This window comes from Heterodontus francisci, chromosome 13 (genome assembly GCF_036365525.1).
Source record: "Heterodontus francisci isolate sHetFra1 chromosome 13, sHetFra1.hap1, whole genome shotgun sequence".
NCBI classification, from domain to species: Eukaryota; Metazoa; Chordata; class Chondrichthyes; order Heterodontiformes; family Heterodontidae; genus Heterodontus; species Heterodontus francisci.
In genome coordinates this window covers 80,397,268-80,973,983 of record NC_090383.1, presented here as the reverse complement: position 1 = coordinate 80,973,983, position 576,716 = coordinate 80,397,268, and the positions used below count along the sequence as shown (strand labels likewise).

At 43.1% G+C, this 576,716-nt stretch overlaps 1 protein-coding gene and 1 long non-coding RNA gene across 7 annotated transcripts; one reads left to right on the top strand and one right to left on the bottom strand.

Annotated features, from left to right (window-relative positions):
* Positions 1 to 289,096: 289,096 nt before the first annotated feature.
* Positions 289,097 to 298,262, bottom strand: LOC137376452 (uncharacterized). Its single transcript, XR_010976221.1, has 3 exons — positions 298,099 to 298,262; positions 290,426 to 290,568; positions 289,097 to 289,248 (listed from the first exon to the last, which is right to left on the bottom strand). It is a non-coding gene; the product is annotated as an uncharacterized lncRNA (long non-coding RNA).
* A 162-nt stretch (positions 298,263 to 298,424) lies between these two features.
* Positions 298,425 to 563,238, top strand: esrrga (estrogen-related receptor gamma a). 6 transcript variants are annotated; one of them, XM_068045045.1, is made up of 9 exons: positions 298,425 to 298,625; positions 319,837 to 319,918; positions 369,545 to 369,637; positions 481,194 to 481,606; positions 484,133 to 484,249; positions 515,661 to 515,771; positions 518,117 to 518,278; positions 557,423 to 557,692; positions 560,226 to 563,238. In XM_068045045.1, exons 2-9 carry the CDS (start codon positions 319,902 to 319,904, stop codon positions 560,468 to 560,470), a joined length of 1,428 nt encoding a protein of 475 aa, XP_067901146.1. In that variant the 5' UTR covers positions 298,425 to 298,625; positions 319,837 to 319,901; the 3' UTR covers positions 560,471 to 563,238. The 6 variants fall into 6 exon arrangements, with proteins under 6 accessions (XP_067901146.1, XP_067901152.1, XP_067901151.1 ...); XM_068045046.1 differs by lacking the exon at positions 298,425 to 298,625 and adding an exon at positions 300,535 to 300,688; XM_068045049.1 differs by lacking the exon at positions 298,425 to 298,625 and adding an exon at positions 301,676 to 301,693.
* Positions 563,239 to 576,716: the final 13,478 nt, after the last annotated feature.

The following is a 576,716-nucleotide window of genomic DNA, read 5'->3' as shown; positions in this document are numbered from 1 at the left end:
TGACTGCTGCCTCATACCAAGCATGCAGACCTTGAGGCACTTTGCAGAAGTCACCTTGGAAATCATTGGGCATGGCAGTATAGAGAAACTGGGGTATGGTGAAGTAAATCGCCTCACCCAAGGGCACATTAGTACCATCTTTCTCATGTTATTCCTTCTCCCACAACTCAATTACTCATTCACTGAATTAATTACTCATTCACTCAATCCTCTTCGGCTTAGGCAGTCCCTCGGGACTGAGGATGACTTGCTTCCATTCCGGTTCAATGTGTTCTAACATGGCTAATGAGTCTGATGCGTGAACCACAGACTCTACCACGTGTAGGACAGTTGGTGTTTGAAGAGTTGAATAGGTGAGTTTCTTGGGGGGCTAAGAGCTCCTTCCACTGCCTGGACTTGGCCTCCACGTGCTCCTGTCGAAATCTCACGAGCTGCTCGGTACCTTCCCGAATGCATCTTCTCCACTTTGAGTGGTCGAGGGACAGGGAGTTGGTGAGTATGTTGGATTTTTTTCAGGGCTGCTATGAGAACATTTCTAAAGCATTTCCTCTGACCTCCTGGGACTCTTTTTTTTTGCGGCTGTTGCATGTGGTGTATAAAATGGCAACTGCCAAAAGCCTTTATCTACATATCATGACATTTGCAAACACGTGTACAGCAAGCCAAAGTGTACAAAAGTATTTATTCAAACAGCAGTGAAGCTCAGAGTAGAGCAATTGCTTAGGGAGCCTGGCGTCATCGCCCATGCAGTGAAGCTGGTTTTGGGTGATTAGTACCTCGATGCTGGGAATGTTAGCTTGGGAGAGGATGCTGATATTTGACCACCTATCCTTCCAACGAATGTGAAGGATTTTGCAGAGACAGCGTTGGTGGTATTTTTCAAGTGCCTTGAGGTGCCTGCTATAGACTGTCCAAGTCTCCAAAGCATATAGGAGCTCAGGGATCACTGCTACCCAGTACACCATGATCTTAGACCTAGGTTTGAGGTCCTGGTCCTTGAATACTCTTTTCCTCAATCAGCCGAAGGCAGAGCTGGCACACTGAAGGAAGTGGTGGACTTCGTCATCTATGTCTGCCTTTGTTGAGTGGAGACTCACGAGATATGGAAAATGCTTTACGTTTTCCAGGGTCACGCTGTGGATCCTGATCAATGGAGGATGACGTTGTGTTGTAGGTGTGGGTTGGAAGAGGAGCTAATTTTCCAGATATTTAAAGTAAGGCCCATTCTCTCGTATGCTTCAGTGAAGGAGTCAATGATGACTTGGAACTCAATCTCTGAGTGAACACATACACAAAATGAAATAAAAACAAGAAATGCTGGAAATACTCAGCAGGCCAGGCAGCATATGTGGAGAGAGAAGTGGAGTTAACTTTTCAGGTCATTGACCCTTCATCAGAATGAAGTTCGGGACCTAAAACATCAGGACCCTCATGGACAATCCCAACAGTGACAGATTTGAATGTCGTACTGTTATTGTAGCTTGGGAGCTCAGGCACTATGACATAAGTATCACTGCCCTGAGTGAGACATGGTGGGCAGGAGAAGACCAACACAGGGAAGGAGGTAGCGAGAACACCTTTTTCTGGAATGACGCCTTCATGAGGTAAGCTTCGCCATCAAGATCAAGCCTTGCTGGTGTCTCAATGACTCCCCCTGTGGGATGAGCAAGCACCTCATGACCCTCCAGCTCACCCTAATGAGGAATCAGTATGCCACTATCATCACCGTTTATTCGCTCACCTTAGATGCAACAGGCAAGGTCAAAGAGGATGCTGATATTAGACCACCTATCCTGCCAACGAATGTGAAGGATTTTGTGGAGACAGCGTTGGTGCTATTTCTCAAGTGCCTTGAGGTGCCTGCTCCTACTCCGATCTCGAGCAATCTTTTACCCAAGTCCCGCCAGGGGACTAGCTGATTCTCCTTGGTGACTTCAATGCCAGAGTCGGGAAGGACTCGAATTTCTAGAAGGGTGTGATTGGCAAGGAAAGAATAGGAAAAGGAATCCTTCTCTTGACAAAATGCTTAGGACATGAGCTTGTCATAACCAACACTCTGTTTCATCAGAGAGACAAATTCAAAACCTCGTGGCAATACTCACAATCCAAGCACTGGAACCTACTTGAGTACATCATCACCTGAGCGAGAGATTGCAGGGATGCTTGTATCACTCGCACTATGACAGATGTCAGCGACTGCTGACCCAGTCATTGCCTCATCTGGGCTATTACCTCCATCAATCTGGCCCTTAAACAGCGGTGGTAATGGAAATGCTGCCACAAGAAAATTAACATCGAAGGTCTCAAGGATCCCGCAAAGGCAGCTCTCCTCAGCCAGCGCCTCATAAGCAACCTCTCAACTTCCAGCCAACATGAACCGCAGTGTGTCTACAATGTCTGGTCTATTCTAAAGTCCACCATAATCAGCACTTGCGAAGAGGTTCTTGGCTTCTCTACCAGGAAACATAGGGGCTGGTTCAATGACAATTCAGTCAGTCAATTCACACATTCACTCAATCAATCATGCATTCACTCAAACGATTGCTAATTCACTCAATCACTCACTCATTCACTCAATGTCTGATTCACTCAATCACTCATTCACTCATTCACTCAATGTCTGGTTCACTCATTCACGCATCCACTCAATGTCTGGTTCACTCATTCACACAATCACGCATTCAAGCATTCACTCATTCACACAATCACGCATTCACTCATTCAGACATTCACTCATTCACGCATTCACTCGTTCACTCATTCACGCATTCACTCGTTCACTCATTCACGCATTCATGCATTCACGCGTTTACTCGTTCACTCGTTCACACATTCATGCAGTCACTCGTTCACTCAATCACGCATTCAGTCATTCACACATTCACTCAATGTCTGGTTCACGCATTCACTCATTCACGCATTCACTCATTCACTCAATGTCAGGTTCACTCATTCACTCATTCACACATTCACTCATTCCCGCATTCACTCATTCACGCATTCACTCAATGTCAGGTTCACTCATTCCCGCATTCACTCATTCCCGCATTCACTCAATGTCAGGTTCACTCATTCACTCATTCCCACATTCACTCATTCACGCATTCACTCGTTCACTCAATGTCTGATTCACTCATTCACACATTCACTCGTTGACTCAGTCACGCATTCACTCGTTCACGCATTCACTCATTCACTCATTCACGCATTCACTCATTCACGCATCCACTCAATGTCTGGTTCACTCATTCACACAATCACGCATTCACTCATTCACACAATCACGCATTCACTCATTCAGGCATTCACGCATTCACTCATTCACGCATTCACTCGTTCAATCATTCACTCGTTCACTCATTCACTCATTCATGCATTCACGCGTTCACTCGTTCACACATTCATGCAGTCACTCGTTCACTCAATCACGCATTCAGTCATTCACACATTCACTCAATGTCTGGTTCACTCATTCACTCATTCACTCATTCACTCATTCACGCATTCACTCAATGTCAGGTTCACTCATTCACTCATTCACGCATTCACTCATTCCCGCATTCACTCATTCACGCATTCACTCATTCACGCATTCACTCAATGTCAGGTTCACTCATTCACGCATTCACTCATTCCCGCATTCACTCAATGTCAGGTTCACTCATTCACTCATTCACTTATTCCCACATTCACTCATTCACTCGTTCACTCAATGTCTGATTCACTCATTCACACATTCACTCGTTGACTCAGTCACGCATTCACTCGTTCACGCATTCACTCATTCACGCATTCACTCAATGTCTGGTTCACGCATGCACTCATTCACGCATTCATTCAATGTCTGGTTCACTCATTCACACATTCACTCAATGTCTGGTTCATTCATTCACGTAGTCACTCATTCACACAATCACGCATTCACTCATTCACAATCACGCATTCGCTTATTCACGCATTCACTCATTCACGCTTTCACCAATTCACTCAATGTTTGGTTCACTCATTCACTCATTCACTCATTCATGCATTCACTCAATGTCTGGTTCACTCATTCACACAATCACGCATTCACTCATTCCCGCATTCACTCAATGTCTGGCTCATTCATTCACTCATTCACTCAATCATGCATTCACTCATTCACGCTTTCACCAATTCACTCAATGTTTGGTTCACTCATTCACGCATTCACTCATTCATGCATTCACTCAATGTCTGGTTCACTCATTCACACAATCACGCATTCACTCATTCACGCATTCACTCATTCCCGCATTCACTCGTTCACTCAATGTCTGATTCACTCTTTCACTCATTCACGCGTTCACTCGTTCACTTCATCACGCATTCACTCATTCACTTCATCGCGCATTCACTCATTCATGCATTCACTCAATGTCTGGTTCACTCATTTACGCATTCACTCATTCACTCATTCACACAATCACTCATTGTCTTTTTCACTCATTCACCCATTCACACATTCACCCATTCACTCCTTCACTCAATCACACAATCACGCATTCACTCATTCACTTAATTAATTACTCATTCACTCCATAAAGCAATCATATACTCAATGACCCATTCACTCATTCATTCAATGACTCGTGCACTCAATCACTCATTTATTCATTTACCCACTCAATTGCTCATTCACTCAATCGCTCATTCGCTCAATCACTCATTCACTCAATCAATCACTCATTCACTCAATTAATCACTCAATCGCTCATTCACTCAATGACTCATTCACTCAATTATACACTCAATTAATCACTCATTCACTCAAACAAATAGTATAGCACACAATATATACCATGTGAGCAATATTTGAAATGGTTTGATTAGACAGAGCTGGAGAGGATAATTTTGGTCTGACCTGTACATCAATAAGGAAGGTACAGAGGATTATCTTAAAATAAAAGTGCAGTGATTGCTGCTTGGAAGCAAACATTCACCTGCATGATCCTGTGCTCTTGGTCACCTACCATTGAATTAAAATATTGTGGTCATGGACAGCATGCTTGAATCCCTTAAAGCATATTTCTTTTTTGTCCTCCTTGAATATGTATGGGATCAGGTTTACCAAGAAATGGGATCACATTTAACTAAAATTAAATGAATAAATTCTCCTTCTTTGCCACCACCTATGATATTTAAAATCAAAATAAACAATGTGAAGAAATGGTTGGATTGCTAGTCTTTACACAGTTGCTGACCTCAGCTGTAACAACAATTGAGAAACTAACTAGCTCAGTGTCTTTCAGTTCACTAGAACCAAAACTGCAGATGTTTCGAACTCCTGATTGCCTTTCAGTGGCCTTACTTGTGTATTTGTCAGGTAAGGAAAGGACCAGGCTCAGCTGTGAGGGCCTTGTTATGACCAGGTGCGAAGGGGGTCTCGGGTTCCCTCTCAGCCTTCACCTGGTCTTACCGTAACAGGGTTTTATTTTAAACACACCTTTTTTGCTCCCCCTTAGTGAACCCTTGTTCACTGCTTTCCAATTGTAAGGCAAAGAAGCCAGCCAAACAGGTTTTCTTAGGTTTAAAGAAGAAATGTTGAAGTTTATTAAACTTAAACTCTAATTCGGTTAACGCCTACGGATACGCGACATGCCCACGCTAGTGTGCATATGCGATACACACATGCAAATAGAGACAGAAAAGAGCAGAAGAAAATACAGTGGAAAAGTTTGAGACAATATCTGAAGGTGGTTTTGGTTACTGTTCTTCAAGCTCGCTGTATAGTCCTTGATTGTAAGGTCTTGCTTTTCATTGGGGCCCAGTATTCTTCTTAAACCTTGTTCAATGTAGGAGACTTTTCTCTCTTGTGGTTCTTGTCTTCAGTGGGTTTGGAGTTCCGTGAAAAAGAGATGGGAGCTGACAGGAGAAGCTGTGGCAAGCCAGCCAGGAGAGGTCTTTACAGTCCAGGAGTAAACAGCCTCTCTCTCTCCAACTGTTTGTACAATTCAGAAAAACTCAGGTTGCCCAGCAGATTTGTCATGTGACGAGCTGGTTCAACCATGTCTGTTTGTGGATTTGGTCATCTTAGCAGTCATCCTGGAATGTGAGCTTCCTCACCTTCAATGTCTGGTGGTCAAAGTCCATTGTGGGTTGAATGTGTCAGGGAATGGTCCTTTGTCTCCACAAGCACTGTCTGTTAGTATGTAAATGTTTTTTTCCAGCCACGGCTGATCTGTTTAACAAGTCATTTCCTCACTCTAGCAACAGTTTAAAATCAATGTTCAAATGACAAAATTAATATTCCTCATTCTTGGCAGGTGGGGGTCTGCATGACACCTCCACACCCAGCAGAATGAAGTGCGATTTTTAAAAAGAGCATTTCATTAAAAGGGTTGAGGGAGAAAATATAAGATATAGGGGAAAAACATGCATCTCTCTCTCTCATTTATTCACATTTGTTCATAAGTCCTAAAACTTATTACAGCCTGTCTTTTCTTGGTGTCAGTGGTGCTTTAACTACCCCTTTTTTGGCACATGTGGCAACTCCTGCAGTACTCCACCACATCTTTGTGGAGTTTTGGCCAGTCAAACAGCTGTCTTGTCCTGGACTGAAAACATGGCTGCACCTGCATTCTGACAGGGCAGTGGCTGGAAACATTTGCATTCTAAGAGACAGTTGCCTGGAGAAGACACCTGATTCAATTAACCAATGTATTTTGATCACAAGACATTGACTGTGTGAAAGCCAGCATTCCAGCCCCTACTGAGGATGTCTACTAAGATTGAAAGAATCCACTAAACTTCGCCGGGCAGGTTGTTTAAAAAAAAGGTAATCACACAGCTGGTCTGCTGGCCCAGGTTTGGTTTGAATTGAGTTCACCGAACAGTTTGAAGGCAGACTGCAACTGATCTTCAAGAGAAAGCATCTCTCCCTGTCTCTCTCTCTTTCTCGCTCTCTCACGAAGAGGAGACTGCAACTGGATTTCAAGAAGACAGCATCTCCCAGTCTCTCCCTCTCTCTCTCACTCAAAGACAGGGACCCACAGAAGAAATGAAACCTCAAGACAGAAAACCATCGAAACAGGTTTGCAAGCGTGCACTCGGCCCCGACGAGACAGCAAGATTTAACTGCAATCAAAGACTGTACATTGAACTCAAAAGACAGTAAATGAACTCCAGCTATTGCTTCAAACCTTTTCCCTTGATTCGTTCTCCTTTTCTGTCTCTATCTGCAGGTGTGTTCATCGTGTATGCATGTGAGCGTGGTCACGTTGCCTGTTTTTAGTAGTTTTAACTGAATTAGAGTTTTAAGATTACACCTTTCTTGTTTAAATCTAAGAAAACCTGTCTGGTTGATTTCTTTTCCATTACACTTGGAGAGCAGTGAACAAGATTCACTGAGGGGAAGCTAAAAACACGATGTTTTAAAAATTAAACCCTGTTACGGCTAAACCAAGCAAAGGCTGGGCGGCACAGTGGCGCAGTGGTTAGCACCGCAGCCTCACAGCTCCAACGACCCGGGTTTGATTCTGGATACTGCCTGTGCGGAGTTTGCAAGTTCTCCCTGTGACTGCGTGGGCTTTCGCCGGGTGCTCCTGTTTCCTCCCACAGCCAAAGACTTGCAGGTTGATAGGTAAATTGGCCATTATAAATTGCCCCTAGTATAGGTAGGTGGTAGGGGAATTGTGGGGATGTGGTAGGAATATGGGATTAATGTAGGATTAGTATAAATGGGTGGTTGATGGTCGGCACAGACTCGGTGGGCCGAAGGGCCTGTTTCAGTGCTGTATCTCCAAATACAATTTAAAAAATAAACCCCTAGACCCCTTTCTCACCTGGTCGTAACAATATCATTGCTACAACGGAAACTTGGCTTAAAGAGGGGCAAAAATGGCAGCTTAATATCCCTGGATATAGAATTTTAGGTGGGATAGAGTGAGGGGTAAAAAATGTGTAGCATTATTGGTTAAGAAATCAATAACAGCTGTGAGGAGGGATGATATGCTGAATGAAACATCAAATGAGGCCACATGGGCTGAGCTCAGAAATAAAAAAGGGGCAGCCACACTACTAGGAGTGTACTATAGACCCCCAAATAGTGAGAGGGAGATAGAAGAACTAATATGTAGGCAAATTTCTAAATGCAAAAGCAGTAGGGCAATAATAGTTGGAGATTTCAACTACCCTAATATCTACTGGGATACAAACAGTACGAAGGGCACAGAGGGCACAAAATTCTTGAACTGCATTCAAGAGAACTTTTTCAGCTAGCACATAACAAGCCCAATGAGGCAAGGCGCAATTCTAGATTTGGTCTTTGAAAATGAAGCTGGGCAAGTGGATGAAGTAGCAGTGGGTGACCATTTTGGAAATAGTGACCATAACACAGTTAGCTTTAGCATAATCATGGAAAAGGACAAAGATAAAACAGGAGTAAACGTTGTAAATTGGGGGAAGGCAAATTTTATGAACTGAGAGGTGATCTGGCGAAAGTGGACTGGATACAGATACTTGAAGGAAAATCAGTGGCAAACCAGTGGGAGGCTTTCAAAAGCAAGATCCTACAGCCACAGTGTAGACATGTCCCCACAAAGATAAAGGGTGGTACTGCCAAATCTAGAGTCCCCTGGTTATCTAGAAGCATACAGGATAAGATAAAGTAAAAAAAGAACGTTTATGACGGATCACAAAAAACTTAATACTTTAGAAAGCCTGGAAGAGTATAGAAAGTGCAGGGGTGAAGTAAAAAAGGAAATTAGGAAAGCAAAGAGAGGACATGAAAAATTATTGGTGGATAACATCAAGGAAAACCCAATGTTTTACCAGTACATTAAGAGCAAGAGGATAACTAAGGAAAGGGTAGGGCCTATCAGAGATGTAAAAGGGAACTTATGTGTGGATGCAGAAGATGTGGGCAGGGTTCTGAATGAGTTTTTTGTCTCTGTCTTCACAAAGGAGAGGGATGATGCAAACATTGTAGTAAAAGAGGAGGAGTGTGAAATATTAGATACAATAAGCAAAATGAGAGAGGAAATACTAGAGGGTATGACATCCTTGAAAGTGGATAAATCGCCGGGGCCAGATGGATTGTATCCCAGGTTGTTAAAGGAAGCCAGGGAGGAAATAGTGGATGCTCTGGGGATCATCTTCAAATCCTCACTAGATATAGGTGGATTGGAGGACTGCGAAAATTGCACCATTGTTTAAAAAGGGTGCAAGGGATAGGCCAAATAATTATAGGCCGGTCAGTCTGACCTTGGTGGTGGGCAAATTATTAGCATCAATTCTGAGAGATACGATAAACTGCCTCTTAGAAAGGCATGGATTAATCAGGGGTAGTCAGCATGGATTTGTTAAGGAAAGGTCATGTCTTATTAACTTAATTGAATTTTTTGAGGAAGTAACAAGGAGGATTGATGAAGATATTGCAGTGGATGTGATCTACATGGATTTTAGTAAGGTATTTGACAAGATCCCACATGGCAGACTGGTCAGAAAAATAAAAGCCCATGGGATAAAGGGGAATGTGGTGAGTTGGATCCAAAATTAGCTCAGTGACAGGAAACAAAAGGTAATGGTCGACGGATGTTTTTGCGAAATGAAAGTGGTTTCCAGTGGCGTTCCACAAGGCTCAGTGTTGGGTCCCTTGCTGTTTGTGTTATATATTAATGATTTGGACTTAAATGTGGGAGGCATGATTGGGAAAATTGCAGATGACACAAAAGTTGGTCGTGTAGTTGATAGTGAAGAGGATAGCTGTAGACTCCAGAATGATATCAATGGTTTGGTTGAGTGGGCGGAAAAGTGGCAAATGGAATTCAGTCGGAGAAGTGTGAGGTGATGCATTTGGGGAGGGCAAACAAAGCAAGGGAATACACAATAAATGGGAGGCTATTGAGAATGGTAGAAGAAGTGAGAGGCTTTGGAGTTCATGTCTACAGGTCTCTAAAGGTGGCAGGATAGGTAGATGGAGTGGTGAAGAAGGTATATGGAATGCTTTCCTTTATTGGCCAAGATATAGAATACAAAAGCAGGGATATAATGCTGGAACTGTATTAAACACTGGTTAGGCCATAGTTGGAGTATTGCATACAGTTCTGGTCACCACATTAGAATTAGAATTAGAACATTACAGCGCAGTACAGGCCCTTCGGCCCTCGATGTTGCGCCGACCTGTGAAACCATCTGACCTACACTATTCCATTTTCATCCATGTGTCTATCCAATGTCCACTTAAATGCCCTTAAAGTTGGCGAATCTACTACTGCTGCAGGCAGGGCGTTCCACGCCCTTACTACTCTCTGAGTAAAGAAACTACCTCTCACATCTGTCCTATATCTATCACCCCTCAACTTGAAGCTATGTCCCCTCGTGTTTGCCATCACCATCCGAGGAAAAAGACGCTCACTATCCACCCTATCTAACCCTCTGATTATCTTATATGTCTCTATTAAGTCACCTCTCCTCCTCCTTCTCTCCAACGAAAACAACCTCAAGTCCCTCAGCCTTTCCTCGCAAGACCTTCCCTCCATACCAGGCAACATCCTAGTAAATCTCCTCTGCACCCTTTCCATAGCTTCCACATCCTTCCTATAATGCGGTGACCAGAACTGCACGCAATACTCCAGGTGCGGTCTCACCAGAGTTTTGTACAGCTGCAGCATGACCTCGTGGCTCCGAAACTCGACCCCCCTACTAATAAAAGCTAACACACCATATGCCTTCTTAACAGCCCTATTAACCTGGTTAGCAACCTTCAGGGATTTATGCACCTGGACACCAAGATCTCTCTGTTCATCTACACTACCAAGAATCTTCCCATTAGCCCAGTACTCTGCATTCCTGTTACTCCTTCCAAAGTGAATCACCTCACACTTTTCCGCATTAAACTCCATTTGCCATCTCTCAGCCCAGCTCTGCAGCCTATCTATGTCTCTCTGTACCCTACAACATCCTTCGGCACTATCCACAACTCCACCGACCTTAGTGTCATCTGCAAATTTACTAACCCACCCTTCTACACCCTCTTCCAGGTCATTTATAAAAATGACAAACAGCAGTGGCCCCAAAACAGATCCTCGCGGTACACCACTAGTAACTAAACTCCAGGATGAACATTTGCCATCAACCACCACCCTCTGTCTTCTTTCAGCTAGCCAATTTCTGATCCAAAGCTCTAAATCACCTTCAACCCCATACTTCCGTATTTTCTGCAATAGCCTACCGTGGGGAACTTTATCAAACGCCTTACTGAAATCCATATACACCACATCCACTGCTTTACCCTCATCCACCTGTTTGGTCACCTTCTCGAAAAACTCAATAAGGTTTGTGAGGCATGACCTACCCGTCACAAAACTGTGCTGACTATCTCTAATGTACTTATTCTTTTCAAGATGATTATAAATCCTGTCTCTTATAACCTTTTCCAACATTTTACCCACAACCGAAGTAAGGCTCACAGGTCTATAATTACCAGGGCTGTCTCTACTCCCCTTCTTGAACAAGGGGACAACATTTGCAATCCTCCAGTCTTCCGGCACTATTCCTGTCGACAATGACGACATAAAGATCAAGGACAAAGGCTCTGCAATCTCCTCCCTGGCTTCCCAGAGAATCCTAGGATAAATCCCATCTGGCCCAGGGGACTTATCTATTTTCACACTTTCCAAAATTGCTAACACCTCCTCCTTGTGAACCTCAATCCCATCTAGCCTCGTAGCCTGAATCTCAGTATTCTCAACAACATTTTCTTTCTCTACTGTAAATACTGATGCAAAATATTCATTTAACACTTCCCCTATCTCCTCTGATTCCACACACAACTTCCCACTACTATCCTTGATTGGCCCTAATCTAACTCTAGTCATTCTTTTATTCCTGATATACCTATAGAAAGCCTTAGGGTTTTCCCTGATCCGATCCACCAATGACTTCTCGTGTCCTCTCCTTGCTCTTCTTAGCTCTCCCTTTAGATCCTTCCTGGCTAGCTTGTAGCTCTCAAGCGCCCTAACTGAGCCTTCACGTCTCATCCTAACATAAGCCTTCTTCTTCCTCTTGACAAGCGCTTCAACTTCTTTAGTAAACCACGGCTCCCTCGCTCGACAACTTCCTCCCTGCCTGACAGGTACATACTTATCAAGGACACGCAGTAGCTGCTCCTTGAATAAGCTCCACATTTCGATTGTTCCCATCCCCTGCAGTTTCCTTCCCCATCCTACGCATCCTAAATCTTGCCTAATCGCATCATAATTTCCTTTCCCCCAGTTATAATTCTTGCCCTGCGGTATATACCTGTCCCTGCCCATCGCTAAGGTAAACCTAACCGAATTGTGATCACTATCACCAAAGTGCTCACCTACATCTAAATCTAACACCTGGCCGGGTTCATTTCCCAGTACCAAATCCAATGTGGCATCGCCCCTGGTTGGCCTGTCTACATACTGTGTCAGAAAACCCTCCTGCACACACTGTACAAAAACTGACCCATCTAAAGTACTCAAACTATAGTATTTCCAGTCGATATTTGGAAAGTTAAAGTCCCCCATAACAACTACCCTGTTACTCTCACCCCTGTCGAGAATCATCTTCGCTATCCTTTCCTCTACATCTCTGGAACTATTCGGAGGTCTATAAAAGACTCCCAACAGGGTAACCTCACCTCTCCTGTTTCTAACCTCAGCCCATACTACCTCAGTAGACGAGCCCTCAAACGTCCTTTCTGTCGCTGTAATACTCTCCTTGATTAACAATGCCACACCCCCCCCCCCCTCTTTTACCATCTTCTCTGTTCTTACTGAAACATCTAAATCCCGGAATCTGCAACATCCATTCCTGCCCCTGCTCTACCCATGTCTCCGAAATGGCCACTACATCGAGATCCCAGGTACCAACCCATGCTGCAAGCTCACCCACCTTATTCCGGATGCTCCTGGCGTTGAAATAGACACACTTTAAACCAGGTTCTTGCTTGCCAGTGCCCTCTTGCGTCCTTGTAACCATATCCCTGACCTCACTACTCTGAACATCCTGTACACTGGCACTACAATTTAGGTTCCCATTCCCCTGCTGAATTAGTTTAAACCCCCCCGAAGAGCACTAGCAAACCTCCCCCCCAGGCTATTGGTACCCCTCTGGTTCAGGTGAAGACCATCCTGTTTGTAGAGGTCCCACCTACCCCAGAAAGAGCCCCATTACAGGAAGGACATAATTACTCTGCAGAGATTACAGAGGAGATTTACAAGAATGTTGCCAGGGCTTGAAAGTTGCAGCTATGAGGAAAGATTGGATAGGCTAGGATTGTTTTCCTTAGAACACAGGAGGCTGAGGGGTGACTTAATTGAGGTGTACAAAATTATGAGGGGCCTAGATAGAGTAGACAGGAAGGACCTGTTTTCCCTAGCAGAGAGGTCAATTAGCAGGGGGCACAGATTTAAGATGACTGATAAAAGGATTAGAGGGGACATGAGGAAAAACTTTTTCATCCAAAGGGTGATGGGTGTCTGGAATTCGCTGCCCTGATCGGTGGTGGAGGCAAAAACCCTCAATTCTTTTAAAAGGTACCTGGACATGCACCTGAAGTGCTGCAACCTGCAAGCCTACGGAGCTGGTGCTGGAAGGTGGGATTAGATTGGGTGGCTAGTTTTTTCAGCTGCACAGACATGATGAGCTGAATGGCCTCCTTCTGTGCCATAACTTTTCTATGGTTCTATGGTTTCTATGGTTACCTTCAGGTGAGGAGGTAAGCAAATGGGAAAAAATTGTAAATGCTTTTAAAAGTAGTGAGAAACAGTACAAATACTCAGTCAGGGACAGTAATGCTTCTGCCAAGTTTGGTGTCTGTTTCAAAGTGAATATCAGAAATATGGTATATTTCCAGAACCTCGAAGGTGGTCTTGCCCTCATAAATGTGATAGGACCCAATTATCAGGGATGTGGGTGGTTCCCACTGTTCACCTCCCAACTGACCACAGCAAATGTTTTTGTTACTTGTGTTTTAACTCCTTGTTATTTATTTGTCAAATAAACAGACAGTGACAGCTTTTCTTGTAGATTTAAAACAGAAGCTTAACTATTTATCGAACAATATTCATTCCCAAAATGGTCGCAACTGCACCCAGGCACGTATTCACTAACATACACGCACACACAAAATAGATAGACCGAAAAGAAAAGGGTAAGTGGTTTGAAGTGAGGTAGATGTTCGAGGTTCATGGTAAACCTTTTGAATCTTCTCAGGGGACAGTTTCTTTAGAGTTGCAGGCCTGTGTGTTTGTAGTTTTCTGATGGTTAAGACTACAGACTGGTGGCAGTTTTCAGTTCTCTGCTGCACCAACTTGTATAGAATTCGCAGCAGGGCTCGTATCTTGTTTTTTGCTGGACTTCCCACAGCCACTGGCTGGACTGCCTTTCTGTGATGTTCTTGTGGTTTCCCCCTCTCTCTCTCTCCCTCCAGGGAGCTATCTTTTAAGGTAAAAATCTCTCACTTAGCCTCTGTTAGGAGAGGCATGGCCCCCTGCCTGTTGGGACCACACAATGGTCCAGGATGTGGCTACTTCAAACCTTTTTTGATTCAGAAGAACCCATTCAATTCAGGAATGTCTCTTCATGGTTTCAGGATGAATGTAATTGACACCTCCTAGCCTGGAATGTATTTTTTTGTCCTTAACAAACAGTAGACAGTTTGTATATACAGGTCAAGTCAGCCGACCTTCGGCAGCCGCTTTGCAGCACATTGTTCACTTTTTAAAAGAAAAAGTCAATTTTTTCTAACTCTTCAGTTTGGTTCTGTATTTTCATCACTGTACTTCTCATGAGCATGACACACAGTAAAGAACAGTCTAAAAACCATTGTCACTGTTAGCCAGGCACTAGTGTGATTTGGCAAGAATTTACATTTTGCCCTATATTTAATATCTCTTTTGTGACTTTCCACTGCATGTATCATATCCTCAGTATATTAGCCTGTCCTAGCTTACATTAAATGATCTAGAGATTAAAGGAATCATGGCATCTTCATTTGCAGTAGGATAGATAATCAAACTACAAAAACACATCTGGGGTCAAGTTGTTTAATTCATTACCCTGTTTTGACCTCAGAAAGGGGAAGGAAGGGGAGAGTAGGGTGTGAATGTAAGGTATATTATACCATGTTTTTTTCATTGTTTCATTTAACTGTTAATCACTTGTATGTATAATAAATGTTGAGGTCTATAGTCAATAATGCTGTATTTTAACCTGAGAACTTGGGATAGACAACTTGGCCTCGAGAGCTCGTGGCACAGCATGTTTTTCTATTGACATGCTACACTGCAAAGTATTGGGCTGTAGTTTCCCCTCTGCAAGTCTGACAGACAATCTCAGCCGGTTCAGTGGGGAAATGTCTATCTGGAGAGTGAATGCAGCCAAAGTAGTTGGGGAGAGAGAGAGAGGGAGAGAAAGAAAATCAACAGTTAAGCCCATGCACACATATTGACTACTGACAGTTTACAGAGAGATAGGATCCAATTGCCTTTCCGCCATCTCGGTCAAGGAATAATGTCTGGTGAGTGTGATGGATCCTAAACTAAACAAGAATATGAATCCATCGGAAGACTAACATGCCTGGTAGACCTTACTCTTCGTGGCAACGTTAAGAGTGGAACTGTACTGGTAACTCTACACTTCACTAATACAGCCACATTTTCCATTAGATAATGCTGTGCTAAAAATCAAATATTACAGGCATTACTCATACCTGTTGCCATCAGTTACCCAAGCACATGAGGAGGAAAATTGAATGTCAGGCCAGTATGATCATTTTTTTGCTTTCTTGTGCATTTGTCCAAATTTTCTTCATTTCTGATGATGACACTGCCACTGGAGAAGGAGAAAGTCAGCTAGCTGACTGTAGAATGTTTTACTGTTACCGGCACGTAGGTAATTACATAACTGCTGTGGTAACAACGCCTTCCGTTATCATCAATGGTAAAATCACCCACAAGATATTAATTGGACTGCATTTTTAAAAATATTTTTTAAATGAAACCTGTACAGTTCAATATAAAGAAATATTACTGTGTCCTCACTCAATAATGTGGGATGGACTTCCACCACTGATCATTATATTAGTTTGTATTGCACTGCAAAAATAGCATGCAGTTGTCTTACGAGGTAATTTGAGGATACTGGTCAGTCCTTCCAAAAGTGAAAGGTTGTCGACAGAAATTGAACCTGTAAACATCTACAAGTAGCCTTTGGAAGTCTGCTGTTTAAGTTATAAAGGTAACTGGAACATTGCTGCTTATGAAATAAATTTGGGGGAGGTGTCATCCAGTTGCTTCTCACTCCCCTGCTGAGACCGCCCACCAGCTGAAAGAAGTATATTACAGTGTACTTACCAATATAGTTGGTCAATTGGCCTGTTCTAATAAGTCTTAAGATAATTTCATTTGAATGTTTTTACAATTCACAACATACTCTGAGGAAATGGATAGGCAATAGTGAATCTTGTAGAATTTCCATTATGTTTTACAGTATCTAAGAGTCCTGCAGAGTTATTATTAAGGGGCAGTATGCCTTTTTTCACTTAGCAAATGTTTGTGAAAAGATAAAAAAATAAACAGTTCCCTCTTCAACACACTCCACCAATAGAATTTACTGTCCCTGTCAACAGATGCCACAACTCCATTGTGATGTTAAGATACAGTGCAGTTGACTTTATACAGGTTTAGAGATTATGCTTTGTCTCTGATAATGGGTACTGTATTTTTTAGGAATATGACAACAGATGTACCTAGTTCTAACTTTTGTACATTGATAATAGAATTTAATACAGCAGTTGGTTGTTTCCCCATATTGTTTACCTTCATGTTTGTACAGATATTTCGAGCTACATTACTAAGCAGCTGTGAATGGAATTACCCTTCATTTGTAAAGAATGAGCAAAAATTGCATATATCTCTAGTATTTCGCTGGACCCTTTTTTTGACAATAAACACTAGCTAAGGTGCCTTAGGCCAGAATCAGCTTCTAATAATTTCTACAAACTATGTAGTATATTTGAGATGTGTATAGGTGCCAGTCTGTAAAGTATATATTTGTCATGATCTATTAATATGGCAACCTTTTTGTTGCCTTAGAATTCTCATTCAAAAAAAAAGTATCACTTATAAAAATAAATTCTTGCTCAACTGAAGTATTTTTCTGTGAATTAGTTGAAATTTATGGTCAAATATTTAAATATGTAGCCCGAAGTATAAAGCAAGTTGTGAGCACTGGCTGCTTCATATGGAGTATTGGGGCTGCAGCCTCAAGACATTGATCTGGTTATGACTGGCAACCTGCCTCCGCAAATGGAGGAAGCAGATTGCCTCTTGCCTGCATGCTCCGAAGAGGTACTGATTTAATAACAGTGGACAAGCGGCTGGGAGCTGGGCTGTCAGCCTGTCACAGGCTGACAAATCTGTTGTTCATATGCAGGCAGGGTGCACTGATAGACTGCCATCATTGGCATCCAACCACTGCAGGCACGCAAACGTAAGCAAGCTCTCCAGCACTCAGCAATACTCCTCTCGTCTTCTCTTCCTTTAAGAGCATCAGAGAATAAAAAATAACAGGGCAACCTACATCTCAAGAGGGTTACTTATCAATGATGGAGATATTGAGTTGGAATTGTCAGTCACTGCTGAGTCTACCATTAGGTGCTGAAGTGATCAGAAGAGACTGAGACCAGTCTGCTATTAAAGAAATAGTGTCCCTTTTGTTACAAACATAGGCTGTGTTTTGAAAGTGCCAGAAATCAAACTCACATACCTTTGACATAGCTTTGATATTTATGACAAACTTTAAACATGTACTCAAATAACATGATGATAAAATCATGACGTATATGTGCAATGTAATGTTTATTAGTCTGTAAATGGGCTACAAAATTGCTGTGTTAATCAGAAAACATGAATGTGAATAACAGTAGGAATGAAATATAAAATTAAATATGTGTTTATTCTCCTTCCTCCATTTCCTCTTACATTTATCACTTTGCATCCCGTTCCAGCTGGAAATGAAGCAAAACAGTGTGTGTCATAGACTTTTCTCTGATTGCTAGCAGTGGAACAAAGCAGCATTTAAATGAGTGGGACAGACACTTTGCCTCCATATGGTACTCTATCCAGTGGCTTGGCCAAGAAGTGGAAAAGTCACCTACTTGGGGCAAGTGAGTTCAAACAACATATAGTCCTGAGGCTTAAACTCACAACCTTCTGTTTCAGAATCAAGCACTGACCCATTTCAGCTAGTAGGTCACATTACCAACAGGTACATTTGATTAACATATGTGCAGTGTTGAACAACAACAATCCACAGGGACCTCATATTTAGGTACAGGTAGGTATTTATCAATTTTGATATTTCGATTGAAGTTTCACCAACAATATCAGTTGACTTTTAATCATTTCATTTTGAAGCTGCATCAGACATTACATATTCATTGTTTTCTTCATTGAATCTGAGTGTAATTTTTGCAATGGAAAACTGACCAATGTGAATTCTGATTATTTCAGAATCTCATAAACATAAGTTTCACAAATCCATCAAAATGCTTTTACCCTGGGATGAGATGTGGCATGTTGGAAAACATATTGTGCTAATGCAACTTTTTAAATTTCAGATTCAATTCATAAGAGATTCAGATTTGAAACTGTCTAGCTGTACAATAAGCCCAGACTGCCTACAACATGTGTAATGTTACATTTACAAAATGTTAGATTAACATAAATATAACAAGCACAAAAGGCAACATATGAATCCTTACAAAATAATAACAGCCTCTTTTCACCAGCTGAAGTATTTTTGTTGTATCATTGTAATTTGTTTTAATAAGCATCTATTTCCCCTTTTGGATAGTTTTCAATTATATATTTTGAATTTTGAAATGAATTTACATGACCCTGTGTCTTTAAATTAAATGTTACTGGGTCCCCAGCCAACTGTTAAACCTAGGATTTGCTGTCTTGGAGGAGGTAAGAGTTCAGAGTTTGAAGCTACACTTTCCTTTACTTTCCAGCAGTCAGATGCAGCAGAAATCCACCAGCCTGAATACAAATGGTCTCCATTTGCCCAACAGGCAGTGATAATGAATTGGCTGATGCTGCTTCAACCACTTATTTGCCCCACTTCATACAACTCGTATAGCGGAAAGGAATATTTATTACAGTCCTGTTGAAATGAAAGGCTTTTACATTTTAATGAGCACTAAATAGGCACAAAGAAATATTGTTCATTAGCTGTAATCTGTGGAATTGCTTGAGTGAATTTCCTTTGGAGGCCGGTTTAAACTGTTCACTCAAGTAAAGCAGTTTGTATGATAATTAAGGGAGCATTTCTCTGTCAACATCTGTGCTGCTATTTATAAGACTGAAGACAGCTGATTACTCCACCAGTGCAGCTCGAGGAAGACAGACTTTTTTTCACCCTCGGAAACAATTCTGTCCACCATTGCGTGATACAAAGAATTATCTTTCTGACATCTCTTCATTAATCATATCATAGCTTCACAATGCTGGGAGATGCAAGCTGCTCAGCAGATGAGAGTGGCATGCTGCGCTGATAGGCTCACCCCAGACATGGGGTAGGAATACCGCAGCTGTTGCTGCCATCATCCACAAACTTATCACTGTGTCTTCACATGATGCCAAACTAGTGAGGCCGAGGGCCACATTTTCTGGATCAATAATAAGCCTGCGGCCTGAGAAAGCAGAGCCGATAACTATTTATTTAGCTCCCTCACATGAATTCACACTGTGATTACAGCATTATATCTGTGCCAGACATTCAAATGGCTGCTATATGGGAATGTTCTGGTTTCGTCATATCTATTCTGTAACCTGGAGGAACCATGCTGTGTTCTGGATTGCACATATCAGTCCTGCAGCTGAAGCATCTGCTCCATTACCCATATTTTTGGCCAAATTCTGCTTTCGGAGTTTCCAAATTCTTGGTAATAGTGAGCACATTTTGGCAACCAGGGTCAAATCAATGTTTGGCATCAGCTTTTGAGAGTTGTCTCAGCAATTGCCTTTGAACTGTTGAGACGCCTGCTGCTCTATGAAATAATTTCTTCCAACCGAGTGATTAATAAAGATCCAAGCAAGGGGTTCCCCTAAAGACTTAGTAAATGCACTGGCCAGAATAGAAGTGAGGCACAAAGAGAGGAAGGACTCAGGTTTCTCAGCATCAGCTTGACTGATCTTATTCAGGTGGCAAGAGGGAGGGAAAATTGGTCACTGTATGCCTTGGCTGGGAGGGGAAAAATCAGCCAGGGGTCCCATTCCGAATTGTAATCCAGTAACTATTGCTGGAAAGTATGTGTGCGTGAACATCAGTTAAAAACAGGATCAAGTTTAGCTAATGACCCCCAGGATCAAACAGCCTGCCAATGCTTCACTGTCTAGGCACACAGATGAAAAATGCTCCATTAAGCAAGGCACTGGAGAGCATTTTGCGTTTACTGAAACATAGGCCAGCATAAGTAGATGTTTTCAGGAGAATAGGAAAAAATATAGAATCAAACAACATGTATTAAATATAAACATATGCATGTGCAACATTTCAGGAGTGATTTGGAGGCTGTCATCTAATTAATGGGCTATCTCAAATCCAATTAATACTATCGTAGTTTATGACATCATCAGAACGCCTTGATTAAATTTATGCGTTGTAATCATTCCTAGCATCCGTTATTATCTTTTCACTTTAGGCTGTCTCTATTGAGCTGCCAAGTCCAGAGTCTACACTGAACCTAGACTGCAGAAAGCCTGTGCAGTACTGTGATGCTCTAACCTGCTGCATTGACATGGTAAGGTGTGGGTTTATGCTCTGTGGCTAATTTCTGACCTCACAGGTCATACCCAAATATTCAGCACATACACATGTCATGGGGTCCGATAGGTTGGCCTGAGCACTAGCACCAGGTTGTTTCCATAATCGTTTCAAGATTTTTAAGAGCGACATTGAGAGTGCACCTTGGCTTCATTACACGCAATATTTCATGCAAATTAAGTTTAATTGGAGCGACTAGTAAATCTTTGTGGGGGGTTTTTGGCTCCTTTTTGTGCACTGCCTGTCTGTATAAAACATGTGCTTCTTGGTCTCTAAGCTACCAATTCTCTATTCTCAAATTTGGGGTTTACTTTTTAATGGTCACATGAATTTTGATTCCTTATTTTGAATTTCATACTGGCGTTTCTACATTATGGCCCTAAATCCCCTCCAGGTCTTTAATGGAATCCACCAGACAATGAAAGGACCCAGTTGTGTCAGGTTCCCACTGTTTCCTGGATTTTTTGGTCAGCCTTGTAAAGAGCAGAGCCTCTATTCACCTCCTACAGTGCCAGTGATGTCAAGGGTTGACCCCCAAAAGGCAGGGTCTCTCTACATCAGGGGATACTGCTTCCCCAGCTCATTTGGAACCGAGTGTAGGACTGGGAACTGAGTGAGATGAGATGTATGAGCCTCTAGATGGTGGGGAGGGGGGTGCTGGTGGTGGGGGTGGCAAAGTAAACCCATTAGTGTGCAGATGAGGAGTCGATAACTGCAAATTGGGTTGTGGGGACATAAGCAAGCCCACTCTCAAAGGAAGTTAGGTATCAGCTTTGCTGGTTGCATGGGGGAGGCAAATGCCAGAAATGCACCAGAAATGCATTATCCTAGTTCCATAGACTCCAGCAGGTGAGTGTTGGACAGCTCCAGCTGGTGCGGACATTCAGGGAATACCTTTTGCATTTCTTTTCTAAGCTGTTTCCTGATTAATTTTTGCAGTACAGAATTTATTTTGCACAGATGTCTGGCTACAGCATAGTTGCTTCCAGCAGCTGCTAACCACAGCTCTAACCAGATTGCTCAGCTTGAGTATTTGATTGGGCATCCCAATTGCTGTTATGGTTTGGGGGAAGAACAGTTCAGGCAGATGGAAGAAAGCCAACTGCAGTTGTTCCGCAGGCATCTGGCACCCACTCAGCATTGGCCAAGGAATCACTATTTCAGACTCAGAAAATCTACTTGGTCATGTCTTTGGAGACCAGTTTACATCGGTCTAGAGTTTCTTCGGCTTTTGTGCTGAGAGAGATACATAACCTGGATGCACAATATTTATGAGGCTTAAAAGATTGTTGGAATTTGGCTGTAACTGCATTACAGCCTAACTACATTGCATTCAAGCCTCCTCAATCTTTTATGTCAGTCCATCAAACTCTCTGCCCAAATAAACCTGCCACGCTCCAACTGTCAAATGCAAGTATCCTCCAATTCTGCTTGTTCACCAGATTTCTTAGCATTGTGACCAGAATGCATGCACACAGGCGCTCATGGTTAGCCGACCAGGAGGGGATTGAAGACTTCATCATGTCTTACTGCTACAGAAAGATTTGTTAGCCTATTTTGGAAATAAAATAAAAGATGAATCTACTCCTGTTTTATGTTATAATGGAGGAGGAACCAGAGCCAGGAAGCCCAAAGAATGAAGCACCACAGGAGGAGACTGTACCCCATTTACAGGTACCCGGCTCAGAGAGGAGACAGGCCTGGAGAGGTATTCCAGGAGATGGCTGAGGAACTGACTGTGCATTGTTTGCACAATTTGCTCTGCAATCACTTGAAGCCTTGGTCCACATGCTGCTAAGCCATAACTGGAAATGGAACTAACCACGGCCTTGAACCTTTATGAGTCTGAATCCTTCCAGGCATCCACAGGGGTCCTATATCAGATCAATGAAGGGAAATGAGGAACAGCATTTGACAGGTGACTGAGGCCCTGTTCTGTAGGTCTAGGGAGTTCATGGAATATCTGCAGTGGAGCAAAGGCAGAGGGCACCGAGCTTATGCAGAATTGTTGGTTTCCCCAGAGTGCTCTGAGTGATTGATGAATGCACATGACACTGAATGTTCCCCTTCAGAATGTGCAAAGCTGCGTGAACAATGCGCAGATTGTCTGTGACGTAAAGCTACACATCATAGAATCATAGAATAGTACAGCACAGAAGGAGGCCATTCGGTACATCAAGTTTGTGTCAGCTCTTTCGAGGAATAATGCAGTTAGTCCCACTCCGTCACTCTTGCCCCTTAGCCCTGCCATTTTTCTCTCCTTCAAGTATTTATCCAAATACTTTTTGAAGGCTACTATTGAATCTATATCCAGCACCCTTCAGTGTCCAGGCAGTGCAATCCAAATCCTAACCATTCGTTGCGTATTATAGTTTTTCGTCATGTCATTTCTTTTTTTGCCAATCACCTTAAATTTGTACCCTTTCATTATCAACCCTTCAGCCATTAGAATTAGAATTAGAATTAGAATATTACAGCGCAGTACGGGCCCTTCGGCCCTCGATGTTGCGCCAATCATCTGACCTACACTATTCCATTTACATCCATATGTCTATCCAATGACCACTTAAATGCCCTTAAAGTTGGCGAGTCTACTACTGTTGCAGGCAGGGCGTTCCACGCCCCTACTACTCTCTGCGTAAAGAAACTACCTCTGACATCTGTCCTATATCTTTCACCCCTCAACTTAAAGCTATGTCCCCTCGTGTTTGCCATCCTCATCCGAGGAAAAAGACTCTCACTATCCACCCTATCTAACCCTCTGATTATCTTGTATGTCTCTATTAAGTCACCTCTCCTCCTCCTTCTCTCTAACGAAAGTCCCTCAGCCTTTCCTCGTAAGACCTTCCTTCCATACCAGGCAACATCCTAGTAAATCTCCTCTGCACCCTTTCCAAAGCTTCCACATCCTTCCTATAATGCGGTGACCAGAACTGCACGCAATACTCAAGGTGCGGCCTCACCAGAGTTTTGTACAGCTGCATCATGACCTCGTGGCTCCGAAACTCGATCCCCCTACTAATAAAAGCTAACACACCATATGCCTTCTTAACAGCCCTATTAACCTGGGTAGCAACTTTCAGGGATTTATGTACCTGGATACCAAGATCTCTCTGCTCATCTACACTACCAAGAATCTTCCCATTAGCCCAGTACTCTGCATTGCTGTTACTCCTTCCAAAGTGAATCACCTCACACTTCTCCGCATTAAACTCCATTTGCCATCTCTCAGCCCAGCTCTGCAGCCTATCTATGTCCCTCTGTACCCTACAACACCCTTCGACACTATCCACAACTCCACCGACCTTCGTGTCATCCGCAAATTTACTAACCCACCCTTCTACACCCTCATCCAGGTCGTTTATAAAAATGACAAACAGCAGTGGCCCCAAAACAGAACCTTGCAGTACACCACTAGTAACTAAACTCCAGGATGAACATTTGCCATCAACCACCACCCTCTGTCTTCTTTCAGCTAGCCAATTTCTGATCCAAAGCTCTAAATCACCTTCAACCCCATACTTCCGTATTTTCTGCAATAGCCTACCGTGGGGAACTTTATCAAACGCCTTACTGAAATCCATATACACCACATCCACGGCTTTACCCTCATCCACCTGTTTGGTCACCTTCTCGAAAAACTCAATAAGGTTTGTGAGGCACGACCTACCTTTCACAAAACCGTGCTAATATCGCAAATGAACTTATTCTTTTCAAGATGATTATAAATCCTGTCTCTTATAACCTTTTCCAACATTTTACCCACAACCGAAGTAAGGCTCACAGGTCTATAATTACCAGGGCTGTCTCTACTCCCCTTCTTGAACAAGGGGACAACATTTGCTATCCTCCAGTCCTCCGGCACTACTCCTGTCGACAATGACGACATAAAGATCAACAACAACGGCTCTGCAATCTCCTCCCTGGCTTCCCAGAGAATCCTAGGATAAATCCCATCTGGCCCAGGGGACTTATCTATTTTCACTCTTTCCAAAATTGCTAACACCTCCTCCTTGTGAATCTCAATCCCATCTAGCCTAGTAGGCTGTATCTCAGTAATCTCCTCGGCAACATTTTCTTTTTCTACTGTAAATACTGACGAAAAATATTCATTTAACGCTTCCCCTATCCCCTCTGATTCCGCACACAACTTCCCACTACTATCCTTGATTGGCCCTGTTCTAACTCTTATCATTCGTTTATTCCTGATATACCTATAGAAAGCCTTAGGGTTTTCTTTGATCCTATCCGCCAATGACTTCTCGTGTCCTCTCCTTGCTCTTCTTAGCCCTCCCTTTAGATCCTTCCTGGCTAGCTTGTAACTCTCAAGCGCCCTAACTGAGCCTTCACGTCTCATCCTAACATAAACCGCCCTCTTCCTCTTGACAAGCGCTTCAACTTCTTGAGTAAACCACGGCTCCCTCGCTCGACAACTTCCTCCCTGCCTGACAGGTACATACTTATCAAGGACACGCATTAGCTGCTCCTTGAATAAGCTCCACATTTCGTTTGTGCCCATCCCCTGCAGTTTCCTTCCCCATCCTACACATCCTAAATCTTGCCTAATCGCGTCATAATTTCCTTTCCCCCAGCTATAATTCTTGCCCTGCGGTATATACCTGTCCCTGCCCATCGCTAAGGTAAACCTAACCGAATTGTGATCACTATCGCCAAAGTGCTCACCTACATCTAAATCGAACACCTGGCCGGGTTCATTACCCAGTACCAAATCCAATGTGGCATCGCCCCTGGTTGGCCTGTCCACATACTGTGTCAGAAAACCCTCCTGCACACACTGGACAAAAACAGACCCATCTAAAGTACTCGAACTATAGTATTTCCAGTCAATATTTGGAAAGTTAAAGTCCCCCATAACCACTACCCTGTTACTCTCGCTCCTGTCGAGAATCATCTTCGCTATCCTTTCCTCTACATCTCTGGAACTATTCGGAGGTCTATAGAAAACTCCCAACAGGGTGACCTCTCCTCTCCTGTTTCTAACCTCGGCCCATACTACCTCAGTAGACGAGTCCTCAAACGTCCTTTCTGCCGCTGTAATACTTTCCTTGATTAACAATGCCACACCCCCCCCTCTTTTACCCTCTTCTCTGTTCTTACTGAAACATCTAAATCCCGGAACCTGCAACATCCATTCCTGCCCCTGCTCTACCCATGTCTCTGAAATGGCCACAACATCAGGATCCCAGGTACCAACCCATGCTGCAAGCTCACCCACCTTATTCCGGATGCTCCTGGCGTTGAAGTAGACACACTTTAAACCAAGTTCTTGCTTGCCAGTGCCCTCTTGCGTCCCTGTAACCTTATCCCCTACCTCACTACTCTCAACAGCCTGTACACTGGAACTACAATTTAGGTTCCCATTCCCCTGCTGATTTAGTTTAAACCCCCCCGAAGAGCACTAACAAATCTCCCCCCCAGGATATTGGTACCCCTCTGGTTCAGGTGAAGACCATCCTGTTTATAGAGGTCCCACCTACCCCAGAAAGAGCCCCAATTATCCAGGAAACCAAAACCCTCCCTCCTACACCATCCCTGCAGCCACGTGTTCAACTCCTCTCTCTCCCTATTCCTCTCTTCGCTAGCACGTGGCACAGGCAACAACCCAGAGATAACAACTCTGGTTGTTCTCGCTCTAAGCTTCCACCCTAGCTCCCTGAATTTCTGCCTTAAATCCCCATCTCTCTTCCTACCTATGTCGTTGGTGCCTATGTGGACCACGGCTTGGGGGTGCTCCCCCTCCCCCTTAAGGATCCCAAAAACACGATCGGAGACATCACGTACCCTGGCACCTGGGAGGCAACACACCAACCGTGAGTCTCTCTCGTTCCCACAGAACCTCCTATCTGTTCCCCTAACTATGGAGTCCCCAATGACTAATGCTCTGCTCCTCTTCCCCTTTCCCTTCTGAGCAACAGGGACAGACTCTGTGCCAGAGACCTGCACCCCATTGCTTACCCCTGGTAAGTCGTCCCCCCCAACAGTATCCAAAACGGTATACCTGTTGTTGAGGGAAACGGCCACAGGGGATCCCTGCACTGCCTGCTGGTTCCTTTTCCTTCCCCATTGGAAACAGCTTCTCTCTGTTTACTCCATCTCTGTGATGTACAGCCTGTCACAATGTTTTATTGTGTGCAATTAAATGAATTAAATGAATGCTAGTGGATGGGGGCCTAGTGGAAGGACAGATGATTGGTCACAAGGCTTACCATCTGCTGTTATGGCTGATGACGTCTTTTCGCATCCCGCAGACTGAAGCAGAGGAGAGGTACAATCAGGAGCAAGTGTCCATCATGCAGGTCATCAAGAAGACCTTTGGGGTTGTTGAAGAGCTGCTTCAGGTGCTTGGACAGATGTGGGTATACTTCAATACTCCTCCAGAGAGAGTGGCAAAGATTGTCGTTGTGTGCTGCGCCCTGCACAACTTTGTCAATTCCAAATTTGGTATACTGAGGGGAGGAGCCAATATAGGCAGAAGATCCTGTGTTGTGGAAGCTCAAGTAAAGTCATATGGTGTGTCCACAGGAGGCATCTTTTTGAGAGGGCAGGGCTGGCAGAGTGCGTAGGCTTTTAGCCAAAGAGCAAACTGAGGTTGCAACAAGAAGACTTGGGCATTGGATGTTGTAAGCATTCTTGCTCTGTAAAGTCAAAAACAAAAATGGAAAGGTTCAGTTTTAAATATGTGGAGCTGCAGTTTTCCATTTTTTGGGGGGTTTTGGCCAACTAGTCACCTTCTTCTGCTTAAATGAGCAAGAGAGAAGTTATGGCATTGTGAGTTTCTTACTTTCCCTGCTCTAGTCAGATGGTTGAATTTTTTGTGGCACTGCTCCGCCATCCTGCAGACTGATGACGTACTACTCACTGTCTCTGCCAGCTCTGCCCATACCTGCCTTCTGAGCTCACATGAGAGCTGAGATATGAGGGAAAGGATGAGTCGGTCATGTCTTCCCTCTATCTTATCCAAGAGGACATGCAGGTTCTCATCAGCACAGTTAAATGCTCTCTTCCTGACCTTCTCTTGTGAATCAGTCATCTGTGAGAAGGGAGATGTTTGAGGCAGTTTAGACTCTCAAGAGAGCAATTTCAGTGAATTAATTTGAAAATGTACAGGATAGAGAGCTGTGCTGCTTACCTTGCATTCCCCAGCCTCACTCTGAAGGAAAACTGTTTTTTCTTTGACTTTTATATTTCTCTGCCATAACACCTTGAGCTCTAATTGGCCCTGTTCCAATTACATTTGAACTCCACTGGACAATTATGTGGGAAAACACATTTTTATGTTGAGGCATATTCAATTTAGACTGTGAGCATAACTTGGCGTAACTTGACATTGGCAAAATAGGCCCAATATTTAATGCAATTTCAGGTCTAACTTCTGCATTCTACCTGCAGAATAAACTCTAGGCCATGATGCCCACTTCACACAAGAGGCTGTAACAGAGTTATATTGTCTACTGTAATCTGACCTGCAAACAAACTGGAAGACTGGTATGTTAACTACTGATTTACAGGTGTCAAGAAAACACTATATGCCAAATGAGAAATATTAATTCATTGGCTGGAAACTTACATTAAACTTTTAATGGAAAGAAATCCTACAGTTAACTTTCGAAAAAACTGATAACCAAGATGGCCACTGCAATTTGCATCTGAAATGCCAGTAGATTGAATTGGAGACATAAGTCTAACAAGAAGCCCAGCCAGGACAATTCTTTGGCTAACTGAGTAGATTATCCAGATCACCCTCATTAATGGGACACTCAAAGTCATCTCGAGGCATTTATGAGTGGCGACAATACTCCAGGGGGTAAACAATGACAATACCACCTGAGAGAGGTTTTTGGTTTTAGACGTTGGACCTCATTAAAAACAAAGCCAATTGAGAGAACCATGTGACCATCTCCCCAGGTTGTGTAAAACTGGGAGTTTTGTTACACACAAGAGACAAGCAGTAACTGACACTGCAGCAGCAGAGAAGGCTGTGTGCCTCCCTTTCTCTCTCTCTCCAGAAAACATCAAGTTTGAAAATTGTCTGCGACTGTGGACCCTCCAAGTCTACAGATTGCTACAGTGACCAGGGAAAGAGAGCCACCTACAAGATTGCAGCCAGGAAAACCCTGAGCCCAGCGGACTTGCCACAAAGTGCACTTTGACAAGGCAAAGACATCAAGAATACAACTCCAGCCAGAACACCACCGACTCATCCAACCTCAGACTGTGTATTTAACTTTTATTTATTTTGTACTTTAATCCAACCGACAAACCTACTTTCAACTCTGTAATCTATTTGTGTGTGTGTGATTCTCGTGTGAATGTGTGCGTGAATGTATAACATTCTTTTTATTATTTTTAAACCGGCTTTAGATTGTTTAGTATAATTTTTACAACCAAGGCGGGAGAAATACATTGTTAATTCAGTCCCAATACACCACAGGTCACAACATATCAATAAAGTTTCCCACCTACCGAAGAATAGCCAAATTAGACACTCTATTTGTCCCCCAGAATAAAGCACACCAAACAAGGTTTCTTTAAACAACAATAACATTAACTAATTATTAGAAAGGAAATTTTAAGTCTTAACTACTAATGAGACAAATCTATACATATGAAAAGCTCCTTAGTTACTTAGCCCTCATGCACACACACATACATTCAAAAAAAAAGGTTAACCGGGAAAAAGGATTTTGGTTTAAAGCTATCAAGTGGCACTTACACTTACAATAATGTGCTCATCAATGCTCAGTTTGGGTTCCGTCAGGACCAACAAGCACAAAAGAGCTAAATTTCAGAGGTGAGGTAAGAGTGACTGCCCTTGAAATCAAGGCAGCACTTGACAGAGTGTGGCATCAAGGAGCCCTAGCAAACCTGAAATAAATCGGAATCAAGGGGAAAATCTTCCACTGGTTGGAGTCATACCTAACATAAAGGAAGATGGTTGTGGTTGTTGGAAGTGGTAGAAATCGTGGATTTCAAAGGTGCTGTTGAAGGAGCTTTGGCAAGTTGTTGCAGTGCAACTTGTAGGGTACACACTGTAGCCATATGGTGTGCCTGTGGTGGAGGAAGTGAAGGTTTAAGGTGATGGGGCACCTCTCTCAGCCCTAGGACATCACTGCAGGAGTTCCTCAGGACAATGTCCTAGACCCAACCATTTTCAGCTTCTTCATCAATGATCTTTCCTCCATCATGTGGTCAGAAGTGGGGATGTTCACTAATGATTGCACAGTTTTCAGTTCCATTCGCAACTCCTCAAATACTGAAGTAATCCATGGCCATATGCAACAAGAATTGGACAACATCCAAGCTTGGGCTGATAAGTGGCAAGTAACATCCACAAGCACCAGGTAATGACCATCTCCAACAAGAGAGAGTATAACCACCTCCCCTTGACATTCAACAGGATTACCATCGTTGAATCCCCCACCATCAACATCAAAATACTGGGGGTCACCATTGATCAGAAACTTAATTGGATGAGCCACATAAATATTGTGGCTTCAGAGCCTGGGTATTCTGTAGCTCCTGACTCCCCGAAGCCTTTGCAAGGTACAAGTCAGGAGTGTGATGAAAAACTCTCCACTTCCCTGGATGAGTACAGCTCCAACAACACTCAAGAAGCTGGACACCTTTCAGGACAAAGCAGCCCGCTTGATTGGTGCCCCATCACCTTAAACATTCACTCCCTCCACCACTGGCACACCATATGGCTACAGTGTGTATCATCTACAAGTTGCACCACAACAACTTGCCAAGGCTCCTTCAACAGCAACTTTGAAATCCACGACTTCTACCACCTAGATGAACAAGGGCAGCATGGGGACTCCACTACCTGCAAGCTCCCCTTAAAGTCATACACCATCCTGACCTGGAAATATATCGCTGTTTCTTCATTGTCAAAATCCTGGAACTCCCCTACCTAATAGTACTTAGTGTACGTGCACCACAGGCACTGAGCGGTTCAAGAATGCGGCTCGACAATTAGCCAATTAGGGATGCGCAATAAATGCTGACCTTTCCAGCAATGCCCACATCTTCATGAACAAATACAAAAATGCTGACCGCACTGAATCCAGACCCCATCTTTCAGTTTACAGTACAGGTGCACAGTGAGATCTGGGGCCATTTTCCTCCCAGTTGGGTAAATCAGCACTATTACTTAAAACTAAAAAAAAGTTTCAATAATGCAGAACTATCTTCTAACTTCTATTAATATGGCTGTGATTGAACAGTTACCGAATCACTTTAGTATACTGAAGGTTGTGTCACGTTGTGCAGGAAATATTAAAGAAAGGATTTTTACTCACTCCACCTGGCAGAAACCAGGTGTAAGAACATAAGAAATAGGAGCAGGAGGAGGCCATTCAGCCCTTCGAGTCTGCTCCGCCATTCAATGAGATCATGGCTGATCTTCTACTTCAACACCATTTTCCTGCACTATCCCCGTATCTCCTGATGTTTTTAATATGTAGAAATCTATCGATTTCAGTCTTGAACATACTCAATGACTGAGCCTCCACAGCCCTTTGGGGCAGAGAATTCCAAAAATTCACCATCCTCTGAGTGAAGAAATTCCTCCTCATCTCAGCAATAAATGGCCTGCCCCTTATTCTGAGACTGAGTCCCCTGGTTTTAGACTTCCCAGCAAGGGGAAACATCCTTCCTGCATCTACCCTGTCGAGTCCTGTAAGAATTTTGTATGTTTAAATGAGATCACCTCTCATTCTTCTAAACTCCAGAGAATAAAGGCCCAGTCTATTTAGTCTTTCCTCATAGGGCAATCCTGTCATCCCAGGAATTAGCTTGGTGAACCTTTGTTGGACTGCCTCTATGGCAAATCTATCTTTCCTTAGGTAATGAGAGTTCAAATTGAGCAGCTCTTTTTGCCACTCCATTACTGCCCCATGAGAGTTCACTGCCAGGTGTTTGAACCGCCACCTGAGTCAGATGAAAGCCTCATTAATATATGCTAAATGAGATGCTGTCACTGGGATAGGACCCCAAGAAAATTTTAATGGTCTACTGGCTAGAGCAGTTACCATGGTCACTCTGACTAATGAATCTGTTGGATACTGAGCAGAGTCCTAGGAATATACAAACATAGGAGTATAGGAGCAGGGGTAAACCATTCAGCAACTTGAGCCTATTCCGAAGCAAAGTAAAAACCTTCATTTGTTGGCCCCTCTGACTTTCTGCCTGGCGGTTAAATTCCACATTTAAATATAAGAGATTTAGCACAGAGAACAAAAGAGACTTTTTCACCATCACTCCACTGAACAAAGCCACAGCATAAACATAAGCATTCCATAGCAACTACCAAAACATCTATGCAGTTTGAATTATAAACTGACTGTAATGATCAATTGACTGTCAAATGCATTATCAGAATTAGTGATGGAATCACAGACCATACCCTGATTTTAACCTGTGATGGGAGTGCAGAGAATGGGGGCAGGGATGAGATGGATGCACCAATGATGGTGCTGGAATAAGGTATGGGGCATTTAAATTCCTGAGCCTCATTTTAATTTCTAACATCAGACTCGGTGGGAATAATCCAGTGGGTGGGAGCAGAAAATTTTGTGCCTGTAGGTCACTGCTGGGAACGTAAGGATAGAGCAAGTTAAGGGGGCATCTGAAATGATCACAGTCATAAGGAAGGGAAGGAAAGCTTGTGGCTGGGAATCCCAAGGATTCCTTGTGAGATGCTGGAGGAACATTCTTGCTTCTCCTGGCTTACAAGGAAACATTTAAAACAAATTTAAATATCTTACCCTACCTTTTCTGCCCTGGATCCTGTCTGCCACCTGCTTTCTCTGGCGACTTTGGGACTGGGCATGGTAACTGCAATCCGAATTACATCATTGGCCCCCAACATTTTAATATTAATTTGACTATGAATTACACCCCCCCCCCCACCAACCCCTCCTGGCCTTCCAGTGGCTGGTGGCCTCAATTCTCCTGAAAATCCATTTCCAACAAGTGGGCACAGTTAAAATCAGATGGTCATGTCAACATTTAGGAATAGATTATACAGGTGGTTGAAGGAAAAGGGAATAATGGGATATACGAACAGGATGCACACATGGGATGAGGACTATTGCTCATGGAAAATAATCGTAACATGGGCTAAAATGTTGTAATTTGTAAGCAATTTTGTGTAAAAAAATAGTTGTTTCCTGCAGGAGAACTAGACATTAAAGGAATCTGTCGCTACACAGGACCTAAATCATGGAATGAAATGGAAGATTCACATTGTAAGTGCTATAAACTGATGTATGTGTTTGTTGAAAATCACATTTGCAAGAGAACTGTTTTATGGGGTTGGAGGGGGACTTAAAGTCATTGCTTTGAAGTACAAAAACTGTAAGAACAGCTAGAAGCAAGTCAGTGCTCAGATGGGTGCAAGCCAAAGGAATTGGAGGGATGTTGGTTTTTCATAAGATTTAGACCGATGTGAGTAGCTAAAGGGTGTCTGTAATTTTGAGGGAACTAGGGCACAGAGGAGATGGAGATGGTATGAAATGTCAGACATGAAGGATGTAGTTTGAGAGCAATGTAACGAATGATATCATGAATAATGTAACTCACACTGGCCCCTTAAGAAACACTGAGATTTTACCCAATTGATGTTGTACCATCACTCCACTGAACAGAGCCACAGCATAAACAAGTAACATGCATTACATAGCAACAATTAAAATGTTTATATATCTGAACCATAAATTTGCTGCAATAGTCAAATGACATAAGAAAATTACACTGAAGAAAACTAGCACAGCTTAAAGCTAGGTACAAACCTAATATCTTTTTAATATTTGAAATAAAAAGTACTATTGCAGTTCACAAAGGTTTGTCAAAATAACCCCTTTTATACTTGTAAAAGTTTTTCTTTTTTTGAGATCTCATCTTACTCTTACTATTGTTAACATGTCCCAGGAGTTTAATGTAATTTCTTAATCACTGTCTCATCTCCTGGATCTTAGTCTTTATCACAGTGGGAACAATAAAGTTTCAACAGACAGCAGCATGAGGAAGTTTAAAGAACATCGTATCTCATAAGTGCAGTAAAGCTGCACTGGGAACAGAAATATTGCTGTTGCATTAATGTTCTGACTGCACTCCACTGACTGACACACTCTGTATGAGTGATACTGGGGATCTTGGGAATGAAAGCTTTATACTTTTTCTCCATGAAGTACATTTTTTTATTATGTGCTTTGCAAATGAGCACTGTACAGTTTAATAAGAAAGTACACTTCAGTAATATTAGCTCTTCACTTATTAAATGAGTCCAAGCTCTTATAGTGGAACTATTCTTCAATAAAAGGTAATTCCGTGACTTTTAATGATAGGAGCAGTATGTCACACAGTGCCTTTTATGACACACAAAAAGTCTAATGTATTTTTATATGTCCTGTAAATACAGTCAACTCCAAATACATGCACACCTGACCAAACATCATTCTATTCCAAGCATAGAATTCTAATGCACCAAATTATCACCCATTCTTTTCAATTGTACAGCACTTCTGATCTAAATATAACTGAAGATTGAAACATTGTGCAGTTATCATTTTGAAAACGCTGAGCACATTAGGCACACTAAATGAATGTGCTGCTGTCTCAAAGTGCCATTTAGCAGCAGTTAGTTAAGTCTGAGGTTGCTCCATAATCACACAAAATAATCTTGTACCTCTGAGTACAAAGCCTACTTGTGAAGGTGCACTGAGGCCAAATGGTTGCTAGTTATGTTGTTGACTTTTAGAAGCTATTACACTAAATAAGGACTACAGCATCGCAAGACCAATGAGTGGTTTGTAGGCAATTTTTACAGAGGACTTGAGATTGAGTGCCACCTTTTTTATCACAAACTGGACCACTGTAGTGTTACTTGTCCATATGTACTGGTTTTGAACAATGCCAATGAAGATTAACAAAGCAATGTAGATTAGGTGATTGGTAGGCTATTTGTCACTGCTGTGGGGATAAGGGCCTTGTAAATCCGAGTAAGGGTTTTAATGCCTGTTTCAGGAGCCCTTCCTGAAATTGGGCTGCTCAGAATGTAATTGCCATTGACTACTGTGTTCAGGATAACCAAAGTTACATGTGATCCTTAAAGGGACTGGTGGAGGCTGCCACCAGAAAGAAAAGATTACATTTTTTTTAACCTTAATGTGGAGCCTGAAGGAGCAGGAGTGCTCTTCCCAGCTCAACCGTAGTCCTGAAGATGGTTAGCAGTCTCCACTTGGCCCCCTCCTGTTTGCCACCCACCTTTCAATCATCTGCACCATACTCCTGATTGCCTCTATCATTTCTAGATGGTCTCCCTCCCTCCCTGCCATTCTCACTCCCCTTTCCCGATTGTCTCCCTGCTCCTGATCAAGTCCACGTCTCTCCTGGTCACCTGCTCCTCTCCTGATTGCCTTCCAAGACCTACCTAAGGCCCTTTTCCAGAGATGCAGTGGCCCACAATTTAAATCTGCTTCACCATCGAGCTACCTGGGGATGCACAACCGGCATCTGCAGCTCACTGGTCCAATTTAAATGAGACCTGAGACCCAACATCAAGTGGGTCTCAGGCCTACCTGTTCTGTCACAGGGATTGTTCTTTGCACCCAGTTCAGGCCAGCAGGCTGGCACTATCCAATTTCACCCCCATTGCCTTCAAATTCTCCTGTTGAGGAGAACATATCACAAAATTTCACATTTCAGTGTGTAATTTTTCCTGTCCATTAACAGATAGAAAATTACAGGCTGGGAGTGTATTTTGAACGAGAGCCAAAGAGCTGTACCCCAGAATATTTCTCCACAAAAGCACAAGAAACTTGAAAATTGGTCAGTATGGTATGGGAAAAATACATCGGGCAAAATAACCTCCAAATTGAAGGGGAATAAAGTGGCAGATGGATGGAGATAACTAAGGTCTAAAGTTGATATTCAGGTGTTTATATAGTGCCTTTCACCACAGAATGTCCCAAAGCGCTTAGCAGCCAAAGAAGTACTTTCATGTTAGTTACTATTGTAATACAGGGAAACAAGGGCAGGGATTTTATGGGGGGCCTCAGGGCGTAGGCGGGGGGTGGGACTTTAAATTGGGTGGGAGGATGGGGGGTTATGTGCCCACTGCATTCCCGCTGCCACTGGCATTTTACCAGCAGCAGGGAAGGTGGTGGATGGCCCTCTCGCCCAGAGGCCAATCGAGGCCCTTAAGTGGCCAATTAAGGGCCATTTAAGGGCCTCTTCCGACCAGCACTGGTATTTTACCGGTGGCGGGTAGGCCCTGTGCCATGTGGTGAGACTGTTAAGTATACTCTGGTGGCCTCTTTGCGGGCTCGGTGACAGGGCCTTTCTGATCGGACACCCTGTGGCCCTTGGAGAGCCTCCCGGCAACAAGGGACTCCCCCGCGGAAACAACCCCCCTCCAGCTCTCACCAACTGCTCCCCCTACCCAAAGATTCACGACCCTCTGAGAGGATATCCCTCCTCATCTCCATCCTAAATGGGCGATCCCTTATTCTGAAACTATGCCCCCTAGTTCCAGATTCTCCCACGAAGGGAAAAATCCTCTCAGCATCTACCCTGTCAAGTCCCCTCAGAAACCTATATGTTTCATTAAGATCACCTCTCATTCTTTTTAACTCCAATGAGTATAGGCCCAATCTACTCAACCTTTCCCCATAAGATAATCCCTTTATCCCAGGAATCAACAGAGTGAACATTCTCTGAACTGCCTCAATGCAAGTATATCCCTCCTTGAATAAGAAGACCAAAATTGAACACAGTACTCTAAGTGTGGTCGGTCTCACCAATGCCCTGTACATTTGTAGCAAGACTTCACTACTTTTATTCTCCATCCCCCTTGCAATAAAGGCCAACATTCCATTTACCTTCCTAATTACTTGTTGTACCTGCATGCTAACTTTTTGTGTTACATGTAGAATGATATCAATGGTTTGGTTGAGTCGGCAGAAAAGTGGCAAATGGAATTAAATCTGGAGAAGTGTGAGGTAATGCATTTGGGGAGGGCAAACAAAGCAAGAGAATACACAATAAACGGGAGGATATTGAGAGAGGTAGAGGAAGTGGGAAACCTTGGAGTGCATGTCCACAGGTCCCTGAAGGTGTCCGGACAGGTAGATAAAGTGTTAAGAAGGCTTTCCTTTATTGGCTGAGGTATAGAATACAAAAGCAGGTATGTAATACTGGAACTGTATAAAATGCTGGTTAGGCCACAGTTGGAGTATTGCATACAGTTCTGGTCACCACATTACAGGAAGGACATAATTGCTCTGGAGAGAATACAGAGGAGATTTACAAGAATGTTGCCAAGGCTTGAAAGTTGCAGCTATGAGGAAAGATTGGATAGGCTAGAGTTGTTTTCCTTAGAACAGAGGAGGCTGAGGGGTGACTTAATTGAGGTGTACAAAATTATGAGGGGCTTAGATAGAGTAGACAGCAAAGACATGTTTCCCCTAGCGGAGAGGTCAATTTGCAGGGGGCACAGATTTAAGGTGATTGGTAGAAGGATTAGAGGGGACATGAAGAAAAACCTTTTCACCCAGAGAGTGGTGGGTGTCTGGAATTCACTGCCCGGATTGGTGGTGGAGGCAGAAACCCTCAACTCATTTAAAGGGTACCTGGACATGCACCTGAAGTGCTGTAACCTGCAAGGCTACAGAGCAGGTGCTGGAAGGTGGGATTAGATTGGGCGGCTAGTTTTTTTCAGCCGCACAGACAAGGTGGGCTGAATGGCCTCTCTGTGCCGTATCTTTTCTGTGGTTCTGTGGTCCTATGGTATGAGGACACACAGATCCTCTGCACGACAGCATTCTGTAGAAATATAATATAAATAACAACACTTAGTATCAATATCAGGAACTGTAATGCTTACATAAAAGGCATAACATGGATTATTACATAAATCTTTAGAATCTTTTAAGCTTCTTATTTCAAATAATATGAGATAAGCCAAATCTTGCATTCAGAATCTGTAATTGCAGATATGGAAAGTGAAAGTATTTTGATTATCTGAATAATGCTACTTAATTCAATTGTACTTCAAATTTTTCTTTGTAGCCTCAACATAGTTTTCTCTCTAATTTAACAAATATATGGAGTGTTCCATATTCTTCAGAAAATCTTTGGCTGCAAGATTCAGCTCCATAGCACCAGTGATGTTGGCACTATGGGAGTCCGAGATCCCGACGATAACAGCTGGCCTGCTGGTCGCTTCCAGTGCAGCCCACCATGCTTGTGAGGGTGCTAGCATGGATGTGCCATGTGTGCACTGGAAGCATGCAGAGTGGGCAGATCATGATGCCACTCAGCATCTAACTCTGATTTTGCACCCGACCTGCCATTTTCAAACTCACAGGTCCTGTTATTTCCCACTCTTAAACACTTTCAGCTGCATGAGGGATCCCCACTAGCACTATTTAAAGACACTAGCATGGGACTTTCATAGAATCATGGAATGGTTACATCACATTTACAAGAGCAACCCAGCTAGTCCCACTCCCCTGCCATTTCTCCATAGTCCGGCAATTTTTTTCTCTTCAGATAATTATCCTATTTCCTTTTGAAAGTCATGATAGAATCTGCCATCACCATACTCTCAGGTAGTGCATTCCAGATCCTAATGACTCACTGCATAAAAAAAGTCTTTCCTCATATCGCTTTTGGTTCTTTTGCCATTCACCTTAAATCAGTGTAGTGGTTTTATATGACTGAATGGCTTGGTCGGCCATTTCAGAGGGCAGTTAAGAGTCAACCACATTGCTATGGGTCTGGAGTCACATAGATGCCAGACTAGGTAAGGATGGCAGCTTTCCTTCCCTAAAGGACATTAGTGAATTATATGTTTTTTTTATAACAATTGATGGTAGTTTCATGGTCATTATTACTGAAACTAGATTTCAATTTCAGATTTTTTATTAATTAATTGAATTTAAATTCCACCAGCTGCTATGGTGGGATTTGAACTCATGTCCCCAGAGTATTAGCCGGGGTCTCTGGATTACTATTCCAGTGACATTACCATTATGCCACTGTCTGCAGGTTCCCCTCCAAGCCACTCACCACCTTGACTTGGAAATATATCGCCGTTCCTTCACTGTCGCTGGATCAAAATCCTGAAACTCCCTCCTTATCATCACTGTGGGTGTACCCGCACCAGATGGACTGCAGTGGTTCTAAAAGGCAGCTCACAACCACATTCTCAAGGGCAATTAGGGATGGGCAACAAATGCAGGCCTTGCCTGTGACACCTGCATCCCATGAAACGAATGAAAAAGAAAATTGGGGTCCTTTGGTTCTCAACCCTCTCTGCCAATAGGAATAGTTTCTCCCTATCTACTCTGTCCAGATCCCTCATGATTTTGAACACCTCTATCAAATTTCCTCTCAACCTTGTCTTCTCTCAGAAGAACAGCCCCAGCTTCTCCAATCTATCCACATAACTGAAGTCCCTCATCCCTGGAACCATTCTTGTAAATCTTTTCTGCACCCTCTCCAATGCCTTCACATTCTTCCCAAAGTGCGGTGCCCGGAAATGGACACAATACTCCAGTTGAGACCAAACCAGTGTTTTATAAAGGTTCATCATAACTTTCTTGCTTTTGTACCCTATGGCAGGAATTTTACAGTGGGCGGACAGGAGCCGGACTCTGACGTAAATGTCGGTGCCGAACCTGCTTCCGCTCAGCCTGGGGATCTGTCCCGTATTTTACGGATCCCCAGGCTTTAAATTGGCCTGAGGCGGGATTTCAACCCACTTGAGGGAGGAGGTCCCACCTCAGTGAGCTGCCAGCCAATCAGCGGGCCAGCAGCTCTTTGTCTCAGCAGCGCCACCGGGAGCGGTGCCACTGCTGGGACTGCAGCCCAGCCGATCGAGGAGGATACCAAGGAACCGGGACTGAAGGTAAGATTGGGTTGCTTCACCAGGGGAATTGGTCATGTCCTGGTGAGGCTAGGGTGGTCATTTGGGGGGAGGGGGGGCGTATTGGATCCCGGAGTTGGGTTTGGAGGCGGGGGCGGCCCTCAATCGGGCACCCTGTGCCGGATTGCCAGGCCCCACCCCCCCTGGGGTGCTATAGCTGGGTGGCCTTTCACGTCCCCGGCACACCCGCTTGCCACAGGTAAAATATTCGTGGAGATGGGCGAGGGCCCTTAAGTGGCCGTTAAGTGGCCACTTAAGAGTCTTGATTGGCCTCGGGAGGGCGGGCCGCTTCTCACACCCCCGCCCCCCCGCTGGACCTCCGTAAACTTGGTTGGAGGCGGAATCGGGGCGGTTAGGCCTCCCGGAGCCTGCCGCTCAATTTTACGCCGTCCCCACGCCACCATACGACCCGCTGGGGCGGCGTAAAATTCCGGCCTATGCCTCTATTTATCAAGCCCAGGATTCTGTATGCCTTGTTAACCACTTTTTCAACCTGCCCTGCCACTTTCAATGATTATGCACATATACCCCTCCTCCCAAGATCCTTCTGCTCCTGCACCCCCTTTAGGATTGTACCTTTATTTCACATTGTCTCTCCTCAGTCTTCCAACCAAAATGTATCACTTCTCAATTCTTTGCATTACATTTCATCTACCACATCACCGCCCATTCCACTAGCCTGTCTATGTCCTCTTGAAGTCTATTACTATCCTCCTCACAGTTCACAACACTTCCAAGTTTTGTGTCATCACAAATTTTGAAATTGTGCATTGCACAGCCAAGTCTAGGTTGTTAATAAAAATCAAGAAAAGCATTGGTCCTAATACCGACCTTTGGGGAACACCACTGTATATCTTCTCTAGTCCAAAAAACCATTCACCACTACTTTCTGTTTACTTTCACTCAGCCAACTTCGTATCCATGTTGCCACTGTCCCTTTTACTCCTATGTTCCATGGGCTCTAACTTTGCTGACAAACCTGTTATGTGGAACTTTATCAAACGCCGTTTGGAAGTCCATGTACATCGCATCAACTGCATTAGCTTCATCAACCCTCTCTGTTACCTCATTAAAAAACTTAATCAAGTTAGTTAAACAATTTATCTTTAACAAATCCATGCTGGCTTTCCTTAGTTAATCCACATTTGTCCAAGTGACTGATAATATACTCCTGGATTATTGTTTCTAAAAGTTTTCCCACCACCGACATTAAACTGACTGGCCTGTAGTCACTGAGCTTATGCTTACACCCTTTTATGAACAGGGGTGCAATATTTGCAATTCTTCAGCCCACTGGCACCATCCTTATGTTTAAAAGGATTGAAAGATTATGACCAGTGCCTCTGCAATTTCCACTCTTACTTCCCGCAGTTTCCTTGGATGCACCTGATCTGGTCCTGATGACTTATCAACTTTAAGTACAGCCAGCCTTTCTAATACCTTCTTTTTATCAATTTTTTGCCCATCCAGTGTCACAACTACCTCCTCTTTCATGATGACTTTGGCAGCATCTTCTTCCTTGGGAAAGACAGATGCAAAGTATTCATTTAATACCTCATCCACACTCTCTGCCTCTAGGCGTAAATCCTCTTTTTGGTCCCTAATTGGCCCCACTCCTCCTTTTCCCACCCTTTTACTATTTATATACCTATAAAAGACTTTTGAATTCCCTTTTATGTTAGCTGCCAGTCTCTTCCCATACTCTCTCTTTACTTCTCTTTCTTTCACTTCCCCTCTGAACTTTCTATATTCAGCCTGATTCTCACTTGTAAGTCACATGCACCCTTTTTCAGCTTCATCTTACTCCCTGTAATATTACTTGCCCGTTGCTGTGTGATGTATTGTTAAGAGTCAGGCCACATTTGCCACAAGGCTTAGTAGACTTCTGCGTCTTGGTAACCATAGCAATTGCTGTAGCTGCCCCCAACGCTTGTAACTGTTGGTGTCCAGCCATGATGTCTTCAAATTTCCTCCTTCATTGAGAAGCAGATCTATGGTGTGCCCTTTCTTCTTTTCTAGCAGGTCTTTTTGAAAGGCCTCTAGTGGGGTAGACGCAATTACTAGTTTCAATACCTGCTCTGACAATTTGGTATCAGTGAAGTCACAGCATCTTGCAACAAATTGGTCTTGCCTTTGTCAGTAGGTCGTAAACTCAAGCCTATGTATGTGGAAATTTAGCTGTACCTTCAGTTGCTGTTCCAGGAATATCTAGATCTTATTAGGATCCTTCAGGTCTTCATCTGACAATCCTGAGGTATTAAGCCATTTCAAACCTTCACTGCCAAGTGTATTCTTAACCTTAGTAGCTTGTTTCCCTGGTTCAGTGACTTACATGTCTAGGAGACATAGCTCCAATTACTGCTGGAATAGTTTAAATGCAATGCTATGTCTGACACTTTCCAGTCCATTACTGGATATCTGAAAGCCATTGCCATAATAATCCTTTATTTGTGAATTTATGGCTTTTACAGGCTGTTTTTCCCAGGAACAATTGTTTTGTGTTGCCCTTTAAAAGAAGTTCAGTAACAGTCTCTTTTAAGAGAGATAGAGGACTGCCTCAGAGACAAGCTGTTCTGTTTACTCAGCTGTGGCTTCTGTTTATACAGTGATGAAAGCCATTCTTTTCAAAGCTTTTTTAAGCTGAATTTTCAAAGGGTTGCTTGCACTTACTAACAATTGCCAGTCAGTTTTTAACAGAGTTTGACCTCCCAGAGGCGCTGTCTATATCTTCCCGCTTTTTTGGTCTTGGGCCCCGCCCACGAAGCAAAATACCTGGGAAAGCTAAAGTAGTAATGGCTAAAACAACCGTTTTCAAAACTGTTCAACCAACTGCCCGATAGACTCTGAACCTCCCAGGGTCCTGGATGTATCCACGCTCACTGCAGTGCTGTGGGGTCTTTTGTTAGCTGCTCTTCTGCTGCATTTTCACCATTCAGGTAGGTAGGCATTCTCTCTTTTGAGGTAATCTTGAGGAAGAATCAAAAGTTGCCACAATGTGATGTTCAGTGATCTTCAAAAAAAAAGTCCCACCATTGCCACCATGTAATATTACTTTCCCCTTAATATGTGATCTATTGTTAAGAGCCACGGGAATACAAGTAATTCAAAATAAGCATGGGGTTTTATTATAATAGAACTGGAACATATATACATACATAATAGTCACTGCAGGGGAGATACTTGGACAGTCTTACTCTTGTCAGGCTCCACCCACAACTAACTGGTCATGTGTGACTCGACATCACTTCCTCTGATAATGTTTACTTGCAGTCCTTAAGATGGTCTGCCCTTAAGATCATCACACAACACTTCCTATCTCTATCATCATCCAGGGAGCTCTGGATTTGTTTGTCCTACTTTTCCCCCTCGTGGGAATGTACCTCAACTGTATCCAAACCATCTCGTCTTTAAAGGCAGTCCATTGTTCCATTACACCTTTGCCTACCAATCTTTGATTCTGGTTTTATCTGGGCCCAATCCATTCTCACCCCCATTGAAGTTGGGCCTCCTCCAGTTAATTATTTTTACTCTGGATTACCCCTTGTCCTTTTTCATAGCTAATCTAAACCTTATGATACTATGATCGCTGCCCCCTAAATGTTTCCCTATTGATATTTGATCCACTTGACCCACCTCATTCCCCAGAACCAGATCCAGCAATGCGTCCTTCCTCATTGGACTGGAAACATACTGATCGAGATCATTCTCCTGAACACACTTCAGAAACCCTTGCCCCTCTTTGCCCTTTGTACTATTACTATCCCAGGTTTATTTTAGGTGAGGTGCTTTGATTTTCTTCCTGCTGCAGAGTTAGTCTAAATATTGTGTTGTTGGAGGAGTTCTGAAAAGTTGGAGGAGCCAGAAGGGAGTGGTACTGGAATTTACCTAGGCGTTCAATGGGGTTTGAAGGCCTGTCAGCAGAAAACTTGCTTCCAGTCAAGGGGTCTTTAGTTGCAGTCACTCTTGGGGTGCAGCACGACAGGGAGATAGAGCACAGGCAGCAGAGAGGACAAGCTGTGTGCAGAGGGAGGAAGAGGAGGGCTCTTAATAGAGTAAGTGTAGTGGTAATGTCACTGTAATCTGGAGAACCAGGCTAATATTGTGGGGACATGGGTTCAAATCCCACCACAGCAGTTGGTGGAATTTAAATTTAATTAATTAATAAAAATCTGGAGTTAAAAGCTCGTCTTAGTAATGTTGACCATGAAACTACCATCGAAAGTTGTAAAAGCCCAACTGCCATCCTCACCTGGTTTGGCCTCCATGTGGCTCCAGACCCACAGCAATGTGGCTGCCCTCTGAAATGGCCTGCCAAACCAGCCAATCAGTTGTACAAAACCGCTACGCAAAAGTTGAAAAGGAATAAAACCGGATGGAACACCTGGCATCGATCTAGGCACTAGAAATGACAATGGCAAACCCAGCCATGTCGACCTTGCACATTCCTCCTTATAACATCTGGGGGCTTGGTGCCAAAATTGGGAGAGCTGTCCCACAGACTAATCAAGCAACAGCCTGACATAGTCATAATCGTGGAAACATATCTTACATCCAATGATGCAGACAACAATAATAAAAGCAAAATACTACAGATGCTGGAAAACTGAAATAAACACAAGAAATGCTGGAAATGCTCAGCAGGTCTGGCAGCATCTGTGGACAGAGAAGCAGAATTAACGTTTCAGGTTAGAGACCCTTCATCAGAACTGACAAATATTAGAAATGTAAAAGGTTTTAAGCAAGTTAAGTGGGGGTGGGGCAAGAGAGAACAAAGAAGAAGGTGTTGATAGGACAGGGTCACAGAGAATAACTGACCAGAAGGACATGGAACAAAGGCAAATGGCATGTTAATGGTGTACTGAAAGACAAAGCATTAGTACAGAGATGGTGTGAATTGACTGTAAAGCACAAAGCACTCCAAGCACAAACATTAAAAAAACCAAAAGGTAGGCACAGTAGAAACAAACTAAACAAACTAAAATAAAATAAAAAAGGAAAAAGAAAAAAAGAAAAAATAACTAAACATCAAAAAGGGGGGGGGGGCCCATCATGCTATGAAATTATTGAACTCAATGTTCAGTCCGGCAGGCCGTAGTGTGCCTGATTGGTAAATGAGGTGCTATTCTTCAAGCTTGCATTGATGTTCGCTGGAACACTGCAGCAATCCCAGGACAGAGATGTGAGCATGAAAGCGGGGGGTGGGGGGGGGGTGTTGAAATGGCAAGCAACCGGCAACATGCTTGTGGACTGAGTGGAGTTGTTCCGCAAAGCGGTCAAACAATCTGCGTTTGGTCTCCCCAATGTAGAGGAGACCACATTGTGAGCAGCGAATACAGTATATAAATTGAAAGAAGTACAAGTAAATTGCTGCTTTGCCTGAAAGGAGTGTTTGGGACCTTGGATAGTGAGGAAAAAGGAGGTAAATGGGCAGGTATTACACCTCTTGCGATTGCAGGGGAAGGTGCCATGGGAAGGGGCGAGGTGGTGGGGGTAATAGAGGAGTGGACGAGGGTGTCAGGGAGGAAATGATCCCTTCGGAATGCTGACAGGGGAAGGGAGGGGAAGATGCATTTGGTAGTGGCATCACGCTGGATGTGGTGGAAGAGGCGGAGGATGATCCTTTGGATCTGGAGGCTGGTGAGGTGGAAAGTGAGGACAAAGGGAACCCTGTCGCGGTTCTGGGAGGGAGGGGTAGGGGTGAGGGTAGAGGTGCGGGAAATGGAATTGTTCCATGACCTTCTGGTCAGTTATTCTCTGTAACCCTGTCCTGTCAACACCTTCTCCTTTGTTACCTCTTGCCTCACCCCCGCTTTACTTGCTTAAAACCTTTCACATTTCTAATATTTGTCAGTTCTGATGAAGAGTCACTGACCTGAAACATTACTCTGCTTCTCTCTCCACAGATGCTGTCAGACCTGCTGAGTATTTCCAGCATTTCTTGTTTTTGGCCCAGACAACAACATCACCATTCATGGGTATGTCCTGTCCCACCGGCAGGGCAGACCCACCAGAGGTGGTGGTGCAGTGGCGTACAGTAGGGAGGGAGTTGTCCTAGGAGTCCTCAACCTTAACTCCGGATCCCATGAAGTCTCATGGCATCAGGTGAAATGTGGGTAAGGAAACCTCCTGCTGATTACCACCTACGCCCTCCCTCAGCTGATGAATCAGTACTCCTCCATGTTGAACACCACTTGGAAGAAGCACTGAGGGTGTTAAAGGAACAGAATGTACTCAGAGAGGAGGACTTCTATGCCCATGACCGAGTGGCTCAGCAGCATGACTACTCAGAGAGCTGGCCGTGTCCTGAAGGCCATATTCTACCAGACTGGGTCTGCGGCAGGTGGTGAGGGAACCAACAAGAGGTAAAACCCTACTAGACCTTGTCCTCACCAATCTGCCTGTTGCAGATGCATCTGTCCATGACAGTATGGGTAGGAGTGACCACTGCACAATCCTTATGAAAATGAAGTCCTGTCTTTACATTGAGGATACCCTGCATCGTGCTTTGTGTGGCATTATCACCGTGCTAAATGGGATAGATTCAGAACAGATTTGGCATCCATGAGATGCTGTGGACCATCAGCAGCAGCAGAATTGTATTCAACCACAATCTGTAACGCCATAACCCATCATAAGCCTCACTCTACCATTACCATCAAGCCAAGGGATCAAGCCTGGTTCAATAAAGAATGCAAGAGAACATGCCAGGAGCAGATGCAGGCATACCTAAAATGAGGTGTCAACCTGGTGAAGCTACTGCACAGGACTACTTGCATGCCAAACATGGAAGCAGCATGCAATATAAAGAGCTAAGCAGTCCCGCAACCAACATATCAGTCCTGCCACATCCAGTCATGAATGGTGGTGGACAATTAAACAATTAACCAGAGGAGAAGACTCCACAGTGGCGCAGTGGTTAGCACCGCAGCCTCACAGCTCCAGCGATCCGGGTTCAATTCTGGGTGCTGCCTGTGTGGAGTTTGCAAGTTCTGCCTGTGTCTGCGTGGGTTTCCTCCGAGTGCTCCGGTTTCCTCCCACATGCCAAAGACTTGCAGGTTGATAGGTAAATTGGCCATTAGCAATTGCTCCTAGTATAGGTAGGTGGTAGGGAAATATAGGGACAGGTGGGGATGTGGTAGGAATATGGAATTAGTGTAGGATTAGTATAAATGGGTGATTGATGGTCGGCACAGACTCGATGGGCCGAAGGGCCTGTTTCAGTGCTGTATCTCTAAACTAAAACTAAACTAAACATATATCCCCATCCTCAATGATAGAGGAGCCCAGCACATCAGTGCAAAGGAAAAGGCTGAAGATTTATGACCATCTTCAGCCAGAAGTGCTGAGTGGATGATCCATCTTGGCCTCTTCCTGAGGGCCCCAGCATCACAGATGCCAGTCTTCAGCCAATTCGATTCACTCCACGTGATATCAAGAAACGGCTGAAGGCACTGGATACTGCAAAGGCTATGGGTCCTCACAACATCCCAGCTGTAGTACTGAAGGCTTGTGCGGCAGAACTAGCCATGCCCCTAGCTGTAGCATAATGTAATATAGGGTTGTTACTGGGCAGAATATGTAACTAATCTGTGAGCATCATCACAGGAAGTGATTTAATAGAACCTGTACAGAACCTCGTGTAGAGTGTAAGTATAAGATATAGATGTAAGACGTGTGTAAATAAACTCCTGTTCCTGTAACAGTTAGTTTCTTAGATGTTCTGTACCAAGCCTTAACAGTTATCAGACTATTACACTTGTCAAGCTGTTCCAGTACAGCTACAACACTGGCATCTACCTGACAATGTGGAAAATTGCCCAGTTATGCTCTGTCCCCAAAAAGCAGAACAAATCCAATCTGGCCAATTACCGCCCCATCAGTCTACTCTCAATCATCAACAAAGTGATGGAAGGTGTCGTCAAGCGCCACTTAAACAGTTACAACCTGCTCACTGATGCTCAGTTTGGGTTCTGCCAGGGCCACTCGGCTCCTGACCTCATTACAGCCTTGTTCCAAACATGATCAAAAGAGCTGAACTCAAGAGGTGAGATGAGAGTAATTGCCCTTCATATCAAGACAGCATTTGACTGAGAGTGGCATCAAGGAACCCTAGCAAAACGGGAGTCAATGAGAATCGGGGAAGACTCTCCACTGTTTCGAGTCATACCTAATGAAAAGGAAGATGGTTGTGTTTGTTGGAGGCCAATCCTCTCAACCCTAGGACATTGCTGCAGGAGTTCCTCAGGGTAGTGTCCTAGGCCCAACCATCTTCAGCTGCTTCATCAATGACCTTCCCTCCATCATAATGTCAGAATTGGGGATGTTCACTGATAATTGTACGATGTTCAGTACCATTCACAACACCTCATATACTGAAGCAGTCCATGTCCGTATGCAGCAAGACCTGGACAACATTCAGGCTTTGGCTGAAAATTGGCAAGTAACATTCACGCCACACATTCACGTCATGTCAGGCCACGAAGATCTCCAACAAGAAATAATCTAACATACTGTGTACTGTGACGGAAACCACACCTGCCAAATGGAAACATATTAATTTTATCATATGGGACACTACTTGAAACTTTTTTTACTGGGTATTGCAAAGAACTTGTTTAAAAAAACAGAACTGAACAGCTGAAAACATGGTTGCACATTTGCATTCTGAAAAGACCAGGACTAGCCGAGAGACAATTGAATAGAGTGACAATAGGAGCATTCACTGATTCAATTAGCGAGTTGGGTTTTGTCAATAGTGATGATCAAAAGATACAAAAGCTTTTGACTTTGTAAGAGACAAAACTACACCCCCCCACCGTGTATGTCTGGGAGGCTCTGAAATCCAATCACCCTCCAAGAAGTTGCTGTTTCAAAAACAGATGGTCACATGACCTACCTGCTGGTAAGACTGGGGCTTTTTGAATTGTGCCTCACAGAAAGGAACAGACTGCAATTTGAACACCAAGGAGAAGATCTCTATCTCCCTATCTCTCTCCAGCAAAGTCCCAAGGAACCCATGGTGGCAGTGTAAACTTCAAGACTACAGAATAAGCCCCTCTTCGGTCTTCTGGTACCAGAGAAGCCAGCCTGAAATTGTGCACCGGGCCCCAGCGAGGACTCCAAGACCTTCACTTCAATCAAGGACACTACCGCAAGGACACTATTAACCAAATCTGTATTCCATTTGTTATGAACTCTACTTCAGCACCCCCCCAATTCTTTCTCCCCCTCTGTATCTATTTGTGTGTGTGTGCCTCTCGTATGCATGCGAGTGTGGTTGCGTCATGTATTTTAGTAATTTTAACCAGGTTAGATTGATAAGACTAATAAACTTAAATCTTTCTTGTTTAAACCTAAGATAACCTATTTGATTGGTTAATTTGCAATTGTAATGAGAGTGCAGTTAGCAAGGGCACACTGAGGTGGTGAGCTAAAATCACTGTGTTTTAAAAGATAAACTCTGTTATAGCCAAACCAAAGAAGGGGTAAGAGGGGAGCCTGGGACCTCTTGCCACCTGGTCGTAACAATATGAACATACGAATTAGGAGCAGGAATAGGCCACTCGGCCCCTTGACCCTGCTCTGCCATTCAATAAGATCATGGCTGATCTGGTTGGAACCTTGACTCCACATTCCTGCCGACTCCCGATAACCTTTCACCCCTTTGCTTATCAAGAATCTATCCACCTCTGGCTTAAAAATATTTAAAGACTCTGCTTCCACCGCCTTTTGAGGAAGAGAGTTCCAAAGATTCATGACCCTCTGAGAGAAAATATTTCTCCTCATCTCTGTCTTAAATGGGCGAACCCTAATTTATAAATAATGGCCCCTAGTTCTAGATTCTCGCACAAGGGGAAACATCCTTTCCACATCCACCCTGTCAAGACCCCTCAGGATCTTATATGTTTCAATTAAGTCGCTTCTTACTCTTCTAAACTCCAGTGGATACAAAACAGGCCTTTCCAACGTTTCCTTGTAAGACAACCTGTCCATTCTAGGTACTATTCTAGTAAACCTTCTCTGAACTACTTCCAATGCATTTACATCTTTCCTTAAATAAGGAGACCAATACTGTTCACAGTAACTCCAGATGTGGTCTCACCAATGCCCTGTATAACTGAAGCATAACTTCTCTACTTTTGTATTCAATCCCCTTGCAATAAACAATAACATTCTATTAGCTTTCCTAATTACTTGCTGAACATGCATACTAGCCTTATGCGATTTATGCACTAGGACACCCAGATCCCTCTGCATCTCAGAGCTCTGCAATCTCTCACCATTTAGATAATATGCTTATTTTTTATAAATGGATAATATATGGTAGGACTGTAGCAGCCTATCTTATGGAGTAGAGGCATCCAAGATAACACTGCTGTGGAATAAAAACAGAAAATGCTGGAGACACTCAGTAGGTCAGGCAGTATTTGTGAAAAGCAAAACAGCCGACACTTTGGGCTGAATTTTCAGGTCCCACCGGGGTCGGGAACGGAAGCGGGTGGGGAATGAAAATACCAGCGTCAGCCAGCGTGCCGGTTTCCCGACACCATTCCTGGCGTATGCTGTCACATCTGAGGCTGAAAGAATCACACTTGAAGTCACAGATTTAACATTAACATTAACAAAGATTTAACAAGCTTTATTAAAGACTTCTGCTTACTGTGGCTACAAAGCCAATCTGATCGTACAACACCTTTCAGTTTCTCTTCCAAGCACAATATCATCTCTAATACTCATGCCCACGCATACAATCATGACATAGGTGAATTTCACCAGAGTGGTGGGGGGGTGGAGGGGGGGGGAGAGGGTGGCACCGTGATCCCCCTTGATCCATTAAGAAGGCCAATTAACATTGTTAAAGAGCTAATTAAGGGGCATGTTGTGATTTCAACGGTTCTGGGGCAGACCAGCTGAATGGAGGCGGACACACAGTGGGGAGCTATTCATGGCTGCCCCAGGGAATTAGCTGGGCTCCATGAAAGGGTGAGCAGTGTGAGGGGCACTCAGCCATTGTGAAACAGGTGCCAGTGGCTGGGCGCAGGTTGTGGGAAGAGTATTGACTGCGTGCTTGGGCAGTGCAGGGGGTCGTCACCCTCCTGGCATTGCAGGCCCATAAGAGGAGGGGGCAAGGCTGCCAAACACAATCAGGGGATTACCTGAGCACAAGGAAAGCAGCAGCTGGCAATGGGGGCACGACCCTCAGATTTTGAGATCCAGTGGCGATGAGGAGCAACATGCTCTGCAGGAAGAGCAGAGCCCCAGGCATCAGGGGGGTAGTGGAGAGGGACAAGGGGCAGGAAGGATACGGAGGCCATACCCTGTGCATAGGATCTACCACTGAAGACAGAGCTGCCTGGAGATGACTGAGAACTAGTGCATCAGGAGACTGTGACTTTCCAGGCAGTTGGTCACAGACATCTGTCCTCTTGTCACCGAAGACCTCACAACTCGCAGCACTGCTCAGCATGCCCTGCCAGCAGCCATCAAAGTTACTGTGGACTTGAACTTCTTTGCTTCTGGTTCCTTCAAAGAATCAGCTGATAGCTTGGTGGTATCTCACAAATTGCTGCACACCACTGCATCTCACAGGTCAGTGATGCCCCATTTGTGAGAGCTGCACAATACATTCAATTCCAGACAGGCGCAGCCTCGCAGGCATAAAGGGCAGTGGGTTTCGCTGCCATCGCTGGATTCCCCAAAGTGCAGGGCATCATTGATTGCAGGCATGTGGCCATCAAGGCATACAGCGGGCAGCCAGTCAGATTCATCAACAGGAAGGGCTTCCACTCCCTCAACGTTCAGCTGGTCTGCGACCACAATAAGAGCTTCCTCCATATGTCCACTCATTTTCCTGGCAGCTGCCATGACTCCTTCATCCTTCACCAGTCCAGGCTGCCACAACTCTTCACTCCATCCCCAAACTACTTAGAAGGATTCTAGGGGACAAAGGATATCACTTGAGGAGATGGATACTTACCCTACTATGAAAGCCTGAGACAGAGGCACAGAGGTGATACAACCAAAGCCAACTGCTCACTAGGACAAACACCAAGCAGGCCTTGGGCTTCTGACGATGCGGTTTCGGTGCCTGGATCGGTTGGGTGCGCCCTGCAATACCTCTTGCAATGGTCTCAAACATTGTTGTGGTCTGCTGCGCTCTCCACAACATGGCCCTCCAGAGAGGTGTGAACCTCAAAAACAGTGAGGCTCTGGAAGGCCACAGATCATTGGAGGAAGAGGAGGAGTAGGACATGGAAGAGGAGGCTGAAGAGGAGGTGGAGGGGGAAGATACAGAACACCGAGGTGCCCCGGCTGCACAGGGAGGTGGCCAGGCCCAACGCGGGACTTGATGATGCCGTCAGGATGTCATCAACATCAGGGATCATCTGATTCAGGCTCATTTTAACTGAGCCCCTCTGATTCAGGAGCAACAGCATGGTGTGGAACTCACTCTGAGCTGCCTGTGCTAACACTTCCATTGAAGATGCAGCCTGGAACATGTAAACTGTTACCACCAATGAAGGATGTACGTCTGCCCAGAGGTTTACCATCACCGTTGATGGACCTTTGTTTGCCTTCACCACTCCGTACCTCTTTTGATGTACTGCCATTAACAACTACAACTTATATTCATATAGCGCCTTTAATGTAATGAACCATCCCAAGGTGCTTTACAGGAGCATTATAAAACAAAATATGACACTGAGCCACAAAAGGTCATATTAGGTCAGTTGACCAAAAGCTTGTTCAAAGAGGTTGGTCTCAAGGAGTGCCTTAAAGAAGGAAAGCAAAGTGTAGAGGTGTAGGAAGTGTATTCCAGAACTTAGAACCTAGGTAATTGCAGGCGCGGCCACCAATATTGGAGCGATTAAAATCAGGGATGTACAAGAGACCAGAATTAGAGGAGCCCGGGTATCTTGCAGGATTATGGGGCTGGATTATAGAGATCAGGAGGGGTGAGGTTTGAATGACCTCGAGTTTACGGAGAGTAGAATGTGGGAGAACAGCCAGAAGTGCATTAGAATAGTCAAGTCTGGAGGTAACAAAGGCGTGAATGAAGGTATTAGCAGCAGATGGGCTGAGACAGGAGCGAAGTCGGGCGATGTTACGGAGGTGGAAATAGGCAGTTTTAGTGATGGCATAAATATGAGGTCGGAAGCTCATCTTGGGATCAAATGTGACACCAAGGTTGCGAATAGACTGGCTTAATGTCGCCAGGGAGAGGCATGGACTTGGTGGCTAGGGAACAAAGTTTGGAGCAGGGACCAAAAACAATGGTTTCCCATTGCTTAAATAAATCAATATTTAATAAAAGGAGATTCACACATTTAGCGTCAGGTGCCAACATTTACATGATGGTCATAAAAGAAAACAATGCACAGTTACAGGTAGAAGACACCTCTGTGACTCACTCAGTGCTCTGCCCAACGTGGTGGTCTCTGTGCTCAGCCACTTCTATGCAGTGCTTCCCTTGTCCCTCGGAGGAGGTGGAGGCAGCCTGCTTACTTGTCTCTGCCTGTGGCTGAGATGCATATAGCAGTCATCCATACTGTGGAGGTGCCCATGGGAGCACCTCCAGAGGCTGCTGCACCTGCAACATTGCAGGGGCAGTCTCCATCACTGGTCCCTGGTGCAGAGATGCTCCCTCTGTCAGAGGGGCCAAGGAGGCAAGGATGATGATGCACCCCTGAGGAGTGGCACCTCGATCCTCCTCAGTGACATCCTCAGCCCTTGCCTGACGCTTCAGATGGCATCTACTCCAAACATACCTGCACCATCAGCACCACTGACTGGTCAAGGCTACAGAGTATGGCATGTATCCTGTGTACGTCAGTGTGCACTTCCTGCACGTACACCAAGTGCTGCTGCATATGGCTCTCCATGAAGGTGCCCACTCTTTCCATAGAGGAGCTCTGTCCTCAAAGCCCTGAGCCATCATGAACCGAATGGACTCCTTCATTCTCTGCCTGTGACATGTGGGAGCACATCTGTTGCTGCTGGTCTAGGTACATCCTCCTTTCCATGACTCCTGAGGCCTTGTATCTGTGCCCAGTTGAGCAGGGCTGAGTCTGTCCTCCCTCCTCTGTGGGAAACTGCCCACAGCTGCCTCTGGCTCTGGCACCTCCTCCTCCACATCAGTGCCGTGCTCTTCAGCTACTGACATAGGAACATAAGAGCAGGAGTAGGCTATTTAGCCCATCGAGCTTGCTCCGCCATTCAATACGATCATAGCTGATCATCCACTTCAATGCCCTTTTCCCACAGTATCCTCATATCCCTTATGTCATTTGTATCTAAATCCTATCTAGATGCATGCAAGGAGCCACCGATGTGGCTGTATCTGCACTGGTGGAAGGTGAGCTTGTAAGATGTGACGGTGCTTCTTCTGAGCTTTGCTGTTGCTGCTCTTGGCCCGGTGAGGTTGAATGTTGAGGGAGTTGGTCTCATCACCTCCATGTCTGCACCTGTGAGAGTTACAAGAAGGGATCATAAGAACTAGCCTTGCAGAACAGAAGCCTCTGCAGTGCTGAGGCTTTCCAATGCAACTCAGTACTCAGTATGCTATTGGTCAGGGTGGAGTGCAATGCACCCCCTTAATGAATGCATTTCACTCTCCAATTGCCATCTCCACCACAGATGCCATTTCACCATTCCTGATGTCATCATAGTCCACCAACTTGGCAATGTCCATGGCTCCCTCCTCCATGGCTGTGATCACATGTAGGTTGGGAACCCCTCCTCCATTCTGGGCCCTCTCCCAGGCATTATGAGCCCGTTTCTCCTGCAAAGACAAAAGAGAGTACGTTAAGGCACGGCTGTCCTCAATGGCCAATGCCAGCTGTTCCAATTCATTAGAAGCTGCATGTTTTAGTACTGGCAAGTCCTCATCAGCACCATGACTCTGAGCCATTCTGAAGGACCAGTAAGTACCCTGGGCACACATTCCTCTCATGTTCAAGAGCTGCACACACCCTGAGACTCCTTTGACTGCTGGAGTGGACTACCCAGAGGCCTGTCCTGAGGGTTGGTAGTTTCATTCACCTTGCCAGACCATACATACCAAGTCATTAAATCTCTTCCGACACTGGATCCAACCTCTGCAAATCACACTCCTTCTGCTGACTGTGTCAGCTATCTCCATTCAGGCTTGCTTACTCTGGATGGGTGGCCTCCTCTTGCCACCCTCCAGGAAGAGCACCTCCCTGCTCTCCCTTATGGCCTCCAGGAAGACCTCAGGTCTACATCAGCGAATGGAAGGGCTGCCCTGTGCCAGGTTCCAGGCCTCTGGCTCTCCTGAAATATTTTACGATTCAGAAAACACAAGTTGCATAGCAGAAATAGACAGTCACCTAGGGGCTAAAAAGAGTGAGGAAATTAAGGAAATTCATAACAGCAGAGAAAAAGTATTGGAGAATCTTAAGGGACTAAAATATGTCAACTCTCCAGGACCTGATGGTCTATACCTTCGGGTTCTAAAAGAAAAAGCTGCAGAGATAGTGGATGCACTAGCTATGATTTTCCAAAATTCCTTAGATTCAGGAATGATCCCATCAGATTGGAAGTTGGCAAATGTTACACCACTTTTCAAGAAAGGAGGGAGAGAGAAAACAGGGAACTACAGGTCAGTTAGCCTAACATCAATCTTTGGGAAAATGCTGGAATCTAATATTACAGAAGTCTTAACAATGCACTTAGAAAAGCACAGTATGATTAGAACAATTCAACATGGTTTTACGAAAGGGAAATCCTGTTTGACAAATTTATTAGAGTTTTTTGAGAATGTAACTAGTAGGGCAGATAAAGGGAAACCAGTAGATGTAGTATACCTGGATTTCCAAAAGGCATTTGATAAGGTGCCACACAAAAGGTTAATAGGCAAGATAAGGGCTCATGGAATTTGGGGTAATACATCAGCATGGATGGATGATTGGTTAACAGAGAGGAAGCAATGAATGGGCATAAATGGGACATTTTCAAGTTGACAGGCAGTAAATAGTGGAGTGCTGCAAGGATCAGTGCTGGGATTTCAGCTATTTACAATCTATGTTAATGACTTAGATGAAGAGACGGAGAGTAATGTATCTAAGTTTGCTGATGATACAATGGTAGGTGGAAAGGTAAGCTGTGGGGAGGACACAGAGAGGCTGCAAAGAGACATAGACAGATTAAATGAATGGGCAACAAAATGGCAGATGGAGTATAATGTAGGGAAGTGTGAGGTTATGCATTTTGGTCATAAGAATAGAAAAGAAGAATATTTTTAAAAAGTGTGAAACCTGTAAGTGTCGATGTTCAATGAGACTTGGATTTGCTTGTACAAGGAATGCAGAAAGTTAACATACAGTTACAGTAAGCAATTAGGAAAGCAAATGGCATGTTGGTCTTTATTGCAAGGGGATTGGACTACAGGAATAAGGAAGTATTGCTACAGTTGTACATGGTTTTGGTGAGACCACATCTGGATTACTGTGTGCAGTTTTGATCTCCAAATTTAAGAAAGGATATACTTGCATTGGAGGAGGTAATGCAAAGGTTCACTAGATTGGTCCCTGGGATGAGGGGGTTTTCCCATGATGAGAGGCTTAGTAAATTGGGCCTATATTCTCTGGAGTTTAGAAGAATGAGAGGCGATCTCATTGAAATACATAAGATTCTAAAGGGGCTGGATAGGGTAGACTGTGAAATTATTTCCGCTTGTCAGGGAATCTAAAACACAGGGGCACAGTCTCAGGGCTGATCAATTAGGACTGAGATGAGGAGAAATTACTTCACTCAAAGGGTTGTGAATCTTTGGAAATCTCTATCCCAGAGGGTTATGGATGTCATCGTTGAATACATTTAAGGCTGGGATAGACAGATGTTTGGTCTCTCAGGAAATCAAGGGATATGTCAAGCGGGCGGGCAAGTGGAATTGAAGCCTAAGATCAGCCATGGTCATTTTGAATGGCGGAGCAGGCTCAATGGGCCATGTGGTCTACTCCAGCTTCTATTTCTTGTGTGTTCTTGTGGGTGTGGGTTTGGGCCCCGGAAACGGTCCTGACTTCCGTTTCCCACCCCGGAAGGAAAATCCTGCCCTTTGGGTCAATAACCTTGCATATGTTCCTATATGTTCTGATGTAGATCCCAGGGCTGTGACAAGAGTGGTCAGGATACCTAAGTGTCATTCCTCTGTTTTGTGTCCTCCTCACAAACTCTTATTTCAGTTATGCAGTCCATTTGGAAACACAAAAGGGATCCCACCCATCTATATTGTAAGGTACCACATTAAAGCCAGCAGAAACCAAGAATAATGAAGACAGCAATGACAGGGCAAAATAATACAAAAAATTGAGGTCTGTTCAACATAAAAATGAATGGAACAAAATGCAGTCGCAGGTACATAAACACTCAAAATAATACAAATGAAGCATAAACTTGCATTCCTTTTAAGAGGCCTCTAAAACAACAAAAAACAAGAAAGTTACAAATCAGACCTGATGCACCCACATTTTAAAATGCTCTCCAGGTCCCCCAGATCCACGTTGCCATGTGCAACTGAAACAAGCAATACAGCCTAGCCTGCAAAATTGCGTAAGGAGAATCTCAGATATTCAAGGTCTTGCAGTAGTGCAAATGGCCCTATTGCTTATTCTATAATGATTACTATCTGGTACTATTCTTAAATATGTGTAAAAGTAAATATATTTTATATATTGATATATTTTAGGGTAAGTAGAACAGTAAGAAGGCCACTCAGTTTTGTTATCGTACTGCAATACCCTTCAGGGTGCTACAGTTTATCGTGTAGCTGGGGTTCTCACTTTTAATTACTGCTGGAAATTGTAAGTATATGGATATTAGGTGAGGTTAGGGCTGGATTCAGCTGTGTTTCTTTCATGCTAATATATTGTCTACACTAACACATGAAGAATAGTCACTTGGCTGAGGTACCAGGAGGTGGCTGAGTTTGATCCTTGGATTGTGCTACTTAACTGATTTCACTTGAGATTAGGGAATTATACCACAGCATGAGACAGCAGTTCAAGGAAATAAGGAGAAAAATTGGGAGAAATAAAACATAAATTTGTTTTGGAAACGTTTCAGTGAAGTCAGATTCGAGAGCTCAGCTTTGATTTTCCTTCAAACTCACTTACCTTCTGTGAATGAGTTTCACCAGGGAACTATCAAAGATGAAAATAATTTTTATTTCCTTTGTCAGAACAGATAATTCAGTGCGGATTGACAGTGCTGCGGAAAGAAATATCTTCCACTTGTCCTACAGATCACATATGAACATATTTAGTTTTTAAAATCTGCTTTTGTTTTCCATTGGCAGATTTTCTTATGACTGTAGCTTTTATCCAAAAAATATTAATTTGTAAAATATTGCAAGTATAGTCACTAGAGTTTTCTGAAAAATTGGATATCACGGGTACAGAATTTTACTTATATATACTGTAATGTTATATATATAAAATAGTTTGAAGTTAATAAGAAATTACGCTGAAGGATTGAAAAATCAACTCATGTAGCAACATGCAGACAGGGTACAAGAAAATCTTTATTTTCCTTTTTCTAGCCAATCTATTTGATAGCAATGCTTCAATGGCTGTCATAAACTTGGCAGTAGAAAGTATCTCCATCCTGCTATCACTTTTATTGGGCGTAAATCACTCTTGGTTAGAAGTTTTATGCCCAAATCCGTTTACTGTCCTTGTTCGTAGTCTTTAAATTAATATTTATAAGCTGTTCACAGCGCAGAGAGCTGCAGCAGTATATTCTTTGCTTGAGTTTAGTTTGTGCTGAATTCCCTCCTTGACCACTGACTCTACTTAATTACTAATAACCCCTTTTTATTCATTGTCATTCACTGTGGCCCCCAACACACAAATCAAAGCTTTTTGTGTTGCTTTAGCAGGAGGGACCTGAACTTTAGTAAAGTGTGTGGTGTAATTCATATGAGAAGTAGCTAAGCATTGATGCATGAAATAGAAGCTATCTTAACCACTTTATCACCTAAAGAACAGAAGTCTGAGGTTTGGAAATCTCATGTTTACTATAAAATGAGTTACTTTAATAGAAGACATCACCTTGATACTATCAGTAGAAACCAGTGAATCTACTGCATATTATAAAACCATATAACCAATACATAATACCCATATAGCATATGTTTCCACAGAGTGTGTTTCTATAAATGTATTTTTTTTTGGCTGGATGTGAATTAAATACTTCCATTATCACTCTGACTTTAAGATATGCAGATCTTCAAGTCAGTATAGTTTGATCGCTTTCTGGTAGTGAGAATGGATTTTTACAGCCAACACTCATGATAACTGGTGAGTTCAGAGACCCTAGCTGCCATAGTGACTACGAGCAAAGAGGCTGGTTCATGAAATATTGTTGATTCATGACAGGAAGGATAGGAGAATGTCTGTGTTTGAAAGCTTTTTATACTGCTTAGCAAGAATGGATGCCCTGATGCTTCCTTTAGAAAGACAGAGTATAAAAGTACTTACCTTGAAGTTATTGCATGCCTGAAAGGAATTTTAATGTAAATTAGACAAATTACAGGGGAATGGATATCAGCAGATATTCCTGTTGTCCCCATGAAACAAAATCTCAAAGCCGTCTGTTTTAGGTTTATACTTTTGCATTGTTTGCACCTAAACTAATAGCCTGTGTTTGTCTGAAACACCTATTTCTATACTGAATACACCACATAGAATGCAAACCTGGAATTCTGTCTTAACACTTAATTTAAAAAAATTCTCACAGTCAAGTATTTTTTTATTGAGGAACTAAGGTGAAGAACCAGAGTCCGTGGTGTAGGACATCAAAAATGTTGAAAAGAATAGGAGAGAAGATGCAGTAAATGAATACATTTAAGACTCACAGATTTACTAACTAAACAGGTCTTGAGTTAACATTTGCATTTAAAGTAGTAAGGGGACTAAATTGGACTGTGTAGCACCCATTAGACGCTATGCAGCCACCTAATGCTCAAAAATGGGGTCCAAACACATGCGCACACTTCTGCTGGGAAGTGCACATGGTGCCATCTTGGTAAAAGGGTTTGTGTGCGCACCTAAAGACCACTGGCAACATGCAGAGCAGGCAGCCCATGGGGCAAATCAGTGTGCAATGCTGTTTTGGCAGCACAACTGCCAATTTCCAACTCTAGCCAATGCTATTCCCTGTAGACTATTCAAACTTTAGCCAAGTGTATGAAAGCTCCAAAAACATGTACCATTGCACCAGCAGCAGAAGAAATAATCCAGAAACTAACCTGTAGGTAGTTCATGATCCCTTTAACTAGTGCTAGTGTTGTGGGGGGTGGGTGGGGGGTGGGTGGGGAGGCAGGGTTACAGTCCTTCATTCTGTTCAACATCATGTTCAGATGCATGAGATTAAGACAGGGTGTTGGGTGATGTGGCTGTCATGGTTGAATAGTGGCCACTGTGTGCGACCTGTGGCTTTTACATGTGAGACTTGCACCAGGGCTAAGTGTGTGAGGGTGAGGTAAAGGATATGAATGTTAGGGTTGAGTCCTGATTGATAGAGATTGTTGGTAGATGGGTGATGGGTGTTCAGTGAAATAAGCTGTGTGTGAGGTAAATGGTGCAGTAGGTGGGATATGCCAATTGAAGATAAACTCACTGACCTTGACAACTTCTGCAAGATTGTTGAACTTCTTCCTGCATTGCATCCATGTTCTTGGAGCAACACTCCTGGCATTGACCTTTGCCACTACTCGTTCCCAATGCTTCCTGAACATGTGTCTGGAGGGCCTCCTCTGCCCCTGCGGATACAAGATGTCTCTCCTTCTTTCCACCTCTTGTACCAAGACCTTCTGTGCATTGTAAGAAAACCTTGGCACTCACTATCTCACAGGTTCTGCCATTCCTCAAAGTACCGCAGCCCAAATTCAAAAAATTCCCACCACTTCTTGCCGCCACAATGCACTTCTAGTGATGCATACAGCCAATGAACAGTGTAGGCAGTGCTGTCAGCAGCAGTAATCATTTAATGTGCTGCCTGCATAGCAATGAATAGGTGCAGGTTAATTGTACATCATGATCTCCATGCACGTTTTCAGGAGTTAGACAATTTAACCCCCAAGTATGAAAAGCAATTAAGATATGTGACTGTTACTTGTTCTCTGTCCATCTGTAAGGTAGACTGAATATACTGGCCATTTTAAAGGTATTGGGTTTGGGTGGGGATGGAAGTTAATTCATTCTTGAGATATCGGTGACTCTAGCAAGGTCACAATTTATTGCCTATCCTTTGTTGTCCTTAAGAAGGTGGCGGTGAGTTGCCTTTCTGAACTGCTGCAGTTCATGTGGTGAAGGCACTTCCACAGCACTGTTTGGTAGGGAGTTCCAGGACTTTGATTCAACAACAACGAAAGAACGATGTATTGTGTGAAATTTTGAGGCGCTGGTATTTTCATGTGCCTACTACTCTTTTTCTTCGAGCTGGTAGAAGTTTTGGGTTTGGGAGGTGCTGCCAAAGAACCTTGGTGAGTTATGGCAGTGCATTTTATAGATATTATACACTGCAGCCATGGTAGTGGGAGTGAATGTTTAAGGTGGTGGATGGGCTGCCAATCAAGCGAGCTGCTTTGTGCTGGATGGTGGCGCACTCGTTGAGTGTTTCATGTGCATCCATCCTGGCTTGTGCCTTGTAGGTGGTGGAGAGGCGTTGCAGAATCAGGAAATGAGCCAGTCACAATAGAATACCCAGTCTCTGACCTTCTCTAGCAGTTACTGCATTTATGTGGCTTATCTAGTTGAGCTTCTGGTCAATGGTGACCTCCCCCCCACCCCACTCCTCCAAGATGTTAATGGTGGGGATTCAGTGATGTTAATGCCATTGAATGTCATGGGAGGTGCTTATACTCTCTCTTGGAGATGGTTATTGCCTGACACTTGCCTGGTCCGGATGTTAGTTGCCATCCATTAGCCCAAGCCTGAATGTTTTCCAAGTCTTGCTGCATGTGGGCATGGACTGCTTCGTTATCTGAGGAATGGAACTGAACACTGTAATCATCAGCAAACAGCCCCACTTCTGACTTAAATGATTGAGCCATTGATGGGCAATGGAAAAACAATCAAGGAACTGATTGACGGGTCACTGACCTGAAATGTTAACACTGCTTTTCTCCCCACAGATGCTGCCAGACCTGCTGAGTATTTCCAGTATTTCTTGTTTTTATAACTGAAATTAAATCTTCTAGATCTTTTTTGAGTTAAGTAGGGGTTATATAAACAGCTCCTGAGTATACTGATAATTTCTTGGAACTAAACTGCAGGCATATCAGATGGTACCTACCATCTGTGATGCTCCCACTGATTTTACATTCAGATACATGGCGGGGCAATTTTAACCTAACCTCTGGGTGGGACACCCACGGGATCAGGTGGAACACTTCTTTTATACCACCCCCAATGTTATTCATTGACTTTAATGGAGAGTAAAATTGGAGTGGGTGTAAATCCAATATTGCACCCAATCCCATCAATTTCCCAGTTGGCGGGATAAGTTAAAATTGCCCCATTGGGTGGATGTAAAATCAGTGTTCCACCTGATCCCATGGGTTTCCCACCCAGCAAGTTAGGTTAAAATTGCCCCTAAGGAATTGATAACGTTATGGATTATCAAAGCTAACTGCGAACAGCTGAGCTGAATCTAAGGACTATGCCTTTGATTTAGAATGCAAGAGAAACAAGAATATCTCATGTAGCATAAATGATGATGCATTCAAAATGTAATCCTTTCCATTTAACTTGGCACACATTTTTTAACATCTGAGCACACTGGTACTTTGAGGTACTTAAGACTTTCACATAACACTTTGTTTAACTGGGTCAGTATTGAATGAGTTACAGCTCAGCACATAGCTGTTGAACTATTGTGAACAGGTTGCTATGCCAAACCCTTTGGACTTGTCTGCTGCAGCGGTTCCCTTTGAGGGGTTTCCTTGGCCTCCAGGTTCAGCATCTGCTGGTGTGGATTGAACATATGGGGAGGATGTGTCCTCCGCTTGGTACCTTAAGGGATCTCAGCCTCTGACCATCTGAAATCAGAAAGATCAACTGTGTGAATCTACATTGAAAGGCATGCAAAATAGTGACAGTTTGTTAAACTTGCTCTTCATAAATGTGAAAGACCCTGAATTTTAAGTTCTAAAGGACTTTCCAGCTGGTGAAGGATGTATTTTTTGTGGAATATAATTATAATCTGGTTTAAATAGTCCAGAATGCTTCAGTTGATTTGTACTTATAAAAGCAATTTAGATGTGAATGTTACTTTATTATCATTGAGTTCTTATGTATTTGTAAAATTGCTATTGATAATTCAAGGATAGACGTGATTAATTAGAGAGGGAAAATAAATAGGGGGAAAATGTGTTTAAGCAAATAAATTTGTGACTCTCATCATCTTTGAATGTTTAGGCATTCCTATTGAAAATTTAGCCAAAAACAAAGTAATCCACAGAGTTTGCAGAGGGAATAAAATATTGACAAACAATCTATACTTTCAACTGAAGTTTGTGATATGAAACCAGAAATCTGTTTAGAAGTAGGGCTGGCTGAGAGTGTTCAGTGTACAACCATAATAAGCACCTAAACCAGAAGAAGGCAGCCGTGAACAATAATAACACACATACATAGCACCAGGATATATGTCTTCTGTTGATCCTTTTCTGAGCAATAATCATTCCCATTCTGCAGAGAAGTCTGAAATGTGAGTTTCATCTTTCAATCTTTGAATTCTGTAATAACTGGTTGCATTTGGATCACGCAGCCTTATTCCGAGATTCCAATTCAGACTTTCGGCAGATTTAATAAGCTTCTCAGAGACAGCAGGCGTCTACTGAAGAATAACCTTTTTATTGGAATTGGGAATCTTAGCCAAAGAAACGATGTACCTAATAAATGTTAGTTAAGTATTTGTCAATTAAGATATTGAAGAAAGTCCTTTCTCTATACCCTTGATGAGTTGTTTTTGTTTTGCTTCTAGTTTCTTTTTTTTATTGTTAACAGTTTCTGAATGCGATGCTCAGCAATCAATGCTTCCTTTGAGATCACACAGTTGGAGTAATAATTGAGAAGGTATTTGGAGAATAGGAAAAATGTAATGATTGGTAAGTTAAACATGTTTATACTTGACTGACAAAAGACAGACAAAAACATATATTATGCACATATAATTGTTGAGTATATATGTACAATGTTTGACTTATAAGCCAAGACTTCTCTTGCTCCCTTTTTCTTCCAATGTTTGTTGATAGACGAGTAAATGGCATCAATCTTTCCTGCGTTCAGCTCATTTCCGAGCATGTGGATTTTTGTTTTCAACAGGACATACATTCAAAGAGAACTGAGACTCCAGTACTATCACCTGGAGTGAAGTCTGACAGAAAGAAGAGGAGGCAGAAAGCAGTGCGACACTCACATTGTCATGCATGACTGACCTGCAGCCATCATCAGCAATTAAACATTGAGAGCTACAGATATCTTTAGACAGGTTCAGGTTTCCTGGCACTGCTGTGATTAGATTTTGCATTGCTTCCCTGTGGTCAATAACAGCTTCTTTTTATTCATTTGCTTTCTTTTCCTCATAAAGTCTTTGAAGTGTTTCAAAGTATAGATGGCGAGTTTAACAACTGGTCGATAGTCAGTAGAATGCACACAAAAGGTACCGTAACCAACAGCCGACTTAAAGGCTGCTTTTTTAATGTGCGTGTTCAGTTTTGCTTTTATTCTGTGTGTGGTATTCTCCCTTGGATAATAGGGTCATTTCATGGATCCAAGCACTCAAATCAAGGCTCCACAAGCAGGAGTTTGTGGGCCAAAAGCATTGAAATTACAATAGGGTGAGCCCTCCACTCACCAGTAGGAGGCCTTAACAATCAGCATGGCAGATGAGCATGTTATTGATAATTGCATTGTGATATGGATACTAATAATAATACTAATGTAACTAAAAACATAGAATTACTAGTTCTAAACAAATTATTCAAAATTCTATGGGAATAACTAACTTTTGCTGAATCTAAAATATTTTACCCCACTTTTCTTGTCCCTTTCTATTTTCATATTGTCCTTAATTTTAACAGCAAGACAATAAAGCTCAGAGACATTGGGCTGGAGGTGGGGGTGAGGGAGCCTGGAAAATGGGGGGATTCCATGTCGGAACAGCTCCCTGATTCATTCCCGCCAGGGGTGGGCTGGGAAGAGGATTGGCTCCATGAAGGTGAGCAGCCAATTACGGTAGATAAGGCCCCAATCAGGGGCGATTTTGCGGTGTCGCTGGCACTTTGTCACCGGCATTTTACCATGGCGGAGCGGTCTCCTGCTGCATGCGGAGGCCACCATCTCCTTGGAGGCGGCCTCCCTGCAGCAGGCCGTGGGGCCATCAGAGCCAGAGGCTCCATGCTGCAAAGAGAGTGTTGCGTTCATGAAAGGCCACAATCATGGCCAAGACAATCCAGCGGAAGGGTTTTCCCTCCACCCCAATTGACCTACTGATCTAGATCCCGGTTATTCGGTGACTGATATGCAGGCCAGCAAGGGCACCTCCATATTGAGTTGACCTTGCGTCCCCGACCTGCCTCAGCAGTGCCTACCTCTTTCTGGAAAGCCATCCTCAATAGGAGGGTAGGCTCGGAAGTAGCCAATTAGCAGGCTGCCTCCTGGGAGATTGCTTTTCCGGTCTCACTGCCAGCAAATGCCGGCTCGGAACCCCCATTAGGTCCCACATTGGGGTCCCGAAGCCCACAGCAAAATCGAGCCCATTATCTTAAAGCATATAGGAAATGATTTCCTGTGTCATCCTGTCCCCACCCCTTCCTCCACCACCACAAACATGCTAGCTGAGACTGGCATAGCTCAGCCTCTAGGGAAAGTTAAGAGTGAATAAATGACAGGAGTGAAATTATTTTCAAAGTTCCAATATTAGCAACTTCTGAAATTGCTCTTTAAAAGTTTATGTTTAGCTTAAATTTAAGTTTCTCCCTTTCTGCACAACAAGAAAAGAGCAAATTATCAAAAGTCCATATTATATGAAAGCTTTTTAATTCACTTTCCTAGGCATAGTAAGGTTTTATTAAATGCAATGAATTAGAAACATCATAGAAGGAATCAGTATAAGATTGACTTGTTTGCAATGTTTATGTTTGTGTCCACATTAGAGTTGGAGATATCAAGGGGTAGATTTTTGATTTCATCATCTGGGCACTAAACTGACGAAGTGAATCACTCGCCATTTATAGAATCTGTGATTTTCATTTAATTGATTTGGGGTTTTATAATGGTCAGGCGATTCGCTTCACAAGATTACTGCCCAGGAGGTGAAGACAAAAATTTGCCTCCAAGTATTAACTCCAAATATAAAAATCTGAAATTCTGATATGCGAAAAAATCCAAATTTAGATAAGTAACAAAACGTCACTTTCTTTCTTTTGGGCCTCCTTATCTCGAGAGACAATGGATACGCGCCTGGAGGTGGTCAGTGGTTTGTGAAGCAGCGCCTGGAGTGGCTATAAAGGCCAATTCTGGAGTGACAGATTACTGCCCAGGAGGTGAAGACAAAAATTTGCCTCCAAGTATTAACTCCAAATATAAAAATCTGAAATTCCGATATGCGAAAAAATCCAAATTTAGATAAGTAACAAAACGTCACTTAATGTCTCTCTATATGCATGATCTATGTTGCCCCATCGAGTCACGAAATCAATTTTTCAACAGATGTGGTTCAACTGCAGTATCATTAATCCCTGCAGAACTTTTTGTTCAGATCAAGCTCCTGCAGTTTAATTGCTCTCAAAAAATAACACATCTGATTGCTACCAACAAACTGAAACTTGAGTTATTAAACATTAATGCTAAAAGGCACACTTTTATAATGTGCACAATCTTATTAAAAAGCCTTTCACTGATATGCAGATAGAAACATGGTATGATGGACCCTCTCTCAGCTTTTGAAGCTATAATACATATAAAATAAGAAAACAGAACAGCACTCCAATATGGTACAGAGAAACATTCAAGATTTACAATAAGATCCTTGAATTCTTGTGATTTTTGAGGGACTCCTGATGCAATGTGGTACAGCCATGAGAGTTATGACCATATTTCCCTCCTCTTATTGCCTGATTTTCTGGTAGGATTTAGATGGGGCAGGGATCCACTACACCAATTTAGTGCCCACGCAATTTTTTGGATTCCGTTTGAGTAAGCTCACCACTGAGAACACAGTTGTGTCAGTCTTACTGTCTTTGTTTTCCTTCCTTCCTCTTCCTCTCTCTCTCTCTCTTTCTGTACAGCTGCTATATAATATGACTCTCTCGGCATCTTATTACTTTGTTCAACTCTTCAAGGTAAGTTCACTGATCTCACGTTTCAAGTCAGGAGCTGTGCTCAATGGTGGAATAGATCATAAATAGGGCTATGGAAGTGTAGTGCAGAATTTTCAAACCACTCTCTCTCTGAGTGTGACTCCCCACTGGATGCACCGGAACAATAAATCTACCTTTTTTCTGCAGGAAGATGGGAGCAAACATAAAGCTAGTAACAGATGGAGGTGCGGTGATGATTGTGGCAGTGTCTGGACTCTAGCAGAACCTTTGGAAGGGCTCTTTCCAAGGAACACTTGTAGAAGTTCGAGAGGACTGCAGAGGAAGATTGAAGATTGGGAGGCCTCAGGAGGTGGGGGATTTGGAATCAAGAGTAATCAAAGAGGGAAATGGGAGCACAGGACTGGGGTCTCGAAGCAATGGAGTTGCTGGAGCATGGAAGGACCAGATGTGAGTACGGGGGTGGTGCAGTGAAGGGCAAGTGTAGTTTTGGGAGCACTAAGGGGAGATTTGGGAATGCTGAGGAGTAAGATAGGTACTGGAAACACTGAGGAGGTCCAGAAGGGGAAATAACAAAAAGTTTAGCGGGGATTAATGATCATAATGAACCACATAAGTTGAAAAATTGATTTCAATGAGACGTTGGGGCAACATAGATCAAAAATTCCCTCATCCCAACCCCCGACCAAAATGCTCAGACAGATTGGATCTTACAAGGATTATTTATATGGTTTATCAAGGGGACAATATCATAGTGATTTGATTTTCTAATAATATTAATGCAGTAATTATTTCATGCATATGCACAGAGACATTCGGTGAAGTTTTTGTTACTTATCTAAATTTGGATTGTGTCACATATCAGAATTGCAGCATTTTTATCGAAGGGCAAATAGGGTGTGAAGCATTGAGGGTGACAGTCTGGAAACAATCCAGGACCTGATTACAGCTCCCAATCCTGCATACGCGCCCATAACTGAGTGGTCAGATCAAAGGATTTAGCATAGATGGCTTGAGAATTGAAGGCTGGACAGAAGGCAGGTGGCACCGCAGAAAAGATACAGTTGAAGAATCTGTGAAAGGATTGAACCCATGTTCATAAACATTATATGAACACACCAGGGGAGAGCATCTATGGTCACCTGACTGAAACCAAAGCTGATGAGGTTTTTTCTTAAAAAAGAGATTTCTCTGAAAGACAGATCAGAAAGCCAGCCAGCCAGGAAGCAGAAGATACATTCCAGTCAAGAAGACCATGCCTAAACATTTTTAAATCACAGAGGCGGAGATAGCAAGGTGACCTTGAAAGTTCTCCACCTGAGAAATCGTAACAGGACCATCTTTGACTGACTCTTAACCAGAGAAGTCTGCAATACTTCAGTGAATCTAAAAAAGGAACACCAGGTCTTCACCGCTTAAAAAAATTTCTCCTGGAAAACCAAGAAGGTTTCAAAGTGAACTCTTTTACAACAATCGGATTTAAATGCATGCTTTCCTCTAATCTCTATCTCTTGTGTGTGTGCATGAGTGAATGGGTGAGGTTGCAAATATTTTCTCATTTAATAAATCATTTATCTTTTAATCCTACGAGAAAACCTGTCATTTGTCCATTTATTTGATCTCTAAAACACTCAGGGACTAAAGCAATACTTAAAAAAAACTGTCTACAGTCAGTTGAAAGGTGAAAAGTGGAAGTCATCCACACCATCTCCCCCCTGTCCATAACAGTTGTTAGACTGCTTGTCTGACACACAGTCCTGAATGAGTCACTTATCCCTTGAATTTATCATGGGGCCTGCCACAAATGCCACTCCTTTGGCATTGATTCCATTCCCTTACCTGGCTACTATCTCAGTCTGAATCATTTGACTTGCAACCTTAGCATCCTGTTTGACCCTGAGCTGAGCTTTAGACCCAAATCCTCTGCATCACTACTTCCATCTCTGTAACATTGCTGAGCTCTACCTCTATCTCTGCTCTTTCACCAATGAAACCCTTACACTTGCCTTCACCAACTCCAGGCTAACCCTGTTTACCTACCATCTTCTATTCTTCACAAACTCTAACCTGTGCAAAAATCTGCTGGGCAGATCCTGTCCTGCACTAAGTCCTGCTTACTCATATGCCCTGTCCTTAGTGACTATATTGGCGTCCACTCCCTCAATGCTTCAAACTTTGAATCCTCATCATTGCCTTTAAATATCCCAATTGCCTCACCCTACCATATCTCCATAACTTCATCCATACATCCATACCCTTGAGATTTTTTTATGTTACAAGTTCTATATGAATGGAAGTTGTTGATAGAAAATGCACATTGTCATGCAGACGCCCACCTGCCAAGAATGAGGCATATTAATTTTGTCATATGAACATTGATTTTAAACTGTTGCTGGAGTGAAGAAATGACCTGTTTGAAGATCACCAGATACTGGGCTGGAAGGATATTTGCATACTAAGAGATGCTGCTTGTGGAGACAAAGGACTATTCCCTGCTCCAATTAACCCAAATGGATTTTGATGACCATACATTGAAGGTGTAAGGAAGTGCATTCCAGGCCCTGCCAAGATGATACAATCCACAGAACCATGACTGGTTAAACCAGCTGATCACATGACTAACTGGCTGGTCCAGGTTTTTGTGAACTAGCCACAGGACAGTTTTAATTCAGAAGGCTGTGTGCAACTGAAGCTGGAACAAGGAAGCCTCTCTCTCTCTCTCACTTTCCCTCAAGCCACCAGACCCACGGAAGGCACGTAAACCTCAAGCAAGAAAAGACTCCTACATTGGAACAAGTTGAAGCGTGAACTGAGCCCCAAAGAATTGCAAGACGTATCGGCAACCAAAGACTCCACATTGAACTTAAAGGACTGTAACTACCAGATATTGCCTCAAACTTTCCCCCTTTATTCCTTCTACTTTTTCTGTCTCTATCTGCATGCATGTTTATCACGTATGCATGCTAGCGTGATCGTGTCGCATATTCGTAGTCGTTAACTGGAATAGAATTTAAGATTAATAAACTTCGACCTTTCTTGTTTAAATCTAAAGAAACCTGTTTGATTTCTTTGCGTTACAATTGCAGCAGTGAACAAGGATTCAATTGGGGGAGCTAAAAACACGATGTTTTAAAATTAAACCCTGTTACAGTTAAACCAGACAAAGACTGAGAGGGAACCCTAGACTCCTTCTCACCTGGTCATAACAACATTGAATCATAGAATTGTTTCGGCAGTTTCCTTTTGCAGCGGCGACAGGGAGAGCGAGGTGGCAGCTGGGTAAGTGAGTTTCAACTTATATAAACTTACCTTTTTGTTTCGGCAGATTCTTTTTGCAGCGGCGAAACCCGAGACACTACACCTGTAGTGTCTCCCACCCACCCTCCTCCTCTAACCAAAAAAAAAGGACTCGGTGGTGTGTAGATAAGGTAAGGCTTTTTCTATTTCTTTTTTTCCCCGTGTGATTGGTAAAAACGTTTCGTTCCTTTTTCATTTATCTAAGTTAAGACTAAGTTAAGCTTAAGATTAAAAATGGCAGGAGATCTCAGACCCGTGTTATGCTCCTCTTGCTCAATGTGGGAGCTCAGGGACACGGCTGATGTCCCTGACTCCTCCACGTGCTGGAAGTGTGTCCAGCTGCAGCTCTTGTTAGACCGCATGACAGCTCTGGAGCTGCGGATGGACTCACTTTGGAGCATCCGCGATGCTGAGGAGGTCGTGGATAGCACGCTTAGTGAATTGGTCACACCACAGATTAGGATTGCTGAGGGAGAAAGGAAATGGGTGACCAAAAGGCAGAGAAAGAGCAGGAAGGCAGCGCAGGTGTCCCCTGCGGTCATCTCCCTCCAAAACAGGTATACCGTTTTGGATACTGTTGGGGGAGATGGCTCACCAGGGGAAGGCAGCAGTAGCCAGGTTCATGGCACCATGGCTGGCTCTGCTGTTCAGAAGGGCGGGGAAAAGAGTGGAAGGGCTATAGTCATAGGGGATTCGATTGTAAGGGGAGTAGATAGGCGGTTCTGTGGTCGAAAACGAGACTCCCGAATGGTATGTTGCCTCCCAGGTGCACGGGTCAGGGATGTCTCAGATCGGCTGCAGAACATTCTGAAGGGGGAGGGTGAACAGCCAGTTGTCGTTGTGCACATAGGCACCAATGATATAGGTAAAAAATGGGATGAGGTCCTACAAGCAGAGTTTAGGGAGTTAGGAGCCAAGTTAAAAAGTAGGACCTCAGAGGTAGTAATCTCAGGATTGCTACCAGTGCCACATGCTAGTCAGAGTAGAAATGAAAGAATAGTCAGGATGAATGCGTGGCTTGAGAGATGGTGCAGGAGGGAGGGGTTCAGATTTTTGGGACATTGGGACCGGTTCTGGGGGAGGTGGGACTATTACAAATTGGACGGTCTACACCTGGGCCGGACTGGAACCAATGTCCTTGGGGGTGCTTTTGCTAATGCTGTTGGGGAGGGTTTAAACTAATGTGGCAGGGGGATGGGAACCAAATGAGGAGGTCAGTGGACAGTAAGGAGGTAGTAACTAAAGCCTGTAAGGAACTAGATAATGAAGTCAGCGTGACTAAGGGGAAGAGTAGGCAGGGATCAGATGATGAACGCAAAGGGACTGGTGGTCTGAGGTGCATTTGTTTTAATGCAAGAAGTGTAGTAGGTAAGGCAGATGAACTCAGGGCTTGGATTAGTACCTGGGATATGATGTTATTGCTATTACTGAGACTTGGTTGAAGGAAGGGCACGATTGGCAACTAAATATCCCAGGATATCGATGCTTCAGGCGGGATAGAGAGGGAGGTAAAAGGGGTGGAGGAGTTGCATTACTGGTCAAAGAGGATATCACAGCTGTGCTGAAGGAGGGCACTATGGAGGACTCGAGCAGTGAGGCAATATGGGCAGAACTCAGAAATAGGAAGGGTGCGGTAACAATGTTGGGGCTGTACTACAGGCCTCCCAACAGCGAGCGTGAGATAGAGGTACAAATATGTAAACAGATTATGGAAAGATGTAGGAGCAACAGGGTGGTGGTGATAGGATATTTTAATTTTTCCAACATTGACTGGGATTCACTTAGTGTTAGAGGTCTAGATGGAGCAGAATTTGTAAGGAGCATCCAGGAGGGTTTTCTGGAGCAGGATGTAAATAGTCCAACTCGGGAAGGGGCCATACTGGACCTGGTGTTGGGGAATGAGCCCGGCCAGGTGGTTGAAGTTTCAGTAGGGGACTACTTTGGGAATAGTGATCACAATTCCGTAAGTTTTAGAATACTCATGGACAAAGACGAGACTGGTCTTAAAGGAAGAGTGCTAAATTGGGGGAAGGCTAACTATACCAAAATTCGGCAGGAGCTGGGGAATGTAGATTGGGAGCAGCTGTTTGAAGATAAATCCACATTTGATATGTGGGAGGCTTTTAAAGAGAGGTTGATTAGCGTGCAGGAGAGACATGTTCCTGTGAAAATGAGGGATAGAAATGGCAAGATTAGGGAACCATGGATGACAGGTGAAATTGTGAGACTATCTAAGAGGAAAAAGGAAGCATACATAAGGTCTAGGCGGCTGAAGAAAGACGAAGCTTTAGAAGAATATCGGGAATGTAGGACCAATCTGAAACGAGGAATTAAGAGGGCTAAAAGAGGTCATGAAATATCTTTAGCAAACAGGGTTAAGGAAAATCCCAAAGCCTTTTATTCATATATAAGGAGCAAGAGGGTAACTAGAGAAAGGATTGGCCCACTCAAGGACAAAGGAGGAAAATTATGCGTGGAGTCAGAGAAAATGGGTGAGATTCTAAACGAGTACTTTGCATCGGTATTCACCGAGGAGAGGGACATGACGGATGTTGAGGTTAGGGATAGATGTTTGATTACACTAGGTCAAGTCGGCATAAGGAGGGAGGAAGTGTTGGGTATTCTAAAAGGCATTAAGGTGGACAAGTCCCCAGGTCCGGATGGGATCTATCCCAGGTTACTGAGGGAAGCGAGAGAGGAAATAGCTGGGGCCTTAACAGATATCTTTGCAGCATCCTTAAACACGGGTGAGGTCCCGGAGGACTGGAGAATTGCTAATGTTGTCCCCTTGTTTAAGAAGGGTAGCAGGGATAATCCAGGTAATTATAGACCGGTGAGCCTGACGTCAGTGGTAGGGAAGCTGCTGGAGAAGATACTGAGGGATAGGATCTATTCCCATTTGGAAGAAAATGGGCTTATCAGTGATAGGCAACATGGTTTTGTGCAGGGAAGGTCATGTCTTACCAACTTAATAGAATTCTTTGAGGAAGTGACAAAGTTGATTGATGAGGGAAGGGCTGTAGATGTCATATACATGGACTTCAGTAAGGCGTTTGATAAGGTTCCCCATGGTAGGTTGATGGAGAAAGTGAAGTCGCATGGGGTCCAAGGTGTACTAGCTAGATGGATAAAGAACTGGCTGGGCAACAGGAGACAGAGAGTAGCAGTGGAAGGGAGTTTCTCAAAATGGAGACGTGTGACCAGTGGTGTTCCACAGGGATCCGTGCTGGGACCACTGTTGTTTGTGATATACATAAATGATTTGGAGGAAAGTATAGGTGGTCTGATTAGCAAGTTTGCAAATGACACTAAGATTGGTGGAGTAGCAGATAATGAAGGGGACTGTCAGAGAATACAGCAGAATATAGATAGATTGGAGAGTTGGGCAGAGAAATGGCAGATGGAGTTCAATCCGGGCAAATGCAAGGTGATGCATTTTGGAAGATCCAGTTCAAGAGTGAACTATACAATAAATGGAAAAGTCCTGGGGAAAATTGATGTACAGAGAGATTTGGGTGTTCAGGTCCATTGTTCCCTGAAGGTGGCAACGCAGGTCAATAGAGTGGTCAAGAAGGCATACGGCATGCTTTCCTTCATCGGACAGGGTATTGAGTACAAGAGTTGGCAGGTCATGTTACAGTTGTATAAGACTTTGGTTCGGCCACATTTGGAATACTGCGTGCAGTTCTGGTCGCCACATTACCAAAAGGATGTAGATGCTTTGGAGAGGGTGCAGAAGAGGTTCACCAGGATGTTGCCTGGTATGGAGGGCGCTAGCTATGAAGAGAGGTTGAGTAGATTAGGATTATTTTCATTAGAAAGACAAAGGTTGAGGGGGGACCTGATTGAGGTGTACAAAATCATGAGGGTGGATAGCAAGAAGCTTTTTCCCAGAGTGGGGGATTCAATTACTAGGGGTCACGAGTTCAAAGTGAGAGGGGAAAAGTTTAGGGGGGATATGCGTGGAAAGTTCTTTCCGCAGAGGGTGGTGGGTGCCTGGAACGCGTTGCCAGCGGAGGTGGTAGACGCAGGCACGATAGCGTCTTTTAAGATGTATCTAGACAGATACATGAATGGGCAGGAAGCAAAGAGATACAGACCCTTAGAAAATAGGCGACAGGTTTAGATAGAGGATCTGGATCGGCGCAGGCTTGGAGGGCCGAAGGGCCTGTTCCTGTGCTGTAATTTTCTTTGTTCTTTGTTCTTAATGGTTACAGCACAGAAGGAAGCCATTTGGCCCATCGTGTCCATGCTGACGCTGCAAGAGTAACTTGCCTAGTCTCACTCCCCTGGCTTTTCCTCGTAGCCTTGCAAATATTTCTCTTCAGATTATACTCCAATGCTCTTTTGAAAGCCATGATTGAATCTGCCTCCACCACACTTTCAGGCAGTGCATTCCAGATCCTAACCAGTCATTGCATTAAAATGATTTTCCTCATGTCGCTGTTGGTTTTCTTGCCAATCTCCTTAAATTGGTGTCCTCTGTTTCTCAACACTTCCAGCAACAGAAATACTTTATTTCTATCTACTATGTCCAGACCCTTATGATTTTTAACACCTCAGTCAGATCTCTTCTTAATCTTCTCTTCTCTGAGGGGAACAGCCCCTGCTTCTCCAATTTATTCATGTAATTGAAGTTCCTCAACCCTGGAACCATTTTCTGCACCCTCTTTAATGCCTTCACTTCTTTCCAAAGAGTGGTGCCCAGAATGGGACACAATACTCCAGTTGAGGCCGAACCAGTGTTTTACACAGGTTTATCATAACTTCCTTGCTTTTGTATTCTGTGCCCCTACTTATAATGTGCAGGATCTCATCTGCATTATTAACCACTTTCTCAACCACCACCTTCTCAAGAGTAATTAGGCATGGGGAACAAATGCTGGCCTTGCCAGCGACTCTCACATCCCATGAAAGTTTAAAAAAAAACTGCCCAGCCACTTTCAATGATTTGTGCACATATACCCCAAGGTCCCTCTGCTCCTGCACCCCATTTAGAATTGTACCCTTTATTTTATATTGCCTATCCTCATTCTTCCTATTAAAATGCCTCACACTTGTCTGCATTAAATTTCATCTGCCACTTACCTGCCCATTCCACCAGCCTGTCTATGTCCTCTTGACCTTTATCACTATCCTCCTCACAGTTCAGAATACTTCAAACTTTTGTGTCATCTGAACACCCAAGACTACGGCATTAATATAGATCAAGAAAAGCAGTGGTCGTAACACTGACCTTAGGGAACACCACTGTATATCTTTCTCCTGTCTGAAAAATGACCGTTCACCACTACTCGCTGTTTCCTGCCACTCAAACAATTTTATATCCATGCTGCCACTCTCGCATTTATTCCGTGGGCTCTAACTTTTCCAACAATCACTTTATCAAATGCCTTTTAAAAGTCCACATACACTACATCCACTGCATTACCCTTATCAAAAAACTCAAGCAAGTTAGCTAAACAGTATTTACCCTTAACAAATCCATGCTGGCTTTCCTTAATTAATCCACATTTGTCCAAATGACTGTTAATTTTGTCCCAAATTATCGGGCCGGATTTTGTGTTCAATCCGACTGCAGAATCACCCGCCATGGAACCTGACGCCAGGATTCCTGGTTCCGATTCTCCTGGGGACAGGATAGGCTGACGATGGCCTTCCCACCCAGGGGCCAAATAAGGGCCTCTTCCCACCACTGCTGGGATCTTACCAGGAGGTGAATGAGGCGCCCTCCCTGTGGTCTTGAGGGGGGTGTCCCTCCTTTGTGCACAATTTGTGGCCCACGGAGGACACCCACTGGGAACAAATGTACACCCTGGGACACCCTTCCCCCTAGACTGAATGTCCACCGCCCCCAACCTCCACCCTCCCTTCACCAGGGCTTTCCAGGCTGGCCCTAGCGACTCCGCCTCACCTACCTCTTCTTCAGGGTTCCAGCACTGGGTCTGGATCCGAGGCCTCTGCAGTACTGGCAGTGGCCACTACTCCTGGTGGTGCTTCCAATACTGCTGAGCTGCCAGCCCTGTGACTGGCTGGCAGCTCTTGGAGACGGGATTCCCATCACTATTAAGTCTTTAAAGGGACGGGGATCCCGCCTGCTTAAACTTTGACCCCATAAGACCAGAGGATCATTCCGGGGTCTGAAAAAATGCAGAGGTGGGGTTCCCCCTGCCTTTTGACCCAGCACCGAGAGCCCTGCCTCATGCACAAAATTCAGCCCATCCATTTCTAAAAACTTTCCCACCACCAAGGTTAAACTAACTGGTTTGTATTTGCTGTGCTCATCCTCACACCCTTTCTTGATCAAGGGTGTAGCATCTGCAATTCTCCAGTCCTCTGGTCATCACCCTTGTATATAAGGAGGTTTGGAAGATCGTGACCAGTGCCTCCACAATTTCCACTCTTCAATATCCTTGGATGCAGCCAGCATATCTAATACCTCTTTATCAATTTTTAGCCCATCCAGTATCTCAAATACCTCCACTTTCTCTATGGCTTGGGCAGCATGTTCTTCCTTGGTAAAGACAGATGTAAAGTACTTACTTAGTACCTCAGCCATGCCCTCTGCCTTCATGCATAAAACTCCTTTTAGGACCCTAATCAACTCTTCCTTTTACAACCTTTTTTACTATTTATATGCCCTTAGAAGACTTTTGGATTCCCTTTTATGTTAACTACCAGTCTTTTCTCATACTCTCTCTTTGCTTCTCTTACTTGTTTTTTTCACTTCCCGTTTGAACTTTCTGTATTCAGCCTGATTCTCACTTGTATTTTCCACCTGACATCCTTTTTTTATGCACTCTTTTTCTGCTTCCTCTTAGTCTATCTCTTTCATCATCCAGGGAGCTCTGGGATTGTTTGCCCTACCTATTCCCTTCATGGGAATGTACCTTGACTGTACCTGGACTATCTCCTCTTTAAAGGTGGCCCATTGTTCCATTACAGTTTTATCTGCCATTCTTTGATTCCAATTTACCCGGGCCAGATCTGTTCTCACCCTATTGAAGTTGGCCCTCCACCAATTAATTATTTTTACCCTGGATTGCTCCTTGTCTTTTTCCATTGCCAACCTAAACCATATGATATTATGATCACTGTCCCCTAAATGTTCCCCTACTGACACTTGATTCACTTGACCCACCTCATTTCCCAGAACCAAATCCAGCAATGCCTCCTTTCTCCTTGGACAGGAAACATGCTGAAGTAGAAAATTCTCCTGAAAACACTCTAGAAACTCTTTCCCTCTCTGCTCTTTACACTATTACTAGCTCTTAAAATTAAAATAAGGAATAATGAAGAGAAAAGATCAATGACATACATGTGCCTAGGCCAGCAATATGAATCTGTGATGATGTAGCATACATGTACTTTGATTTGGCAAAATGTTTGATTTTTTTTTTTTGGCTTCCACATTTAATGGGACATAGGGCAAACATGCTTATGAACCAACAATGCAAAATGCCCCCAGTAAAACGTGGGCATTCCTGTGCATTTAGAAAGCACATAAACAGCTACCAGAGTGTTATAATTTCTCCCTGTGCAATGTACCACCAAGATTGTAGGGATGTTAAGATGCATCGTCAGGTAACATCATAAAATGAAACAAATTGCAAGGACAGTTACCATGCCAACTTTTTGAGACCAGAACATTTCTTCTACCTCTGCTCCCAGGTTCAGTGTACAGGTGAGATGGCATTAACACTTTCTACCACCCCCAAATAGGCTGGACTGGCACTGGCCTTTAATTAGATGGTAGTCCTTAACTTCACAAAGGACCTCCAAAGCTGCTTCATTGTATGAAGTAAAAGCAACGTTCTGAAGAAGGGTAAAAGCAAAATCTGTGGATGCTGGAAATCTGAAATAAAAACAAGAAATGCCGGAAATACTCAGCAGGTCTAGCAGCATCTGGTAGATGCTGCCCCACCTGCTGAGTATTTCCAGCATTTCTTGTTTTTATTTCTGAAGAAGGGTCACTGACCTGAAACGTTAACTCTGCTTCTCACTCCCCAGATGCTGCCAGACCTGCTGAGTATTTCCATCGCTTCTTGTTTTTATATCATTGAATGAAATAGTTCTCACATGAAACATTGCTCCAGCCATTGTCCCCATCTTGAGTAGCATGAATGCTTTAAGGCTGTCAAGTAGCCTTTTAAGAGTTGCCGATGCCAGATAAACTGTTCCCAACTCTAGTGTGCTCCCAGTGGGTCATGTATTGTGTACCAGGGATCAAAGCAGATTAATGCATAGCTTATGGGCCCTATGCCCAGGGGCCCTGACCTAGAGCCTTGTGCAAATAAGCAGTTTTATTAAGCATTATATATTATCATATGACATGCTTTATTATTAATGCAGTGTGCAAACATTAATTTCTATTTGCATTTTAGTATATGTTTGTGTAGAAATGGATTCCAGGATGGGGGTGGGCGGGGGAAGTTGATGTATGGGGTTGTGGAGGGGCCCCAAATGTTCTTGATGCTCAAATCCCAAAGCTTCTGCCAAGAATGCTGCAATACTATGGTAGTGAACTGACTTGCAATAATATATTGTGAGGATGTTCTGTGCTACAGCTGAACAGAGCCCACAAAGGAGCAATGGTCCCAACACCCCTCTGCTGGGATCCCATTTTCATCCTCAAAGGTCTTTTTGTATTTAAAATAGCAATTTTCTTCCCCAGAAGCAAAAGAGCAAAAATACAAAGTTTAGCATCAGATTCAACCAGTTTACATTGTGTGCAGATGGTACATTGTACGTTGATACATTGCTTTGTGTGAATAGACTGCTGAGATGGTACATGTTTGGTTGGCACTGCATTGGGAGATTGGAAAAGATTGTTGGTTATACCTCTGTTGTGGTGAAGCTAATAGGCAGGTATACACCTTTCGCTGACTGACTCTTCATTATAGAGTTTTGGGGCAAGGGTTATTCTTTTTCAACTGTCCTGCTTAGACTTCCATTCTCAGTTTGTTTAAAGAGACAGGCCAAACAGAACCCTAACTGATCCAAAATGGAAACAAATATAGAAATTATCCAATTGGGTCATTGCTGGTTATAAATCTGATTTGGTACTGATCCTTAATAGCTCATTTATGCTGAGACCTAGTCTTGTAATCCATGGACAGATTAGTGGATCTGTTTGTATTGTTGTCCAACTCCACTATATGCTTATAATAAGCCTCTTTAAAAGAATTGTCTGCGCTTTAAAACTGTCAGCATATTATTCAGCATATGGATATATGGAATAATTTTCAATAAATAAATTCCATGGTGATAAATGACTAGTGTGTGTTATTGGACGGATGAAGCAGTGAGTGATCTTGACAAAGTGGAGATGTAGTAAATGAATTGGGCTGTCTGTGGAAATTCAGGTCAAAAATTCACTGGAACTTTACATCACCAATGCATCTGCATCTGTCCAATTGACTCTGCCATGAGACCTATGCCTGAGGTGTAGTTATGCCAGTGCTGATTTAGAACTTAGTGGCAAGTGGAGATTTGAGTTCAGGCAAAATCTCACTCATGATTGCTTTCTATGGAAATGGTAATAATATAGCCCTGTGACTGAACGTAATTATAAAAACGTCAGGTTGATAATGGAGGTATTAGTAGAGGTGTAACAATCCAATTGTTTTAAATTTTATAATTACATTGATCTCCATTTTTCTGATTTCTAAAGTACATTCACACAGTTCCATTGTTATAAACGTTACAAAGCAAAATAATAATGGGAAGAGCAGCAGAGGAATACAGTGCCCTAAAAAATAATCACAGGCAAACAGTACAGACGGTGAGGCTAGATAAACATATGGGGGACAAGAGAATAGAAGTTGTGCTGATTGAGTTAGATGAGGAAGAATGGGGGAGGCTCGAGTAGAGCATAAACATGGACACAGACTGGTTGGGCTGAATGGCCTGTTTCTGTGCTGTAAATTCTATAACAATAGTGTGAAGAAAAGTAGATAATTCAAAACCAAGAGGAACAAAAGAAAAAAAAGCAATGCCTTGAAAAACAGCACATAGTGACAGAGTGCTGCAGACAACACAATGAAATGCAGCTCAAAAACATAACACTGTGGGAAAAAAAGCAGAGGAATGCAACCCCTTAAAGAGCAGCATAGCAATGTGGCAATGTCATATGCAGCACAGTAAGGGAAAGAATTGTGTTGTTCTTCATGGTCATTCATCTCAGATGGAACATCTGCACAGATACAAAGGAATCTCCTATACAGCTCATGCTTGTGATTCACCAGATGTTGAATCTCCAATCTCACCTTTCTGGTTAGGGAGTGCCACTCAGTAGAAGCTTGGAATTCTCCCACAGGAAGGGAGGGGAAAATCAACAGCCAATTTTGCCCAAATCAATCATGAACATTTCAAAATATATCTAAAAGAATAAAAGGAATATTTAATTATGCTAAACGTGGCATGTGACAGACAAGTCCCAGAAATGCCATTTGTACTGTGAAGTATTGTGGAACAAGCAAGTGCTTTAAAATGGCATGTATGAAATTTACATGTTAGGCTTTTCTATGACTGGTATTTATTATGTTTCTTTCTTGGTTCTGATCATTCACTTATTCTTGGGTTTAGCTCACCAAATAATTTCTCCATAATTTAAAGGAAAACCCTACCTCTAAAGATAGTGTAAGGTTTGCCATGTCTGTAGACAAAAGAGGGAACGATCACTCCATGTTTCATATGATACATTATTAATTTAGTTTCAATAATTTGAAAAAAAAAATCACTGAACAATTTGGAGGAAAATGCTTGTGGAACTTCCCTCCCTCCTCAAAGGCCTTTTTAAAGTTATTTCACAGGATATGGGCATTGCTGGCTATGCCAGCATTTATTGCCTATCCCTAATTGCCCTTGGGAAGGTGGTGGTAAGCCGTCTTCCTGAACCACTGCAGTCCATCTGGTGTAGGAACACCCACAGTGCTGTTAGGAAGGGCGTTCCAGGATTTTGACCCAGCGACAGTGAAGGAACGGTGATATAATTCCAAGTCGGGATGGTGTGTGACTTGCAGGGGAACTTGCAGGTGGCGGTGTTCCCATGCATCTGCTGCCTTTGTCCTTCTAGGTAGTAGAGGTCGCAGATTTGGAAGGTGCTGTCGAAGGAGTCTTGGTGAGTTTCTGCAGTGCATCTTGTAGATGGTACACACTGCTGCCACTGTGCATCGGTGGTGAAGGGAGTAAATGTTGAAGGTGGTGAATGAGGTGCCAGTCAAGCGGGCTGCTTTGTCCTGAATGGTGATGAGTTTCTTGACTGTTGTTGAAGCTGCAACCATCCAGGCATGTGGAGAGTATTCCATCACACTCCCTACTTGTGCCTTGTAGATGGTGGACAGGCTTTGGGGAGTCAGGAGGTGAATTACTTGCCGCAGGATTCCTCGCCTCTGACCTACTCTTGTAGCCACGGTATTTATATGGCTGCTCCAGTTCAGCTTCCGGTCAATGGTAACCCCCAGGATGTTGATAGTGGGGGATTCAGCGATGGTAATGCTATTGAATGGCAAGGGGAGATGGTTGGATTCTCTCTTGTTGGAGATGGTCATTGCCTTTGTTGCGATAGGGTGAGGAGGGATCGAAAGGCTCCCCTCTTGCCCCTGTCTTTGTTTGACCACAACAGGGTTTATTTCTTTTAAAACGGAGTGTCTCCTGACAACGCAGCCAAGCACTGACATCTTCAATGCAGTCCGAAATGCGCACACGTGCAGAATGCTTTCATCCTTGCGCACGTGCAAAAACGGAGCTTTGCCAGCTTGCCAGTACTAATGCACGCACGCATGCAAATATGTCATCACGCAATGGGACTTCAGCCTCCAGCACGGGTTTTGGAAAGTGGCCTCAATCACCGCTTCTCTTCCCTGCTCCCTCCCACCATTCTCTCCCGGACCCGCCTGCTCGCTGCTCCATTTCGCTGCTCCTAACTGGTCGCCGCTCCATCCCACCTCACTGCTAGCACCTCATTTGCTCCCCCTCCCCCCTAACCCACCCCTTCTCCGGGCGGCAAGGCAGGGAGCGAGCGGTGGGAGGGAATGGTGACCAGACGGGTGCAGGAGAGAACGGCGGGATGGAGCAGCAAGCAGTTGGGAGCAGCGAGATGGAGCAGTGAGCAGTGTGAAGCAGCAGGAGGGAGCAGCGATAAGGCGGGTGCAGGAGGGAGCAGGAAACTGGGGCCATTGGGGTGTCGATCACGGGACGAAGCGGGGAACAGAAGCGGTGATAGCAAGAGGGTACTGTTGGGGCGGTGGGGGGGGTGAGGGTGGTGGTTGGTGTGGAGGTAGCGATCACGGCCATTGAGGGATGAGGGGATTTGGGTTCAATTCTTTTTTTTGTGTTAAATTGAGCAGCACCATATCTATTACTGGCAGCTGCCTGAGACGTCGCAGACAGTGATGTTTCTGTCGATAAGGCTGCATTTGCGCATGTGCCAGTACTGTGCCATCTAGTGGTTACGTTGTCAGCAAACGCAGCCTTCTTTTAAACAGTGGATGTGCATACCAGTTCAGTGAGTGTTTAATCCTTTATGTGCTATGATCATAAAAGAACCAATCAGACAGGTTTTCTTGAGTTTAAACAAGAAAGTGGTTAGTTTAATGTACTTAAAATTAAAACCTGATCTAAATAAAAATAATAAACTACACTCCAACTTTCACACACACACGTGAGAATCACGCACACACACAAATATGTTACAGAGTGAAGAAGGATAGTTTGGTTGGATTAGAGTCCAGAACAAATAAAATAATAGACAGTTTGTGGAGTCTAGTCATTCAGTTGTCTTCCTGCTAAATTCGTGGTCCTGAAGTTCCTGGCTGGTAGAGGTGGCCACCTGGCTCAGGGTTTACTTGGAGACAGTGGTGTGGATGGCTTTCTCCTCAGGGTCTCTGTCTACAGCAATGATAAACTTGGATGGTTTGTATTCTGCAGGCAGGGTTCGAAACTTATAGTGTTGCCTGGACAGAGAGAGAGAGAGAGAGACAGCCCCACTGGGGTCCTGCACTGGTTAGCTCAGATGCTTGTCTGATGTGTCCAAAAGAAACTCCAAGTTTTCACACAGATGGGAGAATATCACATAATTATCCCAGTGTATTCTCTTTTGCACTATAATGAGATCCAAGTCTAAGAATTCTAATCTCTCTCAGGTCTTATTGTTTCAATGTTTACCCCTTGAGTTTCATCTCCACTACTGTTAATGTTCCAAGATGGCTTTGAATATCTTGGCTAATGAAAGCGATACCAGGCAGCTCATTCAACTCCTCAAGCCATTGTTCTGGATGAGGGCTATTCAGACATGTGTATCTACCTCGTACTTTGGAATGTGAGGTATTTCAATGCAAATTGTGGTGGCCAGCTTAGCTGCTTTCTTTGCAAAAGTTAAATTTAGGTTTGCAGCTTTCATTTTTTAAAGAATTTAATTTAGGTTTCCAACCGATGAAATAAAAATCATCATTCAGCATAGCACCTTCATGACCCCTGGTGTCAATATAACTTGCCACTTATCAGCCCAAGTCTGGATGTTGTCCAGATCTTGCTGCATATGGACACAGACTGCTTCAGTATCTGAGGAGTCGCCTGATGAGTGAATGGTGCCTGATCTCTGCTCAGTGCCTCCCCAAAACTACGCAGATGAGATTTGGGATTAAATGTGTGATGAATCACATGACTGAACTCTTCAGTGTCTGTGCAAGTGAAAGAAAAGATAAGATGAAATTTTGTACTTCTATAGTGCTTTTCACAATCTCAGGATGTCGTAAAGTGCTTTACAGCCAATTAAGTACTTTGAAAGTGCAGTCACAGTTGTAATGTAGGAAACTATTAAACAAAAGTTGACATTACTGAGATGCATAGGATGTACAGCATTAGGAGGGAAAAATGACCAAACGTAAGGGGTAAGTCAAAAATTACTAGAGATACATCCAACATTTGTGCTTTCATTGTTAATTCAGATTTAAACTGTGATTGTGCCCATGTTTTCACCATGTTGTGAAGGTCAGAACTGCCCTAAAACCAGGATCTCTGCAATGCACTATATTGCAATCAATGAATGCATACTGAATTGATGTTGATGAAACAAGATTCACTAAATCTATCCCCCTGCACACACTGGGCTAAATTAAGTGTGGTCGTTTGGTGCGGGAATGGAAGTGTTGGGGGTGGGGGGGTGGTGCGGGAGAATAGCACAGATGCGTCTGCCCGGAAATCTGACTTTGCGACATCAGTTCCAGATTTAGTCAGTGGCGGGAAAGCACCAAGGTGGCCCTGACCCATCAGGACTGCAATTTAAATTGTAGAATAGTTTTAATGTATTTTCATGTAATTGTAGGCAATTCTATGGCGGGCTTGGAATTAAGTGGATGACGGGTGGCCTTCATGTGCCTTCAGATCTCCAGCTGTTGAAAGTTGGCAGCACCAAGGTGAGGCCTCAGTGCTGCAATGGGTAGGCAGCCATGACCAGCACTGCATAGGGGAGCGGAGGCCATTGTCGGACTGCAGTGCTGAGTGCTCTGCATGGGTGGGCTTGGTCTCGGGTGGTCAGCATGGGTGAGCAGGGCCTCAGGTGGCTGTACTGGGTGCTCAAACTGTTGGGTGAGATGTTTGGATGCCCATACTGCTGGATGAGAGTGTTGTCTATCAGCAAGGGTGGGCACTGAGAGCCATTAAGGAGACTGATGGGAGAAATAGCAAAGGGAAAGCTGTCAAGATAGTTTTGTATCTGCAAGGAACCCTCTAGAGGCCCACTGATCACCTGGCATGGATCATATACCCTTTCTTTTTGGACCCTCTGTGGCGTGATGTAGCATATCCGATGGAGGGAGGGCCTGGAGGCTGCTGCGACTGCCCATGAAGCTCCATGGCAAGAGCAACAGCAGGCAGCCATGCCAAAAAGGGATAACCTCTGCCATATAGTTTACCAGATTCAACTCGGCTCCCTCCAAATGTCCAAGCTGCATTATCAGCAAAGACTACGGCTCTCCAGGGAGGCCATCACCAACTTACACGCCATGCTGCAGGACGATTTATGACCTATGGGATTTGGTGGTCACCCGATGCCCGTGGTCTTGAAGATCATCATGGCACTTAACTTTTACGCTTGTGGATCATTCCAAGGATGCACTGGGGATATATGTGGGGTCTCTCAGGCAGCAGCCCACCGCTGCATCAAGGAAGTGACCTGTTCAAGAGGGCTGGCGACTATGTGTGCTACAAGACCAACCCTGACAGTTCAGGACCATTGCTGGTTTCTCCCGGGTGCAAGGTGTGATAGACTGCACGCATGTGGCCAACAAGGCTCCAACAGACCAGCCAGCCACCTTCAGCAATAGGAAGGGCTTTCATTCCATCAACCTGCAACTGGTCTCTGATGACCGAAAGCATGTCCTGCTTCCCGGGAAGCAGCCACGATGCCTACATATTTCCAGGTGCCACAGCATTGCAGGCCCCCTTCTCGCCTTCAGGGCTGGATTCTCGGGGACAAGGGCTACCCATTGAAGACCTGGCTACTCACGTATATGAGAAACCCTCGCACTGCAGCAGAGGAGAGGTAGAACACTTGCCACGGCTCCACCTGAGTGACCATCAAGCAGGCCACTGAGCTGCTGAAGATCAGATTCCGTTGCCTGGATCGGTGGAGCCCTGCAGTATGCCCCTACGAGGGTCTCGTGTATCATGGTGATCTGTTTTGCTCTGCATAATATCGCACCGCAGAGGAGGGAGACATTGCATGAAGACTAGATGGATTGACTGCTACTCCTCAACCGACAAGGAGAACATGGAGGAGGGTGATGAGCAGGCAACACTGGATGTTGAACCCTTTTCACTGGAGGCCAGGCACATTGAGCGACGGACCAAGGAGGCAAGAGACAGTCTCATGCTTAACTGCTTCCAGCTACCATGATGGCCTCTCAGAATAAAATAAATAAAGAATCACCTCAATGCATTCAGTCTGTCGCCTTCTTTCTATTTGTCATCCGTGCCTAATGCCCAATGGAACCATGCACTATGGCCCACGGGAGACACAAATAAAATGAGGACTGTGTCTACATTGACATCAACTAAGGGGGAAGAGTGAAGTCAGCAGCTCACAATTAAGGCATGATAGAATAATCAGTTTCCACATTGAAAGTTAATTTAAAAGTTAATTTCAAATGCAAAAGAACTTTATATGAGAAAACAAATATCAAATGCCAAACACCCGTGTTACGGCCAGGTGAGGAGGGGTCTCAGGCTCCCCTTTCACCCTTTCTATGGTTTGACCACAAAAGGGTTTTTCCTTTTTTAACACAGTGATTGAACTTACCACCTCAGTGTCGCTTGCTCCTGTTCCTCTAATATAATTGCAAAAGTACCAATCAGACAGGTTTTCTTGAGTTTAAACAAGAAAGATGTAAGTTTATTACTCTTAACTCTAAACTGGCTAAAATTACTAAAAATACACTACGCATTCACACATTCGCACACGAGTCACCCACACACAAATAGATTACAGAGGGAAAATAGCTATGGTGGTTCCAGTAGAGTCCGGAATAAATGGAATTTAAACACAGTTTATCAGTCCCAGAGTCCTCATTTAAAATTGTAGTCCTGAAGTCCTGGCTTGGCCATGTGCACAGTTGCAGGCTTGCTTCTCAGGGCTCCGGAAGGCAGAAGAGGGGGTTCGAACCTTATCCCTGGGTTGTTGGCTGTGGCAATCTGTAGGCTTGAGGCTTTACCAGTTGTAGCCGAGTCTTCTCTAGGTCTTTACTGGAGAGAGAGAAAGAGAGCGAGGGAGAGAGCTTTTCCGTTACTCCTGTCTGCTGTCAGTCTGACAAAGCTTACTGTCTCTCCAGAGCTGCACAGTCACATGACATTACCAAACCTCTTTGTGGTTTAATGAGGTCCTTCTGGAATCTTCTCTGAGATTCAAGGTTCTACCCCTCAAGCTGTCCAGTCACATTTGGTGGGGGTTGGCTCTTTCAAAGTCAATGGATGTCAATGACCCCTGACAACTGTGTTGATAAGGCCATTTCAGGTAATTTAATCAGAGAGCACCCCATTATTCTGGCTTGGTTGAGTCAGTCATGTTGCCTCCAGTCTAATCTTTTGGTGTTTCAAATGTAAATTACAGTGGCCATCCTGGCTGCCATTTTACTTTTAAAGAAAATGTTATTTGTATGAATTTCCAGCAAAAGTCCAAGGCAAAGTTCCAACTGATTAAATTAATATTTCCCATTTGCAATGTAGGTTTTTCACACCCATGAAACCCCAAGTGTCTCTGGATGGTTTTCTTTATACGTTTACGAGTGCTTCTATGAAGAGTGACCCCTGTCCTAGCAACTGGGCTGGAGGCAGGCTGCTGAGCACGCTGCCCTTTAGCCTGCGATGATTTCGGCAGCTGTCCTCTGGCTGCCTGAGGCCTGGAGGGCCCTGGTGGCCTGAGTTTCCTGTACAGGTGCAGGACTCTCCTCAGGCATCACAGCTACTGGAGCTGGGTTCACTGCCGGAGGGACTGAGGAGCTGCTGTCTACACTCGGAGCGCCCTGAGCCCCAACTGTGGAGCTCAGCCTCTCTTCCTCCCGTTCAAGGCTGACTTGAACCTTCCTGCTGACCAGAGAAGGATGAAGAGCTGGAGAAGACTCCAGGGACCTCATCCTTCTCTTACCTTGCCACTGCTGTTTTCAGCTCATGGCCAAGGTGATGGGGTACAGGGCTGCACACATTTGAGAGATCTGGCTCTCCATGAGGCTTGCCAACCTCTCGATGGACGAAGTCATGCACTCACTTGCCTGAGACATGGCAGACTCATGATATCGATGGACTCCATCATCATCCGCTCATGGCTGCGCATTGCCTCTGGCATCCCTGTTAGATGTTGCCTTACCCCTCTCTGCAACTCCAGCATACCTAGTGCTGTTGACACAAGAGGCTTGTCATGAGCCTGGGGCTCAGCATGAACCTAGCCACCCACAGTCCTCCGACTGTCAGTGACCTCGGCTGTCTCAGCCTTAGCCAGTTGCTTGGGTATGTGTGCGGTGCTCTCACCAGCTTGTGCCCCTGAGTCTACAGCCAAGCAGAAATCCACCGAGGTGGAAGAATCTGCACTGGTGGAAGGTGCAGGAGAGTCATGTGATGGTGCATCCTCTAAATCCAGATCCTCCTCAGTGGTAGAATTATGTCCCCTTCTATTGGACTCTCCTGCGGATACTGACCTGCATGAGAGAACACAAACATGTTTGCCTTTGCTCCGTGACCTTTTGGTCAGCTATGTGGCCTGGTCCAATCTAGACCTCCTTTGTTATCTCTTGCCCCACCCCCACCTCACTTGCTTATAACCTGTGACTTTTCTAATATTTGTCAGTTCCGAAGAAGGGTCACTGACCCGAAACGTTAACTCTGCTTCTCTTTTCACAGATGCTGCCAGACCTGCTGAGTGGTTCCAGCATTTCTTGTTTTTATTACAAACATGTGTGGGTTCGGATGAGCAAATCTCGTCAAGCCAGCCATGCGTGACGTGCATCCGCTGAAGTGTGTCGGATGTCGATTGAACATAATCCTCTCTCTGATACTCTAGTCTCTCTATCTGCTACTGAGCAGCTGCCCTCAGTGCCTGCTAACTCGAGTGCCTCCTCCTCAGCCATTGAGAGAGGCCCCATGTCTACAATTCCTCCACCAGTCTGCGAGGTCTCCCTCCTGTTATGGGCCTGCTTTTCCTGAAAGCGGAAGGAGAGAAATAGTAAGACTTTGCAGGAAGAGTCAGATAACAGTTCTGCTGGTGGCAGCTCCTCCTTCGCTGCTGGGGTTTCCTGCATGACTCCTCCCCATGTGTGCTGTCAGGGGAGGTAATGGAGGTGAAGTTGGAAAGAAGGTGGCCTGTCTCCGAGATGCCACTGAGGAGGATCTGGATTTAGAGGATGCAACCATGCATTTGTCAGAAGGTGGGATGCCTAACCCCCTTTGCCAACGTCTTTGTGGTGCCTCACTCCCCATGTCACGCTGCCTGCTGCATACCCATATGCCAACTCCAAGAGGAGAGAGGTGTGAAGTACTCACTTTGGCAGACTGAAGGAGGTCGTTAATCCTCTTCCTGCATTGGACCCATATCTGGGAGAGGAAGGCGGGGTGATGGCTGCTGACCTCCTCTGCGATCTCCATCCTGGCTTGCTTGGTCTGGTGGGAGGGTGTCTTCTTGCCATCCCTGGGGAAGAGGGCATCCCGCCTTTCCCTTGCAGCCTGGAGGAGAATCTGCAGGGAGGCATTGCTAAATCGTGGGGCCATTGGTGTCCTGCCTTGGACATGGTCCCAGTTCTATCAGGCTTTGATCTGATGATTGGAAGTCCTTGTGCAGCAGGTTCCAGGAGTTGCAGTCACAGGAACCAGCAGCTACAATCGTGTTATGGGGGAGTCCAGTCGCCATAGGAGCCAGCAGCTACAGTAGTGTTGCAGGGGGCTCCAGCAGCATTCCAAGTTCACTGCCTTACTGAAAGGTAGCAATACAAGCAGAGCCGGCAGTCCTTTAAGTATGGCGCCAGCTACTGCTGACGGATCAGCTAATGACGTAATCTCTGCCATGGAGCCTGCCCCGCATTGTAATTAGATGGGCTCCGTGCCTCCATTATTGTAAATGGGCCACCCGACGTGTGATAGTGGTGGGCTCGCCCCATATGTTACGAGCAGATATGGCACCCACTTCAGGGTCTGCCGCCAGGACCCGCGATGGGGTCACTAAATTCACCCCACTTCATGCACTTCATGAGTCAATAAACATTATACAGATATTATTTCTCCTAATTTCTTGAACTTGCATAACAATTCTCATAATGAATTAAAGGCAATCTAGAAGGAATTGCATTTCATAGTTACAATCTATTGCTGTAACAGCAGTGCTTTTTAAAATTCCAACTAAACCATTGTAGTATTCTCAGTGCACTCATAAAACCTTCGTGCTGCCAAAACCCACTAGTTGGGATTAAGAGCTTGAGAACAACTGTATCCCTCTTGAAAAGGCCTTGATCCATTTACCGCTGTCTTCTTTCTCTGACCAGCTGATCAACACTTTCCATCACTTCACACTTATCTCTTCATCGTGACAGCGGGAGATGAGTTCTGACAAGGTAATGGAAAATAGGGTTCCACAAGTCTTGGCAGGGACAGAAGCATCTTAGCTGTCTCATCAGGACTGTTCTTTTCAAATGTCACTATTCTCAAACCTCGGAATCCCTCGCAGCATGCGAGAATTGGATTAAGAGGGATTGTTTACTAAAAGGCCTGTTTCGTATCTTTCTCCAGATTTGGCTGTGTGACAGTGCTGCATTATTGGAGCCCAACTGAAGCAAAACTTGCAGCCATTTGGTGTATTTTGTTTAGCGCTATAGCTAGTTTGACAGCATGTTCAAAAATGAATGAACCGGATGTACATTTTGAAGAAGTACTTTGTAGCCTTCACTTCATAATTAATCATTTTGAGAACCAAGGTAGCTTTTCATCTGCCAAGATAAATACATCATTTCCATTTTTCATCTACAATTTTTTTTTGTAAATTTGAAATAATAATTTCTTTATAAAGCAAATCAGTAAAAAAAAGAACCAAACTCGAGATAATATTTGCGGAAGGTAAATTATCAGAATCTTATTAAATAAGAATAGTAAATTTTATTCTGTATAATCATAGGAACTAAACTAAAATATTTTGCAAGACAGTTTGTCAAATTTGGAAATGGAAATGTGTGCCTGATCACTTGGGCTCTTTTTTCAAACTTTAACAAAAAAAACCCATGGGACTTAAAAGTAGTTAAACAGTTAACTCTTCTCTTCATTCCTGCTGTGGTACAGTTCCTTAGGGACCAGTAGTCCTTCAATAATTTGTCAAAGTGCCTTCTTCATGTGTGAACCTAGAATGGAGGCAGGCTGAACAACTATAAAGTGAATTACAGAGCTCAATCCTGCCTTCACTCAATGATCACACACTTTCCAGCATAAGCCAATAGACAAATTATAAGTGGAAACTCTGATTAATTTATTTCTACCTATCCTGGGGCACTGAAGCTAATTGTAGCACTATAACTGCTGCCCAACCTAATTCAGCACAAAGTAGGGATTAAACTGGAATCTTCCAGCTTCCATGAAACTACATCAGGCAGTGCATCTATCCATTTTGGAATCAGTGGAATTCTCCAAGATTTTTAAGATTGCTTGTTTTTGGTGGTGTGCTGAGTTTTGGCCCAGAGTGGAAGGACATGGTTTTGGCTGTATATTTCACCACACTGTGAATTTCCTATCTGAGCTGCATCATTTGCAGGAGGCACTGTGCATTGCCAGACACTTTTAAAATCACTTTGAAATCAACACTGCAGATGCAGTGACTGTGGACCTCCTGCTTTCCTCCTCATCCCCCTTCCCTCACCTCAACCCTCCCCTTACGCTGTTGTGCTTTCAGATCGTCACAAATTGCCACATGGTCAGCCAATACAGCTTCAAGAGGAAGGGTGAGGCCAAGAACAGACATCTGAGGAAGAAGCACTGTCACTTGACCTTAAACTTATAGCCAGCAGTTCAGATACTGGCACTGCTGGAATGTTAGAGTTGGGATCAGCATCTGTTGAGTCACTGGGCACAAGTGGCAAGTGCATAGGACAGCCCATGTGCCAGCTCCCTCGAGGGCAAAATCGCAGACCGGTTCTGCTGCAGGGGCCTCAGATGAGGACTTTGTGGGGGAAGACTACAGGAACACACTGATGATGATGATGTACACCGAGATGCTTGGGGCATAGGCAGGCCTGCAAGGCAGTCTCCAGTCACTGGCTAGGAGCATGGAGGAGTCCGGCTTCAACATGGCATAGGGCATCTCACAGAGTTTACAGCCCATCCTTTCCACTTTGTAATTGGTGGCAACTCCATAGCAGCAATGTCAGACCAACCCATGATGGAGCAACTGATGGTCGTTGTCTCAGCTTCCACTGCAGCACAGGCAAAGTTCAGCTGTTGTATCACTGCTGTAGTGTAAGTTCAGATGGAGGTCATGAGATCCTTGGCTGTTGCCGTGCAGACTCAGATTGCTGCATTGTAGGTGCAGATCTCGGTGTTCAACAGATCATGCAGGCCCTCACAGCAGTCCAGCAATCTGTGCTTCAGCAGATGATGAGGATTGCTGAGGTGGCGCACTGTGGGAGTGGCAGTAGCTCCATGGAGCACAGTCCTGCTGTCCTCTTTCAGGATGACAGCATTCATGCTCCCAGCTCTGCCAATCTGCCAGTACATCTGCTGATGTCTCAGCCAGCCCACTCAGACTGCTGTCATTCATGCCAAGGTGGTACAGTCTGAAGCAAGGCCCTCAGGGCCCGGAGCAGTTCGAGGACATCCACCAAATCATCTGCAGTCTCGCCTACTGAAATTCAGCAGCTTTCCATCAGCCATGCTGCAGCCACTGGGGTAGCACTGCATAGGAGCACTGGGACAGGCACAAAGGGGATGCACAAGGGTGATCAGTTCTGCTTTTTTCTGTATTTTTGATGTGTTGCTGAATAAATTTGTTGAGTGAAGGTATTTGTTGTTGGCGACTTTGTGATGGGGATTATATATGGATAGGGATATGGGAAGTGTCACGCACACAAGAAGTATGATGATACAACAATCATGAAAAAATCTGAAGAGTTATAAAAGTGGACTTTTTTCTTTTAGGAAATGAACCTTTCTCTTTAAAAGTGAACAGTGTCCAACATGGCCACCGAAGAAAAAGGATTGGCCTTTTTGTATTTAAGCTATCTGACAAGGACAAATCTTCAAAGCTAAGAGGTGTCAATTGAACCCATCCTACACCCATCCTAAATGATTCCAGAATTGAATGTCTTCTTCTTAAACAACAAAGGTATGAACTAGCATGTCCTGGGCCATTGTGCAATTACTATGGGGAAGAGACCAGAGCATCTCCCACCAGGAGGTGAGAAGTAACACAGCTTCACCTTATAAAAGACAGCCTAGAGAGAGAGAGACGCGAGAGAAAAGAGAAGCAACATCCAGCCGCTTGTTTTCCAGCAAACCAGAAGGCACGTGCCCTGCTGTAGAATCCTACATCTACACAAGACAGCAGTGAAATAGAAGTGATCCACCATCTTCAACTGAACTTTCAATCAAGAGAGAAATGTACAATCAGCTCAGGCCTGCACCCAATGAGAAGTCGATTTCCAAGAGAATTCAACAGGTTTATCGTGACGTCATCCCCCCCTCGCCCCCCCCCCACACTAAAAATCTCTTTCCCCTTTTTCCCTCTATCTGTCTCTTGTGTGTGCAGGCGAATGCATGAGTGGATGCGATTGAGACAATTTCAGGTTAAGGCATATTGATTAATAAACAATTGATTTTCTGTTTTTAAATCTACAAGAAAACCTGTTGCTGCCTGTTTATTTGAAAAATAAAACACCAAGGGGTTAAACCCTAATAACACAATAGACTTGCTGTGGTCAGGTGAGGAGGTGAACAATGGGAACCACCCACATCATACCATGTGGCTGTAACAAAATGTTTGATATGGATGTATGGCAAGGGAATGGTGGGTCCATGCTGAGGGTTGAGAAGTTCCTTTTAACTGAAGCCAAGCCTCACAATGCAGTCCCTCTCACTTTGTCCAGTTGCATGTGATGGATGTAGTCTCCTTCCTGCCTCCTCCACCACTTCCTCCTCCTAAGGTGGCCTCCAGATCCCAAGTGGTCGTGGCTGGGCCCTCAGAATTGCAAGGTTGTGGAGGATGCAGCACACAACCACAAACATGGACACCCTCTCAGGTGTGTACTGCAGAGATCCCCCCCCCCCCGCAAACGACCAGAGCAACAAAACCATTGCTTGAGGAAGCCAATGGCTTCCATTATGTTTCAGGTCACCCCACAGCTCTCATTGAAGGCCCTCTAACCTCGTGTGGTGGGATGACGGAAGGGAATCATGAGCCAGGTGTGGAGGGGGTAGCTCTTGTCACTGAACAGCCATGTACTTGGAGGCCTAAAGACAGTAGGTATTGTGGTCTGGTGCAGGATAAAAGCATTGCGGGTGCTGTGCTGCCAGGGCAGCAGGCATTCACTGAAATGAACATCTTGGTGTGGTTGCAGACCAACTGCACTTTGACAAAGTGGTAGCCCTTCCGGTTGCAGTATTGCTCCCTATCGATATGGGGGACCCGCAGAGCCATGTGTGTGCAGTCGATGGCACCCAGGATCATCAGAGAGCCCATTATCCTGGTGAATCCATGTGCATTTTTACCCTGGTGTTCCAAGGAGAAGAAGACGTTGTCATCCCTCTTTTCATACAGTGACCTCCCTAATGCGTCTATGAACAGTTAACTGCGAGATGTCACTGATGATGCTTGCTCCAGCCTGGAAAGATCCACTGGCAAAGAATGTAAGGGAGACAGTGACCTTCATGGCCATTGGGAGGGCCATGCTCACCCTGCTTTGAGGCTCCAGGTTGGTGTGAAGGAGGTGGCAACATCCTTTGTGAATTGTAGCCTCCTCAGGCACTGCTCCTGATTCATGGCTAGGTAGATGTGGTGCTCTCAGAATACCCTTTGTGGGTGGGGCTTTCTATGGAGAGCCCTCCTTCTCCTCCCTCCTCGCAGAGCTTCCTGTCTTTGCCTCCTCCTCTCCATGTCCTGCTCATATCGCAGAGAAAGTAATACTGCAACAATTGCACATACCTATGTAAGGCACTGGTCATTCCTCCTTTCCTGTGTGCATCAAATTTGTCCAAATTGCACCACCTTGCTTCCACAAACTTTGCCTTAGCAAAAGTAAATCAAAAACATCTTAGCTGCAGCCCTTGAGCATTTTTCGGGTGGCTGCTCCTCCTGGCTCTACAAAAATTATTTAAGACTTACCTGTTAGGATTCTCTTCTGGCTGGATCACGAGCTGCTGCTGTGCAAAGAGTGTGCAGTGCACACCCTCCCTGTACTGTCCTAAAATGGTAACCTGCCTCAGGCGGTGCTCTGGCCATGCTGCAGTAGGCCCTGTGGAGAATAGGGAAAGGCATACTGTTGGCAGGAAAGGGGTGATGTGTCAATCTTCACCATTTTCTGGGTCCCACTTCTCTGTTTCTTCCTTTTTTGGAAGTATTTGCTTCTCCTGCTATTCCGTATACTTCACGCATACTGGTGCAATTGGTCAACTTTTGCATTCAGTGAGTCACACTACCAGCTAATGGTAACTTTGATATTCGGACACATCGGGGGTCATAATGACTTTGTGCAATAACGTAAAACAGGCAATAGAGGGTCAGTGGCCAGTTTACATCTCTCCCAATTTGCATATCTAAATCACCCATTTTACACTATCATAGAAAATCAAAATGACTCCTTTTTGCTTCTAGTTTCAGCTACTTTAGACCAAATAAACAAGAGAGAAATGATGTCATACAACCTATGAGCAATGTGACCAAGCTTTTATGAGTATGTGACTCCAAGTTGCTTCCTGTCAGGAAAATGGCACAGAAAGTTGGTTGTGGAACTGGCACACTGGTGACAGCATTTTGCAATAGGGGACATGGTGGCATAGTGGTCATGTCACTGAACTAGTAATCGAGAGGCCCAGGCTAATGCCCTGGGGACTCATGTTCAAATCCCATCACGGCAGCTGGTGAAATTTAAGTTCAATTAATTAATCACAGTAAAGGTGCCATGAAACTATCATCAATTTTCATAAAAACCCATATGGTTCACTTATACCCTTAGGAATGTATTCACCTGGTCTAGTCTACATTTGACCTCCAGACCCACAGCAATGTGGTTGACTCTAACTGCCCTCTGAAATGGCCTAGTAAGCCATTCAGTTGTCAAGGTCAATTAGGGATGGGCAACAAATGCTGGCCTTGCCAGTGACACCCACATCCCATGATCTCAAAGAATTAAAAAAATGTTGCACTCCTGTGTGTCACTAATATGATGTGCGTGTGATGATGTCACCGGTGTGATGTGTGTGTGTGATAATGTCACCAGGGTGATGTGTGTTGTAATGGGCTTAATTTTATCAGTCCTCTAGGGATGGGCAGGGTGGCATGGGGGCCCATAAAATTTTCAGATTTCCAGCATCTGCAGTATTTTGCTTTTGTGTTATTGGAATGCGTGTGCATGTTTGGCTTGGCTAGGAGTAGGAGAATTTGTTTCCTTTTTTCCTAGGTCAGAATTGGACAGGAATTGTTTTATCCATCCACCCAACCTGAGAATTTTGGGAATTTATCAGTCAAAATCTAATGATCTCTGATCATGCGTGTTACTTGGATGCAATGTCACAATGATGAATATGATGCATGCCTCCTCTAGATCTTCTGCCTCCTAGAAAAAGCTTTGGAAATAACATTTCCTCAAAACACAGAACCTTTAAAAATATCTCTACCTCTGCCAGCTGTCAAAATATGACACTGTCAACCAGTCATAATGGATATGCTATAATAAAAACAGAAAATGCTGGCAATACTCAGCAGGTCTGGCAACATCTATAGAAAGAGAAAGAAAGTTAACATTTCAGGTCAACAACCCTTCATCAGAACTGTGAAAAGTTGTAAATGTGATAGGTTTTAAGCAGGTAAAATGGGGGGGAGGGTGGGAAGAGAACAAAAGGGAATGTCTATGAAAGGGCAGAAGACGGGAGACATTAAATGACAAAAGAGTTGGTGGGGCAGAGCCAAAGCGAGTAATAATGGGAGAAGTAAAGAAACAAAAGATGTGTTCGGAGGAGGTGTGAATGGCAGAATGATGAACAGCTGCCATCTGAAAGAAAAAACAAGAGAAGAACAAGTGTAACAACAAAACATGCAAAGAAAAGGAATCAAAATGGGGGCAGAGATTACGGTCTGAAATTGTTGAACTCAATGTTAAGTGTAGAAGGTTGTAAAGTGCCTAATTGAAAGATGAGGTGCTGTTCCTCGAGTTTGTGTTGAGCTTTTTTGGAACAGTAGTCTGAAGACAGAGAGGCCCACGTGAGAGCAAGGTGGAGAATTAAATGGCAAGCCACCAGAAGCTCGGAGTCATGCTTGCGGACTGAATGGAGGTGCTCCCCAAAGCCGTCGCCCGATCTGCGTTTGGTCTCACTAATGTAGAGCCGACCGCATTGTGAGCAGTGATTACAGTGCACTAAATTTTTAGAAGTACACTTAAATTGCTGTTTCACCTGGAAGGAGTGTTTGGGGCCTTGGACGGTGAGGAGAGAGGAGGTAAAAGGGCAGGTGTTGCATCCGTGCTATCTGTCTGTTGAGCTGACTGACAATATGGCACAGGGCATGCATAGCATAGAAAACAGGGTAAATTCATTGATATTGAAATTCAATCACACCAATAATTGTACACTCTGGGGATAGGGCGCCTGCTGCATGAGTCTATTCATGTGGACTCGGGGACCTTGTGCTGGGGCTTCACTGTCGTGGGTTAGGTGTGCAGGCAGAACTGCCCACACTGCTTACTGGCTGCTGCTTGTTTGGGTTGGCAGGAAATCTAGCATCTTTGACGACACTTAAAGACAGCTAACACCTCCTATAAGGAGGGTGCATTCCAGCTACAAATAAGAGACAATAGCTTCAAGAGTTGCCGATTAGTTCTCTACTTTCTGCTATACCAGGCGGTAGACAGAAGGAGAAACCATCTCTGCCATCGATGGGAAGAGGTGATTGAGGAAGTTAATGCAAAAAGCTTAGCTCCAAGGAAAGGGATTCAATGGAGAAAAAGTACAATGACCTCAGCAGAGTTGTCAAGTTAAGAATCCTACCTCTCATCCTAACTATTCTCCCCTCAAACTTGCTCCACCTGCAGTCCCACTAGTCACAACACTCCTCTATCCTGCTTCCCTCACTCTCCTACAATCACTGAACTTCACTTCACTTCTTGACAGGAGTCATAAGTCGTGGTTGCAAGGGATATCTTTTGTCACTAAGTAGCCAGCCTGAAACTGACCTGTCATCCTGGTTAGAATAAAGGCGGCATGGAGGACTGGCACATCATACATGAATCATGACTGCTGCCAGGAAATTGGGCACCTGTGGTCACAAACAAGCTGCACATTCAGGGAGTCCCCATCCCCTGCTTTGGTGCTCCAGTTGTAGCTGCAGTAGGTGATATAGCGCAGTGAGAGCTTCCTTGGTGAAGTGCAGGCACCTCACGCATTGCTCCTCAGTGACATTGAGGTATGAGAGGTGCTGCCTGAAGACCTACTGTGGGTATAATCTCCTGCGTAGTGCCCTCCTCTCGCTTCCGGCAGTTGCTCCTGCTCTCTCCTGCCTTCTTCACTGCTTCTATTCTTCCTCCAGCTTTAAAGGGCCGACTTACCAGACCTTCCATGACTGCAATAAAACTGTTTCTAAGGGAGACTAAAGCAGCCTAGCACCAGCACAACTGCACGTGGGAAGCTAAGTTCATGGATCCCACATTTCTAGGAGGGTACTGCAGTCAAATAGAGTTTAATCTAAAAACTTGGTGCTACAATATTGTAGAACAATCTCTGGCTTGTGTTCCTTCTGATCCTGGCTTCCTACTGGGAGTGTGCAACGCAGCTGCTGAGGAACATGTGGCCAAGGGCCCACTATAGTGGGGTGAATGTTTGTTTCAATTAAAGGTACCAAGTGTGACTACTCTTCTCATCACATCAGCATGAAAATGAATTGGAAAAGTCTTTTTGAGGTTGGGGAAATTCCAAATGTGAAACATTGTGGCAGGTATTTTACTGTACACATTAAGGACTTTCATAACTCATTAATGACTTATCAGCTCTCAGACCACTGCTGTCAGCCTAAGTTCAATGGTGGCACTCGCACTTCTGAGCCAGAAGGTTCCAGAGACTTTAGCACATTATCTAAACTGACACTTCAGTGCAGTACCAAAGGAGTGCTATCTTGTCTGAAGTGTCATCTTTCGAATGAGTCATTAAACTGAGACCCTGTCTTCCCTCTCAGGTGGACATAAAAGATTCCACAGCAATATTTAAAGTAGAGTGAGAAGTTTTCCCAGTGTCCTGGACAACATTTACCCTTCAAACAACACCTAAAAAAATGATCTGGTCATTTATTTCATTGCTGTTTGTGGGAGCTTGCTATGTGCAAGTTGGCTGCTGTGACTCCCAAATTGTAGCAGTCACTGCACTTCAAAAGTATTTTACTAGCTGTGAAGTGATTTGGGATGTTCCTGGGTCATGACAGTTTTGATATCAGTTTTTCAGTGTTGATGGTCTTTCATTCTGGAAATTTATTGCACTTGGTGGTAAATCTCCATTAATCACTTTGTTGGATGAATGGTTGGGCATGTTGGGCTCTTGCTGTGGTTCCATTGCAAAGTATATAAAGTTTCCTAGTTATTTATTGACTGTCCTCTCTACCCCATTTTATTATTCTTCAGCACTGGTCCTAAATAGTGACACTTTTTAACCTAAATGCAAAGTATATGTTAGTGCAGTTTGTTCCAATTGGCATCATTAATGTCTCCCTGCTTCTTTCTCACTCTTTAATTCTTCATGTGCCTCTGTCTTTCTGTTGGTTTTCCATTCTTTTCTTCTCTATATCTCTGACTATTTTTTTCTATCAACTTTCTTTCTCTCTATCTCCTTTCTCTTCAGTATGACTACCAATCTCTGTTAACAAATTCTTGCACTTTTATTTCTAACTCTTACCTTTACTTAAACCAAAACATGTGCAGCAACAATGTGTGTCAAGTTGGTTGTGGTTACTAGAATGAAGTGGAAGAAGTTGTCCAGGTGTTCCAACAGACATGGTAAAACGTAGTTGGGAGGCAATGGCTGGGATGATGCTGGTCAGGCTGGGAGGGAGTAGGGCTGGAACAGAAGGAAATAAGGGGACTGAGGTTGATGTGTGAGAGACAGTGGCCAGAATTTTGCACCCCGCCCTCACTAACCCCAGGAGCGGGCTGGGAGGCAGGGGGGGTGCTGTAAAATTGAGTGGGAAGTGAGGTGGGGGGGGGTGAGGCGCCATTCCTGTTGCCTAATTGCCCCCCCGCCCCACTGCAATTTTAGCAGCGGTGGGAGAGGTGGCAAATGACCTGCTCGCCCCAAGCTAATTGAGGCCCTTAAGTAGCCAACTAATTGGCAGTTAAGTGCCTCTTTCTGCCTCCGCTGATTTATTACCAGCAGCGGACGGGCACTTTAGCAACTGAGGAGGCTGCCCAGTAATACCTGGTGGCCTGCTTGCGGGCTGAGGGGGGGGCCCTCCTGATTGGGCACTATGTGCCCTATGGAGGCCCCCCCCAGCAGCACAAGCTGCCCCTGCTGGAACACCTCCCCCCACCCTTTCAATCGACCCCTCCCCAACTCGCTGGGGCCCTGCCGATTGTTCCTGGCAAGGCCCTATCCCCACTTACCTTTCCAGGGCCTCCTCCATTGTTGCTCATCCTAGCTGGGTGCAGTCCCAGCAGAGAATATCACCCTGGTGGTGCTGCTGGGACTGAGGAGCTGCCGGCCCTCTCATTGGCCAGCAGCTCTTGGCGGTGAGACTTCCTGTCTCAGAGGAAGTCCCAACAGAGGCCAATTACGGGCCTGGGCCACGTAAAATAACAGCTTCCAGGCCCAGTTGAGGCAGGCTGTCGCCTCATTTTTTAGCTGGTTGGCGGGGCCACCATCGCAACGTAAAATTCCAGCTAGTGGGTGGAAGAGCCGACAGCCATGGGCGACTTATGGCTTTGGGCACAAATGAATCTCCTTGACTTCCTGCAGCAGATGATCAATGTCCTCAACTTCAAAGCAGGGTACTGTGTTTCTTCCTGGCCTGGCTCCCGACATGCCTGGACATTTCATTTACAAAGTGACAAATGGGCACTGCAATTGCAAATGACCTAGCTTCAAATGCAATAAATTTGAAAAATGAAAGGGCACCAAAACTCAATAGAACTACAGGCTCCCAAATCCCACTATGCTGGTAGAGTGACAGGCTCCAAAAGCCATGTAAAGGTGTAGAATTAGGGACCAATAAAATCTATTGCAAATCCCAGTTAACAGTCCAATGAGTTATTCAGAAATCACTAATTTAAAGGGATGCAAATCAACCCATCCACAGAAATTACCACAGTCAATCACACACCAGCACTCATTTAAGTCACATCTCTATCACACCAACTTCCTCTAGCTGGATGCCACATATGGCAAATGCACAACCACAGAGTGCAAAATACCTAAAGGAAGTCAATGGAGTGTAATATCAGATGGGGTGTAAAGTAAGTGTCCAACCGAAACCTACCTCATTTCCAGCAGGTAGGTTTAGTTAAAATTAGGGCTTTGTTGGCATTTTTAAATCAATGATGCCATGTTGCTGACTGCCCAGTATCTCAAGTCTCCCCTGATGACAGGTTTTCCATTCCTATCATCATCCCGGTGAATTTATGCTGTATGTTAGCTACGGCTTTGATGCCCCTTTATATTATGGGCTCCTAAAACTGCAAACTGTTTAGGTGGTCAAACCAAAATTTTGTACAAATTTATTATTACTTCTCTATGCTAAGCTGTTATTTATAAAAAAACAAAATGCCAGTAACCTTCTTTATGGCTTCATCTACTGCACTTGTATTTTAAAGGAATTGTGTATTTGAACTCTTGAGTTTCTGTTGATCCTCACCCTTCAGCAGCTTTCCATTGAATATAAACACTCCTTCCTTGTTTTTCCTCCAAAATCGTATCAACTTACACTTATCCACGTTAAATTTTTGCATCGGGACTTCAGCTGCCAGAAGGTTCAAATTATTTTCAACCGATTTTTGCTTTCTTTGTATTGTATTGTCTCCTGTCACTATTTTCACAATCTAACCACTGGTGGAAGTAATATCTCACTTTATCACATCATAAGGCCCTGTTTATCAGCATATACTGGATATATTCAGAAAGCCATTACTACCATGTATGGATTGATGAAGCAGTAGACGAGCAGGTGGAGAGAAATTTGAAACTGGGTGACTTTATCACTCAGTTACTCCCAGTGCAAAAATTAAAGAATCAACAGATTATTCTTCCTCCATTTTCCCTTTCATTTCCCAAAGGATCTGGTAATCCATAAGAAAAACAAATGGTATGGTCTAAGGACTGCCGCTAATGGTACGTTCTGGTCATTGAATGAGAATGCTGCTTTTTTAACAACCTTAAAAATAGATTTTATATTTAAATGATTAAGAATTCAATTCTCCAATCCAGCTGGTCCCATCTTCATGTGCCCCTGTCTTTGGGTCAAGCTGCAAATGAGCTGGAACATGCAGCTGCAATCTACTCAGGCTATCAGTATCAAAAGTAGAAGTAGGAATGTGAATCTACTAGTATTTAACTTAAAACTTTTGTTTTTTTAGTTATTTATTTTACCGATTGGTGCTAAAATCTTGAGAATCGGAAATTCTGGCATTGATGGCAACAAATTAAACTCCTTTAAGTCAAAAAATGGGTCATCTCCTGTAGCTGCAAAATACAGCAATCATTAGTGTGCTCCGGAAAATGGTAGAATATGGGTCCATTACTGCAGTAGGGCAGATTAAAATATGGGGCATACTGCAAATATCAGCTACAGTCATTTTTATTGCTCCATAAAATGTTTGGCATTAAGACTGGATATTAAAAATTAAGATTCCAACTGAATATTGAAAGAAGCTGAATAGCTTATGCTAGTTTTTATGAATCCTATTCTTGCTATACTGCATATATTTTTAACCCTTTAACAACTAAAGAGGAAATAAATACCCAAGGAAAAGATATGACAACTAATACAAATACATGACAAACAAGAAGGCCTTCAAAAAAAAAGCTGTTTCCCTTACTTGACTGGAAAAAGAATCCGTTTTCTTTCCACGTACACTATTGCTGCTGGGTGTAACTAATTGGGGGTTTTCACTCATCAGGTTATTTTCATTTTCCTAATTAACTTGTTTTTAATGCAAAGTATATAGTGACATGTTCATGATAACCTTTACAGAAAGATCTGGAGTTCAATGCGTTAATTGTTCATTAGACTTTTTTTATATATGTTTTTATTTTATTTTATTTATTGTTGTCTCTTACTTCTGATGCCAGGCTTGTTAAGGCAGTGGAGTGGGAGAGAACCCTAATACTGAGCATTGCCAGCCATCCCTGGGAGTGTGGTCTTCTGATATGCAGTCACAGTTAAGCATGATGTCGATGACAATGATTTCAGATTTTTTCTCCAAAAATACATTTCATAAAATTTGTAAATAAAAATTACATAACAATTCAAATTTGACATTACATAACGTGCAGTACAGATCAGTTTATTTCAATATGGTACATGAGATGCCTCCCTTCACGTGCCATTTCAGGTTATATTGACAATGTACATTTATATTAGACGCCAAATATTCTCTGGTGCATACAGCCTGAGGGGTTTTATACAGTTTCAAGTCTCTTGGCATACTATGGCGGGAGAGCCTTACACAGTGGCCTTTCCCCATTGAGCCTTTGCGGCAGGTACCCAAAGCTTTAGTGTGTCCCTCAGCATGTAGTCCTGGACCTTGGAATGTGCTAGTCTGCAACACTCGTGGTTGTGGACAGCTCTTTGCACTGGAAGACGAGCAGGTTTCGGGTGGATCAAAGTGCGTCTTTCACCGAGTTGATGGTCCTCCAGCAGCAGTTGATGTTTATTTTGTGTGCGTCCCTGGGAACAGCCCATGGAGTACAGTCTTGTGTTATGGAGCTGCTTGGGATGAACCTCAACAAAAGTGACTGCATCTCTTTCCAGACTTGCTTTGCAAAGGCACATTCCAGAAGGAGGTGGGCGACGGTCTCTTCCCCACTGCAGCTGCCTCAAGGGCTGCGAGCGGAAGCAGTGAGACTCCAGGCATGCAGGAAGGATCTGATGGGCAGGACCCTTCTCACTACCAGCCAAGGTAGATCCTGGTACTTGTTTGGAAGTTCTGTCGATAAGGCATTTTGCCAAATGAGTTTGGCAGTCTGCTCGGGGAAGCACCTAACAGGATCCACCATCTCCTTTTCCCGCAGGGCCTCAAGGACATTACATGCGGACCGCTGCCTATTGGACTTGTGGTCAAATGTGTTTTCTGTGCAAACCTTTCCATGAAGGACAAGTGGGACAGCACAGTCCAACTGAATGGAGCATTCTGAGGCAATGCGGCCAGACCCATCCTTCGTAACACCAGGGACAGATAGAACCTCTGCATGTGGTGACACTTGATGTTTGCATACGGGGGATGGTCTATGCGCAGCTTGATGCAGCTGCACACAAAAGGTGAGGGCAACATTTGATACGGTTTTCCCTCTTTAATCTAGAGGTTCGAACATTGAGTCCCTGGGGACACGGTCCATTTTCAATCTGCAGATAAAGCGGAAGATGGCTAAAGTGACTGCCCCAGTGCAGGAGCGAGGTATGGGCCAGACCTGTGTCATGTACATCAACATTGAGAGTGCCTTGTACCTGATGAACAAGTTCTTACCTGCAATAGAGAGGGAGCACCACTCCCACATGCCCAGTTTCTGTTTCACCGTGGCAGCTCGCTCCTTCCACCTCAACCTCTCCAAACTATATGCTCAGTACCTTCAGGTAGTCTGACCTGACGGTAAAGAGGACAAAGGATCGATTGGCCCAGTTCCCAAAGAACATGGCCTCACTCTTGCCGCCATTTACTTTGGCTCCCAAGACCAGTACGAACAGGTCACCAATGCTCATCAGACAGCAAATCCAAGTAGAAAACACCAACATCATCCATGTACAGGGAGGCTCTGACCTGAGCACCTCCATTGCCTGGAATTGTCACCCCTATTATGCTTGCATCCTTCCTGATTTTAGATCCTTCGGTTTTTTTTTTCCCAAAATATATTTTATTCATAAAAATCTGCAAAAACAATACATTACAAAACAGTTCCAAAAAGCACCAAGTCAAACAATGCAAAGAGTGTAGAGGAGATCAGTTTCCTTCAATATAGGAGTGAGTTACCTCACAACCCTTCCTTTAAATCTTTTGGTGACTCTTGCATTTTTTAAAAGCGAGGAATGCAAATATCTGTGATGAAGAATTTGTTCTCAGTATCTGCATCAACCACCTCAAGGTCAAATTAGCATGCATCTGAAGCCAATGTATACAATCCCTAAAATGTTCCAAAAACCCCAATCTCAGATGAGCATACCCAACTATACCATCATGAGTTTTTCCTTTTCCATTTCTCACATCAACTGCCCTTATGATTTGCTTGAGTGAGACTGACTATTCAGTGTCAATTTGTGTTGCATTATGGACACTTTTGTGACGTGATCCCTGTTGTGGGTGAGACTAGCTGAACCTATTCTACAGAGACCCTTAGCAGAGCAAAGATAATTTTATTCCTTCAATGTGTGTTGTGTTCAAACTTAGATTCCATGAGCAAAGTGTAGCTGGCAAACCAACTATGTTATTCACCTTCCCTCAGTTCATATTGAATTTGAATGCACCTGATAAAGATTGAGCTCCGATCAGAAAGTAAAATATGTTTTTAGTAAATGAGAAAAAATATTGCACAAACTGTGAGTTGGAATAATGATTTTAAAAATCAATTAAGAAAGGTTAAAAGGTATGGAACTGGCAATCTTCGTTAAAGATGGAGCAGGTTGGGATGTGCTCTCATAATGTGAGACAGATGTTTCTTCTGAAAGATCCAGCATTGCAAACAGAAGGAAAGAGACAACTGGGACAACAGAGAACAAAATGGCCAGACACAGCAATTGAGATAGCACAACATACGTGGCCACTGAAGAAAGCAACTGCAATGGACCAAGACAAGAAATAATGGAAACACTGGTACAAGCATAAAGTATTGACCCAGCATGAAGGACATGATAAGTATTAAGATAAAATTTATTTTTTAATTAAGACTTTTTTCTGTGTTATTTCCATTCATACATTGCATATTTAGATTTATATGAAGAAGTTAGATCCCATGCCCACTTCAATACAATGTAGTCCATACTATCTGTTACAATGCCTTACTTAGCATATATCCCTTTGTCCCTTGCTATTTCACTCACATATTTATTAATCCCACATTTCGTGTCCTCTATGGTCAAATTTTAATACTCTTCTATCTCTAAGTATCCTTTGTTCTACATATTTATTTAGAAGGGTTATATTTAATATTTAACATTTTACCATAGGTTAATGTGCGCCAATATCCTCGCCACTGAGATTACCATTTTATCAGCTTCTGTACTGGGATCTATGTGTATTAGAACATTATTCCACCTTTGACCTGAAAGACCATATTCTCCAGACATACCATTTGTAAAAATGAAAATAAATCCGATTTTGAATTCAGGTGATCTTTGCTCTTACAGATTCCAATTATTTTTCAGTGAGTAATATTGCCAGAAATAGCAAACTCTTTTTGACGGTTCATAATCCCCTTGACATTAACCCACGATTGCCAAATTGGCGTGTTTCGTGAATCCCAAAATCTAAGATGCTATTCATCTTGTCAAATACCCACATGGCTCTTGCAAACCGACATAGGAATGCCATACAAAGGTATAAAGCATACATACATTAATATAATAATAATATCTAGGCTTTGATGCCAATAAGAAATTAATATTGGAACTGTTTTCATACCAAACACTGTTATGGTGAGGAAGTGTCATGAGTCTCTTTGTGTTATCTTAAGCTACACAATGAGGTACATGGATTCCAGTTCCTTGAAGATCTCTAGGTTTATTTACAGCTAAACTAACACACACAATACAGAGCAAACTATATACATAACCTTTGTCCAGGGTGTTACAGTGCAGAAAGACGATGGCTTCTGGTCATATGACTACATCTTAGTACTTAGCTCGTTAGCATACTGTGTCCTTAAAGGGACATCACTCTTAAAGTGATCATACAACATCCCCTTTCTTTCCAAAGATAAGTCTTGTACACTACAATTAAAAAACACATAAAGTTGGCTATTATCAAAATTATTTATAAGGGATGGAGATTATAAAATTTACAAGTATAAGGATAGGGATTGTGAAATTTACGAGTTCAGAAGCTTAAGAGTCCATATATCGTTTCAGTGGTTTGACAACTCTTCCAGATCTTGTTATGGTATAACCTTCGGAGGATGTGGATTTCACCCTTGGCTGTTTTTGGCTTGCATATGTGTGTCAATGTGTTGGTTGTTGTCCTGTTGTTCAATCACACTCTCATCTTCAGAGTGTGTTCTTTCGAGTCCATTGTGCGCTACTGGAGTATTGTACATTCTCTTAATTGGCTTTGGTTCTTCCTCAACACTGTTCCATTAGATGTTGTAACCTCGTAAAACCAAGGCTTACTTCATACTTTGGATACCTCTGTGGGTAACCATATTCTCATTGTGGGGTGTATGACCCTGACCTTTTGTACTACGTCTAGCTGAGGTTGTTCTGCCCCTGCATGTCGGTCATGCACCATCTTCATTCGCCCTTGTTTTTTGAGCAGTGTCTCCTGCATTTCAGAAAATTTGTACAGATGATGGCTTGGCAGAATCGTTCTCAAATGTCTGCAAACATGATCTCTGCTGGTGACGGTAAGCCCATATCCATAGTGTCATGCAGGCCCCCACCTGCTAAGAATGAGGCACATTAATTTTGCCACATGAACATTAAATTTCAATTTGTTGCTGGGAAGAAGAGAAGGCCTGTTACAAGGCCTGGCTGGAAATACAATTTTGCATATTAGCAGACAGTGTTGGAACAAAGGAGCTATCCCCTACTCCCATACAATACATAGAACAGACCTGGTCAAACCAGTTGGTCACGTGACCACCCTGCTGGCCAACTTGGGGAGTTTTAAGTTGTAGAGACAGTTTTTGAACTAGCAGAAAGCTCATTGCTCCTGGATTGAAAAAGACCTGCTCTCCTCCTTTCTCCCATCTCTTTCTCTGTGGGACCTGAAACCCACTGAAGACACATGAACCCCAAGAGAGAAAAGTCTCCTACAGTGAACAAGGTTTAAGAAGAATACTGGGCCGCAAGGAAAAGCAAGATCAACCTACGAAAGGACTCTACAGTGAGCTCGAAGAACCGTAACAAACTCTTCAGATATTGCCTCAAACCTTTCCACTTTATTTTTCTTCTGCTCTTTTCTGTCTCTATTTGCATGTGTGTATCGCATATGCATGCTAGCGTGGGCGTGCTGTGTATCCGTAGGCGTCAACCGAATTAGAGTTTAAGTTTAAGTGTAATAAAATGTTACCTTTCTTCTTTAAACCTAAGAAAGCCTGTTTGTGTTTATTTCTTTACCTTATAATTGGAAAGCAGTGAACAAGGTTTCAGCAAGGGGGAGCTAAAAACACTGTGTGTTTAAAAATAAAACCCTGTTACAGTAAGACCAGGTGAAGACTAAATGGGAACCCTAGACCTCTTTCTCACCTATTCGTAACAATAGGTGTAGCTCTGAGGTGTAACATAGCAACATGAAAATCTTGTTTCGTTGTCCTTCAGGAGAAGCGATTTAACTGTGCGAACCATTCGCTCAGCAAGACCATTAGACCTAGGGTAGTGTGGTGAGGATGTCACATGGTTTATGCCCCATTTGGCACACATATCCCTGAAAGGTCTGCCCGTATACTGTGGCCATTGTCAGAAATAATTTTTTCAGGTGCACCGAATCAACTGAATATGGAACTCAATGTGTCTGCAACAACTGCACTTGAAATGTCTTTTACCTGTCTGACAATTTGAAATTTGGAGAAGTAATCTGTAACTAAGATAAAGTCATCTCCATTCACGGAAAATAGATCAGTGGCGATTTTGGACCAAGGGACTGACGGAATCTCGTGATGGTGTAGAGGTTCTTTCGTTGTTGTGGCTGGTGGCTCTAGCATGCCTCGTACACCCTCACTAACCTTTCGATGTCACCATTGATCCCTGGCCAATAAACAGGGTCTCGTGCCAGTCTCGTTCACACTATGCCCATTTGGCCTTGGTGAAGATGTGACATGATGTCCTGTCCTGTTTTCCTTTGAAGGTTACACCTCTCGAGATACCGAGTTTATCTCTACAAGGCCAAAAGCATCTGAGGATTTCTGGCACCTTTTTTTATCATATCAGGCTATCCTTCACCACCCAACCACACGTGTATGGAGCTTGCACAACAAGAACAGTGCAGAGACCAGGACGATCATGGAGCAAACCTTTGGTGTTGCCAAACAACAGTTCCACTGCCTGGACCGCTTGAGGTGAGCACTTCAATACTCGGCGCAGAGCGTCTCCAAATTCTTGGTGGATTACGGTGTCCTATGCAACCTAGCCATCATGTGGGTGCAGCCCTTGCCACCAAGCCTTGGGCGAGCACCGTGAGAGGTGAAAGAGGAGGGTGTGGGAGAGGAGGAGGAGGTGGGAGAGGAGGAAGGGATGAGGCATCTCAGACATCTTGCTCAGGACAGGCTGTTCAAGAGCATTTCATCAGACTCCGGTTCCCCTGAAAATATCCCCATATCCCCATTGCTCTACAAATTCCCCACCTTTCCATCCCTCTGTTACATTCCATCACAGCATCCACTTGGCCAAAATTCTGAAATAAAAGACACCACAAACCAGCCATTCCATAATAACTTTATCCAATAATGCTTCCAATGATACATGCAATGCTTAACTATTCACCCTTCTGCTCATTCTCCCTTGGTACCTGTCTTGTGAGCGCTCCTATGCAGTGCTACCCCACTGGCTGCAGCATGGCTGGTGGAAGGCTGCCGACTTTCAGTCTGGGTGACTGCAGATGACCTTGCAGGATGTCCTCGAGCAGTTCTGGGCCTTGAGGGCCCGGCTTTGGACTGCACCACCTTACATGGGCAACAGCAGTCTGGCTGAGTGACATCAGCAGGGGCCCTGGTTGAGTGGTGGCATCCTGAGAGAGGACAGCAGGTTCATGCACCATGGAGCCACTACCACTCCCCCAAGGCGGTGCCTCAGCAATTCTAGTAACGTGTTGGAGGACAGATTGCTGGACTGCTGTGAAACCCTGCAAGAAAATAAAAGCAAAATACTGCAGAAGCTGGAAATCTGTAATAAAAACAAGAAATGCTGGAAATACTCAGCAGGTCTGGCAGCATCTGTAGACAGAGAAGCAGAGTTAACATTTCAGGTCGTGACCCTTCATCAGAACTGGCAAATATTAGAAATGCAATAGGTTTTAAGCAAGTAAAGTGGGGGTGGGGCAAGAGATAACCAAAGAGAATGTGTTGATAGGACAAGGTCACAGAGAATAACTGACTAGAAGGTCATGGAGAAAAGGGAAATGGTATGTTAATGGTGTGGTGAAAGACAAAGCGTTAGTGCAGAGAGGGTGTTAATTGACAGAAAAATGAACAGCCTGGCTCCAAGCACAAACATGATAAAAACAATGGGTAGGCACAGTAGAAACAAACTAAACAAACTAAAATAAAATAAACAAAGAAAAAAGAAAAAAGAAAAAATAACTAAAAATAAAAATAAAAAGGGGGGCCCGCCACGCTCTGAAATCATTGAACTCGATGTTCAGTCCGGCAGGATTTAGCGTGCCTAATCGGTAAATGAGGGGCTGTTCCTCGAGCTTGCATTGATGTTCACTGGAACACTGCAGCAATCCCAGGACAGAGATGTGGGCATGAGAGCAGGGAGGTGTGTTGAAATGGCAAGCAACCGGAAGCTCGAGGTCATGCTTTCGGACTGACTGGAGGTATTCCACAAAGCGGTCACCCAATCTGCGTTTAGTCTCCCCAGTGTAGAGGAGACCACATTGTGAGCAGCGAATACAGTACACTACATTGAAAGAAGTACAAGTAAATCGCTGCTTCACCTGAAAGGAGTGTTTGGGGCCTAGGATAGTGAGGAGAGAGGAGGTAAATGGGCAAGTATTACACCTCCTGCCATTGTAGGGGAAGGTTCCGTGGGAAGGGGACGAGGTGGTAGGGGTAATGGAGGAGTGGACGAGGGTGTTGCGGACGCAATGATCCCTTCGGATTGCTGACAAGGGAGGGGAGGAGAAGATGTATTTGGTAGTGGCATCACGCTGGATGTGGCAGAAATGGCGGAGGATGATTCTTTGGATGTTGAGGCTGATGGGGTGGAGAGTGAGGACAAGGGGAACCCTGCCGTGGTTCTGGGAGGAAGGGGAAGGGGTAAGGGTAGAGGTGCGGGAAATGGGCCGGACATGGTTTAGGGCCCTGTCAACCACAGTGGCGGGGAATCCTCGGTTGAGGAAAATGGAAGACATATCAGAAGCATTGTCGAGAAGGTTGCATCATCAGAGCAGATGCGTCGGAGATGGAGAAACTGGGAGAATGGAATGGAATCCTTACAGGAGGCAGGGTGTGAAGAAGTCTGGTCAAGGTAGCTGTGGGAGTCGGTGGACTTATAATGATTATTAATAGACAGCCTATCCCCAGAGATGGAGACAGAGAAGTCGAGGAAGGGAAGGGAAGTGTAGGAGATGGACCAATGTAAAGGTGAGAGAAAGGTGGAAATTAGAAGCAAAGTTGATAATGTTTCCCAGTTCCAGGCGGGAGCAAGGAACAGCACCGATACAGTCATCAATATACCGGAAAAAGAGTTGAGGGACGTGGCCTGAGTAGGACTGGAACAAGAAATGCTCGACATATCCCACAAAAAGACAGGCATAACTAGGACCCATGCGGGTACCCATTGCGACTCCTTTTACTTGAAGGAAGTGAGTGGAGTTGAAGGAGAAGTTGTTCAATGTGAGAACAAGTTCAGCCAGGTGGAGGAGGGTGGTGGTGGATGGGGACTGGTTGGGCCTCTGTTCAAAGAAGAAGCGGTGAGCCCTCAAGCCATCCTGGTGGAGGATGGAGGTGTAGAGAGATTGAACGTCCATAGTGAAGAGGCGACAGTTGGGGCCAGGTTACTGGAAATTGTAAAAATGACGTAGGGCGTCAGAAGAGTCACGGATGTAGGTGGGAAGAGACTGGATCAGCGGAGAAAAGATAGAGTCAAGATAGGAAGAAATAAGTTCAGTGGGGCAGGAACAGGCTGAAACAATGGGTCTGCCGGGACAGTCCTGTTTGTGGATTTTGGGAAGGAGGTAGAAGCGGGCTGTCTGGGGTTGTGGGACTATGAGGTTGGAAGCTGTGGAGGGACGATCTCCAGAGAAGATCAGGTCAGTGACAGTAACTTGATGTTCGGTGGTGAGTTCATGGTCCAGGGGGAAGTAGGAAGAAGTGTCTGAGAGTTGGCCTCTGCAAGGTAGAGGTTGGTATGCCAGACAACAACAGCACAACCTTTGTCTGCAGGTTCGATAACAATGTCGGGGTTAGACCTGAGAGAACGGAATGCGGCAAGTTCAGAGGGGGACAGGTTAGAGGAGGGCAGACAAATTGAGACGCCCGATGTCTCGCCGACTGTGTTCAATGAAAAGATCAAGAGTGGGTAAGAGGCCAGAGGGAAGGGTCCACTTAGAGGTGGGTGAATGGGTCTGCTGGTCGGGGAGAGGACTCCTGGTCAAAGAAGTGAGCCCAGAGGCAAAGGCAATGGAAGAAGAGCTCAATGTCATGCCGAGTGCAAAATGCACTGAGGTGGGGGTGTAAGGGGATAAAACTGAATCCTTTGCTGCATACAGATCGTTCAGCATCAGAGAGGGGAAGGTCAGAGGGTATAGTGAATACACTGCAAGGGGTCAGATCAGAATGGGTGGGGTCAGAGGGGAGTGAAAAGGAAGAAGGAGTTTAAGCCTGCATGACACAAAAGCTGGGCTTGCATGGCAAGAAGCAGAGATCTCATGGCCATTGTCTGAGGTTCCACTGTAGCACTGAGATCTTGGGTAATTTCTGCTTCTGTTGCAATGGAAGATGAGACATCGACCATCTGAAATGGCATCACAGCTGATTCTGCAAGTGCTGTTATGGTGTTGGCCACCACTTCCATACTGGAAAGGACGGGCTTCAAGTTTTGCATGAAGCCCTGGACCAATTTGGAGCAGGAGCCAGGCTCCTCTATGATCCTTTACAGTGACAGCAGGCTGCTGGCAGGCCTACCAATGCACCGAGATTTTCGGTATTTTTGCCCATCAGCATTTTTTTGTATGCTGCCCCATCAAAGTCCTCATTTGAGTCTTCTGCAGCAGAATTCATATGTAAATTCCTCCTTTGGGGAGTTGGCGCATATGCTATCCGTTTCCCAGCCTTGCTGCAGCCCACTTGTGCCCAGTGACTCATGACATGCAGATCCGGCCTCAATACTACCTTCTAAAGTACATGCAATGCAAATAGCTGAGCTGGTGGTTGTGAGTGTCAGATCTAGTGACGGTGCTTCTTCATCAGCCATCAGCTCTTCTCGCCCTTCAATGTCAGGATGTACTGGCTGGCCAGGTAGCAATTCCTCGATATCTGAATGCATAAATGCATAATAGCAGAAGATGAAGGTTGGGGTGAGGAAGTGGGGAAGGGTAGAAAGTAAGAGGTGCATGCTCACACCATCTGCACTTGCACTTCATACCAGATTGCAGAATGAGGTTGAAGTGGGATTTGCGAAGTGCCAAAGGCATGAACATGTCATGATCCGGGATGGTTTCGGCAATGGTGGTTGCAACGGCCTCAGGCACTACCATTCTAATTAAGTGGAGCACTGTCTCCTCCAAGGGGCTCAGGAGGTCTAGTGGTGCCTGCTCCTTGCCGGTTCTCTGTTGCTCTCCCTTATCGTGTGCAACCTTGTCCTGCAAGAGAGAGGGAAGAATATCAAGAAGCATGTTTCAATGTGTTTGGGTGATGTACCCGTCATAGCTGAATAGCTGTAAGTATGTGGAAGCTGTGAGATGTGGGAGTGAGGCTTGCAGCAGTGGTATTTGAGAGGTGGAGCATATGAATGTTAGGCATAAGTTCTGAGTCATAGAGGTTGCTGATAGGTGAGTATTGGAGCTGTGGTGCATTGAGCAGTGTGTGAGATTGGTGGTATGATGGGTAGAAGATGGCATTTGAAGACGCATTCACTGACCTTGACCACTAGTGTGAGGTCATTGAACACTGAACAGCCAGGCTCCTTGCATTGATCTCCGTTGATATCTGCTTCCATTCCCTTTGCAGTGTATGCCTGGAAGGCCTCCTGGTCCCGTGCAGAACATGACATCGCTTCTCCTTTCTAGCTCCTGGATAAGGCTTCCAGCGCTGCATTGGAGAACTTGGGAGCGCTCTCTCTGGCCTGCTGCACTACTGGCAATCTTTGAGAAACACCTTCAAAAACAGTTTTAACGCCTGCTGCCACCAGAAAATACCTCCCCTTTAAAAAGGGCAAGCTAGCTTTAACTTGTGCTACTCCCGCATGCACCCGGGCCCCCTGCTGAATGTACAGGAGGCTGGGGAGGGGCTTGTCACATGACAGCAGTAGTTCTCTCTTGCAAAAAAGAACAAGCAGTTCTTTTATAATAAAAACAAGAAATGCTGGAACCACTCAGCAGGTCTGGCAGCATCTGTGGAAAGAGAAGCAGAGTTAACGTTTCGGGAAGGGTCCGAAGAAGGGTCACTGACCCGAAACGTTAACTCTGCTTCTCTTTCCACAGATGCTGCCAGACCTGCTGAGTGGTTCCAGCATTTCTTGTTTTTATTTCAGATTTCCAGCATCCGCAGTATTTTGCTTTTATTTAAGCAGTTCTTTTAAACTTCCTGGGTCTTGGTTCCCGCTGGGTAATTAGTAGACATTTTGTCTCTCTCCTCACAAGCATTGTAGTATACAGTACAATGTTGCAAATTAGGTAGCCACCTTAAGCTGTCTGCAAAGTCATCCTTTTAGCTGGTCTTTTAAAAATGTCTTTTTAAAAAATATATAAAATCAGATCTCCAGTCAGTGAATTAAAGAAAATTATCATTTAACACAACACATTGGGGTAGCACCTCCCCACACAAAATGAACTGTGACAACACAAACATTTCATTATGAGGACGCATATTTAAAAAAAAACTGTACACACACACTCATCAGTCTCACTGTCATAGCCATACTCTAGTTTACTTTTTTTTAGCTGGGATTGTGCACGAGCACAACTGGGGAATTCTAACTGCTTTGCCTGGACTCAATCAGCTTCTGCTCCAGCAAACACTGAATTTCCTCATGTATTTCTACAATACCTTCATTTTCCAGTTTCTGTATATCAGTGAACTCAACCCTGGATTCAAAGTTGTTCATTACTTTGTGAAGATCATCCAGTATTTTTTGTATATGGTTTTTCCTGTGGTCCACCAGGCCAACAGCTGGCTTTGCAGAGCACTTTGCAAACCAACTGTCACCTAGTAAAATGTTGACTTCATTTGTGTGGATTAGCTGTCCTGGCAAAATGCAAGTGGGCCAAATGGCACCATAACATCATAAGACATTTTGTCAGGCAAAGTTTTAAGCCTGCCCTGAAGTGCTTCATAGTCATTTTTTACTTTAAACTAGCACTGGATTTTTTCCTTGCAGCTTGAGAACACCAACCAATTCCATTCTGCATCTCTTCCTGTTGTTCTAGCTCATCCAGCCTGGCCCACAATTCCTTCTCAGTTAGGATATATGACTTGCAGTCGTCACCACCACCCATCACCACCCTCCAAATCTGACACAAAAACTTTTTTGGGCTGAGGGTTTTCCTTTGGGTTATGAGCTTTTCTGTGTTTCCCTTTAGAATTTAAATCTTCAATTTCCAGGTCTTCATTCTGAATTTCCTCCCGAACCTGGGTCAGTTTCCTGGGACCTAGGCGATAGGGATTTTGTTTATGGGAGGGTCCCTCCTATATCCACATCATGTAGGGTTTGAGTTGTATACCCTAGTTTGTCCTTGCAGATCCTTTTAAACATGGTGAGCAGCCTTGTTAGGTCTCCTCTCTGTTCCACATTTAAATAGGAACGTACAGTGTCTAATTACCCTAACAGTTCAGTGTTAGCTAACTGGATGGTAGGGGGCTTGATTTGGGAATCTTCCAGGCCTCCTTCTAATTCGTCTTCACTGTCCCTTGCACCTTCCTCTTTCCTGACTGCCTGACAGACTTGTGCTTGTTTGTCCCCTTCCCGGCTGTGATGCTGTTTTATCATATTGATGTGGCACAGCCTTTGCTTTTTCCTACAATCTGGGGTGTCAATTATATAATTCACCTTGCTAATTCTCTTTATTACTCTGTACAGGCCACTGAAATGGGCTTTCAATGGTTCTCCCTGTATTGGTAAAAGCACTAACACATGATCAACAGGCTGAAATGTTCTCCCTTTTCATAGCTGTCTGGGAGGTTTTTAGGTGTTCCTGAGCCACCACACAGGCTCTCGTGAGCCATTCTTGGAACATGGGGATGTAGTCTAACAGGGAAGATTCATCCCTGGATCCCAAAAACCTCTCTTTGATTAGCTTTAGAGGACCTCTCACCTCGTGTCCATAAACTAATTCAAAGGGAAACCAGTGGACTCATTAGATGAATCTCTGGTAACAAACAGAAGAAATCCCAGCCTTTTGTCCCAGTCATGGGGGTGGGTACTCATAATAGTATGCCCTGATCATTGTCTTTAGGGTCTGGTGGTACCATTCTAAAGCACCTTGTGACTGTGGGTGGTAGGCTGAGGACTTTAGCTGAGTTATGCCCAGATTATCCATGACCTTTTGAAAATTACTGGACATAAATTTGTGCCCTGATCCAATTGGATCTCAGCAGGCAGCCATAGCGGGTGAAAAATTGGATTAGCCCCTCCACCACTACCTTGGCAGAGATAGTTCTTAGAGGGATAGCCTCTGGAAATCGAGTAGCCACATCCATAATGGTGAGAAGATATTGGTAGCCCCCTTTTGTTTTTTGCAAGGGCCCCACACAATCTACCAGTGCTCTGCTGAATGGTTCCCCAAAAGCCAGTATGGGAATTAGGGATGCAGGTTTTATTGCAGGTCGAGGCTTCCCCACAACATGGCACGTGTGGCAAATCTTACAGAACTTCACCACATCCTTGTGGAGTTGTGGCCAGTGAAAATGCTGTCTGATGCGGGCTTGGGATTTTCTGATACCGACATGACCAGCCATTGGAATCTCGTGGGCTACTCTCAATATTCCCTACGGTACCTCGGCGCCACCACTACTTGGTGAACCACTGTCCACTCTTCATCTGCTGGTCTGTAAGGAGGTCTCCACTTCCTCATCAGCACCTCATCTTTTAAATAGTAGCACTCTGGAATTCCATCTGCTTCAGCTTCAGTTTGGGCAATCTGTGCTAACTTTTTTAACCCTTGGTTGGCTTGCTGAACCTCGACCAAGGAAGACCTGTTTAACCCATCCTTTGGGTCCTCTAACTTCCCAAACAAGGTTTCAGATAACCAGACATTAGGGTCATCTGTCTGCAGTGCCAGTTCAGCCTCCTCTGACGGAGCTTGTTTGGCCATGGACCGGGTCACCATACAGTCAGAGAAAATGCCAGGGACCTTTTCCTGTAACTGCTTTATCTTCCTGACCTCTTTCGGTCTCTCTAAAACCACTGGGGAAGCTACCACCTTCGCCCCCACTAGACCATTGCCCAGGAGCAGGTCGACCCCGTCCACAGGTAAACTAGGGACAATCCCTATGGTTACTGGTCCTGAGAAAAGGTCACACTTCAGGTGCACCCGGTATAAAGGTATGGGCATATATTTTCCTCCGATACTGTTTACTTGTGCTCTTGTATTTAATGCACTCTCTGGGGGAAAGGTCATTCCTTTTCCCAGCAGAAGGGATCAGGTGGCCCCTGTATCCCTAAGTACGACCATGGGCTTACTTGCCTCACTCGAGGGGTATGGGGTCACATTTCCTCTGGACACAAAATCCTGGTAACTCTCAGGGATTTTGTTCAGTTTTCCTGTACTCTCAGTGGTAGGTTTACTGGGTTTTACTGCCGCAGCTAAAGCCACAGCCTGGTCTGCTGTGCTTTCCATCAGGGTCCCTTTTGCTGCACTGGTCTGGTGTACCCTGACTAAACCTATGGGTTTTCGCCGTAATTTCCAGTAGTTAGCTCAAAGGTGACCTGCCTTGTTACATTGGAAATATACAGGCTTCCTGGCATCAGTCCTGTTCTTAGCACCTTCCATTTTGGTCTGAGGAGGGCCCCCTATGTTTCCAGCTCTCCCTTTATGCTCATGGCTGTTCGTCCTCCTATTACTCTTCCACCTTCTATCCTTTTCAGGTTTTTGAAGATGACTAGGGAAGGGTTTCCATTGAGGCAAGGACTTGTGAATAAGTGCATAATCATCAGAAAGGATTGCTGCCTGCCTGACTCTTGGAACCTTTTGTTCCACCATGTGTTTTTTTATGAAAAGAGGAAGTGAGTTTTTGAACTCCTCGAGGAGGATCACTTCTCTGAGGTTTTTAAAGGTGGACTGTTTCTTAAGTGCCCGTATCCATCGATTAAAAATGAGTTGCTTAACCCTTTCGAACTCGATGTAAGTTTGTTTTGGCTGCTTTTGGAGAGTTCGGAACTTTTGGCGGTGCGCCTCTGGTACTAGCTCATATGTGCTCAGGATAGCATTTTTAGTCATCTCATAATCTGATGAACTCTCATCAGGCAACAGTGACTAAACCTCATGCATGGGCTTTTCCTGTTAGTTTGCTTTGCAATAACAGTGTCCAGCTGTCTGCTGGCCACATCAAATGTTTTGCAAGCTTTTCAAAAGAGATGAAAAATGCTTCCACATCTCCCTCATTGAACTTTGGTATCAACTGGGAGAACTTTAAGAGCTCAGTACCCAGTCCTGAGCTCGGGGTAACAAGTGGTGCCTTCATTGGGTACATTGGGTCTTCCCCTATTCAGTTTGAGCTGCCTTAACCCGCTTTGGAAATCTCTTTTGTTGTCCCTTTCCTGAAACTCTCTCTGCTCTTTCTTCTTCTAGAATTCTAATTCTAGTTTCCTCTGTTCTAGTTGTACCTTAACTAATGTTACTTTGTCTGTTTCAGATTCTATGCCTGACTCCAGTTCTTCAGTGTCAATTTAAAAATGGTTGGCCACAAGTTTTAGAATTTCAAGCTTCATAGCTTTTGGATGGCTAGAAATCTCTATCTGCCAAGCTACATTCCTCAACATTTCACCAGGGCTTTTAACCTGGTCCAAGTTACTTCACTCTGTTCTAAGTAGCTACTGGCCTCGAATATGGACATTTTAGTACTCTAGCACTGAAAACCATGAGAAATCCTGTACTGAAGTTTTTAAATTATTGCTAGGAATCAATTTGGTTTTCTGCTTCCAATTTCCCATTTGTCTTTGGGATTGATCCCAGATGTGAGCCCCAGAATTTCTGTTACAGTCAAGTGAGCAGGGGTTGAAGGGTTTCCCTCTTTTCCCTCTCCTTGTTTGACCACAACAAGTTTAATTCTTTCTTAAAGTGGATGTACTGGCCAATTCAGTAGGTCTTTGATTACTTATTTGCTATGATCATAACCAGAACTAATCGGACAGGTTTTCTTGCATGAACAAAGAAAGAGGTTAACTTTATTGTTCCTAAACCGAACTAATAAAATAATAAACAATGCGCGAACTTTCACTCTCACACACACAAGAGGTTTACACACACACAAATAGGTTACAGCGTGGGGAAAGGTAGATTGGTTGAGTTGAGTCCATAACAAAAGTATACAGTCTGTGGCATTGGTGATTTGGCTGGCTTCTAGCTGAATTCAGTGGTCCTGAGGCTTTTAGTTTGAAGAGGTAGATGACTGGTTTGGTTGCTTTCTTGGAGATAGGAATGCAAATGATTTCCTCCGACGGGATTTCTGATTGTAGGCACAGTATGCATTGGTGGTCAGTCAACAAGCAGGATTTGAAAGCTCTCAAGCTGTAATGGAGAGAGAGAGAGAGAGAGGGACCCCCACTTAGGGTCTACTCATGTCAGTGTCCAGTTGCTTCTCCTCTGCTGCAGAGAAAACACTAGCTTAAAACCACAGATGGGAAGGGGTTTGTCACATAACAGTCACTCAGTGATTCAAAGCATAGTTGGCAGTATTTCTCTCTTGAAAAAAAGAACAAACAGTTCCTTTAAACTTCCTGGGTCTTGTTTCTTGCTGGGGAATTAGCAGACATTTTGTCTCCCTCCTCACAAGCGTTGCAGTGCTAAAATTAGATAGCCAACTTAAGCTGCCAGAAAAATCATCCTTTTAGCTAGTCTTTTAAAATGTCTTTTTAAAAAAATATATAAAATCAGATCTCCAGTCAGTGGATTAGAAAATTATCATTCAACAAAGCACATTGGTGTCATGTGTTTTTATGTCCTAAGGTCTGAAAATCTCCCTTTTCCCTCAAAGTTCTTGTGAAAATTCATCTAATGTATCCTCAGTCATTAAGTTAAATTTAACAAGCTGATCCGTAGACGATACTGTATCCTGGAGAAGTGTGAACAAAAACAGTGTGATGTCAAGGGTATTTCTACATTATTAATTAATTTAATTGAATTTTGGGAGCAATGAAGTGACTTTAAAATGAGATACTGGCTTCAAATGCTAAAAAATGTTTTGTATTCACTTCTCAGACTGGTAAGTAATACATTGTGTGACCTAGTGTTGACCTAGTGTGACATAAAGGCGGGGCTAAAGTGTGGCGAGTCGAAGAGACTTAGCAGTTGGCAGGAAAAAAGAAAGAAGCGCAAGGGGAGAGCCAACTGCGAAACAGCCCTGACAACCAGTTTTATCTGCAGCACCTGTGGAAGAGTCTGTCGCTCTAGTATTGGCCTTTATAGCCACTCCAGGTGCTGCTCCACAAATCACTGACCACCTGCAGGTGCTTACCCATTGTCTCCCGAGACAAGGAGGCCAAAGAAGAAGAAGAAGACCTAGTGTGTTTGACTAAACCCTGTTCACATAATGATTATAACCTGTATTTTGATTTTCCATTAAAGAAAATGTATTATTACTTCTCATCCAGAATTGCTATTTTCACAAAAACGAAACAGAATGTGCTGCGACCCAAATTTTAGAAAATTCCACACCAGTAATATGATAAGGTTACATGTCAGACCTGTTTGGTTCATATTGATTGTCACTAAACCTGACCTCAGCTGTCAGAGTAGGCTAAGAGAAAAAGAGATGGAACTTGATTACCTGAAGGTGCATTTTATAAAACAAATTTTAGGGGAAAAATTAAAAAGTTATTTTTCCATGTCACAGACCTTTGGAGCAGGAGGTAGGAAAGGGAATAGTTCTCCTAGATTTTCCTTATTGTGTATTTCACTTTCACAGTTCCTATCATTGAATTTTGGGAGCAATGAAGTGACTTTAAAATGAGATAAGCTAGCAGTAAGGATACCCATGCATTCACACAGATCAGAAATTCTTTGCATTCGCTTCTCAGACAGGGATGCATTCAGAACAGCTCTAGCAGCTCAGAATTGTGCATCCATTAACCACTGTGGGCCTTCAGCTTCAGCAGAATTTTATTCATCACAATCTATAACCTCATGGCCTTAGCATATCCCTTACTATCATTACTATCAAGCCAAGTGACTGACTCTGATTCAATGAGGGGTTTAGAATAGCATGCCAGGAGCAATGCTGGGCATACCTAAAAATTAGGTGTAAATCTTCTGGAGCATGCATGCTAAACAGCAGAGCAGCATGCTATAGGCAGAGCTAAGCAATCCCACAACAAACAGATCAGATGTGCCACCTATCCTTCGTGGAGCAGTTTCTGCGGGAAAACACCTTTGACCACCGGTCCATCAGGCAGTGGTCTGCACGGAATGTCCTCAAGGCCCTACGGGAAAAGGAGACGGTGGATCCTGTCGGATGATTCCCCGAGCGGACCGCCAAAGTCATTTGGCGGAATGCCTCATCACCAGAACTTTCAAACAAGCACCAAGATGTAGCTTGGCTGGTGGTGAGAAGAGCCCTCCCCATCAGATCCTTCCTGCATGCCCGAAGTCTCACCCCCTCCACACAATGCTCTCGCGGTGGCTGTGGTGGGGAAGAGACAGTTGCCCACCTCTTTCTGGAATGTGTCTTTGCAAAGTAGGTGTGGAAAGAGACGCAGTGGTTTTTTTCGAGGTTCATCCCAAGCAGCTCTGTAACACAGGAGTCTGTGCTTTACGGGCTGTTCCCAGGGACGCACACCGAGTTAAACATCAACTGCTGCTGGAGGACTATCAATTCGGTGAAAGACGCCCTTTGGTCTGCCCAAAACTTGCTGGTTTTCCAGCGCAAAGAGTTGTCCACGACCGAATGTTGCAGACTGGCACATTCCAAGGTCCAGGACTACGTCCTGAGGGACGCACTAAAGCTTGGGGCAGCCGCAGCAAAGGCTCAATGGGGAAAGACCACTGTGTAAGGTCCCCCCGCCAAGCTGAACTGAGGGGCTGGATCCATGGGAAACCCCTCGAACTGTATTGGGAAAATGTTTGTTTTCTGTAAAATGTTAAAATGTATATGGCATGACAAATGAAATGGGAGGGTTGTGAGGCAACTCATGATTGTATTGAAGGAAACTGATCACCTTTGCACTGTTTGTATTTTTTGACTTGGTGCTGTTTGAAACTGTTTGGTAATGTATTTTTTACAGATTTTTATGAATAAAGTATATTTTAGAAATAAAAAAAATCAGATCAAAGCTCTGTCGCCCTGCCACATCCAATCATGAATGGTGGTGGGCAATTAAACAGCTAACAGGAGCTGTGGCTCCATTAACATCCCCATACTCAATGATGGAGAAACCCAGCACGTGAGTGCAAAAGACAAGGCTGAAGTGCTCACAACCATCTTCAGTCAGATGTGTCGAGTGGATAATCCATCTCAGCCTTGCTCTGAGAGATCCACCATCACAGTTGCCAGTCTTCAGCCAATTTGATTCACTTCAGGTCGATCAAGGAACAGATGAGTGCCTAGGGTACAGCAAAGGTTATGGGCTCTGACAACATCTGGCTGTAGTGCTGAAGACTCATGCTCCAGAACTAGCACACCTCCAGGCAAGCTATTCTGGTACAACTGCAACACTGGCATCTACCCAACAAAGTGAAAAATTGCCCAAGTCTATCCTGCCTACAAAAAGCAGGACAAATCCAAACTGCCAATTACCAACCCATCAGCCTACTCTCAATCACCGGCAGTGCTATCAAGTGACAGTGCTATCAAGGACAAAAGGTCTGGATTGCTGAAATGAGAGTGACTGCCCTCGACATTAAGGCAGTGTTTGGCAAAGTGTGGCACTAAGGAGTCTTAGTAAAATTGAAGTCAATCAGAGTCAGGGGAAAACTCTCCCTCGCTGGACTCATACCTAGCACAAAGAAAAATGGTTGTGGATGTTGGAGGCCAAACATTTCAGCCCCAGGACATCACTGCAGGAGTTCCTCAGTGTTTTAGGCCCAACCATCTTTAGCTGCTTCATCAATGACCTTCCCTTCATCATAAGATCAGAAGTGGGAATGTTCACTGATAATTGCGCAGTGTTCAGTTCCATTCTCAATTCCTCAGAAAATGAAATAGTCCATGCCCGCTTGCAGCAAGACCTAAACAACATTCAGACTTGGGCTGATAAGTGGCAAGCAATATTCACACCATACAAGTGTCAGGCAATGTCCATCTCCAACAAGAGAGCATCTAACCACCCTTCCTTTAACATTCAATGGCATTATCATCATCAAATCTATTACCATCAACATCCCGGGGTTACCATTGACCAGAAACATAACTGAACCAGTCACATAAATACTGTGGTTACACAAGCAGGTCAGAGGCTTGGTATTCACCTCCTGACTTTCCAAAGCATGTCCACCATCTACAAGGCATGAGTCAGGATGTGATGGAATACTCTCCACTTGCCTGGATGAGTGCAGCTCTTACAAACTCAAGAAGCTCGACACCATCTAAGACAAAGCAGCCACTTGATTGGCTGCCCATTCACCAACTTAAACATTCACTCCCTCCACCACCAGTACACCATGGCTGCAATGTGTACTATCTACAAGACACTCTGCAGCACTTTCCAAACCCATGACCTCTACTACCTAGAAGGACAAGGACAGCAGGTGCGTGGGAGCACCACCACCACTAAGTTCCGCTCCAAGGCAATTATCATCCTGTCTTGGAAATACATCAATGTTCCTTCATCATCGCTGGGTCAAAATCCTGGTACTCCCTCCCTAACAGCACTGTGGGAGTACCTACACCAAATAGACTGCAGTGATTCAAGAAGGCAGCTCACCACCGTCTTCTCAAGGACAAGTAGGGATGGGCAATAAATGCTACCCTTGCCAATGACACCCACAAGAATGAATAAATAAGAAGTCCTAAGATTTTATTTTCATTAACCCTAGAATTTGAAGTTTTGCAGATAATTGGTTCCAGTCCATGTCTGAGCCCAGAATAGGTGAGCTGCTGCAAGGCTGTGCCAGGAGCTGGAGGCCTGAGGCTCACCCAAAATTGGGCCCATGCCTCATTTTAATAATATCTGCCAGCACTTGTCGTGCTACCAAAGGCAGTGCCCAATAACAGAAATCGGATTTGGGTAGCTTTCCTTGCTGGCAGTAGCCTGTCCTGGGGGGAGGGGCCAAGTGCAGCCTGCAGCAGTGCTGTGAAAGCAGGCGAGTTCTCCTGCTCCCTCCAGTTCCACAGGAAGTCAAGTAATAAAACTTTCCTTATCAGTTCGTTGGTGGCTTCTGGCAGACCCTTTAAGGGCCACTAGTTCAGTCACGGCAGAATTATAAAAACTAGGCAAAGAATGTCTAGTGCATGCTCTGCCTAGTGTTTCATAGTTTTGCAGGACGGTCCTAAAACAGGCACAGGGCACTTTTTGGCATCTATCAATTGGTTAAACACTGATTTCAGGTGGCTGCCAAAAACAGCATGGACCAAATGGCTGTCTGTCTTGCTTTTGGTACAGATCGGTTGCAGGGCTTCACACAAAGAAATGTGCCATAAGTTGCACTAGTTTCATCCCTGAAACACGTAGTAATTTCTACCCTGTTGTCTTTCACAGTAACAGAATTAACAGTGACTCCAGATATAACTCTCAGCATTGTTTTAAGATGTCTCTATATTTCTTTTCTTCAAACTATTGTTAAATCCAAACTTTCCATTGCATCTCACTAGAGGTTTAAAGGTTAATTATTCCACTAAAACACACAGGGACCTCAGCCCTTTCATCATTCCCTTGTGATTACACTAATGCAGTTTTTATGGCAGTGAGCTTTGGTTGTTATAAAGTTCTGTTTCATTGATGCATCTCTAAGCAAACCAATATGTACTATTGCTTTTTTAAAAAAATCTACTGAATCCAGAAAAGTATTGCAACAAATTCAGATTTTAAAGACTTAAAGATAGGTTTGTGAACATAGAATGTTTAAAATCATAATTTCATTTTTAAATCAGTAACCTTCATTCTTCACGTCTGATTGAGACAAAACAATCAGTACACTTTTAACATTATCAGACAGAACAATTTTTAAACTGTCAGTTTTTCTCAAGCATGTTTTAATATAAAGTAAATCTAACAACGTATTTTATTACAACATTTCAAGTCACTGTGGTGGAGAGTTCAGCCACTGTTCATAAGCTGGAGGAAAGGTGCTATAGAGGTGACAATGTCAGAAGTTAACAGGATTTTGCTGTGCTATGGAAACCTATGATAGGAATCAGAAATGTTAACGTGATATCACAGCTTGAGTGACAACTGCCGATATAAACTGGATGGCGATGAGGTCAGTATGGATTTTTTAAAAATCTGTCTACAGCCCAACAGCTTCAAGAGGCCAGTATCAAATTTGATAAAGAATAATAATTTGCGTCTAGTACATCTCCAATTGTTATATTCCATCATAATATACATAAGATAGTGAATATCTCAGTATCTAACTGCAAATCATAATAAAGGGTGAGGGTTTGGATTTAGGTAGAGATTCAGATGGTTGAAATTTGGATCAGCCAAATCTGAATTACATTGTGAAGAACTATATTTTTTTTTCCAGCACAGGGGATTAAGATAAAATTAAGAAAACACTTAACTTTTCAGCTTCTTCCAGCTGTCTCAATCAGAAATCCAGAGCAAGATATAATGGCATGATTACCAATTTGGCACATTAGCTTGCAGTGCACAGTCATAAATGCAAAGAATTATTAAGTTTTCTCACAAGTACATAATAAATAAAATGGAGAATTTTCTCCAAAGGTATCCAGATAGAAGGATAAATAGTTGAGTTTCAATTTTGGCTGCAGATGGTTGAAGACATTTTTTTTTATCAGCTTCAGGGAACAGCACTAATCAAGAAATCTTAAAGCTTGCTTTTGTTTTCAGACTTAGGCCCGCTTGAATTTTCTGAAGGCAACATAGAAACTCAAATCTTTATTCTTAAAACTAGATCACTTGAATCAATCAGAATTGCCTCAAGATTCATATTCTTTTTTTTCAATTGTTTATTTCGATGGGCTAGAAATTGATTGAGGTCTATTTTCAGGTCTGAAAAAGGTGGCAAGCACACCACGCACACCAGAAGCTGGAGGCCCAAGGCTCCCCCAAAATTGGGTCGCAGGCCTCATTTTAAGAATTGCGGCAAGCTGCCCTGCAATTGCTTTTTGAGTAGGCTGCCTCGGTGGCAACAGCCCTCAGGTAGGTCTTGGGAGAGGTAGGAGAACAGCAGGTGGGGGGACGGGGGGGTGGGGGGGGGGGTTGTATCACATGATGACTGTATCCCCCAGTAATTCCGCGGAACCAGGAGGAGCACAAAATTCATAAAATCTTATGTTTGTTGTCAGCCGCAGCATATACTGGAAAACCTGATTGGAGAGGCCCAGCATCTGACCAGCAAAGCTCTGTCTAATTTCTGATAGGGATCCTTAAATGGCGTTAGGTCTCTCATTGATATATATATGCAATGGAACTTAACGTCTGTTTACGGGGCCACCTGGCATGCCTGAATATCAACTGTGCACACAATTCTACCGTCACTAATAAGTCTAAGGTCTATTCCCCCACCCCACCCCACCCCACCCCACCAGGGTTTCTAATACCTCGCTGAAGGTCCGTATGGAGGAGGTAAGAGCAAGGAGGTCGATATTGTTCCTCAACATATGCAGGAGCATCCCCAGAGTCAGCAGCACTGGATAGAAGAGGCTGTCAGGGTCAGTTCAAGTAGTAACAACTTCAAGACCTGGCTTCAGTGTAGGAAGCAATCAATTACCTCATGAAAGCAGCAGGGCAGAGTACATCTCTCCATTTCTCTCAGCAGCACTCCTTTCACCCCAGCCCACCACTTTCAACAATCCCCCCTCCATTACATCTCTTAGCATACCATCACAAGGGCACACAGCAACACATCTTTCCTAGGCCAAGCAAACACACCTCTTCCACACTGTCTTCACATCACAGATTCAACACCATTCTCTTCTCACATGCTAGCACTGGTCCAACAAACAGCTGCTCCTGCAGCACATAATGAAAGGAGGAAGAGCAAGACCCAAGGGAGGAGTACCTGATATAATAATCCTTACCAAAATGGAGTTGGAAACTTTGGAGATGAGTGGCCTGGGCAAAGCCATGAGCACTGGGGAAGATAAGGCTGGTAGATTATCTGAGCATAGTGTCTAGCTATTACCATTAACCCTTCATTCACCCCAGCAAATATTCAGCAAGCTTCCCAACTTCAAGCTGCATTCTCAGACCTGTTGCCTGCTAACGCCCAGTCTCTCAGAGCCATCATAACTCTTGTCCCTTTTCTCTTACCTCTAGGTCCTCCGCAGCAGCAAGCTTCCTGAAGAGGGCAATCGTACTGATAATGCACTCTGCCTAGATTAGATAGTGAGCCAGAGAGGTTTATACATGGTGAAACACCCAGCAGAAATGAGCAGCAGCAGGTACTGGTGGCCTGGGACAGCCCAGGAGGGAGCTCACTAGAGAGTGAGGTACTCTCCCAGCTCTGCTGTGCAGGACAGAGATGAGGACTGGGCTCACATTAGCAGTTGTATCAAGTATTGGAAGGCTTGCCAAAGAGTTTCAGCATCAGGGCTGAAAGTATGGAGGAGTCTGCTTCCAGCCTGTGTGCTGTCATTTCGCATGACATCAGCATTTTGCAATCTACTCTAGAGAGGGTGGCCACCTCCAGGGAAGCTGCAGCCAGGTTCTTACAAAGATTGTCAGTACCACCAGCTTTGGTGATAGCTTAAACGGTTGCCATGAAGAATCTGGGCTCAAACCTGTGTTCTTCCTTGGGACAGACACCCAACTTGTGGAGGCAGATGTTCAACTTGGAAGGATTGTGGACCAAATGGATAGGGGCTTTCAAGGGATCTCTCATCTCCTGCAGATCAGTGGAAGTAATGAGCTCAAATCCAGTGGCAGTTGTGTGATGGGAACAGTATGTGTTGTCCTCTCAGGAGGTCAACACGTCTGTATATATGCCAACACAACCAATACTGCCATGGTGCCAACAAGTCAACTGAGCCAGACAGCCGAGCTGTAGCAGTCTGCAGCCGGGCCCTCGCAGCTGAACTACCCAGAATTCACCAGCTAAGAGCGTCTCAAGGGTCACCGTTTGAGCAACTTTCCACCAAGTCTGTTGAGGCAAGTAGGGGAGCACCTTATAGGAGTAGTAGAGTTAGGAAACTTTCTTATAAGAATGGCACAATGGGTTGGCACTTGGGTGAGAAACGAATGGAAGGCAATTATGTTGACGATAATTACATTTATCACCTTTATCACATTTGACACTTCAGTCTGCATTGCTTTTTTATAGCAGCTTCCGAGTGTGCATTGTCAGTGCATCATTGGTAAAGAAGCTGGCTGTTGTTTAATGTAGGACAGAGGGAGCGGTAAAGGATGTAACAAGGGATGTTAAAGTAGAAGCGCTTTGTGTACGTTTTCAGGTCATGAGAATGCTTATCCAGGCTTCAATGGTAGCATACCTCAGTGATGCATATAGAGGACATACAGACTGTTAGCTCCACTCAAAAACAAGAAATGCTGGAATCACTCAGCAGGTCTGGCAGCATCTGTGGAAAGAGAAGCAGAGTTAACGTTTCGGGTCAGTGACCCTTCTTCGGAACTGACAAATATTAGAAAAGTCACAGATTATAAGCAAGTGAGGTGGGGGTGGGGCAAGAGATAACAAAGGAGAAGGTGCAGATTGGACCAGGCCACATAGCTGACCAAAAGGTCACGGAGCAAAGGCAAACAATATGTTAATGGTGTGTTGAAAGACAAAGCATTAGTACAGATTAGGTGTAAACACACTGAATATTGAACAGCAGCAAGTGCAAACCTGAAAAAAAACCTGAAAAGAACAGTGGGTAAGCAAACTGAACAAACTAAGATGAAATGAAATAAATGCAAAAAAAGACTGTAAAAAATGTAAAAAAGAATGTAAAAAAAAGGAAGAAAAAATAACTAAAAATGAAAGTAAAATGGGGGGTTGTCATGCTCTGAAATTATTGAACTCAATGTTCAGTCCGGCAGGCTGTAGTGTGCCTAATCGGTAGATGAGATGCTGTTCCTCGAGCTTGCGTTGATATTCACTGGAACACTGCAGCAATCCCAGGACAGAGATGTGAGCATGGGAGCAGGGGGGCAGTGCTGAAATGGCAAGCAACCGGAAGCTCAGGGTCCTGCTTGCGGACTGAGCGGAGATGTTCCGCAAAGCGGTCACCCAGTCTGCGCTTGGTCTCCCCAATGTAGAGGAGACCACACTGTGAGCAGCGAATACAGTATACTACATTGAAAGAAGTACAAGTAAATCACTGCTTCACCTGAAAGGAGTGTTTGGGGCCTGGGATAGTGAGGAGAGAGGAGGTAAATGGGCAGGTATTACACCTCCTGCGATTGCAGGGGAAGGTGCCCTGGGACGGGGACGAGGTGGTGGGGGTAATGGAGGAGTGGACCAGGGTGTCGCGGAGGGAACGATCCCTTCGGAATGCTGACAGGGGAAGGGAGGGGAAGATGCGACTGGTAGTGGCATCACGCTGGAGGTGGCGAAAATGGCGGAGGATGATCCTTTGGATATGGAGGCTGGTGGGATGAAAAGTGAGGACAAGGGGAACCCTGTCACGGTTCTGGGAGGGAGGGGAAGGGGTGAGGGTAGAGGTGCGGGGAATGGGTCGGACACGGTTGAGGGCCCTATCAACCACAGTGGGGGGAAATCCTCGGTTGAGGAAAAAGGAGGTCATATCAGAAGCACCGTCATGGAAGATAGCATCATCAGAGCAGATGCGTCGGAGACGGAGAAACTGGGAGAATGGAATGGAGTCCTACTTCTCTTTCCACAGATGCTGCCAGACCTGCTGAGTGATTCCAGCATTTCTTGTTTTTGTTTCAGATTTCCAGCATCCGCAGTATTTTGCTTTTATTTTCTGTTAGCTCCACTGTTGCCCCCAGGTTACTGCTTGAAGGAAAACATGGATAGGGGTGTCCAAGGTGCCACAGCACTTCCATAGTCTGCTCTCCTTCAGAGCAGTGGGAGTGCTGAGGCGCAGACCTATGCGAGTTGCAATGGAGCCGTGAGAGAGGGACAGCTGTCCTCTTTGATGTCAGCACGCCTGATCCTGCACCACCCCCTCAATTCGTGTCAGACATGGTATCAAAAGGTCAGTTAGGCCAGTTGCCCTGGCAGCAAATGAGGTGGCATGGTCTGCAGCTGAGCCTTCTCAGACCTGAGCTCCTCGTGGTCATTGGGAATGGTCATCTGCAATTCCCATATCAAACACACAGCAGCCTTCTAACTTCCAAGCTGAAGTGACTAGGAAACAACATCATAGGATCTTGAAAGTAGAAGAAAGAGCACTTAAGATAGGCAGGAGGGATTTGCACCACATTGACCAGCATTAATGAAAATTTTAACCCTCTTTATAAACTACAGGGCTGAATTTTACTGCCCCCCCCGCCCACCCCACAACGTCAGGGGTCATGGCGGGGGGTGGGGGGGGGCGTGGAAAATGCCACCAGGAGAGGCCCGCCACAGGCCCCGACGCTGGCAAGGCCCCGCCCATATTACCGGTGGCGACGAGGCCTCGTGGCGGCCCCCCCCCATCACCGCTTGGCAACGGGACTATCGTTTCAATATGTTTATTAATTAAATTTAAGGAATAATTACTTACCTTGTCATGCCGGCCGGCCTGCTCCCATACTATGGTCGGTGGCCGGCAGTCCCGCGCTGCCCGCTCCCTGACCACTGAAGAATGTCAGAACACTGGTGGGGAGGCGGGAGCAGGTAAGTTTTCAGGGTGGGGGCGGGGTGGGAGCGGGGTTAAATGATTCCGATTGGTTGAGGGAGTGATGGGAAGGGGTAAAGGTAAAAGTTTCTGAACTTTTTGGGGGGGAAAGTCAGGTAGTGTAGGTAAGTATTTTGTTGGGGGGGGTGAAGGCAGGATTGACATATAAGGTTTTGGGGGGGAGGGGTGGGAGAGGGGCTGGAAAGATTTATTTTGGATTAACTGTTTTTGTCATTTAGGGCTCTAAGCTCTTTAAAAATGACGCCGGCGCCTGCGCTGTGGTGCCAGATGCCATTGCTGGGGACAGAGTGCCCGCCCCTTCATGTCATGGTGGGGGTGGGGGCGGTCCGCCCCAGCCATTTAAATGAGCTGCTGCAATCAATATTGTTGCGGTCCCATGCGGACCGCCATTTTGGAAATGCAGTAGAATGCAGTAGTAGAATGTAGTAAAATGCAGCCCATAGTCTTTAATGGAATTCTCGGTGTCCTGAGTTTGTTTAGTGAGTTTTGTTGACTAGGCAATGGGATTTGTCTGAAAATCCCATGCTGGTGTCAAGGTTACAGTTGTAAACATGGTGGTAGGATTGGAATTGGTGTAGGGAAGGACTGTTGGAGGGGAATAGGAAGTCCTCAATGAGCTGTTGTTGAAGAGCTTTTGCAGCTGGCAGGATAAAAAGAATTGCCCTTCCTCACCATCCTCCGTATGTTCATGTGTCTCTGCCTCCACTACTTCCTCAGCAGGTGGCTCAATGGGTTGGCCCCTCTGGTTGACAAAGTTGTGGGGCATGCAGCAGACAATGATAATCTCTAGAGGATGTACTGCAGGCTGTCTCCAGATCTTCAGGAGACGTATGATTTGCTCTATCAGGGCGTTGGTGGCTCTGATTATCACTCATCTCTGCTTCTGTGCTCGAGTTCTTGACTGGTGTCATGAGCCACATTGGCAAGACATAACCTTTGTACCAAAGCAGCCAGCCTCTGACCCAACGGTCTGGGTGAAAGTGAAGGGGAATCAAGGACTGGCACAGTATGATGGTATCATGACAGCTGCCAGGAATTTTGGCACAGATCTGCATGATGTTCTGTATGTCATCACACGTCACATGGAGTGGTATTCCTTTCTACTCTTATACAGTCCAGGCTTTACTGTTAGAGCACACAGGACTATGTTTGTGCACTCAATGATGCCCTGCAACTGGTGGAAACCTGCAATACTTGCTCAATGCAGAATCCTTGCTCAGTCTTCCTGCTTCGTAGTCTCTATGGGGAAGCAGACAAAGCCATTGGCTTTGGCAAAGAGTGCATCTATTGGCTGCCTAATGCAGATATGCACAGTTGATTGGTTGATGTTGCAGATGTCACCTGGAATAGGCCTGAGGCATAAAAATTCAAGGCCATAGTTACTTTCAGAGACACAGGTGAGGTGACTGGGCTGAACTACAGTTGGTGTTGCAGCAGGTGACTGAAATCTTTGTCAGCCACTCTGGTAAACCAGAGCCTCCTCACTTTATGGGACTATATATCTGAGCGGGAGAAGGCCTCGTACCAGGTTTCTTCCTCTGCCTTTTCTCTCTGCAGCAGCAGGTCCCTGAAATTGAGCCTGTCACTGCCCCTCCTTCTCGTCTTCGAGCCACAGAGGCATCCTAAGCACCACACCTTTGACTCCAAACAAAAGCTTGCCAGAAACCCCATTCAAAATTCCCCTGTAGACCCACCAAATAACTCTCTGAAATGATTAAAGTCAGTCCCAGCAGTCAAAATTCTCTCGAAAACTAAAGCAGCCCAGGAGCAGTCAGAATAAACTAACCAGGGATTTACCTGAGAGCAGCTGATGATCCTTTAAGTGCCACAATATTGCTGTCCTAATGCATGGTGGGAATGCAACACAAGCCCTGCTTCTGGGTGGTGACTTTTGGTTGACTACTGTCCCGTTTTTCAGCTTGGGTGAGATGATAGTGAGACGAAAATAGAAATAAAAACTCAGCAATGCCTTGCTACTTGGGGCCCACCTAATGCAGTTTTCGAGAGCCTCAATTTAGGTGGCCAGCAATCCCAGCAGGAAACAAGTGGGAGCTTCATTAATCTATGCAAGTCAGGGTCCTCCAATGTACCAAGGCACTGATGCAAGATAGAACTTAAAGGGACCTCTGAAGGGGGCTTAGAAACTGCTTCAGCCAAGTTCTCTTCATGATTTTTGTGTGGCCAAGGGGAAATTAATACTCCTTTTGGCTGCAATAAAATGGATCCAACTGCTTCTGGACTCCTTGCATTCCCCTGTGGTCCCCCTCCTACCCCAACCTCCACACTCACCATGACCACCTACCTACCAACTCAACTTTGTGAAGAAGCTGCTAGACTCCACACACCACCTTCCCCACAACCGCTACTGATCCCACACCTGATCAGTGAGCTGCCTGTCAGTGTTCAGAATACATTGGCAGTTGCATGTCCAGTGATGCAATTCTGAAGTGTAGGCATATGAAGTGGCCAATTTTCACACAGGTAAGATCTGCACACAGCTATTTGATAGATGACCAGATAAGCTGCTTTCATTTGGAGGCCAGAATCTGCCATTCTTTGCTGGGAGTGACAGGAATACGCTTTAAAAGGCTGCAGGCAGTTAAAGGGCAGCATCATTTCTCAGCAAGGAGTAGCAGCCTTTGGGGAGTGTCAGCAGTGGGAAGGGCCTCTCGATTTTCCAATGCATCTGTGGAGGTGCTGATGCCAGAAACAAGAGAGAAGAAGGAATGTGTGGAACTCAGGGAAGGTGGCCCCATAAGAGAGTGGTTCAAACTGTCTGGAGGTTGGTGGCAGAGGCAGTCAATGCAATCTCCACCATCCTGAGAACTGAAAAACAGTGCAAGAAGAAGTTCAATAGTTGACTAGGGTGGTGAAGGTAAGTCATGGCCCTGCTGACAATATAAGATATACCATCTACCAGTCAGCTCTTATTAAGGACTTTGGCAATAGTCTTGGAAAGAATTACACTGACAAGCATACAAGGCTACAAACTTAAGATACCATATGACATGAAATGCATAACTGCAGTCAATCTGTTCACTAAAGGAAACAGAAACAGCTGCAGTGCATATGTATCTGGTGCACAAAGGCAGGATTCCCATTTAATGGATTAGACTTTTACGGAATTTTATTTTTATCCATAATGTTGAATATCATTTTCAATGAAAATGCATTTACTAATACCAAGTTCTAAATATATACATTTCATACTGTTGTTCATAATTGTATCACGTCCACTTCCTTTTACCATTACACTAATACATGATATAGGTTAAAGTTTATGCATTGATTGGTCACACACAGAGATTTTCTATGGTGGCTGAGTTGATTTTCTTCTGTTTATTAAGAAGGATCTGCAGTTTGTGTAGTAGTGTTCATGGTACAGTATCGTCTTCTTATTATTTGTCACAACCAATATGTTATTCAAGAAAAAATAACAAACATAGGAAGTCCCTATTAAAGACCAGCTTGACCGTAATTCCTGGATAAAACAATTTCCTAAGAGAGAAAATAACAAACATTTTATTGCAATAAAATTATTGTCAAAGAACTATATTTTTGTTATAAGAAACTCACTTTTCAATGAGCACAACAAAATAGAAAAGAAAAGACAATCAATGATGAAAGGATTAAATAGAGAAATAGAGAAATTAACGAAATTAAAACAAAAGTAGAATAAAGAAAAAATAACTAAAAACAAAGGAAAACATTTAAGAACAAATTAAAGATAAAATAAAAATGAAGATAATTAATGCCTTTCATCAAATGTTGGCTCTTGCTATTAATCTAAAGAAAATAGTTTGACAAAGGAGACATTTTGAATCATAGAATAGTTTCAGTACAGAAGGAGGCCATTGTGCTCATTGTGTCCGTGCCAGCTCTCAGCAAGATCAACTCAGCTGATCCACTCCCTTGCGCCTTTCCCCATAGCCCTGCAATTCTTTTCTCTTCAGGTGCTCATCCAATTCCCTGTTCAAAGTCATGATTGAATCTGCCTCCACCACACTCTCAGGTAGCGCATTCCAGATCCTAACGACTTGCTGCATAAAAAAGTTTTTCCTCATGTCGCTGTTGGTTCTTTTGCTAATCACCTGATATCAGTGTCCTCTGGTTCTTGACCCTTCTGCCAATGGGAACATTTTTTTTTTATCTACTTTGTCTAGACCCCTCATGGTTTTGGATGTGTCTACCAAATCTCCTGTCAACATTCTCTTCTCTAAGGAGAACAACCCCAGCTTCTCCAATCTGAACTGAGGTCTCTCATCCCTGGAAAGAGCTACTAGATAAGGAAAAAGGGTATGATGTTGAAAGTCCCCTAAAAGAAGGCAGGAAATTTGAGGTCATTGCTGCAAGCAGGAAATGCATACAAGCACTTGGCACACAATCATAGGTGAGGTAACTAGGACACCTCAGCCAAGCAAGGTATGTGGCAAATGTGGTCTGATGCCCAACCGAGGAATTGTCCTGCCTACATGGACAACTGCAAGGCATGTGGCAAGAAAGTGCACTGGGCAAGGACAGGCTGTGCAGGAGCTCTAATAATGGAAAATTGGCCAGAAGTCACAGCTGACCATGACCTGACAAGAAGCAGCTTGTCCACCTTGTGGAAGAAACAGGGATACATTTGCCAGAGGCCAAACCAAACGCAGGCACATCCACGAGATTGACAGTGATGTAACATACAGGGCACTGAAGGTAAGCATGCCTTTCGTACAGTAACCATTACACACCAAATGAATGCAGTAACAAAGCGGGAAGCATTCATCACCATTGACATTATGTGCCCAGAGAAGAGTGGACAACACACATTGCGACTCAAAGTCGATACAGGGCAAGTGCAAACATTTTGCCACTGAGAATAGTGAAGGACATGTTCCTGCCGAGTTGGAAAGCCATGATACAACCAACGAAGACAAGGCTCATTGTGCACAATGGTATGCCGATCAACTGTGTAGGTACACTAAGGTTGGAGTGCAGGTATGGAACCTCTGTTTGGTGTTTGGTCACAACAGTTTTTCTACATCGTCGACACTGATGGTCCCGCAGTTGCAGGCCTACCAGCGTGTAGCGAGCTTCAAATCTTGACAATCCATGAGATCAGCAGTGGGCCAAAGACGCATGACCAGAACAGGTGTTACCCTATTGAGTCCATCCAAGATTTACAAAGAATGCACCCAGACTGTTTTGACACAGTAGGAAGTTTGAAAGGAGATGCTGTCCTACATGTGAGGGCGACACAGTTGCTTCTATCAATCCACGAAAGAAATGAAGCGTCCACATCATGGACAAACTGAAAGCAGAGCTGGTTACTAAAGACAGGTGAGGAATCATCAGGCATGTTCAGTAGTACACGGATTGGTGCAGTTCGATAACGGCTGTAGTCAAAAAGATGACACCATCTAGGTATGTTTGGATCCTAGAAGGCTGAGCAAGGAGCTAAAATGTTGTTCTCACAAAATCCCCACATTAGAAGAGCTAAATCCGAAAGGCAAAGTTATTTTCAAAACTAGATGCAAAGCATGGGTACTGGTCGGTCCATCTCTCTGAAAGTTTGCAAGAGTTAACTTTCAGGACTGTATTTGGGCGATATTGCTTTTTGCACCTACCATTCGGCTCATCAGTAAGCCAGGATTTATTTCAGCAATGTATGGATCCTATTACAGAAAATGTGCCAGAGTGTATATGTATCGCTGATGATATTGCAGTTGTGGGCACCACAAAAGAAGAGCACAACAGAAATTTACATATCCTGATGGAAAGAGCCAGGAAAGAGGGCCTTGTGTTCAACAATAAGAAATGTGCCATAAACGCGAGACACATCAACTTCTTTGGTTCCATTTATTCAGACTCAGGCATAAGACCGGATCCCATATCTGGACAGGATATTCGGTCCATGCCAAGCGCATAAGACAAAGACGATTTGCAAAGCTGTCTCGGTCTCTTCAATTTCTTAGCTCCTTACATTTCAAATTTCTTCGAGATGTAAACTCCTCAGAAAGGAAACATCATTTCTCTGGCATAAGGACCACCAGCATACACTTGACTTGCTAAAGCAGTCAATATCAATGAATACATGTTTGCAGTATTATGACCCAAACAAGAATACCATTGTCGAAGTTGGTGTTTCGCAAAAAGGCCTCGGAGCATGCTTGTTGCAAGACAGACGCCCAATTCCTTTCTGTTCGAAAAGCTTATCCCCAACACAAACGAACAATTCCAACATAGAACGGCAAACGCTAGTATTGGTGTTCAGAATCACAAAGTTTCGCACTTATCTGTTTGGGAAACCTGTTGTAGTCGAAACAGATCCTAAACCATTAGCGATGACCTGGCAAAAGCAGCTCACCAGCGAGCCTCCTCGGCTACAATGGCTGTTGGTAAAAATGCAAGAATATGACCGCGAGGTCAGAGATAATCCAGGGAATCTCATGGTGACCTCTGACACTTTAAGCAGATTACCCAGTCCCAGGAAGTGTGAAGACATTCCACTAGACATGCAGGTTGACATTGAGCTGAAGGATGCATACTAGATTGATCTGATGCATTTCGGGTGAAAGAAGCATGAAGAATTATGGGAAGCAACCTCTAAAAGACCCAGTCTTGAAGATGTTATGGCAACTCATTGTTAAAGGATGCGGAGCTCAAAATCTTCTGGCCATACTGAGATGAGTTGGGAATTTCTAGCAGTGTTATCTTCGAAGATAGGCAGATAATAATTCCACAAATGGTTCGCCCTGACATCCTCACAGTTGTATTTTGGCCATATGGGTGTTGAGAAGTCTGGAAGGTTTGTGTGCGAGACTCTCTACTGGCCAGTGGCATTGAGCAAATGGTAAGGAAATGTGATGCATGCCAGCAGCATCAACCATGCCAGCATAAGAAGCCACTCCTTCCTCACGACATCCCATCGCATTCTTGGATAAGGATAGCCACCAACCTCTTCACAATCAAAGGCAACAACTATTTGTTGGTCACCGATTACTACTCTGAATTTCTGATAATACGTCAGTTAAGGGACACTTCAAGCGCATCAGTTGCCAACACCATCAATGCAATTGTCAGCTTGTTTGGTCCCCCAGAGGAGATTGTATCGGACAATGGTTTGCCAAGCCATTCCAGGATATATGGAGGAAATGCATTGTGAACCATATCACTTTTTCACCACGTTACCCTAGGTTGAATGGCCTAGCAGATAGAATGGCACATACAGTCAAATCACTGACTGTAAAGTGTCATGAAACCAAGCAAGATCTACATGTTACACTTGGGGTGACACCAGGACTACCAGCCCCTGAAGAAATTATATTTGGAAGACAAGTCACCATCTCATGAAATCCTCCTCAATACAAGACAGGCTCCTAGCAAAACATGAAAAGATACAAAGGACGCACGATAAGCACATGGGTGTGGAACTATCTTCATTACAGATAGGGCAGAAAGTCAGAATAATTCATCCACAAGAAAAAGTGTGGTTCCCTGCAGAAGTGTTCAAAATCTGCAACAAACCGTGACTTTTTGAAGTAACCACCCCTAATAGACCAATGCTAAGAAGAAACCAATGTCAGCTAAGGGAACTAGCAAACAACATTGTGCCTGACAACCCTACTGCATCGAGAACACGGTCATACTCAGATCTGCAGAATGTAGCAAAGGGACAAGCTCAAGCACAGGATGACGGTCAGAAAATGCATAAAAGTCAAGGAAAAAAGTTGATAAATCTAGTTCTCTACCAAGCTACACTGTGATGAGACCAGGTCAAGTCAGTAGACCACCTATACGGTTCAGTGACATTTGTCGAAGGGACATTAGAGCCCATGCATACGTAAATATTATTCAAAGCCAAATCGTTCCATTGTGTACATAGTTTATCTATTGTGTATTTCCATTTGAGGAAAGGGGGATGTTGTGATATCACTTTAACAGTGTAAGTACTCCACACATCATCACAGAAAGTGATATCATCCAACATGTGATCAGTTAGTTGGAGTTGTGTAAGACACCTAGTCAATCATACATGATAGAATGCTTTGTAAATGTGTTACTTTGTGATAAAGAACCCACAGTTTTATTTAACTTTCAACTCAAGATTATTTGGTACCTTATTTCTGAAGAATACAATAACACATTAAATAGCCCCTCTTTAACAATTTTTAGCCCATTCAGTGTCTCAACTACCTCCTCTTTCACTATGAATTTGGCAGCATCTTCTTCCCTGGGAAAGACAGCTGCAAAGTACTCATTTAGTTCCTCAGCCATACCCTCTCCTCCATGCATAGATCCCCTTTTTGGTCCCAAATCAGCCCCACCCGTCCTCTTAAAATGCTTTTCCTATAGATTACTGTTGGATTCCCTTTTATCATAACTGCCAGTCTCTCCTCATATTCTCTCTTTGCCTCTCATTTCAGTTTTTACTTCCCATCTGAACATTATATATTCAGCCTGATTCTCACTTGTATTATCAACTTGTCATCTGTCATATGCACCCTTTTTCTGTTTCATCTTACTGTCTATTTCTTGTGTCATCCAGGGAGCTCGAGCATTGGTTGTGCTACCTTTCCCCCTCATGAGAATGCACCTTGACTGTACCCGCACTATCTCCTCTTTAAAGGTAGCCCTTTCTTCCATTACAGTTTTGTCTGCCAGTCTTTGATTCTAATTTACCTGGGACAGATCCATTCTCACCCCAGTGAAATTGACCCCAATTTTACACCGGTTTGCTCCTTGTCTTTTTCCATAGCTAAACTAAACCTCATGATATAATGATCACTGTTCCCGAAATGTTCCCCTACTGACACTTGATCCACTTGATCCACCTCATTTCCCAGAACCAGATCCAGCAGTACCTCCTTCCTTGTTGGATCAGCAATATACAAATTAAGAAAATTCTCCTGAACGCACTTCAGAAACTCTTCAACCTCTCTGCCCTTTACACTATTACTATCCCAGTCTATATTAGGATAATTAACGTCCCCAATTATCACTACTTTATAGTTTTTGCACCTCTCTGAATTTCTCTGAAAATGTACTCTTCTATATCTTTCCCACTAGTTGGTGATCTATAGAATACACCCAGTAGTATAATGGTACCTTATTGTATCTTAACTGTAACCAAATAGATTCTGTCTTTGACCCCTGTAGGACATCCTCTCTCTCCAGCATTGCAATATTCTCCTTAATCAATATTTCCACCCTGCCTCTTTTCTTTCCTTTCCTTTCTTTCCTGAGCACCATCATATCTAAGAGTATTTAGTACCCAGTCCTACCCCTTTTGAGTCAGGTCTCCTTTATCGCCACAGGGTTGTATTCCCATGTGGGTATCTGCACCAGCAGCTCACCAAATGTATTTACCAAGCTTTGTGCATTTACATCCATGCACTGTAAACCTGATTTAGACCTTATTTCATTTCCCCCTACTCTGACCCCATCTGATACTTTACTATTTCTAATTCTAGTGCTATCTGTCTCTCGCAATCCTTTGTGCACCTTGTTTCTCCTTTCTAATGCTACATCCTTGTTCTCATTCCCCTGTCAAGTTTAATTTAAACCCTCCCCAACTGCACTAGCAAAATGCCCCGCTAGGACATTGGTCCTGGTCCTGTTGAGGTGCAATTGGCCTGTATAGGTCCCACCTCCCCCGGAACAGGTCCCAATGTCCCAGGAATCTAAAGCACATTGGTCCTGGTCCTGTTGAGGTGCAATTGGCCTGTATAGGTCCCACCTCCCCCGGAACAGGTCCCAATGTCCCAGGAATCTAAAGCACACCCTTCTGCACCATCTCTCCAGCAATGCATTCATCTGCTCTACTCCTATTTCTATACTCACTGGCGCGTAGCACCAGGAGTAATCCAGAAATTACTGCCTTTCAGAATCTCAAAAGTAGTTTCCTTCCTAGCTCCCTAAAATCTGCCTTCTTGACCTCATCCCTCTTTCATCCCTTACCAATATGTACCACAACCTCTAACTGTCCACCCCCTCCCCTCAGAATGCTCTGCAGCCGCTCATTGACATCTGACCCTGACACCAGGGAGGCAACATACCAGCCTGAAATTAATTCTACAGCTGCAGAAACACCTGTCTGTGCAAACTAATCAAAAGTAACATGTACATAAAGAACAGATAGGAAATTATTAAACTGATAGTTATACATGTGACGATGGTTGATACAAAAAACACCAAAATGGCAGAGACAAGCTGATACAAAGAGCATTCTATGCACCAGGAAGTGTGTCTTCTGATTTTAAAATACTCAAAATTGTGTGAGGTATGTACCCTCAATTATCTAAATGATGAATTTTTGACTTTATCCATAACTGTATTCCTTCTCAAGTTTATTTGCTTGAATAAAAGCAAAATACTGCGGATGCTGGAAATCTGAAATAAAAACAAGAAATGCTGGAATCACTCAACAGGTCTGGCAGCATCTGTGGAAAGAGAAGCAGAGTTAACGTTTCGGGTCAGTGACCCTTCATCGCCAACAGAGGGCCCAGCACCGATCCCTGCGGCACACCACTGGTCACTGGCCTCCAATCTGAAAAACAACCCTCCACTACCACCCTCTGCCTCCTGTCACCAAGCCAATTTTGTATCCAATTTGCTAGCTCGCCCTGGATCCCATGTGTTCGAACGTTCTGGACCAGCCTACCATGCGGGACCTTGTCAAAGGCCTTGCTAAAGTCCATGTAGACAACATCCATCACCCTGCCCTCGTCAATCCTCTCAGTTACCTCCTCAAAAAACTAAATTAAATTCGTGAGACATGATTTCCCACGCACAAAGCCATGCTGACTATCCCTAATCAGACCTTGCCTTTCCAAATCTATATAAATTCTGTCTCTCAGAATCCCTTCCAGTAACTTTCCCACCACTGATGTAAGGCTCACCGGCCTGTAGTTCCCTGGCTTATCCCTGCTGCCCTTCTTAAATAAAGGCACAACATTAGCAATCCTCCACTCTTCTGGTACCTCACCCGTGGCTATCGATGATACAAAAATCTCTGCCAGGGCCCCAGCAATCTCCTCCCTTGCTTCCCATAGCATCTTAGGATACACCTAGTCAGGCCCTGGGGATTTATCCACCTTAATGCACTTCAAAACCTCCAACACCTCCTCCTTTGTAATGTTGATATGCTCCAGGATATCGGTGTTCCCTCCCTTGAACTCACTAGCTTCCATGACCTTCTCCACGGTAAATGCAGACGAGAAGTATTCATTTAAGACCTCGCCCATTTCCCGTAGCTCCACACATAGATTGCCACACTGATCCTTAAGGGGACCTACTTCTCTCCCTCGCTACCCTTTTACTCTTAATATACTTATAGAATCTTTTTGGATTCTTCTTTATCGTATCTGCCAGGGAAATCTCATGGCCCCTTTACGCCCTCCTAATTTCCTTCTTAAGTGTACTCCTACATCCCCCCTGTACTCCTTGAGGGACTCGCTTGATCCCAGATGCCGACACCTGAGATATGCCTCCTTCTTTGTCCTGACTAGACCCTCAGTATCCCTCGTCAACCAAGGTTCCCTGAACTTGCCAGCCTTGCCCTTCCATCTAACAGGAACGTGCTGGCCCTGAACTCTTCCTATCTCACTTTTAAAAGCCTCCCACTTGCTAGACGTCCCCTTTACCTGTAAGCAGCCTCTCCCATTCAACATTTGAGAGTTCCTGTCTGATGTCATCGAAATTAGCCTTTCCCCAATCTAGGACTTCAACCTGAGGACCAGTCCTATCCTTTTCCATAACTATCTTGAAGCTAATAGAAGTTATGGTCACTGGTCCCAAAGTGTTCCCCCACTAACACATCAACCACCTGCCCAGCCTCATTTCCCAAGAGGAGGTTGAGTGTAGCCCCTTCTCTAGTAGGGCCATCCACATACTGCTTCAGAAAACTATCCTGGACACACTTAATAAATTCTTCCCCATCTGATCCCTTAGCACTAAGGCAGTCCCAGTCAATATTAGGGAAGTTAAAATCACCTACTATTACAACCCTATAATTCCTACACCTATCTGTGATTTCCCTACATATATGCTCCTCCAATTCCCTCTGACTATTGGAGGCCTATAATGTAATCCCATCAAAGTGATCACCCCTTTATTATTTCTAAATTCTACCCATATGGCCTGGCTGGACGTTCCCCCAAGGATATTCTCTCTAAGTACTGCTGTGATGTCCTCCCTAATCAATAGTGCAACTCCTCCTCCTCTCTTACCTCCACCTCTGTCACGCCGGAAGCATCGGTACCCCGGAACATTGAGCTGCAAGTCCTGCCCATCCCTCAACCACGTTCCCGTAATCGCCATAATATCACAATCCCATGTCCCGATCCATGCTCTGAGTTCATCTGCCTTACCTGTAAGGTTTCTTGCATGAAAGTAAATACAGTTTAGCCTACCAGACCTTCCACGCTCCCTGTTCTGTCCCTGCCCGACCTGCCTACTGGACTTGCTTGCTTTAACCTCTACATTTGCCTCAACTATCTCATCGGAGACACTACTACTTTGGGTCCCAACCATGCTGCAAGACTAGTTTAAACCCTCCCGAGTATTACTAGCAAACTTCCCTGCAAGGATATTGGTCCCCTTCCAGTTCAGATGCAATCCGTCCCTCTTGTACAGGTCACCTCTGCACCAGAAGAGATCCCAATGATCCAAGTTGCTGAAGCCCTCCTGCCTACACCAGCTGTTCAGCCACGCATTCATTTGCCTTATCCTCCTATTCCTACCCTCACTAGCACGTGGCACAGGGAGTAATCCTGAGATTACAACCCGAGAGGTCCTGCTTTTTAACCTTCTGCCTAACTCCATATATTCACTTTGCAGGACCTCATCTCTCTTCCTGCCTATGTCATTGGTACCAATATGGACCACGACCTCTGGCTGCTCACTCTCCCCTTTCAGAATGTCCTGCAGCTGCTCCGAGACATCCTTGACCCTAGCACCAGGGAGGCAACATACCATCCTGGAGTCTTGTTTGTGGCCACAGAAACGCCTATCTGCACCCCTTACGATAGGATCCCCTATCACTATATCTCTTCCACCCCTTTTCCTCCCCTGCTGTGCAGCAGAGCCCTCCGTGGTGCCACGGACCTGGCTGTTGCTGCTTTTCCCTGGGAGGTCATCCCCCCCAACAGTATCCAAAGCGGTATATCTGTTTGAGAGTGGGATGGCCGCAGGGGACTCCTGCACTACCTGCCTGCACCTACTACTCCGTCTGGTGGTCACCCATCCCTTTTCTGCCTGTGCAGCCATTACCTGCGGTCTGACCACCTCACTAAACATGCTATCCACGACATCCTTAGCATCGCGGATGCTCCACAGTGAATCCACACCCTCAGCTCCAGCTCCATAATGCGGGTAGCCAGTAGCTGCAGATGGATACACTTCCTGCACACATGGTCATCAGAGACACTGGAAGCGTCCTTGATTTCCCATATAGTGCAAGAGGAGCATATCATGGGGCTGAGCTCTCCTGCCATGACTTACCCTTAGGTTAATTAGTTACTCCCTTAATTAAAAAATACTAATTACACTAGGGGCCTTGTTCTACCCACTGCAAACTAAAGTCCTTAATAAGCTACACTGAATTAAAAAAAACACTTTAGTAGTATTCACCTTCTCAACAGAGGATTTTTTTTTCAACAAAAAAAAACTTTCCCTTTATTTTTTTTAAAGATATTTAAATGCACTAACAGCAGTGACTCACCAACCAATCAGCTTGCAGTTCTCCTCTGACATCACTGTTGGCTTTGTTTTCTTTTTTTCAAAACTCTGGCACGCTGGAAGTGCTCCTCTCCTGGAAGGTAAGAACAGGTCTCGCTCCTTCCCGCTGCCGCTGCACTTTTAAACTCTGCCGGTCTCACTCAGTCTCGCTCCTTTTCGCTGCACCTTTAAACTCTGCTGGTCTCACTCAGTCTCGCTCCTTCCCGCTGCACTTTTAAACTCTGCTGGTCTCACTCAGTCTCGTTCCTTCTCACTGCTGCTGCACTTTTAAACTCTGCCCGTCTCATTCAGTCTCACTCCTTCCCGCTGCTGCTGGACTTTTAAACTCTGCCGGTCTCGCTCAGTCTCACTCCTTCCCGCTGCCGCTGGACTTTTAAACTCTGCCGGTCTCACTTAGTCTCCTTATCCTGGTCTGTGGAAGCCTTGGTGGCCACATGCATGCAGTCAATGGCACCCTGCACCAAGGGGAATCCAGCGATGGCCCTCTCAGCTTGACTTTCCAGGTCAGTACGAAAGCACACATACTGGCTAGCCCTCTTAAAGATGGTATTGGTGACCATCTTGATGCAGTGATGAGCTGCAGACTGGGAGATCCCACTGCTATCTCCAGTAGATCCTTGGAATGAGCCTGAGGTGTAGAAATTCAACACCATGGGGAACTTCAGCACCACAGGTATTGGGTTCACATAGGGCTCGTCATTCATCATGGCACACAGCTCGGTGACTGCCTCCCTGGAGAGGTGCAGTCTTTGGCGACACTGCTGCTCCAACATTTGTAGAAAGCTGAGCCTCTTGGGTAACCTTGTCTGCACAACAGGCTGGTTGCAGACCCCTCTGTGCCATCTTCCATCTTGCCTCCTTTGAGGCTGAAGCTCCTGGTGGCCCTCAGGTTGCTGCTGGCCCACTGCCTGTGGCTGCAACTCTCTCCCTCTCTGATGCTTCTTCTCACTGGAGGTCTCGAAGCCTTAGTGAATGAAGCCCATGGCAGGCAGATAGCTTCACTCAGTGTCCAGGGCATCTCACCTTGGCACTCAAGTGGTATTCCCCTGCTGTGTTGTCAAGTTTGTCCCTGCTCCTGACTGCCACTGCCCATGGTGTTTTACCCTTTCTGCCAAGCCACAGTAACCTTCACAATGGCTGCCGTCTGCAACCAGCACTGACCTCGTGCTAATCCACAGTCTCGTTATAGCTGGCGAGGCTCTGAAGCCCTGTTGTTCCTGTGTGCGCCAGTCGTAAAATTAGAAATCCCTAGTAAAAATATGAGTTAATTGCTTGTTTAACAGGCTTAATTACCTTACTGCTGCGTTTCAACATGACGCCCTGCCATCAGCCTGGCCACCCTTCGGGATATTCAGTTGCAACATGAAGATGTCGGGCTTCCCTTCTGACGCTTTTCGTCACGATATTACGACTCCTCCCGCCTCTCAGCCCATCACCAGAGGACTGATAAAATCCAGCTCCCTGACTCAGAGGCGAGAGTGTTACCACTGAGCCAAGGCATTGAGATCTGTAACATGAGGAACTTAGGGTAGAATCTTGAAACTCGTTTTGTATAGTGTCTTTCGAGATGGAAAACTGACGAGATTTTTATCCTGTCAGTTTGGGCTGCATTCAAGTCACAGGGTGAAAGGATAGAGTGTTAATCTGCTGTGCCACTGATTCCTAGTTGCATGAAGATTAAGAAGAACACTGTGGCTGCTTATTTGTCAGTATTGAAGATAACGATCAACATCCAGACCAGAAATTATTGTTGTTTGTTACCCAGATAAATCATTCAAATGCAAATTAAATTGATTTGTTTCAGAAAATAACATTTTGTGATACAGTTTATTTTATTTAGAGATACAACACTGAAACAGGCCCTTCGGCCCACTGAGTCTGTGCCGACCAACAACCACCCATTTATACTAACCCTACAGTAATCCCATATTCCTTACCACCTACCTACACTAGGGGCAATTTACGATGGCAAATTTACCTATCACCTGCAAATCGTTGGCAGTGAGAAGAAACCAGAGCACCCGGCGAAAACCCACGCAGTCACAGGGAGAACTTGCAAACTCCACACAGGCAGAACCCAGAATCGAACCCGGGTCCCTGGAGCTGTGAGGCTGCAGTGCTAACCACTGCGCCACTGTGCTGCCCTAAGTGTATGAGTAATTTGAGATAAAGCACATGGGGCTGTGTTTTTGTTTTGGGGGGGGGGGTTAGTACCCAGACATTGGATGAAGTTCTGGGTCCTGACCCCACATCACACAGCGTCAGATGCCCGTTGTGTTCTTTGTAGAGATGGCCAATTAGTCGCCAGAGAGCATGCTCGCCATCCAATCAAGGACGGCGGGCTGGCTCCCGAGGCTGGAGGGGCAATAGAAGTCTTGCCAGCAATGACACATCGGCAACCCCACCATCTGAGGTGGGAGATGCTGATGCATGTAAGAGAGAGAGGTGCCCTCTGAAAACAAGGTAATAAAAATTTAAATTTAAAAAGGCCACAGCTGCCAGGCTGTCATTGTGGAGGGAAATCCCTCCACTGGATGGCCAGTGGCTGCAGCTGTGGTCCAAGGGCCATAGCGGGTGTGGAGGGTGGGGGGTCCATAGCGGGATGGAGCCCTGGCAGCATCCCCCCCCCCCCCCCCGCAGTCTGCCACTGCGAGGCTGCCTCCATTCCCTGGCTGTGTTTCAGCCTCAGTGGGAGGCCCACAAAAATCACAGTTGTAATGAGTTCTTTTTATATTGTCTGATACAACATAAATGAGATGCATGGAGTCCATTTGGCTGAAGATCCCCATCAGGTTTATTACAGCTAACTATTATATACAGTACAGAGCTAACTATTTACAGAACCTTACTCTGGGTGTTACAGTTGCAGAATGAGACTGACTTGTAGTCACATGACTACATCCTGGTACTTAGCTCAGTAGCATACTAAGATCTTTAAAGGACATCACTCTTAAAGACAATCATACAACATCCCCCTTCTTCCCAATGTTAAGTTTCATATGCTAAAATTAAAAATACATAAAATTAGATAACATCAAAATTATTTACACATGGAGAGGAATTATGAAATTTACAAATGCAGAGGCTTAAGAGTCCATATATCATTTTGGTAGTTTGACAACTCTTCCAGATCTGGTTATGGTATAACCCTCTGGGGATGTGGATTTCACCCTTGGGTTTACAGGCATGTTGTCAATGCGTTGGCTGCCATCCTGTTGTTCTGTCACACCCCCAACGCGGAGAATGCTCACTCGAGTCCGCTGTGCTCAATTGGAATACTGTACACCTTTCTCAGTTGGTGTCATGCTAGACCCCCACCTGCCAAGAACATTAATTTTAAACTGTTACTGGAGTGATGGGAGGACTTGTTGAACAGATCAGCCGTGGCTGGAAAAGACATTTGCGTATTAATAGTCGGTGTTTGGAAGGACAAACAGCCATTCCCTGACATTCAACCCACAATGCACTTTTGATCTCCAGACACTGAAGGTGGGGGAGTTTGCATTCCAGGTTGACTGCTAAGATGGCCGAATACACAAACAGACATGGTCAAACCAGCTAGTCACATGACTAACCTGCTGGGCAACCTGAGTTTTTTGAATTTGTACGAACAGTTTGGTCAGAAAGCTGTTTGCTCCTGGACTGAGAAGATCTCTCTCCTGTCTGCTCCCATCTCTTTCGCACAAGCCTCTGAATCCACTGAAGACACATGAACCCCAGGAGAGAAAAGTCTCCTACAGCAAACAAGGTTTAAGAAGAAACTGGTCCCCAACGAAAAGCAAGATCTACCTACAATTAAGATCACTACAGTGAGCTCAAAGAACTGTAACAACAACTCTTCAGATATTGCCTCTACATTTCCACTTTATTTTTCTTCTTTTTTCTGTCTCTATTTGCATGCGTGTATCAGCATGCATAAACTGAATTAGAGTTTAAGTTTAATAACTTTCAACTTTTCTTCTTTAAACCTAAGAAAGCCTGTTTGTGCTGGTTTCTTTGCCTTATAATTGGAAAGCGGTGAACAAGGATTCACCAAGGGGAAACTAAAAACATGGTGTGTTTAAAATTAAACCCTGTTACAGTAAAACCAGGTGAAGGCTGAAAGGGAATCCTAGACCTCTTTCTCACCTGGTCGTAACAGAAATTTGGGGGCAGCCAGGAGGAGAGGAGGTCTGCATCAGCCCAGGAGCATTCAGCTTTCTGCCAAGTCTCAGTTCAAAACTGTACAATTCAGAAACCTCCAGGTTACCAAGCAGGTTAGTGATGTGACTAACTGGTCTGACCATGTCTTGGCTCTGTGTATTGTATGTGTCAGGGAATGGTCCTTTGTCTACAAACACTGTCAGTTAATGTGCAAAAATGTCTTTCCAGCCAGGGGCCTGGCAACCCCTTGTAACAGGATTTCTCTTTTTTCCAGCGACAATTTGAAATTTAATGTCCATGTGGCGAAATTAATGTGCCTCATTCTTGGCAGGGGTGGGGGTGTGTCCTGCATGACAGTTGACTTCGGTTCTTTCTCAACACCACCCCGCTAGATGTTGTAATCTCGCAGGACCTAGGATCACCGCACTCTCCGAACACCTCTGTAGGCAACCATGTTTTCATTGTGGGGTGTATGACCCTGACCTTTTGTCCTACATGTAGCCACCCCTGCGTGTTGGTCATGCACCATTTTCATTTTCCCCTGTTTTTCGAGCAGTGTCTCCTGCATCTCGGAGAATTTGGGCAGATGATGGCTTGGCAGAGTTGTCCGTACTTGTTTGCCAAACATGATCTCTGCTGGTGACAGTAAGCCCATATCCATAGATGTAGCTCTGAGGTGGAGCACGGCAACACAAAAGTCTTGTTTCGTTGTCCTACACTTTAGGATAAGTGCTTTGACTGTGCAAACAATTCACTCGGCAAAAATTATACACCACCAATCGGCTTCTGCTGAGTGGCCTTAATAGCCATTTAATTGGCCTAATAGGCTATTTGCTGCTTGCAGGCGGATAACTGTCACCCCTCTTGCTCTGCATGGAACGAAAATGGCCCGGAGGCAGAAACATGCCGACAACCTGGCATGCCCCTCTCCAAAGCCAATTTTCAGGCCTTCCCACCTCTGACAGGAAGCCAAAAATGCTGTCCATGGTAAGTGTAACACATTTGGGAGGAAAAAAGTGACTTTAGACCTATGTATCCCAAAGATCTCCACCGCTGGAGGTTTTGCCATGTCAAATTCTGGGTCTGTCGTTGACTAAATGATAGAAATTGTTTGCTATGATTCGTCAGCAACTCCATTCTCAATGCATCACGTGATTATCAGGATGGTGGAAGGTGTACTAGATGGACCTTGGCCTTTTTCTGTCTAGCAATTCCTATGTTCCTAATCCTTGAGGGCTCTAGCTAAGCTAGTTTGAAAGGCAACACTTTCAAAGCTTAACCAAGGCACTGGAGTCTCTGGTTTAAGAGAGCCTGTCACAAGCTTCTTTCACTTCTTGACTTGGATAGTACCATCGCAGAACTGACAATTCTGCTGTTGGAGTTTGTCAAGCATCTCTTAAAGACATTATAAAGAATTTCTGTGGCAGGAATCTTCCACTCAGCAGTAATTGGTCAGTAGCCTTTGAAAATCCAAGTATAACTTCTATGTCAACACTCATCTTCAGAAGAAAACATTTTTACTGGTCTGCTATTCTCAAAACCAATGGGAAATATATAAAGGCGGTAATGGTTCAAGCCATTTGGCCTTTCCTATGCCATCCTAAAGTGTTCTTTTTTTTCTGTGGTGAAAGGTGGCCAGAGTACTTACCACAGAAATGTATTTTATGTTAACTACTACCTATATATACATAGCCCTGCATCTCGACTTGGTACCCCACTTCAAAGGTAAATTCCAGATTTGAGTGAGGGCACGCCAGCAAATATCTGTATGTTAAGGTTTTTTTGCCTTTTTTCACTGCCAACATCTGCCCCATGAATCAAATTTTATTCTCCTATTGCAATGATATATGTGCTTGATGAAATTCCTTATGCTCTTTTATATGGCTTTGGCATTATTGAGACCAGCTGCATCCAGGGATTAGCACTGGATTGTTGAGACTAAAATACTTTGTCCAGCACGACTGACAGCAACAGACTCTAATTGATGTAATAATTGGCATTGATAACATTGAATAGGATGGGTTACAACTGATGCACAGTGTTAATCTAACCATTGGGCAATTTATTTAATGCATCTTAACACACAAACATTTTCAGGGAAAGGAAACTTTCTGTAATGTCATTGAGTTCATTACACCAATTTTATAGCCGAACCTGAAGTCAAGAGCACCATGTAAAAGCCAGCTGACTAGTCAGACGTCATAAAAAGTCAATGGACTTTACACAACTTTGCATATTATTTATCTTAGTCATGTTTACAAGATTTTCTAATGCTGTCCACTTAAATAAAAACTAAAGTGTTTAAAGCCAATTTTGTTACGTATTTTCAAAGTACTTTAGAACTTTGACACTTGGACGACTAGAAAATAAGGATATTAATTTTCTACCTTCTTCTTTTAATTTGCTCCTAAAACTGAGCTTTTAGTCACTTGAGCTAGTATCTCTTTATATGGTTCCGTGTCAGATTTTTTCTGATAATGCTGCAGTGAAGCACTTTGGGATGATTTACTATGTAAAGACACCATATAAATGCAACTTGTTGCTGTTGTTATTGAAACGTACTTTCAGCTAGCTGCCATCCAACACCGCTGGGCTTGAACAGTATTGTATTTTACTAGAGATGAATAACATCAGCTACAATATCTGATTATCCATGTCCTGGATCTCAGACTGACTGGACAAGTCAGGAGTGTGGCAATGCTGAGACAAGCATCAAGCTCACCCTGGCTTGATAACGTGAGACCCAAACCTTTCTAACTCCCAGCCCTCGTGTAAATAGACCCGGCTCGACTCCCGGCTAAAAACATCAATGAGCTGAGGCCAGTGGACAGAAGTCAGATGAGAGTGATAGAAGACTGTAGCCAGAGATCTGCGGGACCAGTACCCCGGCATGGTTGGTTCTGGGGAAGTCCGTGGCAAAAGAGGCTTAAGGATTCCGGTTGGTCTCGTGGAACCTGACCCACAAGAAAACCTTTAAAGATAAAATAATTTTACTTTTGTAACCCTCTTCGAGGCCTACTGATCATCTGTGCCATGTTTCCTGAGACCAGCAGCAGCACAAACCTCGCTGCCTCTGGTTAAAACAGTGGGTCTAGTTGACGACATCAGATGCTGATTTTTGAACATCGATGAGAGCCTCATTGCCTGGAATTGCCTGTAAACATGCCTGCTCAAATGGCGTGGGCCTTGTGTGCAGAATGGTTGTGGTGAGTGCCTGAGTGTCGATATCCTAACTCACCCCATGTTCTTCATTCTTGTTGTGTACAGGGGGTTAAAATTGGGCCTATACTTTTGGATTCAAATTCCTTCTACTGCAGTTGTTCTCCTTGGTCACCTGCAGGTTTTGCTGCAGCGATGGGACACTGAAACATGAAACTGCAATACTCTAAACATTAGAAGTAACATACAAAGTCAAGTTTAAAACAAACTAGACAAATCAGAAAATTCAAACAAACCTGAAATGGCCCAATGTGATTGAGCTTTGTAGGAATGTAAGCTGTTGGGAGAACACAAAGAGGCTGCAAAGAAATATAGACAGGTTAAGTGAGTGGGCAACAAGTTGGCAAATGGAGATTAATGTGGGGAAGTGTGGTGTTATTCACTTTGGTAGTAAGAATAGAAACGTGGAATATTTTTTAAAAGGCATGAAACTTCTAAATGTTGATGTTCAGAGACACTTGGGTGTACCTGTACAAGGAACACAGAAAGTTAGCATGTAGGTACAGCAAGCAACTAGGAAGGCAAATGGCATGTTGGCCTTTTTTGCAAGGGGATTGGATAAGTGCTTTGATGAGACCACACCTGGAGTACTGTGTGCAGTTTTGGTCTCCATATCTAAGGAATGATATACATCCCTTGGAGGTGGTACAGCAAATGTTCACTGGATTGGTTCCTCGGGTGAGAGGGTTGGCCTATGTTGAGAGGCTGAGTATATTCTCTAGAGTTCAGAGGAATGAGAGGTGATCTCATCGAAATATATAAGATTCTGAAGGGGCTTTACAGGGTAAAAACTGAGAAGTTGTTTCCCCCTGCTGGGGAATCTAGAACACGGGGGCAAAGTCTCAGGATAAGGGGTCAACCATTTAGGACTGAGATGGGGAGAAATTTCTTTACTCAGAGGGTTGTAAATCTTTGGAATTGTGTACCCCAGAGGGTTGAGGTAATTCCATCATTGAGTATATTTAAGGGTGAGATATACAGACTTTTGGTTTCTCTTGGAATCAAGGGTGCATTTCTAAAGGGGGTGCAGGAGCAGAGGGTCCTGGGTGTGTATGTGCATAAGTCATTGAAGGTGGCAGGACAGGTTGAGAGTGATTAATAGAACATACAGCAGCCTATGCTTCATAAAGGGGGACATAGAGTATAAAAGGAAGTTATGTTAAACTTGTATAGAACACTGGTTCGGCCTCAACAGGAGTATTGTGTCCAGTTCCGGGTGCCATACTTTAGGAAAGATGTGAAGGCATTGGAGAGAGTGCAGGAAAGGTTCATGAGAATGGTTCCAAGGATGAGGAACTTCAGTTACATGGATAGTTTGGAGGAGTTGGGACTGTTTTGCTTGAAGAGATGGGTGAGAGGAGATTCGATAGAGGTATTCAAAATCATGAGGGGTCTGGACAGGGTAGATAGGGGAAAACTGTTCCCATTGGTGGAGGGATTGAGAACAAGAGGGCACAGATTTAATGTAACTGGCAAAAGCGACATGAGGAAAAACTTTTTCACACAGTGAGTGGTTAGGATCTGGAATGCACTGTCTGAGAGTGTTTTGGAGGCAGATTCAATTGAGGCATTCAAGAGGGAATTGGATTGTTATCTGAAAAGGAAGAATGTGCAGGGCTACAGGGAGAAGGTAAACTGCCCTTTCAGAGAGTTGGCGCAGACACGACGGGCCTAATGGCCTCCTTCTGCGCTGTAACAATTCTGTGGTTCTGTGATTTTGTGATATAGGGAGTGGGTGGGAAAGTGGAGTTGAGGCAGAAGATCAGCCATGTATTGAATGATGGAGCAGGCTCAAGGGGCTGTATGGTTTGCACCTGTTCCTATTTCTTATGTTCTTATGAGAAACAACTTCTGCAATCACTCCTTATTTCTCTTTAGTTTGTAAACCTGACACATTATAAAGCTGTAAATTGTGTTTCAAAACTATTCAAAGAAAAAAGTGGTCATATTTTTAATGGAAGATTGCAAATTTCATACATTTAAACTATTTTTCTATACAATTAGCTGAAGTATTTCAAAGATTTCAACAAAGCAACATTTATTTAAGATGTTTATGTTCGTCCCCTTCCCTTCTCTGTGTCTGCCTTCAGCAAACAGAATTCTGGGCTGAGAAAGTGGCACTACCTGCTCTTTGACCTCAGGTTCATTAGAATCAGCCACACAAGCATGATCTGAAATATCTCTCCTTATTTTTGTAATCGTATATAATGGTGCAACTGGCTTCAGAAAACTTATCATGTGGGGAATCATGAGTGCAAACCCCTATCCAAGCATTCCACGCTACATTAACTCTCCACCAATTTGTTTTTTTTCAAGATGAGTTTGAACAATACTACGTTAGTTTACAGAACACACAATGCGTCACATTGTCTGACATCAATAGTCTTTGTTTATCTTTAAATATCAATGTGAGAATGAGTTTCTAAAGTTTCATTTTCACTGGCATCATCTCTCCAAAACTGGACAAAATCTGAGTTCTCTTTGCTGCTATAAATTTGCATTCCAAAGCAGTGCTAATGTAAATCATATCTGCCTTGAGGCTGGTTTTATGCTGATTCCAGTATTTGCTAAACTTATCCCTTCCCCCATACTGGTTAACCTACCTTCTCCACACTCTTTCACACACATCTCCCTGGCTTTCCACCTGCGGAACTGTTTCGAATCCACACCCCCATCATAATTTACCTGAAAGCCAGCAAGTGGTCTTCTGTCTGCCTGCAGTTGGCCAGAAGCCTCTAGCCGTCAGCACAAAACTGCTCTTAAATCATCACTGATTAGCATTAAATTTGCAATCTCACCCAGAGAAATGCCACAAATGGCTGGTGGAGACAATGGAAAATGTCAAATTGGTGCAATAGGGAATTTCTAAGATTGGAGCTTGGGATTATTGCTAGGATGGAGCAGACAAAGCTTTACTCTTGCGCTAATCATTCTACTCCTAGCCTGGGAGAACTTAATGGTCTTATTGAGTGCCTGAAATGGGAAAAAAGAACCCCGCCTCACCTTGTTGAGCGCAAACCTTACTGGAAACAAATTGAAGATTGACTGGGCATGTACTGGTCTCACTCCACAGCCCCACAGCTACCATAACATTCAAATCTGCAAGTATCCGTTGTGAAAAGTAGTCTGTTCTTGCTCAGACTGTGAGATGGAGAGCTTTTTGACAGCAGAGTGCTCCACATCAGAAGGAAGGAAGAACAGCTGCCCTGATTCCTTACCCCACCACAAAAGCATCCCTCATGTCAATTAATCACAGAAAGCAATTCATAGCAGATGTGAAGCGGCTAACAAGCTTCATAGAAACAAGAAAACATTGTGAGGAAAAGTTTGGGACAGCAAGCAGAATGTCTCCTGACCCATTTTTTCCCTAATGTCACTATTTGTCCTCGCTCACCTTCTTCCAGCTAGGGTGGTTTATGTAGTACATGGATCTACAACCATTATCAGTGCCATGCTGTGACTGGTCAGCAGCATGTGCAATTCAAGCAGTCCACATTACTCAATGTCTGCTTCCCCCCTCCTGAGCTGAAGCACCATGTTATGCTCTCTCTAGCTGCGAACTGACAAAACTTGTCTAACTGAGGCAAGCAAGAGTCAGAGTAAATTTCACCACCACCTTGCTTGAGGTCAAGCCCTTGTCACCATTTAAGCTACTGGGCTAACCTTACAAATAGCAAGACAATCAATCTCCTTTAAAATTACAGATGCAAGTGGGGAACTGGATTAATTTTGTACATCACTTAATATGAAAATATCTTACATGCTAGAATGGTGCAGAGAATCTAAATTGAACTTTGCATTTTCCATTGTTTCTGAAAGATTAGATTGTTTTAAAAATCAACCAGTCAGACAGAGATTCAGTCACAAATTGACTAGATAATTATTACCATATGATTATTTGGTAAGTTCTTCAGAGCTGATGAAATCCAGAAAGAAGCTTGTACAGTACTGAAAATAAATGAAATGTGCACTTGATAATTTAAAAAAGCCCCCTTTTCTCCATTATTCAAAAATGTAAAATCAGACTCAGGCTTAGCTTTATAGATGGCTGTAATGCTTTTTGTTTATTAGTCAATGTAGCACATCTTCAAAAATTGGACATGTGGTGAAATTCCTGGGCATGTTCTCCATTGCAAGAGCAAAAGATTTTCTCACTTCTCTGATCTCAGATCACTTTAAAGGACCAACTGATTATCAAGAAGAAAATAATCCCTACATATATGAAATGTCCAGAGTCAGAAAATGCAGTTACTATTGCTGTTACTGTAAAATATCCATGGAGATGGACAATCAGCTTCTGCAAAATGTACATTTTGCTGTGTGACTTGCAGGAAGCCATTATTTTCCCGTTATGTGGCACAGGCCAAGAAGGAATGCACTTAAACAGCCACTTACTTCTCATTTTCATCATTGGTACCACACACAGAGAACACAGTAAGAGAGACATGCAAGACAATGATCAGACTGCTGTTGAAAGTAGGATCACAATGTGAAGATATAGGTCCAATTTTCAAAAAATATTGAAAGTGCAACTATGCAATATAAATGTGCCTCAGAGTGGGAGAAGGAAATGGCAGAGATAAAAAATTGAATCCAAGCAGAGAGATTCCGAGATAAACAATGTAGCGTTTACACCAAGTGCCTCAGCAAGATAGAAAAACTACGTCAGAGCAGACAAGAAAACAAATTAGAGTTGGAAAGAAATAACAGCGGAGTAGGGACAACAAAAAACAAATGACCAAAACCAAGGCCATAGCTTCATTTTATTTAGCCTTTTGAATTTAACAGCATTGCTATAATCAAAGACCGCAAATCTGGAAAATAACAGACAGTTAACAGTTGCCAAATGCCTAGATACAGAAGAATAAAACATGATTTGCCCTCCCCCTTCTACTTGGCTCCCCTGAATGTGTGAACGATTACAAAGCTGAAGGCACACAGACAATAAAATTATAATAAACTGAAATATGTTGTGCTTACATCAATGCTCACATAAGAAAAACAGAAAACAACCATAAATACAAACTCTTGCTGGAACCAGTGTTTAACTTCTTCATGTGATAATTGCGGAAGTATATTAAATCCTATTCTCATTAAATTCACTTTATGAAGCTGGTTTCTCATTTTTGAGTTAGTTATACATAGAGAATGATAAGCATTTATCAAAAGAAAGACTGAAATTACTGGAAATCAGAAGTAAAAGCAGAAAATACAAACAATACACAAAAGATCAATCAGCATCAGAAACAGAAAAATAGGCTGGTGATTCATAGACTACAATTGAACAGTATTATTTATTTTTATTTCTGATGCTGACCAACCTGCTGTGTCGTTGAAGTATTTTCTGTTGTTAGTAAAAGGTACATAACAACCTACACAAATTCCTTCTATTATCACTGCTATGTATCAGTTAATAACTGCATTTACTTGCAGACTTGATAACAAGTCACTGCCGACTGGTTAAAATTTCAATTGATCTCTCTGATGTAAAATTGATCACTCAAATATTCAGAAGATAAGAACCTTTGTTTATATGGGAGGGGATGCTGGAGTGTCTCCTCACCTGTCACATGTCCTTGCTTTGAATTTCCTTTTGTTTGGGTGCTTTCATTGATTCTCAGTGAACCAGCAATGCAGCAGAGCATAACATCCAAACAAAAATTTTATTGTATGGTCTTATATCTGCTACAAAGCACTGTCTCTGATCCCGAACAGTAGGACATTTCCTGAGAAAATATTAAAAACTTTAGTCAGCTATGGCTGTGTCCATTTGTTCATATGCCTTCCTCAGATGGATAGCTCGCCTATACATGTATTTATCTTCCTTATCAATGTGTCATCAACATAAATCGTCTTACCATCACCAGCTTTTTTTTCCTGTGAAAAGTGATGAGGTCTGGCAGTGGCTTCGGTCATATGATCTGTACCCACAACTAGCCTGTAGCTGGAAAATGCTTTGACATCACAAGCTGAGCCACAGTGTGCGCGTTCTTCTGGCCATATTTGATTATATTCCTTCCACAGCTGCTGCATAGCATTCTTACACGGGATCTCTTAACTCATGATCAGTGTAAAAAATCTTGGACTCGGCTGCTACCAGCTCTGTGGGGTGACCAATTTTTTCCAGACGTTTCACGCCCAATAGTCTCTGGACTGGAGTGGTTAGTGTGATCCTGAGGCCATTGAAGTTTCATTGACATGGCATTCCCCCCCCCACCACCCCCCACCCCACCCAACCCACCCACAGCTGAGAGTTTGCTCATTTTGCAAACCTGGGAACTGTATAATGTAAAGACAGGCACCATCCATTTTCTAAAATGGGAACATTTCATTTATGCATCTAAGTACCTTTACTGGTACAGCCCCATTTCCATGACTATTTTTGTACCAGTATGAGCACACTATGGATTTCTGTACTGTGTAAAATTAGTAATATAAATCCTGAAGACTTCAGCTGCTATAGAAATATACCCTTTCATCCATGGGTTTCATACTGTACCTTTCAGCTACAGATAGTGAGTTGACTTTTTTGGGCGTGGTTTGTACCTCATTTTTGCCACCACAAATATATTTTAAGGTGCTTCAACACTGCAAGTGTTCTGGTTTCACATTTGAAAGCAACCAGTTGAGTAACTTCCATGCTGGAATACCTCTTTATTTTGGCATTCATTTTATGCTGTTCAAAACTGAAGCCCTCCCATGCGTCTTTCATGTTGTAGGTCCTCAGTGTCCTCATAGTCCGAGGAGGAATCCTGTTGGCAACTCTCCTCATCATGCCAGGCCTGGCCCCTATTGGGTCTGTAGTTGTGCAGAGCAGCAAAGAAAGGAGCTGGTCTTTTCGGCCCATAGTACAGGGCATTACCTTATTCATCCAGGCATTGGAGGCGCTCTTTCAGCATGCCGATTTCCTGCTGAATGGCGGCTCATGTAGATCAGTGTATGGCATTGTATCGCTCCTCTGCAGCAGTGGTGAGGTCTCTCACTGGTTAGGAGCCACGTCGGCAAAAAATAGCCCTTATCTCCAAGAAGCCACCCCTCCATCTGAGCCAGTTCAGTGAACAGCAGTGGCGGCCGGGACTGGCACAAGACCCGGGTGTCATGGCAGCTGTCTGAGAAACGGTCACACATTCACAGCAAGCATCTGCGGTGTTCACATACCAGCTTCACCTAGATTGGGCGGCACAGTGGCGTAGTGGTTAGCACCGCAGCCTCATAGCTCCAGCGACCCGGGTTCAATTCTGGGTACTGCCTGTGCGGAGTTTGCAAGTTCTCCCTGTGTCTGCGTGAGTTTTCGCCGGGTGCTCCAGTTTCCTCCCACAGCCAAAGACTTGCAGTTTGATCAGTAAATTGGCCATTATAAATTGCCCCTAGTATAGGTAGGTGGTAGGGGAATATAGGGACAGGTGGGGATGTGGTAGGAATATGGGATTAGATTAGGATTAGTATAAATGGGTGGTTGATGGTCGGCACAGACTCGGTGGGCCGAAGGGCCTGTTTCAGTGCTGTATCTATAAATAAAATTTAAAAATAAAAATTGAGAGGGCTCCTTTAATGATGATGTCTGCAGGTGGTAGCCTGGCAGGACGCCTGATGGCCACATGAATGCAGTCTATTAACGTTACAACCTATGGTTCTCCGGCAATGGTGCCAGAACCAATGGCACTCTGGGCCTGGCTGTGAGAGTCCTTCCTGAAGTGGACATCCTCACTGGCTCCTCTGTGCAGGGCATTGGTGACCTCCCTAATGCAGTGGTGCACAAAGGTCTCTGGTAGGCCCCTAAAAAGGTGCAGAGGTTCAGGTTTGAGAACCGCTGCCACTATCAGGAACAAAGGCATGGGTTGTACACCGGAGCCCATGGGCTACAGGTCATCCTTGAGCAGGGTACAGAGATGTGTCACCACCCTCTCTACATGTGCAATCGCCTCTGACACAGGTGCTCTGACATCCGATGGCATGTCATGTGGGGCCTATAGATGCACAGCAAACGTAATGGCAGGCTCCCCTTGGGGCTGCTGCTCACGACCGGAGGTCTCTTCGTGGATCGCACGTGTCTGTTGATATTGCCTCTAGTGCATACGGATCCTCAGGAGCAAATGTAGGATGAGCCATACCTATTTCCATGTGATAAATAAAGTTGAACCCTTCATGTATTTGAAGGTTCCTAACAGGTCAGGGACTGGTGTTGACGGGTACATCAGCTGCTTTCCTGGATCAACTATGTGGCGTGCCATGACATTGCCCATTTTGGCCAACAATCAGAGTGGCACAACATAACCACATCAAGATCCTACCAGCTGAATTGATTGCCCCCACCATCCATATAACCTTAATGCTCCAGCCCTTTCTGACACCCTGCCCACACACAGGGTGCCTAGTGTGCCATTGCTCCCTCACAAACACGGACAAACACAGAGCGTACACAGTACCTCCCTTCATGCCAGCAGAGCTTTCTCTCCAGTAATCCCAGACCCCCTCCCTTCCAGTATGCAGAGTGAGACCCCTGTAATGCCCCCTCCCTCCTCCCTTTAAGAGTGCAGAGTGAGAACCCTGTGTATCCCTCCCCCCACCTCCTTTCCAGTTTGCAGAGTGAGACCCCTGTATCCCCCCCTCCCTCCTCCCTTCCAGTTTGCAGAGTGAGACCCCTGTAATGCCCCCCTCCCTCCTCCCTTTAAGAATGCAGAGTGAGACCCCTGTGTATCCCCCTCCCTCCTCCCTTTAAGAATGCAGAGTGAGACTCCTGAAAAGAAACTTACCTTCTGCCGCGAAACCTTTTGCGAGCTTTTCCAATCGTGAACGGGACGGCACATGACAGCCATCCATTCATCAAAAAATCGGGAAGTGTCAATGGAGAGGCAGTGGGCTACATAATCAGCAAAGGTAAGTACCGTTTACCATATGCCACCGCTGGTAATATGCGGCGGGCCCTTCTCGACATCGCGGGTCGAGGCGGGCCTCTTCCCATAGCAATTTACCAGCCCCCGGACCGCGAGCCACGGTGTCGAGGGGCCAGTAAAGTTCAGCCCCAGGAGTGGATCACCCTTCTTGTCGGGGAAAGCTCTTAATCTCCACTCTACATCTCATTGGATGGTGTGACTGGAATCTGCAACTTGATGTGTGTGGAATTTCATGCACTAACTCATGCCCTACCACCCCTTGGTTATGTGCACTGGAGCATAAACTTCTGTCAGACGTTTTTAAAAACACAGCAAATACGCAAAAATAATTCAACATAAACAAGTGGCAATCTACCAACTTGTTTTGCGTCATAGCCAACACATGCATCATAACACAAGTTCCTAATCTTGACTCGCCATCATTTCTGCACAGTAGTATTGTGAACAGCCTTTAATGAAGTGTAGAGGAAGATTGTATCAGTGTAATATCCAGAGTGAGAACTCATTGAGTATCAATTGTATTATGTGAGTTAAAGGTCATTTCATTACCTGCATTTGGCACTAAAATGGGATTGTACATTGTTATTGGACAAAAATACAATTTTTCTTGGTAGTACTTTATAACAGGACTTGCATTTTGATAAAATAACAATAAACATTCATTAACAACTTTAAAATGTAGCTAATTGGCACATAGTCAATTTTTATTTAATTATTATGATAAATAACTTTACCAAGTCAGGGCCCTCCATTTGTCACATTTTAGGGTCCAATTCAAATTGTTTCCCACAAAAAATAATTACTTTTCTACAAAAATCCTTTTATAAGCTTATGCTTATAAAAGGATTGCGTTAATGACATGTGTCTGTCATGAATGTGATGTATTTACTCCAGTTTTCAGTAATGTAAACAAGCAGAAGAAAAGCAAAACTTTCCCAGGAGTTATTTTCAATAGCTTGCAAAGGATTAAAGCAAAATCTGCACAAAACATTAAAGTGATTGAAGTGTCAGAGAGGCTGCAGAAGAAAAGAAATGTAATATTAAAAAGTATATTTTCATTTTATTAAAAGCTTTGTTGTAAATAATGTATTATTTACTGGAACTCAGGTGTAAAACCTAGGGCAGGATTTTTAGCCCCTGCCATGGGCAGGAAGGAAGCTGAAAGGTGCGGAATTTCACGCCACCAGGATGCCTGCCAGTTCCCCCAGCTCTATCCCGCCACGGGCCATTTTCCTGGAGGTAGAACGGGGGTTACAGTGGAGTGGTAGGACTACCCGCTGCTTGCCACTTAAAGGCTTATTAAGACCGAATAATGGAGGCCGACTGGGATTTTATAGGACCCGCAGGTGGCAGGGGACAGTTTAGCTGCCTGCAAGGCGGCCTCCTGGCAGTAGACTGGGGGTCCAGTGCTCCAGGCAAGCCTGGGTGCAGCAGCAGTTGCAGGCTGCCATGTAGAGGGGGGCTCCCCCCACCCCACCACTACCACCACCACAGTGGTGGCCTGATTGCAAAGGCCATTTTTTGTTTTAAATTTTAAAAAGTTGGAGAGCGGGCACCTCCATTTTTTGACCACCCTCTTCCTCACTTGCACGCCATGGCTTCCTGTTGCTGCTTTCAAGTTGGAAGGCCTCTGATTGGCCCGCCAGCACCGAGAGCCTGCCCACCATCCTTCATTGGGCAGCGAGCCCGCTCTCTGGCCACTAATGGCCAACTTGGAGAAAATCACAATGAGTGATTGCTACCCACACAGTGTAGGCTTTTGACCCCCATTTGAGCCTGATGGCAGGGTTCAGAAGTCTGTGGGGAAAATCCTGCCTCCAGTCTTTCTGTTTGTTTGTTGTCAGTGCTAATATGTACTTTTTTTTCCATTTGTGAACAATCCAAATGATTCAATAGCCTCTGATTTGTATAAGTGTGCCATTTTAATCTCATTTACATACCAAGCCTGACTGCTCCTGCACAAAGGTACTTCAATTTATGAACTTGCAAACAATTATTTTCAAGGGTGGGAGGAAATCAGCTTTGAATCTTTTAACAATTTTTACTGAAGGACATTGTTTTCAAACTTTCCAACTTGGAGACTCTCCCTCCCCCTATCTTAACTATCAAAGGACAGCGTCAGCCATGCCAACCGAGAGAAAATGGTACTAGTATTGCAGAAAGAGTAATTTATTAGGATGCAAAAACAGAAATAATGCACTAATAAAACAACAAAGCAAAAATAAAAAAAAAAAATCCTGTAACAGGTAAATAAAAATGCCGATTTCAAGAAGCCTTCTAGTATCTGCTCCTGGAACTCCCAAGGTCCAAAGATTTTCAGATGAAACCCATGCTGTTGTTGTACAGTTACTCAACAGCTTCCAGACCTGTAATCTGCAACATACTAACCTGGCATTATGTGAATCAATTTAAAACTTTAAATATCCAATCATAACTGTAATGTTTCGCTCTAGACATCAGACGGGATTGTTAAATTGTCAGCTAGTCATTTAGAGAGTCAGAACGGTGTTGGTACACTGCCAGGTTATAAGTCAGAAATTCTTGTTACAATTATTCAGACTGTGCTGTTTTTTTTGCTGAACTGTATAGTGTTCCATCTGTCTAGTAGAGGCATGTATGGTAGAGAATCACTATGAAATCTGCATGCTTACAAATAGCATTTTCTAATTTGCTTTCACCATGGATTCATATTAATACATACCAGAACACAGCCATTCTTCTTTGTAGTCTTACAGCATCTCAATATTGGAGACAGTTAAATTAATATGCTTTCATAGATAAGGCAAGTGGATCAGAATGTTCAAACATTATTTGGGAAGCCTAGTTGTACAGACGACAGAGCTTTTGGCTCCTGTGCAAATCATGGATTTGAACCACAGGGATTCTTGTCAATCAAGCTCACCTGCTACTGTTGGAAAGCATTGTCTTGTTCTCAGTCAGGGCACTAGATGGAGCATCATGTGATGAGTATGAATAGGTGACAGCTTTGCAGAAAGTGCATCTCCTGCAGGCTGATTATAAACTGCCTTTTACAGTAGTCAGAGAGAAGTTTACACTCCAATCTTCCAGGAACTCTGTAGTGGTGACTATTAAATTATGAGTAGGGTAGCAGAAGATAAACATCTATATTCTGCCAGGAGGGATGCTTGAACTGCATTCAGACAGTTCTTCTTTCTTTTTCCCAGGCAACCTGGTTTAAGATTAACAAACATACCTCCTGGGGCAATCCTGAGTGGAAATGTCAGTTAAGATTGGGATCTAACCCAGGGATTCAGAACTTTTGGTGTTGTAGCCAGCAGGATGCTTTATTCCCAGATTCTACATTACTGAAATACTCGCTAATTAAGTGTTTCTAAGACCCCACTGTAAAATGCCTCTTTTTACTAATGTGGTGAACTAAGTTCCATTGGCTATACTGTTAATGTTATTTTTCCCTACACCAAGAGTATAAATGAGTTGAAGTACTGTAAGAAGGAATGGGAAATGGGTCCCCTGTTATCATGCAAGCTATCAGTAGCAATAGACCTCTGACTTTGTAATTTGTTCTTTATGGACTAGCCTGCAGCCAATGAGCAAAATCAATAGTCTTTGCTGAAAAAGTAAGCAAGTAGTAGTGTGTTATGTGACAGCTGAAGATACATGTGCTTACCCAGGGTCACGAGGCCACATCAAATTTCTGTGCGACTTTCTTTCAAAGCTAAATCCATTTACCAAGCATTCGTCATTTGAAAATGTTGCAGTGGGGAATTAGACTAGCCCTCGTCTTCTTTCCACTTAACAACGTTTGTTTTCAGCAGACTGTTCAATAGTGTCACACATACAGAAGAAAAACTATGTGATGAGAAAGTAAAACAGTTCTGTATCTTGCACAGACCCATTTAATAATGCAGAGCTTCACCCTCCATGCTCACCAAGGCTGAAACAATTGTACATTCCAAACTTCTTGAGTTAGCCAAACATGTTCCACCGAGACTTAGATAAATAGATTTGGTAGATGAAAACCCATGGGACAGAAGTGTTAAATTCGGAGGAAAAAAGATACTAAAACAAATGTTTTAGAAAAGAGCTTTAAAAAAACTCAGTAGAAATTTCTACTCAATGTATCCTGCACCCTGCAAGTTAAAATTGGCATTTTCAAATTGTTAAAACATTAGTTTTTAAAAGTTAGTATAATTGGTTCAGATATTTTAGATAAAAATTTAGCCTGTAAAAGTCGAGGTACAGCATTTGTTTAATAAAAGGACAAAAAAACTGGAATTGCTGGAAATTCAGAATGAAGACAAAATAATTCTGGAACTATACAGTAGCGTCTGAAAAGACAAAAGATAGATATTCAGAACAAACTGGCCTCAAATTTTGTGCATCAAATCATACTTAGCTCAGTACATAAGTCACACCTGTGTACAAATTGCCTACATATTTTGCAGTATGAAGGATCTGTCGCCAAAATGTTAATCCTTATTTTCTCTTTTCAGGTACTGACTTGTGAATTTTCATCATTTACATCTTTAATATATAGACCATCTTTACATTTAGTCTTTTATACATGCAAGATATTTGGGAACGATTTTTAATTTCGGCCCAAAACGGGTGCCAAACCAGCATTGCACCTGCTGAGCCCACTCACAGTCGGAAGGCCCGAATCACTTTCAAGTTTGGACCTGATTTATGTATTGCCGGCAAACTTCATGGACCAAGCAGGAGCTCCTCTGCAGCTCACTGGTTTTGGACAGTGGGAATTTGGCCAATTTCTGCATAGAACTAGTCACAGGTAGGGCCAATTATGATGGAGGAATGGATCCAGGGCGGTATGAATTGGCTGGCACAATCTTTAAAAAAAAACAGAAACGTATTTGTCCTGAGCAGTCTCCAGCCATCCTTTTAGGACTGCTAGTTCGGCTGCTCAATACCCTGTACAGTTGGGACTAGTGTACAAGACCTCTTCTTCACCCAGTTTTAATTGTAATTGTAAAACTAACATAGGAGCTCAATATTAAGCACCTCATTCCTATTTTGCATGGGAAGAGTTAGGTGCCCATTTAAAGGCCTGCCTGAAAATTGAATCAGGTGACTAAATAGGTACCCAAGGTGCCCATCAGGTTTTCCACTGTCATGTTAATCATTTTTCAGGTGGTTGGAAGCTGAAAATATCCCACACAGAACACAGAGCGGCACAGTGGCGCAGTGGTTAGCACCGCAGCCTCACAGCTCCAGCAACCCGGGTTCAATTCTGGGTACTGCCTGTGTGGAGTTTGCAAGTTCTCCCTGTGTCTGCGTGGGTTTCCTACGGGTGCTCCAGTTTCCTCCCACGGCCCAAAAGACTTGCAGGTTGATGGGTAAATTGGCCATTATAAATTGTCCCTAGTGTAGGTAGGGGAATATAGGGACAGTGAAGATGTGGTAGGAATATGGGATTAGTGTAGGATTAGTATAAATGGGTGGTTAATGGTCGGCACAGACTCGGTGGGCTGAAGGGCCTGTTTCAGTGCTGTATCTCTAAATCTAAATCTAGAACTGAATATGTGTTTGCATATGGATTAATTAGATTGGACAGTGGAAACCATCAGTACATCTGTCATAGTTCATAATTCTATAGTTGTAACACTGTGTTCAAGCAGATTTCTGTTTGGTTGTATTCATCAAACAGCAGAAAATAGTCTCACTTTAGTTCAATTAGTAGCCTGAATGGGGGATTGTAGAGTCTCTGAGGATGTGTAAACTAAGATGGGCAAAATGGCTTTTTGCATATGTATTTATTTTGTGACTGAGCAGCTTCTTTACCATTATTTTCTGATTAAAGTCCATTGCCCTCCCTGAATGTGCTTTCTGCTCCTCTCGGAACATAGGAACAGTCCTAGGGCGTTCAGCCCCTCAAGCCTGTCCCACCATTCAATAAGATCATGGCCGATCTATATTTTAACTCCATCTACCCACCTTGGTTCTGTAACCCCTACTATCCTTGCTAACAAAAATCTAATCGTTTTGAAATTTTCAGTTGGCCTAGCCTCAGCAGCTTTTTGGGGGAGAGTGTTCCAGATTTCCACTACCTTTTGTGTGAAGAAATGCTTTCTGATGACACCCCTGAATAGCCTGGTGTGTAACTTTAAGGTTCCTTGTTCTGGACTCTCCCATCTCTATCAATCAAAACATTAATCATCTTAAATACCTCAATTAGAACACCACTTAAGTGCCCATACTCAAGGGAATACAAGCCTAGTCTATGCAACCTGCCCTCATAATTTAACACTTTTGTCTCAGAATCATTATAATGAATCTGTGCTGCAACCCCTTCAAGACAAATATATCCTTCCGGAGGTGTGGTGTCCAAACCTCAACACAATACTCCAGATAGGGTTTAACAAGGGCTCTACACAACTGTAACATAACTTTTACCCCTTTGTTTTCCAGCCCTCTTGAGATTAGATTTTTTATTTTTCTTGTACCTGTCCACTAGCTTTTAGTGATCTCTGTACTTAGACCCCTAAATCTCTCTGGTCCTACACAGTTCCTAGCTTCTCTCCATTAAGACAATACTCTGATGCGTCCTTACTTAGGTTCAAAGTGAATGACCTCACACTTTCAAATCAGGTTCTGCTGCTTGTCCACGTAATTCACTGTCCCTCTCAGATCATGCCACTGCCGACTATATATGACTTGCCACAGTCCACTCTAATTCTTGACTGCACTCTACATTTCCCACTAACGCTGCTACTCCCAGTACAGCTGTATTCTTATACTATATTTTCTGCACACATTCTGCGCTCTGCTCCCTGAACATATTACACAGTCCTATCTGACTAAACTATGCTCTCTTTTCCTGTCCATTGGCGCACTTGCACAATTTTCAGCTTCCCAACCTTTGACTTAGGAAGCAACATTTGCTTCACACATTTCCATGGCAGCAGTGATATACTATGAGAGGAAACTAAAAAAAAATGGTGTCTCACAGAATTCTCTGCTAATGAATCTGATTTTAAATCAAAAGATTGGTTTTAGCATGGTTAGTCCAAACTGATCCTGTTTAAGCCAGTTCAGATTTCTGGCTCAAATCCACAGTAATCCCTACTGATTACTACCAATTAAAACATTCAGTGCAGCATGAAACTGCTAAAGGTATGTGGAATTATTAGGCTTTTGAAAAGATCTCTCTCTTTATCGAACATCTTACTATAACTTCAGCTCACTAGAAAGCTCCTGTAAATTTATTATACTGATATATGTAAATTGTAGATCATTAGAAACAGTAAATGTAATATATTGCAGCTTTAGCATCATGACTATTCTTTATATGTCATTAAAGCTAGAGGGTGGTATGAATATTCATGATTGGGACATGTGCTTTCTTGAATTCACTGTTCTTGTTAATGTTACACCAGCTATGTCTAGTCATGTGCTGTTGTGTAAGAGGAATGTTGCCTCAGGCCTTCATAGTTTTTTTATTATCTCAAACCAATTTTGCACTGCTATTTAAATAAAATGCTTCAATAATTCCAGAATCTATAACTTAAGAAGTAAAACACATTCCACTTTATTTTGCATAATTATTCCCCTGATTTATTACAGTGACAGAAAGAGAATAATAAAATGCCAATTATTTAAAATATGCTGTTTTTTTATTGTGCTATAAGGACCCAGAAAGTCAGTGGTCTGTGATCATGGGATCACACTTGCCGATGGTCATCCACACTGACCCCACCAGAATTAGCAGGATCAACAGGATGGCATCTAAACTGTAAGGACACATATCTGGAGTTTTCCTGTTCCATGCAGTTGGAAAGTCTGGTGCCTGTCTCCACAGGAGCAGGTTGCCTAGGCTTCCCTAAATAGTATTGGCCCCTGCTATGAGGAAGCTGATTGATAAATACATCCCAAACTTCAGGTCCAGACCTTGCCACAGGGACCCACTTGCACCCATTTTGAAGTAGCTACACCTCATCTCTCTATGAACTGGTTTCCAGTCGTGTATTGAGTCCCAACAGAGCTGGCAGAGGGAGGTCCTGCCCTGGAGGTACCCCTGTCATCTTCTGCCTCATAAGGGCAGGGTGGAAGTTCTGCCCCTTACAAGGGTGACTGGAAGTCCCCAGAAATGGGGTCTAATGGGAGTCCAGCCCAAGGAAATTTGGGGCCCTGGTTTATAGATGGAAAACCAAATTCTTGAGATATTTTGTAGACTAACTTTTTTTTAAAATGCCATATTTCATGTAAATGGACAGATATTCCATTTAAATCATGTGATAGGTATTGTCTGATGGGTAGCAAGGTTACTGCTCTACTTTGCAATGTGTTTGCCTGCCCTTCAACATGTAAGCCTGCTTTCCACCAGCCACTCACATTGATAGTGACAACTCTGGGCTGGATGTTTCCTCCGAGGGAGGGAAACAGAGGTCATAACTGTTCCTGGGTGCTGAATCTGCCCCGAGGGGACAACAGTCACTCATTATGATTTTCATGGGGGCACCCCCTTCATTGGCCTGGAGACAGGTTCGCCATCCAATTAAGGATGGCAGGTGGGCTCTTGAAGCTAGAGGGTCAATCAGAGGGCTTCCAGCTTGAAAGGAGCAGCAATGGAAGGCAAGTAAGAGAGAGGGTGTTTCAAGATGGAGGCACACTCTCTCCAACTTTAAAAAATGTTTAATTTTAAAAAATGGCTTTTGCACCCAGGTCAGCACTGTGGGGGAGAGAGGTGGTGCAGGGGAATCCCCTCTACAGGGTGTCCTGTGGCTGCTTCTCCACCCAGGCAGTCAGGATGGGTCTCTAGGCCTGCCTGGAACACTGCCACCTGCACATCCCACAACCTGCCCCAGCCACCTCCAGGAACCTGGAAGTTGTCTGGAAAATTCCAGTCAGCCTCCTTTAATTGGCCTCAATGAGGCTCTTAACGAGATTGGCCACCCGCCGTGTGCAGGTGGTTAGCCCTGCAGGCCCCCGATCCTGTCTCGCAAAAATGAACTGGAGGTGGGATGCAGCCAGGGAACTGGCATGCAGGTCAGCAAGGCTATTTGTACTCCCATCTGCCTCTGATCCCGGCCCCAACAGAGGCTGAAAATCCAATCCTGTGTGTCAGCAGAGTAAGGTAATCAGGAGCAGGACAGTAAAATGATCTGCATTCTTGATTTTTAGCTACTTGCTGAAGTCAGTTTCAACAATGCAAAAATGAGACACATTCGGCACAGGTTTATTTAAAAATAATTTTCTCTTTTATATGACAGGACACATATCCACTATGGGGAGAACTTTACCTTTTTCAGCAATGGATAGGTAGCTCAAAAACAATATCTGATATTTGTTCAGCTTGCTCACACTTTGATGCTCAACTGTTCCACAGCCAATAGTCAGCCTTCCAAAAATTTGTGATGCCAAAAAAGATAAACATTTGAATATTATTTATGTAGCAGAAAGTATGTGACTAGGAATTTTGTTTCATCACTAAACCCTAACTCCTCTTCAGTGAAAATCCCTGGATATAGATTTTTGTCAATACCATCTAGGTGTAACATATTGCCTGGGAAAAGCCAGAGAGGAATATCAGATGAGGAAGATTGCACATCTATAACAGAACCCACACAATTCCCCTTCCAAATTGGAAAGTTATGCATTTGTGATCCTTCCCATCTGAATTTACTCTCAGTTATTCCACCTGCATAATACTTAGCAGACTTTACAGATTTTGCAGACAAAAATCTACCTTGGTCTTTGCTTTCATTGGAATAATAGCAAATGTCATTTCGTCTCTATGGAAGTAAGAATACTGTTGTGGTTTTAGGTTTTTCTGTGCCAAGGGTATTGGAAATCTGGAACTCTCTTGTCCAAAATGCTGTTCAGGTGAGGTTAATGGAAAATTTCAAAATTGGGATTGACATTTTGTTAGGTAAGGATATCCAGGATTCAAAACCAATGTGAATAGATAAAGGTAAGATACAGATCAGCCATGATCTAATTGAATAGCGGTGCAGACTTGAGGTGTAGAATGGCCGTCTCCTGTTCCTATGTACCTATATTCCTAATGCACCACCGAAAATAAAATTCAGTTCGAGTGTCTGTGTTATATTAACACCAGATTAGTAACTACAAAGTGTTTCATTCAATAGTAGTTCATGAACTTTTCTGAATTAGAATTAATTGATCGGTGAAGAGCCCAATAATTCCTCTATCAGCAATGAAAAAAGACTTGCATTTATATAGCATCTTTCATGATCTCAAGATGTCCCAAAGTGCTTTATAGTCAAGTAAGTACTTGTGAAGTGTAATTACTGGTGCAATCTTGGAAATGCTGCAGACAATTTGTGCACAGCAATGTCCCACAAATAGCAATGCAATAATGATCAGATCATCTGTTTTTGTGATGTTGCTGTGGAGTGGGACTTAAACCCACAACCTTCTGATTCAGAGTTGACAGTGTTACCTCTGAGCTATGGCTAACAAGATGCCATGATGCTATCCTTTCCCCTTTAATGCCTCCCTCCTCTCCATCCCCCTCTCCAAAGCACAGCTGCAACACTAACACTCCTTTGTATTTTTATTTAAGCTACAACTTAAATTAAAACATAAAAGAGTGGCTTTAATGGGCTTCAGTTTTCAACACTGCTGTTTGCACAGAAGGTAATAAATTTTATTATCTCCACAATTTAATCAGTACCTATGCAAGATTTAACCTTTCTTCCGGCTTACTTTCAGACACTGATACTGTTAAAATTTAGGGACACAGTCATGGGACAACATCAGCTAATAAGAGCTTTATATACACAACTAAAATTTTGCCACCAAATCCTTTCTGTACAAATAACTTTCAGAAGTATTTTTCACTGCCTTGCTTCACAAAGTCAACACTAAAGAATTTGACAACTCCAGCCAACAAAGGGAAGAAATGACTGTATATTTCAATCAAAGAGCCTCTGTGTGCAACTCAAGCAGAAATAGGTGTAATCAGATGGCAATAATGGACACTTGGGAATACACCTAAAAGTACAACAGCATGGATTTAAGGACAGCATAATTGACTGAAAAATTCAACTTATGTTCTTGTCCTTCAGTCTGTCAGCCTATCATCAGTACAATGCTGCTTCAATGCCGGATGTCCACTGTTGATTAATTTAATTACTCTTCATTTAAATTTTGACCTGATTTCTATCCTCTAATTTCAGATTGAAGGGTACACAATGTGGCTGAGGTTATCTGATGGTGTGATGCAGTGATTCAACGCTAGATTCAACAATAGGGAATGGCATGCCACTGTATTTTACATTAATGAGAAAACTACATCCAGACTAATAATACTACGTATAAATATGAAAATAGATAAAAGGTGACTAAATGTATAAGACATGATTGAATAGAAAATATTAAGTCCCCTGATGTATATTAAAACAATGTAACTTAAATGAAGCATTCAAGTAACATCATAAACCATGAGAATAGTTTGACCAGTTTGTAAGGTTATATTAAACAGCCTCTGTTATTTATATAATATGCAAGTTGCTTTGACTGTAAAACTCTTAATTTACTCATCATGAGTTCCTTGGCTTAAGACAACAGCAGTGGTATTGAGTGCTAGGAAAAGCAAATAGTTTTGATGTAAGCAGCCATTTAGGGAAGAATGGAAAGCCTTACTGCCATTATTAAATTAGGCCTACATTTACATTACTGCCATGTGCTAGAATGTCAGTCTTGACGGAAAAAAAATGCAATGTGCTGTACCAGATTTTACTTTAGCTTTACGACTGTATATTACATAGTAATGATGGACATGTAGCCAGAGAATGCAACAGTTGTAATTGAGAATCGGCAGCTTGAGTCAATCAAGATAGCTATTCTCACTTATAACCTATTACACTCCTGCTTGTCCATTATTACTTAATTACTGCACTTGAAAATTATTAACTCTCCTTTCCTCTAGGGAACAATGTGTATCAAACAGAATTCAATTTAAAATTTGGAGGACAACACAGTGCTGCTTAAAACCTGGTGTTCAAATTATAGCTGAGTGTACGTCACATAATCTTAAGCATAGCAGATAAGTCACACTGATGTGACTTAGTGCCTGTGTATAACTCATTGGCCTATTATTAGAGAGCTTCAAAATAGGCAATGCATATAAACCTATCTAATTCTATTTTTGCTGGTAGCAATGGCAGTATGTGGCACAAATTTAGTATTTTAGGTGTCTTTGGGTCACTTTCCTGGTCAACAAAATATGAATATTTTAAAGCACTGCATCTTATTGTACTTGCCATTTTCTTGCTCCGTGGACCTAAGCAATGGCTACCAATAGAATGCATAAGGATTTAGGCTACTCCCATCCATTCCCAATATTTCTTAAATTTTAAATAAAATGTGTCTGTTTTTAATTGTCTTCATTGATAAGGACATTGAAGTGTTCTTTTCTGTTATTTTTTATTTTTGAATGCAACACAGTTACATGAAACCCTTGCAAAGTTATGTAAAAAATAGTTTTTATTTTTACAGAAAAATAGCTACAGATGTGCTTCCTTCAGCAAAGTTTGTGATAATTGACAGGTTCCCCCCACCAAAGCCCTCAAGTGTAACATACCATTGTCTCATTTAAAAATGTTAAAATATGTGCTACATAACATGTTGTGCTTTAGCTTAATCACAATTGGTATATAATTGACCCTATCTTTCAGAGAGTAGAAATACTCCTAACATTCAAATTTAACATTCCTCTTTAAGAGGGAACTCCTAAGGTACGACCTCTATAAATATATTTTGCTGCTATTTTACTTTACAGCAACATAGACCGAGAGGTGACCTGATAGATGTTTATAAAATAGAATGCCTATTGATAGATTATTCCAGTTAACAGGTTGGACATGAGTAGGAACAGACTGGGTGTTGGGTGGTTTTCCTTTTCCAAGAAAGTATTGAGCCTCTGGAATACATTGCCAACTGATGTGCAGTGTGCTAACTCTTTGTCTGCCTTCTAGAGGGATTTGGATCAATTTTTACTGGGGCAAAGACCACATTGTATAGCAAGTAAGTGACTTTATAGATAACACTTGGTCATTATGATCTCCTAGACTGGTTTTGATGGCCTGAGGGTTTCGGAGAAAATTTTTCCAGATTATTATTTCCCTGATTGGCCCTGGAATTTTTCAGTTTATTTGCCTCTGTCAGGAGATTACCAGGCTGTGGGGATGGGGGGAGGGGGGAAGGAGGAAGTGTTTAGTAATAATGCTCCGACCATCATGGAGTGGGCCAGGTTTGATGGACCCGCTGACCTTGTCGACTTATCAATTTTGTATGTTTGTATTTTCACAACTTGTTTGATCCTGCACAAATAGCACAAATTTGTACCAATTATTTTGATTTCAAATTGAGTTATACCTTCATATTAAGAAATAATTATGAAAAAGGGCACTTTTTTCCAAAGACACAGCTACTTCAATTTTTGTTTTTAAATTGGCAAAATCTATTTAAAAGATCTGATATTCCGTTATTTCCTCTTCTAAAGGAATATAGAGTCATAGAATCATAGATATAAATATTTTGTTTCTGCGGTTAGCCTTGCTTGTTGAGTATAAATCATTTGAGATTTTCTACTTCCTGCTTAAAAGTAACTAAATTTTAGTTGTCTTGTGGCATAAAACAAAGTGCAGGTAGACTATCAAGAATGTATGCATCCATCCAGGAAACTGCTCTATTACAATTAAACCCACAAGCATCTATTGAGATAAGTTTGTTGCATCCATCTAGAAACTTGACAGACCCTGTTGGGGGAATTCAGAATGCCTAGAGCATTTTTTGAGGTAAGCCTGGAGTGTTGATCAGGGAAGTCTCATGTTTTTAATCTGGAAATGCTGGGAATCTGGATCCTCCCTCAAAATAACCCTACAACATTGTGGTGTGTCCAAAGCTAATGCCTACAGCCTGCCTCAAATTGCCATCAAGAACATACTGTCATTGAAAAGAGCACATTCACTGACATACCTAAAAAAGAATGCTGTCTTCAAGGGTGCTTTGAACTTAAGGTTGGAGGTGTGTCTTTATGTAGCATTAGAGCCTTTTCACATTGAGAAACTAGTCAAAGGGCTGAGAAAGGCGTCATCATGCAAGATACCACCAAGGTTTTTAAAAATGGAAGAAAAAATGAGATATGGTATAGGTTAGATGATTCAATCCCTTTTTCTGAAAAAACAAGATGGCGTCAAGAGGTCAGGTGACCATATCCTGTACTGCCAATACACATGGAAACTACAAGAATCCTGAGTCAATCTTCATGTCTGGACCAGCCTTGGAGAAGACAATAAAACGTAAATGGCCCATTTTGTGTTAATGGCTACCTCTCTTCATCAAATTGGGTTAACAATGGCATGGCAGACAACGTGGCCGGGATTGTATGCTTATGATGGGGGTCTCAACATCCGGAAAAAGCGCGTCCAGATCTCTGTGATATCTCTTCTCCGGAAGGCCCACTGAATCTAGTGTCAATTGGGCACGTTAGTGGAGAGTGGCAGGCCCTCCACAGGATCAAGGACCCTGTCTCTGGAAGCCCCACCCATGGAAAGTTGTCGGCCAATCAGAGGCTGGCAGATCATCTATTGAGCAGCAGTTAGGACAGGGTGGGAGGGGTCTCACGGGATGGGGATTGTGGGGCAGGGGGCTGGTAGGAGGGTCACTAGCAATGGCAGGGGAGCTGGTTCTCAGTGCCCCCTCCTCCTCTCCCGATGCCAGGTCTCTCATTCAGGCACTTAGTGGCTTTTAAGTCTTTGCTCGAGTCGCTCTGAACAGGCTCCAGAAGCTGGCCGAGCGCGTCTACCCTGAGGCACAGTGTGGCTTTCGTGCAGAGAGATCGACTATTGACATGCTGTTCTCCCTTCGTCAGATACAGGAGAAATGCCGTGAACAACAGATGCCCCTCTACATTGCTTTCATTGATCTCACCAAAGCCTTTGACCTCGTCAGCAGACGTGGTCTCTTCAGACTACTAGAAAAGATCGGATGTCCACCAAAGCTACTAAGTATCATCACCTCATTCCATGACAATATGAAAGGCACAATTCAACATGGTGGCTCCTCATCAGAGCCCTTTCCTATCCTGAGTGGTGTGAAACAGGGCTGTGTTCTCGCACCCACACTTTTTGGGATTTTCTTCTCCCTGCTGCTTTCACATGCGTTCAAATCCTCTGAAGAAGGAATTTTCCTCCACACAAGATCAGGGGGCAGGTTGTTCAACCTTGCCCGTCTAAGAGCGAAGTCCAAAGTACGGAAAGTCCTCATCAGAGAACTCCTCTTTGCTGACGATGCTGCTTTAACATCTCACACTGAAGAATGCCTGCAGAGTCTCATCGACAGGTTTGCGTCTGCCTGCAATGAATTTGGCCTAACCATCAGCCTCAAGAAAACGAACATCATGGGGCAGGATGTCAGAAATACTCCATCCATCAATATTGGCGACCACGCTCTGGAAGTGGTTCAAGAGTTCACCTACCTAGGCTCAACTATCACCAGTAACCTGTCTCTAGATGCAGAAATCAACAAGCGCATGGGTAAGGCTTCCACTGCTATGTTCAGACTGGCCAAGAGAGTGTGGGAAAATGGCGCACTGACACGGAACACAAAAGTCCGAGTGTATCAGGCCTGTGTCCTCAGTACCTTGCTCTACGGCAGCGAGGCCTGGACAACGTATGCCAGCCAAGAGCGACGTCTCAATTCATTCCATCTTCGCTGCCTTCGGAGAATACTTGGCATCAGGTGGCAGGACTATATCTCCAACACAGAAGTCCTTGAAGCGGCCAACATCCCCAGCTTATACACACTACTGAGTCAGCGGCGCTTGAGATGGCTTGGCCATGTGAGCCGCATGGAAGATGGCAGGATCCCCAAAGACACATTGTACAGCGAGCTCGCCACTGGTATCAGACCCACCGGCCGTCCATGTCTCCGTTATAAAGACGTCTGCAAACGCGACATGAAATCGTGTGACATTGATCACAAGTCGTGGGAGTCAGTTGCCAGCATTCGCCAGAGCTGGCGGGCAGCCATAAAGACAGGGCTAAATTGTGACGAGTCGAAGAGACTTAGTAGTTGGCAGGAAAAAAGACAGAGGCGCAAGGGGAGAGCCAACTGTGCAACAGCCCCAACAAACAAATTTCTCTGCAGCACCTGTGGAAGAGCCTGTCACTCCAGAATTGGCCTTTATAGCCACTCCAGGCGCTGCTTCACAAACCACTGACCACCTCCAGGCGCGTATCCATTGTCTCTCGAGATAAGGAGGCCCAAAAGAATGAATTTCCCTCCCCTATCTCCACCTCAGAGCCAGGAAGCAGCCCGCACGATTTTTCATGCCGTGCTTCCCGTGTGGTTAATTGTGCTCTGGCGCTGAGACGAGGTGCTCAATGGGGGATTACTTGCCCAGTTAAGGACCTCAATTGGTGGCAGGGCAGGAAGGTCGTTCACAGGCCTTCCTGCCTCAGCCTAAATTTTGGTGGAGGCGGGATGGTGGTAGGAACCCCCCCCCACCACCATCCCACCCAATTTTCTGCTCTTCCCACCACCAAACCCACCACAGGGGAGAGCACAAAATTGCCCCCAATGTCTCTAAATTCAAATTCAAATAAATGGGTGTGAAAAAACTCCACTTTAGCAAAATGGAATGAAGATGGGTGACACCCACACCCCACTATCTAACAATGGCCCCACCATCAGATGCCATTTATGAGGACAATGGTAAAGAGAAACCATGGACATATGACAGAAACCCGGGCCAGAATTTTACGTTGGGTGGTAGGCCCCGCCCACCAGCCAAAAGTCAGTGGCGAGCCCGCCTGTGCCGGGGCTGGACAGTCACACCAGGATTTTCCACTCCCCAGACCCTTAATTGGTCTTGGGCAGGACTGCCACCTCCTTGAGGCAGGAATTCCTGCCTAATGGAGCTGCCGACCAATCAGTGGGCTGGCAGTTCTTAGTCCCAGCAGAGCCACTGGGAGCAGTGGCCAGTGCTGGGACTACACCCAGCCATCAGAAGCAAGAAGAAGGACGGCCCCGGAACTCAGGTAAGTTTTTGGGACCTCGCCGGGGACAATCGGCTGGGCCCCGGTGAGGCAAGGAGGGTTGTGGGGGGAGGGGTGGGCAGTGTTGTGCATTGGGGCCTGTTGGAGCTTCGGGGGTGGCCCTCTGTGGGGCACAGGGTGCCCGATCAGGAGGGCTCCCCCTGCCTAGCGCGCAGGAAGTCTGCCTGGTTTTACCAGGCAAGGTTCTTGGGGTCTTTGCCGTCCAGCTGCCGAGGGTAAAATACCAGCAGTGGCAGGAGGAGACCCTAAAGTGGCAGTTAATTGGCCATTTAAGGGCCTTGATTGGCCTGGGGTGGGTGGGTCATTTCTCGCCGCCGCCACCACCCTACATAAATTTGCAGCGGGGGCAGGAAGGCGTTGGGAATGACCTCCCTGCCTCCAACTCAATTTTTGGTGCCCCCTCCCCCACCACCAGCCTGTTCGTTGGGGGGCCGTAAAATTCTGGCCTAGGGGTCTGATAAGGAACTTAATAAAAGTATATGCTGGGCTGACAAAGGGAGAACCAGAGAGAGAAATTCAATTTGCTCCAGCAGAACAAGAAGGACCCTGCCTCAAACACCATCTTTAAACTACAACTAGGCAGTGACTGGAAGAAGCCTTGACTCCATATCTGAGAAATTGTACCAGGATTTTCGACATTGAACTTTGACTGAGATACAACAAAATGAAGTCTGCAGGAACTCATTCGTCCTCCTGTAACTTTCCAAGTTTTGTCTTCAGTGAAAAAGGAAAAATAGGCCTGCACCATTTTTTAAATCTTCACGCCACCCCAGGGAAGAATGCAAGGTTTACAGTGAACTCTTTTAAAAACCATCAGACCTCACTGCATGTTATCTTCTAATCTCTATCTCTTCTTGTGTGTGTGTCTCTGTATACGTGTGAGCATGTGGATGAAGTTGTGAATATTTTTGGGTATTGTAAAATAAACATTTATCTTTCTCATAAAATTGCTGTCTACGGTCAGCTGAGAGGCGAAAAACATCCATGTAATTTTCCATCTGTCCGAACATTGTTTAAAGGCAAATCGTGTTTAACCAACTTGATTGAGTTTTTTGGTGAGGTAACAGAAAGGGTTGTTGAGGGTAATGCGGTTTCTTATGGTGGAAAGGACTTCTAAAAAGCATTTGATAAAGTGCCACATAACAGATTTGTCAGCAAAGTTAAAACTCATGGAATAAAAGGGATAGTGGCAGCATGGATACAAAATGGGCTGAGTGACAGGAAATAGACAGTAGTGGTGAACGGTTGTTTTTTGGACTGGAGGAAGGTACACAGTGGGGCTCCCCAGGGGTCAGTACTAGGACCACTGGTTTTCTTGATTTATATTAATGGCCTAGACTTGGATGTGCAGGACACAACTTCAACATTAATGAAAAAAAACTTGGATATATTATGAACTGTGTTGAGGATAATGATAGACTTCAAGAGAACAGAGTGAGGCTTGTGGAATGGTCAGACATGTGGCAGATGAAATTTAATGCAAAAAGGTGTGAAGTGGTACATTTTGGTAGGAAGAACGAGGAGAGTCAATATAATATAAAAGACACAATTCTATAGGGGCTGCAAGAGCAGAGGGACCTGGAGGTCCATGTGCCCAAATCATTGAAGGTGGCAGGACAGGTTGAGAAAGTGGTTAAGAAGGCATATGGGATCCTGGGCTTTATAAATAGGGACATAGAGTACAAAAGCAAGGAAGTTAAGGTGAACCTTTATGAAACACTGGTTAGGTTTCAACTGGAGTAGTGTGTCCAATTCTGGGGATCAACCTTTAGGAAGGATGTGAAGGTTTTAGAGAAGGTGCAAACAAGATTTATGAGAATTGATACAGGGATGAGGGACTTCAGTTATGTGGATAGATTGAAGAAGCTGGGATTGTTCTCTTAAGAGAAGAGTAGATTGAGCGGAGATTTGATAGAGGTGCTCAAAATCCTGAGTGTTCTGGACAGATAGGGAGAAACTGTTCCCATTGGCGGAAGTGTCGAGAACCAGAGGACACCGATTTAAGACGATTGAAAAAAGAACCAATGGCGACATAATTTCTAAATATTCTAAATATCTGAAAAGGAGGAATATGCAGGGATGTGGGGAGAGGGTGGAGGAGTGGCAATACGTGAATTGCTCCTTAGGCGAGCCAGCACAGACGTGTTGGGTCGAAAGGCCTTCTTCTGTACTATAACGTTTCTATGGTTCTATCAGGAATATCTTTTTTATATTGCATGTGGCTTGGATCAGGAATGCATTGTCTGAGAGTGTGCGAGATTCATTTGTGGCTTTCAAAAGGGAATTGGATAATTATCTGACAAGAAAAAATTTGCAGTGCTTTAAGGAAGGGCAGGGGAGCCGGCAGGGACATGACGGGCCGAATGGCCTCCTTCTGTGCTGTAACCATTCTGTGATTCTATGATTTTACAATTGTTATCACTAAACAACAGTTGAAAACTGTGTAACTATTACTTAAAATGCACAGACCACATCAGTCAGTACAGAGTATACTGACATACCACAACCTCTGATTTAATATACACGCTGCTTATAGGTGGGTCCCTATCTAGTGGAGATTCACAAAAATAACCTGCCTAAAATATTGCCCACACTAAAGCAAAGGGCTGAATTTTACAGACCCTCTAACGTTGGGAGTCATGGCGGGAGGTGCGGAAAATGCCATTGGGAGAGGGCCACCACAAACCCCAATGCCGTGAGGGCCTGGCCCGATATTCCTGGTGGTGGCAAGGCCTCGTGGCAGATCCCCCCCATGCCACCCCCACCCCCCCGGCCACTCAGCGACAGGAGCCCCATTTAAATTAATTAAAATTAATTAATTAATTACCCTTACACTCCCACCGTCTGTCCCGGTGCAATCTACGTGCTGCTGGCCGGCACTCCCATGCCTTCAGATCCCAGTCCGGGGAACCAAGGCGGAACACAGGTAGGGAGTGGGGAGGAGGTAAGTTTCTCAGTGCGGGGGTGGGGGAGCGGGGTCAAAGTAATATCATTGGTGTAGGGTATGGTGATAATGGTTAGAGTTTATATTTATGTACTTTGTGGTGGGGGGGTGGGAAGGTTAGGGGGACAAGGTAAGTGTTTTGGCGGGGAGACGGCAAGTAATTAATTTAATTGTTATGGGGGGTTGGGAGAGGGACAGAATAAATGTATTTAATTTTTTTTCATTAAATGTTCCTTTAAATATTTAAATTGAATGGTAGGGCTCAAAGCCCTTTAAAAATGGAGTCAGCGCCTGCACATAGGCAGCTGACGCCATTGCTGGAGACGGACAGCCCGCCCCCTTCACGTCATCGGGGGTGGGGGAGGTCTGCCCCAGCTATTTAAATGAGCTGCCATGCTTTTTACCGCGGCGGCTCTGCGGTGTACGGCCTGCATGGGCGGGCCGCCATTGCTTTTGCCCGCTGCCGATTTTGGCGACGAGAGTATAAATTTCAGCCCAAACTGTATGGCTTCCAAGACGTCTCAAACAAAATGTCTGGCATCATTTTAGATACTCTTACACAATCTGGACTTTAAACATACATCTGGAATGTGCCTACAGATAACCGTACTCATAAAGTTGGCCAGCTTTTCTTAGCCATATACAGCCATGTGTTGTTAATTATATATTCTAGTGCCACTCACTGCTGTTGCCAGTACATTTACAGCATTTTAATTCATGTCTGATATAATTCATTACGATAAATATGATTACATGAGGATGGTCACAATTTACTAAAGTATTAAATTAGTGAAAAGAAGAAAGTGGGAAATTGAAATTTGGTAATTGCTCAAATTAATATTTGTTTCGATTAAAAGATTAAAAGATGAAAAGAGAATCGGAATATCAGCTAATGGAGAATCAGCATTCTGAAGGTTTCAGTTCTTGTGATAAATTATGGCCTAGTATGTCATCATTAGAAGAATGTAAATAAGTTTCTCCAGCTAGATGACTAAATAAAACCTAGAACACTCATCTGAAATATCGGGTGGAATCTTAACATAACAGACCTGCACAGAATGGTTGGGTGGGGGTGGGGTAGGGAGGGTGCAGGGAGGGGGGTGTCAGTGATGCAGCAGGTCAGAAACCCCTTTATAACTGGAGCGGGTTGTGCCGTGGCTGTTTAACTTAGCCATAGTATTAGCATCCCACTTCCGGAGTTCCTGACCAATGATAGACGGTGGGCATGATAACGCACCACATCTATCAGAGGAAGGATTTCTAGTTAAGGGGGCCCCGCAGAGGTCAGAATAGCTGAACTGTACACTGACTCCTGAGGCTTCAGCAACCACAGGAATGGAAAGGAGACCTGGGAAGGCTGTCTCCCTTATCTGCCATGAAAGCCCAAACCACCTTAAGCACTGGTCGAGAGAGCTAATTTTCTGCTTGTAGACCATGTGTTGGGGGTTTTCTCCTCCTTTGAGTTGTCAGTTTCACTGAACACACACTTCCCGCTATGCTCTCACCTAGATGACCCTGGTGAGTTCCGCACAACTCGGGACATCGGTTCACTGGCTCTTAAAGCAGGAATTAAGTGTTAAATCCTCAGTTAATTGGGGATTTAAATATTTAAATTACTTACCCGACAGCTCCACAGTGAGTTTCCCGCTTGCCTGCAAAATGCCTGAGTTAAACCTATATCATGTTGGGTTTCCAAACAGATGCCACTTTTCGAAAATTTGTCTGAGATTTTATGCTGGCGACAGGGGTCTCGATGTCTGGGAAAAGTGACACTGAGAACCCCATGATGCTTCTGCTCCAGAAGGCCTGCCAAATCTGGATCCAATTGGGCACTTAAGTGGACAGAGGCGGGCCTTCCACAGGATCAAGGACACTGTCACCGGAAGTCCTGCCCTTGGAGAGCTGCCAGCCAATCAGAGGTTGACAGCTCTTCCACTGAGCAGCGCCACAACGGAGGCAGTGGCTGCTGCCAGTAGAGCACCTACCGGAGACCCAGGCCACAGGTAGGGTCAGGGCGGGAGGGGTCTCACGGGGTGGGGGGAGGGGGATATAGGGGGCTCACTAGCAAATGTAGCGGGTTGGCTCTCAGCAAGCTCTCCCCTTCCCTGATTCTGGGTCCCTCGTTCAGGCACTAAGTACCTTTTAACAAGTGCCACACCGCACCACCCCCCCCCCCCCCACCCCCGGAGCCAGGAAGCAGCCTGCATGTTTTTTTGTGTCATGCTTCCCATGCGGCAACAGGACCACCTGGTGCACGGCTAATTGTGGCAGCGGCAGGATGAGGCCCTTAATTGGGGATTAATTGCCCAGTTAAGGGCCTCAATTGGTGGCAGGGCGGGAAGGTTGTTCATAGACCTTCCCGCCCCAGACTAAACCTGCCGTGGGGGAGAGCATAATATTCCCCCCTTGGACGCCCCATCCACACCTGAACCCACCTCCCCTTCACAGTTAAAATTCTGCCCATAGAGTCAGTGGTGTAGAAATTTGTCTGTGTCAACAGCACATAAAAGGTGGTATTGCAATGGACTGAATATTGGGCAGGGCATATAAGGGACAGTTGATTCAATACTGCTGTTTTCGTGCTACCATCTGAGACAGATTTCTACCGTCTGAGACCCAAAATTAAACCATGCTCACTCCTTCAAGCCAGAATGGAATCAGTGACTTCAGTGGAAGGACAGGGAGCTACAAAAGAACATTCCTTAATTAGGACACCACACAGATCCCAGGTTGCTTTAGTAGTGTCTTGGTTTATTTAAAAAAGATATATAAGGGACCAGTTTTAGATATGACGAGCAGCTAGTTTACATTTACATTTTTAATTAAGGTTTCTCAAGAAATCTGCAATGCCACTCCAAAGATAAGCACGCCTGGAGAACATTTTTGTTTCAGTGGGTCCTCTTCCAGTTGCCATCTGTATTTTTTTTTTCTGCATTCCATAATCTCCCTTCGGGACATGTCACTTTGCGCTTGTGTTTGTCATGAGCTCTCTCTGCACAGAGAGAAAAAAAACACTAAATTCAATCTTTGAATTAAGCTGTAACCAAGCTTGTATATTCATTAGAGGAGAAAAAAATCTTTTCTGAGAAGTTCAAATTGTTTATTGATTTTCATTTCTGTGTTCAAGTGAAGCTTGAGTAAGTCTGTCTCGCTATTCCCTCTGGGGAAGCATAGCCAACAAGTGCATCACATTTCACTCCCAACACAAATTCTGGGAATTCAATGAAAGTCTGAACCATTTAATTGGTATAGCATGAGCTTTTCACATGTAATGCTAGAACTATTTGTACACTGTTTTGTTTTTAATTTTGTGTATGTGCTGAAAAGAAAACTGCCCAGCCCAGCACCCTTTCTGTCACCACAGGCCACCGGCTGGGTTTGGACATCACCTTCCAATCCATCACTGAAGAGATGAATTTTGGAGCCCAAAGACATCTTGGCAATCCTTGCTTCATAAATCTGACCCTCTATCTCTGCGGTGGTCTAACTAGAATATGACTGATGGTTTTAGTGACTGCATGAAGCCTGTATTACAGGGCCTGCCCTCCCTTCAGACCACATACATACGTTGCTCATCAGTCTTCCAAGCATATTTTAACACTGATCTGCTTCCCTGTTTCAGGAATATTATTTTCAAGAAAAACTTTTCACAGATATACTATTGGTAGGAACAGGCCACTAGTTATTTTTTATTAAAAATTGGAACTCTGCTTTACTTTAGGGATGGCAGATATTTGTTCTGATTTTCAGTTTGCAAAATGGCAACATGATTTGTAAATGAAAACACAGCTGAAAATAAAAAAAAATCCATATGCCATAAATCTGTTATTTTTCCACAGGTCACTAGTATAGCAATTTTGACATTTTTGTTGTATTCCGATTCACATAGTCCAATAGCATTGCTCAATAATAACAACTGCAAATATTGATTTAGTCTGTATTACATTTTTCTGATGCCATTCAAAAATGTTATGATGCTGGAAATAGTGTGACAAATCTGATGAAATGGTATTTAATATTTTTGCATAGCTTTATTATATTCTGGGACAGGTAAAATATTTACTCTCTTACTGTGATTTCTCACAGGGTTAGGTCCTAATGGAAAATTAGAGAGTGGGATGGCTTACACAGCACTCATGCTTTCTGACAGATATTTTAAGAGTTGCATTAACAGTGGAATGGGTAGTGCAATGAACTGTCCATTAAAACATACTAGCCTTTAACCTCTAGCACTTTGGTTCAACTCCAGCCCACACCGATGGAATCAAGGTCTCTGCCCTCTACTAGCAATAGAGGTCCAAATTAAACGAATGGACCTAAAAATTCAAGCATGGCTAAAAAACAAGGGCGTAGGAAACAATTCCTGTGCCTGAATCTATAGGTTTGAGGCACAAGTAATATTGTGCCTGGAACCTCACTGGCATCATACAGCTAGGATTGGCAGATGGGCATCAGTGGGGATTGGACGGTGAGAGTTGCCAGCGATCGAGGAGGGTTTTGCTGGAGATTGGGGAGGGTGAAGGTGAGCAGGGAGGGGAGTGTGCGTGTTCGAGGAGGGCAGTGAGGGTGATCGGGGAGGGCGTTGCTGGAGATTTGGGAGGGTGACGGTGATCGGTGAGTGTGGTTATTGCAATTGGGGAGGGCGATGAGAGTGATCGGGGAGGGCGCTGCTGGAGATTGGGGAAGGTGACAATGATAGGGGTGAGTGGTGATGGTAATCTGGGAGGATGACAGTGATTGGTGAGGGTGGTTCGTGAGATTGGGGAGGGTGATGGTGATTGGGGAACGAGGGTTTCAGGGAGGGTGGTGATGGTGATTGAGGAGGTTGACAGTGATTGGGGAGGGTGGTGATTGTAATCTGGGAGGGTGATGGTGATCGGGAAGGGTGATGGTGATCGGAGAGGGTGATGGTGATTGGGGAGGGTGATGGTGATTGGGGAGGGTGACGGTGATTGGGGAGGGTGACGGTGATTGTGGAGGGTGACGGTGATTGGGGAGGGTGACGGTGATTGGGGAGGGTGACGGTGATTGGGGAGGGTGACGATGATTGGGGAGGGTGACAGTGATTGGGGAGGGTGACAGTGATTGGGGAGGGTGACAGTGATTGGGGAGGGTGATGATGATTGGGGAGGATGAAAGTGATTGGGGAGGGTGATGGTGATTGGGGAGGGTGATGGTGATTGGGGAGGATGAAAGTGATTGGGGAGGGTGACAGTGATTGTGGAGGGTGATGGTTATTGGGGAGGGTGATGATGATTGGCGAGGGTGACGGTGATTGGGGAGGATGACGGTGATTGGGGAGGGTGATGGTGATTGGGGAGGGTGACGGTGATTGTGGGGGGTGACGGTGATTGGGGAGGGTGACGGTGATTGGGGAGGGTGACGGTGATTGGGGAGGGTGACGGTGATTGGGGAGGATGACGATGATTGGGGAGGATGACGATGATTGGGGAGGATGACGATGATTGGGGAGGGTGACGGTGATTGGGGAAGGTGACGGTGATTGGGGAGGGTGACGGTGATTGGGGAGGGTGACAGTGATTGGGGAGGGTGGCGGTGATTGGGGAGGGTGACGGTGAATGTGGAGGGTGACGGTGATTGGGGAGGGTGACAGTGATTGTGGAGGGTGACAGTGATTGTGGAGGGTGACAGTGATTGTGGAGGGTGACAGTGATTGGGGAGGATGACGATGATTGGGGAGGGTGACAGTGATTGGGGTGAGTGGTGATGGTAATCTGGGAGTATGACAGTGATTGGTGAGGGTGGTTCGTGAGATTGGGGAGGGTGATGGTGATTGGGGAACGAGGGTTTCAGGGAGGGTGGTGATGGTGATTGAGGAGGTTGACAGTGATTGGGGAGGGTGGTGATGGTGATCGGGAAGGGTGATGGTGATCGGGAAGGGTGATGGTGATCGGAGAGGGTGACGGTGATCGTGGAGGGTGACGGTGATCGTGGAGGGTGACGGTGATTGTGGAGGGTGACGGTGATTGGGGAGGGTGACGGTGATTGGGGAGGGTGACGGTGATTGTGGGGGGTGACGGTGATTGGGGAGGGTGATGGTGATTGGGGAGGGTGACGGTGATTGGGGAGGGTGGCGATGATTGTGGAGGGTGATGGTGATTGTGGAGGGTGATGGTGATTGGGGAGGGTGATGGTGATTGGGGAGGGTGACGGTGATATGGGAGGGTGACGGTAATTGGGGAGGGTGACGGTGATTGTGGAGGGTGATGGTGATTGGGGAGGGTGACGATGATTGGGGAGGGTGATGGTGATTGTGGAGGGCGATGGTGATTGAGGAGGCTGATGGTGATCGGGGAGGGTGTCAGTGATTGGGGAACGTGACGATGATTGGGGAGGGTGATGATGATTTGGGAGGGTGATGATGATTTGGGAGGGTGATGGTGATTGGGGAGGGTGATGATGACTGGGGAGGGTGACGGTGATTGTGGAGGGTGACGGTGATTGTAGAGGGTGACGGTGATTGTGGAGGGTGACGGTGATTGTGGAGGGTGACGGTGATTGTGGAGGGTGACGGTGATTGGGGAGGGTGACGGTGATTGTGGAGGGTGACGGTGATTGTGGAGGGTGACGGTGATATGGGAGGGTGACAGTGATTGGGGAGGGTGACGGTGATTGTGGAGGGTGATGATGATTGTGGAGGGTGACGGTGATTGGGGCGGGTGACGGTGATTGTGGAGGGTGCCGATGATTGTGGAGGGTGACGGTGATTGGGGAGGGTGACAGTGATTGGGGAGGGTGACGGTGATTGGGGAGGGTGACGATGATTGGGGTGTGTGACGATGATTGGGGAGGGTGACAGTGATTGGGGAGGGTGACAGTGATTGGGGAGGGTGACAGTGATTGGGGAGGGTGATGATGATTGGGGAGGGTGATGATGATTGGGGAGGGTGACAGTGATTGTGGAGGGTGATGGTGATTGGGGAGGGTGATGGTGATTGGGGAGGGTGATGATTATTGGGGAGGGTGATGATGATTGGGGAGGGTGACGGTGATTGGGGAGGGTGACGGTGATTGGGGAGGATGACGATGATTGGGGAAGGTGACAGTGATTGGGGAGGGTGACGGTGATTGGGGAGGGTGACAGTGATTGGGGAGGGTGACAGTGATTGGGGAGGGTGACAGTGAATGTGGAGGGTGACAGTGAATGTGGAGGGTGACAGTGATTGGGGAGGGTGACAGTGATTGGGGAGGATGACGATGATTGGGGAGGGTGACAGTGATTGGGGTGAGTGGTGATGGTAATCTGGGAGTATGACAGTGATTGGTGAGGGTGGTTCGTGAGATTGGGGAGGGTGATGGTGATTGGGGAACGAGGGTTTCAGGGAGGGTGGTGATGGTGATTGAGGAGGTTGACAGTGATTGGGGAGGGTGGTGATTGTAATCTGGGAGGGTGATGGTGATCGGGAAGAGTGATGGTGATCGGAGAGGGTGACGGTGATTGTGGAGGGTGACGGTGATTGTGGAGGGTGACGGTGATTGTGGAGGGTGACGGTGATTGGGGAGGGTGATGGTGATTGGGGAACGTGACGATGATTGGGGAGGGTGATGGTGATTGGGGAGGGTGACGGTGATTGGGGAGGGTGACGGTGATTGGGGAGGGTGGCGATGATTGGGGAGGGTGACGGTGATTGGGGAGGGTGACGGTGATTGGGGAGGGTGATGGTGATTGGGGAACGTGACGATGATTGGGGAGGGTGATGATGATTTGGGAGGGTGATGGTGATTGGGGAGGGTGACGGTGATTGGGGAGGGTGGCGATGATTGGGGAGGGTGATGGTGATTGTGGAGGGTGATGGTGATTGTGGAGGGTGATGGTGATTGGGGAGGGTGACGGTGATTGTGGAGGGTGACGGTGATTGGGGAGGGTGACGGTGATTGGGGAGGGTGACGGTGATTGTGGAGGGTGACGGTGATTGTGGAGGGTGACGGTGATATGGGAGGGTGACAGTGATTGGGGAGGGTGACGGTGATTGTGGAGGGTGATGGTGATGGTGGAGGGTGACGATGATTGTGGAGGGTGACGATGATTGTGGAGGGTGACGGTGATTGGGGCGGGTGACGGTGATTGTGGAGGGTGCCGATGATTGGGGAGGGTGACGGTGATTGGGGAGGGTGACAGTGATTGGGGAGGGTGACGGTGATTGGGGAGGGTGACGGTGATTGGGGAGGGTGACGATGATTGGAGTGTGTGACGATGATTGGGGAGGGTGACAGTGATTGGGGAGGGTGACAGTGATTGGGGAGGGTGACAGTGATTGTGGAGGGTGATGGTGATTGGGGAGGGTGATGATTATTGGGGACGGTGATGATGATTGGCGAGGGTGACGGTGATTGGGGAGGATGACAATGATTGGGGATGGTGACAGTGATTGGGGAGGGTGATGGTGATTGGGGAGGGTGACAGTGATTGGGGAGGGTGATGGTGATTGGGGAGGGTGACAGTGATTGGGGAGGGTGACAGTGATTGGGGAGGGTGACAGTGATTGGGGAGGGTGATGGTGATTGGGGAGGGTGACAGTGATTGGGGAGGGTGACAGTGATTGGGGAGGGTGACAGTGATTGGGGAGGGTGACAGTGATTGGGGAGGGTGACAGTGATTGGGGAGGATGACGATGATTGGGGAGGGTGACAGTGATTGGGGAGGGTGACAGTGATTGGGGAGGATGACAATGATTGGGGAGGGTGACAGTGATTGGGGAGGATGACGATGATTGGGAAGGGTGACAGTGATTGGGGAGGGTGATGATGATTGGGGAGGGTGATGGTGATTGGGGAGGGTGACGGTGATTGGGGAGGGTGACGGTGATTGGGGAGGGTGATGATGATTGGGGAGGGTGATGATGATTGGGGAGGGTGACGGTGATTGGGGAATGTGACGGTGATTGGGGAGGGTGATGGTGATTGGGGAGGGTGTTGGTGATTGGGGAGGGTGTTGGTGATTGGGGCGGGTGACGGTGATTGTGGAGGGTGATTGTGATTGGGGTGGGTGATAGTGATTGGGGGTGACGGTGATTGTGGAGGGTGACGATGATTGTGGAGGGTGATGGTGATTGTGGAGGGTGACGATGATTGTGGAGGGTGACGGTGATCGGGGAGGGTGACAGTGATTGGGGAGGGTGATGGTGATTGGGGCGGATGACGGTGATTATGGAGGGTGACGATGATTGTGGAGGGTGACAGTGATCGGGGAGGGTGACGGTGATTGGGGAGGGTGACGGTGATTGGGGAGGGTGATGGTGATTGGGGAGGGTGATGGTGATTGGGGAGGGTGATGGTGATTGGGGAGGGTGACAGTGATTGGGGAGGGTGACAGTGAATGTGGAGGGTGACAGTGAATGTGGAGGGTGACGGTGATTGGGGAGGGTGACAGTGATTGGGGAGGGTGACGGTGATTGGGGAGGGTGACGGTGATTGGGGAGGGTGACAGTGATTGTGGAGGGTGACAGTGATTGTGGAGGGTGACAGTGATTGTGGAGGGTGACAGTGATTGGGGAGGATGACGATGATTGGGGAGGGTGACAGTGATTGGGGTGAGTGGTGATGGTAATCTGGGAGTATGACAGTGATTGGTGAGGGTGGTTCGTGAGATTGGGGAGGGTGATGGTGATTGGGGAACGAGGGTTTCAGGGAGGGTGGTGATGGTGATTGAGGAGGTTGACAGTGATTGGGGAGGGTGGTGATTGTAATCTGGGAGGGTGATGGTGATCGGGAAGGGTGATGGTGATCGGAGAGGGTGATGGTGATTGGGGAGGGTGACGGTGATTGTGGAGGGTGACGGTGATTGGGGAGGGTGACGGTGATTGGGGAGGGTGACGGTGATTGTGGAGGGTGACAGTGATTGGGGAGGGTGACGGTGATTGGGGAGGGTGACGGTGATTGGGGAGGGTGACGGTGATTGGGGAGGGTGACAGTGATTGGGGAGGGTGATGATGATTGGGGAGGATGAAAGTGATTGGGGAGGGTGATGGTGATTGGGGAGGGTGATGGTGATTGGGGAGGATGAAAGTGATTGGGGAGGGTGACAGTGATTGTGGAGGGTGATGGTTATTGGGGAGGGTGATGATGATTGGCGAGGGTGACGGTGATTGGGGAGGATGACGGTGATTGGGGAGGGTGATGGTGATTGGGGAGGGTGACGGTGATTGTGGGGGGTGACGGTGATTGGGGAGGGTGACGGTGATTGGGGAGGGTGACGGTGATTGGGGAGGGTGACGGTGATTGGGGAGGATGACGATGATTGGGGAGGATGACGATGATTGGGGAGGATGACGGTGATTGGGGAGGGTGACGGTGATTGGGGAAGGTGACGGTGATTGGGGAGGGTGACGGTGATTGGGGAGGGTGACAGTGATTGGGGAGGGTGGCGGTGATTGGGGAGGGTGACGGTGAATGTGGAGGGTGACGGTGATTGGGGAGGGTGACAGTGATTGTGGAGGGTGACAGTGATTGTGGAGGGTGACAGTGATTGGGGAGGATGACGATGATTGGGGAGGGTGACAGTGATTGGGGTGAGTGGTGATGGTAATCTGGGAGTATGACAGTGATTGGTGAGGGTGGTTCGTGAGATTGGGGAGGGTGATGGTGATTGGGGAACGAGGGTTTCAGGGAGGGTGGTGATGGTGATTGAGGAGGTTGACAGTGATTGGGGAGGGTGGTGATGGTGATCGGGAAGGGTGATGGTGATCGGGAAGGGTGATGGTGATCGGAGAGGGTGACGGTGATTGTGGAGGGTGACGGTGATTGTGGAGGGTGACGGTGATTGTGGAGGGTGACGGTGATTGGGGAGGGTGACGGTGATTGGGGAGGGTGACGGTGATTGTGGGGGGTGACGGTGATTGGGGAGGGTGATGGTGATTGGGGAGGGTGACGGTGATTGGGGAGGGTGGCGATGATTGTGGAGGGTGATGGTGATTGTGGAGGGTGATGGTGATTGGGGAGGGTGACGGTGATATGGGAGGGTGACGGTAATTGGGGAGGGTGACGGTGATTGTGGAGGGTGATGGTGATTGGGGAGGGTGACGATGATTGGGGAGGGTGATGGTGATTGTGGAGGGCGATGGTGATTGAGGAGGCTGATGGTGATCGGGGAGGGTGTCAGTGATTGGGGAACGTGACGATGATTGGGGAGGGTGATGATGATTTGGGAGGGTGATGATGATTTGGGAGGGTGATGGTGATTGGGGAGGGTGATGATGACTGGGGAGGGTGACGGTGATTGTGGAGGGTGACGGTGATTGTGGAGGGTGACGGTGATTGTGGAGGGTGACGGTGATTGTGGAGGGTGACGGTGATTGTGGAGGGTGACGGTGATTGGGGAGGGTGACGGTGATTGTGGAGGGTGACGGTGATTGTGGAGGGTGACGGTGATATGGGAGGGTGACAGTGATTGGGGAGGGTGACGGTGATTGTGGAGGGTGATGGTGATGGTGGAGGGTGACGATGATTGTGGAGGGTGACGGTGATTGGGGCGGGTGACGGTGATTGTGGAGGGTGCCGATGATTGTGGAGGGTGACGGTGATTGGGGAGGGTGACAGTGATTGGGGAGGGTGACGGTGATTGGGGAGGGTGACGATGATTGGGGTGTGTGACGATGATTGGGGAGGGTGACAGTGATTGGGGAGGGTGACAGTGATTGGGGAGGGTGATGATGATTGGGGAGGGTGATGATGATTGGGGAGGGTGACAGTGATTGTGGAGGGTGATGGTGATTGGGGAGGGTGATGGTGATTGGGGAGGGTGATGATTATTGGGGAGGGTGATGATGATTGGGGAGGGTGACGGTGATTGGGGAGGGTGACGGTGATTGGGGAGGATGACGATGATTGGGGAAGGTGACAGTGATTGGGGAGGGTGACGGTGATTGGGGAGGGTGACAGTGATTGGGGAGGGTGACAGTGAATGTGGAGGGTGACAGTGATTGGGGAGGGTGACAGTGATTGGGGAGGGTGACAGTGAATGTGGAGGGTGACAGTGATTGGGGAGGGTGACAGTGATTGGGGAGGATGACGATGATTGGGGAGGGTGACAGTGATTGGGGAGGGTGACAGTGATTGGGGAGGATGACGATGATTGGGGAGGGTGACAGTGATTGGGGTGAGTGGTGATGGTAATCTGGGAGTATGACAGTGATTGGTGAGGGTGGTTCGTGAGATTGGGGAGGGTGATGGTGATTGGGGAACGAGGGTTTCAGGGAGGGTGGTGATGGTGATTGAGGAGGTTGACAGTGATTGGGGAGGGTGGTGATTGTAATCTGGGAGGGTGATGGTGATCGGGAAGAGTGATGGTGATCGGAGAGGGTGACGGTGATTGTGGAGGGTGACGGTGATTGTGGAGGGTGACGGTGATTGTGGAGGGTGACGGTGATTGTGGAGGGTGACGGTGATTGGGGAGGGTGACGGTGATTGGGGAGGGTGATGGTGATTGGGGAACGTGACGATGATTGGGGAGGGTGATGGTGATTGGGGAGGGTGATGGTGATTGGGGAGGGTGACGGTGATTGGGGAGGGTGGCGATGATTGGGGAGGGTGATGGTGATTGTGGAGGGTGATGGTGATTGTGGAGGGTGATGGTGATTGTGGAGGGTGACGGTGATTGGGGAGGGTGACGGTGATTGGGGAGGGTGACGGTGATTGGGGAGGGTGACGGTGATTGGGGAGGGTGACGGTGATTGTGGAGGGTGACGGTGATTGTGGAGGGTGACGGTGATATGGGAGGGTGACAGTGATTGGGGAGGGTGACGGTGATTGTGGAGGGTGATGGTGATGGTGGAGGGTGACGATGATTGTGGAGGGTGACGATGATTGTGGAGGGTGACGGTGATTGGGGCGGGTGACGGTGATTGTGGAGGGTGCCGATGATTGGGGAGGGTGACGGTGATTGGGGAGGGTGACAGTGATTGGGGAGGGTGACGGTGATTGGGGAGGGTGACGATGATTGGAGTGTGTGACGATGATTGGGGAGGGTGACAGTGATTGGGGAGGGTGATGATGATTGGGGAGGATGAAAGTGATTGGGGAGGGTGACAGTGATTGTGGAGGGTGATGGTGATTGGGGAGGGTGATGATGATTGGCGAGGGTGACGGTGATTGGGGAGGATGACAGTGATTGGGGAGGGTGATGGTGATTGGGGAGGGTGACAGTGATTGGGGAGGGTGACAGTGAATGTGGAGGGTGACAGTGATTGGGGAGGGTGACAGTGATTGGGGAGGGTGACAGTGATTGGGGAGGATGACGATGATTGGGGAGGGTGACAGTGATTGTGGAGGGTGACAGTGATTGGGGAGGGTGACAGTGATTGGGGAGGGTGACAGTGATTGGGGAGGATGACAATGATTGGGGAGGGTGACAGTGATTGGGGAGGATGACGATGATTGGGAAGGGTGACAGTGATTGGGGAGGGTGACAGTGATTGGGGAGGGTGATGATGATTGGGGAGGGTGATGGTGATTGGGGAGGGTGACGGTGATTGGGGAGGGTGATGATGATTGGGGAGGGTGACGGTGATTGGGGAATGTGATGGTGATTGGGGAGGGTGTTGGTGATTGGGGAGGGTGTTGGTGATTGGGGCGGGTGACGGTGATTGTGGAGGGTGATTGTGATTGGGGTGGGTGATAGTGATTGGGGGTGACGGTGATTGTGGAGGGTGATGATGATTGTGGAGGGTGATGGTGATTGTGGAGGGTGATGGTGATTGTGGAGGGTGATGGTGATTGTGGAGGATGATGGTGATCGGGGAGGGTGACAGTGATTGGGGAGGGTGATGGTGATCGGGGAGGGTGACAGTGATTGGGGAGGGTGATGGTGATTGGGGCGGATGACGGTGATTATGGAGGGTGACGATGATTGTGGAGGGTGACGATGATTGTGGAGGGTGACGGTGATCGGGGAGGGTGACAGTGATTGGGGAGGGTGATGGTGATTGGGGCGGATGACGGTGATTATGGAGGGTGACGATGATCGGGGAGGGTGACGGTGATCGGGGAGGGTGACGGTGATCGGGGAGGGTGACGGTGATTGGGGAGGGTGATGGTGATTGGGGAGGGTGACAGTGATTGGGGAGGGTGACAGTGAATGTGGAGGGTGACAGTGAATGTGGAGGGTGACAGTGAATGTGGAGGGTGACGGTGATTGGGGAGGGTGACAGTGATTGGGGAGGGTGACAGTGATTGGGGAGGGTGACAGTGATTGGGGAGGGTGACAGTGATTGGGGAGGGTGACGGTGATTGGGGAGGGTGACGGTGATTGGGGAGGGTGACGGTGATTGTGGAGGGTGACAGTGATTGGGGAGGGTGACAGTGATTGGGGAGGGTGACAGTGATTGGGGAGGGTGACAGTGATTGGGGAGGATGACGATGATTGGGGAGGGTGACAGTGATTGTGGAGGGTGAAAGTGATTGTGGAGGGTGAAAGTGATTGTGGAGGGTGAAAGTGATTGTGGAGGGTGAAAGTGATTGTGGAGGGTGAAAGTGATTGTGGAGGGTGAAAGTGATTGGGGAGGGTGACAGTGATTGGGGAGGATGACGATGATTGGGGAGGGTGACAGTGATTGTGGAGGGTGACGGTGATTGTGGAGGGTGATTGTGATTGGGGTGGGAGATAGTGATTGGGGGTGACGGTGATTGTGGAGGGTGACGGTGATTGTGGAGGGTGATGGTGATTGTGGAGGGTGATGGTGATTGTGGAGGGTGATGGTGATTGTGGAGGATGATGGTGATTGGGGAGGGTGACGGTGATTGTGGAGGATGATGGTGATTGGGTAGGATGATGGTGATTGGGGAGGGTGACGGTGATATGGGAGGGTGACAGTGATTGGGGAGGGTGACGGTGATTGTGGAGGGTGATGGTGATGGTGGAGGGTGACGATGATTGTGGAGGGTGACGGTGATTGGGGCGGGTGACGGTGATTGTGGAGGTTGCCGATGATTGTGGAGGGTGACGGTGATTGTGGAGGGTGACGGTGATTGTGGAGGGTGACGGTGATTGTGGAGGGTGACGGTGATTGTGGAGGGTGACGGTGATTGTGGAGGGTGACGGTGATTGTGGAGGGTGACGGTGATCGGGGAGGGTGACAGTGATCGGGGAGGGTGACAGTGATCGGGGAGGGTGACGGTGATCGGGGAGGGTGACGGTGATCGGGGAGGGTGACGGTGATCGGGGAGGGTGACGGTGATCGGGGAGGGTGACGGTTATTGGGGCGGATGACGGTGATTGTGGAGGGTGACGGTGATTGTGGAGGGTGACGATGATTGTGGAGGGTGACAGTGATTGGGGAGGGTGACGGTGATTGGGGAGGGTGATGGTGATTGGGGAGGGTGACGGTGATTGGGGAGGGTGACGGTGATTGGGGAGGGTGACGGTGATTGGGGAGGGTGATGGTGTTCGGGGTGGGTGACGGTGATTGGGGAGGGTGATGGTGATTGTGGAGGGTGACGGTGATTGGGGAGGGTGATGGTGTTCGGGGTGGGTGACGGTGATTGGGGAGGGTGATGGTGATTGTGGAGGGTATCGGTGATTGCGGAGGGTGACAGTGATTGGGGAAGGTGACGGTGATCAGGGGGTGATGGTGATTGGGGAGACTGATGGTGATTGCGGAGGTTGACGGTGATTGGGGATTGAGATGGTGATCAGGGAGGGTGACAGAGATTTGGATGGTGGTCAAGATGGACGAGGTCGCAATGGGTGAGGAAAATAGCAGCCTGCTGTGAGCTATGTGCTTTAACGTGGGGCCGGGAGGGGAACTGATGTTCCTTTGGGCTCAACATTCAGGTACGTATATTTTAAAAGCTCTCTTTATGAACTGCCTGTTAGGCCGCATCTGGACCACCTTTTCCTGAACACAGCTGGCACTGGCATTGGCTGCCTCGGGACAACCCAATAGAGCAGTGAGGGCCCCAGACAGGTGTCAGGCTCTTTATTTGCATATAAAAATGCAAGAACATTCGAACTTAAGCAATAGGAGCAGGAGTAAACCATAAGACCTCTCGAACCTGCTCGCCATGCAATATGATTATGGCTGATCTTCAGCTTCAACTTTACTTTCCTGCCTGCTCGCCATATCCCTTGATTCCCTGAGTGACCTAAAGCCTGTCTATCACAGCCTTAAATATACTTAGCGATGGAGCATCCACAACCGTCTGGGGTAGAGAATTCCAAAGATTCATAACCCTTTGAGTGAAGACATTTCTCCTAAATGATCGGCCCCTTATTCTGAGATTCTCCAGCCGATGGAAACAACCTCTCGGTGTCTACTGTGTCTAGCTGCATGGCATTATTAATGTGCCACTGCAAGGGATGGGTGACCAATTGTTTGTAGATAACTTGGCAGTCGTCAATTGTATCATTGACTTCCAACAACTCTGGTATGAATCTTTGAGGATTCGGACTGGTAGGATATTTGCGCTAGCGCCGGTGTCAATCTTGACTTTGAGTGTATGTTTGCCAGCTTTCTTTTGACACATGATGTTATTAATGGTGAAAGCTTCCAGTTGTTGGACTTCATCAACGTGATGTGTCAGGTTCACAATGTGAAACGCCTGTTAGTCTTCTGTCTGAGAACTACTTCTCTCTGAGTCTTGTCTCAGGTCTGTTTTGCCGTGGATTTCCTGTATCGGCTTGCATTTACGTCAGTCTCTGGCACTTTCCTTGCTGCGTTGCCCTGTTGTCTGTTCGTTTGCGTCCGACCGTGACTCCTGGCTGCATCTTTGAAGCCAGAGTTCCTTCATAGGCAAGCCCAGTGTCCTTTTGCACTGCATGCCCTGCACAGGTCACGAAATGCAGGGCAATTTTACTGTGAGTGGGACAGACCACACTTACCACACAGCTTGCTTACGCTTTTCAACCTGGTGATGGTGCCAATACTATTGGTTTCACGAGTGCTTACAGGTGCTGTTGTCCAGCTACAATGGCTTTGTACTTCCTGACATCTCCCAGCAGTGCATCAATGCCGTGGCCTTTCTTTTTCCCCAAGTGGTCTTTCTGAAATGCTTCAATGGGTGTTGATGCAATCACCAACTCTATTATTCTGTCTGACAGGTCAGCTTCTGAGAAATCGCATTTGTTGCCCTTACTATGACCTCTGTTGATGAACTGGTCTTTTGATTCCTGAGGCTATTGCCTGGAGGACATCAACTACAGGCAATGAATTCTGAAATTCACTCTTAATCGTAGCTGATCTTCCAGCACTTTCCATATCTTTGTGGGATTTTTCTGATCCTCTTCAGATATGCCTGAGGTATTGATTCTGTGTAATCCCTCATTTCCAATTGCTATCATTATTTTTACAGCCTGTTTTTCTGGTTCTGCAATTACTTGGTCTGTGAAGCATAACTGCATTCTCTGCTTGAACAATTGGAACTCAGATAGGATATCATGCTGGGAAAATTGGTTTCCTTCTTCCTACTGTTCTTTTGCTTTAAAACTTGTTTTATGACTCTGTACTTGTTTCCCCTTTAAGAAACTCTCTTGGCTGCTTTGATTGACAGCAGCAGGTGTTTAGCGGTCTTGTCTGTTTATCTAGCTTCCAGAACTCCAGTCTGTTTGTTTATACAGTTGAGCAATGGGCATTTCAAGAGCTTTTTTTTGGCTAGAGTTTGTTTATACAGACATTCAATAGGCAATTCTTCACACTTGAGTGGTTTTATAAGTTTTTTTTAACTCTGGCTGAGTGAATGAAAGCTCTTCAAGCTGGAGTGATTTAATGGGTTTCTTTTTATAGCTCTAGCTGTGAGCTGCGTGAATGGAGAATTCCCATGCTTTTTGCTGTCGGACAGCTCCTGGAATGGCACGGACCCGATCAGCCTGGGAGAGCCTTTGAAAACAATCGATCAGCCTGAGATAGGGATTGGGTTTTTCCTGTTGTTTTTTAACTGAACCTTTTAAAAAAAATCAACTTTGCAAGCACCTCAAAGCTTTCATTTTAACTGGGGTTCCTGTACCGACGGCACACTGACTCACCTGCTCACAGTGATTGATTTGCAGCCTGTCGTTCAGCTCTGTCTTCAACAGCTGGAGGTCAGTTTTTTTTCTTCTTTACACTGTTTGGGCCAGTGTTTCTTTTAACTTTCTTTCTTTTAGCTGTAGGTAGTTTTTTTTTAAAGCTGTTTTCCTGTGTTCCTCATTCTTGGATCTTGTCTTCTCAGCACAGCTGCCACAATACAATGAGAAGCTTTATACATTGCCTGATCCAACATTAATGAGATGCGCGGGGTCCAGGTTGTTGAAGATCTCAAACAGGTTTACTAAACAGCTAAACTATTATGCAGTGCAGACCTACCTATTTACAGAGTGAGACTGGCATGTAGTCACATGACTGTGTCCTGTTACTCAGCTCATTTTCATACTAAGGTACTTAAAGGTACATTACTCTTCAAGGCAGTCACACAACAGTAGTCATATGACAGCGGTGGTATCCTCTGTCTATGTGTTGGGGTTGCGTACAGTGGTCAGAAGCCATGAATTCAGTGGCTACCCCTTGTCTTCTAGTATCCAGCCACCAAGGGGTCTGGGTGGCCTGAACAACTGAAGCAACTGGGACTGTCTAAGAATGTAGGAGTCATGGCAGCTTCCCGGAAACCTCGCACACACCTGCGTGATCCACTTAGGGTTGTTGCACACGACGTGAACATTCAGGGATTGGATCCCCTTCCTGTTGACAAAGGCTGCTGTGAGGGAGTATTAATGGCCACGTGAGTACAGTCAATGACCCCTGCATAAGAACATAATAAATAGGAGCAGGAATAGGCCATTTGGCCCCTCGGGCCTGCTCCGCCATTCAGTAAGATCATGGCTGGTCAAATTGTGGCCTTAACTGCACTTTCCTGCCTACCCCCCTAAAACACTTTACTCCCTTGTAGATCAAAAATCTGTCTAGCTCAGGCATGAATATATTTAATGATCTAGCCTCCGCTGCTCTCTGTGGTGAAGAATTCCAAAGATTAACAACCCTCTGAGAGAAGAAATTCCTCCTCATCTCCGTCTTAAATGGGAGACCCCTTATTTTGAAACTTTTCCCCCAGTTCTAGATTCCCCCATGAGGGGAAACATCCTCTCAGCATCTACCCTATCAAGCCTCCTCAGAATCTTACAGGTTTCAATAAGATAGCCTCTTATTCTTCTAAACTCCAATGAGTATAGGGCCAACCTGCTCAGCCTTTCCTCATAAGACAATCCCTTCATCACAGGAATCAGCCTAGTGAACCTTCTGTGAACTGCCCCTCCTTAAATAAGGATTCCAAAACTGTACACAGTATTCTAGATGTTGTCTCACAAACGCCCAGTTGTAGCAAGACTTCCCTGCTTTTATACTCCATCCCCATTGCAAAAAAGGCCAATATTCTATTTGCCTTCCGAATTACTTGCTGCATCTGGGGAAATCAAGCCATGGTCCTGAAAGGCCTGATTGGCCTGATCTGTTGTGAAATAAAAACAAGAAATGCTGGAAACACTCAGCAGGTCAGGCAGCATCTGTGGAGAGAGAAGCAGAGTTAACGTTTCAGGTCAGTGACCCTTCTTCAGAACTGGCAAATATTAAAAATGTAAAAGGTTATAAGCAAGTAAAGTGGGGGTGCAGCAGGAGATAACAAAGGAGAAGATGTAGATAGGACAAGGTCACAGAAGAGCTGACCAGAAGGTCATGGAGCAAAGATATGTTAATGGTGTGTTGAAAGACAAAGCATTAGTACAGAAAGGGTGTTAACAGACTGAATATTGAACAGCCGCAAGTACAAACATGAAAAAAACAGTGGGTAAGCAAACTGAACAAACTAAGATGCAATAAAATAAAATAAACACAAAAATATATTAAAAAAAGGAAAAAGAAAAAAAATAACTAAAAATAAAAGTAAAATGGGGGGCCCGTCACGCTCTGAAATTATTGAACTCACTGTTCAGTCCAGCCGGCTGTAGTGTGCCTAATCGGTAAATTAGATGCTGTTCCTCAAGCTTGCGTTGATGTTCACTGGAACACTGCAGCAATCCCAGGACAGAGATGTGAGCATGAGAGCAGGGGGGAGTGTTGAAATGGCAAGCAACCGGAAGCTCGGGGTCCTGCTTGCGGACTAAGCAGAGGTGTTCCGCAAAGTGGTCACCCAGTCTGCGTTTGGTCTCCCCAATGTAGAGGAGACCACATTGTGAGTAGCGAATACAGTATACTACATTGAAAGAAGTACAAGTAAATCGCTGCTTCACCTGAAAGGAGTGTTTGGGGCCTGGGATAGTGAGGAGAGAGGAGGTAAATGGGCAGGTATTACACCTCCTGCGATTTCAGGGGAAGGTGCCGTGGGAAGGGGATGAGGTGGTGAGGGTAATGGAGGAGTGGACCAGGGTGTCACGGAGGGAACGATCCCTTCGGAATGCTGACAGGGGAAGGGAGGGGAAGATGCGTTTGGTAGTGGCATCATGCTGGAGGTGGCGGAAATGGCAGAGGATGATCCTTTGGATATGGAGGCTAATGGGGTGGAAAGTGAGGACAAGGGAAACACTGTCACGGTTCTTTTCTTTCAGATTTCCAGCAGTATTTTGCTTCTGATCTGTTGTGAACTTGATATATTGGCCAGCCTGACGGTACATTGTGACCTCTTTTATACAGTGATGAGTTACTGACTGAGAGATGCCACATAGATCTCCAGACGATCCCTGGAATGAACCACGGGCAAAAAAGCTGAGTGTCAACGTCAGTTTGTGGCTCAGGGCATTGAATGCCTGCCACATCCCATTGGCATCAACTCCTGCTCCGGCATACCGCACAGCTTCGCCACCACCTCCCTGGACAGATGCAGTCTTTGTAGACATTGGTAAGGAGACATCCCAATGAAGCTGAGCCTCTGATGGTAGCTGGGTAGCACCATCTGCCACCCTGAGGCTGTCCTCTAGCCCCCATACGCCCCCCTTGTCCATGTCCAATGCCTTCATCAGGCTGCTGGAGTCCCCCTGGCCACTGCACAGCCACTCCATGTGGCTACATCCACATCTCGCTGCCACTGTCCTCCTCACTGGAGGGGTCAAAGTCTGAAAGCATTGACCCCAGAGTCAGATGTGATGAGCTTCTGAAATACCTTGTCCTGCCTCCAGTGGTGCTGTGGACCTGGGAGACACCTTCCCCAAGCAGTACTTCTCTTTGGCCCAACCCTCTGCAGTGCCTCCAATTTTGATAGTTTATTTCTTGAAGACATAGCCTGCAAACAGCTTCACAGTATGGCTGCCAGTTTCCTCCACAACTCAGCTGCCATTGAGATTTCACCTCACCTGAGTAGGCGAGACTCAGCCTCTGTACATCTTCTGCACCATTGGTAAAATCAGAAAAAGGTAGGAAAATACCTGACAATTGGCTGTCTAACAACCTTAATTACCTGCCCACCACTGATCTGTCAGCCACTGATCCATCACTGTCCACAGACGGTAAAGTTGGTCGATGGCGGGAACTTGTTGGGGAAGCCAGCCCAATGCGGGCCCATGCCATTTTATTGGCCCCCCACCTCCATTCCCTCCGACACGGGGAGGTAAAATTCTACCCTAGGAGACAGAAATGAAAATTGTTCTATTCTCCAGGACTAAGATCCCACAGTTTGATAAGCACAAAGAAGAGTTAAGAGTCAATTTTAAACCTATCCACTCAGCAGACACCATGCAGGTGGACAATTAAAATCGACCAGGTGGCCAACTGCCAATATCCCTCCTGGATCCTTCCATCATCAATTTCAACCTGTTCTTAGAAAGCAGCATTGGCACTGAGTGAAACTGATGGAGTCCTTTAACTGTGCAGGTCAGGGTCTGATTATGGTGCAGGCCCCAACAACGGCTTTAATTCCAAGTGGAGCAGGGAAGCTGCTGTGGCTTTTCTGTTGGGTAAAGATGTGAGAAAAGACCGCTCAGGTAGGTTTGTTTGTGTCCTTTGTAGGATCAGGAGCAGCAGGAGAGCTCCTCTGAGCTCCACAAGGAAAGATTAGGCCTCCCCTGCCCCAGACTTACCCTCCCCTCCCCCCCATCACTTCATACCACAAGACCCTCATGTAACTCTGTTCCACACACTTACCTGAGTGCCAGTGGGCAGCCAAGGGTAGCCTAAATTTCCACAGGCTGACAGCTACTTCCTGCCCACTCCCCGCCCATTCCAGGCAAGAAATTGGCTGGTGGCACGTCAATGAGACCTGACAGTTGAAACCACCGTGGCCTCAACCTGCCATGGGTGAGCAGGAATATAACTGAAAGATGGCAGTTAAAATCCTCCCCTTTAACTTTAAAAGACGTCTGGACACAGGCTACTCAACTTGCAGTCAGAGTAGCCCAGAGAAAGTCAATAATAAAACAGGAACAGCAGATTTAATATTTTGTATAATATTGGGTTTGTACAATTAACAGTACTATTTTTTCAAACAGCATATAAACATTACATGAAAATAATCACACACCAGTAATTTTATTATTTTTGTCACACCTATAAAATAATATGATACTGTTATACTATGATTTACATGTGAGCATTCATTTTATTAGAATCTACAAGAAAAAAAAACGTAATATATTATTGTGCATTTGCATTCTATAATTTCCAAATTATATATCTTACAAGTTTTGCATCTGAATGCTTTTGAAGAGCTGCATGTGCATTTTCATTACTGGAGAATCACACTCAGATTACTTATTTAGCATGTGCATCCTGCTTTGAATACCATATTGCTCTTCAGTGTCATGATTTGTGGATTAAGGCATGCCTCCCAATCACTTTCTTGGAAAAATGCAAAACAGGTGTGTCAAAAGCTCTCACAGAAGGAATTGCTTGTGCCTAACACTTGTATGTTTCAGGCTTTCCAGATCAAAGCAAGGCACTGAGTCAGTTTTAACAGATTAGGAGAGAATGAAATCATATCTATGCGGTATCTGTGCTGATCACAGAAGTGTTTGCCAGATTCAAATGTTATTATGTTATCTTTTTGAGTTAGAGCTATTTTAAAGGTCCTCTGGAATCTTGTTGGTGACAGTGAAAGAACAAACAAGCTTTACAGCGTTGGCTTTTATTGAAAGGCAAAACATATTATCAGACCAGATGAATTATAGCAAGTACAGTTAAAGCATGGCAAAGGGAAGTGAATGAAGTATAAAGTTTTGGAAGGTATGAACAATCAAATTAGAATCAGGCCAAAGAATGTCAATTATTCCACCCAAATGTGGGCATTTGGGATCACAACTGACTACGAATAAGAATTTAGGTTTCTTCAGAATTTCATGGTAGTTTCAGAACTTCAAATATCAGGGGATCTGGAAACACAAATCCAATCTCACCTGTATGCGTGTGCCCTAGACTGGCTAATTTCCCTCTCCCCACACTATACTGCTGACACCAGATACGCTCTCACTCCTTTAGTACCAGATATGAGATAGAGAACTTCCTCCCCCATAGCCGATCATCAGCCAAAATCACTGGAAAATTTATACAGGTTATCACTGGAGGAGTTAATATTGATTCTAAAATTGGTGTACTCTGTCTCAGTCAATGGAAGTGGAAATGAGAATATTATTTATGACTCTTCTTGCCAACAACTGCATTTAGCAATCAGTCTCAGCCAATGGAGATGGAGACCAATGGTTGGGTTACATGTTTTATTACAGATGTCACATACCCCAATATCTTCATCACCCACCATATGATGCCCAGTCACAAGAGTAAACAACTGGGAGGACAAAGAACATAGTGCTGCCCTGTCTTGGGCAATGCTTAAATGTGAATGTCTCAGAAATCAATATTGTTTGCCTGAACTGTAGGCCTTCAGGCGGAATGAAGGACAGCTATGAGATTAGTAAGCTGCTTTTCAAATCCCTGCCTATGTATTCCCTATTGACGTGTTTGAAAACTACAAATTTTGTATAAAACCAAGAAAAACATTGGGCTGAATTTTAACATTTGGACCCGCTCGTAGCGGGGGAGGCAGAAGTGGGTCGGAACTGGCAAGTTTGTGGAGCAGGTTTTTCCGTGACTCTTTAACTGAGCCACAGCACGGGCGTCCCACTTTCAGCATTCCTGACCAATTGAAGTGGGCAGACATGATCACATCCTGCACCTGATTGTTGAAGCCTCAATATTTAAAGGGATCCCAGCGAGGGACAGATTGGAATCTTTCTACAACTGGCAAGTTGAGAGGATGGTAGCATAGTGGTAATGTTACTGGACTAGTAATCCAGAGGCCCGGACTAATGTTCCAGAGACATGGGGTTGGATTTTCTTCTCCCGCCAAAGAATGGCGGTCCACATGCGCGAACTGCACACCACCATTCCTCACGGCAGCCCATGATAATGAGGCAGTTGGGGCCCTCCCCCTCCAATCACGTGGAGGGGGGCGGGCTCTCCGATGCCGGCAATGGCATCAGCTGCCTGTACACAGGCGCTGGTGCCATTTTTAAAGGGCAGCCAACCATGCCAGCTCATTTACATTTTTAAAGTAATAACCCCTCCACATACTGATTAAAAATCTATTGCACCTTTCCCACTCCCAATAGCAATTAAATTCAATATTTGTCCTCTCCCCCTCCCCCAAAACACTTACCTTCAATATTGACCTTCCCCCCCCGCCCCCCACAAATTGAACAAAGTACAGAGGTCACCCCTTCCCACCATCCCCTACACTATTAATGTAAATCTGACCCCATTCCCCATTGGGAACTCAGTAAACTCCCAGCCCTGAGATCGTACCCCACCAGAGCAGCTGGGTAATTTAAATTCAATTCATCAATAAATCTGGAAGAAAAATGTTAGTCTCATTAACAATAAGCATGAAACTACTGGATTGGCATAAAAACCCAGCTGGTTCACTAATGTCCTTAAGGGGAGGAAATCTGCCATCCTGACCTGGTCTGGCCTAGATGTAACTTCAGACCCACAGCAATGTGGTTAACTCATAACTGCCCTCTGAAATGGCCGAGCAAGCCATTCAGTTGAAGAGCAATTAGGGATGGGCAATAAATGCTGGACTGACCAGCGACACTCACATCACAAGAATTAATTTTAAAATAAGTGAGAGACAGCAACTCTAGTGATGGAGTCTCAATGTAAGCAGGCTGCTCCCTGGTCCTCTGAGGCATCCCCGGAGATCAAGCTGCAGGCTATAAGAGTCTGAGAGAAATATTGACCCCAGGGGTGGGAGGAAGAGGCTTGCCTGGAAACCAAGCAGGCGTGGCTGGAACTGGCTGAGGAGGTGAGCAGCAGGTGTGTGGTGCCTCGCTCATGGATACAGTGCCTGTAGAGAATTAATGACCTCATCAGGGCAGGAAAAGTGAGTGGCATACCACATTCATTTGCCAACCCTCCCACTTTAACTTTTCAAGCCTTCTCCTGCACAGTGCTTCTCAGATCAACACACCCAGGCCTCTTTCTCAAGGCACCTTCTCACATACTGCTCTGAACATCCAGCACTAACACTCACCCTCATCTTAATGCCATCTCACACCTATCCCTCACAGCCTCCACATATGTTGTCATTCCATTCGTTCGTACATTCATTCATAACTTTTTTCTCCCCTTGCAGAAGAGAGCGTAGCATGCCAGGGAGAGACAGAGAACCAGAGGTAACCCTTTAGTTACAGCCACCCTGACTGCTGCAGAGGACAAAGCAATGGAGACAAGCAGAGTCTTGGCATGTATAGCCATTGATGATGGAGAGATGGGGGTTCCCAGAGACCTGGTGACAGAATTAGACATCTCACAACCACATGTCATAAAACACTCACTCATGTTGGCTTGATGGCAGCAGCCACTGTAACATGATGATCTGCACAATGTTGACTTTGAACCCTTTCACCTTGTCAGTTCTAATTTGCGTCTTTCATCTCCCATATGTCCTTCAAACGTCATGCAGGATCTGGTGCCAGATGAGGACTAAGATTCCACAGAGGAGGTTGTACACTCTGCTGAAGCAGTGCCACATGACTTGTGCACACCCTCTCTTTTTATATTCGTTCATGGGATGTGAGTATCGCTGGCTAGGCCACCATTTTTCGCCCATCCCTAATTGCCCTTGTGAAGGTGGTGTGAGATACATTCCTGAACCACTGCAGTCCTTAGGGTGTAGGTGCACCAACAGTGCTGTTAGGAAGGGAGTTCCAGAATTTTGGCCCAGCGACAGTGAAGGAATGGCGATATAGTTTCAAATCAAGATGGTGTGTGGCATGGAGGGGGAGTTGCAGATGGTGTTCCCATGCATCTGCTGCCCTTGTCCTTCTAGCTGGTAGAGGTCGTGGGTTTGGAAGGTGCTGTCTAAGAAGCCTTGGTGCGTTGCTGCAGTGCATTTTGTAGATGACACACACTGCTGCCACTGTGCATCAGTGGTGGAGGGAGTGAATGTTGAAGGTAGTGGATGCGGTGCCAATCAACCAGTCAAGCTTTGTCCTGGATGATGTCGAGCTTCCTGAGTGTTGTTGGAGCTGCACCCATCCAGGCAAGTGGAGAGTATTCCATCACACCCCTGACTTTTGCCTTGTAGATGGTGGACAGGCTTTGGGGAGATAGGAGATGATAGCAGCCTCTGACCTGCTCTTGTAGCCATGGTATTTATGTGGCTGGTCCAGTTCAGTTTCTGGTCAATGGTAACCCCCCAGGATGTTGATGTTGGGGGATTCAGCGATGGTAATGCCATCCAATGTCAAGAGGAGATGGTTAGATTCTCTCTTGTTGGAGATGGTCATTGCCTGGCACTTGTGTGGCACGAATGTTACTTGCCACTTATCAGCCCAAGCCTGAATGTTGTACAGATTTTGCTGCACCTGGACACTGGCTGCATCTGTATCTGAGGAGTTGCGAATCATACTGAATATTGTGCAATCATCAGCAAACATCCTCACTTCTGATCTTATGATGGAGTTGAAGTCATTGATGAAGCAGCTGAAGATGGCTGGGCCCAGGACATTACCCTGAGGAACTCCTGCAGTGATGTCCTGGGATTGAGATGATTGATCTCCAACAACCACAATCATCGTCCTTTGTGCTAGCTATGACTCCAATCAGCAGAGAGTTTTCCCCCTGATTTCCATTGACTCCAGTTTTCCTGGGGCTCTGTGACGCCATACTCGGTCAAATATTGCCTTAATGTCAAGGGCAGTCACTCTCACCTCATTTCTGGAGTTCAGCTCTTTTGTGCATGTTTGGACCAAGGCTGGAATGAGGTCAGAAGCTGAGTGGCCCTAGCGGAACCAAAACTGAGCATCAGCGAGCAGGTTATAGCTGAGCAAGTGCTGCTTCATAGTGCTGTCGACGACCCTTTCCATCACTTTGCTGATGATTGACACACACACACGTTGGTGGGGCCTCCAAGACATGTAGTTGGATTGTCACATGGTGAGCCACTCATCACAAGTGAGCAGGAGCAGGTATTGGAGACAGGAGCAGCAGTGGAGAGTTTCCATCAGAGGGCGAAGGATCCTTCAAGCTCTGCTCAGCCAGACGCAGTTGCTGAGCCTCGGGCATCATTGATGAAGAGGACTATTGTGGAGCAGCAGAAGAAACTATGTGAGGTTCTGTCAGCATTTCCAGAGGCACTGCACACTATTGGAGAGAGATTGGAGGAGTCCATCCCCACCATCAATTGCATAATGTCTCAGGCCTTTGTGCCGATATCTATCTCCATGGAAAGAATGGCTACCTGCATGGAGCAGACGTGGCGCACACTGGCCCTGACCAACAGTCGGCACACTCAGTCTGCCAACTTAAATAGGATGAAGGAAAGCCTTGCCATGGCTATTCAGCATCTCAATTTAGTGCAGCTAAGTTCTCTCCTGGGATGTGCAGGTGGGCCGTATGAGGGAAAGTGGAGAAATGGGACATGGAAGTGGGGACTCTGCTCAAAGTGCTCCCACTTGTTCACCCTTGCCCTGCCCTCCCCAGTCAGAGCCCCACATGCTGCCCGATTTACAAATCTGCCTCTGCACAGGTGCAGGTGGGGCAGTCTTTGGCAGGGCCCTCACGGGCTCCAAAACCTAGAGGACGTCAGCCACAAGGATTAGAGCAGCCCTCTCTAGCAAAATAAAAGGGGCCTGGGGTATAAAGGCCAAAAAAAACAAAAAAACCCCAAAAAAACAGGGTTACAGGGTTAAAATGGGTTAGATATAGAATAAGGTTCCCTCTATACTGTCCCAAACACAAAAAAAGAAAGATAGAAGAAAAAAATGGATTAGATTTAAAGTAAAGCTCCCTCTATACTGTCCCATCAAACACTCCCAGGACAGGTACAACATGGGATTAGCTGGAGAGTTTGGGGCACATGCTATGTGTAATCAGGCGAAGCAGCTGCATCTGTACAGGCTGGTGGGAGCAGCAGCTGAAGAGGAAAGTGGAGAGAGGAGAAAGCTGAGAACTGAGAGTTGAGAATTACAAAAAGAAAAGAAAAAGAGAAAAAAAAAGGATCTGAGCAGTCAGAGCAGGGGAATGATGAGCCTGCCTCTAGCTATGCTGAGCCCATAGGGGTAGAATCATGTCGGAGTAAAAGAAAAAGGAAGAAAGAGAATTTGTAGTTTCACAAATGAAATCTCTTGGGTGTTTAAAGGTTTGTTGCATTGTCACTTTCATTTTCAATGTTTATGCACCATAAACTTTGTTTCAAAGCTCCATCATCCGTGCATCGGTGCCTGCCGCCTGCCAAGTGGCCTTCAGCCTTGAGGTAAATGGTATGTCAAGGATGGAAGATGAGAAATGGGTGTCAGTGAGAGAGATGGATTGTTGGTTGTGGGACAGCTTTGTGCTGGAGACTGGGGGTGGCACAGTGGGTCCAGCATTAGTGTGCTAGAAAGCTGCACTGCCTCAGATCAGCTGAAGTGTGCCTGAGCGAGTCCATCCCGTGCATCCCTGGCCACACCAGCCTCTTCCTCCTTTTCTTGTGGATGCTCCTCTTTCTTCTCCTCTTTCTTCTCCTCTTTCTTCTCCTCTTTCTTCTCCTCCTCCAAAGATGCACAGCAGTCATCACCTTCCTCCTCCTGCAGCTCCAGTCCTCTCTGTGTTATGTTCTGCAAGACACAGCAGATCACTATCATTCTGGACACACTTACCGGTGCACATTGAAGGGTGCCCCCGGATCTGTCTGGGCACCTGAATCACACCTTCAGCATCCCAATGGCTTGCTGAATGACCACTCTTGTGTTCATGTGGCTTCGAATGCACCTTTCCTGGGCATCAATGGTAGGACTTTTCAGAGTACCATTAGCCACGTGTGTCGAGGGTAGCCCTTGTCTTCAAGGAGCTAACCGCTGTCTCAGCTTGGAAATGCAAGTATCTGTGGGAGACTTGACCAGCGAGGAATGAAGGCACCATGGAAGCTTCCTGGTTATCTTGCACAGACATGCATGATAATCTTTCAGTAGTTACATACTGACTGAACATTAATGGAGTGGAATCCCTTCTGATTGACAAAGACTGCTGGCTGATCTGAGGGTGCCTTGATTGCCACATGTGTGCAATCCATGAGTCCCAGTACCTGTGGGAATCCAGCCAGAGCAGTAAATCTAAGGGCCTTCTCATTCTGACTGGCCTCATCAGTAGGAAAGTAGATGTAAGTGGCGGCCCTGGAAAACATGGCCTCGGTCATCTGGGAGATGTACTGGTAGTGAGGTTTTGCAGATGTCACCAGCAGATCCCTGGAAGATTCTGGGGGTGGTAGGTGGGGGGGAGGCGGTGGGTGCGGTGGCGTTGGGCGGCTACGAGGAGGGAAATAAATTCAGGGCTGTGGTGTCTTTGACCACCATGGGCAAAGTATGCCCACCTGGTTTACTTGGAAGGAGGTCTTCTGCCAGGAGCTGCAAATGTCACCAAATGACCTGATGTGAGAGTCTGAGTCTTCTGTGATACTGGTGCTCAGTCATGTCCATAAAACGCATCCTCTACCTGTATATCCTGGGCTGCATTGTATTCTGGAGACAGGGGTCCTGGTAGCAGGCTGGAAGGCAGGAAGAGACCCCGCCTTGGCCCTCCATCAGGCCCCCAAAGCTATTTCTGGTGGGCAGGCAATCAACTGCCTACTGTCAGGGATGCCATCCCTTGAAGGGATGAGGTCTCACCTCCAGAGCTGCCAGCCAATCAGAGGGAGGTAGGCAGCAAGCACCACTGGAGGGGGGGACACTCCGGGGGCCCTGGATTGCCTCCAAAGGAGGGAGACCCACCGACCCTGCTAGGAGGCTGCCAGGCTTTACCTGGTGGTGTCTCCCTGTGATGGTGGACCCATTCACCTTCTGCAAAATTGAGGTGGAGGTGGGCCTCGGCCTTCCCTGCCCTGGACAAAATGGCAGGGGGCATGGGCAATGGTGGGAACGGTGCCCCTGATAGTTTATTTGCCCCGCCTCTGTGCCTGCCTCCAAGGGCAGAATAAAATCCTACTCCTTGTGTTGGGGGTATTGCCTTCTGCAAGTTGGAGCTCTGTGTTCATCCCCTCTGTCATGTGGAGCATCAGGTGGCTGAGGAGAAGGCTGCTGCTGCTCCTGCTGCTCCTTCGGTTTCTCATCAGAGATCCAAGGTGGAACTGCATAAGCGGCTTCCATGCTGATATAAGGGTTGACAGCTGGGATGAGTCGATTAAAGGCAAAAAAGTCCAAGGTAGTCAAAATGGCTTTCAAAGAATTGGAAATCACTTCCAAAGCAGTGAAAGCACACTCTCAAAGCATGTCCTGTGAGCAAAAGCCTTTCACTGAGGCAAAGAAGCAGCTGTCAGAACTCTAATTTAAAGGATTTCCAGCCTGTCAATTGCTCAGCCTCGTCAATCCCCAGTTCTCTTGCCTTGTTCAACCTGGCGAGTGCGAGTTCAAGTAAGCCCAGGAAACTCATGCACTGGCAGTTAGAGCCAGACTACATGGTTAAAGATGCAGTCAATTGGTTTTTAGTATATGTTAATTGCAGACCTGCCTGTCCCACGGGGGGTTTCCCGCACATTCACGTATATGTTCCAGTTAATTCTGGAAGTTGGCGGGTTCCTTCTGGCTTCCTGACTTGCTGGCATTTTTTGATATTTTAACCTCCCACATGCACCAAAGCCCACCCACCCTGGCATGATAAAACTCCCATTGTTGTAAAGATCACTGTAGTTCAGCATTTCTACGGCCATTTTAAATGGCCACTTCATTTACAAACATGAGTTTCCCTTTTGTAATTCATTTGAACTTGAAAACGAAGTTTTAAAATGAACCCCCCCCCCAAAATTTATGAAATAAAATTGTAATGCCCTTTCCAACCCCCCAATAAAAATTACAGTAGGTATTTGCCTTTCCCCCCCTCCCCCACAAAACACTTACCTTTGAATTCTGACCTTCCCACCACCCCCCAGACTGCACAAATTTGAAATTTCACCCCATCCCATTATCCCCTACACTGATGATGCTTATTTGACCCCATCCCCCCCCACACTGAAAATCTTAACTCTCCCTCCCACCTTACCCCCACCCAGTGTTAAGCCTGCTTTCCCCAGACGGGGAATTGAAGGAGCAGGAGTGCTGGCCACAGTGCTGAAGATTGTGGCAGGACCGGAAGATTGCCGGTAAGTATATTTAAATGAATTTGTTTCAATGATTTAAACATGGAAATTGAGGTCCCGTCGCCCAGTGGCAGGGGGGGTAGGGGCGCCGAAGGCCAGCCCTCCCAAGGTTGACCTCCGAGGCAGGCCTCTGCCAGAACAATCTTCCGCCCACCATCCCACTCCCCACCGCACCCCCTCCCCCCCACCACAGAGCCCAACATCATGAGCATGGTAAAATATAGCCCACGATCTCAAGAAAACTAGCTGGAGATGAAGTTCTCACTTAAGAAGGGGTCTTTCCTATGCTGTTGAGATGAAGAGCAGGGATGGATGTGGCTGGATGCATCAAATTCTGAATTTTAATTCCAAAGTAATTTTTTGTGTTTCCATCTCTAGTATGATCTTTAAGATATATTGAAGGTGACTAGCACAGAATGAAAAATGGAACTAAAACAATTTAGCAAGATAATTATAGAGTACTTTGTATCAATAATATTAACCCTTCCTTACCACTGTCTGTTCTGTAATTATGGTCAAATGATGTCAGATTTTCAAAAATTAATGCTGAATTAATGGCCTTAGCAACAGAGACTAAGAAGTACAGTGCTTAAGAAATGGGTTACCAATAATAATTATAGTGATTAACTTCAGTAAGAGTATCCTAGGAAAATGTTCAAGTCAGTTTGGCAAAGTTACTTGATAGGTTAAGGGACTTAAGACTAATGGTGATGATCTTAGAGTTATAAAGGTGACTATGGAGGAAATTTGTAGGCACTGGTTATTGTCAGGGAAGAGTTGTGGACAATGGTGAGGTTCTGCAGGACTGGAAATAGGTAATATGGTACTTGTTTTCAAAAGGATCACAAAACTGTCACCAAAAGACCCATTAATCAACTATCAATTATAGATGAAGTAATGAATTCTATTATCAGGAGTAGTTTGGAGAGTACCTGTGTAACACAATTTAAATAAAAAATTGTGGAGGATCCTACCTGACAAATCTTTAACCTCATTAAGGCTGTTGGCTGTTACAGAAAAAATATTAAGTGACAATTCTTATGATACGGTTCATTTAAACTTTTAGAGAGCTTTTGACAAAATCAGTCTCCTGGAATTCACTATCTAACGCCCTCGTGGAAGCACCTTCACCACAAGGATTGCAACCATGTAGAAGAAGGCCCACCATGATTTTTTTTCAGGGTAAGAAAGATTGAGCAATAAATGTGGGCTTTCTAGCATCTCTCATATTTATAGAATCATGCAGTCAGAGATTCATTACAGCACAGAAGGAGGCCGATTCAGCCCAACAAGTCCATGTCTGTAGAGCTATCCAAGCAGTCCCATTCCCCCACTCTATTCTCAGGACCTGCAAGTTTATATCCCTCAAGTGCCCATCCAATTTCCTTTTGAAATCATTCCCATTCGCTGCATAAAAAAGTTCTTCCTCATATTCCCCCTACTACTCTTGCCCAAAACCTTAAATCTAGTCCTTGTGCAATCAGCTAGTGGGAATAGCTTTTCTTTGTCTACCTTATCTAAACCTGTCATAATCTTGTACATCTCTATCAAATCTCCCCTCAATCTCCTTTGCTCCAAGAACAACCCCAGCTTCTCGAACCTGACCTTGTAGCTAAAATCCCTCATCCCTAGAACCATTCTGGTAAATCTCCTCTGCAACCTCTCAAGGACCCTCACATCCTTCCTAAAGTGTAGTGACCAGAACTGGATGCAATACTCTAGTTGTGACCTAACCAGAGCTTTATAAAGATTCACATAATTTGCCTGTTTTTGTACTCAACACTATTATGAAGCCCAAGATCCCATATGCTTTGCTAACTATCATGAACACAGTGGTGCAGTGGTTAGCACCACAGCCTCACAGCTCCAGCAACCTGTGTTCAGTTAGAATTAGAATTAGAATTAAAATATTACAGCGCAGTACAGGCCCTTCGGCCCTCGATGTTGCGCCGATCATCTGACCTACACTATTCCATTTACATCCATATGTCTATCCAATGACCACTTAAATGCCCTTAAAGTTGGCGAGTCTACTACTGTTGCAGGCAGGGCGTTCCACGCCCCTACTACTCTCTACGTAAAGAAACTACCTCTGACATCTGTCCTATATCTTTCACCCCTCAACTTAAAGCTATGTCCCCTCGTGTTTGCCATCCTCATCCGAGGAAAAAGACTCTCACTATCCACCCTATCTAACCCTCTGATTATCTTGTATGTCTCTATTAAGTCACCTCTCCTCCTCCTTCTCTCTAACGAAAACAACCCCAAGTCCCTCAGCCTTTCCTCGTAAGACCTTCCTTCCATACCAGGCAACATCCTAGTAAATCTCCTCTGCACCCTTTCCAAAGCTTCGACATCCTTCCTATAATGCGGTGACCAGAACTGCACGCAATACTCCAGGTGCGGCCTCACCAGAGTTTTGTACAGCTGCATCATGACCCCGTGGCTCTGAAACTCGATCCCCCTACTAATAAAGGCTAACACACCATATGCCTTCTTAACAGCCCTATTAACCTGGGTAGCAACTTTCAGGGATTTATGTACCTGGATACCAAGATCTCTCTGCTCATCTACACTACCAAGAATCTTCCCATTAGCCCAGTACTCTGCATTGCTGTTACTCCTTCCAAAGTGAATCACCTCACACTTCTCCGCATTAAACTCCATTTGCCATCTCTCAGCCCAGCTCTGCAGCCTATCTATGTCCCTCTGTACCCTACAACACCCTTCGACACTATCCACAACTCCACCGACCTTCGTGTCATCCGCAAATTTACTAACCCACCCTTCTACACCCTCATCCAGGTCGTTTATAAAAATGACAAACAGCAGTGGCCCCAAAACAGAACCTTGCGGTACACCACTAGTAACTAAACTCCAGGATGAACATTTGCCATCAACCACCACCCTCTGTCTTCTTTCAGCTAGCCAATTTCTGATCCAAAGCTCTAAATCACCTTCAACCCCATACTTGCGTATTTTCTGCAATAGCCTACCGTGGGGAACCTTATCAAACGCCTTACTGAAATCCATATACACCACATCCACGGCTTTACCCTCATCCACCTGTTTGGTCACCTTCTCGAAAAACTCAATAAGGTTTGTGAGGCACGACCTACCTTTCACAAAACCGTGCTGACTATCGCAAATGAACTTATTCTTTTCAAGATGATTATAAATCCTGTCTCTTATAACCTTTTCCAACATTTTACCCACAACCGAAGTAAGGCTCACAGGTCTATAATTACCAGGGCTGTCTCTACTCCCCTTCTTGAACAAGGGGACAACATTTGCTATCCTCCAGTCCTCCGGCACTACTCCTGTCGACAATGACGACTTAAAGATCAACAACAACGGCTCTGCAATCTCCTCCCTGGCTTCCCAGAGAATCCTAGGATAAATCCCATCTGGCCCAGGGGACTTATCTATTTTCACTCTTTCCAAAATTGCTAACACCTCCTCCTTGTGAATCTCAATCCCATCTAGCCTAGTAGGCTGTATCTCAGTAATCTCCTCGGCAACATTTTCTTTCTCTACTGTAAATACTGACGAAAAATATTCATTTAACGCTTCCCCTATCTCCTCTGATTCCGCACACAACTTCCCACTACTATCCTTGATTGGCCCTGTTCTAACTCTTATCATTCGTTTATTCCTGATATACCTATAGAAAGCCTTAGGGTTTTCTTTGATCCTATCCGCCAATGACTTCTCGTGTCCTCTCCTTGCTCTTCTTAGCCCTCCCTTTAGATCCTTCCTGGCTAGCTTGTAACTCTCAAGCGCCCTAACTGAGCCTTCACGTCTCATCCTAACATAAGCCGCCCTCTTCCTCTTGACAAGCGCTTCAACTTCTTGAGTAAACCACGGCTCCCTTGCTCGACAACTTCCTCCCTGCCTGACAGGTACATACTTATCAAGGACACGCATTAGCTGCTCCTTGAATAAGCTCCACATTTCGTTTGTGCCCATCCCCTGCAGTTTCCTTCCCCATCCTACACATCCTAAATCTTGCCTAATCGCGTCATAATTTCCTTTCCCCCAGCTATAATTCTTGCCCTGCGGTATATACCTGTCCCTGCCCATCGCTAAGGTAAACCTAACCGAATTGTGATCACTATCGCCAAAGTGCTCACCTACATCTAAATCAAACACCTGGCCGGGTTCATTACCCAGTACCAAATCCAATGTGGCATCGCCCCTGGTTGGCCTGTCCACATACTGTGTCAGAAAACCCTCCTGCACACACTGGACAAAAACAGACCCATCTAAAGTACTCGAACTATAGTATTTCCAGTCAATATTTGGAAAGTTAAAGTCCCCCATAACCACTACCCTGTTACTCTCGCTCCTGTCGAGAATCATCTTCGCTATCCTTTCCTCTACATCTCTGGAACTATTCGGAGGTCTATAGAAAACTCCCAACAGGGTGACCTCTCCTCTCCTGTTTCTAACCTCGGCCCAGACTACCTCAGTAGACGAGTCCTCAAACGTCCTTTCTGCCGCTGTAATACTTTCCTTGATTAACAATGCCACACCCCCCCCCTCTTTTACCCTCTTCTCTGTTCTTTCTGAAACATCTAAATCCCGGAACCTGTAACATCCATTCCTGCCCCTGCTCTACCCATGTCTCCGAAATGGCCACAACATCAGGATCCCAGGTACCAACCCATGCTGCAAGCTCACCCACCTTATTCCGGATGCTCCTGGCGTTGAAGTAGACACACTTTAAACCAAGTTCTTGCTTGCCAGTGCCCTCTTGCGTCCCTGTAACCTTATCCCCTACCTCACTACTCTCAACAGCCTGTACACTGGCACTGCAATTTAGGTTCCCATTCCCCTGCTGATTTAGTTTAAACCCCCCCCGAAGAGCACTAACAAATCTCCCCCCCAGGATATTGGTACCCCTCTGGTTCAGGTGAAGACCATCCTGTTTGTAGAGGTCCCACCTACCCCAGAAAGAGCCCCAATTATCCAGGAAACCAAAACCCTCCCTCCTACACCATCCCTGCAGCCACGTGTTCTGGGTACTGCCTGTGCAGACTTTGCAAGTTCTCCCTGTGACTGCATGGGTTTCCACCGGGTGCTCTGGTTTCCTCCCACAGCCAAAGACTTGCAGGTTGATAGATAAATTGGCCATTGTAAATTGCCCCTAGTGTAGGTAGGTGGTAGGAGAATGGTGGGGATGTGGTAGGTAATATGGGATTAATGTAGGATTAGTATAAATGGGTGGTTGTTGGTCAGCACAGACTTGGTGGGCCAAAGGGCCTGTTTCAGTGCTGTATATCTAAATAATAATAAATAATTTTTTGAAGTGTGAGATTTTTAAAGTATTACTTGAAAGTATAGAATTAGAAGATTCTGCAGCCAATACTCCCTTTCTGATGAAGGAATATTTCTAATGGTATCAAGACAGACAGAATGGCAAAGGAAGAGGGGTAGCCCGGATAGTAAAGGATGATATAAGGACATTAGTGAGAAAGGATCTGGCCTCAGAAGATCATGAAGTAGACTGAGTGTGGCTGGAAATTAGGAATAGCAAGAATCAGAAAACATTGGTGTGAGTAGTTTATATACCCCCTAACAGTAGTTATACCATTGGACAGAGCATTAAACAAGAAATTGTTGGAGCTTGTAACAAAGGCAATTTAATATTGTGGGGGACTTTAAGCTTCATATAGACTGGGTTAATGAAATTGGCAAGAGTGGTCTAGAAGATGAGTTTGTAGAATGTTTTTAGGACAGTTTCTTGGAGCAATACTTTGTGGAACTGACGAGAAATAAAGCTATCTTAGCTCTAGTATTGGGTAATGAAGCATGGTTAATTAGTAATGTCATAGCAAAAGATCCACTGGTTAATAGTGATCATAATACCATTGAATTCCATGTTAAGTTTGAAAGTGACATACTCCAATCACAAACAAGAATCTTAAGCTTAAACAAAGCCAATTACATAGGTATGAGGGGAGAACTGGCTGAGGTAAATTGGTAAATAGACTAAAAGGTATGGTGGTAAATGAACAGTAGGAAACCTTTAAAGAAACAATTCAAAATGTTCAACAAAAATACATTCCATTGAAAAACAAAAACTCAGCAAGAAAGACCCAAGTGTGGCTCACTCAGGAAGTTGAAACGGTCTAGTGAGGAGGTGTTGAAGGGCTTCCCCCTTTTCTCTTTCCTGTTTGATCACAACAAGTTTAATTCTTTCTTAAAATGGATGTACTGGCCAATTCAGTATGTGTTTGATTACTTACTTGCTATGATCATAACAAGCACCAATCAAACAGGTTTTCTTGAGTTAACAAAGAAAGAGGTTAACTTTATTGTACCTAAACCGAACTAACTAAAATAATAAACAACATGCCAAATTTCACTCTCACACACACACAACAGGTTTACACACACACAATAGGTTACAGAGTGGGGAAAAGGTACATTGGTTGCGTTAGAGTCCATATAGAAAAGGTGTACAATCTGTGGAGTTCGGTGATTCAGTTGGCTTCTAGCTGAATTCAGTCGTCCTGAGGCTTTTAGGTTTGAAGAGGTAGATGACTGGTTCAGTGAGTCTCTTGGAGATAGCAATGCGGATGATTTCCTCCAAGTGGGTTTCGGATTGTAGCCGGAGTATGCAAAGGTGGTCAGTCAGCAAGCAGGATTTGAAAGCTTCCAAGCTGGAATGGAGAGAGGGAGAGGGAGGGACCCCCACGTAGGGTCTGCTTATGTCAGAGTCCAGTTGGTTTTCTATTGCTGCAGAGAAAAACATAAGCTTAAAACTGCAGATGGGGAGGGGCTTGTCACATGACAGTCACTCAGTGATTCAAACATAGCAGTTATCAGTATTTCTCTGCTTGCTGAAAAGAACAGGTAGTTCCTTTAAACTTCCTGGGTCCTGGTTCTTGCTGGGAAATGCATAGTCATTTTTGTCTCCCTCCTGACAGTCCTTTGCAATGTAGGATACAGTGCAGCAAACTAGGTGATCATCTTAAGCTGCCAACAGTCATCCTGTTTTAAATGTTCTTTTTAAATTTCTTCAAAAAAAATATACATTCAGATCTCCAGTCAGTGGACCAAAGAAAATTATCATTCAACAAAACACATTGGCATAACAAAGTAAAGGATAGTATTAGATTAAAAGAACAGGCTTACAATAGTGCAAAAAAGAATAGCAAGACTGAGCATTGGGAGTGTTTTAGAAACCAGCAAAGGGCCACCAAAACGTTGATAAAAAAGGAAAAAATAGAATATGACAGTAAACTAACCAGTAATATTGTAAGAGCTTTTATAGGTATTTAAAAGGAAGAGAGTAACTAAAGTATATGTTAGTCCCCTAGAAGAAGAGACAAGAAAAATTATGATGGGGAATTAGGAAATGGCAGAGGCATTGAACAAATATTTTGAGTCTGTCTTCATAGTAGAAGACACAAGTTTCATACCAGAAATAGACAGTAACCTAGGGGCTAAAAAGAGTAAGGAAGTTAAGGAAATTAATATCAGCAGAGAAGAAGTTTTGGAGAAACTTAAGGAACTAAAATCTGACAAATCCCTGGGACCTGATGACCTACACCCTAGGGTTCTAAAAGAGGTAGCTGCAGAGGTAGTGGATGCGAATTCCTTAGATTCAGGAACGGTCCCATCAGATTGAAAATTGGCAAATGCTACATCGCTTTTCAAGAAAGGAGAGAGAAAACAGTGAACTACAGGCCGGTTAGCCTAACATCAGTCATTGGGAAAATGCTGGAAACAATTATTAAGTACATCTTAGCAATGCACTTTGAAAAGCACTGTCCTGTTTGACAAATTCATTAGAGATTTTGAGGATGTAACTAGTAGGGTAGATAAAGGGGAACCAGTAGATGGATTTCCAAAGGGCATTTGATAAGGTGCTACACAAAAGGTTAATAGGCAAGATAAGGGCTCATGGAGTTGGGGTAATATATTAGCATGGATAGAGGATTGGTTAACAGACAGGCAGCAAAGAGTGGTCATAAACGGGGCATTTTCAAGTTGACAGGCAGTGAATAATGGAGTGCTGTAAAGATCAGTGCTGGAGCCATTTACAATCTATATCAATGACTTAGATGAACAGACAGAGAGTAATGTATCTAAGTTTGCTGATGATACAAAGGTGGGTGAAAAGGTAAGCTGTGGAGAGGACACAGAGAAGCTGCAAAGAGATATAGAAGGTTAAGTGGATGGAAAAACAAGATGGCAGGTAGAGTATAATGTAGGAAAGTGTGAAGTTATGCACTTTGATTATAAGAATAGAAAAGCAGAATATTTTTTAAAATGTGTGAAACTTGTAAGTGTTGATGTTCAAAGAGACTTGGGTGTGTTTGTACAAACAACACAGAAAGCTAGCATGCAGGTACAGCAAGCAATTAGGAAGACAAATAGCATGTTGGCCTTTACTGCAAGAGAATTGGAGTACAGGAATAAAGAAGTCTTGCTTCAATTATACACGGTTTTGGTAAGACCATATCTGGAGTACTGTGTGCCGTTTTGGTCTCCACATTTAAGAAAGGATATAGTTGCATTGGAGGCGGTACAGCAAATGTTCACTAAATTGGTCTCAGAGATGAGGGGGTTGTTCTATGATGAGAGGCTGAGTAAATTGGGCCTATATTCTCTGGAGTTTAGAAGAATGAGAGACGATCTCATTGAGACATTCAAGATTCTGAAGGGGCTGGGTAGGGTAGACTCTGAGAGATTGTTTCTGCTGGTCGAGGAATCTAAAACATGGGGGCACAGTCTCAGGATAAGAGGCTGATCATTTAGGTTTGAGATGAGGAGAAATTACTTCACTCAAAGGGTTGTGAATCTTTGGAATTCTCTACCCCCGAGGGTTGTGGATACTCCATTGTTGAATACATTTAAGGCGGGGATAGACAGATTTTTGGTCTTTCGTAGAATCAAGGGATATGGCGAGCAGGAAAGTGGAGTTGAAGCCTAAGATCAGCCATGATCATATTGAATGGTGGAGCAGACTTGATGGGCCATATGGTCTGTGGCTCTCCTGTTTCTTGTGTTCTTGTGTTCTGACATTTTTAAAGAGAAAAATGGCAGAGACTGGCAAGGTTAAGAGTGTTGTGGAGGTTGAGTTGTCATCACAAGCAATATGTTCTCAGTAGAAACGTATAGCAATTAGAAGTACATTTTAGGATAGCCTCAGTACTTTGCTTGCAAAAGATGAACATATATCATGTCACACTTTAGAAATTATAGAATAGAATCATAGAATGGTTACAGCACAGAAGGAGGCCATTTGGCCCATCATGTTCATGCCAGTTCTCTGCAACAGCAACTCACCTAGTCCCACTCCCCCATGTTTTCCCCATAGCCCTGCAAATATTTGCTCCTCAGATAACTGACTAATTCTTTGTTCAAAGTCACGATTGAGTCTACCTCCAACACACTTTCAGGCCGTGAATTCCAGATCCTAACCACTGTCTGTATAAAAGTGTTTTTCCTCATGTCGTCGTTGCTTCTTTTGCCATTCACCTTAAATCTGGTTCTTGATCCTTCCGCCAACGAGAACAGTTTCTCCCTATCTACACTGTCCAGACCCCCCATGATTTTGAACACCTCTATCAAATCTCCTTTTAATCTTCTCCTCTCCAAAGAGAACAGTCCCAGCTTCTCCAATCTATCCACGTAACTGAGGTTATTCATCCCTGGAACCATTCTTGTGAATCTTTTCTGCACCCTTTCTAATGCCTTCACATCCTTCCTAAAGTGTGGTGCCCAGACCAATACTTGCTTTTGTACTCTATGCTCCTACTTAAAAAGCCAAGGTTCCCATATGCTTTATTAACGACTTTCTCGACCTGCCCTGCCAAATTCAATCATTTGTGCACGTATATCCACAGGTCTCTCTGTCCTGCACCCCTTTTAGAATTGTCCCCTTTATTCTATATTGACTCTCTTCATTCTCCCTACCAAAATGAATCATAGGATCATAGAAAGTAGGAGCAGGAGTAGGCCATACGGGCGGTCTAGCCTGCACCGCCATTCAAACAGATCATGGCTGATCATCTACCTCTACGCCATTTTTCCCCACTATCCCCATATACCTTGATGTCATTAGTATCCAGGAATCTATCAATTCTTGTCTTGAACATGCTCAATGATTGACCTTCCACAGCCGTCTGGGATAGAGAATTACACAGATTCACCACCCTCTGAGTAAAGAAATTCATCCTCATCTCAGTCTTAAATGGCCTTCCCCTTATTCTCAGACTGTGTCCCTTGGTTTTAGACTCACCAGCCAGGGGAAACATCTTATCCACATCTACCCTGTCATACCCTGTAAGAATTTTGTAAGTTTCAATGAGATCACCTCTCATTCTTCGAAACTCTAGAGAATACAGGCCAAGTTTCTGCAATCTCTCCTCATAAGACAATCCCACCATCCCAGGGGGATTCTCCACTGCACTCCCTCCATGGCAAGTATATTCTTCCTTAGATAAGGAGCCCAAAACTGTACACAATACTCCAGGTGCGGTCTCACCAAGGCTTTATACAATTGCAGCAAGGCATCTTTACTCTTGTACCCAAATCCCCTTGCAATGAAGGCCAACATACCATTGCCTTCCTAATTGCTTCATTTCACATTTCTTTGCATTAATTTCATCGGCCACCTCTCCGACCATTCCACCAGCCTCTCTATGTCCTGTGGAAGTTTATCACTATCCTCAACACAGTTCACAATGCTTCCAAATTTTCAAATTGTGCCCTGTACACTCAAGTCTAGGTCATTAATATATATCAGGAAAAGCAGGGCTCCTAAACCTGACCCCTGGGGAACTCCATTGTATACCCACCTCCAGTTCGAAAAACAACCGTTCACCACTACTCTCTGTTTGATGTGAAGATGTTATAAAAATAATTATAATAAATATTGGTATGCAGAAGATATTAATAAATTCTTGGTAAAGTAATATAAATTAATGCTGGCTACTATTTGAAAGTAAAAATGCGACTAGAGAGTCAATTAGAATATGTTAATCGTATTTGAATTGGTTCAGTTAAAAAAGGAAAGTACTGTATATCTCTAAATTTAAAAAAAAATGTTTTTCTAAAGTAATTTAAGTTGTTACATAGATTTTTTTTGTAAGAATTATGGTTCTCCCCAATTTTATGTTTTTACTCTTTGTTCAGTATATGATTCCGAGTTCCTTTCAAATGGCATTATCCATGTTTAATGCTGAATTCTAGGCTATTTTATGTTGAGAACTTTACTTACTAGGAATGGGACAGGATTGAGATTCAAATTGAAATGGAAATCAAACGATGATAAAAACAGCTGCTTATACTGAAGACTGGAAATGAAAACAGTTCTGATGAAGGATCCCACTCAAAATATTGACCCAACTTTCTTTTTATATCCCAATTGCTCTGCTATGATTTTGCAGCATTTGATTTTATGAGGTCCTTTTAAGTTTATTTAGAATGCTTGAATTGAGTTGAAATGAATTGAATTGTGCCAAACCTGTGTCTAAGCAATGCGTAGAATACTAAACATTACTTTGATATATCCCAAAACAGGGCAGGACAACCTTTTGCAAACTTCCTGGCAGCCAATTACAGAGCAGAGTATGCAAATGTGTGGGAAGAGACCTCTTGCTCTCTTCTTTAAAAAGTGGTATTGGGCAAAGAGGAAAAAAGAGAGAAATTAAAAACAATGACAGATTTCTACATAGAACACACAGCAAAGAAACAGGTCTACTGGTCTGTGCTGATGTTTATGTTCCACATGAGCTTCCTCTGACCCTACTTTATCTAACCTTATCTGCATATCCTTCTATATCTTTTTCCCTCTCGTACTTATTTAGCTTCCCCTGAAAAGCAACTGTATTATTAGCCTCAACTATTCCTCCAGGTGGCAAATTCCACATTCTAACCACTCTGGGTAAAAAGTTTCTCCCGAATTCTTTACTGGATTTATCAGTGACTATCTTATATTTAGCTTTAGACACCCCTACAAATGGAAACATCTTCTCCATGCCTATCCTATCAAACACTTTCATAATTTTAAAAACTACTATTAGGTCACCACCCAACCTTCTCTTTTCAAGAGAAAAGAGACTCAGTCTGTTCATCTTTTCCTGATAGGTATAATCTTGCAGTCTGGCATCATCCTTGTCTTTTTTGCAGCGTCTGTAGTCCATTTATATGGAGAATCATAGAAAAGAATCATAGAAAATGGTTACAGCACAGAAGGAGGCCATTCAGCCCATCGTATCTGTGCTGGCTCCCTGCAAGAGCAACTCAGCTAGTCCCACTCTCACACCATTTCCCTATAGCCCTGTAATTTCTTTCTCTTCAGGTGCTTATCCAATTCCCTTTTGAAAGGCACAATTGAATCTGCCTGCATCACACTCTCAAACAGTGCTTTCCAGATACTAACCACTCGCTGCATAAAAAAGCTTTTCCTCATGTCCCTGTGAGTTTTTTTGCCAATGACCTTAAATCAATGACATCTGGTTCTCGAACATTCTGCCAATGGGAACAGTTTCTTCCTATCTACCCTGTCTAGACCCCTCATGATTTTGAACACCTCTATCAAATCCGTCAATCTTCTCTGCTCTAAGGAGAACAACCCAGCTTCTCCAACCTATCCTTGTAACTAAAGTTGCTCAACCCTGGAACCATTCTCATAAATCTTTTCTGCATCCTCTCAAAAGCCTTCACATCCTTCCTAATGCATGATGCCCAGAATTGAACACAACACTCCAGTTGAGGCTGAACAAGTGCTTCAGAAAGGTTCATCATAACTTTCTTGCTTTTGTACTCTATGCCTCTATTTATAAAGGCCAGGATCCTGTATGCCTTCTTAACCACATTCTCAACCTGCCCTGCCACCTTCAATGATTTGTGCACATATAACCCCTGGGTCTCTCTGATCCTGCACCCTCTTTAGAATTATACCCTTTATTTTATATTGCCTCTCCTCATTCTTCTTAACAAAATGTATCACTTCACACTTTCTGCATTAAATTCCACCAGCTGTCTATGTTCTCTTGAGATCTATCACTATCCTCACAGTTCACAATACTTCCAAGTTTTGTATCAACTGCAAATTTTGGAATGGTGCCCTGGACACCCAAGTCTAGGCCATTAATGCAGATCAAAAAAGGCAGTTGTCCAAGTACTGACCCTTGGGGAATCTCACCATACACCTTCCTCCAGTCTGAAAAACAACCATTCACCATTACTCTCTATTTCCAATCACTCAACCAACTTTGAATCTATGCTACCACTTTCCCTTTTATTCCATGGGCTTTGATGTTGCTGGCAAGCTTGTTATGTGGCACTTTTATCAAATGCCTTTAGGAAGTCTAAGTACACCACATGAGCCACATTACCTTCATCAACCCACTCTGTTACCTCATCAAAAAACTCAATCAAGTTAGTTAAACACAATTTATCTTTAACAAATCCATGCTGGCTTTCCTTAATTAATCCACACTTCTCCAAGTGAATGTTAATTTTGTCCCAGATTAATGGCCGGAATTTTACCAGCCCTCTGGAGGCGGGCTGGGAGGCGGGAGGTTGGTAAAATGGCAGTGAAAGGCATCAGGAGAGAAGCCCGACATCTTACTGCCGCCGCGGAATGTTTCAAAAGGTGGGAACAGCAGCAGCTCGGCTGCCCACCGAACGGAGGCAGGCGGCCAATTAGTCCAATTAACTGGCCTACTAACGGCCATTTTACACCTCCACCAGTGTCAGAACGGCCCTGTGCTGTGTGGGGAGACCACCAAGTACATCAAGGGAGTCTCTCAACAGCTTCCGGGGTGGGGTGGTGGGGGGAGGGGGAACCTTACTTCCCATGGGCTCCATGTCCACAGAAGGCCCCCGTGGCAGCAATAGCAACCCCCGCGGCTCCAATGTCACTGCTGGAGGTTCACCCCTCCTATTGCCAGGCACCCTGCTTGGAGCCGGTATATTAAAAAAAATTCTCACCTGTCTCCCGGTCACTTCTATCGGTGGCGCTTTTGAGCCTACAGAGCTTATTTGGGCAGTGGTCCTGCTGGCAGCCTCTTAATTAGCTGCCGCTGGTAAAATCCCCTCCATTGTCCCGCCGTTCACCCACGCAGGCTCGGGACCTGCATTTGTTCCCGGCAGTGAGTTCCACGGAGTGCCAATAAAGTTCCAGCCATTGTTTCTTAAAGCTTTCCCACCACAACGTTAACCTGACTGGCCTGTAGTTGCTGGGTTTATCCTTACACCCTGTTTTGAACAAGGGTGTAGCATTTGCAATTCTCTAGTCATCTAGCACGACCCCGTTCCTAAGGAGGACTGGAAGATTATGGCCAGTACTTCCGTAATTCCCACCGTTACTACCCTCAACATCCTTGGATGCATTCCATCTGGCCCCAGCCTGTTCAAGCATTCGTATTTGATTGCCATCTTTGACTAATCTGTTGAAAACAATTAGAATGCTGTAACAAATATTTAAAAAGCAGAATACCCATTATGATTTGCTTTTAAACTTGCAATGAAAAAGTAAAGAAAGTTTTGCCCTGTTCCAATATTCCTTAGTTACAATCACAGCAAAGCATATTGTAATATGCCAGTGTGAATGTTTCCACTTCCCATTCTGTCATCTTTCTGAAATCTGCATGATATTACCAATTTTATGAAAATTAAATTCTATCGGCTTATGTCCACCAAGAACTGAGTTGAAACAACCTAAGTTAAATTTGACATAGGAACCCAAGTAGCTAGCAAAGACTTTGGCCTTAATTTAAAACCCACCTGGCCTGGCGAAAACTAGGCATGGGGGTGGGTGTTGGGGTGTTGGGTGGGGGAGCGGGTTGGTTGGTGGTGGACATTTTTTCCCCCCAAAAATATACTTTATTCATAAAAATCTGTAAAAAAAAAAAATACATTAGGAAACAGCTCAAAACAGCACCAAGTTGACATTCCAGAAAGTGCAAAGGAAATCAGTTTTCTTCAATACAGGAGTGAGTTGCCTCACAATCCTTCCATTCCATTTTACATGCCATGTACATTTTACAGCAAACCCATACTTGGTGTATATAGCCTGAGGGGTTTTCCAAGGGTCCAGCCCCTCAGTTCACTTTGGCGGGAGGACCTTACACAGTGGTCTTTCCCCATTGAGCCTTTGCAGCGGCTGCCCTAAGCTTTAGTGCGTCCCTCAGCACGTAGTCCTGAACCTTGGAATGTGCCAGTTTGCAACACTCAGTCGTGGACAACTCTTTGCGCTGGAAGACCAGCAAGTTTCGGGCAGACCAACAAGCGTCTTTCACTGAATTGATAGTCCCCCAGCAGCAGTTGATGTTTATCTCCGTGTGCATCCCTATGAATAGCCCGTAGAGCACAGACTCCTGTGTTACAGAGTTGCTTGGGACGAACCTTGGCAAAAAATACTGCATCTCTTTCCACACCTGCTTTGCAAAGGCCCATTCCAGAAGGAGGTGGGCAACAGTCTCTTCCCCACCACAGCCACCTCGGCAGCAGCGTGCGAGGCGGTGAGATTCCAGGCGTGCAGGAAGGATCTGACGGAGAGAGCCCTTCTCACCACCACTACATCTTGGTGCTTGATTGAAAGTTCTGGTGATGAGTCATTCTGCCAAAAGATTTTGGCTGTTTGCTCAGGGAACTATCCGACAGGATCCACCATCTCCTTTTCCCGCAGGGTCTTGAGGACATTCCGTGCAGACCACTGCCCGATGGATTGGTGGTCAATAGTGTTTTTCTGCACAAACTTTTCCATGAAGGATAGGTGGTACGGCACGGTCCAACTGGATGGAGCGTTCCGTGGCAATGTGGCCAGACCTATCCTTCGCAACACTGGGGACAGACAGAACCTCAGCATGTAGTGACACTTGGTGTTTGCGTACTGGGGATCTACGTACAGCTTGATACAGCTGCACATGAAGGTGTTCATCAGGATGATGGCAACGTTGAGTACATTTTTTCCGCCCTTATCCAGAGGTTTGATCAAGTCCCTCCAGACCCGGTCCATTTTGCTTCTCCAGATAATGCGGAAAATGGCTCGGGTGACCGCCATGGCACAGGAGTAGGCTATGGGCCAGACCTGCGCGACATACACAGTGGTGTTCCGCTGATGTAATCAGGTCTTGATTTGCAATTTTAACCTGAGGCCTGAGCAGGTGTTCCTCCCAGCCTCACAAGGAAACCTTGGGCCTCATTTAACCTAACTTTGGGCAGGAGCCTAATCTTAAACATGCAAATGAGACCTGGGAGCTAATATCTCCGCTGGCCTCAGCATCCGAGTTTGTCACTCCCTCATGCACCTGTAATTGTCAAACTAACTGTCCCATCCAGATCACATTTACCTTCATTTTCAGCTATTTTTGCACCATCTATATTATGCTTAGGACACCCATTTTCCTTTCCAATGTGCAGTACCTTGCACTTATCTGCACTGAATTCTATCAGTTATTTTTCTGCCCATTTACAGATATTATCGAAAGCTTTTTGTAGGTACCTACTACTTCCTCAGATTTCCCCCACCCCATCCAATTTAGTATCACTTGTGCATTTGAACTGCTTTTTTTATAAATTATTTTAACCACATTGGGAACTCTTGATGTGAAGTGGACTGAATTTGAGAAAAAATGCACAGAGCTAACCTGGAGCAATTCAGATGAATTCATATTTTGAAATGACTTTAATTAATACTGCTTAATTTATAAAAAAAAAAGAGTATTGTTGAAAGAAGATTGGAACACATAAAAAGATGATGAGATTTTTTGTGTACAGAATTGGCTCCTTAAATGAACACTGCAGCCAAACCAGAGCCAGACCCCTTTCTTCATTTTATTTTTAATACTGTTATGACCAGGTGAGAAAGGGGTCTAGGGGTTCCCTCTCAGCCTTTGCCTGGTTTAACCGTAACAGGCTTTAATTTTTAAAAACACAATTTTTTTTTACCTCCCCCTTTGTGAAACCTTGTTCACTGCTTTCCAATTGTAAGGCAAAGAAATCAATCAGACAGGTTTTCTTAGATTTAAACAAGAAAGATGGAAGTTTATTAATCTTAAACTCTAATTCGGTTAACAACTATAAATATGTGACGCGACCACACTAGCATGCATACGCGATACACACACATGCAGATTGAGACAGAAGTAGAAAGAATAAAGGGGAAAAGTTTGAGGCAATAGCTGGGATCTATTTACGGTGCTTTGAGTTCGATGTAGAATCTTTGGTTGCCGTTAAGTCTTACCGTTTTGTTGGGGCCCCGTGCGCACTTTAAAACTTGTTTCGATGTAGGTGTCTTTTCTCTCTTGAGGTTTAAGTGACTTCAGTGGATCCAGAAATTAGTGAGAGAGAGAGGCTCTCTTCTTCCAAGTTCAGTTACAATCTGCCGTCTGACCCAAGCTGTCCTGTGAGCAGTTCAAAGCCAGTCCTGGGCCAGTAGGATAGTCATGTGACTCGTTGTTTAAACAAATTCCTGCATTTGTGGATTCTCCACCTTGGCAAACATCCTGGAACGCTGTGCTCTTACATATTCAATGTCTGGTGGTCAAAATCCATTCAAGTTAATTGGATCAGGAAGCAATTCTTTTGTCTCTCCAAGCACTGTCCCTTAGTATGCAAATATTTTTCCAGCCACTGCTGATCTCTTTAAACAAGTCTTCTACTCATTCCAGCAACAGTTTAAAATTAATATTCATGTGATGAAATTAATATGCTTCATTCTTGGCAGGTGGGGGTCTTCATGACAAATACCTACAATTATCAGTGACGTTTTATAATATCTCCAAATTGAATCTGAAAGTATTTTATAGAGTTGTATTAAAATCACAAAACATCAAGATGGCATTAGAGTAAGGACAAATCCATTGTACTTACATTTAAAGTTATTATATGTTTAACCAAACATTACAAAGCTTTGTGTGGGTCAAAAGCACCCAGTGAATCTTTAAGCCACAAAGTAACAGTGCATATCGTGGCATTCCTAATGAAAACAAAATCCCTAATCCTGCACATGGACTACTGCACTAATGTACACTTGCACATTTGGTTTAGTTAGAAACAGCATAAAATGAAGAAATAAATTTGGCATGAAGAGGAAACTGTATTGCTATTTATTCTCATTATATACATGTGACATTGTGAAGATTTGAAATTCTGTTTATAGGAAATGCCATGAATTTATGAGCTAACTTCAACTGTCACGACTTTTGGCATGAGTTCATGAATCTCTTTTTTTATCTGATGTGCACATATTCTTCACTTAAATCCAATAACCACATAACCAACATCTCCAAGTTTGCACCATCTTAACTGTTGCATATTAGATTACAAATGCCCCAGGACATTGCTGCAGAATTCCTCAGGGGTAGTGTCCTAGGCCCAACCATCTTCAGCTGCTACACCAATGACCATCACCCCCATCAAAAGGTCAGAAGTGGGATATTCTCTGCTGATTATACAATGTTCAGTACCATTCACGATTCCTCAGATACTGAAGCAGCCCGTGTCCATATGCAGCAAGAGCTGGACAGTATTCAGGATTGGGCTGATAAGTGGCAAGTAACATTCGCGCCACTCAAGTGCCAGGCAATGACGATCTTCAACAAGAGAGAATCTAACCATCTCCCCTTTACATTCAACGGTAATACCATCATTGAATCCTCCAACATCAACATCCTGTAGGTTACCATTGACCAGAAACTGAACTGGAGCAGTCACATAAATACTGTGACTACAAGAGCAGGTCAGAGCCTGGGAATTCTGCAGAGAGTAACTCACCTCCTGACTCCCCAAAGCCTGCCCACCATCTACAAGGCACAAGTCAGGAATATGATGGAATACTCTCCACTTGCCTGATGAGCGCCGCTCCAACAACACTCAAGAAGCTTGACGCCATCTAGCACAAAGTAGCCCAACCACCACCTGAAACATTCACTCCCTCCACCACCGACATACAGTGGCAGCAGTGTGTACCATCTACAAGATGCACTGCAGCAAATCAACATGCCTCCTTCGACAACACCTTCCAAACCCACGATCTCTTCCACCTAGAAAGACAAAGGCAGCATATGTGTGGGAACACCACATACGAACATACGAATTAGGAGCAGCAGTAGGCCACTCGCCCCTCGAGCCTGCTCTGCAATTCAACAAGATCATGGCTCATCTGACTGTAACCTCAACTCCACATTCCCACCTACCCCCAATAACTTTTCACCCCCTTGCTTATCAAGAATCTATCTACCTCTGCCTTAAAAATATTCAAAGACTCTGCTTCCACTGCCTTTTGAGGATGAGAGTTCCAAAGACTCACAACCCTCTGAGAGAAAAAAAATTCCCCTCCTCTCTGTCTTAAATGGGTGACCCCTTATTTTTAAAAAGTGAGCCCTAGTTCTAGATTCTCCCACAAGGGGAAACATCCTTTCCACATCCACCCTGTCAAGACCCCTCATGATCTTATATGTTTCAATCAAATCGCCTCTTACTCTTCTAAACTCCAGCAGATAAAAGCCTAGCCTGTCCAACCCTTCCTCATAAGACAACCCGCTCATTCCAGGTATTAGTCTAGTAAACCTTCTCTGAACTGCTTCCAATGCATTTGCATCCTTCCTTAAATAAGGAGACCAATACTGTACACAATACTCCGGATGTGGTCTCACCAATGCCCTGTGTAACTGAAGCATAACCTCCCTATTTTTGTATTCAATTCCCCTCGCAATAAACAATAACATTCTATTAGCTTTCCTAATTGCGTGCTGCACCTGCATACTAGCTTTATGCGATTCATACACTAGGACACCCAGATCCCTCTGCATCTCAGAGCTCTACAACTATCTGCAAGTTCCTCTCCAAGGCACAGACCATCCTGATGTGGAACTATATTGCCATTCCTTCACTATCGCTGGATCAAAACTGCAGCAGTTCAAGAAGGCAGTTCACCATCATCTTCTCAAGGGCAATTAGGGATGGGCCAAAATACTGGCCCTGCCAGCGATGCCCACATCCCATGAAACAAATTTTAAAAACTTTTTAAATTACTGGCATTCTCTTCCTGACCCCATACTATTACCTCTGCAGTCCCCTAAGGATCTATCCTTGGCCTCCTTCTCTTCTCCATCAATATGTTGCCCCTTAGCAACATCAGTTGAAGATATGATGTTAGGCTCCACATGTTCGCTGGCGACAATCAACTCTCTTCATCACCTTCCATGACCCCTCTCCTGCCTCTGCATTGTCAGCCTACTTGTCCAACATCCACTTCAATGAGCCGCAATTTCCAATTTTTTTTTATTCAATCGTGGAATGTGGGCGTCGCTGGCTAGGCCAGCATTTATTGCCTATCACTAATTGCCCTTGAGAAGGTGGTGGTGAGCTGCTTTCTTGAACTGCTGCAGTCCAAATTGCAAAGAATGAAGCCACTGTCTTCAGCTCACTACAAACTTCAAACCCTCACCTTTGATTCAATCCCCTCCCTGGAATTTTAGTGTCTCAGGTTGATGCTGATTGCTCACTACCTCAGTGTCTGTTTTATCCCAATCTGAGCTTCCTGCCCATTATCCTTTCAACTGCAAAGTTCCAACTCCATATCATCACCCCTTTCTGCCCCTGCCTGAAGCTATCTGCTGCAAAAATACTTTGTCACCTCCAGACTCCCCTAGCTAGCCTCCCAACCTCCACACTTCATAAATTTCAGGCTCATTCAAATCTTTACTGCCTATATCCTAACCCACACCATGGCCGGGATATAATGTGGAGGCAGTGGCTCTGTCCACTGGCTGGAAAGTCGGGGCCATGCCTACCTCCACTGGCCCTTGAAGCCACAACTGGATTTTATGGTTGTCAGGCAATTAATTTCCTGAGGTTGTGGCTTTCGCCCCCAACCCCCTCTGGAGGCAGGAGTAAAGTTAAGTGTGCCAGGCTCACTAGGATCATTCAGGCAGGCCCTGCCGAGATGGGAGTGAGGTGCGATCGAGAGGCTAGGCGGGGTTCATCAAGTGGGGTGGAACTTGCCGTTGGTGGGTGGGGGGGGGGGGCGGCGGCAGGGGGCCGCCAAGGAGCAAGCAGAGGTGTCCAAGCAGGAGGGCTTCCCACCACTGACAGCCACTCCACGCGGCATAGCACCAACCCACCCACCCGCCGCCTAAAATACCAGCAGCAGCGGAAAGATGCCCTTAAGTGGCCATTAATTAGCCACTTAAGCAGCTCAATTGATCCAAAGGCTGGGAGTTCGCCCAATACTTCCCCCATTACTGGTAAAATACCAGTGGAGGTGGGTAGGCAATGCGCATGGCACTCCCCCCCACCCCACACCACCATCCCACCTGAGTTCACACACCCCTGCCTCCCAGCCTGCTCCTGGGGGGATTGTGAGGGGGGGGAGTGAAATTCCGGTGTATGGGTGGAATCTACTGGTCTTAGAATAATTTCAGGCATTGGGATCATTTATGGGTCCTGACCCCGCATGAGTCAAGGGTGCGCCTACAGGGGGAATCTTCCAAGTGGTGGCCAATTAAGAGGCCACCTCCACATTTGCCATCCAATTAACCATGATTGTCAGGTTCCCAAGGCAGGAGGCCCAATCAGACTGCAGCCCCAGTGGGAGAAGTGGGTGCTGCTGAGGCAGGTAGGTGAGTGGGAGGGTGCCTCCATCTTGATGTACCCTCGGAACCCTGAAGATTTAAACATAACGAGGGCCTACAACTCTTTGAGCCACCAGTGTGGAGGGGAATCCCCTCCACAGAAATGGTCACGGCCCAGGCTCCAGCCTTTGATTCATGCAGCTCAATAATGGGTCCAATGAAATAAGGGACCACTGGCCTTCCAGCTTGCCGCCAGGAGGCTGCTTCCAGTTGTTGCTGGCCTCCTGACTCAGCATGGCGCCAGTATGACATGGGAAAATCCAAGCAGTGTCTGCACCTTGACCCTAAGCAGGTTTTCAATTGACCCTAATTGACTACCTGCCATGACTGGGCGGGTAGCTGCTGCCACTTAGATCCCAGCCGGCAAGATTGCCTGGAGGCAGAAACGTCTCAGGAGGCGGATCTGACGCCTGCCTTTCGAACTTTGCTCGCGGCCCCACCTCCACACCTGCCTCCTTGGGGCTGGAAAGATTCCGCCCTATGTCCTGCTCACCCATGACCCCTCTGCTCATTGACTTACATTGACACCTGGTCCCCCAGCTCTTACAACCACTCTTATCCACATGTTCAAATCTCTTACAGGCTTCGCCCTTTCTCTATCACTGTATTATTCTGCAGCCTGACAAAACTCTGAGAACCTTACATTCCTCTGACTCTGCCCTCTTACACATCACCTATTCACTTTGCCCCACCATTGATGGTCGTGCCTTTAGCTGTCTAAGCCCAAAGCTCTGGAATTCCCTCCCTAAACCTCTCCAGAGCTCTCTTTCCTTGATTGTCCTCCTTAAAGCCTATCTCTTTGATCAAGCTTTTTGTCACACTCCTACTTATCACCTTCTTTGGCTTGGTGTTTAAAATTTGTGCCTTGGAATGCTTTCCAACATTAATGGTGCTATTTAAATGCAAGTTGCTGTCGGCTTAAAATGCAACAAATGAGCCCTTTCCTATATTGTAGCATTTCAAATACACAAGGGAATATATTAACGTCTCTACACTTGGCAGGAGCAGTACAGGCAGTAGGTTAAAATGGCAGGGGTGTTTGCCCCTCATGTCCAGAGCTTTCATGCCCTAACCGTCTTAACTTCCCTGAAATCACCATGGAAAACCATCACCTGGAGGATCAGTGCCTTAATTTAAATGGTGATGTCATGTTCTGATGATAGTCATATGCATACTGTGTTTTAACTGTGGGCTGACTATGGCCTGCAAAGTATAGGACAGACAGACATGCAAGCAGCATGTTGACCACAAGAAGCCCAGCTAAGTTTTTTTTCACTTCTTTAGGATTCCTTGTGGGCCAAGGAGAAGCAGAAATGCTCCAAATGGCCCCACAAGGATGCATTGAAACTCCTGTGCCACTGGATTCCCCCCAAACCCCAACTGCAAACCTCAGAGATTCCCACCCTTCCTTGTCTGCCTTGCTAGGGGCCTTTTCGATAGATTCCTGGTAGCAGGCTGACTCCCTGGGCTTTTCCACTCCTACCTGCCAGCTTAGAGTGGGTATCAGTGCCAAAGCATTCAAATGAAGCCCAGAAGTTAAAATCCTCCAGGACTCAATCTGGCTTTCACACCTTGATTTCCACCCGAGTTAAAATCGGGGCAATAGTAAATCTTCATGTTACTCCCTGACACTTATAATTTCAAGCATGAATAAATTCTTAACTTAGAGTATGTATACCTGACAATACAGTGAGCCAGGATTTTGTGGAACTCTTTAAAATGTCTGATTTGTAATTTTGTTGTTCATAATGTTAAGACCAGGTGAGAAGGGGTCTAGTGTTCCCTCTCAGCCTTTGCCTGGTTTAACCATAACAGGGTTTAATTTTAAAACACCGTGTTTTTAGCTCCTCCTCAGTGAATCCTTGTTCACTGCTCCAATTGTAAGGTAAAGAAATCAGACAGGTTTCCTTAGATTTAAATAAGAAAGGTGGAAGTTTATTCATCTTAAACTCTAATTGTGCTAACGACTACGAATATGCAACTCGACCACGCTAGTATGCATACGCGATAAACACACATGCAGATAGAGACAGAAAAAGCAGAAAAGAATAAAAGGGGAAAGGTTTGAGGCAATATCAGGATTATAATTACAGTCCTTCATGTTCAATGTGGAGTCTTTGGTTGCTGGTAAATCCTGCAATTCGTTGGGGCCCAGTGCACGCTTCAACTTGTTTTGATGTCGGAGTCTTTTCTCTCTTGAGGTTTACATGTCTTCCCTGGGTCCGGCGGCTTGGGAGAAAGTGAGAGAGAGACAACCAGGAGAGAGGCTTCCTTGTTCCAGCTTCAGTTGCAAACTGCCTTCTGTTCCTTTCTGTGTGGCACAATTCAAAACTCCAAGTTGACCAGCAGGTTAGTCGTTTGACCACTCTTGCATTTGTAGATTTCAAAGATCTCGGTGGGGGAGGGGTGTTGGAGAGGGAGTGGGTAGTGCTGTCTCTTACCGACAAGATGTGGAACCATTGCCCAGAACAATCTCTGTTAATTGAATCAGTGAGCAATTCTTTTGTCTCTCCAAGCACTGTCTCTTAGTATGCAAATGATCTTCCAGCCAAGTGTCTGGTGATCTTCAAACAAGTCATTTCTTCACTCCAGCAATAGTTTGAAATCAATGTTCATATGACAAAATTAATATGCCTCATTCTTGGCAGGTGGGGGGCTGCATGACAATAGGATTATTATTTTGTATGTATTTCAGCACACAGGGTTTATACTTTAAACTCCATTAATAAGGGCCCTTAACGTTCCAGCAAAAACAACGGGCTGAATGTTAAGCAGGCTGCAGAGGTCCTGATGTCAGGCTAGAAAGCCAAGGGAAACACTGCCTTGGCCATTTCGATGACCCCTGACTGCATTTTACGGCACTCAGGCAGTTAACTGCTCGGTGCCAGGGTCACCGACCCTTTAAGGATGGGGATCCCACCTCCAAGAGCTGCCAGCCAATCAGAGGACTGGTACTGCAGTTGGCCCGGGCCCAGGAGCAGCAGTGGAGTCCCAAGTGCAGGTAAGTGGGGCGGCTCACTGGGACCAGTCAGGTAGGTCTCAGCAAGGAGTAGGAGAGGGGGTGGTTGTGGAGGGCAGTGGATGGGTGTTGGCACAGGGGCAGCATTTGGGCCACAGATTGCCCAAGCATGAGAGCATCCCCACCGCATAAGCCTGCAGGGAGGTCACCTGGTGTTACTAGGTGCCTCCCCACGTGGTGGGGCTCTTACCAGCCACTGGTTAAATGACAGCAGCAGTGGGAAGAGGCCTTTATGTGGCTATTAATTGGCCTCTGGGTGGGAAGCCCATCCTTGGCCGGATTCCCCCCGGATTCCTCGGACTTCCCTGCCCCTGAGAAAATTGAATGGCATTGGGTACTCCACCCCACTCCTTGCCTCTCTATTTTATGGCATTCTCCCCTCACCACACGCCGCCCCCCCCCTCCCCCCACAGCTACCCAGCCCATCCCTAGAAGGCTGATAAAATTCAGCTCAACATGGCTGTAGAATAAACAAAAATCTCACTAATGACACCTTGTGAAAGATCATGTGAAAGACTGTCATGTGAAGAATTGCCATTTGAAGGATTGTCATGTGAAGAGCTGCCATGTAAAGCACTGGCTTGCTTTCAGTCCTTGTGCAGTATGGCTCAGTCAATGACACTCCTAAAAGAATTACCATAATCCAATGTTACTGATATCTTCTGTTACTTTCATTGTGAGCCCATACGTTGTTTGAAAATACAGTCAGATTGTCTCTAATCGACCATAACAGCACATTGTCCAGTCAATCAGATCTAATTGAGGATGTCTCTTAGAAGACTTTCGCACAACATGGGTCATCAGCCAATGTCTCTTTTCAACATGTCATCAGCGGAAGTGGAGAGTTTTGCTCTATTGACCACTTGTTCAATTGATCAATATCTGAGCTGAAACAAGAAATTATGAAAACGGATGACAAATCCAAAGGCTAACATACAATAATAACCAGAAGTATAATTGAAAAGCAACAATGGACTCAGTCTAAACTGAACTGTGGAATTGTAGATAGTACCATAACCAAAAGTTTTCATTTTCAATTGACTTATCTGTTCCTAAATTCCCAGTTTGGTTAAAATTATTGCACAATTGCATACATCCTTTATCATTTAAAAATGTAATTATTTACAAATTGTATTTATATGTACATTAGATAGAAACCTTTGTCGTTGTCCATATACTTATTTCAGTGATTATAACTGGTAGATTTCCCATGGTGTTGCTCGTGTACTCTGGAACTTGAGTGCATTTTTGATATTTAATGCAGTCCTGCTGCAATGACTCACCTATATCTACAATTCAGTAAATTTACCTAGGGAATATATCACATTACTGACAAAGTAAACATATTATGGCCTAGAAATTAGTCCAGGTTTGTTTTCAGGCCAAAACTCAACACAGCTGGACCAGCTCGTGTCTAAACTGGCAGGCCCAAGGAACAATGGAAATTGGTGGCAGTTCACGCGAGCAAAGACACGAATATCAAGTCGCCAACCTTGCAGGTAGTGGCCCTCAAATAAGTCCAGTGAGGGGGAAACTTATGTGGGGTGGTGGGGGTGATGGAGACACAATCACAGCTCCTGTGGAGTTTGTGCAGAAGTTCTCCTCCTGGTTCCACAGAATGTCTTTTTAACAACATGTTCTTTTAATTACTCACCTAGAGTTAATGACCACGAAAGGCTCCTGAAGAATCCTGCTTGCTAAATCTCCGATGAGTTCCTCAAAGGGAATCCTGCAGACGCCTGTTTTATGCCTGCGATAGAAGTGAAAATTCATGCCATAGTTATTTGCAGATTTTCTGTCTGCTTGCAAAGTAGAACTACATCATGCAGCTCTCTCTCTCTTTTTACACACAGGATCTGCCAACAGGAACTGTAACTCCCTGGTCTTTTCTGGCTATTTGTCATGTGATCAATGTTCCTGTCAAGAAAATCGATATGCCAAATAAGGAATATTAATTAATTGGTTGGAAACTTACAATAAACTTTTCGTGGGAAAAAAATCCTGCAGTTAACTTTTAAAAAATTGGCAGCTGAAACGGCCACTGCAATTTGCATCTGAAATACCTTTTTACATTCCAAGGCCCCAACCGGAGATAGAGGTCTGAGGAACATGGGCCCAGACAATGATTGCTCCAAGTGATTGAATTACCAAAGATTGCTTCATTATCATGGCATTCAAGGCAATCGCAACACCTTGACTTTGAAAAAGCAAACCCCTCCAAGTGTAAATATTGGCATACTGGGGCCTGGGGAGCCAATTCCAAACCTCGAATCTGATTAGAAGGTTCCAGTCATGTGACCCTCTGTCCATCTCTGTGAAAGCTGGGAGTTTCCTTGAATAGAGGGTCAAGCCAGTAATTCAAACTGTGCAGCAGCAGAAAGGCTATGTGCCTCCCTCTCTCTCTCTCCAGCTAACACCACAAGTTTGAAAACCGTCTGTGACTGTGGACCCTCCAAGCCTACAGATTGCGACAGACAGAGACCAGGGGAAGAGCCACCTACAAGTCTGCCTCCAAGAAAGCCCTGAGCCAAGCGGGCCAGTCACAAGGTGCACTTTGACCAGCCAAAGACTTCAAGAATACAATTTTATCTGGAAGACTACATTATAGAATGTGTATTTAATTTCCATTTATTCTGGACTCTAATCCAACCACAAAATCTACTTCTCATTTGACTTTTCTCCAACTGCAGCACTGATGGTCAGCAGCAGTCCCCTTTGCTTCAGTGCAGCTTCCCTTTAAGTGGAACAGGCTGCCTATAAGAGCTGGAGGCCAGCTGGAAAATGTGCTAGCCTCTCATACCATTAGGACCCCTGTTGAGCATACAGCCAGCCAGTCGCACATTCGCCACTGAGCTGCACGCTGAAATCATGGAAATGAGGAGGCAGCATGAAGGTTGCAATCCCCGCTTCCGAAAACAAGTGTGAACCAAGTTTTAGCCCAATGTTTCTCCTTGCCAGTGAGGCCAGAACTAGGAACCATAAGTATAAGATAGTCACTAATAAATCCAATAAGGAACTCAGGAGTGTTTTTCTACCTGTTGCTTTGAATCATAGAACTATACAGCACAGAAGGAGGTCATTCAGCCTGTCTTGCCTGTGCTGGCTATCTGAGAACACCATTTAGTCCCACACACACGTTCTTTCTCTGTAGCTTGACAAGTTTTTTTAAAGTATATATTCAATTCCCCATTGAAAGTTATTATCTTACAGGCAATGCATTCCAGATCATAACAACTCACTGAGTAAAATCAATTCTCCTCATCTCCCCACGGCTTTTTTGATAATTATTTTAAAACTACAACCTTAGGTTACCAAGCCTACTGCCAGTGGAAACAGTTCCCCTATATACTCGATCAAAGCACTCATAATTTTCAACGCTTCTATTAAATCTCCCTTTAACCTTCTTGGCTGTAGGGAGAACAATCCCAGCTTCTCCAGTCTCTCCAGGTAACTGAAACCCCTCATCTCTGTACCATTTTAGTAAATCTCCTTTGTACCCTCTCCAAGGCCTCAACATCCTTTCTGAAATATGGTGCCCAGAATTGGACTCAATACTCTAGAGCTGAGCTCTAACCAGAGATTTCTAAAAGTTTACTGCTTCGTTGCAATAAATTTATTTTCTCACTATATCCACTGTGCTCAGTATTCCATACAAACTGTGAGTAAAATAAGGAAGGGGTTCAGTTATGTCTTGGGAGAGAGGATGAGAGCTCTGGAACCCCGTTACAATATACCATGCTGGACAAGACCTGGCGAAAGTCACCTTCAGAGTTTAGGTGAGCCTGAACTTTAGCTCCTATTTGGGTCTGAATATAAATTAATACTAATTTTGGAGCTACCGTACTAGACTTCTCACCATTGAATCCATTATGTTTTAACTACAAACTCTGTCATTTTCTAATTCACACACTTAATATAAGGAAACCCAAAAAACAGATTCAGAATATAACATCAATATACATCGAAAGACAATCACAGATTATCATGATGATTATAAAATTGAATTATCCTTTATTGGGTGTCGACATCTGTGCAGTTCAATACACACAAGAGCAGTTCTAATGAAAGCCGTTGCTCACCAGCATTGTCAACTGCTCCCTCTTCTCAAACGCAATTCAAAACTAAGCCTACCCTCAATCTCTACATCCTCTCTAATCCCCTTATCTCCAATCTCCCTTCCTTTCTAAGACTCTGGAAGATTATGTCTCTGCCCATATTCGTGCCAACCCCTCCCATCACTCTCTATTAGTATTCCTTCAGTCAGAGCTTCTGTCTCACCCACAGTAGTTAGATTACTTGATCCAGTCACCAATGACATTCTGTGCAACTGTCATTATCATGCATTATCCCTTTTCATCCTCCTCAGCCTCTGTGTGGCTATCAACAGGGTCAGTCATACCATCCTTCATTACTGCCCCTCCTCCTTGGCACTGTCTTCACATGGTTCCACCCAATGCAGCCAGCAAAGCTCCTGCTTCTTTGGTCACAAGATCACATACAATGTATCCAATGTTAATTTCTTAGCCCAATCTTGTTCCTCATCTATATGTTACCCTCAGCTATAAAATCTATATGATGGGGTCAGGCAAACAGTAGTTTGAAAATTTGATGGAGACATTGTTCGCCCATTTGCCTGTGGGAATCATAAGAACATGGGAACTAGGAGCAGGAGTAGACCATATGGCCCCTCAAGTCTGTTCCGCCATTCGTTACGATCACGGCTGATCTTCTGCCTCAACTCCTCTTTAACGCCTGTCCGCCATATCCATTGACCCTAGGTAGAGGACTGTTTAAATATGCAAATCATGGCCCTATGCTTGTTCTAGGACCCCAATTGCAATTTTCAAGTAGAAATAGGTGGAGCGTACATAATGCATGCTAATCCCACTTACTCCAGGCATTGAGAAAGTAGTGGGTAGTCCTTCTGCTCCCACCGCCCCCATTGCCTGTTCCAATAACCTCCCTCCTCCCCGACTAGGACTTAACTTTTTTGCCACTGCCGGCAAGGTAAGCATTCTGTGATTCTTCTACGTAAATATGTTGAAGATCTTAGAAAAGGAAAGTATTTACTAAATTCCACAGAAAAGTTTAAAAGATCAATTGATAGTTGGTCCCATTAACTCCTCTCTCTTTCATTTCTCCCCATGGTTACCCCTTTTCCTTCTTTACCTTTAACTATGTTTTCACCATGCATCTTGTAGCAATAAACAAATAAGTTATTGTGTCTGGTTACTGATTAATAAAGGACTGAGTGACCAAACTGCACCAATGTTTTTGTAACTGCAATGATGAAAGTCTTAGAAATTTTATTGATTCTTTGTACGAAATCATTCAAGGTCTAGTAGACAAGAAATTACACACTTTAAATGCACAACAAAAGTATCAAAGAAAGTAACAGTTAAAAGAAAATGTTGTGTTTACCTAAAGACTTCTCCACTTCAGATACAACTATTGAAGGGGCAGGATTGCCAATCTGTCTCAAGGAATTTAAAAGGTTTATTGTATTACAGCCATTAAGCCTTAGGCATAAATCATTGGCAGTTCAATAAATAACTCAGTAATGTATTAGTAAGCAATGAATTACATTCTAAAAATTTTAGAAAACGTATCAGTTGTCTCCTCTGTCATCATGCTCAGCTTTTAATGAAATAAAATGTATCTCTTCATTGTAAATATGTATATTTTTGAGAGGAAAATTTCCTCCATTTTCACCACATTTCTTAGTCTTCCCAGGCCACCCACAACATGTGACTAAGAGTACAGACAGGAGAGCTGATCCCTACCTACATTGCTTAGATTTCAAACCAGTTGCTTGCAAATGGCTGAGAGCAGCCTGGGGATGATGCATTCCTTGATTTTTTCTTCCAACAGAGAAGCGCTGATGCTTCATCACAATGTTTGGACTTAAATTACGGTCACATATCCTCCCTTTCCATGGCAGTATGTGCTGATGCTCCAAAATGCCACAGTCGTGGGCTGCACACAAAATCTCTCCTAAATACCACAAGTATATATAAAGTTGCTAATAGCTGTAATGTTCATTGTTTCTTTAAATTAAACTGTCTTTGATATTTCCTTAACATTTTTCAAATCAAACATTCTATTGTTATTACATTTGAGTACTTGACTATAACAACAAAAACAACTATAGAGGATATTCTAGGCTGTCCTATTGAAGTGAACAAATCATTTTTTTGGTTTTGTACTATTACTACGAATTGCTTTAAGTTGGAGCCCAAATAACATGAATTCCACTCTTAAAGCTGCAGTGTCCCATAATATTAGAAAATCAGGAAAGAGGGAGAATTACCTTTTCATTTAAATCATTTTGCCATTATGCATTTTTTAATAACAGAGGTCATGAACAGGAAATTAGAGTTTGTACACTTGAAGAATCATAGAATCATAAAATGAGGCCATTTGGACCTTTGAATCTTCCTCTACCACCTCTTTCGAAGAGCAATCCAGATAGTCCCACTCCGCCGCTCTTTCCCCATATCCCTGTAATTTTTTCTCCTTCAAGTATTTATTCAATTCCTTTCTGAAGTCTACTATTGAATCCATATCCACCACCTTATCAGACAATGCATTCGAAATCCTAACCACTTGTTGTATAAAAATGTTTTTCCTCATGTCGTCGCTGGTTTTTTTTGCCTTAAATCTATGCCTTCTGGTTATTAACCCTTCAGCCTTTGGAGACAGCTTCTCTTTATTCTATCTAAACCTTTCATGATTTTAAACACTTCTTTCAAATCTGCTCTGAGCCTCCTCTGCCCTAAGGAGAACAGCAGTGATCCTGGTCTTGAACCTTGAGGAACACCACTATACACCTCTCTCTAATCAGAAAATCAGCCACCACCACAACTCTGTGTTTTCTATCCCTTTGCAAATTTTGTATCCATGCTGCTACTTCGCCTTTTATCTTATGGACTTCAATTTTGCTAACAAGCATAATATATGATACTTTATCAAGCGCCTTTTGAAAGTTTGATTACACTACATCAACTGCATTACCTTCATCCATTCTCTCTGTTATCTCATCAAAAAACTCAATCAAGTTAGTCAAACACTATTTTCCCTAACAATTCCATGCTGGCTGTCTTTTATTTGCCCATACTTGTTCAAGTGGAAGTTAATATTCCCCTAGATTATTGTTTCTAAATGTTTCCCCACCACTGACGTTAAACTGACTGTTCTATAATTGCCAGGTTTATCCTTCTCTCCTTTGTAGAACAAGGGTTTAACATTGCAATCCTTCAGTCCGTTGGCACCAGCCTGTATCTAAGGAGGATCGAAGATTGTGCCCGGCACCTATGTAATTCCTGCCCTTACTTCTCACAGCAACCTAGGATGAATCTATCTGGACTGAATGATTTATCCACTTTAAGCACTGTCAGCCTTTCTAGTACTTCCTCTTTATTTTTAGCTCATTTGGTATCCCCGGAACCTTCTCATTTATCATAGTTTTGGCAAAGTCCTCGTTCTTGGTAAACACCGGCGCAAAGCATTCATTTAGTACCTCAGCAATACCTTCTGCCTCCATCAATAGCTCTCCATTTTGGTCCTTAAATGGTCCCACCACTCCACTGAAAACACATTTTCTGTGAATATGCCTATAGAAGACCTTTGGATCCCCTTTTATGTTAGTTGACATTTATTCTTGGCCTCCAAATTGTGCCAAAGTTTCAAATATTAGGAGTGCTAAGTGAAAAGGGCAGATGAGCATCATAAACATTTAAAATTGGTCCAATATCTAACTATACAATAGCATAACCCTGAATGTAATAATACTAACCCCTTCTAATCTGAATTGAACATTCTTGTCTTTTGCAGAAGACTTGTCTGCTCTCTTAGCTGCTTAATGAAAAAGAGGAGGCAATGGCATAATGGTAATGCCACTAAACTCACAATCTGAGCTAATGCTGTGGGGCTACAGGTTCAAATCCCACCATAGCAGCTGCTGGAATTTATAACTCATTAGTAAATTTGGAATTTAAAAAAAAAGTGAGTTTTAGTAATGGTGACCATGAATTGATTGTTGTTAAAAGAAAAAACATCTAGTTTGCTGATGCCCTTTAGGGAAGGAAATCTGGCCTATGTGTAACAGTCCAGACCCACAATAATGTGGTTGACTCTTAACTACCCTCTGAAATGACCTAGCAAGCCACTCAGTTGTACTGCTGGAGAAAACCCTAAAAGGAAAGAAACTGGATAGACCACCAGGCATCGACTAGGCACTGGAAACAACAACAGCACACCCAGCCCTGTTGACCCTGCAAAGTCCTCCTTACTAGCATCTGGGGGCTGTCCCAAAACCTAGTTGAGCAACAGCCTGACATACCTATATGCACAGAATCATACCTTACAATGCCCCAGACACCACCATCACATCATGAGGACAGACCCACCAGAGGTGATGGCACAGTGGTAAGGAGGGAGTTGCCCTGGGAGTCCTCAACATTGACTCCAGACCCCATGAGGTCTCATGGCATCAGGATAAACATGGGCATGGGAACCTCCTGCTGATCTCTGCCCCCACCACAGCTGCCAGCAAATGAATCAGTACTCCTCAATGTTGAACACCACTTGGAGGGTGGCAACGGCACAGATTGTACTCTGGGTAGGGGACTTACATGTCCATCACCAAAGTGGCTCAGTAGCACCACTGCTATAGGACAAAGCTGTTAGACTGGGTCTACAGCAGGGCGTGAGGGAACCAACAAGAGGGGAAAAAATGACTTAACCTTATCCTCATCAATCTACTTGTCGCAGATGCATCTGCCCATGACTGTATTGGTAGGAATGACCACCGCATAGTCCTGTCTTCACATTGAGGACAGCTCCATTGTGCTGTGTGGCACTACCAATATGCTAAATGGGATAGATTTCAAATAGAGCTAGCAACTCAAAGCTAGGCCTCCATGAGGTGCTGTGGGCCATCAGCAGCAGAAGAGCTGTATTCAACCACAATATGTAACCTCATGGCCCGGCATATTCCATATGCTACCATTACCATCAAGCCAGGGGATCAACTCTGGTTCAATGAAGAGTGCAGGAGGGCATGCCAGAAGCAGCACCAGGCATACCTAAAAATGAGGTGTCAACCTGGTGAAGTTACAACACAGGACTACATGCATGCCAAACAACAGAAATAGAATGCGATAGATAGAACTAGGCGATCACACAACCAACGAATCAGACGTAAGCTCTGCAGTCCTGCCACATTCAGTCATGAATGGTGGTAGACAATTAAACAACCAACAGGAGGTGGCTCCACAAATATCCCGATCCTCAATAATGGGGGAGCCCAGCACATCAGTGCAAAAGGACAAGGGTGAAGCATTTGCAACCATTTTCAGCCAGAAGTGCCGAGTGGATGATCATCTTGGCCTCCTCCTGAGGTCCCCAGCATCACAGATGCCAGTCTTCAGCCAATTCAATTTACTCCACATGATATCAAGAAACAGCTAAAGGCACTGAATACTGAAAAGGCTATGGACCCTGACAACATTCCAGCTGTAGTACTGAAGATTTGTGCTCCAGAACTGGCCACACCCTAGCCAAGCTGTTCCAGTACAGCTACAACACTGGCATCTCCCCGACAATATGGAAAATTGCCCAAGTATGTCCTGTACACAAAAAAGCAGGGCAAATCCAATGCAGGCATATACCGCCCTAACAGTCTACCCCCGATCATCAGCAAAGTGATGCAAGCAGCACACACATAGCAATAACCTGCTCACTGATTCTCAGTCTGTGTTCCACCAGGGCCACTCAGCTCCTGACCTCATCACAGCCTTTGTCCAAATATGGACAAAAGAGTTGAACTCAAGAGGTGATGTGAGAGTGACAGCCCTTGTTGGAGATCAATCATCTCAGCTCCAGGACATCACTGCAGGAGTTCCTCAGGGTAGTATCCTAGGCCCAACCATCTTCAGCTGCTTCATCAATGAACTTCCCTCCATCATAAGGTCAGAAGTGGGGATGCTTACTGATGATTTCACAATTTTCAGCATCATTCGCAACTCCTCAGATACTGAAACAGTCCGTGCCCATATGCAGCAAGACCTGGACAACATTCAGGCTTGGGCTGATAAGTAGCAAGTTACATTCGTGCTACAGAAGTGTCAGGCAATGACCATCTCCAACAAGAGAGAATCCAACCATCTCCCCTTGACATTGAATGGCATTACCATCGTTGAATTCCCCACTATCAACATCCTTGGGTTTACCATACGACCATACGAATTAGGAGCAGAAGTACGCCATTTAGTCCGTCGAGCCTGCTGCACCATTTAATAAGATCATGGTTGATCTGTTTCTGTCTCGAATTCCACGCTCCCATCTAACCCCGATAATCTTTGATTCCCTTGCCTAACAAGAATCTATCTACCTCCACCTTAAAAATATACAATGTCCCCGCCTCCACCACCTTCTAAGGCAGAGAATTCCAAAGTTGCACAACCCTCTGAGTGAAAAAATTTCTGCTCGTCTCTGTCCCAAAAAGGAACCCCTAATTTTAAAACAGTGCCCCCTAGTTCTGGACTCACTCGCAAGAGGAAACATCCCCTCCACATTTACCTTGTCAAGACTGTTCAGGATCTTATATGCTTCAATCAAGTCTCCCCTCACTCTTCTAATCTCCAGTGAAAATAAGCCCAGATTGTCCAACCTTTCCTCATAAGACAACCCGCTCATTCCAGGTATCAATCTCGTCAACCTCCTCTGAACCACCTCCAATGCATTCACATCCTTCCTTAAATAAGGAGACCAAAAGTGCACACAGTATTCGAGATGTGGTTTCTGTGTAAGTGAAGCATAACATTCTTACTTTTACTTTCAATTCCTCTTGTAATAAAGGATAGCATTCCATTAGCCTTCTTTATTACTTGCTGTACCTTCATACTAACTTTCTGTGACTCATGCACTAGAACACCTAGATCCCTCTGCACCTCGGAATTCTGCAGTCGTTCCCCATTTAAGAAATACTCTGCTTTTTTATTCTTCCTGCCAAAGTGGACAACTTCACATTTTCCCACATTATACTCCAGCTGCCAGATTTTTGCCCACTCACTCAACCTATCTATATCGGTCTGCAACCTCCTTATGTTCTCTTCACAACATACTTTCCTATTTTTGTGTTATTTGCAAATTTAGCTACCATGCCATTGCACCCCTCATCTAAGTCATTGATTTAAATTGTAGAAAGTTGAGGCCCCAGCACAGACCCCTGCAGGACTCCACTCTTCACATCCTGCCAATCAGAAAAGGACCTATTTATGCATACTCTTTGTTTTCTGCCAGCCAGCCAATCTTCTATCCATGCTAATATGTTACCCCCTACACCATGAGCTCCTACTTTGAGCAATAACCTTTTATATGGCACCTTGTCAAATGCCTTCTGGAAATCCAAGTATAGTACATCAACGGGCTCCCCTTTATCCACAGCGCATGTTACTCTTTCAAAGAACTCCAATACATTGGTTAAACATGATTTCCCTTTCACAAAACCATGCTGACTATTCCTGATTACCTTGGGTTTTTCCAAGTGCCCAGCTATAGTCTCCTTAATGATCAATTCGAACACCTTCCCCATGACAGACATCAAGCTAACTGACCTATAGTTACCTGTTTTCTGCCTCCCCCACCACCCACACCCCCCCCCACCACCCCACTACCCACTTCTTGAATAGAGGGTTTATATTTGCTACAGACCAGAAACTGAACTGGACCAGCCACATAAATTGCTGTGGCTACAAGAGCAGGTTAGAGTGCGGGAATTCTGAGGCAAGTAACTCACGTCCTGACTCCCCAAAGCCTGTCCACCATATGCAAGGCACAAGTCAGGAGCATGATGGAATACTCTTCACTTGCCTAGATGGGTGCAGCTCCAACAGCACTCAAGAAGCTCGACACCATCCAGGACAAAGCAGCCTGCTTGATTGGCACCCCATTTACCACATTCAATATTTTCTCCCTTCACCACCGATGCACAGTGGCAGAAGTGTCTACCATCTACAAGATGCACTGCAGCAACACACCAAGGCTCCTTCGACAGCACCTTCCAAACACTCTGCCACCTAGAAAGAGAAGGGCAGTAGATGCATGGGAACACCATCACCTGCAAGTTCCCCTCCAAGCCACACACCATCCTGACTTGGAACTATATTGCCATTCCTTCACTGTCGCTGGGTTAAACTCCTAGAACTCCCTTCCCAACAGGACTTTGGGTGTACCTACACCACATGGACTGCAACGGTTCAAGAAGATGGCTCACCACCAGCTTCTCAAGGGCAATTAGGGATGGCCTAACCAGCGATGCCCACATCTCATGAAATAATTTTTTTAAATGTGTGTGCTTTGAAATTTCTGCATCCTGGTGGGCTTCTGCCTGACATCTGCCTGGTGTCCCTTCAGAATTTTAGGTCCAAAGTAATTACGACAACAATGCATTACTCAATGAGCACCCTGGCATTGACCTGAATCCCATTGCCGTGCATTGTTGAGAGAGATGAAGTCTCCTGCTACTCCTGTGAGCTTACTGAGACACTTCCAAGTGCATTCAAATGATGCTCCTAGAGCTGAAAATCTCAACCATGTCTCTCCTTCCCTGGTGTACTTGATGCTTCTCTCACAGGCTGCACTGAGAACTCCCCTTCTTCCCCTGACATCTTCCAGCAGGAGTCCACAGGTGAGGCCCTCAGGTCTTGGCAATCCATCCACCCTGGAAAAACATAGAGCTTTCTCCTGCTGTTGGTGTTTTTCTCTTGGGAAGTCATTCTTCCTGGTAAACAAGGCATCAGAAACCATATAGATGCAGTAGTACAATGCAGATTGGGTGATCCAATCTGGGATAGCTTGATAGGAGCTAGTAGTGTAGAAGTTCACGGTAGTGGTGACAATTTCACTTTCCATTGACTTCAATATAATAATGATATCATAGAGGGTCAAAGAATTGCAAAAAATGTTTATTCATCAGTAAGCTTATAGACAGAATTATGACATTAGAGAACAAGGCACAAGAACTTACAAGGGCAAACAGAAGCAAAGGGATTTTCAAGGGTGAGTAGATAGTATTAGATTCAGAAAGTGAATCATCTCAGGTAAGTTATATGTCCAAGCTAGCAGCAGACCTAAAGAGTGAACATTTAGGGACTGGATCTGGAGAAAAGTACAACCAGGAACATGGCTGTCATGACAAAGGATGAATCACTGAGGGAAGCCATGTTAATGGGAATACTGGATGGATTAAGCCTGTCGACCTAACTAACATAGGGGGGGAAAAGGGCCTTAAAAACCGCATACCAGAGGATTGGCTCAAAACTCCAAGCTACAGGATGCAAAGTAACGCTCTTTGGTATACTTTTAGGTTTTGGAAAAAGAGGGGACATCACCAACAGAATTGAGGAGGTAAATACGTGTGTGGCAGCATAGTGCAAAAACAATGCCAGCTTCATAAATAATTGGGAATCATTCAAGAATAAACTGTACTGGTACAGGAGTGACCAACTACATTTAAACCAAGTAAGAAAAAAGAAATTTGTGGGTAATATTGACTCAACAGTTGAAAATCATTTAAACTCTAGCTGTTTTGTATCAGAGCTGATAGATATTTGACTGCTTCTTCACCCAGTGTGTCAAAGGAGCCTTGAGAGGTAATGCTTTTCTTGATCTGGCATTTGTAAATGACCCAGAAAATGTAAAGGTAATGTCGGTCATAGCACCCCTGGAGGACAGTGACCATCGATTGATACAAATTTAGCATGTTCTGGGAGTCAAAAATATATAGGACCAGGACCCATTTCAAAAGAGCTAAATTTAATGAAATGAGGGTACAGCTAAAACAAATACATTGGAGAAGGTTGTTTAACAGCAGCTCAGTAGAAGGCAAATGGAACATCTTTAAAGGTACAACACTGGACATGCAGGGTAAATACATTCCCAAAATCAACAGTCTCAGACTAAACAAAAACGATCCAACATGCATCAGTAAAGAAACTAAAAGTAAGATAAAAAGTAAAAATAGCATGTACAAATTCTAACAGGAGAAAGGAGAAGGGGCCCGATGGGAAGAAAACGAGTAATTGCAGAGATATGTTAAAAAGATGACTAAGGGAAAAAGATGTGGAAAAAAGCTGAGGTAAAAAATAATAGTAAAAAGTTATTTTAGTACCATTACAGCAAAAGGGCAGACAGAGAAGAAATGAAAGTCATAAAAGATGCAGACAGGCTTGAAACTGAGGTAGAGCACAAAATAGTAAAAATTATACTTCTCCAAGTATTCACGTGGGTAAATATGAGCAACATGCCCTCTCCAAACAAAGATATCCCAAGTAAGATCAATGGCCTGGATATTAACAGGGGTGGGTTATGTAGGTGGTAAGTGGGGTGGCAGAAATAAAAACAAGAAATGCTGGAAATACTCAGCTGTTCTGGCAGCATCTGTGAAGAGAGAAGCAGAGTTAACGTTTCAGGTCAGTGACCCTTCATCAGAACTGGCAAATATTAGAAATGTAAAAGGTTTTAAGCAAGTAAGCGGGGGGTGGGGCAAGAGGTAACAAAAGAGAACATGTTGATAGAACAGAGGGTCACACAGAATAACTGACCAGAAGGTCATGGAACATAAAGGCAAACGGTATATTAATGGTGTGCTGAAAGACAAAGCGTTAGTACAGAGATGGTGTGAATAGACTGTAAAGCATAAAGCACTCCAAGCACAATAATTTAAAAAAAAGAAACATTGGGTAGGCACAGTAGAAACAAACTAAAAAACTAAAATAAAATAACCAAAGAAAAAAGAAAAAAGAAAAAATAACTAACATAAAAAGGGGGGCCCATCATGCTCTGAAATTATTGAACTCAATGTTCAGTCCGGCAGGCTGTAGTGTGCCTAATTGGTAAATGAGATGCTGTTCCTCGAACTTGCGTTGATGTTTGCTGGAACACTGCAGCAATCCCTTCTCTCTTCACAGACGCTGCCAGAGTTGCTGAATATTTCCAGCATCTCTTGTTTTTATTTCAGATTTCCAGCATCTGCAGTATTTTGCTTTTATTTTAGTGGGGTGGCAGAGTTTTGTACGGAAGTTAGAATTAGAATTAGAATTAGAATATTACAGCGCAGTACAGGCCCTTCGGCCCTCGATGTTGCGCCGAGCTGTGAAACCATCTGACCTACACTATTCCATTTTCATCCATGTGTCTATCCAATGTCCACTTAAATGCCCTTAAAGTTGGCGAATCTACTACTGCTGCAGGCAGGGCATTCCACGCCCTTACTACTCTCTGAGTAAAGAAACTACCTCTCACATCTGTCCTATATCTATCACCCCTCAACTTGAAGCTATGTCCCCTCGTGTTTGCCATCACCATCCGAGGAAAAAGACGCTCACTATCCACCCTATCTAACCCTCTGATTATCTTATATGTCTCTATTAAGTCACCTCTCCTCCTCCTTCTCTCCAACGAAAACAACCTCAAGTCCCTCAGCCTTTCCTCGTAAGAGCTTCCCTCCATACCAGGCAACATCCTAGTAAATCTCCTCTGCACCCTTTCCATAGCTTCCACATCCTTTCTATAATGCGGTGACCAGAACTGCACGCAATACTCCAGGTGCGGTCTCACCAGAGTCTTGTACAGCTGCAGCATGACCTCGTGGCTCCGAAACTCGACCCCCCTACTAATAAAAGCTCTGCAGCCTATCTATGTCTCTCTGTACCCTACAACATCCTTCGGCACTATCCACAATTCCCGCATACTGTGGAGTTTTACCTCGAAAGCATGCACCTTTTGTACTCGACAGGTTTCCCGCCTGAAAGTTATCCAGATTGACAGGCTTGGTTTCCAGTCAGATGAGAGACTCTGGTGCAGACTGCAGGAGAAGGTAGGGCCATTCCATGACCTGGGAGGGCTGATCCCAGGGGAGTGTGGGGTGAGGTGGGTAGTTTGTGCGATCCTGGGACTCTTTGTATGGCCTGATCAGATGGGAATTTGGAGATCTGGGGGGAAGCACTTCTGCTATTTCTGGCCCACAACCAGTGCTGTAAAGATACTCAGCTTCTCCCGAAAGCTGTCCTCACCTCCCTTTAGCTTTTGCTTCCCTGAGGCCTCAGAAACCCAAATGCTCACTGTAAAACCAGCCAAGCAAGTTAAATCAGAGGCTGTCAGCCTCATTATAATATTTAAATTGCCAACCTACCTCCTGGCAGTGAGTTGCCTCAGCGCCCCTTGTTCCATCTTGTTTAAACCCGGAAGCGAGCAAATTTTAAAAATGTTAACATCTGACCTGATCCCAACCTACCCATATTTGGGGGTTCAAATTCAACCCAATGACTTTGTCATAAATGAGTTGCAGGTCTGAGACAGTCTAATCAGGCTCAATGTCAGAGGTATGAGTTTTAAGAAAAGACTGGAGAAACATAGGCTTTTCAGCCTGGAAAGGAGGAATCTAAAAGGTAATCTGATAAAGATATACAAGATTGTTAAAAGGTGTTGAAAAAAGTTGACCTGGAATATTACTTGAAATTATACTGCATGAGTAGAACTAGAAAACACAAGTTCCAACCACAATTGGGTACTTTTATGACAAAAATCAGGAAGTGTTTCTTCACGCAAACAGTGATTAACCTATGAAATAAGCTTCCAGGCAAAGTTGTACTGGCAGAAACCTTAAGATAATTTATGAAACAACTGGGGAGGTGAGGGAGGGGGCATCAGGATTTCTCTGGATAGATGAAACAGATCATCCATTATAATCTTGTGAAGTGAGTTTCTAAATAGAGCAAGTTTTTTTTTAATTAACTTTTTTAAAATGAGGTTGTTTCTCTGGGTAAACAACATGAACGAAGAGCAGAAAAGCTCCGCCGGCATTGACATCTCTAATAGATTTGTGCTGTTCTGTGCTGCCAGCAAGTGCCTGGCAGCAGTGCAGCCTGATCCCAAAAAAAAAACTGGCCTACATGAACTGGGCACAGAGCCTATTCCCAACCACCACCACCCCCCCGCTCCCCCTCACCCCCATCTCAGATGCCAGTGGCAAGATTTACCCTCACTGAACTCTACGCTGCACATTTGAAGACTGTCCCATTAATTTTTTTCTCCCATGTCATGTTATAGTTGTCCACATACTGCACATCACTACACTGTAAATCGCAGTAAAAGGGCTGAGTTTGCATTAGCAGACTGCAAATATGATCCTTACAAGGCTGTGTAAATGGGGTATAAATTTAAACACCAAAAAGCACAAATTGTCTTTTACAAGAAGGTGTTAATGTGAAAAAAGATTAGAATTCTAATACGCACTGCTGCCTTTATGTGAAATTAGGCAATGGATTGACAATATGCAGTGTGCTTGTCAGTGAAAACATAAATAATTGGGAAAGTTTTATGCCTCAATCAGGATTACGATTTAAGTGTTATGCTTGGATCAGGAATTCTAAATAATGAGAATGAACTGGAAGTGGTTTGGTACACTGGAATTCTATGCTTGGATCGGGTATACACTGAATTGGAATTGACTTAAAAGCAGCATTTCTCTTATTATTACTGTTATTCTGTACAATTTTTCCTGTAACAAGTGTCTAGCTCATAGTTATATTCTGTGTGCCTGCCTGGTGTTGTTTCATAGCCAATGAGTGTCGTCATCATGTGAATAGGATAATATGATTTTTCCAGCATTGTGAGGACTATTTAAAGGCTAATACTTCAATTTATTTCATTTGCTTTTAACTAAACAGATGTACTCTGCAATTCCTTCTTGTGTCTAGTGGAATCAAGTGCTTTGGAAATTTGATGTACATTTGTGTTGGCCTTGATGGTTTTGTCTTATTTAAAACCCATATTAAATTCAGTTCTATATGCAGTATGACTATTTACCCATCGCCCATGAAATCCTTTGCATGTGCACTTTCATATTTGTTGCACTCTGTTCGATATTTTTAGCCTTCCTGTCATGTAATTCTTTGTCCAATAAAGATTTTTAAATTTTTAAAAATTGCTTGTGGTATCATTTTTATATATACTTATTTAAATGTACAACAGTTTAATTCAGCAGTTTAAACAGTGAAGATTGCCTGCATGCAACAGAGAGATGAAAATTCAAATTAAGTTGAGTGCAGTCATATACTGGAAACATGAGAAGAATTGGGATAATCTACATTACATATTGATGGCTATCAGCAGAAAGAATGTAACCATGTTTTATTCTACAGCTCTTTTGTAGGTTTGGCAGCAATGGCACACAATAAAGGCATTATTGTATTAATTTATGCCTTTAAATCAATTATGCATTCAGATTCACTGGATAGCTTGTCACTTTTTATCCATTATTTTCTGAAAAATAAGCCTATTACAGTAACTGTGCAAATGGTAGGACTGTCAAATACGGAGATTTAAGGAATATTACTTTAAAAGGGGTGGTTTTCAGGATGTCATTGGTGTCTTAATTTTAGAGTATGTGACAGGTATCAGAGATAGATGTCAGATTAAGGACTTTCTCAGAAAAGGGGATGAAGCATTTTCGTCGCACACCTCTTTGTTCCAACATTCTAATCACAAGAACGAGCATGCAAATGTGCTATTTGTGGCCTGTAGACGCTAGACTTCTGAAATCCGGCCTTGGAGAAAACTGAATTGGTTGAACCACAAGCCACTTAAATCAAGCACCAGTTTTGATCATTCTATTGTAACATACAACATTGTGTGCCCACATAAAACACACTGGATTCCAAATAGAGCAATTAATTTAGGGATTGAGTGGTTTGGAATGCCTCCACAGATCAGCTCACATACTGACTGGCAGTTCCATTAAAATGCCTGCTTTAGAACAGCTGTTTGTACTCCCATGTTTACAATCATAAAGAAAGGTTAGTGCCACCGTATATTACAAAGTACCAAAATACAATGACATCTTAAATCCTCACTCCAAATAACATTTGCATGTAATTTGATAAACACATTTTAATTTTTGATTGACGATTATTTCATGATGATCAAATTACATGACTTCCCCTCCTTTTCCTTTCACTTCAAGATCATTATGGATCCCCCCCCCCCCAAAAAAAAGGTTGAATGATGTAGTACAGATAAGAATGGTCAGCTGAAATAGCTCATAAAGCAAAGATAAATGAAAAAGATCACAATAAGTACTTGTACATAGTTGTGAGGAAAATAACACCCAGAATTATATGACCACAGCTGTTGGTAATACTGTCAGTTCCTGTTAACTGAATAACAGACTTCCTACAAAATTGAATTCTGTTTACCATGAATTCACATTGAATTATTTAGTCAAATATCTGGCACAGAATTTATTACAAAATCACAATGGAAGAGCTTTCCAAATGTAAAGCACTTCATGCTGTTATTAACTTTCTTTTGCAATCTATTTAAACTGATTTTCCTCCTGATCTTTAACACTGCACGACTATACAAGTGCTATATCCAGAAACCTGCTCCAAGACCTCTCCCAATTTTAAGGTGGTACCTCTGAGATACATAGGAGCAATGAAAGGTGGCACTTTTATTTCTCCCTCATTTCCTTTTTGGAAGCGGCTTACCCTCCTTGACGGCAAGGTTGAAAAGGAAAACTTGCTGTGTGAAAAATTGCAGATTTGAACCAGCATCCAATCACCCTGTGGTTCACCACTGACCCATTACACTATCCATTGTTATGATCTTTAACTTACTTTCATTTGACAGATTGTTGAAATGACACAAATGATTTCCGCAAGTTGTTTGTGTACATACTAGGCTGAATCTTGGCAGGGAGAAAAAAGTTTTTATTTAACAGAAGTCAATGAGATGATGGGTGCAGCTAAAAAATGGTTTGAGATTTTATTTTATTATCTACCAGGGAAATATTAATTTATCAAGGATCTTCTTAAATAGACTTGTATACAGAAAATGACAATAGCCAATCAGTTCTCATTTCAACTAACATTTGTATTTTATTTTACAGAAAATGTTAATGTTAACACAATTAAGAATACTACAGAATATGGCTTTTTTGAATGTCAGGTTAAAATTTCTGGCCTGGCAGCAGACACAGCCTTCCTAGATTATGAAGTAACAAAGGAAAAATGGACCCTTTCCCTCATAATAATCGTGGGAAAAGGGATAAAACACCTCCACCTCAACCCTTATCATTGCCTTCCCTAGGGAACTAGGCAACAAGGATACAGCTGAACTTGAAAACATCTCTCACTTTTAGACTGAGGAACATAACATACTATTGGGCCATGAGAAATGCAGACCCATCCCTCAATATTTTACCACAAAGAATGTAAATACATCCCTACTAGTGGGCTATGAGGGAAAATAGACACATTCCCACCACTGGACCATCAGGAAAAAGACACAGCTCCCACCATTGAACCATCCGGGAATGTAGATACACTCGTCTCACCATTGAACCATAAACAACGTTGACACATCCTCTACATCTTTATTAAAACAACAAATACAATTCCCTGCCACTGGACTATCAGGAACCCAGTCACCAAAAATAAAGCTAACGATAAAAAACTTTCAAAAATACTGCCAGGATTCACCCCTTTCCAGCCACTGATAATAGGATGCAAATGTAAGGGTGCAACCAGATTTTTGGTAGGTCTTTCAAAATGTCCTGAAGGAACATAAAACCACAAAATCATTTCTGTATGCATACACAGTATCCCTTTTTAGAAAAGCCACAGCAATCCAAATCCCTGCTAAACTTAAATAGAATATAAATGAAACAAAAGATGAATGGAAGGAAGTGTATGCGTTATACAACTGATGTGGGGGTAGACTACAGACAATCAATTAAACCAGCAAGTAATAGTAAAGGACAGATTCAGGGGCATTGCCATGTGGTAAATTATTTTGCAAGGTTTGTGAGCAAAAGGATGTCCAGTGACACTTTTTGCAATGCCAATTGCATCTACTATTTTAATTCATATAAGTTAAAATAATAAACCTAAATCCATATTACATAAGTAGATATTGCAGAAATATGAACTTTCCCTGGTAACCAGCATATCGGTGTCTATGCTAAAGTTTAGTAATCACGAACAGCAGGTCAATGTAAAAATAGCAAGAGATAACAGCACTGCTCTACCTGAACACAATTTAATAGTAAAATTCCATATGCAAAAACACATTAATTTATATTGTAAAACTAGTTCTGATGAAAATGTCATCAATTTAAGTAAGCTCTATTTTGCATTCTTACTAAGTATGTTTAAGTAAGACCAGTATTTTAACAATCTAGGGTGACAAAAAACCTCGAGTTAATTAAGAATCATGCTTGTTGTTATAAATGTAACAAAGTGAAAACAAAGTTTTACCAAATTCACTAATTTCAACTTCCTAGCTTGGCACAACAAGGAGTGTGATGTCAGCTGTGGCTCAGTTGGTTAGGTTCAAATCCTACTCCTTGATGAAAAAAAAATGCTGACACTCCAGAGGAGCACTGAGGGACAGCTGTGCTGTCTTTTGGATGAGATGATAAACTGAGGCCCTGCCTGCCATCTTATGAGGACGTAAAAGAGGGGAGGGGGGGGGGGAGAGAGAGAGAGAGGGGAGGTGGGAGAGAGAGAGAGAGGGGAGGGGGGAGAGAGAGAGAGAGAGGGGAGGGGGGAGAGAGAGAGAGAGAGGGGAGGGGGGAGAGAGAGAGAGAGAGGGGAGGGGGGAGAGAGAGAGAGAGAGGGGAGGGGGGAGAGAGAGAGAGACAGGGGAGGGGGAGAGAGAGAGAGAGAGGGGGGAGGGGGGAGAGAGAGAGAGAGAGGGGAGGGGGGAGAGAGAGAGAGAGAGGGGAAGGGGGAGAGAGAGAGAGAGAGGGGAAGGGGGAGAGAGAGAGAGAGGGGAGGGGGGAGAGAGAGAGAGAGGGGAGGGGGGAGAGAGAGAGAGAGGGGAGGGGGAGAGAGAGAGAGGGGAGGGGGGAGAGAGAGAGAGAGAGGGGAGGGGGAGAGAGAGAGAGAGGGGAGGGGGAGAGAGAGAGAGAGGGGAGGAGGGGAGGGGGAGAGAGAGAGAGAGGGGAGGGGGGGAGGGGGAGAGAGAGAGGGGAGGGGGGGAGGGGGAGAGAGAGAGGGGAGGGGGAGAGAGAGGGGAGGGGGAGAGAGAGAGGGGAGGGGGGGAGGGGGAGAGAGAGAGGGGAGGGGGGAGAGAGAGAGGGGAGGGGGGAGAGAGAGAGGGGAGGGGGGGAGGGGAGAGAGAGAGGGGAGGGGGGGAGGGGGAGAGAGAGAGGGGAGGGGGGAGAGGGGAGGGGGGGAGGGGGAGAGAGAGAGGGGAGGGGGGAGAGGGGAGGGGGAGAGGGGAGGGGGGGAGGGGGAGGGAGAGGGGAGGGGGGGAGGGGGGGAGGGGGAGAGAGGGGAGGGGGGAGGGGGAGAGAGAGGGGAGGGGGGGAGGGGGAGAGAGGGGAGGGGGGGAGGGGGAGAGAGAGAGGGGAGGGGGGGAGAGAGAGGGGAGGGGGGAGGGGGAGAGAGAGAGGGGAGGGGGAGAGAGAGAGAGAGAGGGGAGGGGGGAGAGAGAGAGAGAGGGGAGGGGGGAGAGAGAGAGAGAGGGGAGGGGGGAGAGAGAGAGAGAGGGGAGGGGGGGAGAGAGAGAGAGGGGAGGGGGGAGAGAGAGAGAGAGAGGGGAGGGGGGAGAGAGAGAGAGAGAGGGGAGGGGGTATAGAGAGAGAGGGAGGGGGAGAGAGAGAGAGAGAGAGGGGAGGGGGGGAGAGAGAGAGAGAGGGGAGGGGGGGAGAGAGAGAGAGAGGGGAGGGGGGAGAGAGAGAGAGGGGGGAGGGGGGAGAGAGAGAGAGGGGGGAGGGGGGAGAGAGTGCTGTTTTTGAAGGGAAGTTATCTCTGGTGTCTTGGCCAATATTTATCCCTCAACCAACATCATAAAAACAGATTATCTGATCATTAAAACATTGTTATTTGTGGGAGCTGATTGTACACAATTGATGCTGCGATTTTTAGATTACAATAGTGACAACGCTTCTAAAGAACTTCATCGGCCATAAAGCACTTTGGGAAGTCCTGTGATTGTGAAGGTGCTACATAAATGCAAGTCTTTCTTTATCATGTCCATTGTACTCTTGATATGTCACTTATTCAGGATCTTATTTCACTCTCTGTGTCACTTTATTTTCAAAAGAAAAAGGAAGAAAGATTCAGTTATTTTTTTGAATTAAGGATACGCTAAACTAAATATATTTTTAGCAAGAACCATTCACAAATCTTCATTCAAGGTTCTTCATTGATCCAAGTAGTGGAGAATATCATGCAGCAATCATTAATTTTGACTTAATTTTTAGCAGGGCCAGTTATAAATACCCCCTTGCGAATGTATGGAAATACAAAAAAAAATAGATGTGTTATAAAGCTGTTACTACTTTCTAAAGGGTGTTTTACTCAATCATCATTGAAAGAAAAATCTTGAATTCCTGCTTTAATATTATTTCAGAATAAAAAATTCTTTACACAGGCCGATATATGTGCAAGCTAATGTCCACATTATCTATAATTGCTGTTTATCAGGAAAATGTACTTTGCTCTAGTTTTTGACTTAATTAAAAGATATAGAAATGCAGCTGGCCTAGTATGCAGAGTTTTAAGATGCTTTCTTCCAGCCCTTTGGTCATGGGTTTAAGTCAAATCTGTCAGTCACATTTCTGATGAATATTGTCAGTTCTTGGCTGCAACTAGGGCAAAGAAAATAAAACATGGACTGCATCACAGCACAGCAGGTGCACGTCCTGTTAGCTGAGCATGGAATGAATTAAAGCCTTTGAAAAAATTCCTGCTTTTGTACCCATTCTCCCAGATTCTGGAAGTTACCTGCAGAGAAGGTGATAGATTTCCACCTTCACCCATTGGGTGTTAAGCATCATGTAGGCAGAGTACAGAAGGGCAGATTTGGCAGGGAGGTTCGCACACTGCTTACAGAACCTGCCGGATTTTCCTACCATTAATTTCGATGGAGGGACTGTCCAGAAGGTTCTGTTATCAATGTGTAAGCTTTCCTGTCAGAATTATATTTCTGCATCCCAACCTGGCAATGCTTAACACCCAAGAAGTGAAGGTGAAAATTTACCCCACGAGCTCTCTGAAAATCAGGAAGGAGGTAACAAAGAACCCTCTTACTGAAAGTTCAGAGATGGAATTTCTTCCTTTTGCTTATTTTAATGAAAGAAAAATATCTTAAAACATTTTGCACCCAACATTTTGGAGTAAACAATGAAACCTAGATGTGAGCAAAATCACTACAAATTTCTTCAATTTTTACTGCTGTTCAGAATATTATTTCCATGTTAAAATGTATTCATGAAAGTTGACACCCTCCCTAAATGCCTGTTAAAAGGCAAACAAGAAAAAAAAATGCACTTTTGCCCAGGTTGAGAGTGGGAAATATAAACTTGACTTCATTTCTAATAGTCAGATCTATCAGTTGTATAAAGAAAAGACAATATCTCAAAGTTTCAAAACAGCATTGATAGAAAAATCAATGGGGAACTCTTCCTACTTATGACTGCCCAGGCTCAACTCCTGCTGGCAACCCAAATTGACCTTAGTTAACTTCCATTGAATCTGAAATGTATCAAGTATGTATGCATCTATTTACACTACCTTCACAAGCTCAGCTTTTGGGCCTACTGCTTATTTATAGTTGAACAAATAAGAATAATCTCTTCAAACATTATAACTTCCAGTTTGAATATATGGAAGAGTTTTCAATGGGCAGGTGGTAGTATCTCGAAAATAACAAGCAGAAACTTACTGCCCTGATCCAGTTAACACCCTGAAAGGGGCCTAATGCCCGGCCTTTTAATGTGCAAGTCAAGATCTTATGATGTACATAGGACCTTGATTCCAATTTACCAGCAACAGAACCAAAGGCAACTAAAAATAGTAAGTCCAAAAATAATCTTGTGGGGCCAAGAAGAGCAGGAGGGCTCCCATAGGCTCCACAAGAATAAAATATGTGCTACTTTCCAAAGGTCGCCCTCTTCCCCAGACCTACCTGGCTGCTGGCTAGGTTGGTGCTAGGAAGCTTCAGTGCACATGTTTGGCACCCACAGCCCACCAGGGTATTGAGGCCCAACCCTCAAATTGGGCAATCAAGGTCTTATGTATGTCATAGGACTCGGATTTGTAATTACTAAGGTCTACCACCCGAAATAACAGGGCACACCAGCCTCAAAGTTGTATGCCCCTTTCATGTTGGTGTCACCTGGACTGGGAGCAGGAACAATGTGGGAAGTCCTTCCCCACAATTTTCAGGGTGCTACTTTCCCAGCGGGGCAAGTGAAACTCTCTCCCGATATGTTCTAAACAGGAGCTTGCAGAAAATACATAAACTGTTATATCTTTAAAGGTTGTGAATCATTTCACTGCAGATTGGAAATAGTTCCATCATCAGCCATCCAGATATCAACTATTCCAGCCCGAATTTCCACCTCAGCAGAGAAATGTTTATAATCTGGACAATTCTTAAAAACATCCCAGCTTTTCTGTTTCCGAAACATTAACCTATGAACTCCAGTTGTAATATGTGTAGAAGTTACCTTTACTCAATAGGCTTTAGATTTAGTGAGAGTCAGGCCAGAGATCCTACCAAGAATTGGCTTAATAATTAGAGTCAGCTGCTCCCCTGCTTTCCCTTAACTCTGCTATCACTAAGAATGGATCTCCTCTCCCAGCCCAATAGCTAAACCATGTATTTTAATTACACTAACTAACACAAACTTTAACTCCTATTATATAAAATGGGCTTTGTGAAATCTTTGTCAGACGATTTCAATGAAACTTCACATACTCCAATGCTGAACAGACCAAATAGTCACCATTTATATCATTTCCATGCTAACTTAATGCTTGATATGTGTGAAAATCAGCATTATTCCAGGGGGCTCCTAATTGACTGGCTTCCTTTAATTAATGATTTTTGAAGTAAAATGACACACACACACCATTTTGATGTGAGTTGTTAAATTCTACCAAAAAGGGTTATTATCCTTATATTCCTGAGAAGAGGAATGTATATCCTTCTATTTGACACTTTTGGTAGCTTTGTCACATGCAATAAACAGTAAAATGAAGCTTTATGAAAACTGTAAATTTATTTTCTACAAAGCTGATGCAGAACCTCATCAGCTCAATTAATTCTTCCTACCAATGCCACATACAATTTATGGTATAAATAAATGATTCTATTTGTTGTACAGTGGAGGGATGCACCACCTAATCAGTTCTCTCACTCGAAGTATCACAATGGCATTTTTAAAAAACACACAGCTTCCTTAAGGGAAGAAAGGAAGTTTTTCAAGCCTTTATCAGCTGTACAACTTCCACCCCGGGTGAGGTAAAGTCTGGATGTTAGGAATAAGATAAGGCATCAAGGAGTGAGGAAGCTGTAACAATTAATATAGCAAATTAAATACCTATAGTATCTAGGACTGGTTAAAGGACATAAATTTTAATGAGGAGATGTATTGTCCCCACTTTGGTATTGCCTCCACATTATGATCGTAGCAATAGATGAAGAACATTTCTTATCCACATCAAGCTGCCAAAAAGCATAACAATTCCACTTATTGATGTGCCAAATTCAGGAAGTCATTAACTATCTTCTGACACACATACAAGTGAAGAAGACTGTAACATAATGAAGGGAAGAAAGATTTTCTGTCACATTTTCTTTTCTGGAATAATGGCCGATATATAGAAGTATGCATGCCTGCTTATTGGTTACTAGGTCTCCTAACTTCCATAAAATTCTCTGAAAATATAGTTAAAATTAAATGGAATCTAGACAACATCATTTCTTGAACTGTGCATATCTAGCACTTGCATTACAGGAACAGTTCGGGTCTAGCTAAGAAGCTATATGTAGGTAATACAAATGCTAATAATACTGTACACAACAGAAATGGTGTCAGGATATAGGAAAGTCTGTTTTAATCAGCTCTTTTAATAGTTTATGCTAACAGTGTTTGAAAAATATGGTAAACTAACCACAAACTTGGTTCTGAATTGTGTAGTTATGGTTGCTTGTAGAGAATAAAGCAACTTAAGGTATATTAGGTTGTAAACAACTGCTACAATACTACAAAATAATTCCCTTATTATACATCCGATGAATCATACAGTAGTATTATTCTATTATGATACTCTTCCATCACATGTTTAGCCAGTGTAACATTCACTGTACTTTTATGTATCTTTATGACTGTGTTTTATTTTATTAAAACATAACATTGTGAAATTCAACTTCAATGTAAAAGAAAATGTAACATGTTGTAAAACAAGCAGTAGATCCGCCACCATCCATTTTATGCCCCTGCCAAAGTTGAATTTCACTCCTAATCTATTTTGTTTTAAGAATACAAATTCAGGTCCTCTGATAGTGGGAGATCCCACATTCAACCCCTGGCCTGTATTGAATTAGATGATCTCTGCTGAGAGGCTGGCCGGATGCTACAAGTGCCTTCAGTCCTCCCGTGTTGTGGATGAGAAAGATTGGTCAGGGTTCCCACTCATGATCACTGTAACAGAAATCTATATATAGGAGAGAGTGAGCAGAAGGCTATAACCTAACATCTTTATTTAAATGGCGTTTATGAACTACTTAGGCTTCCTTCCCCCACCCCAATTAAATTACTATCAATTGCTTACACACAACCATCCTTTCTATTTACTGATTTGATACAGATTCCAACTACCTCTCCACCCTTGCCACCCACACCCCCCCCCCCTCCCCCACCCCCTCTCTCTCATTCTCTCTTTCACACATTCTCTTTCGATGGTTATGGAAGCTTATCCACAATATGCATTCTTAACTGGAGCTAATTCAATTAAGAATACTCATCGAAACTCAGTTAAATCCCATACAGCAGTGACTGCAGCAACCGCTTCATGTGACTGCTGTGACAACATTAAAAAATCATTATTCATTTCTACAAGTTATATGGTTTCTCATGCACATCACATTATTTATTAATTTTAGTCTCTCTTTTATATTTTATTAATTTAATTAAATTTTATGGATGATAAAAACTTTTCATTATGTCAGGGTTGACATTAGTTAAGGTTTCTCTCAAGTATTTTAAAAGCTGTTAATTGATCTGTCACCATACAATGTGTTTTATTGAAACCTTGTAAGAAGACTTAATGAGAACAAGCAAAAGGTGTTCTTAAAAATGATATGTAAAGTAGCAGTACTAGAATTCATAATTCACAGGTAAACAGTTAGCAATTTTCATGGAAATTGAGTTTGCTTTTATTTAAAATGGTAAGAAAGAGATAACAGCAAATTACATTTTTATTGCACCCCTCTTACAGAAGAATGCTTCAAAGGACATTACAAAGAAAAAAGTTGGATGCCAAGCAGCTGACAGGGAGGTTTGAGATGTATGGAACCAAAAGCATGGTCAACGAGATTTTGAAAGAAGGACAGGGAGCAAGGAATAGCGATTTGGAGAGAGAGTTCCAAATAACATCGGGGCAAATAACAGATTAGTTAATAAAAGTGGAAGATGAGAACAATAAGTAGTAATCCAATATCAGAGAAGGAGATGGTGCAATTTGATTTGTAACTTAAGTGCTGCCTGGTAAGGAGACTATTAGACCACCAGACTGTCAGCCTCGAGACCCAAGTTTTAAAACCCACTCAGTCTCTGCTCAGCTTCTCCCTAGGATAGGTCAGCCAAATCATCTGTGAAAGGCAGGAAAAAGTGAGTTTGGAATGAGACAACCCTCAGATTGCCCAATAGTGTATTGTCAAACTAAACTAAAGAGGATCATTGGCAACATTTGTAAAGATGTTCACTTGCTGAACTAATGCAACCTCTTTAACTGAAGAGAATCATTTGGATATGAGGAGAGAAACAGGTGACCACATACAAGTTTCTCTGTGGTATCATATCTGTTTGAATGGATCCAAGCAAGTAACACACAGGTAACAAACTTATAACCATGTTATGCTGAGTCCATAGATTTCGTTAAATGTACTATACAAAGACTTGTGTTTTGTTCGCTTTGTACAATGATTTACAATTATAATTAGCTGAAAAAGTTCATCCTATCAGCTAAAAGGGTAACTTACCTTTCAAGGATACACAAAATGGAGAATGGATATCAGAATTACATGAAGTAAATCAATCATTACAGAAGTGTGGTTCATTTCAATTTGTGTTGTAATGTCTGAATGTCTGAATCAAAGAGCTGTGTTTTAGGAATACTTGTAAAAGGTTTGAAGATTTGATCCAGTATAGTGCACAGTGTTTTCATTTGTCTCAAGTCATGTAGCTACAGTGTTTTATTCTGTTTTTAAAAATATATTCGTAGTTAGGCAAGCAAAAGTTTTAGCTTACTGAAACTCACTTGTGAATCAATAATATTCATCCAAAGACTAACTGAATAGTTTAAGCAGTGCTTAAAAGATCATTTCAGTACTTACTTGGTCCACTGTAATATTTTCCTCATGTATTGCAGCACTTTGATGTCCTAAATAAATCTATGATGGGATCCCAGAGGGTGCTTGAGATCATCATATTTCCGTCCATCCAGGGCCAGGCATATCATATGCCACAAGCAGACTGTCTCAAGAATTCTGTGTTCTAATTTGTGTTGTGTTGTTGATCCAATAGAATGTGATTACTATTGCTGTTAATGAGCAAAAAGATCCTCTGCAATGGTAACACAGTATTCCTTTGGACAGTTGACAGTTTCTTTCAGAACTGACTACAAAGTGTTCCAGGAACATGTTAGTATTTGAAGATGGTCCATGGGAGCATGTTAATATTTGCTGGGAGTTTCCCACACAAAAAAGTTTGTCTTAAAATAGGCATGTAAAACAATGTGACTATACTGGTTGCCATGCAGTGCTTGATAGACAGCCCTTCTATAAATATAATTCTAGGATTTTGCATTGACATACAACTGCAGTATAAATCATACTCACCTAAGGCTTTATCTAACATTCACAAACTAATGATAATTCAAAAGAAAGTTGTATTATAATATTTATTGGGGTGGATTTTGTGTAGGAGATGGGGCTCCCGGCACCGGGCCAAAAAGGCGGGGGGAATCCTGCCTCGGCCGTTACCTGCGCTCCCCTCCCCCGCTCACCTGAGCGATCCTCCGGTCTTTTTACATCAAAGTTTCAGGCGCCAGGATCCTCGTCCCTTTAAAGGGATTGGGATCCCGCCTCCATGAGCTGCTGACCAATCAGAGGGCTGGCAGCTCAGCAGTATTGGCAGCTTCACTGGGAGCGGTGGACCCAGGCCCAGCACCGGAACCCTGGACTAGAGGTAGGTGAGGTGGGGTCGCTGGGGTCTGGAAGGTCTCAGTTGGGGGGGGGGGGTACAGGGGGGGGTGGTGGGGGAAGGTGGATCCCAGGCGTGAAATTCCCAGTGGGCGTCCTCCATGGGCCACAGGATTGCCCACGGAAGTGGGACCCTCCCCCCAAAGCCTGCAAGGAGTGCGCCTCATGTTACAAGGTACCCTCCCCATGTGGTGGAGGCTCCCCAATGCTGGTAAGATCCCAATGGCAACAGGAAGATGCTCTTTATTGGCTGTTAGTAGGCCACTTAAGGGCCTCAATTGGCCTCTGGGCAGGAAGGCCATCGTCGGCCTATCCCGCCCCCGGGAAGATCGCTTGATGACAAGGAGGCGACGGGCCCTCCACCCCCTGCCACCCATCGTGATATGCCATGCCCCCCACCCCACACCTCCACTCCTCCGACGCTGCCTCAGGGGGGGGCCCATAAAATTCCAGCCATTATATTGTACTTGGACATTACTTTTAGACCTGGGTCTGCAGTCACAGAAAAAAAACTTTAAAATTTATATGTACCAATCAAAACTAAGTAGTGTGTCTTGAAATGATAAATCTAAATTTGCAAATGACCAATTATAGGGATTAGGGCGTCATTGTTGTAAAGAAATTACATCCAAAGTTACGTGCTTTTTTTTAAACATTTCCACATAATTTTGCACGAAATCTTTAATGTGACTTCTCCAGACCCGTTATTTTCATTCTGGCATTCTGCAGAAATTAGATCAGATGAAAATGAACTGTCAGCAGGATTGGACTACACTACTGCGTCACTTCTGGTTTTCGCTTAAAATTATGCAGCATTTTGAAAAGTTGATATATGAGGAACCATATGCAGTTGTTCAAGTAATGTCCAAGTACAATACAATATATATTAAAATACAACTTTCTTTTTAAATTATCGTTAGTTTGTGCCTGTAGAATAAAGCCTTAGATGGTTATAATTTATAACTGCAATGGAGTATGTCATGTAACTAATTGGAGTTTGCAATCTGGCAATTGGATCCACCTCTGAATATGTAGTCAAACTAATGTTGTACTCCACCAAGGGAAAAGATTTAGCATTATGCTAAACCTATGTCAAAATTTGGAAACAATGTTTTAGCACAACTCAAATCCACCTAAATGATTGTACCATCATTTATGCATGGGGATAAGTCAATGCCAGCGGAAGTCTTCTCTATATGTCAGCAGGGTACCTGTACTAGATTAAATACATCCTAGAATCCTCTAGGAAATGGCCAAGAAAATAGGTAGGGCACTAGATGATATTTTTAGGGGCTCGATAAATACATAAATTGTATGAAGGATTGCAAAATAGGTAATGTAACCTTAATATTGAACAAAAGGAATAAAATATGAATTGGGAAAAAGTCCAATATAGATAGTGAGAAATTGCTTGAGAGTATTTACAGTCATAGAGTCATTGTGGTACAGATGGAGATCATTCGGCCCATTGAGTCCATGCCAGCTCTCTGTCGAGCAGTTCAGTCTGTCCCATTCCCCGCTCTATCCCTGTATCCTTTTTTTTAATATTCTTTCACGGAATGTGGGCATCACTAGCTAGGCCACCATTTTATTGCCCATCCCTAATTGCCCTTGAGAAGGTGGTGTAAGCCACCTTCTTGGACCACTGCAGTCCATGTGGTGTAGGTACACCCAGAGTGCTGTTAGGAAGGAAGTTCCAGGATTTTGACCCACCGACAGTGAAGAAACAGTAATATAGTTCCAAATGTGCGGCTTGGAGGGGAACTTGCAGGTGGTGGTGTTCCCATATATCTGCTGCCCTTGTCCTTCTAGGTGGTAGATGTCGCAGGTTTGGAAGGGGCTGTTGAAGGAGCCTTGGTGAGTTGCTGCAGTGCATCTTGTAGATGGTTCATACTGCTGCCACTGTGCATCGGTGGTGACGGGAGTGAATGTTGAAGGTGGTGGATGAGGTGCCAATCAAGTGGGATGCTTTATCCGAGATGGTTTCATTTTGAGTGTTGTTGGAGCTGCACTCATCCAGGCAAGTCGAGAGTATTCCATCACACTCCTGACATGTGCCTTGAAGATGGTGGACAGGCTTTTGAGAATCAGGAGGTGAGTTATTTGCCGCAGAATTCCCAGCCTCTGACCTTCTCATGTAGCTACAGTACTTATATGGCTGCTCCAGTTCAGTTTCTGATCAATGGTAACCCCCAAGGATATTGATAGTGGGGGACTCAGCGATGGTAATGCCGTTGAATGTCAAGGAGAGATGGTTGGATTTTCTCTTGTTGGAGATGGTCATTGCCTGGCACTTATGTGGCATGAATATAACTTGCCACTTATCAGCCCAAGCCTGAATGTTGTCCAGGTCTTGCTGCATATGGACACGGACTGCTTCAGTATTTAAGGAGTTGTGAATGGTGCTGAACGTCGTGCAATCATCAGCGAATGTCCCCACTTCTGACCTTATGATGGAGGAAAGGTTATTGATGAAGCAGCTAAAGATGGTTGGGCCTAGGACACTATTCTGAGGAACTCCTTCAGTGATGTCCTGGGATTGAGATGATTGATCTCCAACAACCACAACCATCTTCCTTTGTGCTAGGTATGACTCCAACCAGTGAAGAGTTTTCCCCCAATTCCCTTTGACTCCAGTTTTGCCCAGGCTCCTTGATGCCACATTTAGTCAATTGCTGCCTTGATGTCAAGTGCAGTCACTCTCACATCACCTCTGGAGTCTCTTTTGTCCAAGTTTGAACCAAGGCTGTAATGAGGTCAGGAGCTGAGTGGTCCTAGTGGAACCCAAACTGAGCGTCAATAAGCATGTTATTGCTAAGTAAGTAGCACTGTAGATGACACCTTCCATCACTTTGCTAAGGATTGAGAGTAGACTGATGGGACGATAATTGGCCAGATTGGATTTGTCCTACTTTTTGTGCATAGGACATACCTGGGCAATTTTCCACATTGTCAGGTAGATGACAGTGTTGTAGCTGTACTGGAGCAGCTTGGCTAGGGGTGCCGCCAGTTCTGGAGCACAAGTCTTCAGTACAATTGCTGGAATGTTGTCAGGGCCCATAGCCTTTGCAGTATTCAGTGCGTTCAGCTATTTCTTGATGTCATGTGGAGTGAATCGGATTGGCTGAAGACTGACATTTATGTAGTTCTGTGTTGGTTTGCACTGAGTGCTGCTGGAGGTCACAGAGTGTGAAGAAGAGAGTTTGGTATGTGAGGAAGTTCAGTAAAGAGGGGAACTATAAATTAATTAAGAAAAAAATTAATTAAATTAACACAATAAAGATGGCAGGACAGATGATGTGTCACGGCTACAGTATGTGGAAGCTCCTGGATGCTACTCAATCCACAGCAACCATGTCTGTAGTAAGTGTCTGTGGCTTGAGGAGCTTTGGCTCAGAGTCGTTGAGCTGGAGGCCAAGCTGCAAACATTGCGATGCATCAGGGAGGGGAAAGTTACCTGGACACTTTGTTCCGGAAGGCAGTCATACCCCTTAGGATAGGATCGTCTGTTTTGATCAGTCGTCAGGGACAGGAGTGTGTGACTGCGAGTCAGACAGGAAAGGGGATCGAGAAGGTGGGAGTGGGGGAGTCTCAGCTCTTGCAATTGAGCAACAAGTTAGAGCTTCTTGCAGCTTGTATGGACAATAGCGAGGGCTGTAGTGGCGGTGGTGTAGTGGTATTGCCACTGGACTAGTAACCCAGAGACCCAGGAAATTGCTCTGGGGACATGGGTTCAAATTCCACCACAGCAGAAGGTGGAATTTGAATTCAAGTAATAAATCTGGAATTAAAAAGCTAGTCTAATGATTGCCATGAAACCATTGTCGATTGTTGTAAAAACCCATCTGGTTCACTAGTGTCCTTTAGGGAAGGAAATCTGCTGTCCTTACCTGGTCTGGCCTACATGTAACTCCAGACCCACAGCAATGTGGTTGACTCTTACATGCCCTCTGAAATGGCCTAGCAAGCCACTCAGTTAGGGCAATTAGGGATGGGCAATAAATGCTGGCCTGGCCAGTGACGTCCACATCCCATGAATGAATAAATAAAGTGTGGATGAGCAGACTGACCATGGCACCATGGTACAAGAAGTCGTACAAATGGGGGGAGCAAAAAGGAAAATAGTGGTGGTAGGGGATAGTACAGTGAGGGGGATTGACACTGTTCTCTACAGCAAAGAGCAAGTGTCCAGAAGGCTGTGTTGCCTGCCCGGTGCCAGAGTTTGGGACATCTGCTCAGGGCTCAAGAGGAACTTACAGTGGGAGGGGGAGGATCCAGTTGTTGTGGTCCCAACAAGATAGGCAGGACAGGGAAAGAGGTTCTGCATAGTCAGTATGAGGAGCTAGGTACCAAATTAAGAAGCAGAATCTCAAAGGTAATAATCTCTGGATTATTACCTGAGCCACGTGCAAATTGGAATAGAGCAAATAAGATTAGAGAAATGAATGTGTGGCTCAAAGACTGGTGTGGTAGAAGTGGGTTCCGGTTCATGGGACACTGGCAGCAGTGGCAGAAAGTGGGGGCTGTACCATTGGGACGGTCTACCCCTGAACTGTGCTGGGACCAGTGTTCTAGCAAGCCACATAACTAGGGAAGTAGAGAGAGTTTTAAACTAAATAGTGGGGGCAAGGGATCAAATTTGGGAAGATATGGTAAATCAAAGAGTAGAGACAAGGCAAGAGAGAAATGTATTAATATGGGAAAAGGTAAACAGACTATGACAGGAAGGGACATTGCATACAAATCTAAGAGCAAATCAGCAGAAAAGGCTAGAGATTACCAAAATAATATAAGGGCAAAACTAAAGGTTCTGTATCTGAATGCACGTAGCATTCGAAACAAAACAGATGAACCAAAAGCGCAAAGAGAAATAAATAAGTAAAATCAGATAGCCATTACAGAGACAAGGCTGCAGGATGGCAAAGATTGGGACCTGAATATTGAAGGGTGCATGACATTTAAGAAGGACAGGAAGTTAGGCAAAGGTGGAGGGGTAGCTCTGTTAATTAATGATGGGATCAGCACAATAGAGAGGACCTAAGTTCAGGGAAACCGGATGTAGAAGCGGTATGGATCAAGATGAGAAATGATAAAGGTAGGAAGTCACTTTTGGGAGTAGTGTACAGGCCCCTTAACAGTAACCTTACAGTAGGAAGGGGTATAAAGGAAGAAATAATGGGTACTTATCAGAAAGGTATGGCGATAATCATGGGGGATTTTAATCTACATATAGATTGGAAAAATCAGATGGGCAAAGGTAGCCTAGATGAATAGTTCATAGAATGTTTTCTGAATCCTTTCTTAGAATAGCACATTCTGGAGCCAACCAGAGAGCAGGCTATACAGGACCTGGTATTGTGCAACGAGATAGGATTCATTAATGACCTCATAGTGAAGGCACCCCTAGGCAGCAGCAATCATAATATGATTAAATTTTATATTCAGTTTGAGGGAGAGAAAAACGGGTCTACAAATAGTATTTTAAACTTAAATAAGGGCAATTATGAGGGCATGAAAGCAGAACTAGCAAAGGTGAACTGGCAAAATAGGTTAAGGGATAGGACAATAGAGATGCAGTGACATTTAAGGGGATATTTCAGAATACACAGAACAGATAAATTCGAACGAGAAAGAAAAATGCCAAGGGGAGGAACTTAGCAACCATACTTTTGGTCCCTTCATCCAAGTCATTTATATAAATTGTAAAAAGTTGTGGTCCCAGCACTGACCCCTGTGGCACATCACTCGTTACATCTTGCCAACCAGAAAATGACCCATTTATGACCCCTACTCTCTGTTTCCTGTTAGCTAGCCAATCTTTTATCCATGCCAAAATGTTACCCCCTACACCATGAACTTTTATTTTCTGTAATGACTTTGATGTGGCAGCTTGGTTAACTAAAAAAGTTAAAGATAGTATCAAACTTAAAGAAAAGGCCTATAATTGTGCAAAAATGGGTGGCAGGTCAGAAGATTGGACAGCATATAAAAAGCAACACAGAGTGACTCAAATATTAATAACGAGGGAAAAATTAGAGTACGAAAGAAAGCTGGCAAGAAATATAAAAATAGATTGTAAGAGTTCCTAAAGATATTTAAAAAAGAAGAGTTAACAAAGTGAGCATTGGTCCTATAGAAAATGAGTCTGGAGCATTTATAAGGGAAAATAAGGAGATGGCAGATGAATTGAACGGATATTTCGCAACGGTCTTCATCATAGAGGATACAAGTAAATCCCAGAAATGGCTGTAAATCAGGAAATGGAAGGGAAGGAGGAACTCAAGAAAATTACAATCACCAGTGAAGTGGTCCTGAACAAATTGTTGGAGCTACGGGCTGACAAGTCCTTGGGTCCTGATGGACTTTATCCTAGGGTCTTAAAAGAATTGGTTCGTGAGATAGTTGATGCGTTGGTTTAAATTATCCAAACTCCCTAAATTCGGGGAAGGTTCCATTAGGTTGGAAAGTAGCCAATGTAACTCCTTTATTCAAAAAGGGAGGGAGCCAGAAAGCAGGAAACTACAGACCAGTTAACTTAACATCTATCATAGGGAAAATGTTAGAAGCCAATATTAAATATCTTATAGCAGGGCACTTAGAAAAATTCAAGGTAATCAGGCAGAGTCAACATGGTTTTCTGAAAGGGAAATCATGTTTAACCAACTTATTGAAGTTCTTTGAAGAAGTAACATGTGCTGTGAATAAAGGGGAACTGGTGGATGTACTGTACTTAGATTTCCAGAAGGCATGTGATAAGGTGCCACATGTAGGTTATTAGAGAAAATAAAAGCTCATGGTATAAGGGGGTAACATTTTGGCACGGATAGAAGATTGGCCAGCTAACAGGAAACAGAGAGTAGGCATAAATGGGTCATTTTCTGGTTGGCAAGATGTAACAAGTGGTGTGCCACAAAGGTCAGTGCTGGTGGCTCAACTTTTTACAATTTATATAAATGACTTGGATGAAGGGACCAAAGGTATGGTTGCTAAGTTTGCTGCTGACACAAAGATAGGTAGGAAAGTAAGTTGTGAAGAGGACATAAGGAGGCTACAAAGAGATATAGATAGGTTAAGTGAGTGGACAAAGATTTAGCAAATGGAAGTATAATGTGGGAAAATGTGAAATTGTCCATTTTTGCAGGAAGTCATAGAGTTATACAGCCCAGAAACAGGCCCTTTGGCCCATCATGTCAGTGCTGGCCATCAATCACCTATCTATTCTAATCCCATTTTCCAGCACTTGGCCCAAAGCCTTGCATGCTACGGCATTTCAAGTTTCATCTAAATACTTCTTAAATGTTGTGAGGGTTCCTGCCTCTACCACCCCTTCAGGCAGTGTGTTCCAGATTCCAACCAACCTCTGGGTGAAAAGTTTTTTCCTCAAATCCCCTCTAAACCTGCCCCTTACCTTATTGACCCTCCACTTAGGGAAAATGTTTCTTCCTATCTATCCTATCAATGCCCCTCATAATTTTGTATACCTCAATCAGGTTCCCCCTTCTCTGCTCTAAGAAAAACAACCCTCGCCTATCCAGTCTCTCTTCATAGCTGAATTGCTCCAGCCCAGGTAACATCCTGGTGAATCTCCTCTGCACCCTCTCCAGTGCAATCACATCCTTCCTATTGTGTGGTGACCAGAACAGTATACACTACTTAATTGTGACCTAACTAGCGTTTTATACAGCTCCATCATAACGTCCCTGCTCTTATATTCTATGCCTCGGCTAATAAAGGCAAGTATCCCTTATGCCTTCCTAACCACCTTATCTCCCTGTGCTGCTGCCTTCAGTGATCTATGGACAAGTACACCAAGGTCCCTCTGACCCTCTGTACTTCCTAAGGTCCTACCATCCATTGTATATTCCCTTGCCTTGTTAGTCCTCCCAACCTCACACTGCTCAGGATTAAATTCCATTTGCCTCTGCTCCGCCCAGCTTACCAGCCCATCTATATCATCCTGTAATCTAAGGCTTTCCTCCTCACTATTTACGACACCACCAATTTTCATGTTATCTGCAAGCTTACTGATCATACCTCCTATATTCATGTCTAAATCATTAATGCACACTACAAGCAGCAAGGGTCCCAGCACTGATCTCTGTGGTACACCACTGTTCACAGGCTTCCAATCGCAAAAGCAACCCTCGACCATCACCCTCTGCCTCCTGCCACTAAGCCAATTTTAGATTCAATTTGCCAAATTGCCCTGGATCGCATGGGCTCTTACCTTCTTAACCAATCTCCCATGCGGGACCTTATCAAAAGCCTTACTGAAGTCCATGTAGACGACACCAACTGGAAGAATAAAAAAGATGCATATCATCTCAATGGTGAGAGATTGCAGATCTCTGAGGTTCAGAGGGATCTGGGTGTCCGAGTGCATGAATCGCAAAAGTTTAGTATGCAGGTACAGCAAGTAATTAGGAAAACTAATAGAATGTTAGCATTTACTGCAAGGGGAATTGAATACAAAAGTAGGGAGGTTATTATTCAGCTCTGCAGCGCATTGGTGAGACCACATCTGGAGTACTATGTACAGTATTGGTCTCCTTATTTAAGGAAGGATGTAAATGCATTGGAAGCAGTTCAGTTAAAGTCTAACTAGATTATTACCCAGAATGTGCGGGTTGTCTTATGAGGAAAAGTTAGACAGGTTAGGCTATATCTGCTGGAGTTTAGAAGAGTAAGAGGTGACTTGATTGAAACGTATAAGATCCTGAAGGGTCTTGATAGGGCGGATGTGGAAAGGATGTTTCCTCTTGTGGGAGAATCTAGAACTAGGGCTCACTTTTTAAAAATAAGGTGTCGCCCATTTAAGACAGAGATGAGGAGAAATTTTTTCTCTCAGAGGATTGTGAGTCTTTGGAACTCTCTTCCTCAAAAGGCAGTGGAAGCAGAGTCTTTAAATATTTTTAAGGCAGAGGTAGATAGATTCTTGATAAGCAAGGGGGTGAAAGGTTATTGGGGGTAGGCGGGAATGTGGAGTTGAGGTTACAATCAGATCAGCCATAATCTTATTGAATGGCGGAGCAGGTTCTCGGGGCCAAGTGGCCTACTCCTGCTCCTAATTCGTATGTTCACACACACAGATTGAAATATGAAAGTGACCTTTTTAAATTCCCCACACACACAATCACACACACTCTGACAAAAACACAGAAATTCTCTCTGCAGAGGTATGTTACAGAAAAAGACAAAAAAAGAATACTTTGGCCAAATACTTGCTAATTCTTGAAGACAAAAGAGATGTGGAAGGAAGTCAGTTGTCCCTTTTGGTCTGGCTTGAAGGTATATGGAGACGAGTCACTGGGAACTTTTCTAAAGCAATTCTTTTCAGGCAGCGTTGAGAATTAATCTGGTGGGTTTTTCCAGCTTCTCAGGAGAGATGCAGCACCAGGGATTTTAGCTCTCCCACATTGGATCTTTGCAGGGTTTCTTCAAAGAGGTAGAAAAAGAGGTGAGCTGGGTAGGCTTTCCTTGGCAAGATGATCTCCAACTGTCTTCAAAACAGTTCACACCCCAACTGACTTGAAAACAATATTCAAACCTCAAACTGAAAATCAACCTCTTGACTTCCATAAACCTTGTCATGTGGCTTCTCTGTATGCATCTTCCCCAGGTCACCAAGGTTTCTGTTGTTTACTGAGCCAAAAGCACATGATTTCCAGCAAAGCTTGTTTACTGAGCCAAAAGCACATGATTTCCAGCAAAGCTTGTTTTTAATCAACATCTCAGTGTCCTTTCAGTGATCAACAACAAAGCAAAGTCTAGCATTTATGAAATTTTCATCTTTCCAATGAATCCATCTCCACAATTTAAATATGAGTCCTCAAAAAATACTTATCAAAAAATATAGGAGCATCTTCATAACAACTGATCCACATCTGCCATCTATCTGCTTATCCTGCAGCATCCCCCCACCCCCCACCCCCCCCACCACCCCCTCACCCCACCCCCACCCCAAGATTTGGAGGTTTCAGTATATTTAAAATGTCTATGGCCAATAAGAGTGGCTCCAATACATAACCAAAATGGACACCAGTCACTATATCTTGCAACCCAAGATACTTCATTTTATGTAATAACATACGAAAAAGGTGGAGTAGGCCATTTAGCCCTTAGAACCTGCTGCCCCCATTTAACAAGATCGTGTCTGATCTTCTACTGTAACTCAATTTTTCCGCACTATCCCCACATCCTTTAATTCCTTAGTGCCCAAAAATGTATCGACCTCCATCTTGAATATATGAACAATTGAGCATCCACACCATTCTGGGGTAGAAAATTCCAAAGATTCACATCCCTTTGAGTGAAGAAATTTCTCCTGACTGATAGTCCTGAATGGCTGACTCCTTATTCTGTGACTGTGACCCTGTGTTCTAGATTCCCCAGCCAGTGAAAACATTTTCTCAGCATCTACCCTATCAAGCCCCTTAAGAATTATATTTTAATTAGATCACTTCGCCTACCCAATCTCCTCTTATAGGACAATCTCCTCATCCTAGGAACCAGTCTAGTGAACCTTCGTTGCACTCTCTCTGAGGCATGTATGTTCTTCCTTAGGAAAGGAAACCAAAACTTCACACAGTACTCCACATGTGGCCTCACCTTTGCCCACTAAAACTGTAGTTATAACTGTATAACTCTTATACGCCAATCCCTTTGTAATAAAAGCTACTATACCATTTGTCTTCCTAATTGCTTGCTGTACCAGCAAGTTAACTTGCTGTCCCTCGGGTGCCTCTGAATGCAAACATTCCCCAGTCTCTCACCATTCAAAAAATATTCTGCTTTTTACTTTTCCTACTGAGGTGGATAGCTTCCCACTTTGCCACATTGTATTCCATCTGCCATGTTCTTGCCCACTCACCCAACCTGTCTAAATCCCTCTGCAGCTTCTTTACATCCTCCTCACCACTTACTTTCCCTGCTAACTTTGTATCATCAGCAAACTTGGAAACACGACACTCAATAACCTCATTAAAGCCATTAATATAGATTGTAAATAGCTGAGGCCCACGTGCAGGCCTATGCAGTAACCCCCTAGTCACAACCTGCCAACCCAAAAATGTCCCATTGATTCCTATTCTCTGTTTTCTGTCCATTAATCAATCCTCAATCTATGCTAATATATTACCCCCAATCCTAAATTTTGTAGCTACCCTTTTCTTTCTATCCTCTAACCATCTCCTGATTCATGTGGTCACATTTCTTTTAGCTGGAAAATTGTGGCCCTGTCATGCAGGCCCCCACCTGCCAAGAATGGGGCACAGCTATTTTGCCACATGGACACTAAATTTTAAAATTGTTGCTGGGAAAAAAAGAAGGCCTATTACAAGGGGTTGCCAAGCCCCTGATTGGAAAGACATATGCATAGTAACAGACTATGTACTTGGAAAGGACAAAGGGGCCACTCCCTGCTCCAATTTAATTCAGTGGACTTTTGATTACCAGACGTTGAAGGTGGAGAGGCTAGCATTCCAGGTTAACTACTAAGATGGCTGAATACACAAACAGATGTTGTCAGACCAGTTTAGTCACATGACTAACTGGCTGTTGGAGTTTTTTTTTTAATATGAACTTGCCACAGAGAATTTGAACTCAGAAAGCTGTTTGCTCCTGGACTGAGAACATCTCTCTCCAGTCTGCTCCCATCTCTTTCTCATGAAACTAAAGATCCATTTTTAAATTTTGAGATACAGCACTGAAACAGGCCCTTCGGCCCACCGAGTCTGTGCCGACCAACAACCACCCATTTATACTAACCCTATAGTAATCCCATATTCCCTATCACCTCCCTACACTAGGGGCAATTTACAATGGCCAATTTACCTATCACCTGCAAGTCTTTGGATGTGGGAGGAAACCGGAGCACCCGGCGAAAACCCACGCAAACACAGGGAGAATTTGCAAACTCCGCACAGGCAGTACCCAGAATCGAACCCGGGTCGCTGGAGCTATGAGGCTGCGGTGCTAACCACTGCGCCACTATGCTGCCCATTGAAGACACATGAACTCCAAGAGAGAAAAGTCTCCTGCAGTGAAAAAGGTTTAAGAAGAATTCTGGGCCACAACAAAAAGCAAGAATTACCTACAAAAGGACTACTGTGAGCAGTAACGCTTCTAATATTGCCTTAAACCTCTCTACTTTATTTTTCTTCTGATCTTTTCTGTTTCTCTTTGCACATGCGTATCGCGTATACATGCTAGTGTGTGGCGCGGCATGTATCCATCAGCGTTAACCGAATTAGAGTTTAAGTTTAAGTTTCAATAAATTTCACTTTTCTTCTTTAAACCTAAGGAAGCCTGTTTGCGCTCATTTCTTTGCCTTATAATTGGAAAGCAATGAACAAGGATTCACCAAGGAGGAGCTCAAAACACAGTGTATTTAAAAATTAAATCCTGTTACAATAAGACAAGGTGAAGGTTGAAAGAGACCCCTAGACACCTTTCTCACCTGGTCGCAACAGGCTCCCAAACGAGCAGGCTGGTGGTAGCTGGGGGGGGGTATATAATTCGGTGTGGGGGGGAGGGGGCGTTCCTGACCCCCTCCTGCCTCCACTGCAATTTTACGGGGAGTGGCGGCAGCAAGAAATGGCCGGCCTGCCCCAGGGCAAGCAAAGCCCTTAAGTGGCCAATTACCTGGCACTGTAGGGCCTCCTCCTGCTGCCGTGGGTATTTTACCCTTGGCGACAGAATGGCAAAAGCCTTAAGAACCCTGCCTGCTAAATCCAAGCAGCCTTCCTGCCAGCTAGGGTGGCCCTCCTGATCAGGCACCCTGTGCCCCATGGATGGCGACCCCGAAGCCCCAACCATCCCCAACTCACAACATTCCTCCCGCAACCCCACCTCCCAACTGACCCCCCCCCACTTGCCTCACTGGAGCCCAGCCGATTGTCCCCAGTAGGCCCTAAAAACTGACTGTCTTCCGGGGCCGTCCTGCACCTTGCTTGCGATGGCTGGGTGTAGTCCCAGCAGTGGCCACCGCTCCCAGTGACACTGCTGGGACTAAGAGCTGCCAACCCGCTGATTGGCCAGCAGCACCATCAGGTGGGTTTCCTGCCTCACGGAGGTGGAAGTCCTGCCCAAGACCAATTAAAGGCCTGGGGAGCAAAAAATCTTGGCTTGGCTCCCCAGGCCCGGTGGAGGTGGGCTCGCCACTGACTTTTCGGCCGGTGGGTGGGGCCTCCCGCCCAACAAAAATTCTGGCCTTTAGTTCTATAACTAGCCACTATCCTTGCCTTAAGTTGTTATTTATTTTTTTTTGAAAATCTGCACATCCACTGCACTTCTTTTATCTATTTTTGTTATTTCTACACATAATGCAATAAGCTTTTAGAAATTTATGCTGACAGAGCCTGGTTAACTCACATTTCTCCAATTGTTTCAAAATTTCATCCAATATTATAGACTACAGTAACTCAATAATTGAAGGAAGACCAATTGGTTATAATTTCCTTGTTTAACCCTTACTTAATTTTGTCACCATCTAAACATTTAGCAAAATTTTCTTTCCATAATTATTGCAATGTTACAATCAGACCCCTTCCCCACCACCCACCACCCCCCACCACCCTCCCTCCCCCCGCCATTAACTTTATTCCCTTGCTTTCCTTGGGATCCTCAGATGTAAACTACCAGATCCTGGTGATTTGTCTACTTAAAATTGAACGACTTCTTTCTCACTATCTCTCTTTAAATAATACCCTCCATGAACAGTTCTTCACCCACTCTGGTGATTATACAATCCCAATTATCTTTCGTGAAAAGTGAGATATCTCTTCTATTCCCTTCACTCCACTACAAGTTTTTCTCCTTCATCTCTCTTAGCAATCTTACCTTTACCTTGACTATTCCTAACTACTAATGATCCTATAAAAAGCTATTTGGTGCCCATTTATTTCAATTTTTCTACTGAACTCACTGGATTTTGTGCTGGAGGTGGACCTCCCGGCAAAAAGGCAGGGGGAATGCAGCCTCTGTCTTTTCATGCCACAACACCCCCCAACCCGGAGTGATCCTGTGTCTTTTTGAATCAACAATCCCGGTGGGAGTCATCCGTGGGCCACAAAGCGCCCACAAAAGAGAAACACCCCAAGCCTGCAGGGAGGCTGCCTCATTATATAAGGTGTCCTTCCTGCGCGGCGAAGGCCCACCCCCTCACCACAGGTAAGATCCTAGCAGCAGTGGAAAGACGCCCTTAATTGGTCATTAATAGGCCACTTAAGGGCCTCAATTGGCCTCTGGTTGGGAAAGCCATCATCAGCCCATCTTGTCCCTGGGAAGATTACTGGGCGACAGGGAGGCACGGGTCCTCCACTCCACCACCCGTCACGATACTCCGTGCTTCTTCGCCTCTGACCCCGCCTCAGGGGATGTCACAAAATCCTGACCTAACTCTTTCTAACCTTTTTCTAATTTTCCTATATAGCCTTTATATTGGTCCTGGCTTTTGTTTTTATTTTTTTTTTAGAGATACAGCACTGAAACAGGCCCTTCGGCCCACCAAGTCTGTGCCGACCAAGAACCACCCATTTATACTAACCCTACAGTAATCCCATATTCCCTACAACCTACCTACACTAGGGGCAATTTACAATGGCCAATTTACCTATCACCTGCAAGTCTTTGGCGGTGGGAGGAAACTAGAGCACCCGGCGAAGACCCACGCGGTCACAGGGAGAACTTGCAAACTCCGCACAGGCAGTACCCAGAATTGAACCCGGGTGCCTGGAGCTGTGAGTCTGCGGTGCTAACCACTGCGCCACTGTGCCACGCATCTATATTCTAAGGGTTAAATACATTTTTCTATTTTACTGGCCATATTTATCATTGAAACACAGTTCATTTTTGCATTACTGGAACATACTGCACATGTTTAATTTTTATCTTTTGTTTAAATATTTCCCATTTCTGCTCTCCAGGTCCATTTTGTGGTCTTTCTATCCATTTTATATAGTCATACAGTTTGCTTTACCTCACAATAATTTGTTTGTTTTCCTTTTTATTACACTGAATATAAATACATTGTGATCACTATTTCCCAAATGGTCTACTTTTAGCTGAGTATTTCCAGCATTCTTGTTTTTATTTCAGATTTGCAGCATCTGCAGTATTTTGCTTTTATTTTGCTCTACTTTTAGGTTGCCTACATGTTTTACTTCATTATTCATAATATTTTGTTGGTATTTCTTCATTGCAGTAGCAACATATTGACTGAGAAAATATTTCAAAAATCCTTTCCTTTCTCACTGGTAATATTTACCCAAATCCAGTCTATTTTTGCACAATTAAAAGCTCCATTAATTATAACTCTATTTAATATACAGCAATCTATTTTTTTCTTCAAAAATGTATCCTCCCCAGTACTGTTAGTAAAATATAAACTTTGCTGTTGACACTAAGTTATCTGATCACAGAAATTAGTTACAGATGGTGTTGAGCTTCTTGAGTGTTGTTGGAGCTGCGCCAACCAGGCAAGTGGAAAGTATTCCATCACACTCCTGACTTGTGCCTTGTAGATGGTGGACAGGCTTTGGGGTGACAGAAGGTGAGTTATTCTTCGTAGAATTCCCAGCCTCTGACCTGCTCTTGTAGTGACAGCATTTACGTAGTTGGACTAGTTCAGTTTCTGCTCAATGGTGACCCCCAGGATGCTGATAGTAGGGGATTCAGCCATGTTAATGCCATTGACCGTCTATAGACAGCATAGAGCATAAGTTCATCAGGATGATCCCAGAGGTGGAAAACTATAGCTAAAAAGAGACATTTGAGATATAGGATTATTTCCACACAAGCAGAGAACACCAAGAGGATATTTAATAGAGCTTTTTAAAACTGTGAAGGGTTTTAATAGAGTGAATAGAGAAATACTATTTCTTCTGATGGGAGCCAATGAGGAAGGTCATCAATTTAATTCTGTCATGAAGAAACTGAAGAAAGATGTAAGAGATTTTTTTTTACAGGGAGAGTTGTAGCATCATGGAATTCTTTGACCTAGAAGTGGTTGAAGCAGAAACTCTTACACCTTTTAAGGAAAAATTGGATAAATATTTGACAGAGAGGAGGATATAGGACTCTGGGGAGAGACCAGGGCAACAGGATTAGATTTGGATTTCTCTAGCAAAGATGAGAGGTCAAATGGCCCTGCACTACTATGGTTCCCATTTCCCACATCCAGGCTCAGGCTGATAAGTGACATTCGCGTCACACAAGTGCCAGGCAATGACCATCTCAAAGAAGAGAGAATCTAACCATCTCCCATTGACGGTCAATGGCATTAACATCACTGAATCCCCCACCATCAACATCCTGGGGATCACCATTGAGCAGAAACTCCAGCCACATAAATGCTGTGGCTACAAGAGTAGGTCAGAGGCTGGGAATTCCACGATGAATAACTCACCTCCAGGCTGGAATGCTTCTGCCTCCGCCTCATTTTATGTAGGGTGCGGTGGGGGGGGGTAAGAAACATGGAACCCGCCCCAGGCCAATCAAGGCACTTAAATGACCACTTAACAGCCACTTAAGGGCCTTCGCCTGCCTCCATGGAGATTTTTCCAGTGGCAAGCGGGAGTGCCGGAGCTGGGAAAAGCCGCCTTGTGAGAGTTGTCGGCCTCTCCGCGCCTGGGGGTGGGGGGGGGGGGAGCATTGCCAATCAGGCATAGGGTGCCCGATTGAGAACCGCCCCCACTTCCCCAACCACAGGACCTAAGATGTCACCCTACCCCCAAACGACCACCCTTGCCTCACTGGGGCCTGACCGATTACCACGGCGAGGCAATCCAAACTTACCTTCAGCCCTGGCTCCATGTCCTTGGCTGGGGGCAGCCCCAGCAGCGGCCACCGCTCCCAGTGGCACTGCTGGAACTAAGAGCTGCCAGCCAATGATTGGCCGGCAGCTCGATGAGGCGGGACTTCCTCCCTCAAGTGGGTGGAAGCCCCGCCTCGGAACTATTAAAGCCCGGGGACCCCATAAAATGGGGGACGGTTCCCTGGGCTAGGCAGAAGCAGATTCGCCACCAACTTTTACGTCGGTGGCCAACTCCCGCCCGCTCGGTGTAAAATACAGCCCCCTGTCTCCCCAATGCCTGTCCACCATCTACAAGGCACAAGTTAGGAGTGTGATGGAATACACTCCATGTGCCTGGATGAGTGCAGCTCCAACAACACTCAAGAAGCTCAACACCATCCAGGACAAAGCAACCTGCTTGATTGACACCCCATCTACCACCTTCAACAATCACTCCTGTCACCACCGACGCACAGTGGCAACAGTGTCTATAAGATGCACGGCAGCAACTCACTAAAGTTCCTTCGACAGCACGTTCCACCTCTACCACCTAGAAGGACAAGGGCAGCAGATGCATGGGAACACCACCACCTGCAAGATCTCCTCCAAGCCACACATCATCATGACTTGGAATTATATCACCATTCCTTCACTGTCACTGGATCAAAATCCTGGAACTCCCTTCTTAACAGCACTGTTGGTGTACTTACACCCAAGGACTGCAGCAGTTCAAGAAGGCAGCTCACCACCACCTTCTCAAGGGCAGTTAGGGATGGGCAATAAATGCTGGCCTGGCCAGCGATGCCCGCAATTCCCGAACAAATAAAAAAATGTTAATAGGAGTAAGAAAAATTGACAGCACTTAAATGGATCTTAAGTTGACGGGCTAAGAACGTCATAAATTGTAAAGTGATAAATATAATGCAGATTAAGGTAGAAAATATGAAATATACAGAATACATATATGAAATATATGCACTCAATGAATTGGTGAGGAAAAGATAGAAGAACAAAAGGATCTGTGCGTGATTAATGACCAGTGATGGAAAGCATCCAGTCAGTGTGAAACTGCTATCAACAAGATGAGGCAAATGATGAAGTTGAGATGTATGAACTGATTTCAAACCTGCATTACTCATCAATGAGAACACACTGCTGGGTGTTTTATACACCCTACCTCTAAAATATTATTAATGGCTTGCAGAGAATTCAGAGAAGAGCAAAACGAATAATTATGGAACCTAGAAAGAAAGAAGAAAAAACTTGCATTTGTTTAGCACTTGTCATGTCCTCCAGAGGTCCCAAAGTGCTTCACTGAAGTACTGCTGAAGTGTAGTCACTGCTGTAATGTAGGCGAACAAAACAGTTGACTTGTGCACAATGAAGTCGCACAAATAGTAATGTGGAAAATGGCTAGATAATTTGTTTTAGTGGTGCTGATCGAGGGATAAATGTTGGCCAGGACATTGAGAGAATTACCTCGTTCTGCACTGAATTGTGTCATGGGATCTTTCACTGCCTTAAGCACACTGATGGACCTCAGTTTAACACCTCATCACCTCTGAGTGTAACACTCCCTCAGTTATGCACTGAAATGTCAACCTAGGATATGTGATTAAGTCTCTGGAGTGGGACAATTATTTTCACTATTTAGAGAGTACATAATCTGGATGTTATTTAACAGTTTATCATCACAGGACAGAAGAACACAAAAACAAAGTTAACAACCCTCAATGAGATTAAAATTAATTTTCCCACATAACTGTGAATATATAAAATAAAGGGATATATAACCCTTATGTCTAAGGATGGAATTCAGGGTTGTGATGATAAATGCAGCATGAATGTTTCAATATTACATGAAATGTGATAGTTACTTTGCTGCTGGGTCCATGAGAGGTGCCATCTGTTAAATCCAGTTCCTCAAACTTGAATAGTGGGCTGTAGAACAAGACTGATTTACATTTTTGCTCATTACCCTCAAAGTCAAGAAGAAATTTGACAACGCTTTATTTTCTTTGATGTTTTACCTATGCCTCGTAACAGAATGATTGTATCAGTTGAAATCCATGATATCGCTATTTGTGAATGTTCTATGAATGGAATGGTTTCCTGGCTGAAAGTCCTCCTGGAATTACATGGAACATTACAGCACAGAAACAAGCCATTCGGCCCAACAGGTCTATGCCGGTGTTTATGCCCCACATGAGCCTTTCCCCACTTTACTTCATCTCACCCCCTATTAAGATATAATTTTATTCCTTTCTCCTGCATGCCCTTATTTAGTTCCCCCTTAGTTGCATCTAAGCTATTAGCCACAACTACTCCATGTGGTAGGCCCATAAGTTGGTATCACATTGTCAATCGATCCAAAAGCGATTGATTGCTGTTAGCTGAGTGACGTAAGAATCCTGATGAGGTAGCTTGCCCTTTAATGGGACCATTCTGTGTTCTCTATTCCTCCCTGAGTGAGCATGAAAGTGCAGATCTAAAACCTTGCCGGTTCCAAGGAAGGGGCACGCCAGTGGCACTGTTGTTGGTGGTTGGTGCCTGACCCTATTATTTACGTGTCCCCATGATTAGGAATGAGGCAGGGTAAGGTCAAACAGGCATGCACAAGTTCCATCCTGCCATACTTCCAGTGGAGGAGCAAAGATGCTGGAATTCCAGTCCACTGGCAAAATTAAGAAATATTAAATAGAACTCTATACAGGCCATCTATACATTTCCAACAAGCTCTAGAATATAAGTTTCTGTATGTTATCATAAAATCCTACACCAATTTGGCCCATCACGCCTGTGCTAGCGCTTTGAAATAGCTATCCAATTATTTCCGCTCGCGCATTCTTGCTCCATAGCCCTGCAAAGTTGTACAACACTTCCTTTCACATGGGAAGCCATAATCTGAAATACATTCCATCAATTCTGCATTCACTAATTTCATCCCCTGGCGCAATACGAGGAGCCTGGTTACCTAAATCACGAATAACCATCTTGTAGATGCCTCCATGTCCTTGATGCATTTTCTTCTTTTATATTTTATGTATGTTTATTGGAATGTTGTTCCATTAGCAATTTCTGGCCCATCAAAATGTCATCTACCACCTTTCACATGCATAAGAAAAGGGATAGGAGGAGATCGGTACACAGTAATTGGGCTGAATGGTCCATTTCTATGCTGTAGATTCAATATAACTCAATGTATATAAGAAAGAGTATGAATAGATAGAGACAGGAGCTTAACAATCCTCCTTCTGAAAAGTAATTGTTCCTCGTGTCAATGATTTAGGCAGATTCAACTTTTTACAACAGGTATTAATATCAATAGACAAACCATACATGACTGATATTGTCGCTGAAAACCTAGTTAAATGCTGGCAAGAGGAATATGTTTTCACCAATAGCTTTCTCCGATTCTTACCTAGAGAGCTTAATAAGGATTATCGCAGGATATTTCTGGATTCTTCTTCACAAGACACAAGTCTGTCCAGGATTCTAGTGGTTGATTTATAAGTGCAATGCTTTCATGCATAAAAATGTAGCCCATTATTAATAAATGTTAGACTATGCCCCAGCTTACAATTAGTCATTTTCTTAGTTTTCTTGGTTATAGACAATGAAACAAGTGATTGTAGATGGATATTCCAAAGTCAGGCATAAAGTTATTTCCAACACTTTTGTCGTATTGACTGCATAATTTACCAATGCACTGGAAAAAAGGAGATATGGCCCTGATAATATCACAGCTAAGGTGCTTTTGCATCCACCTGACAGTACAGATGAGATTTCAGTTTAATGTCTCATACAAAAGATTGCGTAGCAGGCCAGTTCTACACTCTCACTACTCTCTGTGTAAAGAAATTCCTCCTAAATTCTGTTAGTTGCTATCTTATGTTTACGTCTCCTTGTTCTGGTCTTATCAACAAGTGTACTCCAATGTGTACACTCTAGCCAAGCTGTTCCAGTACACCTTCGACACTGGCATTTACCTGACAATGTGTAAAATTGCTTATGTATGTTTTGTCTACAAAATGGAGGACAAATCCAACAAGATGTGCTGAGAATGATGAGCCTTGACAGCAAGGCAATATTTGACCCAAGTGTGGTGCCTAGAAGTTCTAATAAATTAAAAGTTAATGGGAATCGGGGAAAAATCTCCAATAGCTGGAGTTAAAGAAGATGTTTGTGGCTGTTGGAGTCTATTCACCTCAGCCCCAGATCATTGTTGCAGGACTTCCCAGCACAGCATCCTAGACCCAGTTATCATCAGCTATTTTATCAATGACTTTCCCTCCATCATTAGGACAGAAGTGACATTGTTCACTAATCATTGGCCAGTGTTCAGCTCCATTTATAATTCCTCAGGTCCATACCCACATGCAGCAAGACCTAGCTGATAAATGTGAAATAACATTTGCATCTCACAAGTGCCAGGAAATAATGAACAACAGAGAACCTAATCACTTCATGTGACATTTATATGGAATTACCACCATCAAATCCCCCACGATCAACATTTTGGGGGGGGTCACTATTGACCAGAAGCTCAACACAAATGCCATGGCTCCTAAAGCAGGTTAACGGTTGGACTTTTTGTAACAAGTTGCTGACGTCCTGACTCCTGAATTCCTTCTGCCGCCTAGAAAACACAAGACAGGAATGTAATAGAATACTCTCCATTGGCTTAGATGGGTGCAGCTGCAACAACATTCAAGAAGTTTAATGCCACCCAGTCCATTTGATCGCTTTACCACTAGTCTAAACATATAGGCTGAAATTTTACGCACCCTCACCCCACCATTCCCGTTGCCTTCCCGCCCCCACTGAAATTATACGAGTGAAAGGAGAGGTGACCAATGGCCTGCCTGCCCCAGGCCGATTGAGGCCTTTAAGTGGCCAATTAATGGCCACTTAAAGACCATCTCCCGCCGCCGCTGGTATATTACCAGTGGTGGACAGGCAGTTTGGCAGCCGTGGAGGCCGCCCAGCAATACCAGGCAGCCTCCTGGCGGACCTGAAGGGTGGGCCCTCCTGATTGGGCACCCTGTGCCCCACGGAGGGACCCCCCCCCACCAACAGCTCCTGCCTCCCCCGCTAGTGCATCTCCCACCACCCTCCTGGCTGACCCCCACCCCTTTCGCCAGGGCCCAGTCAATTGTCCCCGGCGAGGTCCAAAACCCCAATTACCTTTTTCAGCACTGGCACCCACGATCCTTCTGAAGCTGGGTGTAGTCCCAGCAGTGGTCACCAATCCCAGTGGTGCTGCTGGGACTGAGGAGCTACTGGCCCCCTGATTGGCTGTCAGCTCCTGGAGGCAGGACTTCCTGCCTCAGAGGGGTGGAAGTCCCGCCTGAGGCCAATTAAGGGCCTTCGCCATGTAAAATCTCTGTATGGCTCCCAGATCTGGCGGAGGCGGGCTCACCCCTGACTTTTAAGCCAGTGAACAAAGAACAAAAAAACAAAGAAAATTACAGCACAGGAACAGGCCCTTCTGCCCTCCAAGCCTGCGCCGATCCAGATCCTCTATCAGTGGACAGGGTCTCTGCCCTGATGTAATATTCTGGCCATAGTGCCTCCACCATCAGCACACCATGGCTACAGTGTGTGCTATCTACAGAATGCACTGCAGCAACTCGCCAAGACTTCTTCAGTATACCTCCCAAACCTGCAATCTCCATCATATTGAAGAACAAGGGCAGCAGGCCCTTGGGACCACCAGCACTTCTAAGATCTCCTCTAAATGACAAATCATCCTGACTTGGAAATATATTGCCATTCCTTCATCATTCCTGGGTCAAAATTCTTGTATTCTTTACCTCTACTTTCTTGTTAACATTGTGGAAGCACCTTCAATGCAAGGATTGTAGTGGTTCAAAAAGGTGGCCCACGATCACCTTCTCAGCGCAAATAGGCATGGGCCATAAATCCTGGCATTGCCAGCAACACCCACATCCTGAAACTGAGGAGAAAATGTATATTGTCTTACCAGAAGCAGTAATTTAAAATATTTAATGGAATGTAACTTAATTGTTCAAATTTACTGCTCTAAGAGCAAGAAATGAAGCAGCTGATCTATACAAATGAACATGAATTATCGCAATTTACAATAAAGGCTAGAAAATACTGACTGTAAGGGAGGCACACGGGAGGCCACATTTACATGCGGCAGGATTGTTAGTTTTAGTCACTCAATGTAACAAATGCAAACTTTTTTTTGGAGGCCAAGTAGCTTTACCTGTAACAGAGGCCCATTGAAAGCCTGGGCAATCATTGTCTGAAAAATAAACAGAGCTTCGAAAGTTGTTAGAAATACAGAGAACAGAAGGAAATATATTAATAGTTTTAAAAGGAGCTAAATTTAACCCTTGAAATTGCCCATCTTCCTGGGGCAACTGGTTCACGTACTGTGGTCTTGAAAACAATATTATAGAAAAAAACTACTTCCTCATCAAACATAGCTTTATTACTGTAATACTATCCCTAATTTATTAAATTAAACATATTAAAAAGTAAATATTATGCATGTGCTTGTCTGGTTGTCTCCTTTTATTATTGTCATCTTCATCCCTTTCTCTCTCTCTCTCTCTCTCTCTCTCTCTCACACACTAATTGTACTTCCTTCCTGTTTGAAAAGCAGCTTGAAGGAGACAGTTTTGACGCTAATAATAAGACTGGAATCTAGAGATTAACCTGGAGAGATTATCAATGTCACCTGATCAAGCTTTGAACAAAAAATTATGACTGTTCGGGAGGAGAAAGATGATCATACAATCCAAAAAGGAAGCTATTCAAACCGTGTAGCCTTTCAATTATCACACTGTGCACTCTACCAATATCTCCGAATTTCTCCAATACTCTGAAGTTAGCAGACGGAGACATGGTCTAAGTATGGGCAGAATTAGAATATTAATATTCCTGATTTTTCAGGAGAGATAGGGATAGAAAACAGCAAATGGGATGGTAGCACTAGGATCATAAGAAGAGAGCTACAGATCTGCAGACAGGCCAGAGAGGTGTGAAGAACAATAGGGCATTAATATTGGGTGATTACAGCTATTCCAAGATGGACTAGAATAAAAAGGATGCACATTGTCAAAGTGAGAAATACTTTCTAGAATGCACCGCAGCTGTTTCCTGGATCAAATATGTTTCTAGTCCAACTAAAAAAGAAGCATAGGTCAATTTAATTCTGGGAGATGAATTCTTTGGGGCCAACAGCATCACCACACCCCCAGCTCACCTCACACACTCACATACAAACTTCCACTTCAGGCAGGCATGATGTTGAGAAGTCTGTGACAAGTCTAGGTAAGGTAGTCCCACAGTTTCATTGCCTGATGAGACACCCATGTCCATTTGTCTTCTTGGACAAGACTTTGTGTGATGTTATTCAGAGGTGGCTCTGTGGAGGGTACTGCTAAAGGTTTAAAGTCTCCCTTGGCTTACACAAAAGTCAAGGGTCTGGACTTAGATTCCTTGCTAACTGTTGCTTGCAGAACAATTAGATACATAAGTTATGAAACTGGAGCATCTGCTAATGGGGAATAGGGGGAAAGGTCAAGCATACGTTTGTCTAACCCTGCAGCTGATATATGACCTTCAGAAATAATACATCAATACTGTTGGGAAACTATAAGTAAATAAAAAGGTACAGATATTTTTACTTAATGTTATTTTCTGCTAAATGTAGCTTCTCTTTAAATATTCACAATCCTAATGTGGGTGCTAGCTCCTCTATTTTGCCTTAGTAAAACAATCTAAAACATAGCCAAATTACATACATTGGTACATTGACTTTCTCAACACTTGCAACCTAAATATTTCAGAGATAACATTAACCAAACAGGACATAATTGTTCCATGGGTGAAGTGAGCCTTTATTTTCATTTGCACCAATATATTTTCTATCAAGATACCCAAACAATGCGGTTCCTTAATGTAGCATCCTCACAACACCTGAAATGAACATGACACAAGTGAATGTACAGACCTACAATTGAGAGGTTAATGCCAACCTAGACTAACGTGGATCATTTTACAGACAGTGAATTTTCCTTAACTAGCATCACTGATTTGGATTTATACATGAATCTCGACAACTGAAAGGGAATGTTTCACACCATTGTTTTATGTGACTACCTTATAACTTACTTTTTCGTCATTGTGTAATAATTAACAATACTAGTTCCACAAGCTTGGCTCGATTATTTATTTGCTCTGTAATTCGATCCTATTTCTTTTTGTTCCTTTCTGTCCCTAATCCTCATAGCAATACCACCGAAATGTTATTTTCGAATGTATTAGATGCAAACTATCTAGATACTATCTAAGCTGCTTGTTATCATTGTGTGGCCAGCAGGCAGACCTGGCGCAGCAGTCGCGACTGGAGCTCTGACACGGTCATATTTCTGCTACAATTAGATGGAATATTATTATTCTTTGAAAGAACTTCCAACTTGTTAACACATTCTTGTACCAATGTGACTGAAATCTTACATCAGACTCCTTTCTGCATTTTCTGGTTCAACTTTTATCCTCTGACCTATGCTACCTTGGTAACCGTGATCATGCTTAAATTGCTCATCAGCCACAAAATAATTGAAATATATACCCACGTTATCAAAAAAAGCATTCATTAAGTAAACACCAGAGTCTATAAAGCGCAGTGAAATCCAGAGAGATCAAGACCTGCGCAACCCTCCGACGAGATAAGCTACAGACTTTATTGTGTTCTTTGGAAATAATCTGTGTATTTAGTTCTTTGACCTACTGCAGGTGCATCGATACAGTGGTAGGGGAAGATGAGATAACTCATGCAACACCAGAAAATAATTTTCACAATGAGAGTCAAAGGACCGTTTGGGTGCGGTACAACAAAGCATGATATGGGAACAATTAACATTAATGTCCTGCCACATAAAGTGAAGATCCGAGTTACCTTTCAGCTTGAAAAAGCAGTGCTTGACCACGGCACACATAACATCAGACATTTTCTCTTGGATTGGCTCTGGTTTGAGTGGTAGTTGCACTTTCACACTTAATGGAAAGTGAGGATATTATTTATGGCAATTTTCCTTATATTGAGCTGGAGTTTCCATGTATCTATCTATCAGGCTATTTACCTATCTATCGCATTCCCTGCTATCAGCCATCAATCTCGGTCTGCATTTACCTCGATCTCTGTATATCTAATCTTCTGCCTCTGCTAAGATTTATTGCAAAAAATCTTTCATTATAATTTTCATATCTTTGTATTGCAGCGCAGCATCAAGCATCGTTAGAGAAATGTTGCAATTGCACCATGAATATTCTTTGAGTCGTGTTTTATAATTTAGCAGAATGTTGAGGCTCTAACTGTGCCGCCAGTGTTGTGTTCGGCAGTAATTTTGCAAAGTGCCCTATTTACTTCAGTGTGCAACTCCACGCCGCTTGCGATCGCGTTGTACATAGTCTGTCTCACTAAAAATTCTTATTCTAAGTTCCCGAGCCCAGTTTCCAACTTTCTTTCAGCGGCGTTGGGTGCAGCATCAATCCCAACTACCGCTGTCTCGTGTCATTGTAAATCCTTTAACAGGACAAGACAGACAAGCACTTCAATGCTTGCAAGGCAAAAGAGAACACTTTAGAAACTTATTTGATAAATATAATAAACACACAGACTGTTACTGACAGTTTCTATAATGATGCAGGGAAATTAGAGGTCACTTGTTTTTTGTCTTTTGGAATTTTGTGGAAGCATTGGGAGGCAATCCTGTATATCCCTATAACGTTAAAATATCTTATGTCGTTTGAATGAACTTTAGTGCCTTCAAAATCAAATGTTTTGAACCAACATATTGGATTCTTTTTAGCCGCGTTCGTTTTATTTAGAAGTTGTAAGTTAGTTTGCCAGACCTTTGACCACAGGTTTTGCTTTCTTTTATTTATTACTGCTTGAAGCCAACTGTCGATTCGGGTAATAAATTACACCAAATGTTCTTCGGATTCGTGTTTTTCTGTGGATTTTGTGCCGTACGAGCTAAATGATACTTGGTAATTTCTACAAATCTACAAAATGTAAATGTTTAGCATTGTGAGCCTGGCACACCTCGCGCCATTTAAGATACCGCAATGTTGCATTTATTGCAGAGAATAGTCTTAATCACGAATTGCACCATCTTTGACCATAGGCGAAAGTTTTCTGAATGTTACCGTGCCGAGGAAGACATGTAAAAATCAAAGGCTTGTTGTCTGTTTAACTCGTGGTGGACCAGCAACTACCTCGTCTTTGCAAATAACCACTTGGATGTTGTTGATTTAGAACTTTCAATGCAACGTTTCTTTTGTATCTTCAAGGAAACACATATATTCCACCTTACGCTATATAGAAAGGAACTTATATAGCTCTAGATACAATCACAATATGTTCATGTCTGAATTTTAACTGCATGTGTCTCTTTGAAGAACTAAAGTGTAGTCTTACATTTGATCAGTATTACAGTGTAGCCAAAGCGAGCAACGGCTGAACTTCAGATTCTAATAAATCTTTAACGATAAATTGGAGTTTTAAACATTGGGAATGAAACTATCACCATTTCCCCAATTTCCCACGTACTATATATAGTTCTTTTTCCCAAATCCACTACCTCACTGACAGACACAAATTTAGGAAACATTGTTGTCAAATGTACTGCAATGCAGATTGAATTGTAACGAAGAAGATTGTTACAAAAAGTTTCCACCGTCCCTCCTGGTAGAAATATTCACCTTGTTTGGCGTTACATGTATCATTACTAAAATATATCATAATTAATCGCATACTGCCTCCTTTAGCATCTACACTCCCATTGCATTACTGCTAAGTACCATATGAGAAATGTTTTTGCAAATCGCAATTTGTAACTTCATGCATCAAGTTTTCACCTCAGTCGCTTCATATCTCCTTTTCCAGACACCTATTTCTTGCTTCCACAGTGGTTCTGTACTATATCTCGTCTCTGCCTTCAGTTCTCTGTCCAAATTTCAAAAGGTCTCAGATCGTATTTTCTACTTTGCCTAACTCTTCTTCGACATACACGTAAATTTCGTGTAATATCAGTAGCTCTTCGGCTTCCCAGCCCTATATAATTTGAACAAGTCTGTGTTCCCGGTGTCTCTATCTCGCTCAACGTATACAATGTTATATTTCCTACCTGAAGAAGGGTAACGGTAAATTTTTTCTGACCCAATATCTTTAAGTTGCTACAAGTTTTGTAACAATAATTTCTAACTCATAAACGTTGTTCAAAATGATTACTGCCATAGGCACCTGTACCGAAGATGCAGTTTTTCGATTCTTCATCTCTGAAGCACGTTTATTGCAAGGTGAATGGTTCAAACAAGCTAGGTACCTCGCATCAATATTTTATCTGTCTTAATTAATATCTTCTTTGAACCAAATGTCCGATGAAGGGTACAACAACCCTAAACCAACACCATGCACAACAGTGCGTCCAAGTTTCATTGTAAGGTCACTTGTCAGTGTTACAGATGTGTTCAACAATCTTATTTGCAAAATTCAAAGGGACGTCGTGATCCTACTGCTTTGCCATTCCTCACTGAACCGTACAATTAGGAAGACGGTTGGTGAGCTATGTTGCTCCTCTTTGAAACAATGTGCATTGTTTCCTACATCGTTATTGCATCTGGCGGTGAACTCCCACAATTGAAGACAACGAGGACGAAAACAATACTTTGAACATCTAATTATTCTCATATCTGCAGAGAAGTCTTCCACAGTACGCTTTTTTTTGCTTGAATATTGTGCTGGTAATTCAGCGGCATACCCTATTGTACTTTCAGAAGCAAGATCTTACTAACGTGTGTCAGTGAAGAGTTAATGGGCAAAGATTGAGGACACTGAGTGCATCATATGCTGTAAAAGCGGATTTTATTTAGCCATACTATTAATGCAGGAATCTGGTGACAACATAATAAATAGTCTTTCAAGATATTCACTGTTAAACATGTGTTGCAATAAATGACGCTTAGTAATGTAAATTTAGCCAAATATCTGACTAAAATATTAGAATTCCTCAAAGTACGTAACCCTTTTAATTATATTTTCCATGACATGAAACTGTAGATGATGCACTTTTCCATAAAATTCCTTATTTATTTTTGTATTTTCCTTACTAAGAGTCATAGTGTGCGCTTTATTTGCGAGACAGGAGAGTTATGGAATAATGCTCGAATCCAGAGGAAGACTAACATTTCTTGGCCTTTTGAACAATCCGATGTTATCTGGTGCTGGGCAGTATCTACATTCTCAAATTTGAAAAGACAACGTGCTTTAAAATTCAAGTTTACTTCATACTGATTCACTGATAGATAATGAGTTACACAAAAATCTAAGTCTTTTTATATAAGGTAGAATTGAATACAATTCTGGAAATCATCCTTAGATGGCGAGGATATTTAGCGATGACTATTTTAAAATAACTACTTTTATTATAGCTTCCCTGGCTGTATTAGATGTTATTAATGCTACAAAAGGTAAATTATAATGCCAGCTAAAAATATGGTTTAATCGTCGGACGGTATTGGGAACGCTTGGACATTGAAGTATCGATTTTCTTTCCAATTACCCCATTCAGGTAAAGGTGGGTATTCTCGTCAGTAAAATAGTTATAAGTTAGTAGAATTAGAATGTTCAAGGGGAGAGTGGCAAGTTGATAAATTGGTCTTCAACTTTTAAGTCATATACATGAGTTTTCAAAGCCAGCCTTGCAGGCGGATTAATGCGGATCCTTTGTTATTATTTTATGGGGCATGAGATTGGAAATGTATGCAGTGCAGAAACAGACTGATGGGCATAAATCAAAGGCTGATTTCTAGTCACATCACCCCTTTAAAAAGCCTGGAAAGCCTTTCGAGTCGAAAGGGAAAGAAAATAACCTGTAATTCTACATATAGAAAAGGCACATGGTTCAGATGAATCTCCAAGTCCTCTTGTAATGAAGCATTGATGTCACAAGCAGCATAAAAATGCACAATTTAGGTGTAAGACAGAGAGGACGATTAAATGTCGACGAGAGCGAAGAGCTGCACGTCAGAGCACAAGAATTTATCTTTTCATAACTCCAGCATTCAAACCACACAGCGAATTCATGAGTAGTCGTCCGCAAGGTATACGACGAGTAACACATAATCTAAACAGTTTTAACAATTTGCACAAAAAAAGAGTCAAACTAATCCGCAAAACACCAAGAAGGCACATTACGTTTATTTCAAAGCAAAATTAATTAGTACTATGGGTAACGCAGAAATAAACTATTTAAATAAATGAGTTGCGGTATTGCAAAACAAGAACAGGCAACTGATCTTAAGCCTTAATCTTGCAAAAAAAAATTGCAGAGAAAATGCACCGAATCAGATTCATTTTCTCTTGATAACAACACCTATCCCAAAATGGGAGATGGATGTTTGTTTTTTTTAACAGATCAAAATATAGCAATGTGCACGTTCCTACCGTAAGTTTTAAATGCTGAAAACATGCACAGATTTCTGCCAATTTTCCTATCATTACAGTTGGGGATATTCTCTCCTCAGGTGTATCAGGCTGGCGCTCTGAGATAAATAGCAAATCCTGCACCCTACAGGTTTGCCGCGTGGATCTGCCTGGGGCTCTTTCAGTCTCTCTCTCCTTCTCTCCCCCTCCCCCCTCTCCCCCCCCCCCCCCCCCCCCCCGCCCCCCCCCCCCCCCCAACACACACACACTCTATCTATCTTCGCACATTCTGTTTTCCTTTCTTCTACTTGAAGGGGGGCTCATGCGCAAAATTACGCATTCTTCTCTCATTTGTTCCTTGTATCAATCAAAAAGTTGGCTATTTATAGGCTACAGAACATGGGATGGCAATACTGATCTCCCCCTCTCTGTTCTGAAGTTGCTAAGTGGTCAGGTTGAGTGCAGCTATTTGGCCATTTGCTATTGCTGAGTCCAGGAGGAAGGTCCCAAGCTGTGATTAACTCAATCTTACTGCAACCACGAACCATGTGAGTACCTAAATAATTATATTTGGACACCAAATATCATATTGTTCCATATGCCTTTCGCAATATGTATATTGTGTAGCTATTTTATTGCATTTTTATAGATGAACCTTAAAGCTCAATATATAACTAATCTCTTCCTGCCTCTTACTATTTTGACAAATGTGTCATCTAGCAATTTTTCACTTGAAGGAAGCAAGATAATGCATATTTTATAGACGGAATGCATGTTAAATGTCTCTATAGTATCCGCCGTGCTCTCTACATAGGATAAGATGAAGGTTGTTGTTACATGAAATTGGAGTGGAATTACTCAATATTCGATTTTTTTAAATGTCTCATCATTGAAGGCAGTAAAAATGTTGAATGCATTGTGAAATGAGTCATCCTTCAGATTAAATTTATAACGAAACAGAATGAGATGTGAATTTGCAGTTTTATAAATTAAATATTTTGTCGCCACCGCAGCACACGCTGATGTATCCGCGGATAGCGGTTGCAGATTGATACGTTACAAATATATCCGGGTTTTTTTGTAAAGCTGATTTCGATGTACTACATCAAGTGCAAAAACACAACTGATTATGTCCAGGTACTATCGAATATTGAATAAGACGTTGCTTGCTGTTTCTACGCAATCTGCGACCTCTTTGCGCATAAGTAAACTCGAAAATGTAATTCAATTCATATGTTTTATTGCCCACTTCATATAATATCAAACATTTCCAAATTCTAAATTGAGTCACGCGATTATTTTAACGTTGAAAGTTATAGACTGAATATGTAGGTTAGTTCTGCGCGACAAGTTGAAGATGAGTAATTAATAGTCGCGGTCAAATGCAAGACTGTTCTTTGAAGATGAATAGCTTTTTTCTTATCAATCATTTTTATCCCGTAAAGTTGTAACGGTAAATGGTTCGAAAACTACTCTAAGAATCGTAAAGCTATGACACGGACTATTCCAACCGGACCATGCAAACAATAGCTAATGCTTTCAAACTTAGTTTTAGACGTGACTTCAGTGATTACACGGCTGTCAACGTGCGGGGGCAATCATCTCTTCCCTTAGGGTGCTTTAATAGGCGATTCTCATTATTTCTGATGCGCGGGTCTACTTAATACAAAATAGACATGAACATGCAAGTCGAATAAACCACACCATTGCTGATAGTCACTGATAACAATGATAACTCTGCTAAATAACGCATGACGGATTGACGCCCTACTATGATCATTTTGATAACATCACTTTTTTCCTAAGACCAGCTTTCTGATATTCAGCATCTATCACTGTTAACGCAACTGCATTCCCGACTTACACACACACACAAACACACACACATATCTATACAACATGTTCTATCGTAAGATCGGGTTTGTCTTCGCAAAATTGTCAATCTGAAGCTACCACTCTCGGACTGTACCTGGACATTAGGTACCAGATGAAGTGAGAACTCTGTCAACCTTTATGTACGTGAGGTTTTTTTGTGGTTTTAACCTGAAAATAAATTGGCATAATCGCCGAACACTTCTATATTAATAATTTTTAAAAAATAAAACCGACATCGCTCCTAGTACGGATTTGTTATCAGTCTAGAGCACCGCCAGTGCCGTAAGATTGTGAATTTCGTCCCGTTTGTTGCAACTTGTCATTGATAAAATAAGCAGGAGGAATGACGCTGTGGGTCACGCTGAGTACGGACGGGCGCATTGCCGAGCGGGTGTGTGAGGATCACATGCAGCACTTAGTGCACGATTATTTCAACCTGAGTGCTCAATATCCAGACTTTAAATGATACAGACGTAGAACCCACGCCGAGATCTTGCCCTCGCTGCCACCGATTCCCTTCGATTTGCCGGGAAGACAGCAGCAGCTGCTTCTACCCTCACCCCCTAGGCTCAGAGAGTTACAGGTTCCCAGGAAAGGGAGGCGTGTGTGTTGTAAAGAGGGTTGCAGCGTTTCCGAACCCCGTGGACATTAAAGCGAAAGTAGCCGGCTTCCATTTACTTTAAACCACAAATAAACCCCGGCACCAGCTCTCGATCTGATAGGGAAGTTGTCCAAGGTAATCGTAAATCAATCACACATTTGCTAAAACGTGCAGCTTTTTCTGACAGTCTCTGATTGCGATTTATTAAAGCGCCTGTGAAGCGGCTGATGTTGAGCTGAGGTTACCCTTGCAGAAGGTTGCAACTGTGTAGCAACCCCAGGTCCTAAAGTTCCTGCAATTCTTTCCCAAAGCAGCCTCGGTGGCCGCAACAAGAGGGAGATGATGATGTACAATGATCATTTGTAGGTCTTGTCCTGAAAATAGATGATAGGTTTGACAGCTGATCCACTGTAGGCCTGGAGATCCTGGCGCGTCAGTTGCAATTTTTTTTGCTTGCTTGGTTCAGTTTTGTTGTGACCACATGGGGCTGGTGGTAGGAAGCACGTTACGTGCGAGAGATAGCTTGTTCCTGGCAATATACAGTTTATGTGTCTGCGTGTGAGAGACGGATATGTGTGTGTGTTATAGGAAGAAAACGAGAGACAAGTGTATGTGGCTATGTGTGAGAGAGAGAGAGAGAGTCTGTGAGAGAAGGAGAAAGTCACATTGAATGCTGGGCCGGCGTGCCGCATTATCTCGGCGAGAAACAATATGATCTCCTACTGTATTCTGAGACTGTGGCAATAAAGCGGCGGCAGCCGAGGAAAGTAAGCGGTGCAGGTTAACCAGACGGCCCTAAACCGGCAATGTGTAACTTGTCAGCTGCAGCAAGACCTACCATACAAGCAGTGCAGATTTGGAGTGAATTTTGCCAAGTTGTTGTCAGTGAGGCGAATACGCTCGTTATACTGGAGGCCCACTGCTTCCCAGGACGTTGCAGCAAACACTACACAATACAAGCTCCTAATGCAGTATACACATATATGATTGATTCTAGATTTAGCCCAGACTGCATGAATTACTGCAACCATCGCACTGCGATGCATGCTATTGCCAGATTGTTTCATTATTTATTTACTCACCTTGAGAAACACAAATCTGGGGTACGTGGAGCTGAGAGCCCTGCAGGCCCATGAACATGTAAGCTATCTGTATGATACATTTTAAAGCTATAAGTTAAAAACACTTCAAAGAGGGACTGCTTTCTTGTTTACGTTGAAACAGTTTCTTGATATGATATGGTCACATGCAAGTTTTGAACTCTCCCTCCACTTAAACCCCTCGTAGTGGCACTCTTGAAATTTGATATCATTGCTTTTTAGTGTTTATAGTGACGCAGAGTGTCTGACAGTCAGATCCTACAAATCAAGGACTGGCTTTACCCACATTGGTACTTCTTCCTCGTTTAAAACCAAGGTGCCTCTTCGCCTTTGAGTCACGTCGTTTCCTCATTTTCGCGCCTGCACCAATGTGTCCTCCAGATAGTTGTTACAAAAGTCTAGAAGCAACTAGCAGTAATTTGTGTTTAGGGTTAGCTTAACCGCTCTTTCATTCAAAGGTGTCGCCCGAACTTTGGCTGATATTCCGTCACTGAGAGGGTCCAGCACAGGTAAGTTTCACAGTGGAACACTTCGAATAAACAAAATAGTGTTTCAGTCATATATATTTATTCCTACTGTATTGCAATACAGCTCAGGATCATCTTGTGTCTGCTGAAATAGGGGTTAATAGTGTTGTCAGGGAATTTGCTGCTGTGTTATTAGCTTGGAACGTTTTGTCACTACTTTTGTGTTTTTATGCTTTTTGCATTGATGGAAATAATCTGACAAGTCACATGCATTAGACAGTATATTCATTTTATTACGTGTTTCACTGAAATGAAGTTGATAGTGTTGCCATGACGTGTTTACTGTTTATCTCATTGCTTTAACTTATTAGTGGTGCACCTACTTGGTTTTTCGCCCAGTTAACATGCGTCTTCCCAATATACTGTGTGCAGAATAGCATCCATTCGGAGGGTTAAAACGCTGGCAAACGCATCTTAAGCTTGGCCCATAATTAATATTGTACAATGCCTGCAGTCAGCTGATCAAATGCCCTCTCCTTGGTAACGCAGGTTGGTAGATCCGTTGTGCTTTCGGAGAAATTCTTGCGTTGGGTCCAAAAACTGCACACGGTTTAACTAGCGAATGTGAAACAGTAACCATAGCTTCCAGAGCTTAAAACAAAAACTATTGAATTCATTTTTTGTGAGCCTTTCAATGGAAAAGACACACAGAACAGTCAAACATTGTTGGGTGTATAATAATGTTTGAACTATTTATTATAACACTGTTAACTCATCACATTGGATGTTTGTGCAAATTCAAAACCAATATTCCTAGAAATATAAAACACAGCTGAGCTGCCACAGTGTTTCCTGCATCATTCCCCATCCCCAAAATGCAAGTCATTCAAAATGTAAATGGGTATTTAGAAAATTCAGGTATTGAAAGTATGGTACTGGTAGCAGAGAGATGTCAATTTTAGATTAAAATGCAAACTCATCAATTCTTTAATTTCTCAATTTTCTGATTTCTAGATTGTTTCTTCTAAGACTTTTTGCTTGAATACTATTAAGTAGTTCCACCATTAAGCTAATGATCATCATGATATATTGTAAGGTGTGCAAAATGTGATTTGTCTAACTGCAAAATAAATTTCATGGCTTTTTTAACAGTTGCTGTTAGGAATTTTAAGCAAAAATATGGGTGAGTAATGATTTTGCATATTCAATCATTTGGTGTCCCTTAAATGTAGCTACTAGGTTAGATGTTTTGACATGAAGTTTAGACAATGGCGTGCATTGAAGGCTAGAGGACACCTTGCTTACTTGGCAGCTAAGCTGGTGTTTGCCAGGTGAAGTAAATTTATCTGCAGATGAAGTTACTTTGTAACCAAGATGGGTTTCTGAGGGATATTGTTTTATTTGGAAAAATAAAATTGTTTACAAAATGCACCCATTGCAGGTGCGTGTTTTGCATTCACATAGCAGGTAATGCATTGCTAATTTTTCTCCCCCTCCACTCCACCCTAGCAGCTGGGAAATCTTGACTTCATTAGATTGAACATGTTTGCCTCAGGCTCTTTGAAGTAATTGAGTTGTAACTCAGGTTAGGTTTTAAGGGGTTGAATTGTTATTTTAGGTTTTATGGTTAGATGCTCTAGTTAAATTTTAGGTTTGTGATTAAATGTAAGGCTTCAAACTGGGATCAGTGCATTGTTTTTAAGGTTCACATTCTGTGACTCTACCAAATGTTCTGGTTATTCTCTTGGGGGTTATGATTTGGAGTTGAACCAGAAGATTTTTTATTGGTTTGATGCTTGGGGTCTTTCAATACACAGAAACATAATTTTAGAGAAATACCTGCAAATGACATATACACCAGAAACAAATAGATATTAAAAAGTTGCAATCTTCATGAAAAGTGTTTAACCAAGCATTTTTATTTGGAGAAGATGGGCGATGCTGCATTTTTGTTGTCATCATGTAATTTTGTTGTTATTGCATTTTGTTTACCTGAAAACATTGTGTCATTAACATTGCACTGCAGTTGATACACTGTACGTTACAGTGCAATCTAGCAATTAAAATGGCTGACTCTAAGTTGTGATTTTAGAACAACGCTTTCTGATTTTATAGGACTTAGCCTGAATGATGATATCCTTTTAACATATCCAGTTCACAGACAACAAAGATCTTGAAGGGCTTTTGTCTGCAGTCTCAAAGAAGCAAATGTATAGTTATTATACTGGCTTCTGGCTCAACTCTGTTACTTCTGGTTACAGTTTTTCCAAGGATGGTTTCCGAAATGTTTCATCTTGTTTCGGTCTACTGTACAACTTGGCTCATTTTTTATGGATGTGAAGCTTTTGTCAAACGGCAGTGAATCTGGAAGCTGTCATAAGAACATGCTATGACGTACTGTCAAGTGACCCACTGAGTGATGCTGGATTCCTAGATTATAAAGTTCATGATAAGAGTGGTTCCAAAACACATCCTCATTCGTCTCTGAAGAAAAACAAACTTAGTCCAGGTCCTATGAAGTTATGCTGCATTTTTAAAAATCTAGCCCCCATGTGCTCACCTGTGCTTTCCCACAGAAGGCTGTTGCTACTCTGTGGCTGCATTTTCAGTAAAAGGTGGAATGGACTAAATTAGCAATGACTCCAATGTCAGGGCTTTTTCATGACTGTCAGAGGGAGGCTTGCTTTTAGCAGGCTAGATCAGTTATGACCTTCGTTACACTTCATCCTCAATTTTCATTAAATCGTTCAATTAGATAAAATAGGATTGGTGTGTGTAATGGCATATCATATAAATGTACCATTATTTTAACTTCAGAAGAGTGTGTTCTTTTGACAAACTTAGCGGCCAAATTTTATGCCACCCCAACGAGCTGGATGGTGGCAGGGGGTGGCATAAATGGCGGGGGAGGCTCCCGGAGGCTTTCCCAACCTGCTCGTCCCTCCACCCCCCTCCCCCCCTTTATGTAGGGTGGGGGGGGGGCGAAAAATGGGCTGCCTGCCCCAGGCAAATCAAGGCCTTTAAGTTGCCACTTAATGGCCACTTAAAGGCCTTCACCTGCCTCTGCACAGATTTTATGCGTGGCAAGTGGGCATCCTGGAGCTGGAAAAAGCTGCCTGGGAAAAGCAGGCGGCTTCGTAGCGCCCCGGGTGTGGGCCCTGATAATTGGGCACAGGGTGCCCGATGGAGGGCTACCCCCGCTTCCCCAACCATCCCTAGGACCCAACATCCCCCCCCCCCCACTTTCCCCCAACGACCACCCTTGCCTCGCTGGGGCCTGACCGATTACTCCCGACGAGGCAACCAAAACTCACCTTAAATCCTGACTCCGTGTCTTCCTCTGCAGTCGGCTGGATTGCAGTCCCAGCAGTAGTCATTGCTCCCGGTGGCGCTGCTGGGACTAAGAGCTACCTGCCCACTGATTGGCCGGCAGCTCAATGAGGTGGCACTTCCTCCCTCAAGCGGGTGGAAGTCCCGCCTCAGAACAATTAAAGCCTGGGGACATATAAAATGCGGGACGGATCCCCAGGCGAGGCGGAAGCAGGTTTACCACTGACTTTTATGTCGGTGGCCAGCTCCCGTCCATTCACTGTAAAATTCCAGCCAGCATCTCCATTTCGCACATCAGGCATTCTTGTGGCCTAAGAGTGGGACTGACAGTTTCGTGCCACATTATGGTTAGTTTTATGTCTGACTCATATTTGCGACGACTCAAATTCATCTCACTTGGGACTTTTATGAGTTGTTAAGCATGTGACATTTGCCTGAGCTCTTTGAACGAACTACACATCCATGTCCAGGAACTGAAATGATGGTGTTCTTAATCTACTGTCATACCCAATCATCTGTTATGGGTCCCACTGTCAATGGCAGGTCCCACTCTCAATGGCAGAGTCAGTTGGCACCACCATTTTCTCCTTTAAAATAGCAAAGATTGTGCAAAATCTTTATACTACATAATTTAGAAATGACACTGGTCTTTGAATTAATTTGTTTGAATACGGGTTAATATATTGGTGCAGTAATATTCTAGAAACTTCACTGATGTAGACTGATGTTGTGCACATCGTTTACAAATGAGGTGAATCCTTTGAAATTATGCTTGTTCCATTAATCACCGAACCTGTATGGCAGCTTGGTGGTTGCAGTTCTGCAGGTCAACAATCCCTCATAAGAGACTAATGTTAAACTCTGGTTCACAGTGGTGTTTATACTTTGACTCTGCCTGGATAGTGAGTTTTCCCGTCTTGGTTGGATCAGCTGGGAAATTGAAGGAAAATGACCAGATTGGGATCATTCTTCACTGTTATGTTAGAAAGACAAAGGACAGGCACAGATAGGGTTTTGCTACTTTCTTGATCAAGGAGGATAGACTGGATCTTGGGGTTGGGGGTGCTAGGAGACAAGCAAAATTACATAGTAAAACATTGCAAGTACAAGTGAAATGTTTTGCAGCCCCGTTGTCACTGAAGCAAGAAGAATTAATCAACAGACATAGTTTAAAGGTAATGGAAACAGTACGTAAAGTTGGTGGAGGTTGGCAGTCAACTCTGTTAAACATCTATTATCTATTTAAGGAGATTCCAGTCCAGTGCTGGTCTTCTTAGGCTGCAGTTTACTCAGTCAATGCTCAAGTTGTGACTTTGTGTTCTGTGATATTTAAAATGAAGTGCATTCAAACAGAAGTGACAGTGATACTGCAAAAATTACAGCAGTCTGTATTTATCCATTGACCTCTTGCAATATTTTATTTGTTTTTTTTTCCAACATGGTAGAATAAAGCATGTGAGGAAACTAATTTAGTGAGAATTAATTTTAACTGTTTTAAAATCATAGACCAAGAAAATGAGATACCATTTCTTAAATTGGATAATAGTTGTTTTAATATCAGTGTTGTAACATTAGATGCAACTGCAGTGACTCTATGGAAACTAATATTTGATACATAGAGTTACAATATGTAGAAAGATATAGAAGGTACAACATGGAAATAGGCCATTTGGCCCAACAAGCCTGTGTCAGGCTTTAATAACTGGATTTAGTTTCTTAGAATTAGAAATGAATTTTGGGGAAAATTATCAATAGACCAGAGGCAATCACATTACACTGCAGGCTGCTTAACTACTTTATTCAAGCGGAGATGTACATTCGGATAATATTCAACTGAACTTTTGGGGGTTTGCTAATCCCTCAGGCAGGCTCAGTGTAAAGGGCAAACATATTTATAGTAATCCAAATCAGACTGCAATGAATGCATTGCATATTGCTATATGGTGTACTAATGTAACACAATTACAAAAAAGTGACATGTGGATCACTTTTTCATATATATTTAAACACAAATATAAAGCATCAGAACAATATTTAGATAAAAGAAAACATTTGAGTTTCCCTTCAGTAATTTACCATTATGTGTTTAAAAACAAATGAGACATCACGTAGCTTGATAATTTCCCATGACCGAGTCACCAGCATGAAGCATGTAATTTAGCTTGATTTAAGATGCATATCTCTGGGTTTGTGCGTTGTTTCCAGATAGGCTTTAGTTTCCCTGACCTTTTCTGATACATTTTTGGCAGTCACCCCTGCTTATTTCATTTTGCACTGTATATGCTTGTCACCCAGGTTGTGGCTGTAAAAGAAAGCAATATCTTTAAGGCAGTCTACCTAAATTGTACAGTAACCAATTGCTGATATAAAATGCTAACAGAAATAAAACAGCCTGTACAACATTATTGGGAATGTGCGTTTGGTTACTTCAGAAGTGAAAGATGCTAACTTTTTCTTCTACAGAATTTAAGACATTTCTAAAATAATTTTTCTGCTCTTTTTGTTCTTAAGCATATTGTTTTCCTATTCCCTCCATGTCACATAACTCTCTTACTCATAGAGGACAGGTGGATGATTAGTTTCCTGGCTTCTGTCAATGGTGCTGAACAAAGAATGAGCCACCTGCTAGGAGACTGCATGAGCTTTGACTTTTCCAGCTTTCTATTTCTTTTTTCCCTCTATTCTTGTGAATCTTGCCTCTGCCCAGTGTTTTCCCAGACAGCCTAGCCGAGATTGGAATTACACCACATAGTGTACACGCTTAAAGTTGTGGTTCCCCATCACTCCATGGTGAAGTACCTTGATGCTTGTTGTGCCACTATGCCAATTACAAAATAGTTAAAGTAGAACCTGTCTGTTTCAGTCACTCACAGATCCAACACAGTTGGCCATTCTTCATAGGTGGTCACCTCATCAGTGACTTCAGCTGCAAGTTTCCTGTAAGACCTCAGCTGTCATTTTCTAATCACCTTGTCAAGGCTCCATCTTTTTAATTGCAGTGGAACCTATGCATGTATGGTAGGCGATTTGAAGCACACAACTGAGTTCCTGAATTTAATGTTCTCTCTCCTGGCCCAACTGCACTTCCATTCAGCTTCTCACAGTAGCAGGCAATGTCTACCATATCGACACACATTTCTTGGTAACTCCAGGACATTTTGCAATCCAGGTCCATTGACTAAGTTCTGATACCTCTGCCTCTCTGCCCTCCCCTGCACCCCCCCCCCCCCACACCCCCTCTCCCCCACTGCATGCATTGTCCACTACTTCACTCCCTCTGTAACTAAACACAAATCTTGCCTCTAATAATGGCAATGTGAAAGAAAAACTCTCTGACATTCAGGAAATTAAAAACTTAGAAATATGGTCGATCCTATTCAGAAAATGCTGACTCCCACCCAATCCTGGGCCCAACTGTTGCATGTAGTTGTGATTCAACAGGCATAATAGGGAATACAAGTGGCTGGAATATGCTCAAGATGGTGACTGTAAATAGAATATAACTTGCACTGACTTGGACAGGACAGTGTGGCCAGCACAAACAGGTGGCTAATTTGTAAAGGTGACCATAAGTACGGATTCCTTTGTGGAAATATTGATATTTTGTGAACTGTTAATGGTTAAAATAGTGATCCTCTGTAATGTTATGTTATGAAGCTGAAAATTATTAGAGAACAAATTCACTGAATGCTTTAAGCTGCATGCATTAACAGTTTTTACAATAACAAATTCTAGACTTACTGAGTCATTAAAATACGAGAAATCCCAATTACAGATGTCTTCTAAAGGCTAAACTGGTGCTGTTAGCACATTAAAAAAGCAAATACTAAACTTAGTCATGGAATTTACTGCAAAAGTCAAATATAAATATGCTTTAAGGGTTAAAATGATGACAAAAGTATAATTTATACAATAGTGAGTGGAGTTAATGAGAATTTGATTTCAGATTGCCTGCTTCAATTGAAACATTTGGCAGGAAACGGGAATGTAAAGTTGCTGAGATTGCCATACTGCACCAGCATATTCTGGTTTTTGTCATGCTGGTACCTGTTTAGCCCTGTTTAAACACTCTGTCATCTTAGGCCATTTACTGGGCAGTGGGCAGTCAGAATCTGCACAGCTCCAAGGGAAAAAAAGCAGATGATTGTTTTGGGATCAAGGAAAGATTACTGTTTCATTGTGCAATGTAGTTCAGTAAATGGTTGAATGTCTACCTGAGTGCTGTAGTCTTCCAACCTTAAAAGAAAGACACAAGAACACGCTACGGAAAAGCAACTTTTTCAGTTACTTTAAACCATTTGTAATGATATACAGAAGAAAAGCATGAAATAAGTAAGGTGGCTGTGTTTTTACAGGGAGACAGTCTGCTGACAGACGTGCCTGTAACACCTGTTGTAGCAAGAATTGGAGCCTAACACTAGGGCATGCACTTCCTGTGGCAGTGAATGCCACACTGGCTCTGAATATATATGCCTCTGGTTCCTTCCAAAGTGCTTTTGGTGACATCAGCAAGTTTGATGTGTGCAAGGTGATCTGACAGGCCACTGATGCACTGTGTGTAAGATTGGCAACAATTCCTTGCCTTCCCCATGGGGGCTGACAATCAGGAAGAAAGAGCATTGGGATTTGCCCACATTTCTGAATTCCTCCAGGTGGAGGGCATCATTGACTACATGCATGTAACCCTGCATGCTCCTCATCTTGAAGCAGATCTGTTTCTGAACAGCAAAGGCTTCCGTTCACTTAATGTACAACCTGTTTGTGACCACAGGCCTTTGTCTGATATCTTGGCAGTAGTCATGATACTTTCATACTGTGTCAATTCTCAATACTACCTCTGTAATATCTGGACCATTGGGTGAAGGCCTATGCTGGATGGTCAAGGGATTTTAAAAAATCATTCATGGGATACATCCCTAATTCCCTTCAGAGGTGGCAGTGAGCCACATTCTTGAATACAATTGAATGGCTTGCTTGGCTATTTCAGAGGGAAGTTAAGAGTCAACCACATTGCTCTGGGTCTGGATAAGGATGGTAGATTTCTTTCCTTAAAGAACATTAGTGAACCAAATGGATTTTTACAACAATCCAGTAGTTTTCATAGTCACCCTTACCGATTCTTGCTTTTTAATTCCATATTTACTTAATTGAATTTCTACAGATGCAGTGGTGGGATTGGAACTCATGTCTCTGGATCATTAATCCAGTAACATAACCACTATGCTAGTGTACCCTCATACAATCTTATGCTATCTTCTCACCAACTGGCTCCTGGCTCCTTTCAGGAACCCAGGCACAGACAAGGAGCTCTGATATAATGAAAGCTAAGCATCAACAAGAGTTCTCGACAAGCAACCCATTGGCATCCTGAAGCAACAGTTTCACTTTCTGGATGGATTGGAAGAGGCCAATCAGAGTACAGTTCAGAGTGGATCTCAAGGTTCTTCATTGCTGCAAACTCCTCAAATGTAGCTATTCAAGAGGAGTTACTTTGAAGATTCCCAAGGACAAAGAACATACGAACATATAAATTAGGAGCAGGAGTAGGCCACTCGGCCCCTCGAGCCTGCTCCACCATACAATAAAATTATGGTTGATCTGATTGTAACCCCGATTCCACATTTCCACCTGCCCCCAATAACCTTTCACCCAGAAGTGGAACAGGAAAATGAAGAAGGGGATGAGGAACTGAAGAAAGCAGACAAGCATGGCCCAACAGTACAGTAAGCTACCAGAGCTGGTGTGCAGAAAATATTGAGGAATGATTCTCTTAATCAATCCCTCCCCAGCCCCCAGCAGCAACAGTCTCTCCTTCCATTTGACCCAGTCCTCACACCCATTGTATTAATGTCCTCAAACTGCCTCAAATTGTACAACTTTGTGTTTCTCTTGCATCAATAAGATTATGAAGCCCAACAGGTATCCCAAAACAAAATATTTAACTTCACTACAACAACAGACTCCTTTCTTGATTTGGCAAATGCTTACATGACGATATCGATCTATATATCATCTTTGTGCAACCCTTAGTGCCTGTCTTGTGTACATTCGACCAATTCTAGTGCTGCTGTGATGTAGTTTCCAAGAGACTACAGCTTGGGACGTGGAAGGCTACTGAAGTTCCACTGACAGCACTTGAGATGACCATGTTGAGCACCCTCGAGGGGCTCTGAATGTTGAGGAGCAGGTTGCAGACTACTGGGACTCGGCTTTGGCTGGGCAGTCTGATCCAGCAGGCTGTCTAGCTCCAGCACTTAGCACTGGCTGAGAGGCGGAGCTCACAGTTGCCTGCATCATAGAGCCAAAGCCACTCTCAAGAGCCTGAGCCTCAGCACTACCTTTGCTTTGCATGAGAACAGAGTGCTGTTGGTATGCTGTGAGGCACTCAAAGACCCTATTCACACTCACCTTTGGCTTTTGTAAGCCAGAGGAGATGCTGAACCCCAAAGCCAAGATGGTAGCTTTCAGAGCTTCTATCAAATAAGTTGGAACTGTTACCAATTACTCCATCACTATTGTGGATCCTTTTTTTTTATTCATTCATGGGATGTGGGCCTCACTGGCCAGGCCAGCATTTATTGCCCATTCCTAATTGCCCTTGTGAAGGTGGTGGTGAGCTGCCTTCTTGAACCGCTGCAGTCCATTTGGGGTAGGTATACCCACAGTGCTGTTAGGAAGGGTGTTCCGGGATTTTGACCCAGCGACAGTGAAGGAACAGGGATGGTGTGTGACTTGGAGGGGAACTTGCAGGTGGTGGTGTTCGCATGTATTTGCTGCACTTGTCCTTCTAGTTGGTAAAGGCCGCGGGTTTGGAAGGCGCTGTCGAAGGAGCCTTGGTGCATTGCTGCAGTGCATCTTGCAGATGGTACACTCTGCTGCCACTGTGCATCGGTGGTGGAGGGAGTGAATGTTTGTAGATGGGGTGCCAATCAAGCAGGCTGCTTTGTCCTGGATGGTGTCGAGCTTCTTGAGTGTTGTTGGAGCTGCACCCATCCAGGCAAGTGGAGAGTATTCTTGTAGATGGTGGACAGGCTTTGGGGAGTCAGGAGGTGAGTTGCTCGCTGCAGGATTCCTAGCCTCTGACCTGCTCTTGTAGCCACGGTATTTATATGGCTACTCCAGTTCAGTTTCTGGTCAATGGTGGCCCTGAGGATGTTGATCGTGGGGGATTCAACGATGGTAATGCCGTTGAATGTCAAGGGGAGATGGTTAGATTCTCTCTTGTTGGAGATGGTCATTGCCTGGCACTTGTGTGGCGCGAATGTTACTTGCCACTTATCAACCCAAGCCTGGATATTGTCCAGGTCTTGCTGCATTTATACACGGACTGCTTCAGTAGCTGAGGAGTCATGAATGGTGCTGAACATTGTGCAATCATCAGCGAACATCCCCACTTCTGACCTTATGATTGAAGGAAGGTCATTGATGAAGCAGCTGAGGATGGTTGGGCCTAGGACACTAACCTGAGGAACTCCTGCAGTGATGTTCTGGAGCTCAGATGATTGACCTCCAACAACCACAACCATCTTTCTTTGCGATAGGTATGACTCCAGCCAGGGGAGGGTTTTCCCCCTGATTCCCATTGACCTCAGTTTTGCTAGGGCTCCTTGATGCCATACTCGGTCAAATGCTGCCTTGATGTCAAGCGCAGTCACTCTCACCTCACCTCTTGAGTTCAGCTCTTTTGTCCATGTTTGGACCAAGGCTGTAATGAGGTCAGGAGCTGAGTGGCCCTGGCGGAACCCAAACTGAGTGTCACTGAGCAGGTTATTGCTAAGCAAGTGCCACTTGATGGCACTGTTGATGACACCCTCCATCACTTTACTGATGATTGAAAGTAGGCTGATGGGGTGGTAATTGGCTGGGTTGGACTTGTCCTGCTTTTTGTGTACAGGACATGCCTGGGCAATTTTCCACAGTGCAGGGTAGATGCCAGTGTGTAGCTGTACTGGAACAGCTTGGCTAAGGGCGCGGCAAGTTCTGGAGCACAGGTCTTCAGTACTATTGCCGGAATGTTGTCAGGGCCCATAGCTTTTGCAGTATCCAGTGCCTTCAGTCATTTCTTGATATCACGCGGAGTGAATCGAATTGGCTGAAGTGTGGTATCTTTGATGCTGGGGACTTCAGGAGGAGGCCGAGATGGATCATCAACTCGGCACTTCTGGCTGAAGATTATTGCACATGCTTCAGCCTTATCTTTTGCACTGATGTGCTGGGCTCCCCCATCATTGAGGATGGAGATATTTGTGGAGCCACCTCCTCCAGTTAGTTGTTTAAATATCCACCACCGTTCACGGCTGGATGTGGCAGGACTACAGAGCTTCGATCTGATCCGTTGGTTATGGGATCGCTTAGCTCTGTCTATTGCATGCTGGTTATTCAGTTTGGCACGCAGATAGTCCTGTGTTGTAGCTTCACCAGGTTGACACCGCATTTTGAGGTATGCCTGGTGCTGCTCATGGAATGCCCTCCTGCACTCTTCATTGAACCAGGGTTGGTCTCCTGGCTTGATGGTATTGGTAGAGTGGGGGATATGCTGGGCCATGAGGTTACAGATTGTGGTTGAGTACAATTCTGCTGCTGCTGATGGCCCACAGCGCCTCATGGATGCCCAGTTTTGCATTGCTAGATCTGTTCGAAATCTATCCCGTTTAGCACGGTGATAGTGCCACACAACACGATGGATGGTATCCTCAGTGTTAAGGCGGGACTTCGTCTCCACAAGGACTGTGCAGTGGTCACTCCTACCAATACAGTCATGAACAGAAGCATCTGCAGCAGGCAGATTGGTGAGGACGAGGTCAAGTATGTTTTTCCCTCGTGTTGGTTCCCCCACCACCTGCCGCAGACCCAGTCTAGCAGCTATGTCCTTTAGGATTCGGCCAGCTTGGTCAGTAGTGGTGCTACCGAGCCAGTCTTGGTGATGGACATTGAAGTCCCCCACCCAGAATACATTTTGTGCCCTTGCCACCTTCAGTGCTCCCTCCAAGTGGTGTTCAACATGGTGGAGTACTGAGTCATCAGCTGAGGGAGGGCGGTAGGTGGTAATCAGTAGGAGGTTACCTTGCCCATGTTTGACCTGATGCCATGAGACTTCATGGGGTCTGGAGTCGATGTTGAGGACTCCCAGGGCAACTCCCTCCCTACTGTATACCACTGTGCCACCACCTCTGGTGGGTCTGTCCTGCCGGTGGGACAGGACATACCCAGGGATGGTGATGGCAGTGTCTGGGACATTGTCTGTAAGGTATGATTCCGTGAGTATGACTATGTCAGGCTGTTGCTTTACTAATCTGTGGGACAGCTCTCCCAACTTTGGCACAAGCCCCCAGATGTTAGTAAGGAGGACTTTGCAGGGTCGACAGGGCTGGGTTTGCCGTTGTCGTTTCTGGTGCCTAGGTCGATGCCGGGTGGTCCGTCCGGTTTCATTCCTTTTTATTGACTTCGTAGCAGTTAGGTACAACTGAGTGGCTTGCTCGGCCATTTCAGAGGGCATGTAAGAATTAACCACATTGCTGTGGGTCTGGAGTCACATGTAGGCCAGACCAGGTAAGGACAGCAGATTTCCTTCCCTAAAGGACATTAGTGAACCAGATGGGATTTTACAACAATCAACAATTAGACTATCATTAGACTAGCTGTTAATTCCAGATTTATTAATTAAATTCAAATTCTACCTTCTGCTGTGGTGGGATTCGAACCCATGTCCCCAAAGAAATACCCTGGGTCTCTGGGTTACTAGTCCAGTGATAATACCACTACACCACCGCCCACCCCCAAATCCTCCAATGTTCATAGAGCTGATTACTCATTCCATGTTTGACTGCATGGTCTTGATGCACAAGTTAAAGCTGGACCCTTTGCGCTAACTGATATTGTGCATGAGCTCTCTGGCAGGCAGCTCAGTCCATTTGAAAGGTCCATGTTAACTGTTTTCAGTCTTCTTATGTATGGTGGGACATGTCTCCACCTGTACCCACTGTACAAGTAGGGATAGGATGCAAGTTCACGCTCCAGTAAGGTACTTCCATGGCACTCTATCCCTCAGCTCCTGCTTCTACACACTCATGCTGAGTGAATCTCCACATGCAGACCTCTCTGAGCTATGCACAGTGATGGGCTCTGAGTTGATGACTGTAAGTGTACGGTGTAGGACACTTCCTGTTCTTCAGTGCTGCCCTCTTATTCTTCCTTTTCTCCCTGAGGGCTGGGTGTATCTCCTGGACCTGAAATGTAAGAAAGGGAGAAGATTTAGCATTTAGGAGCATAGGTAAGCAGATACAAATGAATGGTTGCTGAAAGAAGCTGCAATCTGTCATGTATCATGTGTAAGGATGGAAGTTAAGTGGGAAGAGAAGTATGGGAAGATGGCTGAAAATCCTACAGGACTTGACCTCTGGCATCACCAGATGCCATGCTCTTGACATGCCCCCTGACCATGATGTCCATGACTTGCTCTCCAAGTGGGGACAGTACATAGATGAAGTGTGGTCCTCTTCCTGTGGCTATCTGTTCCCTGTTATTGATTGTGATGTTACCCTGCAAGAAAGAAGTAAGTGTGTCAGTGTTAGAGTAGTGAAAAGTTTTGAGGACATGCAAGTGAGGGTAGAATAGTGTTGCTAGTGTGTGAAAAGTGGCAGAGGTGTGAGGAGGTGAAAGAAGTCATAGCAAGAATAATGGCAGGTGCAGTGTGTTGCAGTAGGAGCTGAAGGCAGCAGAGTAAAGTGCAGTGATCATAGGAGAGTGTTAGCAATTGAGGGAGGGAAGAGTAGTGAGTGCTGGAGCAATAGGTGGTGTAAGGCTGCTCATTTAGTAATGACAGGTATGAGTTAGGAGGCTTATCCTAGCTATCCTTGTGAACCCATTGAACTTCTTCCTGCACTTGAACCATGTCCTGGGGACTGTACTCTTTGCACTAAAGCACTGTGCCATCTCTTCCCACACGTGCAAGGGTAATTATAGAGTAATTATAGATATGAATTAGGAGGCTTACCTTAGCTATCCTTGCAAGGTCACTGAATTTCTTCCTGCATTTGAGCCATGCCCTGGGGGCTGTACTCTTTGCAGTGATGCACTGTGCCACCTCTTCCCACGTGCTTTGCAACTGACCTGAAAATCTTCTTGTTGCCTATTAGATACAAGATACCCCATCTTCTGCTGAGTTCCTCCACCAAAACCTCCAAAACAGGGTCTGAAAACAAAGTGGGGCCTTGCAGCTTCTCCTGCATCTGACATTGCACCCAGATAGTTGCTTGCAGCCAAAGTGCACCTTCCCTTTAAGGGGTGCAGACCGTCTTTAAATCCCGTCAGGAGTGTGTAAAATTGCACCCCCCCCCACCGCCCCCCCCCCCCCCCCCCACACCCCGCCATCAGGCAAGCTGCTAATCAACAGTGTCAGTTGTACTGGCAGCCCGCATATTTTATTTTAATTCTTGAGTTCACGTATTTGGGTTCTTCTTTGTGGGCAGGTGATCAGGCGGGTGCTCCAAACATGACGTCCATTCTGCTCACAAAAATGCACTCAAAGCAATTTCTACCTCAAAGTTTCATGTGCTGTGTTTATCTGCATTAACACATCATTAGAAAATCAAATACTCTAACTTTATGTTTTGAAAGAATAAAGAATTTAAAAAAATTTTTCCAGCTAACATTCTATACAGCTCTTATATCTAGTATTATTTACACTGATGCTTCAGGTTGTTTTATTTCTTTGATGTTTAAGTATACATTGTTGATAAATATGGGGGAGAAAACTATATAATTCCTTAACTGTGGCTATCATGTGCCATAATGAAGCTGAATGGTACCAAAATGCAAGTACAATAATGTTGAAAGAGCAATATATCTTGCAACATCAACATTTAAATCACTGTCCTGGACCAAGCTCTTTATATCACTAACACACCAACCACTACTTTAGAAATGCAAGATGAGGGCAGGCTGGGTCCTGTTTCTAATCATGTTGAAGGCTAGGTCATAGATCTCCCCGTGTTGAAAGAAAAAATGTTTGTGCATATTTTATGTCCAGTACTAATTTAATCTTAAAAATAGATGGGCATACATAAACCCTACATATGCAAATTCTCTTATAATTTCCAACTAGCTCTGCCTGATCAGAATATGTACTGAGGGAAGTCCACCAATTTTACTGGTCCAGTTCCCGAGTCTCATTGAAGTGGCTGCTTGTCATTGAACAGCAGGTTCTGCTACCTGATTACAAGTCATTTGGACATAAAAGTGGTGATATCTAACTTGGAATTTGGCTTATAATCTTTTTTTTGTAAGTGAACAGTTACCTAATTCCTTTTATTTTCCCCATTTAAAATATTTCCATGGATTTTTTTGGACGTTGGCAAGATTAGCTTTACTTAAGCACCACTAAGGATGTACAGTGTTGTGTTCTATAGTATTTATAGAAGTGAGCTAAAAAAAAATTCTGCTTATATCCGACAGCATTGAAGTTTCTCACATCCTGCATAAAGTTACAAAATAAGAATATATTTTTGGATTCTCAAAGCTGACAGACTAACTCAGTAATAAAAACTTGCAAACATTTTATGTTGGCTGAGAATTATGTTGCACTATAGAGGAACAGATTACACAAGGTAGAGTTTAAAAAACAAAGCTGTTTACTGGTATCCAAAGAACATTTAATTGCATTCATTCCATCCAGAGAGCTCTGCGTCAATCTGTAGTGAAAATGTTTATACAATATATATTTTGATATTTTCATTGTGATAAACCCACGTTATTGTGTGTGACGAGAGCAAAACAAAAACACAGTTGTGTAATAACATTGTAGCTGGAATAGCTCCCCCCATTGTGAATGTGTTTTGTAGGTACACAAAATTCAAAGTCAGCTGCATAGAGATACAAATTGCTTACTAATCTACGTACAGCTAATTTATATTGGATAGACTTTAATGAGATGCACCCAATCTTTTTACTTGTGCCATGATTAGAATCAAGCCCCAGGTCTTGATAAATATTCCATCAGAGTATTCAAATTACCCTTAAGGGCATTAAAATAGGATAATAGATGGCTGGCAGTGAATTACAAGGCTGTAATTCAATCGAGTGGTTCTGATGATGTCATAAATTGAGACTACTAAGTGGCTTCTGAACATTATCAGACCCCCACCCCTGCAGACCCCTTCCCCCGCCCAGATTTAATTACTGCTTTAATCCCACTGCCAGCTATTACTTTCTTTTATACACAATATATAAAAGAATACTTGGAACAAACTTCAACAATTGAAGATGCCGTGGTGGGCACAGTGGATTGGTAGAGGGCTGAGGCTCGGGTTTGATTATGCCACTCCATTGAGTTGCTGATTTCAGTTAATTTGTATTGGGTGTGGGGTCAATTCGAAGTAGGTACCTCCCCTGTTTCCACTGAGTTCATTCCAAGGCATTCACCTAGATTAGAGGTATTATTGGAAGCCTGGAAGTACCCCATTTCTGTTCCAGTACAGATGCACAACTCAGCATAAGGCAAGGAGAGGGTGCCTCAAATAAAATCATTTAGCCTAACATTATTTCAAATTTAGATGCACAACATAATTTTCAGCTTAATGCTCATAGAAAATCCAATTGAGCAACCTTAATCTGATGTATTTGTCGAAGAGAGTTGTTTGAATATAGTGTTATAATGGTTATTTGGAAGTTTCTGCCGAGTGTAGGAATAGCAGAAAGAAGACTTTTGAACATGAAACATTCAATGGAAACTCGTGTTGTTAAATTGTAACCACTTTTTCTTTTATTTTGATATTATGTATAATTTATTTATATAATTTCCCCATCTCAATTTGAAGTTATTTTCTTCTTTTTCACCCTCCCCCCACTTTTTAGGTTCTCCTGCACCATGCATTATTCCCAGGCCAAGAGAGTAGGCAGGCAACCAGTAGCTAGAGTTCTGGTGGCTTGGTAACCAGCCACTAGGAGGTGTGTAAATTGACTTGCCCTTGTTATGTTCCTTCCTCTGATGGATTTGCAGAGTCTTTTGTTGAGAGATTCGGTGAAGGGCTAAGGCTTATAGTTTTGAACATTATCAAGGTAGATATGAGTAGGAGGAAAGATGACGTACGTTCTAGAGTAATGTTAGCGAATGTTAAGGAATCATTTTAAAACCTTGTAAATTGTAGGAGGGAGCAAAAATGGAGGATCATATGGACTTTCATCATTTTGAACTCCTGGGGAAAGATTAGGTGACAGTGTGATTACTTTTGATTTAAATCCATTAAGATTCAGGGAGGGGAAGAATGGCATACTTTCAGTTTAGCTCCTTTCTGTTAAAGAATAGTGAGCACCTGTTAACTATTTGTTTAGGCAAAGAAATGTCCAATTAAAACATGATCTTTTTTCCCCCTTTTCTCCCTCAATGAAGACGCTGGGGTGCAGTTCCACAAGTGTCGGCAGCTTTCCCTAACTTCGCCCAAGAGCCCATTCTACATGTGGAAGCTTAAACCGTGAGTATTGGCAGGTTGTTTCACTCTGAAGGGCATAGAATCACTCCACTCTTGATGTCTGCAGATATACGTTCCAGCAGTGGTTACTGGATGGTGGTCGGGAGCTGTAACCCTGACTGTTTTCCTTCCTTCTCTCCTTTCCTCTTCCCTTGACTGAAGAGACTGAGGTTTATTGCAGTACCCTATCACTATTTCAACTGATATCAATGAACTCAGCACAGATCAGAGACTGAACTTGGGAGTTTACACTCCTGTATCACATCCAGTGGTACATTTATCCCACTGACCAATCAAGTAATCATTTCAGATTTTTTAGTAGCCATATTTTCATATTTGGCCATGACATCACTCAAAACTCAGGATTTTTGGGTGACATCATGAAAATATATTTTGCCTTTGTAGGTCACTTGATCCTCCCATAATATTGGAAGTTTCTGACCTGAAATCCAACATACCAGTGATCCTGAATCCCAGGTGAACAATAACTGTAACTCTGTGGGATAACTAAGCATACCTGAGATTAGAAAGTAGTTCAGTGACAGCATGTTGTGTCTATGTAGTGCATTCTCGAGAGCTAATATGTGGGTTTACATTCACATCACCCCATCTATTGAGTGACTGAGCTTTTGGGAGGAGGGGCTGCAGGGAGACAAAACAACATATCAAGTGGAGGTGTAGGGTGAGAACTCATCAGCTTGAGTGCCAGTGTTTGACGCCTGGCAACAGGTCGTGTGTCTGCTGTCTCAGCAGGGGAAATCATGCACAATAAGATGGGGAACTTCAGTACGAGACATGAAAAAAATGGCACATTGAAAGGGCCTGACAGTATTTGTAACATTTATTGGAGTCAGAAAAAATGTTTCTAACACACAGTAACATACTCATTAGAATTGGTGAAGTTTCGACTAAAAGATTTGTAATCAATCTGGAGAAGGAAAAATGAAATTAGGATGAATATTTTTTTCTAGTAGAAAGCTCTGCTTTTGATTAAAAAAAATTGGAGAGTAATAAATTCATCAAACTAAAAATGCAGGAGCTAATAGACTGCTCAAGTTTCAATGCATGGAAAATAGAAAGCAGTCTCCTATTACTGCAAAGATACACAGATGCTGTCTGCTTTAATCGCTTGGTCATGGTTGGCAGACAGTTAGTCATCACAAGCTATGACAGGGTGAAAGCAGGGTGCCAGGGTCCCTTGCAAGTGAAAATTTGATGCAGAAAACATTCTCTTTCTCCCTCCCTAGAAGTTAACAGCAAAATTTTACTTCAAATCATTAGTCTCGCATAACTCAATCAATATGGATTTACTCAAAAATCAATTTCCTACCGCAAATATGATTGTTAAATAATTCACAAGTAACAAGCCCTCTGGCACCTGGAGGTTGAAGAGGGGTAAGTGCTGAACAAGATTTAAAGCAGATTTCAATTAAATGAAGAGAAAAAAAATATTAACATTCAGTCAGCCTTTGAAACTTTTCTTCGCTTGGCCAGAAAAATCTTTTGTGGGAAGGGAGGGGGCAATGGAAGAAGAGCAGAGCAGAAAGCTGCATAAATCAGTGCAGGTGCAATGAAGCAAACTTAACTGTTCAGCATATGTAAGTGCAATCTGAAAATCATTGTCTTGCAAAGAACACTTGAAATTGGTCCCTAATGGCCTCTGCCTTTGTCATATGGTCTTGATTATAATGATAAAATTGCATTGCCATGCCTTTAGTGAGAACGAGGTGGATGAATAATTGTTACGTGTATTGAATACTGTGTGTATGTGTGTGTTTGTGTGTGTGTGAGTGAGAATCAGGACAGCCACTGGACATGTACTCTCTGTTTGTGAAACAGTTTTCAAAGAGACCACCTCTCATGCTGAAAGGTACCTGCTGTAGCAGTGTTATTTTATTGTGAAAACCAGCAGGGTACGTGAAGGTGTGTGGAAACCTGGTGCAGATATAATGGCTGAATCTCTGTTTGCATCAAGCTCAATAATAAATTCTAGCTAATTCATTTTTTATTCTCTCTCGGGGTCTGCTTGCAGACTTGACTTAACAGAGGAAGCATCATGTTACTTCCTTTAAATAATTGATGTCTCTCGGCCTAAGCCAGCTCAGAAGAAAATCTGAAAATAGTGACTGATTAAGTAAATATGTAGCTTTTGCATTCCTGATACGAGCTGGGATTGCTGCCATTGGACCTTTGTGTAGAACTTTCCATTTCAGAGGATGTACATTTGACAGATTTGTCATTTCTACCAAAACTGCAATTAAAGAGACTGTTGCTCTTTTAGTTTGGCCTACATAGGCAGGTTTCTGCAACTATTCCAAAAACAGTTCTACATAAGCACTTCCATTACATACCAACCATAGAATTTGCTGAAAAAAGTGATTTTTTTCAATGAAATGCGCAGTAATGACTTCACAATCGCTAATGTTTCAGTGTAATCGTCATCACTAATCAATGATCTCGAGTGCTCTGGCAGTTGGCATCCAAATTGAAAGCCAGAATCAGCAGAAAAACAAACCCAAAATGGAAAAAAAGCAACCCATACAATTTGCTGTATGTATTATTAAAAATAGCAGATACCTTGTAGTGATTACAAGGCAGTAATCCAATCTCAAAGTTTAGATGACAGTTATAAACCACTCAAGGTTTGCTCTTGCGGCTTATGACATCACCTGAACCCCGCTATTAAATTACTGCCTTGTAATCACTCCTTGGTTACCATTATTCTTCAATACATATGGCATAGCTTATTTTCTAGTAATCCACTCTGAAAGCAAACTTAGAATGGTGCATTGGCAGCCATGTGATGCCCTTTTAACATCGAGCCTAATATTGCTATCAAGTTTATTATCCTTTCACCTTTGTGATTGCTATGAACAGTACACTGCATACTATAATGAATAACTAGAGATGCTAGTGAATTAAAGCAAGAGTTAGTCTCTCTTCTGTTGATATAAATTGTTTGAATTTTGCTGTTTTGGTTCATAGCACTATTGAAATCTGTGATGGTTGGCTTAAACTTATTGCTAGCTGTCCATTATTTTGTATCCGAGCCCTTTTGGACAATTTCCTGATATGAAAAGAATAATTAAAATAAAACCATATGATTTTCCACATGACTACAAGAAAATGTTGTTATCAATTAAGGTGTTGGAGCCTGCATAAGAGTGCTGAGAAGTGGAATTGTAAATGATATTTTAGTTATTGCCTATGCACCCCTTCTTCCTTATAGGGTGGTAGGGTTGGGGGAGGTGGTGGTGCATGGGGACACAATGATTGTTCCCAGGCTGTTCAACAATGAGAGGTATCACACCAAGCCTGAGTCTGTCCTCACCTGACATAATTGAATTCACAAAGTGCATTTTCTAGCAAATCTCTAGATTGTGATCAAAAGCAGAAACCTTTTGCAGAAAAACAATCCAATAAAGAGCAAAAATGGACATCTGATGACTAATCTTTTTAATGAAATAGTAATTATGAAGGAAGCATTAATGCATAGACTGGCTGATCAGAGCTTCAGGGTAAAAGTTCTTCCTCGTTAGTACTTGCTACCCAGGTTTCCGTCTGAGGATATACAGAGTGGAGTTGTGAAGAAGGGGAGGGAAAATCAGAGGAAAAAGCACTCTGCCATCTGTGTGCACCTCATAGAAAGTATTTCAGTGATATGGGCAGAAACTTAGAAATCATTGTCCACTTTTGCTGGCCTGTCCTTCGGAAAATACTTGTACTGTAGTAAAAGGAATGAGTGGCACTGGGGAAAAAATAAGTTATAAAATAAGGATAACAATAGGGAAAATTCAATGTAATGGCAGCCCCAGAGTCACAATGCATTTCTGCATGCTAGATGTTCGAAATTAACCACGGGGATGGGAACGAAGGCGGGGGAGCGGTGGGGGTGGGGGGAGGGGGTGGAGCATAAAATCGGGACAGGAGGCGTCGGACAGAAAGTCTGATGTTGTGACATCCCATCCTGATTTTGTCCATGGCAGCATGCATGGAGGATGGAGATTAGACATTGACGCGATGGGCAGGCAATTAAGGTATTTAAGAGGCCTATTGACAGTGATTTTATTCATGGTTTTAAATTTTATTTATGGCGCATGGGATTCCTGGAGCTTCAGAGCCTTGCCTGCTCGAATGAGGTGACATGGAGGCGGGAACTCATTGCTGGCTGCAAGCATCGACCGCCAGGCAGGGTGGAGAAGGGAGGGCATCGGGCATCATATGAAGAGTGGTGGCAAAGGTCCCAGAACTGTGGGGTTGCCATTCCAAGTGGGGTCAACAGACAGGGAAGTACTTGCACTTAGGGAGAGGCCACCTAACATGGGCCTCATTCATCCAGGTTTTGGGGACCCCATTGAAGTGGAGGTGCAGCAGAGTGGGAGAGAGGTCCAGGAATCTGCAGTGGCACCGCAACAACCTGTGAGGCTACAGGAGGATCAGCAGTGGCCTCCAGGCAGTGGAGAATGGTGCAGAGGGGAAAGACAAGTGGTTACCTCTCGCAGAAGGAGGTACCCTCCAGAGAGGGTCTACTGGTCGAGGCTAAACTACCTGCAGATATCCGAAAGGCAGTGCCAACGAAAACTCCACCTCTCCAGGGAGTCTGTCACTGACCTATGTGCTATGATGCAGGACGAGCTGAGCCCCAGGGAATTTGATGGAAATCCAATGCTAGGGTGCTGAAGGACACCGTGGCACTGAACATCTACGCCTGTGGATCATTTCAGGAATCCACTGGGACATTTGTGGTAGCTCACAGTCAGCGTCCCATTGGTGCATCAAGGAGGTGACCAATGCCCTTTTCAGGAGGGTTGGCGGCTATGTGCATGGATCCCAACTCTCAAGCTGAGAGGCCTGTCGGGTTTGGGGCTATCGCTGGATTCCACCAGGTGCAGGATGTAATTGACTGCATGCATGTGGCTATCAAGGCTTTTGCAGACCAGCCAGTGATCATCATCAACAGGAAGGGCTTCCACACTCTCAGTGTATAGCTGGTCTGTGACCACCATAAACAGATCCTGCAGGTCTGTGCACGATTTCCGGGAAGTTGTCACGATGCCTACATTTTAAGGCAGTCCCAGGAGCCAGAGCTTTTCCGGCCTCCTGCACACCTTCAAGGATGAATCCTTGGAGACAAGGGCTACCCAGTGAGTACATGGCTACTGACGCCTGTGAGGAACCCACACACAGATGCAGAGGAGAGGTACAACTCCTGCAACCGGATAATGTGTGCAACTATAGAGCAGGCTGTTAATCTGCTGAAGGTGAGATTCAGGTGTCTAGATAGGTCCAGTGGAGCCCTTCAGTATGCCCCGGTGAGGGTCTCAAGTATTGTGGTAGTCTGCTGTGCACTGCACAACCTGGTGCTACAGAGATGGGGGAGGCATTGAACAAAGAGGAATGCAAGGAATGTGCTGCCTCCTTGGATGATGAGGATATGGAGGAGGAAGCTGGCCAAGCTTTGCCAGATGAAGGAACCCAGGGACAACAGGAAAGACGCCATGAAAATAAGATATGTGCAAGGAAGGCTTGTGTTGCCTTTATACATTCGCATTTCCTTTGATCCTTACTGCCAGTTGTACATTAATCAATAAAGACTTACCTTTATGCAGCCCTGTTGTCACCTCCTTTCCTTCAGGAAGCAATCGCTCATTGATCAGTTGCACAGAGCTCAGCTGGAAAGGCTCCAGACTGGACCCCTCGCAGCATGACCCCTCGCAGCATGACCCCTTGCCTCAAGCCTCTTCACAGAGGCAGGGTTGAAACGGAACACCAAAGACCATACGGAATAGGAAGATGATCTTGTTTGTTGGAAAAAAGTTCTTTAAAGACCATGACAGCAAACGCTACGCTTTCCATGTACAACACACAATCACTCGTGAAAACCCTTTGCTTCTAGGTGCTCTTTATTCTTCTACATGCACTTCTATGAGGTGCTCCCCCGCACTGTCAGCTGAAGTGGAGGCAGGCTGCTGACCTTGCTGCCCCTTGGCTAGGGATGACCCTGGCAGTCATCCTTCTGTTGCCTTAGGTCTGGTGGGCTCCAGCATGTTGGGGTCCTCCTGCATAGAAGCAGTAGCACCCTCCATAGTCAGTGAAGACTGAGGCCCTGGTGTCACTCACAGAGAGGCAGAGGAATTTCTGCCCTCACCAGGAGCACCCTGAGAGAGCCCCCAGCAGTGATGGGCAGCCGCTCCTCTTCCCTTGCAAGGCAAACTTGTGCCTTCCTGCTAACCTGAGAGGGAGAGGACCTGGTGGTGACTCCAGGTCCCCTGTCCCCCTCTCACCGTGCCACTGCTGCCTTGAGCTCATGGTCAAGACGAGGGTATACAGGTCTGCATGAATGCCCTGCAGACACTGAGTGCTGTGCTAGATCTGGCTTTCCAGGAGAGCCGCCAATCTTTCAATGGAGGAAGCCACGTGCACCAGTCAGAGACAGTGCAGCACTCAAGGCCTGGATGGACTCCTCCACTGTCAGCACTTGGGCACGCATACCCTCTGGCATCTCTGTCAGATGTTGCCTGACCTCTTGCTGCAGCTGCAACATTTCCCATGAAGCTGGCAATACCAGAGTCATGTCATGAGCCTGGGACTCAGTGTGGGCCTTTGCCTCCCACAGTCCTCTGACAGTCAGAGGCCTGGGCAGCCACATCCTCCATCAGCTGCTTGGGTGCATGTGTGCTGTGCTCAGCAGGTTGTGTGCCGAATCCAATGGCGAACATATACCCACCAACATTAGAGTATCTGCCCTGGTGGAGGGTGCAAGGTTATGAGCTGATGATGTATTCTCTCGGCTCCATCATGCACCTTAGAGGTGGCAGGCTCTCCCACAGTCTCGGTGGCTCTTTGAGTAGGTTCTGCCTGACCTGCATGAAAAAACAGAGATATTGAAGGGTCAAGGGCCTCCTCTCATGACATAGCATACACCCCTACGTTGGAGATCCCTGTAAGCACCAGATGCCTGCTGAGCAACATGACTCCATCTCTGCAGATGCAGCCTTGTGCCCCATGGTGATCTTACTCACTGAGGGAAAGTGTCCCTGTCTCTCCGTCTGCAACAATTCTTCCATCCTGCGGCCCAGCCAACTCCATAGCCTCCTCCTCCATCAGGGTCAGGACATGGAGAATTGGCGGCTCACCACCTGTCTTGGCTGCTCTCTGTGATTATCTGTGACCTTCTCCTGCAGACATAAGAATGAATGCTGTTGGTCTCCCAGTGCTAACAGTCCTAAGGCATATATGATGCCGTAGGACATTGGAGACCCTCACAAGGTCCAGGGAAAGGGGCCGGGTGCAGGAGGCATCTGTGTGCCCCTATCCATCACTGATGGACAAGGCATATATGGTACTTGTCCATCGGTGATGGATAGGGGCACACAGATGCCTCCTGCACCCGGCCCCTTTCCCTGGACCTTGTGAGGGTCTCCAATGACAAGTGGCTTCCTTTCAGGGCCATTTTGCCATGCGTCAGGCAGTTTGCCTGCATCCCTTGACCCTTCGCCCACGTCTGGGTGGGCACCCCCTTTCCACCCAATGCACCATCCTCCTCTGATAAATGCAAGGCCCAAGAGCTGAAGGCTGTAAGAGGTACTTTCACTGCTAGGGTGAGATCATTGAGCCACTTGCGCCATTGAATCCAGGTCCTAGGGGTGACCGCACGGCTGCTGACCTCCTCCGGTATCTGCTGCCAGGCTTGCTTGGTCAAGCTCCCAGCTCTGCTCCTCCCGTCCCTAGGGAATAGTATATCCCGTCTTTCCCTTGCAGCCTGTAAGGGCACCTGAAGGGATGCATCACTAAAGAGTGGGGTCACTCAGGGTCTACTTTTCGCCATTACTCTGCAGCCTTTCAGCAATCTGCAAATTCTCTCAGTGCACACAGAAAGATTGAATGCAGGGCCGGCAGCCCTTTGAAAATAGTGCCAGCACTTGCCATGTGTCAGCTGACACAGGCATCTCCACATAACGTGCATCCGCTTCTGCTCCCGATGGCAGGACCGACATCTACAAAACAAAAACCGGCCCCATATGTCATACATACTAATTCTATAGAATTTAATTTCAAACAATCATTATATCTTAATATTTTAATTCCTTGAGTATTAAGACGATAGAATGTGTATGTTACAATATAGAATCCAGTATCACAAACTAGCCAACCATGATTTTCCAATAAGCCATGCAATTAACAGTTTCTAAATTTAATATTAAAATAATTACATTGGTAGGAAAATTGACCATCTGTTTCAACCTATCCTTATCAACTAAATAATTAGTTACGATAAATTGTGTTCTTTATCCAATAATACAGTATTATTAATTATTCAGAAATTTCCACCAAAGATGATGTTCTAACCATTGATAGTACATACAGATTGCTAACTGCTTTAAGACAGAGAGCATTATTCATTTGTTGTCACCAATTACTAAACTGTACAAAACAGCAAAGATAGTTGTATAATGCTTTCCAAGTTCAAAAGTGAAATTATGAGCAGGTTTGAATTACTTTCAGAATTACAAAACTCTTTAAAGGAAAGATTTCTTCATAACCAAGATCCCAAACACAGAAAGATACTACAATAAAAGCAAAATACTGCAGATGCTGGAAATCTGAAATAAACACAAAGTGCTGGAAATACTCAGCAGGTCTGGTAGCATCTGTGGAGAGAGAAGCAGAGTTAACGTTTCAGGTCTGTAACCTTTCATCAGAACATCAGAATTTAATTTCTGTTTGGGTTTTAAAAATTACATTTAGTCACCGTACTGCTCGACTCGCATCACCAAGCTTACCATTTTGACTATAGCATGAGAAAAGCTTACATAAGGTGCAAGTTGGGCAGAATTTCTGACATAAGGCTTACGCCTGGATACTGTTGTGTTCAGACTCAGTAGTTATCATTTGAGGTTGACGACAATGTTTTTAAGCTCGAAAGGCTTTGACGTATAGCAATTCACTGGCACCCATCCGTTAGCTCTGGTAAGTGGGGAATATCATGGCCTGGATTTTGCAGTCAGGGATGAAGGGGCGGTGCTTTCTGCTGACCTCCAAGAAAGATGCCCACAAAGTTTTGGTTAGTCGATTTTCTGATTATTTTATCACTGTAATTCTGGTGCCAGCTACAGGGGATCTCTGGCTTTCAGGAACAGTGAAGTCATCAAGCAGGCTAAGCAGCCAATCAGATTGAAGAATTCTCACACGGGCAGTAAACCAGGAAGTAAAAAGCACTGATTGTCATTGACTTTTTGATCATTTTACAGGAAGCAAAATAAAGATTGGGACAGGCACATGGGATTAAGGTGGAAGCTGAAAAAATCATAAGCTTGGAAAATAAAAATTTATTTTTATTATTTTAAAAATCTATGGAATTTTTTTATCATCGAATGGAGGAAATTAAACTCCAGACTTCTAAAATTAGTTTTTCAAGGCCAGAGGTGGTTCAGCAGTTATTATGACTTAGAATGCTGTTCGAAACTCAGTTACAACTTATTCAACAAAACATAACACTTCCAATGGTTTTTACAGCAAGAATAGTGAATAAAAAGTTGGAGTTCATGTCAAATCACTCATTTCTGTGCTGATCAGATCAGCAAAGACTGCAACAGTGTACCCTGTGCAGGAGCAAGGTATCCCTGCCAACAATTTCTGGATTTCCATGTTTAACTGCGCATGTGCAGATGCCAGAAGTTGCTGTCAGTTTCACAGAGTAATGATAGCGAATATTGACAGTTTTGTCATCATTACAACCGCAAGATTCTGGGCCAACGTCTCATTTATATACTATCGCCAAGAATAAATTTCCATGTATGTTTTAGGGATATTAGTTATGGAGAAAAAGAAAATAACAGCATTTGACAGTTTTCAGTATAATTTACACATTGTATTAAGAAATAAATACAATTTGAGCATTTAATTTTTTTTACCATTTTTCACTGTTGGAAAATGCACGGCATAAACCCTCATACATTTTAGATAAGACTGACCATAGATTTTAAAATGCAGTATAAATTTTCTGGGTCTCTAACTTCAATGGCTACACTTGATTCAATCAGTATGGATTATGACAACAGGGTTAAATAACTGTCTTTAAAGCTAAGGATAGGGGATTAAACTTAACTGAAATAAATGACTGTTCTTTACAACCCTATGTATAATTCGTGTACAGAACTTTGCAATCTATACAATTATGGCATGTACCATTAAAACTGTAAATGCATGCAGTGAAACTTGAAATTTTAGGACCCGGAGACTTTTAAAAAATTGAATAGAATTTTTTTTAAAAAGGGCCAAAATGCCCTCAAATACAACCCTATGAACCTTAGTTAATTTGTGGGATATGTGTTCATGATTTTGACAGCAGTTAGCACAAGCAATCATTTGAAAGGTCTGACTAGAGAGAGAATCCATGTGGGATCAGAAGGAGCAGGTCGTATCAGACTGGTTTGCTGGATTAATTTGAAGAGGTTACCGAACTATTGGGCATTGTCTACCTGAATTTGAATTGTTGGGGCTATTAATATTGGAATGAGGCAGCAGAGTGAAAGGATGCAGATGCTGCTACAGCCAGGTGAGAGATGTGGAAATAGTATTTTGCCAAGAATGTGGACAGTTTTGAAACAGCTTATCAAGGGAGGTTGTAAAAGTAAGTAATTTAGATCTTCAAGGAACTCTCTCCCAAACAACACTACGCGTACCACATGGACTGCAGGAGTTCAAGAAGGAAGTTCACCACCACTTTCTCAAGGTCAAGTTGGAATAGGTAATAAATGCAGGCCTTGCCAGCAACACCCACTTCCCATGAATGAATATTAAAAATAAAGGTAAATTATACAGGTATCTTTAAGAGAAGCACATTATCAAATGCAACTGCTAGGATAATAGGAAAGAAAACTACCAGGATTTATATTCCTTTCTACTTTAAGGTTTTCTATGTTTCTACCTGCTCTGGCTGATTCGTAAAGTGGCTGAAAGATAGACAAGAAAAGGCAGTGGTAGTTATGAAGGGTCTGAAACCCGATTGCCAATTGAGGGTCACAGCTGTTGGTTCTTAGGTGACTGTTGTTTATAAGTTTTATAAGTATCTTAGACAGAATATTCTCCAAGGTGTCTTAATTTTTCACATGCCACCCAATTGAGTTTTTTTAATTAATTCATGGAATGTGGGTGTTGCTGGCCCATCCCTAATTGCCCTTGAGAAGGTGGTGGTGAGCTGCCTTCTTGAACTGCTGCAGTCCTTGGGGTGTAGGTACACCACAGTGCTGTTAGAAAGGGAGTTCCAGGATTTTGATCCAGCAACAGTGAAAGAACAGTGATATAGTGGCTTGGAGGGAAACTTGCAGATGGTGGCGTTCCCATGCATTTATTTCCCTTGTCCTTCTAGGTGTTAGAGGTCGCGGATTTGGAAGGTGCTGTCGAAGGAGCCTTGGTGCATTGCTGCAGTGCATCTTGTAGATGGTACACACTGCTGCCACTGTGCATCGGTGGTGAAGGGAGTGAATGTTGAAGGTGGTTGATGGGGTTCCAATCAAGCGGATTGCTTTGTCCTGGATGGCGTGAAGCTTCTTGAGTGTTGTTGGAGCTGCACCCATCCAAGCAAGTGGAGAGTATTTCATCACACTCCTGACTTGTGCCTTGGGGAGACAGGAGGTGAGTTAGTCGCTGCAGAATTCCCAGCCTCTGATCTGCTCTTGTAGCCACAGTATTTATGTGGCTGGTCCAGTTCTGTTTCTGGCCAATGGTAACCCTTAGGAATAAAAACAGAAAGTGCTGGAAAAACTCAGCAGGTCTGGCAGCATCTGTGGAGAGAGAAGCAGAGTTAACGTTTCAGGTCAGTGACCCTTCTTCAGAATGGGTAACCCTCAGGATGTTGATAATGGGGGATTCAGCAATGGTAATCCCATTGAACATTAAGGGGAGATGGTTGGATTCTCTCTTGTTTGAGATAGTCATTGCCTGGCACGAAAGTTACTTGCCACTTATCAGCCCAAGTCTGGATGTTGTCCAGGTCTTGCTGCATGTGGACGTGGGCTGTTTCAGTATCTGAGGAGTTGCAAATGATATTGAACATTGTGCAATCATCAGCGAACATGCTCACTTCTGACCTTATGATTGAGGACAGGTCATTGATGAAGCAGCTGAAGATGGTTGGGCCTAGGACACTACCCTGAGGAACTCCTGCAGTGACGTCCTGGGACTGAGATGATTGACCTCCAACAACCATAGCCATCTTACTTTGTGTTAGGTATGACTCCAACCAGCAGAGAGTATTCAGCCTGATTCCCATTGACTCCAGTTTTCCTTGATGCTATGCTCGGTCAAATGCTACCTTGATGTCAAGGGCAGTCACTCTCACTTCACCTTTGGAGTTCAGCTCTTTTGTCCATGTTTGGACGAAGGCTGTAATGAGATCAATAGCTGAGTGGCCCTGGCGGAACCCAAACTTAGAATCAGTGAGCAGTGAGTATAGTAGCCAATAGTGTTAACCAATGTGTGATAATTCAAAGGGATCCAAAGGTGAAGGCAATGAGCAGAGAACTGTCAGATGGAATTCAACACAGCTAACTATAAAGTGATGAGATTAGGTAGAAGAATTTAGATTAGATTTTAAATGGCATCTTACTTGAGGTAACAAGAGAGGAAATGGATCTGGGATTTTGCAGATGCTGAAGAAAGAAAATAATAATTTAAAATGTATAGCAAGGAGTGTGACCGAAAGTGAAAAGAGGTCATTGTGAAGTTGTTTAAGGCTTTGGTGAAGCTGCATCTGAAGTAGTATTTGGTTGTGATCTCCCTATACAGAAAAGATGATGAATTATTGATGGATGTCCAGAGGCAAGCTATAAGGCCAATTCTTGAATACAAAGGGCTAAGTTATGAGGAAAGATTGTCTAGTCCGAAAATTTACTCTCAGGAGGAGAGAAGAATGAGGGGGGCACTTGAGAGAGCTTTTTTTAGAAAAAATTGTGTATGGAGAATTCAGATTCAGGAAAGTTCTTCTGTCAGTTACGGGATCAAGGAGTCCTTTAACATTAAGGATGCCAACAGTAAATGGGAAATTTAGACAAGTTTTTTGTATGTAGTAAGAGAGTGATATAAAGGCTATCAATGGTGTTCTTGGAACAGAAAGACCTGGCAGGTATTAACAAAGGATTGGATGAATTCCTGTAAGCAAAGGTGACACTGGACAGTTAGCTTCAGAATCACAGTAAGGAAAGTGATAGAGGTTTGGAGTGATAAGCCAGATGGACCAGTGATATTCTCTTGCCCAAAAACATTGCTTTATCATACCACGTTACCATTTGTGTGATAGCAAGACTTCTACTTATGTTTACTGCAGCCAACAAAATAATCATGAACAAAAAATGTTGCTAACACACAGCAGATCAGTCAGCATTTGTGGAGAGAGTAAACCAGCTGATGTTTCGGGTGCCGACCTTTCATTAGAACTGGGTCTGAAGAAGTGTCCATACCTGAATGAGAAACTTGTCTGTCCTCTCCACAGATGCTGGCTGACCTGCCGTGTGTTTTCAGCTTTTTCTGATTTTGGTTCAGATTTCCAGCATCTGCAGTATTTTGCTTTTCTAAATTGTCGAGCAAACTTCTCTTGTCTGTCTCTTGTATATTATGCATGGGCTGTATAATGTTCTAGGTTCTATATTTTGTTAATCCCTTGTCATAATTGGACTTCTTGTAAATTGCTTTACCAAAGCTCATGTCATACTTTTGGAGGGGGGGGGGGGGGGGTGGAGATAATTGCTGCTTCCTAAATGAATGTGCAGCAACAAATCTAATCCTAATAGTACACACTGACAGAACAGTAGATTACCTTCTTACCTTGGAATTTGTTTGGGGACATCAATAAAAATGACTAATTTGATTATTGACCAGCTATGCTCTTGCATTTTCATAGTGATTATTATACAAATAGTAATTGAATATAGGGAAGGGAAAGATTAGGCTGTTACCTTCCCCTTCCTAAAGGCAATGAATGAATTTACAGATAAATAGAAGGATTACAATTCATGTGCAGTACGGGTAGCAAATAGAAATAAGATAATAATATCCAACAGGTTTGAGTTAGATATTTCTTTTAGCCTTTGAGCAGCGTTTCAGAGGAAGTTATATATTTAGAATCCTAAAAATTACAGCACAGCAAAAGGCCATTTGACCCATCATTCCTGTGTTGGTGCTAGGTCTTCAACTGGAGCTATCTTCTCTATTCCTATTTCCTCCCCTTTCCCCATGTCCTTTTATATTCTTTTTAAAATACCTATCCAATTCCTTTAAATGATGTTACAGTCACTGCCTTAATAGCTGCTTGTGGTAAAGAGTTTCATATCCTAATGATATTCTTGTGAACAAAATCTTTTTTAACTTCCCCCTTCATTCTTCTAGTGATAATCTTCAGTCTGTGACTCCTTCTTACCGATTCACCCACCAGTGGAAACAATCCTTCACTATTTACCTTCTCAAAACCTTTTATAATTTTGAAAATGTCTATTGCATTCCCCCTTAATCTTTTATACTGTGTTGTTTCTCTTCTTGCTCATCTTAGCGTGAGTCAGATGTTGAGTATGATTGGGAAATAATACTGGTTTTGAACTGAATCTTGAAGTGTTTACTTTTTGCTGTTTATAGTTTAATGGGCACAATAGTCTTGTCCCGCATGAATGAATATCCGTGTTGTGTGCTAGGGCTTCACGACAGATGATACCTCTTATCTCCTGTGATTTGGAATTTGAAAGCCAGTGAAGCTCAACAATTGTATATTCTGATTTAAATGGGCTGAAAATGGCACTTTATTTAAATTTCAAAACTAAAAAAATGTAAATGATGTAGTCCTATCTAATGCAGATCATTCTTAAGCAGATGAAACCTCAAGTCTGCTTTTAAACTCTATTCTTTCCATATGAGATTTCAAAAATAAAATTTAGCAGATGAATGGGATTAGTTTTTTTTTACATTTACAGTAATTGGGTTGAATAGACCTCTACTCTAGATTACAGTATGCAAATTAACCTGATGCATGCTTAGGAGATATTACTCTTTATCACATTGACAGTGTATAAGATAAGCTTTTTTTTGCTTTCTTTATCCATTGCTTTTGTGATAAATATTAAAATTACGAATGAATCCAATAATTTGTATTTATTAAAAATGGGGTAACCTAGTTTATTGGCTTAATTAAAGTAACCTGCTCAGGACTGCCATTTCAAAGTGCTTTGCAAATAACCTATTCTTCTACTGAAATAAAAACAAGAAATGTTGGAAATACTTAGCAGGTCTGGCAGCATCTGTGGAGAGAGAAGCAGAGTTAACTTTTCAGGTCAGTGATCTTTCATCAGAACTGGCAAAGGTTAGAAATGTAATAGATTTTAAGCAAATAAAGCAGGGGTGGGGCAAGAGATAACATAAGGGAAGGTTTATGATAGGACAGGATCACAGAGAATAACTGACAAGTAAGGTCATGGAGCAAAGGCAAACTGTATGTTAATGGTGTGCTGAAAGACAAAGCATTAGTACAGACAGGGTGTTAATTGACAGAAAAAAGAACAGCCCTGGCTCAAGGCACAAACATGAAAAAAAATCAGTGGGCAGGCACATGGTAAAAAAAATGATGAAACAAACTAAAATAAAAGTAAAAGAAAAAATAACTACAAATAAAAAGGGGGGCCCGTCATGCTCTGAAATTATTCATCTCAATGTTCAGTCCGGCAGGCTGTAGCGTGCCTAATTGGTAAATGAGATGCTGTTCCTCGAGCTTGCGTTGATGTTCACTGGAACACTGCAGCAATCCCAGGACAGAGATGTGGGCATGAGAGCAGGGGGATGTGTTAAAATGGCAAGCAACCGGAAGCTCAGGGTCATGCTTTCGGACTGAGCAGAGGTGTTCCACAAAGCAGTCACCCAATCTGCGTTTGGTCTCCCCAGTATAGAGGAGACCACATTGTGAGCAGCGAATACAGTATACTACATTGAAAGAAGTACAAGTAAATCACTGCTTCACCTGAAAGGAGTGTTTGGGGCCTTGGATAGTGAAGAGAGAGGAGGTAAAAGGGCAGGTATTACACCTCCTAGGTGGTGGGGTAATGGAGGAGTGGACGTGGTATCACGGAGGGAACTATCCCTTTGGAATGCTGACAGGGGAGGGGAGGGGAGGAGAAGATGTGTTTGGTAGTGGCATTACACTGGACATGGCGGAAATGGTGGAGGATGATCCTTTGGATGTGGAGGCTGGTGGGGTGGAAAGTGAGGACAAGGGGAACCCTGTCGCAGTTCTGGGAGAGAGGGGAAGGGGTGAGGGTAGAGGTGCGGGAAATGGGCCGGACATGGTTGAGGGCCCTGGCAACCACAGTCAGGGGGGGATTCCTCAGTTGAGGAAAAATGAAGACATATCAGAAGCGCTGTCGTAGCATAACAATTAATTGCATTTTTTTTTTACCATGTGCCTGCCCACTGTTTTTTTTTCATGTTTGTGCTTTGGACCAGAGCTGTTCATTTGTCTGCCCATTAATACCCTCTCTGCACTAACGCTTTGTCATTCAGCACACCATTAACATACTGTTTGCCTTTGCTCCAGGACCTTCTTGTCAGTTATTCTCTGTGACCCTGTCCGATCAACGCTTTCCCTTTTGTTATCTCTTGCCCCACCCCTGCTTTATTTGCTTAAAACCTATTACATTTCTAACCTTTGCCAGTTCTGATGAAAGATCACTGACCTGAAATGTTGGGCTGAATTTTACGCCGCCCCAGTGGGTCGGATGGTGGCGTTGGGGCGGCGTAAAATTGAGCGGGAGGCTCCGGGAGGCCTACCCGCCCCGCTTCCGCCTCTGGCCAAGTTTACGACGTCGGGCGGGGGGGGGTGGGAAACGGCCCGCCTGCCCGAGGCCAATCAAGGCCCTTAAGTGGCCACTGAACAGCCACTTGCGGGCTCTCGCCCGCCTCCATGGGTATTTTACCCGTGGCAAGTGGGTGTGCTGGGGACGAGAGAGGCCACCCAGCGATAGCTGCCAGCATTTCCGCTCCCTGGGGGGGGGGGGTGGGCATGGCAATCAGGCACAAGGTACCTGATTGAGGGCTGCCCCCGCCTCCCAACCCACACCCGGGACTCAAGACGCCCCCCCCCACCCCCCGCCAAACAACCTCACCAAGAAAGGACCGATCCCCGTGGTGAGGCATGCCTCTACTTACCTTCCCTCCTGAATCCATGGCTTCGGCTGGGCTGCAGTCCCAGCAATGGCCACCACTCCCGGTGCCACTGCTGGGACAAAGAGACTTTCACCTCAGCGGCGAATTCCCGTCCGCCTAAGGTAAAATTCAGCTCGTTAACTCTGCTTCTCTCTCCACAGATGCTGCCAGACCTGTTGAATATTTCCAGCATTTCTTGTTTTTGTTTCAGATTTCCAGCATCTGCAGTATTTTGCTTTTATTTTAATGCTCTTTTACAGAAATGAGTTTGGCCTTTTGGTGAAGTATATTTCAAAACGTGCATGTTAGATTCATAAACCTGTGATTCAATGATCTGAAATACTCTTGAAAACTGCATGGCCTAATGAATTTACTGTTGAAAGAAAGAACATACATTTGACATGTTTAGGATGTCCCAAAGCATTTCAGAACCAATTAATTGCATTTGAAGTGCTCTTTTTCTGATAACTGGGGCTGCCAATTTGTGTACCATCATCTTGCATAAATAGCAATGAGGTAAATGACCAGTTAGTCTGTTTTTGAAGCTGTTGATTGAGGGATAACTATTCATAAAGAAACAACCTGCTCTTCTTCAAATAGTGTCTGAAGATCTTTCACATACACTTGAACATGCAGACAGAGCTGCAGTTTAACATCTTTTTCGAAAGACAACATTTTCAACAGTGCAGCACTCCCTCAGTATTGCACTGAGGTTTAAGCCTGGGTTATGTGCGAAAGACCCTGAAGTGGGGCTTGATCCCACAACTTTCTGACTCAGGAGAGAGAGCACGACTACTGGGCCCAGCTACTGTGGCGTCCAGGAGGAATGCTGTTCAGGCAACACTATACATTCATTAGTATGGCATTGCTGAGATTTTGATGCGCTTTTTAAAAGTTTGACTTTGTAAAATAAACTGTGACAAAAGACAAAGATTTTCTTTGCTGGAGTTTCCAGAGCTTTATTAATTCATTCTGCTGTAAACTCTACAATGATTAAGGTGATATTTTGCCACGGACATGTTCCAAGTATCTTTGGTTCAATACTCTTTTGTAGAATAGAGGTTTGCCATCTCTTGATGCAAACATTGCGGCCCCAATATTAAATGGGGAAGCAGAGGTAGAAGCAGTTTTGCAAGTTGTGAAACTTGGAAGAACGGTTTTCCCTCGGATTCTGCTGAATTTAATGGCAGGACCTGATTCCTGTTTTTGAAATTAATTTTCCAGCTGCAGCCAGCCGAATTGAGAGGCTGGCTGGTTATTGGTCTGGTAGGCCTGGGGCACCAGGCCACAGCCAGGAACTGGAGAGGAAGGAGAGAGAGAGAGATGCGGGAGAGCGGAAAGATTGGGGCCAGAGGAGGAGAAAATTGCAAGGGGCAGGAGGGGAGAAGATTGCAGGAGACCCATGGAGGACATGGTGCAGAGGATGGGAGGACATTGGGAGGGCATCAGATCCTGGGGGCGGGCAGTGGAGGGGGTGGGGGGGGCAGGGACGATCACTGGCGAGGGTAACAGGTTTGCTTGGTTGGCTGGGGGTGTGGGGGGAGCAATTCTACTCCTTCTGACCAACAAGCAGTGTTGGAAAAGCATTTACCTGGATCATGCAGCAGTCCTTGCCGTACTTTCAAGCTGGAGCATTAAAACTGGAACAGAGAAAAGATCTGAGGCACGCATCAAAATTAGTGACTCGCCTCCTAGAGTGCCCCCTTCCTTTACACCTCTGTCACTCTAAGTGGGAAGTTTTGGTTCTGGTTTGAGACTTTTTACATTTTACTTCCTACTCGACCCAAACTGACCCATTTCTGAGGATCTGCAAACCCCACCTCACCCCACCCCGCCACCCACCTCCCCATTCCCCCACCCCTCCCCCTCCACCCCACCACCCCACCCCCCCCACCATCCCCACCCCGCCAGATTAAGGTTGCAGTGGGATCTAGTGATTCAACCATGCAGAAATGGAAAATATAGTAGCGTGCAGCAATAGCGGAAACTGGACAGCTGATACTCATATTCCTAGAATGAGTTGGAACCGTATTCATTAGCTACATTTATGATGACATTCACATCCTAAACTACTGCTTTGCAGTCACATCTTGCCTTTTAAGGACATCAGTAGGGGGCAAATGAGAGATTTGTTGATTTTTAATATATTGCCATCCTTTGTAAATAGGCTTAATATTTTCTGCTTCTTTTGGATTAATTGGCACATCTAGTTTTTCTTTCTAGCGGTAAATAAAGAATAGTGAAGCAGGGGCCAGTAGATTGGTATTTTGATTGCCTTTGAGTGATAGTTAATAAATCAGCAATAATCGTTGCGTATTGTGGTACCTTTGTAAGTTGCAGCAATCATTATTTCATCTTCAATTACAATGAGTGTATAATATTTTTAAACTTTTAACTTTGCAGCTGGCACAGAAAATTGAATCTATGTTTTAAATGGTAACTATAACCTTGAGAGGTGAATTTATTCCTTTAATTATTTTATTCAGTTTACCCTCCATTTATTGACTATGAATGTTTCTTAACCATTTTTATGGGCAAATTATGTTTTTGTGACCTTGCAGTTCTCACATAATGACTGACTTCTATCATATTGTTCTTATTGAAGTATTGGAATGAAACTGTTATCACAGGGCTTCTTTATTGTAATGGATTGAATGAAGAACGGAATCACTGATATTTGTGGAGGCATCAGTGAGGTGAGTTGTCCACCATCCTAATTTAAGAGGACAGAATGGATGTAGGGTGCTTTAGGAGATAGGCAAAGAGAACAAAAATAATTGTAACAGGAGAAATACCATTGTAAGTGATTTTACCCAATTATAGTAAAAACAAATGCTAATTCTTATGTTCACTATAGTTGTTGATAAATTAAGTAATATTAAAATCTGGGCACTCACAGAGAGTTTGTTATTCATGGTTCTCCAATGTATGCCAGAGAGCACCTTAGTAAAATTACTTCTGGGAAACTCTGGGAAGGTTTAATATCCAGTGCTAAATAGTTCAAATAAACTGGACTACTATTTAGATCTGATCATGTAGTTCTGAATACAAATTATGTAATCTTTCAGATTGTATGTCAATGCTAACCCTATTTGTTTAAATAATATGGCATTGTATTTTATCCTGCATTTAATGTAACACTTTTCTATTACATTTTCACTAGCTAGTGCCAGCACTTTGTGCCAATATCTGGAGCTTATTTAAAATGATAAAGGCATTCAATTGGGTAGATGCACAGAAACAATTTCCTCTGCCGGGGGAATCCAGAACAAGGGGGCATAATCTTAAAATTAGAGCTGGGCCATTTCAGGGTGAAATCTGGAAGCACATTTTCACACAAAGGGTGGTGGAAATCTGGATCGCTCCCCAAAAGGCTGTGGATGGTGGGCCAATTGAAACAGGATTGAGTGGATGAATGGCCTGCTCTTGTTCCTTTCTTTTAATATTCAGTGATCAAGGAAAAATCCTAAAACCAAAGCAAAATACTCTGGGAGCTAGAAATCTGAAACAAGAACATAAAATGCTAGAAATACTGAGCAGGTCAGGCTGCATCTGTGGAGAGAGAAAGACATTTAATGCTCCAAGTCAATGATCTTTCATTAACCTGGAAAAAATTAGAGATTCAATGGGTTTTAAACAAGTATAGAGACAGGGGAAGGGCAGAAAGAGCAAAAGGGAAGGTTTGTAATAGGGTGGAGAGCAGGAGAGATTAAATGACAAAAGGGATGATGTTGCAAGGCAAAAGGAGATGGTAATGGGGCAAGTAAAGAAACAAAGGATGAGTCGAGAGGAGGTAAAAATGGGAAAAAGTAGAATTGTCATCAACAGCTGCAACCAAAAACAACAAAAAGGGGGCGGAGGTTATGATCTGAAATCTTTGAGCTGAATGTTGAGTCCAGAAGGCTGTAAGGTGCCTAACTGAAAGATGATGAGCTTTATTGGAACAGTGTAGGAGGCCGAGGACAGCTAGGGAATGGGGCAGAGAATTAAAATGACAGGTGACTGGAAACTCAGGGTCACGCTTTTGGCCTAACTAGAGCAAAGATAGAACACTTGGTAAGTCAGATTTTACTCAGTCAGTGAATCACAGAAAGAGCATATTTAATGAATCAAATGCTCTTTTCTTTTTCCACGCTTTATTACATTTTCTCTTTATGTGCAACAAAATGAATAGTTATTAGTAGTAATAAACAATTGTAAAGAAATTCATGGTGTACGATGTAGAAATACTTTCCATGTGAAATCACTGCTTTTTAAAAAATAAAGTACCCTCTTTTTGCATTTCTTCCAGACGATATAAGTGAGACATATATTGCATGCTGATCCACCATAAGCCATGTTGATGCTACTTGTGAAAACCTTTCTCTCAAAGTTTGGTTTAATGATTTTGTCCAGTTTCTCCCCTGAATCCAGAAATGGCCTGGAATGTCTCCACTGATACTTTCAGTAATTCATTTAGGCTGATCTCTCTTGAGTCACGAGGAAAAGGACCAATCACTGAAGTTGTCCATTTCTTTGTGTATCAGCTCACCTGAAACTGGTGAAAACTGTTCTCTGGCCTCAACCACCTCTATATTGATAATATTGACAAGGATGTATTGATCTGCTGTGCATGTCATGGAAAATAAAAGTGCCAACCTTTGCAGAAACATACTAGCAAACAACTAGAGCTAGTGCCCTGTAGTAAATTATGTTTTTATGCTCTCTTCTTGACTGATCTATCAAATTTGCTGTTTCAGATATAAAACAGCCACTGGCAATGTATTGCTGAAGTATATTTGTGCTCTAATGTTTTGGGCCAGGGAGTAATTTGCTGCTTCCTCACCTGACAAACTCTCAATTTTTCTTGGCCCATTTTGGATCAGAGACTAAAGGCTTTTCCCATAGGAAGAGAATGTTTTTTGCCACTGTATAAGCCCAGAACACTCCTGTGCACCATTTGTGCCACAGCACAAAAGCTACAATGGGGAAGGATTTTGATTAAATTGCCTGCTTTCTTGGCAGGTAAATGATATATGGCATGGTGGGGAAAGAGAAGGTAGAACAGTTAGTGGAAAAAAAAAGGTAAAAGGAGAATATACAAATATTAAAAAAGCTTAGAAAAATGATATATACCTGTTCCATATTTTCTTCAACCATTTACAATATATGAAAGTTGTTTAGGCCACAAAGAATGCATGTCCACAGCTTGCCTACAACTCCTGCCAAACTAGCATCCCTGAAGAAGTTATTAATTATCGAGCTAAAGTACATCAGACACTGGGTGTGTTTAGATTAATCACTGACGCTGGAGTGATTTGCTAAAATGCATTTTAGTTTCATTTTCCGTCACCTTGTAATGGGTTTTCCTTTTCACTAGTAGGTGAACACGTGCATAGCTGATGCTTTTTCAATTTACTTTAGCTGGTACAATACCATCCGACAGAGAATTGGAACCTCCCCGTGCCTGCTAGAATATTTTTTGATAAAAAGTGTCAGAATACTGAATGCAACTTGTACAAATTGGTTTGGCATTATCTTAATATAGTCTGTAGTTGTTCTCAGCTTGTTCAGTGTTCTGCCATTACTGTAGTCGCCTGTCTGAAATTTTCCATGGCTCTGAGCCAAGTCAAGGTGGAATTCTCCTTCATGTTTCTGAATGGGAGGCTTTTAATTATTTGCCAGAATGGATCGACTTTGCTCTGTTTTGCACATTCCTGTTTTTCTGCAACATAGAAACATATTATGCTTAGAGAAACCAGCGTAGGAGACAATTACTTCAATGCAGATGTGAAAATTATGTTTATTTCACATATAATTTTATCCTCTCATTTTTCAAACAATTTCTTTCTTCACCATTTGGGCAATTAGGGATGGGCAACAAATGCTAGTCTTGCCAGCAATGCCCGCATCCCATGAAAGAATTAAAAAAGTAACTTTGTTCCTCTCCCTCTCCTACCCTGGCCCCAAACATGAAAGAGTTTGAAGGTGACCCATTGCCAGGCTTCTGTCAATATCATACTTGGATTAATGAGGGTATCCTGGCTTCTTTCTGACTACTTTGAGCAATAATTTTTCCTTTCTTTATTGAGAAGAGAGCAAGTGAGAGGTCAACTTTAACATCTGGATGTTCAACCAACAGAGCGAGTTGGCTATTTATTTATTTAGAGATACAGCACTGAAACAGGCCCTTCGGCCCACCAAGTCTGTGCCGATCAAGAACCACCCATTTATACTAACCCTATGGTAATCCCATATTCCCTACCACCTACCTACACTAGGGGCAATTTACAATGGCCAATTTACCTATCACCTGCAAGTCTTTGGCGGTGGGTGGAAACCGGAGCACCCGGCGAAAACCCACGCGGTCACAGGGAGAACTTTCAAACTCCGCACGGGCAGTACCCAGAATTGAATCCGGGTCCCTGGAGCTGTGAGGCTGCGGTGCTAACCACTGCGCCACTGTGCCGCCCTTTATTCTCCGACCCATCCAATGAGACGGGCATGATTCTAAGGCCCTGACCTCATTTGTATCTAACTGGCAACCTGTGGAGGTGCCAAACGGGCAGCCCACCGAATTAAGGCAGGATAATATTGGGCCATTCCAGTTGGCACCAAAGTTAGTGCAAAGGAAGGTTGCTAAGGTGACAGTGGCTCAGTTTACTTTTGTGAGTCCCAGAGGAGCACATCTGCTTCACAAAAGTTATTTAAACTTACTTTTTGTCGGACCTGTTCTGCCCTATCTCCCTTGGAACTGATCTGAGCATGCACAGCATCCTCTTTGATTAGTTCTAACCGATAATGGCAATCTGGGTCCAAGAACCCCAATTTGGAAAAGAAAGGAGGTATACAACAAACAGAGAAAGACTTGCATTTATATAGCACCTTTTGCTACCACCGTATGTCTCAAAGTGCTTTACAACCAATTAAGTACTTTATGATGTGTAGTCACTGTTGTAATGCAGGAAACGCAATAACCAGTATATAGACAATACACTCCAACTAACAGCAATGTAACAATGCCCAGATAATCTGTTTTTGATTGAGGGATAAATATTGGCCAGGACACCGGGGATAACTCCTTTGCTCTGCAGCCTAAAACAGGCAAACGATTTAGGCGCCGAGCACTAGGCCCTTTTCAAAATGGTGCTGGCTGCAACATCATGATTATTGGGCTAGTAAGGCTATTGACCCCATTTTATAGCCATTACTGTCCCACTAACGCTAGGTACAACAGTTAAAATCATGCAGAAAGAAAAAGTAACTGGTTTTTGTGTATTATGTAGTGCCTGGGAATTCACAGATGGAAAATTGTGGCTGTTGTTTTTCTCGTCTGAAATACCAATTTGTGATGTCAGAGCTTCAAGGTCTTTTCTTGTTGAGACAAACAATTGAATCTTGGTGGTTTTGCATGTTGGAGCACCAGCATGTAGCAGCATGGAGTGGAAATGCAGATTCAATTTCACCTTCCTAACTCCAAGTCTGAAAATTCTTTTACCCTGAATGGAAGACGGGACGTTGAAAGGAGTGAGCTCACTGGGCTGCTGTCTTGTGCCTTCCAGTAGCTTATTAAAGAGGCCATTGGTAGGGGAATGAGAATGTGATCCACTTGCCCTCTTGGCATTGGAGACATGTGGCCCACAGGATTTTCAAGGGGGATACAAGAGGAAAACTTTGGTGGATGCCCTTCATCAAATATCCTCGGATGAAATAAAAGTTTGAAAAATAATGCCAAAGTGAATTCATAATTTTAGCATGCTTCTATTGATCGAAGAGTCAATTTCATATGAGAATATTTTCCAAATTTCATATATGATGAAAAATCTAGAGGATGGAAAACATCTATTAAGAGTTCTTTTTGGAGTTTTACTAGGTTACTGTAGCTATATAGTTTTATAGAAATAGTTAAGACTGGCGTTTAATGGGGGCTTCTAAAAGTAAAAGGCATCTTGAGAAACAATGCATGAGCAAAAAGAAAATTTTGAAACAATTAGAAAGATTTATGAGTAACTTTAATATCTCTCTATTTTTGTGGGGGATCTGTTTATTTTTTCTGATTTAAACCTGACAAGAAATTACTTGTTTTGGATAAGTGAGTGCTGAGAACCTGATCTGGTAAATTGGCTTGGTGAGGAACTGAGGCTTTTGGAGTGAGGGAGCTGGATTAACCTATGCAGTTATAATGGCAAGATTGCTGGTGCAGTCTGTGTTAATGACTGCATTGCTGATAGTATAAGGTTAACCTATGATCTGATAATTTACATTATCACTAATTAAATTTGAGATTTAAAGTAAGTACAATTACATGGTGAACTTTTGGCTTATGTTACAAAATCCAGCCATCAGTACAAGCCAAAGTATCAAGTACACATTTGCAGTATTATAGACAAGTTGACATTTTAAAGTATTTTGGAACTAGATTCTTACACGACAGAGAAAAAAATCCTGCACTCAAAATACATTTAACATCAGTGTTGTCCATGTTGTCATTGTCAGTGAGTAGGTAGTCTATACCAGTTGTGGTAAATTTCTACAATTAACAGTGATTAAAAACTTAATGACCTTTGGTTGACATCGTAGGGCAATAATGCACATTTATGAATATCATCCTGTATCAAGGCCAGAAATTCAAGATATTAGATGCTTTTAGTAAAACACTGATGAACAGTGAACTGCAAAAGTACACACACAAAGAAATGAAATGGTATATGTTATGAAAAATAGCAGATACCAATAGTGAGTTCAAAGGCTGTAATCTAATCTTGAAGTTCAAATGACCGTCGTAAACCGGTAAAGGTTTCCGACAGTGGTTGGTGTCACCTGAACCCCTCAATTCAGTTGTAATCTTTCACTTTTTTTCTGAGTTTCCATTTCAAATGTTTGCACATCTTTGGTGATCCATACCTTGACTACATGTAACATTTGATACTTTTCCAAAAATGTGTTTTGCTCACATTCTGGCAATGCACAAAAATAGTGTAGGACAACAAGCATTTGATTTTCTAAATATATTCGTTGTATGTGTGGGTGAACATTGTGGTGATGGAATTTGTATGTTCGTCACATCTTCACACAAACACTCCACATATTCCACCTCACACCTTGAGCAGTAATATTATGTGAAATATGGTACACTATGTTGTGTGGTTATGCTGAATGTAACATAAACATTTAGGCACCAGTTGACACATGGAAATCTGTTTCTGCATCTGCTGGCAAGCTGCTCACTGTAGTCAGCAGCTGAGCATGTTTAGTTCTTGCTATTGCATGCAAGGTTCATCCTAAATAACGATACATATTTTCTCCTTACGGGATATAAAAAGCTCAAATCCAGCAGAGTCTAGCTTTTATTGCACAAATATTAGAGGGAAAGTTTTAAGTCATTGCTTCCATGTGTTGGCCTCATCACAATGCACGCATTTAATTTGTGTTTAGAAAATTTCCACAGAGTTTGTGTCCAGGATGAAATGGCGATGGGTGGGGTAACAGAGAGAAAGTAGGGTGCTGTTGTAAGAACAGTGGACTATTTAGTTTGCAACAGAATTATTTTCATTTATTATTTTCGATAGGTTCACTCCAACTCATTGTGATTAGCAAAGCAATGTTTAGCCCTTCCTTATTTCCAGCATTGCTCAACAGGGGAGCAGTAAGAAGCAAAGCCCTAAACGGAATGGAAAGTTACACTGATGGAATGTTTTAGTTGTACTTAGTGCAAAATTTTAAAAAGCCTGTAGAACATGGGCCTTAAGCCAGTCAAGTGTAAATGTTAACCTCATGGTTATTGTAAGTTTGCAGAGCATTACATTTTCGATCATTTCGCCTTTCTCTTTACATTTTTCAGCTTACCTCAGTTTGTAGCACTCATCTCTGAGTCAGAGTTCGTAGGTTTAAGCCCCACAGTATGAGGGAGTGCTTCATTGTCAGAGGTGTCATTCTTCACATGAACCAATAAAAAGAATCTTGTCTGCCTACACTAATGGTTCTGGTGGATGTAAAAGATCCCATGGCACTATTCACAGAAGAGCAGTTTGTTCTCCTGGTGTCCTGACCAATGTTCACCCCTCAAAAAAGAGATTAACTAGTCATGCATGTCATTTGCTATTTGTAAAGCATTTCTGGATGTGCATTGGCTGCTTCATTTACCTACAAAGAAAAAAGAAAGACTTCCATTTTATTTAACGTCTTTCACAACCTCAGGACATTTCAAAGTGCTTTATAGCCAATGAAGTACTTTTAATGTATAGGAAATACAGAACAGAAGTGATTGTACTTCAAAAAGTGTTTCTTTGGATACAAAATTCTTTGGCTATTCTAAGAAATGATGAAGCATTAGATAAATGGAAATTCTTTGTTTTACAAAATATTGATCTGCTTTTCCTTTTTTTATTAAAAGGACAAAGTCAGTACTTTATGAATTGGCGGTGGGGTAACAAGGCTTACTTCAGAGACTACTAAATTATCATGTAGACTCTATGACCTAGAAATTTGCAGGATGGTACAAACCTGGTGTAGGACATAATCCCTGTGCCAGAAGGTAGGCCTTAGGCATACTGATTTGGACTCTGACCTCAATTGCATCAGGCCAGTGAGCTGCAGACATTGGCTGAGCATCTTCAGGCAGCTTTCTGATGAATGACATTTGAATTTGGGCTGCTGCATTGCCGGTAGTTTAGATACGTCTTTGGAGAATCAGAGTGGGTATTTGGGAAAGGGGAGTGATCTGGAGGGAGGTGACCAGGAGAGGGAATGTGATTGGAAGGTGGGTTTTTTAGGAGAGAGAGAGGAACAATCAGAAAAAGAGATTGAGGTGGCAGTTGGGAGGGATGGGGAGGGGTGTCAAGGATCTGACAGAAGCAGAAACACTGGACCAGATTTTGCTGTGAGCCGTCATCTCAGCCTGCATTTTATTCTGACGGCGGGGGGCCCGGCAGTGAGCCAGAAGGCGAGGGAGACCCTAGGCCCTCTGTCAGACCCCTGAAGCCATTTAACGGCGAGCATCTGTGATGCTGTTCTTTTAAGGGCCGAGCTCTTGCCTCCAAAGCTACAGGCCAATTGGAAGGTTGGCAGTGCCACTAGGAGCAGTGGCAACAGCCGGTACTGCAGGAGGCCCTGCAGCACCGAAGGAAGGAGGACACCCCGGCACAGGTGGGAGGGGTCACTGTTGCTGGGGTAAGGCCCCAGTGATGGGGTGGGGGTATGTTTGGTGAGAGTGGTGGTGGTGGGGGGGGTTCTTCTCAGGGGGAGGGGTGGTGATCGCCACTGGGGATGGCCCTCCAGGGCACTGGATTGCTTCCAAAGGAGGGACCCCCTTGACCATGTTAGGAAGCTGCCAGGCTTTACCTGGTAGCATCTTCTTGTGGTGGTGGGCCCCTCCACCTTCCACAAAATTGAGGTAGAGGTGGGAAAAGGCCCTTAAGTGGCCATTAATTGCCCACTTAAGGGCCTCAATTGACCTGGGGCAGGAAGGCCATCCTCAGCCTTCCCCGCCCCAGAGAAATTGGCAGGGGTCCGGGCAACATCGGGAATGGCGCCTCCTGCCTTTTTGTTTGCCCCCATCCATCTCCGTGCCCGCCTTCAAGGGCAGAGCAAAATTCTGCCCCTCATGTACAGTTGCCTGCAGGCAGTTATCAGGCTTGTTAGCAAGACTTCCAGTCATCTGGTGTCTCTTTGAATTCAGCATCCTTTTTAGGACACCTATGATGCCTGTGAGCAGGTAAAGTAGCAGAGAGGTTCACTGAGCCACACAGACTGCAAGGCAGGAAGTAAAAAACAAAACAAGGAATATAAATTACACTTAAATCATTGAACAGGAAGTAAAATAAAGATTGGGACATACACATGGGATTAAGGGAAAGACATAAATGCTAAAAACAGAAGCTATGTCAAAAATATATTTTAATGTTTTTTTAAAATTCTGCAACACTAATTTCCTTCTGAGGGTATGAGACGGCACACTTGTAAAGTTAAAAGTTTGTGGCCAAAGAGGCTGTTTATCAGTAATTACCACTACACCATTTAAAAACTCAGTTACTCCTGATGATATAATCCCATACTTTTTCATCAGTCTCTAGAGTGAGAATATTGGGTAATTAGTCTAAATTCACGCCATTACAGTAATCTCCCTGCAGCTTTGATTGGCGAAGACTGCCACAGCATACCCTGTGGAGGAGCAATGTATCACTCATAGCAGCTTTCAAATTTCCATGTTAAACTGTGGATGTGCAGACACCAGGGGCTGAATTTCCGGGGCCCCCAAAGTCAGGAACAGAGGTGGAGGGGCCCCAAAAATAGTGGCGCTGGCTGGCATGCCAATTTTGAGGTGCCAGTTCTGGCACTGGCAATAATCACCAGGGCAGGGGGATTGCAGGACAGGAATCTGACTGTCCTCCCAATTGAGGCCAATTAATCTAGTTAAAAAGCTCATTAAAAGGTTGTTGAAAGGGGGTGGGGGGGTTGGTGATGGAATATTTAAAGGAGTGAATGAGTTTTAGATGCTGTCAGTTTCTGAACAGCAGAGGGAAGACAGGTACACAGTGGGGAGCCAGTCAAGGCTGTCCCAGGGCATCTCTATAAGAGGGTCAGAGGGGCAAAGGGGGACTCAGCACTTGGTAAGTAAGTGCCCTTACTGCTGCGCAGTGGCAAGGAGAGTGGACACTCAGCACAGCAGGACATTACAATGTCATCAAACCCCCACCCCCCGCAACCACCACCCTTGGCATTGTGGGGACAGAAGAGCAGTAGGAAGGCTGCCAATCACAATGGGATGACCACCTGACTGGGTACTGGGATCGCCATGCAGTAGCCGTCAAAGTCACTGTGGCTTTGAACATCTATGCAGGTCAATGATACCTTCTTTGTCAGACCTGGACAGCACATTGATTTAATGGCAGACGCAGCCTTGCAGGACAGTGGGCATTGGGTTTCACTTCTATCACTGGATTCCCCCAGGCGCAGGGCATCATCGACTGCACCTATGTGGCCGTCAAGTCACCCATCAACCGGTCAGTGAGATCCTTCAACAGGAAGGGCTTCCACTCCCTCAAAGTCTAACTGGTCTGTGATCACAACAAGCACTTCCACCATGTGTGTGCTCACTTTCCTGCTGCTGCCATGCCTCCTTCATCCTCCAGCTGCTTCAGATCTTCACGCCAACCCCCAAAGTATATGAATGGATCCGAGGGGATAAGGGATATTTCTTGAAGACGTGGCTTCTCACCCCTTTATGGGAGCCCCAGGCAGAAACACAGAGGTGATACAACCAATCTCAGCTGCTAAGCAGGCCAACCATTGAACAGGCCATCGGGCTTCTGAAGATGTGATTCTGGTGCCTGGGCCAGTCAGGCGGTGCCCTCCAATACGCTCCTGCAAGGGTCTCGGTCATTGTGGTGGTCTGCTGCACTCTCCATTACCTTGCCCTCCAGTGAGGTGAGGACCTTGAGGACGGTGAGTCCCTGGAAGGAACCAGCTCATTGGGAGAGGAGGAAGAGGAGGTGGACGGAGATGACGCTGAACAGAGAGGTGCCCCTGCTGCAGGATGAGGTGCCCTCTTCCTGCCACCCTCCGGAAAGAGGACCTTCCTCCTCTTCCTCACAGTTTCCAGCATTAGATCCAGGTCAGCATGGATGAGGCGAGTGTCTACCCTGGGTGCCAGGCTTTTGGCTCCCCGTGACATCTCACTTCCCTCTGGTGCAGTGCAAGGCTTTGGCACAAACCGCTGATCTCTCCCTCAGGACAACCAGCAGCCTCAGTAATGGCTGTCGTGGGAGTCTAAATGAGTCCCACACTTCATCTGACTTCATCTGTTACTGCCTCCACTGGCTCTAGGGGGACAGGAAACCTGTCTCCATATGAATCGAGGGTTTGCCCATGCTAAAATCTGAACTTTAATCAGTTTGCCACCGGAGGTGGGTTTCTGACCCAAAAACAGACCCAGCTCCTGTTTCCTGCCTCTGTGGTGAAAATTCAGCCCCAGAGCTTGCTGCCAGTTTTACCTTGTTATAATGGCAAGCACTTACAACCTCGCTGTTATTGGTACAGCAATATCCATGCCACTGGATGTGATTGGCTTTGAGGTGACTGAACCTGTGTGGGCTCATTCAGAAGCTGCCTGACCCTATTTTCCAGGCAGAATGTGGAAGTGACATATATGGTAGTCTCACAAACAAGTTTGCTGAACCAAATGACAGGATGGAGAGAATTGAAAGAGCTAGGTTAAAAGATCAAATCAGTGTAATGTTTAACGTATTTTTTTTTACAAAAATAGTGTTTTCAGGAGGGATATTATTGAAAGAATATATAAAATTCATAGATTCTTTTAAATAATTATAGAGATGCAAGAGTTCATTATGTGGCTTTTTAAACAAGAGTGGGGTGACCAGGATGAACCTATAAATGTTCATCTGTTGTGTTTGAATCATTATAACTGCATCCTTATCAAATTTGAAGATATAAAGAATTGGTTTGAAAATATACTTCCGTAAAACAAAGTGGTGTATGCATTCTTGTTTCCTAATTATTTTGAACGTAATTAAAATAGACCAGGACATAGACAGGCTGGTGGAATGGGTGAACATGCAGCAGATATAATTTAATGCAGAGAAGTGTGAAGTCATGCATTTCGGTAGCAAGAACAAGGAGAGGCAATATAAAATAAAGGGTACAATTCTAAATGAGGTACAGGAACAGAGACACCTGCCGTACATGTGCAGAAATTGTTGAAGGTGGCAGGGCAGGTTGAGAACGTGGTTAAAAAAGCATACAGGATACTGGGCTTTATAAATAGAGGCACAAAGTACAAAAGCAAGGAAGTTATGATGAACCTTTATGAAACACTGGTTCTGCCTCAACTGGAGCGTTGTGTTCAGTTATGGGCACCACGGATTAGGAAGGATCTGAAGGCTTCAGAGAGGATGCAGAAAAGATTGACAAGAATGGTTCCAGAGATGAGGGACTTCAGTTACGTGGATGGAAAGGAAAAGCTGGGGTTATTCTCCTCAGAGAAGAGAAGGTTGAGAGGAGATCTGATAGAGGTGTTCAGAATCATGAGGGGCCGAGACAAAGTAGATAGAAACATTGGCGGAAAGGTCAAGAACCAGAGGACACTGATTTAAGGTAATTGGCAAAAGAACCAATGGTGACATGAGGAAAATCTTTTCTACATAGTGAATGTTTAGAATCTGGAAGGCACTGTCAGAGAGGATAGTGGAAGCAGATTCAATCATGGCTTTCAAAAGGGAATTGGATAAGCACCTGAAGAGAAAAAAATTGCTTGGCTACAGGGAAAGGGTGAGGAAGTGGGATTAGCTGAGTTGTTTTTGCTGAGAGCCAGCACAGACACAAAGGGCTGAATGTCCTCCTTCTGTGCTGTAATCATTCTATGGCTCCTAATCATTTTCAACATAATGAAAATACAGTAGTTTTGATTTTATGTATGGTAATATAAGAGTGTGGGGAGCAGCAAATGTTGATGTGATTTCATGCTAATTCAGATATTGAGTTGATATATTTGTCTCTTTGGATCAGTGATTGTGTAGTAGTGGCTAATACAAAATAATGGTGACGAGGTGAGCAAGTGGTAAGAGTGGGAAACTGCATTGATACAGAATTGCAGAGAGAAAAAAAACGAGTTTCAAAGGATGAAAACTATACTATATTTACCTGCCTGGTGTAAATATGCTGAATCTTGTGCTGCAAGTAATAATAGAGCTCAAAGTTTCAAAGTAGGCAAGATATTGAAAATTTTCGAGAAGAGCCCCAGCCTCTTTTCCCCTACTCCTGCCCGGACTATGCCCCCTATGTTGCATTTTGCCTAAGATTCGCTCCTAGTGGCGTAAGTGCCCATCTGTACTATTTACATTTAAATGACTTCCCTTAAAATCCCTCAAACTTTTTCAGGGTCAGTACTAGAGACTACCAGCTGGGATCAAGGACCTGTAGGTCTTTAGATCCATGATGTTGTGTCATGTAGCTTGAAATCTCACTATCCTCTACTGCCTATCTGAAAGAAATGAGGAAGAGAGGTGCGAGTGAGCGAAGGAATGTATCCTGATCTCAGTCTTGTAAACACGAGGAAAATGATGGTTCCAGTCAGTTGGTCAGCCACCACCCGATGATGTCTGAAGTTTTTTTAAGTAATGAGGTAGGAGTTATTTTTCCTACAAATACTTGAGTGTAAGACATTGCAAAAACTTGAGTTGCTGGAGTTTTTAATTGACCAGCTCTTTTTTCATAGATTCATTTGGAATTTCCAAAAATCCCTTCATATTTTATATTTTATGTCATAAAACCACGTGGTCTGATCTTCATTGTGCTCCAATAATTGTTATGCAAAAATTAGAATAAATCAGATGACAGGTATTGGTCCACTTCAGGGTGGGCTCAGCAACACTCTCTTGACAGCTTTAAATGCACCAATGCTGTTGGAGACATATTAAAAGCACATTTGTGGAGAGGAGGGAGGGGGATGGAGGTGGAGACAATACAATGCAAAGGGAAAAATCAGATTTATATTTTTAAATTAAATACAGCTATAACTGCTTTTGAAACAAGAGAATTACTGTGAATATATGGAAACATGTATGACGAGTACAGGTACGAGGTAGCTTAAGGCAGCTATTGTTTACTTAAAAACAGTAAGAAGAACCGGGAGCTGTTGAGGTATACACTGAGCTTTGTTAAGAACCAAATGGTATGGTTGATTACTGTAAATCTTTTTATTTTGATTTGCCCATAACTTAGTGTAATTTAGGGCCATGAAATTTCTTATTGCAAATGCTATCACATTTAACAGCGCTAAGCAACCATGAAAATGTAGGACTTGGAAAAATTGGCAGGATTGGCTTTCAGAATCCCAAAGTGGCATTTCTATAATGAGCAAATAAACACAACAAAATAAGCATGTTTTACTTCAGTGAATTCAAGGGATATTTCCAAAGAAATAAGTATTAGTTTTGACTTTCTTGCATTTGAGGTTTTATTTCTTTTAACCTCAGCCATGATAATTGCATTTTTATGGTGGAAAATATTCCATTGCACTTTGCACAGAGAAAAAGAAACTATTAACTAATCTGATGCATGCAGTTAAATCTAGAATTACTAGTATAGCCTTTGTTTCTTCAAGAAACACCATTAATCATTGACAGCAATTCGTAGTTTGAAAATAAAATTCCTGTTTCAAACAGTTTGCTTTCATGTTTATTTTCATGTGGCTTTTTACAGTATCGGGCACTTTTACAGTTTAGGATCTAAACTTTCAGCACATTCAAAATTAAGCCAGTCTTTTCAGTTTATGCAGTAGTAGCTTGTATTGAGGAATAAATTAATATATATTGTACTTCAACTGGATCCTGAATAAGCTGGGCTTCCATGCATTGTGTAAAATAATTTTTATATCAGGGCTTTTCAGTTTATGCAATAGTTGCTTGTATTGAGGAGTAAATTAATAGATATTTTAGTTCAACTGGATCCTGAATAAACTGGGCTTCTATGCATTGCTTAAAATAATTTTTATATCAGAAATCAGTAAGAGCTACGGTAAGAGGCTGGCCATTTGAGATATGTTCTTACTGAGCACATAGCTGTTTGTGGTCTGGTAGGCCTGTCTATATGCCTGGTTTAATTTGATATTCAAATTTCTGTAAAACTGGTTGAGGCTTCAAAATGCTGCGCTGCAATACACAATTCTGATATAAATGAGACTTGATTTCCTTCCTTTGAAGTCCTGAAACAAATCCAATACTAGAATGGTTAGCAGTAAGTAAACTGTATTGTATTTATTTTAATGTAAACGTGCTGGAACCATCTAAAAATAAACAGATGCATAGCAGTTCATTAGTCTGCCTGCTTGGACTGATTTTCCCATTGATTAGTCTCAGTACTAATGCTTGTTCATTCCTCACTTCATAACTAATTAATGTCAGTTCCTTTCTGACTGGTTGACTAGTTTCAAGATCTCTGAGCATGTGTGAATTTATATGGACTAGATAGGGCAAGTACAGTTTGAATACGTTAAAGAATTCTCCTTAGGTACTGGAGAATTTTTACCCTAAAATTCATGAATATTGTATTTAAAAATGACTTTTTGAAATCTATTAAAAGAAGTATGTTTGTGGACTATATTATTTAATTTGTTTGTACATGGAAAACAACTAATTTTGTGGGTAAGAAAAACTTAGAAATCCTTGTTTTTAAATTGTCATTCGGGATCTTCATTTTCAAAGGAGAAGGTATTTGGAAAAAATCTACTAACCTATGTTTTTCCCCCTCTTATCTTCAATTTTCTCCTCTCCTGAAGGAGTTGACTCCTTGCTGGGCTCCATGGCGACTTCCAGTATCCTGTCTAGTTATTGGGCATTTTTCATGTATGAATCTAGATTGTGAATGTGAGTATGGGGAAGAGTATGACAACTGATTCTGATCCTGCCCACTTCATATCCACACTTCAGCATAGGTCAATGAATAGCAATAAAAGCTGAACCATTGGGATGGAGAAGCCTACTAGCATAGTTTTTGCACCATTTGCCAAGTGTTACTGATCTCACAATCGCATGAACTGATTTTATAAGATAAGTTTGATAACCATTGTAATCACATAAAAACATAAGCTATCAGACTGTCAGTACTGGTGTTGCATCGCTTGAGTGCTGACAATAGGTGGATGTGACATGAAAGTGTTAAAAGCTCTTGTTGTGCTACAACTTTTAGGCAAATTTGATGCTTGTAGTGTTGCAAAGTTGGTATGAAATTGCTGATATGGAACTACCAACTTCAAATTGAGCAGCTTTCAATGTCACAGGCAGAATTTCCATGTTCTTAACAGTGGAAGCCTTAGTGGTGGAGTGGAACTGTGTAAATTTCAGTATAACAGCTGGAGCTAACACATGTTTATCATGTGTATTTGAAATTTCTCTATCTAATGGCATGAGTCTGACCAGTCTTTTTAGATTGGTAGGCCCAAGTCAGTAGGTAGACTATAGCTGGGATTTTACTGAGCTCCCGATGTCGGGCTCCATGGTGGTGGGAAAGGAAGATCGCTCCAGCAGTGGCCCATCACAGAATCTGGTGTCAGGAGTGCCGGGCCAGATCTTCCCAGTGGCGGCGAGGGTCCATGGCGGCCTGGCTTTGAATATTTAAATTAAGCACATGAATAGATTTAAATAAAATTCACTCCAATCTTACCTTCGGGCTGCGATCTTCTGAGCGGCGGCCGACACTCATGCACCTTCACTTTCCCATCCAGAGAAAGCAGGTGCCACAGTGTTGGGGAAGGGGGGAGCATTTGACTTTTAGTGCTGGGGGGCTGGGGGAACGGGGTCAGATTTACAGTAGTAGTATAGGGGATGGTGGGAAGGGGTGACATTACACTTTGTTCAGTTTTGGGGGTAGGTCAAGTGTTGTAGGTACGTGTTTTGTTGAGGGATAGGGCAAATATTGTATTTAATTGTTATTGGGGGGGTTGGAAAGGGGTGACAAATTCTTGATCAGTACAGTGGTGGGAGAGGGATATAACTTTAAAAATGTAAATTAGCCAGCAGGGCTGGCTGCCCTTTCAAAATGGCGCCAGCGCCTGCTCACATTGCTGGCGTTGGAAAGCCCGTCCCTCCACATGATTTGTTGGTGGGGTGGTGGGGGGAGCGGCCCAACCGGCGCGTTATCGTGGGCCGCCGCGAGGAAGATCGCGGCAGCATGGCAGCGAGCGGGCTGCCATTTTTTGATGGGGGTGTGGGGGGGGCGGTGCATAAAATCCAGTCCTGTGTTTGTGTTTGTGTGTGTGTGTGATTATGTGAAATGGGCCAGACGTCTTTTCCTTTTAAACCGAAAGTGCTAGATAGCGGCGCAAAGGCATATACATAGGGAGAAAGTAGATTGCCATTAATGTAACATGGTCAATGTGTGTGAGGCAACATTATTTATCCAACGGGTTTTATTCACTCTATCATCCTAATGATAACAATGCCAATATAGCCTGGGACTGATGATATGTATATCATACTGGCTTAATGCTAATATTTTACCCGAGCTAGTATTTATATACTTTACACTAATATGGCCTTAATACAAGTTCATAATAGTATATAAGTATTAATTTTCAACCACTGTATCAGTATTTGGGAGTACAGCTGAAGGAAAGTATTTTAAATTCACAAAGCCATTATTGTAATTTAATGGCATTGAATTTGAACATATGGAAAGAGTACATGACCCACTTTCTGTAATAGTGCCCACTTTTTAACTTTTTGTAGAATCAGAAACACAGAAGGAGGCTATTCAGCCCATTGTGCCTGTGCTAGCTCTTTAAAAGAGCTACCAATCAGTCCCATTCTCCTACTCTTTCCCAGCGGCCCTCCAAATATTTCCTTTTTAAGTATATATCCAGTTGACTTTTGAAAGTTTTTTTGGCTAGGTTTGGACCTGCCTGTTCACTAAAATTTCTAGGCCCAATTATTTAACTGATGGGAATCAACAAATTATTTAATCAAACTTCTCAATATTCAACGATACCCATTGGCCCAGATTCACATGAGATCTAGTAACTCCAGTCCAGTCTAAACAAATGACATCTTCAATGCTGATGACTTCAAAAATTACAGCACTGTGCTTCCAAGAATGACAACTGAGAATATGCAAGCGATAAATGTTCCAAAATAAATGTTCCCCTTATACAGATGAAAACAATCAAGTTGATAATAGCGAAACCACTGTTGTATTTGGGCATTATGGCCATTTCCATCCCTAAGGTGTTCATTACCAGCTTGAGTGATGTGGTCATAGTGCACTCCAGCATGATGATGATGCTTCATTTCAGTGATCAACCATGAAGCTTCTGCCAGGAATATGTTTAGGAATAGTTCCAGACCAATTAAATAAACAAATCGTAAAATGAATAGTTGAAAGGTCTAAAATAGATAAACATTGCCATGTTTTAATTTGTAAAATGTTTGTTCTTTTTCCTTTTGTAACTAGGTGGCTCTTCATCTTCATTAGGTAATTAAAGGTTAAGATGCATCTAATATGAAAAATGTTTTCTTCTTTGAGGAACTAGTAACTAAAAAATTGCTTCTTTTGATGAAGGTAGTGAGCTAAATATAAATTTTAAGATTTTAGAGGGACCAGTATCTTATTTTGAGCTCTGCAGTATTGCTTTCCTTGTTGGATTCTATTCTTTACCACATTACCTCACCACATTAGCACTTGCATCTCCCTCGGATAGCATTCTGTTTCCATTCCATTCACAGTGGCCAAGGATCATATCACATAGGCACTTAGAAATACAATGCGCACTACCCCTGAGAACACAATTGCTTTCACAGTCAAAAGTATTGATCAGCGCTATTTCTGGTTTTCCATTCAGTCAGAGCTTTTGCTAGAAGTTGTTTTTTTTCATTGGGGAGGGGAGATTTAAATAAAAACTGGATATCCTGTTTTACTCCCTCCTCTCCATCTACAATTGTCTTAATGCTATTTTCAACAGATATAGTAGCTATTGTTGATATATTTTGTAGTCTGCAAATGCTGACCTAATCAGATATAACTTTAACTTAGATCCTTGAAAGTTATATTTTTTAGGAATCTGTTTACTAAAAATCATTGCTTTTTGTTGCAAGTATTAAAATTGTATTTTTAGCTATCTGAGCTTTGGTTGAAGAACATAATTTGTGTGCTGCTTTAGAGAAAAGACACACCTTGCACGTAGTAGGTGATGGCTGTGTGCAAAATTAGATGGAATGGCACACAGGTTACCTATTCTAATAAGAACAGTTTAGGTCAAAATTTATATTGTGTGATAAAATTTGTTTCAAACCAGGTACAGTTCAATTTCAGTTATTGGCCATGAGAGGTTTATAAACGTCAAGCAGAGCGGATTCCTTCCACCATCAGCCTTCATTACCCAAATTGACATTGTTTTTACAGCATTTCTAGGAAGTGTCTGTAGTTTTTTTTTTAGAGAAATTATTTTGTTGGACAAATGATCATGCTGTGGATTGTGGGAATTGGGGAACTGGGAACCATTGTATGTCAGTGAGGACAAGGATGATGGGTAAGCAGGACTTAGTCCAGGATACAATACTGGTAACAGAGTTTTGGATGGACTGAAGTTTTCATAGGGTGGGAATGGGAGGCAAGCCACAAGTGCATTACAGTAGTTGAACCAGGAGGTGACAAAGGTTTTGATGAGGGCTTGATGTCAGTTGCAAATGAGTTAAGGTCGAGGCAACCATTTCACTGCTGTGTAAGAGGCAGAAACCAGATTGGAGAAATTAAAACAGGATTTTGAGAGAGATGAGCACAGATCTGGGAGACATGTGTAAGGACTTTGAAGAGGAAAGGAAGGTTGGAGATGGTGGGATAGTTTTTAAGGATAGAAGTTTTGAGGGTGGGTTTTAGAGGAAAGGAGTGATGTCGGCGACCTTGAAATGCAAGAGGGCAATATCTGAGGAGAGGGAGCTATTTACAATATCAGATACTTTGGGGTCAGAAACGGAAATTTATTGTGAATGGGGTCAAGTGAGTAAGAGATATGGCTATCATGAACACAATGAGCTCAGAGAGAATACAGGGAAAATGGGAGAGAATCTAGAGAAAGATGGAGGTTCAGGTCTAGAATTGAGGAGGCTACGCTTTTTGACTACGCTTTTAGTCATCTGCCCTACTTATGTTCTCAGTATGAAATTTTGCTGTATAACACTCTGGTGAAGTTCCTTGGAATGTTTTATTACATTAAAGGTGCTATATAAATACAAGTTGTTGTTTGGATTACTGGAATGGAGGGGGGAGAAACTTAGAGCTCTAGTTTGAACACAAGCAATTGTCATGGTTCTCAAGTTCTAATCTTACATTTTGTACAGAATAAACTCTGAAGTTGACGTAGCTTTCTTCTCCATGGCTTTGGCTATTCTGAGTTAATTCTGTTTGATTCTAAAAGGGATTCAAGGCACACAGCTCAAAAAGATGATACATTTTCTGTTGCTTTAGATTAAGAACATTACTTGAAACTGGTTGCACAGTTCACAACGAATATCTGGAGTTGTACTGCACTGTGTGCAAACTCAAACTGGTGTGAGATCACTTCCTGGAGGAGATCAAACCCCATATTGCTTCATTGTGTTTGTGCTGCCACTTACACATTGCTGCATAACCAAAACTGCTTTAATAAATGTGAAAGTGGCAGTATGAATGTACCTTTAGACTGACTGTCTTCTGTAGTTGAACTGTAACAGATGTTCTAAAAACTATAATTGATGAGACTTGGTTAGTGTTCAGACAGAGACTCCATGCATTTTCACTGGAGGTGCGAGCTTCCCATCGATAATGGAAGTCCAATCCATTGCTTATGGACATAGAGTTTATAATAGGCATCCAGACTTTCACCAAAAGTGGTTAAAGATTTTATTAACAAGGGTTTTGCTCCATTCAATTACATTCCATTAACAGGTTTTTCACTATTTTTGAGTTCAACAGGGACTAGGGAGATCATACATTTGTTTGTTTAGATAGTGCTCATCTATCAAATAACTAGTTAGTGGCAAGGAACATCTTGATTCTCATATAATGCTGTATAATAAATTGATCCTAACTGGATAGTGTGCCTGCCATATCGCTGAGCTATTGACTTCCACTTAGACTGCGAAAGACAAGAACTAAGTGAATGTCAGGTATATCCTGTAAGGGAAATAGGAACATAGGAAATAGGAACAGGAATAAGCTATTCGGCCCCTCGAGCCTGCTCTGCCATTCAACTAGATCACGGCTGATCGCTACCTCAATGCCATTTTCCCACAATATCCCCGTATCCCTTGATATCTTTAATATCTAGAAATATATCGTGCTCTGTCAAAAACATACTCAATGACTAAGCCTCCACAGCCATCTGGGGTAGAGAATTCCAAAGATTCACCACCCTTTGAGTGAAGAAATTCTCCTCATCTCAGTCCTAAATGATCTACCTCTTATTCTGAGACTGTGTCCTCTGGTTCTAGACCCCCCAAGCCAGGGGAAACATCCTTCCTGCATCAATCCTATCAAGCCCTTTAAGAATTTTGTATGCTTCAATGAGATCACCTCTTATTCTTCAAAACTCTAGAGAATGCAGGCCCGGTCTCTTCAATCATTCCTCATGGGACAATCCTGCCATCTAGGAATTAGTCTGGTGAACCATTTGTTGCACTACCTCCTCGGCAAGTATATTCTTCCTTAGGTAAGGAGACCAAAACTGTCCACAATACTCCAGGTGAGGTCTCACCAAGGCTCTATACAATTGCAGCAAGACTTCTTTACTCCTGTACTCAAATCCTCTTACAATAAAGGCCAACATACCATTTGCCTTCCTAATTGCTTGCTGCACATTCATGTTAGCTTTCAGTGACTTATGAACAAGGACACCAAGGTCCCTTTGGACATCAACACTTCCCAGTCTCTCACCATTTAAGGAATAATCTGCATTTCTGTTTTTCCTACCAAAGTGGATAACTACACATTTTTCCACATTATATTCCATCTGTCATGTTCTTGTTCACTCACTTAGCCTGTCTAAATCCTCTTGAAGCCTCTTTGCATCCTCCTCACAACTCACATTCCCACCTAGCTTTGTGTCATCAGCAAACTTGGAAACATTACATTTGACTTCCACATCCAAATCATTGATACAGATTGTAAACAGCTGGGGTCCAAGCACTGATCCTTGCAGTACTCCACTAGTCACAGCCTGCCAATCTGAAAATGACCTGTTTATTCCTACGGAGAGAGAAGCAGAGTTAACGTTTCAGCTCTGTGTCCTTTCATCAGTTCTATTTTCGGCTCCAATGAAAGGTCACAGACCTGAAATGTTAACTCTGCTTCTCTCTCATCAGATGCTGCCTGACCTGCTGAGTATTTCCAGCACTTACTGTTTTTATTTCAGATTTCCAGCATCTGCGATATTTTGCTTTTATTTAACCCTTTATTCCTAATCTCTTATTTCTGTCCTTTAACCAATTCTCAATCATGCCAGTATATTACCCCCAATCCCATGTGTTCTAATTTTGTTTACTAATCTCTTGTGTAGGATCTTATCGAAAGCCTTCTGAAAATCCAAATAAGCCACCACATCCACTGGTTCCCCCTTAACTATTCTGCTAGTTACATCCTCAAAAAACTCCGTCAGGTTTGTCAAGCATGATTTCCCTTTCCAAATTTACATGTTGACTCTGCTGCCCAATCCTACCATTATTTTCTAAGTGTCCAGTTATCAAATCCTTTCTACCAGATTCTAGCATTTTCCCTGCTACTGATGTTAGGTTAACAGGTCTGTAGTTCCCCGATTTTGCTCTCCCTCCTTTCTTAAACAGTGGGGTTACATTTGCTTCCTTCCAATCTTCAGGTACCGCTCCAGAATCTATAGAATTTTGGAAGATGATCACCATTGAATCCATTATCTCTATAGCCACCTCTTTCAACACTCTGGGATTTTGTCTTTTTATTATTTTCAGAACTTCTAGCCTTATCTGCTGGTGCACTCTTAAATTTGTACACTCTGTCTCATCTTGCCACACTCTGATTAACATTGCCCTTATTGCTACCTTGCTGTCTTGCCTTGTCCTCTCTCTTAAATTATCACATCTTCTCTCACTTGATCCTTTGCCCCCACTATTAAGTTTAAAGCCCTCTCTGCCGCCCTAGTTATACAACTCACCAGAACACTGGTCCCAGCATGGTTCAGCTGAAGACCATCCCAATGGTACAGCTCCTACTTTCCCCAGTATTGGTGATAGTGCCCCATGAATCAAAACCCATTTCTCCCACACCAATCTTTGAGCCATGCGTTTAACTCTCTAATCTTATTTACCCTACACCAATTTGCTCGTGGCTCAGGTAATAATCACAGAAATCTGCCACCTATTGCAAAGAGACCTGCAGCTTCAGAGCAGGGCAAGGATGACATTTTCAGTGGCTGTAAAGGTCACCATGGCCATGTAATTCTTCACATTGTCTCCTTTGAGGTTGGAGCAGACAACATCTCCAACGTCTTGCAGTACACTGTCCACTGTTGTATAATGGAGGTCACTAATGCTCTGTATGCAAAGAGAGTGCACATTCCATTGTTTCTTTCCGGAGAAAAGCAGGTGGAGCGAGCATGTGGCTTTGCCAGGATAGCAGGCTTCCCCATAGTGCAGGGTGCCATTGACAGAACACATATATCTTTCTGGGCGCTGCATGTTGGACTGTAATGGCAAAAAGTTCCACTCCCTCAACATCCAACTGGTGTATAACCATATTCAGTGCATTATGCAAATCAATGTCCGGTATCCCAGCAACAGCCATGATGGCTTCATTCTGTGCCCATTCACTGTAGCATCAGCATTTGAGCCACCATTAAAACAAGGGGGTGTCTACTGGTACCAAGGGCTGTCCACTGACCACCTGGCTCATGACTCCAGTGCACAACTCAAGCACACGTAAGCAGCTTGCATATAACAAGAGCCATGATATCACATGAAATGTTATTGAGCAAACCATTGGGATGCTAAATCAATGCTTCTGCTGCCTGGCCCACTCTGGAGGAGCTCTGCTGTACTCTCCAGATTGCATGTCATGATGTGTCATAGTCTGCTGCATTTTGCACATCCTCACCATCATGAGGGCACAGTCCTTGCCATCAGGAATATGATGAGCAGCTGAGGGTGATGAAGAGGAGCAGGAGGAAGAGGAAGGGAGGAGGCAACCAACACATTCCTTTTCTGGTCGGGCTATCCATAAACAACTCATCCAACTGTGGTAACAGTGAATGCAACCCCAATTTCCCACTCAGCAACATTCCCACACCTTACCTTCCCTCTGTTCCTAGCCATCACAGCATTCTCTTGGCCAAAATGCTGAAATACAAGCCACCAAAAAAAACCCATTCCAAACCAACTTTTATCTATCAAATCATCCAATATGCCATACAAAAAAGTCAGCTAAACAGTCTTGTGCATTTCTTTAGTGCCTGGCTGAGCACTGTACGTGGCAAGGCTAGGAAGTCTGAACTCTTAAAACTAGTGACCAACCATTTTTCCCTTGAATCTGAGGAAGCAGAAGCAGTGTTAGAAGTAGACCCCGACAGGGTACTACTAGCAAAGCTACCATTGGAACAGAGGAAACTTGAATTAGAGGAAAGAGAAAGAGAAGACAGGAGAGGAGAAAGAAAGAGCCTTCCAGAAGGAATGTGAAGAGAAAGAGAGACAGGAGAAGGGATGAGAGCGAGAGGAGAGAGAACATTCCGGAAGGAATGCGAAGAGAGAGAGCTGAAGTGGCTTGAGTTAACTAGGGGGTGACAGAGTAACCCTAGTGAAAGCATGGCCAATATGGAGGAGCATAACTCAGGGCTAGGAACAGAATTGTTAAAACTAGCTCAACTAATCCCAAAATTTAATGAGGAAGATGTAGAAGATTTTATTTGTGTCTTCTGAGAAACTGGCAAGGCAGCTAAAATGGCCAGCTGAGACCTTGCCTCTTTTATTACAAAGCAAGCTAACTGGAAAAGCCCATGAGGTTTATTCCCTGTTGCCAGATGAGAGTTCATTGAATTATGAACTGACAAAAAATGCTATCCTCGGGGCATTTGAAGCCTATCACCAGAGGTTTAGAACCCTCAAGAAGCAAGCTAATCAAACTTATCTGAAGTTTGAAAGAAGTAAACAACTGGCTTTTGACCAGTGGCTGAGGGCTCATAAAGTACAGCTCAGCTATGAGAATCTCAAAGAAGTAATTCTGTTAGAGGAATTTATACACTCTCTCCCACTCTCCATAAAGACCCATGTAGAGGAGCAGTCAGTTCAGAGAGCCCGGCAAGTGGCTGTTCTGGCTGATGAGTTTGCTGTAATTTATAAGTCAGTTTCCCAGGGGAAAACCTTTCCTAGTCACACCCACTAATCCAAAAAGGACAAAGGGTGGGAAGGTGATAGGAGCCCAAGCAGTCCTGGGAGAGAAAGAAAAGCAGGAGACATAGGGGGCCCACCTCTAGCCAAAAAGGAAGGTGCTGTAGGCCGGAGTGAGTCCCGGACACCTGTGTGCTTGCATTGTAATAAAGCTGGGCATTTAAAAGCTGACTGCCAGAAACTAAAGGGAAAACTTGTAGGGTTGATCAGGGCACACCCGCTCAGTGAAGACGTGACCCTGATGGAAAGCACAGCAGAACAGGCTGTGGCTTCAACTGCAGTAAGAGTGAGATCCAGGAAGCCTACTACTGCATGTGCCAGAAAATTTAATAGGATTCCTGAAGGTTATCAGGGTTTTGTGTCTGAAGGGAAAGTAACCCCATACCCCTCAAGTGGCGGAAGCAAGCCCATAGTAATTCTCAGGGACACAGGGGCCACTAGATCACTTTTATTGGGAAAAGGCCTGACCTTTCCCCCAGAGTGCAGTAACACCAGAATGGTGGTGAATGGTATTGGAAGGCAGTGTATGCCAGTACTTGTACACCGGGTGCACCTAGAATGCAGCCTAGTTTCGGGACTGGTGACCATAGGGATTGTCCCTAGTTTGCCTGTGGATGGGGTTGACCTGCTCCTAGGTATTGATCTGGTGGGGGATAAGGTGGTAGCCCCTCCAATAGTGAAAGAAAGACCACAGGAGGTCAGAGAGACAGGGCCGTGGCAGGAGACGGACTCCTGCAGTTTCCCTGAATGGGTAGTGGATGAGGCCATGATCAAATCAGCTCCCCCAGAGGAGACTGAATTGGCACTGCAGGCAGATGACCATGAGGTCTGTCTGTCTGAGACTTTCTTTGGAAAGTTAGGAGACCCAGGGAATGAATTAAATGGATTTTCCCTTGGTGAGGCTCAATGAACCGACCCAGTATTGCGAGAGTTAGCAAAGGTGCCCAGTCTGAAAGTGAAGCAGAGGGAGTCCCTGATTACTACTATTCAAAGAATGAGGTACTGATGAGGAAATGGAGTTCTCCTCACAGACCTGAGAGCAAGGAGTGGACAGTAGTTGTGCTGCAGAGGTACCGGAGAGAAATATATAGAAGGGCCCATGAGACTACAGTGGCTGTACATACTGGTATACAAAAGACCAAAGACCGCATAAGACAGCAGATTGACTGGCCAAAACTCCACAAAGATGTGGTGGAGTACTGCAGGAGTTGTCACATGTGCCAGGTTGAGGGGAAACCCCAACCTACAGTGAAACCTGCACCCTAACTCCTGTACCGGTGTTAGGAGGACCGTCCAGCAGAGGGCAGGTGAACTGTAAGGGACCCCCGCCAAGAACAAAAGATGACAGGCAGGCACAAGGCTGGCTAAAGGTTAGAAAGGGAAGGGGGAAAAGCGACCAAGAGGGCAAGTCAAAGGAAGTCTAGGAGGAATTCCGGGTGAAAACCTGTATTGTCTGGTCAGCCAACCCTGAAAAATTTGAAAAGTTAGACCCCACAACCCCTACGTAAATGCGGACACTGTAAGCACCCCACCAGAGTTGCTAACAGCATTTACAGGAACCTGCAGAGACAAAGAAAGATCTTTAGGGGGCCGAGAAACCTGAGGGTGATGCCTCCCCTAGTGGAAGTGCCACAGGGGAGTGCAGTAGAGTCTGCACAAATACCTGCAGGCAGGAGTGTCCCAGAGGACAAAAGGGAGATTAGCACAGAATCCACCCCCACAGTTAGAAAAAAAGAGAACCACGCATACCCTGAAGTCAAAAGCCTTTGCATGACTCAGCAAAGCACTGAAAGAGAGTTCAGGATAGACCCGCCCACTACTGACTCTCCTGGAAACAAAAAATTCCAACTCAGGGCTAATTAAATATAAGCATCTCACAGACCCTAGGCAGCCATGGAAACGGGCAAACTGAAGAGAAACGTCCCCAAAAAACCATATATTTACTGGGTTGCCTAAAAGGAGGGGGGTAATTTTAATAAGTTTTAGGATTTGTGAATGAATGAAAGAAATGCATGTTTTCTTTCTATATCTTATATTTTCTATCGACCTTTTAATGAAATGCACTTTTCTCAAATCGCATTTCATTCCGCTGGGTGTGGAGGTGTCATGCTAGGCCCTCACCTGCCAAGAATGAGACATATTAATTTCGCCATACGGACATTACATTTCAAATTGTTGCTAAAGTGAAGAATGGACTTGTTTAAAAAATCACCATGCCCTTGGCTGGAAAAACATTTTTTGCATACTAACAGCCAGTGCTTGGAAGGACAAAGGGGCTATTCCCTGCTCCAATTTAACCCACAATGGACATTGAGCACCAGGTATTGTGTGTAAGGAGAGGCATTCCAAGGTCGGCTGAGACCAGAGAATCCAAAATCAGACATGGTCAGACTAGCTAGTCACATAACTAACCTGCTTGGCAACCTGGGTTTTTCTGAATTGTACAAACAGTTTGAACTCAGAGTGTCTGTTGGCTCCTGGACTGGAAAGACCTCTCCTAGCTGGCTTGCCACAGTCTGCTCCCATCTCTTTCTCACGGAAGTCCAAATCCACTGACGACACATGAACCCCAAGAGAGAAGAGTCTCCTACAGCGAACAAGATTTAAGAGGAATACTGTGCCCCAACGAAAAGCAAGATCTACCTACAATCAAGGACTCTACAGTGAGCTCGAAGATCCCGTAACAAAAACCCTGTTCAGAGATTGCCTCAAACTTTTCCACTTTATTTCTTCTGTTCTGTTACGTCTCAATCTGCATGTGTGTATCGCGTGTGCATGCTAGCATGGGTGCGTCGTGTATCCGTAGGTGTTAACTAAATTAGAGTTTAAGTTTAATAAATTTCAACCTTTCTTCTTTAAACCTAAGAAAACCTGTTTGTGCTGGTTCCTTATAATTGGGGGGAGCTAAAAACACGATGTGTTTAAAATTAATACCCTGTTACGGTAAGACAAGGTGAAGGCTGAGAGGGAACCCTAGAGCCCTTTCTCACCTGGTCATAACAGTCTGTCATGGTTTAATAGCTGGCAACGTGTGCAAGCTGTCACTGTGGGTGTGAGGCTTGCAGCAGTGCTAAATGTGTGAGGGTGATGTGAAACTATGAATCTAAGGCCTGAGTCATGGGAGAAGGAATGGTGGTGAATGGAGCAGTGTGTGAGGCTAGTGGTTCATTTGTTAGGATATGACACTTGAAGATTTATTCACTGACCTTAACCACTCTTGTGAGGTCATTGAACTTTTTGTGGCACTGTATCCAGGTCTGCGATTGCTATCTTCTCCCACAGCCTTTGCAGTGTTTGTTGAAGGGTCTCCTGGTCCTTCTGCTGTCCAGTTCCTGCAATAAGGCCTCCAGTGCTATGTCGAAAGTCCTTGGAGCAAGCTGTCTGCCCGGTTGCAACATTTTTCAGTGGACACACTTCACCAGCCATTTCCAGTACCTGGTGCAGCCACAATGCACCTCCTCTTTTAAGAGGTGCAGGCTAGCTTTAAGTAGTGCAGGCTAGTTTTAAGTTGTGCTACCTTCTCACAATCTTGCACTCCCTGCTCAGGTATGCAACCACTTAGCAGTGCTCTTAGTGCAGGCTGCACATTACAATCATGCCAATGAACAGGCAACTCAAAGCTTGCCTGCTGTCCAAATCAGAAGCAACCGAGGTGGGTTAATCGCGCGTCGCGATCCCCACGTCCACTTTTCAAACTTGTGTCTAAAACATTTTTAATCAGATTGTCTAGTCCAATGACTGTAACCTGATTTTAAATAACTGAAAATGACTTTAAAAAAAACTATACATGACCATTTACTAGTGCCAATCGTATACAGTAATCAGTTTCTTAATATTTTTAAATATTTAATAGTTTTTAAAAGATACGTATTAGTGTCTTTGCACATAAAATAAGCTTATTTATTTCTTTTTTTTTCTTTTTCTTTTGGGCCTCCTTATCTCGAGAGACAATGGATACGCGCCTGGAGGTGGTCAGTGGTTTGTGAAGCAGCGCCTGGAGTGGCTATAAAGGCCAATTCTGGAGTGACAGGCTCTTCCACAGGTGCTGCAGAGAAATTTGTTTGTTGGGGCTGTTGCACAGTTGGCTCTCCCCTTGCGCCTCTGTCTTTTTTCCTGCCAACTACTAAGTCTCTTCGACTCGCCACAATTTAGCCCTGTCTTTATGGCTGCCCGCCAGCTCTGGCGAATGCTGGCAACTGACTCCCACGACTTGTGATCAATGTCACACGATTTCATGTCGCGTTTGCAGACGTCTTTATAACGGAGACATGGACGGCCAGTGGGTCTGATACCAGTGGCGAGCTCGCTGTACAATGTGTCTTTGGGGATCCTGCCATCTTCCATGCGGCTCACATGGCCAAGCCATCTCAAGCGCCGCTGACTCAGTAGTGTGTATAAGCTGGGGATGTTGGCCGCTTCAAGGACTTCTGTGTTTCTACTTCCACACAATGATCAAAATCTTTTTACCTGTCTCTCTTTCCCTTTGTGTGATTCCTTTGTATTTGTACTTCTTGCTATTCTTTTCCCTGTTTTTGTGAGTTCTCTGTATGATTATTTCTCCCCCCTCCTCCATGTCTTTCAGTTGGAGTGCGATGAGACATTCAAAATTCCCAAAAATGCAAATGAGTCTTTCGGGAACTGGAAAAGCAGGGGAACATTGGCAGCAGAGAATTGGGTAAAGTGTTTGTGAATGGACCATTATCCAAGATAGCAGCATTTAAGGTAGATGAGAAACAGAGAGGAGCTAGAAGTGCAGAACAGAGGAACTGATGAAAGAGGCTGGATTTGTAAGAGTGAACAAATTAATGCGTGAACTTTAGAATCAAGTAAGAGGAGGTATCCTTTGGGTTTCTTTGGTCATTTTCTGTTTTTTTTCACTCTACTTGTAACAAAACCGCATTAACTGAGGGCGTGCAATTTTACCCATGGCTTACAATGTGTAGAGCGATTCTAGTTTTCCCAGCAGTGTTTCAGACCTAGCAATGTGAAGAGCAAAAATATCAAAATGACATTTTTCATAAACTTTGAGAACAAGTAGCAGCAAGATTATTTACTGTAATCTTAACAATAAAACCATGAGTTTTAAAACTACAGATACTTCAAAATAAAAGTGGGAAATATTTGCAGGGAGAACAAATTTATTGGCTCACCAACAATTTTAAAACAAAAAGAAAAGTATCTATCTCCTGAGTTTGAAGATGCATTTCTAGTTGTAAATCCCTCAACTGCTACTGCCAAAAATTGAAAATAAGAGCTTGTTCTTGCATGTACAAGAATGTCTATACTTCACAAGTAGATCATTGGTTGTGAAGCGCTTAGGATGACCTCAGGTCATGTATAATGCTATATAGCACAAATTCTTTATATGTGTTTCTTTCTGGGCTGGGAAAATATTCCTATTTTGATTTTTCTCCCTTTCCTTTCCGGTCTTCCTGGGCTACATAACTCTTAAAGTTGAGATAGCATGTACATAACCTGCTCTTTAGCTGGCGAAATTTCCTTTGAATCTCCAGATACTCGCTTCATTTTCCTACTTTCTTGACTCTTCCCTATAGTGATGTGACCTGATTTACAGCCCTTTCAGTATACTCTTGCTTAAGATATGGCAGGATTACACTGTAGGGGCCAAGGGGGGGGGGGGCCTGAATAATCTAATTCACCAGACTTAACCAGTTATGCCCTTGAATATTGGGTGGTTTTCTGGATGGTTGTTTTAGCTATCAGGGTTTGCCGCTCTGAGTCATTCAGGAAGAATTTTGTCTTCCCTGCCTTGGTGGTAATTGAGAGAAGTGATCTTCCCTTTATGGAACCTACCCAATTTTCATTTTGTCATATACCCAAAGTATATGAAGTCTTTGCACAGAGCTTTTTAGTCTAGTCCCAAAAATAATTTATTTGCTAAGAAATTATAGCCTAAAAGCCTAAGTTAAATAGCAGTGTAAAGCGAGCCGCTGTATGTGAATTGTTCATCATTGGACACGGTAATGTCGGTTGGCAAGGCATGACCATTTATTAGTTCCATAAATGTAAGGTAACTAAATACCTCAAAATAGAGAAACCCCAGTCAGGGAGTTCTAATTTCTGTCAGTTTCAATGCTGGTTTCCAGTGGTGAAATGGGTAAAAGTGTGGATTTGTGGGTTGGCACAATGGTACTGAGAGTCAAAGTGCTAATCCTCAGAGCCATGAAGTGCTGAATGAGTACTTATTCTGGCTGCTGATTTCCCAATTTCAGCAGCATAGAGTGTAAATAGTTGAATAAAAGCAAAATACTGCGGATGCTGGAAATCTGAAACAAAAACAAGAAATGCTGGAATCACTCGGCAGGTCTGGCAGCATCTGTGGAAAGAGAAGCAGAGTTAACGTTTCGGGTCAGTGATTCCAGCATTTCTTGTTTGCGTAAATAGTTGAGTTGTTCCACAGGAAAACATGTAGGGGCAGAGAGAAAATTGGAAGAGATACTTCAACAGCACTTCCTTCTCCTGTGACCTCTACCACTGAGAAGGACAATAGCAGCAGTGTTGTGAAAACACTGCCACCTCCAAGTTCGCCTCCAAATCGCACACTTCCTGATTTGGACATATATCATTGTTCATTGTCGCTGTGGCAATGTCCTGGAATTCCCAGTATTGCATCCTTCTGGTAGAACAATCACCACAAAGACTGGAGTAGTTCAAGGAGCGTGCCCCCAACTATTACCATTTCAGGGCAGCTAAGAATGGGGAATAAATACAGCTTTGCCAGCATTGCCTATACCCTAAGAACAAATTAAAATAAAAGTCATATCTATTGGTCCTCAATGCTTTCTGGTGGCCAGCTATAAGGACCATTGGCTGCAACTAGGAGCAGGCCTTCCATCCTCTTCGCAGCAGAATTGTTGAGACCAGGGAGATGGAAGATACGGGTTAATTTACCAGAAGAAAAATGGCATTAAATATTCAAAGAAACATAACTGTGCTATCAAATTCAAACATTATACATCAGTGAAAGAAAAATGTACGCTAACTGTACAGGTTCAATGTCTCAGACCCCTGAAAGCCTACCATCATTTAGATGTTTTTATTTTAATTACATTCAAAAGAATGTATTAATCATTTCATCCTGTCATTCCAGTTTCCATTTTTTCTGTGTGTTACACTGTGCTAAACGGTGATGGATTTCATTATCCTTTCTGTGATACTGTAATTAACTGAAATCCGCACAACCTAATTTTGTACACAAACATATCCTGAAGATTGCTTTGGCTTGTATAAAAAGTAATACAGTTAGGCTTGTGCAGAACAAATTTAATTTGATAGCAGGTGTTTTGATAAATCAAGAGCTATGTACTTTTCCTTTTTTTCGGGGTTGGACTATTGGGGTGAAGGGAAATGTCTTCAAAAGCTCTGCTTCAAGCACATTAGTTGTTTAAGACCCAGAACTGAATCTAATGCAAATAAGGTTTTGTCTATGGAAATGTTAAATTGTATGTTTTTTATTGTAAAGGTTATTTTTGTATTAAAGTAAAGGCCATGACTGCATAGCAAGGAGAGAAATTAGAATACCGCTAGTTCATATTTCGTAAAATGAAATTGAGATTCCCTAGAGGTTTATAAGCAGTTGCTTTAGGGAAGAGGAAACATTTAATACAGCACTGAAAGGAGCCAAAATAAAGAGCTCAGTGGTTCTTGTGTAGGCTGTAAGTAGCACATGAGATGCAGCGTCCACATATTTAGCAGTAGCATTAGGTTTCATGCCCTGTTAAAGATAGTAATGTAAGCAGGTAAAATGAACTTTTTAGGAATATTAGAGGACTGTTTCTGTGCTGTATATCAGAGCTGTCAAAATGTATCTATCTAATTGATCATACACATAATCTTCAACAAATCTGCGTAAAATAATTTTAATTCAGAAATGTGCCCTTTTTGTATTCAGAAATATTACTTGACTCCATGTCAACACAGTTTGTTCTGATATTCTAAACTATCTTAAGACACTTTTTTATTTTCATTTAGAGATACAGCACTGAAACAGGCCCTTTGGCCCACCGAGTCTGTGCCGACCAACAACCACCCATTTATACTAACCCTGCAGTAATCCCATATTCCCTACCACCTACCTATACTAGGGGCAATTTACAATGGCCAATTTACCTATCAACCTGCAAGTCTTTGGCTGTGGGAGGAAACCGGAGCACCCGGCGAAAACCCGCGTGGTCACAGGGAGAACTTGCAAACTCCGCACAGACAGTACCCACAATTGAACCCGGGTCCCTGGAGCTGTGAGGCTGCAGTGCTAACCACTGCGCCACTGTGCTGCCCTTTTTCTGGTTATTGAGAATTCTGGATAGGTACAAAGAAAACAGTTGTTGCAATTCTTCCCTATTACTGTGCATAATTTTCTCTTGCCCAAATTACTGCTGTGTATCAACGCAGTTTTTTAAAAAGACAGCATGGTGCAGCCTGCAGATATGCCTGTGCCATTCCTTGTTCAATTTTACATGGGGGTACATTGAAGAGTACGGAAAGGCACTCTTTGTTTTATTCCTGCACCTCCCCTCACCCCCACCACTACCCACCCTCCGAAACCAATGCCACAATATCTCCTAACAGTTCCCTGTATGCAATGAGATTATACCTGTTACCTGCACCACTTTAATAAATTAAACAAAAATCTTAGCCATGTGAATTTATGAGAGTTCTTGACTATGTTAACTTGTACTAAGCTTAAAGAAATTACAAAATGATTGGGTTTCATTCTCTGAGCTGTTTCAATAATTGACCTTTTTAATTTACAACCTTCAAATTGTAACATGGTATGCTAGCACTAGTAATGACCATTAAATTAAGTCTCACCAAAAGCATCAAAACGAAGATAGATTGAGTCAACAAAAACATTTGCTATTGGTTAATGTTATTGTTTTAGATGTAGATCTATTTTAATGCTCCTTGCAGAACTTATTTCTGTCCATTTCTGGATTTCTAGATGCAAAATGGGTAAGGCAGCTGGAATTATAGTAATTACTCTTGAGTTTAACGAAATGCTGAAAATAGTTTTTTTTTTAAAGTTTGCTTAATCCTGAAATGTTCAAAGTGTTATAATTAAAAAACTCATAACAGGTTATCAAGATAGAAATATAAGGTCAGCCCCTGTTATGTTCATATTACAAAGCACGGTACAAGTTTATGAGAAATGCCACGATTGTCACCCATCAACGTGGCATTATAAAGCAGGTACCTGAACCAGGCAGCAGAGGGGATTGAGTGCCTGATGATATGTAAAATAATATAAAGCAGACAAAATGTCACTTGTCCCAAGCAAGTTAATCTTCAATTTCTTGTCAAGAGATTCTGACAAAAAGCATTAAGGAAGAAAAGACACAGCTAGACAATATGGTACCTTTTGTAAAATAAGATTTAAGTCATGCGGGCTGCACTAAAAAAGCTAGAATACCTCATATTGGGCTGTTCTTATTATTCTATGGGAGGCATACAATTTTCTTTAAAGCATGAAATTTGCAAGTACCTGCTTCTGATCCAACTATCTTGTGTTTCCAGTACAATACAATGGTAGAAACAGAAGAGTGATGGGCAATGTGATGTAATACTCTCTGCTCGCAGATGTTTAGTGTAATTTAACTTATCAAGTCCTATCCATCTTCACATAATAAACTTAAGTCTATTTGCTGAGCTGACTGTATCACCCAAAGCAAACTGGTCAGCATGTGCCCTCTTAACCAGACACATGAATGGATCATTGGCCCTTTACTGTTGTGTAAATAGTATCCATTCATTTCTTTTTGGGGTAGAGGGAAGCCTGCATTGCTACAGCTGTCAGGGCTGAGCTTTAGTATGCAACCTGTTGCGGCACTGACTCCCCTGTGGTATGCTGCAGTTCATTTTCCAAACATGCGGCATTGTTTTTAAATATGGAAATATATGGCCGTCATTATTGGTGCATTTCTTCAAACGTGTCCAGCATTTGAACCTCAGGCTATAAAAATGTTGATCTGAAAATGGCAGCAGTCAGTTGATGAATGCAGAAGAGAGAAGCATAAATCAGTGCAGGGCACTTCTTTCCTTTCTCCCCCCACCCCCCCCCCCCTCCTCCCCGTGTCCACAGAGAATTGTTGTCTATTGGTTCAGAAAATGGAGAAATGAATCTAGCAATACCCAGTGCTGGTTAGCAGATTGTCATTTTTGGGTTTGATGTTCTTTGGTATAATTGTCTTTCATGTGAACAATGGCAGGAGATCTCTGGTGAGCCATGGAAGCATGATAAAAGAGGCTGATCTTGCATAGCAATGTCTTTTATTATTAGTGTATAAAATTAGCAAGCTGGATGTTGTTAGAATTAGCTTTACTGATGTTAATTGTAATGCAGTATGAATTCTGTTAGCAGACTGTGCAGCAATTCTCGGTAAGGTGATAGCTGCACCGAAAGGTGCTATTAATAGCCTTTTACTTATATTGTATCGTTTTAGTAGACTTTAATAAGGCAGTCACCGTCAACGGGAATTTATTAGAAAAGTGTAGTAATTGATGTATTGCAGCAAGTATGGGCAGAGGCTGAAGTTGATTAATGTATGAGTTGGCTTTTTTAAGGCAGTTTAAAAAGGCTTCTTAACTGGGTCTTCGGAGACCAACACAAACCCACTGTAAACTACTTCATTCCAGTCGGAAAATGACTTGACAGCTGCTCCAGTCTCTGGTGGTTTTGCTTTTCTGATCAGAGAAAATTGAAGTAATATAGTACTCATCAATAATTGCAGTGCTTAAAAATCTTATAAAGGGATTTTGACTGTTTTCCCCCCTGGAGATAAGTTTTCAAAGGTTAAATTAGTTTTACTTGCATTTGCTTCATATATTCAACCCAGAGTAAGGATCAGTTGTGCTTTAAATGGACCACTGGTTGTGAGTTGCATGAAATTAACATCTTTGTGACTATCTGCAATGTTTAACTGCAAAGTGATCTCTTCTGGGCAGCAAGCCTTTGTGTCTGCCATACCATATAGAGACTATATATTAAAAGCACAATAGGGAAACTGGGAGGGAGTCATAGTGATGCCATTCTCCAGTAAAACTATATAATGTCCACATCAATTCCATCATTTTGAGATGAACAAAGACCTGAGTGCGACACCTTTGTGAATACTTTGTATGTTTTATATATTTCATGAAGATGATTAAATGGGATATTCTAATTTCTAAATATGGAGCAGTATAATAGAAGGATTCTGTTTGCACTTTTATCTATAGTTTTACTCAAAAACATATAAAATATCAATACTGAATGTTAAAGAGGCATTTTTACCACGGAGCTAAGTTGTGGCCCACTGTTGTTTAAAGATAAAAGTGGATGTTTGCAAAAGTGTTTAAAAACTTTGCTATACATTGTAGCAAGGCCATCTCACTATTGTAAAAGCAAAATACTGCAGATGCTGGAAATCTGAAATAAAAACAAGAAATTCTGGAAATACTCAGCAGGTCTGGCAGCATCTGTGGAGAGAGAAGCAGAGTTAACGTTTCAGGTCAGTGACCCTTCATCAGAACTGGCAAATATTAGAAATGTAATAAGTTTTAAGCAAGTAAAGCGGGGGTGAGGCACGAGATAATAAAAGAGAATGTGTTGATAGGACAAGGTCACAGAGAATAACTGACCAGAAGGTCATGGAGCAAAGGCAAATGGTATGTTAATGGTGTGATGAAAGACAAAGCATTAGTACAGAGAGGATGTTAATTGACAGAAAAATGAACAACCCTGGCCCCAAGCACAAACATGAAAAAAAAACAGTGGGTAGGCACAGTAGAAGCAAACTAAAATAAAACAAACAAATAAAAAAAAAGAAAAAATAACTAAAAATAAAAAGGGGGGCCCGTCATGCTCACTATTGTCTCTGGCCAAGAAATTTTATTTACAGTAAATAAACAACTAGCATGCAGTATGTGAACAAAAATGGTACAGAAGACAAAAGCGCCAGACATTGTTAACAGCTGCCCTCTTGTTGCTTGTTCCAAAATGCTTCCCAACAGAATATGCATTTAGTTTGCCTAGTAAACCTTTTTTTTTAACCGTGTTTTTTCTGCAGTAATATTGAAAGCTTTATTTTGTATCTCACAAACATTTTCTCACATGCAACCTCCAGAGAAGCTCGGCATTGTTTCCCTTGGTTTTGCTTTTGAAAGCCTGCAGATACACATATACCTTCTATCAATGGTAAACAGTTTCACCATGTTTCATGTTTATTTGACAGTTATACTATGATTCCTAAAGTTGTTGGATAAAGTCATTTGATGTTCTTCAGGCGCCTAAAACATGGAAGTTAAGCAGGTATTTACTGATTGTGAAAGTACTGGAAAGGTAAAAAGCATTTTATTGCTCACTAGCAGTGTGCTTCTCAACTGCCCCACATTTTGTGAGGCATCATACAAAGAGTCTCTGCAGAGACTGACTGATTCAGTTCATATTAACCAAGAGTTCATCTTATTAAAGCACAGAGTCCTCTCAATAATGATTCTTTAAAATAAGCCTTGGCAAAAGACTGTTGATGATGGCTGTAGTCTGTAGCAAGTGTCTCTCACTCCAGGTAATTTGTGGTCTTTATTAAGGTCCGTGCCCCACACCGACTGGTTAAAAAAAAATTGAGTGCTATACTTGGAGAAACAAATATACTAAGTTTCATAAGCAGCCAACCTCGGAATCCTCTGAACCTGTCTAATGTTCATGTATTGCTGCAGAGTTTAAAGTACAGATCATGTAGGGCACACGATTTTGATTTTGGCATCACTTGATTTTGCTAGGTTAATTTTCCCAACCTGCCTTGTGCCTTTTTTATGAAATAATGCAGGTTATCTTGTTTATTTTCAGCCTTGGTACTAATCCATGGGATTGCATTTATCTTAGGTCAGGCTGTCAATTAACTTTTCAGTCACAGTGTGCAAACTGCCATTTTATCATGCTGATGTCTGATGTTTGCAATTCCTAAATTTAAAATGTATGACTTCTCTTTCTGCCGAGAACTTCCACTAATATTCATACAGTTGAGGTCAGTTTATTGGGAATGCATAAAAACTTCATTTATTTTGTGCTCATTTCAAATTTTGTATTTCTTTTTATCTCAGCCTACTTTGCAATGCTCACTTCTTGCCACTCTGCTACAGCTATGATAGGCAAGCAGCCTATTCAAGGTTTTAGCGATTTATACACTTGAACTTAAAGTATTAAGTGCATGACTGGCTTCTGCTAACATGTTTCTGCACCTGCACCAAAAGGCATGCATGGCAAAAATTGGGATCTCACTGGGGGTCGTATTCAACTTACGACTGCCTGCTTTTCCCAGGGAAAATGGATACCGAGCCTCTGAATTTGCATGGGGATCTCACTCACCTGTTGTCTGCCAGAAGTATACTTGACATCATTTTGAGTCAGACACATTTTAGTAGTCCAGGCTGCTTGAAATAGGCAGACACCAAATATAAATAAGGGTCTATTTCAGGACCTTATTACCATTTTCAACTTCCTCAATGTTGAATTTGTCCATTATAAAAGCTGCCCAGAAATCCTTGGTGACAACAATTAGGAGGGGCACTTGTATCAATACAAAAGCAAAATACTGCAGATGCTGGAAATCTGAAATATGCTGGAAATACTCAGCTGGTCTGGCAACAGAGTTAACATATCAGGTTGATGACCCTTCATCAGATCTTGGAAAAGTTAGAAATGTAATAGGTTTTAAGCAGGTCAAATGGGGTAGGTGGAAAAAGAACAAAAGGGCAAGTCTGTGATAGGTTGGAAGATGAGAGACATCACATGAAAAAAGAGTTGGTGGGGTAGAACCAAAGGGAGTGGTAATGGGACAAGTAAAGAAACAAAAGATGTGTCCAGAGGAGGTGTGAATGGGAGAATGGCAGAACGTCCGAAAAAAAAGAGAGAAAGCAAGATTAAGACCAAAACGTGCAAAGAAAAGAAAACGAAATAGGAGGCACAGATTACGGATTGAAATCATTGAACTCAATGTTGAACCCAGAATGCTGTAAAGTGCCTAATTGAAAATTGAGGTGATGTTCCTCGAGCTTGCATTGAACTTCATTGGAACTATACAGTAGGCTGAGGACAGAGATGTCAGCTTGAGAACAGGTGGAGAATTTTAAAATGGCAGGCCACCAGAAGCTTGGGGTCACGCTTGTGGACTGAAAAGAAGTGTTTTGTAAAGCAGTCATCCAATCAGCGTTTGGTTTCACAAATGTAGAATAGACCGCATTGTGAGTAGCGAATATAATATACTAAATTGAGAGAAGTACACGTAAATCACTGTTTCACCTGGAAGGAGTGTTTGGGGCCTTGTCTTGTGAGGAGAGAGGAGGTAAAAGGGCAGGTGTCGCATCTCCTGCGCTTGCATGGAAAAGTGCTGTGGAAGGGGGATGGGATGTTGGTGATTGAGGAGTGGACCAGTGTGTCACAGAGGGAATGGCCCCTTCTGAATGCTAAAAGGGGAGGGGAAGATGTGTTTGATGATGTCATCACATTGGAGGTGGCAGAAATAGCGAAGGATAATCTGTTGAATACGGAGGCTGGTGGGGTGGAAAGTGAAAACAAGGGGAACCTTATTATGGTTCTGCAAGGGAGGGGAAGGTATGTGAACAGAAGTGCTGGTATGGAAGGTTGCATCATCAGAACAGATGCAACGGAGACAGAGAAACTGGGAGAATGGAATGGAGTTCTTACAGGAAGCAGGGTGTGAGGAAGTGTAGTAGAGATAGCTGTGCATGTCAGTGGGCTTATAGTTCCCCCTTTTACCTGTCTCCAGTACTCTCCTTCCACGTGGACCCCTCCCTCTGTCCTCTTACTCTGTCTTGATCTTTGCATTGAGAACTGTTGGCATGACATCGACCGTCTCAATTTCCCTGCTCCCCTCACACACTCTAACCCAGGGTTGTCCAACATATGGCCCACGGACCAGGATCCGGCCCACCAAACGTTTCCATCCGGCCCGCGGATGCAAAATGTACCCGGGGCCGTTCCTCATCCTTGCAGGGCTCTGTGACTGGAGATGGGAAATTTCCCATTGTCTTATTCTTGCAGACCGGCCTTATTATCGGGAAGCACATTCCTACTTCAGCAGCTGTCAGCAGTGAAACTGACAACGCGATGTTTTTGAACAAACTGACCAACCACAAAGCTGCTGTGCTGAATGCTTCCACTCCCTGCAACTGTCAGAGGGAGGGGTGGGGGGGAGAGCGAGAGGGGGAAGGGAAACAATGAGAGAGAGGGGAACAGCGAGAGAGAGGGGGAAACAAAGAGAGAGGGGAGACGGGGGGGGTGGGGTGGGGGGAAAGAGAGAGAGGAGGGAAAACACATATAGGGAAAACAGAGAGAAAGTGGGGAACAGAGAGAGGGGGAACAGAGAGAGGGGCAGAGGGAGGGACAGAGAGAAAGGGGGAGACAGAGAGGAGGGGATGGGGGGAACAGAGAGCAAGGATGACACAGAGGGTGGGAATAACACAGAGAGGGGGAACACAGCGAGAGACAGAGATAGAGACAAAGAGAGAGATCAAGATCATTCCTAACAGATGGATATCTATCCAGAATACTCTGCATCGCTGTATCAAGTGTGGGGGCAGAGATTGACTACTTATGCAAGCAAAAACAATGCCAGGTATCTCACTAAATCAGTTTTCAATATAGTGGCGAGAAAGTAAGTCAATAAATAGGTCTTCTCATTTCAAGCTTCTTCACAAAAATGCGCATTTGTTGTTGTTAATTGCCCTCAACTGAATGGCTTGCTAGGCCATTTCAGAGAGCATTTTCTTTTTAGGAGTCAACCACACATTGCTGTTGGTCTGGAGTCATATGTAGGCCAGACCAGGTAAGGATGGCAGATTTCCTTCTCTAAAGGATATTAGTGAACCAGACAGGTTTGTACAACAATCGACAGTGGCTTCGTGATCACCATTAGCCTAGCTTTTAATTCCAGATTTATTAATTGAATTCAAATTTCACCATCTGCCATGGTGGGAATTGAACCCATGTCCTCATATCATTAGCCTGTGCTCTGGATTACTAGTTTACCGCTATGCCACCGCCTCTCCAATGTTTTCACATTGAGCAACATCTCCTTGAACTCATCTCACCTCTTCCAAATAAATGACATTTCTATGGCTATCCACATGGGTCCTAGCTATGCCTACCTTTTTTGTGGGCTATGTCAACCATTTCCTGTTGCAGTCCCACTCAGGCCCCTTCCTTAACTCTTTTACCAGTACATTGATGATTGTGTTGGTGCCATTTCCTGCTCTCATCCAGAACTGGAAAACTCCATCAATTTTGCTTCCAATTTCCACCCAACTCTCACCTTCACACGGTACATCTCCAACTCTTCCCTTCCCTTCCTTTATTTCTCTGTTTCCATTTCTGGGGATAGGCTATCAACCAATATTCACTATAAGCCAACTGACTCCCACAGTTACCTCAGCTACACTTCTTCACACCCTGCGTCCTGTAAGAACCCCATTCACTTCTCCCAGTTTCTCTGTCGTATCTGTTCTGATGATGCAACCTTCCACACCAGTGCTTCCAATATGTCTTCATTTTTCCTCAAATGAGGATTTCCCCCACACCGTGGTTGGTAGGGTCCTTGATTGTGTCTGACCCATTTCCCGTACTTCTAATTTTACCAATTCCCCTCCCTCCCAGAACCACGATAGCGTTCACCTCGTCCTCATCTTCCACCCTGCCAGCCTCCATATTCAACAGATCATCCTCCACCGTTTCAGGCACCTCCAGTGTGATGCCACCACCAAACACATCTTCCCCACAGCTCCCCTTTCAGCATTCTAAAGGGACCATTCCCTCTGCGATTCACTGGTCCACTCCTTAATTACCCCCAACATCCCATCCACTTCCCATGGCACCTTTCCATGCAACACCTGCCCTTTTACCTCCTCTCCTCTCACTGGCCAAGGTCCCAAACACTCCTTCCAGGTGAAACAGTGATTTACATGTACTTCTCTCAATTTAGTATACTGTATTCGCTGCTCACAGTGCAGTATGTTCTACGTTGGGAAGACCAAACACAGATTGGGTGACTGCTTTGCAAAACACCACTATTCAGTCCACAGCATGACCCAAGCTTCCGGTGGGCTGCCATTTTAAAATTCTCCACCTTGCTGTCCCGCTGACATCTCTGTCCTCGACCTATTGCAGTGTTCCAATGAAGCTCAATGCAAGCTTGAGGAATAGCACCTCATCTTTTGATTAGGCACATTTACAGCCTTCCGGACTCAACATTGAGTTCAAGAATTTCAGTCTATAATCCCATAATCTTTGCCCCCCCCCCCCCCCCCCCCCACCATTCTGTTTCCTTTCCTTTGTATGTTTTGGTCTTAATCTTGTTTTCTCTTGCTTTGCTTTCGGGCCGCAGCTGTTCATCATTCTGTCACACCTCCTCTGGACACATCCTTTGTCTCTTTACTTGTCCCATTACTACTCCCTTTGGATCTGCCCCACTAACTCTTTTGTCATTTAATGTCTCCCATCTTCAGCCCTATCATAGTCCTTCCCTTTTCTTCTCTTTCCACCCTCCCCTATTTGACCTGCTTTAAACCTATTACAGAAAAGTCTATGGGCCCTGACAACATCCCAGCTGTAGTACTGAACTCCAGAACTAGCCACAAACCTAGCTAAGCTATTCCAGTACAGCTACAACACTGGCATCTATCCGACAATGTGGAAAATTGCCCAGGTATGTCATGTCCACAAAAAGCAGGGCAAATCTAATCTAGCCAATTACTAACCCATCAGTCTACTCTCAATTATCAGCAAAGTGTTGGAAGGTATCATGAACAGTACTATAAAGTGGCACTTATTCAGCAATGACTTGCTCACCGATGCTCAGTTTGGGTTCCACCAGGACTCAGCTGCAAACCCCATTACAACCTTGGTCCAAACATGGACAAAAGAGTTGAATTCAAGAGATGAGGTAGAGTGACTGCCCTTGACATCATTTGAAACATTTAACCAAGTGTGGCAACAAGGAGCCCTAGCAAAATTAAATTCAGTGGGAATTGGGGGAAAACTCTCCACTGGTTGGAGTCATACCTAGCACAAACAAAGACGGTCATGGTTGTTGGAGGCCAATTATCTCAGCCTCAGGACATTGCTGCAGGAGTTCCTCAGGTAGTGTCCTAGGCCCAATCATCTTCAGCTGCTTCATCATTGACCTTCCCTCCATCTAAAGGTCAGATGTGTGAATGTTCACAGATGATTGCACAGTGTTCAGCACCATTCACAACTCCTCAGACCTCCCCCTGAAGCAGTCCATACCTGCATGCAGCAAGGCTGGACATCGTTTAGACTTGGGCTGATAAGTGGCAAATAACATTTATGCCACACTAGTGCCAGGCAATTACCATATCCAACAAGAGAGAATCTAACCATCTCCCCTTGACTTTCAATGGCATTACCATCATTGAATTCCCCACCATCAACATCCTGAATTACCATTGACCAGAAATTTAATTGGACCAGCCACATAAATACTGTGGCTGTAAGAACAGGTCAGAGGATGCGAATTCTGCGGCAAGTAATGCACCTCCTGACTCCCCAAAGCTTGTCCACCATCTACAAGACACAAGTCAGGAGTGTGATGGAATACTCTGCACTTGTCTGGATGAGTGCAGTTCCAAACAACACTCAAGAAACTCGACACCGTCCAGGACAAAGCAACCCACTTGATAGGCATCCCATCACTTTAACCATTTACTCCCTCCACTACTGATGCACAGTTGCTGCAGTGTGTTCTATCTACAAGATGCACTGCAGCAACTCGCCAACTGTCCTTCGACAGCACCTTCCAAACTCCCGACCTCTACCACCTCAAAGGTCAAGAGCAGCAGACATATGGGAACACCACCACCTGCAAGTTTCCCCCAAGTCGCACACCACCCTGACTTGGAACCATATCGCCGTTCCGTCACTGTAGCTGGGTCAAAATCCTGGAACTCCCTCCCTATCAGCACTGCGGGTGTACTTATACCACATGAACTGCAGTAGTTTAAGAAGGCAACTCACCACCACCTTCTCAAGGGTAATCAATGCTGGTCTTGACAGCAATGAAATAGCGCGAAGCACATCATATTGGTCTGTGCGTAGTTTTTTGGCAGTTGTCATGATGCATTTATCCTTCATCAGCTCTCAATTGTCCCTCGCTTCCAATCACAAAGGGTGGGCTGCTTTTAGAACTACGGGTATCCTATCAGGAACCCATGCACGGACACAGAGGAATGATACAATCAGAGCCAGGCCTCCATCACAGCTCTGCATAAATCAACAGCTGAAACAGAGGTTCCACATCTTAATCAGTTGGAGAGTATCCTGCAATATAGTTTTAAGAGAGTCTTTGGATTTTCCATAGTATGCTGCATGTTCCATAACTTTGCCTTGCAAAGGGAGAAACCGTTGGTGCCACCTGGGGATTAAAAAGTGGAGGTGCAGCAGCAAGAAGAACATAGGATGCTCAGGAAGAGCAAGAGTACCAATCCCGTCAGCACCAGAGCTATATACCAGCATATCATTCAGGAATGCAATCATCCCTGCCCCCATCCACACCAACAGTCCTTCCTACCATCAGATCCAGTCTTTCCATTCTCCAGATGAATGATCTCAACTTAAACATCTGCATTGATATTTCTACACATGACATAGCATGGTCAACAAAGAATGAAACTCTGCACACCAGGAAATTCAGTCAAAATCTGGAACATCAAATTGCCAGAAAATACATACGAAATCTAAGGGTCACCCTGTTGGCCTTAGTTGCACTTCATGCTCGTGTTGTGCTTAGCAAAGTGCTAGCCCAGTGGCTTCAGGGTGGGAGATGGAAGGCTGCTGTGTTTCCAATGAGGGTGCTTAAGAAGCAACTTCGAGGAGCTCGGACCTGAGAAGGCTCTACTGCACACTGCAGCATCTTGGCTACCACTAGGGCAGTTTGGCCCAGCTGTCTTTTTGCCACCAACATGAGCATTGTTTGAAGAGGTGGCAGGGAAGCAGTCCTGCTTTTGTCTGGAGAGAAGACAGCATATTCCCTTTCAGAGGTGCTGGTGCCACTGCCACGCTTGTGGGACTGTGCCGTGGGCCTTCTCAGGTCCGAGTTTCTTAAGATCACTCATGATGACCCTCTCAAGCACTCTCATTGGATACACAGCAGCCTTTCATCTTGTAGCCACTGGTGTAGCAATTTGCAGGAGCACGAGACTAGAATCCAGAGTGCTGAAGTGTGAGAGTTTGGAAGTCCATATCTATGTTTTCCTTCATACTTTCCCTCATTCCTAGGATGGCGGGACTGTCCTATGAAGAGAGATTGGGGATACTGGGCTTGTATACTCTAGAATTTTGAAAAATGAGAGTTGATCTCATTGAAACCTACAAAATACTTAAAGGGATAGACAGGATAGCTGCAGGGTAAGATGTTTCCCTGGTTGGGGACTCTAGAACTAGAGGACATAATTTCAAAATAAGGGGACTGAGATGAGGAGAAATTTCTTTACTCAGTAGGTTGTGAATCTTTGGAATTCTCTATCTCAGAGAGCTGTGGAAGCTCAGTCATTGAGTATGATAATGCTTTGCACTTTACGCTCTATCCCATGTCATCGGGCAGGCTCCAATGACACCTCATCCATTTTAGGCATCAATTAAAAATCCCCAGTATTTAAGGAATTGAATGTAATAAGTCCGCCTTGTTCCATGCAAATCCACTGAATTTGATAAAACATGGAAATTCTATTTTCTCATTCATTTATTGATGAGGTTCACAAGCCTTATGGAAGTTTGAGTGTTTGTGCTAAACTGCATTGAAAGGTGTGCTATTAAAATACTGCCTCAAGTAGTGTACTTTGTAGATACGTCTTTTCATCAAATTTTTCACTTTTCTGTAGCTATTTGTATGTTATTAATATGTACAAAAATTCAAACTGTCTTGGATGGTGATGATATCATGATACGTATTCTTTTTTAAGATGGGGCTGTGCATTACTTGAGATTTATCTCCTACCACTCTTCTGACCCCCCCCCCCTGCCATTTCCCCCGCTTCCACCCTCCCTTCTGAGACCTGAATCTTGGCCAGGCAATCAGAAGGAGGATTTCTGCAGCAGGAAGGTGTAAGTCAATCCAATAAATGAGCCCCTCCTCCGTCACTCTTATATGTTTTCCAGCAGATGAGGAGAGAGCAGATTTGAAAGTGCCCCAGAAGCAGATCTGCTGCTCATTCTCTTCAGTTTGTAGCAAACTTAAACTGGGAACTGACAAGCCCCTCCCCATCTGTGGTTTTAAGCTTGTGGCTTTCTACAGCAGAAAGAGGAGAAGCAACTGGACTCTGATATGTGCAGACCCGAGTGAGGGGGGAAAATTAAAATACATATATGTATTTTTTTCAATGAACACGCTTATAAAATATGAAACTTAATTCCTTATGAAAGGCCAATTCGTTACTCCCCATTAATTGCTGTATCCCACTCAGGAACTAAATGGCAGACTTTCCCTGGCTATGTGTTATAGCACAGAGTAGTGGCACCTGAGATTGCATTGACAATTCCTTCACATTGAATTAGCTGACCAGGTGAACACCAGGAATTCATCTACATGAAGGGAGGAAAAGCCAGAGTGAGCCATCCCAGAACACTTTTGCACCCCCTGGTGGTTAGTTCAGAGCAATATTAACAGTGCTCTGGGATCAGATTGGCCAATCCCTATGTTGTCGCCTGTTCACAGGGCAGGGAGATCAAAGAAGGGATGTAACTGCAGAAAGCTGGAGGAATCCTAGCCTCACCAGAAAAAAAGCAAAACTTCTTTCCACTGTGCTAAATATATACATACTATTATTTGCATTAACCAAGTGAATGATCAAATTTGCAGTAATTATGTGAGAATTATTACTCCTTCATCCTGTATCAGTGCAGGGAGTAAACTGACTGTGTCCAATTTTAGGGCATCCAACGGTATAAACAGAGTGATACTGGTCCAAAAATGGCATTGGATCACTTACTGTCTCGTTTATGGTGAAACTCTGTCTGTCAACATCTTGGAAGAGGCCTTATATTGAATGGCCAGTGTTATGCCAATGAGCTTTGGTGAATGATTTTTTTTTAATCTACTGACTGGAGATCTAAATTTATATTTTTTTAAAAGACATTTTAAAAAGACCAACTAAAAGGATGACCTTGCTGGAAGCTTAAGGTGGCTACCTAATTTGCAACACTGTATCCTGCACTGCAATGCTTGTGAGAAGGGAGACAAAATGTCTGCTCATATCCCAGCAAGAACCAAGATCCAGAAAGTTTAAAGGAACTACCTGTTCTCTTTACCAAGAGAGGGTACAGAAGAGGTTTACCAGGATGTTGCCTGGTCTGGAGGGCATTAGCTATGAGGAGAGGTTGGATAAACTCGGATTGTTTTCACTGGAATGACGGAGGTGGAGGGGTGACATGATAGAGGTTTACAAAGTTATGAGCGGCATGGACAGAGCGGATAGTCAGAAGCTTTTTCCCAGGCATCTTGACAAATACATGAATAGGATGGAAACAGAGGGATATGGTCCACGGAAGTGCAGAAGGTTTTAGTTTAGGCAGGCATCAAGATCGGCGCAGGCTTGGAGGGCCGAATGGCCTGTTCCTGTGCTGTACTGTTCTTTGTTCTTTGAAATACTGCTAACTGCTATGTTTGAAAGACTGGGTGACTGTCATGTGACAAGCCCCTCCCCATCTGTGGTTTTAAGCTTGTGGTTTTCTAAAACAGAAAGAGGAGAAGCAACTGGACTCTGATATGTGCAGACCCGAGTGAGAGGGGGAGGGTCTCTCTCTCTCTCACTCTCTTTCCGTTCCAGCTTGAAAGCTTTCAAATCCTGCCTGTTGACTGACCACCTTTGCATATTCCAGCTACAATCAGAAAGCCCGTTGGAGGAAATCATCACATTGCTGTCTCCAAGGGACCCACTGAACCAGTCATCTACCTCTTTAAACGAAAAGCCTCAGGACAGCTGAATTCAGCTAGAAGAAAACCGAATCACCAAATGCCATAGGCTGTATACCCCTTTTTTTAATGAACTCTAACTCAACCAATCTACCTTTGCCCACTCTGTAACCTATTTGTGTATTTGTAAACCTCTCGTATATATGTATGAGTGAAAGTTAGCTCATTGTCTGTTATTTTTATTAGTTTGGTTTAGGTACAATAAAGTTAACCTCTTTGTTAAACTCACGAAATCCTGTCCGATTGGTTCTTGTTATGATCATAACAAGTAAGTAATCAAACACCTACTGAATTGGCCAGTTCATCCACTTTTAAGAAAAAATTAAACCTGTTGTGTTCAAACAAGGAGAGGGGAAAAGGGAAGCCCTTTGATCCCTCCTCACTTGACCGTAACACCACAGGGTCTGCCCTTTTAATATGCAAATTGAGTCCAGTGGCTCCACATGCTCTGCACATTTGCCCCAGCCAGCAGTTTCAAAAAATGGCCCCATATCTTTTTTGGTTTCATTTTTGTAGGACCAGGAGGAGCATGAGTGCTCCTTCCATACTCCACAGGAGTAAAGTGGGTTTCTGCCTCCCTGGCCAAGGCCTCTCACCCACACTTTCCATGATCAATCCTCCCGCTCTCTATCCCTCGCTCAGCATTCCTCCACTTGCCAACAGGTGAGCCGGAGCAGGATGTCTGTTTGGGATGTGCAGCTTGCTGGGAACGTGCAAATGCTAGCCCAACAATCGAATGCAGGAAGGTCAAAATTACACCATTATCTCTATCCTCTGTGAAAATCAGTGCTCACAAATAAAGAATCAAAATCATTTAGGAGAAAACCGAATCCAAAGTGAGTGAGTGAGTGAGTGAGTGAGTGAGTGAGTGAGTGAGTGAGTGAGAGTGAGTGAGAGAGTGTGTGTGACAGAGAGAGAGATTGGTGGTGGGAACGGAGGTGGGTAGGTGCTAAAAATAGAGCCGCCGGCTGGCACTGGCACTTTTCCTCAGGGTGAGGGAAGGCGGGCCCTGGGAACCTGCCTGATTTGGGAATGAAGCCAATTTATCCAGTTAACAAGCTCATTATCAGTGTGAAATTTTGCTGGGGGCGCACGGAATGCACGCTGGATCAGGGACAGACCAGATGCATGGAGGCGGCAACACAGTGGGGAGCCAGTCATCGCCACACCATGACATCAGGTGGGCCCATAAAAGGGAGCACGGCTAAGAGGAGCACTCAGCCATTGGCACACAGGTGCCATTGGGTGTGCAGAGGTTGTGGGGAGAGTGGTCTGTAGTGCCCGGCAGTGCAGGGATTCATCACCTTGCTTGCATCGTGTGGGCAGGGGGAGGGGAGTAGGCTCCCACATGTTATTGCGAGTCCAGCTGAATGCAAAGAAGGCAGCAAGTGGTAATGGGAGCAGGATTCACAGATATTGGATCCAGTGGCAATGAGAATCAACATCCTCAGCAGCAAAGGCAGAGCCCCAGTCATGAGGAGGGCAGAGGAAAGAAATGAGGGGCAGGTAGGCAAAGGAGGCCATTGCCCAACATAGGATTTACCACCGAGAGAGAGCTACCTGAATATGTTGGAGAACAAATGCCACAGGAGAATGCTCACAGAGATTTGTGCCCTTGTTGCAGAAGACCTCACACCTCACAGCACTGCTCGCCATGCCCTGCCAGTAGCCATCAAAGTCAATGTGATCTTGAACTTTTTCACCCCTTGCTCCTTCCAAGGATCAACTGCGGACCTTGGTGGCATCTTGAAAGTGGCGCACACCACTGCATCTTGCAGGTCACTGAATCCCTATTTGCAAAAGCTGGACATTACATTCAATTTCAGACAGATGGGGCCTCGTAGACACAAAAGGCAGTGGAATTCACCTGAACCGCTGGATTCCGCCAGGTGCAGGGCATCATCGATTGCACCCATGTAGCCATCAAGGTGCCATGTGACCGACAAGTGGGATTCATCTACAGAAAGGGCTTCCACTCCCTCAATATTAAGGTGGTCTGCGATCACAACAAGAGGTTACAGCATGTGTGTGCTCACTTTCCTGGCACCTGCCATGACTGTTTCATCCTCCGGCAGTCCAGGGTGCTGCAGCTCCTTATTCTACCACCATCCCCCTACCACCCCAAAATACATGGATGGATTCTAGGGGCCAAGGGTTATCCCTTAAAGAGTTAGCTGTTCACCCCTTTTCATGACCCTGAAATGGAGCCACAAGCCGTGACAACCAAAACGATCTGCTCAGAAGGACCACCATCAAGCAAGCCATTGGGCGTCTGAAGACGCAGTTCCAGTGCCTGATCTGGTCATGGTGGTGCCTGCAGTACACATCTGCTAGGGTCTCGGACATTGTGGCGGTCTGCTGTGCTCTCCATAACATGGGCCTCCAGAGAGGTGTGGACCTTGAAGAAGGTGAGGCCCTAGAATGACACAGCTCATCGGAGGAAGTGGAGGAACAGGATGTGGAAGAGGAGGAAGAGGTGGTGGAGGAGGAAGAAGTTGCAGAACACAGAGGTGCCTCGGCTGCACAGGAAGATGGCTGGGGTAGGCGAGAGACTCGAGGATCCTGTCAGGATGCCATCAACGTCAGGAATCATCTGATCCAGGCACTTTTCAGCTGTGCCCTTCTAACCCAGGGGACGGCATGCTCTGGAACTCATGTTCCATGTGAGAGCACTTCGATTGAAGACACAGCCTTGAATAGATCCATTCTTACTGCCAATAAATGATACAGATCTGTCCAGAGGCCTCATTGTCCCGCATCAAAAACATTTGCTTCCCTTTACTATCTCTTCCCTCTTTTCCAGTTTTGTTGTTAAAGAATGGAAGCTCACATGTCTGGCATCATGTGTCAATATTCATAATGTGTTCAAAGATTTAAAAAATGCCCATTTATAGGTCAAGCAAACCCCAGTGAACCATTCAGTGCTACGCCCGCTCTTAGCAACTTCTACGCAATGCTCCTCTTTAGGTTTCAGATGAGGTGGAGGCAGCCTGCTCACTTGTTTCTGCCTGTGACTAATGTGCATGTGGTGGTCGTCCTCATTGTGGAGGTGCCCAAAAGGGAACCTCCAGAAGCTCCTGCACTAGTGTCAATGCAGGGGCAGCCTCAGTCAATGGTCTCTGCTGAGTATATGGTCCCTGAGTGAGAGGAGCCAAGGAGGCCAATGTTGATGATGGCACCCTCATCCTCATCGGTGACTGCCTGAGCCCTTGGCTGGCACTCCGTATCACTGGAGGGGAGCACCAGTTGCGGCACAACTGGCATCCATTCCAAACATTTTTGTGACACCAGTGCCTCTGACCGATCAACAATACAGAGCCTTGCATGCATTCTGTGCATATCAGGGTGCTGCTCCTGCATCTACTCAGTGTGCTGCCATATATGGCTCTCCATGAGGTTGGCCACTCTCTCAATGGAGGATCTCGTCCTTTCAAAGCCCTGAGTCATGGTGGTACACATGAGCTGAGTGGACTTCTCTACTCTCAGCCCATGTTCCCGCACTGTCTCAGGGAACTCCGACATGCGAGTACACATCTGTTGCTGCTGGTCGACGTTGACTCCCGATGACCTGCATCTGCACCCAGCTGAGAAGGGCTGTGTCTGCCCTCCATCCTCCGAGGGGAACTTCCCACAGCTGCCACTGCCTCTGTCACCTCCCCCTGCTCATTCATGACATGCTCTTCACCCAGTGCCACCCTATCTAATTGCACAGGAGGACCCATCAATGTCAATGTATCTGCGCGGGTGGACGGTGCGCTTGTAAGATGTGACGGTGCTGGCTGTGCTATCTTGGTTTCTTCCAAGTGCCCTGTGCTGTGCAAGGACTCTGGCATTCCCCCTCCACATCAGAACCTGTGAGAGACACAAGAAGAGATCATGAAAACTCATCTGAGACAGCAGAAACCTCTGCAATGCTGAGGCTTCCCAATGCAGCTAAGTCTTTGGCATGCTGTTGGGTGGGAAGGAGTTTTCACCCTCTCCAGCAGGAATGCACGTCTCTCCTTCTCAGACTTGCTCCTGCTGGGTCACCCTTGCGATTTCCATGGCTCCCTCCTGGCAGTGACGCAGTGCAGATGGGGCATTGCTCCTCCTGTCATGGCCCTCTCTCTGGCACTGTAAAGACAATGACTAGCCAGGAATACACTGTGATTCAGTTTGCTGTTCTCACCAACATTTTTCACTTGAAATTAATCCATTATATTCACAAAAACAGGTGATTCCTGTGCATTTTTTAGTTGCGGGCGTGTGGATGGGAGGCCCGTGATGACCTCACCTCTGTGCACAGTGACGTCTTCCCCCGCTGTCGCAGCACTGCCAGTCTGCTAGGTCTGGTGTCTGGTATTTTGGCCTCCGGCAATGGCCACCCTAAAGGTTATGCTGGCATCTGTGACCAATGCCAGCGGTTCATTGACATAGGAAGTTGCATGCATCAGTCCTTAACAGCACTAGGGCTCTGAGCCTGCTGAGGGGTCAGTTAGTACCCTGTGCACACACTATCCCATGTTCAGGCTCCTCAGCTGGTGTGTCTGCTGGAGGTTGAAGGACGACACTTGTGCTGCTGATGGTCTCAGCCACCTACAGCCATGCCAGCATTGTACGGGTGGGTGGCCGTCTTCTTCCATCCTCCAGAAAGAGGATCTCCCTCAGCGCCTCCAGAATGACCTCGAGGTTGGCATCAGAGAATTGAGGGGCAGCCCAACCCCAGGTGGCAGGTCTCTGCCTCTCCTCCTGAATCCCTGGTGTATCGATTCCTTCAGTCAAATGGCAGCCACAGTATGACTGCTGTGATGTCTTTAAATGAGGCCCACACTTGCAGACTCCCACCTCCATCCCACACCCACGACCGCTAACTGGCTGCCCAACCCACCCTCCAGCCAAGTAGCAGTGCACCTCTGCGAAAATCGTGGGCTGTGACTACATCCCTCCCGGGGGCGGGAGCGGGACCCTGAAACAGTCCCGATTTCAGTTTCCTGACCCCGCAGGGACAATACTGCCCTGGGGGACATTTATTTTATTCATTCATGGGATGTGGGCCTCACTGGCTAGGCCAGCATTTATTGCCCATTCCTAATTGCCCTTGAGAAGGTGGTGGTGAGCTGCCTTCTTGAACCGCTACAGTCCATGTGAGGTAGGTACACCCACAGTGCTGTTAGGAAGGGAGTTCCAGGATTTTGACCCAGCGACAGTGAAGGAACGGCGATATAGTTCCAAGTCAGAATGGTGTGTGACTTGGAAGGGAACTTGCAGGTGGTGGTGTTCCTATGCATTTGCTGCCCTTATCCTTCTAGTTGGTAGAGGTCGTGGGTTTGGAAGGTGCTGTCTAAGGAGCCTTGGTGCGTTGCTGCAGTGCATCTTGTAGATGGTACACACTGCTGCAACTGTGCATCGGTGGTTGAGGGAGTGAATGTTTGTAGATGGGGTTCCAATCAAGTGAGCTGCTTTGTCCTGAATGGTGTCGAGCTTCTTGAGTATTTATGGGGCTGCACCCATCCAGGCAAGTGGAGAGTATTCCATCACATTCCTGACTTGTGCCTTGTAGATGGTGGACAGGCTTTGGGGAGTCAGGAAGTGAATTACTCGCTGCAGGATTCCTAACCTCTGACCTGCTTTTATAGCCACAGTATTTATATGGCTACTCCAGTTCAGTTTCTGGTCAATGGTAGCCCCTAGGATGTTGATAGTGGGGGATTCACCGATGGTAATGCCATTGAATATCAAAGGGAGATGGTTAGATTCTCTGTTGTTGGAGATGGTCATTGCCTGGCACTTGTGTGACGGGAATGTTACTTGCCACTTATCAGCCCAAGCCTGGATATTGTCCAGGTCTTGCTGCATTTCTACACCAACTGCTTCAGTATCTGAGGAGTCGCGAATGATGCTGAACATTGTGCAATCATCAGTGAACATCCCCACTTCTGACCTTATGATTGAAGGAAGGTCATTGATGAAGCAGCTGAAGATGGTTGGGCCTAGGACACTACCCTGAGGAACTCCTGCAGTGATGTCCTGGAGCTGAGATAATTGACCTCCAACAACCACAAACATTTTCCTCCAACCGGCAGAGAGTTTTCCCCATGATTCCCATTGATTTCAGTTTTGCTAGGGCTCCTTGATGCTATACTCGGTCAAATGCTTCCTTGATATCAAGGGCAGTTACTTTCACATCACCTCTTGAGTGCAGCTCTTTGGTCCATGGTTGAACCGAGGCTGTAATGAGGTCAGGAGCTGAGTGGCCCTGACAGAACCCAAACTGAGCGTCACTGAGTAGGTTATTGCTAAGCAAGTGCTGCTTGATTGCTCTGTTGATCACACCTTCCATCACTTTACTGATGATTGAGAGTAGACTGATGGGGCGGTAATTGACCAGGTTGGACTTGTCCTGCTTTTTGTGTTCAGGACATACTTGGGCAATTTTCTACATTGCTGGGTAGATGCCAGTGTTGTAGCTGTACTGGCACAGCTTGGCTAAGGGCGTGGCAAATTCTGGAGCACAGGTCTTCAGTACTATTGCCAGAATATTGTCAGGACCCATAACCTTTGCAGTATTCAGTGCCTTCAGTCGTTTCTTGATATCATGCGGAGTAAATCGAATTGGCTGAAGTCTGGCACCTGTGATGCTGGGGACCTCAGGAGGAGGCTGACATGGATCATCCACTCGGCACTTCTGGCTGAAGATTATTGCAAATGCTTCAGCCTTATCTTTCGCACTGATGTGCTGGGCTCCCTCATCATTGAGGATGGGGTTATTTGTGGAGCCACCTCCTCCAGTTAGTTGTTTAATTGTCCACCACCATTCACGGCTGGATGTGGCAGGACTGCAAAGCTTAGATCTGATCCGTTGGTTATGGGATCACTTAGCTCTGTCTATTGCATGCTGCTTTCGCAGTTTGGCGCGCAAGTAGTCCTGTGTTGTAGCTTCACCAGGCTGACACCTCATTTTGAGGTATGCCTGGTGCTGCTCCTGGCATGCCCACAGCGCCTCATGGATGCCCGGTTTTGCCTTGCCAAATCTGTTTGAAATCTACCCCATTTAGCACGGTGTTAGTGCCACACAACACGATGAACGGCATCCTCAATGTGAAGGCGGGACTTCGTCTCCACAAGGACTGTGTGGTGGTCACTCCTACCAATACTGTCATGGACAGATGCATCTGTGGCAGGCAGATTGGTGAGGACGAGGCCAAGTATGTTTTTCCCTCTTGTTGGTTCCCCCACCACCTGCCGCAGACCCAGTTTAGCAGCTATGGTCTTTAGGACTCGGCCAGCTCAGTCGTTAGTGATGCTACCGAGCCACTCTTGGTGATGGACATTGAAGTTCCCCACCCAGAGTACATTCTGCGCCCTTGCTACCCTCAGTGCTTCCTCCAAGTGCTGTTCAAAATGGAGGAGTACTGACTCATCAGCTGAAGGAGGGCGGTCGGTGGTAATCAGCAGGAGGTTTCTTTGCCCATGTTTGAACTGATGCCATGAGACTGCATGATGTTGAGGACTCCCAGGGCAACTCCCTCCCGACTGTATACCACTGTGCCACCACCTCTGCTGGGTCTGTCCTGCCAATGGGACAGGACATACCCGGGGATGGTGATGGCAGATTCCGTGAGTATGACTATATCAGGCTGTTGCTTGACTAGTCTGTGGGACAGCTCTCCCAACTTTGGCACAAGCCCTCAGATGTTAGTAAGGAGGACTTTTCAGGGTCGGGTTTGCCATTGTTATGTCCGGTGCCTAGGCCGATGCCGGGTGGTCCATCAGGTTTCATTCCGTTTTATTGACTTCGTAGCGATTAGATACAACTGAATGGCTTACAAGGCCATTTCAGAGGGCATGTAAGAATCGACCACATTGTTGTGGGTCTGGAGTCACATGTAGGCCAGACCAGGTAAGGACAGCAGATTTCCTTCCCTAAAGGACATTAGTGAACCAAATGGGTTTTTACAACAATCAACAATGGTTTCATGGCCATCATTAGACTAGCTTTTTAATTCCAGATTTATTAATTGAATTCAAATTCCACCTTCTGCTGTGGTGGGATTCAAACCCATGTCCCCAGAGTAGTACCTTGGCTCTCTGGGTTACTAGTCCAGCGACAATACCACTACGCCACCGCCTCCCCTGTATAGCACACATGCTTCAAAATGATTTCCTATGGCATTACGCAAAGACGAAGGGTAGTCTTCAGGTGAAACAGGTCAGAGGGTGGAGAATAATTGAACCAGGGTGTGTACACTCAAGATTTTTAATCAGAAGATATATGCTGCCTATATACATGCTGATGTATGCTGATTTTGACGATGTAATTTTATGTTGTAGGTTCAGGTGGAAGTAGTTAATTATTGAGCTTTAATTTTGTTTATGACGAATTTGGTGACTCTGAATAGAAATACGAATATTATTGCTAAATATTTTAAGGCGGTGCTATTGATTGTTTTGGTAGAATAGTCAATCAGTAATTTTTGCGATGATCAAGTATTTGGATCCATCAAAAATGACACAACATTTGGTGAGAACTTGAAGTCAGTATCATTCTTGTCCAGTGCATTTTTACAACTGAACTCACTTTGTTCAACTGACATTTAAAACCAGTTCATTTGCGTTGCTAAATGCTGCAGAATTAAATAAACACATTGGTGTTGGTTTTGTTTTGTCAATGAAATCAAAGCATCTGCCTTCTGCAGAACTGAATTTAGACTGGTTGGATTGAATTTGCAGTAGTTCTTAGCTCAATGATAATCCATTATTTTAACTTGAAATCAAAACATTTAAAATTTCCAATCGGTTAATTAACACAACCCTATATTTCAAATAATATTGCAGATTCTTAAATATTTTTCCAGCTGTCAGTTAATTTACCACATTAGTGCTTAAGTTGTTGATTAAACTGCAAATTAGCCGCACCTAGATTTAATTTTGAGGACTGCTGGTAGGAATCAAGAGAATTTTTCCATCATTAATCCGCATCCCTGCCAACGTCAAAGAAAAAAATACACCATTCTCTAACCAAGAGACTTACTCCCAGCTCTGTAGATCTCATTGTTAAGCTGGCCAGAATTATATGCATGCATAACAGCAGGATGGACTGACTTGCCCTCATTTTCATTTGCTTTTCCTTGTTCCATCTGGAGAAATGCCTTCTTCAGATGACCTGGCTGAGATGGAGGACTCACCAGATGAAGGATTAAAGGAAGGAACCACCGTGAGTTTAATGCACGGGTGCTGCATGCCATTCTGTGTTCCTGCTCACAGTTTGTCTAATTTGTATGGAAGTTGATCTTAATATTTTGTTAGCTTTTTTTAAAAAATACATATACTCTAAGTTTATATAGCTTCCAAAGAGGTTATCTTGAAAAATAACTTGAGAAAATTACTGTATTAATACTTGCAAACTCTATCGTTATTATTTTTTGGGGCTGGTTTTAATTTGGCCAGATCATTTTTAATGGCCTCAAAATAGGGTCAGTAGACTTATCACCATGGTAACACATTTTTAAAAGGGCCTTCCTTGGATGGCTTAAGCTCCCGTCTGTTTCAGACAGTAAGCCTTTTCATTATGCAAATTAGGGTCCAATGCCATAGTTCGAATGCCGATTGGAATTTTCAGGAACACATGGACAGTGTGTATTGAGTGGCCTATCTAGTGGTCCTTAAAGGAACGACCACTGGCTGCTCCAAAAATGACCCAGAAACATTTCTGGGTTATGATTCTGTGGAGCCAAGAGAACCTCCCAGTTCCACAAAAACACTGCAGATCGCTCCTGGTCAGAGCTCGCCCACCTCCGTGTTTGCTGCCCTCCTCTGGACAAATTTCTCTTCAACCTAATTCACTTATCTTTCTCAACTTCAGAAGGTGATAGAATGTATGTCTCATGAGACTGTGACTCCACTTATAAACTATCACAGATTTATGAAACAGCAAATGGATATGTGAACAAAAGCAATGGCACATTGTTGAATGTAGTGGATAGAGGCTTAACCATCCCTCCTCAAAAGATATACAATAACAAAATGTCACACTGATTGCAATATAAACTTGTCTAAACTTAGAGACCCCAATTTGATAGGGTTGTGGGAATGATGCACGAACCCCAAAGGGGCAGCGTAACCAAACTGTTTGGTGATGTGGAGGCCCAGTCAGTCTTAGTGGCCTCATTTAAATAAGTTCCTGGAGTACCTCCTGGCACCCAGTCAGATTCACTAGCTGTCCAGTGGGTTGCAGCTTTTGAATTTAAGTAGGCCTTCGCCTAATTTTAGCCTCATTGAGCCCCTGAATCACCATCATAAAAGTCATGGTGGTGAGTTGGAGACAGGAGGTAGATTTTTCAAATTTTAAGCCCTCCCACACACTATTCTTGCAGGGTGACGGTGGGGGGAGGGGGCGGGGGGAGGGGGCGCAAGTAAGGGTTAAATCCCAGCCAATGTCTCTGAGTATTGTCTTTCATGTTGGATTGCTGCTGACTGTCCATGGAGTTTCTCTAACCTATCTTTCTTCATCTGATGGCTTTGGACAGGTTGAGGAATTCTTTTTAAAAAAACTTACTTTGTGAAAGTCATTGAAACTCATTCTTCTTATGCTCCAAAGAGCTGTTAGTAAGCCATGTATATACAGATAAAACCCATAAGATGTTTGTATTTGAATTAAGTGGATCGGCCTCTCCCTAAGACTTTTGCTCTGATACAACACTTCTGCAGCTACTGTATTAAAAAAGCTGGACCGTTTTCTGTTACATGACAACAAGAAAGTAACCAATTCCATGTTGATTCCTTAGTTACAATGATTTCCTTCGCACTTGCATGGTAGTATATTTCTGTTGCATTTGGTACTTATCAAGAGAATCCAAATTTAGGATTGTAGAATTATGATTGCTAGAATATTTTCACTCATGGAAGAAAACATTTCTCCAAAATATAAAGCTATAAGCAAAGCATGAAAACTATGGTTTGTGTTTCAAAAGCTTTCACTATTTCATTCTTTTGTGTTTTTCAGTCTTTTGAATTTTCAGTATAAACCTAGTCGGAACTTTTGTTTTAATCACTTTTTTGCCCTTATCCATTGGAGAACCTTTTGATATTTAAATTAAAAAAGTAACATTCCAGTGATAACAATAACTAATGAGTAACTAAGTGCATTCTTTTGATCTGTTCTCAATGTGTATTTTAAAACAGTTTATTTTAGATAAGTGCATAGGAAAAATGAAGTTTTATTTATATATTTGATAAGCGTTTTAATTGCACTGAGGCTGTGAATGCTATCAGTATGCTTTCCCTATCAGCTTTTGAAAACAATTCTTCAATATTTGGTGATAATATTTTTGACTGTTGTGACGAAATGTGCATGTTTTGCTATTAGCTGCACATGACCAGTTACATTTGATAAGACCAAAGACTCTGGAGTCAGTTGTCTGTGTTTTTTTCACAAGTTAGATAAAAAAAGGAACAGTGAGTGACACACCACACAGATATGGAAGTATAGTGCTACTTAGATGTATTTTCAATGAAAGTTTTATAGCGACACTATGTATTTAAGCCTGCCAAAGCAAGATATTTTCTCTGCACAAAGTATTTGGATATATACCCCAGAACGTACAATTCAGCAGCTTGTTGGATATTTAAGTGATTCATTTTCAGGACTGTTTCTACACAACATCAAAGCATACAAGCACGTTGTACTATATTTTGATTACTATAGTCATATTTTGTGAGGAAGATACTGAATTGACAATAAAGTCATAAAAAATCTCTAATTTTGTACCAAGAATAGTTTGATATTTTACTATAATTTCCTGTTTTGCAGATTAGTGCTTAAAAGAAAATGTAACTAAGGCATTCTTTGCATTGCATGGTTTGCACTTCTCCCTCTTTCAATACTATGGTCAGAGCACTTGTATGCTGTATCCATTATGATCATTTGTAGTGACTCCATGAGAGTTTCCATGAGATGCATATTTCCCCTGATGTTCCTATCATTTGAGACCTCAGTAGCTTGCTTAATATTTTATATTTGAAATGTGAGTTGATGCAAGTAAGTAATCATCAGATAATAAAGCTTTTAGTAAACAACAGTCAATAGTTATAACAATAGTATAAAATTTGTTGATGGCAGCAAGCATATAAGGGAAAATTGATATTCAAAGGAGCAATTAGGCAAATGAACAGTAAGCATTGATTGTATTCAGGCCAGTGGCCTTGTTGATGTTGGCCTACTTCAAGACAGAGTCCACCCTGGACTGCAGTGGCTACACTGTCAGAAGGTATTGACTGCAGCAGTACCAGACATATGAATGCTTAAATCAAACATCTCCATTGTCTCCAGGAGCAAATGAATTGCTGTAGGTGCACCTTGAAGTTTAGTATCAACAAAAAAGTCCACACTCAATATCATGAACAAAACTTTGTGTGCATTGCTTCTTCAACTGAGGTATTCTCCCTAAGACAGTGTTGTTGCTTGGAATTCTGTTGTTTAAATGCAGAGTTAACTATTATTTGCTGAACCAAAGTTGCTAGAGCAAGCATTAGGCTATTGAAAATATGTGACTTGCCCATCGGTAGCACAATTCAATTGCCCCATGTCTTTTAATGCACACAGCAATACAAATAAAATAAGGAGTAGACTTCCCACAGGAGAGGTGAAATTGGTCTTTCGCCAGAGTGCAGAATGGGTAATAATGAATTGACAGCCTGCTTTACACCCTGCCCCATTCTCTTTTTCATTGATGTCAATGGAAAAGAATATCAGGAGTGGTGTAAAATCAGCTGAGGATTCACTGTTGTCCATTTTGCGTTACTGCCAAAGGCCAATTTAACCCCCTAGGAGTCCTTGACAATGTAATTTATCTGTAACGCATAGCAGGAAAAATGCAGAATCACATACTTTTCTTTAAATTCCAGTTGGTTCTGCCGCTAATGTGGTAATGTTTCTATTGCAGAAAATGGAGTCAAATTAATGAGGTACCTATCCTTGGTCTGAGGTACATCTAGTTACTAAAGCAGCTGAGAAAAATCCCTTGTGGTGTTGTCCTACCTGCCACCTCCCCCAAAAAGCTTCCTGGCAGAGTTACTATGAACCAGCAGAAATATAAAAAAAGGTAGCCATGAACCCTTTTTTTTTGCTAAGAGTTGTGGGTAAATTAAGTAATGAAGGACTACTAGCTTGTGTGTTTAAAAATTCACTCTCATGCCATTAGCTATCTTCTGAATTTAAAATGTCATGAAAGTAAGCTTTACACAGGAACAAAGACCTCAGTGCTGAGGGAGCACAGAGTGCACTAACTAGAGAAATAAGAAACAGGAGAGAAATTTGCTTTCAGCAGAAAAGCAAAAAAGATGATTCTTGGCGTAACTAATACCCTGAAATTATTGTGGATGAGGTCTTTCACCAAACTGGGAGGAAATGTGGAACAGAGAAGGGAATGGTTAGAGTAGCATTGATAAAGGCTAAGGAATGGGGTGTGGAGCAGGAGAACTTAAAAGTAGTTAAGGAAAAATAACTGGAAAAAAATCTATCTTTTTAATCCCCAATTCCTACCCTTTCTCTGTATCCTTTAATAATCTTATATTCCAACATAATGTTACAACACATGTTAATTAACTATTAAATATCTTGTGGGACAATTTAACTCGACTATATTTCCTGTTTAAGAACAATGTTAAAAATATAGTTTGGGGGTTTTTAAATAATTAGATAATATGTATATCATGCATTTTTCTTTATTTTGGTTCTATGTTTGTGCTCAAGGAATGCAATGACAAAACCAGGACATCCAGTGTTAGTACCTGTAATGTAGCACAGTAATGACTTTACCTTTAAGAAACAGTACCTTTAAGAGATCAGGCCACTGATGCAACTGATGACATCATCAGGCATATATAAGAAGGAGGCACAATTTTGTGAGACACATTCAGCACATGGCTTTACAGAGAGAAGACACACACCAGCGAGGAAAGGACTTGTACCTGAAATCATGCAAATGTAAATAAGTAAGACAATAAATAGTGTTTGTGTTGAACCTGAATATAAACCACGCTGTTTGTCATTTAAAGAAGTCTTAAGAACAGAGCACAACATTACAGTACCAAGCACCTGCAAGTCATTATGGAATGATCAGGTAAAGGCTATAGCCTCCTCTGTTTTGCTAATACGCCACAGAACCAATGTTCTCTTTAAACTGCATGATTGTACAGTGACCCTCAAGTCCCCATGCAGGCTGCGCACAAGTCAGCCCCTTTAAATTACTGCATGTGCGCAGCTGCCCAAAAATATTTAAAGGGGCCGCATATATTTTAAAATTGCCTGTGAGCTGAAAAAAATTACAGGGAATGTTGCTCAGTAAATTTTTACATTCTCAACACTAGCAGTGATACTTGTGCCCTCTAAATCATGTATTTTGGTCAAGTTAGTGGCAATAAGTGGCAAAGTATGGGTACTTTTGTGCTGTGGACTTGCACAAGCTAATAACTGAGTTGAGACTTCCTAAATTTATTTCATACCAAATCTATATAGTGAGCAGAGGGAGAAGAGTTTCACAGGCTTAGATAAGCTAGACAAGGAAAAACTGTTCCCATTATCAAATGATACAAGGACTAGGGGGACACAGATTGAAAGTTTTGGACAAAAAATGCAGAGGGGATATGAGGAAGCATTTTTTAATGCAGCGGATGGTAATGACCTGGAACTCGCTGCCCACAAGGGTGGTAGAAGCTGAGATGATCAATAACTTCATGAGATACTTGGATGGCGACCTGAGGAAAATAGACTTGCAGGGCTACGGGGATCGAGCCAGGCAGTGGGACTTACTGCATAGTTGCTTCGAGAGCCGGCATGGACTTGATGGGCCAAATGGTCTCCTTCTATGCTGCATAAGACTATGACTATGACTATCTCATCAATCTCGGCTACGTTAAAACTGCATTAAGAATGACAATCTTGTCCCAAAGAGAAAAAATAGCATGATATTCAACCCCTTTTATTTACAATGTTTAGGGTGTTTCTGGTCAGACTGCCCTCCCTTGTTCAACTGGCTTCTTTTCTCATAGATTCTATAGGGCTTTGATTTACAACAACCCTATTACCATACATAAAATGATGTATGCCTCAACATGCCATAGCAAGTGCTAATGTGCACTCCATGGGAGCATTAGTCCTCGAAATAAATCAAGTTCTCCTCATGTAAACACCATGACATCCTTTAGGCATTTTAACAGGGTAAAACACTGGAACTCTTAAGTTATTTAGGATGAAATGATTTGAATTGGATCTGAGTCCCATGTAAACTGAACTTAAGAGGCTTATTTCCCAAGCTGTTCTTTATTAGCTGAAATTATTGTCCACCAATTGTGCACAGTACAGCCACACAGCATGCTGCTGCCAGGGAAAGTCTAAACAGCAAAAAATGTAGAAGCAACTGAAGTAGCAGGGCATGGAGTTCAAATGTAAAAAAATTGCCAACATGTTTCTACTATACCTCCTACTGCAATCGAGGCATTTGTTCAGGTACCCAATTACAGTAATGTGGTATGCAGTACCTTGATAGGTGTTTTTATACCAAGCCAGAAGAAACAATTGTAATCCTTTAAATGCACTTAAGAAATTGATGTTACAGCCCCATAATCTGTTGCAGGACTTGCTTCCTGGCTGATTGCAAGCATTTCTATCTTAATTGGATCACTGGAATGTGATCTGTATTTTGGTTTTAAGATTATGTAAGACTGTGACTTTGTTGTGACAGCCTAAAACAGATGCTGAATTGATGGATATTCTGACCCTTAATGTAGATAAGTGGTATTTGCAAATCTGTCCACATAGATCCTTGGAAAAACTGCATTAAAAAAGACAGTGTCCGTCTTGTGGAGGAACTTTAACTTAATTTTCATTTCTTTAATTTAATACCATAGCTACACAGAACTGCCATAGTTCAGCCCAACAGTTTTTGAGATGAATTGTTTATTAATCCATTTTTAAATTGTACTGAAAGTGGATTTATAGCAATGACATATTTATGGTATTGCATGTGGTATTTGGTTAAGTTTATAAGTCATATTGATTTTCTAAGTCATCGGACCCTAAAGGACAACCTATTTCCTGTTATTGTTTAATATAATCCCATGACCAAAACTAGTCATAAATTACATGGATGTTGCTATAGTTAGTTTTGATTCACACTCCTGACTTTGATTGGTTAGGACCAGGGCTGAATTTTTAGGCTCCAACGGGGACAGGTATGGTGGCTGGCAGGGGCGGAATTTCAAGCCACTGGCCGGCATGCCAGTTCCCCAGCTTCATCCCACCCCCATCCCATTTTCCTGCTGGGGGTGGGGGGGTGGGGGGGGTGGGTTTGGTGGGTGCGACAGGGCTACCCGCCCAGAGATAGGTAGCCAATTAAGGGAGTTAAAGGCCTATTAAAACCTATTGTCAGAGGGTGACTGGAATTTTCCATTGGGGAACAGGGCAGCTGCCTGGAGGTGGCCTCTTGCTGGCAGACGGTTTGGGTGGGGGTGGGGTGGGTGCAGGTGGGATGGGTGGCTGGGGTCAGCACTCCAGGGCAGGCCTGCTCACCCCGTCTGCCTGGCTCCAGCTGCAGTCACAGTTCCCCCTCCACAATAGTGGACTGGCTGCTTAATCTGTTTTTTATTTTAAATTTGAAAAAATTGGAGAGATGGTACTTCAAAATGGAGGCACCCTCTCTCTTACATACCTGTACTGCAAGCTACTGTTTCTTCCAAGCTAGAGGGCCTCCTATTGGTTCTCCAGCTTCGAGAGCCCGCCCGCTGTCCTTAATTAGATGGCAAACCTGGCCTCTGGCTACTTAGTGGCCAACTCTGGGAAAATCACAACCGGGTGACTGCTTTCCCCATGGTGCGGTCTTCTGATCCCCATTTGCCCATGGCAGCGGGGTTCCGAAGCCTGTGGGAAAATCCTGCCCCTGACATTGTCTTGACAGTCACATTCCTGAATTGACTGATATACCAGAGTCTAAAACCAAAATGTTCTATTTGCTACTGGAAATGTAATTTTGAAGAACTAAAGCAGGAAATGTCACCTAATATGTCATAGATGTAAAGGTACTGTCTTAATAGTGAGCTTGATTACTAAAAGTCAAGAATGAATAGGTATGTGGCATGTTTAATAGGAATAATTTTAGCTTTTGTTGCACTGCATTGCACAGTAGTTGAAAGTAGTGCCTGGAATTTCTTACAGAATTTATAGGTGTACTTGAAGATTTTGATCATATGCATTACATGAACTGAAGATATGTCAGGGTTAGTGACATGTAATTCTGAAAAGTTCTGAACAGAATCAGTAACAATTTAGCTTCTTGAATACAGAATTGAAAGGAATGTGTGATTTTATTCTGAGTCTTCTCTATCCAAGCCCTCTTTGTCAGCCTGTCCAAATCAGACTCTGCCAAATTTTTATAGTGAGTATCATGAACATGTTCTTATTTTAAGACCATTCTACAGCATTCAAGCTAGTTATACAGTTTTGTCTCCTTATTTAACAAATGATATATTTGCATTGGAGGCAGTTCAGAGAAGATTCACTAGGTTGATTCCTTGGACGAAAGGGTTGTCTTATGAGGAAAGCTTGGACTTATAGTCATTGGCGTTTAGAGGAATGAGAGGTGATCTTAATGAAACATATAAGATTCTGAGGTGGCTTGACAAGGTAGATGCTAGTTTTTCCTCATGGGGAAATCTAGAACTAGGGGACATAGTTTAAGAATAGGATGGAGATGAGGAATTTCTTCTCTCAGAGGATTGTTAATCTTGAAAATTTTCTACCCCATAAAGCTGTGGAGGCTGAGTTGTTGAATATATTCAAGGCTGAGATAGACAGATTAATGAACTATCGGGGAGTCAAGAGTTATGGGGAAGAGTTAGGAAAGTGGAGGTGAGGCCAAGATCAGATCAGCCATGATCTTATTGAATGGTGGAGCAGGCTCAAGGAGCCGAATGGCCTACTCCTGCTCCTATTTCTTATGTTCTTAATGTAAGCTGTATAATCGTTATCAGGTTTATTTCACTTATAAAATGTACACACTTAAAAAATTGATATGATTTGACTCTTTGCCCTTGAAATTCGCTACTGTTATAATCATGTGATAAAATAATCCGGGAAACCAGTTTGTGAAGGTTGAATGAACTTCCTCAATACCAGGCCTGCTGTATGTACTATGAACCATCATCAAGGACAATGCACATTTAGTCACATGGGATTGCAAGTTGTGTTCTAAGAACATCTTTGATAGTGTCCAAATGATGAATGTGGGGCTCTTTTACTACCCTTCCCTCATTCTAACCCAGGTGTAGCTGAGACGTATGTAATACTAAGAACATAGTCACAGCATGATCATAAGGTAAAAACAAAAGAAGAAAGGAACTCATTATCAGATAATCATAGGATGGTGTGATTTAGTGTTATTTGATCTAAGCCTGATGTATGGGAAAAGCAGTTTCTGCTAGATGTTGCATAATGTTTCCAGGAAATACTAATAAATTACAAGCTGTGTAAAGCTTGCCTCTAGCCTGTGGCAGCGCACATATTGGATAGGTGTGAAACTTGTATTGGATTTTGTTGCGTGATATTCTAGTCCATCAACATACTCGTTAAAATTCCTGCCTTGGTGTAATGCACATGTAACTTGGTGTCTGAAGGTCTTATCTTTAAGATTTTAGACCACCCTTCCTTCTTAATGGGTTACCCTTATGGCAAATGTGATAACAGGACAGGATGAATGGGTTGCCCTTTGGTATAAGAATCATCTCACCTTTTTCTGTATTGAAGGATGTGCATGTTCTTGATTGTATTGCAGAGAATAATCACCTGTTTGTTCACTTACAGTAAATATATGGCTTTGCAGTTTTAAGATGTTGTAACTTTCCATTATATATGCATATATATATTATACATATAGTAAAAGCTCTAGTGTTCTTGCTGGGTTTGTATTAGAATTTTATGAGTATTCAGGATTCATTTTTTGGAGTGATTCCTTACAATTTTTCATTTTCCGCTTTAATGTTCTAAAGCACTCTTTATTGTACTGGTATTTGTATTGATTAATTATAGTTAATTCATTTTCCATCAGTTAAATAATTTTAATCAATTAATTTGCCTGTCATTAAGCCAGCAAGTAGTCATTTGATCCAGCTGTTCAAATACTCTTATATTTAAAAAAGCACTGCATTATGATAAAATAAGCATCGCATTTACTTTGAACCTTCAGTTTATTAACAGGACAATTAACATAAGTTTAATGCAATGTGGACAAACCAATATTCACACAAATGTAATGCTAACACTTACTTTGAAAGACATGGGGTGTTTAAATCCATTGAATATTTCAAATGGCATCATGTGTGAATAAACCTCACATACCATCTGAATCCAGTTAGAGTCTTTAACTCCTTTCCAGATGATATATATTTTTAGTATACTTTAAGCAAGCAAATTGTTCAAGCTGCAGAATAAAAGTCAGCTGCTGTTTTTTTTTTGCTGTTGCTGCTCTCTCTGTAAGGTGAAGCCACTGAAGCTTGGTGACCATGCTTGGTACATACACTATGATCTTGCAGTGCCATTAGTTCTATATATTAGAAGCTGCTCAATGTGATCACCCTTGGGAATTAACTTTATGGAAACGCAGGCAGAAGTAGCCATTTTCTTGCAGAAGGAGAAATCCTGTTTTCTTGAAACATTACAATTCTCAAAAAAGATTCTATAATTATTTTACCATCACTCTAGATACAGATAGAAAAATGTATGTTTACTTTTAAAGTATAATATGCAAATAAAACTTTAAACTTACTAACTTATACAGTGGTAATTACTGACCTCAGTAAGTGAACTTGTGTAGAGAAATTATAGCACTATGTGATTCAACTGCACTTTCTCTTCTTTGTGATTCAGAGAAAAACTGCTTTGACTCTTTTAGTTTAAAAATGTAAATATAACTTTTCACATTTAAGTCATTGTTCTGCTGGTTTTGTTTTCTGGCTGCATTGTGAAGATGAAAGTAACAGTTTGTTTATTGAGTTCTGTATTTTCTTTGGATTACGAATTATGACACAATTATGTATTTATATATTTACTGACTAAGTGCATTATTATAATCTCACACAGCCAAATAATATATATTAAATATTTATAATATATATATATATTTCATGTTTGTTGATTTGGTAAGCGGAAATGAAAAATATTCAGTTGGTTTGGTTCTAGGCACAAATCTTTATTCTTTAAAAAGAAAAGTACTGGCAATTTCAGAAGGAAGAGAAGTCAAAATCTTTTGTCTTAACACATTATTGTGGAGAGTGGGTGGTTATTTAGAGAGCTGCAGTAGATCTAGTAAACGAAAGTGGTCCAAAGAAAATGACTCCGAAATAATTTTATAAATACTTTTCTTTGATGCAAGCCTCTTTCCCATATTTGTAAACATACTTTCAATGTCTTTCTTTTTTGCAATCTCTTTTGTCTCTGTCACTCAAACTATTCCAGCCCTATGCCAATTCTCACATGGCATAATAGTTTCTGTTTTGCCGGTGCCTTGTCAAGTTTGATTCAACAACACAAGGGCTTGAAATTAGCTGAGACGTTACCATGCTGGGCTTCCTGTGCTGCCACAGATAGTTGTAGATCTGCTGAACCACTTGGCACACAAATTGATGATTACACTGAAAGAATAAGAAATTGCTAGCAGTAGACACCTTTATTCATTCAGGCTCGCCCATTTAAAAACAAGGAGAATTCCCTTCACTTCTTGCTGCCTTGCTGCTAGTCTTATTTTGTTAGTGCCAGCTTCCTGTTGTGTGATTACAGCCTGGCTACATTGGGTAGTTCCTGCAAATTCTGAATCAAATGGCTTCTACAAACGTGCCACAAATTTCAATAACTTGCACCACTGTTTCCAGAAGACAGACCATTTATCAAGACTATTATTGGTGAGTCTTAGCTGGTGGGGAAAATGTACATGCTATCGGAAAAGATGTAAAATTCCTCTTGTGATAAGTAAGGGAAATTCATTGCAATCGAAGGTGGTCATCTTAAAAAATAACTTTACTGACAATAATGCAAAGATCTATTATGCACCAGTAAATAATTCATAAAAGTGCAGTATATAGGTGGATTATACTATTGCACTTAAACTTAAGTAGTAAAAGCTAAGGAAAGATAAAATCAGCAGTTTATATCTTAATTGATTTATTTGGAATTTGGTTTCAGAAAGCCAACTGGCCAATAATTTATTCAAGCCTCCTCTGAACAGAAACTTGTTTTGTTTAAAATAATAGAGACAAGATTTTTTAAATAAATCTTCCTTCCCTCTTTGCCAATATCCTTTAGCCAGACCTACAAGGACACGTGTTTGCAGATAGGTCAGCTGTCTGGCCCACCCATCATATTTTTTTACAAATTCTTTTTCCCATGGGATAGTAAGTAGGCTTCAGTATTTTTATCTGAGCATCTGCCAGTTTTTTACACCTAACCCTTCATTCTCTGCTACCGTGGATTGCTAGCATAGAAAACATAACCGCTGAGCAATTCCAATCTCAGTGCTCATTAGTAATTTAACTAATATACTTTAAGGAAGATACAGGTCAACTAGAATCCAGCCTACAGCAGAGTTAAACATAGCAACCCGACAGCCTCATTATAAATACTGGCTGGCCTTCGGTTTAAGAACACAAAACCCTGTCACCTCCGAATTGTGACAACCAAACCATTTTGCCAATGAAAGTAGATTGATAGAGGTTTTAAAATTGGCAATATAGTTTTTTGTTTGATATTCAATTTTGAAATGAGAAGTTTTTTCCTATGCATTTTTATCCCTGATTTTTGATGATAATTGAGTTAATCCCTGCGGAAATCATTTATTGACTCTTTACTTGAGAGGGTAGGATGGAATTGGCTCTAAGTCGTTTCCGAGCTGTTGACAAAACAGTTTTGTTTAGTCAAAGAGAAATGTTCTTGCAGATGGTAACCAGACTTAGCTTTTCCTTTTTTTCCCCTTAACACTGAGATGGAGCATGGCTCCTTGGCACCACTCAATTTATTAAAGCCATTTGATTGCAAGAACTGTGATCTAGCACCTGCACTGTTGATCCACTGTGACTGCCTTTTAGTATGCCCTTGAATTATTTGCTGAACCATTTGTCAATATTTTGAATATCCACGATGCACTTCTAAAGAGGTCACCATCATCAGGGGTCCCACGAAAGCTATCTAGTTTTCTTCAAATCATCCCATCTGTGCTGTAGCTGATGGATTATTCTCTGTTTTTCCATTAAGTCACAAATCTCCTGGGATTCTGTCATCTTTATTTTATTTTATTGGTAGTACTACAGTTAGTGGTTCTCTGAGTTTTCCTTTCTTGTTCCTTCTAAGCTCCATGTCCAACATCGTACTCTTCCTTAATAAAAGCAAAATACTGCGGATGCTGGAAATCTGAAACAAAAACAAGAAATGCTGGATTCACTCAGCAGGTCTGGCAGCATCTGTGGAAAGAGAAGCAGAGTTAACGTTTCGGGTCAGTGACCCTTCTTCGGAACTGCTCCAGTTAAATTTGATTAAATTTTGGTGAAGGAGGGATGGTGGCAGGAACCCACCCCCACTGCCACCACCCCACCTGATTTTATGCTCTCCCCACTCCAAATCCACCACGGGGAGAGCATAATATTCCCCCCAGTAGCTCTTTCATTCTATTTGGCTCCTAGAATCTCAGGCTTTTATAATCAAGGTTGGTCCCACCTGATTCTTCATTTCTGATTTATCATTATTTACAGTACTGGTGGTGTCCTGCACAATGCGTTCTGATCCTTCACCCTGGTTTCTCAATTTAAAAAAAAACATAGATTAACCATTTATTTACTAATTCCAAACCATCCAGTAATTCTTTTTTGAAAAAAATCTATTTCTTAATTGAAGTGATTTTGTTTAATAATATAGACTAACTAAACTCATGTAATAAATTAAGGATTGTTACTCAGTAACAGGAGATCTGAATAAAGTGTGTTAGATTTATTTCCCTGCTCCTTAATTAGTCATTCATTTTTCTCAGGACAACCAAGCAAGGTGCAAGTGTTCCTATCCATAATCTGCCTGCATCCTATTGTCAGTAATTTCATAAATTTTAAAATTCATTTTTTGTTAAGTTCTGAATAATTTGAGCTCCTCGTCTCAAAACTCGATTGCTAATGTATTTTCCTGCCTTTGAGTATTCATTTCTGGTAAGGAGGTATCTTTGTAGAATATTTAAGGGGACCGGTTGCAGCAATAAGTTCATTTTGCATTTAAAAGAAGAGAAATCAGCTTGTGTTTGCCTTACAACAGATGCATGCACATCTATTCTACAGCTGAGATCTAAATCCATCTTCTCCACACACTTCAGGGGAACATGACACGAAGATATTAGTAGAAGAAGGGATGTTACAAAAACTGGAGGTACTGGGAGTAGATAAGAACATGATGGGATTCTTAAAGAAATGAGAGAAAATAAAGGGACACTGGTAGAACTGTTTGGCAACTCATTGCTAACTGAGAAAATGGGCTGGATTTTACAGACCCCCCCCGACGCGGGTTTCGTGGCTGGGGCGGGGGGCCGGAAATGCCCCCGACATTGGGAGGGACCGGCCCAATATTGCCGGCAGTGGTGAGGCCTCATGGCAGCCCCACCCCGCCGCTTGGCAACAGGATCCCCATTTGCATATTCAAATAGATGTAAATAAATGTAAAGATAATCCCAGCAACTACAGGCCAGTCAGTTTAACTTCGGTGGTGGGAAAATTTCGAGAAAAAATAATTCGAGACAAAATCAATAGTCACATGGACAAATGCAAATTAATTAAGGAAAGCCATCATGGATTTCTTAAGGCAAAATCATGTTTAACTAACTTGCTCGAGTTTTTTGAGGAGGTGATGAGAGGGTTGATGAGGGCAATGCTGTTGATTGGTGTACATGGACTTTCAAAAGGCATTTGATACAGTGCCCCACAACAGACTTGTGAGCAAACATGTAGCTCATGGAATAAAAGGGACGGTAGCAACATGGATACGAAAATGGCTGAATGACAGGAAACAATGGATGGTTAATGGATGTTTTTTGGTCTGGAGGAAGGTTTGTAGTGGAGTTCCCCGGGGATCAGTGATGGGACCCTTGCTTTTCCTGATATATATTAATGACCTAGACCTTGGTGTACAGGGCACAATTTTAAAGTCTGCAGATGATATGAAACTTGGAAGCATTGTGAACTGTGAGGAGGATAGTGTAGAACTTCAAAACGGCACAGACAAGTTGGTGGAATGGGCAGACAGGTGGTAGATAAAGTTCAATGCAGAGAAATGTGAAGTGATTCATTTTGGAAGGAAGAACATGGAGACACAATATAAAATAAAGGGTACAACTCTAAAGGGGACACAGGAGCAGAGGGGCCTAGGTGTATATGTGCATAAGTCATTGAAGTTGGCAGGACAGGTTGAGAGAACGATTAATAAAGCATATAGTATCCTGGGCTTTATTAATAGGGGCATAGAGTACAAGAGCAAGGAAGTTATGTTGAACTTCTTTAAGACACTAGTTCAGCCTCAGCTGGAGTATTGTGTCCAATTCTGGGTGCCGCACTTGAGGAAAGACATGAGGGCATTGGAGAGGGTACAGAAAAGATTCATGAGAATGGTTCTAGGGCTGGGGAATTTCAGTTATGAAGATCGATTGGAGAAGCTGGGAGTGTTTTTCTTCGATAAGGGAAGGCTGAGAGGTGATTTGATAGAGGTATTGAAAATAACTAGGGGTCCGGACCAAGTAGATAGGGAGAAACTGTTCCCACTCGTGAAAGGATCGAGAACTAGAGGGCACAGATTTAAAGTATGTGTGAAGAAAAGCAAAGTTGACATGAGGAAAACCCTTTTCACTCAGCGAGTGGTTAAGGTCTGGAATGCGCTGCCTGAGAACGTGGTGAAGGCAGGTTCCATTGAAGCATTCAAAAGGGAATTAGACAGTTATATGAAAAGGAAGAATATTCAAGTTTATGGAGAGAAGGCAGGGGAATGGAACTGAGAGTGTTACTCTTTCGGAGAGCCGGTGCAGACACGATGGGCCGAATGACCTCCTTCTGCACTGTAGCGATTCTGTGATTCTGTGAAGTGGTTGAAGTAGCAGTGGGTGACTATTTTGGAGATAGTGACCATAATACAGTTAGAGTTAGCATTATTATGGAAAAGGACAAAGATTGAACAGGAGTAAAAGTTCTAAATTGGGGAAAGGCAAATTTTACGAAGCTGAGAGGTGATCTGGCGTAAGTGGACTGGATATATTAACTTGAAGGAAAATCAGTGGAAAATCAATGGAAGGCATTCAAAAGCGAGATTCTATGGTCACAGTGTAGACATGTCCCCACAAAGAAGAAGGGTAGTACTGCCAAATCTAGAGTCCCCTGGTTATCTAGAAGCATGCACAGTATGATAAAGCAGAAAAAGAAAGCTTATGAAAGTGACAATAAACCTAATACTTTCGAAAGCCTAGAGAGGTATAGAAAGTGCAGGGGTGAAGTAAAAAAGGAAATTCGGAAAGCAAAGAGAGGACATGAAAAAATATTGGCAGGTAAAATCAAGGAAAACCCAAAGATGTTTTATCAGTACATTAAAAGCAAGAGGAGAACTAAGGAAAGGTAGGGCCTATCAGAGATGTACAGGGGAACTTATGTATGAATGCAGAAGATCTTAATGAGTACTTTGTCTTTGTCTTCACAAACGAGAGGGTTGATGCAGACATTGTAGTTAAAGAGAAGGAATGTGAAATATTGGATACGATAAGCATAATTAGAGAGGAAGTACTAGAGGGTCTGACATCCTTGAAAGTGGATAAATAACCAGGGCTGGATGGATTGTATCCTAGGCTGTTAAAGAAAGCCAGGAAGGAGATAGCAGATGGTCTGAGGATCATTTTCAAATCCTCACCAGATACAGGCGACGTACCAGAGGATTGGAGGTCTGCAAACGTTGTACCATTGTTTCAAAAAGGTGCAAGGGATGGGCCAAATAATTATAGGCCGGTCAGTTTGACCTCAATGGTGGGCAAAGTATTAGAATCAGTTCTGAGAGACATGATAAACTGTCACTTAGAAAGCACAGATTAATCAGGGATAGTCAGCATGGATTTGTTAAGGGAAGGTCGTGTCTTATTAATTTAATTGTATTTTTTGAGTAAGTAACAAGAAGGATTGATGAGGGTAGTGCAGCGGAAGTAGTCTACATGGATTTTGGTAAGGCATTTGACAAGGTCCCACATGGCAGACTGGTCATAAAAGTAAAATGCCATGGGATACAGGGGAATGTGGCAGGTTGGATCAAAAATTGGCTCAGTGACAGGAAACAAAAGGTAATGGTCGACAGATGTTTTTGCAAATGGAAAGCGGTTTCCAATGGCGTTCCACAAGACTCAGGGTTGGGTCCCTTGCTGTTTGTGGTCTATATTAATCATTTGGACTGAAATGTAGGAGGCATGATTGGGAAATTTGCAGATGACACAAAAATTGGTCGTGTAGTTGATAGTGAAGAGGATAGCTGTAGATTCCAAAATGATATCAGTGGTTTGGTTGAGTGGGTGGAAAAGTGGCAAATGGAATTCAATCCAGAGATGTGTGAGGTAATGCATTTGGGGAGGGCAAACAAAGCAAGGGAATACACTATAGACAGGAGGATATTGAGAAGGGTAGAGGAAGTGAGAGACCTTGGAGTGCATGTCCACAGGTCCCTGAAGGTGGCAGGACAGGTGGAAAAAGTGACGAAGAAAGTATGTGGAATGTTTTCCTTTATTGACCAAGGTATAGAATACAAAAGCAAGGATGTAATGCTAGAACTGTATAAAACACTGGTTAGGCCACAGCTGGAATATTGCGTTCTGCTCACCACATTGCAGAAGGACATAATTGTTCTGGAGAGAGTACAGAGGAGATTTACAAGAATGTTGCAAGGGCTGGAAAATTGCAGCTATGAGGAAAGATTGGATAGGATAGGGTTGTTTTCCTTAGAACAGAGGAGGCTGAGGGATGACTTAATTGAGGTGTACAAAATTATGTGGGGCCTAGATAGAGTAGGCAGGAAGGACCTGTTTCCCATAGCGGAGAGGCCAGTTACCAGTGGGCACAGATTTAAGGTGATTGGTAGAAGGATTAGAGGGGACATGAGGAAAATCATTTTCACCCAGAGTGTGGTGGGTGTCTGCAATTCATTGCCCCGATTGGTGGTGGAGGCAAAAACCCTCAGCTCATTTAAAAGGTACCTGTACTTGCACCTGAAGTGCTGTAACCTGCAAGGCTACGGACCAAGTGCTGGAAGGTGGGATTAGAATGAGTGGCTAGTTTTTCAGCTGACGCAGACACATTGGACTGAATGGCCTCTTTCTGTGCCGTAACTTTTCTATGGGTCTATGGTTCTAAGTTCCCACTGTTTGAGCTGGGGATGTATAGCTGATGGACTTCCCAGAGTTCAGTTCTTGAACGGAAGATTTTCACAATTTAGTATGTTCCATAGGCTTTTGAAAAAAAGAATTGACGGCAAATTGGAGGAAAGACATTTCTGCTTTTGCAGTTGTGATAAACGTAGCAGCTGGTAATTTTTTTTAATACAAGCAAATATAGTTTCAAAATTACTTATTAAACAAGAGTATAAAGGAAATCCCTCATTTCAGATTGATTTATGGAAATTTTCAAAAAGGAACTGGATAGTTTTTTTGTTGCAGGATAAAATGTTACCTTTTGGGCAAGGTAGTGATAGAAAAGATTGCAGTTTTGTGCATAAAGAAATTGCAGGACAAGAACAAATTGCTGTACAGGTTGACTCAATAAATGGAATTTGCAATGAATGACCATTTCTCATTTTGAAGATTTATGTGCTAAGTCTATACAGCATCCCTGCATTTACAGATCCCTTGTAAACACAGATTGCACAGCATATCAAATTCTTCCCTGAACACAGATTAAACTGCATTTGCCTCACATGCTAACCTCTCCTCCTTATTGCACAGCATTTCCAATTCATTCACAACTTCCTCTACACCACAGAACTCAGAATTCTGCATTTTAATTTTTTTCTGGAAACAGTGCTCCACTCATTGGTAATCTCTCCTATTGTAGGTACTACATTACATGAACTCCTGTTCACAGGGGAATTAAGTGAACAGCTTTATACTAATGATTTTCAGGCTGAACTAGTAAACTATTCCCCAGTGCCAAGGGAATCCTAATTGACCATAAGTAGTGCAATGTTTTACAACAACAACTTATATTTATATATCACCTTTAACATAAACCACAAGGCACTTTATGGGAACATTATAAATCAAGCTATGACACCGAGCCACATAAGAAGATATTAGGTGAGATGACCAAAAGCTTGGTCAAAGAGGTAGGTTTCAAGGAGTGTCTTAAAGGAGGAAAGTGAGATGGAGAGGCAGAGAGGTGTAGGGGGGGGTATTCCATAGCTAGGGGCCTAAGTAACTGAAGGTGCGGTAGAGCAATTAAAATCAGGAATGTACAAGAGGCCAAAATCTGAGGAGCGCAGATATCTTGGAGGGTTGTAGGGCTGGAGGAGATTACAGACATAGGGACTGAGATTTTGTGTGGCTGCCTGAGGCGGGGGAGCACGGAGTATCGCAACGGGTGATGAGGAGTGCGGGGAGTTGGAGGGCCCGTTGCCTACCCATCACCAAGCAATCTTCCCGGGGGGCAAGATAGGCTGATGACAGCCTTCCTGCCCAGAGGCCAACCGAGGCCCTTATATGGCCTATTAATGGCTCTTCTAATTCTGGCCTCCTGCGCATCCCCAATTTTCATTGCTCCACCATTGGCAGCCATGCCTTCAATTGCCTACGCCGTGAACCCTGGAATTCGCTCTCTAAACCTTTTCACCTCTCCACCTCGCTCTCCTCCTTTAAGTCACTCCTTAAAACCTGTCTCATTGACCAAGCTTTTGGTTATCAATTCTAATATCTCTTTATGTGGCTCAATAACAAATTTTGTCAGATTACATTCCTGTGAAGCACCTTTGGATGATTTTGCTACGTTACAGTCTATATAAATGCCAGTTGTGTGTTGATATCAGGAGCATATCTTTTGTTGAATATTTGTAAAAGAACAAGTCCTATCCTCTTGCAAATTCCAGTTTCCCATGGTATCAATGTTACAATTATGGAAAAGAAATACAGTACATCATAGGGTTAAATTAATTCAGATTAATGTCTTAGCCAGCAGAATAATTTTTTGCAGTTGTTGTGGTTCAAGAGCTGACTAAAGCAGTTGTTGAACAGTTGCTTTTCACTCTAGAGCTTTCCCATTGTCTTTAATTTGTTAAAATCATCAAGAGCTGCCTGTTTGTGGTTTTCCTCATAAATTCTGTACATCCTCTTGTTAGCAAAGTGTTGTGTACACTAAATACAAAAGCGCCTTGTGTCTTGGGCATAAATTACCTCTGTGCGTTACTGTCTCTGAATGGGCTCCCCAGTTATGGATTACTTTGTTCTAGACTTGACAGGAACATAATTAGAGCTGTTGATGAAATCTACAAAATTGTTCCTCAGTGGCTTCAATGGTTCAGAAATTCAGCACAGCTATATTTGTCAGCACCAAAGGGCTCTAAACAATTTATATTAACTATATTATTATGTACAAGTCATTATTCTTGGCTAATATTCTTTGCATTTTCTTACTAGTGCACTTGATCTATTTGTTCACATGTAGTTCTTCAGTTTGTAATTTTTATCATGTAGACGAGGGCTAACGCAGGTAGATCGATAATGCTGATGGTTCATTTGTCTAAGTGATGCATTTTCTTTGGCTATCTCTCAGGCATGCATCCTTGTTTTCTTTTGTTTCAGTCATTATAGAATTAGCATTTTTTTCTTTAGCAGATAAGTATTTCCCTGATCAAAACCACTTTGAATTCATACAGTCACAATAGCAGCAGCAGTGTAATAGGAAGCCATTTCCCACTTTTCAAATAACATATAATCCTTAGGCTTTTCATAACTGAATTTCTCATCAGCAGCACATAGTCTGTATTGTATAATTTGAAACACTTGTTTAAAAAAACTTAAAATATGTAGAACAAGAATAGATCATCTAAATTACTGTCCGACACATTTTTATTAATTTTGTGTGGCCATGGATCCTGGTTTCCAAAACATTGTGATTTACTTACATTACTTATTGGGTGCCAGGGGCATATTACTTGTGCTCACTTTGACAGTTGAAGTGTTATTTTGGTGGTTATTAATTTTCATACACAATCAATGATTGCCATTTTGGAGGGGGAGGGTTAAGAAGCTCTGGTATGTTCCATTAATTTGTTCCACTGCGGGAGAGCCTAAAACGGCCTACACTGAAACATGCAGAGGACAGCTGAGCGGCCGATCAAAAACTTTGAGGGTCCGGACAGAATTCGGTATGTAGGAGAGAAAGCAATTATTGTTTGTGCGGTCTTACATTTGAAAGGGCTTCATTGCACAAATGGTTGTTTCCTAAAGGATGTACATTGCCTAGATACAGTAGTTAGCGTATAATGTATAAACCAAACAAGAATGAAAACAAACAAGTAACCCAATTTAGTAAGAATTTTAAGTGGTGCATTCCCACAGACACCTGCTAGACAGTTTCCTGCGTAATGATGACTATCATCTTAGACATTTAACTCTTATCTGTAAATAAAGTAAATGGGCAGTACCAGTAATTCAAACTTGACCAGTTAATTTTGTGTTAGTACTGTATTGCAATATTGTAATCGTTGGTTGATCCATTTTAGATTTAAAGAACTTCAGAATTTTCCATTATTTTCTACAGGGGCTGTTGAGCTGATTGTGACCTGATTCATCCAGAAAGGATTAAAGGTGCAATAGTACAGTGAATGATCTAACTCAATAGCATACAGTATCCTGGCAAACATCTGTACCTGATATTGATATTCAATATATTGTTTTTCCCTGTAATAGAAATGGATGAGGGCCAAGTGTCTTGAATTCACGGACAAACAATGTTTCTTAATATTTTTTGTTTAAAACAACACTGCATTGTGGTCCCTTCATTTCAGCTGAAAAATGCTAACCTTGTCATATTGGGTGCGATGGTGCAGAAATGATAACTGTATGTTTTAGAAAGACATCTTATTTAAATCCTGAATACAGGCATGCCTCACATTCATTGCTCCTGAAGAATTGCATATGGATTAGGAGGATGAATATTCCATTATTTCAGTATATTGTGCTGATCTTCTTATTGGGACTTTATGTTCAAAAAAACCTGCAAGGAATTTAGACTTTCCATCTTAGACAGTAATTTTAACTGTATGTAAAGCACTTGATATTGTATTATTTGCGTGCTGGGGCATTTTATTTTGCCTAAATTTGCACTTGTTAACTTTCTTTAAAATACTACTTCAATATTTCTGGATATTAAAGATGTCAGTTATTACCAAAAGTAAACAAAAATGCATAAGAGAAGGAAATGTAATATTGAACCTTTCTTTAGTGCTAATCCTTATTGAGTAATCACAAAAGATGATTCAGTATTGTGTAGTTTTCGCATTCCTGATTTTTATGTAGCCCATAAGCCCATTTGTCTGTGGTTTAGAAAAAAATATAGTTAATCTTATTTGCTTTTAGACTGTGTGCGTGAGCATGGATTGAAATATCTTTATTTGTATTTCATGCACATATGCGTTCTACATGTTTATTATGCGCTCATGATCCATAGGTTATCTTGAGTAGGTCTGTGGCGATTAATTGATTATAATTGATTGAAACATTTTAATCAACAGAAATTTAATCAATTAATTGACTTGTTATCGAGCAAGCTGGCACAGACGTAGTCCAGTAATGTCTACTCATTTGATCTGGTTGTTCTGATCTTATTCTTCAAAGGAATATTCATATTGTTGTAATAAAGCACAAACACAAATATTTTTGGTCTTTTGGTTATTAACTGAGTGAAGGGCATCAGTAATTTGAATAAACTAGGATTTATTCTGCAGAACTGATATATTACTGCCATATGCAAGAAGCAGAAAATGGAGTGAACAAGAAAGTTGTGCCATTTTTCTGTGAAATGATGTAGTGAAATCTTTTATGATTATAGCAATTGACAGAGTTCGATTACCAAAATAATCAGCTGGAACTGCCTTAATCATAAGTAATAGCGTATTGTGAAACTTTAGGCCAAACTAGATGCTTTGAAAGGAAATTCTTGTCACCAGAAATTTCTCCGAGCTCACTGCTATCTTTGCTGCCAATTTCATGGCAGCTGCTTTTGTCATTCTGCATTGGCTAACAAGAGGTGTATTTTGTGGTATTGAATGGAAACCCTATCAATTTATCTTCCCCCTCTTTAAAAAAAAGATGGAGTTGTTAAGAATAATAGCCACTGACCTGCCTAAGAGCCAATTGAATTTATGTGGCCAGAGCAGCAGTGTCTAAATGTCATTCGAAGCTGGCATTGAAGCATCATACCCCAATATGGGAGTCTGTTGGTTTGTTGCCACGCACCTCCCACTAGTCAGAATTGTAAACTAATTTAGATTAATAAGCTTTAAAGGATGAATAATATTCAGATCAATCTGTTGGATACCTTTTGATGGGGTTTATAAATGAACAACTTCTCTGAAGGCATTAAATTGTATTACGGTGTAGTTTCTCGTGTAATGTCAGCCTGTACGTCTTGCTAAAGTGTCTATTCTTAGTAGGTGAGCTGGGACAGTGAATGTCATCAGACTATTGGAACATGGGGGAAGTTGCTTGCAGGCAGTTTCCATATGGAGTCATTGGATACACATGGGCACTTTAACCGAGTTGTTCCCTTCCTAGCCCAGGGATGTTAAGGCAAATTGTAACACTCCTTCTGACACCTGGCTGAGACTATTCAACTCAGTGATTGAATCTGGAACTTCTTGGTCTGTGTAGCTCAGTTCCACACTGACCAGTGCACTTGTCAACTGAATGAATTGGGGAAGTACCAATTTAATTCATAAAGGTAGTGAATTATTGGAAGTCTGTACATATTTGTAATGAACTGGACTGAACTGCCTTGATGGTTATTAATAAGGCATGAGAGAGCTCACTGCTAAGCACTCTTGTTTATGTCTGTGGTAGTTTCAAATAACTTGTATATGCATTATAAGTGAAAGATTTGGTCGAATACATAACTCTGCGTCGGTAATGTAAGCCAAATCATTGTTATTGATTTTGGTGGGTTTTGAGATATATAGTAACTAGATTAGAAACAATGTAAAATATTACTGTAGTATTCCTGAGGCTAGTAGGATTTGGGGAGGATTGAGCTGGGTGATATATGTAAATAGCCGAAAAGAGAAGGAAAAAATGGAAAATATAGACAATGGCTACATTATGGGCTGGATTTTGTTTTCCCACCGCCGGGAGCAGCAGCAGGCCACCCTGCAGGGGAGCCTTGCTGCCACGATAATGCGGTGGGAAGCCAATTAACATATTGACACCATGTGGTGGAGGCGGCATTGACGATGCCGTTCATAGCATCACCTGATGCTGGAATAGGTGCTGGCACCATTTTTAAAAGGGTGCCAGCCTTGCAAACAGTTCAAAATACTGCAGAGTTGACCCCTTTCTTCCCCCCCATCTACACTCAGAATGCAGCGGAGACCCCTACCCCTCCTCAGTGGTGCCAACTTCTCCTGGATGGGAAAGCAAAGGCGCGTGAGTGCCGCACATCGCGCTGAAGATTGGGAATGGATAGGAAGATCACTGCAGATGACATGGTACTGTATGCAGATAGGCATTTTAAATATTTAAACCAGGGTTCCGTCCCAGAGCGGCAGAAGGGCTTCCCCACCGCTGGGAAGATTGGGCCCTGCAATCCCAGTGTCGGGTTCTGTGGCGACCACTGCCACTCCGATTGGCCCCCCCACCCCCGCCACGAAACCCGACGTCGGGCTGAGAACAAAATCTAGCCCTATGTGCCAGTCCATAAGTATATGGTTTCCCCAGTAAGTATATATTAAGTTTTAATAGTGTGACAGTTTGTAAAAAAGTTTTTTGCTTTCTTTGTGATCCGTTTGCTTTGGATGATACTTATACTTGATGCCTCCTCATTTTTTTTATTCATTCGTGGGAAGTTGGTGTCACTGGCTAGGCCAGCATTTATTGCCCATTCCTAATTGCCCTTGAGAAGGTGGTGGTGGTGAGCTGCCTTCTTCAACCTCTGTAGTCCATGTGAGGTAGCTACACCCACAGTTCTCTTAGGAAGGAAGTTCCAGGACCCAGCGACAGTGTAGGAACGGTGATATAGTTCCAAGTCAGGAGGCTTGGAGGGGAACTTGCAGGTGGTGGTGTTCCCATGCATCTGCTGTCCTTGTCCTTCTCGGTGGCAGAGGTCGCGGGTTTGGAAGGTGCTGTCGAAGGAACCTTGGTGCATTGCTGCAGTGCATCTTGTAGATGGTACACACTGCTGCCACTGTGCGTCAGTGGTGGAGGGAGTGAATGTTTAAGGTGGTGGATGGGGTGCCAATCAAGTGAGCTGCTTTGTCCTGGATGGTGTCGAATCTCTTGAGTGTTGTTGGACCCATCCAGGCAAGTGGAGAGTATTCCATCACACTGCTTACTTCTGCCTTGTAGATGGCTTTGGGGAGTGAGGAGGTGAGTTACCCGCTGCAGGATTCCTAGCTTCTGACCTGCTCTTGTAGCCACAGTATTTATATGGCTACTGCAGTTCAGTTTCTGGTCAATGGTAGCCCCTAGGATGTTGATAGTGGGGGATTCAGCGATGGTAATGCCATTGAATGTCAAGGGGAGATGGTTAGATTCTCTCTTGTTTGAGATAGTCATTTCCTGGCACTTGTGTGGCGCGAATGTTATTTGCCACTTGTCAGCTCAAGCCTGGATATTGTCCAGGTCCTGCTGCATTTCTACACAGACTGCTTCAGTATCTGAGGAGTCGTGAGTGGTGCTGAATATTGTGCAATCATCAGTGAACATCCCCACTTCTGACCCTATGATGGAAGGAAGGTCATTGATGAAGCAGCTGAAGATGTTGGTCCTAGGACACTACCCTGAGGAACTCCTGCAGTGATGTCCTGGAGCTGAGATGATTGACCTCCAACAACCACAACCATCTTCCTTTGTTTTAGGTATGACTCCAACCAGTGGAGAGTTGTCCTCTGATTCCCATTGACTTCAGTTTTGCTCGGGCTCCTTGATGCCATACTCGGTCAAATGCTGCCTTGATGTCAAGGGCGGTCACTCTCACCTCACCTCTTGAGTTCAGCTCTTTTTTTCCTTGTTTGAACCAAGGCTGTAATGAGGTCAGGAGCTGAGTGGCTCTGGCGGAATCCAAACTGAGCTTCACTGAGCAAGTTATTGCTAAGCAATTGGCACTTGATCGCACTGTCGACGACACCTTCCATCACTTTGCTGATGATTGAGAGTAGACTTATGGGGCGGTAATTGTCTGGTTTGGATTTGTCCTGCTTTTTGTGTACAGGACATACCTGGGCAATTTTCCACATTCCCGGGTAGATACCAGTGTTATAGCTGTACTGGAACAGCTTGGCTAGGGGCGCGACAAGTTCTGAAGCACAGGTCTTCAGTACTATTGCTGGAATATTGTCAGGGCCCATAGCCTTTGCAGTATCCAGTGCCTTCAGTCATTTCTTGATATCACATGGAGTGAATCAAATTGACTGAAGACTGGCACCTGTGATGGTGGCAACTTCTGGAGGAGGCCGAGATGGAAATTCCACTTGGTACTTCTGGCTGAAGATTGTTGCAAATGCTTCATGTAACTGAAAAGATGGGACAGCTAGGCTGCAAACATTCAAATAAAAGCAAAATACTGCAGATGCTAGAAATCTGAAACACAAACAAGAAATGCTGGAAATACTCAGCAGGTCTGGCAGCATCTGTGGATAGAGAAGCAGAGTTAACGTTTCAGGTCAGTGAACCTTCATCAGAACTTTGTGCTGCAAACATTCAAAGCTGCTGTCAGTCTCACTCTATAATTTGCTCACAAAAGCTATGGGCTAATAGTGGTGGGCCAGTGTTTTTATTGTGTGTGTGTGTGACCTCCACCCCTGTGGGTAAGTATACCTCTCTTACTATATTTTTTCGCTTCATCTCCATTGTTGTTTGTGTCCTTTCCTTTTTACTTTTCTCTTTACTCTATTTTTTTTCTCCTTTTTTTCATTCTATCGCTTCCTCTAGTTTTTTGTCTCCCCTTCCCCTCACTTCCCTGCCCCCAATCCTTTGCTCCTTTATTTGTCCTCCTCTCCTGGCTCCTCCCTGGCCCAGAGATGGAATGCCTAATGCTTTCCACGTGGCTCTTCATCTGGTGGCATGGCCAAGAGCTGATGAAACTTGACGGAAGCAGGTGGATGTGAGCCTTGGGAATCAACGTCATAAAGACAAGTACATTATTACTTCTTTGTTCAGGATATGTTTGCAGCCAGCTGTATTACACATGTATTTGGCACAATATTGAATATAAGTAAAAAATGTAATTACTGTTAAAAAAGGCATGCTAAATATTTTGATACAACGTTAATATTTTGTAGCTTTGTTCCTAATCAGTATAAGACTGCAGTATCGAATCCATATCTTTTCTATCTAGCAACACAGGTTCTCTATTTTCCTGCCAGTTTTTGTACAAGTAGTAATCTGTTCTCTGAATTAGATTTTGTGAATGAGAATTTGGTTAAATATGCCTGTATAAATGATATTCTTACTGAATTAAGTAAAAAATATGAAATGTTTTTCAGAAATGTTGCCTAAACATGCAATGTTATTGAAAGAATTAAGAACAACTTGGATCATTGAAAACCAATTGGCCATCTGTGGCATATGCACAGGTGCAAATGTGTCTGTTAAAACAAGTGGATATTTTACCAGGGCTGGTGACACTGACCGTTCTTTCATGAGTGCTGCGGGTACATGTGAGTTCTGACAGTATGTTGTGCAAGTGGAAAAACCCCCTGGGATTCCCACCCTCCCTCTTCCCTAGTGAGAGATTCTTTTTATTCTGTGGGTACACTGGTTCTTCTAAAGATGTAAGTTTTTCCTTTTAAATTTAATAGTGTATTGTGCTGCTGCTGACACTTCAAGTGTTTCACATATGGGAGTTATTTTTGATTTTTACACATGTGAAATGATGATCCCTTTAGGCAGTGAAATGACCAGCCATGTCCATAGAATAAACTGTTCTGTACTGTAGCTGAGTACTGATTATTGCCCATTCAGGATATCGCTGCAGTGTAATGAACAGTCCCGTGATTCCCTGTGAACTGACCTATCTTTTCACAGTCATTTCCACACTCTGTTCCCTGCTTTGAATCCCTCTCTGTCATCAGGAGAAAAAAATGATTTGAAGATCGCCCAATTTGTTTTGACATAAAGAGATGTTTAGCTTTGTGAAAGGTGGTGGCATGGCGGTGGGCTATGTCTGACTGACAACTGAACAGTGTGTCTGCCGGGGCTGTTCACTTCATGTCCTTTCATATTCTCTCTATGTCCTGCATGAGTGGTGTTTGATCTCTGCGGCTAAATATCAACAGACCCTTGGATTTTCGAGAAAAAAGTCCCTGGAACTTAACACCTCGCAGTTCTATGGTATAAACTGAGAACACAGCAGGAAAGCACAGTTTATATGTGCTATACTGGTAATGTGGAAAGCACCAACTTTACCCGAGTTCCTAAGCCTTGTTTGCATGGAGAATTGGAATAATTAAGGTTGAATTGATTCAGATTTGATCAGTCTGTGTAGGCTTTTATCTCCCACCTTACAACAGAAAATTAAGAGTATGTAGGAGGCAGGCGCTTGGTTCCCACACCACCTTTCAACCACAGTGTTGGAGGGTACATGTCGCATACTAGTTTTGTTTTAAGAATGTTGTGTTTCCTTATATGGTGTGCACAGAAATTCATTTCCAAACCACTTGTGAGGCTTGAAATTATTTCAATATTTTTTTTTCCGGAGGGTGAAATCTAGACCGCATTGCTCTTCAGAGTTTATTTGATGTAGATTGAGCATATTGAATTAAATGAATAAGTTATGAAAATATAACTAGAAGAACTTTATTAGTTTTCTTTGTGCCTTTGAATTGAAGTTGTTTGGAGTCCATTTTAACAGAAGTTAAATTTTATGGTAGTCTAATATTTTATGAAATTAGGGGAATAAACCACCAGAAATTGTAATAAGGAATATATGAGCATTTCTTTTTGGCTTGAATATAAAGTGGGTCGTGAAGCACAAAAATGCAAAATGTAAAGATTCCTTCAGCATTAGAGTCATAGAACGGCTACAACACAAAAGGAGGCCATTCAGCCTGTCGGGTCCATGCCAGATGTTGTGAGTTTGTTGAGTATGTTGAATCATTTCAGTTCTGGTATAAAAATTTGGTTACTTGTGCTGTTTAAAATGCATCTGAAACACTCTGCAATACATGAACATATTGTAGCCTCAGATTTGTCCTTTTCTTTAATGCTGTGAGACATAAAACTACTCGTATTAAGCACTAAGCAGAATAGCTAAACCAATCTAAATCATGTATTCCACAGATAGTGACTGTGTTTCTAATTGGCTTGCAGCAACATGACATTTTGAATCATCTTGTGAAATTATACAGTACCTTACAGGAAGAAGCTTCTTTAGTTTGTTTTGATGGGGGAACAATCAATTTGATAACTGGTAACACATCTCATTGTCTCAGATTAATTATACTAATTGCTTGATGTTAGCCTTCAGAACAAGCTGAGCCTGAAGAGGAGCAAGGCTATGGCCCTTTGCATGCAGCGTGAGTGCCAGTTCCAGTTGCCTGCACACAGACTGGATACGGCATTGTTAGAATTCAGGTCTGCACCCTCGCTGTCAGTACTGGTTCTGCTGTAGTCAAGTTCCTGCTCAGAGCAGAGCAAATCTTTGCTCAGTTAAGTGAACCTCAGTCACTGTTGCACTTTCAAAAGGCTTGGCCAACAGCCCAGGTTTGTTAGGCTTTCAAAGCTTCACCTGAATGAGATATTGACTGGGCTTTGTTACCTGAACATCTCCAAATAATGCTGAAAAAAGATTTGATGATTAAATTGTCATAGAATGACAGTGCGATTTCAAAGTTTACGGCCTCCAGTGGGATTGTGCATCTAAGATTTTTTTGATTGAAATTTGCTTGTGCAGACATTGTCCTTCCAAACCTGCATTCCAACTCTTGTACACTTTTCTCAAGATTTATTTAATTTTGCTTCTTTTTCCTAAGATGCCACCATAGTGATGACTCTGCTCGTTGTCGAAGGGACCCCTTTTTTATCCTAAAGTGGTGTTTGCAGCCTGACACCATATCCTGTGAAGTGTTGCTGTGTTGATTAGCAGAAAACAATTCCCTTGTGGGTGCAGTACCATTTTCCTGCCCCCTTGTAAATTCAGAACAGCTGAGAGCCAAGCAGTAACCTTATATATCTGGAGCACCTGGTCTCTGGGATTGGGTTACTGCAACTTTATTGTGTTTTTAAAGGTCAGTACTCAGCATGTGCTGCATTTCTTCAGAGGTGCTTATTCTAGCAGCCAATTCCATGATTACACATTTGCTGACTGAAGTCACAACTAAATAAAAAGAATGAAGAGAATCTCAAGCATCTCACCTTCCAAAACAAGTGTGTAATAATAACCAGCTCTGCCTTTGATGCATAGTGCCATGCCTTTAAATATACAGTAAGAAAGGTGATGGCCGATATAATGACATTCTTTTAAAAGTTATGTTTGGTGTCCAACTTTATAACAGAAGCAGTTAGAAGTATTAATGAACTAAGTGCATTATCCCTGGCTATCAGGTGCAGTGTAATAGCTTCAAACCAAGAACGTCTTTAATGGAAAACCACTGTAGCAAGCAACAAAACTTCCTCTTATCAAAACATCTTTGTCGATTAAACACCAGAAGGTACAGAGAATGAGTTTGTCCCTCAGCAAATGCTCCTTTAATTGTGCATTAGCATCAATAGAATGTCTGTTAAATGACCTAAACTGTGCCAATGTAAATTTTGATTGTTTTTCACACTTCTGTTTACTTTTCATTTTTTTCTTCTGCTCTGCATCCCTCCATATCCACAGTTGTTTCTGGGTGGTGGGGCACCTACCAGACAATATATCTGGGGTAATTTAAATCTAACCTGCTCGGGATCAGATTGACTTTCAATGGAAAGTAAAATCGGACGGGATGTTCCACCTGAGCCCCTCAGTTTCTCGCTGGGCAGGTTAGGTTAAAATTACCCCCTAGTCTTCTGGGAGGGAATCCAACTCAAACATTTTTGGTGCAAATAAAGGTAACATGCTTTGGGGAGAGTGGAATTGCTGTAAAAAAAAGATTTGATACAGGCGTGATGGGCCAAAAACTCCTTGTTCTGTGTTGTAAACTTCTACAGTTCATTTATCTCACTCAACCTATGTGATCTGGTCAGGAAAGGCAGCACTTACCTGGTTAGGTAAGGATGAGTACAGGTCAGCTCCAAGTCGTGGAAACTGAGAAACTACAATCTTGCATTTGAAAGTACTTTGAGCAGAAGATCTTAAGTTTGTCCTCCTAGAGTGGTGTGGGAGAAAACACGTACAAAAGTATTTCTAAAAATATTCGTATGCCCTACTGTTATATAGCGTTTGACCTATCTGACAAAACCTCTTCAACGGGTAAATCTGAATTCATAATCTTCTAAATTAGGAATTCAATGATCTAGAATAGAGCTATTACCAAAGGCCACTGTTTGTAGGATAAATCCTCCACATCTGTTTGAATTTGCTCCATCTTATTGCCAGGAAAGAATATATATTCCCCCACATTTTACAGTGTTGCATTATAATAGAAAGAAGTGCTTCCTATATGCATATCTTCTTGTCCAATAATAGAGAAGTCCACAACCAAAATTGCTCAATCAATGGCTTATCCATGTATAGGTTTAGAGGGAGACTACATCAGGTAGTGGATAGTATATGTCAGCCAAGAGCGACGTCTCAATTCATTCCATCTTTGCTGCCTCCGGAGAATCCTTGGCATCAGGTGGCAGGACCATATCTCCAACACAGAAGTCCTCGAGGCGGCCAACATCCCCAGCATATACACCCTACTGAGCCAACGGCGCTTGAGATGGCTTGGCCATGTGAGCCACATGGAAGATGGCAGAATCCCCAAGGACAAATTGTACGGCGAGCTCGTCACTGGTATCAGACCCACCGGCCGTCCATGTCTCCGCTTTAAAGATGTCTGCAAACGCGACATGAAGTCCTGTGACATTGATCACAAGTCGTGGGAGTCAGTTGCCAGCGATCGCCAGAGCTGGCGGACAGCCATAAAGGCAGGGCTGAAGTGTGGTGAGTCGAAGAGACTTAGCAGTTGGCAGGTAAAAAGACAGAAGCGCAAGGCCGAGAGCCAACTGTGTTACAGCCCTGGCAACCAATTTTATCTGCAGCGCCTGTGGAAGAGTCTGTCACTCTAGAATTGGACTTTATAGCCACTCCAGGCGCTGCTTCACAAACCACTGACCACCTCCAGGCGTTTACCCATTGTCTCTTGAGTCAAGGAGGCCAAAGAAGAAGAGAAGAAGAAGACATCAGGTAGTATCCAAAATTGTGGAGCTGGGACAAAGAGGGAGACATAAACTATGATAAAAACTTTTTTTATGGATGCTGGGGGAATACTTCCCCATCTCACCAACCCTCATGAGGTCTATGGTCCAGATGGAAAGAAGTTGAATCTGTGACCTCTGTGGAGAAATGGAGGAAAAAATTGAATTCAATAAGTCTATGAAACAATCTTAAAGTTGCGAAAAGCTTCTGAGGACCCACTGCAACTTTGAGTGGACTAGTCAGTGTTATTTGACTTCAATTATTTTAAACAGCAAAAGCAGTAACACTGTGCTTTTCCTTTCTTCACAATGGGGAACATCAGAGCTTCTTCACATTGTATCAGTCGCAGTAGCCATACTGCTGAGGTCAGTATTCATTGACATGGCTGAAGCTCCATCAATCCACTCCTGTTATTTTGACAGTTTGTCTTTTGTGTTGTTTCTACTGTGCCCTGCCTCCCTCCATCTTGTCAGTATGATTAAATTTGGCAGATGGCACTTTCTAGGCCAATAAATTAACATTGTGTTGCACTTTGATACAGTGTATGGTGCAGGTTATAATTTAACAGTACATGCTCAGAGGTCATTTTCAATTATGATTAGGGCGAGACTATGTTGTTGCTCCTTATCTTTGCCATGGTTTTCTTCTATGAAATTAAAACTATCTCCAAAATTTATAATCCCCATGAAGATTTTTCAGTCAATTAAAACACAAAATGATGAAAATAATAAAGATGAAAAGCCAGAAAAATTCTATATATTCCATAAAAAGCAGTTTGTTATTTGTATTTGAACTTTTATAAAAGTTAGGGAGGAGAAATTCATTTGTATAGTGCAACTTCAATGATCTCAATGAAGAACGCCATGTGGACTGTGCAGATAGCAGCCCATGGCAGTGTTTGTCCTGGGGAATCGATGGAAGTCTGTGTAGCGCTGCTAAAGCGGCGCTGTTAAAGTGGCGCTACACAAATGAATTTTTCCCATGTTGGCTTCAGCAATCCAAAACCAATCCTATTACCTCGGCTCTCTTTTCATAGCCCTGTATAATCCTCTGCTTTGAATATTTATCTAATTTTTCCTTAAAAGATGCAATAGTTTGCCTCAACCATTTCCTGTGGCAAAGCATTGCATGTGTATCAAGTCTCAATGTAAAGAACTTGCCCCTATTCTTTTCCCGCACTCTCCTACTGATGATTTCAAATGATCAATCCCTCATTGCTGACTCCACAACCTGAGGAAATAGTCTTCCCTGACTCACTCTGTCAAAACCGTTCATTATTTTAAAAACTTATTAAATTTTCTCTTAGCCTTCTCTGCTTTAGTGGAAATAGTCATCCAAACATATGAAAATGGAGGATAGGAAAAGACACACTTAGCCATCCAGCCTGTCGTATACATTTCTAATTCCCTATGTATCACGATACAGACACTGAAGCCACAGAGTCTCCTGGAAGAAGCTAAAATGCAGACAAAAAGCTAGGCCAGTTGGGGGTAGAATCTGGAAAATTCCTTTGTGTCCTCTTTAAGCGATCAAAACTAGTCCAGGAGATCCCATTCAACCTGCCTTATATTACAGGGTACCTACCGCTTATTCAAGTTGATTGCAGCCCCAGCCAGAAACAGGTCCAGCTCTCACTTAAAGGCAGCAAAACTCAATAAGGCTCAATAACAGGCGCAGGGATCACAGTGTGTGATCACTCCGTGCCTGTTGTTTATTTTGCAGGCAGCACGCAAACTTTGTGCTGCTTGCTTATTGAAATGATTTTAGCGTGCAGCCAGTGCTAAGTGTGCTGCTGAGTGGCTGGTCACCTGCGAGATCATGAGAGGTTAACACCACTTAAAGATAGCTTGCACTGCTTAAAGCCAACTTGTACCTCTTAAAGGGGAGATGCATTCTGGCTGGAGCAGATATTGGAATAGTTGCAATAGAGTGTGAGCAAGATGATCACTAAATTATGGCACAACATAGTGGAGAGCATTCTCCAGGATATTCCAATGCTGCACTGGAGGCCTTGGTCAAGAAGGTGCAGAGGATGTGCGATGTCATCGTTCCACAGGAGGTCACGAGGCCCTCCAGATAAACTTACAGATGGTAGTGGGAGCAGATTGATGTGACAGTCAGTGGCAGGTGTATAGCGCCGAGGTCCTGGGTGCAGTGCTGCAAGAAGTTCAATGATCTTACACGAGTGGTCAAGGTCAGTAAATGCATCTTCAAATGCCATATCCAATCAGCTGCCCCATTAGTCTCACACATTACTCAATGCACCACACCCTAATCACTCCCCTACCAACAATCTTTATAAACCACGGTTCATACCTAACTACACACACTGCCAGCTTTTCAACCATGACAGCCACATCACCCAAACACATAGCACCACATTCACTGACACACTTCCCTCTCTCTTCCAGGACAAGTTGGCAGATAGCAGGAGGCAGCTGGGGCTAAATGGTAGGGTACAGGCGCGCCTGCATATCCTTAGCTTCAGGGATGAGATAGTGGTTGCCATCACTGGAGTGACCATGACTGAGGTCATGGTCAGTGGAGGAGCTGAAAACATTGAAGATGATGGTAGGTTCCCACCTAATCCTCCTTCTCATATCCCACTTCCCCTCCTCCTACAATTTCTTCTGATTTAAAGCTGGATATGGTGTAAGTGTGCACCTCTTGCTGTTGTCCCACCCTTCACCTCGCCTTTGCCTTTCTCCTTTCAGATATCCAGGATCTAAAACCTGGTCAGGAAGTGGTGGAAGAGAAGGAGGTGGAAGAGCAGCAAGCCACCGATGATGAAGAAATACCGGCACTCAGTCACACATGCAGCCACCAGCTCAAATATTGACACTGTGTTTACTTTAGAGGGTAGCTTAGAGGCAGGATCTGCATGTGGTGAGACACAAGATGCAGTGGCCTGCAGCCAGGACAGGGGAGAAGGGTCATGTCAGTGTCAGCTCGCCATAAGACAAGGATGCACGTGAGTTCTGCTGCAGAGGACTCAGCTGAGGACTTCGATGGAGCGGCCTACAGAAAAAGGCTGATGGGTGTGCACACAAAAATACTTGGTGCATTGGCGGTCTGTCAGAAAGCCTGCGGTCACTGTCCAGGAGCTCCAAATTGGCACCGGATCTTGCTGTAGAAGTGGTAGTCAACTCCTTTAGCACACTTCCAGACCCAGCCATGATGTAGCATCTGATGGCCGATGTCTCAACTTCCATTGCAGCATAAGCAGAAGCCACCTAATGTCTGGCTATTGTTGTGGAAGCTCAGACTGAAGTCATGCAAGCTCAGACTGCTGTCATAATAGCTGTGGATAACAGTGTTCAAAGAGGTTTGCAGGATGTCATGGCAGTCCAGCAATCTGTCCTCCAACACATTACTAGGATTGCCGAGACATCGCCCTGGGGAAGTAGCAGTGGCTCCATGGTGCACTAATCTGCTGTCTTTTCTCAGGATGACTGCATTCATCCTCCTACCATTGATACTCTTCCAGTGTCCTTGCTGTTCCCTGTCAGTCAGCCAGCCCAGATTTCTGCCCCCCATGCTGAGATGGTGCAGTCTGCAGCCAGGCCTTCTAGGGCCAGAGTTGCTCCGATCATCCTGCAAAGCCATCTGCAGTCTCCCCCACTGAAAGTCAGCAGCCTTCCATGAGCCATGCTACAGCCACTGGGGTAGTACTGCATAGGAGCACTAGGACAGAACACGGTTGACAGGTAAAAATGGATTGCACGAGGGTGATTAGTTGACTTTTGTATGGAATACTGAATGGTTTTAATGATAAAAGGTTGCATTGGAATGTTTTGTGGTGGCTTTTATTTCAGCATTGTGGCCAAGAGGACAGTGTGATGGTCATTAACAGAGGGAAGGTAAGGTTGATTAATGGGAAATGTGGTTATGTTCATTGGTACCGCAGTCAGATGAGCCAATCACGAATAGGACAACCAGAAAATGGCTGTGTTGGTTGCCTCTTCCATTCCTCTTCTCCTCAGTTGGTTGCTTTATAGCTGGTGGCTGTGCCCACATGATGGCAAGGTTGTGCAGCATGCAGCAGACCATGATGAATCGTGACAGTGCTTTGGTGAGTACTGCAGGGCTCCTCCAGAGCAATCCAGGCAGTGGAAGCATTGCGTCAGCATCCTAATGATCTGCTGGATGACATTTTGTGTGGCACCATGGCTCTCATTTTATGCATGCTGTCTACGTGTGAATGGGTGCACACTGGACCATGAGACAGGCGGTCACTGAATAGCCCTTGTCACCCAGTGGCCATCCTCTGGTTTGTTGTGGTGGCTGAAATGCTGCTGTTACAGTGGACTGCCATTGAATATCAGGCATTGACCTGCATGATGCACTGAGCATGGTCGCATATCAGCCGGACAGGAGAAATTCCAGTCCTGGTTGTAGTACATCTAAGTGTTGACATGCAGCACCTGCAAAGTGATGTGGGTACAATCAATGGCACACAGCACCATGGGGAATCCTGCAATCCTGGTGAAGCCACATGCTCACTCTTCTCTCTGAAAAGAGCGTCATTGACTTCTCTGGTGCAACAATGGACTGGAAGCTGTTGCAAATATCATCTACACCAGCCTGGAAGGAGCCTGATGGATAAAAAGTTGGTAGTCATGGTCACCTTCCCAGCCACTAGAAATTCTCATCCTGCACTGAGGTTGCAGTTGTGGCTGTAATAGGTGGCATATTTCAGTGTGCACCTGTTGGGTGAAGTGCAGAAATATGATGTGCTGTACCTCATTGAAGTTGAGAGAGGAGAATTGCTCCCTGAATACCATAGGTGGATATGTCTTCCTGCTCAGAGCCCTTCTCCCCCTCCTCCTTTCTCTGAGTTGCCTCTGCTCATTCTCCCTGTCATGCTGCAGGCCAAGGGGGATAGAAACAACTGCACCCATGTCTGGGAGCAAGTGGTCTGAGCAGAACCCTTGAAGTCAGAACCATGGCCTTCAGCATGTGCCACACCACTTCCTGTAGACTTCAGTAACTTTAAATAACAGTACAAACCACCAAATACCTTTACGAGCTCAGCAACAGCCAATAGAAAACAATCAGCAACTAACCTGAAAGTAGTTAATGATCCCTTTAAATAGCACTGGTGCTGGGGGAATCTTACTGTTCAGCTCTGAGGTTAAGTGAGGGCATTAATTGGAGTGTTCCAGTCGAAAATGGCACTGGAGGTGTCAAATCAGCATTACACTTTGACTGATGTCACGATCTGCCTACCCTGCATACTTCCAGCACATGATTGCTGTTCCCGAGCTAATGGCCTTACCAAAATGGCCTCCTGCCCGACTAGCACCACAAATGTGCATACGCACGGTAGATGTCATTTTGGACCCAAAAGGGCACCCGTAGCACTGAAAAGGTCGGTGTTACACAACTTAGTGTCTCAAGCCTCCGCTCATAACTGTGGTTTTTCATCTCTGACATCACCCTTGTGAATCTATGCTGTACGCACCTATGGCTTTAATGTCTTGATATACACTGTAGACTTCATTTTTGTTAATAGTTCATAAATGCTGATTAAATTCCTGCTGCTGGCACTAAATATGGAGGAAAACTGACACAAGGAGCTGAACCTACCATTAGGGTTGGTTCACTGCTGGGGGAAGTTTAGGCTGCCACATTAATCCCTCTGGTCCACGGTTCCTGGGTCAGGGCTCATTAATGATGCAGAGCAGAGTCCTGACCAGATCTCTGTCACATAGAGCAAGCTCTGCTCCAAGATATATCATTACCCCCGTTCTGCTGGGTTGGCATGGCAGTAGCGGCAAGGTGGGGAATCAAAGTTACTTTCTGAAATTTGGTTCCCTATCACCATTTATATCTGATTAGTCAGGGGGCAGCCACTGTGATTTCAAGCTTTAGCAGAGGAAATCCAATCCTATATAACTGTAAGTAAAATACTTTATTAAAAACTCAATTTTTTAACACACTTTCTGAAGCCAATTAATCAGCGATTAATTTATTTCAACCTCTGCCCTAATTCAGATTGATTTTGATTTGGAGCCTGTTTTGTTGCTTATCCTAATTGGAATTTTGCCATTCATCTTCAAACTATCCCAACAAATGCAATGCTTTTAAATAAGGTTGTAATTATTAGTGACTTCTAAATAGTCTTTACAGAACAGAATTGTAGTGCTCTGCATATTTCTAGCTTACTCGAAGGTACTACAGGTCAGAGTGAGGGTTACTGTTGCTCTGATTAGCGGTTTTAAGATTTATTTAATCCCATAATGATGTATTTTTAAATCTTGGGAAAATACCTGTTTTTGAATATTAAATAGCAGCAACAGAAGAAAATGCAATTTAATGTTATTTCTAGACTTTGATCTTTAAAGGGTTTAAGAGTTTGTGTATTTTTAGTTGACTTAGGTCAGATATATTGAACTAAGGCTTTAAGTCATAGTACAGATATAGATCTCAGATCAGCTCCTGGTGAACAATTCCTCAATTTTAAATTCTCATTCCTGTTTTCAAATCCCCCCATAGCTTCATCCCTCCCTATTTCTGTAATCTCCTCCAGCCCCACAACCCTCTGAGATATTTGCACTCCTTTGATTTGGGCCTCTTGAGCATCCCTGATTATAATTGCTCCATCATTGGTGACCATGCCTCAAGCTGCCAAGGCTCAAAGCTCTGGAATTCCCTCCCCAAATGTCTCTGCCTCTCTACCTTGCTTTCCTCCTTTAAGACATTCCTTAAAACCTACCTCATTGCCCAAACCTTTGGGCTTCTGCTCCAATATCTCCTTATGTGGCTAGGTGTCATATTTTGATTTCTAATGCTCCTGCGAAGTGCCTTGGGATGTTTTCCTACGTTAAAGAGGCTATATAAATGCAAGTAGTCATTGTTTATTGTTATTATTTAACGACTGGAAGACACAACTTATATTGCTAAATGCACCCTGCACTGACCTCAGTAACAAAGGAGCTCAGTGTATGCATTCTTCATGGGAATCTAGTTTTTTCATATATATGGAATGCATTCAGGTGTGTCTATTTTCTCCTAGAATTAAAAACAACAAAACAAAAGTCTGGAAGACTGCTGGGAGGTCCAGTGGACTACTCAAAATATGGCTTTGCTAGAAGCTGAAGCTTTACATTGACTAGTGTGAAATTCAAATAGTGGCCGGGATTTTACAGCACCCGCAACACCCCCCCCCCACCCCCCAACCCCACCCCGGAGTGGGCTAGGAGGTGGAGGTGGGGGGCTCCTGGTGGTACTGCTGGGACTGAAGAGCATTCAGCCTTCTGATTGGCCAGCAGCTCTTGGAGGTGGGACATCCTGCCTCAGAGGGGCAGAAGTCCCGCCTTTTTTCCAATTAAGGGGCTGGACCACACAAAATAGCAATGTACTTTCAGGCCAGGCAGAGGCAGGCTCTTCCCTGACTTTTCAGCCAGTGGGCAGGGCTACAATTGTGAAATATCGGCCAATGTGTGGTTACCTGTTGGGCATGCTTACCCATTCTTTGCTTCAGTGTGCTTGAGAGTGAGGTGCTAATCTGAGTCCTGAGTTATGTTGCCACTCTTATCACATCATGCACCAAATATGCTTTGTATTGATACAAAAACGGCAGTATAACTGCAACTTTAATCTTTGAAATTATGTTAACTCTTCTTAATATGTTCTGAAGTTAATAGTGTTTTGCTAATCACAAAGCATTCAGAACTATGGCTGGACTTTTACCAATCCCGTACCGATAGGCTCGGAGGCTGGAAAGCTGGCAAAATGGCGCGGGGGCTGCCCAATGACTTCCTGCCGCCATGCCAATTTGCCCGTGGGGGGAAAGCTGGCAGACATACCACCCACCGAGAACCCAATTGAGCCACGTGAGTGACAAATTAGGGCCTCTTCCTGCCTCCCTTTGCAGTTTGACAGCAGCAGGGGGGTCCCACCGCCGCATGGGGTGACCGTCCAGTGTGACCTGGCAGGCTCCCAGTGGGAGCCCCTCCTTTCTGTGAATTCCACGGCTCACGGAAGAGCCCCCTGGCGACAATGGCCTCCCCGGCAGCAGTCACCACCCCTGCGGCAACAGCACCACTTGCCCTCAGTGACCCCCCCCCCCCCCCCCCCCGCCCACCTGTCCTCAGCGACCCCCCTCACCCACCTACCTGCCCTCAGCGACCCACCCTCACCCCTCCGATCACCATGGCCTGCATGCCTGGCCCCAGCATCCTAGATACCCCTTAATGCTCTTCGAGGGCACACAGCCATTGATGCATCCTCGTCCTGCATGTGCAGCCTCAGCAGTGGCTGTTGCTAGCGTTGGTGTTGCTGAAGCTGATGAGCTGTTGGCCCTCTGATTGGGCCAGAAGCTCTTGTGGGCAGGCCGCTGTCCTTCCTCAGGAAAGCAGCCCTGGCGGAGGTCACTTAATTGCTAACCTCCAGGAATAAGCCTCCCTGGGTCCTACCATTGGCAGAAGCGAGCTTGCCTCTGCTTTTGGCCCTGGTGGTGGGACTTCAGCCATCATGGGAAAATTCAGCCCCTTTGGTAGAATATATCTGAAAAGAGTAACAGGTTTATGTGTAATATTTGCATATATATATCCAGACATTTATATATATGCATACAACCGCTGTAGACTAATAACGGTCTTTTACTTGATTTTATTTTTATGAGCTATATATCCTGTAATGGTAACAATGAGGAACAAGTTAATTTGAGCCTTAGAAACAATAATTAGTAGGGTATTAGCAAAAACATTTACCAACTGTCTGTCAATTTTAGCAGCTTTTAATTCTGTATAGGACAAGTCGAAATAATCAAACAGCAGACTGTAAACGTTAATCCGTGTCAAAAAATTTAATTGACTGTTAATTTTGAAGATCATCACTCGAATTCCTGTAATAGGTAATCTCTTTACATCATTGAAAACAAAATTATTTACTGATTTATTGTAAATCTAGGAATTAAAAGCAAGCAGAATTAAACTCCCTTCCTTCCTGTCCCCAATGGCTCAATGAACAAATGCACCATCCAGTGTGCTTCTTCAGAAGCTGTTGTGCTTATGGTGCTGGGAGGTCTAGTGTTCGTGTTACACAGCCAAATGTAAATCTGTGGGCCTCGTGAAAACCAGTGATTTGGAAGACCCAGTAAAAATAGAACAATCACTCAGAGTTGCTGTACTTGATCTCGTGACTGGAAAGTGCACATTTTTGGCTGGTGAGTGAGGACAAAACTGGACTCAGCTGTGATGCCAATCATGAAAGAAAGGCTTGGCGGTGCTTGTTGTCTAGGTTTGCGTGTGGAGAAAAGGCACTTGTTTGAGATACAGAAGGGCAGCTTGTGTCTGGGTGTGAATCAGCATCTTCAGGACAGAATGAGTTAAAATGAGAGAAAGGCCCAATTAAAATTGCCAGTGACATGATGAGCGTACTTACAGTAACATTCAAAGCCTACACAGCAACTGTCAACAATAACAATTCCAAATAAGAGTGCTCATTTCAGTGCTGGATCCCAAATTTTCCAGAAAAACTTGTAATCTCTACCCTCTTATTTTCGAGAGAGATTTCTGTTTCTGATATAAATGCAAGTTCTTTCTTTTGATCTGAACATTTCACAATACTGCATTATATGTAACTATAATACTATAATCAGAAGAAAATTAGTTAAAGGGAGCCTTTGTCGAATTTCATGAGAAAATTCTGCATTGTTAGAATTCAGTAATATTAAGAATATTGATTTATCCTAATACTTTTTTCAATGATTATTTCTTAAAAATGATTTCATAAACTGCTTTCCTTGGCTGCTGTGTGGAGCCCCATGCATGCATCCTTGCATGAAATAGATCTGTATAAGTGATCTAAATCATACGAAGTTAGAGTTAGAACACCATGCAAGAAACTTTAGTGGCATTTTCTTGCAGAACACTTATTCAGTGGGTGGGTCGTGGGTAACTGCTGGAGTGCTTGGCATTGTTCAGTTGCGAGTGATGAATTGACAACCTTTAAGTGGGATTCACAGAGAAACCTAGAATTTGAGTGTTGTTTATCATTGGAAAAGAATCAAATGTAATCATTTTTATTGTTGTGGGGAATTAGGGTTACTATGGATCTGCTTAATCTTTTTCCAGAGTTCTCTCATTCTCAATACTGCAGTGAGTGTGATGCTAAACTGCTTCATTCTGTGATCTTGTACATTGACCCTTCGGTGCATATTGTTACGTGATGCAATCAGGCTCTGTGGTGTACAGATAAATACCTGTTTAATATTGCAAGCCAAATTGCAAAAATAGACTTTGAATCAGAACTACAGTGTGACTTTTCTAATTTGCTGTTAAACCTGCAAATTGGGTTTCAGCACATATACCTTTAATTCTGGTCCATTGGAACTGCGTGAACATATTTATACAGAATCCTTTCACTATTTACTGCAAAGTACAGTAGGAATAAATTGGAATATCACTCCTAACCCACGAAGATTTGTATTTATTTTTTCAAAAGTTGCATTGTTGTCGCTTTTCCTACATTAGCTTGTGGGTTCAACAACTCCTGCGACAAAGACAAAATCACATCAGCAGCTTAATCCTGGGAAAGGAAATAATTGGAGCTGCTCTGTTAGCTGAAGTGTTCTCCTTAACCCATCTTTATACTGATTCTACACAGGCTCAGTTCTTTTTTAATAGTGCAAGTCGTTCTTTTTCTGGAAGTGCAAGTCTTTCTCTGGAAGTACTGATCTAAAGAAATGATACATTATGCAAATAATTTAACAGTTGATCAAGTAGTTCCTGCTTTGAAATAAACAATTGTTTAAAGTATTTGTATTTTAAAATAAACTTTAGAGAAAATATTCTGTTACTTCCAATTGGCAACCTAGAGTTAACTGATAAACTCAGAATTAACTGAATGTCCTATTTTACTTTAAGCCAAAATTTGGATGACATGACATAACACTGTTTTTGATGTGTGACCCATCAGGTTAAACATTAATGACAAATTAAGGAATGCTTGGCTCTTGGTATGTTAAGAGTTCATTCTGCACTTTTTATACCTGTTTCACCTTTTTGCTCAAGTCCAAATTTTGACTAACATTACAAATATTGGCTGCAGTTTGGGAGGCTATTGACTATTGACCCAAAGATTACAGGAAGTGCCAAGATAGTTATAATGGCTAGTGCCAAAGAGTGAAGGCATTACTGCACACTTGAGGTCATTTCCACAAACCAAGGGGAATAATTTACCAACTGCAGCCAAAAATGTGCAGCCAATATAATCTTATTGTGCCCAAGAGATAAATTTATTTTCTAAATGAGAAACATTTTCACTTGCTGTAGGCTGACCCTAGGCAGCAGTTTGTAATATCAGCAGGCACTCGTCTCTGTTTTGCATTTGGATGTCATGGGGTAGATAGTAGTCTGGTCCTGTACCCATGCCCAGACCTGGTTCTGCGGATCTAGCATGACCTGCACAGTGAGACCTGGGGATCAATAGAAATTGGTCCCCGAGCCTCATCTCAGGGTGAGCTGCTGGTTGCGTTACCATAGGTAACTTGCCCCATGTGAGAAGCCACTTTTGGGCCTCCTGCCCCGCCGGAAGTAGCCCTCAGGTAAATCCCTGGAGGGGTTGATGTGAGCAGCGGGGGTGGGGGGTGGGGGGTGGCGGGTGGGAGGATATCGACAGGTTGGGGAGGCTGCTCCTCCTGGCTCCATAGAAAGATGAAAGACAAACTTCCACATTTATCTTTGGTTGGTGGCCACAGAGGCTGCTAAAGAATACTGAGAGAGTAAAACATTGGACTCATGAGGTGACCAATTTGTCGAAGGGGTGCTTTAATATGTGCTCCCTCCCAATTAACTTATTAAAGTGGCCTAATGCCTATTTAGGTGTTTGCCCGAGACCCCTAAAATAAGGGCTCCATGAATTTCGCAGTGGAACCAACACTTGCGCAGATTGGGCACAGGCCATCCCACTACTAAATTAGAATACTTTGTGCCTGTTCTACTTCAAAATGTTCTACTTCTACTCACTATGAGTCCTCCATTGTTCTGGTTTAAGGCTTTAGTCTTAGGTCATAAACTAAATATTGCACATCTGCATAGATGGATTATGTATGCATTCCAATTGTTTTATTCTTATTATTGGGATGAGTCGTACCAGTGTTGGGACACTGAAGCACATTTTATTTTTCACACATTTGAGCACTCCTAGGGCAAGTACCAAAAGTAGAGTGATGGTCCCTTTACTTTGCTATACGTAATGTGCCTTAACCCCAATCTCAGAAAATTTTCTCTTAATCGATCAGTGTGAATTTTCCTTTTCACTCCCTACTATGCCCGATATCTTTCAGTGAAACTGAAAATAGTGGCAATTTGTGCTGAATGATGAGCAGTTTTGGGCTGCTGACTTGAGGACATCAGGAAATGTGTTGAAACTGCCCAAAGTCCTTTTACTTAGGACTCTTACATCCAGCAAAAAGAGACTTTCATCCCTTCAAATCTAGATCTCAAAGTTCAAAGTGCATCATGCTACCTAGTCTTTTCAAAGGCACCTGGACATGACATATGTCCTTTAAAATGTAGTGTACAAGTTGCATCACTACTAAGTGCATTGTATAAGTCACATTGATCTATAAGTAATTGCCTTATATTTAAGGATTCAAGAGTATCCTTGAGAGAGAAACATCCGTGCTATGTACATGTGTGCACATATTATTAAATTCCTCCAGTAAATTTTTAGATGTTCTCAATTACAGCTCTGCTATTATGTGTTGAAAGTTGAAATCTGTATGGTGTATCTCCATACCCCTAATTTCACGCATAATTTAGATTTTCTTGCTTCAAGAAAGTAAATACAGTCGCAAAATGGTCAACTGTATTATCAGTAGTTGTTGCCTTACATAGATTTGTATTGACAGACAACTGAGTTCTTTTGAACATGTGATAATGTGTACAAGGCTGTAGAATAAAACATGCAATAGGAATAGTCTGAAGTAAGCAGCCATTTGAAACCAGTTAAAATGTCAGTGACTATCTTAATGTTACCTAAAAATTGATTTTTATTTTGTACCAGGTGACTTAATGAAACTTTCTTTCATGCTTCCTTTTATACTGCCTCACATTACAACAGTAAAAAGATTGTCATATAATACATCCAAAAAGTTGAGAAGGTTAATTGATTTGTTCAAAAAATATATGTGAGCTGATCCAAGTCAGATGAATGCAGAGGAAATTACAAAAGTCAGATACCACTGTTGTAGTTTCCTCTGCATTCCCTCCTTCCATCATTGGATCCTGTTTTGTGCTTCATCCTGCACCATACCCACCTTAATTGGCAGCTCACCTTCTATCTTAATAAGAAGTATTTTTAAAAAAACATGCTTAGATTCAGCATTTCACACATATTATGCATTTGCTGATTTTATATAAAGTAATAAGAGTCATCAATTTGATATTTCTAATGTTGATCATTGGTTTGAGGTAGAAGAGTTATACAGACAAATGGAAGTTGGCAAGGATATGCAGCGGCAGATAGAAGGTGAGCTGCCAATTAAGGTGGGTATCCTCTTCTACCTCAAACCAATGAACAACATTAGAAATATCAAATTGATGACTCATTACTTTATATAAAATCAGCAAATGCATAATATGTGTGAAATGTTGAATCTAAGTATGTTTTTTAAAAATACTTTTTATTAAGATTGAATTTATTTTTTACATTGGTGAAACAGAGAACATAACTTTAAGAAAACCAAAGGAATATCAATTGTGAAAGCTGAAACACTTTAAAAAGACAAGACAAGAAATAATAGTCATAACATATATAATTCTGTATAAAAATTTAAACTATCAATATAAAATGGCTTTCAATCCATTCCCCGACTATTGATGTAACTCAGCCACTTTGTGATCAATGATGGCACATTTTTATACATCTCAGTCACTCCCTTAGCACTAAATCTTTGTTCTGGGCATTTTATTTCACCTCCTTCCAAAGTCTAATCCTCCTTGCAGGTACTATTTATATGTGCTAATGTCAGAAGGTGATTATTTTCAAAATTCTGATATGATTGCATTATTTGTGTGTAATTTTGATAGAATTAAGTTAATCGAACACTAGATGTATTTCTCAACATATTTGTGTTTGTTGTGACATGTTTGAACGTGTTCTTGGGTAAAACACTGCACAAATACTTCAAATGATATAAAATGAAAAACTTGTGGGACAGAGAATGTTTTTCATCAGTTTATTTTTTGACTGTAGAACATTTAACTTATGTCATTTTTTCTAACCTTTAAAGCTACCAGCACAGAGTGTAGTGCAGAATTCAGTTTAAAGCGAAGAGGTCCATGTTATTTTGGAATAAACATTTAGTGTTTTAAATAACCTAGTACTTTCTCTATTTCTCTTTATACCCACTAAATAGAAATTTTATTGGATAGTAAATTTATTGTGATATTGTTTATTCTACTGTATATGTATTTTCAATCTGAATTATAAATATATTTTGACACAAAAGTGCAACATAGGATGAATAAATCATCATAAAGTGCTTCCATAAATCTGGCAGTTTCAAACTGGCAGGATAAAGCAACCCTTTATTGTGGAAAGATAGTGAAGAGTAATCGTAATTAACCCATTACTGCTACTGCGTTTGAATGTTTCATCCTTAGTGTCTGTTTGCATGTCTAGTTGGTATATAAACACTATACTGTGGTGGATTCACAGTAAGTATTGTAACTATTGTATTACACACAATTTTCTAGTAACATGTTAAGTGGAATATGATTAAATTAATTCTATAATACAAACTGAAAATGTAACAGAATAAGACAGCTTCACTGTTAACAATGTAAAAAATAAGTTGTCAAAAAAGAAGGTTGCAGAAATGTTGCCAAACAGATGCGAAGGGATTAAAGGATTAACTCCAGGGTCAGGGCTATTCACTTGCTAACATATTCATGGCGTTAACGATAGGGCAGTTCACACCTACTGTCGACCAGAAGCAAAAAAGGGTTTAGTGTGTTTGTGTCTTGAGGCTTTAAATCACAAGTAGTATATACTGACATTTGATGAGACCCTTCTATATTGAAAAAAAGAATAAATCATTTTGAAATACTGTCCTTAGCAAGTGGTTTGACATTCTGAAATTATATACTAATCGGATTAAGACGCATAATAGTAGAATGATGATTGGGTTTCGGTTTATTTCTATAATTTCTGAATTTCAAGTTAAAATAGCAGAAAATGTGCACCATCATAGATTTCAGCCCACAATATTTAACAGTAAAGAGGAGACACTTAATCCCAGTGGATGGCAGTATGCTGCTTTTGTATGAAATCACTGTAACTGAAGCCGTAGATTGATTTGGAACATCTTATCCCATTTGTTATGAGTATATTGCAATCTTCTTTTCACTATATTAAAAGCAATATGGTTTTTGCATATTAATTCTGTGTTTTTTTTTTCCAGGACAGTGGTGTTCATTAATTATCTCCAGTTGCGTGTATTTAAAAATAGAAAAGTGAAGTTCCCCATAGAAGTATTGAATACTTTAGGACATTTTGAATGATATTTATGAAAGTGTGGAAGAGAAAATGGCATGTGAGGACTTACTTTAGGTACTTTAGTATCTCTTTGCAAAAACAAGTCGAAGAGTAAACTTATAGTAGTCTCAAATCTAGTGTCATTTACAGTTCCATTGATGCTCATCCAACCAAGGTTATGGGCCAACAGTGCTACAGATTCATCTATAACATTCTGGCACTGATGTCACTTAATTTGTAGAGTTCCACAGACCCTTTTCGAGGGTTGATATTTACAGTTTGAGGACTCATGGTTCTGAAAATTGAATCAATAGCAAATATTTGGTAGCCAAGGTATAATTTTACCAGAAAGTGCGGGTGATATACTACCATGGCAGGGTGATGAAGCTGCAATGGCTAGTCAGGAGTATATCTTCTGTAACTTGGTGGAGGCATGGGGCTAAATCCATATAAAGTAGATCTTTTCCATCTTTTAGCTATCTGATCTGAACTCCTGACAAGCTGGATATAACCAGTTATGACTATAACAACAAAGCAACAGTATGTACCAACTGTAATTTACAACTTACTGCAAAATGTACAGTGTCTGCCAATGCTGCTTGTTTTATACAACCAGGAAGCTATTTAATATCCTAATTAAAGACCTGGAAATAATTTTAAAGCAAATTTAATGTTGTTTTCATGTTTAATGCTAAAGGGAAATGCTTTTAAAAAGAGCGATCTGATGGAAAAGGAGAGAGAGAGATGACAAGCTAATTATTTTTTTCAACCAAATTGTGAATATTCAAAGTTCATTTATCCTCCCCAGGGAACCTTGTTGCAGCTACAATTATAGTCAGCATTTTTTTCACATTGTAAATATGTTAATTATTACATTTACAAAGTAACAGAATTAGTTGTTCATGTGCTGCTTGAGAGAGCAGAGAAATAGTGGCAATGTTCCTATGAAGACTTTTATACCTTTATCAAATAACTGGAATATCTATTTTTGTAAGCCATATCATCAAATGTAAGATGCAGACCCCTCTACAATTACTGGCTGTGACCAGGAGGACCGTGTTCATCCTGGCTCGCTGGGAGTTCTCCAAGGTAATTGAAATTCTACCTCCATAGAGTTCAGATGAGAAGTGATATGAAGATGTGGGAAAACCTGAGCTGAATTGATTTTTTTTCCCCTTAATGTTTGGACAAAGAAATAACTTAGCTAAGTGTAGCAGAGATGATAAGCGCATTCAGTCATGGTAGATTAAGAGGCCTGCATCAGTTAACACAGACTGTATTTTATTCTCTCTCTATGCGCTACCATGTTTAGATTGGAGATTAATTGCAATGGAATTACTGTATGTCTGTTTGTTTTTTTAACAATTGCAAATTACATTAAACAGCCGATGTGTTTTCTAATATGATTGTTCTTACCTGATAATTGGAATGGCGCCACATGAGATTTTGATAAGAAATTCATAAACGCTTCTTTATGAAGCCCTCATGACTTCATTTTGTGACTATCAGGGGTGACAAATTATTTGAAGAAAGCAGACCTCTACACAAAACACAATGCTCTGTTTCTTTCAGCATTACGACTGTTTGTTTATTTTTTCAAATATTTGCCCTGTGTTATCTGGCATATGATGAGGAATATAATGAAATGTTATACAGTGGCACTGTTTCCTGGCTAATTTCTTTATTTGCTCCTCCTGTAGCTTGATGGCTGTACTTGGGTAGAAAGTATGAAATTGTTATCTGCTCGTGCAATTAGAGATCAGCCTCTTTCATTCCAATCCTATTTGAAGATTGATTTGATTTTTGTCCAATAACAAAAAAAATAACAGAACACAGCTTGGGTTTTGTGCAGATATCTGTGGCTGTGAAGTGTTAATTGCAATTTAGATAAGGATTAGAAGGACCATATCTCAGTAGACCACATTTATTTGCAAGTGCTGTACTGTAATGCATCAGGATTTCTCGGGTTTTATGTGTGTGTGTGCATGTGTGCTCCTATATGTGGTCCCTTGTGTAGCTGCTTTCAGATAATAGGGGTCAAACAAGCCCTCTCACCAGCACCACTCCAGTTAAGGTTTTGGACAGTGGCACTGCAGGCTCTGTGCAAAACCTCAAATATGCAGATTTTTCAGTTCCACTGGTAACTCCAAGACTGCTGAATTGGCCTGATTTAGAGAACTGTCTCCTTGCAACCCCCTCCCCCCATCCTTACCTCCTCCTATTCTGTAGATAACTAAACAGTCATCAGTTTAATGGCAGTGTTATTTACTACTTGCTTAAATCCAGCCAGATTCATATTTAGTGGCCAACTGTTTAAGTGAGCCCACTATATTTTCTGGCCAAGAGGTGCATTTCGGTTTTTATAATGACCATGGAACAATTTGGTGTGAGTAAATTATTCCGAGACTTCTACACGAGGAGTGTTATAGAAGTGCAATTTGTTATCATGTAGAATATAAAGTAGTTGGTTTGATGGTCACTTGCAATTATAATTTGACTATCTGGCTATTGCCTCTCTGCCTATCCCCCTCGGGGAAATAAAACTGATAACATCCTGCAAGTTTGATTTTTAGTTTGATTACACTTTAAGTTTTCATTAAAAATACTTTTTTTGCCTCCTTCCTTCTCTAGATTGTCTGGAATGATTTTATCAATCAGGTTGAACCTGGTATGCATTCTATTCTGGAAGTAACTTTATAATTTTAATTCCTGGTATATCAGTTTTCTGGTTTATATAAATAAAAATCACCTTGTCCCTGACTTGTACCAGTGTAGCATGGTGGTAGGAAAGTGCAAATATGGAGTTCAAGTGGGGGATTGGGCTTCATTATTAATACATGTATGTTTAACAGCGGAAATATCGTTGTGGCGATTTTGATGCCGGTATAAGTGTCATCCTTGCCGAACTTTCAAGCATTTAGAACTGTAGCAATGTAAGTAAGTACTGCAGACATTGAGTTGGCATTGGGGGTGAGTCCACTGGAGTCATTCTGGATGTGATCACAAAGGTATTGAAAGACGTTGGTGGCTTGAGATTACTGCTCTGTGTACTTAAACATTTTATTTGAATTTTATATTAAATATGTATGCTGCATATTCTATTGTTACGTCAATATAGAAAAAAACATTCAGGTAGTGAAGTGCAGTGCAAGAACTTTTAATTTGTTCTTATTAGTGCTAGTGGTGAACATGGAAGAGTAGCAAAGGAGACATCACAAAACGTAAAGGCTTGATTGTGCTCTATAAACCGCAACTACCAGTTCCACTTTTCATTTTAAACATATTTCTATCATGTGTCAGAAGTAACGTCTCTTTCAAAAGCCTCAACCACTGCAGACGTTTAGATCAGGGACACGCGAATAAAATGATCTGTGAAATGTAGCCTGGGAGAGAAGGTGGTGGGGCTCTGCTTGATTCCTAATTAATTGACATTTTTAATTATCCGCATGCTATGCATTATTTGGAGTGCGTATGGAGTGCGGGATTAAATGTATTGTAGTGGTTAAAGAGCTATGCTTCATGATTAGCTGATATGAAATGGAAAACCACAATTCATTTTGGTAGCTTAAAAAGGCTAAACGATGCATAGATAAGGTTGATGTATTGTGTACTGATATAGTGTGTATGTATGCAATGTTGGGAGCTCATTGCATTAACCCTGTAAATACTGCATGTTCATTTTATGAAAATCATAAAAATGAATTAGCATGCTATGCAAGACTGAATTGCTTATAGCAAGTAAATTACTGAAATCCCTTTCTTTCCATGCTTTCGGTAGTGCCAGGACGTTAAACAATCATGATGTATGGGGATAGTTATAAATTGATCCCAAGTAAAGCTTGTCGCACGTTATTTTTTCCTTAAACATATGTAGATGATTTTTCCATCATATTAATATTATCATAGGGTTTAAATGGGGTGAGGATTTTGAATCTATTCCCCTGAATATACCCGTCACTTGATTTAGTGCTGAAGTTGTTAATAGCATCAAAAGCAGACCACCCACAGGCCAAGAAGAGCTATTAACATATCAAAATGGTAGGGTGCCTGAGACCTGCCACCTCTTTTTCAACGCGACAATTGCATTGCCTGATGCACATGGAAATTATTTTATCAGTTGCTCATATCAGTTGGGCAACAATGTGGCCTGTGAGGGTAAACGCAGTATCTGATGCATGTGGCCTTTAATTTCCTCCACTTTCTGAAGATAAGTGCATGTTGGCAAAGCGTGTAGTTGTAGACTAAGAACATTGTGGATATTCATTGTGCTCTCTGGAAGGAAGCATAGAGTCATCACTGCCCTCTATTGTCAGAAATGGAATAGCAGGATAGTTTAGCGAACAGTGTTGAAGCTACTGATCACAGTTTAATACCACGACATTCCTGGAATGGCTTCAGCTACTGCTCAAATAAAACAATATTCAAAAGCTTCTTGACCAAAATAACTATCAGAACTTTTATTGATGAGATATGAAATATTTATCAACGTCAAAACAGGCTTATTTGATAGTGATTATTAAAAATATTAATGGTTTATTAAATTATTGGTGTTATAAATACAGAGGTTGGTTAAAAATTCTGATTGCAGCACTGGGATCGCAAGTAAGATGGATGTAAACTTAAAATTACAGGTGATGCAGAAGTCCATCTACAGTATGTTTTGGGTAGAGTCTGTAATCAGTAGAAACATTCCTCTAATCCATTGGTTACAAAACACTCAGCAAGCACTTTTCAAAAGCACAATTTTAGATATCAGGTCAATATTGTTTATGTTTTTGTGTTGTTTCCACTCCCAAAGTACTTAAAACTCCTGGTGATGGTGGCAGCAAAAGGCTGTTCAAAATAAAATTTGCCTTCCATTGCTAAAATGTGCATGAAGCCGAAATGTAAGGAACAAAATGATGCAAATGTACGGAGATGCATATTTCATCACTTTGCAGGTGAATGTACCCAGGTGCTTATTAATTGCTTGGGTCATGTTGATCTGTTTAATGTGTGCTTGCGGTGTTCATGTTCTTACATATTTTCAACACTATATTAATGACAGGCCTAGAATAAATGCATTTGGATTATTTCTAGCATTCATAAGCTGAAGAGTTGATATTTTTTCTTGTTGGTTTTGCAACAGTAAAAATTTGAGCTATTACAGGCTTTTCTAAATGTAAATAGGTATTTGCATGGTATTTTCCACCTCACTATTTCTTGGTTACAGTGTTCTATTCTACAATATTGGATTGTTAAAACCGTACTCTTCAGGATTGTGTTGAATATGTGGTTCACATAAGAACATGTCTGTATCTACTTTAATCTTTTATAGCATGGCAAGAATGCCTGCACCAGAATTAAAGAGCAAAGCATACCACAGTATTTACATACATTAGAATACAATTTTTTTAATTGGCTGATTGCAGCATTTATTTAATGCTGTGCTCTATATTAGGTTTTTGAATTTACAGATCATTAGTGCATACAGTGCATGGCATGAAAAGTTAATGCTTTCAAAGGCATTCAATACTTTATGGGTTAACATACCTGCAGTGAGAGATGCTCTATTAATGGAGCAACAAATATTCATCTGAATTCATTTAGAAATGAATATCCTGTGTACACTAGTATGGCACCATATTTATACAATTTGTGGTCTATTTCCTGCAATAAACAAGTGTTCTTCCTCGTTGGGTGTAAGGGTTGTACAGATATGATATCACACCGATAATATTTGGAACAGCTAAAGTGCTAGGAAATGCCATCACTTTCTTTGTATAAATGTAGATTTTTTGGGGGGAAGATTTTGTGCTGTGGCGCTTGCATCAGTGGGACAGAAAGGTATGCAGCGCTGTGCATTTATATGTTTTTAAGGTGTGCTGTTTCTGTAAATGTGTATGTTGCTAAAATTCTTTGTGGGCCCTCTCCCCATGAAGGTGTGGCATTTTTACTTGGTAGACATTGTTGTGGTCGTTGGGCTACTTCCATTGCAGCTCCATTGAACAATTAGCGTGTTTACACTGGCTTTATGAAGAAATGCATTCTGTATATGAATACACAGCAGATTGCTTATGCTTTCCTCTGTGCTTATTGCCAAACATTGGGTTAATGTAAAGTTTGTGTTCAGAAATGATGCAGAATTCTCACACTGACGAACGCAAAGCGGCTGGGTCTATGCCGAAGCAGATTTTGCAGGTTTTGTAGGTACGTGCTGTGGCCAGTTGACACAACCCCAACAAAAAGCAAGATCCGACACAAATAAATATGAAATGTGTCGCGGTGGTCAATACTATATGATCCAGGCCATTGCACATGATAACATTTCTTCTAAGCAGCACATCACAGATGAAATAGATTGTTGGTACGTACTGTCAGTACAGCATATAACAATATCAAGGCTGGTCATGTGCGATTGATGGAGCTAGGTGGATGGTTGCTCCTCCTATTTGTAAGCAGAAAGGATTAAAAAAAATTGTCATTGAATACGTGCAACAGTTTTTTTTAAAGGGACGGGTCAGAACTAGAATAAACATCTTGTTTCTATTTAAAATGTTCTCTTGGCTGATTTGAGAGTCAAAGGAGCTGGGTGCAGCCATGTGGTGTATTATCTGAAGAACTGTAAGTGTGATGTGAGGAGAATGTGTGTATCTGGATTGTGAAATCTGGGAAAGAACTATGCTTATACTGCCAATGCAATGCCAGGACCTTCTAAAGTGACAACATGATACAGTTTTCAAGTGTCATTTGAATGCCTTTTTTGTGCATGAGTACTGTGGGTGAAATGCAATATCATTAAATTGCTGCATTTGATTTGAATGTTGGATAAGTTGAATTTAAATTGGAGGATAAAAAAGTATGAAAACTAGAAACATGAGAAGTGCAGAAGTTTAGTTTTCCGAATAATGTTTTGTTGTTTTTATACTAGCTAAATCTACGAATTGTTGCAAATATTATGAGCATTTGGCCTTTGATTATATGGTAAATGTATGTAGTCAAGTTATTTATTTATTTACACACAATGAAACTGCATATTGATGAAATCTGCAAACTCAGCTGAATCTGGTCTTCATCCATACCGTAATTAGGCAGAATTCTTCTTTGTTAAATATTCGCAACTTCTACGAAATCCTTAGGAAATACTTGCATGAAAGCAACTGCCAGCACTACTGCGCCTGCTGAATGGTTAATTTAACATCAGAAGCAATTCTGAGACAGCCTTGCTTTTGGACAGTAAAAAGGGTTTACATTGGGTTAACGGAATGCAGGGAGACAGCCAGCTGTTGGAGCTCGCATTATTTGAAGGAGACCATGATTGGAAGAGCTGTATTTCAGAACAGTTTCTGCAATGGCTTTGACGCCGGTTAGCCTTTCTACAATTGCTTCAAGCCACATTGTCGTATTGCTCTGTAGCAAGCAATTCATGTCAACACAGTAAAGATATTGGTGTTTGCACAGGGGAATGGATCCTTAGTTTTCAAGTTGGATATGAAGGCATAAATGGTCCCCTATTAAATTTTCCCTAAACATGATTCCTGAAAGCTCAGCTTTATTCTGAATTTGCAAGGGAGAGAAAAAAGCTGCCACTTTGTAAAATTTAGCAAAAATGTATGTAATATAGCTGGATTAATATGTAAAACCTATTGACCAATACGAACTGTTAAATTTTAAAAAGATAAAAATGACAAGAGAGTTCTTGAAGAGCAGCCTCCAGTTATGGTGCAGTCTGTATTTAGATTTTAATATTTTTTGTTAAATGACTGGTGCTTGCCTTTAAAATGCTTTGAGTAAAGCTCTAAGATTTGACTTTTAGGAAAGACAGTTTAGCTTTCAAAAGAGTAAAAAAAACTCTTTGCATAATTTAGATAAAAAGATGCTAAAAAGGACTTACTGTAATGCTTTTTGTAATTATATACCATGAGGATTTCACTCTACAGGAATTGTATTGAGAATACAAAAGGCAAAATAATTGTAATAAACATGTAGTAAAATGAATTCTGTTAGCACAATCAGTCATTTTTACAGTAACTTCTGCAAAGAAGCAAATGAACATTGTCCCTTTCAGCTTTTTTGTACAGTGTTTTAAGACTAATAGAAAATTGTGCTTTAAATGCTGTACTGTTTATGGTTGTAGAAATTTGCTTCCCTCCTCCCAGTTTAGAGACTTCCCGCCTACTGTACCTGCATTGCTTCCCTCAGCCAGTGTAGGAATTGTCCTGTCTGCAGTGCTTTGCTCTGAGTGGCTACAATTGCACCAATGCGATGACTGGTGAGGTCGGGGATTGCATATGTAAAGACCTGCTTCATATTAATAAGCTACAATCGGGACTTTAAGACCTTGATTAGGAGAGTGCGAGCCTGGTCCCAGCTGGCTTTGCCTATAGGCTGTCACCAGAGAACATTTGTGTTAATTGCGCCACTCTGTCAGGGAACTTTGATTTATTGCCAGGAGTGTGGGCTTGAATAATGGTGCTGAGCGCACATGGATTTGGTAGAACTTTGTCTCCCTGAATCTTTTTCTCTCCACTACGACGAAGAGTAGGTACCCTCTTTTTTCCATTCTGGGCTTTTTGCTTTGCAAAGCTATAGGGGTTTTCTGTATATGTGTCTGTCCCTGTGTGTCTGTGCTGCCTGCTTGCATGTTTTGTGCCAGGATTACGTCCTACTCTTCTGTGCAACGGATGTTCTCTGAATTATCTCCAGATTCCCAGAAGCAGTCTACTGTTACTGCATATTGTGCTGCTATTTGTAATTTAGCCAAAGATGTAAGAAAGCCAAAGGAATGGGCAAGGACTGTGCTGTCAAATGCTACGTATATTTTGTGTGTCTATATACATGTTTGTGTGTGTGTGTGTGTGTGTGTGTGTGTGTATGATAAATATGTATGAATATTTTAATGTTTAATTTTAAGGGGATGTGAGGATACTTGTTTTAAAAAAAAGCTTTGTTGATTTTTTTGCTCTAAAAGCTAATTTGTACGATTGGTTTTTATAATCTGCTTAATGTAGTTGCATCCAATTGAGATTTGTACACATGGCTTTTGTTTTTGAATCTAAGGGGGGAGTTTTAACTGTGGCAGCGTGCAGCAAACAAGAACGGGATTTGGAAATGGGGGGAAATAAACTGCACCTTGATCTCTGTTAGCTGACAACTTGTCTCAAGTTCTCTCACTTTTCATTGTATCATTCATCTCTTTAAATGATCTCCCCTGTTCAAGTCAGCAACAGGCTCGGGGTATAGGAAGAACGTCACAAACCAGTATGAAAATACCTTCACATCTCAAAATGCCTCAAATGGAGTTTTCTCCTGCTGTTCAGCTGGTTTTGCATATTTGCACAGAGCTTTAAATATTGCAAGAGGTCAGATGTTCCATTTGAAAGATGCAGGATGTACACTGTGACAACCTTGCATTTACAGGGAAGACGGCTATTTAGTGTGTTCATTTGAATGTATTTTGCTGCACTCTTTTGTTGTCAGAGCCTCCTGTGCTACAGTAATTAACCTGCAGTAAAAATAAAACCCTTGCGACTCCTGATTTCATTCCCTCCCATAGCTTTTTTTTACCAAGTATATTCCCTGTCTTTGTGTTCACCAAACCTTACAGAGCTGCGGAAGCCTACCTATAATATTTTAATTGTGGAGACTGAGGGAAAAAAACAATATATTTTTGATCTGCTCAGAGTGTGTCTGTGCCACTGTGGTTAAGCTCTCCAGAGGAAATAGGCGATTACACTGAAGCAGTTTGTGCAGTATTATCTCTTTTACATTCACTCGCCTTGTATTAAATTGTCATTGTCCTAAACCAAGAGAGAAATGAATTGCAGCTTTCAATACTGGCTGACAGTGAAATATTTACCCCCTGTGTCCCCAATCATACTTCACGTGTGTTTGATAGTGTGGCTGTGACATGAACAATCTCACTGGCTTGATGCTCAGTTATTGCATCTTCCTTAGCCTTTCCCTCCCTGGACTTTAAGCGACAAAAAAGTTGCGCATCAGATTCCTAATGTTACTTTCTCTGCCTGACACGTTTACATTGAAATGCCTGCTCAGCCATTATCAAGTGCCACCTCAAATGTAAGACACATTAAAGGGTGGCGCAGTGAGGCGGATTTAGTTCTTTCTTGACAAAATGGCCTTTCCTTAAATGACCGCTCAAGCTATCGTGGACGAACCGGCCGCGATTGTTTGTTGCGCCGGCCACTTTACAGCACCCATATGGAGCTACGTAATTGGCTTCAGATTGTATTAGTCGGTACAGCCTTACAGATCAGCACTGTCAGGTTTTAACATTAGTATGAATGACACCTGTCCAATCAATCATGTGGCCACAGCTCCACAGATGGAATGGGTCTTGCCTGCTTCAACATGCTGCTGAATCACAGCACACACTTGGCTTAATTTGTATTATTGTTCTTTTTGGAAATCAGGAGGAAAGGTTCATTCCACACTTAAGGGCAGTGCTCAGATATAAAAGTGCGTATATGGGGATGGCAGGGGGTGGGGGGGGGGTGGTGTGGGTGGAGATAGCTGGCGTAATGGCAAGTGCTATAATTGGCTTTACTGTGTTAAACTAATCCCAGCAGGTTACACAGATAAGATATTTCAGAACAAGTATATGCCCAGCTTCACTTGAAGTCCAATGCCGCTGTTGTCCAGTTGTCCAGTCTGCGAATTCACAACATATATCTCAAGGCGTGACTTTATATCTTACTGCTGCTAAAGATTCACCTTTCTATCTTGTGTATTTTAGGCTATTCTGCCTGCTCATGCATTATTCTTAGTCTAACTTGTAAATTACCATGATGTATATATATTTTTTAAAAATACTTTTGCGCAAGATATTAAACACAAAAATGAGATATTCTGAAAGTAAACAGTAACTTGATTTTTTTATGCCAATTTCAATAATTTAAGTAAAACATGAATTTTACATTTAACTAGGCAAAGGCTCCAGCATTTATTAATTTGGCTACATTCTGTTTGTACTATGTTTTTTTATCATGATGGTGCCTCAGATAACATAGAGGGTACAGAATGTTTTAACTGTAATAATTGTCCTGTTCAGCTACTCGGTAAAATGCTGAGAGCTTTGAAATGTTGATATATTTTGAATAAGCATGAGCACTCATTTCTGGAGGCAGCTTGTTACCCAGTGTGAATAAAATACCAAGTTTTACATCAGTGAAACTCAATGATTCATACTTTGGATTTGAATTCAAACAGCAGTAAGCCATGCTGTGGCATCTCAGTGTTTGAATTTTTTTTTCTCCTTGGATAATTCAACCGAGGAGACATGCGTAAAATGACTACCTTTTCCCAAAGTCGATTTAGTGCAGCTATTTCATTTTCATCCAGTCTGCTTTAGGCAAGCATGCAGTCCAGAGGGTTATTTTTTAAATTTGTTACAGTAAGCATATAAAAGAAGTCATTTTTAAGCTCTAAAATTTTATTTTTATATGCCCCAAAAAGTTTAAAAGCTATTTCAAATAGTGAAAAGCTATTTTATTTTTAATTTAAAAAAAAAGGGGGTTTACATGCAAAAGCTTATAAGTTAGAGTAATTCAATAATGCTTCAGTTGGCTGCTACTGCTGAACTCCAGGATAGTCCCTGTGGATTTTGTAATTAATATATGGACCTTTTGTCAAGTTCTTTTTAATTCCTCAGCTCAAGCTTGGGTAAGAAGCCAGATTTTAATTTTATGTTGGATAGTATAATCTTCCAATTGTAGCCACATTAGATCTTTAAACAGTTATATTTTGTTAGCATATTTGAAGGAGCAGTAGCCACTGCAGTAATCCTTATTCTTTTTAATCTGCATCATAAATTTCAATTTCGTCCCCTGTATGTGCCTCAAATTTGTCTTGACAGAATGATGCTGGTGGTGTTGAGTAGCATGTCACCAAAACTCATGGCACAAAGCATTAATAAAGGCAGATGATAGTTAGCTCTGACAGAGTGCGGGAATATAGCCACTCTGTGCCAATGGCAGCAACTTTCATCCTCGTGGAAGGCAGCAGGTCATACCCTTATTGTTTTCTTTTCTTTCCCCTTTTTTTCCCTTCCAGATTGAGTATGGTGAGTTGGGTTAGGTCAGGTTGTTTGTGTGCATGATATAGGCTACTCCCTAAAACAAAACAGTTTGGTCTAAATCTAGTTAGCAGCTGGTGTATGCAATGCAAAAACAGGGTAGTGCCAGAAGGATGTGGACAACCCAAACAGACCAAGCCAAAGCAAGAAGCGTTCTTTCGCTGGGCTCGGTTTGTTTCCTAAACAAAGAGCACGGTGCCCTAGGAAGGTCTCCGCCCTACCAGTTAAAAAAAAATGTCCAAGAATTAATTTGTTTCCAATTTTTATTCAAATCATTCAAGCTTTCCACAAAAGAAAAATTAGATTATCAAATGAATGCTGACTTGAATCTGAAAAGGGATTGCTGGTATGTTTTCTTTAAATGTGATGGTTCAAGCTCTTATTTAATTTGGATTGCAAATATTCTTGCATTTTGACTTTGATGTGAAGCAGTTTCCAATGCATGTCAACAGGAAATACAGTATAACTCCACAATCAGGTATCAATCTAACTCTAAAATCCACTGAAGCCAAATCTCATACCACTTGGGCTGGGTATGGAGTGCATTTAACTCCAGTCTGATGTGAGTCTCGGTTTAAAAAGTATTAGGGTGGTCTGTTGGAAGATCTAGCTACCTTATAAACTTAACATTGGGTCTTTTTAATGTTATGAGAAAGTGGATGCTGCAGCCCACTCTCCCCTAATGTTAAAACACAATCCAGGGGAGCAGAGGTTTATCACGGCATGCACCAAGTGATTTGTAGCCTGCAGTATGACTTTAGTCTAGCCAACTCTACTTCATACATTACAGCTACTGGTTTTAGACCCGGTAGTGCAATTTAACTACAACTTTAGAGATTTAATGAAAGATGTAGAACACAACTGATTAAAACTTGAGGACAAAATTCTTTTAAAGAAGAATGTAATGGAAAGCATGCTTTGAGACTCTTGAGAGAAGGAAAGGAAGTAATTAAAATACATGGGAGACTTACACCCTTTCAGGTTTAGCAATTTATGGAGATATTATGGACAAACACACTCACCATTTTGAGCATTAAGGTGATAAGAAACCTACAATTCTTAAAAGACGTGCACACCTATAGGTGTCCAATCCACTGCCACTTCCCTATGTTCACCTTAAAACAAATAATTTCAGCTGGACTGTTCAAAAAATATATATATATTAAGGTTAACTATTATTTCATTGCTAGAGAAAATAGTATTATTAATCTTGCAACAGTCATTTACCCACCCCTTGACAAAATAGAATGGTGTTGGAGATTATTGGTCAACAGTTTTCAAGATGAAATAGAAGGGTCCAAAAAAAAGAAGCAGAATTTCAGATGAAGCTTGGTTTCTGCTGGATTGACGCTAATATACCTGGAAGGAAACTAGTTCGTGCTGAAGCATCCAGCGTCAGACAGGGCTGTATGCCATCTGTCCCACCTGCTGCATAGTTAGTCCATCTGGTTATTCAGAGTGTGCTTTGTGGGTTTTACCGGAGCAGCTTCAGTGCCAATAGGCAGGCAAGCAGAGTAAATTATTTAAGCAGCCAATGTAAACTGAAAGCTCTCACCCTAGATGCTGGGAATTGTGTTAAATGCTTGAAAGCTTCTATTTGCATATAGATTTAGATACAGTATATAGATCGTAGAGGAGATTACAACCAAATGATCTTTATCTGGATTGTTACAGGACATTTTTCTTGTCTGTATTGAGCAACAATAGAAATAGTTCTGGATGGTATTTTTGTTTTGCAGGAAGAGAAAGTTAAAAAGATGTGATTTATTTGCAGTGTGGTAGCCCTTTAACAGAGTACTAAGTGTTAGCAAATTTGCTAGAACCGCTTTAGAATGTCAAGCTTGTGCATTTTATTATTCCCTGTCACCAACTTACTTGCTGAGCACTCTTTGCAGATCTGATAGGGAATTTCAAATGTAAAAGAAACAATTGGAAAACATAGAACCAAAAGAGGGGAAATAAATCAAACAAGGAGTTTAAAGACAGCACATCTATCTAGTCCATAGTCTGTGTTCCACATAGTTCAAAGAGAAATGCACCGGTGGGTGTTTGGAACACTTGAAATTTTTGTTTGTAGTTCAAAGGTTCATTTTGAATGCCTGAAACCAACTGTATTCCTTTTAATTGGAGTGGATATATGTATACTTATTTTTAACAGTTCACTGAGTTAAGCACAATAAATTCCTCACTTCACCAGTTAGGACATGAGCCACTGCCTAAAAGCAAAATGCGCTATAGCTGAACATTATAGCAAAAATATTTTGCAGGAATTGGGAGAGGTAGAAATTACTTTTCTTGATTTAACATTGTAAAAGCTCCTGACACGGCTCAAAACCAATGTAATTTCAGAACAGCAATATAATATTAAGTTGCTTTTTCAGAAAACCTAACATTGACCAAGCCTATATGAGTTTTAATGGATTGACAGTAACATGCTGTAATAATTCCAAACCTGAAAATTCTTACTATTGGATGTCTGAAACTTGCTTCTTTTTGCCCTGGAATCTACTGAAAGTATGACTAAGAAATTTGACTTGCATCTAAAACATGCATAAAGTTCAGGTTTCCCCTGGGCCATCAAAGTAGAAACTAAAACTTCCCTGGCAAACTCTGCCATGTGTATTTGAATTTGCATATTTAAGAAACCGAATGTCTGTTTCATGTGGGTGTTCAGAACGACTAAAATTTGCCCATGTAGTTTGTGCATAACAGATTGTGATGTGAAAAATGGAGGTCTAATGATATTTTATGCTAGTGGAAGGTACGAGTTGAATTTCTCGGTGTAAAATCTGATAGACCAATTGGAAATGTATATTGTGCTGCAGTGCTAATATCCACATTTAGCCACTAGAGGCTGCTAGATTATTTTTATGTCACTAACTAGTGATTTAAAGGGAGTACTGCCCACAGCTCACTTATTACAATCTCAAATAAGGCCCAACCCTGAAAATGAATCGGACCCTGGGCTGTGGCCTTGGGTTGTTCCATGGTTGCACTGCCAACTTTGTGCCCATTTTAGACTAGAGTTGAAAATTCCCCACCACTCCCATTGAAAGCTTGGCATAACAGTTACCATCTTTTAAAATCATGAGTTGTGAACCTTGCAGTACTGCAACTGAATCTGGTAAATTTGTGTGCCTCCAACCTAGTGAATCCACATTAGCTCTAAATAGTCATTGCAGTGCTTTATTCATTCCATATTTTTCCTCCTCTTTGCTTCTTCCTCACCGCAGGACAGATAGTTGGTAGGCCACATTTCCATGGGAGTTATCATCCTTCAGTATCTTGTTCAAATGGCATTCTCAAGTGTGAGCCTTGGAGAGTGAGTGCTGGAGGGCTATTCAACTGCAAGAGGCATCATAATCAAGCCAAATCCAACCTATACATACGTATCTGGAATTAGTTACTAAATTGCAAGCAGAAGTGGCTCCCCTCGTTGACCAGTGTTAATCGCCTCTCTAGCCTTGGAGGACTGAGACCAATTGTATTGTCACAGCTGCTGCCCCGACAGAGGGCAGACCCTTTTTAACCCTCAAGACAACTAGTCTAACTAGTTTAGGAAATAATAATCCAAGCGTTAGCTGAAAATTGTGATGTGCTCTATAATGATGTATGCACATTTCCTAACCAGGAATCACCTAAACCTCTGAATAGAGTTTTGAATATTCATGTTTGGGTTGAAATGAAGAGTATTGCTTGTAAAGCTGTCCTCAGTGTGAGCTGATCAAATTGAAAAAATGTTAATTTAAGGGCTAGATTCAAACGCTCCTGGAGAACAATCTGCAGCATAGCCTTCTTAATCTATTGTTTTGAAAAATTTAAAACTAGACATGCAGTGCAATGTATTTTAGGAGCGCAGTACACATTTTAGCCAGTGGATAGAAATTGAAAATGCTTGAAATACACAGGAGGACTATCAGCATCTGAAAGAGAAAACATAGATTCATGTTTCTGCAAAGGGGCTTACCTTTTCTCTTTCGATGCTGGCATGGCAGCTGTTAGCTTGCAGCATTTTCCATTTTTATTTCATACTTCCACCATTTCTGATTTTACTTTTTACTTTTTATAACTATCAGGTGCCAGCAGTACATGGAAGAGAATATTTTCGCCTTAGGCCCACAGGAAGGAATTGATTCCCTTTTTGTATACATTAGATCAGAATCTCAATTAGTTGTCATGATATGGAAATAACATCAGCTCATCCTCTATGAAGGGTTATAGTGTCTTATTGCCATGTGGACCAGCTGTTATAGGAGCAGTTCTTGATTGGCTTTTCCCCTAGGTTTGTTCACGTCAAACCTATTAAGATCAATTCAGATGAAAAGCACTGCTACGGTCAGTGCAGCATTCTGCATATTTTGTGACACCAGGTAGCCCCACATCGCTAACTACACCTCCCATGTTCTGTAATTCCCCACATGTTCAGCAACCTACATCTAGCCCCTTCATTTCTGAAGTGAATTATAATAGTCCCTGGTCAGCAGAAAAGTCCATCTGTTTAGGAAAAATAGGAAGACGTTAGGCTTTACTGATAGATGGGTTAAATCAACTGATTTAACTGATTTCCCTCCAGAGGTGATATTTTATTTATATGATAAAATGCTTGGAAAGTGATTAATTTGTCAAGGGAATGTCTTGTTACTGTAAATTTACTGAAACTGTAATAAGTGTATTGCTGCTACACAGATGGGGGAACAAAGAGGCAATGACTAATGAAGAGTTGGAGATTCACAAAATGTTTTATCAGGAGTAATTTAATTTTAAAAATACCTTTTGGTTTTAATTCAGGTAAGTATAGAATTAGGTATTAGAATTTCTAGCAAGGCCTCCAAAATATAACAGTCATTGCCAGTTTTGTCAAGTAGGTTAAGTTAATTCTACGGTTGTTTGTAAAAGCTTCATTTAGCCATACACGAGAAGGATTGGCCGTGCAAAATTGCTTCTAACCCTTTGCTTCAGACATCTGGTAGACAGTCGGTGGTGGGGGGGAAGAGGACGGGCTGTGGGGTTACACATGGGTTAAGCAGTAAATGTATAACATTTTTGTCAAAACGATAGTAGGTGAGAAGTCATGCTTGTTAATGCCCGCTTTTTGGGTGCTATGGGTGCCCATAGTGTTTCAAAATGGATCCATGGCACATGCGCACACGGGGGTCAAATCACACCAGACACCATATTGGTGAGAGCATTAGAACGTACACAGTGAACATCCACTGGAAGTAAGCAGAGCAGGTAGATAATGATGTCAGTAGCTTGCAATGCTGATTTGAAGCCAGCAGTGTCATTTTAGAGCTCAACACTGCAGCCAAAACCTTCTCTTAACCTCGCAAAGCTGAACACATGTTTGGCAGCAAGAATGATGCCCCACCAGCACTATTTAAAGGGATCGTCAACTACTTTCAGGTTAGTTGCTGCTTAATTTCATCTGGCTTTTGCTGTGATTCTATAAGTGTTTAGTGTTTCCTATAGTTGTTACAAGTTGTCAATGGTGTGTCAGGTCCTGAAGGATCTTTAGCTGACTTAAAGGCTTCTGCAGAAACTGGTTGCTCCCAGACATGGGTACAGTCGTGTGTATTCCCCTCAGAATAGAGCATGACTTGAAAAATGAACAGGGGTCACGAAGAGCAGGACAAGCTGCTGGAAGAGGGAGGAGGAGGAGGAGAAGCCATATCCACCCGAGGTGTCCAGGGAGCAATTATTTTCCATGAACCCCAGCAAAGACCAAACAATGTGTGAGACGTCTGCACCCAGTGAAATCTACCACTTGCTGCAGGCACAATTGCAACCTCAGAACAGGGCAAGGACCGCATTGCCAATGGCTTTGAAGGTGACCGTACCGATGAACTTTCATGTGCCTGGTTCCTTCCAGCCTGGAGCTGGGGATATTTTCAGGATCTTGCAGTTTGCCATCCGCTGTTGCGAAAGGGAGGTCGCTGACATTCTCCACTCAAAAAGAGCGAACTATATTTAATTCTCTCTGACCAGAGATGAGCAGACAGAGCAAGCATGCAGCTTTGCTAGGGCTTCCCCATGGTTCAGGGTGCCAGAGACAACATGCACATTGCTCTGCGGGAGCCACATGTCAACTCTGCATTATTCCGCAACCAAAGGGATTCTACTACCTCTCTGCCCAGATGGTGGGCCAAATTTTGTTCTCATCCCGACGGCAGGTTTTGTGGCAGGGTCTGGGTGGAGAATCGGGGCAGAATTGTGGCTACAAGAGCAGGTCAGAGGCTAGGAATCCTGAGGCGAGTAACTCATCTCCTGACTCCCCATAGCCTGTCCACCATCTACAAGGCATACGTCAGGAGTGTGATGGAATACTCTTCACTTGCCTGGATGGGTGCAGCTCCAACAACACTCAAGAATAAAAGCAAAATACTGCGGATGCTGGAAATCTGAAATAAAAACAAGAAATGCTGGAACCACTCAGCTCGACACCATCCTGGACAAAGCAGCCCGCTTGATTGGCACCCTATCTACAAACATTCACTCCCTCCACCACCGACGCACAGTGGCAGCAGTGTGTACCATCTACAAGATGCACTGCAGCAATGCACCAAGGCTCCTTAGACAGCACCTTCCAAACCCGCGACCTCTACCAACTAGAAGGACAAGGACAGCAAATATATGGGAACATCACCACCTGCAAGTTCCCCTCCAAGTCACACACCATCCTGATTTGGAACTATATCGCCGTTCCTTCACTGTCGCTGGGTCAAAATCCTGGAACTCCCTTCCTAACAGCACTGTGGGTATACCTACCCCAAATGGACTGCAGCACTTCAAGAAGGCAGATCACCACCACCTTCTCAAGGGCAATTAGGGATGGGCAATAAATGCTGGCTTGGTCAGTGACGCCTACATCCCATGAATGAATTTTTAAAAAAATCACCCCGCACGGAACCCGATGCTGATGACAACCTTCCCGCCCAGGGACCAAATAAGGGCCTCTTCCTGCCACCGCTGGAATCATACCAGCGTCGGGGGTGGGTGGGGGGGGGTTGTTGGGAGGCCTCCACCACACAGGGAGGATGCCTTGAAAAACGAGGCACCCTCCCTGTGGGCTTGCAGGAGGGGTTCCTCCTTTGTGGGCAATTTGTGGCCCATGGATGACCCACACCAAGAATAACTGTACACCCTGGGAAACCCCTCCCCCAGGACCGAACGCCCACCCCAATCCCCTCTTGCCAAGGCCTACCGGACTGGCCCCGGCGACCCTGCCTCACCTACCTCTTCTCCGGGGTTCCACTGCTGGTACTGGGTCCGAGGTCTCTGCAATACCGGCAGTGGCCACTGCTCCCAACGACCCTGCAGTATTCAGCAGAACAGATGTCAAACTTCATGGCGGTCAGCTGTACACTGCTCAACAGTATCAATTTGAGGGGATAGCCCTTGCCACCAGCTATACAGCAACCAGCTGAGGAGGAGGAGGAGGAGGAGGAGGAGGAGGAAGAGGAAGAAGAAGTGGAGGAAGAGGAAGGGAGGAGACAATCTTTCTGCCCAGGCTGTCCATGAGGAACTCATTCAAGTGCTATACCAGTAACTCAAATCATTATCATCAACAGTCCCAAATCTTACCATTTTTCTGTCAATGGCCATAACAACGTCCCCTTGGCCACAATGCAAAAATAAAATCCATCACAAAATAAACATTTCAAATCAAATTTATAAATGAAATCTTGCCATATTGCATACAAATGTCAACCAATTCCACCTTCTCCATTCACTTACTTCCATGTGCCTTTACCTGTCTTAATGTTCCTACATAGTTCTACCCCAGTGGCTGCAGTATGGCTGGTGGAAAGCTGCTGACTTTCAGAAGAGGAAACTGTAGATGGCCTTCGAGGACAACCTCAAGCAGCTTTGGCCCTCTGGCTGTGGACTGCAGCATCTTGGCATGTGCAGAAGCAATGTGGGCTGACTGACTGGCTGTCAGGCAATAGCAGGGCATTGGCAGAGTGGCAGGGCTGGGAGGGCAAATGCTTTCACCCTGAGAGAGGATAGCAGATTTATGCTTCATGTAGCCACTGCCACTCCCTGGGGTGACTCTTCAACATTGCTCCTAATCTGTTGGAGGACTGCTTTCTGGACTGCTGTGACAGACTGCAAGCCCCTTTGAACACTAATCTACAGCCATGATGGCAGCAGTCTGAGTTTGCATGAGAGCATTCTGAAATTTCATTGCAGCACTCAGATGTTGGGTGGCTGCAGCTTTTGTTGCAATGGAAACTGCAACATTGGCCATCGGACACTGCATCATGGTTGGGTCCGCAAGTGTGCAAATGGAGTTGGCTACCACTTTCCTGTTGGAATGGATGGACACCAAGCTCCGTGCAAAGTCCTGTGCCAAGTTGATGCTGGACTGCTCCATGATCCTTGATTTTGAATGCCAGCTATCTGGCAGGCTTTTCAGTGCACCAAACATTTTGTTGTGCATAATCATCAGAATTCTTCTGTAGGCTGCCCATCAAAGTCTTTATCTGAATCCTCTACAGTGAAAGCCATGTGCGTCCTCACCCTTTGGTGAGCTGGCACTAGTACTGTTCTTGCCCCCTGCTCTGGCTGCAGTCCAGTCATGCTTGGTGTCTCACCACATGCAGATACTACCTCTAATGAATCCTCTAAGATATGCACAGTGTTAATATCTGAGCTGGTAGCTGCGATTGTGAAAATGAGTGATGGTGCTGTGTCTCCATCATCGTTCTTTTCTTGGTTAACCACTCATGTGAGGTCATTGACTTCCTGTGGCACTGCATCCAGGTGCTCAGATTTTGACTCCTGGCATTGACCTCCATGGCTATATGCTCCCACTGTCTTTTGGACAAGTGCATGATGCGTCCTTCCTCCCTGCGGACACAGAACATCTGTCCTCTTTTCCACCTTCTCCAACAAAACGTCCAGTGCAGTGTCTGAAAACCTTGGAGGCCCTCTCCTCCTTGCTGTGCCACTCCCCATTCTTTCCCAGGTCAGATTATCTTCAACCACGACTCCTAGAACCTGCTCCAGGCACAATACATCTATCCTTTAAGAGGTGCAGGCTAGTTTTAAGTGGTGCTAGCCAATAATGATATATCACCCCTGATGATTCGTCCAACCTTGCAGTTAGCACTGGCTGGACCTAGTGGTCATTCAAATGAGCAGGCAGCATGAAGCTGGCATGTTGCCTGCGTTGCAATCAACAGGCACAGGGTTCATCGCAGCATAGTGATCCCTGCACCTATTTTCAGGGATTGTCCAATTTAGCCTCCAGTCTTTTTTTTAACGATCCCTAACAAAATTTGGAGGAGGTGGAATGTTACTTCATTTGTATACTATGTTATTCACATTACTTAACCTTCTACCAAAGCCTCTCCGAGAAAGGATGAGCAAATGTGCATTTTTAAGAAATTATAACCTCAAGGTCAGAATTATTTATAAAGAAAGAAATGAAAAATCTTCAGGCCCAAAGCACTTCCTAGCCAATGATATTTTTAAAAAATTGTAGCCACTGTTGTAATGTGGGCAAACATGACAACTAGTTTGTACACAGCAAGTTTGTACAAAGTAATTAAAGAACGATTAGTAACCTGATACCTCTAGAATGATTGATAAACTTTTGTTTATAAACATTTCGAAAATTTCTATTTGCTAAAAGCCATCAATAAAAAGTGATTGACTGAACCACCTCGACTTCTCCAGCAGACTTTAATTTCCCATCTGCCTCAACATGGCATCTCCAACTCCATTAGCTGACCTTTTGCCATTTCCCATGTTAACAAAGATATATAAAATAAACTCATCATCAGTGTGTCATCCCACCTGACTCTGGGTAAGTACAAAGAATTACAGGGCCAAACTAATTGATGCTGTGTAACCAAAGTAACATTCATAAAGTATTTTACACAATTGAGAAAAGAACTTAATGGCTAAATTAGGGCGGCTGTTTGCAGGCGTCGGGGGGGGCTGGAGAATCACGTCTGAAGTGCCTGGAAATCCAGCGCCGTGAAGTTGGTTCCAGATTTAGTCAGCGGAGGGAAAGCATCAAGGTGGTCTTGCCGCCTCAACACGACGGGAATGCAATTTAAATTGCTGAACACTTACTTTTAATACATTAGCATCTAATTCATCGCAATTCAATGGGGAGCTTTGAATTAAGTGGACGATGGGTGTACCTCATGTGCCTTCAGATTCTCGACTGATGAAAGTTGGTGGTACCGAGGCGAGGACTCAGTGCCACGACGGGTAGGTAGCTATGACCAGCACTGCATAGGGGAAAGAAGGGAGCAGAGCCCACATTGTCAAGGAGGGACGGGGTCTCAGGTACTCTGCAAGGGTAGGAGTGCTGGCTAAGCAGGGTCTTGAGTGGAGGATGCTCGGATTTGGATGGCTGTATTGGTTCTCCAAACTGTTAGGTGAGATAGTTGGCTGCACATACTGCTGGATGAGAGGGTCGGCTATCAGCAAGGGTGGGCACTGAGGGCCATCAGGTAGTCTGGTGGGGGAAGTAGAAAAGCACAGCTGCCTAGGCAGGGTCGTCTCTGCATCAACGGACTCTGGAGGCCCACTGATCACCTGGAATAGGTCTCATTCACCCTGTCTTTTGGACCCCCATGGTGTGATGTGGTGGCTCCAACAGAGCAAGGGCCAGGGAGCAGCTGTGCCTGCCCGTGACTCTCCATGAGGAGAGCAGCAGCAGCTGGCGATGTCAAGAAGGGCCCACCTGCGCCAGAGAGTGTACCAGACTCGACTCAGCTACCTCCAAATGTCCAAGCACCATTGTCAGTGAAGACTATGGCTCTCCAGGTAGGCCGTCACCAACCTACGCGCCCTGCTGCAGGACAAGTTGTGACCTATGGAATTTGGTGATCACCCTGTGCCTGTGTCCCTGAAGATCACAGTGGCACTATAAACCTTTACGCATCTGGCTCATTCCAAGAATCCACCTGGACATATGTGGGGTCTCCCAGGCAGCAGCCCACTGCTGCATCAAGTAGGTGGCCAATGCCCTGTTCAAGAGGGCCGATGACTGTGTGCGCTTACTGGACCAACCCTGACAGTCAGGCCGAGAGGGCAATCAGATTCAGGGCCTTTGCTGGATTCTCCTGGGTGCAAGGTGTGATAGATTGCACACATGTGGCCATCGAGGCTCCAATGGACCAGCCAGCTGCCTTTATCAACAGGAAGGGCTTTTATTCAATCAACATGCAACTGTTCTACGACCACCGAAAGCATTTCCTGCAGGTGTGTGCACGCTTCCCAGGAAGCAGCCATGACACCTACATATTTCAACAGTCCCATGTGCATGTGCTGCTGGCACTGTACTTAAAGCACTGCCAGCCCTGCTTGCATTTCTGCCTTGAACTGATTTGCTGCTTGCTCTTCACTACTCAGACTGGTGTTGCAGTGACTCTGGACCCCGCAGGAAGGCTGAGGCAATACACAGGGTGGCCCCACGGATTAGTGATGTCTCCCTCCAGATTCTTCTCCAGGCTACAAGGGAATGGTGGGGGTCCTCTTGCCTAGTGATGGCAAGAAGAGGTCATCACGCCTGAGCAAGTAAGCCTGGATGGAGATAGCAGACGGGAGATCGCCCCCCAGACATGGGTCAACAACCTCCTTCGTTCTGCTAAGGTCACTGCTCCATAACTGTTTCCTTTTTAGGGATTGCAGGTAGCTACACAGGAGGATGCAGGACATGGGGAGGGAGGCACCACACCTCCACTGGCAGAGGGGAGGATTAGGCCTCATCTGACAGATGCATGACTCACAACCCACCCCCATTAATTCCCCTGAGAGCAAACAGGAGCATGAGCTATAGTGATACCTCAGTAGGGGACGAGGGACTGACACCAGCACAACTGTCATGTTCTGGGTACTGCCTGTGCGGAGTTTGCAAGTTCTCCCTGTGACCGTGTGGGTTTCTGCCGGCTGCTCTGGTTTCCTCCCACAGCCAAAGACATGTAGGCTGATAGGTAAACTGGCCATTGTAAATTGCCCCTAGTGTAGGTAGGTGGTAGGAGAATGATGGGGATGTGGTAGGGAATATGGGATTAATGTAGGATTAGTATAAATGGGTGGTTGTTGGTCGGCACAGACTCAGTGGGCCAAAGGGCCTGTTTCAGTGCTGTATCTCTAAATAAATAAAAAATATAGTAATAACAACATTTTGCAATAACAAATTTGATTGGACTTGAAAAGAAAAAAATCCATTGCATATTGCTGCAAAAATGTAATCAATTCAAATTTTGTACCAAAACCGAAGATGTTGCCCATTGCTTCTGTGTACCAATTAACAGTGGGGCCCAGCTTACATTTTTAGTAGTGGGACTGGTCTATACTTGCAGTATGTAATCTAGTTCAAACATAGTTCAGTGCCACTAGAATTAAAGTTGCTGCTAATGATGCTACAACACCCAGCCATCTTGGAAGATACATGTTTTGAGACATTTTGTCAGGTTGTTTCCTACCAGTATTTTTATAGCTCTAATATTTTAATATTTGTCATCAATGAGGATATATGCTGTTATGATCAATGCATTAAGTTATTCACTTTTATATAATTCCCAAACAAATTTTGCGACCAAAAAACCCTTGTACATTAAGCTAGCACATTTTATTTATCAGTCAAATATATTAAAAAATCCCAGTCTTTCCTGTGCTGCAAGGAGGAAGCCATTTCTTCCTGTGCTTTGTCACTTCTTTTCAACAGCACAGAGGACATAATATATAAGATAAGAAATTAGAGCACTGATGCCAAGTAAGTGGATAAATTAACATTGTACCGAAACTGATGCAAAATAGTATAAAATCAGGACTAGTGTTAAAGATTGTGGTTTATTATATTTTATGTGTATATGTACATTATGTATTTTTATCATGGTTTACAGTAAAATACTGTTGAAAAATGTATATAATGAATTACTTAAATTACTGATTCATGCTGTAAGTAATGCAATGGTTCTGCCACTTCTAGGAATGAGATTTTAGATCTTTTATGGTATGATTTAAACAGTTTTGTTTAGAAGTCTTCTCAAAATTAGTCAGAGTTAGAATATGAGAATTTTTTAAAAGTAAATAAACAATAACTCAAATTTGCTTTTGAGGCATTTGTTCTAGCAGATGGCCTTCTTCAGATTTAAGATGCTTTACAGATGGGATTCGCAGAAGCCTGCTCTGCCACAGCTACCTCTGTAGGTTGATAGATGGGTATAAATCTCAACAATCCTTTCTTGACAACCAATTTATAGAATCTGATCTGGTTAAAGACATGTCTTTCATACTCGAGCCACAGGAAATAGGCTTTTTTTTTTACAGTCTTGTTATATTCCGTTAAGATGCCCCTCTTAATGAAATAGGCTTTAATTACACTTTTGTTCCATTTCTCTGTGACCCCTTTAAATGTACATCTGTGAACAGACCCTAGTTTCTCCCCCCACATGAATTCATTAGCAGCCCTGATGGTTCTTAGTCTGACTGACATCTTTATTACTAAATCCAAGTGTATAAAATCACCTTGTCACAGTGTCATCATAAAAAAAAAAGTGAAGGTGGTTACCGTGGAGTATCTGAAACGGGACCTGGGACAATCAGTGTATAAAGACGGTTTCTTAATGGCAGTAAAATCAAATGTGCCAACAACTCCACGACTCCCCGCTGCTAGCTGACAGCATGGTGCAAGATGCTAGGGCTAAACATTCAGTTAAACAGTGATTGTGTTGAAATGCCACTCTATGCTTAGCACAAAAACTGAACAGGTGTAGAGCGTGGCTTTTTTTTTTGCAAACTGCTGGAGTATCACAGTGAAAACACATCCTGTGCATTTTATTTCAGAGGTAAGTGGAAGTGTAAATGAAACTCCACACCAAACTGTGCAGTAAGTTGTGTGCGCATGTATTGAAATCTACTGCATAACTGCAGTCAATTTTAGGAATTTTTTTTTTTTTAAATTGCTAGAAAAGATCTATTTGAATCGAATGGGAATGTATTTCGTGGGGAATTGCTTTTATTTAGGGGCCATTTTCCCAAGCCCCAGTTGATTGCCAGTGATCTCTGTTTAATGAAGACAACTGGATATATGAGACAATTTCATTTTTATTAGTATATCCCTTTGAATAGATTTCAACCCAGTTATAACATCTATGTTTGTACAGCTTTTAGCACAAGAAACAAATGACAGAGGAAATGAGGTTAAAATATCAGTACTAATGTAAAGGTATATTTTCCTGTTTTTTTTTGCTGACATGGATTTGAAGGTTAATGGCTGTGTTGCTAAATAAGCCTAGTGTCATGGCCGGATTTTCTTTGAACATGCTACTGTTGAACATCAGCATAGCTGTTAACTCTGCCTTCTCATATAAGTTATTTTCCCTTTTCTTTGTGCTTAACTCTTTATCTCCCCCAGTCTTCCTTCCCTCTCATAAGACACTTTTAAGACCCAAGCTTAGTGCAAACTAATCCCTGTTTCCTGGTTGACCAAGACCTCTCTTCTGCTCTGTTGAACCTTGCTTATACAACATAACCAGGAAGGTGTTCCAAAACTGGAAAACATGCAAGGTACCCAACCCTCTTATGGCTTTTACTTGTGGAAGTGATAGTAAATCTGGATGGCTGGGGGCTGCTTTTGAATCATCAATGGCACTGATGAGCTGTAGTACAACATGACACAATCCTATGAGGGTGTAGGCATATGGAGCAACGTCATTAGTAACCAATATTGTTGAAAGTTTTTATTTGCATTTCTTCATTTGGTTGCAGAACTGAAGGGGGCAAAGAAAGTCTTTGAATAGTAATTTCCTACGCACAGTTGGTTCTTTGAAATTATTTGGAAAACTAGGTAGGAGGTTAGATTTATTTCCTCTGGGCCCCTCTCTACTCATTGCTGAGATTTTGAAACCATGACCAATGCTCTTTACTATCAAAAGGTTAGATTCCATTTTCATCAAGTTTAGGAAAAGAAAAACAAGCTGAGAGATTCTTGCCATATGAAAGGCAAATAAAGCGCTGAATGAATGCACAGGGAAAGTGAAATTAGCCTGTTTTCTAACTGGATTTTAAGATGCCCTTGATGTCGGGAATCGTGGTGGGGGTCCTGAAGATGGCCCTGGATGAGGCCCGTCACGGACCCCCACGCCAGCAGGGCCCGGCCTGATCCTCCTGGCGGCAGCGAGGCACTGTGGCGCCCCCGCCGCAGCTGGATGATGGAACCCAAATTAGAATATGTAGATGGACACTTAGCATTCATTAATATGCAGGCCGCTGTGATTCTGGCAGCAGGTTAGGATCTTCATTCGGACATGCGGCACACAAGTGCCTTCACTTTCACGCCCCTGAAAAGCCGGCAGCATCGAGGCGTCAGTCCTCGGAGCCTGTGAAGGTGGGTGCGGGACTGCAATGTGTAGGGTTTCAACTCGGCATTCTTGAAGGGAGGTACTGTTTGCCCTTCTTTTGTAAAGGGGGCAACTCTGCGCCCGCTAACTTTGGCGGGTGGGGTGGGGAGGGAGCTGACCCTGCAATTGGCCAATGCTGTTTTGCGGGGTGGGGGGGGGGGGGACAATGGCAGTCCATGACCCCTTTGTGTGGGGTGGGCACCAAAATTGGTAGCAGGTTTAAGGTCATGTTGCCGGTGGTCCGATCTAGGCAAGGTCAATAATATGACTGTACTCATGCTGCCCTGCTCTTATTCAAAACTAAGACTAGCAATGTCATGGCATATGGTATAGGTGATGCCGGAACGCCGCTGAAGCACCAATTTACACCACTCTCTGCCCTGATAGGTGCTATTGACCTACTGAAGGAACCAAGTTCACCTGCAGCATACAGATGGGGCTGGTCCATCCTGTCTATCTTGATCCAAGTGCTATGAGGAGCCATATCCGCCGGAGGTGGAACCAGGAGGTAGGCACAGCCATGTGGAAGCTCATGGATGCGAGCAGCAGCAACCACCAAGGTGATTTGGAGGCCAGAGAAGACAGCGGGTCTACAAGCCCCGCATGACATACCTGCAGATGTCAGAGGCCAGTGCCAGAGGCGACTGCGGATGTACAGAGAGGTGGTGACACATCTATATGCACTGCTGAATGATGACTTGTAGCCGATGGCCTTCGCTGGACACCCTATGTCTGTGACAGCAGCTCTTAAATTCTACAGCTCTGCATCATTCCAAGGACCCACTGGCGACCTGTGTGGAGTTTCACAGTCAGCAGTACACCGATGTATCAGGCAGGTCACCAATGCCTTGTACAGGAGGGCCAGTGACTATGTTCGCTTCAGGAAGGACCCTGAAAGTCAGCACCAGAAGGCCCTCGGATTTGGGACCATTGCGGGATTTCCACAGGTGCAAGGGGTCATCGACTGCACGCATGTGGCCATCAAGGCTCCAGCCAGACAACCAGCCACATTCCTGAATAGAAAGAGCTTCTACTCACTCAACGTGAAGCTAGTCTGTGACCACAGGAAGCGTATCATGCAAGTGAGTGCCCGCTTTCCAGGCAGCTACCATGACTCATTGATCCTACGCCATTCTCAGGTGTCTATGCTCGTCACGGCACTAGCTCAGATCCAGGGGTGGATTCTAGGGGACAAGGGCTACCCCTTGCAGACATGGCTTCTGACGCTGGTGGGAAACCCCATCAGCGATGCAGAGGAGAGATACAATGCCTGCCACGTCTTGACACGAGCTACCATTGAGCAGGCCATCGGCAGGCTGAAGATGCGCTTCCGCTTCTTGGATAGATCAGGTGGGCTCTACAGTACTTACCAGAAAGTGTTGTGCGCATCATACAGCATTGCTGTATGCTATGCTTTGCACATCTTTGCCATACAGAGGGGGGAGGCCTTGCAGGATGATGAGAGATGGGAGCAGGCGACATCCTCAGACAATGAGGACACAGAGGAGGTGCAGCAGCACATGCACATAGGAGGATGAAGAGCATCAATGCAGCGCAGAGATGGTGAGCAGAGAGCAAAGGATGCACAACAACACCTTATTGCTGAGTGCTTCCACTATGCCTGAGGTGCAGAATACACCCCCCACGTCACACATCACCATGCTTCTTCTGGTAGGCAGTCTTCTGCATCTGTGACATCTGTATCTCCACCATTACTGGCAGCCCATGACTAAGCCATTGCCCATGTACTGCATCGTGCAGTGCCACATCACACATACTGGCATGGCAATGATATTATTACGTACATTGGCATTTCTGTCAGGTCAATGATGTAATTGGAGAACACAGTTGGCACGTGCTGGCACGCATTATTCATACAGTAAAAAGGAGACACATGTTAGAAAAGCACATTTAGTGAGAAGGAATTAATGCATAGGTGTGTCACCCGTGATAACCCATATGTGTCATGGTGTCTTTTTTAAATGTTTGCGGGTGCTCCTTCACAGTGCAACCTCTGCACTAGCAGCTTGAATGGAAGCAGGCTGCTGATCAGGACGCCCTTTGGCATTGGATGACTTGGGCGGTTGTTCCTGCGGCGCACAAGGCCTGGAGGGCCCTGGCTGCCTGAGGGCCTCCTGCACCAGTGCAGGGCTGTGCTTAGACATCGTGGCTGCTGGCGTTGGACTCACCGGCAGAGGGGCTGAGGAGCTGGTGTCCACATTGGAATCACCCTGAGGAGGGACCCCAGTTATGGAGCGCTGGCTTGCCTCCTCCCTCTCAAGGCTCATAGGAACCTCGCTACTCTCCTGAGAATGACCAATAACAGAGATACTCTCCAGGACTCTCGTCCCTCTCTCACCTATCCCTGCTGCATTCAACTCATGGCTGAAGTGAGGGTTTGCAGGTCTGCGCACATCTGTGGAATGTGGCTCTCCAAGAGGGTTGCCATCCTCTCCATGGAAGATGCCATAGACTCATATGCCTGGGACATGGCAGCTGTCATGGCCTGGATGGACTCCCCCATCATCCGTTCTAGGCTGCGCATGGCCTATGTCATCTCTGCTAGATGTTGCCTTACCTCTCCTTGCATCTCCAGCATGCCCTGTGCTGTTGACACCAGAGGATCATCATCAGTCTGGGGCTCAGCATGGGCCTGGCCACCCTTAGTTCTCCGACTGTCAGAGGCGTTGCCGTTCTCAGCCTCAGCCAGCTGCTTGGGCGTGTGTGTGGTGCTCTCACCAGCTTATGACCCAGATTCTAAAGCCGAACAGGTTCCCATCGCAGTGAGTGTATCTGCTCTGGTGAAAGGTGCGGGAGCATCATGGGACGCTGCATCCTCTGAGGTTGTCTCTTCCTCAGAGGTGCTGGATCTCTCCAGGGCCTCCATTGCCAACTCTGAGCGTCGCCCTGCAAGATACAATGTAAAGAGCACAGTTTTAGGTTTAATGGTGTACATGTCATGAATATGACAGCATTGTCACCACAAATGAAGTGTTTCAAGTAATCAATGTGTTTGTCAAAGAGATGTATGTTCACTCGGGACCCCAAGCTCCACTTCTGAAACGCGCGTCCTCCCTGGCTGCCACCTAGCTCGAGGGCCTGCTCCTCAGCCTGTGAAAGTTGTCGTATGTCTGGCACCCCTCTGCCAGCCCTCTTCACCTGGAAGAACAAGGATGCAGATATTGAACGTTGACAAACAACAACATAACGCACATCACAACAGGGGCGCTAAAACAAAGGTGGCAATCTGTGCATAATACGAACTCAGCCTGTCATGTAGGTGCCATGCTCTGGGGTGCAAACATGCAGCCACTCATGTGGCATCAATCCTCCCTGCCCAATCTCTCTGCCTTTAACATGGCAGTGGCACCCATGTGCCACTCTGTGTGGCAACACCCAGGTCAAACAGAGCCGTACAAAAATTGCCATTTACCTTTGCCTAGCACATGAGATTGTTCATCCTCTTGCGGCATTGGGCCCAGTTCCAGTGGGTGGCCTCCTCTGCAATCTATGTCCAGGCTTGCTTGGTCAAGCAGGAGAACCTCTCCTTACCATCACTGGGGAAAAGGACCTCCTGCATTGCCCGTGCAGCTTGGAGGAGAGTGAGCAGGGAGGCAGCGCTGTTCCGTGGGACCACCCTTCCTTGCACCTCTGCTGTCTCCGGTGCCTTGCAGGGGTACTTGTTTGGCATCTGTGGTTGAATAACTTCAGTGCTGGCTGGTCTGCTCAAGCAGCAATATTTTTAAAGTGATTCCGAATGAATGTAAGGCTGGCTGCCATTTAAACATGGCGCCAGCACTTGGTGACTTGTCAGCTGACGCTGCTTATGGCGTCGTCCAGCCCGCCTCCTCCACTTGATTGAGGGCGGCAGCCCGACCCAGGCGTGCTAGTGTGCTAGTGAGCTGCCGCGCTAAGGATCGCAGCGGCTCCGCAGGGCGGGCCGCCATTTTTTTTCACCTGCCAGTCATAAAATTCAGCCCCTTGATTTTCTTAATATGCAGTAAAGTCTTGATTTACCCTCCACTGCTTTTTTAAAGAAAGAAGCAAATGGAAGTTGCATTTATAGAAATGGTGACATTTCTAGTTTATGTAATTGAACATGACTGCACTCTGAACTGGCAGGTACCATTGATAAAGACTTGTGAACTTTACTGTAAGTGATGGGTAACAGGTCGACCACTTGATATCTTTCCATCAACTGTAGGACGTTGCATAATTGAGATACAACTAAAATTGAGTAGGAGGACCAGTCAGTGAACAGGAAAGACTCTGCCAAGAGTCAAAATATTCTATAAACAATGGAATTTTACAACAGTCACTTAATCAAATTGGGTTGGTTTATGGTTGTTCTTGTGGGGAAGTGGAATGGAAATGTTTTAAGCTATGTTTAAATTTGTTCTTTTTAGTCTGCTCATTTAAGGTTTGTGCTGCAGTATCACAAACCTTTTATACAGTTAACATATTAATATGGGTAATACTTGTTTGTATCACTGAGTTGTTTAATCAGAAATGAAATTAACACCATGATAGCAGTTAGGAGTCCATCATTAAAACATGTTTTAAGAATTGTTCTTCTCTGGCATGCTGCATGATTTAACAGCAAATATACAGACTGCTGTCAAGGACTAATGTTACAGAACATTAAGGCAAAATATAAGCACAAAAAAACTTAAAGACTCTGTGTACTATTTTTAACATTTGGAAAGAAATAAAATTAAACTTGAAATCTAAAAATGGATTGAAGAAATGATTGTTCTCACAGAATTGCATCCATTTCCAATGCACAGAATATACATCATAGATCTTCAACTGGCACAGATTGGAGAATTCTTGTCTTGTCCTTTCTGCAAGATTCCTTCAGTCTGCACTTGACCCTTTTTAATTTATCCCTTTCAGACAATGTGTTCAGCTCCATTATAGCAAATGTAGTTTGCTTTATTGTTATATTTCAATAGGCACTTTCTTGCCAGGAGAGTAAAGGACTGCAGTATGCTATTAAGAGGATTGCATGACATAATGTCAAACTCTGATGAGTAGTTGCAGTGTCAAGCTCCTAGTTTTCCTCTTAACTCTTCTTGCTATAATATCTGTAGTTTGCCACTTTTAACACTCTGAATTCCAACAGATCCTTTGCACCTACCCAATGATGTTTGTTAATAGAATATTCTATTTTCTGTATTGTAGTAATTCACAAACTATGTGGAAGTAATGTTTTAAAATTTCTATACACAATTTAAAAAGAAAATAAGTACATTTCTAGAACAGCACACCCCATTTTGTTCCCCATTCTGACCGTCTGACACTCATTTCGTCTATGCTCAGGATTTTAATCCTAACCTATGGAAATCTCAATTACAGCTGTAAAATGCTGTGTTGCCAGAATAAAAAGTGTTCTCTCCTCACCACTATGCCTTAATGCAATGATGATATGTTTGCTCTGGCAGTTGACAAGCCATTGTATCATTTAGATTCCATAATGACACCTTGTCACACTGAAATGGTCATGTTTTCCCAAATCATACGTTACAGTGTTGATTCCTGACATACTATATCATCTAGATGTGCTTTTCCCCCCCCCGTTCCAAGTTGAATGCAGTTTGGTACCATTTTCCTATTGACTGATCCATATTTTGGCACCTTGTGTGGAGAGTACAATTAGTTCAGGCAGAAAAGTGAATTACAGTGTGTTCTTCAAAGCAGAAACGTTAACATTGTAACTGGATTCTTTCACTGGAGCACAAAAGAATTACAGTGATTACTTTCAGAACTGCTAATCTAAATTCAGAGAAGGTTGCTCCCTCCGTTTGCAGAATCTTTTCAGAGCAAGAAAAAAAATTGCATTTGAATGAGATGGAAAACGAAATTGATTCAGAAGAATGCTTCAAATAACATTGAGTTCAGATAAAATAACTTTATAGTTGTAAGTTGCCAGAAGCCCGAAGTGTGGTTGATTCTCAGATGAAAAGCAGTGCTTTTCAATATCTATTGTAAACATCACTATTTTGAAAATACTTTGCGCAGAGACTACATTTTAAAATATATTTTTAAAATATATCAAGTATTGTGTTGAAGCTAATTACTATCCTGTATCCAGGAAGGATCAGTTAGGAAACCACATGATTCTAAAAGGGTGCATTATTGTCTAGAGTTTGTAGTTTGCAAGCAGGAAATTCCTGCATGGTAAGCAATGCTTATTGGTCTGTATATTTTTGGGAGGATCAAAAATGGAGGCAGCCATGTCAGTTTGCTGTAATTTTCACAATAGAAATTATGTTGAACAATTTGAAGATACAGTTTAAATATGTATAAAGTGCCATATTGTCAACATTGTTTACATGCAGGAATTTTTGATTAGTAAGCTTAGAAATTTTCAACGAGTTTTCTGTCATGTCATTTAAGGGGGCCATTCAGTTTAGCAAGTGCTGAGGCCATATGTTGACGACCACATTGATTTGCCTTTATATGGGTTCGATATAAAGAAAAAGGGAGAACTTTTTCTTCCATTTGTCTGCCTCATTATGGATGACTTGCTGCCTTGGAAGGTGTCATAGTCGGCGTCATAGGGTTCTGGGTAACCATAGGAGATTACTGAAGTGCAATGAGCTGAGTGATGCCATTTTCTCTTCTTCATAGTCCAACAAAGAAGTCACAAAACTCACTCAACTGAGGCAAGAGTATTCAAGTCCAAGCACTGACCATCACTTCAGCTAATGAGCTGCCGATCAAAGGGCAAATGCTCTATTGCTTGAGCTTGTAGACTGTCCTCCAAATATGAACTGCTACCGTCACAAACTTTTGTTCTTATTGCTGCAATATTGATAAGGGACATAGAATTCAAGCCTCTTACAGAACCTGCAATGCAGTATGTGTGTTAAAATCTTTAGAATTTCGAATTTTTAAGTGAATAATGGGAAATATGGAAAGTTTCAGGTGGCAGTGGTTAGATAATGTGTTAAATCTACTCAATAGAGTATAAGTACAACCAACAAGGGACATAAGGTTTTAAAAAACTTGTTTTACTTGTTTTGTTTTAGTTTTGTTCTAGTCTCTGTTTCTTTCACTATATTGTTTTGAGATCATCTGAAAATGTATTTAACATAGTTGGAGACAGAATGGGTCTACTACCTGGAGGTAAATACATTCTCATAGCAAGTATAAGCATGGGGGGAAACACAGCAATGGAAGAAAATAACTGATAACACTAATACTGACATCTTGCTCTTACTTAACTGAATGCAAGTAAGGTAGAAGTAAGGCTAGAAATACACAAATCTTTTTCTGATTGGAATGTTTCCTGTCATATATCTTGCAATTAGTTAATTGCATTTGTTCATTCATATAATTCTAGGGTTGTAAAGTTTTTTTTGAATTTGCCATCAACAGGTTATCAGCTCTCTCTTGTCTTTTTCTACCTAATAGTGCGTTATACATTTCTCTTTGTTCATATAGAAAGGTGTTAAAGTGCCAAGCAGGTAACTGCTCTTTCTGCCCAGCTCTGTGTGCTATCAAAGGGACATTCTTTACCAGACTGCATGAGTCAAGGACCTTGCCTGCAACAAATTTTCCTTGCAGCCAGTGCTGTTAATGAGAGCAGTAATTAATTGATATCTCTCCCATCCCTTGACTACCACTCGGGGCAAAGAGTGGGGATTAAATTTTTCCCAAGTCAACATTAGAGAGAGCTGAATGTGCATTGACTTACAACAGCCCTGTGAATTCCTCTAATTTAGAGTACTTACTCTTCCACTTATTACATTGTAATTACTGCTCTCCAATACATTATGTTCACAGACTTCAGTTGGAAATTATTAGTGCACTCTCCCTCTCTCCCCTTGAAATTCCATGGCACTATTAATGTGGGACTGGAACATGCGCAACTATCTATAAATTCAGTTGTCAGGTGCTGGTTTTTATTCTGGTCTGCAGTTGAATTTAAAATTAGAGGCACTAAAATTCACATTAACAGCAAGAGCAATGGAATTCTAAAAACTATATTTAACAAAGAAAACCTTTTCTGTCAGTAAAAAGCTATTTGGGAGGTTATGATCTTATCCTTTTGTGGATGAAGAATTGACTTCATTCCATTTTGTGCTGTCAATGCAAAATTTGATGTCACTCTGCACTGAGCGCAGAGATTTGGTTGTGTTTTTCAAATGGGGGTTAATTTGTGTCAATTGAAAAATTATTAAATCAATCTTTGGGGATTTTTGCCATTGTACTTTTTTTGTTACAAGTTTCCTATTAGCATTTTGAGACAACTTGCATTTAAATCTCAAAGTGTTAACTGCAGTAATTGCTTCATGCCTTGCAGTGCCTATTTTTCCCAGAATATCTGTATTTTTAAAATCTTGTCAGTCTATTTAGCAATAAGGTAGAACAGATTATATTCAGATAATACTTATTTTTAACTGTTGCGCAATGACTGCTAGGATTTGTTCCTGAGGTAGAATTTGAATGAGAAATTATCCTGGAGAGGGAAACAATTTTGAGGATGATTTCTTTCCTTTCTCCCTACCCCCTCGTCCTTCTCCTCCACCCCCACCTTTAAGTTTTGTTTACCACCTGTCTCCAGCTTTGATAAACCTCTGTCATGCCCTTATGCTGATTATGTTCGTGTAGAACAACTTGTATTGACTAACGAATGAATGATGCCTGGTCCCTTGCCTATCAGAAAGCCCCTAAAGAATGTTGTTTTTAATTCAATGCTTTTCACAGGCTTCTCTGCAGAATGTCAGCCAAGGATCGACACATTGATTCGAGCTGCTCATCATACATTAAGACAGAGCCGTCCAGCCCTGCCTCGCTGACAGATAGTATCAATCACCACAGTCCAGGTGGCTCGTCGGACGCCAGTGGGAGCTACAGCTCCACTATGAATGGACACCAGAATGGCCTGGACTCTCCCCCCCTCTACACGACAACCAGCTTGGGCAGCAACGGCAGCTCCCGTAAACGGTACGACGACTGTTCGAGCACTATAGCCGAAGACTCTCAAACCAAGTGCGAGTACATGTTGAACTCCATGCCCAAAAGATTGTGTTTGGTCTGCGGTGACATAGCATCGGGATATCATTATGGCGTTGCTTCCTGTGAGGCCTGCAAAGCGTTCTTCAAGCGCACTATACAAGGTAATAATACCTCTTTCCTATTCGACCAAATATTCTTACAAATTTCTTGTAATAAAAGTATAAAAAAGTACACTATTACAACACATATTAGACAAGGGCCCTACTATGTACTCTTAATTTCAACACGAATAAAACAACTTTGCTTTATTCAGTTTCTAATTAGTTAGCTGATCACCCCAAATTAGGGGCAGTTATCAGTTGACAAAATAACAAATCAGTTAGTAAGTTGTCCGAAGAACAAGTACTTTAAAAAAAAATCAAACTCAGTTTAAAAGACTTTCCACAGGCAATGTAAAGAGACCAGCAATTGTTCACAGCAAATAATGTCAAACTGGACATTTCCTTAGGAATACCGGATATATTTACTCCTCTATTACTCCTTTTTGTCATTTCCACTATTTTTAGCAGGATCCAGCTGATTGTTTTCAATTGAATTCATGCTGAAAGAAAAACAACTTAAATATTCGAAACGTTCCTGTATACAGTCACTCCCTCCTGTATTTTTGAAAAAACTGAGATGTTTTTAAAGATAGATATTGACTGGACTTTCTGCATTGGCATTGTTCTTTTACTACTATTTGTACAATAAGGTACAATTATTTAATGTATAACTGAAATTTGGTCAACTTTTTGTAGTTCTTAACAAAAAACGCACACATTATTCTCTTTTGGTTTAAATTCTCAGGTGTCCACTAACTCAGGTATATACTCTCATTTCCAATGAATAAAGATTGAAATTATGATGTAAATACCCTCCTTTTGTGGTGAAACTTGCACAATTTTTTTCTAATTTCCAAAATGAAAATGAGCAGTTAATGGTGTGTACAGTAATTAATGACTAGTTAATGATCCATAAGGTAATTAATGAAGGTGATGAGAGATTAAAATGTGAAAATAATTTTTGCACGAATACTTTTTGAACCATTTTTCTAACAGGTAAGTGCCACTATTAACAATGTTTACCTGCTCCGTTTCTGTGTTCATTTGTATGATTTCTGTACAAGGCATTCATATAAATTATGATGCGATAGAATGATTAAAGGAAAAAAATTCAGTTAGATGGACCAGGGCTGAGGCTTTGAACAATTTATGCATCATCTATAGAATATCAGTTCAATGGCAATCGAGTCATATAATTTTTGTGATGTCTTTTGACGTGAAGTATGACTTCTTATCTGAAATCATGGTTATATTTAAGATGACTGGAACTTTCTATCCCTGCATAACATTCAGAGCTTCACTGAGGACTTGCAGTGCATAGGGTGGCATAATGCACAACACAGAGCCATTGCAACAAAGCTCCTACTCTCCAGTAATACCTGAATCTATTAGATTATTGCATTTGTGGTAGTGCATCACCATTTAATTTCTAAGAGTATCTACAGGTAATTAGGTTAGAATGGAATCAGTATTTGGTCACTAATTTTGTTTGTTGCTCAGCAGTTCCTGTCTCATGCCACATCAATGGCTACTGTGCTTAATGGTACTGGTCTGTTAGCTGCACAATCACTGCCCCATATGCTACATTATGCAGACCAATCGCTGTTTCCATTTATGTGGCTATGAAGACACTTTTACAGCAAGTTACAGATTGCATCTAGCCATAAATGTTTCCACAAATGGACCCCAGTAGGTTTTCCTAATTTTTAATATCCTCAATTAAGCAAATATAGACAAGAGAGGGAGATCATTTTATTCTAAAAGAAAAAATAAAACTTCTGGACCATATGCTCAGTTTTCTGCTAGCAAAGTTAATGATCCTCTCTGTTCTAATAAATATAAATACACTTTTAAGAATGTTATTCTTTCTTTGTACAGGTAAACATTGTTAGGAATTTCAAGCATTAATTTTCTTTCCTGCATTTGGAGATTGCACAATTTTTGTCTTCTGAATACAAGTTGAATTGTAACCTTTACTGTTAAGTATTTGTGTGAAGGGGATGTATATATGGTTAGATTTCTTTCCAAGATCTGTTGTTTTACACAAGGTTTTGCATTGAGTGAGGAGTTTTCAGTATTTAGTCTCTTAGTGTTCCACTAATCTGTTATTTAATGAGGAAGCATCGGCTCAGAGAAGGGTAGTCAATATAAATCAGTGTTTACAAAGTGTGATTAACTCTGAAATATTTCATCAGAGCTGCTGTCCCAGGTGGATGCGGTGCTAATTACAGGGAGTTGCATATGTTTCTAGGGGAATGTGATGGACCCTGAGTACTGCTAACATGTAGTATCAAGGTTACAATTACACTCACTGCCAACCTGCCTTGTCTGCACTAGCAATTTATGCACTCTGTGTGATGACCCTCCTCTCCAGAGGACTATAAACAAAATGCATTTTCATTAAGACACTAATGTATTTAACCACAGAGGGCCAGAGAAGGTTGGGGAGGAGGGGAGGAAGGAGAGCAAAGAGAGGAAGAGTTGGGACTGATTTAAGAAATCAGCAGATATCCAGCACTGTGTTCTTAAAGTAGAATGCTCAATCTAAATTTTTCTGTGATTTTTTTTGTCTTTTTGTTACTGCAGGTAACATTGAGTACAGCTGCCCAGCAACAAATGAATGTGAAATCACAAAGCGTAGACGCAAGTCTTGCCAGGCCTGCCGTTTCATGAAATGCCTAAAAGTAGGCATGCTGAAAGAAGGTAAGATGCATTATGGTGTGCTTTTAATCTCCAAATGTTTCATTAAGCCTTTCCTTCTGCAGACATTAAGAAAAATCTTAAATAAATCTTTTGGTTTTTTTGGTACAATGTAAGTTACAGTATGAATAAATAGTCATATTCCATTGTGGTCTATAATGTTTTGGTAATTTTTATATAACTGAAATGACAGAAGCATGCTAAATCTTAATGCCAATAAATGTGTTGTTTACAAATGTGCACAGGTAAGTTAAATAAAACATGCAGGACAGTTTCATATTTGTTGTATTTTGGCGTATACCCAGCTGACTTTAGAAGTCCTTACAAACTTGTTTCATAACATTCAATGTATTTAAATTGACGTATTTGAGAGTGATGTTTGATGCAGGTGATGTATTGTACATAAAATTCAAAAATATAAATAATTATGGCTGTAATCTACAGTGGATTCAGTGATCTTATCAAACTCTAGTTGATCATTTCAACAGCAGAAATTTATGACTCCTTCCCCACATGTTTGTTTAAGTAAAGAAACAGACTCAATAAAGAAGCACCTAGTCAAACACTGTTCTTCCAATTTCAAGGTAGAGAGTTTGAATTCCAAAGTTCTATTTCAACTTGCTTCTCAGTTCCTAGCAGAATTCACCAGAAAGAAGATTACCCATGAAAACAAGACATTCAATCTTGAGCTTGTGGGGTGGGTAGATTTTGTGATGGGAAGCAAGGGAACTGATGCAGGCTGGGTTCCGTCACCTGAATTGTACCTCTTTACCAACCATTCACAAAGCTATGTTTGATATGGTCATGTAGAAGTGCGACCGCCCCACCTTTCTAAGCATCCGAGAATGCATGGTCTTGAACTGCCAACAAGTGACAGAAAATAGAACATGATGGGAGAAAAAAAAACTTTCAGTAAAAAAATGCATTATTAAAATAAATAGTATGTGGAAATTGGAAGGGTAATGCTTCAATGTTTTATACAGAACTGGTAAACCTGACTCCTCGAAGAGGAGCACTCACTGTACTTTGTAATTAAATGTTAATAGTAATGGCTCTTGAAAGAGAGAGAATCCCCTTTATCACCTTCTGCTAGACTGCATTTTAAAACCACCACAAATCAAATCCACATGACCTACCTTTTCAAATGTGGCCATCTTTCACAGAATAAATAAATAAGAAATTGAGCTAATCCACTTCAGGTACCACATTGAACAGAAGAGATGGGTCATTTTACAACATAATTCAATTTATTAATGTGTCCTGAAATGTTTAATGTCACGAATTTGCAAAACAAAAATGTTGTGATACGCTGACACAGCTAAAGGGACACTGTCATTGTAATGTCATTGTTGTACTGATTTTTTCACCAAGGATCTCTCCATTCTGTCACCAAAAGTGCACTTTTAATGCAGCTAGTACCATTCCAGTCTCAAAAGTATCAATACATGTAAGACTAATTTCAAAACAGTTCTGTGAATTTTGCTTCATAGCAACCATAGTCTAACTACAGTCACCATAAAGCCCATTTTAATATTCAACTTACAATAATTTTCTGTTGATTTTATATACACTTTTTTCAACCTGTAGAAAATATGATGTTAAATGCTGATAACCTACACTCATCAAATCTTTGCAATCACCATTCCTTATCTTCAACCCATCTCTGAATAAAAAAAATCCAACAGTATAATTGGGCGCCTGTCACTTGCACACGTGCTGTCAGTACTGTACCAGCAAGTGCAGAATTATTCCAGTGGCATTGTCTTCAGAACTGTAATTGTTCTAATGCAATATGCTCAATACACAATGTAGTATATTCTTTTTTTCAGAAGTAAAACTCTTCAGTCGTGGAATCAGTAGCTACTGTTTACACAGAAATGCAGTACAGTAACACCTTTGGTGGCTACTGTTTTTTTACATCTGCCAAGATATAGCTCTGCCATTGCGTCAGCATCCATTATGCAGGCCTGTTTTAAATGTTTTAACATTTGCTTATGTGCAAGAGTTTAGATGACAGCTCAGTAATTGATAAGGGAAGTTAGAGACAGGCCTGACGGATGTTGTGCTGGTTTTGATATGGCATCTTTCCCCATGAGCCTTCAGACAAATAGCAGCCTTTTGTTCTACTCCCAGTCACCCATACACACATATATCAATATGGCACTCCCATTTGTTGTGATGTGGTTGAATTTGATATCGGGGTCCTTCCTTACACTTGAATTACTGCTTCAAATAGGCAATTAGAGTGTCTACAATGGAAACCTTGAAAACTCTGTAGCCTAATGAAGCACAAATTTGGATGCAGAACATGAAGGTATTTGAAGTTGGTGTTGCCCTCTGGGAAGATGATTGCCATTTGGAAGCAATCATACAGCTAGGTTACTCCTCCTTTTTTTTCTTTTTCCCCATGTGAACTGTTTTTAGATTTAGTTTTGTTTTACAGCAACATGGAAGAGAATCTGCATTATTTTGTGAAGTTAATGCCAGCACCTGTTTTCGCAATGGCTTATAGTTCATTTGCCAATGTTTGAATCTATTGTTTGATTGAAGAATTGTTGTGTTCCTTTAATATTCATCTACAGTTCCTTCCTCACCCCATCTGCTAGTGGAGAGTTGTTGTGGATCAGCTCGTCTGCAGGTACAGGTTTCACAAGAGGTAACTACAGCCTCGCTGCCAAAGTAAGCCCACTGAGAGCAGCTGTCTAGCCAACCCCTCTTGCACTTTACCCTCCGTAGGCCCTCTGAATCATTCTGCTGGAGGCATAAATCATCGTCTTGTCACTAGCTCTTGGTTTTTGTATTATGCAATGCCTAAATTCATATGGAGCTGTTGGAACATGAAGATAGATAATGACTAAAATAATAAGGTTTCTTCTTATGCATTTTAACAATATTACTTTTTGTTTTGCAGTAAAACCTCCAGTAAGGTACAGTATTAGAATTACTGAAGCTAATTGAGGCAATATGTGTTAATTTACTAATTTGTAATTATCACCTATTAATACACTATTGTGATTACAGACCATTTTACTCAATGGCTGTTAATATAACTCTCTGCCCAAAAAGTTGTTTGATACCAATTATTGATACACTTCAGACATTTTAGCAGTGATTTTCATCCGACCCACCAGGAAGAAACCGAGCAAGTGGGCAGTTAAAATCTGCCGGTGTTCTGCACAGTTCCTGCTGTCCTATTTTAACCTGCTATTCTGATCAGATGGCAAGAGCACGCGCCTGAAACTTCTATTAACATGCAGATCAGACATTGATTATGCCATTGGGCTCCAATTGCAATTTTAACTGTGGCCTGAGTGGGGAAGCAGTTGTGGCATTCCTGTCAGCTGAATACAGCAGCAAGAGGATCCAGAGCACAAATAAGTACTTTTTTTTAACTTCCAGTGCAGGTCCAGGAGCAGTTAAGGCCTCTCCTGCTTACCTCCAGCAGGACCCTCCCAAAACCCCTTTCCCACAACTTACCTGTTGGCAACAGCCTCTTGACACCCAAATTTCTGTCCCTGTCCATCGGCCAGCTGCTGCTTGGCACCCAGTTAGGGTGGGAAGCTGACCCAGTGACATGTAAACGAGGCCTAAAATCACCCAGGCCTCACATGACCGAAGTCAGTGGGATTTGGCATTCACCTCACATTCCACCCATTGATTCCCATTCCAGGCTAAAATCGGGGCTCTTGTGTCTGTGATCATAGAAAAGCTAGTTCTGAGTGTTTGACCATTTATTATACTTCAATCAGTTGGAGCATGATGTTACATTAGTGAAGCAGAGCAGTAATGATGCTTTATTTGAAAACATAGCTGATGTAGTCACTCATGTAACATACTTTAAAGAATGAACTTATTGTAAACTATACATGTATATTTGATTACATTTTCATTGTGCTTCTGCATTACCAAATATGGCACAATCTCCATGTCACTAAAATGACATTTTGTACTATACTTTAGAAATTTCTATGAAGCAGAGACTCTAAAATCTCATTTTAATTTAAAAAGGTACCAGCCATGAATAGCTTCTGACTCAACCAATTTGCGTAGTAAAATACATAGAGAAATTGCAATTACAAATTGATGAAGAAGTAACCAATGTAATATTTCCAGTCAACCTTTACTTCATCTTTTAGAAAGGTCTTTTCTAAAATGTTTAGACTCACTCACATATGTGGGTTCATTGCCATTCACTTATGCACCACGTATATATTTTTTGTTCTCATTAATTATATTGGCTTTATGGAACTCCAAAATCAAAATGTAAATAAGTTTTTAATAAGAGATTTTTTTTAGTTCTCATTCTTTGACATTTACTTGTTAATTTGACAGAAGCTTTCTGTAATAACAAGCTGCTGGCCTTTAGCATTTCCAGTAGATAAAAACAAAAGAGAAGAAAAAAAAATGCTACCACATACTTTATCATATTGGATAAAAGGAAGATTTTTTTATTCCATTCCAAAGTTGTAAAGTAAGTCCCCATAGATTTTTTATTGATCAGGTAAGCATTTCCTGAACATGTTGTACTGTCAGGAGCTAATGGTGATTTTTGTCAAGTGTTGCCTTCTGGGAGCTTGAATACAATTAAGGGGTAAGTGTTGGTGAATATTTTCGTACCCTTTGGAGGGTCTCCAGGGAGGAACTAGCGAGGGACACGAGTCATTTCCAGCTGCACCACACTCTCCCCAAGTAGTATTTTTTTCAAAAGGAAGAAAAAAACAATGCTCCTTCTGACTGGCTGCCTTCCAAAACAACTTCCTCATTTGAATTCAGAAATGGAGAATTAATCCCCTCGTGCTATTTCCCTGCCTAAAGATATTTTTATATTTCATGTCGAATGGGAAGTAAGTTGATTATAATCTTAGAACATTTGACTTTTGTGCTTGCTAAGGGTTGGAATCCATTACCTTGAATGGCTCATTTTTATTGAAATAGATCCATTTCTTTAAAGTTCTTAAATTTCCTAAACTAATCTTTTGCAGAATAAGCATTTTATTCGTCCAAATTTGCAGCTAATTAGATGCAAGATTTAGGAATCCTATTGTTGGTTAACAACCAAAGTAACCCAACAAGTGTATTTTACCATTTGGATAATATCAATGCTAGTTTTCTCAGACACAATTTTTTTTTTGTTTACTAGCATTTAAAAAGCTACCTGTATTAATCGGTGCAGATGCGGGTTGAATGCAACTATCACAGGCGAAATGAACATATCATGGCAGCTATCACATTTTTAACAGAACTTTGTAAATGCCATAGCCACCATCCATTCACCAGACTATAAAACAGTCCATTAGATTCCGAATGTATCATAGTGACAAACGGACAGAAGGATTTTTGATTCCACCCTGTTTACTTACATTTATGTAGATTGTCACTTCTGGTTCATGAACCCTGGACAAACAGAAGCAAAACAGCACTGTAAATAAAAGCTCAGAATTACATTTGTATTGATTCCTTGTTAATCTTAAGATATTTTCTTCCTGTTGCTATAAGTGTTTTTATTTATATTTGTTAAAAGGTGTAGCGTTTACTTTTCCATAATCTGTTGTGCTTCATATATTGATCATTTCCAAAGAGACAGAAATTTTTTCAGTGCAAGATTAGCTAGCAACAGTCTAAAACTTTAAAAATAATGCTTTCTGATTCAATTTAAACTGGCAAAGTGACGAATTAGACTGGATTTTCATAAACACATTTAAGGTTTATACATTTGAGTTTGGATATACAAATGATAATTCTAGTTTTTATATTGCTGATGGATTGTTTCTCCAGCATTTTTACCATTTTAAAAAGTCAACCACTTTAATAATAATTAATTTACGTTGCTATAATAAATTCAAGAGAAGCTTCTGAGGCAATTCTCAAATAGCTTTAAGATTCTCAATTTAAATCTGTATTAGCTAAACTCATTTTACCCTTCAATTCTTAATAATTCTAATTTTTTTCAGCAAATTCTGTTAAAGAATTTGTAAATGTTAAGTTAATGAACCAGTTTGACCTTCAATTATATTGACATCGTTTCTTGAAATAGACAAATCCAGCCAGAAGTGTGGCTCAGGAAGCTATTAATTTGCCTGTTTTATAGGATCTGATATTTACTATAGCAAACATGACAATTATATATTATTAGGTGATGATTTAAAATCAACTATATAAGCTAAGAAATGTTCAAAAGTTTAAATATTATCACAGAATTATGCCATGCATAATTGGAGTGCAACTCATTACAGATCTTATGCCTTCACAGTCAGGTGTTTATTTATATTCTTTGCCTTTTGAACAGTACTTTTTATATACACAAGCATGGTACACACATGCACACTTCTTTGAGTACTGAAGCCACTCAGAGAGTCTTAACTGATTTGTGAAAGTGAAGCAGTCATATCACTGCCTAAAATATTCACCTAAGCCCCACAAGCTGTTTAAATGTCTAATTTGGGCTATATTTGGGAGTAGCTAAAGTGTGGAGATAAGATTAATCGTACACAAGCAAGTGACAGCTATGGCTAAGACCTCTAGTTCTGCATTCCTAGTGTCAAAATGTTGTCACAAGACACAATTGGAATGTGGTGATCTCTGAATGGTAGTCTTAACATTGGCTCTGGTTAAACACAGTGCATGTTGGCTTGATGTCAATAATCTGATTACAGCAGAATAAAATGTTCATTAAAAATGAAATAACTGTTTTGGCTTGTATTGCACTAATGCCAACTATTCAATCCAGACAGAATTACCTTCAAAGATAGCACATTATTTACATACATATACATATATCCATATATACATACAAGCACGTATATATTTGTTTTATAGCTGCAAATGCAAAGACAATATTCTTTTATATGTTTTCCTGAGAATTGTATAGAGAACAATTGTTTCTTATGTTGTTTTTTATTACACAATAGTTTTACCACAACATACCCCACATAGTTTCTCAAGCAACCTTTTAAGAAACCAGGATTACTAAGTATAGCAGTGAGAAAGCTGAAGAGCAGACAAATGGGTCATGAGTTAATACAAATTTGATGGCTGCAATTTAGTCAAATAGACTGCAGGAAAATGCAATACTTTATTGCTTCATACAATAGCTTGTTAGCACAACATAGTCTTCCTTTCCTCTTAAAGCATTAACAACTGCAAATGCCTGTAATGCACTCTTGACATCAGCCTGACCGTAAGTCTCATGGCATGCTCACTAGGGATGAGTAGTAGTTGTTGGCATAGCAAACTGTGTTTGTGACCTCTTAGCACTCTAGACAGCTGTTAAGACCCTGCCTTTAATAGGCAAGGTTAGCAGAGTGTAGGCCTCTTCTCAGTGCACTGACCAGGGCCCCTATTGCATAAAGGGGAGAACAAAAGACTGATGACAGCTCCTGATGTCTGGGCATTTCAAAAGCTGGCTCAAAAGTTCATCGTGATAGACTGGATTAGTTCTCATTACAGCACCATTTGCCAAATACGGATGCAATATTCTCCTACCCTTTCTACACATGTTAGGTTATCCATCATACAAACTATGCTAGCTGCACCTGGAAGGATGTTTCCTCTTGTACAGTTATTTTAGCTGCTGTGATAAATCCAGCTATTAGAATTTGAAGTCATGGTTACTCCAGCAACCCTATTTCTTTTGCATCTGCACTCTACTCGTACGCCTAGATAAGATCATTAGAATTACCCAGATCAAAATCCAACCTGAGAACAAAGGGGAAAAAGTTAAGGAAAGAAAAACTGTTTTTAACAGAGTTAAAATGCTTCAAATCTTTTTCAAAATGTGGCAAGGTGACAGCTGTTAATGGAAATTAGGACCCTCCCACTAGAATTACTGTTGATTAGAAATTTCAAAAAGCTGAGTGGTATACAGATATATAATAATTTTTATAAAATGCCATTTTATTGAACTTGGTCGAATTATTGATGTCGTTGAATAGTAAAGTAGTTTAAAGTTAGCATTTTGTACCAGCTTATTAAATTGTGTTCTCAACACACTGTATGTATTGGGGAATTCTGCAACTGTTCCAATATTCAAACTAAGAAGAAAAAAAGATGTCACAGAGGGTCACAAATTATGTTCAGGTTTGACAGATTGTAGCCTTGCTTTACAAGAGCAGTAACATCTCATTTGTCACAGTTTGATCAGTAAGTGCGTGAATGCAAGCGGAAGGCTTTCCATCTCCACACCAATTTAATAGTTCTGAGGCTGTCACCGGGCTAGAGCCACCTGCCCAAGAATTGCAACACTGATCTGTTTTAATTTAATCGGCCGTCAATCGGAATGAAATCATAAATCGTCTCCTTTGATTCCTCTGGCAGTATATTTTTTTCCAGTGATATTGCAGCGTTAGATAAAGCATTTTTTTGAAGGCCTGTGTAGGCAGTATTTAATACCCCTGAAAATCAAAATCTAGTGGCCAGACTGTTGGGATTCTCATACTTTAAAATTGTTTTACGGTTAGTGTTTCACTAACCAATGAAAGTAGTGTCTGGCATAGGAATTTCCTGAAAAGGGTGAGATGTAAATGGATTACATAGATTGTTTTTTTTTTTTGGACAACTCTTGTGTAGTAAAGAACCATACCACTTTTGAATTGTCAAATTTGAACAACAAAATAAACTGTAGTACTTGCAGTGCTGTACTGACAAACTTGGTCACGGCACCAGATAAGATAAATGCAACGAAAAGCAGATTTTCCCCTCCCCCATGATGAAAATAACAAATGACAGCACATGCCCTGAAGGAGGCTGCTGTCTCTTTAAGTGAGTTTACTAAATGCATTTCAGTTTTGAGAGTAAATGGAGTTAGTCTATTGTACATGTTTAATTCCCTATTAGTCCCCAGTGTTTACTGCTGTGGCCAAGCTGGGGCACCTGTAAATTGGGTTAAATACAACACATTGTCTAAACATATCACAGTTACAATCATTCACCTCGAATGGTGATAAGAAACCTCTTGTATTATTGAATCTACAATGGGGAGGCTCTGCAGGCGCAGAGATAACAGCTAGTTATTTCTCCTTAAGTAGAAAGAAAAACAGTGGCTTGAGCTTGCTGTTATGACTGTGACATTAATTATAACTCACTGAATTGTTTTATGCTGCTGGAGTGGTTTTGAGATTAAGCTCGCCCTCCAAGCTCCTGTGCATATGGCTCTGATTAAAAATATTTGTCATTCAAGAAAACTTTCATTTTCAAGCAGAGATGATGTATTTATTTTTCTCTGTGTAATCTTGCAGTTTTAATTAGTGGCACGCCAAAAAAACAGATTGGAATTATTTCAGCCGAGCAATTAAAATGGAATGCTAAGTGAAAGCTATTTCAGGTCCCCTATAGGGATTTAATGTTAACAATGTGTACTTTTTCTTTGGTGAATCCTTGATAAGCAGGAGGGCTAGACAGCTTTCATTATCATCAGAAGCACTTCATGGTCATTCTTTAATGTTTGAAAGGGATATTTGTTCATTGTAAATGGTCAATTTTTTTTCAGGCTTTTGAAATATAATTTACAATTTTTAATTTGATTCAATTTGATTAAATCATTAATTAGCTTGGAGTTAATTTTCTGGAAAATAAACTGAGCAATAAGGGTTAGCTTTATTAAGTTTACTGCGAGCGAGGTATAAGTAGCAGAAAATAAGCTGACACAAACACAGGCAGACATGTTGTTAAACTTGGTGACCACTAAGTATAGCATTTTTTTATCATTGCCTCTGCAGTCACCCATCCTAGAAAGACACCAGATGGTGTCATTGTGGTAATGCACAGTGGATACAGGATATATTGAGTGACATCACAACAGTAGTGTGTAATGAATAAGATTGTATTGGCAATACTTTGGTTTCAGTATAGAGTTAGCTCTCTAGTGGTCTAACATATTGCACAGTATTTGGTAGCTACTTTTACTCTAAGAGGGTAGGTTAGTTTACTGGCTTGTATTCAATCAATGTAATATCAATGGCCCAGTTTGCAGTGACACCAATTATATACTAGTAGCAGTGGATGCAAATTCATTTTACTCTTAAAAGGCATGCTTAGAAAGCAGGATTTTTTTATGTACCAAAGCTTCCTACTCAATGGTAGTTGTTGCAACCAATGTTGAAGTATTCTCTTTTGAAATCACACAGTTTAAATTTTGAAAAAAGCTTACAACAAACTCTGTATTAGATTATGCTGTCGATATTGCTATCTGCACAAACTGTTAACTGAACCGATCACCTCCCGAGCAGGACAGTTATGCCTCTTTAATAATGTAATCAGACTGCTGCTACCAATACCAGATCAGTAGCTGCTGTTTAGATTTTAGTTAGCTAGTGTATGTGGAGAACTGCCTGGCTGAAACCTCAATTATCATGCCCAGGAGAGAGCTCTGCGCATGCATTCATCCACAAGCTTCTACCAATGTTGAAGTTAGAGTGGCATGCACCCTAAGCTACATTTTTAATGCACGATTTCTCTATAGTAATTCCATTTGCTGTATGCAAGCATAGAAGATAATTGCTGACAAACTAGCCTTTCACAAAGACTGACAAAACCCAATATGGACCCAGAAAGAAATATCGACTAACGTATTTTTTTTCTTCTGAGGTGCTACAAAAGGAATGAAAAGAAGCATTTTGAATCCATGTTGAGTTCATAAAGGATCATATTGAAAGATTAACATTCCAAAGGCTATTTCTATGTTAATTCTGAAAGTGCTATTTAAACAGAAGAGTGACAGCAGAATAAGCTTTGGATAATCATTTTGTACAGCTCTTTATCCAATTCACTTTAGCTCTAATGGTGTCTGTGTCCACACAGACACTTAACATTTATACATTTCGTATACAGTCACCTTCTTCCCTCCCAATCTCTTCCCAAAACAACAAGTTAAATAGAAGTTATAGGGCTGCTCACATAGTAAATATTCTAGCTTTTCAGCATCTATCCATTGTTGAAATCATTGGAAATATGAAATTTTCTACATTGAAAATATTAAACTTTGAGTTTTGCAGTTTGATTTATTGGTAGTGAATACATTTCTGTTTTATGCTACCCATTCATACTTTAATCGGACAGTCTTGCTGTAACAAAATTAGTAAGTATTGATTGGGGTAGACATATTGAGAATAATGTCAGCAACAACCTCGTGGTCTTGTGATAAGAATTCAGAGGTTGCAGGTTAGAGCCCAAGGGCCACCTGACACTTGACTGTGCCAACCTCGAGTGTGATGCATTTTGTCAGTTTCTATCAAGGCTACTAGAACGAAAGCCTCACATTGTCTTTAATGGGAGGCAATATACACATTATCCTAATCTGCCCTTTTGCAAACATTTCTTCTGCTGTTCATAATGAATGCTCTTGCGGTAGAAAGTTGTAAATAACCATGAGGGGATTGTTCAGAAAAGGCTAAGAAAAATTTCAATAGAGAGAAAAGGGACTATACTATATTCAGACAGAATTACAGCTTTTAATTGACTTCATACAGATGTTTAACAATTTAAAGAAAATAAAGCAATTTTCCCTCGATATATTTTCTCCAATTAGATAGCGGGAAAGAGGTAGTGATATAATGATATAGTGAGTAGATAAACTTTCAGTGAAAAAGTACTAACATGGTATGGAAACAACCAAACCTGAATAATCAGAAAAATTTAGGCAAACCAACAAAACAGTTCAAAATATATTTTGACAGTTCTTTCAGCCACCATCTTATCTTCTCCATGAGGCCAAAGACCTATTAATACAAATCAAGATTTATAGTTTTAAAGTTGTACATTTTTGTGATGAAATGCCTCTAAACAATATTTCTATCGAAGGCCTGTACGTGTCTCAGAAGCCTAGATTGTTTTATATGCATAGTCTATCGCCCATAGCCTATGGAAGTCAAGTGGGGATGAGTGAGGTGGGTGGGGGAGGGGGGGGGTTGTGGTGTGGGGCACGGGAGAAAATTGGATTAGGGAACTCAGATGAAATTCAGTCCCCATTTTAAAGTCATGCATTCTGTCCTTTTTACTTATATTTTGTATTATATATACTTAAGTAGCAACATTGATGCCAGATTGGGTAAAAAAGTAGAGTTGATGGGTGTATAGGGGTTTATCTGCAGTACAGGCTTAGGGGAGAACAAATGCAAGACTGAGGCAGGAAGCTATAATTAAGGAGTGATGAGATTACGTAGGCAGTTTCCATTGTAAATGTGGAGATAGTAATGTACAAAAAGTGTGACAGAATCACAGATGCCAGTCTTCAGTGAATCCGATTCACTCCATGTGATATCAAGAAATGGCTGAAGGCATTGGATACTGCAAAGGTTATAAGCCCCGACAACATTCCAGCAATAGTACTGAAGACTTGTGCTCCAGAGCTAGCCGCGCCCCTAGCCAGGCTGTTCCAGTACAGCTACAACATTGGGTCTACCCAGCAATGTGGAAGATTGCTCAGGTATATCCTGTGCACAAAAAGCAGGACAAATCCAACCTGGCCAGCTCCCACCCCATCAGACTACATTCGATCATCAGCAAAGCGATGGAAGGGGTCGTTGACAATGCTATCAAGCAGCACATGCTCAGCAATAACTTGCTCTAACACTCAGTTTGGGTTCTGCCAGGGTCATGCAGCTCCAAACCTCATTACAGCCTTTGTCTAAATATGGACAAAAGAGCTGAACTCCAGAGGTGAGGTGACTGCCCTTGACATCAAGGTATCAAGGAGCACTAGCAAAACTGGAGTCAATGGGAATCAGGGGGAAAACTCTCTGCTGGTTGGAGTCATAGTTAGCACAAAGGAAGATGGTTGTAGTTGTTGGAGCTCAATCATCTCAGTCCCAGGACATCACTTCAAGAGTTCCTCAGGGTAGTGTCCGAGGCCCAACCTTCAATTGCTTCATCAATGACCTTCCCTCCATCATAAGGTCAGAGTGGGGATGTTTGCTAGTGATTGCACAATGTTCAGCACCATTCGCGGCTCCTCAGATACTGAAGCAGCCCGTGTCCAGATGCAGCAAGACCTGGACAACGTCTAGTCTTGGGCTGATAAGTGGCAAGTAACATTCGCGCCACACAAGTGCCAGGCAATGACCAGCTCAAACAGAAAGGAATCTAACCATCTCCCCTTAACGTTCAATGGCATTACCATCGTTGAAACCCCCATTGTCAACATTGTGGGGGTTACCATTGACCAGAAACTGAAATGGACCAGCCACATGAATACTGTGGCTACAAGAGTGGTGGGGATATAGTAGGGAATGGTGGGGATGTGGTAGGGAATATGGGATTAATGTAGGATTGGTATAAATGGGTGGTTGTTGGTCAGCACAGACTCATTGCACAGGCGCTGATGCCATTTTTAAAGGGCTTCGAGCCCTACATTGCAATCTAAATATTTAAAGTTGCATTCATCTTAAAATATTAAATAAATTGATCTTGATCCTCTTCCACCCCACCAATAATCATACAATTCATTCCTTGCCCTCGACCCCTACCAAATACTTACCTTGTGCATCTGACCTTCCCCCACTCCAAAGTTCACAAATTTTAATCTTTACCACTTCCCACCATCCCCACACCAATCAAATCACTCTGATGCCACTCCCCCACCTCCCGCACTGAAATACTTACCTGCTCCCCCCTACCCACCAGTGTCCTGCATCGGATCCCCGGACGGGTATCCGAAGGCATGGGAGTGCCGGCCACCGGCAGCAATATCGCTGCAGAATGGACGGCGGGAGCGGGTAAGTAGTTAATTCTGTCATTAACATTATTTTGCATATTTAAATTTGCCTTCCATCACCGAGTGGCGGGGGCCACCATGAGGCCTCGCCACCGCCGCAGGCAATATTGGGCTAGGCCTTCTCGGCATCGAGGCCTGTGGCGGGCCTCTGTCGGAGGCATTTCATGGCCTCCACCCCCGCCATGGCCCTCGACATCGTGGGGGGTGGTGGTGGGGGGATGTGGGGAGTGCTGTAAAATCCAGCCCCAGGTTTCTGTAATAAACAAAATTATCAGTTTATTATAAAACAAGGCTTAATCAGTAACGAAGCAAAGCATTAACACACAGATTGAAATATGAAAGTTCCCTTTTTATCTTAGCCCCTCGCATGCACACATGTGCGCACACGCGCGCACACATACACACACCGGTTAACCGAAAAAAATGGGTTCTCTTTTTAGAGCTCTGTTACAAAAAAAAGACATAAAAGAATACTTTGGCCAAATACTTGCTAATTCTTGAAGAAGAAAGGAAAGATATGGAAAGATGCCAGTTGTCCCTTTATTGGTTTGGCAACCCAAATATGCGTAGATGGCTGTCACTGGTATCTTCTTAGAACAGTTCTTTTCAGGCGATGTTGAAGATCAGTTTGGCAGGTTTTCCAAGCAAAATGCAGCATCAGGGGTTTCTGGCAGGCTTTTCAGGAGAAATGCAGCATCAGTTTCTCTATTTCTTAAACATGATTCTCAGGAAGTTCTCAAAGAGATGGAAGAGGGTGCTGATGGTGACTGCTCTCTTGGTTCGTTTCCTCCAACTGTCTTCAAAACAGTTCACACTCCAGCACATTGTCCAAAGTAAAATCAAAAACAATGGGCTGAAATTTATTGTCCACCCCGCCAAAATTGGTGGCGGGCGAGGGGCCACACATCGTGGAGCCGCTGCGATATTAAGGGCAGCAGCTCATTTAAAAAGCCGGGGTGAACTGCACACCCTGATGACGTGGAGGGAGTGGGCTGTCCATCCCTGGCAATGGCGTCAGCTGCCTGTGCACAGGTGCTGACACCATTTTTAAAGGACTTTGAGCTACCTTTGTATTCAAAAAATTAAAGAGACGTTGGGCTGCTTTTACGTCGGGTGGACGGGAGCTGGTCACTGACATAATTTCGGTGGTGAACCTCCTTCTGCCTAGCCTGGGGATTCTTCCTGCATTTTACGAGTCCCCAGGTATTAATTGTTCGGAGGCGGGACTTCCATCTGCTTGGGACTGCAGCCCAGTCGATGTCATGGAGCCAGGAGTGCAGGTAAGTTTGGGTTGCCTCGCTGGGGGTAATCGGTCGGGCCCCAGCGAGGCAAGGGTGGTTGTTTGGGGGAAGGGGGGAATCTTGGGTCCTGGGGGTGGTTGGGGAAGTGGGGGCAGCCCTCAATCAGGCACCCTGTGCCCGTTTGTCAGGGCCCACCCCTGGGGCGCTGAGAGTTGCCAGCTTTTACCGGGCAGCCTTTCCTGGCTCCAGGATACCCGCTTCCCAAGTGTAAAATTGGCGTGGAGGCAGGCAAGGACCCTTAAGTGGCCATTAATTTAAGGGCCTTGATTGGTTTGGGGCGGGCGTCCCATTTTAGTCCCTCCCCCGCCTTACGTAAATCGGGGCAGAGGCAGGAGCAGGTCAGGAAGGCCTCCCAATAAACATATAATTAATTTCTTGCCCTCTCACCCCCAAAAACACTTAGCTTAAACACCTGATCTTACCCCCACCAAGTGCACAAACTTTAAAATATAACCCTTCCCACCACCCCCTACACCAATGATATCACTTTTACCCCGCTCCCCCCCACTGTGAAGCCTATCTGTTCCCCCCTCCCCACCGGACGGGGATCCGAAGGTGCGGGAGTGCCGGCCACCGGCACGAAGATCGCACTGGGATTGACGGCAACAGTGTAACGGTAATAAATTCATTTATTTACATCAATTTAAATATTTAGATTGAGCTCCCGTCGCCAAATGGCAGGCGGGGGGTGGGGGCCGCCATGACGCCTCGCCACCACTGGCAATATCGGGCCTGGCCTTCCGTCGTCGTGGTCCATGGCGGACCTGTCCCGGAGGCATTTTCTGGCCCCCCGCCACGATCTCTGGCATCGGGGGTTCTGTAAAATTCAGCCTAATATCTCAAGAGTCAAGCCTCCTGACCCCTATAAATCTTGACCTGTCACTTCTCTGTAAGCATCTCCCCCAAGTCAAAAAGCCCCTGCTGGGTCTTTATCTGAAGACAGGTGACTTCCAGTAAGGGTTGTTTACAAATGGAGACCTCTCAGTGTCTTTTCAATGACCACAGTGATAAAAACATCCATGGAATCCATTTCAGTTTTCCCAAATAAAACAATGTCCATAATTCTAAAATACATTAGTACTCAAAAAAAACTTAGCAAAAAATACAGAAGCACTGCCATAACAATATAAATCGATTACAAGCTTAATTGACTAATGATTATCCACTTGATTAAAGGTTTGGCTGTCATGTTTGTTTATTCCATTGATATTCATTGTGTTTCACAATTAATCAGTGCTATAAATTGAAATAATTGCACTCTTCATTAGTATTAATTGAATCTCTTCGTGTGTGTTGAAAATTATTAACCCTTACCCTGCTCAACAGAAACAAATCTGTGACGTGCTCTGAGGGTTAAGTGTAAAGTGTAAAATTAAAGGAAAATTGTAGTCTAATTCCACCCAGAAGACAATTCAGCTGTTCATGCAAATGTGAGTAGAAAATAAAATTAGTGATTTTTATGCACAAAAACTGGGCACTTTCATATCTTGAGTGAACAGGGAAAGCAATTTAATTGACTAATGACACCACTTTCAGATGAAATGGTCAACTCCCATCCACAATAGGTATGAACTTGGTACAGCAACTGTACCACCTGCCTGAAGCCAGTGTTGGAAGGCTCGAACCATTTTCAGGTTTGAACCGCTTCATCCATAATTTGAAGAAGCTGCCAAGCACTGACAGCTCATTGTCAAACCAGGGAATGGAAAAATAGGCCATGGGTGAGTTAAACTGGAAAATCTATAGTAAAGGAGGAGGAGATGCACTGGGTGGGGCCCATTCAGCAGCTGGCAGTAGGCTGAAGTATTTTACTACTGGTCCTGGCCTCACAGATTTCACCCTTTAAGGGCAACTCATTAGGCCGTGCAATGGCAGGTACAACGGGCATAACTAGTGCTGAGCATGATTCATCCATTTGTACCTGACAATTGCAAATGAGGTCCTACAACCCAAATCTTAGCAGCCTCTCATCCATTTTGAGCGGACGGACTGTGTATCCCTTTACAGGCACATTTGAAAATTGAATCCAAGGATATCGCGGTGCATCCCCATTACATAGGATATACGGCATGGAAACAGGCCATTCGGCCCAATCAGTCCATGCCATCAATTCATTCTTGGGAATTGAATGTGACTGGCAAGGCTGGCATTTATTGCCCTTCCCCAGTTGTCCTGAGAAAGTGGTGTACAACTGAATGGCTCGCTAGGCCACTTCAGAGACAATTAAGGGTCAACTAGGTTGGTGTTCACTCTGAGTCACATATAGGTATATAAGGACTGCTGCTTTCTTTTCCCAAAGGGCTTTAGTGAACTGGTTGAGTTTTTATGACAATCCAACAGCTCAGACTAACTTTTCACTTTTAAATGCCAGATTTAAAAAATGTAATTCAAGTTCTCGAGCTTCCATAGTGGCATTTGAACTCAGGTTCTCTGCAGACCTATGGATTACTAGTCCAGTAACATAATCACTACATAATTGTACTGGTGGGTGACAGTTAAAAGTCCCCTCTGATGCAGTAAAGCAGAGGCAATATCTGAGCCTTCCAGTTTTTGATATTATTGAGCTGTATTGAAGGTGCCTGAACCAGTGTTGCTGGTTGACTGTTTTATCATTGAGTCCCACGGTGAGCTATACCTGTCAGTTTCCTACATTCTCACCAAGGAATGGCACATATCTTGGTGTGAATAGAAAGGAGTTTTTTTTTTAAAGTGGTCTGTCTTGAACTAATTTGCATCATAAAATGTATAACCCATGTTATCTTTCAGTACTTCAGTCAAAGACTCATATACAGTAGTCAGCCATTTTATTTAAATAGATTTCTGTTTTAACTTACAAGACAAATTATTTCCAAAAAGAACAAAATCTTCTTTGAGCAACTACCAAGCTCCAGCAACCAGTTTTAATTAATGTACCATGTTTCATTGTATTTGAATGACAGTGATCATACTGCTACAATCAATGGGCTGGATTTTAAAGGTCCACGGTGTTCGGGGAGCAATTCTCCTACCTGAACCTCAGTGGGGAACAATGTGTGAGGCATTTGCACTTCCATAAGGAAGTCCTTACTGAAATCTGCCACTTGCTGCAGCCACAACTGTAACCTCAGAGCAGGGCAGAGACCACAATACCAGTAGCTGTGAAGGTGACTGTGGAGATGAACTTATCCGTCTGGCTCCTTCCAGGCTAGAGCTGAAGATATTAGCAACATCTCACAGTTCGCTGTCCATTGTTGCATAAGGAAGGTCACTGATGCAATCTACTTATTGCGAGCTGACAACATTTCCTTCTATCTTGCCAGAGACAAGTAGGTGGAGTGAGCACATGGCTTTGCTAGGATTTCATGCTGCAGATTGGCTGAGCGCAAATCACTTTGTGTGTGCCACATGTCAAGTTTGTCCTATACTGGAACTGAAAGTATTCCACTCCCCCAACATCCAGCTGGGGTTTGAACATACGCAGAAAATCATGCAGGTCAATGCCCAGTATTCTGGCAACTGTCATGATGTCTTCATTCTGCTGCAGTCAGCTGTGCCAGTTGCATTTGAGCCACCACAGTAAACCAAAGGGTGGCTACTGGGCAACAAGGGCTATCCACTGACAACATGGCCGCTGACTCCAGTGCGCAACCCACACACACGTGCCTAGCTTACATACAAAGAAAGGCATGCTACTACGCGAAATGTGATAGAGCAGACCACTGGCATGCTGAAACAACACTTCCACCTCTGGCCCCCTCTGAAGGAGCCCTGCAGTACTCAGCAGAGTGGATGTCAAAACTTGTGGTGGTCTGCTGCAAGCTGCAGAACTGCACTATCATGAGGGAATAGCCCTTGCCACCAGCTCTACAGCAAGCAGCAGAGTAGGGGAAAGAGAAGGAGGAAGAAGAGAGGAGACATCGCCTTTCTGCCCGTACCTAAACATAAGAACATAAGAAATAGGAGCCGGAGCAGGCCATTCAGCCCCTCAAGCCTGCCCCACCATGCAATAAGGTCATGGCTGATTTGTCCCAGGGCTCAACTCCTCTTTCGGGCCTGCTCCGCATAACTCTCGATTCCCTGAGATTTCAAACATCTATCTACCTCCTCCTTAAATACATTTAGTGACCTAGCCTCCACAACTCTGTGAGGTAGAGAATTCCAGAGATTCACCACCGTCTGAGAGAAGAAATTCCTTCGCATCTCAGTTTTAAATGTGTGCCCCCTTATTCTGTAATTATGTCCCCTAGTTCAAGATTCCCTCACCAGTGGAAACATATTCTCAATATCTACCCTGTCAAGCCCCCTTAAAATTTAATATGTTTCAATAAGATCACCTCTCATTCTTCTAAACTCCAATGAATAAAGGCCTAACCTGTTTAGCCCTTCATCCCAGGAATCAGCCTAGTGAACCTTTTCTGAACTACCTGCAATGCTAGTATATCCTTCCTTAAATACAGGGACCAAAACTGAATGCAGCACTCCAGGTGTGGCCTCACCAACACCCTCTACAGTTGTAACAAGACTTCCCTATTTTTAAACTCTAACCCCCTAGCAATAAAGGCCAACATTCCATTTGCCTTCCTAATTATTTGCTGCTCCTACATGCTAACTTTTTGTGTTTCATGTACAAGAACACCCAGATCCCTCTGTACTGCAGTATTTTGTAGTCTTTCTCCATCTAAATAATAATCTGTCTTTTTATTCTTCCTACCAAAGTGGATGACCTCACACTTTCCCACATTGAACTCCATCTGACAAGTTTTTGCCCATTCACTTAAGCTATCTATATCCCTTTGCAGATTCTTTGTGTCCTCATCACAACATGCCTTCCCACCTATTTTTGTATTGTCAGCAAATTTGGATACACTACACTCTGTCCCTTCCTCCAAGTCATTAATATAGATCGTAAATAGTTGAGGCCCTAGGACCGATCCTTGTGGCACCCCACTAGTTATGGCTTTCCAACCTGAAAAAGACCCATTAATCCAGACACTCTGCCTTCTGTGTGTTAGCCAATCCTCAATCCATGCCAACACATTACCCCCAATATCCTGAGCTCTTATTTTGTGCAATAACCTTTTATGTGGCACCTTATCGAACTCCTTCTGAAAATCCAAATACATTACATCTACCGGTTCCCCTTTATCCACTCTGCTTGTTATATCCTCAAAGAACTCTAACAAATTTGTCAAACATAATTTTCTTTCCTAAAACCATGTTGACTCTGCTTGATTGCCATCAAATCTGCCATCCTTACTTATTCTGACCTACATGTGACTCCAGACCCACAGCAATATTGTTGACTCTTAACTGCTCTCTGAAATGGCCTAGCAAGCCACTCAGTTGTCAAGGGCAATTAGGGATGGGCAACAAATGCTGGCCTAGTCAGTGACACCCACATCCCACAAACGAAAAAAAAAACAGAAATATAAAAGTGACCGCAAAATAAACATTCCAAACTAAATTTATAAATGGAATTATTCCATATTGCATACAGAAATTAACTGATCGCCCTGGTGTATTCCCTTAGTGCTTGTCTTCCCTGTATTATTGCCTGTCCTAGTGCTCCAATGTAGTGCAACCCCAGTGGCTGCAGCATGGCTGGTGAAAAGCTGCTGACTTTCAGTGAAAGATGCTGCGGATGGCCTTGCAGGATGATCGTGAGCAGCTCTGGGCTTAGAAGGCCTGGCTTTAGACTACACCATCTCGGCATGGGTGACAGCAATCTGGGCTGTCTGGCTGATGGGCAACAGTAAGAGTACTGGCAGTGTGGCAGGGGTGGGAAAACGATGCTAGGAGAGTGCAACGTAACGCGTAAGCTGATTGGTCAGTGAGTATCCACTGTAAGGGACTGTGTGTAAACAGCTGCATAATAGAAAAATGTAAAAGTTTTAACTAATCCTTAACTACCTACAGGAGAACAGGAGAAGGAGCTGATTGGTGAGTGAGGGTCTGTAATTCTACATTCTACTAGCAACTAGTTTAAAAGTAAGGTTAATGTATGGCAGGGTGACTCGGCCAAGTGGGATGTGCCTCCTGTGGTATGTAGGAAGTTGTGAACGCTTCAAGTGGCCTCGACGAACACGTCTCTACGAAGTGTCACCAGCTGCAGAAACTTGAGCTCTGGGTTTCAGAACTTGAGCGGCGGCTGGAGTCACTGTGGTGCATCCGCGAGGCTGAGGACTATGTGGATAGCACGTTTTTGGAAGTGGTCACACTGCAGGTTAGGAGCATGCAGGCAGAGAGGGAATGGCTGACCACCAGAAAGTTTAGGAGGACCAGGCACGTAGTGCGGGAGTCCTCTGAGTCCATCTCCCTCATGAACCGGTTTTCCATTTTGGTTGCTGGTGAGGGCGATGGTTCCTCAGAGGTGTGTAGCAAAAGCCATGTTCAGGGCATCAAAGGTGACTCAGGTGCTCGGGCAGGAAGGAAGAAGAGTGGAAAAGAAATAATGGTAGGGGATCCGACAGGGGAACAGACAGGTGTTTCTGCAGCCGTAGATGTGACTCCAGGATGTTATGTTGCCTCTCTGGTGCCGGGGTCAAGGATGTCACAGAGCAGTTGCAGGACATTTTTAAGGAGGACAGTGAACAGCCAGAGGTCGTGGTTCACATTGGTACCAATGACATAGGTAGAAAGAGGGATGAGTTCCTGAAAGCAGCTTTTAGGGAGCTAGGTAAGACATTAAAAAGCAGAACCTCAGAGGTAGGAATCTCTGGGTTACTCCCAGTCCTACATTCTGGTGAGCATAGAAATAGAAAATTAGAGCTGATGAATGCCAGGCTGGAGAGATGGTGCAGGAGGGAGGGCTTTAGATTCCTGGGGCATTGGGATTGGTTCTGGGTGAGGTGTAACCTGTACAAGTCAAACAGTTTGCACCTCAATAGGGCCGGGACCAATATCCTTGCTGGGAGGTTTGCTAGTGCTGTTGGACAGGGTGTAAACTAGTTTGGCAAGGGGATGGGAACCTGAGGGTAGACTCAGATGGGGCAAAATCAGAAATTGAATTGGAAAGCAGAAAATTAGTGAGTGAGTCTGGAAGGAATAGGAAACAACGGATAGAAAAAACAAAAAAAATTTGGCAGTGTTCAAGTGTACGAAATGTAGTCCAGGCTGAACTCACACGGAAGCAAGTTGACCTTGCATGACAGCAGTCTGAGCTTCCACTGCAGAATTCAGACTTCAGGTGGAAGCTGCTTCTGCTGCAATGGAAGCTGAGATCAACAGCCATCAGACGCTGCATCATGGTTGTGTCCACAAGTGTGTGAATGGAGTTGGCCACCACTTCCATGCTTGAAAGGAAGGACTGCAATCTATGCTCAAAGCCCTCGTCTAAGTTGGTGCTAGATTACTCCATGCCCCTCGACACTGACTGCAGGCTTCCCAGCAGCCTTCCCAATGCACCAAGCATTTTGTTGTGCATACCCATCAGCCTTCTTCTGTTCGTTGCTCCATCAAAATTCTCATCTGAGTCACTTGCAGCTGAACTGGTATACAACCCCAGCTTCTTTTGAGCTGGCACCTGCATTATCCTTGCACCCTGCACTGGCTGCAGGCCATTTGTGCTCAGCGTCTCACCATGTACAGATCCGCCTCTGCGCTATCCTACTAATTACATGCAGTGTCAGTATCTGAGCTGGTGGCTGCACATGTGAAATCAGGTGATAGTGCCGTGTCTTCATCATCACTGTCTTCTTGGTGTTCCTCCACTGCGTGGTCAGGTTGTACTTATTGGGTAACTGAAAAGAGAAAGTACAAGTGTAAGGTTGTTGTGTGGGGAAGTGGGGAAAGAAAGATATATACTTACAACATCTGCGGATACCATCATTTTTGATGGTTTCACCCATGCTGTTAGCCATGGCCTCAGCAATGACTGTCCCAATAATGGCCAGCATCATTTCCTCCATGGGGGTAAGGATACGTAGGCATGTCTGACCCCCACTCATTAGCTCCTGCTGCCTCTGGTTGTGTGCCACATTGTTCTGCAAGAGAGAGGCATGTGTGTCAGTGAGTGCAGTGCAATGTGTTGACTAATGTGGTTGACATGGTTGAATAGCTGGCAGTGTATGCAACCTGTAAGATGTAGATGTGTGGCTTGCAGCACTGCTATGTGCATGAGGGGGCGGTGAAGAATGTGAATGTCAGATATGAGACCAAAGTTATAGAGATTGTTCGTAAGTGAGTGATGGGAGTGTGGTGAATTGAGCAGTGGCTGAGGCTAGTGGCACAGTTCATAGGATATGCCATTTGAAAGTACATTCACTGACCTTGACCACTCTTATGAGGTCATTGAGCTTCTTGTGGCACTCCATCCAAGTCCTTGAGGCTTGACTCCTGGCATTCACCTCCAAGGCTATCTGCTCCCACTGCCTTCTGTGTGTGTGTCTGGTGCCATCCTGGCCCCCTATGGATACAGGTCATCTCTCCTTCCTTGCACCTCCTCCAGCACAGCTTCCAATGCAGTGTCTGAAAATCTCTCCATTGTTGTGTCATTCTTCAATGTTGCCCAGGTCAGAATCAGTTGTAGAACAACTGTGGCCGCCTGCTCCAGCCACAATGTACCTCCCCTTTCAGAGTTGCAGGCAACTTTAACTGGTGCTAGCCTCTCATAATTTTGGGTCTCCTGATGAGGCATGCAGGTTAGCACTGGCTGCGTGCTGCAGTCATGTTAACCGGAAGGCCGCACGCAGTTGGCATGCTGCCTGCATCACATTGAAGGGGCACGGGTTAATCGCATATTGCAATCTTCCCACCCTTTATCGGGTCCTATCAAATTTAGCCCTGGTAGAGTGAATATAAGCAGGCTGCTTGAGATCTATTCCTTTCTGTTCTTGCCCCAGAGTGGGACAAAGTGGGTTTTCTTTAAAGACAGCAATCAAGTGACAGTATGAGTTCATTTGCTGCAAATGAAGTTGGCAGTGTTACCTGGAGAGCAGAATGTGATTCAAAAATGAAGGCAACTGCTGTGACAGAAGTCTTTATTAGCCTGGACAGTATTGTAATATGTACATAGGGTAGAGCAGAGAAGCATGTGGATTCAATGCAAACTACATCAGTAATCATACCTTATATACTTCCAAATCTAGCATGAAACTAGATTTTAGTTGAGAGGGAATCATTTGGAAGGTTTTAGTCCCTGGTAGGAGGTCACCTTTCAGCTTGGTGGATTGCAAATGAGGAAAATCGGATAATTCCAATGTACACTGTACTTGGCAAACTTTATGATGATTTTAACTGTCTTTTGTGCAGCTATCTGTTTGAACTTAAACTCATTCTTATTCATTCAACATTGATCCCCTGCCCTGAAATTTCTTCTTTCTAATGTTGCTAGTTAATTAGGGAAACTTTAATAAAATTACTTTGTTTTCGTGTTTTAAAAATTGAATTTTCTCATATGTAAAACTAATAGTATAGCTATACTACACCTTTTATATTGAGACTTTTACAACACAAGTGCCAATACTGTATGTACGGTTAGTAATCCAGGAGCTTTATGCATCACCCCAGAAGCAATATAACTGCTGTTAGTGTATCATTTAACTTTTGTACAACTTTTTTTCAAGCTTTGTGTTAAAAAGGGCAAACATTCTATTTTCTACCAAGTGAAAAATGAAGCTCTTGTGTCAACATATCTAGTCGGTAGACAATTCAGCAATATAAAATATGGCTAAGTGCCCTCCCAGCTCTGTCACCCTAAGCTCCAATGGGATTCAAGTGGATAGTGTAACTCTGGCTCGCAGCTCACATCACTGCTCAAACTCTCATGGTAATATGTTAGCAAGTTCCATGTAATAGCAGTTTAGAACAACAAAACAGAGACCCTTCTATAAAGAATACTCAAAAATACCTGTATAAAAATGATGTGGAAAGCATTTGAGATGACAGTTGGTTTAAGATAAAACAGTGTTTTAGTTTAAATTAATGATGGTCTGAAATTCTTTATATATCATTTTCTATCCTGACCCAGTGAAAAAACATGTACATGGTTAATTCCTGTGCACTACACATTTTTATGGTTGTAGTCTGTATTTCCTTTACAGACATATGGTGTAGCACCATCAAATTGATATTCTGTGAAATTAGAATGCAATATTTAAAAACTACAATGTGAATCAAGTTTAGAACATAAACACAATTTTTAATAACTTCACCTCCAACTATGTGAGAGGCAATGGTAGGACTTGGATGCTTTATTGTCCAAAGTAAATTGTTGGCTTTATCTTTACATATTCTGTTTCAACATAGCACACATTTTAAATTTGAAACATTTCAATATATGATACTAAATGTTATCAAGTATCCGTTCTTAATAAAAAGTGCATTGCTACCTATGCTTGGATAGACAAAGTAGGAAAAAGTTTTATATTTTTGTGGGTGAGGGATATTTCATGTATTGATTATGATGCTATATTCTTAAAAATGCATGATATAATTTGAAATAAAAAGATAAGTGAACATAGAAGCAGAAAAAAGAAAGTTGCAAATTTACATGTTACTATATATTTAAAAAAAGACATATTTTCAGATAGGCAGCAAGATGGTCACAATCCACTAAGAATATATATCAGGTGAAAAGGGTTTTGTAAGGCGGGAGGGCAGACATATGGTGGTTCTAATGCTGTTGCAGCTAAGCCCTGAGATACAGAGGCAAGCTGCTTCAACTATCCATAGATTTTCTCCCAAAGGGAATTAGTGAGCCCCTGGGGAACAGGGAGGAAGAAAAGGGGAGAGAGAAGAGGTTGGGTTTGCTAAATAGTGCTATTTGAATAACATGAAAATCAAAATGCAAAACACATTTGTTTGTTGTTGCTTAATTCCATCTGCAACAAAACAATACGCAAAGTGGGGCATTAGCTGAGCACGGACTAGAATCTGGTGGTGCTTGTTGATTGTAAATTGGAGTAGATGCCTTGCAGATTCCATGTGACCTATGAAATTAAAAACCAGCCTTGTAACAATTTTATTGTCATCTGTGTGCCTCCTGTAAAATGGACAATTTAAAATATAAACCAGGTCTGGTTTTGCACTCTGCAATATCAGATAAAAAGAACTATCTGAGAGCATTTAAGCAAAGATGCAAAAAAACCTGTCTTTTTCCTTTTTTTCTATATGGAACTTATTGTTAATTTGGAATTTTTGACAGAAGAGTACAGTGTTCATCATACTTTGTTAATGAAAAGTGGAGATTCGTTATAGTAAAACTTGAGAGTCAAAGGAATTTTTGCAAGCATTAGAATGATGATGGGAGCACATGGTAAAACCCTGATAGAAATTTACATTTGCAATGGAGTATCTTTTATACCAGTTAAAAAAAAATGATTCAAACACTTAATGTAAGCTTCTTAAAGCTTTTGAGGATGATTATGAATTTATAAGTGCAACATGCACAGCCAGGTCTACCCCAGTAACATCAACAGTTAACTTCTTGTTCTCCTTCTCAGGTGCTTTATGAATTGATTGTTTTCTACAAATGCTTTATTCCATTAAGCATTGAATTCCAGCTCCATTTTATCAAGATTTTCCAGTACAAATCAGTACATCTAGTAGAATGTTAAAGATCTAATAATCCTCCCCACCTGAAAGTAGCTTTTATGCTCAACCAGGTTTGCTTGTACACTCTGAAAAGTAATTCTACTAATGCTAATTGAACACTTCACTGGTGTGCTGAAGTTAACATTTCAGGCAGTGCATTTTGAACTGGTCAAAACATATCCCTAAGTGTATCCCCAAATGCTTTGCCGAAGTCAAAAATTATCCCCTGTGTCTTTTTTTATATATAAAAGTTGAGCAAGCAAAACAAGACCCTTATTAGTAACAACAGAACAGGCCAGACAGAATAGTGGCTGTGTTGATAGATACAGTTAACTTATAAATACTTGAACTGAGCTGTTTTATTCATTCTAATAACTTTAATAATATCACTTAACTCTTATGGTAAATGGACTTCTTTGACTTCTTTAAATGTAGAAGTTTTTGATGTGTTGCATTTAATTTTACCAATTCAAAACTGTTGGCCTGAGTTAATCAGTAGAACTGAATACCAAAAATAAAATTAAGGGTAGGGAGATTCTTTTCAGCATTGATTCCAGGGATTTAGTTAGGGAGAGCTGCAACATAGCACCTGGTATTGCAGACTGTGGGAGAGCAAGAAAAGAAATAAAGATTGAGGATCAAAGGGGAGGCACACTGGTGCGGATTGCAAGCTGCTAAGTTGCTTTGCTCTTCAGGTCACTGAAGCTGGAAAGGAGCTAACCCTAGTAGGTGGCATCCAACAGTGCTTTATTATTTGTTTATGCCAACAGTCATACAAATTTTTGACCAATTGAATGCAATGTATGACTGTTTGCCTTGTTTCTAACTCGTGATGAAATAGTAATCAAAACATTGGCGATGCAAACCAACTTGTACCCGTATGGAATGTAAGTGTAAAAATTTTCGGTAACAATAATAGTAGACAAACACTTAATGCAGTCGTGTAACACTCTTCTGTCAGATGGTTCAGCTGATTCAGTTAATTCTCAAAATAGCAAACAAGGAATGACATATGAATGCATTATGAGATTGTCCACTAATATTGCCAACAGTACATTCTAACTCACAATGATTAAAACCTCTGTATGTAACTTACATTGTACTGTATTGCTTACATGAAACTAACCATTTGACCTTATCAGAAAGGATCCTCACAATTAAGTGAAAGACATTTTATACTTTATAGATGAGTGATGGGATAAAGAGGTATGCCCTTCACTGAGGGCAGAGGGTTAACCATTACTTTTCAAAACAGTAACACTACGTGTTAGTAGTAAAAGTAGGTCAGTGCATTCAAAGCATTAAATCACCTGTTTAGTCCAGTAGATTTAACACAGACTTATTCAAATGATCATCAGTCTACTCAAGTTGTGCATAGAGCCAAATTCACCCAGCAGCTCCAACAATAACCATCACAGACCTCAGAGGGTTAGTGAATGAACAGAGCTATAGCTTAATGATGTTACATAGACTGACAGATCTACAGCCATGTAGATGCTTTAGGGAAAGAATGTGTACAAGGTCTGGATATCCTAATTACAGCTGTAGTATTAGTAATATGATCTCACTATAAATAAAAACCTATGAATCATTCAGTTCTGAGGGTATACACAGATGCAGATACTTTTTTGTAGGATAAGGTATCACTTAATTTTAAATTGATGGTATTAAAAGGCCTGAAGGGTCTTACAGTTCTCTTAATTTGCCTTCTAAATTGTTTGTCCATCCTTCTCACTAAGTACTAAAAGACATGATGGTTTATCAAATAAAATGATTCTTTATATATATAAAAAAACTGAGAATAATGGTAAAATGTGATTTTCTTATTGTTCTTTTAGTCAACATACTTTCAGTAAACAGTTTTCAAATGTCAATTATGTAGCACATTCCTCTCCTGACATTTTTAAGCAACTTTGTTTTGAGTGTAGTTCAGTAATAGGAGGGTCCCAGTTAAATTTAGAGCCTTTAACATTAAACATTAAACCACATTTCAGTACGTAAAAAAGTATTTAAATGAAATCTTGACACTGTAATGAAGATAATAAATGCAGTTAGTTAATCCCTTCTGTTGTATAGCAGAAATAAGAGGTCAGTACTACAGTACTATGGTTTGGAATAGGACAATTTAGGGTAGCATTGTTCCGGTAAAAGTTCAGACATTATGGCCTAGAAATTCAATAGCATGTGCTAATTGGACACATAAGCCTCCAATATGGTGGGCAAGAAGCATGCGCTCCCTTCAAGGCTGCATTTTGGAGTGAGTTTCTCTGTAGTCATTCAGAGCTGTTAAAGCAATGAATAACTTAAGTAAATAAGGCTCCTATTCTTGATGGAGGATCCTCATCTGATTTTGGTGTGCCAATTTTAGTGTGATCTGGAAGCCCTATCAACATTGGCCCCCAGTGCAAAGGTGGCAGCCATCTGAGCTTCCATAGCAGATGTGACAGATATGAATGGAGCTGACCACTCAGACCATGTTGGATAGAATGTCATGCAGAGTGTGTAGGATCAGATAGAATAAGGTAGAATAAGGGTATGATATGATAAGGTGTGAAACCCACTGCATTGCCAGCTGCCACAGCCATGACCCTGCCCCTTCCCATGATGGTCATAAAGTTGGTTGTGGGGGGCACTTTATTTCAGTGGGGGCAGTTGAGGCTTTGGGGGTGTCCCTCCGTGGGGCACGGGGTGCCTGGTCAGGAGGCCCTCCCCACCCAGCTCTCAAGACCTGGCAGCTTTCTGTGGGCCCTAAGGCGCCCACTGGCCACTGGTAAAATGCCAGCAGTGGTGGGAGGAGACCCTTAAGTGACTGTTAATTGGCCACTTAAGGGCCTTGATTGGTCTGGCGCAGGTGGTTTCTTGCCACCGCCCCTCGTAAAATTGCAGTGGGGGCGGGTAGGGCACCCCCACTGCCTTCCACTCAATTTTACGAACAACACCTCCCCCCCCCCTCCCCCCGCCACCAGCCTGCACCTGCGGGGGGGCGTAAAATTCCAGCCCAGGTGCCCAGGTGTGGCGCAGGAAAAGGACCTTGCCATGGGAAGTCCATTCCAGCACTGCTACTGAGCACCTGACCTCAGTCTTTCCATATGACCTCTTTACATTCAAATTCGTACTTCTCCAGTTTACAGGCACAACAATTCAGTACTATAGCACGAGATTTTTGTCGCGGAGAACTGAAAAAAATGAGATCTGAATAGACCAGGATGAACCATTTTGGTGTTTTCTCACTTCAGTATATTACTTGCTTTGAAGCTTGAGTGTGACAGTCTTGGCACATGCAGTATCATATGCATTAACCTACTTGCTTGGTAATTGCCTTTTGTTTTCAGCTTTGTAAATGGTTTGCTTTCTCCTGTGCTTCTCCCAATTGATACAAGTGTGCAGAGACACAAATAATCAGGTTATTAATGTGCACAGCTTTGTGGTGCCTTCCTCTTGCTCCGAGCGTCTGCCAGGATAACAAAAGACCTGTACATGTTGCATTCGGGCACATTTCCACCACACCGAATCGCCAGCCTATGAGGTCTCATTCAGGTTAATGCAACAGCAGTCAGGCGTCTGTGATGAAGCTGTATTCCTGTTCCTGCCAAAGTAATTTCTGAGCAAAAATAAAAGGTTCAAGGCTTGTCAGCATTAGCAGCTAGATAGCTGCTTAGACCTAATGAGAAATTGGACATTGCTAGACTCTGAGCTATCTTGCCAGAGTCATTTTTCCTGCTTGCCTTTTGTCGGAACGACAGAAAGAGATGTTGTTCAATTAAAACCTCTGACCTGTTGTGGGCTCTTGGAGGCAGCCCATTTCATGCTGGTGATGTGAGTGATTGGCAAAATTTAGACAGTTTTGAACCATGCAACATTTTTCAAAGTTGCCTGTTATATTCAAAGCAACAAAAAAAATCATTGACACTTCCTGTTAGCTGGTTTCCGTGGTGACACACATTCCCAGGAGAAATTTGATATAATTAAGTTAGGCTTCTTTTGATGTCAATAAATTAAAAGGATAGATTGTCCTTAAGGCAGTGATCCCACTTGGATTTACTATAAACCACAATTTCATGTTTCTTTTTTAACAGTCATAGGAGTGCTACAAATAAAATTGACTTAAAAATTATACTTCTGCTTCCTCGCCCTAAATATTCATGCATATTATACTGTCTATTGATACAAAAGTTTGTACTTTATTGGGAAAGTAATTGAAGATTGGCAAGGATATATACCCTTACATTGGGCATCTATTTAAAATTTAATTTAACATGGAAGCTGTTATCACTGTAACATTTCTTCCTCCTGATATGGCAGAAACACCTTAATGATTTATATTTTATAATATTTTTATTTAAAGTATGTAAATGACATGATTTAGTTTCGAAGTATGACCAATAGAAACTGCTTTTCATCAATGTGCTTCCCATGTTTTTGATGAGGATATCCTTTCAAAAGCCTTCTTGCTATCACATTAATCTGTATTTCATCTCTTCATAAAACAGACATCTACCTGGAACTTTGATTACTAATTGAAGTATTTTCTAGTCGATGGGGAGGCATATGGAAATGTAATACCATGTGCATTATTTTGTCGTTAAAATGTTTTGTTGGATTTGTTTCATATATGCTCGCAATGCATTGAATAAGATGCTTCTTACTGATAACACAATTTAAAATCTGTTTTAATCTGTATTTTAGAGGTACAAATGCACAAGTATTTATTGAATATTGTCAAGTTAATAGTTCTATAAAACTATTTTTTAAATTTTAAACAGCATGCCAATCCAGTAGTCCATTAAGAAAAATAATTTGGTATTAATTCAAGTCGTTCATCATAGTGAGCCATCGATTTGGTAATGAGCATTTGTATTTTCAGTGCCCTTTAAAAGCTGTTTTTCTTCTTTTCCAGGTGTTCGCTTAGATAGAGTACGTGGAGGACGGCAGAAATATAAGCGCAGGATAGATGCAGAGAACAGCCCTTACTTGAACCCTCAGCTGGTTCAACCAGCCAAAAAGCCATGTGAGGACAAAGAATTAATTTATATTATATTTTACAGGAGGTCCATTAGCATATAAAGCTTCAGCACATTAATTTACAATCCAATGAAACAATGTCATGTCTTATCTATTTCAGTATACTCACCCGACACACACAACCAGTTAAAGAGTTTGCAAACAGATGGGAGTGATGATAGGACAGAGCTAATCCAGTCTCCATTTTATAAATCACCAGAGTTTATTTTTCATCAAGGGTAGCATGGTGTATTTTGTGAAAAATGATGTACAGCCATGTGGAAATATTTTGAATAGTCCATATATTTTTCTTCTCTACGCAGTTCATTTAAAGAGACAGTGCTTTTCACAGCAGTGTTGCTGCAAATGTATCTTCTCTTGAATTGCAATTTGGTCAGTGAAAGATACATATGATATAGATTTTGTTTCATTTTGTGCTTTCCCAAAAATTCTGAATCCCATTAAAATAGTAATTTTGTTTATATTTCTGTCCCATGACTGTGATTTGAAGTGAGGATTATTAAACAATGTGGAACATTGACAGTATTAAACACATCTGTGGTATGTTTTCTCTGAGCCTCTAAGCTAACCATAGTGTTAAACTCAAAACACTAGAATGAAGATTACAAATCCTGCATAAGCTGGATATTGTCTTTTTAAATCTTTAAGCTTTTATGATGAGACTTTGCCATCAAGAGAGTACATGTTAAATTTTAGGTGCTATTTCTCTCCCTTCTCTTTTATTTGACTGGTAAAAAGATAGTAAAATAAAATGGTATAAAAATCATCAATGTTGCATTGCAAAACTGATTGAATAACGAGATTACTTCTTTCATGTTGACTACATTTCTTTTTATTGGCAAATACTTCCAATCACACACATTGTATGAGCCCATATTAATAATTCTTTTGGCCACAAGAAATGTACTATAATTTTAATGCTGGATTTGTGTGCCTTTTGAGCACAGTTGTGCGTAGCCATGGACAAGGCAGTAGCTGTTTGTATTTTCCAGCATATTTCTTCTATTAAATAATAAATAATTAAGTATAGCTGAAAGCAATTCATGGAATTTCAGATGTTAATCGGACTAGAGCTCACACTTTTACAAGGATGGGCACTGTGTGTAATATACCATATTGCTGAAACATTGCACTCATTTACATTTTTGTAAATTTCATTATATTAATATTTTGCAATGAAGCCTTGTCTATCAAAATCCAATTTTTGATATAGATATCCAAATAACAGAACATGTTTAGTACTTTTTCTGAGGTCCTTAAGTGGTTAGAAGGTAAATCCTTACAATGTTTTTAATTTGCCCCTTAACTTAAAATTGAATTACTTTACTTCATCTTAAAAATTTAAATATTAAGTTAATAAAAGTGATGTATAATGCATTCACCTTTTACTTCACTAGAGGTGATATCATCTTAAGTTCCCCTATATAGAAAAAAAAATCAGAGAAACCAGTAATGGAATTTCTTTCTAACCATATGCATTCTAAAATGTTTTCTGACAATAAATAAATATTGCAGCCATGGTGCAGAGCACATTATGATTTCCTGTGCCATTGTAGTATTTTAAAAATCTGGGATCATTTTCCTATCTTTCACTAATCCAGACTCGAAATGAATTGTAATGTCTGTCTGTCACAACACTTGACTGAACACCTCAACTGGTTGTAAAGTACACAGTCCCATATAGACCTGATGATCAGGGATGTCTGTCATCATATTTAACCTGGTATTCTTGATATTTGAGCCACACATACAATCCCCCTTCCCCCCTTGTTAAAATTGCTAGGTGATGTGTTTAAAGCTTATTTTAAAAAAGGTTTGCTTGAAAGGATGTAAATTTCTTTGCACTTATTTGGTTTTACTAAATTCTGAATTTATTGTTTTTTTCTTTACAATCCTTTCTATTCCACCATACATCCAAGCATTAATATGACTGCATTGTTCTGTGTGCCATTTATTTTGGATAGTCTTACCACTTGCCAATCATTACTCATTATCTAAGAGCTGTTGTGTTAATTTTCTGCTGTTTATTTAATTAGCAGCTTTTTAAAAAAAAATTATAAAATACATGGTCAATTTTCTACTTGTGTCAGGAAGTGCAGCATGTCTTGTACCTTAGATATAGTCTAAGAGATTTTCTGGATCCTAATTGATTATTTGTGCATAACAAAGCCATTCTGATGAAAATTGGGTTGTATTGATTCTAATTAAGGCAACATTAAATAAGATTTACCAAGAGATACAGCTTGCAGCTACTCAATTCCCTGAGTGATGAGGCTGTCTAAACTGATGCAAACATTTCTTGCTTTCTCTTGCCTGGGCCTTCTATTCTAGTCAACAAGATTGTCTCGCATTTGCTTGTGGCTGAGCCAGAGAAGATCTATGCCATGCCTGATCCCACCATTCCAGAGAGTGACATCAAAGCCCTCACTACACTGTGCGATCTGGCAGATCGAGAGCTGGTGGTCATCATTGGATGGGCAAAGCATATTCCAGGTACAAAAAGAAACCCAAAAAAATGTTGTCGAGCATGTCGCAAAACAAATTGCACTTTTGTGTTCGGTGCTGAACTTTCAACAGCTGAATACTACAAAAAATAACTTTGTTAGCTGCTTTTTTTCCCCAGTGAAACCTACCAGCTTTCCCTTTATTATCACATTACCCAACTAAATGAGCAGGACTAGTTAACCTGTTTATGATTTTATCAAGATTTATTTTGATGATGTTCATTTGTATTGTTTGCTGCATGCCCATCATCTTCGGAGGTGGAAGGATGCCAACATATTCATTTGTGGGATGCACTTGGTATCTCATTACCGACTACTTTTAGTTCTGGTTGAGCTGAGGAAAACTGTGTTTGTTGGTAGTGGGAATGGGATCTTGCAGCAAAGGTGAGTTCAGTGCCATTCCCCACACAAACTTACCATTTCATCATCACTACCGTCGCATTCATCGATTTGTGTTAAGTAAAACACATTGGCATGTTGGTGCACCCAATCTTTTATAGTTAAGCTCCCTGGCTTTGAAACGCTTGTGTGTAAATTTACAACTGTGAAAACCTATCTTCTGAAACTTGACGGGGACAGTAGGAGATGCAAATTTCACAGAGTTATACTAATTACCATTGTTATTTGTAATGAAGGAAGACTTGCAGTTTCATTAACCCTTTGCAGACCTGTGGCAATATTTCTGTATAAAAAAAATCTGGTTAGTTTATCCATTTAACCAGTTTTGTGACTATTGTGAACATCATGAACCTCCATCAATTTCCAAAAGTCTTTTAACATAATCGCATTGCAGCAAAAACATTTCTAACATGCAGCGCCTGCAATTTCTAAAAATAAATCTTACCATATATTAGGACAAAAAAATTCTGTCATAATTGACAACAAAATTCAAATTTCCCCTAACTCTCCACCTCTGATTTTCTTCAATTTTGGTCCCAGCTACTTCTGTAGGAAAAAAAACACAGTTGGTAGAGATCACTGAATTAAGTCAAAAAACACCAGAAGCACTAAGTCACTGAGATGAGCACAAAGAATGATCAAGATAGAGAAAGAGAGAAAAGAAAGAAAAAAGAACAGAGTAAGTGGGAGTTAGGGGGAACAGCAAAACACAAATTTCTTCATGTCGCCATGTACACTGGATAGGTCTATGTTGGACACGTGAGCCGCAGCAGCAAAGAAGCCTCCCTGTCCCAATATGTTTGCCATCCAGATGCACAAAGCTCTACACAACTGGGCTGAATTTTACCAGCCCCTCAATGCTGCGGGTTGTGGCCCCTCGGTGTGGCCCCCCCCCCCACCCCGCTGCCAGGTGGCGAGCCATTCATCTCCATTTTAAAATGAGCCCTAATGATATTCAAATTAAATTGACTGCAGGCAGTGGTCATCCCACTGCAATATTACAGCTGCCATTCGTGCTCCGTTCACCTTCGGAACTCTGCACGGAGCTCCAGGCGAGAACCTGGTGGGGAGGGGGGAGCAATAGAATTTCCAGGGCGGGGGGTTGGAGGAGCGGGGAAAACAATTGGCACAGTGGCACAGTGGTTAGCACCACAGCCTCACAGCTCCAGCAACCCGGGTTTAGATCTGGGTACTGCCTGTGCGGAGTTTGCAAGTTCTCCCTGTGACTGCGTGGGTTTCTGCTGGGTGCTCCGGTTTCCTCCCACAGCCAAAGACTTGCAGGTTGATACGTAAATTGGCCATTGTAAACTGCCCCTAGTGTAGGTAGGTGGTAAGAGAATGGTGGGGATGTAGTAGGGAATATGGGATTAATGTAGGATTAGTATAAATGGGTGGTCGATGGTCGACACAGACTCGGTGGGCCGAAGGGCCTGTTTCAGTGCTGTATCTCTAAATAAATAAGTTGGATGTGGGGATGGTGGGAAGGGGTTGAAGGGCAAAAGATTGAAGGTTAGGAGGGAAAGTTCGAGTCTTTGTAAAATCAATGGGGATGGTCATTTCTAGCAATGAGTTGGGGAAGGGCCTCCATCTCCTAATTATTTATTAAAAACATAATAAGTGCAATACATCTTTAAAATTTAAATATGTGTTAAGGACTTAAAGCCCTTTAAAAATGGCACCGGCACCAGCGCGGTGGCACCAGACACCATTGCCAGGGACGCGGCAGCCGGCCCCTCTATTTAAATGAGCCCCCGCACATAATATCGTGGGGGCTCAGGGACGTGCATCTGCATGGGATGCACCTCGTTTTTAGAGCACGGCGGCGCACTCCTAAAATTCAGCCCAACTAACACTAATAGTCCAACCTCAGTCTTCCAGGCCCAAACCCTTTCCATAAGTGCTCTGAGCACCCTTGCCTGATCCAACAGATAAGCAAAGCTCTTGAGATGCAACTGCAAGATACCGATGAATAAAAAAACGTTATCAGCTCAGTGCAGATAAAATATGCAAGCACCGTTCTCCACCTCATAAATTACTAATCAGCTATGCCATCATTGCTCTATTAGTATTATCTAAAGAATACTGTGGATTGAGAATAGGTTCCAGAGTGTCCATGTTTGATCGGGCAGCAGGTCTTGGGGCAGCATATTGCCGGCGGTGGCCAATTAACAGGCCGTTGCCAGGGGCTTGCCCCCAAGAGCTGCTGGCCCAATCAGAGGACTGGTAACTCAGCAGCCTCAGCAGTGCCACCACTAGTGGTGGCCATTGCTGAGGCTGCTGTTCCAGGGAGAGGGCCTCTCAATGGTGCGGAACACTCGAAGAGAGCAGGTAGGATGGGGGGTGAAGCCTGGGCCTGGGAGTCAAGCCTCGGGGATCGGGGGCAGGGGAAATCACGAAGCAGTAGCAGCGCTGTTGCTGCGAGGCTGGCCATTGTCGCCGGGGGCCCTTCAATGGACCATGGAGTGTCCCTAAAGGAGGCACTCCCACCTCCGGAGCCCACTGGGAGGCCACCAGATTTCACTGGGTGGTGTCCCCATGCGGCGGCGAGCCCTCCCAATGTGAGCAAAATGCCTGGGAAGGTGGAAAGTGGCCCTCAATTGGCCAAGCCGCCAATTTTCCTGCCTTTGGCAATATGTTATGATGGTGGGAAGACGTCGGGCTCCCCTCCCAACACAATCCCTCACCATTGTGCCTGCTTTCACACCTCGCAGGCTGTTGCCAATGGGCCGGGAAAATTCCAGCCACAGTGTCAGTTTCCAGATGTAGGCTGACAATACCCAGCTCTACCTCACAACCACCTTTCTCAACCCTCCACTGTTTCTAAGTTGTCAGACTGCTTGTCCGACATCCAGTATTGGATGAGCAGAAATTTCCTCTGAGTAAATATTGGGAAGATCAAAATCAGTGTCTTTAGTCCCAGCCACAAATTCAATTCCTTAGTCATTGACTTCATCCCTTCCCCGGCAACAGTCTGGGGCTGAACCAGACTGTTCACAATTTTGGTGTTGTACTTGACCCGAAGATGAGCTTTTGACAACATATTTGCACTATCACGAATACTACCTATTTTCCACTTCTGTAACATTGCCTAACTTTGTCCCTGTCTCAGCTCATCCGCTGCTGAAACCATCATCTATGTATTTGTTACTGCTAGACTTGACTATTCTGATGCACTACTACCCACATTCTACTCTCTGTAAACTTCAGATCATCCAAAACTTGGCTGCCCACATTCTAACTCACACAAAGTCCCGTTCACCCATCACCCCTGTGCTCGCTGACCTACATTTACTCCTTGTTGAGCAACACCTCGATTTTTAAAATAATCATCCTTGTTTTTGAATCCCTCACCTCCCTCAGCTAGATTTGGTGGTGACGGCAGGGCTCCCAGCACCGGGCCAAAAAGGCGGGGGGAGCCCGCCTCGGCCTTTTCAATTCCCTCCAGCGCTATCTCCGTCGTTCAGGCACTTTAAAGATGGGGAGCCTGCCTCCAAGAGCTACCAGCCAATCACAGGGCCGGCAGTTCAGCAATATTGGCACCGGGAGCAGTGGCCACTGCTGGTGCTGCAGAGGCCTTGGACCCAGGCCCAGCACTACAGGATTGTCAGATTACTTCAAGTCAAGGCCTTGTTCCTTTAAATAACCTTTTTGAAATGTTTTATGCTTTTGTGCCCTGCCAGCACATCATAACAGTGTTCTTAGCTGGCTAAATCGAGTTGCTTTGCAACATCACGTGCAAATTATCAAGTACTGTGGAATTATAGATGGTTTGCTTGGCTGCAGAGAATCATATCTTAGAGAACCAATCCAGGGATCAAACCTTCTCTCAAATGGTATCACCTTTCCCTTGTTTCACTTTGGTAGAAATACATGGCAAGGATACCCAGTTTTCCTGACAATTATAGTACCTTCCCAAATAACTTCCTCCTTTATGGTACAATGGCGAAATTTAAATATTCAACTATAATACAATTAAAATATAACAAAAGAACAAAGAACAGTACAGCACAGGAACAGGCCATTCAGCCCTCCAAGCCTGCGCCGATCTTGATGCCTGCCTAAACTTCTGCACTTCCGGGGCCCATATCCCTCTATTCCCTTCCTATTCATGTATTTGTCAAGATGTCTCTTAAACGTCGCTATCGTATCTGCTTCCACCACCTCCCCTGGCAGCATGTTCCAGGCACTCACCACCCTCTGTGTAAAAAACTTGCCTCGCACATCCCCTCTAAACTTTGCCCCTTGCACCTTAAACCTATGTCCCCTAGTAACTGACTCTTCCACCCTGGGAAAAAGCTTCTGACTATCCACTCTGTCCATGCCGCTCATAACTTTGTAAACCTCTATCATGTCGCCCCTCCACCTCCGTCATTCCAGTGAAAACAATTCAAGTTTTTCCAACCTCTCCTCATAGCTAATGCCCTCCAGACCAGGCAACATCCTGGTAAACCTCCTCTGTACCCTCTCCAAAGCCTCCACGTCCTTCTGGTAGTGTGGCGAATGGAATTTAATCCTGAGAAGATGATAACATGCCAACATTTTACAAGGAAACGGCCATTTTTAGTGCTGATGCCTTATTGTTGGATACATCTTAAATCAGAATACAAAGATATTTTAGTACAACAACTTGTATTTATATAGCATCTTTATTGCAGTAAAATGTCCCACGACGCTTCACAGGAGCATTATAAAACAAAATATCACATTGAGCCACATAAGGAGATATTAAGGCAGATATCAAAAGCTTGGTCAAAGAGATAGAGGTTAAAAAGCATCTTAAAGGAGGAAAGAAAGGTAAAGAGTCAAAGAAGTTTAGGGAGGGAATTCCAGAGCTTAGGACTTTGGCAGCTGAAGGCATAGCCGCCAATGAAAATGGGAGATGCTCAAGAGGCCAGAATTGTAGGAGCGCAGGAATCGCAGAGGGTTGGGCTGGAAGAGATTACAGAGATAGAGAGCTAGATTTTATGGGACCCTGATGCAGAATCAGAGGCCAGGGGGTGGGTGGTGGAGGGAAGGGGGCCCATAGAATTGCAACGGGAGGAGGAGATGGAGGGCACATCGCCTTCCCATCGTCAAGCGATGTCACATTTGTCACATTTCATCTAATCTTGATTTTTGATTGGTTGATTACTATTTGTTATCTTTGGTAATTGAGTACTAAGGTCACTAGCAGGTAAGGCATTATCTAAATATAATATAGTTAGTTATGCCTTGCATTTTCTGTAATGGTCAGTGGACACATTGGCCTGATGCCATCCTGATCTAGAAGTAACATCAAAATCTGTAAGCATCAAAAAATTAAGTAATATGTCTGACGTTTCAGCACTGTCTGCAACAGAACTTTGTACTCAATGGCATCGCGAACAAATAAAATTGCCATTTTAGTGAACCAGTATGAAGTCAAGCTACTTGTTTTTGTACTGTTATGCTCTTTTCAGGTTGATATTCTGGCATTTTCATGGTGCAGTGCATTGGGAATTTGATCCTGAATTAACCCTTGGTGTGCTTTGCCTTGGGAGTGCTTGACTGTAAACTCTTCAGGCTGAATTGCGTTCCCTCCCAGGCTTCGGGTTCCATGGTGGGGGTGGCCTGAAGATCGCTCCGGAGTAGACCCGCCCCCGACCCCGACGCCATAAGGGCCAAGTCCGATCTTCACCGAGGCCTCGTGGCAGTCCACCCGCCGCTTGGCGATGAGCCCAGCATTTACATATTTGAATACATTTAAATACTTGCGTTAATTGCAAGCCCGCCACTGCCTCCGGTCCCGGTGCAATCTTCGTGCCGCTGGCCAGCTCTCCCATGCCTTCCGATCTCCGTCCGGGGAATTGAGGTGGCATACTGGTTGGGAGGGGGGAAACTGGTAATTCTTCCTGTGCGGGGTGGGGGGGAAGCAGCAATAAAGGGCTTTCATTGCTGGAGGGGATGGTGGGAAGGGGTAAAGTTGATAGTTTGTGCACTTTGAGGGGAGAACGGTCATTTGGATAACGCAAGTGTTTTGGGATGGAGAGGGAAAAGTATTTAGTATTGTGGGTACTGGGGAGGTGGTGGGACAGGTCCTAACGTACAGGTTTCAATTGTTTTCAAAAATGTGTAGTGATTTCTTTAAAAGTCCCAGAAGGGCTCCAAGCTCTTTAAAAATGGCATTAATGTCTGCGCACAGGCAGCTGACACCATTGCCGGACGGGCCGCCCCCTCCATGTGATCAGTGGGGGGCGGGTGCAGGCTGCCCCATGTCTGGCACTGTTTTGCGGTGGCCTTCCACTCTCTGTTAATGTTGGCTTTCTCCTTAGTGAACATAACCTTTACCCTAACTCTAAATGAAGTTAAAAATCTGAGGTTCATAACAGCCAATCTCTATTGTTTTTTAAAAATGTGGGTGGGACAAAATTTAATATCAGCAATTTAGGATTTTTCTAGATGGCTAGGTGACTTTTTTGCATGCTGAATAAATATAAGAATGAAAGGCACTGTTGATGATTCAGCTGTAAAAGATATAGACCTGAATTTTACAGCCATTTCAACGAGGCGGTTGGTGGCGGAGGAGCCGAAAAATTGAGTGGGAGGCAGGGGTTGCTGCTTCTGATGCCTTCCCCCCTCCACTGAAATCTTATGCCCACCCCAGGCCAATCAAGGCCCTTAATTGGCCAATTAACTGCCACTGAAGGACGTCCTCCCACCGCTGCTGGTATTTTGCCCACAGCTGGTGGGCGGCATAGGCCCCAAGAACACCAACAGGTAAAACCTGGTAGCCTTCTTACGGGCTGGGTGTGGGCCTTCATTATCGGGCACCCTGTGCCTCACGGAGGGCACCCCTGAAACCCCAACTGTCCCAACGCACATCACTCACCCCACCCTCCCCCCATCTCCGTCCCCAACCAAACCGCACCCCCCCCCCCTCCCCATTGCCTCTCCAGGCCCAGCCAATTGTCTCCGGCGAGGCCCCAAAAACTCACCTTCTTTCCAGGCTGTCCTTTTTCCTGCTGAAGCTGGGTGTAGTCCCAGCAGTGACCACTGCTCCCAGTGGCGCTGCTGGGTCTAAGATTGGCCGGCAGCTCCATTAGACAGGACTTCCTGCCTCAAGGAGGTGAAAGTGCTGTCCAAGGCATATTAAGGGCCTGGAGAGCGGAAAATCCCAGTGTGGCTCCGCAGGCCCGATGGAGGCGGGCTCACCATTGACTTTTCAGCCGGTCCCTCCCACCGTTAAATTCCGGCCATAGTTTAATTTATGAATGTTTCCAAGGCAAGAGACAAATATGTGAGCCACACAGCCTCTGATGAAATATTATTTAACAGTAATCGTGAACTAAGAAATTGGTTTATGATAAAATCAGCTTTTCTGATGAGAAGGAAGAGCACTAAAGAAATTGCTTTGATTAATTCTGTATCACAAAGCGCTTAACTCAGCTGTGTCCACAACAGAGGAAAATATTTAAAGAAAAAATAAAATGACTTTATCAGTAAATAGAATTAGGCTACCCACGCTAATAAAGCAGCTGAACAGAAAGTGAAGCGTTATGAAATTTGAACAGTCCTTATCTGACCAAGAGCACAATGAAATTAGACAGCACTTGACTTCAGTCATTCCAAGTTAGAGTGGAATGAGTGGGTACAAGAGACAGAGGCTGTGTCCTAATAGCCCTTTACTGTGACAGGGCCCCCACCATTAGCATCCTTTTATATTCTCTGAAATTGCTCATGCTTCCTATTCTGGTTCCTATCTGCTTGCCTTTTTTTTCTCTCTTTCAATTTTGTACGTGCTTGGATAAGCGCGTGCTAACACAATATGATTGAGCTGTAAAATGGAATCCTGTTGGCTTTAATCTCTTTTATGTAGATACTGTGGTACTTCCACATTCTGCTTCATCCAGTCTATTATAAGATGCATAGAATGGACCAGAGAGTAATATAGGCTGATTCAAATATTGAAGCTAGGTTTCACACATATGATAAAAAGATTATCAATGCAGTAGTCAGATGTATTGTTATATTTTGTGTTGGATTAGAATATTCACGCGTTACTACATTAACAAAATGTTGGAGGTGCTTACTCAGGCTTTACTATGACAGCACTCCACACTTCATCCCCATGTTAAAAGAACAAGGATGTCTCTGCACTATGTAAGCTGCATTCAACTACTGTGACACTGCCTGACATCCTCTTACGTATATTCTCTACACCTTTAATACTTCAAACTTTTTTGTTTTCAGAGTACTACTCTCCAAAATCTTTAACATCTTAAATATTTCACAGAAATATTCTGTCCAAAGCATTGGGCTATATTTTCACCACAGAGATGGGAAACAGGAGCCGGGGTGTCTATTTTGCGGTCAGAAACCCACATCTGGTGGGAAACTGATTAAAGTTCAAAGTTTCACAGGGGTTAGTCCGTAATTGATATGGAGATGGATTTCCTGTCCACTTAGAGTCAGTGGGGACGGAAATACAGGTAGATCAGATGAAGTGTGGGATTCATTTAGATACCCCACAGAGACCTGTGGCTTGTGCCAATGCCTTCTACAGAACCAGAGGGAAGTGAGATGTCACAGGGGAGCCAGAGGCCTGGTACCCAGGGCAGGGCAGACCCTTGCTTCATAGATATCGACCTGGATCTAAAGCTGGAGGCTGTGAGGGAGGGTGGCAGGAGGAGGCCATCTTGGCCTGCAGCAGGGGCACCTCTCTGTTCAGTGACATCTCCCACCGCCTCCAATTCCTCCTCTACTCTCACCTCCTGCTCCTGCTCTTCTCCAGATGAGCTGTCTCCTTCCAGGGCCTCATCGTCTTCGAGGTTCACACCTCTCTGGAGTAAAGGCCTGCTCGGGTCTGCAAATGAAACTCGACCTGAACCTGACAGAACAACATCTGACCCAAGCCCAACCCGGCCTGAGTCCATTGATTTTTTTCCCGTGCCCGACCCGACCCCGACCCAACCACAAGAATGAAGTTGATTATATTAAAGAGGTTGTGCTCTACCTTGGATGGAATCACTCACTGCAGACTAGTGCGGAGTCCGGATGCAGGTTTCCCACCTTGACGTCCTGGCTGTTCACATCTGGAAGCTTTTTCCTCCCTGACCAAAAGGCAGCACTATGTCTGACCCGACCCGAGCCCGACACATGTCGTCGGGTCTGGTCGGGTTCGGGTCGGGTAGCCATGCTCTACTCTGGAGGGCCATGTAATGGAAAGTGTAGCAGACCACCACAATAACCAAGACCTTGCAGGAGGGTATTGGAGGGCACCACCCAACTCGCCCAGGCACCGGAATCGCATCTTCAGAAACCCAATGGACTGCTCAGTGGTTGTCCTGATTAGCAGCTGGTGTTGGTTATATCACTTATGTGCCTTTGTCTGGGGATTCCTGTAGAGGGGTCAGTAGAGATCTCTTCAAGGGATTTCCCTTGTCCCGTAGGATTCATTCAGGCACTTTTGGGGTTGGAATGAAGATCTGAAGCAGCCTTGACTGGCGTAGAAGGAGTCATGGCAGCTACCAGGAAAGGCAACCAATGCTGTGAGGTGCAAGGTCTTCAGCGACAATGGCACAGATGTCTGTGACCATCTACCTGGAGAGTCACAATCTTCTGTGGCACTGTGTCTCAGTCATCTCCAGGTAGCTCTGTCTTCAGCAGTACATCCTGTGTTGAGGGTTTGGCCTCCATTGCCTTGCTGCTCTTCTTTCCTCTCCCATGTCCTCTTGATGCCCGGGGTTCTGCCCTTCCTGAAAAGGCTGTTGCCCGTCATTGCCACTGGACCCAAAACCTGACAGTTGTGCCTCCATTTCCAGCTGAAGCCTTCCTTCTGGATAGTTGGCTGCTCAATTGTCCTTGGTAAGAGTGCTGAGTACCCACTCTTCCTGCCAACTGTTAAGTGCCAAGGGCACCTCCTTACCAAGTGCCTAGAGCCTCTTTGCCCTGTTGACCCACTTATGGAGTCGGGGTGATGCCCTGGGGCAACTATGGCTGGCTTCCCACTCTTTACCCACCTGCCTTCAGATAACCTGTTTCTTAAGGCACCAGTAACCTGTCTGGTCCTTTAAGAATTTGAGCTTTAATCCCTGACAAATGCTTAATGAGCTTTTCAACAGTGTTAATTAGGAGGAGAGCGGGATTTCTGTCCCGCCCTGGTTACACGCTGCCTGGTGCCAGTACTTTTGGGACCTCCCCACCCCACCACCTCTGCTCCTGACTTCAGGAGAGGGGCCCCTAAAATTCAGCCCATTTTATTTGCTATGGCTTAAAAAAAAACCTTGGGAGAGAAATCCAACATCATTGCACCCATTTTGTGGGGGTTAAATCAACGTTGGGGAATGGATTTCAGTTTGCGATTTCCCACACCCAAGTAGTGAGCCGGCTGCCAAATTGGAAGCTGCCAACTTCCAGGAGTGAAGGGTGCTCACCTGCAACAGGTATCAGGCGGCTTAATTATGCAAATCCAGCTCCTTACGCGCTGGTCCCGTAGGCACCAGATCGAAATTGGAGACAAAATGTGCAAAGCTTGTGCTGCACATTCTCCATTGAGTTTTACTGGATCTTAATTCATCTAACCAGCGGTTCCTAAATGAACTATTGGAGGCCATTCAAAAAGGGTAAGAAAACTTTTTAAAAGTTTTATTTCTGTGGAGCCAAGAGGAGCAGGCGTGCTCCTCCTAGCTTTATAAAATTACTGTAGGCCATTCTCTGTCAGAGTCAGCCGGAATTGGTCAAACACTGACCACCGTGCGACCTGATTGATGTCCCTGACTCGCCAGTTTAATGCAGAAGTCCAGGGCCTAATTGTGGTTGGGTGCCACACCTATGTCTTCAGGCATGCGTTCAGATCGTACCGCCCATTTTGCACAGGATTCCCACTTGAGATGAATTTCTCCCCCTGCTCTATATATAGCACTCAGTATGTAGCACTGCATCACATCCTCAGAATGTCTTTAGTGCTTTATGGCTAATGAATTGCACATGAAGTGTAGTGACTGTTGCTATGCTGGAAAATGCATTAAGTTGCTCTTCCTACAAACAGCAAATGAGATGAATGACCTGTTAATCTGCTTTCATTTTGATTGGGGGATGAATATTGGTCAGGATATAAGGGAAGTTTCCTGATTAGTGGCCTCATTTTTTTCACAAAGAAGTCAATTAATCAGAATTATGATAAACTTAAATATCTTATTATGTGTGTCCTTTGTCTCTGTTTAATATTTTTTGTTTAAAATGTGATTACATATGATATCAGAAGAACTGGCTTTGAAACATTATTGAGCATGACCACATGAAACAGTTCATTTATCATCAGTGCATGAAGTAGTTTACCAGGGTGTTCCAGTAATCATATAATTTTAATTGTATGTTTTAATTTGGTTCATTTGTACTGCAAAGTGCAATTATTCTTCCTAGCCAGATTCCCCTAATGATAACTGCACTTGATGTTTCAACAGGCCTTTTCAAAATCTTAACAAATGCAAAAAGGTGTTATCAGATAATTCTTGAGAACTTTTCTTTGAAAACCTGTACTGATGGCAATATTCCTACCTTCAGAAAAACATTATCATTATTACAGAATGGAATAACATACGCTTTTGATTCGAAATTGTGCAATCTTTACAGCACAGAAGGCCATTGTAGCTGTGCCAGCTATCTAATTAGTTCCACTCTCCTGTTTTTTCCCATATTTTCTCTCCTTCAAGTATTTATCCATGAAGTACTTAATTTTAAATCTTCAGTAAGAAACTCAAGTGACTAAGATGCCTTTTGTAAGAAGGTGATATTGTTGCATGATGTTGTTGTCGTTAGACAAATGTTATTAGTGGGTTCTAGTCATTACATTATACCTTACAAAAGTATAAAATTAGTTTTCCAGGGCCAGAGAGGTACTTCAGCAGTAGTTATGACTTAGTATGGCATTAAAACCTCTTTGACAAGGTGTAACAGTTTCAGGGATTTTTAACAGTAATATTACAGTGTAAAAGAGCAGTTCTCATCAGTTCAGTGATTGCTAATTGATGTCCATCTGCGGAGACTTCAAAAGCACACCCTATGGGGAAGTGTAGAATCAGTGACAGCAGAAAAGTACTTCTGGATTTCCGCACCACATGTACTAACTCCAGAAGTTGCTGTAAGCTTCAGAGGTGTAATGGTGTGAATGCTGACAGTTTCACTATCATTTCTGCCTCAAAATCCAGGCCAACATTTTAAATGCAAAACATTTGCATACAAACCTTCCCTGCTTCCCTTTCCAACACATCGAGGCTCATTAAGCTTCCTTCTGTCCTCTTCCTCTTCCCACATCAAGGGCTGAATTTTATTGGGGCACCGCTGTCTGCAGCAGCGCCCTTTGAACTCGGTGGTGAACCCAGATATTAATCGCGGGGGCTCATTAGAATCACGGTGCCGAGCCGCCCTCTCCATATTAATTGGGGAGAGGCACGACCTTCGGTGCAGTGAGAGAGTCTGTGCAGCAGGTGATGGGGCCCTATTTTAAGCTGCTTCCTGACAGCTGTCAAAGAATACTTACCTGACTGCTGAAGAGTGGGGCTGCTCTCAATCTGGCAGCAAAGCAGAAAGTCCTGCAGAAATCCAGCAGGTCAGGCAGAATCTGTAGAGAGAGAAGAAGAGTTAACTTGTCCAAGTTCACAGACCTGAAAGTTAACTCTGCTTCTTTCTCCACAAATGCTGCCTGACCTGCCGTGTTACCCCAGTACTTTCCGCTTTGCTGCCACATACTTACCCTGCTGTGTCCCATTGTCCTGTGAAGTTGCGATCCTCTTCTCCCACTCAAGTGTAACATTCCTACTTGTAGGCATGCCGCACATAGGTGAATAATCTTAATTTTGTACATTCCAGGACGTGAGACTTAAATAGACCATAAAAGGTATTACAGAGGTTTACAGAGAACACACTGACACAAATGGCAATACACAGGTGTCACAGCAATGTAAATACATCTTTCACTAAATGTTCCTCACCAACATGTGTGTTCTTTACTCTGTGTGAATGATGTGTGCCAGCATGTAGCGCTAATGTCACATCCCTTTGCACTATTGGCCCTTCAGGAGAGCCAATGTATGCAATAACATCATTGCCATGCCACCATTACTCACGAGCGTCTCCACAGACTCAGTGACATGGTCATTGGCTCAGTCAGCTGCTGCCTCTAATGGTTTACACAGGGATGCTGCAGATGTAGACTGGTGCACAGCAGGTGAGCGAGGGTGATGTGTGGCTTACAAAACTCATGTCGGTTCCTATGGAGTAGACAGCCTTTGCCTGATAAGCCACTTCCGTATGTCCCTAGCTCACTGTTAGCCCTGCGTGCAGAGCCTGGGTGCCATCTGCCCTCCCATGCGTCTTTCATGTTGTAGGTCCTCATCGACCTCATAGTCCAAGGAGGAATCCTGTTGACATCTCTCCTCATCATGCCAGGCCTGGCCTCTATTGGGTGAGTAGTTGTGCAGAGCAGCAAAGAAAGGAGCTGGCCTTTTCGGCCCATAGTACAGGGAATCACCCTATCCATCCAGGCATTGGAGGTGCTCTTTCAGCATGCAAATCTCCTGCTCAATGGTGGCTCATGTAGCTCAGTGACTGACGTTATATCTCTCCTCTGCAGCAGTGATGGAGTCTCTCACTGGTGTTGGGAGCCATGTCTGCAAAGGATAGCCCTTATCTCCAAGAAGCCACCCCTCCATCTGAACCAGTTCAGTGAACAACGGTGGCAGCCGGGACTGGCACAAGACCCAGGTGTCATGGCAGCTGCCTGAGAAGCGGTCACAGATTTGCAGCAAGCATCTGCAGTGATCACATGCCAGCTTCACCTAGATTGAGAGGGCTCCTTTAATGGTTTTGTCTGCAGGCGGTAGCCTGGCAGTTGGCCTGACGGCCACATGAGTGCAGTCTATGAACATTATAACCTATGGTTCTCCGGCAAGGGTGCCAGAACCAGTGGCCCTCTGGGCCTGGCTGTGAGAGTCCGTCCTGAAGTGGACATCCTCACTGGCCCTCCATTGCAAGGCATTGGTGACCTCCCTAATGCAGCGGTGCACTGCTGACTGTGTGACCCCCAATAAGGTCTCTGGTGGGCCCCTAAAAGGCTGCAGAGGCGTCAGGCTTGAGAACCGCTCCCACTATGAGGAACTAAGGCATGGGATGTCCAACGGAGCCCATGGGCAGCAGGTCATCCTTGAGTAGGGCACAGAGACGTGTCACCACCCTCTCTATATGAACAATCTCCTCTGACACTGGTGATCTGACATCCGATGGCATGTCATGTGGGGCCTGTAGATGCATGGCAACCGTAATGGCGAGTTCCCCTTGGGGGCTGCTGCTCACGACCGGGGGCCTCTACGTGGATCACACCTGCCTGTTGATAATGCCTCTGGCGCATACAGATCCTCATGGGCAGAGGATCACACAATGTAGGATGATCCATACCTATTTCCATGTGATAAATAAAGTTGAACCCTGCATGTATTTGTAGGTTCCTAACAGGGCATGGATTAGTGTTGACGGGTACATCAGCTGCTTTCCTAGATCAACTATGTGGCGTGCTATGGCATTGCCCATCTTGGCCAACACTCAGAGTGGCACAAGATGACCACATCAAGATCCTACCAGCTGAATCAATTGCCTCCACCATCCATAACACCTTAATGCCCCTGCCCTTCCTCGCTCCCTCCCCACACACAGGGTGCCTAGTGTGCCATTGCCCCCTCACAAACATAGAGCGTACACTGTTAACGGAGGGATGGTACATGGTACCTCCCTTCATGCCAGCACAGCTTTCCCTCCAGTAATCCCAGACCCCCTCCCTTTCAGAATGCAGAGTTAGACCCCTGCATATCCCCCCCTCCCTCCTCCTTTCCAGAATGCAGAGTTGGACCCCAGTGTATCCGCCCGTCCTTCTCCCTTCCGTCATGTAGAGTGAGGACCCGTCGGCTTTTCAGATCGTGAATGGAACGGCACGTGACGGCCGCCCATTCAGTGAAAAATCCGGCAGTGTCCCTGGAGAGGCGGCGGGCTGCATAATCAACATAGGTAAGTAAGCATTACCATATGCTAGTTGTGGTGCCGCCACCATGCGGCATGGGGGCCGCACTGAGGTCCCGCCGCCGCTTCCGGTAAAATGCGGCGCGCCCGCCTCGACGTTGCGGGTCGAGGCAGGCCTCTCCCCGCAGCATTTTATTGGCCCCCACGCCGTGACTCGCAGCGTCGAGGGGCCAGTAAAATTCAGCATCAAGTCTTCATGCTTGGTCACAACTTCTACCAATGTTGGTCAGTGCTCAACCAAAGGAGTTGAATGAGATTGATGCAGGTTGATTTGACCTCCAATTTTCTCTCCTCAGCTTGGTTGGGGAAAGCATGTTACAAAATTTTGGTCTATGCCATGCCATTACACAGCCTATTTGGAGTACCACTGTACTGAGAAGCTGAGCCTATAAACCATCAGAGAACATGCTTATTCTTATCTTTATACTGTATCCAGCATTGGAACTAATGACATTTAGATGAGTCTTAATGGATTATTGACTTAAGTTGCATTAGTCCGTATGTTGGCTAATTTCACTATAAAACACACTTCATTTTTAGAAACAGTAAAACAAATGTTTACCTATTTCATTAACATTTTTAACAGTTAATATTAATGGGTGTAAATGCTGTCTGTACTGACCAGTAAAAACACAGTTTATGTTCACTGATGTAAATAATATATTTTAACTATGTGGACTGGAGACTGATACATCAGTTACAGTTCACCAAATCCAGTTTTAATTTCAGTTTTAGTACATATCCATAGCCTCTGTCTGTTCACACCACTATAGAGTACGTGGCAGAATTTCACAGATGTATACTCAAATTCATGCAGAGTGCAGCTCATTGGACCCTGACTGCCAGTGAAACTTTGAAAAGAGCTCACTAGTAGGCCCTTTATCACGGGAAATTTGTTTATGCATCAACTGCGGTATAACTACAGCTGATGCTGAGTGCCAGCAGTACAAAAATCACTGCAGTGTTTGGGCATTAGTATAGTGAAAAAGATCAGTGGACAACAGCAGCAGTTAACCCTTTAATTCTAGGCAGAAATGACCTTTTTTGATAGCTAATGCTGAAATTTCTGAAGTACAATTACAAAAGCCTAGTGAATCCAAGAGCAGTTCCCAAATTGCAGCTATCTGATTCTAAGAATGTTAATTGTTGAAAACCTTTTTTTTCATCATTGCTCTACGAGCATTCTTGGAGGAGGAATGCCATTTTTTTTTACAAACCTTAGTTTTCTCAGTTATCAAGGAAACTGTTCAATTGAATCAAAAATACTTTTTATGGTGCGCTACGTATTAAGTTCAAAGAATTGTTTTGCTACTGTATTCTGTTTTTAGTGTTGGAATTTCTTACAGGACATTTTCGTTCTGCTTTGCATTTCTCTTTGCTTCTTACTAGGTTTCAGTAAAACTCCAGGGTTCAGGATAATCACTGTTTTTGTGTAGATAGGAGTAAGTTAGCAATCCAAACCATCTCACATATTTATATGTACACATATGCATGTAGTCAGTCAACACAAATAGGCAGGTTTTGGGAGCAAACATTTCACTATAGCTGTCAAAGGGTTAAATAAATTTACTTAATTATGGATACAGTTATGTTAAAAGTCATTTAGGAAAGAAATTAGTTATAAAACTTCTTTATGGATGTTGTCCCATGTATTTAAAAAAAAACCTGCAGTACTTTAGAAAGGAAAGTTAAGGAGCTTGGATTTTTGACAGCTCTAAATTTCATTAAACAAAAAAGGAATATTGCTTGCCTCCTTTACATGAACAAACAAGCTGCCACATATTTTTTATATCTATTTCCTCTTCACTTGAAAGCGTTGTTTTTCAGCCGTTATTCTAGAGTGTCAAAGTCAATTTAATGCATTTCACTATGCTGAATAAATCAGAACCGAAATCCTTGCTAAAAGTGAAAATTTGATTTGCTAAAAGGAGCTTAGGGCAACTATTAATCAATACATCCAGAGTGTCAGTGCTGAGGCCCTGAAAGACAGTGATGCATTTGGATATTGGTTGAAGCAGATGGAGGCTTGCTGGAGAGGGTTGTGGCTGCTGGGGTGTTCCTGGTAAAGTCACATTCAATTCCACAGAGAGCTTGTCATCACCTGAGCTGAAACAAACCTTTCTAAATCAGCTGCTCATCAATTTAAGCAGCCCAATCTCCTTAGCAAGTGTTCTAGATATTGCTACTCTGTTTATTATGCTGCACTCTTACTTGTTCCATTCACTCAAAGTGCACTTTTTCTCGCTGCCTGTTTTGCTCACTGTTTGTTCCCTACTTCAGTAATTTGGCCTTTTGAGTGTTAAAGGAAGGGCAGTGCAGCTTGATTCTGGATTGCTTTGTTGATTTTGAAAGGATTTTTATAATTGTTGATTAAAACTAAAACAAACAATGAACTAGTAACGTGGCTAATGAGAAGCTATCAACAGAACAAGACTACATAAATTGGCTATTTCCATAAATACACAAAGAAGAATTCATAGTGTCATTGCACAGAGATTTGAAGGAAAAAGCAAGTACATCTTTTGTTGGCTATGGAAAGAAACTATATAGATCCTATTTGGGCTAAGTATCAAAATCTCTAAGTGCACAATAATCATTTCTCCTGCCCGTTTGCTCCAAAAACATTCCGTTGTTATCCTGTGGTCTACGGCCGCTTTTGCCTGCAGAATTGTTCATTGATTTATTTCTTTTAACCCCCATAGGCTTCTAAAATATTTTCTGTACAAATTGATCTGGCTGTCCAATTCAAATAAAACTTTAAATTGTTAAAGGATTTTGCAGCAGCTGTCACCAGATATATTTTTTCCCAGCAGTTCCTTTGTTCTTTAAATCTGTGAAACCTCTGTGTATGATCTCACAAGCGGCCAAGCTGTGAAATCAACCATACAAATCGTGCTGCTAATAATTGTGTACTGAGGAAGGAAATAAACACTCTTTTAAAAATAAGTTACCTAGAGTAGGACCATTTCGTTTGTGATTACTATTGTAACCATGTACAATCCCAAACTCACATGTAAAAGCATGTTTACTTCTCTAGGATTCTTAGAACCAAAACAGTTTTTGAACAGAAAAGGTAGATAATTAAAACAATGAGATAGCACATTGTTACAATGTATTGGAGCACCAATCTGCTGTGTCACAGAGTGGTAACATTTCTTTAGTTCTCCCAAGCAGAGTTCCTGTTCTCAACTGCACTGATTGCGGAGGTTGTGTGTCAAATGCCAAGTGTCTTTTCATAGGAAACAAGGGAAAACAATAGTTCATGTTCCCATCACATTCATATTGGTGGATCGTAGGGGAAGAGGGGTGAGGTTCAAGTAGAGTACAGTAGTTCAAGTGCATGACCTGATCTAGCTTCCTAAACAACTAAGTATTAATTCCATGTTCTTTAATGCACTACTTTTCTCAGCTAAGGTGGATCTGCACCTGCTTAACCTACATGAGAAAGGATTAATTACCATTACAGAACAGTGTTAAAATGAGTCAGCACATTTCTGGTAAGGCACATGTTGACCTGGCTGGAGAGAGTCTAGCAAATGAGGATGAGGCAAGCTTGGCTTTACTATATGTGGGAGTCAGCAGTTTTAAACCAGCCTGCTCTAATTCCCCTTTAACAACCAGATCATTTGCAAAGTTAGGACAGTTCAGTCCATTTTCCTCCGTACTCCCACAATGGCAACATGAATGCTAATTTAAACTGGGCTTGTAACTCAGTTGTTCTGTATGGGAATCCAGTTTTAACTGCCAGATTTTGGTTATTCTGTTTGCATATTCCCAGTTACATAATATTGAAATTTAAATGTGGCATTTGTACATTCAATGGGTTAATATAATGCTAAAATAAAAATATTAACATCTTAAATATTTTGACCACATTTATTAATTTTTCATATATAACATTGTATTGTTGACCATTTACCATAGTATTCACTATGCAAATACTTGGTTCCTAGTGATTGTGTTATAATAAAGTGATGTGCATTCAGATTTAAAGTTGTTTAAAATTATTGGCTGTTAATGGTGCAGTCACTTAATATTCAGTATTACCTCATTGGCTTACTGAGTAAGAAAGTTTTGGGTTCAAATCTCAATGCAGGACTTGAGCATGCAGGCTGACACTTAGAAGTGCAGTACTCAGGGAATGCTGCATTGTTGGGAGTGCGATTTTTCAAATATGACATTAAACCAATATGCCTGCTCAAGAGAATGTAAAAGAGCCCATGGCACTTTTTGAAGAAGAGCTGGGGTGTTTTCCTAGAGTTCTGCACAATATCTCTCTCTCTCAACCATCGCCACCAAAGCAGATTGTCTGGTTACTTATCTCATTGCTGTTTCTGGAACATTACTGTGTATAAATTGGCTACCACATTTGCCCACATAACAACAGAGACAAAGGGCTGAAATTTCCCAGCCCCATGGTGGCGGAGTTGGAGGCAGGGAAGCCGGGATAATGGGGGGAGCTGCGTCGGGAGGGCTCCCCAACGCATTTCCGCCGCTGGAACTTTCCCGGGGAGGACTAGGGCTAGGATTGGCTGCTTGCTTCACGGAGGCAGGAAGCCAATTAACAGCACTAAGGCCTAATTGGGGCAATTTTGAGGCTCTGCCAGCAGTTTGCTGGTGGTGGAGCGGCCCCTCCTGCCGCATGCGGAGGCCACAAGCTCAGTTAAGGAGGTCTCCCTTAGGCAGACTGGGGGCCATTGGAGTCAGAGGCTGTGGGCATGAAAGGCTGAACCCATGACCCAAACAACCCACGCAGGGAGGTTTCCCTTCCATTCCGAGGGGCTCAACGGCTTCAGCCCTCATAACTGTGTATTTGTATCCATGCCTCCGAGAGTGCCTCCATGTTGAAGCATCCTTGGTGTTCCCGACCTGCCTCAGCAATGCCCACCTATCCCGGTGGGGTTGCCAAGGCTCCAGAGCTGCCCCTCTCTGATTGAGTGGCACCATCGAGAGCCATTAAGGACCGTGTATGCGGAGGCCACCTCTGGGAAGATTGCACCATTGGACATGCTGCTGACAAGTGTTGTCTCAGGATCCCTATTTGGTCCCAAATTCAGGCTCCTGAAGCCTGTGGGAAAATTTAGTCCTAAATGTCAAAAGCTAATTCTTTGGGAGATCCTGAGAGCATGAAGGGTGCTATATGAATGCAAGTTTTGTTCATTTTTCTCTATTTTATTAACATATATTTGCAAGCTAAACCTCATGGTCTCAGGGCTATTTGTATTCTGTAAACATTTTTACTATCGCACTACTTTTCGCACTCAACTCCACTTAAAGAACATCTTAATATTTACTTCAGCTGTTTTATCATTGTATGAATGCAGATTATTTCAGTTGATATCATGAAAGTTTCTCATTAAATATGGAGTAATAGCCATTGAATATGATAGCACATAATATCCAGTAACACTTCAGGTAATTACCCAGCAATAGTTTTCCGATATCTCTGAAAAGAATAAAGTAAATACTGTGTTTTGTTGAAGAGTTCCTTTCATTTTCAGGAACTTTAATACTATTTCCCTTCAAATTTGTGCATCTTTCTGCAACCATACTATCCCAGGATTCCGTAGGTGCACACACCTTATATTACATAACTTATCTCCATATTTGTGTGCATCTGATCTGACTTGTGCTCCGGCCCAGTGCTGTTGGATCCTAGTCCAAAGAAAACAAGCACCGCTATATAAACAGATTTTAACAAAAGAACAGATATGGACTAGAGTACAGACATAAACAGAATATTGTACGTGTTCATCTGTTTGATACAGAACACCTAGAGAAAGAAAGACTTGTATTTAAATAGTGCCTTTCACAACCTCAGGATTTTCCAAAGCCCTTTATAGCCAATGAAGTACTTTTGAATTGTACTCACTGTTGTAATGTAGGAAACATGACAGCCAAATGGCACACAAGGTCTACAAACTGCAATGAGATAATAACCAGATAATCTGTTTTAGTGATGCTGGTTGAGTGATAAATATTGACCAGGACATCAGGGAAAACTCCTTATGCCCTTTTTCAAAAATAGGACCATGGGATCTTTTCTGTCCACCTGAGAGGGCCGACAGAGCCTCAGTTTAATGTCTCATCCAAAAGATGTCACCTCCGAAACTACTCCCTCTGCACTGCAGTGAAGTATCAGCCTGGATTTTGTGCCCAGATATTTCTACACCCAAGATATATAAGCAATATAACAAGGAGGGATCTGAAAAAGTTTGTTGGTTTTAGTAGGATACAATGTTAGCATATCCTCACCATTCCCTCCCCCAAAAATAAATAAGTAATTTATAATGATACTTTATGGAAATGGTACATCTTAGTGGCATTAAAAGCCTCAGGATACAGATAGTGGGCAGGGATAATTCTTGTGTAATTGTCCCTGCAAAGAAACTAATATTATAGCATTCAAATCTGTACTGCCTCGTCTTCTAGATTATTTTAATTGCAGATATTGGGGAGGCCATTGAACTATCTTCAGTACTATAAGAATTTTTAGTTTCTATTTAGACTGTCATCTTTTTAAAAAAAGTAATGCAATTAAAAATGCAATTATTTTTCTTTTTTCAAAGTAAGTAAGGATATGGACTCTAGCAGATGGAGCTAATGATATACTGCCTTTTTCACACCATTCAATGTTGCTTTTTGACAAGACTCTTATTTATAAAAACACAACTCTGAAATTAGAGCAGTGTAGCTACTGATGATGGCCTTTATAAATGGTAACAAACACAGCTGGCTTGACAGTATATTGCCAAGATAGTTAGAATGTGGCGGTGAAAAAATAATTTTCATTAGAGAAGCATTTTGTCTGCATAGTGGCAAGAAATGCTTTTCTGAGGCTGCTTAGTCAGGGATATCAGCCTGTTGGCAGGGAGTGATTGCCAGACGAAAAACAAGGTATTATTGCACATTTTTCCCTCTTATTAGTTTGATTACATTTGCAAATCAAATCAATCCATCAGTCGTGATCAGCTGTGTTCAGAATTCAAGGAATGGTAATCTTCTTCTAATAAGATGCAAATGTGTCACATCGGTAAGTAACCAATAAATCATTGGTGTGTCATTGGCAATCATTAAATATCAGAATGAACAGTCAATTTTTAGTATTTTCAATTTGCGATATGCCTCTGGAATATAAAGATAGATGGACGTAATTACACAAACCAAACACTATTTCAGTTCATTCCAGACAGCAAATTTACTGTAAGGAATAACTTGGCTGTCATCACAGTACATTATTCCTCACAGTTCATGCAAAGTTCACAGACAAGCATGAAATGGCCATTTCTTTCCCCAATAACTGTTCAAATGGGCCATCCTTTCCATCAGAGAACAAGCAGGCAGGGCTGGCAGGCCTTGGAAATGGAATTGGATTCGAGCTGTCTGAGTCCACTAAAGTATTATAACCTCTGCACATGCATCAGACTAAGCAGAGATTCCAGGGCGAGGGCAAAGAGGAGCTGGCATTTTTGACAAAAGCCCATAGACTTCTGTATCAGACAACTGTGTAAGATTAAGTTTGCCAAGCAATGTCGTTTTGCCTTGTGTAAAGAGATTCCATCCATGTTTTCTGTCCCTATTGCTGCGAGTAAATTCCACTCGATTAATTTAGTTTAGTTTCTGAAATAGACCCCATACTCTTACTAGCATCTCTTTCCAAATTTTTTTTAACCAGAGTTTGATTGTAATGTGACTACCCTAGTTGAATACCACTGATAAACAACAAAGTGCTACAGTGACCTATTACTCTAGATAGAGCAAAACGCATGAACTGAACAAGTGGCTCATCTGAGAAAAAGGAGAGAGATATCCATATTTTATAACTTACATTAATTTGGCCAGACATAGGAAGAAGGATTCTGTTATAAATGAGCTTTTAGAAAGGGTTGTTATTTAATTGTGTATTCCTGCTTACCCAACATTTCCAATGTTTAAGCTACACATATTGGATAAATATTAGACGCTTCATTTGTTTGCTCTCTTGCCTTGCTTTCTGTTGTTTTTGTAGGGATGGAGGGATGGCTTAATGGAATAATCACATTTTCCTGGCAGCTATAAAGCATCATTGCAAACTAGTTGGGTGGGAAAAAATATAGAGAACTCATTTGTAAGGGACATCATGGTTGTACACTTCTAGAAACGTATTTTCATTATTTCTATGTTAGGACCTGATGTCGACAAATGTACAGTAAACACCTTTAACATGTATCTATACTTCTAATTACTGGTGAGGCTTTTGTCAATTTTCAGAGCCCAAAGTTTTACTGCATTAGTGCACAGAAATGGTTCACCAGGGAATATTTGCTGCACTTTTTAATAAAGGGAAAAATACAATAGGAAAAGTACATACACAGTTGGCCCATTCCCTTGTAGCAGTGTTAGCTTTTGTGAAGAGGATCGCATCTCTTAACACATTTGTTACTGTCATACACTTGGGGTCTGTAGAGTTCTTTAAAAAAAATGCTGAATTAGCTGAAAGGAGTCATAGACTTCAAGAACAAATCTACTGGGGACTGCTGAGGGAAGAGGAAAGAGTAAAACACGACACACGACAGAGCAGCTAACAGATAGCTGGAGAGGGATGCCCTAATGCACAGCTGCTGCCTCCCATAGACAGCTCATCCTCTTCTTTTATCAATCCAAGGCATTGTGGTTGCATTTGTGCAGGGATTTATAGTTTATCTTTATCTATTGCTTCATCTGTAGGTAGCTATTATAGATGCCTGGGCTGGTTATTGTTTGGGGGTGATAGATCTGTCTGTACATCATCAAAGAAACTGGAGTAGCTAAAAGCCATTGGGTGAAGCTTATGATGAAATACGAGCCATCAGCCTCAGTAATGGCTGTAAAATTTCATAATTACATGTCCTTTATTACATTGCATAATGATCCTGAAGCAGTATGAAACAATTAATTAAGATTTTGAACCATGGCTTTTTTGAAATTAAAAGGTACTCGGTCTGTGAAATGGGGAAGTGGCTTTCCTTTAAAGCATGAAGGAGACGGGTGTTCAGGGAATCTGATATATTGAGCCTAGATTTGTAAGATGCACCGAACTAAGGAAAATTCCTCTCAAGCAATCATAAATGAAGTATTTTGTACAAAATGTAGTGTCGTAGTACCCCAGATTAGACTTGTCACATCTGCCATTTTCCACAGCTATTTGCCTCATTCAGTGTTTTTGGTGTAGCTGATAAGAAATTGAGTGACTTGTAAAGTGCAGACAGTTCTAAAACACTGTTCTTGTTTAGTGTTTCTTTCTAAAGACTTTATCAGTATCAAAAATGGAATGCTGAAAAAATGCATCAAAATGTTTGATTTTCCTTGCTTTCAGGCTGAGCATATTATATACAAAAGGAACCTATTGATTCCTAATAGTGAACTTTGCGAAAAAGTTTATTCTGTTAATGTGCTTTAATATTCTAAAATTTTAATACTATTTTAATAAACCACTGCAAGATATTTCAATACATGATTAAGAGTTTAATGAATAAAAACATTGCCATGTTGGAAAGAGTGGTATTTGAAGCATTGTTTTTCTGAGTAATAATCAGCAAGATAAGAGGTAATTGGAAGTGAACAAATTAAAGATTTTCACTCAGTTGGTTACCGTGTAGGCTGGATTTATTATGGTTGAGGATTGGATTTTCTTTATGTGTTTATATTCATTGTCTTATTCCTAAAGTAATGCTATAAGTTCTAAAGCTGGCATTGGGACAATGGAAATAAGGTGATCTGATTGGATAATGTAGATTAGGGTGGTGAATAAAATTTTAATTTTTTAAAAAAGAGGTACAGCACTGGAACAGGCCCTTCAGCCCATCGAGTCTGTGCCGACCAACAACCACCCATTTATACTAATCCTACATTAATCCCATATTCCCTACCACATCCCCACCACCTACCTACACTAGGGGTAATTTACAATGGCCAATTTATGTATCAACCTGCAAGTCTTTGGCTGCGGGAGGAAACCGGCGCACCTGGCGGAAACCCACGCGGTCACAGGGAGAACTTGCAAACTCCGCACAGGTAGTGCCCAGAAGTGAACCCAGGTCACTGGAGCTGTGAGGCTGCAGTGCTAACCACTGCGCCACTCAAATGGTCAGCATTTGTTAGCAGTATTTCTTTGATCACTGTATCACTGTTTAATTGGACAATGTTAATTTAGATATCAATTTAAGCAAGGTAGCTACTAAGAGATTATGCAGTTGCAGGTTATAGTGAATTATCTACCAGTTGCTCATATTTTATAGAATTATACAGCACATAAAGAGGCCATTGAGCCCATCATGCCTGTGCCGGCTCATTCAAAGAGCGATCCAATTAGTCTCACTCTCCTGCTGTTTAACTATAGCCCTGCAAATTTTTCCTTTTCAAGTATATACCTAATAGTCAATATATTTTTGAAATTTTGCAGAAATGTCTGTGTGTCAGTCCAGCAGACAGTATCTAGACATTAGATTATTTAAAAAGAATCACAAACAGATATTGCAGAGGTACATATTGTTTACCTTTAGAAATCTATAATTCTTGAGCGATTGACTTGTCTCAGCTCATCTGCTGCTGAAACCCTCATTCATGCCTTCGTTACCTCTAGACTTGACTATTGCAATGCATTCCTGGCTGGTCTCGCAAATTCTACTCTCTGTAAACTTGAGGTCATCCAAAACTCTGCTGGCTGTGTCTTAACTTGCACCAAGTCCCATTCCCTATCACCCCTTTCCTCGTTGATCTACATTGGTTCCCGGTCAAGCAACGTCTTGATTTTGAAACTCTCATCCTTGTATTCAAATCCCTCTGTGGCCTCATCCCTCCCTATCTCTGTAATCTCTTCCAGCCCCACAACTCTGCAAGATATCTGTGTTCCTCTAATTCTGGTCTTCCATGCATCCCGCCATTGGTGGCCACGCCTTCAGTTGCCTAGACCCCCAAGCTCTGGAATACCCTTCCTACACCTCTCCGCCTCTCCATCTCGCTTTCCTTCTTCACGACACTCCTTAAAACCTACCTCTTTGACCAAGCTTTTGGTCATCTGACCTAATATCTCCTTTTGTAGCTCCATGTCATAAATTGTTTTATAATGCTCCTGTAAAGCGCCTTGGGACGTTTTATTATGTTAAAGGTGCTACCTAAATATAAGTTGTTGTTATTGACATAAAATTAGAATGTAACATTTTCAATTGATAATGCTATAATAGAGTCTGTTCCTATTGTCTACAATTTGTTTTTACTATATTCTTTATTTGGTATAAGATATTGATGGGGAGAAGGAGAGACATGTGGTGGGGAACGTTTATTTTTCCATCGTTTAAGATAATAAATTCTACAATCAAAGGGTTACACCAACAAAATAGAAACTTTGTTCATTAAGAAGGGATCCTGTTTTGGTGATTAAGTGGTCTTAACTAATACTTATTTTAAAATGGGAAGGTGAGGAATGTTCGGTAATGTCTTGCCATTCTAGCATTGTGCGCAGTAAGTTCATGGAAATGATGAGGAAGGAGTCAGCATCTCCTAAACAGCTTGCACCAGGGGCTGGAGGAAAAATCACACAGTTTTGAGGTAACGAGCTAGAACATTTCACTAGTGCAGAGTTATCTGATTCCATTAAAGTCATTACTGCCAGAGTGCACAGGTGCCCCCCACCCTCTTCCCTCCCCCTGCTGTTGCCTGTACATTTCTATGTGGATGCTGGCTGCTGGTTCGGACTAATGGTGTCATTCTTACAAAAATCCGGGTGTCGTTGGCTCTGATCACTTGTCATTCCTTAATGGAAACAAAATAGTCCTCCCAGTAAGAAGCCCAATGTCATTTCACTACCCCATGCTGTCCTAGCAATAGTCAAATGACAGAGTGATTCTCAGTAGGAGTAATTAAAATGTAAATATTGATATTTTATTATTTGAAATTACTTTCCAGTACAGCATTTAATGTTGCTCCATCTGTGCAGCTCTGTTTAGTGGTCACTTAAGTGCAGCTCTGGGACATGAAGCAGCAGTTCAATCCTGTCATGTCAAAATGCTTGTTCCTGCTTAATTTTGATATCTAATTAAGTGGAAAAGTACAGTCCATACTGTAATCCAGGCATCTTAAACAGCTGCTTGGGTATATTTAGAATTAATCTTGGCTATGAATTGTCTTAATGTATGCAATTAAGAGTCTGCGCATTCCTAATTAGGTGTATTAGAATCATGCAGCTTACCATCCTGGTATAGACTTTGGGATGTCTGCCTCGAGAGCAAATGATAACGCTACTAAATGGATTGTGATAAACATGGCAGTGTTAATGCATTTTTTTCATCCAGCATTGCTGCCGCATAGAGTTTCATCCCTTGTTTCACTGAGATGAAAGCAGCCTCTGATAAAAGCTGAAACCACTTCAATCTGCTCAATGGCACCAGTCTACATATCAGTATGTCTCTGTTACACATACTCAGGGGAATTAGGTGTTAAAATTGTCTATTTTTCACCATATTCACAGTCTTAGCAAACAGAAATATTCAATACTTATTGAACATTGGAAATATATTTCAGTGTAGGCAGAAATAATATTGTTTCATGGAATTTGCATTATGTACATTTTTGCTAAATGCTCAATAATTCTTGGATTAAGGATTCAAACATGTTTTCAAATCTGTGTGCATATAGTTCTATTCCAGACAAACTCCTGTCCATGGCCTTACGCAGTGCAGTATATTGTGTGACCAAGCTCCAGTTTTGCTTTTTTACAAGTATAAGGAAACATTTTTCCCCTTCTATTTTCTATTTTATCATTGATATTATAGCCAAATAGGTCACTTTTCACATGTAGTTAGGCAACATTTGGTTAGGCAACATTTGGTTAAATGATTCCACAAAAATGCTAATGAAACACAGTTAGGCTGCTTATCTTAACTGATGTTCCTTGCTCAGCTAGGTAATCATATAGATTACATTTTCCCTCATCTTTCTCTTAATCTTTCTGCAAATCATCCAACATAATGTGTTCTGTAAAGGTCCCAGGTTGTTTGTTGGGTTCAGTGGGCTGGATTTTACCTTAGGTGGATGGGAATTCGCCACCGACGTGAAAGTTGGTGGTGAACCCGCTTCCGCCTAGCCCGGGGATCCGTCCCGCATTTTATGGGTCCCGGGGCTTTAATTGTCCTGAGGCGGAACTTCCACCCACTTGAGGGAGGAGGTCCCGTTTCAGTGAGCGGCCGGCCACTCAGCGGGCCGGCAGCTCTTAGTCCCAGCAGCACCACTGGGAGCAGTGGCCACTGCTGGGACTGCAGCCCAGCCGAAGTCATGGAGCCAGGAGGGAAGGTAAGTAGGGGCATGCCTCACCAGGGGGATCAGTCTTATCTTGGTGAGGCTGGAGTGGTCATTTGGGGAGAGGGGGACGTCTTGGGTCCCCGGGATGGGTTGGGAGGTGGGGGCAGCCCTCAATCGGGCACCCTATGCTTGATTGCAATGCCCCCCACCCGGGCTGCTGAAAGACCGGCAGCTATTGCTGGGCAGCCTTTCACGTCTCCAGCACACCCACTTGCCATGGGTAAAATACCCGTGGGGGAGGGCGAGAGCCCTTAAGTGGCCGTTAAGTGGCCGCTGAAGGGCCTTGATTGGCCTTGGGCGGGCGGGCCATTTCCCACCCCCCCCCGCCCGACACCGTAAACTTGGGCGGAGGCAGAAGCAGGGCGCGTAGGCCTCCCGAAGCCTCCCACTAAATCTTACGCCGCCCCACGCCACCATTCGACCCGCTGGGGCGGCGTAAATTTCAGCCCAATAACTCTGCACAAATGCCAATATACCAATTTGATGAAGTGAGTGAGGAGGGAGGTGACAATAGGAAAAGTGGCCAGAATTTTACATTTACCCACTGGCCGAAAAGTTGGTGGTGAGCCCGCCACCACCGGGCCTGGGGAGTCCGGCCAGGATTTTTTCGCTCCTCAGGCCCTTAATTGGTCTTGGCCAGGACTTGCTGCCTTAAGGAAGTCTTGCTGCCTTAAGGGGGCGAATGCTGTCTTCCTGAGAGAGGACAGCAGGTTCGTGCCCTATAGAACCACTGCCCCTCTGCTGGGCGCGCATCAGCAATCCTAGTAATCTATTTGAAGACAGATTCCTGGACTGCTATGCTACCCTGCAAACCCCTTTGAACGCTGTAATCCACAGCCATGATGGCTGAGCTTGCATGGCAGAAACTGACTTTGCATGACTGCAGTCTGCGCTTCCATTGCAGCACTCACATGTTGGATGGTTGCTGCTTATGATGTAGTGGAAACTGTGACATTGGCCATCAGGCACTTTCATAAAAGCAGAAATTGCTGGAAATACTCAGCCGGTCTGGCAGCATCTGTGGAGAGAGAAACAGGGTTAATGTTTCAGGTCAATGACCTTTCATCAGAACTGGAAAAAGTTAAAGAAGTGGCAAGTATTAAGCAAGTACAGAGACATGGAAAGGGGGGAAGATTGTGTGATTGGGTGGAATGCAGGAAAGATTAAATGACAAATGGGATGATGGTGCAAGGCAAAAGTAAATGGCGGAGGATGGATCCATTGAATGTGGAGGCTGGTGGGGTGGGAGGTGAGGATGAGTCGACTCCGCCTCACCTACCTCTGTTCTGGGGTTCCCCCACTGGGCTTGGGTCCGAGGCCTCTGCAGAACCGACAGTGGCCACCTCTCCCAGTTGCACTGTCAATACTGCTGAGCTGCCGTCCCTTTGATTGGCCGGCAGCTCTTGGAGGCAGGATCCCCGTCCCTTTAAAGTCTTTAAAGGGATGGGGATTCCACCTTCTAAAACTTTGATTCAAAAAGACCGGAGGATCGCTGCAGGGGGGCACAAAAAGGCAGAGGTGGGATTCTCCCCATCTTTTTGGCCCGGTGCTGGGAGCCTGGCCGCCAGCACAAAATCCATCCCAGAATGTTCTACATATCCCATGAAAAGGTAGGCACAGCTGGGAACCATATGGGTTCCCATAGCAACACCTTTTATTTGGAGGAAGTGAGTGGAGTCAAAGGAAAAGTTGTTCAATAGAACAGCTTCAGCCAGGCAGAGGAGGGTGTGGTGGATGGGGACTTGTTTGGCCTCTGTTCAAATAAGAAGCAGAGAGCCCTCAGGCCGACCTGGTGGGGAATGGAGATGTAGAGGGATTGGACGTCATGGTGTAAAGGAGACAGCTAGGACCAGGAAGCTGGAAACTTTTAAAGTGGTGGAGGGCATCTGAAAAGGTGGGAGAGACTGGACAATGGGAGAAAAAACAGAGTTGAGAATAGGAAGAAATCAGTTCTGTGGAGTATGAACAGGCTGAAACGATGAGTCTACCAGGGCAGCCCTGTTGGTGGATCTTGGGAAGGAGGTAGAAGCAAGTTGTGTGGTGTTGGGGGGCAGTGAGGTTGCAGACAGTGGAGGGAAGATCTCCAGAGGAGATGAGGTCAGTGACATTCTAAAGAGTAAAATCTAAAAAATGTCACTGACTGTCCTACACTGTACCAATGAAGCTCAACATAAGTTCGAAGAACATTTTACAGCTGTTCAGACTCAGCACTGAGCTCAACAATTTCAGATCATAATCTTTGACCCCATTTTGTGGATGGCAACTGTTGGTGATGTTTCTGCGGCTTCCATTTACACCTCCTCTACACCCATCTTTTGATTCTTTACTTGCCCCATTACCATCTGCTTTTGCCTTGCAGTATCATCCCTTTGGTCATTTAATCTCTCCTGCCTTCCACCCTATCACAGATCTTCCCTTTTGTTCTTCCCCCCTCCCCCCTTTCTCTGCCTGTATGCCTGCTTAAGCCCTATTACATCTCTAACTTTTTCCATTTTGACAAAAGGTCATCAACCTGAAACATTAACTCTGTTTCTCTCTTCACAGACACTGCCTGACCTGCTGAGTATTTCCTGCATTTTCTGTTCTTATTTCATATTTACAGCATCCACAGTCTTTTGCTTTTGTAGACGCTGTATCGTGGTTATGTCCACAAATGGACGAAGAGAGTCGGCCATCACTTCCATGCTGGAAAGGATGGGCTCCAGACTCTGTGCAAAACTCTGTGCCAAGTTGGTGCTGGACTCCTTTATGATCCTTGACACTGACTGCAGGCTTTCTGGCAGGTTTCCCAATGCACCAAGCATTTTGTTGCGCATAACCATCAGCATTCTTCTGTATGTTGCCCCATCAAAGTCTTCATCTGAATCCTCTGCGGTGGGCCCTGTGTGCAACCTCACCCACTGACGAGCCGGCACCTGTGTACCCTTACCCCCACCTTGCCTGTAGGCTACTCATGTGCAGTATCTCAGCACATGCAGATCCCACCTTTAATCTTCCCTTTAGGATATGCGCAACATTCAGTATCTGAACTGGTGGCTGTGAGTGTGGAATTAAGTGACGGTGCCATGGCTTCATCATCAGGTCCCTTCTTGGTGATCCTCTACTGCCTGGCCAGGTTGCACTTCTTGGGTATCAGAGAGGAAAAAGGGCCAAAGGTAAGATTGTGATATGGGGAGGCAAGGGACAGGGGGTGGAGGAGAATAAGTATTGCATGCTTACACTATCTGCAGCTTGTAAATCAGATGAGATTGTGGAAAGAGGGGCAAGTGGGATGTGAGAAGGAAGATTAGGAATGAGGATGCTGTCATTTCCAATGACTTCAGTCCCACCGCTGGCCGTGGCTCAACAACGGTTGCCTTAGCAATGGTGAGAACCATCTCCTTTATGGGTGTTCGGACATGCAGGCACACCTGTTTCCCCCTCCAGTTAGTTCCGCTGCCTCTGGTTGTGCACTATCTTGTCCCGCAAGAGAGAGGAATATGTATCAGTAATCTGTTTGGCGGATGTGACTGTTATGCTTGAATAGCTGACAATATGTGCAACCTGTGAAATGTGGGTGTGAGGCTTGCAGCAGTGCTAAGTGTGTGAGGGTGAGGTGAAACATATGAATGTCAGGTATGAGATCTGATTGATAGAGATTGTTGGTAGGTGAGTGATGGGGGTGTGATGATTTTAGCAGTGGCTGAGGTTACTGGTGCAGTTGGCAGGATATGGAATTTGAAGATGCATTCACTGAGCTTGACGACTCACATGAGGTCATTAAACTGCTTGCAGAACTGGATCCAGGTCCTCGGGGCTAGACTCCTAGCACTGATGTCCAAGGCTGCTTCTCCCATTGACATTTGACCGAGTGTCTGGAGGGCCTTCTTCCCCCATGCAGATGCAGGTCATTACTCTTCCTTTCCACCTCCTCCACCAAAACATCCAGTGCAGCATCCGAAAACCTTGGAGCCTGCTCCTTCCCCTGTTGTGCCATTCCTCGTTCTTTCCCAGGTCAGGTTCTTTTCAACCATGAGTCCCAGCACCTGTTCCAAGCACAATTCATCTCCCCTTTGAGAGTTACAGGATAGCTTTAAGTGGTGCTAGTCACTCATGAAGTTGGCATTGCAATTAATAGGCATAGGTTAATTGCACATTGCAGTCCTCACGACCCTTTTTGGGAGCTGTACAATTTAGCCCCCAACATGTTTAGCAAGAACATAAGCCATGTGATATGCAGCCTACCTGCAACTGGCTTACCAAAACCTTTTAACCACCTAGCATCATGAACATTAGTATGTTTCATGCCTGTCCCACTGAACCAGCAAATAGACCTAATGAGAAAGGAGCTGACCTGTTCCAAACAATTAATTGTGTAGTGCATCTAACTTAGAGCTAATTTAATTGTGATAAGAGCTGTTTACTTTTGGAAAGAAGCATTTGTTTTCTTTTCTAAATAGATGTGCTGTTTAAAGAGTTACTTACATATATATTTTGCCCTTCACACACTCAGATGCTTAGACTTATTCAGCTGACTAAAGTGCATCACTTCACCTATCCCAAAGTGCTAGACAAGCGCCGCTGGCATTAGCATCGCTGCTGAGGCCTGCAGCAGAACTGGGGAGACTTTGGAGTTTCCATACACGTAAATGTCAATAAAGTGCCTTCTCCATCATCAGCACTAAATTCACTTTGATGCCTCTTTTCTTCTCTTTATTGATCCCTTCATGAGAACGTAGATTTGTATCTGTTAATTAATGCATCCTGAAACAGCGTTTGTATTAATCAGTCAGATAAGAAAAATTGGATGCCTGCGCCCACATGACAACCGTAAAAGTGCTGCCCTGATAAAATCATTGATAGGCCTCAATAAAAAAAAGTTCCTCCTTCCACTCGATAAACTAATCATCCTGCTTTTAATTATTAGACTGAAGATGTGTGTAGATTGGGAATGTGTAAATCTAATTATTTACCAACAGCAGTGTCTAGGTAGGGGGAGAAAAAGCCTCATCACAGGAAGGTGCTGCAGGCCACACATACAGACCATCTGGTATTTCTGTCAGGGGTGGGGGGTGGTAGTCTGGGAGTATAATAAAAGAATGTACAATAAAAGAATAAATCCTTTTCCGTTTCCTGTTAAATCAGATGTGAAATAGTGTGCTTGTGAGCAGGTTGCATCACGATTCTAAAACGTTTATGAGGAATCTTTTTTAGAATTTGAAAAGAAATCGCCGTCAGCGTAATCAAACAAAGAGACCTCTTGGCAGCATCCAACATGACAGCAAACGACCATGACCCTTGCAATGTTTTCTATCATGTTATCTCTGAAGACCTTAAATGGTACTAACTTACGATGTAAGTTACAGGTGAAAAAATGGAATAGTTGCACCCAATTTTGGGGTACTACGAGTGCCCTTAAAATTCTAAAATGGCATCCGCACACTTGTGTGGAGAATCATGTTGGCTGCCATATTGGTGAGGACGTTAGCACGTGTGTAGTGAACGGCTGCCGGACGTATGCAAAGCAGGCAGATCATGATGTCAACCAGCATGTAATGCTGATTTGACAACAGCACTGCCATTTTGGAGTTCAACGTTCCAGCTAACACCCTCTCTTAACCTCACACAGCTGAATGTACGATCTTAGTGGTTTGAAGACTATGTGCCTAGCACCGGGATCTCTGTAACTTTAAAGACAAGGATCCCACCTCCAAGAGCTGCCAGCCAATCCCAGGGCTGGCAGCTTAGCAGTATCAGTAGCACCACCTGCCGATACTGCAGAGGCCTTGGACCCGGGCCCAGCACTGGAACCAAAGACCTCAGGTAAGTGAGGTGGGGTCGCTGGGCCAGTCTGGAAGGCCCCTACAAGGCGGGTGGGAGAGTGGGCGACAAGTCCAGGAGGAGGGGAGCCATGGAGTTGTAGGTTTTGCTGGCAGGGGTCCTCCTTGGGTCACAGATTGCCCTTGGAGGAGGGAGACCCCTCCCCGCCCCCCCCCCCCCCCCCCCCACGCATGGCAGAAGCACCCCCTGCCACTGTTTAGATCCCAGCGGTGGTGAGAAGAGGCCCTTAATTGGCCATTAGTGGACCACTGAAAAGCCTCAATTGGCCTCTGGGCAGGAAGGCTGTCATCGGCCTATCCTGCCCCCAGCAAAATCACTTGGTGACCGGGCAGCAAAGGGGCAGTGATGGGCCTTCTGCCCCCATCACCTGTCGGGATTTTATGGGACATCCCGCCTCTGGGGGGCCCACAACATCCAGCCCCTTATCTTCCCTCTGTTGTTGACCATCACAGCATCTGGTTGGCCACAATGCAAATATAAAAAGCCACCACAAAATAAACATTTCAAACCAAATTTATAAATAAAATCATGCCATATTGCTTACAAAAGTCAACTAATCATACTTGTGCATTCATATAGTGCCTGTCTTCCATGTGCCTTTTCCTGCCCTAGTGCTCCTATACAGTGCTACCCCAATGGCTGCAGCATGACTGGTGGAAGGCCACTGATGTGCAGTGAAGGAGACTGCGGTTGGCCTTGGAGGAAGACCTCGAGCAGCTCTGGCCCTAGAAACCCAGCTGCAGATTGTACCATTTCGGCATGGGCGACAGCAATCCAGGCTAGCTGGATGACAGGCAACAGCAATGGGAGAGTGGCAGGGTTAGGAGGAAGAATGCTATCTTCCTGAGAGAGGACAGCAGGTTCATGCTCCATGGAATCAATGCCACTCCCACAGGGCAAAACCTCACCAATTCTAGTAATCTATTGGAGGACAGACTGCTGGACTGCTGTGGTACCCTGCAAACCCCTCTACACACTGAAATCCACAACCATGATGGTAGCAGTCTGAATTTGCATGGCTTCTGTATGCTGCCCCATCGAAGTCCTCATCTGCCTCTACTGTAGTGGAACCTGTGTGCGACCTCGCCCTCCAGCGACTGGCACATGCAGTATCCTTTCCCCCTGCCCTGGCTGCAGGTGTTTCGCCATGTGCAGTTCCCACCTCTGTACTTTCCAGATTATGCACAGTAGCACTATATGAGCTGGTGGCTGCAAGTGTGAAATCAACTGACAGTGTATTTTCATTATCATTGCTTGGCTATGTTGCTATTCTTGTGTTTCTAAAAGGAGAGAAGCACAACGTTAAGGTTGTGATGTGAGAAGTGTGGGAGGGCAAAGTAAAAGGTGCATGTTTACACCATCTATTCTTATAAATCAGAAGAGAGTGTGGGATGAGGGGATCGTGGGATTTGTGAAGCAGGATTGGTATGATGATCCCGTCATCTTCGATGACCTCAGCTATGGCCACCCAAATAATAGTCAGCACTGCCTCTTCCATGGTGGCTAGAGCATTCAGCCTGCCTGTCCTCTTCTGGTTAGCTCCTGCTGCCTTCGGTTGTGCGCCACCTTATCCTCCAAGAGAGAGGGAAATGTGTTGGTATTGTATAATGAGTTTGGCTGATGTGGTTGTCATGGTTGAATAGCTGATACTGTGTGCATGCTGTGAGATGTGCCTGTGAGGCTTGCAGCAGTGCTAAGTGTGTGAGGGTGAGGTGAAACATATGACTGTCATGTATGAGTCCTAATTGATAGAGATTGTTGGTAGATGAGTAATGGCATGTGGTGAATTGAACAGTGTCTGAGGCTAGTGATGTCGTTGGTAGAATATGGCATTTGACGAATCATTCACTGACCTTGACCGCTGTTGTGAGGTCATTAAATTTCTTGCAATATCAGGTCCTCTGGACTGATTGCTGGCAATGCCATCCATGGCTATCTGATCGCATTGTCTTCTGAGCGTGTGTTTGGAGGGCATACTGGCTGCTTACGGATGGAGGACATCTCTCCTGCTTTCCACCTCTTCCACCATGGCCTCCAGTGCGGTGTCTGAAAACACTGAAGCCCACTGTCTCCCATGTTGTGCCATTATTCAATTTTTCACAGTTCAATTTCACTTTTTGCGCAACTACCTGCACCTGCACCAGTTATGATGTATTTGAAGAGGTACAGGCTAAATTTAAGCATTGCTTAAGGATTTAAGTGGTGCTAGGCACACACAATATTGGCCCCCTTGCTGATGTGTCCAGCCAATCAACAGTGCGGTTTGTGCTGGCTGGTTGCTGAAATCATTGAAGTGACAAGACAGCACGAAGTTGGCATGCTGCCTGCATTGCAATCAATGGGCATGGGTTAACCATGCATTGTGATCCCCATGCAGGTTTCAACAGCTCTCCAATTTAGCCCCTGTTATATCAAAACTGGACCGTCTGAATTTTTCAGAAATAGTGGTCTGTCTTTTTTGGAGGAGGCTGAAGTCCCGCCGCCAGAGCCGAAAGCAGAAGCCAACGCCGCTCCAGTGGGCAGTGGGACCCTGGGATGGCGTTTTGCTGGTGGCAGCCAATTAACAGGCCACCACCAGGGCACTGGCCAATTGAAGACTGCAGCCCGCCCCCTAGAGCTGCTCGCCCAATCAGAGGGCTGGCAGCTCTGCAGCTTCGACAGCGCCACCACCAGCAGTGGTAACTGGTGAGGCTGCAGCTTCAGGATGAGAGCGCCTCAATAGTGAGGCACCCTTGAAGAGCAGGTAGGTTTTTGTGGGGATCGGGAAGGTGGGGAGGAGGGGATCCTGGTGCACCGGCCATACCATTACTGCAGGGAGGCCATTGTCACCGGGAGGGCCCTCCCGATGCAGGCGAAATGCCCACAGGGGCGGGAAGTGGCCCTTAATTGGTCCCCTTAGTGGCTTAATTGGCCACCAGTGAGCAGCTGAACTGCTGAGGTGCCCACTGCTGGCAATATGCCATGGTGGTGGAAAGATGTCAGGCTTCCCTCCCGACGGCTTCCCCCACCGTATTGCCAGCCCACCCGCCTCCCGGTCCAATGGGCCAGAAAATTCAGCCCAGTGTTGTTGACAAAAGCAAGATGAACTGGTATGTTCAAGAGTGCTGTTGCTATTGATGATGACTCAGGCTGTTACCATAATTTGTTACCTGCCCTCCCTTTACCCTCTCCCTTCAAATGTGTGTGAGCTTTTGAAAGCTTGGTTAATCCTCTTTGATGATTTTATTAAGTGCTTTTGGTCTGCTCTGCCAACTGGCATTCCATTGCATGTCATTGGTAGGCCAGAAAAAACACCTGAAAAGCTGTAAACCGTTTTTGTCCTGTTAACAAGATTGTAGATCTTAACAGCGAGGAGATAATAAATTAGTACTGTAGTTGGTATAAACAATAGCCTGAAAGACATATAATGAGCTGTTTGCCATTAGTGGTCTAGTTACACAGGGATGAAGCAAACTGATTCATGTAGCGAAGCCTTCAGTGTGACAGCCTTGTCTGAACAGATGCTTTAAAATTTCCCCTCCCCGATAAAATAGTGTTGGATTTGCTATTCTGTTATCACAACTGTGTTACTTTTGTCTCACCAATTATAAAAGCAGTGCCATTCGTATATATAATACCATGGAACAGAAACAAAATTTAGTGTCAGACGAATATGTAGGAAGGAATAAAGTATAAATTATGATTTCAATCATATATAATCCCATTTACACTGAACATTGGACTTTAGTTACTTCTCCTGCAAAACTACTGTGTCTGAATGTTAACTTTAGATTTTATACCCAGTTAAATTTTTGAATTGCATCAGAATTTTTGCTCATTTCCAGGTGAATCATATGGGGTGAAAAGTCATATCATATATTCATTTACGCTGCTTGCTTATTCTGAATGATGTTCAGGAGCCGTAGCTTCCGGTCTGCAACAGGGTGACTGGGTTGAAATTCAGCCAAAAGAAATGCTCTGCTTCACCGCTGTAGAAGGGGCCAGTCTAACGGTGATCTCTATCTTGCTGGAATATACGTAATCCTTACCACTGTGTTTGCATCATCAAACAATTAATCAGAGCAGTACAGTTGAGCAAGATATATTAAGATTTCATGATATTAATGTGATATTAAATACGTGATAACACTGACAGAACAAAAATAAATTTGAAATGTTTGTCATGCTGCAAAATGAGATTGTAGTAAAACCTATAAAGTTTCCTTACAGCTGAACCATGATTTACAGCATTTAATCAAAGAAATGGCAATCCCTGCTCATTTAACTTCTCATTCCACACACACCCGAATTATTTTCTTTGATTAACTCAGGATTTTTCCCCCAACCTCCCCCACGGCACCCCCCCACCTGCAATTGCCACCACCAAAAAAATGAAACACCTCACATTATTGAGAGTGAATAAGTTATTTGTTTTTTGTGCATCTCCAGTGGCTTGATTCAGGATTTTTTTATTGGGTGAGAAGGGGTGTTAATAGTGAATTGAAGAATTGAAAATCATTTGACATTTCTCGTAATCTTAGCTATATGTTTCCATATTGTGTGATGCAACGTTGTTACTCCCTTTTTTTCTTTCCAGGATTCTCCACATTATCTCTGGCTGATCAGATGAGCCTCCTCCAGAGTGCTTGGATGGAGATTCTGATCTTGGGGATTGTGTACAGGTCACTGTCTTTTGAGGATGAGCTGGTATATGCTGAAGACTACATCATGGATGAAGACCAGTCAAAGCTAGCTGGGCTTCTTGATCTGAATAACGCCATACTGCAGCTGGTAAAGAAATACAAGAGCATGAAGCTGGAAAAAGAAGAGTTCGTCACCCTCAAAGCTATAGCACTTGCTAATTCAGGTTGGCAGATTTGCTTGACTGTTGGCATTGTTTCAATAAGTCATTATCTTTCTCGTCCCCTCCCCAAACCCTTTTAACCCTTTCTGTGTTGGCAAATTCCCCAAAGGAGCATATATGAAAATGAAAGAGTGCGTAACTAAATATGTACTTATTTTGTAATGAAAAGCCAAATATTTTGTCTGACATCTATTACTTGCCTTTACTCCTGTTATAAAAAAAGCTGAAGTATTCATTGTTGGACAAAAGCAATTGAAAATGTGTATGAGAAATTGATACTGCTAATTATAGTTTTATATAAAATCATTTCAAATCCTAAACTTAATTATGCTGCTAGTTTAATAAAGTCAGACATACTATACTGCTTCAGTTAAGTTTAAGAATATGCTTTTGAAAGTAAATCTGTTTTCAGTGAGCTGAAGTTTTGCTTTCAGTGTATTTAGTGTATTATCTTAAAAGATTCGAAAAGCAGATTTCTTTTCTACTGAATTGCATACACTCTGTACCAGCACAAAAGAGGTTAATTTTTCCAGCACGTACATTATCCAGATTTGAATTTAAAGTGCAGAAGCTATTGGGAATGAATCATGAATAAAATCGTTTGTGCTTTGTTGTTCTTTCCCTTCTCCCCAATGCTTTATCGCGGTCTTTAGGCACTTTAACATTTGCATAAAGTTCATGATAGATCACTCTTTAATAACATGCTGATCGTTAGCTACCTGTGTGTCAATAACAGCTCTGATGTTGTGTACCGTTGACAATCACGCCATGTCCCTCCATTTCCCCATGCCTTCTTTTGTTTTGACCTAATCTTTGAACTTTATCTTGGTTGCCGGCCAGTAGTTTTCTCTTTAATTACAAGAAGGGAACTGTCAATAAAATCTGTTAAATGGAATGCAATGAGTAGCTGAATGGGAGGACAGCCATTTGTTCAAATTCTACAGCATTCAAGGTATTGACAGTTTGTTTTCTGAGGCCATATGCGCTGATCAATCTCAGGCTGGGCTCAGCCACGCTGAAAAATGAAAAACCAGATTGCTTTTGCTTATTTTCGGATGACAGCTCTTGATTTGGTAGGTCCGAGATGAACCTTCTGCCAAATTGTACCCCAGAGAACCAAAGCGTGACTGTTTTGAAAATTATTTTTTAATTGATTTTGTAATTAACAGTTCATCTCATATATTGATGTGCAAATTCCCAGATTGATGGGAGGGAAATTGTTTCAACAAAAAGTTGCACTTTTTCTATTTGTCTCAGCAACTGTTGTTGGCACTTCACTGCTCTGATGATGGAACAAGCGTAAGTTGGGAGCAGTAGCCCATCAGCTGTCAATGACATTTCTAAACTCAGCAATTTTAAATAACTCAGCAATTTCCTACTTTACCAGATTGGTTTGGAAACTTTCCCCTTGCTTCCGATTTGATTTTGTCTGTATATGATGTATATTTGCACATTGTCTATTTTGCATGCCAGACTAAAATGCTATTAAGGTCTCATCAAATGGGGCTTAAGCTGCTTCAGAATAAGATCACACTGTAGCTGAGTGATAGTGGATGAGACTTGTGTTCCTCTGGATTTTAACATTTCAGGAATTATAAAGCTAAAGTTATAAGACCTATCCTGGAGTACTGGAAATACACTGTGACACACAGTTACAATTTGAAAGAAAATATTGCGAGAAGATTAAGCACACCAATTTTCATATTTTATTGACTAAGGATTGTAGAAAACACTGCTAGTTTTATTGACAATAAAACTTACAACCCAAGTCCTTTGCAGCATTTGCACTGGTGATCCATGGTGCTGTGTTCTTTAAAATGAGCAAAAATAAATATATAAATAAATGGAAAAAAGCTGTCTCACCAAAATAAATAAAATGTTTAATAAATTGGAAACCAATACAAAACTTAATTACCCACTGCAGGAAAAATAAGAAAGCAAAACATTAATACGAATGAAAGTACCCTTGATGTTCAGATGAAAAGCCGGTTTTGCACCATTTCACTGAAAGCTGTTCCATTTGGAATGTTCTCTTCAACTCTTCATTCATTATGTTAAATGTATTTTGACATTTTACTGTGAAATGCTCATTGATTATAAATGGCAGTATTGCCCCTCTTAACTGCTGTAGTTGTTGTCTATTTGGAGTTTTCCTGTAAGTTTCACCATATCATTGATATAGGAAAGTAAGTAGAGGACAATTAAAAGAACGTAAATGATAAAAATACATTCCTAAATACTTTGCTTATTTAATGAAATTCCAACAATTTAGGTAGTTGAAATCCATAGAACACAATCCAGGTATTAGATGAATTTTTAAGTGAAACAGATATGTAGTGTTCCTTTATTTGAAGGTTGGGAGTGTTCTGTTTAAATTTGCAGTTGAGTGTTTTAGCTGATCAGTATTTTAAGCATGCTTAAGCATTAAGTGCACTTGAACCATAAGTTAAAATTTTTTAAATGCCATCGTACATGTGTGCTCTTTTCTTTCTTTAATTAGAGTGGTGTTAACAGAGCTTTCATGTTGTCTTTGTAGATTCAATGCACATAGAAGATGTTGAGGCCGTTCAGAAGCTGCAAGATGTCTTGCATGAGGCCCTGCAGGACTATGAGGCTGGGCAGCATGGGGAAGACCCACGCCGTGCTGGTAAGCTACTGATGACTCTCCCTCTCCTCCGGCAGACCTCTACCAAAGCTGTGCAACATTTCTACAACATCAAACTGGAAGGCAAAGTTCCCATGCACAAACTATTCTTGGAAATGCTGGAGGCTAAGGTCTGACTAGAGGAACCTAGGCCTTCCCGTGAAAACACACAGAATGGGTTAGGCCACAGCAAAGGGAAGAAACGTAGGAATTGAACCAGACAAAAGTTAACTGTAGTGTTTAATTGAAAAAAAACTGCACTGATATTTAGCAGTATGACTGTGAAGCAGCTTTCAACTTCTCATTCTTCTAGGATTTTTTCATGCAGATTTTGCCGTTGAACTTTTTAATGAGGTCTCTAAATGAAGAGAGAGAAGGAAGCCAGCCCTGCCAAAGGATGGGAATCCATAATATGGATGCCACTGAACTAATAATAAGAGAAATATCCCCATCAACAAAGGATTCAGACTGACAACTGTTTTACCTAACAGTACAGCGCATTGACTGAATGCAGTATTAGGTTCCATATGAACAGTCTGTAATTAGGCAACAGAGCAGCGTTGCATTGGCTGCTTCTTCTCATTGCATTTTTTCCACCTTAGATCAGTTACAGCCATTTAATTCCTTAATTGTTTTCAAGTCTTCCAGGTATTTCTTAGGTTAGGAACTATGTCTATTTCAGGGAATAGTAAGCTTTACTCAGTCATGCAATACTGAAAATACTGCATTTATTTGCTGGCTGGAAAAATGATGGACAGTTATGAAGAACAAACAAAACTTTTTTTAAAACCTTTGTTGTTGATGTTGTTTATGGGTTTTTTGTACCAGCTTTACCACTACAGCCATTTTATTAATCTGTGAATTTACCTTAAGCAATAGTGAATGAGAAGGTGCATACTTTTTATGGATGCAATTTATGTTGAGTGCCAGTTCAGTCAAAATCCTCAACTTCTTTAACACAAAGTAATACATAGCTTCAAGTTCATTATTGCAATTAGATTACACCTTTATTGATAGGCTAGTTGATCTGACAATTGAATCCAATGCAACAAGATTATACACTAGCTTGCCCCAGCATACTTTGGAAATATGGTACTAATGTAAAATAATGTACTTTACAGGCATATTTATTAACCATTCAAAACATGACTGTTTAGGTGTAAATTTGATTTAGCAACTAATCAGATGTTTTTCCTCCCCCTTAAAGGCTACATTTGCTACATTTTAAAACAAATGAAGGCGCTAACCTGTACCAAGTACTCAAATGTCAGTATTAGTAGCTGCTCCCTGTTGTACCATGTGACATCCTCTTTGTGTACACTTATGTAATCAAAGATTGTGAGCCTAACCTGAGGTCATGTATTGGAAACAAAAAAAATGTTGTAGTTCAGCTTGCAATGTTTCATGTTTGCTGTGTTCTTCTAATTTTAGTTGAATTCAAAGACTGTTGTCTTGTTCTTATTGTGGTGTTAGATTCTTGTGATTGTACGCATTAGACACAGGGTAGAATTAGAGACAGTAATGGATGTAAAATTCCTCAGGAGATAGTGTATTCTATTCCTTACTGGTGATAAGATTGTTCCTATTAATAATAAGAACAAAATAGTTTAAGAATCAGAACAAATATCTCTTCCGACAATACACATTTAAATCATTAATTTAAAAAGGGATATTTTGTGTAACAGTTTATTGTAGAATACCAATGTATATCTTAGAAAAGAATTTGAATATTTCCAAACAATAGGTAAATGTCTAATTTTTAAATGCTGTAAATATAGCTATGTTCAAACATCTCAAATGGTTGTTAAAACCAGCTTTGTGTCGTTACAAGTTTTTGGTGCATACAAGTTTCCCAAACTACTGCTACATTGTGTGCTTTGAACAAAAAAAAAAGAAAAAGACGAAAAGGTTGATGATATGCATCAACCTTGTGCTATAAATACTGTGTATCATTAGCCGTACGAGACTATATAGTAGATTGTGGTTTCTCAGTAGAGAATTGACTGTACTGTGATTCTAGACTTTATTCATCATTAGCAGCTCATTCAGGTGGTCAATAACTTGAAGTTTATAGCTCTAATAGGGAACTAAGAAGCTGGCACGACCCTTAAAAATAATCCAACTCCTGGGAGTAAGGTGCTGATTTTGAGTAACAGGAGCTTAGCTCTGTGGAGTGCAAGGGAAGGATTTAAGATTTACTTTGTGCATGCTTATGGTTAGAACCAGCAGTGAAGTCTCATTTACCAGTACTCAGAGCAGCAAAATGAGATAGTTAAAATGAAGGTTCTATGTTTTAAGCTGTATCTATTTTTTCATTTTTTTTCTTTACAATTTTTTTCCTGCTTAATTATGGCAATATGATTGTGTGACTCCTCATGGTTGCACTTGCATTTCAATCAGAACAAATATTTATTCCACTATTTGCATTTTAAAAAAAGACAAGTTTCAAAATAATATGAAAAAATTATAAACAGCTATTTTTCTTATATAGAACAGAATGTTGGGTGTTGGTGGTTGTATTTAAATTATTTATGCATCTGTGTTTACCTGCCTAAAAACAATTTACGGCAGTCTTACATGCAAAGTTTAAAAGCAGAAAAAAAGTTTTAAAAAAGCTACAAATACCAGGAGTTGAAGTTTAACCTGTAGTGAAAAACCATGTCTGTAGGTCTAGGCAAGCTTTGTGCTTCACATCTGTAAACAATCAACTGTATATTTTTGTGACGTGTATCATACTGTGTGCTCTGACAAATGTCCATTTGTGTAAATGTATTTATTTTATATTGTATATATTGTTAATGCAAAAGGAGACAATGATTCTGTAACTTTAATCAGTTCCAATGTGTACTCTAATTATGCCTTTCAGGATGATGGTAGAGCAATATTAAACAAGCTTCCACTTTTACATGCTCGAGTTTGTAGAATGTGTATTTTTTGGAAGAGCAGAGCTCAACAAAATTGGAATAATTTAGTTTTCTGTTTTGTTTTTATCTCATGACAATGGGACTCCTACAAGGCCAATAATGGGATTCACTGATTCTCACAAATGCAAGTGCATTAATTGTGGCCAGATTTTGTTAAAAACTCAGATCCTTGATCCTAATCTCTAGCTTTGCTATCACTGCAATCTGCATATCACCATGAAACTACAGTTATGCTTTAAGATAGAGGTGCAAAACTTCAGACCACTAGGGCTGAATTTTGTTGCGATCCTGACATCGGGGCTCCATGGCAGGGTGGGGGTGGGGATGGGCGGGGGTGATCGCAGTGGCAGCAGCCCGCTACAGAGCTTGATGCCGGGATTGCCGGGCCCGATCTTGCCGGCGGCGGCGAGGCTCCGTGGAGGACCCCCCCCCACCCCCCCCCCCCGCTGCTCAGCAACGGGACCTAACTTTAAATACTGAAATAAAGGACACGAATAAATTAACACACCATTCTCCATGATCTTACCAGCTGTCTGCAATCTTCCATGCGATGACCGGCACTCACGCGTTCACTTTCCCATCCAGGGAAAGGTGGGGAAGGGAGTAATTTAGGATTTTTTAAGTTGGGGGGGGTGGGGGAGACGGGGTCAACTCTGCATTTCTAGTGTAGGGTGGGGGGAGGACTGACCTCTGCACTTTGTGCAATTGGTGGGGGAGATATCAACTATTCAATGAGCATTTATGTACAGTGTAGTGGGGGTGGAGAGGTTCCAGGGTTGAACTTTGTCCTCACTGTGCAGGTCTGGCAGCCCTGTCAAAATGGCGCCAGCACCTGCGCAATGACAGCTGATGCTGTTGCCGGCATCACAGAGCACACCCCTGCCACGTGATTGGGGTGGGAGGTGGGGGGGGGGGGCAGACCGCCCTGTGTAAGGAAATGAGCCGCCGTGCGCTAGATTGCGGTGGCATGGTGGCGCGTTGCCCGTACACATGTGGGCCACGGTTTTTTTCACCCACTGCTGGGAGAATAAAATTCAGCCCCTAATGTTGAGTGTTACAGAGAGAGTTTACAGTTTCCTTCCCACCTGAACTGCTGACCCTAACTGACAGGTGACCAAGTGCCAACCACACAAGAGGAAGGGATAATCAGGCAGGATGTGACACCATTATCTGGCCAGTGTCGCATGCCTGTTCAGGGCAGCCTATGTGAGGAGGTAACTCTCAATCCCAATGATGTATCACCCAAGGCAACTGAGATGGAGTGGGAAAAGAAACAAAATCTAAAAATGATCTGATACCCTCACTACAAAAGAGGTGCTAGTGCTAGGTGAAAAAAAGAGAATAAATGTCAGATCTTTTATTGTTGTTGCTGCTAATATAACTTACCAACATCCTTTTATCATCTCCAACGCTGTGACATTTTATGAAAATGTTCCACTCTACCAGGAGCCTGTTGATTGAGCCTTACTGCATTCTGATTTAAATACAAAGCAGCAATGGCATGTTCATTCGTGTAAACAGCTCTACTTTTCTATATTGTCAGAAGATTTTGTAACCCAAAGAGTGTGCTGCAGTAAGCAAGGCAGAACCAGGGATTTCTAAGTGAGCAATGTGTGGTTGAGTGCAAAGACAAACTTAATGAGAACTAATAAATTGTTATTTTTGATCTCTCAGGTTCTGGGTTTTGGGAAATAATGTTTATTAGAGTTTATTTTTCCATCAATGTTCCACCCTCCCAATAGCCACCCAAGTCTGAAATTCTATATAGATAAAGAGAGAGAGAGAGAGAGAGACATTTGGATGGACAAATAGGCCTCAAAACTGATTGAATATCCTGTGGCTAATTTGGAGTTAGTGCTTCAAAAATTGTCAGTGCATAAATGCTGAAACCTTTATGACTGATTTTTGTTTGATTTGTGAGTTTTGTTCCACTATTACTTCAGGCTAAAAATAGGATAACACCTAGGCCCTGAAATTCCTGAACTGGAGAGGGAGGCCTTATTTCTGTCTGGGGAGAACTTGGACTTTGGGACACAACCTAGTTACACTGAGTTCATGGCCCTGGCCTTTTAAATTTTGCTGGGGAGCACACAGATGAATCTTCCATCCATCCACTGTACATCAAGGGAGTTTATTAGGGGGAGTTCCAGGGTTTCCTGAGGGAAATTTCACCCTTTATGCCCCTAAAAGAGCTCATCAATAGTAATGCCAGCCCGAGTCCCTTTGAGGCCTTCTCGAAGTCTCAAACCTCTTGTGGGCTAAGGTAGTTGATCTTGAAAGAAACCAATCCCCTTGTCTGGAAACTAAATGGCTCCTTTTAGAGCTGAAGACTTGAAAATAATCACTTTTGTCTTTGACTCTTCTGGGTCTGGTGTGGCTGCTCTAGCTAACAAGGGCAGATTCATTGTTTCTCTATAATGAGAATATTTATTTTATTCTGTTACTTGGGAAATCATCTTGCTACCTTTTTAACTTCTACTCTCCCCCCTCTATCCCCACAACCCCATTTTTTCCACCACCCCCATACCTCTAGTTGTCATATTTCCTTTTTTTTTAGCTCCAAGGATTAGATATTCTTGGCTGGAGCCTTCCACGTAACTATTATACACTACATTTTCTTCTCTTCATTAATTTTAGTGGAAAAATAAAAAGGAATATAAAACATTTTAACAGCCAAGGCTCATTTGCATACTGCTTGCCGATTTCCTGATCAAAACAGCCGAGAGGTCAATGGAAAGCAGCTGCCCAGCCATTAAAATTATGCCAGTCAGAATCAGCCTCCAGGGACCGGAGGGAATGCCACCCGACACTATGGTAAGTGGATAGGTGGGGGGGAGGGAAGCACAGTCAGGGGAGTGGGTGGAAATCCAGAGCAGAGGAGGCCCAATTCAGACATCAAAAGAAACAAAAATTCGGCAGATTGCATAATGGGAAACTAATTCACAATCAATTTTCCACCTGTTCCCAAAATGACAATTACGCCCACTGCACATTACGGGTTTAATATGGTTGAATGATAGCTGTGCTTTCTTTCATTATTCAATATATAAGTTCTGGTGGTGTTCATCCTTGCTCGAACGACTTTCTTGAAATCTCTAACAAACTGAAAAGATCTATTTATAATGTCTTTATAAACCTGGGTGGATATAATCTGTCTTAATTGATTTGGTGTTGGAGATAATTGGATGTCAATTATTGAAAGCACAAACAGTAAGATGAGATGATTGAAAACTAGGTATTTGAGAGTGATCCACACAAAAAATAAGTTTTGAGAAAATTAAAGGACTGTTTTTGAAGTTGTTGCTTTTTGAGCATGTGTTTTTACTAACAGGGTTATGTATTTTCTGGGAGGGAAGGATATAAAAGAATAGTGGAATTCAATATTTCCCTCTAATATACAGACTTTTCAGTTTCCATAAATGAAGCATATTAGCATTTTTCAAAAATCCAGTGTATTAGAGATACCAATCTGCTAAGAAAAATTGCTGATAATTAAAGCAAATAACTGTTGTTTTCAGTGTGAAGAAATAATACCCACTTCAATTTTTTTATTTTGTTGATAAAATATTAGCTATTCTGTGCCATGCGCACTATAAATATTAAATCTAAATTTATTCCTGACATTTTAGATACAATAGAACAGCTTCAAGCCAACTGCTTTGTATTGAAGAGTTTGGAATGGACATTTGTTTAAACTAGAGATTCCTCATTCAAAATTTGGTCTAAAGTATCCGAGTAGTTATGAAGGAAATTAAAAGTAGTGTGAGCAGCTCCCAACATGAGTTTTAAGTAATAAAGAAGAACTGTCATTGAAATACAATGAGCAGCAGGAGATGGGACTGAAGTTGTGAAGGAAAGTTGAAATTTAAATATCACACTGTTGAATGAATAATGCAGAGCAGCAGTCAACAACAGTACTAATAAGAATATGCTCTATTTTACATAGTTAAATGACATGTCTCTTTCCCAGCTCCGGCCCAGACTCCTGCAAGTTTTAAGCATCTTTTTAAACTTGTAAAATCTCTGCTCTTCCATCAATTATCTGATTAGTCACACTTCCAATGGTATTGGCTGCAGCTAACCATACCACCCTGATCTATGGACTGCTGTTACTGCTCAATGATAAAGGCATTTTATACTTAAAAAGTAATCTTCTTAACTTATATACATTTTATATATTCTACAAAACAAGTGACACAAACCAATAGCGATACCAATAAAACACGCAAGGGGCTAAATTGGGTATGGGGATTGCAATGGGTAATTACTCCATGTCCATTCAATGTAATGCAATGAGCATGCCAACTTCTTGCAGCCAGCACTAACCATGCAATTCATTGGCTGGATGCATCAGCAGGAGACCCAAAATTGTAACTTCTTGGTGCATTGCTTAAAGCTGGTCTGCACCTTTTAAAGTAGAGCTTCATTATGGCTGGAGCAGGTGCTGGCAGTTGTGCAGGAAGTCAATCTGACCTGGGAAACAGTGAAGAATGGCACAACGTGAGAGAGAGCAGATTCGAAGATTTCAGACGCTGCACTGGAGGTCTTGGTGGAGGCGATGGAAAAGAGGAAAGATGTTCTATATCTGCAGTGGGTGGGTGGCCCTCCAGACACTCGTTCAAAAGGCAATGGGAGCAGATAGCCATGGAAGTCAATGTCAGGAGTCAAGATCTGGGGACCTGAGTACAGTGCCCCAAGAAGTTCAATGAATTTACACAAGTGGTCAAGCTCAGTGAATGCATCTTCAAATGCCATATCCTATCAAATGCACCACTAGCCTCAGACCCTGCTCAATTCACCATGCCCCATCACTCCTACCAATAATCTCTATGAATCAGGACTCATACCTGACATTCATAAGCTTCACCGCACCCTCATACACTTAGCTCTGCTGCAAACCTCACACCCACAGATCACAGCTTGCACACACTGCCAGCTATTCAACCAGGACAGACTCATCAGCTGCACAGATTGCACCACACTTACTGAAACACTTACAGGCAGCCTGCAAACCAAACCCCATGGAGGACACGGTAGTGGCCATTATTGGAATGCCGACTGCTGAGGCTGTGACTGACAGTGAGGCTAATTCCATGGAAGATGATGGTCTCCTCATACCTAATCCTCCTTCTCACATCTCACTTCTCCCTCATCCACACGCCATTCCATGCAGTTGTGATCTCACCTTTAAGAAACTGTATCTTTAAAAGATCAGGCCATTGTTGCAACTGACGACATCATCACACATTTTGAGAGACACACTCAACTCATGGCTTGCAAAGAGCACATACATACCAGTGAGGAAAAGACCTGGACCTGAGATCATACAATGTAGATAAGGACATTGTGTTTGTGTTGAATCCGAATATAAAGCCTACGGCTAGCATTTCATGAAGACTTAAGGACACAGCACAACACGACAGCTCCCTTCTGATTTATAAGCCTCAGATGGTGTAAACATGCACTTCTTACTTTCCTCCACCCTCTCCCTGCACCAAACCTTACCCTTGTGCCTTTTTCCTTTCAGGCACCCAAGAAATGCAACCTGTCCAGGCAGTGGAGGAACATCAAGAAGAAGCTTGATTATGAAGGCACAGCAGTGTTACTTGCTTTCACACTCGCAGCCACCAGTTCACATACTGACACTGAGCATATCCTCGATGATACATCAGAAGCAGGATTTGCACATGGTGAGACATATGAACATATGAATTAGGAGCATGAGTAGACCACTCAGCCCCTCGAGTCTGCTCCGCTATTCAATCAAATCATGGCTGATCTAATTGTAACCTCGACTCCATATTCCTGACTACCTCCAATAACCTTTCACTCCCTTGCTTATCAAAAATCTATCTACCTCTGCCTTAAAAATATTTAAAGATTCTGCTTCCACTGCCTTTTGAGCAAGAGAGTTCCAAAGACACACGACCCTCTGAGAGAAAACATTTCTCCTCATCTCTGTCTTAAATGGTAGCCCCTTATTTTTAGGTAGTGACCCCCAGTTCCAGATTCTCCCTCAAGGGGAAACATCCTTTCCATATCCACCCTGTCAAAACCCCTCGGGATCTTATATGTTTCAATCTGACTGCTGGCATGTGTGGGCTGCAGCCAGGGTAGGGGACAAGGGTAGCACTGGTGTCAGCTCGTTGGAGAGCAAGATCACACACAGGTTCTGGTGCATAGGAATCAAATGAGCACTTGCTGGGTCAGCCGACAGAAGAAGGCTAATAGGTAAGCACAACTAAATGCTTGATGCATTGTCAGGATTGCCAGAAAGCCTGTGGTCAACGTCAAGATGTCCAGCACCAGCTTGGCACAGGGCTTTGCGCAGAGCTTGGAGTCCATTCTTTCCAGCATGGAAGTGGTGGCCAACACCATTTGCACACTTGTGGATCCAATCATGATGCAGCATTTGATGACCGATGTCTCAGCTTCCATAGCAGCACAAGCAGCAGCCACCCAATGTCTGAATGCTGCCGTGGAAACTGTTACAGCTGTTACCGTGGCTGTGGATTGCAATTTGCAAAGGTATCACAGCAATGCAGAAATCTGTACGCCTACAGATTACTAGGATTGCTGAGGTGCTGCCCCGGAGGAGTGACAATGGCTCCATGGAGCACAAACCAACTGGCCCCTCTCCAGAAGACATATTCATGCTTGCACTACTGCCACTCTGCCAGTGCCCTTTCTGTTGCCTGACAGCTAGTCAGTCCAGATTGTTGCTGCCCTTGCCGAGACAGTGCTGTCTACAGTCGGAACCTCTAGGTCCAGAGGTGCTCGAGGTCATCCTCCAAGGCCATCTGCAGCTTTCCACCAGAAATGCTGAAGCCACTGGGGTACCTCGTAAGAGCACTAGGACAAACAAAGGCAAATGGAAGACAAGCACTAAGGGAGCGCATAGGAGTGATTAGTTAACTTTGCAATATGGCATGATTTCATTTATAAATTTGGTTTGGAATGTTAATTTTGTGGTGGTTTTCTTTGTTATTTTCATCAAGTGGTCGCTGCGATGGTCCAGCATTGGGCCATGTTGACATATGACACCCACAAAGCAATGTGCACGCAGTCAGTGGTACCCTGCACCATGGGGAAGCCTGCACACCTCAAATAGCTGTGTCTTCCTTCCACCTGCTGATCTCTGCCAAGACAGAATGAAATAAACTTTCTTTGAATAAGGAGCCTAAGTGATCAACAGAAGCCAGAAACTGTGAAATGTTGCAAATAACTCCAGGTCCAGCCTGAAAGGAGCCAGCCCCACAAAAGTTCATGGACATGGTCACTTTCACAGCCATTGGCAATGCAATCCCTGCTCTGTTCTGAGATTGCAGTTGTGGCTGCAGCAGTTGGCAAATTTCAGTGAGGACATCCTTACTGAAGAGCTGACATCTCACACATTGTTCCTCAATGCCTCGAGTAGGAGAATTGCTCCTGAACATCTTGGGTGAATATGGCCTCCTACTGAAAGCTTTACTCCCTCTTCCCCTCCTTCTTCCAGAAGCTTGTCCCGGTCTGCATGGCCTCTGTTCATTCTTCAAGTCATACTGTATTCCAAGGGGAATTCATACAAGTGCACCCATGTCTGACAACAACAGCTTTGTGCAGAAGCCCTGAATTCAGCACTTTAAGCACTTGCCACACCACTCCCTATAGACTTTTGCAACTTGAATCAACTATAGAAAGCATCAAATATTTGTAGAATCATAACAACAGCCAGAAGAAATCAACTGGCAACTAACCTGTAAGTAATTGATAACCCTTTTACTGGTAGGGGAAGTCCCTCCTGCTGCTGAACACATAGTCAGTCGTGCGAGCTTATGTGAGGGTATTAGTTGGAGAGTTCAGCTCCAAATGCCACTGCTGGCATCAAATCTGTTATGCACACTGATTAATACCACAATCTGCAGCTCTGCATAATTCTGGAGGACGTTCACTGCACATATGCTACCTCACCAATATGGCATTGGCATGATTTGCCCCACAAGCATCTGTAGGTGCTGCAGACGCCATTTTGGAGCTCTAAGGGCACTAATAGTGTCAAAAAACTGGCACTAATGAGCTCAATTTCTTGTCTGTAGTTTCTGACAATAGGAACTTATATCTATCGCACCATTCAGAAATTCTGTTTAGTGCCAACTTTCTGCTGTGCTACACAGATTTATCAAAATAACAATCTTTAATTGCAGCACACTTTTACATTTTGGCTGAAATTCTCAATTATATGTCAGCATTCAGATTGATTTTATAATTTAGATTTAGGAATCATTCCGCTACTAAATTTCTTGATCTTAAACAATTTCTTTAAGCCTCATATAGTTTATTGCAGTTACGCTATATTGCAGTATTGTATGCAAAATGGTTATTCACCCCTAGTTCTTCCTGTCATGTGACTAGATATACGCCAAAGGCATATTTTTCATCTGTCCTATTACCCCTCTCTTTTCTATCATGATATAAAAAGCAGTCACATCCTCTAAGTTCCACTAATTGCAACTGAATTTCCAGAAAGTCATGCTGAAAGGAAGTAAACACGAGTCAAAAATGTTTAAATGATTATAAAGGTGCTCTTGGAATCTATTAAAACATGAGAAAGTGCAGCTTTACACTTTTAATTGCCCCATGTCATTTCTACTCCATTGTCAAAAGAAGCACCAAGCATTTCCCAAGAAGAAAGGAAAATTCCATTAGCAACGAGACATTCCAGAGCAATATCACTCACCTTCTTATCATAGAACGGTACAACACAGAAGGAGGCCATTTGGCTCATTGTGCACGTGCTGGCTCTTTGGAAGAGTTGTGCCATTAGTCCCACTTTCCTGCTCTTTCCTGATAGCCCAGCAAATTCTTCCTTTTCAAGTATTTATTTGAATCCCTTTTGAAAGTTAATCCTATATTTTGCAGTCAGCGATGAAGCAATGGTGCTCGCTGCTGCCCTTGAAGAAAACTGCTCACCAAGAACTTGCAGTCACCGCAGCGAAGACTTCCTCTTTTCCAATGGCAGTTTAAATCTGGCACTAAGTCAAGGAGATCCCCAGGCTTGCAGCTGCAGTGATGTCAGCAAGCAGTGTAAACAGCTAATCACATTGAAGTATTCTGCCAAACTGTAAACCAGGAAGTTGAAAGCACTGTAAAATACCAGTGGCAGCGGGAGGAGGCCTTTCAGTGACAGTTAATTGGGCACTTAAGGGCCTTGATTGGTCTTAGGCGGGCAGGCCGTTTCTTGCCGCCGCTCCCCTCGTAAAATTGCAGCGGGAGCGGGAAGGCGTTGGGAACGGCACCCCCAGCCTCCCACACAATTTTCCGACACCGCTACCCACCCCGACCCCCAACCAGTCCAGTCCTGTGGGGGTGAGGGGCCTGGGGGGGGGGGGTGCGGGGTGTAAAATTCCAACCATAGATTCAGTCTTTGAACCTTCAAGTACATCATCATTTTCTAGTACTGCAACAGTATCTTTGATCAATGCTGCCATCACCCCACCTCCTTTTTTTCCTTCCTTACCCTTCCTGAATACATTACAGCTTGGAATATTAAGTGCCCATTCCTTCCCTGGTTGATGCAGGTCTCCTTATTGCCACTATATCATAATCTTGTGTGGCTACTTGTGTCTGTAGCTCACCACCTTATGTATGACACTTGGGCATTTGCACACATAGGACTGAATTTTACAAGTGCGCCGCAGTTAGTGCGCGCACTCTTAAAACTGTGTGCATCCCACACAGATGCGCCGTCCCTGAGCCCCGGCAAAATTACGCAAGAGGGATCATTTAAATAGAGGGGGCAGAGTGGCCGCCCCCAATAACGTAAGGGGCTGGCCACCGGGTCCCTGGCAACAGCATCCGGCGCCACTGCACCGGCGCCATTTTTAAAGGGCTGTACGGCCTTCAGTAGCCTTTTAAAATTTAAAGGTCCCTATCTCCGGGATGTAACAATACAATGTCATGTCAAATAGAAATCACTTGTCCCACCCACCCCCAATGGATAAATTAAACATTAATCGCACTCTTCCCCCATAATAAACCTTTAATAGTATTCCGAACTTTCCCCCCCAAAATTTGTTCCCTTTGACCCTCAACCCCTTCCCACCATTCCATTAGCCAGTAAATATTGTTTTCTTCGCTCCTCCACCCCTCCTACCCTGAAAATGCTCTAGCTCCCCCCTCCCCAAAGTTTTTTCGCCCGGAACTCCGTGCGGAGCATAAACGGGGGCCGTAATATCGGTGTGGGACGGCTGCCGCCTGCAGTTAAGTTTATTTGCATCTCATTTGGTACGGTTTTCATATGTATATGAAGGGCCCACTGCCTGGCAGCGGGAGGGCCGTACTGAGGTCCCCCCACCGCCAGTAATATGCGGCGGGCCCTTCTCAACATAGCGGGTCGAGGCGGGCCTCTCCCCACAGGATTTTAGTGGCCCCATGCCACGACCTGCATCATCGAGGGGCCAGTAAATTTCAGCCCATATACTCTAAACCCATCTTAGTCTTCTTGCATTTCACCACTTGCTGATCCCTTCTATTTCTGAGTTAATTTTTATTCTAATGATGTTTCTCTCTTCCTGTCCTCTGTGGACCTTGTATTTCCTCTCTAAAGCTTCATCCTGATGCCCTTCGCATTGCCAAATTAGTTCAAACCCTCCCCTATGACTGGATTAGAAATGGTATTTATAGTTCTGAGTGCAGGTTCCTGATCTGTTCATCTGACCAGGGAATGGTACTTGGCCTGAGGAGACCCTTACTAAAATGTTGTAGAGAAAATAATATGAGATTTCAGAAAAATAGACAGAAAATAATGTCTTAAAAAGTTGATACTGACAGAGGGGGGAATAATTAACATTGGTTATATAGTTATTCAATAACCTTCTCAAGGACAATTAGGGATGGGCAATAAATGTTGGCCTTTCCAGTGACACCCACATCCTGCAAATGAATAAAAAAAAGTCTGCTCTTCCACAGCTCACAGCAGCCTGCACAAGAGCAGTATTAGAAGAAGCAAAGGAAATGATTGTTGTTTCAATTGGGGAAAGATGCATCATGCAGGCAGAATTATGAGCAGGTGAAACCTCCTGGAAAAAATTGAATAAAGATAAACAACAAAACCAGTAATTACTTCAAAGATTTGTTTAATCCCAGACTCTCGAGTTCATAATGCGCAGTGGTGAACTCCAAATCCTTATGAACAGTTTCTAATCATAATAGGTTAAAAAGTGACTTAGCTTTACATGAAGTAACACTAAATTGTGGACAATAACACAATTGAGGGGTTTTGATTACTTATTTAGCCCACTCACATTTATGGTGTTGTTGCTTTTGATTGTGTTCCCAATTTATAAATAGCTCAACATTAGCAGATATGAAACTAGCAGATGGGTAAAAGTGCATTGGAATATCACAGAACCTCTTCATTCAGATGAAACCAACGATTTGATTTTTTTAATGGTTTATGATGTTATTCGAACTCATCAGTTGTGTTCCAGCCTTGTAATACCCAACCATCTGTTTGCTGAATATCCCGCCACTTAAGTCAGTTTGAGTACACAAGGAGCACTGGCTGGTTAATTGTGAACTTGTGACAGTACTCTATGCACAGTTTCCATTAATTTCTTATTTATTCATATTGCTGTGAGGAGGCATAAAGCAGAGGTCTTACTGGAAAACAGAACATTTAGAGGGCAATGGCACAGAGCTGTTCTAACATTCCTTTCGTCAAATGGCTATAGAGCACTTTTAAGCCTGATAAAGAGCATTGCACAGGGAAAAAATAAAATACATTTGTGAAAAAGAATTAAGAACAAGGGAGATATTTTTGGAATGTTGAAGTGTCTTTGGTTCCTCCCACAGACACCATTCCCTCGCTACTGACTGCATCCCTGTCCCTGGCAACTGTCTGAGGTTGAACCTGACTGTTCACAACCTTGGTATAATACCTGACGAGCTGTGCTGCTGACCACAGATTTGTGCTGTCATGAAGATGCTTCCATTTTTAATATTTTTTGAGGACTCATGTTTAAAAGATTGTGAAAATTGGTTCATTTGAAAGCCTGAGGAGATGCCTGGATTTGTTTTTTTTTAAAAGGTTACTGGAAGGACACTTTGGATTTTTTAAAAAACCACTTGAGAGACAATGAAGTATTAAGTAAACATAAGGAGCCTTGCTGGCTATTAGAGTTGTTTACAGAGAAGTCACATGTCTAGATTTATGGTTGTCAGGAGTTTTGGCTTTTTTATTTGGCTTGGACTGTTGGAATGTTCAGTTGGTGTGTATCCTGCTAAGAGAGAAACCAACCAAATCATTCTTTTCCACCTGTTTTGGAAAATCTTCTGACAATCCAGTGCGATAGCTGAAACCCCTGATGCAGTAATTCTCCCGAAAAGCCCGCAAGGTTATTCCTCAACGTCTCCTGGACAGAACTGCTCCAGAAAGATCCCAGTGACAGCCAACTTTGTGTACCCAGACGCCAGACCAAAGACCATCTGGAACATTCCTTATCTTATCCTTTTTCTTCAAGAATTGACAATAACTTGGTCAAAGTATTTTTTTTAAAGTTGATCTCTGCAGAGCCAGTTTTTTCATTTTTCTTTATTTTTTCCCCTTTAACCGGTGTGCGTATGTGCATGTGTGTTAGGTTATTTTAGCAGGGTATATATTTATACTTTCATATTTCAAACTGTGTGTTAATAAGCTTTGCATCTTTATTGAATAAGTCTTGTTTTATAATAAATCAATAATTTTGTTGTTTCTTAAAGAAACCTGGTTGGCGGATTTTTTTTATTCTGAAACTAATAAATTATATAATTGGCCTTATTGGTAACTGGGTAAAACATTTAAACATACATTGTGACCAATGGAGTAGTGGAACTAGAGAAATACAGTGCATTGCTCCAACCTCAGATGCTTCTAGTACATAAGGTAACAGTGTCATCGCTAAGACTAAAATAAAAGCAAAATACTGCTGATGCTGGAAATCTGAAATAAAAACAAAAAGTGCTGGAAATACTCAGCAGGTCTGGCAGTATCTGTGGAGAGAGAAGCAGAGTTAACGTTTCAGGGCAGTGATATTTCATCAGAACTCCACAGATCACTGTGATACCAGGAATGAGAAACTATAGTTGAGAGGAGAGACTTGAGACTATTTTACTGGACCAGAGAAGAATATGAGGAGACCAAAATGAGGTTTTTAAAAAAATTATGAAGGGTTTTGATCAGATCAACAGAGAAAGACTATTTCGTCCAGTTAAGTCAGTAATGAGTGGTCATTAGTTTAACATTGTCTCTAAGCGAGTAAGGAGAGACAAAAATCTTTATGCAGAGAGTTTTTAGAGTATGAACTGTTTTGTCACAGGGAATGTTTACGGCAGTGATGATAGCACATTTTTAGTGAAGAGTAGATAAACATTTGAAATGAAGTAAGTTGCAGGACTATGGAGAGAGATCAGTTTGAATTGCACAGATACGATGGGAATCCTT

Excerpts from the sequence above, each read along its gene's own strand:
- esrrga (XM_068045045.1), top strand. Across the intron at positions 369,638-481,193 it reads CATTGGCAGCAGAGAATTGG|GCTTCTCTGCAGAATGTCAG; the intron begins GTAAAGTGTTTG and ends TGCTTTTCACAG. Across the intron at positions 515,772-518,116 it reads TCAACCAGCCAAAAAGCCAT|TCAACAAGATTGTCTCGCAT; the intron begins GTGAGGACAAAG and ends CTTCTATTCTAG.